This window comes from Hermetia illucens, chromosome 2 (genome assembly GCF_905115235.1).
Source record: "Hermetia illucens chromosome 2, iHerIll2.2.curated.20191125, whole genome shotgun sequence".
NCBI lineage: Eukaryota > Metazoa > Arthropoda > Insecta > Diptera > Stratiomyidae > Hermetia > Hermetia illucens.
In genome coordinates, this window is record NC_051850.1 from 190,548,229 (window position 1) to 191,003,127 (window position 454,899).

General features: G+C 41.9%; 5 protein-coding genes and 1 long non-coding RNA gene across 9 annotated transcripts; 4 read left to right on the top strand and 2 right to left on the bottom strand.

The window, feature by feature from the left end:
• Positions 1-24,666: 24,666 nt before the first annotated feature.
• Positions 24,667-33,403, bottom strand: LOC119650203. The gene is made up of 3 exons (XM_038052769.1): positions 33,122-33,403; positions 24,939-25,298; positions 24,667-24,794 (listed from the first exon to the last, which is right to left on the bottom strand). Exons 1-3 carry the CDS (start codon positions 33,150-33,152, stop codon positions 24,730-24,732), a joined length of 456 nt encoding a protein of 151 aa, XP_037908697.1. The 5' UTR covers positions 33,153-33,403; the 3' UTR covers positions 24,667-24,729.
• A 23,805-nt stretch (positions 33,404-57,208) lies between these two features.
• LOC119649711 lies at positions 57,209-64,601 on the top strand. 2 transcript variants are annotated; one of them, XM_038051985.1, is made up of 5 exons: positions 57,209-57,231; positions 57,344-57,379; positions 63,672-63,808; positions 64,092-64,334; positions 64,407-64,601. In XM_038051985.1, exons 2-5 carry the CDS (start codon positions 57,351-57,353, stop codon positions 64,532-64,534), a joined length of 537 nt encoding a protein of 178 aa, XP_037907913.1. In that variant the 5' UTR covers positions 57,209-57,231; positions 57,344-57,350; the 3' UTR covers positions 64,535-64,601. The 2 variants fall into 2 exon arrangements, with proteins under 2 accessions (XP_037907913.1, XP_037907912.1); XM_038051984.1 differs by lacking the exon at positions 57,209-57,231 and having other exon boundaries at positions 57,244-57,379.
• Positions 64,602-86,387: 21,786 nt separating this feature from the next.
• Positions 86,388-87,389, top strand: LOC119648636. Its single transcript, XM_038050406.1, has one exon. The coding sequence runs from the start codon at positions 86,388-86,390 to the stop codon at positions 87,387-87,389; it is 1,002 nt and encodes a 333-aa protein (XP_037906334.1).
• A 30,854-nt stretch (positions 87,390-118,243) lies between these two features.
• On the bottom strand, positions 118,244-447,540 carry LOC119650241 (uncharacterized protein DDB_G0271670). Of its 2 annotated transcripts, XM_038052823.1 has the most exons (6): positions 446,563-447,540; positions 432,372-433,661; positions 160,891-161,066; positions 125,205-125,293; positions 124,599-125,136; positions 118,244-120,486 (listed from the first exon to the last, which is right to left on the bottom strand). In XM_038052823.1, the coding sequence occupies exons 2-6, from the start codon at positions 433,339-433,341 to the stop codon at positions 119,599-119,601; spliced, it is 2,661 nt and encodes an 886-aa protein (XP_037908751.1). In that variant the 5' UTR covers positions 433,342-433,661; positions 446,563-447,540; the 3' UTR covers positions 118,244-119,598. The 2 variants fall into 2 exon arrangements, with proteins under 2 accessions (XP_037908751.1, XP_037908752.1); XM_038052824.1 differs by lacking the exons at positions 432,372-433,661; positions 446,563-447,540 and adding an exon at positions 190,640-190,873.
• LOC119650242 (venom allergen 5-like) lies at positions 153,657-155,037 on the top strand. 2 transcript variants are annotated; one of them, XM_038052826.1, is made up of 5 exons: positions 153,657-153,871; positions 153,924-154,067; positions 154,144-154,243; positions 154,411-154,651; positions 154,778-155,037. In XM_038052826.1, the coding sequence occupies exons 1-5, from the start codon at positions 153,692-153,694 to the stop codon at positions 155,022-155,024; spliced, it is 912 nt and encodes a 303-aa protein (XP_037908754.1). In that variant the 5' UTR covers positions 153,657-153,691; the 3' UTR covers positions 155,025-155,037. The 2 variants fall into 2 exon arrangements, with proteins under 2 accessions (XP_037908754.1, XP_037908755.1); XM_038052827.1 differs by having other exon boundaries at positions 153,945-154,067.
• Positions 314,043-314,844, top strand: LOC119650243. The gene is made up of 3 exons (XR_005249244.1): positions 314,043-314,357; positions 314,420-314,640; positions 314,705-314,844. It is a non-coding gene; the product is annotated as an uncharacterized LOC119650243 (long non-coding RNA).
• Positions 447,541-454,899: the final 7,359 nt, after the last annotated feature.

The following is a 454,899-nucleotide window of genomic DNA, read 5'->3' on the forward strand; positions in this document are numbered from 1 at the left end:
TTATACATGCGATTATATCCATGGAAATACATAAGTCCAACTGTGCATAATTCACGGCCCAGAAATTATTTTGCACGCATTGTTACCAATCGGACGACTTAGCGAGGAAGCACAAGAAGCCCGAAACAAAGATTTTAAGGCCTACAGGGAACATTTTAACCGACAGACTTCAAGGCTTTAAATATTACAGACACTTTCAATAGACTTTCAATTTCTTGTGATCCCTTAATTACTAACCTACGAGGTTTGTAATATGTGAACGGTGGACTTGGATAATTCAGCTTCAACGTCAGTACAAAACCTTCCAAACACGGATTTTGATAGTTCCGCCTAATCAGATTCAAAATTTATTACTGGCTCTAAAATGAATCAAGTGCAAATAAATATACATTCATATTTCTTCCTATTTTTTTTTTTATTATAATCAGTTTTTATTGAAATGGTTCTTATCTTAATATTTTACCTTACTTACTGTACTTAACAACTGAACCAGGCTTTGAAAATATAAATGTTCTCGGGTTTTTCACTTTTATTGTTTCAAATTTTTGCGTTTTATATTAAATATAAATATATTATGCGAAATTGCGCCTTTTTAAGGTTTTGTGTAAAACAAAACCTTATTAAAATCGATTCAATGTCTGTCTGTCTGTCTGTCTGTCACACGCATTTTTCTCCAAAATGGCTAAACCGATCCGAACGATATTTGGTGGACAGATAGGAACTATGAAATCCCACGCATACAGAGAGTGGCATAAATTTAGGTGGAGTTTAAAGGGGGGCTCCCCATACATGCAAAGGGGGGATTCAAAAAATTGTTTCACCAGATATAGTTGTGTAGGGTATCAAATGAAAGGCCTCGATTTGTACTTTCCGAGACTGATATTAGTTTTGGCGTTAATTGCAAAGACCGTGAGTAAGGAATCAAAATGTACGCACTTGAAGTGAGACAGGACTCATTTTCGGAAACTACCCAACCCAAAAATCCGAAAAAAATCGCAGTGGTGCGCCTAGATGAAATCTAGGCCTCGAAATATGTCCCATTCCGATATCTGCTCAAATAAACTTACTAATAGTATATTACTACTTTTTAGAAATTTACTGAAAAACCCCCCTTAAGTTCATCCTAGGACTTCGCAATTTTATACCAGCATAGAGGACAATATTTAGTGTACACTTGCAATTTCGTGCAATTAACGCCAAAGTTATAGCAGTTCAAACTTAGCAATTTCGCGCGAATTTACCGCTTCCAAAGCCATGCAAATCAGATGCTGACGTCATAATTACCCGGAATAATTGACATTCGCGTGAAATATTAAAGTCGCATTTATGAAGAATCTACTTATCTGCAGCACTTTTTCAGATTTTGTGTAAAACACTTATGTGAAATCTAATCTTCGAGAGATGTCCCATTCTGCTCAAAAAATTTACTTATAGTATATTATCAACTTTTATAAATTGTCTAAAAAACTCCCCTTAAGTCCATCCTAAGCATACTAAATTTTGCACCGACATAGAGGACAGCCTTGTGCATACACATGCCAGGTTTCATGAAAATCCAACTATTAGTGGGAAAGTTATAGCAGTTCAAACTTATCAATTTCGTGCTAATTAACAGCATTTTAAGCCATACAAATAAGATGCTGACGTCATAATTAACGAAAATAATTGAAATTCGAGTGAAATATTAAAATTCCATTCAAGAAGAATCTAATTCTTCCTAGCCCTTTTTTATATTTGATGTTGGTTAAATTGTTTTCATTCGCTAATAATATTAAACTGAGAGCGTGAAACGTATGCGATTGAAAATTATCAACACAGGGCTTTCCAACAAATGATTTATTTAAATCGCTTTCTAGAAAATAGAGGGCAATGGAATTTTTACCTATATTCCTCGGAGCTGTCGTGCACTCGTCGCTTCTCACATCTTTTTCTTTTTCTTCAGCCATCAGTTCACAAGCGGGGTCGGCTCGCCATGATCGGTTTCGTCATTTTATTTTATCAAATGCCTGATCAGGATGTAATCGCGATACCTTTAAATCCCCATCCAGCGTATCAAGCCACCATTGTTTTGGCCGGCTTTTTGGTTGCTTACCATTGCTTTCGATGTTCTGATCAATACTGGTTGTTGAATTCTCGTTAGCGTGAATTACGTGACCACACCATCGAAAACGCCTCTCTTGCAGTTTTTCGACGATCGATGCAAACCCATATCGATCGCGGATATTCTCATTTCAGACGTAATCAAAACGTGTCACGCCACCAGTGCAATGCAACATCTTCGTCCCCATTACCGCAAGACGCCGTTCATTGTCCTTTATAGTCGGCCAACACTCAGAACTATAGAGAGTGGCAGAAGGACGACATTGCAGTAAATTTTAGATTTGGAACGTGCGCTGATACGTCGATCACAAAGAACACCAATTGGGGAATGCCACTTCATCCAGGTTGCATTAATGCGTGAAACAATTTCATTACGCAGTTCTCTATTAGCTGATAGCGTTGACTCGAGATTTTTAAATCGCTGAGTTCTGACAATGGCAGTAACCTGCCCTTCGAGATACTTAAATCGCTCAATTCTGGCAATGGCAGTAACCTGCCCAGAACTGAACGATTTCAATCTCTCGGGTCAATGCTATAAGCCAATCGAGAACTACGTTATGCTCCTCACATAGGGAAACACAAAACCCTTTAGACCTGAAGCGTCAAGCTTCCGGTTTCCCGACTTGTTATCTTGTTAGAATCTTATTGTAAATAATAAATAATGGGATAAAAGGGTGGATAAACTATAAAAAGACGTAATTTCGCATAGTATATATGTATGTAGAACGCATAAATTTGAAACAATAAAAATGAAAAACCTTAGAACATTTAACATATTTTCAAAGCTTGGTTCAGTTGTTATGTAAAGTAAAATATTAAGATAAGGATTATTTCAATAAAAAAATGATTATAATCAAAAAAAAAAATAGGAATGTATATTTAATTCCACGTGATTCTTTTTAGAGCCAGTAATAAATTTTGAATCTAATTAGGGGCGGAATCATCAAAATCCGTGATTTGAAGGTCTTGTACTGAGGAAGCAGAATTATCCAAGTCCACCGTTAACATATTGTATCACAAACATCCCTATTGAATGATTTCCCTTTAGAGTCGATAGTTTTCGCAGGTTAGTAATAAAGGGATCAAAAGAAATTAAGAGTCTATTGAAAGTGTCTGTAATATTGTGAAGCCTTGAAGCCTTTCGGTTGAAATGTTCCCTGTAGGCCTTAAAATCTTTGTTTCGGGCTTCTTATGCTTCCTTGTTGAGCTATCCGAATGATAACAATGCGTGCAAAATAATTTCTAGGCTGTGAATTAAAATCTTATGCACAGTAAACAATAAATTTTGTTTATTTATATCGAAACTACTTGAAATTGTTTGTAGAATCATATAAAACCGTCTAATAAGTTCTTTTTCAACTCCAGAGATAGCTGCGGATTCTTCAAAAATTCTTTAAAATCTTCCTGACTATATTCCCATCGTTACTTTATCCAGGTTTTGGTTGGTCGATTATTGCCGACATTTTTTTCTTCAATTTTTCTTGAAGGATTTTTTTGTTGTTCTCAACAATATCTTCGGTTTCTTTTGTGATTCGCGTAGATTTAATCGATAATTTATGTTAGTTGCAGTAAAAATTCAAATGCTCTTATCCATGAGTGTAACACTGACCAAACGACAAGAAGCCATCGTTGACACTTCTGGATAACATTTGTTGTAAGTTGTTAAAATCTTAAGATCGCATAAATAGCTTGGGAGAGAAGATTTAGTCTCACTTAAGGCATTGCATAATTTACCATTATGAATCTAGCTTTATGCGGCACAGATTATTCTTTATCATCCATCGTTATTGTTGTCAAGTTCTGATACGAATTTTTGTTTGTACTGGGGATGACTGGAACTACCATCGAAACTCGACTTTAAAAGTAGGGTTAGAGAATCCGAGGATCTAAACTTCTAATGATATCTTTTTGAGCTGACAGTAGCCGACAGGCAGTATGGTCTAAATTGATTGTATCGGTACCTCAGCTTCACTTTCTTTTAACGAAATGTTTTCTCGATAACATTTTTATTTTTCTTTTTGGACTAGTTTGTAAGGCTTCGCATAACTTCGGATTACGTTATATTATTTTTTGGATAATTCAGCTGCAATTATCATAGACAGGACATCAGTTACTGGCAAATATGTTGACTTCTGGATATATTTATCTTTTATGTGTTTTTGAGCAAATCCTGGTAGTTCGATTACTTTCTTCACCACGTATGCTGCAAATTTTGTACCGCTCGCCCTCAATTGCATTTACATAGCATAAGCTAAAACATTCGGGTGATTTTCAACACGCTGCTGTTTTCCTATGTTTCGTCTGCACGCTACTTGCTTGGAAATCTAATAGCGGCTGACCGCAACCACCGCTTGAATGTCGGTTGGTTTAAAGTATTCAGGACCCTTCTAGCGATCTCTTTTCTGTTTGGAAAAATCGGTCCTTCTGTCTACATATCCACTTTAATTTCGATTTAAAATTTTTTGAAGTTATGTTGTGCGGATTCAGGCAATTAACTTGTGACGGTACTTTTTGACAAATGACCTTCCAAGCACCTTCAAATGATGTTTGTTTAGTTTGGTAAAAATATTTCGCACATTTTCTTCCTTGTCATGGAAATTTGAGTGCAAGAATCGTCTAAAATAGAGCAAAACCGCTGCACAAATTTGTCACACTAAATTTATTTTTTTAATTTTTAAATTTTGCGCAAGGGAATTTCACTTTTTCCTTCACATTTAATTTATTTGAACCTTCTATTGTAACACTACATTGGCGGATTTGAAATCCCCTTGAGCAAAATTGAAATATTCACATTCAAAAATAAAATTCATTGGTCAGATTTGAATGCAAATTTCTCCCTAATTTCGCCATTAAAATGTGTTTTTTGTATTTTAATGTATTACATACCATTACTAGAACTCCCATAGTAATTTGAAGAAGAACTTGCGAAAGATAGGCAACTGACGAATATTTGCTTGTGCCAGTTCAAATATATGTAATAATTAAGTCTAATACCAACGGGAAATGACAAGGACTAAAAGTGGTAAAAGTAAACAATTGGGACTAAACCCATCTACCTCATGATTTGCCGAAATGTATACATTGTTTCAGTCATATAATAAATTCAAAATAACGTGAAATTAAAATTGAGGTTTTGAGCGCTATTTACGAAGAAAAGGCCCCAGTGTGCGTCGTTGCCCAAATTTGGGTTAAACAATCTTCTATTCTATTTGGTTTTTGTACCTTTTTACAATTTTTCCGGACGAGGCTAGTGTCCTATATTTAAAAAAGTACGTGAATTCTGCTACGACCAATGACTACCAGTTTACATTTAATTTGAAATCCTTTAAGTCGCTGGCTGAGTATGGAATAAATGAAATTTTGTGAATGCGAACTCCTACGTAGCTATGAAGGTGACCGCTGTTATTATAACCTCACGATGTTGGGATACTTCTTGAAAACTTGTTCGATGGAGACTTGATAACGATTATTTTCTACTGAGCTTTACTGCTTTGGTTTTCTTGCTTCTGACATCGGTAGATAGCACTCCAGACAAGTTTGCATCTGTTGCCAGGGTAGAATCTTCATAATCGTCGGAAATATTACGTGCTATTGTGAAGTAGAAATACCCGACCCGATCCGAGCGAACGGGACACAGGCTAAAAAGGAAAATTAGAATGGACGAATTTACTTGACAGTTTTGAATCTGTGACATATCACAACAGAGAACCATTCACAAAATAGTAGTGTTCGTTCTTCAACAATTAGGCATATAATTTATACCTCATTTTTCGGTAACAGTACCTGATTCTTTCTATCGAAACTCTGGAGTCTCGTTTAGGAAGATCAATCGGAACCGGTCCTCCAAAGCCCACTTCATGAAGTTCATCGACGTCGTGAATTACGAGGACCTCGTTCATTGGATCAACTCATAGTAACTTCCTATAAATTTGAAAAGGTGTTTGTGATTAAAGTCATCCTTGCATGCATTTCAATTTTCATATCATACTAAACTTAACATTTTGGCTAAACAACAGGTTAGCTTTTAAGTTACGCCCTAGACGCATTCATGGACATCGCAGGTGCCCTCAATTATGCCTCATTTGCGGCAATTTGTGATGCGGCAAGATAGCATGGAATCGAATCGCTGCTAATCAGTTGGATCTTTCACATGCTAAAGTGGAGAAAAATCCACATATCGGTCGGCCAGAATTCTATTGAAGCAGGATGTCTCAGGGGCTGCCCACAGGGAGGGGTTCTCTCTCCACTGTTATGGCTCCTGGTGATGGATACCCTGCTGTGGCTCCTGGAGGACAAAAAAGCCTTTGCGCAAGCATTTGCGGACGACTTAGCCGTAATAATTACCGGCAAGTTTGCGGACACAGTATGTGACCGCTTGAATGCAACTCTGCATGTAATCCATAGCTGGTGCCTCCGCAATAGACTCACTGTGAACGCTAGGAAGACTGAACTAGTTATGTTCACTAGGAACGTCAGGTGGGGCAGCTATACGCTACCCACCTTAGCAAGGGCGGAAATCCAGCTGGCACAAACAGTCAAGTACTTAGGAGTACATTTCGACTCCAAGTTAACGTGGAAGCATCATCTCCAGTAACAATACCAGAAATCCTGCAGATTGCTCTGGTGCTGTAGGAATGCGATAGGTAAAACCTGGGGACTTTCACCCAAACGGATATATTGGATGTATGCATCCATAATAAAACCCATTTTGATGTATGCATGCATCGTCTGGTGGCCAAGACTGAACTTTGCTAACGCAGATTCACAGACTTGGTTGCCTAAGTATTACTGGAGCAATGAGTACTACGCCGACTGCGGCACTTGAAGCTATCCTAAATTTACCTTCCATTCACTTGGAGGTGAAACGGAAAGCAGCCAACGACGCATATAGGCTCGATACCATTGGGGCGTGGAAAGGCGGCCAATCCAACGGGCATGTGTCTATCTGGAAATTCCTTCAAAAATATCCGGTAGCCCTGATACCGACCGATCATATGATTTCCAGATTCGTCTTTGAAAAGACATACACTGTCGTAATCACCGAAAGAGAACAATGGTCGACAAGTGGCCATGAGTCTTTTCAGATTACAGACCTAATAATCTTCACCGACGGGTCAGTCACGGAGGGTGGATCGGGTGCAGGTGTGTTCTCGGAGAATCCGATTATAGAACTGGCCCGACCCCTCGGAAAAATGATGACCATATTCCAGGCAGAGATATATGCCATTTCATTGGCAGCAGAAGAATGTCTGCGACAAAAATGGAGAGGTTGCACCATTCGAATCTGTTTCGACAGTCGGGCGGAATTATGAACACTAAATGGCAACAACATATCAAGCCAGTTGGTGTGGAGTTGTCATCAGGTGCTGCTGAAACTTGGCCGACTGAACGAAACATTCCTGATGTGGATGCCTGGGCACTCTAACATCGCCGGTAATGAGGAGGCTGATAGACTGGCTCGCCGAGGGTCTGGATCCACAATGGTCGGGCCAGAGCCAGCTCTTTGAATCCGACCATCTACTGTCAAGTCTACTCTGAAGGGTGAAATTGCAAGAATTCACGCAACCGAGTGGAGAAATTTGGACTCTTGCCGGCAAGCGAAAATCCTTGTGAAAGAGCCTAGGGCCACTAGAGCGGCATTTTTGTTGTCCCTTAAGAAGTGGGACATGAAAACCCTAGTAGGGCTTTTGACGGGACACTGCCCCTTAAACTACCATATGGAAAAGGTTGGGGTAGTGGTTTCGGCTGTGTGCAGCCAATGTGAGGAGGAGGAGGAGACAGCCCTGCACTTTTTATGAAGCTGCCCGGCATCCTCAGATCTCAGACGAAGACACCTTGGCAAGGTTTTCTTCAATGAAGAATCTGCACACTCTCTGCCTCTTGAGAATGTTCTCAGATTCGCCAAAGCCTGCGAACACCGTAGGCGGGAAGCCATTGAATAGGCAACTTACGGGGATAGTACAATGGGCCTAATAATGGCCTGAGTGCTCGGAGCTGCGGCTAACTCTTCCCTTCTCTGAAAACTTATCCATTGTATAATACTAGTGACTTATGAAGATGAAGATTTGTTTTTCAAAAGTATGTAGTGAAATTCTAGAAGAATGAGGAGTTAAACATTTCTTTCAAACCTGATCTGGTATCCCGAAAAAGACGGGGAAAAATACCTGCAAGAAATGCAAATGCCATTTGCATTCGACGACTAGCTTCATTCGAGTTGTTCAATTCAAATTCGAAGTTGTTAGGGGAAACATTTGAAATTGTCATTGTGCTTATTATTCTGATCATTACTACTGTCTAATTCCTTATATAATCCAACCAGTTTCTGCAGCTAACTTTAACTATTCGATTAGTTATCACTAATGAAATTGCAGTTAGATTTCTAAATATTGTAGAATGTTCTGAAACACAGAAAATGAATGCGAAGCCTGGAAACAGTCAGGTTAGAGCATACCAAGATAAAAAAATAATAAATCAATAATATCATGTGGCATTTAGCCAATGCAAATGGTGTTTGCTATTCTATGAATCTATAAACAACTGCGATTCATTACCAGCATATTCAATGTCACAACTAATTAGCCTCATCAAAGTGTTTCGCAATATTTTCTAGCAAAGTGGGCAGAATTTCAAGTGGCCTATGTGGATATTCCTACACACAAATTTAATAAAATCTATCTTTTTATTTCAGCTTCGCTTTTGATCTCATTGGATGCTGCGGTACTTCTAGAACGTGTAAAACGTCAATTTGGTGGATTCGTTCCTTTTGGGCCAACTGGACCACCACCACCTTTGGGAGGTCCATTTGGTGGTCCGGGGATAGTTCGTGGTAACTTCCCCGGATTCGGACCACCGGGACCTCAACGTAACTTTCGACCACAAGGACAGGGTGGTCTCACCATTCCAGCCGGTTCTGGAAACATTATACCCCGTCAAGTTGGAGGAAGGCAACAGCAGCAACCACAGCAGCAGCAACAACAGCAACAGCCTAATAGAAATTCTCCTTCATATAGACAGTGTTTGGCCAATTGTCCGACAACAAATGAATATAATCCTGTGTGTGGTAGCGATCAACAGGATTATTTCAACGAACAACGTTTGCAGTGCGCAAACCGATGTGGAATGAGTATGGGCTATAGTAATTTCATTTCTTAAAAAAAGCTTTACTAAACTCTTATTTGTTTCAGGTGTTTCAACAGTTCGGCGGGGGGCATGCAATAATTGAAAGTAGTCCATAAATTAGGGTTTAAGTTTATTTTAGGGTTTTTAACTGTAAGGCACTGTAATCTTGTTCTTCATTTATTGGAAAAATAATAGCCTTTTTGTATGGAAAATTTATCGTTTTTTTCGGCTATCAGGGTAGTACTGTCATATAAATCAATTCTCTCGCCATCGGCACCATTGCTGCCAGTTTCCGACAATGTCCTTCAGGTACCCTCACGATTGGGCACTGCCACTTTCGCCTTTTGGTCAACACGAGAATTGTCTTCGTGATCCGATGCAAACATGCGTTGATGAGAGGAATTTTCGGGTAACAATGAAGATAGAATACTCGATTTCGGCAGCAAAACATTCGCAAAATTTGCAAATTCCTAGCCCCCGCAAGAGATGTGCATTCTTAAACCCCACAACGATATGATAAATTATTTTTGTTTGATCATTTGTTAAAGTATTACGACTTCAGAATACTAATCACTTTGCAAGATACATTCACTATCGGTCAAACAAAATTAACGCTTTGAAATTAACTATTTAATAAGTGAAATTCACTATTTTGCGAATAAAACTAACACCTTACAAATGGAATTAACGCTTTAATTAATGAAAATAATTTAATATGTTTCAAAACAAATAAACTATTTTCGGGGCAAGTCTACACGGGGTGAGTGTCGACAAAAAAAGCTGATAGATGAAGTTTTAACAGAAATTGAATCTTGAATTTCCATTAAGTATCAACTTTCTCTGAAGGCTTCAACATAAGTATGTCGACGATGAACGACGTGTTATACATTATGTTCAATACCCTCCGCCAAGACGGAACACTTTTTGCAGTACAGAGTTGCACACTATGCAGGCAATTGTACAATTAACAAGCATATATTCGATTCTCACTCCAGAATTTCGACGTGTAAATTAAGGGAAGTTATTCGCAAAGTTTTAATATACCATATAACCGAATTCTAACACAAACGCATAGGAATTTTTTTTTTTTTCTTTTTGCGTACACGGAGGTGGAAAATCTTAGAAAGACACGTCCGCCGCAGCTCCGCCGCCCGAACGGCGGAACTACAGCGGGCGCATGTGGGATTCACACCCACTAAAAACCACCCCCGGTCTCTCCAGCCCCAGCCCCAGCCCCGCGGGACCACCATTGAGGTATTACTTCGCGGGGTAGGTTTGCTCTTAGGCACTCATCCTTCTCCTATTTGCAGCTTTCCTCCTTCTTTGTTCCTTCAGCAACTCCTCCTGCATTTGGATGATTGCGGAGCCAACCGCAAGCCACTTCTCCTCAGACTCCAGCATCTCAGTAACCAAGCTCTCCGGGGTCCCGCTCCTGCCCAGCACCTGGTTTAAGCTCCTTCTCTCCATCGCAAATCGTGGGCAGTGAAACATCACATGCTCTGGATCCTCCGGTATGCCATCGCATCTGGGACAGTTCGGAAAATCATCCAACCCAAAGCGGTGCAGATACTGCCTGTAGCAACCACCGTGCCCCGTGAGGAACTGGGTAATGTGGTAGTTGGTCTCCCCATGTTTTCGCTCAAGCCACACCCTAATGTTGGGAATGAGCCTGTGCGTCCACCGACCTTTCGCAGACTCGTCCCATCTGCGTTGCCAGAGATCAAGCGACTCTGACCTTGCCGCATTTCTACGCTGTGCATGCCCCTCCATATGTCTTGCATTGTACAGGACACTCATTTCTTTGGCCAGAATGTCAACCGGGATCATGCCTGCCACCACCAATACTGCCTCATCTGATGTGGTTCTAAAAGCACTGCAAACCCTCAAAGCCATCCGCCGGTAAACCGAGTTCACCTGCTTCCGTATCTGAGAGTTTGCAAGCGCCTCTGCCCACACAGGCGACGAGTAGAGCAGGATGGAGCGCACCACTCCGGCTAGCACCAACCTCCGGCAATGTTTCGGCCCACCAATATTTGGCAACATTTTTGCAAGTGCCGTGGTGGCACTGGCTGCCTTTTGGCATGCATACTCTAGGTGTTCCCTAAAACTCAATTTGGTGTCAATTATTACTCCCAGGTATTTGATAGCCGGCTTTGATACGACCGTATGTCCACCGACCTCCACTTTTACAGTATTATTTTTCCTGCGTTTCGTTATTAAAACCGCTTCCGTTTTCGCGTCCGCCAAGGTCAGCCCGGCCTTTTCTAGCCAGGACTTGACCGCTCTCACTGTTTCTCTTGCGTAAACTTCCACATCTTCTGGGTGTTTTGCTGCAACAACCACAGCTAGGTCATCAGCAAAGCCGACAATAGTAGTCCCCTCTGGGACGGGAAGAGCAAGCACCCCATTATACATGATATTCCACAACAGGGGACCAAGTACCGATCCCTGTGGTACTCCGGCTGTGACAATGTACTCTTTGGGGCCCTCATCCGTCCCGCACCAGAGAGTCCTCTCTGAGAGGTAGTTTTCCACCAAATTCGCTAAGTATCCGGGGACACCTATGTCAGCCAACGCCCCTTTAATTCTATTCCAGTTGGCCGAGTTGAATGCGTTTTTGACATCCAATGCCACCACGGCACAGCAGCCGCCAGAAATCAGTGCACCTTTTGCCAGGTTTACCACCATGCCAATTGCGTCCACCGTAGAGTGGGTGCGTCGGAAACCAAACTGGCGTTCCGACAAACCATTGCTGGCTTCGACGATGGGCAGGAGTCTGTTGTAGTCTAGTCTTCACTGCCAGTTTCAAAGCTCGGTTGGGGATGCCATCGCAACTTGGGGCCTTGTTGTCACCGAACCTACCACATATTTCCCGCAGCTCCTCCACAGTTACAGGCGGTATTATGCCGTCATTTGGCTGGACAAAAATTTGCCTTCCCCTATTTTCGTGGTGAGGGAACAGAGTGGTAACAATCTGTTTCAGGAGGCGCGGACAGATCACCTGGGGTGATTTCCGCAGCCTTTTCATCACCACTCTGTAAGCCTCGCCCCAAGGGTTTATGTCGGCATGGTCGCACAGCTGTTTGAAGCAGTTCTTTTTGCTCCTCCGAATGGCTTCCTTTAGGCGGCCACGCAATTGCTTGTGTGCCTCCTCTCGACCGTCGCCACCAGGTTTTTCCCTAAGCCTCTGGCAAAGCCTCCTTGCCCGAAAACATGCGGCTCGCCAACTTGCGATTTCGTTGTTCCACCAGTAGTTGGGTTGCCTACTGGGGAGCAATCGCCTTCTGGGCATAGTAGCATCGCATGCTTCCGTCACCCATCGAGTGATCTGGGTGGCTTTCTCTCCAGCCGTACCATTCAGGGATATGTCGGATTTGAGCACCGCGGAATACGTGTCCCCCTCGAAAGCTTTCACTGTCCAGCCAAGCATACCACCCGGCATTCTGCGAAAACTCTTTTTCGAGCTATTATAGATCCGCCCTTGATCTCTATGCAGATTGACTGGTGGTCGCTGTGAGTATAGTCCTCACTGACATGCCAAACGATTCTACTGGCTAAATTGGCACTCACGTATGTCAGGTCCACTATAGACCCCAGGCCCCTTCCCCGGAAAGTGTACGAACAAACAAGCCATGAAACCGGAAGCTGGACGCTTCAAGTATGAAAGGCTTTGTGTATTTCTTTTATAAAATCATTTGAGTGTCCCATTAGCACGTAATTTGTACGTATATATTATATCAGAAAATCCACTTTTGCGTACTACTGACATTCAAAGTCTTAGAATTTGCACGGAAGTGACAACTTTGACCTATTATAACTTTATTAGTAATAGTGCGCTTTCCACCAAACTTTTCATGATTCTTGGAAGAACTTAAGAGGTGGTTTTGCAGTCAATTACTAAAAATTATAGAAATATACAATTAATTTTATTTGAACAGATATCGATTTGGGGGTACTTCTTGATTTTTTTTTCAGATTTTTGGATTGAGTTGGTGGAAATAACTACTTTTCCGTCCCTTCGATCCCCCTTGTGAATTAAATGTCAAAACTGAGACTAGTTTTGAAAAGTGCTAATCGAGACCTTTCAGTTGATACACATGGCTCACATGGCTACATCCCCATTTGCAAGTGTGAGGACTCCCATTTAATTTCGAAACGATGTACTGTATGCGTGTGCGTTCACAGTTCCCATTTACTCACAAGATTTGGGGTCAATCGGTATAACCGTTTCGGAGAAAAATGCGTGTCACAGACAGATAGACGGACCACGTGAAAATCTGAGATGGAAATTGCCAGCATAAATCAACCATATAAAAACCGTCACGGTGGCATATGATTCACTGGCGAGTGGTATGCCCCGGTGCGTCATCGAACGCTATTACCCGGCAATCTTCTTTGAGGTATGTATGGGGCCACAGGGGAAGAAACATCATGACCAAAACTGAAAAAGATTTCAGGCTGGTCTGCAATAGTTTTGAATGAGCAGGCCTTCATAGAAGTGTAGTTAAACCAACTTGATAAAGCAGGCGCCTCCCCGGAAAGAGCTGTTCATGTGACCCAATGCATCGCCAAAGCATGTGGCGCGTCCATGCCTAGGAGGTGCTCATTCTCCAGTAGAAGACCAAACAACTGGTGGAATGGTGAACTGGCCAACCTTCGATCAGCCTGCCACCGAGCCAGAAGAAGGACCCAGAGAGCGGTAGCTAGAATTGATCAGGAGCAAAAAAATGCGTCTATAAGAAAGCCCGTAAACCCTTAAACTCGCCATCTAGCGATGCAAGAGGAAATGCTTCAAGAAGCTCTGCTCAGAAGCGGACGTAAACCCATGGGAGAGTGCTTATAGAATCGTGATGGGACGATTCAGAGGCCGTTCATATCCGCAGATCACGTGTCCTATCCTTTTCCTGAAAATCATCCACGGCCCCCGTAAGAGGAGGGCACTGACCGCGACCTCTGAATGTGGCGGCAATTCCGCCAATCACCAGAGATGAGCTGTTGGAGATCTGTAGTAGAATAGGAGACAGCGAAGCCCTTGGCCTGGACAGAGTACTGAATAAGCTTGCCATGAAATCCAGACCAACATATTCGCTAAGTTGTTTGAAACGTGCATGATCGAGGGGATATTTCCAGCACCGTAGAGGCGGCAGAAGTTGGTAGTGCCTAAGTCTGGTAAACTTCCGGTTGAACCATCCTCAAACAAACCCATATGTCTTCTGTACACTGTGGGGAAAGTATTAGAATGAATAATCTGTAATAGATTACTTCCGGTTGTTGAGATCCAAGGAGGCCTTGGAGAGCAGAATGAGTTCCGTAAAGCTAGAGTAACCATTGATGCCATCGAATTTGTTATTGGCTTGGCAGAAAATGCAATTCACGGAGGGGGTAGTACCAGCAAATATTGCGTGGTAGTAATCCTGGACGTGAAAAATGCATTCAATTCGGCCAATTGGAATCTAATACGGAAGGCCCTGGCGAAGATTGGTATTCTCGTTTATCTCGCGGATATTGTCAATAGCTAGTTAGCTGAAAGAATGTCTGGTATGCCGCCAATGGTGGACCTCAGGAGTACGTTGTTTCCGCGGGTGTCCCGCAAGTCTCCGTATTGGGCCCACTACTGTGAAACATCATGTATAAAGATTTACTTAGTCTTCCCCTTCCAGAGGAAGCCACAGTTGTGTCGAAAAGCATCTCGAAGATGATGAATTATATCAAGCGAGACAATCAGTGCATCAACGGAAGCGGTTCTCAACACTAAGCGTCGGAAGAGAAATTACGCCTGTATTAGAATCGGGAATCATATCATCATTTCCAAACCGACCATCAAATGCTTTGGAGTGGTAATAGATAGGAAGCTCAGTTATAAGCAACACCTGCAGTATGTTTGCGATAAAACGTCCACTGCAAATATGGCGCTGGCAAAGATGATGTCGAACGTGGGATGGTCATGGTATACTTCTAGAATACTTACAGCCAGTGTGCTGAGTTCAATCATGCTCTATGCGACCTCAGTATAGAGAGAGGCATTGCCAATGTCAATTAACGCTAACAAACTGAGTGCAGTCTACAGGAGGACAGCCCTGAAAGTATCCTCTGCCTTCAGGATAGTTTCAGATGATGTACCGTTCGTCATCTCGTCATCTCGGGAATGATGCCGATTGACATCTTGGTAGATGAGATGGCGAACATATACAATGCGAAATCAAGCTGTCCCTTATCGCAGACGAAGAACGCTGAGAGGGAGAGATCCATAAATAGATGGCAAGAGTGTGGACTCACAGGCTCATCCCTGCTTTGAAGGAGTAGTTGGAGAGACGGCACGATGACATTAATTATGTTCTTATCCAGTTTCTCAAGGGGCACGGAGGATATCGCCAATACCTGCACAGGTTTAAACAGGACACCTGACCCGGCTATCCAAATTCCAACGGAATCCCAGAGGACCCAGAGTCTGTCCAAGATTTGTAGAAGAAAGAATGAATCTAGTCAACTGCATGATCGCATCTATCCAGAACAAACTGCGAAGGCAGAGGAGAGGAAAAAATAGGGTTACGTAAGCGCGTAGAGAAGAAAGGTGAAGAAGCTAGAATGAGCTGACTCCGGCCCGTGATTAGTATGTAAAAATTCCACACACTGGCGTGTCCAGGGCAGTATCTTTTGAAGATTGTCACCTCCTCCTTTTTGAACGCTAAGATAATGTTTGTCTATTGCTACTGTCAAAAGAATGAAAGTCTAAATATAAAAGAGACACCCGTGCAACTAAATTAGTATTTTTTTCAATTGTTTCCTTAGTGTTTATTTTAATGACGTAATGATTCAGCGTTGCATATGATGGCTCTGTAGAGCTTAACTTGTTTTCTCTTATAACGAAGTGTTGAAAAATCCTGAAAATCCTCGGATGGGCATTTAACTAAATACTTTGTTTTCAGCAGCCACTGCAATCGTCGTTTGCCACCACCTAAATCACTTAATCAAACAACTTATGAAAGAAGTAAACTTGGCCATTATACGACCTTCCACTTTCAGCTTAATGCAACGAACGCCATAATCCTTAAGACGAAACTGGCTGCGGCCATTCCAACCATTCGGATTGAACTGTTGATGATAGGAGGGAACTTGGTAAAACTTAACTAGTCCAACTTTTGAACTTAAGTCTAGTTGGTCTGCTTGCTGTTGGCGTTGCTGTTGCAATTAATGTTGATGACTTCTTCTAACTGATTTATGGACCCTAAGCTGGTCTACACTGTCTGGAAGACGGACGCAATAGACAGAGGATAGAGGATAGAGGAATGGCTAGCTCAGGGAGTGAAATTCTATTCAATTTTCTTGTCGTGTCTTCTTGACTGATGATGAAAGAGATAATTACGATGACGACGCAACGACAAAGTTCCACGTCTCTAGGAGATGCTCCTGCACAGTTTCGTTTCAAAATTTCTTACTCCGGCATTCAACTTAAAGTTTTGTTTAGATACAGTGCCTGGGGTGTATGAACACCAAGACGTTGGGCGAATAAATAATGGAACAGTCAGAAACAGGTGGAAGTTTTCGTTCTAACTTACTATACACCTATATGTGCTTATTTTTGCGTTTACTTGTAAATATACACATTGTAATTGGGATTGCATGTTCCTTGCGAGTATAATAATTCACATGTTTATTTTAATTTGTTCGCTCAATTTTAGAGTTCAGTTCACTCGAGTTAAACCTATTTTAATGTTCACCTGCCACTTCATTAATGAAGCTTTCCCCCAAACTATCCAGTAGGATGCTTCCTATTAAAGTGTATTTTATTGCAAAATTTTGCAGATCTAAGATCAACTTGAGGGGGGTCGCACTAAATTTTCAAAATATAATTATATACTATTATTAACTTGATTTAAGCAGATCTTGTAACCGGGAGTATTTTGAGGTCTAAATACCATGAGCAGGGACCACCATGAGTTTTTTTCAAATTTTTCGGTTGGCTAGTTTCTGAGAACGGGTCCTTGAAATAATTGCCCACTTTTGGCCAAGGCACTCCTCTCCTTTGAAACCGATGCCAAAACTATCTAATATTTGCTTCGAAAACTGCGAATTGAGATCTAGGACGATATCATTCATTGCATGCAAGGGGATTCACAGTTCCCACGTTTCCACCAAATTACGTATGAATAGTAGTAACCGTGTCTAAGGAAATAAGTGATATGCAGACAGACAGACGGACGAACGGGCAGATTTTCAACAAAACCTTAAAATTTTCGGGGTTTGATTCGTTGTAGGTACCGTGATTTTCGTGACTTTCATGATTATGGTTAAAATTAAAATACATTTTGTATCACCAGCCTTTTGATAGCCATAATTTTGCAATTGCATTCAATAAGATACTAGTTTTTCAGCAATGCAGAGATTACTATAAAATCAATTAAAAACAGGAAATGGGTGAAAAAGAAGATGTTAAGTAATATGCAAGTTGTATAACTTTTGAAAGAGGGAAGGCCAAGCTATGTAGCGATTGCCTTAAATATCGGCGTTTCTAATTCATCAGTGGCTGAGATAGCGAGAAGATTCACTATTTTTCATGATAAACTAGTGGTTTTTCAAGTTAATGGAAAAAACTGCAAGGGAAAACGGAAATCTAATCCAAGGAAAGACCACCTAATTCTGCGAAAGTCTCCAAAGGCTCGAACTGCAACCTGCCAGAGTATTTAAGATGACGCGAGAGACGCTGACATTGAGGTATACTATCGCAGGTGCTTGCATGAAAACGGGTTGAAATGAGGGAGGTCAGCTAAAAAGTTAACCGAAGCGATGCAGTAACGTCAATTATTATGGGTCCGCTTCCACGAGGATTACAAATCGAACTATTGGCGAAAAATAAATTAGTTAAAAATACTTTTTCCTCGACTTTTTTTTCAGATTTATTTTTTTTTCTAATTTTTTGTAAGTCATCTTTAGTTACGAATGTCATCTAGAGGTGATGATTGAGGTAGCAAATTATGTTTGCAGAAGAAAGGGTCAACATTCCTCTGACGCCTGTATCGTTAAACAGATTAAATATCCACCAGCAATAATGATTTGTAGTTCCATTCCGGAAAAAGGAACTGATCCAATACAATTTATTGAAGATACACCACGATATAGGCAGTACATTAACGTAAAACAAAGGGTCTTTGTGCCATATATCAACAATATATAGCTTCTGCGTGCAGAATATGCTTTCATGCATTTTTGCACCTTGCCATACATCCATAGCTAGCATAAATTATCTAAATACACTGAATCTGGATGGTCCGGCAATTCTCCGAGCTTAGACTCGATAAAGAATTATTGGACCTATCTGAAAATCAAGGTATATCAACGTAGAAACACAACGCCTTCAAGTTTCAAAGAAAGCATAAAGTAAATATGGTGTATTGATGTTGATTCAAAAACAATGATTAAATTTTGTATTCGCAATATTCCTGGTTGCAAGAGAGATGCAATCAAAAATGGGGGCGAAATTGCAAAATATTAAGTATTAAGGGGGTCATCCCGTGTGTCGGGTTGGAGAAATCGATTTTTTTGCATGAATTGTATCTATATATAGTGGAGAATATGTGGGTAAAGGGATTTTCCAATATTCCGAGTCATTCAGAAATTACAGTGTTAAACAGGTAAAGAGTTTGCAGCCGCGGCTAGAGTACTCGATGAGAAAGAGCATCGAATCTTTTTTTACCTGAGCCTTATACATTCGAACATAGGTATAAATATAAAAAGATGGAAAGCCAATCAATTGTCTAAAGCTATTCTTGAGAGTTCAGCCGAACGCAGCAGACGTCTTTGGACAGCAGCAGAGTGGTAAAAGTTTTTAAGAATTTCTAATTACAAATTTATTTTCTTTTTACAGGAGTGGTTATCTTTTAGGTACCCTTTAGTGATAAGCGTGGATAGTGTTAAGTTTTTGTGGGTAGAAAATAGTTTTTGTTTTTGAAGAATTTTCAGCAGAAATCGTTATGGAGACGAGGACCCAGAAAGCCCCAGAGGTCCGATTACTATCGGACCAATCCCAAGAAAAGCTAATCGCCAGTCTGCAACGCAGTCTGGATGAAATCAACAAGCAGCTGGCCGCTGCAAAAATTGAGATAGAGGAGCAGCGGAAGCAGAACGAGGATCTGACAGCCCTCATCAAAAGCTTGCAAGAGTCAATAGACCTGCAAAACAGGGAGAAGAAACAAAATGACAAGCGTTTGCGTATCGAGAGTCCACAAGTGTCGGACACCGAAAGTAACTCCTCATCGGAAGAGGAGATGTCCACCGACAACACGGACAACACCGCCACCGAGGAGGAGGAAGATGTGGACTTTCCACCTCTGCCGCCACCGAAACCAGCGCCAACTCTTCCGCCCACTTTTTTTAAAAAAATCGTAGCGAGGTCACCGGAAAAGCCAAAGCCTTCAGGACAGGAAAGTCCTAAGGCTAAAGAAGCCGAAAAGGGCACGGTACCCGTGATTTTAAGGCAGCCATCAAAATGGCCAGCCATTGAGAAAGAGTTGAAAAAAAGGAAAATTAATATCCTTCACGCGAGGAGGATACACCTGGGAGTGAGAATAACTCCAGAACAGCCGAGCGACCACCGGAAGATCACCAAATTCTTTAGAGAAAGTGGAATTCAATTACACACATATCTTCTCCCAGAAGAGAAAAACATCAACATTATAATCCGGGGGCTTGAGGGAATAGCGCCCGAAGATGTGAAGGAAGACCTTGAGGATCAGGGCTTCCATCCTATAGAGTGTTTCTTCATAAAAATGAAGAACGGGCCCTCCAGACTTTTAAAGGTGTTAATGCCGAAAAACGAAACCGGCATATGCAATGTCAAATCGATCTGCCACCTGATCGTGAAAATCGAGTCCCAAAAACCGAGGACTTCCCAATCGCAATGCCATAACTGTCAGCAGTTTGGACACTCTGCGAACAACTGTTTCGCCGACGCACGTTGCGTTAAATGCGAGGGATCGCATCACTTTTCCAAATGCGAGAGGAAGCAGGAGCAGAAGCCAACCTGCACCAACTGCAAAGGGGATCATCCAGCCAGCTACGGTGGATGTCCAAAAAACCCTAAAAATATTAAGAAAACCTTCGCCTAGATGGCGAAATCTAATTCTTCTCCACAGGTAACACAACCAATTAACAAACCGACAGGAAAAACTCCAACAGCACCGAAAACTCCCTCTTCCTCAGCGGACCCGAAGCCTGTGCAAATGAATCAAGTGCTGAGCAGCATGCAAGCACAGATACAAAACATGATGGAGTCAATGATGACTAAAATGATCCAAAACCTGTTTAGCTCTCAGATCCCTCTGGGCAACCCAACTAAGATCCACCATGGTAAACATTAAGCTTAACATTATCTCATGGAACGCAAATTCCGTAAAAGGAAAAATGGGAGAATTGAAAGAATTCCTTTACGAGGCAGAAGTAGATATACTACTTACCCAGGAAACGTTCCTCAAACCAACAAATCCACTTAAAGTACCCAACTACGAAATATATAGAAACGACCGACTTATTGGCCGTGGAGGAGGAACCGCAGTCCTCATTAAGAGAAGCATCGAGCATCACCGCCTGGAAACACCACTCATCACTGGAATGGAAGCTACAGTCATCGAGGCAAGGACAGGACCAGCTGACGTAAAAATTATATCAGCCTACCGTCCACCATCAGCAGATAATTTTTCAGAGGACCTTCAACTGCTACTCAACGAGGACAAACCGACTTTTCTCGCCGGGGATCTGAACGCGCGTCATCGAGACTGGGGAGCAACCCGAAACACCAAAGCGGGAAGAGAACTGCTCACTTTCCTAAATGGAAACGGAGCAACTATTCACGCACCAGAGGAACCAACACATTATGGACGCAGCACGACCGGCACCATAATCGATGTGGCTCTTACAAAGAATTACAACCACATCACAATCAACGTGTTGGACGACCTCTCGTCGGACCACAAACCGGTGCTATTTTCAATATACAACATATATATTGGAAATCCGCCGAAAATGATAAAAAGCACCAACTGGGACACCAACCGCCACATTCTAAGACAATACACCACAACCTCGAAACTAGAAACATCGGAGCAGGTAGAGACAGAGATTCAAAACCTAACCGCCCAACTAACTTCAGCCAAGCAGGAGAACTCAACGGAGACAGAAGTAAACGACCAACAATACTTCCGGCTCCTACGAAATATTAAAGAAAGAATAAGGGAGAGAAATCGCATCAAAAAAAGAGGAAGAATGACAGGAGATCCCAATCTGAAAAGAGAAGCGAATCGGCTCACTAACGTTATCAGAGATGACATTGACCGATTCAGGAACAAACAGTGGGAATACTTTCTCCAAAACCTAGAGCCGGGAAGCAACAACTTCTGACGGCTCAGCAAATATTTTAAAAGAGGCTCGAGAAGGCAAATGCCTACAATTCATGGTCCCAATGGCCTTGAATTCTATAAAGAGGGAAAGGCCGAAGCATGCGCGGGCTCACACGAACTCCAGTTCAGGGAGAACACCGCATCGGATGATGAATCTGAAGAAGAGTACGAGTCAGAAATAGAGACACAAGATGACTCAACACAAAGAGAAGACTGGGAACTGCAAACAGATCAGGTGGAAGTCCAAACCATCATCCATGGACTAAGCAGCAAAAAAGCCCCAGGATGGGATATGCTTACAAACGAGTGCATCAAGAACGCACCGAATAACATCGCCAAATCAATCACCGCAGTAATAAATGCAGTACTCCGTCTCAGAACATATCCAAAAGCATGGAAAAAGTCCATCATCATCCTTCTGCCGAAACCGGGAAAGAACCCAACCTTCCCACAGAACTGGAGACTTCCAACAATTGGAAAAATTGCAGAAAGGGTAATACGGAGCAGACTACAGGATCAACTCAACGAGCTCAACATCATCCCAGAGGAACAATACGGATTCCAACGAGATTATTCATGCGAGCTTCAACTGGCCAGAGTAGTCCAGCACATTCGCAGTGGTTTGAACAAGCGGAAATCGACCGGACTAATAATGTTCGATATAGCGAAAGCTTTCGATAAAGTCTGGCACGCAGGGCTCGTAGCCAAACTAAAGAAATTTAAAATATCGGATTCATGGATAAGACTAATCCAATCCTTTATTGCAGATCGAAGTTTTAGGTGGCACTGGAGGGGCACCAATCAACGGAAAAAAGAATGGAGGCAGGAGTACCCCAAGGATCGCCGCTTTCCCCGCTGTTATACACAGTTTTCACGGCGGACATTCCAAGACAATTTAACCGCTTCACAGGGATCTCCTTATTCGCGGACGACACATGCCCCTTCCACACATCGAAACAGGCACGCCTCATCACAAGCAATCTTCAGAAGGCAACCAACACAATGTTGGAATACTTCAAAAAGTGGAAGATAAAAATAAACCCGGAGAAGACCCAGGCAATCTTCATCACAAGAAAGAGAGAACAGAAACCGGGGAAAATCAAAATCGAAAATCAGCCCATCGATTGGAAACCAACAGCGAAATATTTAGGACTGACTTTCGACAGCAGGCTAAATTGGAGAAAACATTGTATTGTGCTGTTTGTGTGTGTTCAGTGATTTTTTTAAATGGATCGTACGAAGGGAGATCGCTTGAACGTTCAACGTCATTTCCGCACTAAAAAACGAGTATTTCATAGGAATCGATACTTATCAGAGAAGAAAAAGGACTTCGCATCAACATCAGCAAAGAAACTTTTAGCAAGCATGAACATGAATGTTCCAATTGCGACAAGTTTTGTATATTGTATATTGGATTTTGCTGGAGTTTTCTCCGGCATCTCTGCAAATTTCTGCAAATAATAAAATAAACGTAGTAGTAAAAAGGGAATGCGCAGAACATGTCGAGAATATAATGAGAACGCGACTTAGAAATGCAAAGAAGAATCACAAAGGCACTGATGGAAAAGGGGCTGGAAAACTTACTGATAATGTTATTAACGACCTGACTACATTTTTTAAGCTAGCTATTCGTCGACACGCAAATTCGGTAGAAGGAAGCAAAAAATTTTGGCAACTCTCTTTCTGAAATGTTCTATAGACGAAAATCCTCAGCATCAAAATTGTCCAGCAGGCGAGGACAGTTGGTGCAAATGGCGCAAAGCGGAAGCTAAAGGAGAACTGGATAGTTTCCACCACGAGAAGGCACCTTTGACTGAAGAAGTTCAAACAGTTATCAAACCAATCTATGAAGATTTGTCACGAGATGATCTCTTGAACAGATGTTTAGGAACAGAGACCAAGAATAAGAATGCATCGTTAAATGCATTGATCTGGACTTTCGCTCCTAAACACCTTCATTCTGGGGCCAAGGTCGTAGAAGTAGCCACTTTTCTGGCTGTAATTATTTTCAATGAAGGATTCAATGGCATTCTCAACATCCTAGTGACAATGGGATGTCAAGTTGGTCACATATGTCAGGTTTATGTCAACCACCGTGATGAAGCGCGAATTTGGCGGTCCGAACGACGATCGACTGACCTCGCTAAAAGAACCAGAATTGAAACCAGAGAGCAACAATCGGCCTTACAAGACATTTTTGAAGAAACGGAGGGTGCTCTATATGGATCAGGTATAGCAGATTAATGGTAAATTAAAATTTTACTGTCGATAATCACATTTAAATTTTCAAATGCGTTTTTCTCGAAACTGCATCTTGAAAATCGGCTGCCACCATAGCTCAAAATCTATCCAACCAAATTCTTTGAAATTTTCACGACTTCTTTAATACATATTTCTACGGTCCGCAAACTAAGATAATAGCAATCGGACCGATTATTTTTTTTGATTCATAAAAAAAGCCATAAAAAACAATAAAATCCAAAAAATTAAGTTTAAAAGTCCACCAAAAATTTACCTTTTAATATTTTCTAATTATCCTACTTTGCGGACCATGGAATATTGTCCACATTAAAATGCCGTTTAGTTTTTTTTCCTCAGATGAACACAGCGCCCTCCAGCGTGGCAGCAGAAAAACACCTTTTTTTGGAGATGTGTGCATAAAATGACACGTACTGCGAAAATTAGTCACGATATCAAGCTGAAAAATTTATCACATATGCTAGAAATATCAATAAACATATGGTGAAAAAATCACGTTTCTATCTTTATCCAATCATCCAAAATAATTTTTCAAAGAAAGGCAAAAAAACGGCCTTCACACGGGATGACCCCCTTAAGGAGTTATTGGGCTCGCCAAACGCCAAACGAAAATGTATAAATTCACAAACGAAAGATCTTAGTGCAAGAAAATGTTTCACCGAGAGATTGTCATATTAAGATTAGTTTTACCGAGGAGAACTTTAAATAGCGAAAAAGTGTAGGAGGCTAAGCGAAGCCCCGCATATAGTGCGTATACACTAGATAGGGTTAATGGAATAATTATGTAAATAGATACATGGGAAACACACGATTTTTTTCGAAACTTTATTCACTTATACTAACAGAATGTTTAAAGTTATACCTAAAATCTAACTTGTTTAGTTGCTAGAACCCCCTGGCAATTTCCCTGCCGAATGAGTTGCACATCTGAAAAGAAAAGGATTAAGTCAGCAAGCTCTTGTTTGAGAAGTCAATTAAGTTGCGAAAAAGCAAACAACTGTGACCCAAGCGATTCCGACATGAACTGACTGATTCGTATATTTAGTTATTCTAAGTAAAATGATAACTCACTTGCGCCACATCTGTTAGCACACTGAAGTCGTTGTCGATTGTGATATTGAATTTGATCAGAACCACAAACTGGATTGTATTCTGTAGTAGTTGGGCATTGCTTCATACATCGTAGAAATTGGGCAGTTGGGGTCGTTCTTCCATTGTTATTTGCAGGCGTTGAATTGGGAATCTGTCCTTGATCCACAATCAAATTACCGTTTAGTCCTCCTGGGCGATTATTCGGCCTTTGAGGTGTTGGCGGTCCAGGTGGTCTCGGCCTTACAAAAGGAGGCACTCCATCATCGTCATCAGGGAAGAAAATTGCGTCATTTTGTCGTTTAATACGAAAACTCTGACTGCCAATAACATAAATTAAAGCTGAAATGATAGGAATTGTCATATAAAATGTGGACAGTAAACAAAAAGTTAACTGCTCCAAATTAGTAGATCTCAGAAATCTGAAAACTATCGGTACCCATATCCTATTGATTTAAAAAATGTCAGTAACCATCAGATCACCTTGTAGTTATATCATATATGAATACGTAGATATTAACATAAATAAACGTGTCTATGCGGTAATAATGGAACCATTTGGGGAATCCCTCGACTACTTTAGTCTGCCGCTTTGTGCCAAAACATAGATACATATGTACGTGATGAAGTGCCCAAGTATCTCTTAAAACCAGTGGCCAAACTCACTCAACAAACAAAATTAGCAATTAGTTTCCATTAAAGTAGAATGCATTGCGGATTCAGTTGATTCAAATAGACTAGAAAATATTCGAATGAATCATCAAGTTCAATTAGAAAACCCCAATGGTATTATTTCAGATAAAACCCATATCTATATACAAGGCAGAGTGAGTCAAGTAACCTTCGTTAGTTCCAAGCCAACCGGAAAGGCATTGCATCTATTCCTAGTGTGATAATAGCACGCAATTGTGAGACAAACAAAAACTTGTAGATTCCTCTTTCAGCCACTTTTGTTAATCTATAGCGCGCTCTGATGAAATTAGTTGATAAACGAGAAAGTTCGGTAAAAAATATATCAACCTTGCACATGTAAAGTTATGCGAAAAGATGGCCGAATAAGCGTGCCGATTGTTGAGAGGAGGTCCGCAGTCATTCCATATTGTTCTTTTCGCGGGATGACCTTTCTTCGTACGTATCATGATGATTGGCTCGATCGTTATACATATGTATGCACTTAGCATTAGTTTTACGAGTAAAAATTATGTTTTTATTTTCCAACACAATTTCCCTGAAACAATGTGTATGTTATGTACATATAAGGAAATTTTCTTTTGATAAGTTTTCGTAACCTTCCGTCTTATGCCGTAATATTCAAGAATACAATTTGTAGATCATCTCATCCTGCATATAAATATTTACAGGGATCATACATACGTACAACTTATTTACGGATAACTATATAGGCATGTTACAGCGGCATTGGCATGAAATTAAAAACTAAGATACTACTTAAATGGTTTATTTTTCGAGAAGAAGAAAGATTGACTTAAGTAAAGTGGGATCAAAAGATAAAATGTCCTGCCCGTGGACTAGGAAGACAGACCTAATGTTGAATGAATAACAGCGAAGTTGTCAACAATATATGATAAGCAATCCAATGGGAAACCATTACAGGATAATCATGGTATAAATGAAAAACTAAAGGAAGCCAAGTACGTATGGCTCAATGAAAGGGGTAGAAATGGGATAAGGGCTTGGTGAGGAAATGTGTAACTCAATACAACGAATGCAACTAAACCGGAAGCCTCCTTATGTGAAGAGTCTTAAGTGCTCGACACTTGTACATAGTTAAATATTCAGAAGTGTGTTATCTTTAAGTACCATTTACATAGCTAATTTGTTCAGGAAACTACTACATCTATCGATAATAGCTCACATTCGTTAGTATCTAACAATGAGAATTAAAACTTAAAACAAGTCATAGCACATAATATATCGATATATTATATTATGTGAGAGTATTCACTTTCAGGCGATATTGACATTCATAGTCTTGAATTTGTCAAGAAACAATAACTTTGACCTATTATAACTTTGTTTGTAATAGCACGATTTCTACCAACCTTGGTAGGATCATGCTTTATGTTGTAGCCTACATTCTGCCAAATTTTGTGGTGCTAGAATGACCTTAAAGGGGGTTTTGGAGCCAATTACTAGAAATTATAGTAACATACTAGTGTTAACTTTATTTGAACAGATATCGGTATGGAGAGTACTTTAGAGCCTAGGCACCATATAGTGGCAACCTCTTGATTTTTTTTCAGATTTTTCTGAGTATGGGTCCGAAGTCCGAAGTCCGAAGTATGAGAGTCCAGGGGCTATCTCGGTTCCCATGGTATCAGTATACCCCTGGCAAGGTTTCGTGATCAATTTGTCACTTTAGGTGAGTACCCGTGCAGTCTGATCGCCCTGATTAGGCCTTTGGAGCATTCGCCTACTCCATCACGGCAGGCAAGACAAAGTGAGTACGGCGTCTCCCGGTACCACCACTATGGAGGTTCTTGGCTTGGCCGACAGGGTTGTCGCCCCGTCTTCCTCACCGCCGACTGGTCCAAATGTCGGCAATGATTTTGGAAGTGGAGGATGAGCAAATTCTTCAGTTGAAATCTGCTCTAAGTATTCTCACCATCTATCCGTTGCGGCTGGACGGTTAGTATGCAAAGTACTGTTCTTGTCATTAACGCAGCAGAAGTGTTCGATATCCTGTGTACGTTCGTTACGGCTTTTAGCAAGTCGATACAGATCTTTCTCGCCAGCCCGAGTAACCAGTTTATCGTAAAGATTTTTGTAATGGTCCGCTCGGATGACAGCGACTGGTTTCTTTGCTTCACAGTTGGCATTCTTATAAATTTGCCAATTGGCAAATTGATCGTCGAGAAATTTGTGGTAGAGGCGTTTCTTTTCGCGGACTTTTATTTCAACATCATCATTCCAAAGCCAAGTATCTCGGTTGACATACCGCTTAGCCGGCTTGGTGACCCCGAAGGTTGCAGAGGCCACTTTGTGGATCGTGTCTTTCATTTCGTTCCACGATTCTTCCACATTCGTAATGGTTGGTAATCCTGTGGGTAAGACCATTTCTTCTTTCACCTAACGAAGTCGCCATCATCTAATGCGTTGTTCATATACTAGTATTGTAATTTACGCCGAAACTGTAGTAGTACGAAAGTACTAATTGAGATCTTTTACTGGACACCCAAGACAAGTTCATTAGAAAAAAATAACTTTTATATCCCCCCTTTCCATGTACCGGGTGCTTCCCTTTAAATTTCACATCCCCGATATTCAAAACACAAAAATTTGAAATTGGCGGCCACAGTAATATTCGGTTAAATAGGAGAGATGCACAGGGATTAAAGCAAGAATGCAAGCATGGATAATGCAGGTAATACAGTAGAGTGCTAGCCTTGGCTTCCTGGGAATTATGCACCAATCATCACAATCCAGTTGTTTACCAGGAAAATGCCGCGCAGGCGGAAAATACCTCCTTTGAAATCCGCAAACTAATGATTTTTCATCGAAAGAAAGGCATATCGAGTGCTGAGATAGATCGATTATTGACTTTATTAAGAAACGCTACAAATGACATTTATCGCCGATACCAGCAGAAAAATCGGATCTACAACATTATGCAAAAAGGGTATCCGCAGATATTCGATGCTCACGATCTACGATTTATTAGACGAAAAGTAACCAAACAATCCAAAACTAAATGCTCCTAAATTAGTGACAGCATTACAGGATCAAACTGGGAAAGTGGTTTCGGTCGAAACAAACAGCGCGAAAAATATCAAAAACCGCTCGGTGTGTACCCTTAATTTCAAGTGCAAATAGAAAAAAACGTTTAGAATTCGCCCAGAAGTACTTGCATGCGGAAAAGGGTCTAGAATGTGCTATTCACCAATGAATCCAAATTCAATATTTTCGATGCAAAAGCATTCGAAAAAGGAAGTTGGAGGAATTATGCTTGTGTGGGAGAGTTTCGCACCTAGCAGGGTGGGAAGTTTACACTTTATCCTAGGAACCATATCGTCATATACGGAGTTTTTACAACAAAATTTACACCAGAGAGCCGAGAATGTGTGACTACAGGGGGTGTTCCGGCTGCATTAGGACAACGATCCTAACCATACCGCGCTCGAAACTCGGTTATGACTACTCTACAATTGCCGCTCAGTCATGCCACTCCCGCAACAGCCACCGGAATTGAACTGGATTTCTTGAACGGCAAACTGCGTGAGAAACCTATTACCAGCTACAGTTGAAAATGCATTTACAGGAGGAATGGAGCGAAATCTCAGTGGATTGCTGCCGCTGGTCCGAGCCAAGGGAGAGCATACGAAGTACCAATTGTTGCTGTTTTGCCCCCTAAAATAAATGTGAGTCGTCATGCTCCACTAACTGAAAACCGTGTCTTGTGAGTTGGCGCTTAAGAAAACACTGGAACAGAAATTTATAGACTAGCAGAAAACAATGGAACAAAAATTTACAGGCTAGCAATCTTAAATGTTGAAATTTTACTGCCACCGAAACATCAACAACGCCTCGGATAGGGACTGACTGAAGGTCTTCAGAATATTTGCTTTCTCCAACGTGAGCGGGAATTCCAACGATATAAGCTCGACATTCTGGGCCTAAGCGAGCTAGGATAAGAGATTAAGGAACATCACAATTGTACAATGCTACAGTGCACCAACGAAGACTTGCAATGTAGTGGAGATCGATGCTTTTTACGAGCAGTTACACCGTACGAGTGATCATATTGTCCCCTTTGCGATTAGCAGTATATTTAGAAGTAGTCTCCTGGACGTGCGTAATAAGAAAGGCGCTAACAGCAACTTCGAAAGGGATCACCATCTGATGCTCACGTACGTTCGTTTACACTTCTTGCAAGGTTATATGATCCAGCTTTCAGTCGACAGTGGGAGAACTATCTTGCTGATCGGAAGGCAAGTACACTGAGTAACCTTTTCTCGGGTAAAACATAGGCTCTCTCGAAGGAGCGCCATAAGATCTAGTTAACCGCGGAATCGTGGAAGTTAATTAATGAACGAAAGAGGTGGAGTAACGGCGGGTTTGGCAATAATAATAATAATAATTGGATCAGGGCCTTAAAATGTGTTAGAACACTTCATTTAAGACCGTAACGAAACACTACAGTAGACCGTAGGAGGCAATGTGGTCAGCACTGCGCTCGCCAGAGATTATTACCCTGAGTCGACTGATATCCGACGTCAAATCACGATGCAAATCCAACTGCCACCAGTAAAATTTGAACCGCGACGTTCCGTACGACAGTCTTGTGATCTAACCACTCAGCTATTCAGACATATACGTTAATATTGGAAAATAATTACAAACTACGTCTTATATGACTATATTAAATGAAAAAAAAAAATTTACGCAGGCCTTTTGCATACATGAGGACCCTCCCTTAATCTCAATGTAGAAAGATGTCACTCACTGAATATATGCAAACAAAACCTTAAAAACAACACCAAGAGATATGCGATTGTATTGATATTGAGTAGCATAAAATATTGGGATGCAGCAAGCCTCGCTGGCTGCGGTAATGCCAGCAGTGGAAAGAACTTTGAAACTTTTTATGCCACTTACAAAGTACTTTCGAAACATAATAAAATGTCCTGAAATTTTGTGATCATTTTTTGAAAATCCACTTTCGAAAATATGCTTTATTTCATACAAAGCCAGACAGTTATAATTCAACAGAATGTTTTAAGCGTAGAAGATGATAGGATCTCAGCAGTCGAGGTCACAGTTGAGATAAAGCCCTCCAAAAAAAATCTCCAACAGAAGACCATAAATAGATTTATTCCACACATACTTCGTAACCTGATGGTAAGATGCTGCTCAGAACACGAAAAGGAGACATCCCAGGAAGCAATGCTTCAGTTGAAAGAGGTTTTTCAGCAATGAAAAAAGTATGGCCAAATGAAAAAACAAAGCTCTCAGTGGACGTTTTGAAGTCAATCCTCTTAATAAAATTCAATTTCGATTTAAGCTACCAAGCCTTTTGTGCAAAGTTGCGATCATCGCCAAATCTAAATAGGCTTAAATGGCAAATATTAAACACTGAGATTTATACAGACTTCAGCATCTATGTTTATTTTAAGCTAGGACATACTGCAAACGGTTTATTTGATGTGTAATTATTTTATTCTCACAAACCTCACTATTAGAACCCCACACTATTACAACCCCCCATGCTGCTTATTTGGGAAATACTTAGAAACGAAGATGCATAGAACGCATCTGCGGAGGTTATACAATCAGGACAAAGCATTTTTGCCAACATTTTTTTCGTCCATAAAAAGCATTAGTTTTGGAATTGGACTTCTTGTATGTGCACATACTATATATGTAGGTAATAACTATGGACGAGCACAATACCGACTAGAATGCCCTCCAGTGTAACAATATAAACGCTCTAGCGCAGTTCAGGACCTAGATCCAAATTGCATTGATGTGCCGTCGATTTATTATTATTATTGTTCGTTTAAGGGAAAAAATATTTTTTTTTTAATATTTCTGAATGTTAAAAAATATTAAAAATGCTTTCGAAAGAATGTGGCATAATTTGAAGGTAACATAAATAATAAACTAGAATATATATATAGTGTCGATAAAGACCAACTATTTATCTTGAATTCGAAATGCATCGTCCTAGAATCCTTTCACTAAATTGCAAGAGAAACAATCAATCCACGCTCATAAAATAATGCCCATGTCAGCTTCCCTTGTAGAGTCTGTTTTTATTATTTGTTGGTAGAAAATCTAAGCAAGATTTTTTTATTCTGATTCTTCGGGCGAAAATATTATGCGTTGATTGTTTATGTTGCTGGCAAAAAAACGTCGTTTCAGAAAAACATGGTTGTTATTTACATATTTGATTCACCTTTTATATCATACTAGTCGAGTTCTTCCAGTTAGATTTAATTAAACTCGGTTAGTCGCTTTGTCGTATATAAAAAGATTAGTCGTCATTAGGCCAATGGCGCCGTCACATTATTTTCGTGGTCGTATTTCGACAATTCATACAGTGTGATGTTACTAAATGTCTCTAATTGAATTATCGATAAAATCAGGTTTATTTAAACATAATTCTATTTGTAGAAACAATAAAAATTTCAGCCTTTTATTGGGGCTCTTAGAAACACACTTTGTTCTTTGAAAACAGGACGAGCAATTACTACATTTAGCCTGTAATCAATTCTCACCCCTTGTGCACTGTGAAGTCGGAAATTTAATAATTTCTTACGAAATATAGACGAGAATTATGTTGTGAGGAATCCGCCGCTGGCGTCATACACGAATTCTCGGCAAGAATAAAAGCATCATAGATAATCTCGAGCTTATATATAATCTTCACTTGAAAATCCGGTTGCAAGGTTACGGGCGAGGTCTTGTGAGTTTATTCCCCGCACTGGGGTTCTAGTTTGGAAAAAAATATCCTTCCGATCAGGTTATGCTAATTTTTTGTATTACGTGACAAGAATGCAACGTAGACAATTTTTTGCTATAAAATTTAAAATCTATTATAAATTTGAGTATGATCTGATCTGAGAGAAACTATGAAACATTTTTTAGATTCTTTCGAAAATTAGAACTAACATAACTCGTACATATACTCGCATGGAAAACTAAGCCAATACAAGTGTGATTTATTGGTAATATGCTTTGCTGTTAGCTGATCGATCATTCCGATTACATAACTTTTTAAGAAGTTTCTTCAATGATGCATTCGAAATGCACACATATGTATGTATTTTATATAGAAATAAACATTTCATCAGACATATAATTAGAATGTCAATTGGCAATATTTATTCATCAACACAAATGCCACCTTCATTACTAGTAGATTGCAAAAAGGCAAATAAGAATTCATCAGAATACGCACAAACAACAGGATTCCCTACTATTTCCTGTAAGTTACGTTCGAAACGTACACAGTAACTGGTTTTTAGACAAGATCAATAAACTTTTATTCACATGTTGCAGCACTGCATTGGAATGCATCCGACACGAGAAGCACTTTAGAACCCGTTCTTAATAAACAATCATTAACTCTGCAAAATGCACAGTTAATGATTAGTTAATCATTGATTTCTAATAATTACGAAAATTATTTGACCTAAACTCACCAAAGACTAGAATACTCAAACGATATTTCATTTTCACGGTTGAGAAGGTAATTCTCTTTAAATATTCCACAACTTCTGTTTAAATGTTCGACATATGCAAGTACGCGTACTATCCTAGCTTCGGATTGGAAACTTTTCTCCAAGTTTTGAATAAAAATCTCTGAAGACGCTAATATGGCTAGTTGTAACCGGTAGACGAGGCTCTAGCACTACTGAATACTTGCTAGCTTCCAACCCGTAATTTAAGAGCTTCACAACAATTCTGCGAGTGATAAAGACAATGCGAAGCTAATAAAGAACGTACCACCTCTCCGGTATTTACTTGTTGATGATACCAGATCAACAGTGATAATCCCTTTCCTCTCATGATTGAATCGCGATCTATGAAAGCGAGATTTATGGTGGCAGTTCTACCCCAATTTCGAATGTTGCCATTGATAAAATTTTGCAGTTACAAATGGTTATTGTTGTTCAAAAATATGAATAAATTTGCCTATGTATGTAGTTTGCATAATTTAAATTGGTTTTCTCTGTTTTCCGACTTTCTTACTAATGAGCTATTATGTTTGATGTTTTATTAAATTTTTCCCGTTTTTGCTGTCATATATCACTTTCCAATTAAGTTAGAAGACCATCATATGTCCCACGTTTATATCTACTGCTGCAAGTATTAGCAAAATGCAATCATCAGTACGGCCAGCTCGGCGGGAAAGTGATGGATTAATTAACTCATATCAGTGGAAGTGGTTGAAGCTAGGTTATGATTAATAAACTCCAAAAACATCCATCGACAAATTTTTTTAATGTGAAAACTGGTCGGTTAACTTTTATAGAAAAGAAAGTTAACGCCAATTGTTTACATATTTTAAATATATCATGCAAAAGATTACTAATTTGCAAGCACATGAAGAATTCTCTTAAAAACTTTGTTTCAGGAGAGGAGATACCTGTAAATTGCCAAAACTATATTTAGAATTTTTTTCTTATTCAAACTTTATTTTTTTTTTTAAATATTTTAAATAAAATGATCCTAATTAGGTATACTTAAAGGAAATTTTTAATTTTTGCTTTACTCTTAAAAAGATTTAGGAGCTTTTATTCTTCTCCTTTTTACAAATTTAAAAGCTTCTATTCTTCGAAATAGGTTTCTGACATGTTTTTCGTATTTTACAAAGTTCAATATACAATTTCAAGAAAGTACTCTTTTTATAACTCCGAGATATTAGAAATTATACTGATTTCCGTCTGTAACTGTTTTCTCGTTCTTCTCACAATGGCTGCGAACTGTCTTTTTTCTTATTATCATTACTTTTTTATCTGACGTTTCTCGTCACCTACTCTGTTCTTCACTCTTGTCGCGAGGTCTGAAGTGAGCGGAGAGCCCCGGTGACGCCATCTGTCCGCTGGTATTCGCGAATCCTGCCGCGCCACATCACTCCGGCCCCAGATGAAACCAAGGGGTTTCAGCGACCGAATCCGGAACGGTGTTCTCCATCAGTCCTTGAAGCGAACGCGCTGTTGTTTAGGGATGCACACGGGATTCAGCCTGGACAGGGACACCGCCTTTTTGTGTCCACCGATCTCGAGCTGGAAGAAATGTCCTCCCCACTCGAGAACGCGGTACGGGCCTTCATAACGAGACTGCAGCGGCTTCCGGACGGCATCCGTCTTGACCAAGACGTGCGTACACGTGTCCAGTTCCTTGGGCGCACAGACAGGTGCGGGGAGGAGTGGCCTTGATGCGTCGGATATTGTCTCTCAGCAGACACACCAACCCCGATTCTGTGAGACCCGATCTCTTGTCGAAGACCGGATCCCTTGGAAGTCTCGGGTTCTCCCCGTATACCAGCACCGCGGGGCTGGCAGCAAATTCCTCTCGGCGGATTGTACGTAGGCCGGGTAGGACGAGAGGCAAGACTTGAGTCCAGGACGGATCATCACGTGCCATAATTGCGGCTTTCAGCGTCCGGTACCAACGTTCTAGCATCCCATTGGATTGCGGGTGGTATGCAGTAGTCCGCTGGCGTTTAAACCCTAGGAGTTTGCCTAACTCCGAGAAAAGGGTGGACTCAAATTGCATTCCCTGGTCAGTAATGACCACTGCAGGGACGCCTAAGCGAGGTATCCACTCTCGACAGAGGGCTTCGGCACATGATTGCGCCGTAATGTCTTTCAGAGGTATTGCCTCAGGCCACCGCGTAAACCTGTCGATCATTGTGAGACAATACCTATAACCGTGCGAGTCTCGCAAAGGCCCTACTATGTCGAGGTGTATTGTGTGGAACCGCTTGGTAGTACGGGGGAATGAGCCCACTTTTTTCCTTACATGCCTGGAGACTTTAAACTTCTGGCATGCGATGCACTCTGTGGCCCAGGCATTGACGTCCTTATTCATAGAGGGCCAAAAGTATTCCTCAGTGACTAGCCGATTTGTTGTCCTGATGCCTGGATGCGCTAAGTCGTGAACTGCGTGGAACACTTCCTTGCGAAAGGTGGCCGGAATGTATGGCCGAGGTCCCTTTTCCGAGTCTTCGCAACAGAGCGAGAGGTTTGAGCCGAAGATGGGCAACCCCCGAAATTTGTATTTGGGGTTGGATTTGAGGCTCTGAAGTGTGCGTCATCCTCCTGCGCCTTGTCAATAGCCGAGAAATCGAGTGAGGGGGGGGGGTGTTAGCCTCGGAGACGCGAGACAAAGCGTCAACAACTATGTTGTCCTTGCCGGACACGTGCTGGATGTCTGACGTAAACTGGCTTATAAAGCTCAGGTGTCGAAGCTGACGAGGGAACGCTTTGTCGGGCTTCTGTTTCAAAGCATATGTGAGAGGCTTGTGGTCCGTGAACACTGTGAACGGCCTGCCTTCTAGGAAGAAACGGAAGTATTTGATGCTCAAGTACGCGGCGAGCAGTTCGCGATCGTAGGTACTGTAGTTCCGTTGAGCGGAATTCAACTGCTTCGAGAAGAAGCTCAACGGCTGCCAAACTTGATCCACCTTTTGGTGAAGGGCACCACCTACTGCGATGCCAGAGGCATCAACAAAAACGGCGAGAAGTGCATCTTGCAGAGGGAATGCCAAGAGTATAGCGTCGGCCATTTTTTGACGGGATTTGTCAAACGCGCGGATAGCCTCTTCAGACCACACGATCTCTCGTGTGTCCTTAGTTTTGGGGCCAGACAAGTACGCATTCAAAATGGACTGGTGATGGGCGGCCTTGGGCAGGAAACGACGGTAGAAGTTTAGCATGCCCAAGAACCTCCTCAATTCCTTCACTGTCTTTGAACGCGGGTAGCTTGTTATCGCTTGCACCTTGTCTAGGTCGGGCTGTATTCCTTCAGGGGAAATGAAGCGGCCAAAGAATCTCATCTGTTTTTGAAGAAATGTTCATTTCTCAACGTTTAGGACTAAACCGGCCTGAAGGAGACGTTGAAAAATGCACTCGAGATGGGCTAAGTGCTCAGACTCAGTGGAAGAAGCGACCAAAAAAACATCATCCAAATATACGAAACAGAAATCGAGGTTTCGCAGGACTGAGTGAATGAGCCTTTGAAAGGTTTGCGCCGCATTGCACAATCCGAAAGTCATTCGGGTGAGCTCGAAGAGTCCAAAGGGTGTACATATTGCCGTCTTTGGAATGTCTTCTGGAGCTAGTGGGATTTGGTGATAAGCCTTGGTTAAGTCCAAGGTCGAAAAGATGCGGCAATTCGCGAGGTAATGCGCAAAGTCGTGGATGAGTGGAATTGGATATCGGTCAGGAACAGTCTGTGCATTTAGCCTTCTGTAATCCCCACATGGACGCCATTCGCCATTTGGCTTAGGGACCATATGCAGTGGGGAAGACCAACAGCTGTTTGAGGGCCTGCAGATACCCTGTTGAACGAGTTGTTCAAACTCTTTCCGTGCAATAGCCAGTTTCTGGGATGGTAGAGGACGCACCTTCGAGAAGATCGGGGAACCAGTAGTGATAATGTGGTGCTGCACATTGTGCTTCACTGGTTTGGGGAGACTACACTCGGTAGTAATCTGGTTGAACTTTTGGAGAAGTGCCCGAACACGAGAGTCGGTAATTTCTTCTAAAAGAACGGAAAGATTGTTGCCTGGGTGAGATACCATTTGTCCCGACGAATTAAGGTTGATCGTGGAACCTATAAGAGACTTGTTTTGCAAGTCTACCAGCAATCCATAGTGACACAGGAAGTCTGCGCCTAGTATGGGAAAGCTGACATCCGCCAGGATGAAACACCACGAAAATGTCCTACGCAAGCCAAGACTCATGTCCACTTGCCTATACCCGTATGTGTTTATGCGGGTGGAATTTGCTGCCGCCAGTTTGAGCGGTTGTGGAAGTAGTTGATGTTGCCGAGGTACGGGAAGAATCGAAACCTCCGCACCAGTATCGATGCGGTAGTTGCGCCTGCTGAGATGGTCGTAAATTGTTAAGCGACGTGGCGCTGCGTTCTGGGTGGCCGTCGCCAGGACCCCCCGCGGACCTAGTTTTTTACGGCAGGTGTGAATTTACAAGGGATTGTACACTTGGTGGCTTTATCGCCGAATCTGCGGTGGTACCAGCAGATTCCTCGGTCCGTGGACTGTCTTGACGACCTGCTACCTGATCGCCCTTTTCGGGTGGCAGACCGCGAGTGAGCTCGTGATCTGGTATATACGTAATTATATAATAATAATCGTTGGTGCGACAATCCAATTGTATCTGGACCTTGTAACGTGTTAGATCACTTTATTTAAGACGGTAACGCTACACTACAGAACTGCGGTACACTGTTGGAGGTTATATGATCAGCATTATACACGATGCAAACCCCTGTTAGCAGCTGAAATTGAAGCGCGGCTTTCTGCGGTGATGCAGTAATTATATGAAATAATAAAAATTTGCTTTTTCTATTCGCTAATATTATTTAACAAGTCCGTATTAGCACTGATGAAAGGAACAAGTGGTTCCCGAAATATCGGTATTTACAACACCAATAAATAACACTAGCTAAGAAAAAAAGCAAGTTTTCATTATTTCAAATAATTTAATCGCTAGAGATACCGCGTAATTACACTCAGTTAAACAGTTAATCGTCCAAAACGAATCAGAATGGGAAAGATTATGAGCAAGCCAGCGCTCTCACTCTTTTGAAAGATATAATTCGAATTTCAACTTGAAATTTTCAAAGTGGTTTTAGTTAGTTGAGAAAAAATCCACTTCCTAAGAACACACCGTTCGATATGATAATAATCTGCTGACATAACATCAAGACGTTTCAAGATTATTTGGGGTAAACCTGGCTTGCTGCAAGTAGTAATTAGTAATTATTTCAATGTAATTATTACTTCACTCTGAGCTAATGATTATCCCTTTCCCTCACAATGTTAACCGGTATTTATGGTAGAACATTGGACAAGGGAACAATTATTATAAGCTTCAGACAATATCATGGTATGTCAATGAAGAATTTGATGTGATGATGCAAAAACGGCTACTCTACACATGGAGCCACTTTATATTTGAAAAATTATGAGCAAAGTGAAGATATGAAAGAATGATTCTATGTCGGACATGCTACCTGCTGGTAAGTATCAATAGAGCTTAATATTGTACATAAATGCACACAGAAAAAAACCAACGGTGGTGAAAATGGGCCTAGTAGAAGAAGTGAAGGAGCAATCAATTTGGGGAGGTTCTCGACACTATTCCATTAGGAGGTGACTAAAGGAGGCCTGTCAAATGATAGATGACTTTGTAGTTCCCAATATACACATGGCGGTCGGAAAAGTTGGCTACTTTGCGTTCCAAGTGTATTTCATATGAATGAGGTGGCCATTTGGTCGAAACATTCCTCAAAGTTACACAATCACCAAACTTCCTGTTCAACAGATCAATTGTTTAACCAGCCTAACATGCCACTGCCACTGTAAATCTCTAAATCTCTTCCTACTACCACCTGATGACGAGCAAAGTGAACAAAGAACTCTCTAAATCTGCTATCGCACACCAAGCATGCATACTGGAGTCTGACATGAGGAGAAGGGAAATGGGCTGATTCTCCTCAGGACTAGAGTTTTAGAAATTTTAGGACCCAAATTTTCACCTCAGAAAAAGGATTAAGCATGTATATATACCTAACCGCATACTAGAACTTGAATCTTTTCGCGTAAAACTACCTCAAAAAACAATGGTGAAGGTAAGGATCTGACACTAGTAACCTCATTCAGCTTTGTGAACATTTTGTCCATTCTCTTGAAACATTTTAAAAAGCTTTAATTTCCGAAAAAGTCAAAACTGGATTGCAATCATTACAATGTTTTATTCAGAGTGGAAATATTTGATCCTGTTGTAATCAATATTTTATCTGAAGGTGATAAAGAAGAACAGCCATTAAATAATTCATGTCGGTATATGTATTTAAAAAGTCCATTATTAAGAGTAGATTTAATTTTCGTTCCCTTTCGCTTCCACATGATGTGGCTTGCAAAAAGACTTTATTCTGAAAATCCTGTTTGACCGATGATTATCGCAATATAGCGAAAAAGTCAATTCCCCTTGATGCTAAGGTAACTCAGTCCTTTACATCGGAAGCTCGGTTTCTGGTAATCCGGTATCCATTCTTGACTTTAGAAACAATGCAGCCTCGCGCGAAATGCACCATCGATGTAATAACATATGTTAACCGTGGGCTACAAGACCCAGATGCTGACCCTTAACACCTCAGTCGTCGCACTTTTCACGTCTGAATGGTGAAAGACATCCAAAAATAACAACATATTTAAATTCAACACTTCTCCCCTTACTTCCGTCCTTCCTTCTGAATTAAGATTTTTATTACTAATATTAGTAAATTTGCCAACTTAGTAAATAAAGGAAACGAAAAAAAAAATTACATAAAAGCTCTTCAGCATCTTAAGTTTTAAAGAAGTCTTCAAAATGAATTTTCTGTGATTTGTCAGCATTTGAACAATTTTCTTAATTTCTGTTAGTACGTCTCGAATCTGTTTTAGTGATCGTATTCCTTCAGAGTTTTTGCAACGTTTAAGAGGATTTGTAAACACAAAACCTTATTAAAATCGGTTTACCGTCTGTCTGTCTATCTTTTTTTTTTTTTTTTTTGAGGAGGTGGAAATCTTCAAAAGACACTGGTCTGGACACACCAGCGTGTGGGATTTTTACCCACTAAAACCACCCCCGACTCCCTCCCTACCCGAACCACCATAAGGTATTACATCACGGGGCGGAGTCAGCTCATTCTGCCTTTCGCAATTTATCTTGAATTGATGCGATCATGGTGTTGACCGCATCCCAATTCTCTTGATGTGCTAGCATTTTCGGCACTAGATTTTCTGGTACCAGCACCTCTCCTAGAGTCTCCTCTAGGTTCCTCCTTTCTTTCACAATCTTGGACAGTGGAAGAATACATGCTCTGGGTCCTCTGGGACTCCATCGCAATTTGGACAGTCGGGTGAGGTCTCCAATTTAAACCTGTGAAGGTATTGGAGATATCCTCCATGTCCCGTGAGAAACTGGGTGAGATTAATTAATCTCACCGTGTCGTCTCTCCAACCACTCCTTGATGGCAGGAATGAGCCTGTGAGTCCACCGACCCTTTCCCGAGCGTTCCCACCGCTCTTGCCATCTATTTATGGATCTCTCCCTCTCAGCCTTCTTCGTCTGCAATAAGGGAGAGATTGGCTTCGCATGGTATATATTCGCCATCTCATCTTCCAAGTCCTAAAGGCAGAGCATACCCTCAGAGCTGTCCTCCTGTAAACTGCATTCAGTTTGCTAGTGTTAACTGACATCCGCAACGCCTCGCTTCGCTCCAAACTGGGGTCGCATAGAGCATGATTGAGGTCACCACCCTGGCCATAAGCAACCTAGAGGTATGCCGTGGCCCTCCCACGTTCGGCATCATCCTGGCCAGGGCCATACTAACTTTGGATGATTTATCACAAACATACTGTACGTGTTGCTTATAGCTGAGCTTCCTGTCTATCACCACCCCCAAGTATTTGATGGCCGGCTTGGAAGTGATGATATGATTTCCGACTCTAACACAGGCGTAATTTCTCTTCCGGCGCTTCGTGATGGGGACCGCTTCCGTTTTTTCCTCCGCAAGCGTCAGACCAGAGCTCTCTAACCAGCATTTGACAGCACTGATTGCCTCGCTTGAGTATAACTCTGCATCTTCGAGATGCTTTGCGACAACAACCAGTGCAATGTCGTCAGCGTAACCCACCACTGTGGCTTCCTCCGGAAGGGGAAGATTAAGTACATCGTTGTACATGATGTTCCACAGTAGTGGGCTCAATACGGAGCCCTGTGGGGCACCCGCGAAAACAACGTACTCCTGGGGTCCGTCATCGGTGTCATACCAGAGCCTCCTTTCAGTTAAGTAACTATCGACGATAGCAGCGAGATAGGCGAGAACACCAACCTTCGCTAGGGATTTGCGTATTAGATTCCAATTGGCCGAATTGAATGCATTTTTCACGTCCAGGGTTACTACCACGCAATATTTGCTGGTACTACCCTTTCCGTGGATAGCATCTTCGGCCAAGCCAGTAACCAATTTGATGGCATCAATGGTTGATCTAGCTTTACGGAACCCATACTGCCGATCTGAAAGGCCGCCTTGGCTCTCAATTACCGGGAGTAATTTATTATGGATTACCCGCTCTAGCATTTTGCCCACCGTGTCCAAAAGACATATGGGTCGGTACGAGGATGATTCACCTGGAGGTTTACCAGGCTTAGGCAGAAGCACCAACTTCTGCCGCTTCCATATCGCTGGAAATATTCCCTCGGACATGCACGCTTCGAACAACTCAGCGAACATGTCCGGCCTGGATTTCACGGCAAGCTTAAGGGCCTTATTCGGTACTCCGTCCAGACCCGGTGCTGTATTGTCTCCCATTCTGCCGCAGATCTCGTCTCTGGTGACTGGCGGAATTGCCGTCACATTCAGAGGTGGTTGGAATGTGTCGGTGTTCTCCTCTTGCTGGGGGAATAACCCCTGGATGATTTTCAACAAGAGGGTGGGGCACGTGATCTGCGGAGACAAACGGCCTCTAAATCGTCCCATCACGATTCCAGAAGCTCTCTCCCACGGATCTACGTCCACTTCTGAGCAGAGCTCCTTAAAGCATTTCCTCTTGCTTCGCTGGATGGCGAGCTTGAGGGTTTTGCGGGATGCCTTGTAGGCGCACTCTTTCTGCCCTTGATCGACTCTACCTACCGCCCTCTGAGCCGCTCTTCTGGCTCGGTGGCAGGCTGATCGAAGGCCGGTCAGTTCATCATTCCACCAGTAGTTTGGTCTTCTACGGGGGAATGCGCACCTCCTAGGCATGGACGCGTCACATGCTTTAGCGATGCATTGAGCCAGATGGACAGCTCTTTCCGTAGAGGCGCCTGCTATATCAGGTTGATCTAACCACATTTCTAAGAAGCTCTGCTCATCCAAAGATTTTGCAGACCAGCCTGAAATCTTTTTCGGTTTCGGGCATGATAGCTCTTTGCCCTGAGGTTCGACATATGTCTCAAAGAAAACTGCCTGGTGATCGCTGTGGGTGTAGGGTTTGCTGACGCGCCAGGACATACCACGCGCCAGCGGAGGGCTGACAGAGGTCAGGTCTACAACTGAGCCTGACCCCCCTTTCTGGAAGGTGTTTAAAGCACCTTCGTTAGCCAAAACCATGTCCATCTGCGCGAAAGCTTCTATTAAACTGCGCCCCCTTGCATTTGATTCTCTGCTACCCCACTCTAGGGCCCAAGCATTGAAATCACCAGCAATCACCTTTGGACTTCGTCCCCTTGCGTCCAGAACAAGATTATCAAGCATTTGCTCGAATTCAGACAGTGCCAAACTTGGCGGGGCGTAGCAGCTGTATACATATACACCACTTATTTTCGCCCACACAAAGCCACTGGCTGCCTGACTTGCAGTATATTGTATGGCTTGTCGACCGCAAGCCCATATCGCCGCTCCACCAGTCGAATCTGTGACCCATACGCCACCGTGACGGCTTCTGTACGGCTCACTTATGATGGCGATTTCCATCTCTGATTCGAATGTGGTCTGCTCAAGTAAATCCTGAGCGACCCTGCAATGATTGAGGTTTATCTGAATAAACCTCATTTTCTTATTGCAGTGAACGCCTTCCTAAATTCAGGACATTTACTACTTCCGGCAATATGCCGGTTATCTTGTCCCTCTTTCACCTGGCACAATAGCCATTTGGGGTCCCTATTGCACTCCCTGGCAATATGGCCCTTCTTCCCACACCTTCTGCACCGATCGGATCGATCAATGCTGCTGGTGCATACCTTGGCGAAGTGCCCAAACATGAGGCATTTAAAGCGCCTCTTTAGTGAAGTCTGTTCTCTTAAACGGCAGATAACCCATCCAATCCTAACTTTTCCGGCAGCCAACAACATCTGCGCTGCCTCCGCTGGTACTCGTATTGTGGCCGTTTGAGTACCGCCATAGGCTTTTCGTAAACTTACAACAGACTCCTCTGTAAGTTCTTCCAACTTGAATTGCTCCTTCAGAGCTGTACAAATTTCTGCTTTTGATGTTATTTCATCGAGATCCTTACATTGTATGTAGATCTCATGTTTTTGGGCACGCACTGCGGCATTCTTCCCAAGTGAGTCCTTCACCCGAGTGCGAAAGTCATCAGCCTTACCCACGCTGGATCTTTTCAGCTCGAACATGAGATCCCCTTTCTGGGTTCTTCGGATTCGGTTCACATTTCCGCTCAGATCTTTTAGGTCGGGATCAGCTTTGACCTTTTTGAGTATCTCCGCGTAGGACAGATTGCCCTTACTGGAGATAACAATCGCATCTGGACGAGTTCGCACTTTTGCTTTTCGTTTCGCTTTTTTGTTGGTTACTTTAGTCCATCCATCGTTTTCGTTCGTCTTGGGCTTCGCAACGCTGGTCGAGTTTCCTAGATTCGCGGTATGCTTTCCTCCTTCTGAACTGTTGGTGTTGGTTTTCAGGATGTCCTGTCCGCCTTTTTTTCTCTTAGGTGCCTGCTGATTATTTGAAGGATCCCCCTCTTTTTCCCGTACTCGTTTATTTCGCCGTGTTTCGATGGTAGTACGGTTAGGTGTCACTTGGGTCGCTTGTGACACTGTTGGTGCAGCGGGGTTCGGCGTATCCTTTGTAGTCTTTTCCTCCATCTGCGATCTATTATAGAGGACTCTAATGGCCCTCACCATATTCTTTATGGCTTGGTGCACGTTGTACTTGTCCTTGATGAACTCGGACAGCTCAACTATTTTTGCCCCAAGCTGGATAAATGGTGATTCCTCCGGATCGGGACTCCGCTCCTCATAAGCCCCGACATGGTTACTCCTTTTATACGATGTTTCACTTTTGCTAGTTATTGATCTTGCCTGTACTTTATCCTTCATCGCCTTTAGCGTCGGTGGAGATCTCAAAGTTGATGAGCTTCTTTTGAATGGATCCTTATCTTGTTCCTGGAGCACCTCTTGCTGTCGCGCATCTTGAACATATGCGGTGGATGTTGCTACAGTTTTTGTCGTCCAACGATCCACCTCCAGTTCATCCTTGATTGTTCTTGCTACTGGTGTTCTCGGTAAGGTCGTACTTCGCTTGAACACTTCCTTCTCCAGATCCAAATCACTTGTAACATTATATGCCAAGGTGGCCAAGTTGTCCACCACCGAGGCACTGCGGTCGAGGGATATCGACGACCGAGAGCCCGCTTGCTCACTCCTAAAAGCCGCCGGTACTGGAGTTCCGAGCCCCTGCACCGTAAGTTTACTCTTTCTCTCGTCTTCCATGGTGGTTTTATGTTCTGGGTATCCTTCCCATAGCCATTTTGGTCCACGCACCAGAGATGAGCAAACACTAGCCCATACAAAGTCAGAAAAGAAAAGTGCATGAACACATATTTACACATCAATAGGTATGCCCCTATCCGCCACCTGGGTCGCGCCTGATGGGAGATCTGGCAACTCCTCACAGGTCTGTCTGTCTATCTGTCTGTCTATCTGTCTGTCTGTCCATCACACGCATTTTTCTCGGAGACGGTTGTAGCGATTGACACCAAATTTGGTAGAAAGGCAGGAACTGTGAACGCTCACACATACAGTGAGTTACATCCTTTTACGTTGAATTTAAGGGGGAGTCCCCATACATGCAAAAGGGGGGTGTAAATTTTTTTTTCTTCAAATATAGTCATGTTGGGTATCAAATTAAAGGTCTCGATTAGTACTTTTCGAAGCCGGTCTTAGTTTTGACATTTCTTGGAAACGTGGGGAGTGCGGGGGGTCGAAAGTGATCATTTCTATAAGGGGGCCATTCTCAGAAACTACCAAACCGAAAAATCTGAAAAAAATCAGGAGGCTGCCACTATATGGTGCCTTGGCTCCGAAATACCTTTCATACCGATATCCGTTCAAAGAAAGTTAATATAATAATAGTATATTACTATAATTTTTTGTAATTGGCTGGAAACCCCCCTTAAATTCATCCTAGCGGCACGAAATTCGATGTAGGCTATAATGTAGAGCATGATCATACCAAGTTTGATAGAAATCGCACTATTACTAACAAATTTATAATACGTCGAAATTGTTGCTTCTTTGAAAATTGAAGACTATCAATGTCAATATCACCCGAAAGTGGACATATGCATATATTACGTGCTACGTATTAAGAAATACACAAAACCTTTCGTACCTGAAGCGTCCAGCTTCCGGTTTCCCGACTTGTTATTAGCTTCAAATGAAGCACTAAATCAGATTCACAAGGTATTGGTCTAAGCAAGACCGGACCATGATGACTTGTAACAATTCATATTTTTTTTTTACAAAATTGACGCTGTTTTAATTCATTGGATTTAAGCAGCTACGAAAAAAAAATTATTTTTTTATCCTATTTATTGACTTTTCCCGTTTTTCGAACACTTCGTATACCACATATGATTTCATTTTGATGCAAAGTGTAAAACCTTGATCTCAACCGGATTATATACTCAGGAGCATATCATCACGAAACGAGAAAATCCCGTTCCCAGTATGCAATTAAATGATGTAAATAATAGCCATGCGCCTTATTGATATAATAATTATGATTTCACACTTTGGCTGGGTGCTTACCTGTCGAAGATACTCAGAACTAAGGCTGTTGTCTTGGACATTTATTCCATTCAATTCGGTTCATTCAACCAGAGCCCAGAGTAAAACCGAATGAGCAAAGTTGGAGAAATATTAATAGTTCTGTTCACATTCCTACTAATATTGTGGTTCTGACTAAACTGCATAGTGCCTAAACCATGCGCATCAGTTGAATCTATACTGATAGTCTGCCAGCTATGAAGGAACCTTCCCTTTTTCTTGGAGGAGTTGAGAAAAGAGAATATATTTGTGGACTCGTTGAAATTAATCTTAACTGTCCCTGAACAGAAAAATTGAAGAAAGAATAGATATGTACCTGCAATTAAAACTATTATAACTTGAACATCATTCTTCCACGAGCTTAGATTGTTTAGATAAAAGTTACTCATCTGTTCAATAAAATTTGTTTCGTAAAGCAGTTATTTTTGCACCAACCAATTTGTAAAATATTAAAGAAAAAATTGAAATATTAAATAGTATTATTAGCATATTGTTTGGGGTTGTTGAATCATTAAATCTTTTAAGAAGTACCCAATTCTTATATGCATATGTACATACATACATTAACTAATTAGAGGAGCAGGTGTTGTTATTTCAACCGGCTTTATTTTTTATGTCAACTGGACTATCACAAGTTTACGAACAAGTTAATCTACTCTATCCACGTGATCCATGCTTACCAGGCGGAATGTTGAAAGCACATCAATTAGAATTAATAACAGAACCATGAATATTTTGTTGTTTCATAAGCATTGAAACTATAAGATACAAATTCAAAGGCGGCTCAAAAGGGCAGACATTTTTTCGGTTGCTAAACCTCCCTATAATTGGGAATTACCTCAAAACAGTAAACAATCATGATTAAATCCCATAAATCATATAAACTTTTTGACGATGTTAATTCTGAGTCACATTTTTTCAACTTAGTTTGCAAGCCGTCCGGGGGTTAGGTAATCAGGTTACTCGCTTCAGTTACATACCCGCAAAGTATCTATTATTTTCAAGTTTTTAGGGTTTTACGTTTACAACTAACGCTGCTTTCCACAATGCACAAGCATACGCTTATTTAAAGTCTCTGCACATATGTACTTTTATGTACATTGTTATTATATAATAATTAGAAGACCATTTTCGAGTACTACAGGAATTCCAAACCCATTTGGGTGATTACCCAACTTTTCCCTGGATTTTCGCTTTTACTTTTACTTAACAAATTAAGGGGGTCATCCCGTGTGTCGGATTCGCGGAATCGATTTTTTTTTGGCATCAATTGTATCTAGATATAGTGTAGAATATATGGGCAAAGTGATTTTTTGATATTCGGAGTCATTCGGAAATTATAGTGTTAAATACGTGATAAGTCACATGCTAGATTTATGTCGATCGCCGTAATAAAGCTCATATTTATCGGTCCGAATGACGTTCGAATGACTTCACTAAAAGGACAAGAATTGAAGCCAAGGCCGTACATGTGTTTCTTCAAGAAACCTAAGGTTTATGGACTAGATATAGCAAATTAATGGTCAGTTAAGGTTTTATGGCTAAAAATCGCATTCTACTTTTTAAATGCGTTTTTCTTGAAACCGCATGTTGAAAATCGGCTGCCAGCATAGCCCAAAATCTATCCAACCGAATTCTTTGAAATTTTCATGACTTATATAGAACATATTTATACGGTCAGCAAACTAGGATAATTGCGATTCATTGGGTAGTTTTTTTTTAATCATTGAAAACGCCAAAATTAAAAAAAAAGTTTAACACGGCACTAAAACTTTAGTTTTTAATATTTTTTATTAATCCTAGTTTGCGGACTGTAGTTAAGTCTGTTCGTTAAAATGCAATTTACTTTTTTCTCTAAGATGATCGTAGCGCCCTCTAGCGTGGCAGCAGAAAAACACCTTTTTTTGGAGATGGGTGTATAAATTGCTCTGTATTTCAATAACGAGCTATGTGATCGGGCTGGAAAAATTACTATGCACGCTCAAGATATTAATAAATCTATGATGAAAAATTCGTATCTGTATCTTTCTCCAGTTCTTCACAAAAAAATTCTAAAAAAAGCCATAAAAAACGGCCTTCACACGGGATGACCCCCTTAAGTGCTCGCATTCGGTCTTAACTGCAGCCTACTTTTCATGTTAAAACATGCGCACTTTGGTGGGTACTGGTGAACCTTTCCTGATGATGGAATAGATTGTTGTGCACTTAGTGCGGGCGCTAATTGCTGCGTGCCACACGGTCTTGGTTTTGAAAGAGTGCGGGGCTAGAAAATGATCACTTATTTCACGGGGCCATTATCAGACACTACCTATAGCTATAATCCGAAAAAGTTCACGAAGTCGCCCCTATAGGATAGGCTACACTTGAAGATTGATTTCCAGCAACAACATGCGGACACAGAGAACGCATGGTGAAACAAACTATGATCTCCCCTCTATAGGTTTAAACTCGCCAGCGCACCCAACTGTACCAACTGCGATGATATTCCGGTGGATCCGGAGTGTATTTCCTTCCATTGTTCTATATTCGCAAGGACATTGGGTGCAACAGTAGAACCGGAAAATATAATTGGGCAAAATGCTTGCATGCGAGGAGAACTAGAATGCAGTGAACGACATGGTAGGACAGATTCAGTGTGCGAGCAAGGCGCGGATGCGATGGGCGAAAGGAAATACTAGAACCATGTCCACCCCGCGACGAAATATTTTGTGGTGGTTCCGCAGTGATGAGGGCAGGATTTAGAGGCGATTTGAATAGAAAAAATCATACACGTTAGCTAATATGTACCAGTGTTTTTGGAAGATTCCCAACTCCGAAAAAAAAATACTGACAGATTGACGGATTGACAGACAGACAGAGATCAGATGCTGCCTCACCTCTACTAGTTCGGATGTATGCCAAACCCATAATGTTCATTGACCTCTGTTGCCCTGTGCTCAGTTGTTCTAATGTCTTTGCTTTCTACCTTTTGTTTTTTGTTGCACTTTTAAGCATGACTGGGAAGTCCATCCCAGAACACCGCATTTCCTTTTCTGCATATCGTTTCACTTTGCTGCTCACTTCATGTACAATCTTGAGAAGAGGACTAAGAGAAACTATTTTCTTTATGTGAGAAGACTGTAGAAAAATATCTTAAATGCAGTTTGGGGTTGATTTAAGGAACAATATTGTTGTCAGGTTGCCCACTGATATTTAGTTAGAATCCCTACGAATTATTATATATAAACATCTGCGAGCCGCTACGGTCACGCTGCTCCCAGGGCAGAGGTGAGGCAGCGTCTGACGATTTGCCTCTGCCCTGGTAAGAAACCGTAAAGCCGTCATCGCTTCCCTTTTTTGAAAAGTTTGGGTGCAAGTCCTAAGCGAGGGGTCCGTGGACCAGGAAAGAGGGAGTAAGTTGCTTCCCATTTGGTCCGGTCCAGCATTAAATTGACGCGGACTTAGGACCCCATCATTCTCAAAACGAATAGATTTTATTGCGTATGGCATTGGAAATCTTCCAAACCTTGTCAAACTCTTGTCATGAATGCCAGTTACAAAATACTTCTCGTTGTTAATTTTCCTTGGGCACCAAGCTTTAGTTTTGTTTGGTTTCACGGAGCCTTGTACTGATTATTTTTCGGACAAGGCTAATATCTTAGTTTTGATCACTAGCTAGCCAGCCAATTTTATCGTTAACGAAAATATAAGTGTAGATAGAAGATCAGAGGAACAATTCAGCACAAAAAATAAGTCATATTCGCAAAAATCATCATCCGCCTTTTAAGCAAAGAAGGAAGAGCATCCCGGATCTCATATCTCCATAGATGAATTTGTTCATCCTATCCTTCCTCAAGCACTGTCGACATTTGGTGCACTACCACATGTGAGCGCGACTGAAGTCGGGGAAGCAATAAAACGAATGAAATCAGGGAAAGCAACAGGACCTGACGATATTGCATCTGAGCTCTGGAAAGTGAAGAGCTAGTGCCCAACACTATGGCTGAGTAAGTTCTTTAATCATGTTATTGAGGAGGGTAGAACACCATCTGATGGGCAAGAAAGCATAACCGTTCCAATATTGAAAAATAAAGGTAGTCCAGCCGATCTTGAGCAACTTGTTCAAAACTGGAATGTAACACGGTATCACATTGAATCTAAATAAAACAGATTTTTTGTCGACCGATCCCAGGCATTATTACTGTCAGTGACAGTGACCTGCGCAAAACTCAACGATTTGAATGTCTCGGATCAATGCTGTTAACCAACTGTGAACTGCGTTATAAAATTGCTCTACACATTAACATAGCCCAAATTGAATGAAGTGCCGTTCCACAACTGGTGTTATTTGTGATCATCGTATCGTATCATTGAACGTCTTAAATCCAAAATTTACCGTCGCTCTCTATGGTTCTGAGTGGTAACCGACTAAAAACGCAATGAACGACCGTGCGCGGTAATGGAGACAAGTTGGACCAATATCGTAATACGTCATGATCACATCCGAAATGAGGATATCCGCGACCGGTATGAGGTTGCTCTTATAGTAGAAAAATTTGGAGAGAGGTGTCTTCGATGGTATGACCACGTAATTCGCGCTAACGATAATGCACTTGCCAAGATTGGTCCAAGTCGAGTAGAAACGACTAAAAGTTCGGTCGAAACAACCATAGCTTTTTACGCTAGATTGTAACTTGAAAGCCTCGTGAGTCCATCCAGATCAAGCCCTTGACTGGGCAAAACGGCCCAACTGAGCAAGGCGAGCCAATCCCGCTTCCGAAAGAGACCAAGTTTGAAGAAGAAGAAAAAACGAGATGCAAGCATTAGATGCTATGGTATCCTACTTTTTCTATTTTTGCAGGAATTTCTATTTACATACATATGTTCAGGAAAGTAGTTGCGGTTTTAAGTTTTTTTTTTTTATTTTCAAAAACCATGTATCCTCTTTGTTGTTTGAACATTTGTTTGTAAATGAGGCTTGAGGAAACTCAACGAAAATGAACGGGACAAACTGTGCGTCAATTTTCGAATGAAATACGACGTCACTCTCAAAACTGTTAAACTTTTTTAACCAACCAAACAAAACAGAACTTAAATAGGGTCAGTAGAAATAAGATCAGTTGTTGCTTCTATAGGATGCAAGTTTTAGTAACATCACGATATTAGATGCCTGTAATTTTCGCAAATGTCGCGAAAGACACTAAAGCATTTATAAACCCCAGCCCTCCTGATATAGGCCCGCGTAGAGAGGTGCAACCAGTTAAGCTGCACTTTTCTTTATGTTTTGGGATAGCTCTGGTCTCACGACTGATTCTAATCAGCTAGGATGGTCATTCCTACGTTTCCTCTCCTCATCCATTCTTCTACCTCTCTCAAAAGAGGTCCCCTTTCTCGAATCTTATGTAAGAATTTTTGGTATTTAGGGAATAGTATTTTGACACCCTCCTTCATATATATGGGAAGACCCCCTAAACTCAATTTAAAGTGTATCATTCACGGCATGAACACTTATAGTTATGATACAATATCCTGTTTATGTGCAACTGGGAGGGTGCAACAGCTAGTGAAAAAATTGGTTGTGACAAAAAGACATAAGCAAACTTATGCGAAAATGCTGCTTATATATGCTGCTTTATAAATCTCATAAAGTGTGAAATATATTATAGAATAAACAATGTAATAAATTATTTCCGAGTTATCACAATCTCGGCAGATACCGGATTTTACCTAATACTAGCACTAAGTGCCAAGCATTTAGGCTCGGACGATCCTACCTACTTAAAAACTAAAGGGGCACTGGTGGTGGTGGCCGATGGTAGGTCAGTGGGAGAATCCGTCGAGTACTCCCCGCAACATCGAGCACGTATGCAGAATGGTGTACTTCTGCATGGTTTGAACCAGACTGTGCGAAAGTCCCAGGACATCAAGGGAAGCCGTGAGGGATTTAGGTACAATACCTGTAGCTGGCAATATTATGGGAACTACAACCACCCGCTCGAGACGCCCAAATTTCTTTGATTTCACGAGCCAATGGCTCATAGTTCACCTTCTTCTCCACGTATTTCCTTTCAATGTTGCTATTATGGGGGATAGCAACATCACTAATATACGCGGAGCGACCCGTCTTGTCAACTAACAGTACGACAGGCTTGTTGTGTGCGGTATGGCCATCAGTCAGAACTTGCCGGTCCCAATACATGCTGTAAGCAGAACTATCAAGTACTGCTTGCGGCTCATATCGGTAAACCGGACATGTTCCCGTGATCAGCCCATGCTTATATGCAAGGTTTTGATGGATAACCTTACATACAGCATTATGCCTGGTGATGTATTGCACCGGTGCCATAACAGTACAGCCAGAAATGAGATGGTCCAACGTCTCTAACGCTGAACCACACATTCTGCACTGGTCGTTCTCCACCCGTTCTTTCATGATGAGCTTTTTATAAGCTCGGGTGGTGACCACGCCATCCTGAATGGCACATATGAACTCCTCCGTCTCAGCAAAGAGCTACCTAGCACACAGCCATCTGTTCGACAGATGCAAATCGACAAATGGCTGCCAAAGACAATTCACGTGTTTACCGTGCATTGCCTTCGACTTCCATTCATCGATCCGCTCCTGGTCCGACTTCACCCCACTCAGAGGATTGAAGGATCGATCCTTCAAGTTAAGTGAAGTCAGTCCACAGTCTGCCTTACAGACAGCCGCATGCAAAGGACTCGCCTGCTCTTTGCTGTAAAAATAAGCGCGTAGCGAGTCGACTTGGCGATGATGTTGTGCCGCCACGTCAACCACGCCCCTACCTCCGATGTCACGAGGCAGGTTTATCCGCTCCACGGCAGACTTTGGGTGATGCATTCGGAATTTGGACATAGTTGTCCGTATCCGCCGCTGGACGTTTTCCAGGTCGGTCTTCGTCCACGGCAATATTCCGAATGCATAAGCCAGTGAAGGGATAGCGAATACATTCAACGCACTTATTTTATTCTTCCCCGAGAGATGCGATTTCAGCACCAGCTTTACACGTCGCAGGAATTCGGACAGCAGACCTTCCTTCAGATCACCAACTCGAGCATGGGTTCCTTGCAGAATTCCTAGGTACTTGTAGAAGTCTGTCTCGGTCATAGTTTCGATGTGGAGGTCACCAATGCTATGTCCGGCATGCGGCTCGTGATGACCTTTGCGGATAGCTTGGATTCGACACTTGTCTAATCCAAACTCCATCCGAATATCACGGCTGAATATGTCTATTATTCGCAACAGACTTCTAAGCTGGTCGTCAGTACCAGCATACAGCTTGATGTCATCTAGGTACATCAAGTGTATCAGTTCGCACTTAGCACGTAGGCCATATTTTATTGCAAAACCATGCCCTCTAGCATCATTCAGTAGCCATGAAAGGGGGTTCAGTGCCATACAAAACCAAAGAGGACTCAATGAATCCCCCTGGAAGATGCCCCTCCGAATACGGATGGGCTCTGAGGTATTAGCACCCTCAGATGTACGCACCGATAAGGTGGTATGCCACCCTTCCATGACTGTCGCCAAAAACTTTATTAGTTTCGGATCAATGCGATACAGATGTAGGATGTCGATTAGCCAGGTATGCGGAACGCTATCAAAAGCCTTGGCATAATCGATATAGCAACTGAAGAGGTTTCTTTGACCTCTAGTTGCTTGTCCTACAACTACCGAGTCGATAATGAGTTGCTCTTTGCAACCCCTTGACCCAACTCGGCAGCCCTTCTGCTCCTCGGACAGAATGTTGTTGGTCTCGAGGTGCGCATTGATCCTTCCACTAATAATGGACGTGATGAATTTGTAGAGGGTTGGTAAGCAAGTGATCGGTCTTGTGTCTGCGGGGTCCTGCACCGTGTCCTTCTTAGGGATAAGGTAGGTAATCCCCGCAGTGAGGAAAGGTGGAAATTCCTCCGGTCGACTCATGACCTCATTTATACTGCGTGCCAACCGACTGTGTACGCTGGTAAATTTCTTATACCAGAAATTCTGCACCCGATCGAGATGTTTATGGCTCGTCGAACTTCCTCTTCGGTAACATCCGCGAAATTCATGCCAGGTGTATTGGCATGGCGGGTGCCTTCGGCGGTGACCCACTCAGCATGCTCAGCATGCTGGGCAGGTAACCCCCAAAGTCCACCCAAATACTCTTTCGCTTCCGTCACCGAGAACTGTATTGTCTGGGCGCTCTCTTGGGATTCATTGAGAGATCTGAAAAAACTCCGCTGGTTCCTCGCGTATGTTGCATTCTGGACACGTCTGGAATAACTTTCGCCATACCGTCGTAACCGATTGCATATGACAGAAAGTTTCTGTTTTAGTGTGTACAGAATTTCAACAACGGGTGTCTCACAGGGGATGGCATAGTTCCGGTAAACCCTCTGCACTTTATTTCTCACCCGTCGGCTGGCATTGCCAGTGCTGATCTGAATCAGTCTAGCAATGTCCTGCCTTAGTGAGTCCCGCCGACGTTCCAGACGAATTTTCCATGGTGGATCTCTTTTGTCACCCAAACCAATAACACGAAAGCGAATCTTCTGACCGTGCAATCTAATAGCCGCAACTGCACCACAATACACAAGTGATTGTAGTTGCAGCAGCGACATATCAGAACACAGTCGAGATGCAATCTCATCATTGATTTGAGATAGAATTCCCGGAGTTGCTGGAGATGCATAGAGCCTGGGAATACCTGGTCTATACAAAGGATCCATATCCGAGAATTCTATACACGCTCTTTGGAATTCGTCCCGAACTTCAGCGGAAACCTCAGCTGGACGGTGGAGAAGAGTCCTTCGGCGAGTACTGAACCTGTTGCCTGCAGTGCGGCGTGGTGTTGTTGATGCCGCCGCCTCTGCCCCTATCGACTCTCGGTCACCAGTTTCCCCGATGACTTCAAGTCGAACACGTTCCCTAATGGTGGCCGGGATTGTGTCGCTGCGAGTAATGAAGCGATACTGGTCTGCAACTCGCTGCACAGCCACGTGCGCGAATTGCGGGAAACGCTCGACGAATCTCTGGTGCAACAAGGGGCAATAAGATGTTGTACCCGCCCCCGCCGTTATTTCGTAGTAGGAGCGAATGATGAAGAGGTTCATTTCTTCAGTCCATTTCATCCGCTTCCTACGCGAACCTGCTGAAGTGGTCGCCACAGATTGTGGCGAAACAGCTGCAGCCGGCGGAGCTGTGCTCCTGGTCGTCGTGGCGCCTAGACGTCGAACCGCCCCACGACTAGCGGTTTCGACGCCGTGCTGTCCATTACGAGAGCCCGACCCAGTCACCAAGTCAGACGACTCCCGCCGGTTATCCGTACCGGACCTCAAATTTCTCCTTCTTCTCATTTTTGGTGGTGCATTTTATCCCTAGCTGCCAGGTGTGTAGATAGCTTCCTTAGTGAGTAATCTGCAAGACTGCAAAGTTCCTGCACTTTCCTCACCTACTCCCTGAGACGCTGCGGTGGCGTACAGCCATTCAGACTGAAGCTATCCATCCCTCCTCCTTTCACAACCGGGCTTGGGACCGGCTTCGGCGGAGTTATTATTATTATTATTCTTATTATTTGCCCACGTCTGTATTCTCTGCTGACACTAGAAAAAGTACCGTTATGTTTTGCTTTAGGCTGAAAAGTGTTGGTTAATAGAAGTATAATAGAGCACCGTTGCGTGTCATGGTTTGCAAGATTATCATACATTGATAAAACAGGCGATTTTTATTACGAAAACGTTTGACATCATTGTAAAACGTTTAACATCATTAAGGTCAAAGTCAAGTAAGCGACTTAAAGATTTACGTTTTCTTCAAGTTGTGGTAAAATCAAATAATTGACAGTAATGGCTGAATTACTGATATTCCAGCAGCAGTAAAAAAGGGCCATTCATGCCCTCATTCACGCAACGGCAGAATTACCGAGAAATTGTCCGATTAGAAGGGGTAAGTGTAACTTTCTACATATGCTAAAAATATCCATGGAGGAAAAGACACAAAAGGACAAAACTCTCCAGAGACGAGAAAAAGATCCATTTGAATTGCGCAAAGTAATACAAAACATTCACTGCAATTGACTGAGAAAAAGTAGCACCTGAATGAAAAGTAATTTCAGAGTATTTGCTATTACAAAAACTACCTGCGGCTAATTTTGTTTTTTTAATTCCTCTTAACTGACGAATCTAGTTTGAAGACATTATCAGACCTGTTTGCTTCGGTTTGACGACGATCACGAGAATAGTGCCATCCTTTCCGCGTTCAAGAAACTATTAAGCACCCTCCTTCAGTAATGTTTTGGCGATTGATAGTGACCAAATATCCTTGTACTTTGTGGAAGGAACCAAGAACCAGAAAAAATATTTAAAAGTTTTAAACAATGGTCCTCTGCCATTTAAACAACGAATGGAAGTAATTGGAGATTCTACAATTTTTATACGAACCAATGTACCCTAGCATGTCGCGAAATCTGTCAAGGGGTGTTTCTTGAAACATCGCCGCTTCCCTTGGTCCAAGTCTCCGTTATCAACCTATTTGAAACTTGTTGGAGTGTTTTAAATCAAACGTTTTATGAGAGGCAAACCCCTACGAAGAAAGTCTCAACACAAAATATTCGTGTAGTACCCCTGGCCAGTCCGCTTACCTCTTAATGCATTGAAACTTGTGTTCAGACTATGCCGCGTAGAATTGAAAGTATAATTTAAGACACAACTGGATAGACAAAATATTAATTAATTTTAGATAAAAATATTTTAAGCAAAATCACCCATTTTAATAAATTCATTACCTTTTTATCCTTGTTCAAGCATAAATTATTTAATTTCTCAGTTCAAAAGGCAACATGTCAACATTTTCTTAGTGTTCATAATTCGATGGCACTGCACTGCAATTATGAACAATGCTAAGATAAGGTGCCCTTAACGATGGTTACTATGAGCAACAATAATATGTAAATATTTCAATGAAGTTTGATCGTTTGACTTTGGTGAGTGCAAGGAATCCTTTCAGAAGGAACATACGCGTAACATACACTTTTCCCATTTTAGTAATAACATTCACTTTTGTCTTTTCGCGTTTTATATAATACTTCGAAATAGGTACAAAATGGACCCTATGAAGCATTTCGGAAACATGTAAGTACAACTTTCCTGCTACGCAATGGAAATTGTGTGCTTAAAAATTATAGAATCTTTATATAAGTTATATTACGGTAAACTGCTAATTCAATGAACTTTTTCGGGTAAATTAAAAAGTCCGAAAAGTTTGTGATTTTGCAAAAGTTAATTATATTTAGAAGTGAACAAGAAAAAAAAATAGTAAAGGGTTTAAACAATGTGCCACACAAAAAACTCAGTCTAGGCATCTAAATTTTTGGATACTGAGTTATAAAACTCAGAAACTCTGAAAGAACAAATGCGTTCCACCATCTCACCAACGATGTTCCCCTAAGCAACTAAAGAAAAACAGATTCCGGAAAGGCAAGAAGTTTACATCAGCTTTCCTCTGATTCCGGCTGGTTATGTCCGAAATATAACTTCCTCCATCACATATGCGAACAATAGGAAAAAAGCCAATTGACGAACTTTTTCTTATTATTTTAACCATTGGTAGCTTGACGGCTTGTGTTCAATAGAGTTGTGAAGGGATAAAAGCAAATCCGCTTCAGAATAGCAAAAAGCTAATACAAACAGACTGAAGTTGCAACATAAGGGACCAAAACACACTAACTAGGAAACTTCTCCACCATTTCAATTACGGAAAGGACGAATTTAAGGAAGATGACGCCTTTGTCAGAAATGTATTCATGCGTGGCGACCCTTTCAATCCATTGGAAAGAAAATTGAGCAAAAAGTTTTTTCAAGTTAAATGAAAAGTGGGTAGTTTGGTGCAACACTTCAGCTTGATTGTTTGTTGTGCAATTGACTTTCAAACCCTGCATTAGGAGGCTATTCAATATGTCGACCAGACTTGAATCATATAAAAATAGTGTCCAGTGATAAATTATGGGCTTTTTATTATCTTTCCATTTGATATAATTTTGAAAGTTATACGAATCCAAATTATAATCGTACCTCGTGTATCCATGCATTTGAAAGGCTGTAAATGATTTCATGAAAGACCAGAAAACTAAAGTGGCACCTCTTGTAATCATTAAAATCCAGGGCCTTTTTCTCCTGTTTCGAAGGATGTCACCTAGGCACTCGACAATGTTTGGCGCCATCTCCCCAAAGCCCAAGAATATTACAAGGTCAATCTTATATCATAGTTCGGACTAACTTCCCCTGTATGTAAATGTCTCGGAGCCTTTAATATTAGGCACCATGTTTGATAATTTTTTTTCGTTTGTAATTTTAAGGTTATTTTCTACCACGATTTGTTTTTCAAGGTCTTGTTTTAGCCTCACTAAAATGGGTTTACTGTCTCTCTGTTTGTCTGTCATGTCCATTTTTTTCAGGGACGGTTATACCAAATGGAAAGTCTTGATTAGTACTTCCCGGAGTAGATTTCATGTTCCAGCCCACAAACTACACTGCATACCAATATTTGTTCAAATAAAATTAATTATAGGAAATTGGTATATTAAAAAATGATTTTTTATTTTGAAACGGCACCATTTGGCAATAATATAAGTTATAATATAGCACATAACGCTGGAATTTGGTGTACGTCCTATTATTACTGACAAAATTATGGTACTACAAAATTAACATTTTTCACAGATTTTACCACGATTAAATTTTAAATTTAAATTTTACCTTTTATTTACTCTGAAAAGGTGGTGTGTGTGTGTATGGTGGGGGAGAAGCTACAGCTTCTGAGCACTCAGGCCGTGTTGGCCCATTGTACTCGCCTCCCCCGTCTAACGGAATATTTCGGATTCGTTAACGTATCGCAGGATTTCCGTTAGTGGATGTCCTGCTGCCCGTTGCAATTGGAGGACATCGGCACCAAAGATCTGATGCCTGATGCGTCCATAGGCGGGGCATTCACATAGGAAATGCTCCGTGGATTCCGCCTCCTCATTACAGGAGGGACACTTATCATCTTCGGTAATTCCTATTCTGAACATATGCCCAGCTAGTGAATTATGGCCTGTCAGAATGTCCACAATACACCTGCAAGTCCTCCTGCTTTTCGACAGAATAAACTTTGCGGTACGTATGTTGGGTTCTGGCAGGAAAAGTTTGGTGTGTCGAGCAGCACTTAAGCTCTGCCACCTGTCGTTATGGGAAACTTGTTCCCAGTTTTTGAAAACAGATTTAGCTAATGCTACTGATACCCCAATTGCAGGCTCCGGTCCCGGCATCCGAGATTTCATTTCCCTCTATGCCACAGTGACCAGGTACCCAGAGTAGTTCCACCGTATTGAATCTAGACATAGAGTTCAAACGGTTTCTGCATTCCTGAACGATTTTCGAGGTGATCAAAGGACTGCTCAATGCCCTCAGTGCAGCTTGACTGTCACTGCAGATTGCGATGCGCCTGCCCTTCAACCGCTCGTCAATCACCCAATTTGCCATCCTTAGGATCGCATAAACTTCGGCTTGAAAAACCGTTGCATATTGTCCCAAAGAAAAAGCCCACTTCTCGTTTTTATTCGAGACGTAGACTCCGGCTCCAGAACCCTCTTCGGTTTTTGAGCCATCGGTGTAGAAGACTTCCGTATATCCCGCCACGGATTCCTCTGGGTCTTCCCAGTCCTCTCTACCCTTCAGGGTAACTACATATCTTCTACCAAACAGATGTATGGGGACACGAGAATCGGAAGGCATTGTAAGAACAGGATTTAGTCCTCCCAGTAACTCTTCCAATGCTCTGTGCCCCCCACATCCGTTGTTTTCCCATAGATCTAATCGAATTAGCCTATGAGCTGCTCTCATTGCAGTGCTTTGAATAAATATATCCAGGGGCTGCAAATTGAGTAGTGCATTCAGAGCTGCGCCGGATGTCGTGCTCATGGCACCAGTGATACCCAGACAAACAGTTCTTTGCAGTGCGTCTAGTTTACGGTGAAAACCTTTTTGTCTCACCTTAACCCACCACACTACGGATGCATATACGAACATCGGCCTAATGATGGCAACGTATATCCACATTACCACATGAGGCCTGAGTCCCCATGTCGAGGCAAAAGTCCGTCTGCACAGCCCATAAGCTGTGAGAGCTCGTTTCATCTTTACCTCTACATGTTTGTTTCAAAAAAGTTTTTTATCTAGAGTGTCCTCCAGATATTTCACTTCTTCGGAGAGTTGAAGAGTAGTACCCCTCATCTCAGGGAGACAAAGCCCATCCAGTTTTCTCCTTTTTGTGAATAAAACCATTGTGGTTTTATTTGGATTAACTGACAAACCATGTCTAAGGCACCAGCTGTCTATCAAATCAACGGCACGCTGTATATTCCTACACACCGTTCCAAGATCCCGATCAACAGCAAGTATAGCCACGTCATCAGCATAAGCTTGAGCGTGTATTGGCAAATTTTGCAGTTCGCATAGCAATGAGTCGATCAGCATACTCCACAGAAGCGGCGAAAGCACACCTCCTTGGGGGCAGCCCTTCGTCGCTTCTGTTGTCAGGTAGCGATCGACCCCTACCTCAGCGCACAACAATCTTTGCGTTAGCATCGAATGGATCCACTTAATTAAAGCATCATCAACACCATGCGTTCTGGCGGCATCACAAAGTTTTTGAAAAGGCGCACAGTCAAAAGCCCCTTCAATGTCCACGAACACTCCCATCGTGTACTCACCATTCAAAGTTGCATCCTCTATCTTTCTGACCAAAGAATGAAGAACAGACTCACAGGACTTTCCACGTTGGTAAGCATGTTGGTTTTCACTAAGTGGGTGTGACCTAAGTGCCTTTCCACGAATGTGACGCTCCACCAGTCTCTCCAAACCTTTCAGCAAGAATGAAGTCAAGCTGATCTGTCTGAAGTTCTTTGGATTAGAATAGTCATCTTTCCCAGGCTTCGGTATGAAAACTACCTTAACCTGTTGCCAAGAAGAAGGCACGTAGCCCGGAGCAAGACATCCTCGAAAAATATTTCTTACAGGTCGCTCTAAATGCTCCATACCCTCCTTTAGCATTGCCGGATAGATGCCATCCATGCCAGGTGCTTTGAAATGTTCAAAGGACAGTATGGCAGCTCTCACCTTTTCATGGGTAACAACCGCTTTCGCAGTGTTCCAGTTCCCCTTGCAACGCTTGCGTGTTGAAGGGGTTGCAAGAACCGTCAACTCTCCCCCTACCACTTCTCTCACCCGTTCTCCCGGGTGGTGTACTTCCAGGGGGGTCTGTATTGATTCCAGTCTGGAGCTCGTGAAAGTACCGTCGGGTTTTCTAAGAGAATCCAACTTGGCCGACTCATCCCTTTTGAGGACTCTGCACAGCCTTGAAGTCTCCCTTTCGCCTTCCAGTTCCTCACAGTACGCTCTAAAGGAGTCTCGTTTCGAGCACCTCACGAGCCTCTTATATTCACGTTGTGAGTTCCTGAAATTTAACCAGTCTTCCTCCTTGTTACTTTTGCAAGCACGATTTAGAAGTCGCCTGGTTGATTTCCTGAGTTTTTGCAGTTCTCGGTTCCACCAAGGAACCGGTTTTACCGCTTTGGTCTCGGGAAATAGGACAAGCCTCTTCATAGCACTCTAAAAGTGTGCCGTTCAGAGTTTTCAATTCATCTTCCACCACCAAAGGAGTCCTTAGTCGCCTAGGGAACTGTACTTTATTGCCAAGAAGTTCATTGAACTTTGCCCAATCCGTTTTCCTAGGGTTCCGTCTTTATACTGCAGACTGTTCGCCCGCAATAGTCAGATTGAATTCTAGATATCGGTGATCTGACAGTGAGACCTCGCCTAGCACTCGCCAGTGTGTAATCAACTCTAACAATTTTGGGGTACAGATTGTTAGGTCAATTACTTCGCTTCTTCTCGGTCCCACGAACGTAGGGGCGCACCCCACGTTTGCAGTCATAAGACCAGCTGAAGTGATGAAGTCAAATAGCTTCCCTCCTCTTGGATTGCATTTGCTACTGCCCCAACAAATATGTTGAGCATTCGCATCGCAACCTATTAAGAGTTCGAGACCACTTGATTCTGCATACGCCACCAGATCCCTAAGTTCTTGCGTCGGTGGAGGATACAAAGGATCATAGGGTAAATAAGCGGAGGCAACTATGATGTTTTTCCTCTCGCCATTTATTTGGTATTGTATGATGACCGTAGCTAAGTCCTGGGAACAATATTGTCTCAGCATAGTTGCCTCTAACCGTCTTGACATCAGGACGCAAGCTCTCGGTCTTATGGATCTTTCGTCGTCGAAGATCCTAGCCCCCTTTACTGATCCAATGCCACAGATTCTGTTAAATCGAACCCACGGTTCTTGCACCAGAAAGATATAGGAGAAATTCTGCAGCTTTGTCATTCTCGCTGCCAACAGGTAGGAGGGAGCTTTGGCATGCTGCAGGTTGATTTGACTAATCTTTATGTTTTTCGACATAAACTTAGTCTATTGTCGCTGACAGGAGAGTCTGGTGCGTCCAGTGTGGATCTTACCGGGGTTTCCAGTTTATCCCCACCTTCCGCCGGAGATTCCGCTTCCTTGTGTCCGATTTCTCTGGGCGTTACCGCGCCTAGTGGTACAGCCACGTCCATGTCTTCATTCCCAAGGTGCTTCATCTTCCTTCGCAGTGCTCTCTTCTGCCGTCGGCTTCGGGCCTTTCCAGGTTCACGGTGTCCGGACCGCTTGGATCCATTTCCACACACCGGCATTAAACCAGTAGCGTTCACGTCACCAGCTTCCCGTTCTTCCGCTCTTCCTGGTAAGGGTGAAGGAGAAGGTTCTGACAGGCAGAATTCAGCCGTAGTCGGATTTCCAATTTCTCACAATTTGAAAGTTTCCGTACTTTCCTTTCTGGCTAACTTCGCCGTAGGCACCAAGTGCAAACTTTCCACTGAGTCGGAAAGCATGCCTTCTACAGATTGATCTGTCGGCGAGTATGAATGTGGTGAGGCCTCCAAAATCCGCGCCTCGGCCGCGACATGATTGCTCATGGTCGCGGGTGGATTCGAAGTCTGTGACTTCTTACCACTTGGAGAGTTTAAATCCATCGTTCCCATATTCATATTTTTGGACACCCTTAGTGTAGTAGTAAACTATTACAGGCTCCCCCACCACGACAAGGTGGTGTCCGAGGGGGTGAAAAGGTGGTGTGGATAAAATACTAATGAACTCACAAATGATAAGATATAATATTTTTCTTTATGCACTTCATTCCGAAGACAGTGGCTTTAACGAAGGTGGTATACATTTTCAACTGAACTTTATTTTTAAAGTTTTGCGTAATAATAAATATCATATTCAATACCGTGAAATTAAATATCATTTCATTATTTCCAAAATCATTGTAAAATAAATAAATTGCAGAAAAGAAAATGTTGAGCGGGAGGATTTGGCAAGGCGACATTACCCCAAAAGATGGGGATTTTTGTCTGGAAAAGATATTTATAAATTCTACAATCAGACTGAAGTGAACGCTAAGATTGCTGCAAGCAACCTTCAAGGTAAGATATAAATGTCAGCCTCGTAAGGCTCTTATCCAACTGGTGAAAAACGTAAATGTCAATACACAACGCGTAGGAGCATTTCTCAATAAATCCTTTCTGTGCATCGTCTATTGAATGTATACATTATTCACATTTAACTGACTTTAGCATTTTTAACCAGATTCCTACATTATCCTTGTATGGAAAAGCATGCGTATACTCTTGCATGTCTTTGAAATTGCGAATATCGTGGAAAGAATTCAAACAAATACACTCCTATAAATAACCTTCATGCTTGCAGGACAGTGTCCTTACCAGTATACAGGACACGGAGACTCATACTTCGTATCGAAGGACATGTACAATATATTACTAGCTACGTGTCGCTGTGGTCGGCCAAAATCGAACTTGCATTTAATTAAATGTTATCAAAAAATTGAGAGCAAATGTGGTGAGAAAAGTTTACTCAATTTGCCAAATACAATACCAAACAGTACGGAAGCAGATACTATGCTCACTCACAAAATTCCTGAGACAACAGCAGGTAAGTTTTATGCATTTGATTATGTAATCGATTATGGATAATTTGCCAACACATTTTTATTTTCATCTATAGGAATGATTGGTTGGTTACCAAGTCGTTATTCAGCATGGGAACGAACTACTTACTATGTGTCCCCAAAGTGCACGATGCCTGGTTACAAGATAAATGATCATCCTTACAGCACCATCTTCATAGGGTAAACGTATATGTATGTCCTTCGGGTGTATTTGCAAGGCTACTGATTGCTGTTGCAGTTGAAGATGCATTTATGCAGAGGCAAAAAGACCACTGAATAAAAGAGTTCTGCAAACGATGTTTGCTGAAATAAAGAAAAAACAGATTTGTTGAATAGTGTCATTAATGATGATGAACCTTTCTTTTCGTGTGCTTGGCACCTACAATTTTTAAAAAAAAGATTTATCACACTTTTTTTGCATTTAGCCGTAAATATTTTTCAAGCCTGTGCTATTATTTGAAAGAATTAATTCTAAAGAAGATCAGGTTAAGGTTAATATGGACACGATACGACACAAACGGTTGGGGGGCTAGAACAAAACACATTGGACACATCAACCACAAATCAAACAAAATTCCCTGAAGCTGAAGATCCAGTCAGCGAAATCTAAAAACATATCAAGGACTCTATCATTGATATGGCCATGAACACCTTTGGCAACAGTCGGTTTAATGATCATTGTCAGCTACGGAACGAAAAAGTGTTGTATATCGTGTCATTGTCAACAACTCGAGCAAGTGTAGAGGATTATTAATTGAAGAGGTCGGAAACATCACTTTAATAGGTAATGTGATATTATATCACATTTTGTAACAACAAAGTAATATCACAAATATCATCTTTCATTACCCTAATCACACGTATAAATTATCAAAAATGAACACCCGGCGATCGACATTATCAAATATTATTATATTATACTTAGAATGATTTAACCTGCATTTATTACATCTATAGCGTAAAGTTAGGGCCGCGCCAAATAGGTATAAAGAAAAATAAACTTTTCATGGAAGAGAGAAGAAAAACAAAAGATCCATTATGAAATATAAAACAATAAATACAACACTTTCTTCTCACATGCAAAGAAATAGAAACAAGGAATTTGCGAACGACCATTACTGTGCTACGAAAAGCAATGATTTTAGGTGATGTTTTGCATTATCTTACAAAAATTACCTATCACTGAAATAATATCACCACCCTTTCGTAATGATGATCAATCATCATCATCAACGGCGCAACAACCGGTATCTGGTCTAGGCCTGCCTTAATAAGGAACTCCAGACATCCCGGTTTTACGCCGAGGTCCACCAATTCGATATCCCTAAAAGCTGTTTGGCGTCCTAACATATGCCATCGCTCCATCTTATTGCTTAAAATTGTTGGCGCTATACAGGCGTTGAAATCATCCATCCCCGTGTAGGGGGTTGGGGATTCTCCGAATGATCTTCCCCTTAGACGTGGGTAAGAATTTGTTTTCTTGTGACCCAAGTTTCCGAAGAATATATAAGACTCTATGAAAAGACATTCTGATAGACGAAATTAAAGAAGAATTATTAATTACTTCGAAGCTGTACATTCCTATCTGTATTCTCCATGCTGATGCAGGCACCTTAAATTTAGTCTTGTTGTCGTCCGGATGAAAATTTCCTTTAAGGCACTTTCATTTCTATATGTATCAATAAAATTAGAATAGGCCAGCAATTAGGTAAATTTAATGAGGATGGCGGCTCTTTTGCTCTCTTCAGAGTCTCGGATCAGCTTTTCTAGTGGCGGATTAAAAAGGACGCAAGATTGTGCATCTTAATCTAATCGACTTTGCTGCATATACATGTAAAATTTTATCTTAAGCTAGTTATAATAGTTCCAGCAGGCCTGTCAGTTCCACCTCATGCAACTAAGACTGATATAAAAGTAATATTGTTTTGGTACTCCGATGACGAAATATGATAGAAGCGCTTCTTTTCAAGGACCTTTATTTGGAGATCGACATTCCAAAGTCAGGTAGCTCGGTCGCTGAACCGTTTACCAGCATTTGTTCAAACAAAAGTCGTTGTAAGTTGCTCCCGAAATATATATCTACATTGAAAACTAAAAATTGTAGTTTGGAGGAAGCTACTTGTCTATCAATTTTAGATTGGACTACAAATAACAGATAAATATCTAATCTCTTATAGTAAAGTGATTATATAATATGTTACGGTAATATACATAGTATTGGATGGTAATATATTACAGATTTATTTGAAAAGATCCATCCATCATATAAGTAGAATTGAATAGTTTCTGCAAATATGTCTTCGTCTGTATTGAGACCCCCCTTAAATTGGGAATAAAATCTTGTTATTTATTATGGGTTTTTTATTGTTTTTTAATAAGGTTTCATTTTACACAAAACAATAACATTAATTCCGAAATGCCTAAAAACTTGGGATGCTAGTTTGCACTTTTAAAATAAATAATTCATTTAATATTAGCAGCTCGAAAGAGGAATTTGATTCTGATTAAAGATATGCAGTTATTACATTATACAATTGGCCAAGAAATGCCAAAACCCTATTCATATTCCTTCATAACCAGCGTAGTGATTTCCTTGAAGCCGATTCTAAACGTCTCTTACCGCTCTTCAACTTCCCCTTTACATAAAGTCGTTAGACACAAAAAGAATTCATCCTAATCTATCCACTACTATCTATTAATGGATAAAATGTTAAAGACTGCCTTACAAATCTTGTTCAAACCGCGCTTTGCACTAAAGATTATGTTATTATTTGTAGATTGTTGACTACACCTCCTTTAATACGATGGAATATTTCAATGTAAATAACTAAAAGCTTTTAGATTCACTTTCTCTTCTGCTCCTTCCCAAATTATACACAACCCCAACAAGTTAAATTGCTCTCCACCCATTGAAGTGACCAAGATAGACTCGTTCTCCTGACTCTCGTTAACTCATATGTAAGCTATCACAGACGACTTATCTATTCTTTATATACAAAACTCCATTTCGTATTCCAAAAACAAGAATTTGAATCATTTTACAAGTCTGGCCTATAAAATAATGACTTCATTTGCATAGTTTAGCACGTCAGCAGGCAAAGTCAAACTTAATAGTCTTCCCATCCATTTCAAGACACCCATGCCGTAATGCTGGTAAACATTCTCCTGGGAATATAGTAGAATATCCTACTTTGCTTTTCATGTGTAGTCATGTTGCTCCGGCAGATGATAATATATCAGTATATTACTCCTCTGCAACAGATAGTAGAGATGAAGGTAAGGTAGCCATAAAATGATGTGTAGTAAGTGTCTAGTCTAGACGGGAGTCAGAAGTCTGTGTAGCGGATACATAATTACTCAAGAGTGAACATTACAGTTGTGCATATAACACCATCAATTATGTTACACTGGGAGAATAAATCGAATAAAGCAAGCAGGCAGAGAACCTAAGCAGTTTCACCAATCTAAAGGGTCATATATGTATTATTTGCATTTCCAAAGTTCCATAAGTTCATTCTAGTCAAATTAAGGAACAAATAAAATAAATAATCATCAGAATAAGATAATTACCTCTTTTACGCAATTCGCCATAAGTGCGATAAGCCATGCTTCTTTTCTCCTATGCACATTGCTACCATACTTTCACTTATTGTTAATTTGATTCATAACCCACTTCTGAGCACCCATGTTCAAAAAAATCAAAAATTATTGCTTAGTATTTAAAGGTTTGCATACATAACACAGATTATTCACCAGGTGCTACTCTGTCGTTAACTTGTTAACTTGATCATCCAGAAACGCAATCTTTTTCTTAATCCAAATATTGCAATTACATTTAACCCTCTGAAAATGCGCTTAAAATCCTTAGCAGCTTCTTCTTCCCCCACTACTAGATGCTGACGACTAACTCATGAAAGTTGTTAAGATCTAGCGCAGCAAGAGACAATTTCCCAGCGCTTCGTATATTTACCCCCTTTTTTATGTTTCCTACCTCGTTTTTAAGGTTTAAACTTAACATTTTTAGTATTAACAATATTAACGTAGATCCAATGTCTGTCCCTCACATGAGATTTATTCAGGAACGATTGCACGTAGTGTCACCAAATTTGGTAGAAAGGCTGGAACTGCGAACCCCAACACATTCAGTAAACGGCATTATACTACGCTGAGTTTAAGCGGAAGTCCCGTGGTGTTATTGTTTGGGGCAAAACTGATAACATCTCCCATTTCAGTTTTTGTTATTGATCAAATATGCAAATAGCGATAACGATTTGGCTCATAATTATATCCCTTAGCTTACCCACGGTTTCAATTGCTCTCTCTGCTGGTTGTAAAATAGGAAATATCAGACTCTAGATGGCACTGAATTATCTTTCATTTGGAGTACTCACTCCTTAAGCTTAAACATTTCATTCAAGATGACCCTGTATATATAATAGGCGGCGTTCGATAATAATATTTCAAAATTTAGCTACTTGAGAATGGCAGCTGTTAGACTTTAAGAGTATCTTTTTAACACTCGCGATTTAGATAAAATCATTTACGGAGACCAAGATTCGTTTCTAAAAGAGCTAATCAATATATTTCATCTAATAGCACAAAATTTCAAAAATGTTTAGTCCAGTTCGGTCAAAATGGCAGTTTTATCCTAAATTTAATACAAGGACTTATTTTTAAATTAATTTCAAAATTTCGTCTTCTTGCTTGCTGCTTCCAATTCAATCCAACCGATGACCAATACATTCACAAGTGTGGTCCTGACAGTTTAGTAGTTTGTTAAAGATACCTCGACTGTGAAGTATAGTGCAACGACATTATTTGTTTTGTTTGTTCGAAAAAAAATTTCCTAGCAGAGCAAGTACCCAGAAAATACCGAATTGTGTATGAAATTTGATGATTTGGTTCTCTATAGCTCAACCACTTTTTATGAGATCTAAGCAGAAAGTACCTGCAATAAAGTACAGTTCCCTAGGCGACTAAGGACTCCTTTGGTGGTGGAAGATGAATTGAAAACTCTGAACGGCACACTTTTAGAGTGCTATGAAGAGGCTTGTCCTATTTCCCGAGGCCAAAGCGGTAAAACGGTTCCTCAGGAAATCAACCAGGCGACTTCTAAATCGTGCGTGCAAAAGTAACAAGGACGAAGACTAGTTAAATTTCAGGAACTCACAACGTGAATATAAGAGGCTCGTGAGGTGCTTGAAACAAGACTCCTTTAGAGCGTACTGTGAGGAACTGGAAGGCGAAAGGGAGACTTCAAGGCTGTGCAGAGTCCTCAAAAGGGATGAGTCGGCCAAGTTGGATTCTCTTAGAAAACCCGACGGTACTTTCACGAGCTCCAGGCTGGAATCAGTACAGACCCTCCTGGAAGTACACCACCCGGGAGAACGGGTGAGAGAAGTGGTAGGAGGAGAGTTGACGGTTATTGCAACCCCTCCAACACGCAAGCGTTGCAAGAGGAACTGGAACACTGCGAAAGCGGTTGTTACCCATGAAAAGGTGAGAGCTGCCATACTGTCCTTTGAACATTTCAAAGCACCTGGCATGGATGGCATCTATCCGGCAATGCTAAAGGAGGATATGGAGCATTTAGAGCGACCTCTAAGAAATATTTTTCGAGGATGTCTTGGTCTGGGCTGCGTGCCTTCTTCTTGGCAACAAGTTAAGGTAGTTTTCATACCGAAACCTGGGAAAGATGACTATTCTAATCCGAAGAACTTCAGACAGATCAGCTTGACTTCATTCTCGCTGAAAGGTTTGGAGAGACTGATGGAGCGTCACATTCGTGGAAACGCACTTAGGTTATACCCACTTAGTGAAAACCAACATGCTTACCAACGTGGAAAGTCCTGTGAGTCTGCTCTTCATTCTTTGGTCAGAAAGATAGAGGGTGGAACTTTGAATGGTGAGTACGCGATGGGGGTGTTCGTGGACATTGAAGGGGCTTTTGACTGTGCGCCTTTTCAAAAACTTTGTGATGCCGCCAGAGCGCATGGTGTTGATGATGCTTTAATTAAGTGGATCCATTCTATGCTAACGCAAAGATTGTTGTGCGCTGAGGTAGGGGTCGATCGCTACCTGACTACGGAAGCGACGAAGGGCTGCCCCCAAGGAGGTGTGCTTTCGCCGCTTCTGTGGAGTATGCTAATCGACTCACTGCTATGCGAACTGCAAAATTTGCCAATACACGCTCAAGCTTATGCTGATGACGTGGCTGTACTTGCTGTTGATCGGGATCTTGGTACGGTGTGTAGGAATATACAGCGTGCCGTTGATTTGATAGATAGCTGGTGCCTTAGACATGGTTTGTCAGTTAATCCAAATAAAACCACAATGGTTTTATTCAAAGGAGAAAACTGGATGGACTTTTTCTCCCTGAGATGAGGGGTACTCCCCTTCAACTGTCCGAAGAAGTGAAATATCTGGGGGTCACTCTAGATAAAAAACTTCTTTGGAACAAACATGTAGAGGTAAAGATGAAACGAGCTCTCACAGCTTATGGGCTGTGCAGACGGACCTTTGTCTCGACATAGGGACTCAGGCCTCATGTGGTAATGTGGATATACGTTGCCATCATTAGGCCGATGTTCGTATATGCATCCGTAGTGTGGTGGGTTAAGGTGAGACAAAAAGGTTTTCACCGTAAACTAGACGCACTGCAAAGAACTGTTTGTCTGGGTATCACTGGTGCCATGAGCACGACATCCGGCGCAACTCTGAATGCACTACTCAATTTGCAGCCCCTGGATATATTTATTCAAAGCACTGCAATGAGAGCAGCTCATAGGCTAATTCGATTAGATCTATGGGAAAACAACGGATGTGGGGGGCACAGAGCATTGGAAGAGTTACTGGGAGGACTAAATCCAGTTCTTACAATGCCTTCCGATTCTCGTGTCCCCATACATCTGTTTGGTAGAAGATATGTAGTTACCCTGAAGCGTAGAGAGGACTGGGAAGACCCAGAGGAATGCGTGGCGGAATATACGGAAGTCTTCTACACCGATGGCTCAAAAACAGAAGAGGGTTCTGGAGCCGGAGTCTACCTCACGAATAAAAACGAGAAGTGGGCTTTTCCTTTGGGACAATATGCAACAGTTTTTCAAGCCGAAGTTTATGCGATCCTAAGGGTGGCAAACTGGGTGATTGACGAGCGGTTGAAGGGCAGGCGCATCGCAATCTGCAGTGACAGTCAAGCTGCACTGAGGGCATTGAGCAGTCCTTTGATCACCTCGAAAATCGTTCAGGAATGCAGAAACCGTTTGAACTCTATGTCTAGATTCAATACGGTGGAACTACCCTGGGTACCTAGTCACTGTGGCATAGAGGGAAATGAAATCTCGGACGCTTTAGCGAAAGAGGGGTCAATCTCCCCTATGCCGGGACCGGAGCCAACAATTGGGGTATCAGTAGCATTGGCTAAATCTGTTTTCAAAAACTGGGAACAAGTTTCCCATAACGACAGGTGGCAGAGCTTAAATACTGCTCGACATTCATTGTATTTCATACCTTCTTCCGATTTGGACGAACTTGAAACAAACAAATTCAAAATCGCAAGAACCGCCAGTGCATCGATCATGGGGCTTTCAAATTGACTTCTTCGGTTTTGCTACTTGCCTAAGGGAAGTCTCAATTCCTTCAACTGCGACTACCCCGACAACAACGGGATAGAACCCTCGGAAAGAGGTCTCTGCATCTCAAAGTCCTTTAAGCAGCGCAAAAGAAAAGTTAACAATTCATCATAAACGCGTTTATTTGGCGCTCGAAATGCTTACTAGGACAAATTGCCCTGAAAACAATTCTAAGAATGGATATGGGGACGAAAGATAAAAATGGTTCTTTACCCCATGATATTTTCGTGGGGATACTATTAACCACTCTTTCAGAGACAGGAGACTTATGCGTCGTATGGTTTAGGAGAACCAACTCCATGAAATTATCGCGTAGAGAGCGAAACCTCGCAGGGCAAAAGCGGCGAAGCCATCACGCGTCCATCATACGCTTTCCGAAACTAAGTGAGGAGTCCCGAAAGAAAGTTGCCCATCAATAGCAAGGGGTAGTGCAAAATAATCGGGTAGCTTTTCCAATTAGACAAGAAATCTTCCCTGAAATTTCACTTGAGCTAAGTGTGGAGGCATCACTTTTGACTAACCTGCACTTGTAAGACATTGCATGAACCCGGTAGTTAAGAAAAAGGAGTATTGTCTTTTTGATACCAGAAGCAACACATTTAGTACCTTTTGAAGTTCATCAGTACCTTATTACCTTGGAGGACATTGGAGGCAAATTAGAGAAATCCATAGTATTGCGGGCAGCAAAGTTTCATACTCGTCCTGGCAGAATAAAACCGTTCATCTCCGAAAATACCCAAGAAAACTGCCTGCCTTTGTGAGAAAGCGTGCTATAAATATCTTGGTATTCAGTTCTGTGGTCTGCCAAAAATGAATTCAACCTGTCACATGTCGTGTTTTTGAATTGATGATATAGCAAATGTCCCCAGCTGCTCCCAGGGCAGAAGTGAGGCAGCGTCTGATGAGTTGCATCTGCCCTGGGCGAAACCACAAGTCGTCAACCTGTTTGTGTTTATTAGAAAGCAGTACTTCTGAAGGTAAGTCTATATGTAGATTAAGGCTCGCGACATACATAGGAACGCCAAGTTCCTGAATGGCACATCTCAAAAAATGATTTCCGGAAAGCATTATAGGAACGAAATTTCCTCCGATGTGATCCAATGCCTTTCCGATTCCGTACATTATTGTCTAACAGCTATAATGGCATACATAACATTGAAATTCAAATGGAAGTTGGAATTTGGTTGATTTTCACTACTTGCAGGATTCGTTCATTTTGAGGGTTTTGTTTGAAAAACAAAACCTTATTAAAATCGGTTCAATGGCTATCTGTCTGTCTGTCTGTCCGTCTGTCTGTTTGTCTTTTTTTTTCATCGTTGGAAGGTGGAAAGGTTCAAAACCTACTGCTGGCTCCTGCCATGCAGTTACCCTCCTTCTTCTTCCACTCTCCCCACGGGACTGCTATAAGCATTGCATCATGGGGCTAGATCAGTTCTTAACTGCGGCGCATTAGTGTTCGCTCCCTTTCTTGCTTTCCTTGCAGTTTTTCATGCCTTAGCTTTTGATGAATCATTTTCAGTTCAATTACCACTTGATTCCAAGCCTCTGTTGATTCCAACATAAACTCCGCTATATTTCCAGGTGTTAAGCGCCTGTCTGCGATCGCCTCCAGCCTAGTTCGGTGTGCTGTAAACCTTGGGCACTCAAATACAACATGCTCCGCATTCTCAGCCACGTTACCACATCTTGGGCACCATGGTGACTCGTCGTGTCCAAATCGATATAGATAAGCCCATGGAGGTTATGTCCACTTAAAAACTGTGTTAGCTCGTAGCTTAGTTCCCCGTGATTCCTTTCCATCCATCTTCAACTGTGTGGAATGATACGGTAGTCCCAATGGCCAGTTTGTGCCTCGTTCCATCTCTTTTGCCATTTTGCGATGAATTTCCGCCATGCTAGTTGCCGTCGAAGTACAATAGACTCCCCGATTGCATACATTTTGTCGTAGAGTCGCCGACTTTCCTTCGCCAAGATGTCTATGGGGCACACCCTGCTAATACATATGCTGCTTCTCCTGATGTTGTCCGATATGCACTGCATACCCAGAGTGCACTTAGCCGATACGCCATTCTCAATTTGCGGCAGTTCCCTACAGCAAAGGACCCAGGACAGAACCCTGTGGCACTCCGCAAGTTGTCGGGAATATTTTTAGCCCATCGTCCGATTCGCAGTAAAGTCTTCTCCCAAGGAGAAACTCAACCACAATGCGTACAATGTACTTCGGGGCCTGTATCTTGTCGAGTGCCTCGATGATTTTTTTCCATTTTGCACTATTGAACGCATTTTTTACATCGAGGGTTATTACTGCGCAGCATTTTCCTTCTTCTATTGCAGCCTGAACCAAGCCCGTCAGCATGCTGATTGCGTCGACAGTTGATTTCGCCTTACGAAATCCGAATTGTTTGTCGGAAAGGCCCCGTTCCTTTTCCGCAACAGCGAGCAGTCTGTTATATATTACTCGTTCAAATAGTTTGCCAATGGTATTGATCAGACATATCGGTCTATATGAGGAAGGGTCACCCAATGGTTTACCTACCTTCGGAATGAGTATTAGCTTTTGTAGCTTCCATTGCTCGGGAAATTCTCCTTCCCTCAGGCATGCCGTGAAAACTTGGGCAAACATACCTGGCGCTGTCCTGGCGGCTACTTTCAGGGCAATGTTAGGGATTCCATCCGGTCCTGGAGTCTGTTTTTCAGTCAATTTTTTTGCTGCGTCTAGAACCTTCTCATTTACCACTATCGGAACTTCGTTGGGGTTTAAATGTATTGCAGGCAGACTTGGACAATTCACATCCACTGGGAATAGAGTGTTCACTATATCCTGCAACAACTCTGGACAAGTAATCGGTGGGGAGCGCTCCCCTTTTAGTGATGACATCACCGACCTATATGCGCCACTCCATGGGTCAGAGTCAGCATCAGTACACATCCGCTTGAAGTGTTCGGATTTGCTCTTTGCGATAGCTACTTGCAATTTTTTTCTCGCATTTTTATATTGCACGTGTAGCTCCTCGAACTCAGGTCGGTTTCTTCTGCGCTGGGAGCGTCTCCTAGCTTTGAGGCACTTTTTCTGGCATTCCTCAATTTCGGAATTCCACCAAAAATTAGGATTTCGTCTTCGGAAAGTGCTACGTCGAGGCATAGAAGCATCGCATGCCCACTGCTATTTTTCCACGACCTGTGAAACTTTGTTTTGTGCGCTGCCCGATAGCAATGTATCTTCCAGAAGCACCTCCTTGAACATTTCTGCGTCGAATTTCTTAGTTACCCAGCTCACCGTTATTCGTTTTAATGGCTTCATATTATTCCTTTGCGAGGTTTGAAAGATGATAGCCTGATGATCCCTGTCGTCTCTCTGTCTGTCTGTCTGTCTGTCACAGGCACTTTTCTGCGAAACGGCTATACCAATTGACACGAAATTTTGGTGAGAAGGTAGGAACTGTGGACCCCCAGACATGCAGTGAGTGATATCCTCCTATGTTGAGATTTAGGGGGGGTCCCAATACATGCAAAAGGGGGGATGTAATTTTTTTTTTCATCAAATATAGTCATGTGGGGTATTAAAGGTCTCAGTTAGTACTTTTCGAAGACGGTCTTAGTTTTGACATTTCTTAGAAAGGTGGGGAGTGCGGGGGGTTGAAAGTGCGACCATTCCTTTACGGGGGCTATTCTCAGAAACTACTCAACCAAAAAATCCTGCCTGGGCTCCGAAATACCTTCCATACCGATATCTGTTCAAATAAAGTTAATAATAGTATATTACTATAATTTTTTGTAATTCGCTGCAAACCCCCCCCCTCCCCTCAACTCCATGCTAGCAACAATATAGGGTATAACATAGAGTATGATCTTACCAAGTTTGGCGGAAATCACACTATTACTAACAAAGTTATAATACGCCAAAGTTGTTGTTTCTTTGCAAATTCAAGACTATGAATGTCAATATAACCCGAAAGTGGATACTCTCACAGAATATACGCATATATTACGTACTAAGAAATACACAAAACCTTTCGTACCTGAAGCGTCCCGCTTCCGGTTTCCCGACTTTTTCTTGTTGTGCTCGGTTTTCTAGCACTCATATGAAGATACCATTTAGTACCTTTTTATCACATTTTCAATCCCATAGTTTTTTGCTTTCGACAGAGGTCAATAGTTAGGGATGATACCTGAATTTACAATGAGGCTTTGACCGTATTGCCCGTTGCATTCACGTATAGCAGGAGCTTCGCAAGGCTTGTCACGAAGCAAGTGAAAAATCGTGAGGAAATTATTAATTCTTAATCACGTCTTATTAGTGTAATGGCGAAGGTCAAGTTCAAGAGCCTGACTGACTAGGCATTCCCTACTGTGTATGTATGTATATGTATGTACATATGTATATACATACATATGTATATCAATCCGTTATCGAGATATAAGCTAAGAAGGAAGTGAACAATATGAAATATAAAGCTTTCAAGGCAATGAGAAAGCTACATACATAAATATCTACATATGTATGTATGTACGTCTGCAGATAATATGTACATATATTGTGGATTTCCCGTGGAGCCGAATATTCACGCTTCAACAAATTTCCCAACGACAAACGACCGCCAGCGCAATAGTGTGGGGAACGATCCTGGTCCATAAATAAATAAATCATAAAATGGCGAAAAGATAATGATTTAGTGGTGTAATTTACGATGACAACAGCTGGCCATCCCGGAGAACGTTGGAGTCGTTGCTGGCTGGTTACATTTTACCTTCCTAGAACACACATGAATACATTGTTTACTATTGCCAAAATATACATATATTCTGATCTACACACAAACAGGAAACAAACATACTATGCTGCCTAGGATATATATATGTCTTCGTCGAGGGAAGTATACGCTTTCAGTAGCGAAGTTGTTAGAATAGAACGATTCCATTTACTATTAAGTCTGCAAAAACAAAGAACATTCGTGTGTGCTGCATTCAACTTCGTACGAAATTGCATTTTCTACCCGTGGAATGACTCCTAGTTCTTATAGGGGTTACATACTATATAGCCATCCCAACTTTGTAGTTCTGTCACGCTAGTGAAGGACTGAAATGCTTCCAAAGTATTGGTAGTTCATGGCTTAAAAGCCTGCTCAGGTTCAGAATTAAGGCAAACGTTTTTTCAACAGTTGAAAAATAAAGACATGGTTTTCCTAGCCTACCGCAACGTCCTTTATTGACTCGTTCCTCGGAGCTTCCAGTATCAGCCAACAGTCACGATTCCCCCGGTACGATTCAAAGCACTTGGGCATCCTTGCTCGCCTGGTCCTTTCCAAACTTCCTTTTAGGTATTTGACTTTGTTGCTATTAACGTTCGTCGTCGCGTGGGTTGGTAGGAGCGATTAAGTACGTGTCTGCAATTTTTCGCATTACTCCGTACTTCTTGCATTGCTGCGCTGAAGATTATCTATTTTTCTTGTTAGTTGTTGAATTTCAGGACACGTAAACGAATGTCCAAATAAGGATTTTATCTCATAGATAAATGCTCATGTTACGGATAGTTTGCGTAAATAAAAGAGAAAACAGCAACATGGACCACACGACCGGCCAAGCATAGAATTTTTATGAAAAACAAATAATCTATAATAATTATAATTGATACTTTTGATATATTTTTTATTGCATTTAAAAATCACTTCCCCCGTATATTAATTTAAATTTAGATGTCTTGAAAATATTCGTTTTTCTTTTATTATCTGGCACAAAAAAAGAGCTAAGTGGCTAAAGAAAAGATATGCCAAGGTAATGGATGATATCATTATTTTCCTTTAAACTTTATAAAATTTGGGAAACCAGTAGGGTATTTATACAATGCTTTGGTTGTCAATACTGGTAACCGTTTCTTGATAAACTACATGTGAGAGGTATACCAGGAGACATACAGAGCGACCTGTCAGAAGTTTACAACATCAGAACACAGAAATTTTTGTATAATATTGAAACTTGTAATGTTTCACAAACTTGTCAATTGGAAAAATCTGTCTAACGTCAATCAACACACTAAAACTGATAGTGAAGATATATAACAATATCCCCTCTACCGCATGTCTACTAGATATTCAAAAAGCTCTCGATACTGTTTGGCACGAAGGAATCTACAAAGTATCTAATATCTTCCACTTTCATCCTCAATTATGAAAGCTCATTCTGAGAAATAAATAGAAAAACCTTTGCCCTCCTCTATGATACCCTTTCCAATCCATATTAACCTCCTGCTGGCATCCTACAGGGATCCGTCCTTTTCTACATTTTCCAGTAGGTTCCCACCATCAAACACGGCAAAACTACTTCACTACGCCGATGGCACTATCCTATATTCATCCTCACGTATCATAAAAACCTCGGAGAAAATTCTCAATCAATCTATTTCCACCTTATATAATTACTTTTAAAAGCGCACACTCAACCTCAATCCCAGCAAATATCAAGCACTCGTTTTCCAAGGAAAATAGAATTGACAAAAAAAGTATGAGAAGCACAACATAATGCACGCCGTGACAAAAAAAAAAAACCCGCCATTGCATTGACCAGTGACGCATCTTAAAAAAGCTAAGAGGTGGTCGTAAGGCTTTCGATGGTCCTGTGAGAGACATTAAGAGTTGGTTTCACAACAACGGTAGTAAGCAGCTAAAGATGTGGGAGGAGCACGTCACCACGATGCTGAATATTATAATAGCCAGTAAAGTTATGTCTCTTGTAGGTGAAGTGGGTTGGTCACCGATTTCGGGCATGGATTTAATGGGTCGCTTACGATACGGGGAGTGACGTCCCCGAAGTGCCCGAGTAGTAGCCGTGAGGAAACCTCTCGGTGAAGAGCGAACCGAGAATGACTGGTACACATCGGGACACACTGACTCCCAGTGTGGAGCCGTCGACAGCTCTCTGTAGACGTCGGTGGAATGATGTGAACCTAGCTCTGTCAAGGTGGTAATTGTGACGTGTGTCAAGAGCAAGCTTCTTCGGGAACCTGATCAGGTAGTGTGCATTAAACCGCTGTTAGTAGATCAGCTAAGTGTAGGTCAGGCGTCAAATAACTGCGGTACGGACTGTGTCCCTGAGGGTATACCGGTTCCTGACTATTGCAGCCCGCTCCAATGCACACGATGGGCTGGTGAAATTTCCATGAAGAATAATCATAATAACATAAAAGGAGTCGACAAAGCATCAGGAAAGAAGGAAGAGCTGACTGCGTTTGGAGGTAGCACAAAAGTGCGTCGCTCACCGCAGCGACCGGCGAAAGAGGCAGTGAGGGTTGAAATACCCAGTATGATACCCGGACGCCCACATAAAAAGGAAGCCTTACCAAGTGGTGCGACTAATGGTGTGGGGACAGCAACTGCAATACTTTATAGTATCCCGTCAGAATCGCTACTGCTAAGCAAGTGGATTCGGACACCAACCGAGTGGAAATGCCAAGGAAAAATAGACGCGTGGAAAGCAGAAACAGCTGCACTTCCGGCTGAAAAAACTGCAAGCGCCAAACGGATCATAGATAGTCCACTGCATAGCCAATTGGGAAAAAGAGGAAGACGTGAGTGAAAGAGACAAAACGAAAGCAAAGAAGATAAAAGGAAACAACCGACTACGCTGCCAGAGCCACGTCTCTGTTCAAAGACAAGCAGGCTACAAACTAAAAGCCAGCAACAGAGAAGAAGAGAAACGAAGAAGGAGTAGACCGTCGTTATTAAGCCGACGGAAGACAAATCATTTATGGAACCCGAAGACAACGGAGCAGAAGTGTATTCCATACGGAAAACAAAGGGTGGCGGTGTCCCTCGTCGAACTAGGCTCGAAGACGACTAGCAAGAGTATGTTCTGAGAACATACTCTACTCTCTCTCATACAGGCTATTGGAGGAAAAAGGTCTCGTTTTTAGTTTAGAGCCTATGTGCTCTCTAGAAACGAGCCCTGGACTGCCTTACAAAAAAGGTCGAAGTGGAGGAGACCATGAAAAGTGAATGTCCAGAGGTAGCCAATAACCTGATAGGAAACACCTCGCGCGCCGCGTCCGATTTCGTGTCCTTGCTCAAGGCCGAGGGAAAGGGTTTGTCTGGACTCAGTGTTTAGGGGTAAGGTTTTTTAGCGTTTACCTTATGCCGAATGAGACGATGCCGGATTTTCTGCGCCGGCTTGATGCTCTGTAGGATGCCGTTTCGGGCTCGGAATCGCGTGATTTTAATGCTAGGGTTCTTGAATGAGGCATGCCTCAGCCAGACTCCAGTGGAAAACGGATCCTGGAAATGGCGGCAAGAACTGGGCTCGTTTTAAACACCGAATCCATGCCATGACATCACTTTTACGTTAGAATCTCTAGCACATCGGTGAACGGGTGGCGTGTCCTAGAAGACTGCTCGGCAAAGTGCTCACCAGTACATCGAGTTCCAAGTGGTTGAGGTTACTTGTTGGTGAGCACCAACCCGGCGCTCGCTCCCCCCGCTTGTAGACTGTCGCCAGGGTGAAAATCAGAAAGTTCGTCGAAGGTCTTGGCATAGACAGAGTCGCGCTGGCGGGCACTTCAGCAGTAAAAACCCTTCTATGTACTGGTGGACGGCAGAAAGTGCCGGCCTACGGAGGGAGCGTCATAAGATCCACCGTTTGGCACAACGTTTATACACCCGCGAAGAGGCACGCGCATAGATTAGCAAAAAGGAGGCTCCGCAGTACGATAAATAAAAGCAAAGCTCACAGGTGACAGAACCTGGTCAACGAGGTAACGAGGACTCGTGGAGACTTACCTATAAACTTGTCACTCGAAAAATCGAAGCTCTGCGGAAGCTCTGCATACTAAGTACTGACCAGACCGACCGCGTCGTAAGGGCATGATTCCCCAGACATGACGTACGTGTGGATGTCGATAGCGCGGATAGCGTCGAGGATTGCCCACAATAAGGAGCGGTTCTCACTATGAAAATCAAGATGGCGTCAGGTCCTAATAGTATTCCGGTGAAAGTTTACAAACTTATGTTCCACCACCAGCCAGACTTGCTGCTCGGGGCGTTCAAAAGGAGACCCGGAGCTGACGTCTATACATCGATCGCCCTGTATAGTTGAAACGGCCGGGAAAGTACTCCAAAAGCTCATCAGGAGTAGACTCGCTGATGCGATCCGCACTGCTGGAGACTAATACCCAAGGCAGTTCTTGTTTAGAGTAGGGAGATCCACGGTGGATGCTGTTATGGAGGTCATGGATGTGGTTCATCGAAATGAGGCAACCAGTCGCTGATCTCGACGGATAGTGCATCTCATAACGCTTGATGTCAGAAGTACTTTCAATTCCGTATGATGGGCAGATATGCTAGGCACCTTAGAAAATTCATCCCACCTGCCAAATTATCCCTTGCGGATATTGAAGGAGAGACCGCACCCTGCTAGAGGATGGAAGTGACATTGGGAGTAGCACAGGATTCATACGATAGTCTGCAAAGACTCGACATACGTCTCTTATGCAAGGTGGGACGGCTTTCGTCAGTAGCTTGATGCAGACACAGAGGACCTCTCTCCAGGCAACATTTTCAGAGAGATCCTGGTGATCCTGTCTATGGCTTATATGGGGGTCTAAGGCAACTATTATATATAAGGAGCTGCAATTGCGTCACTTTTCCGAAAATTTACAGAAATGATGAGACAAGAAAATAAATGTTGCATACTTCGCTCAAACCCTTCAGTAACATTAGAAGCCAAAGCAATTACGAATTGATTTCAGCACATTCTGATTCTTTTCTGATGTTTAACATACAAAGTCTTTCGATAATTCAATGCAATTCCAACAAAAGCTCGCACATACATATATTCAGTATGTAAAGTGACTGCACAACTGGACTGGAGTAATTTCGAAATTATCCACATTCAACTTCCACCACTAAAACATTCTGTGGCTGCTTCCGTTCCAGTAAAGTATTTCCTGGAATTTGAATTAAACAGAAACTATTTTAGGATGGCTGGGAAAGTGTCCATGGTTGAAAAGTTGCACCGTTCCCATAGTTTATGTAATGGAAAATAGTGAAACGGCGGACCGTTGAATATTTGAACAATAGAATCAAGTAAAAACCTCAAATTCAAATGGCGTTCATGCTGTGAATGGGAAACTCGGCTATTCCAAAATAGCTTGGTGTTTGGTGCATTATCCTCAGCCTTTTCTCCATTCGGCACCAAATACACCCTGATCTCGTTCTATATGGCGCACTTCGTGGCATGCAGAGGCACAGACAAGTACTTAATGAATTTTTAATGCGCTGGCACTAAAACACTTTTCTAAACGTGGCCGCCGGATTATGGACATTACAACGAAGCTTTTTCACGGCAGATTAGTGCCATTTCTTTGAATTTTTAATACCAACCAACCATAAATCTCGCGCAACGGAGTAAGGAATACATAACCTCTCATTTACTATTCAAGCGTATGCAAATCATATTTCTTCGTTTTCGGACTTTATGTTTAAACGCTGAACTTAGCCTTTCACCTATCACGACATGCCAGCGCACAGCCAGCTTTTATGCCAAGCGTAAATAGTCCTTACCATTTCCATACATTTTTTTAGTGATTGTTTCAAATTACGTTAATCCACGAGTGCGCACTGCCATGCAGCCCCTGGCTAAGTATGTACATAAACAACCAAACGTTCAACAATAATCAGAACTCTGAAAGAAAGTAAACTGTAACGAGTAGCCTGACCCATTAATTACGAAAGTGCAATTACTTCCTCATCCCTAGGATAACTGTTTGCGCATATTTGAATTTGAACCAGACTCGCGCTTCCTTGTGGCGCGATGATCACCGTGAGTTTACTTAACGCTATGCCAGCTCTCCGAAGAAAAAGGCATCTTTTCCTCTCTGCCATACCGGCGTCTCTTTGAATGATCTCCACATGACTGGCCCGACCATCCAACCTGAACTCCTCTCCATTCTTCTAAGATTCCGCATGTACCCCTTTGTAGTCGGAGCTGACATTTCCAAGATGTATCGCCAGGTACTGGTCGAGCCTAGTCAAAGATCGCTGCAGAGAATCCTCTGGAGACCCAATCCCTCTCAGCATATTTCCACCTACGAGCTTAATACCGTCACTTACGGACTGGCATCGAGCTCGTTTCTTTCCACTCGCTGCCTCATAGAATTGGCAAATCTGTTTAAAAAGTCTCATCCTGAATCCACTAATGTGATCCGCCGGTGTATGTATGTTGATGACTTGCTCTATGGAACCATTGAACCAGCATTAGTTGCCCCGAGCGGGCACTGATCCGTCCGTGAGTTCCGGGATCAGCTAATCGTTGGTCAGGCCTCAAGAAAGTGGGGTAGGCACTTTGTCCCCGAGGGTATACCCGTTCCTAACTATTGCTATCTGCTCTTTTGCACACGATGCACTGGTAAAAACATAAATAGCGAATACAAACAATACGAACGAGGAGATAGGGGGAACGGAGAATGAGCTGGCTGCGTTTATACACGAAAATTCGTCGCTCGTCCCAGCGCCCAGTGAAGGACGCGGCAAGCGCTAAAATACCCGATGAGACATCGGGATGCGCAAACAGAAAAGGGGACTGGCAAAATGATGTGGCACCTGCAACGCAGACAGCAACCCAGACAATACCACATAGTCCTATAATTTCGAAAACAAGTCCGGGGAAACTGCTAAAACTAACCAGATAATTTCGAATATAAGCTGAATTGGAGCGCTGTCGACTACTCTGACGAAATCTGAAAAGAAAAGGTTTATTAAGAAATGCTCAGCAGAAAGACGTCAGCAAAGTAGTGAAAAACAGGGGGGAGCTCCTGAACAGAATTTCCTTCTACAGGCGAACATAGAGAGTAAGAGAAAATCCGCGGGAAGCACAAACAACCACGCCTCCCGATGGGAACACCGCGAACGCTAAACGGATCGTAGACAGCCCGTTGCAGAGCGAACTGAGGAAAAACCAAAGGAAGAAGGGACATCTAAAGGAGACTTCACTCAGGTACTCTCCAGGGCTCAAAAGAAGAAGACGACGAAGGACAAGAGACAACAACAAAATTAAGGCGAGCACGAAGAATGGAACACCAAAAGAAAAGGTGAGGAGACGAAGGAGAACTAGACCGCCAGCTCCGCTTATTAAGCCGACGGAAATTGCTTCGGTAGTATGTGGGATAGGAATCCAGGCCGCTCCAACCAAATGCTACAGATGTTTAGATTATGGGCACACGTCTCCAACCTGTCGGGGACCAGATAGAAGGGCAACATGCCGCGGTAAGGCGGGCCGTAAAGCAAATACCTGCAAAGAAAAGCGTCCTATGCAGGGGCCATGGCGGGTCTGATAAAAACATTGCGCACACTGCGGGCTCGGGATGGTGTCCAGTCTTTAGAGCAGAACTGAAAAGAGCTAGGACACGGTCAACATGATCGAAAGCATCCTACAAATCAATATGCACTGGAGTGCAACCGCTCACGCTCACAGTTGCTAGCGCATCTCGCTGCGGAGACCAAAGCTGATTTAGTGCTCATCAGTGGGCAGTATCGAAACAATGACCCAGCTTCATGGCACCCTGACATCTGGGTTCGGGGCGCCACACTCCTTAGGGTTCTTGCCCAATGGCGGGAGAACAGCTTTGTCTGGATGAGGTATTTAGGGGTAACGTTTTTCAGTGCTTATCTAACACCGAATAAAACGATTCCGGACTTTCGATGCTGGCTTGATGCTCTGGAGGATGCTATCTTGGGCACGGAGGGGCGGTTCCTGGTCTGGGGTGACTTCAAGGCCAGGGCACTCGAATGGACCATGTCTCAGCCAGACTCCAGAGGGAAACGAATTCTCAAAGTGGCGGCGAGAATAGGATTGGTAGTTTTTAAACCATTTTAAACCGAGTTTCTGAAATCCTAGTTTCTGCAGGATTCCCTTTACGGAAGTGGATTTCAAACGATCCTAAAATCCTTGAAAACTTTTCCGCCGAAAATGAGAACTTGTCCTGTCACATAGTTGAATTGGGAAAGAACCAAACTATAAAAACACTCGGTTTGCCCTGGGATAGCCGTAGAGATGAGCTCGTTTATCATCTCGGGGTTCCTCTCGAAAATAAGGAATATACAAAGCGCTCTATCTTGTCAGCAATCGCCCGTATCTATGATCCTCTGGGATTAGTTAGTCCTTGTATCATCCGCACAAAGTGCATTCTGCAAATGCTATGACCAGACAAGGCCTCTTGGGACGATATTCCTCCTCAAGAAGTTTTAGATTTGTGGAGCAAATTGATGACCGAAATATCTTCTCTTGGAGAATTGCGCATTCTGCGCCATGTTTGCTTGACATCCCCTAACCTGCTTGAAATCCACGCCTTTTCTGATGCTAGCGAGTCCGCCAATGGCGCCGCTATATATATTCGCTCTATTAGCCCTTCCAGTCAAATCGCTTCTCGATTATTATGGTCCAAGGCAAACGTTGCTCCTTTAAAATCTTTGACTATGCCGCGGCTTGAGTTGTGCACCGCCGAAGCCTCCGTCAAGTTTGTAAATAAAGTCCAAAATTCTCTTGATGTTCCGATTTCCAGCGTGTATTATTGGTGTGACTCCACGATTGTCCTCAGTTGGTTAAAACTAGAGCCAAGTACCCTCAAGACCTTTGTTAGCAATAGTGTTGTCAAAATACAGGCTCTCTCCTCCCCTAATGACTGGCAACATGTTCGATCCCAGGAAAATCCTGCGGATCTTGTATCTCGTGGTGTGGATCCTGGATCGCTGCATAAGTGTCACCTTTGGTGGGAGGGTCCCTCCTGGCTTCTGGAACCCAGTATCACATACATCAAGCCTCATCTTCGATTCCTGAAATGAAAATTACTTCCGCAAGCGCTGCTTTAGACCCATCCGATTCTTCTGTCATAGAGTGGCACTTGTCTTCCAAGCTTTGGCGTCTAACCCGTGTCATGGCATACTGTCTACGCTTTGTCAACAATGCTAAAGTGAAGGTGTCTGAAAAATCCGCTCGAACATCAGGTCATTTTAGTTTTGAAGAATTTTTCTATGCCGAAAGGTTTTTGGTTCGAGCTGTTCAAAGAGAGGCTTTTGCAGACGACCTGAAAACTTTGAAAGCGGGTCTCGATGGCCGTTTAAGTGGCCCACTTTCTCGCGTCAACGCATTCTTCCACACCGATGGTACCATCAGGATACGTGGCCGCTTGGACAATTCTGATTTCGATTTCGACAAAAAACACCCAATGTTATTACCTCGTAAGCACCCTTTCGTTTATTTGCTTTTTGAGCAGGAACATTCAAGGCTCCTTCACGCTGGTTCACGCTTCTATTATCTTGTATACGAGAGCGATATTGGCCCTTAGATGGACGTAGCACTGCCCGAAAGGTTGTGCATGATTGCGTAAAATGCACTAGAGCTAGCCCTACTGCCTTCGTTCCTCTAATGGGTCATTTACCTCGCGATCGTGTCACTCCAAACTCTCCATTCTATATTACTGGTGTAGATTACGTTGGACCATTTCTGATAAAGGACAGAAAGGGCCGTCGCTGCAAGACATCTAAGTGCTGGGTGGCGGTATTTATTTGCTTTGCTAGTCGCGCTATTCACCTAGACCTCGTAACGGAACTCAGTTCCGACTGCTTCATATTGGCTTTGCGCCATTTTGCGTCCCGCTGGGGAATGCCTGCCAAAATCTACTCCGATAACGGAACCGGTTTTGTCGGCGCGAATTCGGAATTGCGTGATTCAGGTCAGTTTTTGAAGGAGAACGAAAAATTCTTAAATCAACATTTCACCATTGAAAGGTTCAACTGGAAATTTATACCAGCCTACTCTCCGCATTTCGGTGGTTTGTGGGAAGCAGGGGTGAAATCCGCTAAGCATCACCTCAAAAGAGTCATGGGCAACGCGCTATTCACATTCGAAGAGTTTTACAGTTTGTTGGCACAAATCGGCGCAATACTGAATTCCCGACCTTTAACCCCACTCTCCTCCGACCCGCTTGACCCATATCCACTGACCCCTGCACATCTGCTCATTGGGCGCTCACTGACTACTGTGCCAGACCCCGATGTCACGCATTTGCCAGAATCTCGCCTATCCAGGTATCAAAGGATTCAGCAGGTGCAGCAGAACTTCTGGTCGCGCTGGTCGAAGGAGTACATCACCGAGCTGCAGCACAGAGGCAAGTGGCGCTCCCAAGCCTCGACCTGGATTCGCAAGGGTATGGTAGTCCTAATCAAAGACGACCATCTCCCTTCCATGAAATGGCAGATTGGTGTCGTCACAGTGCTGCATCCAGGTTGCGACAACATCGTTCGAGTAGCGTCGTTGCAGACCAAGAAGGGCATAATCAAGAGAACAGTCGCTCGCCTATGTCCCTTACCTGTAGAGCCGTCTCCCCTCTGCGAAGTTCAACAATCAGCAGACGACATCTCATCATAACTTTGATTTTTGTTTGCCTTCTTGATGTCATGTACCTTATGCTATTTTGAAACGGCCGATTTTTTTTGTATTACTTACTTCCATGCATTATGTACGTATATACTTTTGACTTTTGCAATTTACTTAGCCTAACTATTAATCTATTCATTTGTGTTAATATATTCTTCCTTTCATTTGTTTTCGCTATGTTAAAAAATTCACATTTTTTAAAGCCGGGAGTATGTTTGCGCATATTTGAATTTGAACCAGACGCACGCTTCCTTGTGGCGCAATGATCGCCGGAAGGCGCTCGCTGCGCCGTGAGTTTACTTAACGCTATGCCAGCTCTCCGAAGGAAAAGGCATCTTTTCCTCTCCGCCATACCACCGGCCTAAAGCATTTTTCCGTAGCTGTTAATTCTGTTTTAATAAACGAAGTTTTTAAGTTTATACCGGTATTTTCCTTGCCTCCAAGCCAACCTACATACAGTCCACTATTCCTACCTAACAATGACTGGCGAGTGTTATGTAGCATCTGGTCAATCTCAGCAGCGCCATAACATCACCGCGAGGCGGCCTTCATTACCTTTAATAGCCGGCCAACATTCCGAACCAAAGAGGGCGACAGGGTGGATGACACTACGATAATTTTAAATTGAGATGTCCGTTGATGCCAGTTTTGAACAGCAATTTGATAACGCAGTTCACAATTGACAGAGAGTGTTGGTCCGAGATATTTAAATCCTTCAGTCTTTGGCAGGTAGTTGCCAATAACAGGGATAGTGCCTGTTTGATGGGGTTAGGTCTTTCTATATTTTAGATTCAGTTTCAGCTCGCGCTGCATGAAGCGCTCGTTTGTTTTTTGGGACAAGTTGAGATCAAACTTGCTACCGTACTCTGCATCATAAAAGCTTACAGGTGATCGTAAACCTTTCGATAGTCCTCTCCTTATCTGCAAGGCTGAACACTTGAACATTCAGATATGCACTGCCCCTCCAAATGAAAGCGAAATATCTTTTAACCGCCTGGGGTCATTCTGGAGCAATATCCGTAATTGAGATATACACTCCACTTGATTTTGGTCGTTCATGATGAAGTTTTCATCTGCTTCAAGAAGGAGTGTATATGGAGTAGCCTACGTAGGAGGGCAATGTTGTGTTGTAAAATGTTACATACTGCATCGAGGTAAAATCTCAAAGGAGTTTGAAGTACAAAGCCGAGTTCTGCAGGGTTGCATTTTGTCACCGTAACTTTTTCTTCTCATTGCTGGTGACGCCTTCCATATTGGCTGGGACCCTGCACGTGAAAAGGTTCAATGAACTATTTTCAATGAAGTGAAGTTAGTTATGATTTTAATGTTTAAAACTGCCGCAAGGTGACTCTGGTGGTATGGGATAATTGAGTATAAATAGTCGTTCGTTCGATCAAGGAGTCATTTCAGTTTCAATCGTCATTGAAGTTCCAAGTAAAACTCAAAGAAAAAAGCATGGAAGGGAGTCAAAAACGTCTACTTTTTCTATATGAATTTAAACTTGGTCACAACGCAGCGGAGGCAACCAGAAACATTTGCAGAGCATTTGGAGCTGACGCAGCAAACGAACGAACGACACAGCGGTGGTTCGAAAAATTCCGATCAGGCGACATGACCCTCCAAAGTGAACCTCGTGGACACCCAGGACCATCGATCGACAACGACGAGTTGCGTTTGATAGTGGAATCTGATCCCCGATCATCGATTCGTGACATTGCAGAGAAAATAGGCGTACACTATTCGACAGTATCTCGGCACTTACAACAGCTTGGAAAGGTGAAGAAGCTTGATAAGTGGGTTCCGCATGAACTCAACGAGCAAAACATGGCGCTGCGAATGGAAATATCCAGTTCTCTACTCAACCGCAACAGGAACAATCCCTTTTTGCGCAGAATAGTGACATGCGATGAAAAGTGGATATTGTACGACAACCGTCGCAGATCAGCGCAATGGCTAGATGCCGATCAGCCTCCACAACACATGCCAAAACCGAGCCTTCACCCGAAGAAGGTAATGGTAACTGTTTGGTGGTCTGCATCTGGAATTATTCATTATTCGTTTTTGGAGCGTGGTGAAACAATTAATGCAGAGAAATATTGTGCCCAACTTGATGAAATGCACGAGAAATTACGTGTTCAGCGGCCTAGATTGGTCAACAGAGATGGAGTGATACTGCTCCATGATAACGCCCGACCTCATGTTTCCAGAATGACGATCCAAAAATTAAATGAATTACGATATGAGACTCTTCCTCATCCACCATATTCACCCGACCTCTCGCCAACCGACTACCACTTTTTTAAGCATTTGGATCACTTTTTGGCGGGGAAACAATTCAGCAGTAGCTGTCAAAAGTGCCTTTGAAGAATTTCTTAGCTCTAGAAACCCAGACTTTTACGAAACTGGAATAAATGCCCTTGTATCTCGTTGGGAGAAGTGCATTGAAGCTGCTGGTTCTTATTTTGACTAATAAAATTAATTTTCATAAAAGTTATAGTTTTTTGAAATTTTACTCAAATATTCGACATTTCATTTGCAACAACCTAATATTTCATTGTCATTGCAGGCGACCTTAATGATCATTTGGATAAAAAAGCAAACGGCAACAGGTGCCATGAGGGATTGCGGACAGTTACGACCATCTAGTTGTCAATACATGGCTCATCAAATGATTTTTCCATCTACCTACATATTATATTGGGAGCAGTAAAACACAAATCGACTATATTCGTATATAAGTAAGACGCCGACATTTTATCACCGTCATTGATTACAAAGCTGCTCCCTATGAGACCATCGCTTGTCAACTTCGGCCAATGATTGCCGTCTTGCAAATCAAGCACCTAACTAGAACTCAACGATTTGAATAACTCGGATCAAGGTTATCTGCCAAAGGGGAGCTGCGTTATGAAATTCCTTCATGTATTAACGCAACCTAGTTGAAGTGGCATTCCACAAGTGGCGTCCCTTGTGATCGACTTATCAACGCACGTCTTCAATCCGCCGTGTCGTTAGTCCAGTCACTGTCTATGGTTCGGACTGTTGGCCAACTATAAATACGTCTTGCGGTAATAGAGATGAAGATGTTGTGTTACACCAGTAAGGTAACACCCCATGATCACATCCGCGATCGATATGGGGTGCACCAATGGTGGGAAAATTGTGTCTTTGGTGGTATCGTTATGTTATTTGCGCCAACGAAAAATCACTTACCAAGGTTGGTTTCGACAAAAGGGCCGGCCTAAACCACAATGGCTTGATACGCTGAATGATAGTGAGAAATGAAATCCTCGATCCGGCTTTTGAACGGCACAAAGGCTGAAGAGAAAGAAGAATTCATCTTTCCTCAAACAGCCAGGACTTTTAGCGAGTCATAAACCTCATGAAATGCCTCTGGATTTGGAGAAGGAGGCAAGCAGAGTGAGCAGTACCGAAGATAAATGTCAATAAAACCAACCACCATCTCTCTGGTGCTCTGGTTAATAATGATGGGCGGAATTTGGAATGTTAGGGATGGATGGATGGAGGGAACGTTCGGAAAGGTGCGGCAAGATGCCGACTCGGCACAGACCCAACCGAAATGGGACTGATGCTATTCACCGCCAAGTCAAGGATACCTGAATTCCACAAGAAAAAGAATTCCAAAGATTAGTTCTTGCCTCCAATGTAAAGTATCTGGGTGTAATCGTGAATCCAAAGCTAAATTGGAGATTGAACATAGAACTGCGGATTAAAAAGGCATGTATAGCCTTCTATGCTTGCAAGAGAACCTTTGTAAACAAATAGGGTCTGCAGCAGAAGATGGTTCCCTGGATGTATACAGCTGTGGTGCGTCTCATCCTAACGTACGATTCTATTGTATGGTGACAGGGTTTAGGGAAAAGTACAATACAACGAAGCTTAACAGGACTTAAAGAACCGCATGTGCAGTGCTACCGGGACTCTGCAGTCCTGCTAAGCAGTTGCTCTCAATGTACTGCGGCTTTTCCTCCCTCTAGACCACCACATTGAATACGTTGTAGCGTGCAGTGCCGTCAGAATACGTGAGTCCGCATGCTGGACAGTAAAGCCTTAGAGCCATAGTAACATCCAAGACAAAGTACCTTGGGAAATCTGGGCATTCCCCACGGAAGCTTAACTTCACGGGAAAACTTGCTGTGGACTTTCCAACTAGAATGGAGTGGAAGACCGGCGGCGTGTTGCAAGGCTATGACACAGTATTCTTCACCGGTGGATCAAAGTGGATCTATGGAGTCGGTGCGGTGGTTTTCTCGAATGCACGCAGTGTATCCGAGTTGTATGGTCTTCCAAATTTTACCAGTGTATTCCAAGCAGAAGACACTGAAAGCCTTCCGATGGTTGGGTCATGATCCGAGCCCCAGGTGTAACATAGCCATTCTGACCGACAACCAATTGTCCATTAAGGTTTTGTACTCAGCGCGATATTCTCCAGGCTGGTGGAGCCGTGCAGAAATGCGCTGAACAGTCCCGGTGGCGAGCTCGAGGTCACCCTCCTCTGGCTTCTCGGTCATAAGACCATAGAGGGAAATGGGCGGGCTGACGGATTGGCGGGTAGCAGCCGCGGTTTTCAGATGGCAAAGGCTCCCCACATGTGCCAAGTCAAGGAGGATTTGTCGCGCTTATAACAAAACCCAATCGCGAGAGCTCCAGATGCGTGCAAATGCGTACAAGATTACGGCGGTTTGCACGGGGAACTGGCCCATAGGGGACCAGGCCGCCAGACTCGACTGCGGAGAACAAGGGGGAAACCCTCAGGCATTTCTTTCGCAATTGCCTAGCTCTAGCTAGAGTCAAGTTACGGGCACTAGGTAGACCATTCTTTATGAGCCTCATAGAAATTTCTAACTGCAGGCAAGGAGAGCTGCGTGAATGCTACGACCTGGCTCTGAAGGTCTGTGCCAGCTGCACTCTGCCTCTTTGCTTTCATAACAGCAGTCATGGTCCTAGGAATTTGTGGCATCAAAACGACGCACCACAACGCTAATTGTGCTTCTCGCAGGGGTCACTGATACTTACCATACAAAGACCCTGGTGCATTGAAATTGCCCGGCTGGATTAAGTAAACTCGCGCTATACAAAGAGGGATGAGTCAAGTCTTCTTTCCTGTCAACGCAATCTGCGGCTGTATTATATCCGTTAAAGTATTCCAGAGATCGTTAACATCCAGAATCGTTAACATGTAATTCAATATTGAAGATAGCATACAGCTTGTTATTTTGTTGTAGTTCAAAATATATGCGAGTACATATTTACAATAAGTTTTATAAAGGTTAAAGCGTATATACGTCTGAGTATATAAAATATTTCCCACCATCCATTGATTCCAAGTGAAAATTACTTTTCAAATGGGTAGGTTTACAAGTAGAGCGGGCAATCAAAAAACTTCAGGATTCAAGCTTCCTGTATCTGTCTATCTATAAGGTTTCTAACAAAAAACTTAAATTGAATTTATTTGCCAGTTCCAAACTGAAAAACTGTCTGAATATTTAACCATAAAATTTGAGCTCTTCCAGACATCGCCTACCAAAAAGTTTCATTTTGGTGTCCTCTCACCATATCACAGCACACCACCATTATGTCCGGCTGCAAGTTGTCTTTGCAACAGGTCCATTCCACAGGACTACAACTTCATCATTCTTCCGACAGGCTGTGTAGCTCACAGTTGAATTGACTGAAGTCGCAATGAGCGGTTTTTATGCAAGGCAATGCAAAGCAGAGTGGAATGGGCAGGTCCTGCTAGAGAGTTAGACAGGGCATAGGACATAAGGAAGGCGTTATCGATGAGGGTTGTAAAAGAACAATTCCGACTTTATAGCCGAAAATATGACAGCACATCTAACGAAGTCTGTGCAATGGAAATGACGTCTTGTTTATCATTGCAAGCGTAGACAAACCGAGGGGTGGCATAACCCCTTTTTGAAGTTTTCGATTGTGCAACCCACCATTGTACCAAACGTAGTCTCTGTGAAATTCGCCCGTCGCTGGAATCCGCGCAATGGCAATGTCGGCTGCAAATACGATCAACTCCACTCACTCGAGCCTTCTACTCCTTGTAGTACTTGTTGTCCTCATAGCTGTGAGTCCTTAAAGCCAGCAACGTTGTAGCCAACGTCGTGGTAGTCGTCGTTGTTGTAATCATCATCGTTTGTCGCTACCGTCTAGCCGTCTGCAATCGATCCAAACGAATTTCTCTTTCAAAATAGAAAACGGTAGCTCTCGTCTCACTCATTTGCTTGTGCCATGATACACATCCAACGAAAGGACTTCAACACCTATATATAACGACGGCAACCCTCTCAAACCGGAAAAGCTGGAAAAGTGCTGGTCTGCACAGGGCCAGTGCATTGGAATATTTTTAGAATACGGACGTGAATGAGGACACTACCATAATTTGTTTGTACTCGCCCGAGTCCAATCCTGAGGGCAGATTGAATTAAGAATGTTAGAAGATGTTCGTTTCGATTCCAATAAGATGTCTTTCGCGTGTATTTATCGCAACATAACACTTCGTAACACTTTTTCGAGTGGAAATTATGGGTATGAATCCTTCCGCCAAGGTTATCAGTCTCTCTTTTTAAAGTGACACAAAAATAGTCGAGTTAAGCATGTAATCGTCTACGATTACTGTGCACACATGTTTCCCTGAAATCACTCCATATCTAATGGTAGGCATACCGCCAAGGATTGCCAATATAAGAGGTGGAAGTGTTCCATCTTACCCCCATATTCCCGGATTACCATGTACACTTCCTGCGGATGAGCTCGAAAGAATGTCCAGGAGCTAAAAATCTTACGTTTGCATATTAAAAACTCGTTCAGTTTGGAACAACAAACAAAATTGAGGGTACCCACAGCTCGAGTGGATTTGGTCCAAGTTTGAAGTATTCCTGCTGTGGGCTGGGTGGTACTCTACTGTCTGGAATGCTGACAGTGGGTCAGATCTGGTAGGAAATCTCAGGAGATGGGTGCTTCCTAAGAACTAATGGTGTTGGGTTGGTGTCTCCCACTTCACAGCGTTGACTAAGACAGTTTGTTTCAGGTATGCTTGGTTTGATTATGCAGGCCAAAGAAAATGTCTTTAAAATTAAATGTGCCCTCCTACGGGGAAAGGGAAATATCGCACTATCAACATTAATCGATTTATAAAAAATGTATGTGTTTACTTAGGATCAAGCAGTGCACTGCAGGATAGACTGATGCGGAACATAGCTCCCTGAAGCCAACCTATCTCTCTCTAAGGATGAGTTGTCTCTCCTCTGGGACGGTGTGTGCCTTTTCAGGGGCCAAGCCTCTCGTCTACCAAGACCGTTAGTGAGTGGTGATAGCCACACCCTGTACGAGGTGACCCTACTATTAACAAAACGCTACGGATCTAGACTGGGGAGTCGAAAAACACCTCCCCCAATCCAGGATGTCATGCGAACCGTGCCCATTGGATAGTTTGCAGTCGGGGGTAACTGACTGTATTCGAACGGAGCCTCACTGATACCTGGTTGCCTCAGTGAGTAAGTTAGACCTTACCATGCTACGGGGGGCTATGGCACGGCGGACCTCTTAACCCCCATACTCGTGGGAATCAAATGAGTACAAAGCTAGAAAAGAAAACAAAAACTAAAAAAGCGGGGCCCCGTACCGCATGAAAACTGGTTAATCAGGCGGAGGCACGTCTCCGAATTACTGAAAGCCAGGTGACTACACCCAAGAAGGGAGAGACGTCAAGCAGTGGATCCAAGGTGAGCATTGGTATACTGCGTGGACTACAGCCAACGAACACCACTGCTCAAAGAGCAGGGACCAGCAAAAGCACGTCTGAGATAAATATAACAGACGTCAGGAAGGAGACAGGTCTCAGTGGCGCCGGGGTTAAATGGTACCTGCGCTATCTGAAGGAAGGCCTGAAACCAGAAGAGGCCCTTAAGAAGGCTCAGGACAGACCTAAGCCATCTCTACCGGAGCCGAGAAAGCGGGGAGCAGCAGAGATCAGCCCGCATGAAGGGAATGCTCCCAAAAAACCCAGACCTGAACCCACGGGAGGAGAAAACCCGGGCAGGTCAGGAGTGAAGGCAGGACCCAGGAAGCCCGGCATTAGCTATGCTAGTGCGGTCAAGGGCATTCGACTGGCCATACTGCCAAAAAGGTTCCCCGAGCAAATACTCACTCGGTAGGAACACGAAATCATCGAGGAACTTGTCGTCAAGCAGATGATCAAGGGTTGGACGTCGAAACTGGTGTTCACCGGGATACGCTTTCGACCAGGCCTTATACTGGTGGACTGCGCGACGGAAGGCACCGCAGAATGGGCTAGAACCATAATTCCTAGATTGCCAGGCTGGGAAGGGGTGGAACTGTCAACATGTGCTGGAGATGATATACCAGGAGCCCACATGGTGACAGTTTTTCTGCCAAAGGCCGCGGCAATAGAAACAGAAGACCTTATGAGACTCCTAATTGCTCAGAATGAAGATCTCCATACTCGACTATGGAGAGTCTTCAGAAGCAAGGTGGAGGGAAAGGGTAAACTCCTCACGATCGGGGTAGATGACCGATCCCTAGAGGCAATTAAACGTCGGAGTTGTCATATCAACTACCGATTTGGCAACATACCCGTGCATGTGCACAAGGAAAAGCCAAGGAAAGAGACCTCGGAGGAGGCATCGGTTGGAAAACTTACCGAGGTCCCTGAAGAAGTTGCGGAAGCCATAGAGGCGGAAAGAACTGGATCAACCAGGGAAATAGACCTGCTGCCCAGTGAAGAACAGAAGCTGGACGACCTAGACCTAGGACTCCTAGGGCTCGGGGTGGACAGCGACGCGCACGAAAGCGCCATGTCGGAGGAGGAGGGTGATACTCCGACAGTGGAGAAGAGCTCCAAACAATAACGGAGCCAATGGCCAGCACTAGGATAGCCCAGATAAACCTCCACCATGCGAGAGCTGCATCTGCAGTGATTGCAAGGGCAAATTCCAAGGAGAACATTGGAATAGTACTGGCTCAGGAGCCCTGGGTGTACCGGGGGCAGATTCGCGGTCTGCAAGGAGGAGACTTGCAGGTAATTTGGGACTCCTCTTGTGAAAAACCAAGAGCTTGCATAATTCTCAAACGTAATTTAAAATACATATGTCTTTCAGAGTTCTTAACCGGGGACCTTGTGGCTATCCAAGTCTCATTGGAAGCCGGGAGGAGCACTCGAGAGGTAGTTGTAGCATCGGGATACTTCCCAGGAGACGAGAGCCGGGCTCCACCGAAACAAGTCGCAAAGCTGACGGAGTATTGCGAGGAGAGGGCGTTACCACTTTTTCTCGGCTGCGATGCCAACGCCCACCACGAAGTGTGGGGAAGCAGCGACACTAATCGTAGAGGTGAGTACCTTCTCGAATTTATTCTTAGTAATAAGTTAGAAATATACAACGTAGGGAACACTCCAACATTTGTGACCAGCACCAGACAAGAGGTACTAGATATAACTTTAGGAAATACCCTAATGAACGGGATGGTCAGCAATTGGAGGGTGTCGGATGAACCCTCAACGTCTGATCACAGGATAATCAGATTCGACATTCAGGGTAACTCCGAAATAAAAAGAATAATAAGGAATCCCAAGAGAACGGATTGGGAATCCTACACAACGCACCTGAGCAACAACATTGCCCACCTTCAAGGGGGAGGTGACATCAGGAGCGAATTGGAATTAGAAACGGTGGTGGAAGACCTCAACACAATCGTCATTGACGCATATGAGGCCAGCTGTCCGGCCAAGACAGTCAAGTCATCAAGGGATGTACCATGGTGGAACAGGAACTTAGCCAGGATGAGAGAGGAGGTACGAAAACTCTTTAACCGGGCAAAACAAACCGGGGACTGGCGGAGGTATAAAAATGCACTGACTGCTTATAGCAACGCGATCAGGGAAGCGAAACGGAACAGCTTTAGGGAATTCTGTGAAGGGATTGAACAGATCACAGAAGCAACCAGGCTGTACAAGGCTGTAGCCAAAGACGGGGGAATATCCTCTGTCTGCTTGAAAAAGGAAGATGGGACATTCACCGAGAATGAGGAGGACAGGGTACACTTGCTTCTCAGAACTCATTTCCCGGGGTCCTACCCCTCGACGGCAGGCGACAATAATCTGCCTGACACCCCAACAACGAATAAAAGGGGAAGGAAAGAGAGCTGGAAATTAGCAAAAGAGGTATGCTCAGAAGCTAGGCTAAGATGGGCAGTGGGAACTTTTCAACCAATGAAATCTCCCGGAGTAGATGGCATTTTCTCAGCACTTAACCAGAGAGGCCTAGGAATTATCTTAGAGTCTCTTCTGAGAGTGGTAAGGGGGAGCATAGCACTGGGATACATACCAAGGGCATGGAGACGGGCAAAAGTGGTCTTTATTCCGAAAGCGGGTAAAAAGGATCCTTTTCACCCTAAATCTTTCAGACCAATCTGCCTAACATCGTTCGTACTCAAAACGGTGGAGAAGGTCATAGACAACTATATTAGAACTAACATTCTATGGCGTTATCCCCTACATCACTGTCAACACGCTTACCGGGCAGGAAGGTCAACTGAAACTGCTCTGTATCAGCTGACAGAGGTACTACGGGACGCCATAGAAATAAAAGAAATTGCACTGTGCGCGTTTTCGGATATCGATGGAGCATTCAACAACACATCGCAAACAGAGATACAGGATGCCCTGGGCCGCAAAGGAGTGGGAAACACCCTGGCACTCTGGATGGGCAAAATGCTAGAAAGCAGACAAATAGAGGTACAAACAGGTACAAATTCTATTATCATGAACACCACTCAAGGCTGTCCACAGGGTGGAGTACTATCGCCGCTGATGTGGAGTATGGTAGTGGATGAACTCCTGGACGTGTTAACTAATACTAGAATACAGGGCTAGGCGGACGACATTGTTCTAATCTGTAGGGGCAAATATAAAGATACCCTATGTGATAGAATTCAAACTGGATTAAGGGTTACTAGTGCCTGGTGCAGGAAGGTGGAACTGCGGATCAACCCAACCAAAACCACCATAGTACCTTTCACTAGGAGGCGTAAGCTGGATCACCTGAAAGCCATAACATTACATGATATGGAGGTGAAACGAGAAACAGAAGTCAAATATTTGGTAATCACGCTAGACCAAAAATTACTCTGGAAGACACATGTCGAAAAGCCACAAGGGCTCTGATGACTTGCAGATCCATAGCAGGAAAAAAATGGGGTTGCAGCCCGAAGATACTACTTTGGATATATACTGCAATAGTAAGGCCAATGATTACCTATGGAGCGGTAATCTGGGCAGAAAGAACCCAACTCAGCACACAAGCCAGGGAATTACATAAGCTCCAAAGGCTGGCTTGTGTGTGTATCAGTGAGGCAATGAGGACATGCCCAACAGCATCCCTGGAGGTCCTTCTGGGATTAACCCCTCTCCATCTGCACATACAGATGCAGGCAAGGAGATCAATATTCAGGATGGCCGGTAGTATGAGTGAGGCGAAGAGCTGCCTAAATCGAAGGAAGATTGATATCCTTTCTAGGCGGTATCCCGAATTACTGATATCGAGGGACAACATGACAACGAGGTTTCACTTCGATAAGAAGTTTGAAACACGTTGGAGTAACAAGGCAAACTGGGAGAGCATGGCTGCGACATACGGCTTAAACCAGCAACTGATTACTTGGTACACTGACGGATCCCTCACGGCAGTGGGAGCGGGTGCCGGTGTCATTAGTCCAAGGAAAATGTACTTTGAGCCAATGGGCAGGTACACTAGCATATTCCAGGCGGAAATATACGCCATAGATAAATATGCCTCCTTTAATCTGCAAAGGAACTACAGGGGGCAGAACATTGCTATTCTCACTGATAGCCAAGCAGCGATCAAGGCACTTAAGTCCAACCAGGTGAACTCTAAACTGGTATGGGAATGCCTTGAGAGACTGAATACACTCGGCTTGTCCAACAAGGTCTGGATACTTTGGGTTCCAGGCCATGCTGGGTTGGAAAGCAATGAGGCAGCGGATGAACTAGCCAAGAAGGGAGCAGGGATGCCTTTACCCGGGCCAGAACCTTTTTGTGGAATCGGAAACGGTTTCATGGCTATGAATCTAAGAAACGAAGAGAAACGGTTGAGGGAACTATATTGGGCGGGCCTACCAGGGATGGAGCAGTCCAGGGTGCTTATTGGGGGATACGAACCCATGTGCACAAAGGATTGCTTAAACCTCACCAAAAAGAACCTCCGAATCATAGTGAGAATTCTCACTGGTCATTGTCGGCTGAACTATCACCTGGGGAAGCTAGGGATATCTACGGACACTGCCTGCAGGTTCTGTGAGGAGGAGGACGAAACCTCTATGCACGTCCTGGGACAGTGTCCGGCACTTGTGCAAAGTAGGTCGATACATCTGGGAGAACACTTAATACCAGATGCAAAGCTGAAACTTCTGGAAGTGGGGAACATACTAAAGTTCCTAACGGTTACAGGCCTGCTTGAGATACTATGATCAACAGGTACACTATAACCAGTAAAAGGGGCACAATAGTTCTTCAAGGACGCGGTGCAACTTTCCCTTAACAGAATAATAATAATAGTTTTTCAAAGAACAATTAGACCTAATAAGGATACCCATTGCTGTATCTGATTTAACGATAGATTCGCTACTTCAGTCCAGTTTTCACTGGATTTTCTGGAAGCGGAATTATTCTTTCGGCCAACTAGGAAGCTAGACTGAAAGCAGTTGATTATTTTTCTGATGCTAGAAAGTGTGATTTGCCTTTGTGATTTTCAGTCGACACACTAATTGTTTTTTAAAAACGCCTCGAATCATCCCAACGTTTACACTCCTGATGCAGTTATTGAAGGGCAAATATATTGACTTCCACTACAGCAATGCATGCTATGTGCCCAACCCATTTGCAAGCATGGTAAAACAACTAAATGCACATATATATATACCTATCCGTATTGTTTTGGGTGAATTTTAAATTTCCTCACAGATTAAATTCATGAGCATATCTCAGTATCTAACATAGTACGTCTGTTTGCCGGACCAATTGCTGGACTGCTACAAGCAAGGTGGGCAAGTTCCAGTCCTGTCTGCCAGTGTATCGAAGTTTTAATTAAATTTTAGCTTCATCCTGCCAGCTAGACTTCAAGGATTCGTTGTGGTCATAGTCTTCCCAATACAGTATTAGAGTGTTTTAAATTTTCTCGGGGATAGACGAAAAATTGCACCATTTTAGAATTGTGCGCTTGTAAGTGGCTTTCAACAAAACATATGGTCGCATTGAATCAGTTCGTGCTTTAAAAACAGAACAAGATATAACTACGCAAATAAGAGAAGAAACCATGGAGAAGTTTACGGAGTGGTTGTTTCCAATACAGGAATTCAGAGATTAGAGACAATAATTGAGCTTTAAAATGGTCCATTCATTTATGTTGTACAAGTTTCGGCGTGAATCTAGTAGAAAAAAATCAACCTGGATCTTATAGAAGGTACTTTAGTAAATAGGTGCAACTGTTTGGTTGAAACTCGAGAAATTTATTAGTAATTAAGGTCATGGTCGTAAAATGTTTACCCAATATATGCATTATCCATTTTTTATTGATTTTCCCCCATAACATATCCTCCTCTTATCAAAATTTCTTGTTACTTTTCCTATAACCTTCAACATGAGCACATGAGTCCCACCATAACCTATTGAACCGGATTTTATCCACAACTTGCCGGTCATGGTATCGCTCTTAGATTTCGTCGTTAAGTAGGCTACGAAATCGTCCATTCTCATGTAGGGGGCCAAAAATTCTTCGGAGGATTCTTCTCTCGAACGCGGCCAAGTGTTCGTAATTTTTCTTGTTAAGAACCCAAGTTTCCAAGGAATACATGAGGACTGGCAAGATCATAGTCTTGTACAGTAAGAGCTTTGACCCTATGGTGAGACGTTTCGAGAGGAACAGTTTTTGTAAGCTGAAATAGGCTCTGATGGCTGACAACAACCGTGCGCGGATTTCATCATCATACTTGTTATCGGTTGTGATTTTCGACCCTAGATAGGAGAAATTATCAACGGTCTCAAAGTTGTATTCTCCTATCCTTATTCTTCTTCGTGTTTGACCAGTGCGGTTTGATGTTGTTGGCTGGTTCGTTTTCGGTGCTGACGTTGCCACCATATATTTTGTCTTGCCTTCATTGATGTGCAGCCCAAGATCTCGCGCCGCCTCCTCGATCTGAATGAAGGCAGTTTGTACGTCTCAGGTGGTTCTTCCCATGATGTCGACATCGTCAGCATAGGCCAGCAGTTGGGTGGACTTAAAGAAGATCGTATCTCTTGCATTTACCTCAGCATCACGGATCACTTTCTCAAGGGCCAGGTTAAAGAGGACGCATGATAGGACATCCCCTTGTCGTACACCGTTGTTGATGTCGAATGGTCTTGAGAGTAATCCTGCTGCTTTTATCTGGCCTCGCACATTGGTCAGGGTCAGCTTAGTCGGTCTTCTTAGTTTCGTCGGGATACCGAATTCTCTCATTGCCGTGTACAGTTTTACCCTGGCTTTGCTATCATAGGCGGCTTTAAATTCGATGAATAGATTAGTGCAACTGTTGTCCGTATTCCAGCGGTTTTCCCATCGCTTGCCGCAGAGAGAAAATCTGATCTGTTGCTGGTTTGCCTAGAGCCTGAAGCCTCTTTGGTATGGGCCAATGATGTTCTGGGCGTATGGGGCTATCCGGCCTAGCAAGATAGTGGAGAATATCTTATAGATGGTACTCAGCAACGTGATACCTCTATAATTGCTGCACTATGTGATATCTCCCCTTTTATGTATGAGACAGATTATGCCTCGTTGCCAATCGTCAGGCATTGATTCGCTGTCCCATACCTTGAGCACAAGTTGATGAACCACTTGGTGTAACTGGTCGCCTCCATATTTAACCAATTCGGCTGTAATTCCATCGGCTCCTGACGACTTATGATTTTTTAGCCGATGAATTGCAGAGACTGTTTCTCCTAAACTTGGTGGTGGCAGTATTTGTTCGTCGTCTTCAGTTGGCGGGACCTCCAACTCGCCGATGTTCTGGTTGTTCAGTAGCTCATCAAAGTACTCAACCCATCGCTCTAATATGCCCATTCTGTCGGAAATCAGATTTCCCTCTCTGTCTCGGCAGGATGAGCATCGAGGTGTATAAGGTTTCATCCTGCTGACTTGTTGGTAACACTTCCGCGCCTGGTGCGGTTGCTCCCTGTACTTTTCTAGTTCATAGACTTGTTGGTTCTCCCAGGCTTCCTTTTTCCGTCTGTGAAGTCACTTCTCCGCTCAATGGAGTCGATGATAAGTCTCCGCGCGTGCCCGCGTTCTTTGAGAATGCAACATTACTCGGTATGCGGCATTCTTCCGTTCCGTTGCTAGCTTACATTCATCGTCAAACCAGCCGTTCCGACTCATTTTGCGGCTGGGGCCAAGTATGTTTTAGGCCGTATTAATGATAATGTTCTTCAGGTGGTTGGTTGATGCTTCGTCTCCAGGTCCTCTGTTGACTGTGGTTGTTGCGGCATCCATTTCCCTCTTATAGGTGTCGCGGAGGGCTGTGTTGTGGATGGCTTCAGTGTTAACTCTCACCTGATTATCAGAGGGAATTCTAGGTGGTGTTGTTATTCGAGCTCGGAACACCATGCCAACGAGATAGTGATCCGAGTCTATATTGGCCCCCCTATATGTTCTGACATTCATCAAGACTGAGAGGTGGTGGCTTTCAATCAACACGTGGTCAATTTGGTTGAAAGTGGTTCCGTCTGGAGAGGCCCACGTATATTTGTGGACCGCTATCCGCGTAAACCAGATACTTCCAACAACCATTTCGTGTGACACTGCTAATTGAATAATCCGCAGTCCGTTATCATTGGTATTTTGGTATAAGCAATGGGAGCCAGCGGTGTATATAGAAATGAAATCTTGGATGCCTTAGCAGCGTTCAATTTCCTCCATCCCTGCACCGGAACCAGCAGTTGGAGTGTCAGTAGCATTCGCTCATGCCGCTATCAAACACTGGAAATAACCTTCCTATAAAGATAAGTGGCCGATTCTTAATGCTGCTAGACAATACCAAACTTTTCCACTTTGTCAGAACAAAGCAAACATACTGTAAAGTTTATCTGGTTGAAAAGCAGGAAGACTTGTAGAAGTATTGTGCGAATTCTGTCTGGCCATAATTCACTAGTGTGTCTATACTATAATGAACAAGTGGAATCTTTAGAACATTTTCTATGCATGTCAACCGCCTTTCAACAGCAGCAGGTTGCATCACATTCACTAGCGAAAATCCTGGCATTCACAAACGATCCTGGGATATTTCGTGGACAGTGGAATCAAATACATTGGATCATTACAGTCTGAGTTCTCAGAGGCTATGTCTATCCTCCACCTCATGCATTCAAATACACATGCGAAAGTCCCTGGACATCTAAGGAGCTGTGAGGGCTTTGGATACAATTGTAGTTGACGGTATTATGGCAACTAGAACGACTCCCTCTAAACCCAAATTTCTTTTATTTTCCCAGCCAATTCTTTATCGTTCTGTTTAATATTGTTATTAAATGGATAGCAACATAAAGAATTTGCGTGGAGTGACCCACCTTTCCAAGTAACAGAAGGTTAGGCTTTGTGTGTGAAAAATGCTAATCAGTTGGATCTTACCGTGATCAGTCGCTTATTATATGTAAGGTTCAGATGCATTATTTTACATACAACATTATGGCTGATTGTGCAGAGATATTCGGAACAAATTTCTATCCTTACACTCATTCATCTTCCTTATAAGCCCACTGCTATACTGGCATAAAATTTTCTTGACTGCGCCTACACTTTTTGCGGTATTTGCCGGCGAATTGCTCAATTCTTGCGATTTTAATAAATCTCCTAAAAGGTCGTTGGTTGCCTTTGCTGACGATCTGATAGCCTACACGGCGCACAAGAAGGTAACTGAGGTGCAAGTTGAACTTCAGAAGATGTTCAATGATATTAAGTTCTTCACGAACAGTTGGCGGATGAAAATCAATGCGCAAAAGTGTGAAACGATTCTGTTTCGAAATTCCTTGGCGTATGCCAGTAGGAACTTGAAAAGGAATTGGAGAGATTTCCACATTGTCGCGAACGAGGATAGTTCTGAGCGCATTCCTCATAAGAAGTGCGTTAGATACCTGGGTGTGCGTCTTGACGAGCGTCTCCAATTTAACGAGCACGTTAAAATCGCGCTAGAAAGCGCTCGCAAGGCATTCATGTCTCTTCGAAGACTCTTTTATGCTCCACATCTTAGCCGGAAGGTTAAGATTATTTGCTATCTTACTTTGGTTAGACCGGTGCTCACCTACGGGTGTGCTATCTGGTTTAATTTGAGTGCTAGCCAAATGGAGAAAATAAGGATCTTTGAAAGGAAATGTCTGCGTGCTTGCACGGGGCTTAATAGGACTGTTTCGTCAAACTATGAGCACTATATAACTAATGAAGTGATGTATGCAGCTGCTGCTGTGCCAAGAATCGACACAGTTATCGTCAGATTGATTCGGAATCATATAGTGCGATCTGCTTCGCATGGTGAGAACCCTTGGGTTTCGCAGCCGTTCTACCGAAATGATGGGTATTTCGAGAAAACTCTCACGACAGGCTTCATTCCTCCCGAAGCGTTCGTGTATCTTGACAGGAATGGTCTAATTCTTGATTCTGCCGGTGATCCGGTTATGTATCATATACATAGACGGGCCACGGACAAAAGGATAGAATACCCCCCGAATTTGACAGTGGGGGCTCCGGGATTCGACTGGAGATACTCCAGAGCGAGAGCAATTGATATTAAGCGGGATGAAAAAGAGAAATCTTGGTACTGGTGGCTGCGGGATGCCGGTTAGCGGTGGCCTTGCTCAGTTCTGCCATTTGTTTCTTGGTGGGGCTTTGTAAATATGTACATATTGAACGGGTGCTGATTTTGTCTCCAGTTGTAACTTATAAATACATACGTTATTATTCTTTGGATGTTATTGTAAAAAAAAAGAAAAAATGTATAATATAAAATATATAATTATGATAGTTTTAAGAACAATAATTTAAGCTAAAAGTATCTTTTGAAGCGATCAAATATTTATTATTACTTTTATATTTCTTTATTTGCCACTAAGGCCAAGTGGATTCTGTCGGGTTTTTGACCATTTCCCGACAACTTATTGTAAAATTAGATTTTTATTTCTTACTGTTTATCTTCTCTGCCTGTAAATTGTTATTCGAAAACTTTGAGAGCCCACAGTGGCCATTAGATTTAAGTTATTTTTTTGTTATTTTAAAAGATTGTTTTTTTATTGTTCATTTTTCCAATCTATATACTATTGTTACCTATTTCTTAAAAATAAAAATGATTTTAAAAACAAAAACAAACCGGGAACTGGACACATTGACTTTGTGTGAGAAATTTCCAATGCACGTTTTGACATTCGTACATAGCTGAAAATTCAAAATATTCGTGTTTCCAAACACTAACTTATGCCTAGCCCTAAACTTGATATAATAGTGCGGCATTTTACCCCGCTTTAAAGCTTTGGTAAGCAATATAAACGCCCACCCAACGTGTCAATCCGTCACTATATTCCGATACAGATATACTGCCACTACCAGTAGTTATACTTAGGAAGGGAGCAGGGTACACCCGAAATGTAATCGAAATGCAGGCAATAATAAAATTAATTGTAGTAGGGGAGCTACTGCGTTTCTGCGTAAAAGAAGACCTTATTAAAATCGGTCCAATGTCTATCACATCCGAGTTGCTCCGTAACGGCTGAACCAACCAAATGGCGCCATTCTTTGTTGAGTTTAAGGAGGGGCTCCCCATACACGCGAAAGCGATGGGCACATTTTTTCCCTAGAATATGACCGTGTTTTTCCGTACTTTTCGAAACTGGTGCTATTTTTGATATTGGGTGCAATATAGGTAAATGAAGGTTCAAAATGTGATGAATGAATGAAATGAAAGTGAAGTAGGTCTCGTTCTCAGAACCTATCCAACCAAAAAATCTGAAAAAAACACGGTGTGAGGCCTAAATTTCTTATAGATGTACTATAAGAAATTTAGGCCTCACACAACACAATGGGGAACGGGCGTTTTCTAAATTGGTAGTCAAACGGGTTTCCGAGGTTTGCCTATCTATAAGAAAACTTTCATAGGTATCAAACATGCATGCTTGACCTCCTTCAATATTTACATCTCGGCCATTGTGTGTCTTTCTCCTATAATATGCTTCGCTACGGATGACCTAATATCTTGCCTATTCTGCCTTTTCGCTAGTTCCACCTCCTTTAATGGTTGCTAACTCGGGCATGAACTAACCATTTCGTTTGGCCAGTTTATACTTGGTGGCAGCAATTACACTTCTTATCCTGATCTTTTCTTTTGGTTATTTTCTGTCATTCTCTGTTGTTATTCGGCACTTGAGAGGCATATTCCTGCTAGAGTAGTTGGCTCGATATCATTCTTGGCCAAACTTATCCGACGACGATACTCATGCTATTCGTTTTGTTCTTCCTTTTCCTCGTTCACTCGTTCATATGGATTTGTATAATTGTTTCTTGACAATCCTCTCTGCTGCTTTCGCAGGCTTTAGCGAATCTAAGAACATTCTCCAGAGGCAAAGAGTGTGCAGATTCTTCATTGAAGAAGACCTGCCCACTCCGCCTCCTCACATTGGCTGCACATAGCCGAAACCACCACCCCAATCTTTTCTATATGGTAATTTAAGGAGCAGTATCCCATTAAAAGCCCTACTAGGGTTTTCATGTCTAACTTCTTAAAGGATAATAAAAATATCGCTCTGACGACCCCAGGTTCTTTCACAAAGATTTTCGCCTGCCGGCAAAAGTTCAAATTTCTACACTCGGCTGCGTGAATCCTTGCAATTTCACCCTTCAGAGTTGAGATTGCCGGATTCCAAAAGCTGGTTCTGGCCCCACCATTGTGGATGCCCCGGCACCCACATCAGGAATGTTTCGTTCAGTCGGCCAAGTTTCAGCAGTACCTGATGACAACTTCACAAGAACTGACTTGATATGGCGTTGTTGTTTAGTGCTGATAATGCCGCCTGACTGTGGGAACAGATTCGTATGGTGCGACCCCTTATTTTTGTCGCAGATATTCTTCTACTACCAATGAAATGGCATATATCTCCGCCTGGAATATGGTCATTTTTCCGAGCGGTCGGGCCAGTTCGATAATCGGATTGCCCGAGAACACCCCTGCGCCCGATGCGCTCTACATGACTGACCCATTGGTGAAGATTATTAAGTCTATAGTCTAAAGAAACTCATGGCCATTTATCGACCGTTTCACCTCCAAGTGAATGAGGAGTAGATTTAGGATAGCTCGCATGTCAAAGTATTAATTCTTAATCACGGAATACCTAAAGTGTATCGACTTTGATCACATCTGGAATGAGGATATCCGCAATCGATATGGAGTTGCACCGATCGTGGAAAAACTGCGAGAGAGGCATCCCTGAAGGCTGAAGAAAAAGAAGACTGATTGATGACTTCATTGTCATTGCATTCAACTTTATTTAGATAGTAAACTAAACGATGACCGCAGCAGCAGTGTCTCCAGATTAAAGTTAGGTGTACTTGTCGCTGCATCCGTAATGCAGGATTTCCCCGATTTCATACATCCATGTTAAAACCCTTCTAAATTATTCAACTCAAGAAGAAGTGGTTGTGATTACTGCCCTTAAAATTTAAAGGTTGTGACATTAAACAATATGAAGTCAACACGCTTTCCTGTGCCCGGACCTGAGTTCCAGTGACCTAGTTGTGGTCAAGCTGGAGCAGGTGGGGGCAGAGAACGTGTATATTTCCTCGGCGTACATGGCTCACGACCGATCAGCTCCGCCAGAAGAACTACAACATCTGACGAACACCATAACACCAAAGAAAGCCAACCTGCTGATATGCAGCGACGCAAATGCAAGGCATACGCTTTGGGGCAGCTCCGAAATCAACGAAAGAGGTGAGTCATTCTTTGATTTTATTATTACTTCAAATCTATCGGTGTGTAACAGAGGCAGTACACCAACCTTCCATTTCCCCTGCTCGGAGAACTGTGACGGTTGGGAGGAGGTCCTCGATATCACCCTATTAACCGACAACGGGATTCTTAGGGTGGAGGACTGGAAAGTGTCTGACCAGAGATCCTTCTCTGACCACAGTTGGATATCTTCAGTCTAGATCTCGCCGCAGAGGTATCCAAGCCCTTTAGAGACCGCAGGAGGATCGATTGGAGAAAGTTTGGTCAGGTAATTAAGAACAAACTCTCCGGTGCGCAAATTGGTAGGATTGACACGACAGACGAACTGGAGTCAAAGGTCGGGGCTCTGGAGAAGGCTTTTGATACCGCCTTCAAAGTCTCGTGCCCTGCTAAGTACAGCAAAAAGACCTTGCCACCGTGGTGGAACGAAGATCTCTCTAGTCTCAGGAAGCTGACCAGAGAAATCTTCAACATCTGCTACAGGCAAAAATACTGACAGCCATACAAGGACTGCCTAAAGAAGTACAAGTCGGCCATCAGGACCGCCAAGAGGCGGTCTTGGCTAGACTATTGTCAGAACATTGAAAGCACTAGTGAATCCGCGAGGCTCAATAAGATTCTGTCCAAGGAACATAAGAGTCCATCCTTCCTTAAAAAGTCGGAAGGCTCCTGGACGGAATCTTCTAGTGAAACCTCGGAGCTGCTGGTGCAAACGCACTTTCCCTCCAGCGAGGAGGACTGTGAGTCAGAACCTCGCTTGAAGGGTTTGCGGCAACCCCAGCTGTGCGAGACTATCAAATCGGTAATTACCGGGGATAGGATCGGCTGGGCTATAAACAGCTTCTCCGCATACAAATCTCTAGGCCCAGATGGCATAATGCCAGTCATGCTACAGAAGCAGCAGGAAAGGGTTGTGCCGTGGCTTGTTGAGATTTACCGGAGCTGCATCACTTTAGGATACGTACCACAGTCCTGGAGGCGCGCACGGGTGGTTTTCATACCGAAAGCGGGCAGGCGCGGTCATGAGTCCGCGAAGGACTTTCGACCAATCAGCCTGACCTCTTTCGTGCTGAAGACCCTAGAACGCGTCCTGGACATTCACTTAAGGACGATTATGGAGAGAACGCCTTTCTCTAAGTCCCAGCATGCCTACCTCAAAAGAAAATCCACAGACACCGCCCTCCACGAGGTAATTGGCACGGTTGAGCGGCCGCTGCAGTACAAGCAGTATACCCTTGCTGCCTTCTTGGATATAGAAGGAGCTTTCAACAACGTCAGTACCAACGCCATCAAGGAAGCCTTGACCGGTATTGGATTGGAGGGGTATCTCACGCATTGGATTATATCCATGTTGAGTACCAGGATAATCTAGTCCGATCTGGGAGGCAACCACTTGACCAGAGCTGTGAACAGAGGCACGCCCCAGGGTGGTGCTATCTCACCGGTGCTCTGGTTAATAGTAATGGACAAAATTTTACGTACATTAGACAGCAGCGGAGTGAAGGTGATGGCGTATGCCGACGACTAGGTTATATTAGTATCAGGGATGTTTCTGTCCATTATGAGCGACATCATGGAAGCAGCGTTGCGACAGGTGTGTCTGTGGGCCGCAAGATGTGGACTCAGCATAAACCCAACCAAAACGCAACTGATGCTATTCACCACCAAGACAAGGACACCTGAATTCCATCTACCACGGCTGAATGAACAAAGATTGGTTCTTTCCTCTAATGTGAAGTATCTGGGTGTAATCTTGGATCCTAAGCTAAATTGGAGGTTGAACATAGAACTGAGGGTTAAGAAGGCCTGTATAGCCTTCTATGCCTGTAAGAGAACCTTTGCAAAGAAATGGGGTTTCCGGCCGAGGATGGTTCTCTGGATGTACACCGCTGTAGTGCGTCCGATCCTGACGTACGGATCTATTGTATGGTGGCAGGTTTTGAAGAAGAAATACAATAGAACGAAGCTTAATAGGATTCAAAGAACCGCGTGTGCAGGTGCTACGGGGGCTCTGCAGTCCTGGCCGGCAGATGCTCTCAATGTACTCCTGCATCTCCTCCCCCTTGACCTCCACATCAAATATGTTGCAGCGTGCAGTGCCGTCAGACTACGTGAGTCCGGATGCTGGGCAGCGAAGTCCTACGGCCACAGCAACATTCTAGATGAAATACCTCGAGAAATCTGGGCATCCCCCACGGACTATGTCACACGCAAGCTGAACTTCACGAGAAACTTTGCTGTGGACCTTCCAACCAGGGCAAAGTGGAAGACCGGCGGCGTGCTGCAAGACTATGACACGGTATTCTTTACGGACGGATCAAAGATGGCCTATGGAGTCGGCGCGGGGGTTTTCTCGAATACACACGGTGTATCCAAGTCGTATGGTCTCCCAGGTTTCAACAGTGTATTCCAGGTGGAAGTACTGGCGATATTGGAAGTCTGTCGATGGCTGGAGCGTGAGTCGAGCCCCAAGCGTAACATAGCCATTCTGACCGACAGCCAAGCGGCCATCAAGGCCTTGTACTCAACGACGACATCTTCCCGGTTGGTGGGGCAGTGCAGAGACACGCTCAAGATCACTCTCCTCTGGGTTCCCGGGCATAGGAACATAGAGGGGAATGAGCGGGCTGACGGATTGGCCAGGCAAGGCTCTGCTCTTGGCAGTCCCTCGGGGAATACAGTCGGTGTTCCGCTGGCGGCTGTCAGGGGCCGAGTCTACTCGCACTACCTAGCAGCCGCGGGCCTGAAATGGCGAAGGCTTACAAGCTGTGCCAAATCAAGGAGAATTTGGCCCGCTTATAACATAGCCTGATCACGAGAGCTCCTGTGCCAGACGCGTGCAAATGCATTCAAGATTACGGCGGTCTGCACGGGGCACTGGCCCATAGGGGACCATGCCGCTAGGGTCGGCTTACCCTACAACTCGCATTGCCGAAGCTGCGGAGAAGGAAGGGAAACCCTCATGCACTTTCTCTGCGACTGCCCGGCTCTGGCTCGAGTCAGGCTGCGGACACAGGGTAAACCATTCTTTGGGGACCTCAGTGAGATTTCTAGTTACAGGGTCGGAGAGCTGCTTTCCTTCGTGAATGCTACGGGCTGGCTCTGAAGATCCGAGCCAGCTGGACTCTGCTTCCCAGTTCCTATAACAACAGTCACGGTCTTAGGAGTTTGTGGCATCAAAACGGCGCACCAAAGTGCTAATTGGGCTCCTCGGAGCAGCCACTGATACCTACCTACCTACCCAACTTTTATTCATCTGATGCTTTGTAAAATCCATAAACTCGAACTGAACCCAAAATGAAACAACATCAATGATTAGTTTTATTAATAGACCAATTTATTTATTTACTTAGAATGTTTGGTTTCAATTTTCACTTACTTACCATTTTTTTTTATTCAAAATTGGCATAGCTTCTCTGAACATTTTTTATCCACTTGCCCACTAGTGGCAAGTACCAGAAAGCTTCTTTTGTCTTGTAGGTCTTAGCGCTGCATCCAGCCTCGATTTCCTTTCATCTTTTAGTTTTTCAATGATCCACATTGAAATACCACTCATTTCCAATTTTTTTAACTCTAATCGATCTTCCGTCTTTTTTCCAGACCTTTTTTCAAAAATCAATTTCAATGTTATTCTGCAGCTATTCGTTACAATATTCGAACTCATTTCAATCGTCTTAACTAATTCTTTTCTTATCTGCATAGATTTTAAATTAATTTAAATTAACAACAATTATTATCATCCTTCATGCTATTATTTATATATAGAAGTTAATAATTTTTTGTATTTTTCGATTACTTTAGTAATATATCTATATATAATTGTTTTATTCTTTAAAAAATTTCACTAATATATACTTCTCAAGTTTTCATTATTATTTTCTTTCATTTGATTTACTGTAAGTGGGCATCTCTCACATATAAGTATTTAGTTCTCGCTGATTTCGTTTTATCGCCCAGTTTTCCAGCTTCGGTTATGAGGGTCTGAATGCATATGCAACAGATGTTCGTATTCTGGATTTTTAAATTGCACTTACAAAAATTATTCAATGAAAATACTGATTAAGTAACTCCTACTGCGCTTATCGCCTCCGTTTGTTATTTATAATTGTTCCTTGATTTTAACTAGAAGAAATATTGCAAAAATGGATTTGAAAAAAGGTTAAAAGGTGTTCGAAACCATCCAATGGCTGCAAGAAAGAAGCATGAGAAAAGTTCTCATTGAAAAAAGAACACCTTCGGAATTGTGTCCAGAAAATTGCTAGGAAGGGTGGAAATTCACGAATCAGACTTCTTTTCAGTGTAGATTTTTGAAAAAGAATGTAAAAATGGAGTAGTTGTAATGGTTTTATAGATAAATAGTCTTTCACGGTGAACGGAAAAGTTGCACCAATCAGAAACGTTTTTATGTTATGTTAGATAGAGCCCGTTTGCATTCCACGTTCTTCCTAGAGCATCACGGTTGTTGGTCGATTCGTTTCCTATGAACAAACTCAATGCAACACCTCAAATATTCTTGCTGGAAATGCCGAGGTATATTCTTCCAATAGATAACCTTATTTAATTGAAGTAATAAAAAACTTGTTGTTTCTTTTTCGTGGGGTGTGGGTATTTATTCTTGCAAATACCGATATTTCGGGAACCACTTGTTCCCTTCATCAGTCCTAACAACTTGTTCCCTTCATCAGTGCTAACAACTTGTTAGTTTTGTGTGTGAAAGATTTAGTCAAATGCGATTGCCATCTATTTGCTGAAATTATGTGGCTTGGTTATAAGAACTGAACCCTATTTGCGCATTCTTCGTGACATCAGGTTAACCATTTCACGGCTAAATTGTTGTGATAGACAGTTAGCCCATTGTATTAAAGCAGACCGACAGGTTGCAGACGATAGACTGAATTCATCCTTGCTTTGTTTCACTTCTGTAAATTGCCTTATGCTCTACCATCAATACAAATGATAGTTATGAAATCGTGGATCCGCATTTTTCAATAAAAGTGAAACGATCAAAGGAACCGTTTATCAAATAAGTTCAGCTAACAATAAAGTAAGCTAACTTTTGTGTGAAAGTGGCCTTGTTTTCGATGCATTTTGCATTTATCTAACTTTCCTTTGAAACAGTGCAGCCCAACATAGATAACAAATGGATTGCCCACCGAAATTTGCCTATTTAGAAAACTGCTCTGGGAAAATTAGTATCAAATCATTGGAAATTTTTGAAGTCAGCAAGTGAAGCACTTGCACCTACAGTCTGTTACATAAGAGCGTGGTCACTGTTACACGTAGATAAAAAATCGTTTTTTCTTTTTCTATGACATAGAGGGCACCTCAGTCCTTCATGCTTTTTGTAAAAAGTCAGCTCTCTCTCAAATTTAGTCTTCAATTGAGTGGTTTTTCGAAATGAGTGCTGTTCACGCCTCTCGCTTTGAGGCAATTTTTCCATGTTTACATGAAAAAGGACCCAAATTAATACAAACTGCTGCTGCGAAATATATGGGAAATTCGAAGCAGTTCGTTAGCAAGTGGATAAATCGCTATAAAAAGGTCGGTAACGTTGATGATTTTCCTGATCGCGGAAGTGCAAGCAAAGTCTCAAAAAAGACGAAAAAAGATTCTCGCATTGTTCTCGAAAGATCCAACTTTGACTTTACGTGGAGCTGCTGTGAAATTGAAAGCAAAAGGTGTTGACATATCTTACGGAACGATTCGCAGGCACTTGCTTCCCAATAAACTGAAATATCGCAGTACTTTGGAAAAACCAATGTTGAGTGCAAAACACATTGAAAAACGAGTGGAATGGGCGAAGGAAAACTTGGACCGCGATTGGAGCAACTTAATTTTTTCTGATGAATCCTCCTTCTGGGCATTTCCGAGCATCAAACACGCCTGGACAACCTCCACCAGTAGGATGCTTCAACGGACTGTTAAACACCCCGTCAAGGTCGGGGGTGCTTCTCAAACAAAGGTTTCGGTACTTTGTTCTTATTTACCGAGAATTTAAATGCCGAAAAAATGAATAAAATATATCAAAAGGCTTTGTTACCATCTGCTAAGCAATGGTATATCAAGAAAAATGAAAGCTGGATCCTTCAAGAGGACAACGATCCGAAACATCGGAGTCGAGCGTGTAGCGAGTGGAAGGCGCAAAACGGAGTTGTCACTTTAGATTGGCCATCTCAGTCACCGGATGCAAATCCCATAGAAAATGTGTAGACTCTGATGAAAATGCAGCTTCACAGACGCAAGCCATATAATTTAGATCAACTTTCTCGTCAAATTCGGAAAATTTGGAGGTCTTTTCCGGTAGAATATGCAGAAAAGCTAGTGGAAAGTATGCCCCGACGGTGCCTGGCCATTATTGACAATGCAGGAGTTTGGTTTCTACTGAGGTATTTGCATTGAGTATTGACGACCAAATTATCAATAAAATTGCGAATTTTCGAAAAATCAATTGTTGTTATTATTTAACTATTTAACAGTGACCACGCTCTTATGTAACAGACTGTATATCTAGAGCTAAATAAGATTTCAAAACCGAAGTAAATGAAAATTAATTAGTTATTTGAAATTTCGGGAATATAGTATAAAAGTACGCAACCAATGGTTAAACTATCGCTTAAAACTGGAAGGATTCTAGGCGAAGTTCACCGAAAAACAAAATGATTCTTTGTGGGGAGCTATCCATTCCAAAATGGAACTGCCAAACCGAGCGAATCCTAAAAGGTTTACCAATGATTTCTTACCAATGATACTTCTTGATTATGTAATTGCAACCATATTCAAATGAAACGGCATCTTTACAAAAAATTAAGTGTTAGGTAGAAACTTCTTCATTATGCAGCTCTAAATCCAATCAGTTTATAAGGCATCGATACGATACTGGAATCAATCAAGTTCACCGCAGATAACCTGGACTCAATAGTATATTATGAATTTCAATATCTCCTGTCCTTTGTGATCGACGTATCAACGAACGTCTCAAATCTAAAATTTACTGCAATGTCGTCCGTCCAGTCGCTCTCTATGGTTCTGAGTGTTGGCCGACCATAAAAGACAATGAACGGCGTCTTGCGGTAATGGAGACGAAGATGCTACGTTGGACTAGTGGCGTCACACGTTTAGATCACATCCGAAATGACGATATCCGCGATCGTTATGGGATTGCACCGATCGTGAAAAAGTTGCGAGAGAGGCGTCTTCGATGGTATGGTCACGCAATTCGTGCAAACGAGAATTCACTTGCAAAGATTGGTCTGAACATCGAAGTCGATGGTAAACGACCAAAAGGCAGACCTAAGCAACGGTGGCTTGATACACTGGATGGGGATTTGAAAGCCTCGAGATTGCACCCAGATCAGGCATTCGATAGAGCCAAATGGCGAAGCCGATCACGACGAGCCGACCCCGCTTGTGAACGGGACAAAGGCTGAAGAAAAAGAAGAAGAAGAAGAAGAATATCTCCAAAGGACTTAAGCTTCTAATGTTTTACATGAACTCATTATCCTTATGAATAGAATAAGGCGAAGGTGTGGAGTTATCGGAATAAACTGTGAGTGAAAAATTAAAAATTCATCCTCCACAATCACTTATCTAGAACCGAGAGATGAAGTTTCAGTAGAACAGTACGACTTTGCGTTGGCTGGAATTACAATTTGTACTCTATGTCCTTAAATCCGAAATTGGCAAATTCAATACATGAAAAGTGCAGGAAGAATATTCAGATTCATTGAAAGAAAAAAAAAAGAAATAAAGGCAACGCATATCTGATCATTTCAAAATATTCTAGTCAAGAACCATGCGACACATTCTCCAACTTTGTTATTTGGTTGCTACGCCTGTAATTAATTATTGTGTAGCGGTATTTTAAAATCAATCAAATGTTCCCTGATTGCACCGTGACACATTTAAATGTCGATAATTCTATGAATTGTTGAAAAAGTCGACTGGCAATGAAGTTTATTAGGAAAGCTGCAAAAATATTCAGAGTTACTGCGATAATGTGCTCAACGTGCCCAGCCAGTGGTTTTATTTAGTCACCTTCGTTCAATGTTAATTTGATATAAATTAATGTCTTTCCACGAATTTCAATAAATTTTCCGATTTCTGAAATGGAATTAATTAGCCGCGATAATGTGGACCGCCACGATTGCCGTGAATTCGAAAAATTAGCAGGTGAAAGCCAATGATATTTGAAAATCTTTTTCCTTGGTCTCATAAATTCATCATCCAAGCCGACTTGCTTATTTCCTCAAATTATTAGAACTATTTCAAGAAAAAATTTGTTCAGATATTAAGAAATATTAGGTTGGGGAAAAAGTAATGTCGTATTTTGTCAATAACGTAAACATATCTTGTGTTGTACTTATCGCATCGGGTCATACTATACGGCGATTTGAAGACGACAATCTGGGCTACAGGTGTCTCTTTGACAGTTTTATGATCGTACGTTTCAGTCTCAAGTTATAGCGCGTCAAAAATGGAGTCCACCAAGGAAGAAATTCGTCATATTTTATGTTTTTACTACCTGAGAGGTAAAAATGCAACGAAGGCGGCCGAACAAATTTGTGAAATTTATGGACCCAATATTGTAACGATTCGCATAGCACAGCGTTGGCTCGATCGATTTCGTTCTGGTGTAGTGGATGTCGAGGATACACCCCGTACTGGTAGACCAATCGTCGTAGAAACCGATAAAATCGTCGAAATCATCCAAGTAGACCGGCATGTGAGCATTCGCTCGATTGGTCAGGAACTGGATAAGGACCATAAAACCGTTTGGAACCATTTGCAGAAGATTGGATTCCAAAAAAAAGTTGGATGTTTGGGTGCCACACGAGTTGACGGAAAAAAATCTCTTGAACCGAATCAACGCCTGCGATGCACTGCTGAAACAGAACGAATTCGACCCATTTTTGAAGCGGATCGTGACTGGTGATGAAAAGTGGATCACGTACGAAAATCTCAAGCGAAAAAGATCGTGGTCAAAGCGCGGTGAGCCGGCCCAAACCATCGCCAAGCCCCGATTGACGGCTAGGAAGGTTTTGCTGCGTGTTTGATGGGATTGGAAGGGAGTCATCCACTATGAGCTGCTCAACTATGGCCAGACCCTCAATTAGGTCCTCTACTGTGAGCAACTCGACCGTTTGAAGCAGGCGATTGACCAGAAGCGGCCAGGATTGGTCAATAGGAATGGTGTTCTGTTCCACCAGGACAACGTTCGGCCTCACACATCTTTGATGACCCCCCAGAAGCTACGGGAGCTCGGATGGGATATCCTATCGCACCCACCGTATAGTCTGGACCTGGCACCAAGTGATTACCATCTCTTCCGGTCCATGCAAAACGCTCTTGGTGCTACTAAGTTCGCCTCAAAAGAGGCTTGCGAAAACTGGCTGTCTGATTTTTTTGCAAATAATGAGGGAGGGGGTTTTATATTGGTGTTGCCTTCTAAATGACAACAAGTTTGCGAACAAAACGGTGCATATTTGACTTAAATCGGATAATTCTAAGTATGTTAAATAAAGCGTTAAAATTCGATAACAAATATGACATTACTTTTCCCCCAAGCCAATATTAAATACCAACCTAACTGAAGAACAAAAGATCACCAGGCACTTTTCCATTTCCCGATTTCAGTGAAACAGCAAAATTCCAGGACACTTTGCTAACTTACATCTCTCTGGAGGGGGGTTGCAAGAGGTAATCGAACACATCTATTAAGGCCCCTTGAAGCCAATAGGAAACGTCATGAAAATCATAAAGCTATCCATTTTTTAAAGAATATTTTAATTTGTTTTAATTTAAAAATAAAAAATAATAATAATAAAATAATGTTATAATAGAAATTTAACATAATCTTGTAGTTTTCTTCATCTTTTACATAATTATCCATTCTCATAGTTGCATTAAATCTGGGTGTATATATACTCTATATATTTCCTGTTTTCTAATGTCCATCTTCGTTTCCTTTTTCATCTTATCCATCCTTTTCCTCTAATCATTACAATACAATGATGTACGCATACTGCCAGCGAATTCCGTTACTTTCCCAATGAGGTCTAATTTTTGTGCTTCTAGACTAAGTGGTGGAGCGACTTTAGTGGAATTTCGGAAGATTTCGATTATAGACGTAACCGAGTAAAATTAAAATATTTTTTTCTTATAAATTTAATTTATATTTTTGGTTTGATTCATGTAAGGTTACTTAACATTGCGCCATTGAACTTTCCCGAAATGCGCCCGTTTCCAAGGATTTCAGCGAAATTCAAAAAGTATTCATTCCGTTTTGGTTTCATATTATATTCGCCAGCGATCTTGATGTAACAATAGTTGAATAGCTTTACGGTATTTGCTTAGTTTTACTGATTATCTCCTATCCGTCTTTCACATTTATTTATACTTTTCTTCATAACGTCCACATCCCTTTGAAACGTAGACTCCATATTTATTTATTTGTGTTAACTATATGCAGAACAAATATTTATAAAAAGTCAATGCAGAGTGTAACCGAATTTAATGCCTTAAATTCTTCTTTGTTTGCTTGGAATATTATTACTTGTATTTATTTTACCTACGCATTAATTCAATATTAGACAAGATGCGTTGTTTTCAGACAAATTATGACCGTAGTCGGGAAAATTGTAAGGAGAGGAGCAGACTAAGTGATGTTCCCCGGAAACGAGAAGCAGCTAACAAAGTAACAATCGCTGAACTTTGCACCTGCCGCAAATTATAAATACGTTAAGAAACTACGGAATCAACTTATCCCAAAAATATTATGACTCTTCATCAGACGTCGATACTTTGCACTTTTGACTAGATCTTAATTCGTTCGAAAAGGACGCACCTATAGTTATTGTTTACGCTTAGTTAAGTTTTGTGTATGGATATTTTTGTTTGTTTGGCTGTTGGTAGTAGTAGTTGCTAGTAGCTCTATAGTAGACTTCTCCTTTTACAGTAATATTTTAAGTGAGTGTATGTATAAATAACGGAAACAGATTCTAAGAGACTGGCATTACGATATTATATTCTTCTTTTCTCTGTAGTAGTAAAGGACGATTGTATTAACGGAAATATGCTTGATTGAAGAATTTCAGCTAAAAGTTGAAACGCAGGGATTATGTCAAATGTGGCCATCTCGCTCGCGATGCGACTGCGAAAGTTGCGATTGATATTGAGGAAAACTGCCGTCGCTACTAGTTTGAATCGTTGCTTGCAGTGTTTCCCTAGTCGCATGGTTGCTACTGCTACTGTTTATGATAGGAGTCCGCGGCCGAACGCTTGTTGCTTGCGTATAGCAGCAATCAATAGACTGCGTCGCTAAGGACATCGTTGCCAAAGTTGTGGATGACGCTGACAGCGAAAGCGAGCCTAGCGATGACGCTGTGCAGCTATTACCGACTACCGTTAAACTATTATGATTTGTACTACCAACTAGACATTGTTGTTGATGCTGTGCTTGATGGAATTGTTGATTAAAATGATTATTGCTAGTGCCAGATGCAGTTAGAGGCGCTGTCGACGCCAACGACGGTGCCGAGTTCGTATGCTGGACCCCCGAAAGCGACCCTGAACTAGACCCTAGATTGCAATTTAATGCTGTCGGCACAGCCGACAACTGACCAGGAGCAGGCGCTAATGAAGAAGATGATGATGATGTAGATGACGATGAAGAAGACGTGGATAATGACGGACTTGTTGATGACGATGATGTCGACGATAGCGGAGATTTCGGGCTGCTCATTTTCATAAAAAAGTGTTTTAATACGCTCGGTTTTGATTTCTGCTGCTGCGGCTGCTGATTATGATGATGACTCACATGGTGATTAGAATGTTGTTGTTGATGACGATGGTGTTGATTGTGGGGTCCTAGATTGCACGATGATGATGCCATACCAAAAGACGGCGATAGTGTTGATGACGATGGAAAAGGACTGATTGACTTTTCTGGAACGTCTGAGACTGATCGATTGGGTGGCGCTTGAATGTAAGACCGTGTTATTTCAGTTTGCTGAAACAGAGAAAACAATGTCCATTTTACTTCGAAAAACAACAACAAATAATAAACGTGCATGCCCATTTTTTAAAGTGTGATAAATTTAAGTTATTTAAAGCCACACAAAAGAAAAAGAAAAGTCAAATTCAATTTTGGAAGACTTCAAAGCAATACTGTAAGTTGACGAGATCAACCATTATATAGACAACTAGGATAGACACAGAAAAAAACTTGGAGACAATGAAAAAATCCATCCAGCGAGCGAAAATTGACGAAAATTGAAGGCCTTGTACTCTTATATAAGGCCTACAAATAAGTTCTGTCGGTTTTCACAATAGATGGCATAGCTTGTTTTTTATTCAATTGATTCACATTTCCAAACATTCATCGGAAAGCTATTGTCAATAGGCACAAACGTCAATATAAATTATTTAATTGAAGTGTAAACAACAATACTTTTTTCATCAACGAAAATGGTCAATTTTGTACCAAATAATGTGTTTTTGCGGGGAGTTCTACTTCATTATTTCAATATGAAGAAAAAAGCAACCGAAAGTCATCGCATTTTGGTGGAAGTTTATGGTGACCATGCTCTATCTGAGCGAACGTGTCAGAGGTGGTTTGGACGGTTTAAAAGTGGCAATTTTGACTTGGAAGGCGAAGAGCGCGCCGGACGGCCAACAATTTTTGAAGATGAAGAATTAGAGGCATTGCTCGACCAAGATCCATCGCAAACGCAAGATGAACTTGGAAAAACACTTGGAGTCACTCAGCAAGCCATTTCCCAGCGTTTAAAAGCAATGGAAATTATCGGAAAGGCCGGAAATTGGATTCCGTATGAACTGAAGCCAAGAGACGTCGAACGCCGTTTTTTCACGTGCGAACAACTGCTCCAACGACAAGAAAGGAAGTGTTTTCTGCATCGAATAGTTACTGGTGATGGAAAGTGGATCCATTACGATAATCCTAAGCGTCGGGTAACGTGGGGATACCCCGGCCATGCCTTATCATCGACGGCCAAAGCGGAAATTCATGGTGAGAAGATCATGCTGTTTATATGGTGGGACCAGCTGGGCGTGGTATACTATGAGCTGTTAAAACCGAATGAAACGGTCACGGGTAAACTCTACCGACGTCAAATGATGCGTTTGAGCCGCGAACTCAAGAAAAAACGGCTGCAATACCAGCAAAGGCATGATAAAGTTATTTTAATAATAATAATCGTGGGCACAACAATCCATATTGGATCAGGGCCTTGAAGTGTGTTAGAGCACTTCATTCAAGACCGTAACGGTACACTACAGTTGACTGTAGGAGACAATGTGGTCAGCATTGCGCTCGCCCGAGATTATTACCCTGATTTGACTCAGGTACTCATTTACAGCTGAGTCGACTGGTATCCGACGTCAAATCACGATACAAATCCCACTGCCACCAGCGAGATTTGAACCGCGACCTTCCGTACGACAGCCTAGTGCTCTAACCACTCAGCTATCGGTTATTTTGCAACATGACAATGCTCGTCCACATGTTGCACAGCCCGTTAAAACATATCTAGAAACGTTGAAATGGGAACTCCTACCCCACCCGCCGGACTCTCCAGACATTGCTCCTTCTAGTTACTATTTGTTCCGGTCGATGCAGCATGGCCTGGCTGACTAGCACTTCTCAAAAAATGGCTCGATGAGTGGATAGCGGCCAAGCCGGCCAATTTTTGGCGCGATGGTATCTATGAATTGCCTAAAAGATGGAAGAAAGTTGCGGCTAGCGATGGGCAACACTTTGAACAATGAATGTATAATCAATTTTTCACAATAAAGCTTCAAATTCAAACAAAAAACCGACAGAACTTATTTGTAGGCCTTATACTTTTATGCAAAAGAGGGCGAATCCATGGCAGGACAAATACCCTAGAAGTGAAAACCAACTCTCTCGATCCACTTAAATAATGTGTTTTTGCTATTATACATTACTTTGGAAAAAAGTAATTTACCAGAGAAAAAATATTTTTTTTTGTTAATTTTCATGAAATTTGTACAAAATTGCATTACTTATCAATCTGGAAAGAATTAGAAATATACCATATAAGGAATAGGTGGTATAGGTCCCAGGTCGAAACGTGGATTGGTATCCACGATGGAGCAAACCTGGGAATCGCCTGCTAAACCAACACCGACAGCTCCACCTCCACGTGGTAATCGCTGGGAGTTCTTTCTTCATGAAAAACTGCAGACAGAGAAGGATGAAGGCGAGTCTCCCGCGCGTAAAAACTTGACAAAATGTACCAACTGGTCTTCCGGGTTGAGGGTTGGGTAGGGCTGACAACCCTACACGAAAAACCGATGTTACGAAACCACGAAAGGAGCCTCAAAACGACGAACCCGGCAACGACAACGGATTAACGATTTGCGCATCTTCTCATGGAACATGCGCTCCCGTACAGACCAAATGCTGCTGAGCAGTTAGCCGACACCCTGTTCCAACGTTGCAAGAGATGTGATGGGCAGGTACCGGTTTTCTGGAGAAGAGCCGCTAAACCATATATTATAGTGGCCACTCCGTAAGCCATCTGCTCGGAGTAGGTTTCTTAGTCAGCCAAAAAATGAAACCTGCTGTTATCGGCTTTGAAAATATAAGCGAAAGACTATGCACTCTGCGTTTGCGAGACAAGTGTAGAAATATAACCCTCATAAACGTTCACGCCCCTACAGAGAAGACTGCATAGTCGAAGAAGGATACCTTCTACGAGGCAGTAGAGCGGACTCTCGTATCCGTATGGATGAGGATGATCCGAAGAATTTTCAACCCCCTACATGAGAATGAACGATTCCGTAGTCCACATAACGACGAAATCTATGAACGATTCCCTGACCGGCAAGTTGTGGATAAAATCCGGTTCAATAGGTTACGGTGGGCGGATCACTTAATTCGTATGGATGAGGACGATGCAGCCTGGAAAGTCTATAAGGGCGATATCTATGGTAAAAAAAGAAAACGAGGTAGACCCTCCCTGAGAGAGATATCGAATTGGTGGACCTCGGCGCAAAACCAGGGTGTCTGGAGTTCCTTAATAAGGCAGCCCTAGACCGGATACCGGTTGTTGCGTCGTTGATGATCACGCTCTGAAATGTTCACATCCTAATGTGTTGGCCCACCTCACCCATACCAAAGAAAATTAGTTGGTACAGTTCGCTTGTTTTGATGAGATGAGAGCTCATCTCGAACAGCACCACTTAGGATGGAGTACTATAAAATAGTATTCATAGAAAAATGTGGTTCCAGTAGAATATTGAAGAGTGCTAATATTAGTATAAAAACCGTGTAAGCTACTTGCTATTAAAAACTACTTCCAATCAAATAAATGCAAATTCCAAGCGGCTGATTCAATATCGATCAACCCATTTTGAGAATATATAAAATTTACCGCAATGTCGTCCGTCCAGTCGCTCTCTATGGTTCTGAGTGTTGGTCGACCATAAAAGACAATGAACGGCGTCTTGCGGTAATGGAGACGAAGATGCTACGTTGGACTAGTGGCGTCACACGTTTAGATCACATCCGAAATGAGGATATCCGCGATCGTTATGGGATTGCACCGATCGTGGAAAAGTTGCGAGAGAGGCGTCTTCGATGGTATGGTCACGCAGTTCGTGCAAACGAGAATTCACTTGCCAAGATTGGTCTAAACATCGAAGTCGATGGTAAACGACCAAAAGGCACACCTAAGCAACGGTGGCTTGATACGCTGGATGGCGATTTGAAAGCCTCGCGATTGCACCCAGATCAGGCATTCGATAGAGCCAAATGGCGAAGCCGATCACGACGAGCCGACCCCGCTTGTGAACGGGACAAAGGCTGAAGAAAAAGAAGAAAGAAGAAGATTCCTCCTGTAGAGTTGACTCCTAGGTGGTTATTTGATCCAGTTATTACCATCACAAATACGAACAAAGAAATGCAAACCATAATACCCCGAGAAAACATTCAAAAAGAGGACGGAGGAAAGCATATTTTGACGGCTAATAATAATAATATCGAAAAAGGCTAAAAAAAAATATCAACAACTAATCGAGACTTTAAATAATGGGCGTTAAGATATTTCTATCTATCCATGATAACATGTATTTTACCTGATAATGTGTCCTAATTTTCAGTTCACGATCCTGGCCCCATTCACTATCTGGTAATGGGACATGATGTGGACATCGTATCACATTTGCATGTTCAGCATTCCGACAATTGTTATTATTAGCTATTCGATTATTAATATGATGGGATTGATGATGATTATTACCACCGCTTCCATCGCCTCCGCCGTCTCCGTCGATGCCACCTATGCATCGCATCACTACCTCATTTCCTCCAACACTACTGCCTGTCGCTATTGTTCTTCCAGCTGATGGTGTTGTTATAATATATTCATGATTATTGCTACTGCTGCTATTACTTCGACTATTGCTAAGAGGCATTGAAATATTATCATTATTCGTTGATGAGTTGATCGTCATCGACGCTGCCGTTTGATGATGCGATTGTTGTTGTTGTTGGTAATGATAATTGCTAGTAGTATTGGTGGTGGAGTTGTGATGATTATTTCTAAGTATTGTTGCATCTCTTACTAATATATCACATCTAGGATCAACACGCATTCTTATACTAACATGTTTCCTATAAATAGAAAGTTTTCGTCAGTTAATTATTGGTGGTGGAGGTTGCATAATTTAACGAGAGTGTACCTATCGTGTGGTGGCGAACCTAGTGTACTGCGGGTCGGAACGCCGAGCCGCTCCATTCCCGCGCAGCCGGGCGACTGTACCGATAGCATCTGTAAAATAATAAAAATTGCCTCATTAGTCAACGGTTCGAAAATTCAAAATCAAAAACCTTAAATAGAGTTACGCTAACCAAGAATAATTACAATAATAAATGAAATTAGATTATCTATAACAATTTCCAGATTGTTTAAAAAGTGAATTTAAATAATCGAGTCATGTTTTGACTAACGCAGATAGACTTGAGCCCTTGTAATGTATTAATGTTTATATACTCCTGGATAGTTACAACTGCTTTGAACAAATTTGCAAGCTGAATACTCTGAAGAATATTCACTAAATTTCTTCCTTTGAAATCAAATTCGAATTTTAGGGGAACATATTCATTTCAGCTGCCAGAACAGTATATTGTTATCAGTCACGCCCCAAATGAGACAGATATGAAATACACGTTGAAGTAGGCAAACCTCTTCGGTAGATTAAGCAACAAGTCCAGGTAACTAGGACTCTATACAGAGAAAAGTCACCATTAACGATGACTTTAATGACATGCCCTAATTAAATAAAACAAATTCAAAGACAAATTTAAATTTTTTTTATACGTAACTAGATGACCTGGTGAACTTCGTATCACCTACATATATGTGTAAAAAATATGGTCAAAGATTCATACAAAATTTTTATCTACATTAAATGCAACACAGTTATATACTTAATCAATTTAAAGCTTTCTGATGTGCTATATTTTTTTGTTTTTTACGGTATGTAAATATATAAAAATGATGGTTTTCCGAATCGCGAACACGCGACGTGTAATTGTCCATGCGTGAAACAGGGAAACTCCAAGTTGATGCCGCAAACTTTCAACGACTGGCCTTGCGATTTATTTATGGTTATCGCAAAGGCCAGACGCATGCTTTAAATCGAATGGCAAATTCGTTGGAATCATCGGTATACGTGGGATGCAGACATCCTCTCCTTTGTATCTTCCTTTGATGATCTTCGTCTCGATGACGTTATCCATTTGCTTTTTCAGAGCCAGTCTCGTCCCATCGCTCAATCGAGGTTGATTACTGATACGCAGCATACTGGTCCTACTTTTAATTGCAAAATTTGAGGTGATAATCCAGGCAAATCTAGAGTTTAAAAACTCGGTGGGATAGTTGGCTATGTCATCCTGGTTTGTAAATGTGTTAACTGATTTGTCAGAAAACAACTCTCCTGGAAGAAAATTCTGAATAGTCGAATTGAGATCATCGACATCTTTGTTCTTGGCTATCAATATTGCTCATTCACTCAGCCAATTATAGTTTCTGAACTGTTGTTCTATGACCGTGAAACCTGCAGGAACACTGCGATAAAAATTTTACAAAGCATACCAAAACGAATTTTGAAAGATTTTACACAACCATGCCAAGAACTGCAGAACTACTGACGCAATACACGTTGTGTGGTGACACATGGAAAAACGCCGTGAAAAGCATCGCCCTCTTGAAATGATCACCCCAACGACAATGATCCTCCCGCGTCCGGAGGGATCCTCTTCGCCGATGACACCATCCTATATGCAAGTGGTCTCAGGCCCTCAATAGCCTCCCTCTCTCTCAATATCCTAACCAATAGGGTCATCGCTTATTTCAACCGGTGGGCCCTCACCGTTAATTCCCTTAAGTCTTAGGTTATTTGCTTCAGAAACCCCACTGGGAAGTGCCACTGGCGCAGTTCCAGAAAGCAAAAACCTGCAGTTACGCATTGTTAACCGCAGTCTCAAGCCGAAATCAAATATCAAATACATGGGAATCTCCCTCAACAACAAACTCAAATCCAACCCCCACGTCAGATCTGCTATCAACAAGGCCTCCAAGGCCTCAGCTGACTTAAAAAACCTCCTCTCATCCCGGGCCCTGTACCCTGCGGCCAAAACCCTTTTATACAAGACTCTCATTCGTCCAACCCTGACCTATGGTTTCCCAGCATGGGCTACCATGTCTCCGAACGTAGCAGAAGCCCTCCAACGCCGCTTTGAAAGGACGATACTCTGGAAATGCACGGCCAAATACAGAAGGCCAAACCTAAAATTCCAAGAAAACTCTCTTCTGTACGACCTTTGCGGGGTTTGCCCCATAATTCCGCACATGATCAAGCTGTCGCGCGTCAGACTGAAAAAGTGGCTGTCCCACCCTAACCCGCTGATAAAAAATCTCGCTAAACGCAATGCACTATTACGTGAGCAGAGGTACTACGTGACTCTCCTCTCGGACAGCAACTCTCCTCTCAACCACCACGTCTCCCCTCCTTCTATCAAAACTCCTTCCCGGACTTTCACAGAGGCTAACCGCGTAAGCCCATTGTTCTGGCAGTCAATCCCCCGCGCAGATGTAGATCACCTCCTATTATTTTTTCTCTTTACTTAGTACAGATTAAGACAATAGACACTAATTAGCCTATACATAATGTAATATCGCCAAGCATTAATTTCTTCCCTAAATTAAGGTCCCTCCTTCTACCAATTTAGCCCCACAATACATACCCCGCAATCCCACAGCCCTTTTCATCCCTCCCCCCTTGGGTCACTGTCCTCATACAGGCCCAAAACGAGTAAAAGGTAGCCCTTTCTCAGAATGCTAACACCATTGAGAAAGGACTGCGCTTTACTCCAATCCCGTTAATCAATCATGTCCACGGGTGCCTAAAAACTCCCTTTCTCCGGTTTCCCAGTACGGAGTACTATTTTGTGTTGTTTGTTTAGTTTGTTTAGTCGTAAGTTATAAATTATTACTAGGTTTAAGCACATGCTATGTCAAATGAGCACTGACATGCACCACCTTCTCACTTTATAACATGTAATCGGCTAGGCCGGATATCTCCGTAGGTTAGCGTTGCATACTTAATTAGTCACGCTTGAGCTTTTAAGTTATTATTCCTTTGTACAGCACATGTATTTCTTTTCTTTGTTCAATAAATAAATCTGAAATCTGAAATTTTGAAATGATCACCGCATGCAACACGGTCTCAGATTGAATCTGAATAAAACTGAATTTTTGAGGACCGATCCCCATGAAACAGGCACAAGTACTGTCAGCGGCAGTGACTTGCCCACAACTGAGCGATTTAAATATCTCGGATCAATGCTTTCAGCCAATGGAGAATTGCGTTATGAAATTGCTTCACGCATTAACGCAACTTGGATGAAGTGACGTTCCACAAAAGGCCTTCTTTATGATCGATGAATCAACGAGCGTCTCAAATCTAAATTTTACCGCAATGTCGTCCTATGATTCTTGCGGTAATGAAGACGAAGATGTTGCGTTGAACTAGTGGCGGTACACATTTTGATCACATCCGAAATGAGGATACCCGCGATCCATATGGGGTTGCACCGATCGAGGAAAAAATTGCGAGAGAGGCATCTTCAATGGTATGGTCACGTAGTTCGCGCTAACGAGAACTCATTCGCCAAGATTGGTCTCAACATCGAAGTCGATGGTAAGCCACCAAAAGGCCGGCCACTTACAACGGTGGCTGCATAAGCTGGATGAGGATTTAAAAGCCTCGCGACTGCATCTAGAAAAAACCAAATGGCTAAATCGATCACGATGAACAGACCACGCTTGTGAAGGGGACAAAGGCTGAGGGAAAAGAAGAAGATTTTTCAAATTTAGACCAATACAAAAGGCTGTGGAATCTATTTTGGCCATAAAAGATATAAATTAGTCCAAAAAGTTTTTCAAATATTTTTCAACATTCCCTTAAAATCATATTGAAATTTCAAAAGGATCGTGTATTATGTTGTTGAAAAAAATATGTGAACGGGACAAAGGCTGAAGAAAAAGAAAGAAGAAGAAGAAGGTTGGAATTTCGAGCGTTACACTGTATCACTACAGGGAGTCATGGTAAGTCCAACTCTGGAAAAAATAGATGTTTTTTATGATTGATTTTGGCGGACAGACGAATTCGGTTTTGAAAATGCGTAAGCAATACATATAGCGCGGCGCGTCAAGGCCAAATTTCGAGTGTATTTCTCTAACTTTTTGTATCGTATAATACCTAGCTCTTCAAAACGTCTCCTTCTTTCTCTTAAGCTTCATATGTACTCGCATATATTATAGATAGAGGAAGGAATACTACAATATATGGCGCAGACATCGCAGACTAAATGTAGGTAAGATTTCATAAAATATTGTGATGAAATTTTAAACGCGTTTTTGTCAAAACAATGCTTTTTGATTTGGCCTGGAAATTATAATAATATTAGATTGTGCAAATGAAATGTCGGATTTTTCAATGAAGTGAAGTTAGTTATGATTTTAATGTTTAAAACTGCCGCAAGGTGACTCTGGTGGTATGGGATAATTGAGTATAAATAGTCGTTCGTTCGATCAACGAGTCATTTCAGTTTCAATCGTCATTGAAGTTCCAAGTAAAACTCAAAGAAAAAAGCATGGAAGGGAGTCAAAAACGTCTACTTTTTCTATATGAATTTAAACTTGGTCACAACGCAGCGGAGGCAACCAGAAACATTTGCAGAGCATTTGGAGCTGACGCAGCAAACGAACGAACGACACAGCGGTGTTTCGAAAAATTCCGATCAGGCGACATGACCCTCCAAAGTGAACCTCGTGGACACCCAGGACCATCGATCGACAACGACGAGTTGCGTTTGATAGTGGAATCTGATCCCCGATTATCGATTCGTGACATTGCAGAGAAAATAGGCGTACACTATTCGACAGTATCTCGGCACTTACAACAGCTTGGAAAGGTGAAGAAGCTTGATAAGTGGGTTCCGCATGAACTCAACGAGCAAAACATGGCGCTGCGAATGGAAATATCCAGTTCTCTACTCAACCGCAACAGGAACAATCCCTTTTTGCGCAGAATAGTGACATGCGATGAAAAGTGGATATTGTACGACAACCGTCGCAGATCAGCGCAATGGCTAGATGCCGATCAGCCTCCACAACACATGCCAAAACCGAGCCTTCAGCCGAAGAAGGTAATGGTAACTGTTTGGTGGTCTGCATCTGGAATTATTCATTATTCGTTTTTGGAGCGTGGTGAAACAATTAATGCAGAGAAATATTGTGCCCAACTTGATGAAATGCACGAGAAATTACGTGTTCAGCGGCCTAGATTGGTCAACAGAGATGGAGTGATACTGCTCCATGATAACGCCCGACCTCATGTTTCCAGAATGACGGTCCAAAAATTAAATGAATTACGATATGAGACTCTTCCTCATCCACCATATTCACCCGACCTCTCGCCAACCGACTACCACTTTTTTAAGCATTTGGATCACTTTTTGGCGAGGAAACAATTCAGCAATGAAGTAGCTGTCAAAAGTGCCTTTGAAGAATTTCTTAGCTCTAGAAACCCAGACTTTTACGAAACTGGAATAAATGCCCTTGTATCTCGTTGGGAGAAGTGCATTGAAGCTGCTGGTTCTTATTTTGACTAATAAAATTAATTTTCATAAAAGTTATAGTTTTTTGAAATTTTACTCAAATATCCGACATTTCATTTGCAACAACCTAATAGCATGAACTACAATGGTGTAGACGGGTGCTAATTATTTTGAGTAACAAAACTTCCGTTCCGAACCTAAGCACTGAGGAAGGCGAGAAGTAGTCGCAGCAATATAAATATTTGCCAATTAATAAATATATGTATTTTAGTAAAGCGAAAGGAAACTGTTTTTGGATTTTTTATTCATAGTTATTTTGATTTACAACAGGTCTCACGGTGTTTCCCGTTCACTCCTTGATGGAGTAGAAGGCATCCAAACAGTCTGATTATTATTATTATATTCCATTTTACTATCATCACACTTAACTCTGCAAGCGATAAGCTCACAGCAGCGAGACAAACACAAGACGAATACAGACACCCATGACGACTCGGATTCTATCCAGAGTAGCGAAATTGAGATGCTGACGCTCTACCCCCTCGACCATCGCGCTGTCATCGCTGTCGGAGCCACTCAAATATTTTAATTTATCTATTATTTTGGAAGAGTTTGGTTAATTACATAGAAGAATGTATAGCGACACAATCATCTCAGTTATACGCCCACCTACTATAAATAATTCTTATCTTATGATATTTTTAAAAATCAATCAATCAATAATCAGAAATTAAAAAAGCGACTAAATCAACACCACCAGACAATTTAATGATCAATCCTTACCCCAAATGTCTGTGCCAAAACAATCTTACATATTTGTTTCTAAAGCACAAAACCTACAAGCAGAGATAGAATGGGGACAAGTAAACCAGCTAAATGCACGTCAATGCCGGAGTTCAATGCCACACGCACAATCCCAGCCACAAGATTGTAGCCAGGCAGGCATTATCCTGCGAAGAAATCTAGTCGGTCAATGACCCATAACTGATGTGAAAATCCTAATAAATGGATATGATATGTATAAACGCGTATATTTTCTAGTTTATTTACATATCTACCACAAAAGCTTACATTAGGACTTTTCATGGTTTCTCGAACCTATTTCTATCGTTGCACTATTTCGAAAGGACTTCGTTCACTTTCGAAAACGAGAAAATTTGTGTTTATTTAATATTTTGAGCACAGAAGGAGCTTGAACTCTGTACATTAAAGGAACAGACGTAGAGCAGTGTGGACTGAAAAAGCCTATTTGGAATCTCTAAATCTTGTATCGATCCCCGTAATTTTACGCACGTGCAAGTTAAACGACACCTAAATAAAACATGTCCTCTTCACATTCTTTGGTGGAGATACATACTTGCGCCAGCACATTTTGGAAAGGAAAGCCCATATACTCACACACGTGTATATATATAATTTATATATATGAAGTATAGTCCACTTATTTTTTCTTATGTCCCTTAGAAAGCAATTTATATCGACATTAGTCATCCATCATACGATATATACAATTGGAAAGCAACGAGATACTGCAAGGTAACCGGTAAGAGAAACTTAGAAGGATAATCTTCTAACATAAAACCAGCTTTATTCCAAATTTGGTCATTTAAAGGACAAGCGACAGGAAAACCAATTGAAGAGCCAAAACTGTCCGTTTTAGGAATTAAAAGACTTTTGTTCTTATTTGCTCTTAAGGGGGTCATCCCGTGTGAAGGCCGTTTCTTTTTTTTTGCTTTTTTTTGAAAAATTATTTTGGAGGACTGGATAAAGATAGAAACGTGATTTTTTCACCGTTGATTACCACCATAATTGATATCTTTAGTATATATGATAAATTTTTCAGCTTGATATCGTAGCTAGTTTTCGGAATACGTGTCAATTTATGCACACATCTCCGAAAAAAGGTGTTTTTCTGCTGCCACGCTGGAGGGCGCTGTGTTCATCTGAGGAAAAAAAACTAAACGGCATTTTAATGTGGACAATATTCCACGGTCCGCAAACTCGGACAATTAGAAAATATTTAAAGGTAAATTTTTGGTGAGCTTTTAAACTTAATTTTTTGGATTTTGTGTTTTTTTACGGCTTTTTTTATGAATGAAAAAAAAACGACCAGTCCGATTGCAATTATCCTAGTTTGCGGACCGTAGAAATATGTATTAAAGAAATCGTGAAAATTTCAAAGAATTTTGTTTGATAGATTTTGACCTATGATGGCAGCCGATTTTCAAGATGCAGTTTCGAGAAAAACGCATTTGAAAATTTAAATGTGATTATCAACAGTAAAATTTTAACTCGCCATTAATCTGCTATACCTGGTCCATGGAGAGCGCCCTCCGTTTCTTCAAAAAAGTCTTGTAAGCCCGATTGTTGCTCTCTGGTTTCAATTCTGGCTCTTTCAGCGAGGTCAGTCAATCGTCGTTCGGACCACTAAATTCGCGCTTCATTACGGCGGTCGGCATAAACCTGACGTATGTGACCAACTTGACATCCCATTGTCACAAGGATTTTGAGAATGTCATTGAATCCTTCATTGAAAATAATTACAGCCAGAAAAGTGGCTATTTCTACGACCTTGGCCCCAGAATGAAGGTGTTTAGGAGCAAAAGTCCAGATCAATGCATTTAACGACTCATTGTCATTCTGGATCTCTGCTCCTAAACATCTGTTCAAGAGATAATCTCGTGACAAATCTTCGTAGATTGGTTTGATGACTGTTTGAACTTCTTCAGTCAAAGATGCGTTCTCGTGGTGGAAACTATCCAGTTCTTCTTTAGCTTCCGCTTTGCCCCATTTGCACCAACTGTCCTCGCCTCCTGGACAATTTTCATGCGGAGGATTTTCGTCTGTAGAACATTTACATATACAATTGGAACATCCATGTTCATGCTTGCCAAAAATTTCTTTGCTGATGTTGATGCGAAGTCCTTTTTCTTCTCTGATAAGTATCGATTCCCATGAAATATTCGTTTTTTTTAGTGCGAGCATGACGTTGAACGTTAAAGCGATCTCCTTTCGTACGATCCATTTAAAAAAATTACTGAACACACAAACAGCATAATACTTATAACAAGATATAACTGAGTACAGCTTGAAAGCCTTTCAGTGCTCACTCTAGACTGGACTATCCTTTTTATTCCAAACAGCAAATAAGTTTAGACAATTGATTGGTTTTCCATCTTTTTATATTTATACCTGTGTTCGAATTTATAAGGCTCAGGTAAAAAACTAACAGGTAAAAAAAGATTCGATGCTCTTTCTCATCGAGTACTCTAGCCGCGGCTGCAAACTTCTTACCTGTTTAACACTGTAATTTCTGAACGACTCGGAATATCGGAAAATCCCCTTGCCCACATATTCTCCACTATATATAGATACAATTCATGCAAAAAAAATCGATTTCTCCAACCCGACACACGGGATGACCCCCTTAAGTGAATATAGTTAGGACGAGTGCTCTTTGCATATAATCTCACTTAAAAAAGTGCTTGCTTTATGCATACGCAAAGGACCTGCAATAAACTTCAGGGTTCTTTTCCCAAAGTAAAGGGAAACATAATAATTTACCTGATTTGAAGAAATATCGAGACGGCCTGTGCAATATTTCTAGGCGTATGTTTTATTTAAAAGTTTAGTTTTCGGCAGAAGAGGTTGTGAGAACACTATTTGCCTTTTTCGCTCGTAAAATCTAAAATAAAAAATCTAAACCTAAAATCTAAATAAAATAAAATTCAATATGATGGATGGCTGGATGGGTGATGAAATCTAAAGGTCTACAAATAAGTTCTGTCAGTTTTTTCTTTAAATTTGAAGCTTTATTGTGAAAAATTGGTTATACATTCATTGTTCAAAGTATTGCCCATCGCTAGCCACAACTTTCTTCCATCTTTCAGGCAATTCATAGATACCATCGCGCCAAAAATTGGCCGGCTTGGCCGCTATCCACTCATCGAGCCATTTTTTGAGTTCGTCGTAATTGGAGAAGTGCTGGTCAGCCAAGCCATGCTGCATCGACCGGAACAAATGGTAATCAGAAGGAGCAATGTCTGGAGAGTAGATATGTTTTAACGGGCTGTGCAACATGTGGACGAGCATTGTCATGTTGCAAAATAACTTTATCATGCCTTTGCTGGTATTGCGGCCGTTTTTTCTTGAGTTCGCGGCTCAAGCGCATCATTTGACTTCGGTAGAGTTTGCCCGTGACCGTTTCGTTCGGTTTTAGCAGCTCATAGTATACCACACCCAGCTGGTCCCACCATATACACAGCATGATCTTCTCACCATGAATATTCGCTTTGGCCGTCGATGATGAGGCATGGCCGGGGTATCCCCACGTTGCCCGGCGCTTGGGATTATCGTAATGGATCCACTTTTCATCGCCAGTAACTATTCGATGCAGAAAACCATTCCTTTCTTGTCGTTGGAGCAGATGTTCGCACGTGAAAAAACGGCGTTCGACGTCTCTTGGCTTCAGTTCATACGGAACCCAATTTCCGACCTTTCGGATCATTCCCGTTGCTTTTAAACGGTTGGAAATGGCTTGCTGAGTGACTCCAAGTGTTTTTCCAAGTTCTTCTTCTGTTTGCGATGGATCTTGGTCGAGCAATGCCTCTAATTCTTCATCTTCAAAAATTGTTGGCCGTCCGGCGCGCTCTTCGTCTTCCAAGTCAAAATTGCCACTTTTAAACCGTCCAAACCACTCTGACACGTTCGATCAGATACAGCATGGTCACCATAAACTTCCACCAAAATGCGATGACTTTCGGTTGCTTTTTTCTTCATATTGAAATAATGAAGTAGAACTCCCCGCAAAAACACATTATTTGATACAAAATTGGCCATTTTCCTTGATGAAAAAAGTATTGTTGTTTACACTTCAATTAAATAATTTATACTGACGTTTGTGCCTATTGACAGTAGCTTTCCGATGAATGTTTGGAGATGTGGATCAATGGAATAAAAAACAAGCTACGCCATCTATTGTGAAAACCGACAGAACTTATTTGTAGACCCTATACTTACCGTCACGGTTTTAAAGCGGCCCTGCAGAACGCATCGTTACATGTGGCATCATTCATCCACAACAACAAAACTAACAACAATAAAACTAACAACATTAAAAATCTTTCGCAATGAGCCATCAAAAAGATATTCTGCTTGTAATATGGTTTAAAAATCTTCTGTCCGTTCGAAAAGTGGAAGCAATAAATGTCAACAGTAAAGGAGTTGTTGGTTAGGCTGCGGAAGCTATTGTTCAGTAAGGCTATATATATACATTCGCCTGGGCGCATTCTGATAGAAGTGTGGAGTTTCCTGCTCGCCTTACAAAGTTTAGTTTCAATTTCGAAGGTTTGTCGGAAACAATTCCCCTTCATTTCACTCTTATTTCTATTCACTGATTGAACCATGGTTTCCACTATCCGTGATGTTTGTTTAAAAAACTAATTCATTCATGGAATTTCCGTTGGAAATGGAACCCACGATTGCGACTTACACCAAACAACTGGCCCAGAACGCATTAAGTTTCCTTATTCTTACCACTATAGCCAAAGCGCCTGTCAAGAAAATCGCTAGAAGTATCATATCGATTTACACCTCAGCCGTAAGGAAATAGAATCTCTTTTGTCGGTGTAAAATTAGATAATGGTTGGCATATTGTATGTCCAAGTGGAAGCAGAGCGTTTAATTGCAATGAGCATGTTTTGTTTTTCATGCGCATAAACATACATAGGTGCAAAACATCATGCTGCCATTCCACCAAAATGCAATGATGAAAACAACTACGCCATTGTTGCTTAGAAAAGCAAAACAACCACATACGGACATCGGTTACTTATGTTAAAAGCACATTGTTGATGCAGACTTGTAATATCTTCCTTTGGGAAGTTTTCCTTTTAAAGCGAGAAGCTTAGTATTGACCAGAAAATGAAAAAAAAAAAAATAAATGCTCGGTGGTCAAGCAGGCTTAAAACTAATCGACCAATTTTCCGTTCAATTTGAAAATATTTATATATTTTTCCAGTTGCCATCAGAAGAGTTATGCACTTGCCGCATTCTAGCACAACAGCTCACGGTTTGATGCAACAACGCAACATTTGAGTAGTTTGTAATTCCACAACCCCCGTCGAATGCTACTCTCGAACAAGTCAAGGTCTACTGCCTTCCGTGGGGCTTAACAGACGCAAACACTGCAGACACTGTGGCGTACTGCTCAATTTCTAGACATGTCTAATACCGCAGTTTATCGCATTAAGGAACGTCGACTGTCTAATGGTTTGCAGGTGCCAATGTCCATATTGTCGAATGCAAACGAGGTCACAATTTCGTTTGCGCAAATAGACACACAACAAAACCAAGCATTTGTTATTGTGCGCTTTCTGTTGACTCGAATATGTAAATAAACGGGCGTCAAGCCCAGCGAATGCACGGCTTCCAATTGAACGCGTAGAACTATACTGAATGTGAACCAGGGCTCCTTTTTCGCCAACAAACAATTGCAACCATTTCCATTCTACGCACACTATTTCGTGTTAGATGACACTGTGGCCTTTGTTTTCGACAAACATAAAAAAATTAAAGTATGTAGTCAGTTACGACCTCGTTCGCCCAGTGCATCTTGTTCAATGTCGTTGACCAAATCGAATTATAATACTTTCTGTATGTCTTATTCATTTCTATGCAACAACCAAAGACAATATGGTAAGCAAATGTTCAATATCTCCAAGTTTTCGTATAATGAGAATGTTAACCCAATATGAATATACAGGGTTGCGCAAAAGTTTCTAGACCCTTGCGTCACACGTTAACTGAATTATTTTTAAGTGGAGAGATAATCAAATTTCCAATGACAATACCACAAGAAACACCAAGAAGACATAGGAATCCCCAAGAGGGGATAGAAAATTTAAAGATGGTTTGTATAAATATCTAATCTCTAAGAAAATTTTCAGATGTGGCGTTACCTGGCTACATTCTAAGAACACGCAGGTACTGTCTTCAAGAGAATAACATCAGAACTCAAAACATACATTTCTTCAATAAGATATCAACAGTTTAAATTAACATTGCAGCCACAGTTAACCATCAAAACAAACAACATTAAGTCTACAAATCTATATATGACAGCAATGGTAAATATCCGAATCAAACGACGAGAAGAAATTCAAACAAGTCGGGAAACCGGAAGCTGGACGCTTCAGGTACGAAAGGTTTTATCCATATATTATGTGAGAGTATCCACTTTCGGGTGATATTGACATTCATAGTCTTCAATTTTCAAAGAAGCAACAAATTTCAGGTATTATAACTTTGTTAGTAATAGTGCGATTTCCACCAAACTTGGTAAGATCATGCTCTATATTATAGCCTATATCACTGCAAAATTTCATGGCACTAGTATGAACTTGAGGGGGGTTTCCAACCAGTTACAAAAAATTGTAGTAATATACTATTATTAACTTTATTTAAACAGATATCGGCATGGAAGGTATTTCGGAGCCTAGGCACCATATAGTGGCAGCCTCCTGATTTTTTCAGATTTTTCGGTTTGGTAGTCTCTGAGAATGGCCCCCTTAAAGAAGTGATCACTTTCAACCCCTCGCGCTCCCCACCCTTCCAACAAATGTCAAAACTAAGATCGGCTTTGAAAAGTACTAATCGTAACTTTTAATTTGATACCCCACATGACTATATTTGATGAAAAAAAATGTTACACCCCCCTTTTGCATGTATGGGGACCCCCCCTTTAATTCGACGTAAAAGGATGTAATTCACTGTATGCGTGAGCGTTCACAGTTCCCACTTTTCTACCAAATTTGGTGTCAATCGATATAACCGTCTCCGAGAAAAATGCGTGTGACGGACGGACGGACAGACAGACAGACAGACGGACAGAAAAGCAGTTCGGACCACTTGGCTTGCAAGATTCCGCAATCAGGGGACTGAGGAAGGCATACGGAGGCACGCAAACGGCAACCATAAGCTTACCAACTGAAGCAGCTGCTGCTGGCGGCTGCGAAAGTAAAAATAGGTTGGGTCGTTTGCCGACTCAGGGAGCAGGTATCCCTTAAGCGCTGCTTTAGATGCCTGGAATTCGGCCACATAGCGGCGAAATGCACCTGTGACTGTGACAGGTCAAAATGTTGCAGAAAATGTGGGGGAGAAGGCCATATGTTCAAGGAGTGCAAGGCTGAGCCTGAATGCATGCTCTGCAAGGAAAAAAAGGGCGTCGACTATCGGCACGTTGCAGGCAGCAGCAGATGCCCAGTGTTTAGGCGAGCCTTGAATGCAGTAAAAAAATGAGGTTGATACAAATCAACCTCAACCACTGCGAGGCAGCGCAAGACCTTCTCTCGCAGACCATCTATAAGAAGGGAATCGAAGCTGCCATAATCAGCGAGCCTTATCGCAACAATAAGAGCGGTGCCTGGACGCAGATGAAAATGGCAAGGCGGCAATATGGGCGTGTGGAAATCAGGCCATTCAAGAAGTGATGGAGTTTCCAGAAGTTGGATTCGTCAGGGCAAAAATAGCTGGTATCTATATATATAGTTGCTATGCTCCACCAAACGCGACGATAACAGAATTCGAAGGAATGCTAGGTATGCTAGTCTCGGATGCAAGAAGTCGAAACCCCAAGATCATAGCTGGTGATTTCAACGCGTGGGCCGTGGATTGGGGCAGTCGCACTACGAACACCAGGGGCCGTATCCTGCTCGAGGCTTTCGCGGAGCTAGATTTGGTGCTTGCCAACACGGCAAACGTTTCCACTTTTCGTGGTACAGGGTCGGGCTCAATAGTCGATCTGACATATGTGAGTACCACATTGGCGGGGAGAATGACATGGTTCGTCAGTGAGCATTATACTCACAGCGACCACCAGGCGATTTTCCTCCAGGTCGAATATGGGCCATGCGTCGATGCGTGTTCCCGTGAGGCTGGAAACCGGGGCTGGTCCGTGAAGGGGCTTGAGGAGGATGCATTCATAGAGATGCTATTGGGAGGCCAAAGTCCAGGTGGTGCGGCTACGGAAAAGGTAGAGCAAATGATGGGACGCATAACAAGAGCATGCGACGCTGCTATGCCGAGGCGACGAGTTCTCGCAAAAAGGCGCTCAAACTATTGGTGGAATGAAGAGATCGCGGTGTTACGGGATGCATGTTTTCCTGCTAGAAGGATCTGCCAACGATCTAGAGCAAAACCGGACTTCGACGAGAAACGGCTAGCATATGTGATCCTTCGAGCAGGCTATACGGACCAGCAAGCGAGGATGCTTCAAGGAGCTTTGCACAGAGGCAGACCAAAGCCCCTGGGGAACAGCGTACAGGATAGTTATGAAGAAGATGAGAGGGCGAACACCACAATTGACCTGCCCGCATCTTCTGCTCGATATCGTGACGGCGCTCTTCCCCCCGGATAAAGGGGAGCGCAAACAACACAAGCGAGCACTCGACGTCTACACCATACCTGCGGTAACTGAGGAGGAACTTACGCAAATTTGCCGGAGAATTGGTGATAACAAAGCACCCGGTCTGGATGCTGTTCCCAATAGAGCCCTTAAACTCGCTGTTAAAACCAGACCCGACTGGTTTATCAGCGTGTTTGAAACATGCCTGATAGAAGGAGTTTTCCCCGACCGGTGGAAGAGGCAAAAACTAGTTTTGCTCCCGAAGCCGAATAAACATCCAGGACACCCATCATCATACCGACTGATTTGCCTTATCGACACGGCAGGAAAGATGCTCGAAAGGGTCATCTACAACAGACTCCTCCCTATCATCGAATACAAGGATGGACTATCGGAGCGACAATTTGGATTTCGTCAAGCCCACTCAACGATCGACGCCATAGACGCTGTTTTGAAGCTGGCTCGAGACGCGATGTCGTCTAAAAAATGCTGTGCCGTAGTGACGTTGGACATCAAAAATGCGTTCAATTCCGCAAGCTGGGAGTGGATAAAAAGTTCACTGGCTAAAACGGGTGTCCCTAGTTACTTGACTAAGCTCCTCAACAGTTACCTTTCGGAGAGGACACTGTGGTACAACACGGATGAGGGATCCAAGCAGTACACCGTCACCGCAGGAATACCACAGGGCTCAGTGTTCGGTCCTCTCCTGTGGAACGTCATGTACAATGGGGTCCTTGTCCTTCCCGTGCCAAAGGAGGCCACGATAATCGGTTTCGCAGATGATCTAGCTGTGGTTGTCGTCGCGAAAGAACCTGAAGACGTTGAAATATACGCTAATGAAACCATTAGCGCCATAAAAGCGTGGCTGGAGATGGTTCAGCTTCACCTTGCGGAACAAAAGACGGAGGCGGTCTTGATTACCAATCGTAGGAAGAGGAATACGATTAATATTCGCGTTGGTGGTCACGTCATCACTTCGAAGCCGGTTATCAAATACCCAGGGGTGATGATTGACGCTAAAATCAATTTCAAGGTACATCTGGACTATGCCTGTGAGAAAGCGGCAAATACCAGCGTATCATTAGCGCGGATGATGCCTAACATTGGAGGTCCAAGGTACAGTCGCAGACTACTTATGGCCGGAGTGGTTCGCTCCACACTAGACATTCTGGCAACCTGGTGAACCTGGCGCGGCAGTGTCTTTCTAACATTTCCACCTCCATCCATAAAAAAAAAAACAAAAAAAAATTGCTCCGAATCGAACGATACCAAATGGGAACGAAAGATGCATAGACGAAGTTTCTATTTCCCGCCAACAACATCGGCAATCGCCAGAAGCTCCAAAACCATCCCTTGATACAGTGTCCTTAGATATGAGAATTCCCACTATGATTCGGAGGTTCTTTATGGTGAGGTTCAGGCAATCCTTTGTGCGCATGGGTTCGTATCCCCCAATAAGCATACTCGACTGTTCCATTCCTGGTAGACCCGCCCAATATAGTTATGTTATCTCTTGGTATTGGTACTTCTACTTGCCTAGAAGGAATATCAATCTTCCTTCGGTTTAGGCAGCTCCCCGCTTCACTGATACTCCCGGCCATCCTGAATATTGATCTCCTTGCCTGCATCTGTATGTGCAGATGAAGAAGGATTAATTCCAGCAGGATCTCCAGGGATGCCGTTGGCCATGTCCTCTATGCCACACTGATACACACGCAAAACAGGCCAGCCCAGGCTTGTGTGCTGAGTTCGGTTCTTTCTGCCCAGATTACCGCTCCATAGGTAACCATTGGCGTTACTATTGCATTTTTTTCTGCTATAGACCTACAAGTCATCAGAGCTCTCGTGGCTTTCTGGCATGCGTCTTCCAGAGTAATTTTTGGTCTAGCGTAATTCCCAAATATTTGACCTCTGTTTCTCGCTTTACCTCCATGCCACGTAACCTTATGGCTCTCAGGTAACAAAGCTTACGTCTCCTAGTGAATGGTAGTGACGATAGCGTATCGTAGAAAGTAATTTACTCAAACTTGGTAATGTTTGGACTGGTTGGTTTGGCAACTCTTCCCGCCCGACTTGAATTGAATAAATTGAATATGTGGTCAAGGTTGAAGGAGGGTATGCACACAGAATCCAGAATCAAAAATAAGCAGTAATTGGTTGGATTAATACAGGACGAGTCTGATACACTTTCGGAGGTGGAAGTGAAAAATTTATATGTAAGTTCCAGGTAGCGAATTTTGGACTGCATAAGAAAACCTAGAAAAAGCCCACTTCCTATTATTTCCATCCTTTATAATAAAATTATAAAAATTAACTTTCCTCTTTCCTCTTTTGCGCCAACTTATAGTATCTCAGTGTCCGGATAGCTGAGTGGTTAGAGCACAAGGCTGTCGTACGGAAGGTCGCGGTTCATATCTCGCTGGCGGCAGTGGGATTTATATCGTGATTTGACGTCGGAGTCACATTGCCTCCGGTAGTGTAGTGTACCGCTCCGGTCTTGAATGAAGTGCTATAACACAATTAAAGGCCCTGATCCAATATGGATTGTTGTGGCAACGATTATTATTCTATAATAGTATCTCAAAAATACCAAACCAATTTAAAGCAAAATTTTCCTTGGAATCTGTTTGTGCCTTTACCGATAATATTCACCTTTGTCCTATCTATTTAATCCTTTTTAGTAAACAAAGCTACGTCATCGTAGATCCAGAAAAGTACAAACGGATTCTTGATTACTAATTGCCATGAAGTAAGGATTTCACCAGGAGAAGAGAGAAATGTTTGTCATTCCCTTCCAGGTATCGACATCGTTCATTCTTACTCTGGAAAATACTTTCCACTTAGCAGCCACTTGCTAATATACAAATATATATAGGTACCATATAAATGAAATAAATTGTCATTAATAGACATACCAATTGGCGACTTCCACCCGCCGCATACGTTGATACATCTTTCTCTCATTTTTGTTCGCTGGGTCCACGACACGCAGATGCAATGCTCTCACCCGAAAATTTCAGGCTGCATTCCTCATACCGCCTGTATAAACTTGACATTAACCCCATACACACAAGCAAGGCCAAATTAATCAGAATAACACGCGCCAAATTTTACCATTTCGTATTCACGTCTGCGTTTTGCAATTAGCAATTGCTGTATTATCGTTTTTTTTGAATATTTTGCAAACATTATAATTCGTTTAGCACATATTTCCTATGTAAATTTTCACCACTTTCCAATCTATGCACAAAAAAACTCCCATCTTAAATGTCAACCAAATCAAAGAATTCAAATATTATCGGTGAAAAAAATTTGATCGAATGTGTAGCTTCGATCTCACCATTTTATTGTATATTCCCAAAAAAGTAGGAAAGTGGATTTTGCAAAGATTAGTATACTATTATCAATAATAAAATATTCACATCTTATTTACAATGCATCAGTATGAGCGACGATGTAGAACACAATACTGGAAAGTTTTGATGAAATCCTACTATTTAACCCATTAGTGCCTAAAAGCAACTATAGTTGCTTTAATTCTCCAGATTTTTCAAAAAAAAAGCCATTGTTGAAATATAGAGTTGGGGAAAAAGAAATATTTTGTAAATAGATGGCGACACTTAAAGATATCTTGTGTTGTACATATCGCATCGGGTCATACCATACGGCGATTTGAAGACGACAATCTGTGCCGCAAGTGTCTTTTTGACAGTTTTGTGATCGAACGTTTCAGTCTCAAGTTATAGCGCGTCAAAGATGAAGTCCACCAGGCAAGAAATTCGTCATATTTTACGTTTTTACTACGTGAGAGGTAAAAATGCAAAGGCGGCCGAAAAAATTTGTGAAGTTTATGGGTAACTGTAACGATTCGCACAGCACAGCGTTGGTTCGATTGATTTCGTTCTGGTGTAGTGGATGTCGAAGATACACCCCGTACTGGTATGCCAATCGTCGTAGAAACCGATAAAATCGTCGAAATCATCCAAGTAGACCGGCATGTGAGCATTCGTTCGATTGATCAGGAACTGGATATAGACCAGAAAACCGTTTGGAACCATTTGCAGAAGATTGGATTCCAAAAAAAGTTGGATGTTTGGGTGCCACACGAGTTGACGCAAAAAAATCTCTTGGACCGAATCAACGCTTGCGATGCACTGCTGAAACGGAATGAATTCGACCCATTTTAGAAGCGGATCGTGACTGGTGATGAAAAGTGGATCACGTACGACAACCTCAAGAAAAAGATCGTGGTCGAAGTGCGGCGAGCCGGCCCAAACCATCGCCAAGCCCGAATTGACGGCCAGGAAGGTTTTGCTGTGTGTGCCAGACCCTCAATTCGGTCCTCTACTGTGAGCAACTCGACCGTTTGAAGCAGACAATTGACCAGAAGCGGCCAGAATTGGTCAATAGGAATGGTGTTGTGTTCCACCAGAACAACGCTCGGCCTCACACATCTTTGATGACCCCCCCAGAAGCTACGGGAGGATGTCCTATCGCACCCACCGTATAGTCCGGATCTGGCACCAAGTGGTTATCATCTCTTCCGGACCAACACGCTCTTGGTGCTACTAAGTTCGCCTCAAAAGAGGCTTGCGAAAACTGGCTGTCTGAGTTTTTTGCAAATAAGGAGGGGGGTTTTATAAGGGGGGGATAATAATGGTGCCTTTTAATGGCAACCAATTTGCGAACAAAACGGCGCATATTTGACTTAAATCGGATAATTCTAAGTATGTTAAATAAAGCGTCAAATTTCGATCACAAATACGATATTTCTTTTTCCCGCATTGATGTTTTCTTACATCTGTATCCCTTTTCAAATGACTGTCCTAATCCCTTTATGACCAGTCGTCCTATTGTGAAAGGGTGCCAATTTTTCTTCCCTTATTACCTCATTTGTCACGCCTTGGTTTGTCAGACTCGAAAGCACATTGTATTTTTAAAAGTCATCGGACCACGTTGTCAAAATTTCATTGTTACATGTGATTTCGGAATACACCCTAGTCATCGGTATTCCTGTACTTCTTTTTGTTGTTGAATAGTGGTGTGATAAATTTGCAATGCAACTGAAGTTGCCTTTGGGCACTCAAGTAGTCATTTTGACATTTATGATGAAAGTGTCTCGAAATACATTTGTTGTTTTTATACTCTTTTACTAAATTATTCGTGTTATATGAGGAAAAAAATCTGAGCATGGTGAATCCATCGTAATCATTCCTCCACAAGAAGGGGCAAGCATGGAACCGGACGAGGATTCAGACGGATCTGATAATGCTGTGTCTGGTGAATTTGTACATTTGCCACGAAGGAGTTTGAATGCTGAGGATTAAATATATTCTTCGGCCGACCCACCATCAGCAAACCTACCTCCACCTGTCGTTGAGAGTGACTCCAGCATGGGAGCATCAACATTTAAGACGACTTCCCGAAATTTTCGTTCACAAAGGAGAAGAAGAAAAGAACCATCGGCAGATTTACAAGCACCAAAAAGGAGTAAGAGGACTGAAACTATAACTCCTTGGAATAGAAATCCAAAAATATTTAAAACTAATTTGTCACAATTTTCACTAAGCACTTCATTCAAGACCGTAACGGTACACTACAGGATTACAGTACCCTGTAGGAGGCAATGTGGTCAGCATTGCGCTCACCTGAGATTATTACCTCACTCACTCACACTACCTCATTACCTTCACAACTCAGTGGACTGTTAAATTTATTGGTTGTAGAAAAAAATAGGTACGCTGCTTCAAAATGGAACCACAATTTTTCTATAAATGAAAACGAAATACAGTTACTCAAAAAAGTATCCGGACATGACCGTTGTATAGATATTTTCAAAGAAATATAAACAATTGTGGCACATTTGCTTAATGATTATTTGTTATATTTATCTTTGATTGGTTTATAATAAATTTCCAAAAAAAAAAAAATTTCTCAGTTTCCGCTTTAAAAAAAAAATAGCTCCGTTGTTAAGAACGCTACAAAAAATAAAGTCAAAAAAGTATCCAGACAGAAAGCGTTTGAAGGAAACTTACCCCTTTAATGTAAAATTTAATATCTTGTTGGACCTCCTCGATTTTTTATTACTTCCCTTAGTCGACTAGGCATCGATTTGACAAGTTTCTCACAAAATTGTGGACTGATCGTCGCCCACTCTTCCTTCAAAGCTTTTCTAAGTGTAATTAGACTTGAAATTTCGCAGTTTTGAATTTTTCTTTTCAAATGTTCCCACAAATGCTCTATTGGATTTAGATCCGGACTTTGCGCCGGAGTATCTATCACTTTTGGGCAATTGTACAGCCGCCAAAGTCTACAAACGTAGGAGTTATGTTTGGGATCATTGTCCTCATAATAACAAAAATGCTCCATTTGCATTTTCCTTGCGCTTTGAAGTAAGTTTTCCTTAAGGACTGTGAGATGCTGATATTTGTCATATTTCCCATTTATAAACTTTAAATTGCCAACTCCCGCTGCTGACATACAGCCCCATACCAACTGAGAACCACCGCCATGTTTCACCGTGCACTTTAAATTTTTCAAATTCAGCTCCGTATTTGGCTGCCGCCATACAAAATTACTTCCATCTGATCCAAATATGTTATATTTGCTTTCGTCGGCAAATATAACGGTTTTCCAAAAATCGTAAGACCTATTTATATGTGCAATAGCAAACCGTAGCCTTTTTTGCCGATTTTGCTTACTTATATAGGGCTTTTTCCTGGGAACTCTACCGTGGAAATTATTCTTTCGAAGAATATTTCTAATTGTTTCGACACTTGTAACTTTACCAAACCTCTTTTCCGCCTGAGCCCTCAACTTAACTGCACTTAGTTTGGGGTTTATTTTCATTTTCCGCACGATCCATCTTTCTTCTCGGTCATTAAACTTTCGTGGACGGCCTGATCGCCCTTTCTTATCGATGAAACCCGTTTTTTTAAAGCGTGTAATTATTTCATGAACCGTCGATTTATTCACTTTCACGATTTCCGCGATCGCTCGTATCGGTTTATTGTCCTTGAAAAGATCAATAATAACTTTTCTAACATCACTACTAATCTCCCGCGTTTTCCGACCCATCTTTATTAAACGTGTGTATACACAGAAGAATTAAATGCGCTACTAATCAATGTTTAATCACCATGTTAAATCAAAAGACAACTCAGTTGCAATATTGTGCATTTTCCAAGAATTCATCGCTGTCCGGATACTTTTTTGACTTTCATAACAAGCATGTATACATAAATTCTCAGAAAAACAACTGTACTAAAACGAAATGATGATTTTTTTTCGCTCATTCGAAAGTGTTGCTATAAAATATTATTATCGTGGAAAACGAAATTATGTTACTATTTTACAAATCTATGTTTTTCGCATTACAATTCTAAATTAACCATTGTCCGGATACTTTTTTGAGTAACTGTATATGTCCTTATAGGCATTTTATTTTTTCCCGACTACCATATGTTGCCTCATCGGCATATGTACTGGAGTCGGGATCCCGATTGGGATACAAAGTTTGTAAACAACGCGATCAGGAGACAATAATGCAGAAAAATAGAAAAAAGATGACTAACGGGTCCGTCCAGGGCAAAGACGGCTCATCAGACGCTGCCTCACTTCTGTCTTGGCAGCAACGTGACCAAAAGTGGCAATAGATGGAAATCACTCCTTTTTATATAATCGACACGACAAGGATGTGCCAGACCAGATGCAGAGCTATTTACTCTCACTTTCTTGCTCAAACAAATCTTGGTTAAGAGAGAGACATCGATCTGGGACTTTTAGAAAAAAAAGTGATCTTCAAGAGACTTTAACGTTTTTTCTTTTACATCGGATCCTTTGTTGAACAAGGAAAAAGCTGTGGTGGTATCGAGACTGTTAGGGAGAACCGTATAAAAAACATTATTCTTGAAAGGACAGAAACTTATTCAGAAAGGGAATGTTTAACTTAGATAAGATGGAAATATCAGTCAGGTGCAACGACAACAATGTCATGACAGTCATGACTAGCTCATTTAAGGCAATTGAAACAAGTCGGGAAACCGGAAGCTGGACGCTTCAGGTACGAAAGGTTTTGTGTATTTCTTAGTACGTAGCACGTAATATATCCATATATTATGTGAGAGTATCCACTTTCGGGTGATATTGACATTCATAGTCTTCAATTTTCAAAGAAGCAAGAAATTTCAGGTATTATAACTTTGTTAGTAATAGTGCGATTTTCACCAAACTTGGTAAGATCATGCTCTATATTATAGCCTACATCACTGCAAAATTTCATGGTACTAGGATCAACTTAAGGGGGTTTCTAACCACTTACAAAAATTTGTATTAATATACTATTGTTAACTTCATTTAAACAGATATCGGCATGGAAGGTATTTCGGAGCGCAGGCACCATATAGTGGCAGCCTCCTGATTTTTTTGAGATTTTTCGGTTTGGTAGTTTCTGAGAATGGCCCCCTTAAAGAAGTGATCACTTTCTACCCCCGCGCTCCCAACCCTTCCAACGAATGTCAAAACTAAGATCGGCTTTGAAAAGTACTAATCGAGACCTTTAATTTGATATCCCACATGACTATATTTGATGAAAAAAAAATTTACACCCCCCTTTTGCATGTATGGGGACCCTCCCCCCCCCCCCCTTAAATTTGACGTAAAAGGATGTAATTCACTGTATGCGTGAGCGTTCACAGTTCCCAACTTTCTACCAAATTTGGTGTCTCCGAGAAAAATGCGTGTGACGGACAGACAGACAGACAGTAAACCGATTTTAATAAGGTTTTGTGTACCTTAAAAGGATGTCGAAGATATTCGTTCTCAGATAAAAACAAATTATATTACCTCTGCCACACTCTATTTCTGAATGTAATTTGCACATGGCTGGTGTGGGCAGATCAATTTACCGACCAAACTTAAGAACGTACCGATCAAACTTAACAAGCAAGAAATGTTGTAGGCCATTTTTTTCGTTGAAGGTAAATATTTCCTTTATTGGTTAATTTTTCGCCAGTACAAATCAAATATTTCTTTTTTAGGTTTCAAAGAAGTACAGTAAATTATACATGCAAAAAGAAGGTGTAAATTTTTTTTCACCAGTTAGTTTTGACATTTGGTGGAAGGGTTGAGAGTGCAAGAGTTCGAAAATAAGCATTTCCTAACGGACCCATTCTCAGAAACTACCCACCTAAGCTCCCAAATACCCCGCATTGTCGATATCTGTTCAAATAAAGTCAATGATAGTAATAATAATTTTTAATAATTAACTACCAAACCCCCCTTAAGTTCTTAACCACGAAATTTATCTATAGAGCATGATCCTTTTGTTGTTATTTTGCACAAAACCTTAAAAACGACCCTTATATTACAAGAAGCAAGGAGATATTAGTTCATTTTATAGTATACTAGAAGATTTGCTGAAAATTCTACTTCTAGTTCGCGTGAATTTGCTATACTCTAAGATATCATATACTTATTGCATGTACACTTCGAGGTACATCCAATGGAGCTCTCGTGCGCTGTTTTCTGCACATAAATACTCCGCATAGACAAAATCATAAACTTATTCCTTCCCCTCCATCTAAAAGTAATATAATTGTAACTTTCACAGAATTAATTCAACTCATCCTCCCTACGAAAAATCCAGACTTACTCCAACACCAATAAATACAAACATAAAGAGTATAACAGACGTTTCCCAGACTAGGTCAAATATGTGTTCAACCCAACATAAGGGAAAGAGTTCCATATCATCCCAATTTAACCAGCTACCGCGCCGTTCCATATCATGTCTAGCACAAGGAAATAAAGCCTCTGGGAGGAAATAAAGGACGAAAAACGGCTAAGGGAAGTTTCATTACTTTCCATCGAAAGGATCCATAGACAGATTCTAGCGGAAAGGGGCAGACGAGCTAAAAGGCAAGCAAAAAGCAAAGAGCACAGGTCAAAGGAAAAACTGACAGAAAAACATAAGAAGGAATGTCATGATGTAAATTTTTTGGAAGGCGTACAAAGCAAATCATCCCCGCAGAGAAAGAACCACGAAGCTTTTGGCAATTGTCAGAGGTGGTCCGAAGTTATCCTTACGTGCTTTCTCCTTTTCGCCCACTTGGTCGCAACTCTCGCCACTGCTACGACCACCGTGGATTTAATTTCACACACAGTGAATGAAACTTCTAAGCGGAAGGGGCAACACACGGTGTTAACAGTCGGATTCTCTAACAGTTTGCTCCTGTCACTTTGCAAATGTGGTAGTAGGGCACTTCTGCACAAAGCTTTTCCTGCTTCGTATCCAATTCTTGCTCTTTGTGTGGAAGCGAGTGTGACAAACAATTCATAGTATTAAATGCGAATGGAACTTGTTAGGTTTACTGCACTGTCGAAGTAAAGCCTGTAGGCATATGGTGCGCTATCCCGTAATCGGAACAAAGATATAGGTATCACGTTTCCTTTTTTATCTAACTGCAATGTTGATTACCTGACAACGACTGTAGGGATGAATTTCCAAATATAAAGAATAAATCTAATTTAAACTTTATTACAGTTAGGAACAATGAACCATCATTGATTAATGTTATTTTCATAATTTAAATCAAAATGCCTTTTGATTTTCCTACAATTTGTAGGTAATATAATGTGCAACGAAAGTCTTTCGTTATACAAATCCAATCTTTTGACTCGCTGAATTTTATTTCTACCAATTACGCAATCAAGTATCACCTGGGCTATGAATGACACAAAAAACGTTTCCTAGAAACTCCATGCTTGTATGAACGGTATTGTATACTTCATATTTGAGAATATTTCGTTAAACTTAAGAACAAAATGTCACTTCGAATGAATGTTAGAGCCTCTCGTGCGATGGGCAACGTAATATAAGAGTCATCATATGCTGAACTCTTACACAAAAAGAAAGCATACAGGAGGTTCCCCTCCCGGCGCATTGCTTGAATTTTTATGACGGAAGAAAAGCACTGCACATGTTCGTAAGTTTTCGATCACTTGCGTGTGAAAAATTTTGCGCATTAACTGTGATGTTAGTGCCATGTATGTGATGCACAAGAAAATTATCTAGGCATCATCGAGACAAGCGCCAGATACCTAATGCTTACTTTATTCGCGTATTCACAATGGTATTCCTTGCACATTAAAGGCCGAACAGAAAGCAGAGTGTTCATGCCACAGTCCGCCACGTGTAAAATACTGTAAACTTATCCACTTTATCATTGCCTACTATGTAATATTTTCTCCAAAATACTGTAAATTCATATGTACCGGCCTACTAAGTATAGGTAAAAATTGAATAAAATAGGAAATATAAATTAAAAATACGTAGTTCGTTAGAACTATCGAATACAAGCCTAAAGTGTTTTATTCTGTGGAGTCCAGGCCATTTGCTGCTCCCAAAATTTACACTGCTTGACTAGATCATTGTGGAGTTCAGGCAATTGCTGCTCCCATAACTGGTTAGTCTGGAGTTTTGGCATTTAGCTGCTCCGACTAACCATAATCTAATTTACAAAGAAAGAAGAGTAAGGTATTGCCAAGTGGACTGGCAACAACCACATAAGGTGGCACATCACACACGAACAAGTGATGTCAAATAGCACACGGACTATTTACAGCGAACTAGTATTATGCAAAAAGTGTTTGAATATACACCGCTGCAAATTTTGTTTCCAAGATGATATCCGATGAAGAAGAACTTATACTTTGTAATATGATATTTTATTCTGTATTCTGCATTTATGTATTATTTATTAAGCATGTTTTATCGGTCTTCTGGTGTTAAGAGAACAATATATGAATTAACATAAAACTTAATAGGAGACGGCATAAGGACCTCAAACAGGACAAACGGATTCAAATTAAAATAATGCTGCTGCATTGTCAATGCTTGCTGCAAGGAATCGCAAACGCTGTTGTAGTTTCTAAGTTCAGTATTCGAAATATTAAGAAAAAGATGGATAACCGTAAGCCTGTTGCTGTCTGTCGAAACGAAGATTGTTGTAGAAAACATATCATAATAGCTCGTACTAATAAAAGAGAAATTCATCATGTCATCAAAGGAAATCGTTAAATGCCTGAGAAAAATTATTTTAGAAACCCTAAATGAGTCTGCACTAAACATTTTTGGTAAGACCATGGTTCCCAGAATAGCAACAGTTTGAAAAAATCAGATTCAGATTTTGCCTACCTTTAAACAAGCAGGAACTGCTGTGATGCCAAAAAATCGTCTGAGTCCAAGAGCATCTGCTGCAGGAAAATTCAACCGGTGTTAAAATATTCACACAAGGGTATCAAAAAATTTTATTTAGATTTGGTTTTCAGACAACTCAAATATTGGATGACAGGATCAATTTTCCCAACGCAGTAATAGCGCCTATCAAACATCCCCATACAGTGATAATATGGGGCGTTATAAGTTCTAAAGAACTGGCAAGGTGTATTCCCGGAATGAAGAAACCATGTCCCAGGGCCAGTAGAAATAAAATGCTTTTCAGGTGACAGTTCCGTATTCACGCATGTGCCTTATCACAAAGCCAAATATATAACAAATTTCTTGGAAACAATAAAGTTAGAACTGCTCCGGCCTCACTCCTATTTCAAATTGTAGGGAGTCCTAAAATCTAAAATTTGGAAATTATAACTAACAAAAGATAACTAATTGATAATAACTACAAAATGTGGAGCAACTGCCAAAAATTGCAAGAAATAGCTAAAATATACATGGAAAATACATCACCATGCATTGCATATGTTATTAAAGCTAAAGACTGCCTTACAAAATACTAATTTTAAATATGATTCGTCGTGAAAAACCTAAAGTAAATATAAACTTCTAACCAAAACACATTCACCTTTACTTCGGTATGAACACAATTATGCTATAAGTAAGATATATATTCTATGCCAAACTTACAGCTTTGAAGACAAAATTTTTTGGTTTGAGAATAATACTTTGGCTACCCATTGTGTACAATTATGTCCTATATTGTCCTTTAGTTTTTGCAGTTCTTTCAGATTTTTAGGTGGGATAACACTTGAGAATGAATCCCGCCTCACTTTAAAATTTTACAATTTAATCTCCCACTCTTCTGCTTTGCAACTTCATTTGAAATCCAACCCGGCTATATTCGTAAAAAAACTTAAGCATCTCCTCTTTGCTTGTATGGGCACCCCCCCCCCCCTCACCTCTACACAAAATCGTGATTTTCACGGTCCACGTAGAATGGCACCGTCTGCATTAGTTTACCAAATTTCATCTCAATCGGTGTAGACGATTCTATGAAATGTGCATGTGGCAGACGGATAGCCAAACAGACGAATATACAGACAGGCAGACAGGCAGACAGACCGATAAAAAACCGATTTAAATAGAGTTTTTCTCCACTCTACTCTACTTTATTTATTAACCATCATTGTGCCCTACCTATAGTGATCTCTTTCATGTTGGGTTGAACTGCTGCTCGGTAATACTCAGGAAAGAAATGCACACACACTTTTTATCACAGTAGCATTTCGCCCTTAACTCATATGAAAATTAATTGACTGTCAATAAAAGCCCAATGAATTTTTCAAGTAAGATACTTTACAAGTGCATAGAAAGGATCGTCAAGCTGCGCTTACAATTTAGTTTTAATGATTTCTCTCAGTTCAATTTTCATTTTTCTGATACTAGCAACCTTAGCCTCGACGCTTAAAGAAGAACGATCGGGACGAGCCGCAATTATAAAAAAACGGTCGATTTTCCTTCGAGGATCGAATGAAAACTACTGCAAGCTAAAATGCGGGGAACAGAATCATACTATGTGCAATCCGGTAATTCAAATCAAATCCAATATCTGCTTCAAAATGCAGTTTGTTTTTATAGCCAAATCCTTCCCCTGATAAGTGTGGTAAGAACTTTTATGAGTATCCTGTTGACAAGGAATTCCGGGAAGTTATGCTAGATGGACATAATGGCATACGCGACAGGATAGCCGGCATTATGAGAGTGGCTAATATGCAAAAATTGGTAAGATTTCTTCCTCGAAAATCAAATTTTTTCTTGTTGATTATTACAGTAACGAAAGGTTTTGCTTATTTCGTAGAGATGGGATTTCGAACTTTCCCTGATGGCAAAATATTGGCTCAGACGATGCGATTTCTACAAAGTAGACCCATGCACGAAATTGCCGCGAACATCAATTGGTAACTGTCTCAAATCGTTTTAAATCATCACTCAACGATTGAAACTCTTTTAATATTTTGAATTGAACTGCTTTATCTTTAATCTTATTTTTGTCCAATAATAAGATAATTTACAAATGACAAATCTAAACAGTCATTGAAGAGAGGTGCATTTATTTGTCTTTCAGAGGATGATGATACAGTCTACACATTTGTTACCCAGGGTACTGAAGCAATTATAAGCCTTTACTATCCGCTTTACTTTCGAGCAGCAACCATTCGCACGTGGTATTTTGAAAAAAACACCATGAAACCGCCACGTATAGAAAAAATAAGTGAAAGTATTTCATACGGCTACTTCGACGTGAGCAATAATTTCACCCAAATTTCGTTTGCTTATGCTTCACGGTTAGGATGCGCTATGGTCAAGTAAGATCCCTAGTGATATTTCTTGAATAATTTTAGATTTGACCATTCTATTTTCTAATCTACTTTTTTATTCTCGTGTTCCTGGTGTTCTCTTTTTCGCTGACATTTACTGTTCTTATCCTGCAGATCAAATGAAATCTACGCAATAGCGTGTAACTATTGGCCATACGAAGGCAAAAAACGAGCGTTTCGACTTGGCCAGCCAACAGAATATTGCCCAAACCTATACCCGATACCTAGCTTGAAATATAAAAACCTTTGCGAAGATCGGGGTTCGACAATTATAATTAACTACACTTCAATTTTCCTATTGAACATGTTGGCAGTTTTCAACTTCCAATATTTTTGGTTTGTAAAGTTCCTAATCAATTAAGGAAAATATAAAGATTTTTACCGAAAATGCCACTCTTTTACGGTTCGAGCCTGTTTTGTATTGTTGGAAATATTAGAGATCCGCTGCTTTATTGAATATGGTTTTAACACATCGTTCAATAAGTCCCGGGACTAGCGTAGAGATGGCGCTAATAATGCCATTTATATACCAAGGTTCAGAAATACCAACCTTCAGATAAGACGTGTCAAAATTTGATGTAATTCGAAACATAACCAAGAAAGCTATAGTAGTTAAAGTGACGCTACCTTTGCAATCGTGAAAAAATGGACAAAAAACGAGTTTCGTGTGTTGATAAAACATTATTTTCTAATGGGAAAAAACACTGTTCAAGCTCAGCAATGGCTTGAAAGACGTTATCCGGACTCTACTCCGTCGAAAACAACCATTTGTCGGTGGTATGCTGACTTGAAACGCGGTCGTGCTGAGACAAATGATGTGGAACGTTCGGGTCGGCCAAATGAGACAGTAACTCCCGAAAACACCAAGCAAGCATTGAAAATCGTGATGGGTGACCGCAAAATGAAAGTGCGCGAGATAGTTAAGATGGTGAACATATCAACTGGTAGTGCATTTACTATTTTGCACCAAAAATTGGCTATGAAAAAGGTGTTTTCCAAATGGCTGCCGCGTTTGCTCACAATGGAACAAAAGCAACAACGTATCAATGATTCGGAGAGCTGTTTGGCACTGTTTACTCGCAATAAACAGGATTTTTTGCATCGATATGTGACAGTGGACGAAACATGGATTCACCATTTCACTCCGGAGTCAAGTCGGCAGTCAGCTGAATGGCGTACGACCGGTAAAAGCCGCGCGAAGCGTCCAAAAACACAGCAGTCGGCCGGCAAAGTGATGGCGCCCGTATTCTGGGATGCGAATGGTATAATTTTCATTGACTACCTCGAAAAAGGAAAAACCATCAATAGCGACTACTGTGTTATTGGATCGTTTGAAGGCCGAAATAGTGAAAAAACGCCCACACATGAAGAAGAAGAAAATCATCTTCCATCAAAACAACGCACCGTGCCACAAGTCAATCAAAACGATGACCAAATTCAACGAATTAGGCTTCCAACTACTTCCTCATCCTCTGTACTCGCCGGATCTGGCCCCCAGCGACTACTGGCTCTTTGCGGATCTCAAAAAAATGCTCCAGGGAGAAAGATTTAGCTCAAATGAGGAGGTGATCGCTGCTACTGAGGCTCATTTTGAGTCAAAAGACAAATCGTTCTACAAACATGGCATTGAAAAGTTAGAGAAGTGTTGGAATGATTGTATTACCCTTGAAGGAGATTATGTTGATGAATAATAAAGAATTTTGCCGATAAAATGTTGTTTTCATAGTTAGTCCCGGGACTTATTGAACGATGTGTTATCATACCGCAAGTATGAAAATAATTAGGTCAAATACTCTGTGTCGTTTGAAACAGGATGCATTTGCGGTCATAATCCTTCAGTTATTTTACACTGATCAGAGAATATGCTTTTTAGAACGATGTGAATGCGTCATCCACAGTGCAGGATGTGTTGATCAAATAAGCCCAACCGTCGTCGAATGAATTTAAAACTATTCCTGCAGCCCACTTCGTATCATGATATCAGAGTAGGAGAAGCAAGAAAATAAAAATACTTTGGATGTCCGACTATGTGTATCATAAACAAGATGCAGCAGCTCTATCAACTCAAATCGAGCTAAACCAACTCGAGAATAGCCCACTGAAGTCAACACCTCGCATCCAACCGTGGTTTCGCTGTTGCACAGAGTAGGTGCCTTCAAATCAAACGGAAATTATAAGAAATCTACGAGTTCCCGGTGAAAGTTTACAAAACCATCAGGAGATACGCGTCAGTGACACTACTTGGACTAAAGTAGGGCGAACAGGTAGGCCACAAAAGAGGTCACGGCCCGATGCGCTTATTATAAAATCAACAAGCGACCTGACATATGCAGAAATCTTACGGAAAGTAAAAACAGACAGTTCCCTCTTGGACTTGGGTGAACACGTGAACCGTATAAAACGCACGCAGAAGGGCGATTTGCTCCTTGAGGTTAGGCCAGGAGAGAGTAAGTCCCACGATTTACATAAGAAGATCGAGTCATCACTGGGCAAAGTAGCTGAGATAAAGTTGAACCAGGACTCAATGCTAATTGAATGCAAGGATCTGGATGAGATCACCACAAAAGCGGAGATCTGCGAGGCCTTAAAGACTCAACTCGGGCTAGATTCGATCCTTGAGTCCAATGTGATAAGGCTCCGAAAAGCATATGGTGGTACTCAGACGGCCACAATAGCCCTACCATTCGAAGCAGCAAAAAAGACTGTTACTGTTGGCAAAATACGCGTCGGCTGGGTCAGCTGTCGACTGCGAGAACAGATATCGCCAAAGAGGTGTTTCAAATGCCTGGAATTTGGACACATATCGAGAAACTGTTCAAGCAAGTACGATAGATCTAATTTGTGCCGAAGATGTGGAAAAGAAGGGCATATTGCCAAAGAGTGCAATGCAAATCCTAAATGCCTGCTATGCAGAGAAACACAGGAGGGTAACGCCGATTATGTCACAGGCAGTTACCGATGTCCGGCGTTTAAAAAGGCGATTTCCGCTTTTCGCAAATGAAATTCCTTCAGCTGAATTTAAACCATTGTCAGGCAGCTCAGGAGCTGCTTTCTCAAAGCGTGCTGAAACATGAAATTGACGTTGTCATTATATGCGAATATTACAAAGATTTCCACAGTGATGTCTTTGCATCAGACAGAAGCGGCAAAGCGGCAATCTGGACTTGCGGAAACCGAGCGATCGAAAATACGAGCAATAGAATAGAAGACGGATTCACACGGGCTAAGGTAGGCGGCATTCACGTATTCAGCTGCTACGCTGCGCCGAGCCTCAAGCTTGATGAATTCGCATTGATGTTGGAAAAATTAGCTTCCAAAGCAAGCCGCCACAACCCAATAATAATAGCTGGCGATTTTAACGCTTGGGCCGAAGATTGGGGAAGTCGCGAAACAAATGCTAGAGGTCGCATATTGCTCGAAGTATTTTCACGTTGTTCTGGCAAATACTGGCGGCGTCAATACTTTTCGGAGATGGGATATGGGATCGGTAATAGACCTCACCTTTGTTAGCGATTCATTATCTAAGGATCTCCAATGGCATGTGAGCAAGGAATATACGCACAGTGACCATCAGGCTATCATCTTCCAGATGGAGCGTACGACAGGAGCAAAGCGAATCAAGAACACTGCGATATCGGGTTGGACCTCCAAAAAACTTGATGAAGAAATGTTCGAGGAAATACTTCTGCAGGAAGCGATGCCGGTGGGAAATGCACGAGAAAAGGTGGCGCAGGTCCTTGAAAAGTTACAAAAAGCTTGTGACGCTTCCATTTCTCGCCGCACGGTACTCAAAAAACGAATGCCCAACTTCTGGTGGAATGCCGAAATCGAAGAACTTCGTAAAGTTTGCCTTAAAGCCAGAAGACCAGCCAACGTAGCAGAAACCGGTCTGAGTCTGAAGAGTTGCACAACCAATATAAGAAGGCGAGAAAAGCATTGCAAGCAGCCATCTCTAGAAGTAAAACTGAACACTTCAAGAGATTATCTAAGGAAGCGGACTTCGACCCATGGGGAGGTGCATACAAGGCAGTTATGGCAACAATCAAGGGAAAGCGCTCACCGCCGATCACCAACTCTGATTTGCTGCGGGAAATCATTAGCACTCTCTTCCCATACGTTTTAAGTGAGTCGAACCTACCCACTGTCCAGGTAGATCCCGGTGAAATTCCCGAGGTAACCACGAAAGAAGTCCTGCAAGCCGCGAAGAAGATTGCCGAAAATAAAGCCTCAGGTTTAGACGGCATTCCGAATAAAGCACTGACAGTGGCCGTCAAGACAGTTCCAAGGTGGTTCTCGGAAACATTTACCACGTGCCTCAAAGATGGGATTTTCCCGGAAGAGTGGCGGAAACAGAAGCTTGTGCTAATCCCGAAGCCAAATAAACCTTTGGATGAATCTTCGTCTTATAGACCTATATGCCTGCTAAACGGCATCGGCAAACTTTTCGAACGGATCATCTTCAATAGGTTTGTACCAATCACAGAAAGGGAAGGTGGTCTCTCAGACAGGCAGTTCGGATTCCGAAAGGCAAGATCTACTGTCAAAGCCATCAGCACGGTGACGGAAATTGCGGAAAAAGCAATGGAGGCCAATAAATCTTGCGCGGTAGTTACTCTCGATGTGAAGAATGCCTTTAATACGGCAAAATGGAACAAAATAATTGCGGCTTTAACCAAATTGGGCGCTCCTAAATATCTGGTGCACATAGTCATGGAATTTCTCCGGGAGAGGATATTGTGCTACGATTCGGACGATGGACCTAAAACGTATACAACAACTTGCGGGGTTCCACAAGGATCAGTCCTCGGTCCTCTCCTGTGGATAATAATGTATGACGGAATTCTAAAGTTGCAACTACCCAAAGGAGTGACAATTATTGGCTTCGCAGACGATATCGGAGTAACTATCGTCGCACAAGACATTGATGAGATCGAGGTACTCACAAACGAGGCAATTTTTGAAATTAGGTCTTGGCTAGAGGAAGCTGGTCTGACACTCGCGGAGCATAAAACCGAGGTAGTTTTGATTACTAAGCGAAGGAAGCAGACGTCGATAAAGATCAGGATTGGAGACCACATAATACAGTCTCAGCCAACGCTTAAATACCTAGGAGTTATGGTTGACCAAAGACTGAAATTCAAGTCTCATCTTGAAAATTTAGCAACCAAGGTTTCCGGAGTGACTACATTGTTGGCAAGAATGTTGCCAAATATAGGTGGTCCTAGGCAAAGCCGTCGGCTCCTGATCTCGAGAGTTGTTAGTTCCATCTTGCTTTATGCAGCTCCAGTCTGGGCATCGTCTTTGAAGGTGGAAGCAAACAGAAGAAAAATCGCAGCCCCATACCGATTGAGCGCACTACGTACGTCATGCGCTTACCGTACAACTTCAGATGAAGCAGCTTGTGTGATAGCCGGCATGATCCCTATCGACATCTTGGCGAATGAGGGTCGACGCCTGTATGACCCATCATATACAATCGGTGAGTCTTATACCAATCGTCGGCAATTGGCACGAAGTGATTCTATTTTGGAATGGCAGAAAAGGTGGGATGATTCACCTAAAGGACGCTGGACACACAGGATTATTCCAGATGTCTCTAAATGGATCAAGCGAAGACACGGTGAGGTTAGTTACCACCTAACTCAATTCCTAAGCGGATACGGAAGGTACCGTGCATAGCTTTATCGCTTCGGGCGTGATGACTCCCCGTATTGCCCAACACGGATGACGGTTCCGGAAGATGCGGAGCATGCTGTTTTTAACTGCCCACGGTTCGTTGACACCCGAGAATATCGTGGACTACATGCTAGCCTCTGAAACATCTTGGAGGGCGGTGGAAAAATTAGTGAAGGCGATCCACAATCTGCTGAGGAGGGAGGAGCTTCGGAGGAAAGTGACAAATAACGACAGAAGCCGCAGTTCATAACTGATCCTGCCCCGCGATGTAATACCGAAATGGCAGTCCCGCGGAGTAGGCGAAGGAGAAGGAGGTGGTTTTAGTGAGTAAAAGTCTCACATAACCGTATGGCAGGAGCCAGCGGTAGGTTTTGAACCTTTCCACAAACTTCACTAAACACTACGTAATCGATACAAAATATGTGGAAATAAAGGACATATTGCTAACGCTAAAATTTTGTTCCATCTTAGTATCAAAACAATCGGAACGAAGTTTCATGGAAAATGTTAATTTTATGCATTTTAACTTAATTCAAAACGACATTACTTACGGGTACAGAATGTTCCGGCTCCGCGTTTAAAGGTGTACGATCTTCTGGCAGGAGTGGTATTGGTAATGCCAGAGCCCTTGAGGCTCGACGTGTTGCCCGTAAGCAACGAACAGCACCAACTAAAGTGATTGCAAAGGCTCCAATGAGCGATATTGCAACAATAGCGATAATATATCCTGAAAAGAGAGAAAAGTGAACATTAAACTTTACAAACATTTCCCAATATAAGTGCTAGCAGTACTGTGAGATTTATCGATATGGAGGCGAAATAGCATACAATACGGTTTCCCCTATAACATATGTTAGCTATATTAACATACCTTTGAATATGCTCGTATAATTAAAAAATTGAACAGCACAGACGCACAAATTTTAGGGACAGAGGCGGTTACCTTGCTTCTTCTGCTAAATGGTCAGAGCACCTCATAACCATCCTGGCTTAATTGAGAGTGTGTATCTGATGAATGAGAAAATTGAAAAATATTCAGAGAAAGCACAAGAAAACCTGTTGAACCCGTTCACTGATGCTTCTACTAAGATATTACGATTTTCATAACAGAGCAAGGAAAATCCGACCATCTTACAACGTAGTTTCAAACAAATGCAATGGCTAACGAGCTGCAGACATTGTTTTCACTTTCTGCACTCTTATTCGTACAAATAAATACATATTTTCGTTATAATAACATTGCGAATACACGTGATATTATTTATTAACTTTCCAGACAAGAAAAATTCTCGGTACGTCAAGAAGGCTACCTTGATATTGTGACGAAAGAAGGCATTGATGATTACATGGAAGAAATATAAGTGATATCGACTATGAAGTATTAAATTAAATGTAAATTCCTTCTTTGTGCTATTTGATATCTTCCGATTAATTCTCTTGAAAAGTTATTTCCTCTGAAAAAGTACTTCCACTTTGAAATGCCGCCGCGGTCATGTGATATCTACAGCGAGAAATTAAAAAATACTGCGAGTGGAGCTTCACCAATATGATTTTGAGCTGCATTTATTGATCGATAACGATGGATATATTACAAAGTAAGACTGACGTAATCATGCTTTGAATAAATTGCATTTACTGTTTGCAAAAGTGACAAAGGGAAGGGGTTTATCTGATACCATGTAATTTCTCTTTGGTTATAGATACATTCACCAGACAGTTATAATTCGACTAGTATTATTAACACACTCAATTGACAAACTAAAAGTTGTAGGGATGCAGAAATATCTATATCTATATATATATACCTGGCGTACCAGGTTTATCCTCACCTGAATTGCAAACGCAGAGCTGCATGCGACCAGGCGCGTGTCATGGGTTGCGGATAATGACATGACCCACCGGGTCAGCTACGAATATCGCAAGTTAATCTTGTAAATAAGTAGCCGCGGACAAGCAGAACGTTTCCCTTTGTGTTCGTCCTCCCTTACCGATTCTTCCCGTTCAGGGGGAGTAAACATCCTTAACAAATCCGTAATCCGGGGTGAAGGGATCGACGCGCCTATCGGATGAATTGCAGTGATGTTACACTGTATTTCAGCGGCTCCCCTCCAAATACCTTCCCTACCTTTGGAGGTAACCATGGGGCATTGCAACATTGGGGCTCTGTTGCAGGGTTGACTGCTTCCCCAATACTCGTGGGAATAAAATTGGGGAAAACAATTTAAATTCTCTTAATGGGACCCCAGGGACACGAAGACAGTACCCAACACGGTTAAGGGTCGTTCAACAACATCAGAGCGGCTCTTCGCCCTTGGATGTTTTGGCGGTTATGCCGTCAACCACCAGGGACGGGAGACCTAGGCGTCGTATGGTTTGGACGAACCAACTCAACGAATTTATCGTCCGCGCCTATTACCGTGTCACGGATTTGGAACGGAATCCATCAGGGTACAGACATCGACTACATGACGCGTTCATAACCCGATTTCCGGAGCTAAGTCATGTTCCGGAACAGAACGTCGTCAACCAGTACCGGGTGATAGTGAATAACAACCGAGTTGCCTTACCAACTAGGCAACAAATCTTCCAAGAGGTTTCACTTAAGCTCGGGCTGGAGTCATCAAATTACCGGACTAGTCAAAGGAGTAACACAAGTACTCCACCTGTAAGGCACTCCATGAATCCAGTAGTCAGGAGAAGCTTAGTAACTGGGGATGTCGACCCAATTTATAATGAGGCTTTGACCGCATTCCAGGTCGCATTCACAGAGTATGCTGAGATTCTCCCAGACGCTAGGCCAAAGATCCCAAAACTGAAGTTTACTTCGGCAACTACTAACATCATTGCTGCCGTTGACAGAATTTTGGCTGATCGTTTGGCTAGCGAGATTACTGCTACAGAGGTTCACAGCCTGATCTACGTTGCAGCTGCCACGGTTATTCGTCTCCATAACCAACATCTTAGAGCGAATAACAGAGGTATGCGCAGAAGGACTTTACTGTTCTGGGTGTTTCGACTCAACAAAAGAGTCGAAAAGTTGAGAAAGGAGATTGGTCGTGTGACGCAAGCACTCCTTGGAAATCCATCACCAAGAGTGCACAGATGCATTGCGAACATCATTGGAAACTACCATCTGTCCAATGATATGCCAATCGAAGAAATCCTCGAGGTGCTGAAGCAGAAACTTGCGGTATGCTCCAATCGCATCCGTAGGTATCAGAAAAGCTTTCAGCGAAGGACAGACAACACCTTGTTCTTCCAGAACCAACGGGGATTCTACAAAAATCTCACCAGCTCAGATAGGGAAAGTAACTTCTGGAGAAGTGTTTGGAGCGAATCCAGTCGTTGCAATTTAGAAGCAGCGTGGCTCCCACACCTTATGCGTTCATGCGAGGCCCTCCCCGAAATGACCATGCCTGACGTAACTGAAGTCGACGTTAAAGCAGTCCTTGACAAGGCAGGTAACTGGAAGTCGCCAGGAGTTGACAAGATTCACAACTTCTGGCTGAAGCGGTTCAAGAGCACTCACAGGATATTGGCAAATCAATTTAATCAGATGATTGCCGATCCTGATTTAGTTCCACCATTTTTCACCAAGGGGATAACTTTCCTCATCCCCAAGGAACAGGGTGTCTCTTGCCCTTCAAAATGTCGACCAATTACTTGTCTTCCTACCATTTACAAGGTCTTCACTTCAGTTCTGTGCGTGAACATCTCAAAACATCTTGATGTTCATAAATTGATAGCTGAGGAGCAAAAAGGATGCGCAAAAGGCTCCCGAGGCTGCAAAGAACAGCTTATAATCGATACTGTAGCTGTAAAGCAGGCTGTCCACCAAAAACGAAACATCTCGACAGCCTACATCGATTATAAATCAGCCTTTGACTCCATATCACATTCGTGGTTACTACAAGTGTTACGCTTGTATAAAATCAACCCGAATGTCGTTCTTCTACTGAGAACAGTAATAAAGAATTGGAGCAGGAAGCTATCGGTATCTTCGCAAACATCAGGAGAGATACCAATCAGGCGTGGCATTTTCCAAGGCGACTCTCTAAGCCCACTGTGGTTTTGTTTGGCTTTGAATCCGCGATCCCATCTTTTGCATGAAAGCAAATACGGGTTCCAAGTCAAGCATGGCATATTGTCGAAATGTACATTAAGCCATTTAATGTACATTGACGACATCAAATTGTATGCCAAAGACGAGAACCAACTTCGCTCATTGCTGGACATCACCATCCAGTTCAGCAGGGATATCGGCATGCAGTTGGGTTTGGAGAAATGTCGCATAAAAACAATTGTTCGGGGAAAGCACACCGACAACGAAGGATACAGCCCAAATAACATCCGAATTGAGGGCATGGATTCGGACGACGTCTACAAATACCTCGGCATATTGCAAGCAACAACACCTGCTGTGGCAATAATTAAATCTAAGTTGCTGGGGGAATTTGAGCGGCGTCTGGATCTTGTCCTTAAAACTGAGCTGTACGGGAAAAATAAAATCATGGCAATCAACACCTTTGCCATTCCCGTCCTTCTATACACTTTCGGTGTGATACAGTGGAGTAATACTGATTTAGAATCTGTCAATAGACGGGTAAGGGTAGTTCTTGCAAACAACAACATGCACAATAGAGCTGCCGAAAAATGGAGGATCACTATCCCACGTCATCAGGGAGGAAGGGGGATACTTGATTTAAAAACATTGCACTACAATCAAGTGCATTCTCTTCGTGAGTTTTTCTATGAGAAACAATCCTCTAGCCAAATACATCAGGCTACCGTCATGGCAGATAATAAATTATCTCCTTTGAACTTGAGAAGCAGAGAATGGGATCCCATGTCGAATGTTACTTCAGTCCAACAGAAGATCGACATGTGGAAAGAGAAACCCATTCACGGAGGTCATATAAAAAATTTGTTGTTGTCAGGCATTGACATCGAAGCCTCCAACAAATGGTTGACAAACGGTGTACTTTTCTATGAGACCGAAGCATTCCTAACTTCAATTCAGGATGCTTCGCTCCCAACAAAAAATTATAAACGGTACATTCTTCACGACTCCTCAATCACCAACTCCAGTTGTAGGTTATGCAACTGTGAAGAGGAGACCATCCAGCAAATAACATCTGCGTGCAGGATGTTGAGCGGTACCGAGTACACCAATCGTCATAACTCCGTCTGCAAGATTCTCCATCAAAACCTTGCGTTGAAGTATAACTTAGTGGCAACCTACCATCCTTACTATAAGTATACTCCGCAGAGAATCTTGGAAAATGATCGGGTCAAACTACTGTGGGATCACACTATTGCCACCGACCACAGTGTTAATCATAACAGACCCCATCTAGTTCTGCTTCTGAAGGAAGAACGAGCGTGCTTTATAATCGATGTAGCCGTACCGTTGGACCGGAACACTGTTGAAAAACAGCACGAAAAAATCCGGAACTACGGCCCCTTGGCAGACGATATGAAGCAGACTTGGAGACTACAAAAGATCGAAGTAGTCCCAGTGATAATTTCAGCGACGGGATTAGTCCCGCAGAACTTACATAAAGCGCTGAAAACGCTCGATCTTAGGGCTGGACTATACATGGAGATGCAAAAAGCAGTTATCCTTGCAACCTGTGCTATAGTCCGAAGAGTCCTGTCCGGTAACAATCTGACCTAATGGGTTTGAGTCTTGGTCCGCACTGTCTTCAATATAAGATCCGTGTCTCTGTAGTGTAGAACCTCCGCGTCATTGGCTGAAGTGTTTGCGACAATCTGGATGTAGTAACACATTTTCGCATGGTCGCACACACTTTGCGTTGAAACGCATCATCGCTGTGATGCGGGCCTTTGGATGTTGCCTTCAGCCCATCCTTAGGTTGGTCGCCCCTCGGTCCGGTTGGGCGGGAAGAGGGTCCGTGGGCTTTTTGAACTATATATATATCAATAAGCTGACGTAATCATTCGCCAAGATGAGAACTTCAAAAATGTTTCCTATTTGCTCCCAACCCATCTTCACATTTCCATTTTATGACAATATTTTCAAGGGTGAAAAGACACTGTAACATTCGCCCAGCAGGCTTTTATGCATACATTACCATCGATTCTGTCGACGGTGGCTAACTTTAGATGGCTGTTTGCATACGTTGCTACAAAACTGCCCGGTAAACTAACTTCACAGCTAGTTAAATGCGATTCAATTCTTTTGCGCGAATGCTGCATCCAAGTGTTTCTCGTTTAGTTCAAGGCTGAATTATATAAAAACTTTGCCCTGCCACACGACACGCATAGTGGGGTCATTGTCATCCGCTAAAGCAACAATAGCACCACATTAAGATTGTTATTTCCCAGCTCTTCATAAAACCGCATATCAGATGATACTTGGATGCTCCAAGAAGTACCCAGGAATACGTAGATTGACAAAGGAATCTTACAAAACAATAGAACCTACATTCTCACTAAGCTTTTTCGAGTGGGCATGCCCAAAGTATTGTACATACGTGGTTGTGTTTCAAACTAGATTTGCTTTATTTTCATTTCATTTGACTGTAAAAGATGTGCAACTCACCGCATCTTATTTGTTCAATTTGACTTGTTGATCACATGTAGCGACTCCGTTGCGACCGAAATCAACATCAAAAACGATTTTTATAGGGTCCAAAGGAGACTTTAGGAAGAGATCAATCTGAGTAACTATTAAATTTGTGTTTCGGTTAATATAGTTATCCACGTGCCGAAATGTTCGGGAATTTGTACAGGTCAAATATATGTTTTTTTCAGCGAGCTGTAGCTGCAGAATGTTTCAAACTATTATTAATTTTCCGGGGACGAAATGCTATAAAACATTCCAAACACAAATTGTGGAAAACCCAACATGAAAGTATAGGAACGTTAAACAGGTGAAACCTTAAACGCAGCAAATTAACGCTCACCCTTTATCATTCACTTTTCCAAATGACAAACGTCAGGATATCTTATTCACCAACAACAAAACTCAAGTTTTTATTGATACACATAGATGAAGGCAATAGGAAACCCGGTCCAGTGACTCACAACAAACAGAGAAAAACATCTATTGTTGCAGTAGATACGCTCAGATTCACCATCGAGTCATCAACACAGGAAACTGTGCAATAGCTTCTACAGTTATGCATCTAAATTCTCTTACTTTATTTGATTGCTACACTAAAGATGATGCCAAACGCTTCAATCGTTTCACATACATTAATTAAAGTTTACTGCTCTCTTGTCGAAACAACGGGATTCATACACTGATCGGGTAGGCACATTTAGCTTTTCAAGCATTTCAGTATAAATAAAACCAATATTCTGGAAAAGCGTTAACAAGCAGGCATTTTATTCTATTTCAAAATGCAGTGAAAAAGAAAACACCTTTTGGGGTCACATTTTGAGCCCTCACTCCCCTATGTTTCACCCAATATCAAATATTGAACCAGTTTCGAAAAGTACTAATTGAGACCTTTCATTTGATACCCCATATGGCTACATTCGATGAAAAAAAAATTTGCAGCCTCCTTTCACCTGTATGGGGAGCCCCCCTTAAACTTAACACAAAATGGCACCAGTTGCTGCATGTAAAGGGAACGGCAGATCACATACTCTTACCAATTTTCGTGACAATCGGTCCAGCGGTTTCCGAATAAATCGGGTGTGACAGACAGACAGACAGACAGACGGACAGACAGACAGACAGACAAAGGCCAAAGAGGACGTGAAAGCACGGGCAGAAGCAACAGTGCCGATAAGCCAACAAAAAGCGATGGTTGCCGTAGCAACCCAAACCACGCAGAAGACATCTCTTCCCAAAAAGCTCTTTGGCAAAGAACTCTTCCAAAGTGAAAAGGATATCTCTGAAATTCGGAACAAACGATTAAGAGACCCAAATGAAGAAGTGCTATCTCCCCAACGGACAGCAAAAAGGAAAAAGGAGAAACAGATGCCGGTGCAACCTGGGAATGACGGAAGATTATCTGGGCATACGGAAAAGGCCACTAACAGTGCCGAAGACACGTGGACTAAGGTAGGACCTAAGAAGAAGCTGCAAAAAAGAGCCAGGCCGGACGCGCTGATAATAACAAAAACCAGCGAGTTGACGTACGCGGAAATCCTACGCAAGGTTAAAGCAGATGCCTCCTTGACGGATCTGAGTGCAAATGTCACGCGGATAAGACGAACACAGAAAGGCGACCTGTTGTTCGAAGTTAAAACCGGTGATGATGGAGGCGAAAACTTACGGAAGAAAATTGAAGCATCACTAGGTGAGGCTGCGGCGGTCAAAATGAGTAAGGATTCGGTGGTGATCGAATGCAAGGATTTGGATGAAGTCACCACAAAATCTGAGATCTGCGAGGCCTTGCAAACCCAATTGGGATTACAATCAGTGAGCGAGTCTAATGTGCTACGACTTAGAAAGGCGTACGGTGACACGCAGATAGCGTCGATAAGTCTTCCTATTGAAGCAGCGAAAAAGGCGATTGCAGTGGGCAAAGTACGTATTGGATGGGTGGTCTGTCGGTTACGGGAACAGAGTCCAGTACATAAATGCTATAAGTGCTGGCAGGTTGGTCATATAGCGAAAGCTTGCACTAGCTCCCAAGACAGATCAAATCTGTACCGCAAATGTGGAGAACAAGGCCATTTGGCAAAGGACTGCAACGGAATGCCCAAGTGCGTATTCTGTGTGGAAGCAAAAAGTAATGACAGCGCCCACATTGCAGGAAGCAGTAAATGCCCAGTGTTCAGAAAGGCATTCATAAATAAAGCCAAATGAAGTTTATGCAACTCAATCTGAATCACTGTCGAGCGGCCCAAGACCTACTTTCCCAAAGCGTATTCGAGAACAACGTCGACGTTGCGATTGTATCTGAACAATACGAAAATCTGCATAGCGGAGTATGGATAGCAGACAAAACCAGTAAGGCGGCGATATGGAGCTGCGGAAGCAAAACTATAGTAGATGCGAAAAGATATCCAGAAGGCGGGTTCACCCGTGCCAAGATTGGAGCAATGCAAGTCGCTACAACCCCAAAGTAATAGCCGGCGACTTCAACGCATGGGCAGAAGAATGGAGTAGCAACGCAAGAGGACGAATATTGCTGGAGACATTCTCGCGCTTGAACGTGGTACTTGCCAACTCTGGGGGAGCCAACACATTCCGGAGGGGAGAATTGCAATCGGTGGTAGACCTCACCTTCGTCAGTGATACCTTAATCAGAGACTTGGAGTGGCGTGTCAGCGAGGAGTACACACACAGCGATCATCAGGCTATCATCTTTCAAACCTCGCAAAGGAATAATTTGAAGCCATTAACACGAATAACGATGAGCTGGGTAACTAAGAAATTCGACGCAGAAATGTTCAAGGAGGTACTTCTGGAAGATACATTCCTATCGGGAAGCGCACAAAACAAAGTTTCACAGGTCGTGGAAAAATTGCAGCGGGCATGCGATGCCGCTATGCCTCGACGTAGCACTTTCCGAAGACGAAATCCTAATTTTTGGTGGAATTCCGAAATTGAGGAAAGCCGGAAAAAGTGTCTCAAAGCTAGGAGACGCTCCCAGCGTAGAAGAAACCGACCTGAGTTCGAGGAGCTACACGTGCAATATAAAAATGCGGGGAAAAAATTGCAAGTAGCTATCGCAAGGAGCAAATCCGAACATTTCAAGCGGATGTGTACTGAAGCTGATTCCGACCCATGGGGTGGCGCATATAGGTCGGTGATGTCATCACTAAAAGGCGAGCGCTCCCCACCGATTACTTGCCCAGAGTTGTTGCAGAATATAGTGAACACTCTATTCCCAGTGGATCTGAATGGTACAAGTCTCCCTGCAGTACAGTTAAATCCCGACGAAGTTCCGATAGTGGAAAATGAGGAGGTTCTAGACGCAGCAAAAAGATTGATTGAAAAAAAGACTCCAGGACCGGATGGAATCCCTAACATTGCCCTGAAGGTAGCCGCCAGGACAGCACCAGGTATGTTTGCCCAAGTTTTCACGGCATGCCTTAGGGAAGGAGAATTCCCCGAGCAATGGAAGGTACAAAAGCTAATACTCATTCCGAAGGCAGGTAAACCATTGGGTGACCCCTCCTCATATAGGCCGATATGTCTGGCCAATACCATTGGCAAACTATTTGATCGAGTAATATATAACAGACTGCTCGCTGTTGCGGAAAAGGAAGGAGGCCTTTCCGACAAACAATTCGGATTTCGTAAGGCAAAATCAACTGTCGACGCAATCAGCATGCTGATTGGCTTGGCTCAGGCTGCAATAGAAGAAGGAAAATGCTGTGCAGTAATAACCCCTCAATAGTGCAAAATGGAAAAAAATCATCGAGGCACTCGAAAAGATACAAGCCCCGAAGTACATTGTACGCATTGTGGTCGAGTTTCTCCTTGGGAGAAGACTTTACTGCGACTCGTACGATGGGCTAAAAATATTCCCGACAACTTGCGGAGTGCCACAGGGTTCTGTACTGGGTCCCTTGCGGTGGCTAGCTATGTACGATGGAGTGTTGACGCTACGCCTACCGGGCAACGTGACAACTATTGGCTTGGCCGATGATATCGGAATAACGGTGGTCGCAAAGCACCAAGACGAGATCGAGATCTATGCAAATGAAGCGATATGGGAGATCAATTCCTGGTTGAGAAATTCTGGCCTTTCACTTGCCGAGCATAAAACAGAAGTAGTTCTCATTAGCAAGAGAAGAAAGAACACAACTGTGAAAATCAAAGTTGGCGGAAAAACAATTTACTCCCAACCATCGCTCAAATACTTGGGAGTAATTATTGACAGAAGACGCAACTTCAAAAGACACATTGAGTACGCCGCAACTAAAGCGTCTTCCATCGCTACAACGATCTCGAAGATACTACCGAACATTGATGGGCTAAGACAAAGTCGACGTCTTCTGCTCTCCAGGGTAGTCAGCTCCGTGCTACTCTACGCAGCTCCAGTTTGGGCAACTGCTCTGAATAACAAAGTGAACTGCCGAAAATTGGGAATGGCGTATCGGTTAAGTGCACTCCGGGTATGCAGTGCATATCGGACACATCAGGAGAAGCGGCATATGTACTAGCAGGGATGCTCCCCATAGACATCTTGGCGAAGGAAAGTCGGCGACTCTACGACAAAACGTATGCAGCTGGAGAGTCTAGCGCATTTCGACGGCAGCTGGCACGGTGGGAATCTATCGAACGGTGGCAACAGCGATGGGACGAGTCCCAAACTGGTCGTTGGACATACCGCATCATTCCGGATATTCGGAGATGGTTTGAACGAAACCACGGGGAATTAAGCTAGGAGTTAACACAATTCTTGAGTGGACATGGAGGTTATCGTGCTTATTTACATCGATTTGGTCACGACGAATCACCATGCTGCCCAAGATGTGGTAACGTGGCTGAGAATGCGGAGCATGTCATATTTGATTGCCCCGGGTTCACCGCGCACCGAACAAGAATGGAAGCGGTCGCAGACAGGCGTTTAACACCCGAAAACATTGTGGAGTTTATGCTGGAGTCAACGGATGCCTGGAACTAGGTTGTAAGGGAACTGCAAGCTATTCACCAACAGTTTAGGCAGGAAGAACTACGACGAAAACAAGGAAGGGAGAGAACCATAATGAGCCGCAGTTAAAAGCTGATCCAGCCCCGCGATGCAATACTTGATAGGAGTTCCGTGGGGAGAGTGGAATGAGAAGGAGGTGGTTTTAGTGAGTAGAAGTCTCACATAACTGCGTGGCAGGAGCCAGCAGTAGGTTTTGAACCTTTCCTACTCTACGGCAAGAACGAATAGACAGACTCCGTAAGAAATGAAGAAATCTGTCGATTTTTTTTAAATGGATTTTGTTATATTATGCTAGACTCTGCGGAGTTCTCCGCCGTCATCCTGAAAGTCTGGATTTTTTAATTCTTGGATGGAAACCTTCGAAGCATTCTTTTGATACAATGGTTTCTACCAAAATAGTATCAGGACTATGAATAAATTTCAAGTGATCTTTGTGGAAATTAATGTCTTATTGAAAACGTTATTCTTTCTTTTGTCAGTGTAGTATGTGGTTTACCTTCATTATCAAAATCACTATTTTCGAAGCGTCCAAACCAATTAGTTTGTTCGCGACAAATCACAACAAAAATAGCATATTTTTCAGGAAGACATTTGCTTTGAATAAATTTAGGTTTTGATTTGAATCGAATTGAAACCATTCGCAAAGATCTCACAAGCCTCTCGACTGTGTCATTTGTTGATCCAGGCTATAACCGAGAGATAAGTATGTAGGAATTCTACAGGAAACCTATGTTAAAGTTTATAATTTGAAAGATGATATGCTATCTGGATTCCTGCGAAAACTCGAGCTTCAGGCTCAAATAGTATCTCTCCGAGTAGAATAAAATAAGCCATCCATCAGGTCAACACGGGCCGCATGCCGGATATAGCATTGACAATCTTCACATCTAAGATATAATCGAGGTAAGCTCAAGTTATTCAAGTTGGCTGAGATGGCGAGCTCAAGACAACTCAATCACAAACAAACAAATTATTGTATTAGCTGAAACTAGTATAGATGCAAACCAGGCGGTTTCTATCAATATAATTCAAACCCTTGTCGGGTTTTGAATTAAACAAAAAGAGCCAAATGCCACCTGTGACCGCTTTCGTCCATGCTGCTTCGCAAGGTAGAGGCGCTGAGACAGCGTCTGATTAGATCGCGTTTACCCTGCGCGATCGAAAGCGACCAAGCCAAAAAACCAATAAATTTTGGAATTATCGTTTTTCAACATGAAAACAAATCTGAAAAGGCTGTTCGCTCTCTACCTAACTCTAATTTTGGATCGTAAAGTCATTTCATGTATGTTTGTTGTATACAGTGAGTGATATGACGACATTTTCTCGATTTTTTTGGACAACTTATTAAATTTTTATTAAAAAGTGATTAGTAGCATCGATTAATACATATCGCCAGGCACATGTAATAAAATTTAGAATTTTTTTTTTTTAAATGGCAGCTATTTTCTAAGGTTTGTTTTTTTTGGAATGGTTTGCGGTGGATACGATAACGGTTCAGCCTAAATCAAAATTTTAAAAGATATTCGTTGTTATATAATATTATCTAGTGATCGACCGAAGAATTCGTCAAAAAATGAACTATTAAAAAAAAAGTCAGGAAACTGGAAGCTAGACGCTTCAGGTATGAAAGGTTTTGTGTATTTCTTACATAAAGGTATTTGAGTGTGCATTTGCCACACTAGTAAGTAGCACGTTCAGTGGTGAAAATTTGGCGTTGAGTGAACTAGCATTTTTTTGGTAATCACGATTCTGAGTTAATTGCGTTTAAAGTTTACAGTTTGTATTTTTCATTTTAAAAATTAACTTATTTATCTACAACTTGTTCCCGATTACAGAGCCATACAGTATTCCTTCCGCAGACTCTAAAACACCAGTGCTGGCTATAAGCCATTATCACTTTTGTTACGTCTGCAACTACATGCATGAAGGTTCGAAAGTTTATGCACAACAATGGTGGACCATCGAGGCAATGCGTTATAAATAGCTAACCACCTAATGCTCCAATCCATTGGTGAGAATATTCTTGAAATAATGTACCAGGTGTACAAGCTTAAATCCGCTGTTTTCTTTTTTCAAAAAAACAGTTTTTGTTTATAGGAACCAACAAAAACTTTATTCAAAATACTGGCCCTTACTATCTACACATTTTTTCATTTCTCGATTAATTTATGGATACCATACCAATAAAATTTTTGATCTTTCGAGACAAAACACCCATTAAGCCATTTTGGAATGTCTGCGTAAGAATCGAAATGTTGCTCAACGAACGAGTGGCCCATCGATGAAAACAGATGATAGTTGGATGGGGCTAAGTCTGGTGAACAAGCGGGATGGGGCAGTATCTCCCAGTTGAGCGTTTCTAAGTACTTTGGATCTTTCGATCCCGAGGTTAAATCAGCTTTTCATGTCTTTGCTGATATTTCGGTCGTTTTTCATTCAGAGCGCGACGCTATTTGATGAGTTGTTAGCAATAACGGTGGGCATCAACAGTTTCACCAGTTCATAGTAGACAATACCCCGCTGATCCCACCACACGCACACCATTGTCTTCCGTCCGAAGCGATTTGGTCTTGTGGAAGATGTTGCTGGTTGGCCGGCATCAACCCACGATTTTTTTCGTTTAGGGTCCTTCAAATAAACCCACTTTTCGTCGCCAACCACAATTCGATGCAAAAACATCTTTGTTTTGTGTCTAGCAAGCAAGATTTCGTATGTGTTTTGCCGCCGCTCCATCTGCCTATCGTTTAATTCATGCAGCACCAATTTTCCGATCTTTTGAACATTACCCATTGCACGAAGACGTATGGAAACGGCTTGTTGAGAAACACCCAACTGCTCGGCGAGCATTTTCTGCGTTTGAGTATCGTCCGTGACAGAATCCAAACTGGATTAAGGGTTACTAGTGCCTGGTGCAGGAAGGGTCCCACCTTCCTGCGGATCAACCCAACCAAAACCACCATAGTACCATTCACTAGGAGGCGTAAGCTGGATCACCTGAGAGCCATAACATTACATCATATGGAGGTGAAACGAGAAACAGAGGTCAAATATTTGGGAATCACGCTAGACCAAAAATTACTCTGGAAGACACATGTCGGAAACACTTGTGGGAAAGCCACGAGGGCTCTGATGACTTGCAGATCCATAGCAGGAAAAAAATGGGGTTGCAGCCCGAAGATACTACTTTGGATATATACTGCAATAGTAAGACCAATGATTACCTATGGAGCGGTAATCTGGGCAGAAAGAACCCAACTCAGCACACAAGCCAGGGAATTTCATAAGTTCCAAAGGCTGGCTTGCGTGTGTATCAGTGGGGCAATGAGGACATACCCAACGGCATCCCTGGAGATCCTTCTGGGATTAACCCCTCTCCATCTGCACATACAGATGCAGACAAGGAGATCAATATTCAGGATGGCCGGTAGTATGAGTGAGGCGGGGAGCTGCCTAAATCGAAGGAAAATTGATATTCTTTCTAGGCGGTATCCCGAATTACTGATACCGAGGGACAACATGACAACGAGGTTTCACTTCGATAAGAAGTTTGAAACACGTTGGAGTAACAAGGCAAACTGGGAGAGGGTGGCTGCGACATACGGCTTAAACCAGCAACTGATTACTTGGTACACTGACCGATCCCTCACAGCAGAGGGAGCGGGTGCCGGTGCCATTGGTCCAAGGAAAATGTACTTTAAGCCAATGGACAGGTACACTAGCATATTCCAGGCGGGAATATACGCCATAGTAAATGTGCCTCCTTTAATCTGCAAAGGAACTACAGGGGGCAGAACATAGCTATTCTCACCGATAGCCGAGCAGCGATCAAGGCCCTTAGGTCCAACCAGGTGAACTCTAAACTGGTATGGGAATGCCTTGAGAGACTGAATACACTCGGCTCGTCCAACAAGATCTGGATACTTTGGGTTCAAGGCCATGCTAGGTTGGAAGGCAACAAGGCAGCGGATGAACTAGCCAAGAAGGGAGTAGGGACGCCTCTACACGGGCCAGAACCCTTCTGTGGAATCGGAAACGGTTTCATGGCTATGAATCTAAGAAATGAAGAGAAACGGTTGAGGGAACTATATTGGGCAGTCCAGGGTGCTTATTGGGGGATACGAACCCATGCGTACAAAGGATTGCTTAAACCTCACCAAAAAGAACCTCCGAATCATAGTGGGAATTCTCACTGGTCATTGTCGGCGGAACTATCACCTAGGGAAGCTAGGGATATCTACGGACACTGCCTGCAGGTTTTGTGAGAAGGAGGAAGAAACCTCTATACACGTCCTGGGACAGTGTCCGGCACTTGTGCAAAGTAGGTCGAGACATCTGGGAGAACACTTAATACCAGATGCAAAGCTGAAACTTCTGGAAGTGGGGAACATACTAAAGTTCCTAACGGTTACAGGCCTGCTTGAGATACTATCATCAATAGGTACACTATAACCAGTAAAAGGGGCACAATAGTTCTTCAAGGACGCGGTGCGACTTTCCCTTAACAGAATAATAATAATAAATCGTCTTCGTCTAAAGGAATCTCCAATTCGCGGTCCCTAACTTTCCTGGGCCAATTTTCACGCTCCTTGTCGCTCAGATCGAAATTACCATTTTTGAACCGGCGGAACCAGTCTCGGCACCTTGTTTCCGATAGAGCATTGTCGTCGTAGGCCTCTATAAGTATTCGATGCGATTCAGTGGCTGATTTCTTCAAATTGAAGCAAAATAATAAAACTGGGCTTGATTATTGAAGAGAAAAAATATGTTTTTGCTTGAAATTGCTGATGATATGGACTGTCAATTGTTGACAAATGTCGTACTAAAAAAAATATGGCGTGCTCACTGACGCCATCTGTGAACAAACAGCGGATTTAAGCTTGTACACCGCCTTACTTCGATTTATTTATATAATCACTTAACCCCCGCATTGCAAAATACAATTGCTTCATAACTAAAATCTGATCTAGACCAATAGAATTTTTGCAGTGAGAATTAGACCGGTCACTATCACAAATTGCGAAAATGAAACTGATCATATTCCATCAATCTTTAGATTCACAAGAGCCTACGACAGATACAGGTAGGGAGCTGGCTGAGCAGTTGCACTAGGAGATACAATACAATGGGTCTTTCGTGAAACTTAGCAATTATGAAACCCCTCGTTTTCATCTAGCTGCGCACCTAATAACTCTGGCTTCTATGTGTATACGCGTTAAAGTTTTTAAGATAGGTGAATCTAGTCTGTAAGAAGATCCACTTTTATATCAGCAATAAATATTCAAAATTTTAATTTCGTTTGAAAAAAGTGACCATCCGCCAAAAATTTGGATGAACTTCTACGAATAGGAAACTGAAATGTCCAGTAAAAATTTCAATTGCATAATACTTGCAGGTATTGGACGTGTCTGAAGAGAAAGGATTTATTTATATACAGAATGTCTATTAAGATGTAAAACAATGAAGCATAACTGCAGGAACTCAACCAGCTTAGCCAGGTCATAATGCAAAAGTAATAAATTGGTCAGCAATCATAACTTCAACCAATTTTCATTGGCTCTTTATCATCATTGCCGATCAAGAAGAAACAGTGAAGCAAAATATCATCGTGCAGTCATCTCTGAGTCAAAACAATATTCTGCAACATTGTTTAACTCAGACAAAATATAGCACAGTTCGCAATTTTGAACACAATATATTCGAAATGTTTCAGACTTTAGATGATTGAGCCAATCAATTTATAGTCTGCTCAGTTTAAAAGTGTACGATGTGTTACACAATTAATTAAAATTAAGCTACGTTGCCATTCAAGCTTTGTCGGCACCTGAGGCATAGTTATTTTGCTGACGGTAATAAGTTTAATCATTCTAACATGAGGATAATTTCTTGCCAAATGTTTATTCTGAAATCATCATTAGCATTTGGTTTACAATTTAAGAACGAAGCGGAATTCACATGTAGACATGTTTAGCAGGAAGAACGTCATAGATACGTGAACAATAATTGTTTCCATAACTTCTGTATCTCCTGTTCACTTCTATATGGAGTATAGGCATGAACTTCCTGTCTTTGTTTATTACTTTTCCACGTTTATGTAAATATATCATACGGAGATGGCACAATTTATCTCTAATATTTTAGGTTTGACTAGTTTGAAATGAACACTGACACTTAATTGGAAAACCTGCTTTCGAGAAATAAAGATGAAATTTCTTCCCAATATGCATATTACTGTCAGTCTGTAATGAACTGCTGTTTGGGATACTTCAAAACAAGTCGGAAAACCGGAAGCTGGACGCTTCAGGTACGAAAGGTTTTGTGTATTTCTTAGTACGTAGCACGTAATATATCCATATATTATGTGAGAGTATCCACTTCCGGGTGAAATTGACATTCATAGCCTTCAATTTTCAAAGAAGCAACAAATTTGAGGTATTATAACTTTAGTGCAATTTCCACCAAACTTGGTAAGATCATGCTCTATATTATAGCCTATATCACTGCAAAATTTCATGGTACTAGGATGAACTTAAGGGGAGTTTCTAACCAATTACAAAAAATTGTAGTTATATACTATTATTAACTTTATTTAAACAGATATCGGCATGGAAGATATTTCGGAGCCCAGGCACCATATAGTGGCAGCCTCTTGATTTTTGTCAGATTTTTCGGTTTGGTAGTTTCTGAGAATAGCCCCCTTAAAGAAGTGATCACTTTCAACCCCCCGCACTCCGCACCCTTCCAACGAATGTCAAAACTAAGATCGGCTTTGAAAAGTACTAATCGTAACCTTTAATTTGTTACCCCACATGACTATATTTGATAAAAAAAAAGGTTACACCCCCCTTTTGCATGTATGGGGACCCCCCCTTTAATTCGACGTAAAAGGATGTAATTCACTGTATGTGTGAGCGTTCACAGTTCCCACCTTTCTACCAAATTTGGTGTCAATCGCTATAACCGTCTCCGAGCAAAATGCATGTGACGGACAGACAGACAGACAGTAAACTGATTTTAATAAGGTTTTGTGTTTACACAAAACAAAAAGAGACGTTGACACAAACTGAACTCGGTCCTGCTGCTAAAACATTTTTTGTTATTTCCCAACTTGGAATCATTATGTACACGTTTCCGCTTGAAATTGGATTTGCAAAGTATCGTACATGCCTCATTCTCAATGCTTTGATTCAAGGAAAAAACCTGAAAGGGAAACCTTATTTACATACGCATATTAAACCATAACGAAATCGATTTAATGAAGGCTTCCAGGGCTGCTCATTCCGCTGTTTTTCCTGATCAGATCCGGTTAAAATGAAAAAATAAATGAACAAAAACTGCAGTCGGTTCCAACAGCTACTGTTATTGCTCTGATGTAGGTTACTCGGGAAGCTTTTGAGACTGTCTTAGCTAATATATGCCGAAAATTAACCATCCCATATGCCTCTCGCGAATACCTCTAATCGCCGGCACAGTTATTTGATTCCATTGGTGTCATTAAACTCGTTAAGTTTAGGTTGTGATGAATTTGAGGACGACCACAACGTATCACGATATGATAATCACTAAATGATGTTTACGCTTGCTTAGCAGCATGGCTTTGTTTTTCAATGTTACATTCGCTTTTTCGTCGTCTCATATCTGAATTTTAGAAAGTCTTTTATGAATCATTGCCAATCAGTCAATGGTTCCTCATTTACTGTGTTGCGTTTGTACCATTTGGCAATATCAACAAATTTCAGTGAATTCAATTGTATGCAAGAGGCTAACGACCTATTTGGAATTAACCTTCGACAAATGGAAAAGTTTCCCAGTATTACATAAATGAATCGCTAGATAAGACCAGGCTACCAAGTTCAGTCAACCACTGGTTTGGTTAATAAGCTGCTAATACCTCCAAAAGAACATACATCTTCATTCGGAATATTTTATGATATTGTTATAAGCAATTTCAGTTAATATTCCTGGAAATGAAATGACCTTTTAGACAGCAATTAAAAGGTTAACCAACACTAACTGAGGTTTTACTACTTTCAGAGGGCTAGCCTGGAACCGTTTGTCACATTACTTCGGGCTAGTCCCCGAACTCTCCCACCTTGCGGAGCCTTCAAATCAGGGAATTCCTTTCACCAACGGGAGGGGAGAGGAGGAAGGGAACTGTCAGTTCAAGGAACCCCCTGCCATCCGGCTCCTCCACCGGTCGAGTTATATCTTCTTAGCAACGAGAAGGGTCCGAACGTAATGGGCAACATGGTTCCACCTACCAGCAGTCCTCAGCAGCTCTTCGACAATGTTGTCTGGAGAGAGATCCCCTGTGTTTAAATAGAGCTGCTGACAAATCCCATCCCACCTTCCACAAGAAAAAAAAGTGTGGTGGGCGTCGTCCACAACTCCATTGCAAAACACACAATCCGGAGAACGCGCCTTTCCAATCTTGTGCAGGTAAGACTAAAAACCTCCATGCCCACTTAAAAATTGGGTAAGGAAATAGTCAGTCTCACCATGCTTCCGATTCAGCCACGGACCTAAGTTGCCAATGAGCCGCGCAGTCCATCTGCCTCTAGTTTCATTTTGCCAAGAGAGCTGCCACTCGTCTAGAGTGTGTTGCCGTTCTTCGCGAGCAACCACCTCCCTTGGCTCATCTCCCTTGCGCTCCCTAGCAAGAAGCTCATCAGGAGACATCACCTACTAGACGTAGGACCCCCAATGTTTGCCATTAGTCTACTTAACGCCGAAACTCCAGCCGCAGCCTTGTTCGCTGCTGCTTGGATTTGCTCAGATAAGCTCATCTTTGAGTCAAGAGTCAACCCGAGGTACTTGACCGCTGATTTTGACTCGAAGAGCGACTCGCCGAACGATATGGGACGCAGGGTCGGAATTCTCTTTTTAGTCAGGATGACTACTTCGGTTTTTTTCCAGTGCAAGGTTGAAACCATGAGTAGTCATTCATCCGCTTACCCGTCGCATCAATATGCCGAGTCTGCTTTGCGCCTGTTCGACAGTGCGTCCAGCAACAAGCGCTGCGACATCATCTGCATAGCCGACCAGGCGCGACTCTTCTGGCATGCCGAGTTTAAACAGACTGTCATAGGTAGCGTTTCAGAGGTCCGGCCCTAGGATGAATCACTGTGCTACCCCCGACGTGACCTCCATCCACCTTTGACCCTCTAGTGTTTCATAGAGCAGGGAACGGTTCCTCAGATAGTCCCTCAAAATCCGTAAGAGATAGTTCGGCACATTGAAGGTATTGTCTAGTGTGCCTAGAATGTCTTTCCATCTTACGGAATTGAAGGTGTTTCTGACGTCAAGCGTTACGAGGAGCACCACCCGTCGAGTTCGGCGGCTATGTGCCTCTGCTCGTCGAACGGCGTCCACGACCTGCATGACAGCATCAATTGTCGATCTCCCTGCCCTAAAACCAAACTGCCGGGGAGATAAATCTCCGGCAGCGCGTATCGCTTCAGCGAGTCTACTTCTGATGAGCTTTTCGAGCACTTTCCCAGCACTGTCAAGCATACATAGTGGGCGGCAGCGCAAGCCTCGCAACTTTCCAACGAGCAGGGAATATGCCCTCTTTCAGGCAAGCGTTGAATGCGCCGAGCAGTAGGTCTGGTCGGTGTTGGAATACCAGATTGTATACCTCTGCTGGAATACCATCGGGTCCTGGCGCCTTCTTGTTTTTCATAGAGAGGACTGCCTGTTTAAACTCTTTTATAGAGAAAAGTGGACAATCCTCTGCGCTCTCCGCGCCGACGACACCATCCCATACGGGGTGCGCAGGGAACAGTGCCCTCACAATGCGGTCCATCTGCTCGGCCTTAAGTAAACAGGGTTTCCGCAGAGCCCCGCTTTTTCGGGTTACCAGTTTGTAACCAAGTCCCCACGGATACCCATTCACCTCGTCGACCAGATCTTGCCAGCAGCGAGCTTTGCTCTGGTTTATTGTGCTGCGGAGTCTCCGTTTGGCTGATTTGTACTCCAACATTATGGAGTGCTCTTTAAATTTCTCTAATATGATCATGGTCTTTTGTCTCACCTTGAACTTTTATGAAATGTTAAGACTGAAGATACCAAAAGATAACTCCGCTATAGCTTGTCCTAAACCATCGTTGAGAAAGGAGGAGGGAGGGATAGCTGTAGCCTGAATGGCTGAGTTGCACCTAAGCGTCTCAGGTGAGTAGGGTGTCACGAATCACCTCGGGTTAGGGTTTTGCGATGGACCGACAACCCATCCATGTACAAACCCCTCCATATCAAGAAACTCGGAACATTTGCAGTGAAAGACGAGTTTTATATACGCCTGGAGACACTGATTGGCTCCATTCTAATAAACGATGACGAAATATTGTTGAGGGGTTTTTTAATGCGAAAATCGGAAACGAATTCTGGCATCGAGAAACCACTGGAGGACGCAGCTACCATCCGGAATGCAATCATAATGGTCAACGATTAATTGACTTCGCCAGTAGTAGAAATCTTGTCGTAAGCTCCACATACTTCCCGTACTGGCGCATTCACAAGCAGACCTAGAAATCTTCAGACGCATATACGCTCAACCAAATTGACCACGTTCTCATTGGTAAAAGATGAGCGTCCAGTGTATTGGATGTACGATCCTATCGAGGAGTTAACTGCGATTCAGATCAACACTTGGTGAAGGCAACATAACGGTGCAGAATCTCCTCAGTACACCAATCGGGAATCAGCCCTACCAAAATCTATGCGATGCAGGCATATACAACCACCACGGAGGAAAAACTATCAGCTAGGCTACACGACATCAGTACACGGGTTCTGAAGATAACTTAAAGGCACCATCAAGGAAGTCGCAGAGAAGATCATGGGATACAAATCCCAGCGAACCCGAATTGATGAGTTTGACGATGAATGGAGAATATCACTCTATGCAAAGAACGAAGCCAACAGACAATATATTTAACGCGCAACCAGAGCGAGGCGAGCATTTTGAAGAGTGTTTGCTGAACATTAATGAAAACCTAGCTAATAGAAACACCAGCCAAGCATATATGTAGATTAGTGAATCCAATTAAGAACGGTTATCAACTCAGGAATATCCTCAGCAAGGACAAAGATGGGAACATCATTACCGATACCGACAGCATCAACGATCGCTGAGCGTCCAATTTTGAAGAGCTTCTGAATCCGACACCTGACGCCCCATAAAAGTAGCCCAAATCGATGGCAGTATTGGTGATCTTGACGAAAATTCTGGAGAATAAAATAAGATTATACGCCAAACATGACTCATTGGCGGCCGGGTCGCTCCACAACCGACCCACTTTTTACCATTAAACTAACTCTACAAAAGTGTTAGGAATATAAGGTTGATATGCACCAAATTTTTGTCGATTTCAAGCGGGCATACAACAGTATAGATAGTGGAATACTATCAACATAATGCTGCAATTTGGTGTACCAGCTAAACTAGTAAGACGGATGAAGATGACTATGACCATCTCACAGGTCAGAATCCAGAATAGGTTGACTGATCACGAAAACCAACCTGCTGCGAAAGAAGTTGGACTACGGATCAATGAGGACAAAACGAAAATAATGATGCAACCAGGAAGTAAGACGCCAGCGCATTCGAGCATAAATATCGAATTCGACAGCTTTAAATATCTGGGTAGCAGCCTTTCAAAGGACGCCAATAAGACTGACGAAGTCAAGCGACGGATACAGCTAGCAAATTAGATTTTCTTCTCGGTCCTTCCCATTATGAAATCGAAGCAAGTGCACAGAAACACCAAGCTCCGCGTATACAATGCTATAAATGCCAAACCTGAACCCTAACCCAAGCCTCCGAAAATTTACTAAACACATTCGAAAGAAAAGTCCTTCCGCAATTTTTCGGAGCAGTTCGCGACCGTGATGAATGGCGCGCCCGACGTCGGGCTGTAATGCCACGATCACGATGAAAAAAGATGATAATATAATTAAAGATAATAAAAACTTGTTTTGCCTATTCGCTAGTGTAGATTTTTATTTTGCAAATATCGATATTTCGGGAACCACTTGTTCCCTTCATCTGTGCTAACAAGTCTCAGTGTCAGCGCTGATGAAGGGAACAAGTGGTTCCCGAAATATTGGTATTTGCAGATTAAAAAACAAAACAACTTTTTATTATTTCAAATAATTAATCGCTGGAAATACCGCGTAATTACACTCAGTTGACAATGCAATCTTTCGCGAAAGATTCGTCAATACTGGAATCTACCTTGGCTCCACTCCATTGAATATCCCCTGCTGTGATACTAAATCTTGGGTGGATATCTCTTTGTAGCATCCACATCCCCTAGTTTCTCCTACCAGGAATAAACTACGTACAGTGAGATATCTTTTTCATTGACACTCACCAATAGTTATGCGAAATTTATGGGTCAGGCCAGTGAATTCAAAGACGGTCTTATAAAAGTCCATTACATCCATTCCGACAGGCCTGTAGCGACATGGTAATGACATGACAGCACCAACAGGGCAACGCCTTTCAAGAGCTGATATGCTCAACAAAGTAACGTCACTATATGGGTCGGCAAGGATATAAATTCGACGCCATCCGACTCTTTTACACACTCTTTCTCTCGACCTTCTCGATGTTTGTTGAATAAATGGGTAGAACCTTAAAAACATACTTTTTCATGTTTCTACATTGGTGACCCCGACGACTAGAGTTAAAATAAAAAGTGCAGTGATCTTAAATTTCTATACGTTTAATCGACACCAAGCGCGAGTTTCAAAATGGTCACCGAATCCAAACCGCCAGAGACGCCGAAAACATCCCTTCAGAGTGATTTCCGGCCGCCGAAAGCTAATCGACCAGCAGGCGTATTCGTGGAAGCGGCACGCATACAAAAATTTCCGTCATTTTATTGACCCGACCCGGCATTTTGGTTTGAGCAGGTAGATGCTGCGTTCCACACTAATCACATCACGTCGGACGAAACAAGATTTAAGTACGTGATACAATTTGCCGAGCCGGAAATCCTTCCGCATGTGATCTCGATAGCACGCAATCCTCCGGCAACAAATAAGTACGAAGCCGTGAAGGAGAGGATATTGGCAGCATTTGCAGAGTCCGCCGAATCCAAGCTGCGACGACTTTTCCAAGGAAAGAATTTGGAAGGAAAGAGACCATCGCATTACCTGCAGGACTTGCGAAACACTGGCGGAGAGTAGGTAACTGACGCCATGCTAAGATCGTTGCTACTTGAGCAATTGCCCGAAAATATTCGAATGGTATTAGCGATTTCTAACGAAGCAGACGTCAATAAATTGGCGAAAATGGCGGATTTAATGATCGAGATGCAACAACTGCCTTGCATTTCCACCGTTCAGAAGGCATCCACGGAAAATGATGTCTTGGAGCAAATATTGAGCCGAATTGACCGATTGGAAATCACGACACGCAACCGGTCCCGATCCAAACAACGGAGCACTAGAAGGCAAAGATCAGGTTCACGGAATCGAGGGTTTTGCTTCTTTCATCAACGGTTTGGGAAACAAGCGCGTAATTGCCATGTAAGTGGCAAAATAATTCCGCGACTTCGGAAAACTAAATTCGTCGTCCCGAATTTCGGCGGTCGAGGACGACCCCTCTCACAGTAAACCCAGCCGATTATTAGTACTCGATCGGGAAAGCGGCATGCATTTGCTGGTGGATACCGGTGCTGATATTTCAGTTTTGCCTAAAGACAAAAATCAGCGCACGCCAATGCAATTTCAGCTTTATGCCGCCAACAATACGCCGATCAAAACATATGGACATCGCATCATAACGCTCGACCTCGGCTTACGACGATCGTTTACCTGGAGGTTCGTTTTAGCGGATGTTCGACAACCAATAATCGGTGTCGATTTGCTGCACCATTATGGCTTATTAGTGGACCTACGCAGGAGGAAAATAATCGACGAAAAGACCAACTTATCCTGCATCGCAAAGCTCACCGGCACCATAACTGGTGGTATGACAACACTAAAGTCTAGTGAAAGTTATCATGACATTCTGAGAGATTTTGTCGACATCACAATTCCATCTGACGGAGCGAAAGTGATGGCTCATGATATCTACGACCATATCCTGACTAAAGGACCGCCTGTTTTTGACCGACCCAGACGATTAACGCCCGAAAAACTGCGCGAAGCAAAGGCCGAATGAGACTACATGCTACAACAGGGAGTTTGCCAACCATCGAGTAGCCCATGGGCGAGCCCGTTACACTTGGTACGGAAGAAAAACGGACAATGGAGACCATGTAGAGATTATCGGCGTTTGAACGCTATCACCGTCCCAGATAAGTACCCCATCGCTCACATTAGTGACTTTGCGCGCAAACTGAGTGGATGCAAGGTATTTTCCACGATTGATCTGACGAGAGCCTACCACCAGATTCCTGTAGCACCCGAGGACATTCCCAAAATAGCTGTCATTACTCCTTTTGGGCTTTTTGAGTTCCGAGTAATGACGTTCGGTCTACGTAATGCCGCATAAACTTTCCAGCGGTACATTGATCATGCACTCCGCGGATTGGACTTTTGCTATGCATACATCAATGACATTCTTATCGCTTCTAAATCGAACGAGGAGCATCGGAAGCACTTATTGACGATATTTAATCGACTCCATGAATACGAATTATCCATCAATGTCGATAAATGCAGCTTCGGAACATCTTCTGCCGAATATTTAGGATATTTGGTGAGCGAAAATGGCATCAAGCCCCTTCCAGGACGAGTGGAAACCATTTTGAATTTCGGAAAACCGTCAACAATTGCCGATTTGCGACGATTTCTAGGAGCTGTTAATTTCTATAGAAAATCGTTGCAGAATGCAGCCGAAATTCAAGCACCTCTCCACGAGTATCTCATTGGTGCAAGGAAACGGGATAAACGCAAAATCGAATGGAATCCACGAGCAGATGTCTCATTTGAAAAGTGCAAACAGCAAATTGCCAACGCTGCGTTACTACGACATCCCATTGAGAATGCACCATTGGCCATCAAATCAGACGCATCGGACACGGCTATGGGAGCAGTTCTCGAACAGTGGAACATCGATGTTTGGGAACCGCTCGGTTTCTTTTCGAAGAAGTTCTCCGATACACAACGTAGGTACAGTACTTACGATCGAGAACTCCAAGCAATCTACAATTAATTAATCAAAACCGATCATAAGCCGATAACGTTTGCCTTCCAACAGAAAGCCGATAAAGCTAGTCCACGGCAATTAAGGCAACTGGACTATATCGGCCAATTCTCGACCAATATCATATACGTCACTGGCGAGGAAAACGTTACAGCAGACGCCTTGTCCCGAATTAGTGCTGTTACATTGCCGGTTGCCATAACGCCCGAAGAATTAGCTACAGCGCAACGAAACGATGAGGAACTCCAACATCTACTGCGTTCTGAAACGACCTTGGATTTGAAAAAGTTGCGAGTTGACGACAAGGATACAATGTTGTACTGCGACGTGTCAACTTCCCAAATACGGCCGTATATCCCAATACTTCTCAGGAGGAGAATATTTGAGATTACTCACCGACTATCTCATCCAAGCGGACACGTCACGAAGAAGCTGACTTGCCGAAAATATGTCTGGCCTAGTATGTCCAAGGACATTCTCGAGTGGGCAATAACATGTCTAGCGTGTCAACGAAGTAAGATTGGACGACATGCAAAACCATCGCATGGCAAAATCGATATGCCGGACACGAGATTCAGTCACGTACATATCGATATTGTCGGACCACTAACGCAATCACAAGGTCACTCGTATGTATTGACTATGATCGATAGATTTACGAGATGGCCTGAAGCGGTTCCGATACGATCAATTACGGCAGATGTTATCGCAGACGCATTCTACACCAACTGGATTTCACGATTTGGAGCACCTACTATATTAACATCGGACCAAGGATCCCAGTTCGAATCCTTGATCTTCCAGTCGCTGACACACTTAGTCGGTTGCAAAAAGACTCGAACCACTGCATACCATCCTGATTCTAACGGATTGATTGAGCGATGGCACCGATCGATGAAAGCAACTATTATGTGCCACAACAACCGTGAATGGGTCGAAGTTTTGCCAACGGTTTTGCTCGGTCTTCGTACAAGCCTTAAGGAGGATATTGGCGCAACAGCTGCTGAGCTAGTCTATGGGACAACGATTCGCATTCCTGGAGAGTTCTTTCTTGACGAGGAAATGCCTCCCGATCCGAAATTTTTCGTTGAGAAATTTCGTCACCATATGACGCAAGTTCGTGCAACGCCAATCTCTCGACATGATAGAAGGAAGGTGTTCGTTCACAAGGATCTTTCTACATGCTCACACGTGTTCGTGCGGATTGATCGAGTGAAGAAGCCGCTAGAGCATCCGTACGAAGGACCATATAAGGTGTTAGAAAGACTTTCCGACAACGTTTTTAAAATGGAAATTCAGGGCAAAGCAACAAATATCAGCGTCGAGCGACTAAAACCTGCCTATTTCGAAGTAACATCTGATCCAACGGAAGCAACCCAACGACCAATAAGTTTGGCTCCCAAAACGTATGTTGGACCAAGAGCGAAACCAGCGAGTGAGAGGCGAGTAATATTCGATACGTAGTTTTCCAGCCGCTAACCGTTAAAACTACTCAGGAGGGAGCAGTGTAGCGACATGGTAATGACATGACAGCACCAACATGGCAACGCCTTTCAACAGCTGATATGCTCAACAAAGTAACGTCACTATATGGATCGGCAAGGATATAAATTCGACGCCATCCGACTCTTTTACACACTCTTTCTCTCGACCTTCTCGGTGTTTGTTGAATAAATGGGTAGAACCTTAAAAACATACTTTTTCATGTTTCTACAGGCCTGGCGCAAAAATCGGGAAAGCGAAAAAATAATTGTGAGTTGCGCAAATGAACCCCTGATGTAAGGCTTGTGCAATGTGGCACCCCAAATGCCCACCCAAGACCATAAATGACAACGCGAATTCTTTAAAACAAACGGTCCGCCAAATCCTCAAACCTGGATTCATTGTACGAAACCCGAAACTAAGGAAAAGTCTCATCAATGGCGCCAATCAAATTTGCTGGAACCGCGAAATTTCAAACGAATATTTTCTGCCGCCTAGTGATTGCTTACGGAAGAAGTGTGTTTCCATCACAACACTCGTCCCCATATCGCCCGTGTAAAAGTCGATCTGATGGCATCGTCCAATTTCATAACGAGAATCTGCATTATTTGAGTACTGCATGGATACTATAGAATCCTTCTCGTGTTTCATGACTTCATCGTGATTCCGAAAAAAAAATAAATTACTACCCCTGCAATATGCGTTCAAGGAAACCATGTGTTATTCACTTAAATCCCAAAGTTTCGCAACTTTTCTTACTAATTTCTAATTATTATTTCGAAAAGTTTGCGTCAAACGGACTGAGCTATGCGAACGGTAAGAGATGCACACTCACATTCTTCTATTTTTGCAGTTCTCTAGTCATTACCTCCCTTTCCCGGCACTCGATTATTGATATCATTATAGCAAAGTAGACGAAATTCCTTTACAGAAAAGAGGGATAAGATCCCGGAAAAATGTTGGTAAGCTTGTAATGTCACCTTGAACAAAACTGGGGACACAATCTGTCTCCCAAATCCAGCTACAAAATTTCTAGTCATTCCTGACACCGTTTGGACCCATTGCATTTCACATTTCTTTAAAGGTAATCAATTTTCTCCCGCGAAACATTCCCCCAGTAAATGACAAAAGATAGAATGTGGTCAGTCACCACAGCAGACAACCCAAATCGAGCGACAATGCAATATCGATCCAAATTGGTCTACAGCAAATTTTGCATATTTATTTACACCAATCGGGATCGGATGTTCTCAAGCGAGAGAGGTATTAAGTTGCATTTTTGCACTTTATTTTATCTCTAATTTCAACTGGTCACAAAAAAGTGTAAACTACAGAACTGGAATGAATAGAATTTTGGCTGGTAATAAGCTTTATTAGGATTATCTCTAGACAGCGAGTGGGTTTCAGATACAGACGATTTTAAATGAGCTTAAATGGGTTTTTGTCTGCATTGTCTAGACAGTTTTTTATTGGGTACATTTGAATTTTATTAGGTGGCATGTTTGCTACTTTTTAATTGATGTGTTCCCATTCAACAAGCCAATTTACTTCCTTTGATTTCTGGACTATGTCAAATGAATAATTTCCTCATGCAAATCCTGATTCGATAGTGAAAAGAAGGCGATGGGACAAGGGTAGATATGTCTTGGATCTCAACCCACCATAACTTGAAATGGGACGGAAGAATATATTTGCATTTTCCCACATTCAGGCGTCTTCAAAAGCAATCCGGTTAGGGAACGAGTTTAATCTTGAAAATCGCCTCCAATTTGATACCATGAAAAAAGTGCATATTCAATAATATGATGATATCAACAACCAAGTCTTCATTTATTTTCTCCCACTTGGTTGACGATATGTCTGGCAACCATCAATGTTGCAGACGATGCCATTGCTGACGCTATCGTCTGCATTGAAACTATCCAAGTTGAGTCTATTCTTCAACCCTACCACCCATATTTAAGTACCATCTGGCAGTACTAAACCATTATTATGAAAGCCTCATAAATCGCTGTCTAGCCGTGTCACAAAAGAAAATTTCTTAGCTTAGCTTTTTTTTTGTCGATTTCGTACCTTGTCTGCACTCCGCACACTTCCTCTGTTCCGTCGTATTTTTTGCTTCTCGCTCATTGCTGCTAAACTCAAAACCGATGGAGGAACATTTTTGCTGGAAAGAAGTCTTTGCACCCGACATGTCTTCTCCTAGTTTTCCGTCTCCGGTGAAAAGAGCCACCACTTTGTCATACCTTGCGTTTTGAGCTCCCTTCTCCTAACCTATCGTCTTACACCCTCCTTCACGGTTTCAAGGATGGTTCACCGTCCCTGTCATCCGTGTCGCGTCTTTGTTTCTGCAACTCTTCGAGCAGGAAACCTGAATTCCTGTAAATACATTTCAAAACGACTGTCATGACTGAAATCCGGGCGGAAAAATAGGAAAAAGTTCTCTAGGGTTACACAAGAGTGGTAGTAAAAGCACATAACCATTCACACCCAATGGCTCCCGCCCGGGCGACAAAACATGGTTTGATAGTGCTAACTAAGCCATGCAGAGCACCAACTATCTCCACAAAATCGTCTGAGGTCGCTTATTTAGACTTTGAGAAATTCTTAACTTGTATACAAACTTTATAAAGGAGGTCAAAAATTGTTCCGATGTCGTCGGGGCAAACAACAAAACCGAAGACATCGACCACAAGATCAAAAAGAAATTAAATGGCAAGAGCCCTTTCTACTTACGATTACCGCCAGAGTTGGGATTGGAAAAGCTATTATGGGTAGAGTTGGTGTTTGTATGCAATAATGCAAACATCCTTAATTCTGCAGAAAACTCTCGTTTAATGGAGACTCAGTGGCTTTATAAATCTGCGTAGAATGTGGTCATATGCTATAATTGTGCGAAGCGTTGAAATCCGAAAGAAGGGACTTGAATGTATACCTAGTCTCCCCTAGAAGCAGACGGTAACCCTAAGTGCTCTGCTGCAGTAGCCGCCGTATTCGAAGAAAAGCAGGAACTGGCATTGTCAGTGCAACGGCAGCCAACGTCAAGCGCATGGAATGCATTCTCCATTAAACCACATTCAGCTCTTGAGCGCGTAGAGACCATGATGCTATATGGAATGATTTGCACGCCATATGCGCTAGTATAAGTATCACACTATGAAAAATCGATAAATAGGACAGGAGAAGATTTCCCCTACCCTTGTTCGGTCGCTTGTAATGAAAGAGTGCACTTTTCCCGTCATCGATTTTCACCATTCTGCCTGCACTCGGTACAAAGTAGGAAGCACTAGTAACAAATGGTCTGATCGTTACGCCATAAATGGAATCGTCTATGCTGGAAGAGAGAGAGAGAGAGGGAAAGGACAAAGCTGTATCCTGTACCTATATGGGAGATCTTCAAAGATACAAACAATTCTCTTTAAATGTTTTTCCATCCAGTTAAGGGAACCTATTTCTCGTGTTCATATCCCAAATGAGGTCACAAAATGGCAAATAACAAAACCGCATTGAGGTCAAATAAAATAGATTTGTTGCAATGCGCTATTATTCCACAAATCAGTAGTAAACAGTAAATAAGTACTCAACACATTGGTCGAATCTCCCGAGTTATGAGACCTGGAAATTAAAATCAATTATTGTCAACTATGCACTTTGTGTACTTCGTCAGTTATAAATTACTCTCGAATAGCAATTCTACTGAATTGCAAAACATAAAATATGCTATCGCAAAATAAGACTTCAACGTGCCTAAGTACATTTCCTGATATGAAAATATAAACCATTAATAAATATATCAACTACGTATTTGAGATGGATGCTGAGATTGGCATATCTAAAGTTCGAAGGAAAATAATGTAATAATACGAATTAGCAATCGAGAATGAAACAATTTATCTTCATCTTCTAGAATAGGACTTGGCTATTTTGTTTATTCATTATTATCCTTCATCATCATCAACGGCGCAACAACCGGTATCCGGTCTAGGCCTGCCTTAATAAAGAACTCCAGACATCCCGGTTTTGCGCCGAGGTCCACCAATTCGATATCCCTAAAAGCTGTCTGGCGTCCTAACCTACGCCATCGCTCCATCTTAGGCAGGGTCTGCCTCGTCTTCTTTTTCTACCATAGATATTGCCCTTATAGACTTTCCGGGTGGGATCCTTAGAATTGATTATTATCCTTGGAAATATTCGGTTAGGAAATATGAATATCTTGCATTGTCTAAGTTACACAAACACTTCCCATAGTCGACAGTGGGAAGATAATACTAATAATAACTCCGCCGTAGCCGATTCCAACCCCGGTTGTGAAAGGAGGAGGGATTGGATAGTATCAGTCTGAATTGCTGTACACCACGGCAGCGTCTCAGTGGGTAGATGAGGAAAGTGCAGGAACTTTGCAATCTTGCAGATTCTCACTAAGAAAGCTAACAAGTCGGGAAACCGAAAGCTAGACGCTTCAGGTATGAAAGGTTTTGTATATTTCTTTTATAAAGAGATTTGGGTGTGCATTTGTCCCATTAGCATGTAGCAAATAGCCACTTTCAAGTGATATTGACATTCATAGTCTTGAATTTGCAGAAGAGCGACAGATTTGACCTAGTATAACTTAGTTAGTAATAGTGCGATTTTCATCAAATTTGGCAGGATCATGATCTATACTGTAGCCTACATTGCTGCAAAATTTTGTGATTCTAGGGTGAACTTAAGGGGGTTTTCCTGTCAATTACTAAAAATTATAGTAATATACTACTATTAACTTTATTTGAACAGGTATCGATATGGAAGGTATTTCGGAGCCCAGGCACCATATAGTGGTAGCCTCCTGATTTTTTTCAGATTTTTGGGTTTGGTAGTTTCTGAGAATGGCCCCCTTAAAGAGGTGATCACTTTCAACCCCCCGCGCTCCCCACCCTTCCAACGAATGTCAAAACTAAGATCGGCTTTGAAAAGTACTAATCGAGACCTTTAATTTAATACCCCACATAACTATATTTGATGAAAAAAAATTTTACACCCCCCTTTTGCATGTATGGGGACGCCCCCTTAAATTCGACGTAAAAGGATGTATTATAATTCACTGTATGCGTGAGCGTTCACAGTTCCCACCTTTCTACCAAATTTGGTGTTAATCGCTATAACTGTCTCCGAGAAAAATGCGTGTGACGGACAGACAGACAGACGGACAGACACACAGACAGTAAACCGATTTTAATAAGGTTTTGTTTTACAAACAAAACCTTAAAAATGAGAAGAAGGAAAATTGTGAGGTCCGATACAGATAAACGGCGGAAGTAGTCTGACTCGATGACTGGATCCAGCTCCCGTAATAGACAGCACAGCGTCGAAACCGCTAATCGGGGCTTTTCAACATCTAAGCGCACTTTGAGCAGCAACATTGCTCCGCCTGCTGCAGCTGTTTCGCCATAATCTGCGGTGACCACTTCAGTACGTTCGCGTAGGCAGCGGATGAAGCGGACTGAGGAAATTAACCACTTCATCATCCGCTCCTACTAATGGCGGGGGCGGATACAACATCTTACCGCCCCCTTGTTGCACCAAAAATTCGTCGAGCGTTTCTCGCAATACGCGCACGTGACTGTGCAGCGAGTCGCAGATCAGTATCACTTTGTTACTCGCACGGACACAATCCCGGCCATCATCAGGGAATTTATTCGACTTTAGGTCATCGATGGGGGCAGACGCGGCGGCATCAACAACACCACCCCGGCCTGCAGACGAAAGTTTCAATACTCGCCGAAGCACTAGTTTCAATGCACATCTGAAGCTGAAGTCTCCATTGAGGTTCGGGGCGAATTCCAAAGAGCGTGTATAAAATTCTCGGAAATAGATCCACTGCATAGACCAGACATTCCCAGGCTCTTAGTATCTCCAGCAACTCCGAGAATTCTATCACAAATCAATGAGATTGTATCTTCGCTGCGTGTTGATATGGCGCTGCTGCATCTACAATCACTTATGTGTTGTGGTGCAGTTACGGCTTGCAGAAGATTCGCTTTCGATTTATTGGTTTGAGTGACCGAAGAGATCCACCATGGAAAATTCGTCAGGAACGTTGGCGGGACTCGTTAAGGCTAGGCAGACTCAAATTAGCTATGACAATGCCAGCAGACGGATCAGAAATAAAGTGCAGAGTGTTTACCGGAACAATTCGATCACCAGCGAGAAACAAGTAGTTGAAATTCTAAGGCAGAAACTGTCAGTTGTATGCAGTCGGTTTCGGCGGTATGACGAAAATCACTCCAGACGTGTTCAGAATGCAACGTACGTGACGAACCAGCGGAGTTTTTTCATCCCAATCCCAACGGAGCATCCAGACAGGCCAGTTTTCGATAGAGGTAAAAGAATATGGAGTGGTCTTTGGGGGTTACTCGTTCAGCATGTTCAGTGGATTTGTGTCGAAGGCACCCATCATGCCACTATGTCGGGTATGAATTTTGCGGATGTTACCGAAGAGGAAGTTCGACGAGCCATAAACAGCTCGAAGAATAGGAGGGGCCCAAGTCTGGATCGAGTGCAGAACTTCTGGTACAAAAAGCTCACCAGTATACATGATCGATTAACACACAGCATAAATCAGGTCATAAGTCGGCCGGAGGAATTTCTACCCTTCCTCACTGCGAGGATTACCTACCTTATCCCTAAGGACACGGTATAGGACCCCGCAGAGACAAGACCGGTTATTTGCTTACCAAGCCTCTACAAATCCATAACGTCCATTATTAGTAGAATGCAAACCCCGAGACCAACAATATTCTGTGCGAGGAGCAGAAGGGCTGCCGACTCGGGTTAATAGATGGCAAAAAAACAATTAATATCGATTCGTTAGTTGTAGGACAAGTAACTATATGCCAAAGAAACCTCTTTAATTACTATATCAATTAAGCCAAGGGTTTCGACAGCATCCCGCATCGCATTGATCCCAAACTCATAAAGTTTTTGGGGAATCATGAAAGACTGGCATACCACCTTATCACAACGTTCATTTGAGGGTGCCAATACCTCATACCTATCCATATACGAAGAAGCATCTTCCAGGGGAATTCGTTGAGTCCCCTTGGTTTTGCGTGGCACTAGACCCCTTTTATGGCTACTGAATGATGCAAAAGGGCACGGTTTTGCAATGAATCTTAAATGCGAGCTGACACACTTGATGTGGTTAGATAACACCAAGTTGTGTGCTGATACTGATGACCATCTTAGGAGTCTGTTGGGAATAATGGACATGTTTAGCCATAATATTGGGATGGAATTTGGATTAGACAAGTGTCGAATCCAACACATCCGCAAATGTCATCACGAGCCGCATGCCGGACATAGCATTGGTGACCTCCAGATCTAGACTATGACCGAGACAGACTTACTTGATAGTACTGCTTACAGCATGTATTGAGGCCGGCAAGTTCTAACTGATCGCCATACACTACACAACAAATCTGTCGTGCTGTTAGTTAACAAGACGGGTCGCTCCGCGTATATTATTGATGCTGCTATCCCCCATAATAGCAACATTTAACAGAAATGCGTCGAGAAGAAGGTGAACTATGAGAAAATCAAAAAAATTTGGCGTCTCGAGAATGCGGTTGTGGTTTTTCTCTTACACAAGTGTGGTTCAAACCATGCAGAAATATACCATTCTGCATACGAGTTGGATATTGCGGGGAGTTCTCAACGGATTTTCCCATTAACATGCCACCGGCCACCACCACCAGCACCCTTTTATCTTTAAAGTAGGTAGGATCGTCCGAGCATAAATGCTTAAAACTTAGTGCTAGTATTAGGAAAATCCGGCATCTGCCGAGATTGTGACAACTGGGAAATGAATAATAATATCAGAGTGAAATTATGCGGTGTTTCCAACGATTAATTAATTGAAATAATAATAGTTGGTGCAACAATCTATATTGGATCAGAGCCTTTAAGTATGTTAGAGCACTTCATTCAAGACCATAACGGTACACTGTAGGAAGCAATGTGGGCCAGCATTGCGCTCAGAAAGATGGAAAAATTTGCAAGATCTGTAAATGAGGAGTGGATTCCGAATTGTAACCAGAGATGAAAAATTAATTCGTTATTCCAATCCCCATCGTTCCAGATAGATAGAACCCCAAATCCATATTAATGCTGAATAAAGTCGTGTTGTGCGCTGAGTGGGACTGCACGTGCGTCATTAATTACGGACTTTTAAAACCAAATGAAACGATTACTGTTGACATTTATTGTCAATACCTGGAACGATTAAACGTTGAATTGTCCAAAGAGAGAGAAAGAGATTTAGGCTTTAATTAAAGCCTTTATGGTTAGTGCATTTAGCTTGGCTTTAATCAAATCAATAGTCAGAGTGAAATTATGCGGTGTTTCCAACGATTAATTAATTGAAGTAATAAAAACTTGTTGTTTCTTTTCCGTTGGTGTGGGTGTGTGTGAGTCCTAAGTTACAGTCTGTTACATAAGAGCGTGGTCACTGTTACACGTAGATAAAAAATCTGAGCGCCCTGTTTCTTTTTCTATGACATAGAGGGCACCTCAGTCCTTCATGCTTTTTGTAAAAAGTCAGCTCTCTGTCAAATTTAGTCTTCAATTGAGTGGTTTTTCGAAATGAGTGCTCTCGCTTTGAGGCAATTTTTCTATGTTTGCATGAAAAAGGACCCAAATTAACACAAACTGCTGCTGCGAAATATATGGGAAAGTCGAAGCAGTTCGTTAGCAAGTGGATAAATCACTATAAAAAGGTCGGTAACGTTGATGATTTTCCTGATCGCGGAAGTGCAAGCAAAGTCTCAAAAAACAGACGAAAAAAAGATTCTCGCATTGTTCTCGAAAGATCCAACTTTGACTTTACGTGGAGCTGCTATGAAATTGAAAGCAAACGGAACGATTCGCAGGCACTTGCTTGCCAATAAACTGAAATATCGCAGTACTTTGGAAAAACCAATGTTGAGTGGAATAGGCGAAGGAAAACTTGGACCGCGATTGGAGCAACTTAATTTTTTCTGATGAATCCTCCTTCTGGGCATTTCCGAGCATCAAACACGCCTGGGCAACCTCCACCAGTAGGATGCTTCAACGGACTGTTAAACACCCCGTCAAGGTCCATGTTTGGGGGTGCTTCTCAAACAAAGGTTTCGGTACTTTGTTCTTATTTACCGAGAATTTAAATGCCGAAAAAATGAATAAAATATATCAAAAGGCTTTGTTACCATCTGCTAAGCAATGGTATATCAAGAAAAATGAAAGCTGAATCCTTTAAGAGGACAACGATCCGAAACATCGGAGTCGAGCGTGTAGCGAGTGGAAGGCGCAAAACGGAGTTGTCACTTTAGATTGGCCATCTCAGTCACCGGATGCAAATCCCATAGAAAATGTGTGGGCTCTGATGAAAATGCAGCTTCGCAGACGCAAGCCATGTAATTTAGATCAACTTTCTCGACAAATTCGGAAAATTTGGAGGTCTTTTCCGGTAGAATATGCAGAAAAACTAGTGGAAAGTATGCCCCGACGGTGCCAGGCCATAATTGACAATGCAGGAGATTGGACTTGCTACTGAGGTATTTGCATTGAGTATTGACGACCAAATTATCAATAAATTTGCGAATTTTCGAAAAATCAATTGTTGTTATTATTTAACAGTGACCACGCTCATTTTCCATCCATAATTTCTTCAAGACTTGTGCATGCAAAATATTTTCGAGTTATTGTGAAAAACATTATATCAACTAACAATTATCTTGATTAATCGCCCCGTCTTCCCAGAAAGAGCTAACTAGGTTTATGAGAACGTTAGCATTTCGCTATGACGTCAAGTAAACGTCGGTCGCGATTCAGCGATAAATAATTTTATTTCAACTCTCAATTAGGGCAAATCGTTTTTGTATATTGTTCCTAAAATGCTTAATATTTGAGGTCAGCTTGCCATACAAGCAGATCTGTCGTTTGTCGCCATCACTCGACTTCTCTAAGCACTCATTTCTTAGTGACCCGACTCTTTCTCCACATGTACCGCTCGGAAATAGACTAACAGAGCAGAACTGCAACTCATATAATTTGCGGAAAATATCTGGTATGCCATGGAAGAGCAGAACCCGAGTCAAGATGATGCATCAAAATGGAAATCAACCAACCCAACGTATTTGCAGGCGGTAGTTAACCGATTCATATATATCTACTGGACTAGCATGTTAGTAGCACAGTCCAGACAGGACAAAGTTTGCTGAACGGTGGAATATGTTCATCTGAGCGCAAATGACTGCGACATTAACTCAACAATGCCAATAAAAGTTAATGCAGACAGTGTCAAGGTCTCAAGTCGTTGCCCTGTTTTACATTTTATATCAAATTAATTCAAATGCATCTCTGACTCGCCCTGTTTGTGGTCTTGTTAGCTTTGGGATAGACGTCGATAAGTAGTCAAGAGCAGGGGGCGGTAGCTGCACCGAAAATCATTCTAGTGTCTGGCTCAGCTATTGTTTTCGGCAGTCGTGGTCCAAACAAGGTCATTCAGAGTGTTACCACTACCGACTTTATCATAATACTTTTAGGGGTTGGACAATTTCTTCCGCATTTGTATCGAATGTAAAGAAACATGTTTGATTATTATCGCCTTATTCCAGTGATTGTTTGACACTAACTTTGTGTTCATTAAGACAGCATGAGGATAGTGCGGGGTACTTATGGGAGATCAAACATTAACAAAACACTCGTACGCATCCATTTAGAAGAATTTACGGAAACGAGTGTTTGCGATATTTACCAATGTGAGAAGTCCGAAGGCTATCCCAAAAGTAACTTTACGGGTCACGATCCTTTAAATGAATGTTATGTTGACTAAAGGAATCCTTAGTAATCAATGAATAATACACTTACAAGGACAAATAAAAAAATCGAAAGCAGCAAGCTCGGCGATTCAGGTTTTGTCAATTTTTTATATAAAAATATTTCGATGTTCGACGGGATCATTTGTACAAATTTCGCAGTGCATATGTTTTAAGTCGGATTATTCATTTTTAAATTAAGTCGGCAACCGACGCTACTTTTCAACGGGACAAAGACTAAAGGAGAATAGGACAATGTCGTTAAAAGCAAAAGGATCGTGTTGAGTCATAAGCCTCGAAAAAAACGCTGGGGCGTTCACCTCAGTCGACGCGGCAAGACGGGCCCTGATCTTGTCGAGAAATGGGCAAGGGCTCTCGAACCATGAACGGCGTCAGCACGCAAATAAATTAGTCCCAACAAATCAAATACATGCCTGCACGCTAAATATTGTCACCCTCACTGCAAAGACCGAGGAATTGGTTAGAGCTCCTCGGAAAAGGCGAATTAATATCTGCGCTCTTTAAGAAACGCGATGGTCAGGTGCCAAAAGTTGCAACATAGAACGTGAACGCGATAAGTATGGCTATAGTCTTCATTATTCTGGAAGCCTACACACTTAATATGGTGCTGGCATTGCCATCTTAGAGAGTTTCCGTGATACCATTAAAGAAGTCGAACGATTTGATGATCGGCTGATGAAGCTCACCATTATATCGGGCCATCGCACTATTCACTTCTTCACCGCGTACGCAACACAGACAGGTCGACATGATGCCGAAAAAGATGTCTTCTGGCAACTTCTCAATGCAATGACCTGTAATGTGCCTACTGATGACTATATCATCCCGGACGACCTTAATAAGTCATGTGGGTGAAAAGGCAGACGATAACAAGGGCCATGGGGAAAAAGAGTTTGAAGCAATGACGGTGGCGAGGGTATAGTCGATTTTGCGGTACCCATGATCTTGGAATTATGAATGCATGGTTCATCAAATGATTGCCCCATCTTCCTAAATTTTATAGTGCAGTAAAACGCAAATCGACTATATCCTCATAAGACGTCGACGTTTTACACCCTCACTGACTGCAAAGCCGTTTCTTATAAGACTATCGCACTTCAACATCGGCCGTTGATCGTCGTCTTGCGAATCAAGCCACCGGTAAAACAGCGTGAGGAACGTTAGCCAGCCGCGCTTTAAATAGAGGTGATTTCGTGAGAGGAGAGAAGAAGAAATCTCATCTAAGCGATTACAAACCATTAAGAATGTGAAAGGATCGTTTAACCAAGTTAAAGACACAATCCATAAAGCGACCTATGCAACACTCGGGATCACCAAGCCAGTTAAATGGTTCATCAACCAAGATACTCGACTTTGGAATCACGATGTTCAAATGAGCGTCCGTGAAAAAAACTTTAGTCAACCGGGAAGCAAAGAAAACGATCGCGACTATGTGAGTGATCCATTACAATAAACTGAACACTCTGGATGGCAAGAGAGATCTGTATCAATTTGTCAAAAGCAGACACCAACGCACACAGGATATCAAGCACTTCTGTTGCGGTAATGACAAGAACCTCCATAGTGGTGGTACCGGGAAACGTTGTATTCATTTTGGTTTGCCGACCGTGATGCGAATGCTCCAAATGCCTAATAGGGTTCATCTGAAGTAGTAGTAGGTCACGAAACGTTACCAGAGATATACTGGTGTCATGGGAACCAGGATAGCCCTGAATTCACGTGTTTCAGAAGAATTTCTGTTTCATGTGCGTTTAGCTCGGTTGTTGCGGTTAGCTCCCTAGTGGGAATTTGATGGGTGTTTGGGCTTCAAACGTGGTGTTGCGTTTCAGCACGGGTGCCGTACTCCATAGTTTGGTAGATATTTAGGTAGGTCTTGCATCCACCAGTGTGAATAAACTTAGCCATGCACTCAGTACGGACTGGTACCGTTGTCATTGTCTCAGCGAGGCTTTGATTGTGCTCACAAAATCAATTCGTGTCTTAAGAAGACCGTAGGATTACGTCCACCAGACAGGTACTCACTCTAAACCACTGAGACGTAAGTGTCAGTGCCACTGAAGTCGAGGAAGCAATAAAACAAATGAAATTGGAGAAAGCCACAGGACCTGACAACGTCGCATTTGAGCTCTTGAAGGCGAACAGATGGGACCTAACACTGTGGCTCAGTGCTTTCTTCAATCGGGTTATTGAAGATTCTAGAACACCATCTGCCTAGCAAGAAAGTACCACAGTTCCAATACGATAGTCCAGAAGAGTTTTCAAATTACCCTCCCATCCAGTTGTTGTCCAACCAAGATTATTGAAGGCATTCTTGGCAACTGTATTCGTGAAATCGTTCAAATAACCGTGAACCAAGTCGAGCTTGTCAAGAACTATGGAACTACTGACGCAATACACGCTGCGCGGTTACTCATGGAGGAACACCGTAAGATGCATCACTCTCTTTACATTGCATTTTCGAATATGGAAAAAGCGTATGACCGTGTGCCACACAAGCTAGCCTGGCGCACTCTATGGCAACACCTAGCGCCAGAAGAACTCATCCGCTCAGTTAAATTGCTCCACCACGAACCGAAAAGTAAAGTTCGAGGTGTCAAAACCGCTTCTTGTTTCTGTAGGTGTTCATTAAGGAAGCTCCCTCTCACCCCTCCTCTTTGTTCTTGTTATGCACATTGTCACAAGGGACATCCAACGTCCAGCACCTATACACTGCTTTATGCAGCAGTTTTCCTAGCATTTAATAGCAAAAATAATCTCGAGCAACTTATTCAAAAATCAAATGATCGCTTCATGAAGCACGGTTCAGCTTGACTCTTAATAAAACTGAATTTTTGTCGACCGATCTCGGTGAAACAGGCACTATCACTGTCAATGGCAGTGGCCTTCCCAGAAGTGATCGATTTAAATATCTCGGGTCAATGCAATCAGCCAATGGAGAACTGCTTTATGAAATTGCTTCACGCATTAAGGTAACCTGAAATGGCATTTCATCATTCAAATCTAAAATTTATGCAGTGTCATCCGCCCTCTCACCCTCTATGGTTCTGAGTGTTAGTCAACTGAAAAAAACAATGAACAGCGAAAATGAATTACAAAAGAGGCGTCTTCGATGGTATGGTCACGTAATTCACACTAACTTGGCAAGATTGATCTGAACATCGAAGTCGATGGTAAGCGACCAAAAGGCCGGCCGCAACAACGATGGCTTTATACGCCATCCGACTGCATCCAGATCAGACCTTTAATAGAACAAACCCGCAACCGATCACGACGAGCCCACCTCGCTTGTGAACGGAACAAAGGCTAAAGAAAAACAAGATGTATTAAAATACTACTAATGGCTTTAGCTGAGCAGATATCATTATAGGGGATATTTTGGAACGTAGATGTCATTTGGGGACATCATCATGATTTTTTCAGATTTTTCGGACGGAAACTTTTTGTGGATAGTCCCTGGATTTAAGTTGCTTATTTTTAACTCCACCAAACTTTAATGGTGATGATTCAAAAAACAATATAAATGATCGCGTTTTTTTCAAATATCACAAAGGACAAGACATTACACACTGCCAATAATATGTATCCGTATTGACAAGAAATTTCATCTTTATTTCTTTAAGGCCTAGTGGCGTCACACGTTTAGATCACATCCGAAATGAGGATATCCGCGATCGTTATGGGATTGCACCGATCATGGAAAAGTTGCGAGAGAAGCGTCTTCGATATGGTCACGCAATTCGTGCCAACGAGAATTCACTTGCCAAGATTGGTCTGAACATCGAAGTTGATGGTAAACGATCAAAAGGCACACCTAAACAACGGTGGCTTGAGACGCTAAATGGGGATTTGAAAGCCTCGAGATTGCACCCAGATCAGGCATTCGATAGAGCCAAATGGCGAAGCTGATCACGACGAGCCGACCCCACTTGTGAACGAGACAAAGGCTGAAGAAAAAGAAGAAGAAGATTTCTATAAGGCAGATTTTCAAATTAAGTGTCAGTTTTTATTTCAAACTTGCCAAACTTAAACTATTATTGGCACAACACTTATGTTCCTCCGACATTTTTAAATAAATAGAATTAATTTAAGGAAACTTTGATTAATTTCTAAATTATAGTATAGGGTCTACAAATAAGTTCTGTCGGTTTTCACAATAGATGGCGTAGCTTGTTTTTTATTCCATTGAACCACATTTCCAAACCTTCATCGGAAAGCTACTGTCAATAGGCACAAACGTCAGTATAAATTATTTAATTGAAGTGTAAACAACAATACTTTTTTCATCAACGAAAATGACCACTTTTGTACCAAATAATGTGTTTTTGCGGGGAGTTCTACTTCATGAAGAAAAAAGCAACCGAAAGTCATCGCATTTTGGTGGAAGTTTATGGTGACCATGCTCTATCTGAGCGAACGTGTCAGAGGTGGTTTGGACGGTTTAAAAGTGGCGATTTTGACTTGGAAGACAAAGAGCTCGCCGTACTGCCAACAATTTTTGAAGATGAAGAATTCGAGGCATTGCTCGACCAAGATCCATCGCAAACGCAAGAAGAACTTGGAAAAACGCTTGGAGTCACTCAGCAAGCCATTTCCCATCGTTTAAAAGCAATGGGAATGATCCGAAAGGTCGGAAATTGGGTTCCGTATGAACTGAAGCCAAGAGACGTCGAACGCCGTTTTTTCACGTGCGAACAACTGCTCCAACGGCAAGAAAGAAAGGGTTTTCTGCATCGAATAGTTACTGGCGATGAAAAGTGGATCCATTACGATAATCCAGCTGGGTGTGGTATACTATGAGCTGCTAAAACCGAACGAAACGGTCACTTCCGATTACTATTTGTTCCGGTCGCTGCAGCATGGCCTGGCTGACCAACACTTCTCCAATTACGAGGAACTCAAAAAATGGCTCGATGAGTGGATAGCGGCCAAGCCGGCCAATTTTTGGCGCGATGGTATCTATGAATTGCCTGAAAGATGGAAGAAAGTTGTGGCTAGCGATGGGCAATACTTTGAACAATGAATGTATAACCAATTTTTCACAATAAAGCTTCAAATTTAACAAAAAAACCGACAGAACTTATTTGTAGGCCCTATAGTATACCATTACTAACTTTATTTAGGCAAATAAAGGAATGGGATGTATTTGATTATTTTTAGATGTTGATAGTATAGGTTCTGAGAATGAAATCTGTTACGCTTTACGGGACCAACATCTAAGATCCCACTTCCCTTATTTTCCAGCTAATATGGAAAGTAAGTTCTGAAAAGTACTAATTCATTTGATACCCCATATGGCCGCATTCTGGTAAAAAAAAATTGTGCATCCCCCTTTCACATGTATAGAAAGCCCCCCTTAAACTCAACATAAAATCATCCGATGTATGTAAAGGCATTTATAGAGTACACGTTCTCACCAAATTTCGTGAAAATTGGTTCAGCCGTATCCAAGTAATTATTCAATTTTAATAAGGTTTTGTTTTACACAAAGTCTAAAAAAAAGTTTGGATGATGATATGTAGTCAACCAGCAGCATACCAGGTTTAGTGTGATATTCACCGCGATTACTTGACACTGTCCAATCAGTACTAATAGATGCTAAAACTACAGCTGCCTTTTCCTTTCCGTTATCAACCCACGCTTGTGTGTCAGGGAATGGAATTCGAAATTGGGCGATGAATTTTTGAGAGTTAATTACAGATATTCGTTTTTAGAATATTTAAGCTATGCTAAAATAAGCATCTCAAACAGAAAATCTAACCAGCTAAGGATCGCTTCCACTGAAGGTTATGTGCGCTTTTAGTAGCAGACTTTTCGCCATGACTAACCTGCAATGATTGCCACTTCAAGATAATATTTTCAATGGACACAAGCTTTACCAAGGTTAGTAATATGTTTGTATAATACCATTGATAAATTAACTTTTTGCCCGGCAGTCGCAGAAACTTGTCCTCTCCATTGCCATTGACTGCTCCTTTAAGCAGAGTCCCACCGTTCAACCATCTCAAATCATAATCATTTATTCATTTGAAGAAGATGCGTCTTGCATTCTCCCTATAAAAGTTACAGCCAAAAGTGGATAATATGAACATATATTGCCAAAATATTTAGGGGGCAGTCTAAACGCCTCTTTCGTTTGCTACAAATGGGCACGTCATTTAAGATGGCCGCCTTCCTGATACCCACATCGTCGTTCGAGACTGCTGGGTTCATTCTGTTTCGTCCATAATAGACACTTAAGTGATAGTGAAATTTATTCTATGGTCCGAAGCACAATCTTTTCGGTTCGGGGGCAAGATTGAGGCCATTTCAAATGGGATGAGGTCAAAACTTGGTCCACCGCTTCAATAACTGGCTTGAGTTTGAGTTTATCGCTTTGGCCTTAGATTTAATCAACGCAAATTGAGTATAACACTCTTGCTACAATATTCTGTCGCGAAAAGCGATCTTGACCAAATGTGTAAATGTATCCAAGTCAATGTGCTTCTGACGCTGACCGGCTGTATGCAAATTAGGGTTGCATTGATAAGTAGCTTGACAATGATACTTTAGAGTATGTCCTCGCTCTTTTTGCTTAGGGTACGTTTACAGTTAATTGGCACGGGGACCGAGGTAATTCCTATAACTATACATTTTATTTTCGTTACTGCAAGCTTTAATAAAGATTCAATAACAGTGTCCTATACTAAAATACTAACGCTTAGCAAACTAATTGACAGATATTTCAAGAATATATCCATCGCAATTTAATTCAATTATTAAATTGATATGAGTCCAAATAATTGTCTAAAAAAAGGGGCAAAGGAAGCCGGAACTCTACGTTAGCAAATTGTCTAATGTTCATAGAAAAATAAGCCGATGTACATTGTAGGAGCAACTTTCTTTTAACCTTGACCTTTTTTCTATGTGCTGATCTTATTTTCATTCATTTCATTTCAAGAATATATCCATCGCAATTTAATTCAATTATTAAATTGATATGAGTCCAAATAATTGTCTAAAAAAAGGGGCAAAGGAAGCCGGAACTCTACGTTAGCAAATTGTCTAATGTTCATAGAAAAATAAGCCGATGTACATTGTAGGAGCAACTTTCTTTTAACCTTGACCTTTTTTCTATGTGCTGATCTTATTTTCAAGTAATTGATATGAAAAACGGCAAATATTTACGAAAATATACCATTCTCCATCACTAATTTCCGAGGTACAAATATAACTCCTGAAAATGGGTTAACAAATCATGAAACTCATGAAGCAAGTTTGCAATTTTTCTCAAAAATCAACCTATTTTATGTGAGCAGGAACTTTATTAGCGCCAAGTTTATCACTACCATCATACCCGTAAGAGTGTTGAACGAACAAGGTGTTGTCAAGCGACAGCACTTCTGATTAAAAAAAGACTATAAAAGCCCAGTCTCTTGGTAAAAATATTCTGACTTTTTTCCATTGAAATTGATTCGACTTGAGGAAATATTCGTAAATAACGAGAATAAGTAAAATTGCAGCAAACATAAAAGATTAACCATATATGCACTCTGCTCTGCTCTCTGCTTTGCTCCTCTTGAGATGCGATCAGCGTTAGTAAGAAGAGACGTTGAAACCCATTAGAATTTCTGTTTGTTGAGTCTTCTGAGGGTCTTCTGCCAATTGACGATCATGATTTGTACGGCACTTAGGTCCACCGAGAATTCATGCCGAGCAGAATAAAATAGAGTAAAACTTCGATTTTTGCCTAGTGGCTTCGACTATTCTTAATGCAAAAATTTAGTCTATGACTGTGTTAGAAAACATGGCAATACGCATGAAAGCAACTAGCAAACCAAAATAAGGCTGTAATCTTTTAATATATAAAAGGGAAGGAGAATAGGAACTCATGGACTAGTATTACAAAAATAATAAAAAAAACTTGTTTCTTTTTCGTTGGTGTGGATATTTGAACTTGTTGAACTTGTTAGCACTGATGAAGGGAACAAGTGGTTCCCGAAATATCGGAACTTGCAAGAATAAATATCTACACCAACGAAAAAGAAACAACAAGTTTTTTATTATTTCAGATAATTAATCGTTGGAAACACCGCATAATTTCACTCAGATAGTATTACAAGATTATAAAGTTTCTTTCAATAAAAACACAGGACTATATTAATCATTTTTTGAACAGCTAGGTTTCAGAGTATGAGCCGATTAGTCCTGCGCATCTAAGCTATCATATGAATCATGAAAGATTGATTATCCAACATATGACAGTCAGAATTAGTTCGTACTTCTAATATCGTATGGTCATCATTGGCATAGCAAAAAACCAATTTGTTAAAATGTACAGAAAATCGTTTACCCATACTCGAGCTCTCTATTGTAATTTCTTCCTGCGTATCAGCAGGTTTTCTTTTATATCCTGTTCCTAAAAAGACCATCAACTATTTTTCTAGGATACTAGGATGAAACTTGAAATCTGTTCACCTATATCATATAAATCTTCAATTAGGTTTACGCTCTTCATTAACAACGTCATCGTTGGCCCATATAACAAATATTAATGGTCAGCCTGGTAGAAAATTTAAAAAATTTAAATTAATCGATAAGGGCACATTTGAATTGGAAAGTCCATTGTAGCATCTCTTTAATGTCGCCTTTCTCATTATTGTTTATCGTCGATTGATTAGAGAAAGAGTTATCAGCTAAGTCTAAAAATAGACTAAATTAAAAATGACCTAAAAATGTTGACGTAGATCCAAAGTTTTTACGGATTCAGTAAGCGTATCTTACATTGAGTTTTAGGAAACGAATACCTATTACCAAAAACGAAAATATGCAAATAGCGAATTTGTCAACGGAATATCTAAAGTCTTATACTATTTTTTGTAGAAAGTATTATACCATCTTTTTGCCACTGTTAACCTATGCTTTTTTGGGCATATGAGGTTTTAAGTCAATTTGAATATTTTCTGTTGATGTAATATTTTCTGACCAGCCAGTTATTTTCAAGACATTTCCTCCTTATGAACATCCTTTACATTATACGTTACCAAAGAGTTGCGGCTAATATTTCAAACTCACCTGAAAGGCAAGAAAAAATTGTGATTAATTTTATGCTGTTTTACTGCAATTCATAGAATCAAATTGACAAACATTCAATTGGATGGTTACTCGATCTATCTCAGTGATACCAAGCTCAAATGCAAAAGGTTTTGTAACGCCAATTAAAAAGTTCATTTTGATGCAAATGTCAACGCTGTGTCTACATTTACGGTCGATTTTTTCTAAAAGAAAGTTCGAGGAAACTATAATTCTCAAATAAGACCTAAATAGTTAAAAGCCTAAATCAAACTAATGACAAGCAAACCCTCATCAAATCCTAAATGTCATATTTGTCGGCAGAAACTTAATTTTCGCTTTGATGGTTGACCTGTATTCGTTCTACCTATTCTAATAACATTTAAAGAAAATATGCATGTGGTAAAATTGTCAGAGGGAATGTAATACAACTCGAAATTCAGAGGGTGAGAAAAGGATTCCAATAAATTCATCACCCCTACCTATGATTCTTCGCTTATTTTGACCGGTAGTCATAGGTATCGTGTCATTTTGCAACAAGATCTAGCAGACTCAACTCCCAACAAAATTCTTGATCCTATGGAAAAATAAAAAAATTGACAGATATACCCATGCATTGACTTTATACTATTTTTTTTACTCCACTAAACAACAATACCAACTGGATCCCAAAGCTTTTCGCGGGGTCAACAGCACACATTCTCAAAGTAACTAAATGAAACGAATCTGACAAATTTTTCTCTTTCTTGTTGCTCCACAATAACCAAACCCGTGGCGAACTTAGCCCAGTCAAAATAGGAAAAAATAATTCAGGAAACACATCAATAAAAGTCGAGTCATACAAAATTTAAATAATTCAAATCAAATACCATCGACCAACGTCTACACAATTCTATGCCAGAAGATCTATGTCTCGGTCTTCTTGATAGGAATCACGTCTGTAATATGAGGTGGGTCATAAAACTTTTTTCACAAGATCTTGCCAACGACACTAGGAACAAAAGAACATTTGGAATCTTTGGCCCAAGTATCAGGTGAACAATAGATAAAGTGTTTTTTAAAAAAAATTATTACAATTATCAACAACCTATGCTAAAATTATTTAGGCAACTCGCATGCCGTTGAAGAATATTCCGAGAGGTAACGACTGTGCATTCAAGTGGAAACTTAATGATAAAGACAGTTGCAAAATTATCATTAACAAATTTGCTACTAGGTAAATCATAGTAGACATGATAGAAATTACAAAAACTCGTTCTTAAAAGGGAAATATTATATAAAAATCTAAACAGATTTTGTGTTCATCTTGTCTTTCACTCGAATACAACAAAAAATTCGAAATATTCCTTGATATGTCTCCTAAGTCCAACTCCGCCGTTCAAATACGTCTTAGAGTGCAATAAATTCACATGAAATGCTTTGTCGATCAAAGTTTTCAGAATTATTTCTAATATTATCACTTATACTAATGCTAAATTTTATACTTCTAGAATGAATTTAAGGGGTGTTTGCGGGTAAATTTTTAAAATAAGGTGAGATGGTATTATTAACTTTGTTTGTACAAATATCATAATGGTATGTATTTTGAAGCCGGCGCGGAAAGCGCAGAGGGCTGTCCATTTTTCTTTATAAAAGAGTTGGAACAGGCAGTCCTCTCTATGAAAAGCAAGAAGGCGCCAGGACCCGATGGTATTCCAGCAAAAGGTATACAAACTGGTATTCCAACACCGGCCAGACCTACTGTTCGGCGCATTCAACGCTTGCCTGAAAAAGGGCACTTTCCCCGCTCGTTGGAAGGTGGCGAGGTTTGCGCTGATCGACAAAGGGAAGAGAAGGGCCGTCTTCATAACACCCACTATGTATGCTTGACACTGCTGGAAAAATGCTCGAAAAGCTCATCAGAAGTAGACTCGCTGAAGCGATACACGCTGCCGGAGATTTATCTCCCCGGCCTGGTTTTAGAGCAGGGAGATTCACAGTTGATACTGTCATGCAAGTCGTGGATGGCGTTCGACGAGCGGAGGCACATAGTCGACGGGTGGTGCTCCTAGTAAAGCTTGACGTCAGAAACGCCTTTAATTCCGTAAGATGGAAAAATATCCTAGGCACACTAGACAATACTTTCCATGTGCCGAACTATCTCTCACGGATATTGAGGGACTATCTGCTCCCTGCTCTATCAAACACTAGAGGATCAGAGGAGGATGGAGGTTGCGCCGGGGGTAGCACAGAGATCCATCTTAGGGCCGAACCTCTGGAATGCTACCTATGATAGTCTACTTAAACTCGACAAGCCAGAAGAGTCGCGCCTGGTCGGCTATGCAGACGATGTCGCGGCGCTTGTTGCTGGACGCACTGTCGAACAAGCGCAAAGCAGATTCGGCATATTGATGCGCCGGGTAAGCGGATGGATGACTACCCATGGTTTCAACCTTGCACTGGAGAAAACCGAAGTAGTCATCCTGACTAGGAAGAGAATTCCGACCCTGCGTCCCGTATCATTCGGCGAGTCGATAATCGAGTCAAAACCAGCCGTAAAATACCTCGAGCTGACTCTTGACTCAAAGATGAGTTTTTTTAGCAAATCAAAGCAGCAGCGGACAAGGCTGCAGCTGGAGTTTCGGCGTTAAGTAGGCTAATGGCAAACATTGGGCGTCCTAAGCGACGTCTCCTGATGAGTTCAACGCAGTTTGTCCTGCTCTACGACGCAGAAGTAAGGGCTGACGCTCTTGACACGTACGTCTCCCGCAAGTACAGAGACGGGGAGCTTTGCGACTGACTATTTCCTTACCCAATTTTTAAGTGTGCATGGAGGTTTGCAGTCTTACCTGCACAAGATTGGAAAGACGCAATCTCCGGATTGTGTGTTTAGCTCGACCGGTGGAGGAGTCGGTTGGCAGGGGGTTCCTTGAATTGGCAGTTCCCTTCCCCTTCCCTCCTCCCGTTGGTGACAGGAAGGCGAGAGAGTTCGGGGACTAGTCCGAAGTAATGTGACAAACGACTCCAGGCTAGCTCTCTGACGATGGAGAGGTGTTTAGTTGGTAATCCGACGGCGTACCGAACCGGGAGTCCAACACTGTGTGCGTAAATTCATTGAAAAAAAAAATGTATTTTGAAACCTAGATTTTGTATAGGTGCATCACTGCTATTTTTTCCTATTTTCCGATTGGATAGATTCTGAGGACGTGACTTGTTTCACTTTTTGTGGCACACATTTTGAGTCCTCACTCCCTTATGTTTCACCCAATATCAGAAATAAAATCATTTTCGAAAAGTATTAATTGAGCGCTTTCATTTGATACCCCACATAACATATTCGGTGAAAAAATGTTACTCTCTCTTTTGCATATATGGGGAGCCCCCACTTAAGCCCAACACAAAATCATGCACAACTTGTTGCTCGTGTAGCGTTTCAACAGTCTATGTATTCTCACAAAATTTCGTGACGATAGCTCCCGTCATTTCGGAGTAAATTTTATGTGACAGATGGAGAGACAGACAGAGATTGAATCGATTTTAATAAGATTTTGTTTCACACAAAGCGTTAAAATAAGTCACCATACCGGAAGCTGGACGCTTCGGGTATAAAGATTTTGTGTTCATCTTATTTGAGGAGCTCTCTATGCACGGTTTTCCATTCGTGCATAGCTAAAATAAATATTCCTTCATTAATTGCTAAACTCTAGGCATACATATATATGTACATATATATGAAAGACATAAATATTGTGCTAATCCTATTGGACACTACCCGCAAGCTTAACTAGCAAATACATACCACATATCTGCCTCGAGTAATTCATACTACGCAACCCTATTCCGCCGGAGGTCACATTGTCTTCTTATTTTGCAGGTTTTGAGATAGACTTCTCGCACATGTGAGAAAAACGGGTTTGACAAAAAATTGTTTAAAAAGCCGCTCTAACGTTATGGAGACATTTCCCACTCGTAATTACCAAAAAAAATACAGTTACAACAAATCCAAATGCACTCGTAGAAAGGAGGAGATCTCGAATGTATATTGTGTGAATGAAACTAGGGACTGGGTAGCGGAAATATTTCTCGAAGTGACAAATGCGGGTGAAGATAAGCGGGGTACAGTCTGACATTGGATGAATTTGAGGACATGCTTGCAAACTTTATTCTCGATGCAAGGGGATGAAGTTCAAACGAGATTGTCGGTAGGCTCAGCGCTTAGGCTATCAAGCCCGGAAAAAAAGAAACAAACACGAGGAGAGTGCAATTTGTTAGAAGTGCGCAGGTTGAACAGTCTTCACTAGCAAAACTAGTGTAAGTACCTACTGGTGTGTAAGAAATCACTTTTGAACTAGATGAAGATATGTGATCTTACCAACTTTCATGACAATCGGTCTAGCCGTTCCCGAATGAATCGAGACGGACAGACAGACATCGACTCGATTCTGTGTGTAAGCACAAAACCTTAAAAAGTCGGTTCTGAAAATCTCCTAATGTGGTTTCCTCCTTAGGGATTTCGGGTAAATTTCTATTGTAAAATAGTAGTAATATACTATTATCAACTTTATTTGAGCAGATATCAGAATGGGATGCACTTTGACGACTAGATTTTATATAGATGCACCATTGTGAATTTGCTCAGAATTTTCGTTTGGGTTGGTTCCAGGAACGAGATATTTCACTTTTCCGGGCACACATTTTAAACTCACTCCCCTATGCTCCACCCAATATCAGGAAGAGGATCAGTTTCAACACCTAATAATCGAGCCCTTTCATTTGATACCCCATATGACCTTCCTTTGGCATGTATGGGGAGAACTTCCCTCAAACTCAACTTGCGCAACTTGCTATATGTAAAGGAATTCACATCTTCTCACCAAATTTCAAGATAATTGGTTACATAGGTTATATTGATCCCCTGACAGTACTAGTCAGAATGTCAACGAATGCATCTTGATTCAAATACTGAATATCGATAATTCCTTTCTCCGCCAGTTCACTCGTGAAGCTTACTTGATTTCAATGCGTTTGGTTTGCTTGTGTCCCCATCTACTAATAAGTAAATCCAGTACTGGTTGTCCTCGAACACTCCTAATGGCTCAGAACCCGGAACCACGAATATCATCAAGTTTTCGGTCCAGTTCGGACATCGCTGTAGCAAGTGTCACGTGCTCAGCCTCGATTGAGGACAGTTAATCCTTTTGTAGCCCAAAGTACAATGTTCCCATTAATTTCTACAAGGAATCTCGAAATCAATTTTCTATCTGGCTCTTTACCGAAATTTGCATTCGCGTAAGGAATCATTCCTTTCTAAATACAATGTTCCTTTTATGTATGTCGCATCCGGGTTAAGCCTTTCCACATCCACTCAGTTTGTTTGGATACCTAGATAACTACTCCGCTCAGATCAGGTTTCATTGTCATCATTATGCACCTGAGATAACCTACTAATTCTCGACAGGATCTCTCTAACTTCTCCATTCAATGCAAACGTCGCACTTAAATTAATCAGGTTCATTGTCTTGAGTACAATTTCCGTCCAAAATGACTTTCTGAGCTTAGTCATCTCGATTCCCATTCAGTCCAACCATTTTGCACTTCGAGGGATACTGAGGGATGTATCTTATTGTACACTCGTATGGAATTCCTTTTTCTCGGAAAAATGATTCAAATTTCTTTGAATTATATTTCGTGTCGTTGTCGCAACGAAAGTGGTTCAATTTCAGATTAGAGTCAGCGCTTTTCATTGACTCCTAGGTCTCGAGAAAATGGAATATTTCTGCCTTTGGCTCAATTGCCTATACAACTTTGAAGTCAGTATAGCTATCGACCAGAATCAAGACGTGCTTCATTCCATTGTAGGAAGGACGTTGGTATAATCAGGTCAAACAAGCCACTGTGAACCAGCTGGACCGGTCGGGTCACTGGATATCTCTGTAGGCTGTGAGATCGCCAAAATTGTTTAGCCTTGATACAGATTCCGCAGCATTCCTCCCTAAGAAGTAGAATCCTCAGTCGTTCGAAGGTTACTGAAAACGACATCCTAGGCAGACCTACAGTTGCAAGGTCATCTACTAAACCTCAAACATTTTCCCATGGCTATTTTCCGTTACGTTTTTATTCTACATTTCAAATCTGTAGGCTGTAGGCAATGGCATAACCTAGCATTTCATTCAACCTAGCACACATTGTTAGTCCAGCAGGAAAAAAGAGACTATAGTAAATGAGCAACCAATGAGCTCATGTGTAAAGACATGTATGGGAAACGATTTCCGGTTGAATTTATACGATTTGAATGTCCGACTAGGTAATGTTTTCATTTAATATATTGATAAAACATTCCGTCTACGTAAATTAAGAACAATTGAACCCAACCAAGACCAGAATTTATTAATTTTCTCAAATGTTTCTGTCTCAATCAGAAAGAATATTTTAATAATTTTTCCTAACATCGGAATTCAAAGTCAACATCACTTTTATGTTTTCCCCATTTTTAATAAATTCTGCGTTACTGTCGTCATCAACGTGTCCCCTACTCACCGGAAAAAATAGATATAAACTTCGACAAAAAAAAAAAAAATTTCGACTAAATGGCGCGGAATCAAAAATGAATGAAAATCTTGAAATTGAGAAAAAGAATGAATTTGTTTGGGACTCTTTTTACTGTTTCGGAAACGTGTAGGATTCAAATTTCTCTGGTCGGAGATACATTAGAGCCCGTTCGTTTACATGTCTAATGTCGGTCAAATTTAAAATTTCAATCGCACAGGCGAGCGTATGCAAATCTTTAAACTGGGGACGAAAGAAAAATTGTTATCTATTGGTAGAAGCTGCTTCGATGGATGTTTATTAAGTATATATATGCACTACAGTACAGTAGTAATGATGCAATGTACAATATATTCTGAAAAATCTTTTAATTTTCTGAACATAATTATTTGACCTCCTCGATGGAGTGCTCCATCTATTAATCCTCAAGTCTAATCAACAAAAATCATTTAAAATCTATCTCCACATAAAATACTGCGTACACAATGCCTAAACTTTTGTTAGACAACTAAAAGATAAAAGGCATAGACTTATGTTCTTAATGTATAAGAGACCGTTTTTGATGTTCTCTTCTTTAAAAAAGAGTTCCAGAAAACACTTCCGGCGGATTCGCACGAACGACCCAAACATGTGTTTTAGAAAGGAGCTGCGTCAAGTGGATCCGCATCTTTCGTCAGTTCCCGTTCGTACAGTTGCGACGTGTGAATCGGTCCCATTTTGTTAAAAAAAAATCCCCACCCCCAACCCCTCAAGGAATACTGGAAATTGCTATTCTGTTTTTTTTTTAGAAAAACAAAGGACAATCCCATTGAATTTCCGAACAAATCTTGTGGCAAATTCGATGGCAATGAAGGATTGGTCTTAAGGTTAACTGACTTACAAGGCGCATCTTATTAAAGGTATGGAGACCCCAGGACTGTCGTACATACGCCACATTTCCACTTGATTTCAACATGCTATGTAGACACGAGAAATCAAAGGCTTCACTGGAAAACGCCAACTACATTCAAATAGATTGAAACCATGATATGACAACTTAGCGTGAGTCTAGGATTTGAACCGTCTGATGCTTGAAATTTACACGTTTCGAACCCCGTTATAGACTACTTCGATGTGATCGAGTCGCAGAAGCCCCATTTGTGTATCCTCCAATATTGACCAATTGTCGGAAAATACCTTTCGTTTTCTATCGTCTTTATCCATAGTCGGTGTCAATGAATAGTGCCTGCGACTACGCATAGCTTCGGAGTACGTTTTTGACCGCGGTCACTGAATGAAGTTTTTTTTTTATTCCAATGATTCACAATTAACTTGCAAATTTGATTTGAACCCATTGAAACAATAAGGCACACGTTCTTTTCCACATTTAGCGTTGAATAGATTGACGATTAGACACTTCGTATATATTTCCACTTCCGATAAATCATGAGACACTGATATTCAGTTGAGCTATGTTTTCAATGAAATTAACTTTACAGAAAAATCAATCCGTAGAGAATGGCGACCATTGAACTCCGTCGCCGCGAGCCTGATGAATCAATTATCACGAATTTTTTAGTTCCAGCAACCATTTCTTCAAGCGAGAAGAATCCTTTGATTTACAGCATTAATCTAAACTTATACCTACATCACTGAGCCTACCTTTTGTAAAAAGTAATCCAATTACAATTATGTCAAAAACGGTGTCATTTATTCGTAAATACAGTCAATTGAAAAAAAAAAAAATATACGGCCACTCTTAACTGCCTACATCATCACCGGCATATTCACCAACTGGTTGGTTAATAATAGAATTATTGTAGGACAAAAATAGATACAGCTGGCGGACATACCAGATTTTGGTGGTTGGTATGTAGTGTGATCGTGTAGACATTTGTCACTGACACGTTCTTTTTTTCGTTCGCCTCCGAAAAATATTTAATATCAGGGAATAGTTGGAATAATTGGAGACGTTGATTTCAAATTTTTACCCCTGCGAAATACTTTTAATTATGATCTTCCCAGTGGCTATCCACATATTTTTCAGCAAAAGAAAACAAACTTAAGAGTAGTAAAAACGCAAAATGATTAGATTCGGTGCAACTTTGATTACAGTTCATAATAAACCAACTAAAGTTTCCCAAAGACAGATGGACATTCCATTCACAGTTCACTTTATCAGTTTGCATTCTTTTCCAGAACACTGACTGACAAGAAATTCCACCAGAAAATACCCTATATGTGCATACATATGCTTGCACTAGACAGCAGTACATTTTGTTCCACATATGTTGTTTATTGCTCAGTAACATTGTCTCTTGTTGTTTGTCAGAGTCTTCTGGTATCGTATGTTTACATTGGAAGACACTATCAGCCACTATCTCATCAGCTCTCGGTTAATAGCCCCGTGCTACAAATTGTCTCCTGCTGATACCATAGCTCTACCATCCACTAATTAACCCACCACACAAGCAGCTGAAAGCCAATCTAATTAGCCTCGTTAGACTTATTCATTGTCCCTTTCTATTTCCCCAGTTTTCTCGCCCTTGTGCAGCCCGCTTGGACCCCCCCCCCCCTCCTTTCTTCTTCCCGATCGCACACTGAGTTTTCACGTTTCACATTAACCCTAAGCAAAGTCGTAGTGTGGAGAATCCCCGCAATCCCTAGACTTACTTTGACGGAGTATCTATAAATATTTTTTATGTTTTGTATCCGAAAATAGAAAAAGTGTGTTTTAATTTAAAATTGTGCTAAAGATACCCTCTGTACCGTCGAGCCAAACCACTTCGTGTTGCCACTGTCGCTGACTGATGTCAGGTCGTCAATGTGGGCTAGCGAGGAGGAAGGCAAGATCGAGGCAAATGTGAGAGCTCGAAATCATCAAGCCAAGTCCAATTGCGATGGGATTTCGGTACACTTAATGTGTACATAAACTGTTTGTTGTGAACATCATCTCTCTTGTTTCATTCCTAAAATAACTTTTTTCCTATGTGAGTGATAATATTTTACGTTAAATTTGTGACAATGTAAGGATTACCACGACTATTTATAGGAGGTATGCGGCAAGGTCTTTCAAGCTCAGGCGAGAAACTTGGGTCTCAACAATTGTACTGAGTGTTGCCAAATGAAAGATATCTTACGGTTCGCAGTCCGGATGATAAACAGTGATCTAGAATGCAACAATCTTCCTATTCACTTCCATATCGCTGCACGTACAATAGGTCCAGGCTTCAAGGTTATTAGCAAAACATTGACAACATGATTAAAATAACGCATGAAAACCAAACTAACAAAAACTATGAGGATTTCTTATGCATATACTTTTGATGTCCAAGTAAAGTGCTAATAATATCTAGATCTAATGCCTGATGTCCAAATAGTTTTTTCCTACTTATATTCCGAATTTTCGGCGAATCGCTTCGACATCATCCCGGAAGTATTTAAAATCGTAAAATAGACATACCATCTTGAAATAATTTGACTTTACAAGTTAACCAACTAACTAGAAAAGTTTCGCGTCAAACATAAAAACAACTAATAATTAAATTCATTTTTATTTTTTAAGGGGGGGGGGTAAGTTATTTAATTTTTTTTTTTTTCATTTTTTTTTATTTTCGAAATTCAATCCGTAATATCTGAAGAATATTGTGTTAAATTTTCAAGTCAATTGGAGCAAAATTGACGAAGTTATGACTATTTTTATACCTGCCGGATTTTTGTACCTATACCCGAACCAACCCCAACGCCCCGACCCGAGCGCGCTATTGTTACCCGGCAGATGTTTCACTCTCTATTAATGTAGTACCTTACCTCCCAGTTCCATCTATCGAAATTTCAAGGGAAGGACAAACGGGTTTATACCTGATCTGTATACTTTGTCAGTGTGGTGTTCAAAATTCAGTTAGCAGAAAATATTCTATCGAGTAAACGTATCCACGTGTTCTTATTTTCGCATAATTTCACCTCCGTTTTCATTCATTTTTGTTGCTAAATTATTACAAAAATGCCCAAAAAAATTGGAAGATCTGATAGACAATCAACTGGTTCGAGATTATATCGACCCAAAAAAATTTTACCTCCCCACAAACGGAAAAGCGAAGACATTACGACAAGAAGCGCGTCAGCTAAAAAAATAAAAATGACCGTTGAAGATCAAATTAGGGAGGATCTTGAACGACATTATAGGGTAATTGATTTTTTATTGGTCTTTGCAACAATTGCTACGCTAGTGAAGTGTGTGAAGTGTGATGGAAAAGTAAATTTTCATTCGACTAAGAAAGAAGGTCTTGGATTTCACATCAAAGTGTCGTGCGAAAGTTGTAAACAAATTACAAACGTTCCGTCTAGTGCTCGAATAAACTCTGGTATTTACGAAGTGAATTATCGGTTTGTCTTCGTGATGAGGATATTAGGCCTTGGATTAGTTGGCTGTGATAAGTTCTGCGGCTTGATGGATTTGTCTAGTTCATTTTTATCAAGACCGACTTACAATAATTACGTGACGAAAATGTGCTCGACTATAAGAGAAGTAGCGAATCGGTTTTTTTCATCTGCTACAAAAGAAGAAAGAGCAGCAACAGCCGAAGAAAAAAAAAAACTGAAGATGCCGACGAACTCAGTGTATCAGGCGACGGAACATGGAAAAGAAGAGGCTACTCATCTTTATTCGGCGTCACCTCGCTAATCGGTTACTTTACTGGTAAAGTGGTTGACATTCTCGTCAAAAGTTCATACTGCCACGAATGTAAAATTTGGGAACACAAATTGAACTCTGCCGAATACGAAGAATGGCATGAAGCTCATGTAGATACTGGAAACTGTCAGGCAAATCATACTGGTGCATCTGGAAATATGGAGGTCGAAGCGATAAAAACAATGTTTCAACGCTCGGTAAATAATGGTGTACGATATCGCAACTATTATATATCGGCGACGGTGACTCCAAAGCTTACTCCGGGTTAGTGAATTCTAAACCTTATGGTGATGATTTTTCAATAGTAAAAAAAGAATGTGTAGGGCATGTTCAAAAAAGAATGGGCACTCGTCTACGTGAAATAGTCAAAAAGACCGTTGTAGATACCGAAACTAAGGCTGGAAAGAAAATCAAAAGAAAAAGTCTGTCTGGTAAAGGGAAGCTTACGGCCAAAATTATCGATAAATTGACGGTATACTACGGATTGGCTATCAGACGTCACTCTGATTCCGTAGAAAATATGAAGAACGCTATCTGGGCAACGTTCTTTCACTACAGTTCGACGGACGAGAATCCACAGCACGAAAAATGCCCGAGCGGCGCGGACTCCTGGTGCGAATGGCAAAAAGCTGCAGCTGCTAATGCATTGGATTCGTTCAAACACAAGTATTGTGCTCTTCCCAAGGATGTTTTGGATGCAATCAAGCCTATCTACGAAGATCTGAGCAAAGATGCCCTCCTGGAACGATGTGTCGGAGGCTTCACGCAACAATGAGAGTTTGAACCAACTTATTTGGAAAATCTCACCGAAGCACTTGAGTGGAACCTCTGTCGTCGTTGAAATTGCAGCTAATGTGGCAGCCAGTGTCTTCAATGAAGGTTCGTTTGCTTTACTCACCTTCATGCAAGACATGGAAATCAGTTGTGGATCAAGCGCTCATGACTGGGCGCGATCCACTGACTCCATACGCATAAGCCGAGCAGAGCAGCAAGCTGAACGACAAACCAAAAAAGGCAGGATTCTTCGTAGGCAGGAGCAAACAGATACATTAGACATCATCGATGATAGCAACATCCTCTATGGACCTGGCATTGATGACTCAGTGTGAGGTATGTCGATAAAATTCGCTTATAAACGTTTTAACTAGATTTTTTTGTGAATAAAACTTTAAAGCGTTTTTCCCACAACTCACGTTTTCAAAGTCGGTGCCCCTGATAACTCCAAAACTACTGCACCGATCCTTTTGAAATTTTAAACACTATTTCTGTACATCATTTACGAGGTAACGCTGTCGAGTTTTTTTTCATCCATAATTTTGATTTTGCAATAACAAATTAGCCGATTTTTTCCACAAAATTGTGTTTTTCACTTTAAAGTGTTCGAAAAAATGAAAAAAAATTGGGAAAAAAAAAACTCGACAGCGTTACCTGGGGAAAACTATTATCTAACGAATGAACTTTGATTTTTTGATTTCAGATGATCCAGCACCAAGTTATGAGGGGCACCGCAATTCAACTTTTTTTCGAGACACGTCCGAACAATTGCTGCCATTGCCGTATTTTTTAATATTTCTTTGTAAAAATTTGATGAAACATTCTTCGAATGTCATACTTTAATGTACCATTGGTTGAATAAATAAATTTTAACTGTGTCGTTAGAAAAAAAATCACAAAAACATGGCTTTTTTTGTACGATTTGACCTTACCCCCCCCTTAAATCGATTCATTTTCCTGGACGATGCTATAATAGTTATTTAACTCTTCCAAGTACGAGTAAGTAATATTCATATCTGTTGATTTGATTTGACCACCATCAACCAAAGAACGAATAACATCGAATTGTACTGGTCAAACGAGAACAATGAAGATAGGAGACTAAATCCAAAGTAAAAAATCTCAACCGAAGATGACACAGTTGTTGCCTGCCAACGGAGCCTATTCCAGCTTACAAAAACTGTTTCGCTCGAAACATCTCAGCATAGGGTCAAACCTAGTACTGTACAAGACTATGATCTTGCCAGTCCTTATTCCTTGGAGAATTGGGTTCTTACCAAAAAACTGCGAACTCTTGGCCACGTTCGAGAATCCTCCGAAGAATTGTTGGCCCCCTACATAAGGATGAACGATTCCGTATCCTACATAACGACGAAATCTATGAGCGATACCACGACCGTCTGATTGTGGATGAAATCCGGCTCAACAGGTTGCGGTGGGCGGGTCACTTAATCCATATGGATGAGAATCATCCAGCTCGGAAAGTCTGCAAGGGCAATATCTATGGTAGAAAAAGAAGACGAGGTAGACCCTGCCTGAAATGGAGCGATGGCGTAGGTCAGGACTCCAGACAGCTCTTAGGAATATCGAATTGGTGTACCTAGGCGCAAAACTGAGGTGTCTGGAGTTCCATATTAAGGCAGGCCTAGACCGCATACAGATTGTTGCGCCGTTGATGATGATGATGACATCACATTATATATGAACGGTTAGAATAATGACAATTCATTCAATTTGTCAACCTAACACAATAGATATACTCATCAGATGCTACCACAATCCAGACTCGCAGCACCACAGGATAGAGTGGCACTTGATGATTCACGCTGTTGGAGAAAACCGATCATACCTTTAAATCGCGACAATGGAATATCTTTCTAAGATTTTGAACGACCTTATTCAAATCGAAACAGTTACTCCCCTCTCCCTTTCCACCAAATATTGGCAAGGTGGAAACTGTGAGTCCTTTAGCATGCAGTGAAGTAACATCGATCTGCGCCGAGTTTAAGAGAGAATACATACCAAAGGGGGAATAATTCGTTTTCACCAAATATAGTCGTCCAAAGCTCATTTTTGACATTTGATAGAAGGGAAAGCGGGAACTAGAAATTGATAATTGCTTTCACGGACCCTTTCTCCGAAACTGCTCAACCCAAAAATCTAAAAAAAAACCACAATCGAAATACCTGGCATATCAACTTTGTTTAAATAAAGTCAATGAAAGTATATTAAGATTTTCATAATATTTTTTGAAAATTGACTGGAACCCTCTCTAAGTTTATCCTAGAATCATCAATTTTTGCAGCAATATAGCATATAGTATAGGGCAAGTTTGGTGGGAATTGCACTATTGCTAACAAAGTTATTATTATAAGTCGAAATCGTCTTTTTTATACAAATTTACTGCAATCTAAGACGGAGTATCAGTATCACACTAAAGTCATTCCCCTAACGTGCTAAATACCTACACATAATGAGCTAGACGCGAATGAACACTCAAATATTCTTACATAGTAAACAAACAATTCACAATACCCTTCCGAATGAAAATCAACTTTTCCACATGCCGATTTGATAAGTTATTTAATCTGAGCATATACTATCCACATCCTATCATTGTTTAGCCACATTTTTATGGTGAGCAGATTGTAGAGAAAAACAGTGTTTGGACCGGAACCTTACGCAGCTATTAGTCTTCTCCTTCACCGCTTATTTCTAGTGCTTTTGGTGCTACTCAACAATCATTAATTTTATTGCCACGGACATCGTTCCACTTGGAGAGACACTACAATTTATTAGGAAAGTATGGTGGATGAACAAGCCAGCAAAAAAAAATCAACCTTTCAAGGTGATTTCTATTTTAGATGAATGTAAATTCTTACGAATATTACTGTTCTCTGCACTCTTATCTTCTTATTCCAATGTCTCACAATTAATCTCATCATCGGAAAAATAATATTCATTCAGCGGAGCTTAAAGATTTCAATAAATGCAACAAGCATATCAGAATAACTAAATTGGAATCATACTCCGCCTTCATTGCGATAAAATTAGTCTTCATTCACCACTACAACCACTTATCTGCAACAATGACAGTGCATCAAGAAAACAAATAAAATGCTACCAAAAATCGATGCAAAGTACGTAGGGACACACTTTTAGCACTGCACTGCTTGATCTGGAGTCCGAACAGATTACACTTAGATAAAACAGAAAATTACGTATTTTAGACAAAATACAAGTCGGGAAACCGGAAGCTTGACGCTTCAGATATAAAAGGTTTTGTGTTTCCCTATGTGAGGAGCATAACGTAGTTCTCCATTGGCTTATAGCATTGACCCGAGATATTGAAATCCCTCAATTCTGGGCAAGTTACTGCCATCGCGAGAACTGAGCGATATAAATATGTCGAATCAATGCTATCTGCCAATGGAGAACCGCGTAATGAAATTGTTTCACGCATTAATGCAACCTGGATGAAGTGGCATTCCCCCCCCCCACGTCCCAAATCTAAAATTTACTGCAATGTCGTCCGTCTGCCACTCTCTATAGTTCTGAGTGTTAGCCGACTATAAAGGACAATGAACGGCGTCTTGCAGTAATGGGGACGAAGATGTTGCATTGAACTGGTGGCGTGACACGTTTTGATTACGTCTGAAATGAGAATATCCGCGATCGATATGGGTTTGCATCGATCGTGGAAAAACTGCAAGAGAGGCGTTTTCGATGGTGTGGTCACGTAATTCACGCTAACGAAAATTCAACAATCAGTATTGGTCAGAACATCGAAAGTAATGGTAAGCAACCAAAAAGCCGGGCAAAAAAAATAGTGGCTTGATACGCTGGATGGGGATTTAAAGGTCTCGTGATTACATCCTGATCAGGCATTTGATAAAATAAAATGACGAAACCGATCACCACGAGCCGACCCCGCTTGTGAACTGACGGCTAAAGAAAAAGAAGATGTGAGGAGCGATGAGCCTGACAGTTCCGTGTCACATAGTTAAAACTTCTATTGGCATCTATTTTTTAGAAAGTAATTTAAATAAATTATTTGATGGAAAGCCCTGTATTGAAATAGTCAACCTCATATGCTTCACAGTCTGAGTTTAATATTATTAGCAAATGCCAACAATTTAACCAACATCAAATATAAAAAAGGGCTAGGGAGAATTAGATTCTTCTTGGATGGAATTTTAATATTTCACTCGAATTTCAATTATTCTCGTTAATTATGACGTCAGCATCTTATTTGTATGACTTAGGATGCTGTTAATTAGCACGAAATTGATAAGTTTGAACTTCTATAACTTTGACACTAATAGTTGGATTTTCATGTGTATACACGAGACTGTCCTCTATGTCGGTGCAAAATTTGGTACACCTAGGATGAACTTAAGGGGAGCTTTTAAGTCAATTTCTAAAAATTGATAATATACTAGTAGTAAGTTTATTTGAGCAGATATCGAAATGGCACATATTTTGAGGCCTAGATTTCATCTAGGCGTACCACCCTGATTTTTTCCGGATTTTTAGGTTGGGTAGTTTCCGAAAATGAGTCCTATCTCACTTCAAATGCGTACATTTTGACTCCTTACTCACGCACTTTGCAATTTATGCCAAAACTAATGTCAGTTTCGGAAAGTACAAACGAAGACCTTTCATTTGATACCCTACACAACTATATCGGGTGAAAAAAATTTTTGAATACCCCCTTTGCATGTATGGGGAGCCCCCTTTTAAATTCCACCTAAATTTATGTCACTCGCTGTATGCGTGGGATTTCATAGTTCCCATCTGTCCACCAAATTTCGTTCGGATCGGTTTAGCTGTTTTGGAGAAAAATACGTGTGACAGACAGACAGACAGACAGACAGACATTGAATCGATTTTAATAAGGTTTTGTTTTACACAAAACCTTAATAACATCTGAATGGAAATTTTCAGCTTCTTCTCTTAGATTCGAGGCCTGCCACATTTCGAACAAACAACTTGATCCTTATTACCTTCAATCAGTGAAAAGCTAGCCCGGAACCTCTTTAGCACCTTTCAATTGGTACACATACCTCCCTCAACAGGACCATGTAATCAAGGGAACATTTTTTGAGAATGTTTCAGTTCTCTCAAAAATCGCCATAATATCTTATTTATAAAATTACTCTGCATTGGTCCGGCATATACGCATACCCCTCCATAGACAAGATTCTCCTTAAAATCTTAAGAACTCAGCCATGTCAAGCTGAGCCATAATCATCTTGCAATTACAATCAATCGGTCAATGCCAGTGATCCTTGAACATTGAATAGAATTTAATTATTGGCCATATCAGTGCCTCCGATTATTTGTTCCTTCTCTTGTCCATAAACGGGGCACATTTTTTCTGCGACAAGTTTTCAGTAAATATATTATAATTGTATAGACAATGATTTAGTTCTCTGAACTGGAAGGAAATCAACAATTACTCTGAGCTTAAAGAGACGACAGACGACCGCGCGATGAACTGGAGGGTCATGTTTAACGTCATTCAAACCATTTTTCCATACGTGTTTTTCACAGTTTAAAATAAAGAAGTAAAGTAAATCCTATTATCTCGTACAATTTTAACAACGCCAAGTAAAAATTCTTGCGAGACGACAAGGGCAATCAAATAAAACTGAACTGAAAGCTAAAATCTCGTATTGAATGAAAAAATATCTATAAATATAATTCTCGCAGAGATAAACAGATTGTTGCCTAAACATCCCCTGCGTCTTCACAATTATCGTAGTCAATACAGACGACGAAAGTCTAGACTTGATAATCATTTCGGTTGAAATGAAACTCGTGAATAACTTCCGATTAAATGCCTCAATTCATGGGTGTTGAAAGAATGTTAAGAGGGTAGAGGGACACGTCATGATTATTTTCATGTACATTCAATGATAAGCAGTAGTGTACGAAGTGTTCATGGAAAATTTGATATGCCAGGCACGAAAGTCTAATTCATGAGTGAATGAACTCCTACTACTATCTAGTAGTTTTTGAGGCAATCGCGTTCACTTTGCTCCTGGCGAGACAGCCGTCCTGGCAGTGTGGAAGGTTTTCAACCAATAAGTGCCACTCCGCTTGTGACACTTAGGTCTTCGTGGTATTGTGTTCAGGAAATGTCAGTCTGACATGTGATCTTCTAGATAAATGTTCTAAAAAAGAGAAAAAGCCAGACGTAAATTGGGTTATGCGCTCGTAGATGCTTAGCAGAACTCATAATTGGCTGGGTCACGGTCATGAACACCTCATGATTCCAGGTTCACAAATTTTTATAGGTGTTTTTGCGAAAATACGATTACCATTTATTACCGATAAATTTACAAATACAAGCATTAAAAAAATCTACCAAATTACTTGGAAAGAGTAAACAAACCATCCTGATGAAGTCTGTAGCCTTTTGGGACTGCTATTGATGACCGTCAAGTCAATAACTTTCTTTTGTTGCTGAGTCATGCCCTTGTGCAACAGCGTATTACAAACGCTACCTTGCCTACTTTTGTCCATAAAAAGTGGCATTTCCCAAAATGCTTAACGGACTACCACTCCTCCTCTGAGTGCCCATATGAAGAAGGTTTGATGCCTCATCATGATCAGCAAAATATGACACACGTGCGATCTACTTATGAAGAATAGTTTTTGCTCATTCCAACTCCAATCCACTTTGAATGTTGTTTTTATTTTTACGTCTGTGTGGATAATTTGAGCTGCCATGTGTTGTACTAGTGAAAGTAATGTGGATGATGATAGCGACTTCCCAATGGAGGCACAAAAAGTGAGAGATCATATCTAGCAATCAAGCCGGTTCGTTCGTGATGATTGTGAGGAAAAAATGCAAATCCGAACACCTGAGTAATTTTAATGGTGTTTATGTCATTTCGTGCAATATTTTGTATTTTCAATTGTTTTACACATTTAAACAAACGATCTCCTGTTGTGGGAGCTGATGAACTCCAATCATTCAGTTTTTGTTTCCTAAGGTCTCCAACCATTAAACTAAATACCACTATTAACAATTACAGATCTTCTACTCTAATTTATTCACTTGACCTAGATGTTAAATTTAAAACGAGAGAAACTCATCTCATATTCCCCAAGACATGGCAAAAGCAAGCATCTAAGCATTCTGCAATTTATCAATAAACCCCAAATTTAGTAGAACCCTCTGGAGAAGGAAAATCTGATTAGGATTAATATAACTTTTTCCTCAGAAAATAGTCATGGTATATCAAATGAAAAGACTCAATGTCAAAATTACCAATTACAAGTACTCATGACCTACAAACCCTTCCCATATATCCATCGCCAATTACTAAAGGAATCTAACTAGATGAGGATTAGCTCAGTGGGTGAAGCGTTGGTGACCTAAAGTTAAGCGTCGTTGGCAATGGCAGAATATCAATGGAGACACATTTAAATCAACCACGAAGTTGCATTACAGCAAGCACACAACCTATTTTGCCGAGATGCTTTCGCATATATTTTTTCGAGCGAAATTATGACTTGAAAGAAAGTTGATTCCACTAGACCTTCCTAATGATATTAGCTACTTGTAGATGACAAACAATACTTTTATTGAGTAAAGTAAAGCCAATCCTCATCGTCATGCCTCCTGTGCAACATCAACAACAGTAGTAGCAGGTTGTAGAGTGTTAAATTTTATTGATGTACCAACCGTACTCCTAAATTCCTTAGTTCCACAGCTGGTCTTCCAGGTTGGGCATTTGTTACAAAGGCACAACAGGAACCTCGGGCTGGACTGACAACACAACGACGAACCCGGCAATGACAAAGAAATAACGATTTGCGCATATTCTAATGGAACATGTGCTCCCTGCACAGAGATGGAGCTGCCACACAGCTAGCCGATGCCCTGTACCAATATAGGGCTAATGTAACAGCGTTGCAGGAGATGCGTTGGACAGGGACCAGTTTCCTGAAGAGTTGCTACACCATATATTAAAGCGGCCATGCAGTAAACCATGTGCTCGGAGTAAGTTTCTTAATCAGCCAAAAAATGAAACCTGCTGTTATTGGCCTTGAAAACATAAGCGAACGGCTATGCACTCCGCGCTTGCGAGGCAAATTTCGAAATATAAGCCTCATTAACGTTCACGCCCCTACAAAGAAAACTGCAGAATCAGAGAAGGAGGCAGTAGAACGAACCCTCGAAGCCTGTCCCACATATAATATTAAAATCATACTTGGGGGTTTTAAAAGCCAAGTAGGGACGGAGCCCGTATTCAGGCGATACATTGGCTCCCATAGCTTACATCAAAATACAAATGATAACAGACTGGGGTTTATTCAATTATGAAATGGTTGTTGGAAGTACCTGGTTTGCGTGAAAAGAGACCTCACCAGAAGGGTCCACTTTCAACCAAATTAACCACGGGCTGATCGAACGCCGCCACCTCTCAGCCTTGATGAATGTCAGAACAATTGTTATGAAATTTGATGAGAATATTCTTGAGATAATGTACTTCAAAAATATATAATAAAAATTTTCGAGTTTGCCGGCTATTACAACTGTATATAGCCCATTAGATAAAAAAAATGGCAAGCCGGACAAATCTTAGCGATGAACTACTATAGGAATTTGCCAAAAAATGTGATTTATAAAATAATAAACATCAAAAAGAAATAACGATATCAGAACTGTGTGCCGCACAACGAAAGAGCTTGTAGATACTCGTAAGATTTTCGATTGGTCGGGCAAAGACATTAACGCTAGGTTCCTCCCCTTGATCCTCCTGTACCGATCACATTCATTCAAACACCGTTCATCGTGCAGTCTTGTGCAAAGATGTGTTTCCACTTCACCTTCTTTTCATTGATTTCGAGTAATCTTTTCGCAGTGTCAACAGGGAGTATATCTAGAATGGAAGAGGCAAAAAAAATGTGGTATATGGCGGTGCAAAACGTACTTCACGACTTCTGTTTGTCATAACCCTTTTTCTCCTCATTATCGATAACGTTGTCCTTAGTGCCTTGGCTGCAGTATTAGGAATGATGCAGCGGTTGATGTCATCCTTCCTCAAACGCCTCGAATACGCTACGGTTGTGTCATTTTTCCTCAAACGTCTCGACTACGCTGATGACCCTCATCGAGTCATGGCCCTTAAAAAAGCCAATATTCTCAATCTGCGTACGCGATTGTTTCTGCCTCCCGCGGATTTTCTCTTACTCTCCATGTCCGCCTATAATATGAAATTCTGTCCAGGAGCTCCTTCAGTTCCATTAGCCCGTTTTTCACCCTTTTGCTGACGTTTTTCTGGAGGAACGTCGCAGATCGCATGCGCTTCACAACTACCGCGCATTTCTTAATAACCTTTTCATATTCAGCTTACACCAGAGTAGTCGACAGCCCTCCAACTCGGCTTATATTCGAAACCATTTGAGTAGTTTCGGTAATTTCCACTATGTCTCTTTCCGCAATTATAGCATTACGTGGTAAGGTCTGGGTTCCGGTCTCCATTTCAGGTGCCGCATCACTTTGCGAGTCCTTCTCTCCGTCTGCGCGTCCCGATGTCTCGTCGGGTATTTCAAAACTTGTTGTGTCATTCGCTGGGCACTGGGACGAACGGCGCATCATCGTTCTGCATATAAACGTAGCCAGCTCACTCTCCATTTCCACTATCTCCTCGTTTGATTTGTTTTTGTAGCCTAACCTACGACTAATTGATCCCGGAACTCACGCACGGATCAGCGCGCGGTCTACTAATACCAGTTCAATGCACACTACTCGACCAGGGTCCCGAAAATGCAGGCTCTTGATACGCATCACATCTACTACCTTGGCAGAGCTAGGCTCACAACACCCCATCGACGTCGACAAGGAGTTGTCGACGGCTCCGGGGACTCCCAGTGTGCCCCGGTGTGAATCGGTCATTAGTAGTTCGCCCTTCACCGAGAAACTTTCTCGAGGCTACTATAGGACACAGGTATTATGCCAGCTAGGTGATCAGAACTGCCTGCTCGGGCACCTCGGGGACGCCACTCCCCGTATCGTAAGCGACCCGTTAAGGATCGTTGATAACTCCTGAGTGGCTAATACTTTTGGACCAATGGAGCCATGCCCGCGTTGCATACGCTTTATGTTTCGGAACGTTATCCTAGTAAAGCTGGAACAAGTCTAAGATGCCTAGTTTCTCAGCATTCTGGCGCAGATTTCCTTTTAAAATTTTAATGTAGTCATTGAAAGTCATCGTTCCCTCAATAAACTGCAGTGCGCCTACCCTTGACGCCATAACATTTCCGCCACCATGTTTAATGTTCACATTACCCGACTAGGTCTTAATTTTGACATTTGTTGGAAAGGCGGGGAGTCCGGGGGGTCAAAAGTGATAATTTATCTAACGGGGCCATTCTCGGACACTGCCCATCCGAAAAATCTGAAAAAAAATCAAGAGGCCGACACTATATCGTGACTATGACTTTCCATACCGATATCCCTTCAAATAAAGTTAATAACAGTATATTACTATAATTTTCAATAATTGGCTGCAGAACCCCCCGCTGTGTGTATTTTGGGGACTGCAGACCATATCGAGGCAGCTTCATGAATTTTTTCAGATTTTTCAGTTGTGTATTTTCTGAGAATGGATCCGTTAAAGAAATCAACAATTTCCACCCGTCAAACTCCCCGCCTTTCCAACAAATCTCAAAACTAAGACCGGCTTCGAAAAGTACTAAACTAAAGACCTTTCATTTGCTATCCCACATGACTAATTTGATGAAACAAATTTTTACATCCCCCTTTTGCATAGAAGAAGGATATCAGGACTGAGGAGAAGTAAATTCTTCATGAATAGAATTTTAATATTTCAATCGAACCTCAATTATTCTTGTTAATTATGACGTAAGCATCTTATTTGCTTGACTTAGGATGCAGTAAATTCGCACGAAACTGACAAGTTTGAACTGGTGTAACTCTGACACTAAAAGCCGGATTTTCATGGAACTTGGCATGCGAAATCCTATTTTTAAGGTTTCGTGTAAAACAAAACCTTATTAAAATCGATTCAATGTCTGTCTGTCTGTCTGTCACACGCATTTTTCTCCAAAACAGCTAAACCGATCCAAACGAAATTTGGTGGACAGATGGGAACTATGAAATCCCACACATACAGCGAGTGGCATAAATTTAGGTGGAGTTTAAAGGGGGCTCCCCATACATGCAAGGGGGGGATTCAAAATTTTTTTTCACCGGATATAGTTGTGTAGGGTATCAAATGAAAGGTCTCGATTTGTACTTTCCGAAACTGACATTAGTTTTGGCATAAATTGCAAAGTGCGTGAGTAAGGAGTCAAAATGTACGCATTTGAAGTGAGACACGATTCATTTTCGGAAACTACCCAACCTAAAAATCCGAACAAAATCAGGGTGGCGCGCCTAGATGAAATCTAGGCCTCAAAATATGTCCCATTCAGATATCTGCTCAAATAAACTTACTAATAGTATATTACTGCTTTTTAGAAATTTACTGAAAACCCCCCCCCTTAAATTCATCCTAGGACTTCCGAATTTTATACCAGCATAGGGGACAATATTTCGTATATATGTGCTAAATTTCATGGAAATCAGGCAATTAACGCTAAAGTTATAGCAGTTCAAACTTAGCAATTTCGCCGAGTTTACTGCTTCCAAAGCCATGCAAATCAGATGCTGACGTCATAATTACCCGGAATAATTGACATTCGCGTGGAATATTAAAGTCACATTTATGAAGAATCTATTTATCCGCAGCCCTTTTCAAGGTTTTGTGTAAAACACTTATGTGAAATCTAATCTTCGAGAGATGTCCCATTCCGGTATCTGCTCAAAAAATTTACTAATAGTATATTATCAACTTTTAGAAATACACTAAAAAACTCCCCTTAAGTTCATCCTAAGTGTACTACTACTACACCGACATAGAGGACAGCCTCGTGCATACGCATGCCAGGTTTCATGAAAATCCAACTATTAGTGGGAAAGTTATAGCAGTTCAAACTTATCAGTTTCGTGTTAATTAACAGCATCCTAAGCCATACAAATAAGATGCTGACGTCATAATTAACGAGAATAATTGAAATTCCAGTGAAATATTAAAATTCCATTCAAGAAGAATCTAATTCTCCCTAGCCCTTTTTTAAGGTTTTGTGTGAAACAAAACCTTATTAGAATCGATTCGATGTCTGTCTGTCCGTCTGTCTGTCTGTCTGTCTGTCTGTCTGTCTGTCTGTCTGTCTGTCTGTCTGTCTGTCTGTCTGTCTGTCACACCCGATTTATTCGGAAACGGCTGAACCGATTGTCACGAAAATTGGTAGGAGTATGTAATCTGCCGTTCCCTTTACATGCAGCAACTGACGCCATTTTGTGTTAAGTTTAAGGGGGGGCTCCCCATACATGTGAAAGGAGGGTGCAAAATTTTTTTTCATAAAATGTGGCCATGTGGGGTATCAAATGAAAGGTCTCAATTAGTACTTTTCGAATCTGTTTCAATATTTGATATTGGGTGAAACATAGGGGAGTGAGGGGTCAAAATATGACCCCCAAAAAGTGTAACAGGTCTCGTTCTCAGAACCTATCCAACCGAAAAATCTGAAAAAAATCTCAATAGTGCATCTCTACGAAATCTAGGCCTCAAAATATATCCGGTTCCGATATCTGCACAAATAAAGTTAATAATAGTATATTTCCACATTTTAGAAATTTACCCGGCAACCCCCCTTATATTCATCCCAGTAGTACAAAATTTGGCGTGCGTATAATGAAGAACATAATGCACAATTTGGTCAAGTTTGAAGAAAATCCAACTATTATTGACAAAGTTATAGGGGGTAAAACTTTACCATTTTTTGTGAATTTCGGGCACTCTTCATGCATGACTGCATGACGTCATCATCACATATCAATTCGTCAATACCACAACCAAATGAGTTCTTATGAATGGGGTCCCAAAGAATTATTTTGTTTTAGTTTTTTAGTCATTTGTATATGAATATCAACTGTGTATGTAGGTATATAGTATATGCGTGCTAATGAACTTTGTGGGTAGTGCCTATTCAGATAGATATAAGAAGTAAATCGGAAATGTGGGTACGATCAATTTATATACGTGCATATATGTGTATGGTATTCGGAAATAGGCAGTTTGTTTGTTTAGGGTGAACGTAATATCTATGGCTGTAATATTTACGTATGACTCGTAGTTTGGAAAAATATGAAGCAATATGTTGGGTTTGTAGCTATATACGGATAGAAAAATGTGCGTTGAAATTTCTTACATAAGATGAACACAAAACCTTTATACCCGAAGCGCGAGCTTCCGGTATTCCGACTTGTTTATATTTGATGTTGGTTAAATTGTTTTCATTCGCTAATAATATTAAACTCAGAGCGTGAAGCGTATGAGGTTGACCATTATCAACACAGGGCTTTCCATCAAATGATTTATTTAAATCGCTTTCTAGAAAATAGAGGGCAATGGAATTTTTAGCTATATTACACGGAGCTGTCGTGCACTCGTCGCTCCTCGCATCTTTTTCTTTTTCTTCAGCCTTCAGTTCACAAGCGGGATCGGCTCGTGATGATCGGTTTCGTCATTTTATTTTATCAAATGCCTCATCAGGATGTAATCGCGAGACCTTCAAATCCCCATCCAGCGTATCAAGCCACCATTGTTTTGCCCGGCTTTTTGGTTCCTTACCATTGCTTTCGATGTTCTGATCAATACTGGTTGTTGAATTCTCGTTAGCGTGAATTACGTGACCACACCATCGAAAACGCCTCTCTTGCAGTTTTCCCACGATCGATGCAAACCCATATCGATCGCGGATATTCTCATTTCAGACGTAATCAAAACGTGTCACGCCACCAGTGCAATGCAACATCTTCGTCCCCATTACCGCAAGACGCCGTTCATTCTCCTTCATAGTCGGCCAACACTCAGTACTATAGAGAGTGGCAGACGGACGACATTGCAGTAAATTTTAGATTTGGGACGTGCGCTGATACGTCGATCACAAGGAACACCAGTTGCGGAATGCCACTTCATCCAGGTTGCATTAATGCGTGAAACAATTTCGCTGAGTTCTGGCAATGGCAGTAACCTGCCCTTCGAGGTACTTAAATCGCTCAGTCCTGGCAATGGCAGTAACCTGCCCAGAACTGAACGATTTCAATATCTCGGGTCAATGCTATAAGCCAATGGAGAACTACGTTATGCTCCTCACATAGGGAAACACAAAACCTTTTATACCTAAAGCGTTAAGTTCCGGTTTCCCGACTTGTTTTCGTATTTTCTAGGTTGGGTAATTTTCGAAATTGAGTTATGTCTCACTTTAAGTGTGCACACTGTGACTTCTACTCGGGCATTTTACAATTCAGGTCAAAACTAATATCAAATTTGGAAAGTATTAATCCAGACCTTTCATTTGATGCCCCACACCACTATCCCCCCTTTACGTGTATGGGGAGCACCCTTCAAACTTCACGTAAATTTCTGTCACTCATCAAATTTGGTTCGGATCGGTTTAGTCCTTTTGGGGAAAAGTATAAGAGCTGAACTAACACTGACTAGGACATAATCAATCGATATATGAAAAAAAGTTATATGAGACCACCTGTTTCAACTCCTATCCTAGTGATCCGTTTCCTGCTATCAAAAAACACAGGGACTTCATTAGTTTTAAATCCCTTTATTGCTTCAAGCTTTATTGTGGTAAGCATTTTCAGTTCAGACATTTGTGCCCAAATTAAATTCGCCACATATATCACGCTGGCGATCGCTTGACTTTGGCCTACAAACGAATTGCATACATTTCTCTATTTTCATTAAATCCGCCGTGTGCTGCTTAGTCATTCAACCGTGCGGCGATATGAGAGACCGCAGTCACATAACAATAGTATAAAGCCAAACAGACAAATTAATTTCATGACCTAGTCATCACCATACAGCTAATCTCACCGCCGCCTCAAGTTGCCCCGTTTACAGCATGCCATTGTTGCGTCCGCGATTCCATCTACTTAAAATGCTTTCATATACTTCGTATGAGAAATGATTGCAAAAATGTCTGATAGTCTAGTCATGCGTCTGGCAATTTATATTAGTGGCTTATTGGCTCATTGTGTACTGCGGCGAAATATCGCTCTGACTTGAAAAAGTCGAGAAAATTGTTTGAATTCCTAATCAACTCAAAACTGCTTGTATTTATTTATCAAGTACTCAAAATTGTCGAGAAATTTGAGAACAGATAACAATTTGCTGGCCTTGATAAATTCTGCCAAATTCTTTAACCAACTAAAGGTTCCTCTGCAGCAGCAATACCTCATCAACCAAATGAATCATTTCCAATCTGCTCCATTCGTATCTTCCCGATATTTTCTCAATCTCTTTTGCTTTCAACATGGACTCTAATGTATGGCCCATGTGCCACAGGCAATTCTTCAGAAAAATCGATAAGAACTATCCATAAAGCTCTCCAATCGACAGTGATGTCCGCCGTGACGACACCCAACTGTGTTGTGCAAACAGTCTCAGACAGACCATTCCTCTATTTACGAGAATTCCGATTAAATTGAGATAAAGCACCTGCAATAGTGCTAGACCGATTTCAAGATAATGTAAAATACCACAGACGCAGTTAAGCTCAGATAAAGCGCGAAAAACACTCAGTTATTGTCATAATCGTCTACACGTGCTTATGCATTTTTTTCTGTTTTTGCAAGTAGTGATTCGTAATGGCGTATATTCCATATCAGTAGATTATCTATATTTGTGTGTCTGGAAAACTGTAAAAAAACTGATAACATTCTTTGCGTAATCTGTTCACTTGAAAGCACTTTTATCGTTCGGATAGTATCTTTCATCCGTCGTGACCTCTACTGGCTCTTGAGTCATGAAATGAAGTGCCTCCTTCCTATCCAGGCCACGATGAATAACAGGAAGGCACGTGAGAATGATTTGCTGGTTGACCAGTTACATTTATGTGTATGATACCGTGCAATAGTGAAGGATATGCTCCCCGCGTAATTAAACCTCTGCTGGTAGTATGAGTGAGGCGGGGAGCTGCCTAAATCGAAGGAAGATTGATATTCTTTCTAGGCGGTATCCCGAATTACTGATACCGAGGGACAACATGACAACGAGGTTTCACTTCGATAAGAAGTTTGAAACACGTTGGAGTAACAAGGCAAACTAGGAGAGCGTGGCTGCGACATACGGCTTAAACCAGCAACTGATTACTTGGTACACTGACGGATCCCTCACAGCAGAGGGAGCGGGTGCCGGTGTCATTGCTCCAAGGAAAATGTACTTTCACCCAATGGGCAGGTACACTAGCATATTCCAGGCGGAAATTTACGCCATAGACAAATGTGCCTCCTTTAATCTGCAAAGGAACTACAGGGGGGCAGAACATAGCTATTCTCACCGATAGCCAAGCAGCGATCAAGGCACTTAGGTCCAACCAGGTGAACTCTAAACTGGTATGGGAATGCCTTGAGAGACTGAATGCACTCGGCTCGTCCAACAAAATCTGGATACTTTGGGTTCCAGGCCATGCTGGGTTGGAAGGCAATGAGGCAGCGGATGAACTAGCAAAGAAGGGAGCAGGGATGCCTTTACACGGGCCAGAACCCTTTTGTGGAATCGGAAACGGTTTCATGGCTATGAATCTAAGAAACGAAGAGAAACGGTTGAGGGAACTATATTGGGCGGGCCTACCAGGGATGGAGCAGTCCAGGATGCTTATTGGGGGATACGAACCCATACGCACAAAGGATTGCTTAAACCTCACCAAAAAGAACCTCCGAATCATAGTGGGAATTCTCACTGGTCATTGTCGGCTGAACTATCACCTAGAGAAGCTAGGGATATCTACGGACACTGCCTGCAGGTTCTGTGAGGAGGAGGACGAAAGCTCTATGCACGTCCTGGGACAGTGTCCGGCACTTGTGCAAAGTAGGTCGATACATCTGGGAGAACACTTAATACCAGATGCAAAGCTGAAACTTCTGGAAGTGGGGAACATACTAAAGTTCTTAACGGTTACAGGCCTGCTTGAGATACTATGATCAACAGGTACACTATAACCAGTAAAAGGGGCACAATAGTTCTTCAAGGACGCGGTGCGACTTTCCCTTAACAGAATAATAATAATAATCAAACCTCTTTTCTCAAGTGACCACAGTTGGCTATTGACAAGGAGGATTGAAATTAATCGATTTCCTGGAGAAGACACACCGCTTATTATAGCGATTATCCAGTAAACCATGCGTTCGAAGTAGATTAATTAGCCGAGAAATGAAAACATAAGCTAAAGGTGTTTGCGATAATTGAATTGTTGCGCCAGACTCGAAATCACAAAACCGCCCAGAATCACCGCCCAGAGGCATACTTGGCCTCAGTCGCAAGAAAGTCGGAACAACTGGTTCGACGATCAATGTAAGCTACCAACGGAACGAAAGAATGCTACATACCGCGACAATACTGAACTCTAAAAAAACGGGGGCCCGCGCAGCAATCTATCACGAATTCCGTCAAATGGAGAAATGACTTCACAGACAGAAAAAGGAAGCCTTAGAGGACCAACAAGTCTGTGAACTCGAGATGTACAAGGAACTACTAACATAGCATGCTGTTCCCAAGCCCAGGTAAAGGAAGAGGATTTGTGGCAACGTACTTTGTACTATCCTCAGTAAAACAAAACTGAAATGCTGAGATCAGGGAAAGAGATAAATAAGATATATTTGGAGTTGTTCCAGTATATCAAATCCTACCTGATCTCTCTTGATGACAGGCCCCGCGACAGGTCGGCCTAGAAAATGCATCAAATGTAGTCGACGCAGCAGGTCCTGTCGAGAAATGGGCAAAGGCTCTTAACGCATGGACTGCAGCAGGACGTGAGCAAGTAAGTCCGAATAAAACAAATACGTGTCTGCACACTAAATGTTGGCACCCTAACTGGGAAGATCGAGGAAGAGCCCTTCAGAAAAGGCACATTGATATCTGCGCTCTGCAACTCGATGAGATCTGGTGCCAAAAGCTGCGACATTGAACGCGGACGCGGTAAAAATGGCTAGAAAACTTTTCTATTTTGGTAGACCACACACTCAATATGGTGTTGGCAGTGCCATCTCAGAGGGTTTTCGTGATGCCATTAAAGAAGTCGAATGATCGGTTGATTAAGCTCACCATTATATCAGCTGATCACACTATTCACTTCTTCACCGCGTACGTGTCACAGACACTTCGAACTGATACCGAGAAAGATGCCTTTTGGCAACTTCTCGATGAAAAGATCTGCCACGTGCCTGCTGACGACTATATCATCATTGTCGGCGACCTTAATGGTCATGCGGGTGAAAAGGCAGACGGTCACAGGTGCCATGGAAGAAAGGGGGTTTGGAGCGTACAATGCGGGTGGCGAGCGTATAATCGATTTTGCTAACACCCGTAACCTTGTACTTATGGATACATGGTTCATCAAACGATCTTCCTACATGTTATAGTACAGTAAAACGCAAATCGACTATACTCTCATAAGACGCCGACATTTTACCACCGTCACTGATCGCAAAGCCGTTCCCTATGAGGCCATCACACCTCAACATCGGCTGCTGATCGCCGTCCTGCGAATTAAGCCACCAATAAAACAGTGTGAGGAACACACTGGCCCGTCGCGCATTAAATGGTGGCGACTTCGTGAGAAGAAATGATCACACTTACGCGATTACCAACCATTACGAATGTAGAAGAATCGTGGAACCAAATGAAAGACACGATCGACAAAGCAACCTCTACCTCGCAAGGGAACATCAAGGCAGCGAAGCGGTACATCAAACGAGATACTTGGTTTTGGAATGAGAATGTTAAAATGAAGGTTCGTTAAAAGGAACGCCTCTACCACAAGTTTCTCAATATAAAATGTTCGCCAATTAGCAAATTTATAAGAATGTCAACCGGGAAGAAAAGAAAGCGATGGCTGTCACCCGAGCGGACCATTAAAAAAATCTTTACACTCGGGATGGCGAGAGAGATCTGTATCGACTTGCTAAAACCCGAAACGAGCGCACACGGGATATCGAACACTTCTGTTGCGTTTGTGACAAGAACGGTACTGTACTTACCAACCGTCGAGCCGCAAATCTGGTTGTTTCCTGCAGAGTATGTTATTCCATGGCTTTCTTGTAAACTGAAACGGAGCAAACCTCCTAACCAGGCTGGCATTTAAAAAGTACGAGAATGCGAATTCCTAACGTTATTAATTAATTCAACCCTACACGGAAAACCGATGTTACGGAGCCACGAAAGGAGCCTCGGACAGGATGGACTTTAAAACGACGGACCCGGCAACGACAACGGATTAACGAGTTGCGCATTATCTCATCGAACGTGCGCTCCCTGTACAGAGATGAAGCTGATGAGCAGCTAGCCGATACCCTGTCCCAATATAGGGCTGATATAACAGCGTTACAAGAGATGCGATGGACAGGGACCGGTTTCCTGGAGAAGAGCCACTACACCATATATTATAGTGGTCATCCAGTAAACCATGTGCTCGGAGTAGGTTTCTTAGTCAGCCAAAAAATGAAACCTGCTGTTATCGGCTTTGAAAACATAAGCAAACGGCTATGCACTCTGCGTTTGCGAGGCAAGTTTAGAAATATAAGCCTCATTAACGTTCACGCCCCTACAGAGGAGACTGCAGAGTCGGAGAAGGATAACTTCTACGAGGCAGTAGAACGAACCCTCGAAGCCTGTCCCAGATATGATATCAAAATCATACTTGGGGATTTTAACAGCCAAGTAGGGAAGGAGCCCGTATTCAGGCGATACGTTGGCTCCCATAGCTTACACGAAAAAACAAATGATAAAGGACTGCGGATTATTCAATTAGCAGGGTCACACGAAATGGTTGTTGGAAGTACCTGGGTTGCGCGGAAAGCGGTTCACAAACATATGTGGGCCTCTCCAGACAGGACCACTTTCAACCAAATTGACCACGTGTTGATCGAACGCCGCCACCTCTCAACCTTGATGAATGTCAGAACATATAGGGGGGCCAATATAGACTCGGATCACTATCTCGTTGGCATGGTGTTCCGAGCTCGAATAACAATACCACCTAGAATCCCATCTGACAATCAGGTGAGAGTGAATACTGAGAAGCCATCCAGAACACAACCCTCCGCGACACCTATAAGAGGGAAATAAATGCCGCAATAACCGCAGTCAACAGAGGACCTGGAGATGAAGCATCAACAGATGATCTTCACAATCACCTGAAGAACGTTATCATGGATACGGCCCTAAATATACTTTGCCCCAGCCGCAGAAGGAGTCGGAACGGTTGGTTTGACGATGAATGTAAACTAGCAAAAGAACGGAAGAATGCCGCATACCGAGTAATGTTGCATTCTCAAAGAACGCGGGCACGCGCAGAGACTTATCACGAACTCCGTCGAGCGGAGAAGCGAATTCACAGACGGAAGAAGGAAGCCTGGGAGAACCAACAAGTCTGTGAACTAGAAAAGTACAGGGAGTAACCGCACCAGGCGCGGAAGTTTTACCAACAAGTCAGCAGGATGAAGCCTTATACACCTGGATGCTCACCCTACCGAGACAAAGAGGGAAATCTGATTTCCGACAGAATGGGCATATTGGAGCGATGGGTTGAGTACTTTGATGAGCTACTGAACAACCAGAACATCGGCGAATTGGAGGTCCCGCCAACTGAAGACGACGGACAAATACTGCCACCACCAAGTTTAGGAGAAACAGTCCGTGCAATTCATCGGCTTAAAAATCATAAGTCGCATGGGGCCTAGGAATTACAGCCGAATTGGTTAAATATGGAGGCGACCAGTTACACCAAGTGGTTCATTAACTTGTGCTCAAGGTATGGAACAGCGAATCAATGCCTGACGATTGGCAACGAGGCATTATCTGTCTCATACATAAAAAGGGAGATATCACACAGTGCAGCAATTATAGAGGTATCACGTTGCTGAGTACCATCTATAAGATATTCTCCACTATCTTGCTAGGCCGGATAGCCCCATACGCCCAGAACATCATTGGCCCATACCAAAGAGGCTTCACTCCAGGCAAATCAGCAACAGATCAGATTTTCTCTCTGCGGCAAGCGATGGAAAAACTGTTGGAAAATGAACAACAGTTGCACCATCTGTTCATCGACTTTAAAGCCGCCTATGATAGCATAGCCAGGGTAAAACTATACACGGCCATGAGAGAATTCGGTATCCCGACGAAATTGATAAGACTGACTAGGCTGACCCTGACCAATGTGCGAGGCCAGATAAAAGCAGTAGGATCACTCTCAAGACCATTCGACATCAACAACGGTCTACGACAAGGGGATGTCCTATCATGTGTCCTCTTTAATCTGGCCCTCGAGAAAGTGATCCGTGATGGTGATGTAAATGCAAGAGGTACGATTCTCTTCAAGTCCACCCAACTACTAGCCTATGCTGACGATATCGACATCATGGGAAGAACCACCCGAGACGTACAAACTGCCATCATCCAGATCGAGCAGGCGGTGATTGGCGCGAGATCTTGGGCTGCACATCAATGAAGGCAAGACAAAATGTATGGTGACAACGTCAACACCGAAGACGAATCAACCAACAACATCAAACCGCACTGGTCAAACACGAAGAAGAATAAGGATAGGAGAGTACAACTTTGAGACCGTTGACAATTTCTCCTATCTAGGGTCGAAAATCACAACCGATAACAACTACGATGATGAAATCCGCGCACGGTTGTTGTCAGCCAACAGAGCCTATTTCAGCTTACAAAGACTGTTCCGCTCGAAACGTCTCACCATAGGGTCAAAGCTCTTACTGTACAAGACTATGATCTTGCCAGTCCTCATGTATTCCTCGGAAACTTGGGTTCTTAGCAAGAAAAATTGCGAACTCTTGGCCGCGTTCGAGAGAAGAATCCTCCGGAGAATTTTTGGCCCCCTACATGGGGATGGACGATTCCGTAGCCTACACAATGACGAAATCTATGAGCGATACCATGACCGTCCGGTTGTGGATAAAATCCGGCTTAATAGGTTACGGTGGGCGGGTCACTTAATCCGTATGGATGAGAATGATCCCACCCGGAAAGTCTATAAGGGCAATATCTATGGTAGAAAAAGAAGACGAGGCAGACCCTGCCTAAGATGGAGCGATGGCGTAGGTCAGGACGCCAGACAGCTTTTAGGGATATCGAATTGGTGGACCTCGGCGCAAAACCGGAATGTCTGGAGTTCCTTATTAAGGCAGGCCTAAACTGGATACCGGTTGTTGCGCTGTTGATGATGATGATTAATTAATTCATCTAACAATGATCTTTTCCCAAAATAAATGGGAAAACTCTCAAGTGAAGTACAAGCATAATTTATTATGTTACCAGGTTACAATTTCGCTGACGATTAGAAGGGTCGGAAGCACAGAAGATGAATAGAGTCAGCAAGAGTGAGAATATGAAAAATTGAAATGGGTGCTAACGCAATTAAGGTTTAGCCTTGATTTCAATTTATAAAAAGGAAATTACAAACTCACACAACCGTGTGTACGAGGAAACGGTTAATGACGACCAAACGTTAGCAACGTTAGCTTACGTAACCCTCGAACCAACATATTTTCGGATTTTTAATTGCAATTAGTTCTGATGTCACCAGTTGTATTACGTGGATAGAAAATATTCTTTTGGATTCTCCTTTTTGCAATCGTTGAAATTCGGATGCGAACATCAAAACCAATAACGGCATGTCTCTGCATATCTTAATTATGGGATCACATCATTTTCAAGACGACCTTCTCTTTAAAACACACGAAAGCATGACTTGCGGAGTGCTATCAATAAGCAGTATTACGTCTGCTAAACTTTATACAATCATAAGAAAATGTGTCTAGAAAATTGTAGCTTGATAAGATAAAGAAAATTACCCCGTTGTATGGATAAGATAGCCGAATATCTGTTAATCTAAGTGTAGGCGGAATGTGAACAAACCTGGCAAGGTGGAACCTTCGTATATTTTGTGTTCCACGCTCTCATCAACGCTGTGTATCTTTTTCTACACTACTAATAGTCTTTAGATGAGAAATATCGTCACTCCGCGCCAGAATTTCCTAACAAACTAGACATGTAGTCGGGCTGATTGCGAATATACAACGCCTAGGGCAGAGAATTAAACCAAAACCATCTCACTGTAGAGAAAATTGCGTTCCGATTTCCGATCCGCTGCACATTCATTCAGCTATCAACCAGCAAACTCTAGGTGGTAAACAAGTAGTGCTCAAATCTCTGATTTGAAAAGTATCCTTCTGAACATCTCCGGTAAGGGAGAGTCTTCGTCCAAAATCTGAGTGTAAAAATACAAACGAGAAAGCACGGAAAAACAAAAATCTCTTCTCACGTGCTCAGGACAAAAATAGATATTCGCTTCAAGCTTCAAGAATTCAAGTCATGTCCAAGTGTTCAAAAATAAATAAACCGAACCCGAGAGGCACGGAGAGAGATGCGGTATCAACTTTTTTCGGCCTCTTTGCAGTAGCATTTACGTTTACACGTAACACAATCACCATTGCATAGAATTCAGCATAGTTTATACGTAAAGAATGTGAGGATGCGAAAGAAATGGACACAGCATACAAAGTGACCAGTATGCAACATTTCGGATTCTTCCTTTCTTTTAAAAATAATGGAACGACCATTCTCAAATTAGACGTAACACAACGAAGAGTAGAGGGAGAAAAATGACCGACTGTGAAAAGCCCGCATATGCCATGGAAACAAATGTAAACGAATCGAACAGGTGTAAGTGAATGAACGTTGAGCAAACATAAAATGCGCAAGGTTGTTATATTTGTGGGAAGTAAAAATCATGACAATTGCAACTCCCAAAATAACACAGAAGCACTACTTGTAATCAAGAAGGAATCTCTAAGTATAGAGCGAGCCTTTCAAACACTGATTCGAGTCCTTTTTGTTTTTTCTTTAAATATGTTTTGAGCATTTCTTCGCAGTGCCGTTCGCCCTGGCACCCCCTATGATTCTAAGTACTAGCCGACTGTCAAAGATAATGAACGGCGTCTCGCGGCAATGGAGACAAAAATGCTGTATTAATCTATATAGAGTTGCGAGGCGTCTTCGAACTTACTAGCTAAAATTGGACTGAGCATCGAAGTCAATTGATGATTATACTTAAATAAGAAAGGGAAGTGATTTGGGAGAAGCTCGACTTCATCCAGACTAAACCTACCACCAAGAAAAATGGCGCATTCGATCAAGGCGTAAAACTCTACCAATGCACACGACAGATCCGACCTGTTCAGTAAATACGGAAGAATTGTACAGAAAGACTAGATAGTGCTTTGCAAATTAATTATGACGTTGGCACACCCATCAGCCAAGCGGTAGTAGACGCGAATCCGGTGTCGAATTATTTCTGATGGCTACCGCCATCCGGAAGCTGGTTTCTGAGAGAATTCTGACTGCAACATTCCGGTCCAGATTAAGGAGCTTCTCAACTGCACAGTACTATGCCCCAACAGAGATGATATAATGATGAAGAATACTTTCTACGAGCAATTGCACACAATTCAAGAGAAACTTCCTGAAGGTGACATCGTGATAAATGATCTGAATGCTAAGGTGGGCCCTAACAACACCTTGCTAGGATATGTAATGAAGAAGCGCGATCTTCGTGACCGTGATGATAATGTTGGTAATTTTATGGATTTCTACTTCCACCGCCTCGTCATTTGTGATATATTGTTCGAGCAAAGAGCTTGAAATTATGTCTACTAGATTTCTACTAACCCATACCGTACGAGCAATGAAATTGATCACTTTGTGAGCAGCAGTGGATTTAGCAGTTGTCTTCCGAATGAGTGTAACAAGAGAGACGAGAGGTCTGATGGTCCGGTTACGGGTGTTAATAGTCGACTCCTCATTCACAATAACGAGCAGTTGAAAAAATGGAAAGAACACTTTACCACGATTCTTAACCGTACTACATCCGATGAAGTTTCGCCTCTTGTGAGTGAAATAGTTATCGTAACATGCGAATCCAGACTGCTCGTCCAAATAAAAGAGAAATCATCTCTGCGATCACTGCATTCAAACAGAGTAAAGCCGCCGAGCTTGATCTCTCTGCAGAACTACTTATCGCTGCTCCTGCAGTTTTGACCAATAGCTAAAATAATCCTGCATGAAGTATCGAAGGCATGATCCACAGAGAGCAGGCTCTTCCTAATGCGTATTATTACCGAATTTCTAGTCGAGAGATTTCTGTGCTGCAATTCAGAGGGAGGAGCAAAAGTATACCGAAAAACATCCAGTATTGAAGTAATAAAAACTTGTTGTTTCTTTATCGTTGGTGTGGATATTTATTCTTGCAAATACCGATATTTCGGGAACCACTTGTTCCCTTCATCAGCTGCTACCATTGCCCAGCGAAACATATCCATGGATTTCAAGAATGACACAATGCAGACGGAAGAACTACTGGACCCTATTCCATACCAGCGAAACTCCTGGATGACAGCCGAAGAGGAGCTGAGAAAAAAGCACATCGATAGTGCAGCCTCTAGTTGCGCAAAACGCAAAAAGCCGAACGAGGGGAGATCTTTTGAGAAAATTCTTCGAGAAGTCCGCAACAACGCCAAAACAGAAGACTCTGGGATAGATGTTAAATCTGTCCGGCAGACGCGAATTAGCGATATACTTGTAGAGCTTGAATCGGAAACGGAAGAAAAAGTAACCAAACTTGTTAGCACTGATGAAGGGAACAAGTGGTTCCCGAAATATCGGTATTTGCAAGAGTAAATATTCACACCAACGAAAAAGAAACAACAAGTTTTTATTACTTCAATTAATTAATCGTTGGAAACACCGCATAATTTCACTCAGACATCCAGTATTCTACAAGAATCTGTCCTAATTCTACTTTTGTCGATAATTAATGGGAGTTCTTTCTTCATGAAAAACTGCAGACGTTGGCATGGTGCTCCGAGCTCGAATAACAGCACCACCCAGAATCCCCTCTGACAATCAGGTGAGAGTGAATACTAAAGTCATTCCCAACACAGCCTTCCGTAACACCTATAAGGGGAAACGGATGCCGCAATATCCGAAGCTAACAGATGTCCTGGAGATGAAGCATCAACAAATGATCTTCACAACCACCTGAAGAACGTCATCATTGATACGGCCACAAACATACTTGACCCCAGCCGCAAGAAAATTTGGAACGGCTGGTTTGACGATGAATGTAAGCTAGCAACGGAATGGAAGAATGCTGCATACCGAGTAATGTTCCATTATCAAAGAACGCGGGCACGCGCAGAGACCTATCATGAACTCCATGAAGCGGAAAAGCGACTTCACAGACGGAAAAAGGAAGCCTGGGAGAATCAATAGGACTGTGAACTTGAAAAGTACAGGGAGCAACCGTACCAGGCTCGGAAGTTTTACCGATAAGTCAGTAGGATGAAGCCTTATACACCTCGATGCTTATCCTGCCGAGACAAAGAGGGAAATCTGTTTTCCGACAGAATGGACATATTGGAGCGATGGGTTGAGTACTTTGATAAACTACTGAACATCGGCGATTTGGAAGTCCCACCAACTGAAGACGACGGAGAAATACTGCCACCAGTAAGTATAGAAGAAACGGTCCGCGCAATTCATCGGTTTAAAAATCATAAGTGGCCAAGAGCCGATGGAATTACAGCCGAATTGGTTAAATATGGAGACAACCAATTACACCAAATGGTTCATCAACTTGTGCTCAAGGTGTGGGATAGCGAATCAATGCCTGACTGCCAAAGAGGCATTATCTGTTCCATACATCAAAAGGGAGATATCAGGCTCTGCAGCAATTATAAAGTTATCACGTGGCTGAATACCATTTATAAGATATTCTCCCCATATGCCCAGAACATCATTGGCCCATACCAAAGAGGCTTCACTCCAGGCAAATCAGCAATAGATCAGATTTTCTCTCTGCGGCAAGCGACGGAAAAACTGTTGGAATATGGACATCAGTTCCACCATTTTTCATCGATGTGAAAGCCGCCTATGATAGCATAGCCAGGGTAAAACTATACACGGCCATGAGAGAATTCGGTATTCCAACGAAATTAATAACACTGACTAGGCTGACCCTGACCAACGTGCGTGGCCAGATAAAAGCAGCAGGATCACTCTCAAGACCATTCAAAATCAACAACGGTCTACGGCAAGGGGATGCGCTATCATGCGTCCTATTCAACCTGGCCATGGAGAAATTTACTCGCGCTGCCGATGTAAATACGAGAGGCACCATCCTCTTCAAGTCCACCCAACTACTGACCTATGCTGACGATATCGACATCATGGGAAGAACAACCCGAGATGTACCATCCGCAGTATATCTAATAGGCAGTACCCACACTAAAATGCCCCGACTTGCAAATTTATTGTGGAAGCTCATCCGTACACATGATCGGCGCTAAAGAAGGACAAACCATAACCTTCGTTAAATCGTATTGATAAGATAGAGGTGAATAGAATACGTCAGCCATGGCACTAATATAGCCAAAGTAGTTTCACGTATTCACTGACGTGCCAATCTCACCAACAGATTGGCAGATCCGGGCGGCATGTCAAACACAACTGATCCGGTTTTCGTTACATCTCCCTCATGCTCACGGGCAGAGCAATTTGAAATCATGCATACTCACACTAATTTCCCTTCTTGAGGGGCAAAGGGGAGTGTGGTAGCTGTCTAATATCTACCTGTGGTACCGTCTACCGTCATCCAGATCGAGCAGTCAACACCAAAAACCAACCAACCAACAACATCAAACCGCACTTTTCAAATGGGAAGAATAAAGATAGGAGACTACAACTTTAAAACCGTTGATAACTTCTCCTATCTAGGGTCGAAAATCACAACCGATAACAGCTACGATGATGAAATCCGCGCACGATTGTTGGCAGCCAAACAGAGCCTATTTCAGCTTATCAAAACTTCCGCTCGAAACGTCTCACCATAGGGTCAAATTACTGTACAAGACAATAATCTTGCTCTTACTGTAAAAGATTTTGATCTTGCCAGTTCTTATGTATTCTTCGGAGACTTGGGTTCTTAGCAAAAAAATTGCGAACTCTTAGCCGCGTTCGAAAGAAGAATCCTCCGAAGAATTTTTGGCCCCCTACATGAGGATGGAAGATTCCGTAACCTACATAACGACGAAATCTATGAGCGATACCATGACCGTCAGGTTGTGGATAAAATCTGCCTCAATAAGTTACAGTGGGCGAGTCACTTAATCCGTATGGATCGCGATGATCCAGCCCGGAAAGTCTATAAGGGCAATATCTATGGTAGAAAAAAAAGACGAGGCAGACCCTGCCCGAGATGGAGCCCCAGACAGCTTTTAGGGATATCGAATTAGTGGACTACGGTGCAAAACCGGGATGTCTGGAGTTACTTATTAAGGCAGGCCTAGACCAGATACCGGTGGTAGCGCCGTTGATAATGATGATGAATGATAATAAGAATGCCAATAAATATAGATGGCCCAAGACAAAACTTTCGCCTACTTCTGCCTAAAGTGGTGAACTTGATCTTGATTTCTGCAGCCACAGTGTGAACACTGCAATAAAAAAGAAAAAAAAAACGGGAAAAATGCAAGCTGGATATCGCCCGAAAGAAGTTTTCACCCTTTACATAGGGGCTTTTGTACGAAATTTTCAGTTTGAATTAAAGAGTCTATGTTATACCAAAGAATTCATAAAACTTGACCTCTATCTCATAATTGTACAGATTTCATCCACACTTTTTCGAAGGCAGATACTAGAACAATTGTTCTAAGGACTGTTACCTCGATAGGTTGAAATTAGGGTTTAATAGCTGCTCAAAGTATTGGACCAATAGATTTCTTATCCACTCTAAGCCTTTCATCGGCTTCCTTCTCCTTTCAGCCATGTACGTTGTGTACTTTGCTTTGGAAATGAGGATTCCTGTAAGTGTGTTTGTAATAATGGTAAATTTCGTGGGAAGTATTTTATGCTTTTACCTACTTGAAGTGAGTTTTCAAGAATTTGACCTACAAGTTTTGTACAAGTGTGAGTGCTATTTGATAGCAAAACTGTATCGGCAGAATCAGAATAAATAGTACAATTGTTTGAAATCGAACTCGCGTGAGCGAAGAAGTGCAAATTCGATCGAAAGATCAGAGTTGACCAGGTAGACCCTGCAGCCGAATTCGAGTCCCGGACCAGCAAACGGAAGCCGAGCTCGAGCGCTCCCCTGTTCCCGACCCGCAGACAATAGAAGCTAATTGAGAGCACTCCATCGTTGCCGATTTGCAGATTCACAGCGGAAAACTGTCGGTAACGGAGTCAGCAAAACTGAATCACTTGCTGACGGAGCTGACTTTAGGTAACCGTTCCCTGAGCCAACTGCTGCGTTGGTTGAAGCGTGGTTGCAGCGACTCCCGGAAAGCACCCAAGTCACCTTGGCCTGTGCGGACCTCGGGTCTTTGGGGGTATTAGCGAACACCGCCGACAAGATGAGAGAGATACATGCACGCCCTCGTGGTCAGTGAAGTGTCGCGGGAGGCCACGGGCCAAATTATTGAGCTTCAGCAAATGGTCGCCACCCTCGCGGCTACGGTCTTTAAGCTAGCGGTGACGATGGGAGCTTTGTGTTCGGAAGTAGATCTCGAATCCATTCGCGGTTCGCCAACCAAAATAGGCAACCAAGTAGTCGCGCGTCGGAGACCTCACATAGTGCTGCAATTTGCTGGTACTATCGCATCTTCGCTGACAAAGCAAAGAAGTGTACCAGCACAAAAAAATTAAACTTGTTAGGAGATTCGGCGGCGACTACCCAGAACACAGCTCCACGCCACCTAACCATCTACGACGCTTTGAGCAAACGCCATTATCTAATCGTCTTGGTCCTCCCGGTATCGCGGAATCACAAGTCAAGCCGCAACTACTCAAACTAATGGCGGGATACTCTTCAACTCACACTTACTTCCCACCTGCTGAACCGTCAATCCTTCTATCATTTTTGATAAAGTAGCCGATCCTCGCATTCGAGCACTCCTTTAAAAATACAGCATCATAACTATCGAAAGTAGTTTTCGCAGCCAGCTAATCATAGTGTACAGCACCACATCTGCACTGGCTCCCCCATCTCCTTGCAGTTGTGTCCATTATCACCCCAGAAGCCTGCTGTTGCTAAGAAAAAATTCGACATAGTTTTAAAGCAGAGTATTTGCAGACTATCAAATAGCTGTTGGCCTTTTCCCAAAGCCCAACGGCGAATGAAGACGATGTGACAATTACAGACGTCTGGATGCATGAGATTTTGCCCACAACCTCAGTAACTGTTATCACTACCTGGGAGCAAGGCGTTCCATCAAATCCTAGTAGCTTCAGAACACATTCCGAAAACGGCAATATTCACACCCTTCGAACTCTTCGAGTTCACACGGATGCCTTTTGGTTTGTGTAATGCGGCGCAAACTTTTCAGAGGTTCATTCACTCTATCCTGCGAAACTTTTACTGCTTAAAATTAACTTATCTTTTTTTTTCGTATACTTGGGTGATGTTTTGGTCGCCTCTTCTTCTGAGCCTGAACATTTGGTGCACCTCGAATTCATTTTTTAATGTCTCCTTGGTGTCGGTTTTTGTACTTAACGTTGCAAAGTGCAAATTCCTTCAACAGCAGATGAAGTTTTTCGGCGACACGATTTGCCCTGAGGGAATCCACCCGGATCCAGACAAGGCTTAGGCCACCATAGACTTCCCACAACCAAAACAGTCAAGAATCTGTGAATTTTTTTTTAAATGTTAAACTTTTATAATCGTTTTTTTGGCAAAAGCAGCACAACATCAAGCGATCCTCAACGCCTACTTGTCTGGGTCCAAGAACAAAAATCCGTTCATGATTGTGTGGTTTACATAAGCTATCCAGATATTGGAGCTTGCCAAACGACAGCTGGCTGATTCTACACTCCTGGCATTCCCTCAACTAAGTGAACTCCAAAACGTATTCGTCGATGCCTCAGACATTGCAATAGGTGCTGCCCTTCATAAAAAGGTGAACCGAATCTGGCAGCTGTTGAGTTTCTTTTAAAAAAAATTGAATACAGCTCAACGGAACTACATCACCTACGATCGTGACATATTAGCCGCGTACCTGGATATCAAATACTTTCGATACTCCTTAGAAGGCAGGCCCTTCATAATGTTCGCGGACCACAAGCCTCTTACCTTCGCTTTTAAACAGAAGCCCGATAAAACATCCTCTCGCTAACTTAGGCACCTGAGCTTCATAAGCCAGTTTACCTCAGACTTCCAACAAGTGTCTGGTAGGGACAATGTAGCTGCAGACGCTTTGTCACGCATATCAGAAGTCAAAATCCCTGTCATGGTCGATTTTTCGGCAATCGTCGAAGCACAGAAGGATGATGCAGTGCTTCAGAGCCTTGGGGCAATTCCAAATATAAATTTCGGGAGTTTCCCCGCTCGAGCTCAATCTCCGAAATATTCTGCGTGACCTCTAAAAAATGGCCTTAGGCGTATATAACGGCTACTTTTCGCAAGGAAGTATTCCATGTAGTACACGATCTGGTGCACCAAGTTATTTGGGCAACGAATCGGTTGGTCACTAGCAATTATTTTCGGCTTGCAAGGAATAACGATGTTAACTCCTGAGCTAGACAGTGTATCGCGTGCAAGAAATGTAAAGTCACCAAGCACGTACAACAAGAAGTAGGCTCATTCTTTCGGTCTAGCGAGCGTTTTCGCACCATCCACATCGATATCATTGACTCCCTGCGAGACTCGCCTGACTTAAAGGTTTATGTGGTGGCCTAAGGTAATACCTCAGCACAATCGTGCGTCGAAGCCCTTTGTCGGGAATGGATCCCACGTTTTGCAGTTCTAGCCGAAGCCATTACTGCCCAGGGAATGGAGATCGAGTCTGCCCTATTCTTGGAGTTAGACAAACTTCAAGGGCCATTGGACGACTACGTACCACCCACAATCCAATAGGATCCTGGAACGCTGGCATAGGAAACTGAAGGTGGCTATAATGATACACGATGACTCCTATTGCTACAACTTCACCGCAAATGATCCTCAATTAGAATCCAGCCTTGACATCATTCTCGACGCTGAGCTAAAATTTTCCTTCTTAAAACTATCATATTATTTAGTTCGTGGACAAATTTGTCTACTAGGAAAATATACGATTGTTCAATACAAAATCTAAAGCTACAAGAGGTGTAGAACGGTCTAGACACAATTTGATCTGCACAAAAGCGAATTCAACTCCGAAACAGTTAGATTATTTCTCATTTCCCATAGGACTCGCGAAATTATCTATATAGAGCTGAATGGTTGACTCTATTTTGAAATTGACATATACCCTTAAAGCGCTAGCGGTAGTCTCTTCTAGATATCCTAAAGAAACCATCTCTCTTACGAAGTAAAAACAAGCAGACCCAATGCACAATCAACAGTTGGGTATTATTCGTATCAGAAAACGACCAAAACAGTCCTTCCCTTATCAAATCTAAGACTGAAGAGCGATGGAAACAATTTTTCAATCAAACTTAATGACAAATGAATGTATCGGAACAGTGATCATAGTGGAAATTCGGAAATATTCCGGGACCACGTTGCTTTCCATTTTCGTAAATTAAGCCTCCCACTAATGCCCAAACACTTTGAGTTGCAGAAAGCCATACAGAAAGTGCATTGGCACATAGTGAACAATTTACTGGAGCCTAACGTTACAAATATAGGTGAACTGCAATAAGAATCGGGGTAACTTCAAATATCGATTAGAACCTTTATGGGATTTGGCTCTCAGTAGTGCGTTAGACTATTCTTCCCCCAATTATTATAATCGTGCAAACCTTTGTCACGGCTCGCATTGTGTATGCAATGACGACCATAACGTTTTCTAACTTGGACGGCTCAATCGATGTGTGTCTGTGTACATTTACATTATATTTTTTCGCATTTCAAACGAAAGCTCGATGTCGGCTGCCATTTCATACAGAGACAACAAAGGCCACATCGTCCGGGATAAATCTCACCTCCAAATAATCATTGACGCAAGCAGACGATATTACATCCACAAGCACAACTGCATCCTTGCTAACATTTCTAATTCAAATAAATTAACTTAAATCCTATAATAAATAAGTAATAAAAGTTTCACTTACTGAATAGGGCCTTCGATGCACAATTTCTCGGTGATCATGGAAGTGTGAAACCGATGGAATTGGACACACTTTTTACTAATCAATGCAGCTTCAGAATGGCAGTATTAGACACTATTTTTTCTACTGCTTTCAACTTTATGATTCGCTTCGATAAGAAAGCTTGCGTACTGACACGAGCACCCAATTGGATTTTTAAAGACTTCTTTATAGAATTTATATTCCCGGAATATGTACAAATGCTTTTAAATATAAATTGCAACTAAAATCAGTTTAGCTAAAACCAACAAAAATATTCTAAGAAAACTTTCTGCTCGTCACATTTCAAATCCTCCAAGAAATTTTCACTAACATTGACTGCGACCAGCCGTTTCTTTCGACATGAGAACACTGTCCAGGTGAAGTGCAGACTCCACGCGCGCTATTCAAACTTGCATTTTCCCAATAGGACTGACGGTGTCCGAATGCGAGTGCATCTCTGATTCGATGTCGCCAAGAAGAAGAAAGACAGCAGAGCGACGGCTGCTTATGAAGGCCACAAAATCTCCAAAAAAAAAAAAAATGACAGCGTCTGCGACCGTGGCTACGACGACGGCGACATTGTCTCTGCCACCGATTGTCACCCTGTCGTCTGGCTCTGGGACCCGGCAGCCACTCGGTGCTCTTGTCGCGAAGACTCCAGCCGCCTCTTGCTGTGTTTATTCGGGGGGCGACAGCGCCACCGTTGACGTAGAGGGCACACGGTGCGATAACGATGACGACAGAATTTCAGGAATAAGGAGCATGGGCCACGCCAAGTTGCCGGCCGAGCAAATGTCTGCGCTGAAGGGACGCGACTGGAAACCTCAAACACAACAGGAGCAGCCGCCGCGGCGAGACAAAAAAAACACCGGAAAATATTACTTTTCAGTCTGTGCGACGCGATAATTGCACTCCCGTGTCTGTGGCTTGTCAACAAACGCAACGCCAAGGAAAGTCCGGAAATTTAGGACAAGCCGCAGAATCACTGTGGACCGCAGCACGAGAACCTCCGTTTGACGTTTACAACTGTCACTGGTGATCTGACGACACTCGCGACCGACAGAAAACCACTCAGGGGACGGCGCGCGACAGAAATTAAGTTGAAAACCGGATCGGATGAGACTGGTCACGGCCCAGACTCGTAGCTAATGGGGTTCGAGCATGAGCGTATCCGAATCGAGTTGAATTTGCTTCGTGCAAGGAGTCCATTGGGTTCACGGCACTCCCCGTCACTTTGTGCGGTTGTTGGACCGTGAGACACTTGAACGGCACGCCACGGATTCCTGGTTATCACCAGAACGAATTCAATCACAAAACGTCTCGTCTGCTGTCTGCCGAGCAACTGAAGTTCTCGGACGAGCAGTGGAAAATGGTTGGCACCGCCGACTGGCGGTGGCAGTCGTTCCGTCGAGCGACGATAGCGGCGAAGACGCCGAGTCGATGAGCACCACAGCATATCTACTTTTCAGTAGAGGAGTTGGGACCCAATCGGCCATACTCCATGTAACCACGAAAAGCCTCCGCACCCCTGGCGGACCCATTCCGATCCCTCTCACCAGCACTTCCCCGCACCTGAGGCCGACGCAATCTTCCGAGAACACCGTTCCGTCGACGTCACCGGCGGTGGCATCGCTCGCCGGCTCAGCATATCCATTATCATTCAGCGCCGACCCTTCCTCAGCTCACTCCGCAGCTAACAACCACTTGCGGACTACGCGCCCAACACCGCGCACCTACTGGCAACACTGCCCCGGCGCAGACCTCCCTCTCTCGCTCTGCACGCGGGCGAGTATCAAACGTGTCATTGCCAGAGCAAGTAGACACTTTTCAAGAACTTGTGTTCGAGCGCGGAGCTTGTGCAGGGCAGCTTGCAGACGAACTCCTCAGCCAAGCTCCTACCATGGCTGGGCCAGACGCTCGTTCCTAATAGCGGTGCGGTGGCCGAGACGAACTGCACTCTGCATCCGCCCGCTTGCATCGTGCTGCTCCCGACTGGACGGTGCGCGCAGGGGCCGGTCAGCGGGCCCGTTACTTGGCGTCGGTAGCGGGTGCGAACGGCGAGAGGTGGCGGTGGTAATCAATTCGGATGGGACGCTGCTAATATTCGTCATCGTCATGCATCGGGATTGCATGCAAAATAAAACCATCATCGCCTGCGGCTGTGCTTGTGGAATTTTTCCGTAAAGATGACGAGCGGAGAGTACAGGATCAGATAACTGTAAATGATGCATGTAAACTTTATGCAGAAACAAGTGGAACGTCATAATCGCCCAAATGCAATCAAAAACTTGAAAATAGGATGAGATTAATGCTGATGCACATAGAAACAGGTTTGGCCTGTCCAGGGGTCATAAGTATCTCGGGAAGCATGGAGCCTGCTGTAAGGAACTCGGAGTCAGCTGAAACTGCTCCAAAAAGAAAAAATTAGTGAGCGAGAAATGAAAGGACACTTAAAAGCTTTACAGGGAGGGGAGCAGCAAGCAGTTCATCAATTGGTGTTGAAAGTATTGGACAACGAATCAATGTCGGACTCTGTGTATATATTTGCCCTCTATGGGTACAAAATATAAGATATCACCGAGTGCAGCAATTAGAGCGGTAATACGTTGCTGGGACGATTCCATAGCCTACATAACGACGAAATCTATGAGCGATACCATGATCGTCAGATTGTGGATAATATCCGGCTCAATAGGTTACGGTGGGCGGATCACTTAATTCGTATGGATGAGGATGATCCCACCCGGAAAGTCTATAAGGGCAATATCTATGGTAGAAAAAGAAGGCGAGCCAGACCCGATCTGAGATGGAGCGATGGGGTAGGTCATCCTTAGTAAGGCAGGCATAGACCGAATACCGGTTGTTGCGCCGTTGATGATGATGATTACGTTGCTGGGTGCCTATAAGATATTCTCCACTATCCTACTCGTACACTTGGAGTACAAATCAGCCAAAAGGAGACTCCGCAGCGCAATAAACAAGAGCAAAGCTCGCTGCTGGCAAGATCTGATCGACGGGGTGAATGGGGATCCGTGGGGACTCGGTTACAAACTAGTAACCCGAAAAATCGGGCCTCTGCGGAAACCCTGTTGTTGAGGGCACTCTTCCCTGCACACCCCGTATGGGATGGTGACGTCGGCGCGGAGAGCGCAGAGGACTGTCCACTTTTCTCTGTAAAAGAGTTGGAACAGGCAGTCCTCTCTATGAAAAACAAGAAGGCGCCAGGACCCGATGGTATTCCAGCAGAGATGTACAAACTGCTCGTTGGAAAGTTGCGAGGCTTGCGCTGATCCCTAAAGTGAAAGGCGATCCCGAACTGCCGTCTTCATACCGCCCACTATGTATGCTTGATACTGCTGGGAAAGTGCTCGAAAAGCTCATCAGAAGTAGACTCGCTGAAGCGATACGCGCTGCCGGAGATTTATCTCCCCTGCAGTTTGGTTTTAGGGCAGGGAGATCGACAATTGATGCTGTCATGCAGGTCGTGGACGCCGCTCGACGAGCAGAGGCACATAGCCGCCGAACTTGACGGGTGGTGCTCCTCGTAACGCTTGACGTCAGAAACGCCTTCAATTCCATAAGATGGAAAGACATTCTAGGCACACTAGACAATACCTTCAACGTGCCGAACTCTTACGGATTTTGAGGGACTTTTTGAGGAACCGCTCCCTGCTCTATGAAACACTAGAGGGTCACAAGGTGGATGGAGGTCACGTCAGGGGTAGCACAGGGATCCATCCTAGGGCCGGACCTCTGGAACGCAGATGATGTCGCAGCGCTTGTTGCTGGACGCACTGTCGAACAGGCGCAAAGCAGACTCGACATATTGATGCGACGGGTAAGCGGATGGATGACTACTCATGGTTTCAACCTTGCACTGAAAAAAACCGAAGTAGTCATCCCGACTAAGACGAGTCGATAACCGAGTCAAAATCAGCGGTAAAGTACCTCGGGTTGACTCTTGACTCAAAGATGAGCTTTTCTGAGCAAATCCAAGCAGCAGCGAACAAGGCTGCGGCTGGAGTTTCGGCGTTAAGTAGGCTAATGGCAAACATTGGGGGTCCTACGTCTAGTAGGCGACGTCTCCTGATGAGCTCAATGCAGTCTGTCCTGCTCTACGGCGCAGAGGTATGGGCTGGCGCTCTTAACAAGCAGGTATATCGTAGACGCCTCGCGCAAGTACAGAGACGGGGAGCTTTACGGGTGGCGTCTGCGTACCGCACAGTCTCTGAACCGGCCGTGATGGTGATCGCAGGAGTTATCCCCGTTGCCCTTCTTGCTAGGGAGCGTCAGGCCATATACAAGCGCAAGGGAGATGAGCCAAGGGAGGTGGTTGCTTGCGAAGAACGGCAACACACTCTAGACGAGTGGCAGCTCTCTTGGCAAAATGAAACTAGAGGCAGATGGACTGCGCGGCTCATCGGCAACTTAGGTGCGTGGCTGAACCGGAAGCATGGTGAGACTGACTATTTCCTTACCCAATTTTTAAGTGGGCATGGAAATTTTCAGTCTTATCTGCACAAGATTGGAAAGGCGCGTTCTCCGGATTGTGTGTTTTGCAATGGAGTTGTGGACGATGCCCACCACACTTTTTTTTCTTGTGGAAGGTGGGATGGGGTTCGGCAGCAGCTCTATTTAAACACAGGGGATCTCTCTCCAGACAACATTGTGGAAGAGATGCTGAGGACTGCTGACAGCTGGAACCGTGTTGCCCATTACGTTCGGGCCCTTCTCGTTGTTAAGAAGATAGAACTCGACCGGTGGAAGAGCCGGATGGCAGGGGGTTCCTTGAACTGACAGTTCCCTTCCTCCTCTCCCCTCCCGTTGGTGAAAGGAATTCCCTGATTTGAAGGCTCCGCAAAGCGGGAGAGTTCGGCGGCTGGCCCGAAGTAATGTGACAAACGGTTCCAGGCTAGTTCTCTGACGATGGGGAGGTGTTTAGTTGGTAGTCCGACGACGTACCGAATCGGGAGTCCAACACTGTGTGCGTAAATGCATTCACCTACCCTACCCCCCCAAAAAAAAAACTATTCTACACGGGAAAACATCATTGGTCCATATTACCAAGCCTCCCCTTCAGGAAAATCAATCACTGATCAGATATTCTCCCCAAGGCAGTCGATATTAGTAGGTTAGTAGAGTTGAACGGGTTCGGACAGACAGGACGACAACGATTCTTGTTATTTCTGAACCAAGTCGACTCATACCGCCCAGTTGGCAGCCCCGGATAACCACTAATCAAGCTGGTGGTGAATTAACGTGAGCGGCGACAACGACGAAGACCTGCCATGGCATTGACTTATGATTTGGAAAACAATTTGGAATAGGTTACATATGAGCTGACAGCTGTGGGATTCTGTTACCTTAGTACACGAGTGTGACATCTCGTTGAACCGACTTTCAGGTTAATGTTACAGCTGCGTCCGTCCCGATAATAACCCTGGCGGCGCCGCAAGTACGTTCAAAGCTCCCATAAGGATTTGTGTCAACACCCATCTCCCTGCTCGCATAGACAATCTCACGGGGAACATTTAAGACGACTGTCCTTTCCAGCGGAGATAGCGGTTTGCGACCCAGATTAAAATGACAGTAACAACAAACACGACGATACAATCGCGGTCACCGCTTCTGGCAGCTAAAATGGGAGATCCCACTAGAAATCCCTTTGCAAGAAACGCCAAGTTCAAACGGCCACGTACTGAAAAAGTAGAAAAGACCACTGTTTCAACGGTGAAGGCGGGTGACGAACCCTCCAATCAGGCGGAAATGAAGTCATCTCACCGGAAAGGATGGACCTCATACGAAAGACAGGAGTAGAAGAAAAAAGGCCACTCAAAAGCTGCGGGGTGGTCCTACGGGAAATGAAAGCTGCTACCATTGCCCAGCGAAACATATCCATGAATTTCAAGAATGACACAATGGAGATGGAAGAACTACTGGACCCTATTGCATACCAGCGAAACTCCTGGATGACAGCCGAAGAGAAGCTGAGAAAAAAGCACATCGGTAGTGCAGCCTCTAGTTGCGCAAAACGTAAAAAGCCGAAAGAGGGGAGATCTGTTGAGAAAATTCTTCGAGAAGTCCGCAACAACGCCAAATCAGAAGACTCTGGGATAGATGTTAAATCTGTCCGGCAGACGCGAATTAGCGATATACTTGTAGAGCTTGAATCGGAAACGGAAGAAAAAGTAAGCAAACTTGTTAGCACTGATGAAGGGAATAATTGGTTCCCGAAATATCGGTATTTGCAAGAATAAATATTCACACCAATGAAAAAGAAACAACAAGTTTTTATTATTTCAAACAAACGAAACTAGTTGCTTCCAGGCTAGAACCCATGTGCACTCTTGAAATAAGGGATCTGGATTGTCTCACTAACACGGAAGAGGTGGAGGAGGCGATAAAAAGGGATTACCCAGATTTGGGCAACGTTTAAGCGGGAGTTACGTTTGTCAACTGTAGAGGACAACAGTCAGCCACTGTCACTGAGCCTGAGCCGAGCCAACTTCTCTTTTCCAGGAAAATAAAGATCGGGTGGATTATTTGCAGAATAAGGCGAAGGGTAATTCCAACCCGCTGCTTTAAGTGCTGGACATACGGACATACAGCAGGGGCTTGTAAGGGGCAGGACAGAAGCATTTTATGTTAAAAGTGTGGCGAACTCGGGCACAAAGCGAAGACTTGTGATTCGGCAAAGTGGTGTGTCCTTTGCAAGGACCGCGGTCTGCAAAAAGAAGATGTGGATCATGTTCCCAGTTCTGGGCGTTACCAGGTCTTCAAGGAAGAGTTACAAAAAGCGAAAAATCAAGCAATATGATCCACATCTTACAAGCAAGCATGCATAGGAGTGCAACTACTCACGACCTGATGGAGCAGATGGTTCAAGAAAGAAGAGACTTGTTGCTTCTCAGAGAACAGTACCGAGATAGGAGTTCACTATCATGGTATGGCATTGTTACCATCTGGGTGAGCGACATGGTTAACTTGCGGTTGTGGGGACGTCTTCGTTTGAGTTCGTTGTGCGGAAGTGACGTTGGAATAGGCTGGCCACCTTGGAGGACGAGATTAGAAACACGGAAGGGAGAATTCTAGTCGCAGAGACTTTAACGCCAGAGCCCTCGAATGGAGCAGGCCCCAACCAGTTTCTCGAGGCACACCGATTTTTGAGATAGCCGCCAGAATAGGACTCATTGTCCTAAATGCCGATCGCACTCCAACTACCGGTTGCGAAGGCACTATCCCTGACGTAACATTTGCTACGGAGTCCTTATTCTCAGTGAAACAACGATGGAAGATACTGAGTAATTTAACGGCCAGTGATCATCAGTACACTTCCTTCGAAGTGACAAACGGCTCTTCCCAATGTTCTGCGGTCCGGCAAACACCTACCGCGTGAAACTCCGGGAAAACCAACGTGGGAAAATTTGTCGAATCTCTCTCAAGAAGAGTAAATCAACGACAAGACCCAGGCGCAAACAGAAGAACTGCAACTCAATCGCATAGTTCATTCAACAATAAGCCTTATTACCTCAGCTTGTAATGCATCGGCTCCCAAAAGGAAACTGCGTCCCGGGAAATTACTCATGTTCTGGTGGATAGCTGAAATTGCAAACCTACGAAGGAACTCCCTCAGACGTTGGCGGGATACTCAGCGCGCATGAGGCCAAGAGGAGTTGATGCTTAGAACCGCAGAGTATAAGAGTGGGAAAAAGGAACTCCGCTTCGAAATCAACAGATAGAAGGCACGCTGCTGGCAGGAGTTAATCAACAATGTAAACAGAGAGTCATGGACCTCGGGTATAAGCTGGTTTCTAACAAACTCGGTGCCCATCGGTCGCCCTTTTCCATGGAAGCAGCGAAAATGGAAGAAATTTTCAGGCCCTTTTTCCTATCCACCCCACCCGAATTGACACTGTCCATGAAGGAGTGAGTACTGCAAATGAATTAGAGGGGGCGGTCCTGTCCATGAAGGACAAAAAAGCACCAGGACCCAGGGAAGTGTTCAAACTCGTATGTAAATACAAGCTACTCGTCGGATTCAATGCATGTTTGACAGCGAGTCTTTTTCCTTCCCGCTGCAAGGTTGCGAGACTTGTGCTGATAAGCAAGGGCAAAGGCGACCCAAGGGCGCCATCAGCGTATCGTCCGCTCAGTATGCTGGACATAGTGGAGAAGTCACGACTGACTGACGCAATATGCGCTGCGGGAGATTACTCACCAATACAATATGGGTTTAGAGCGTAGCAATCCATAATTAATGTAAGTGAGGTGATGGTCCAAGCAGTAAAACTGGTGGAGGCACACAGTCGCCACTGTCGGCGAATGGTGCACTTTTGTGAGTTTTGACGTAAGAAGTGTCTTTAATTCTGCGAGGTGGTGCGACATGCTCGAGGCACTGGAAAATTGTTTCCATACATACACGATTGCAGATGTTGAGGGATGACTCTACGAGACCTGCCTTTTATGACTCGATTTGCCTGATGAATCGCATCTGGCTGCGGAAAAGCTTAGCGCACGCACGGTTGAGCAAGCTCAGCGCACACTGGGAATGGTGCTGCAGCAAGCAAACAGATAGATGTTTGAGCGTAGATTCTTCCTACCTCTGGAGAAAACCGAAGTCATTGTGCTGAGCAAGGGTTCTCACAATCCTCCCTATTCAGATAGGCGAAACCAGGGTTTCGTCGAAGGTGACAGTGAAATACCTGGGCATCATGATAGACACGAGGATGAGCTTCTTTGAGCAGATTCGCAACACCGCAGACAAGGCTGCGGCTAGAAGCTTTGCGATTCGCCGGCTGATGTCCAACGTCGGAGGTCCCTTACCCAATAGGCGTCGTTTGCTGATGAGCGCGGTTCAGTCCGTCCTCCCTTACGGTTCAGAAATATGGGCTGATTCCCTCAGTAAGAAAACGTTCCGTAAGCGCCTAGTGCAAGTGCAAAGAGCAGAGCCCCTCTGCTGGCTGCTCGTACCATCTCGGAGCCAAATTTTAAAAGAATGCACAACATACAGATAATATCTTCTTTCCGTAAATGTGAAGGACGATATCAACTACCTTAGATAGCGTGTTCTGTGTAATTTTCAAGGCTATTTCAGATCCATGCTCAAGGACAATAACTATATTTCGATACATAGCATGCACTAAACACCCGAACGACCAAGCAACATCCAGACGGAGTAGATTCAACTTGTAACCCTTAGACTCGCATTTCAAATATCTTTCTGCATTTTCATTGCCAAGTACATTATTAAAGTGCAATTGAGTCCAAGAGATGATGTCGTGATTATGGTTAATACTATATTTAAGTCGCATCCTTTCCATTCGTTCCAACTTCTCGAAATCAGCGAGGAAACCATCTCCCAGCAACTTGCGGGCTACAAACTGCGAAAGACAAAGCGATTCGTATTTACTTCTGCTTATTATTCAGGAGAATTGCTAGACTCCGTACGAACTGTGGGCATTTGACGCGAGATTGAAAATGATACTTTCCAAGAAGTCGGCTCTCATGCTGATGTTGATGAAGTACTTCCCAAGGGACCCAGCAATGAAAACGAAAACATGATATGTCTGGAAATATCAACCCACTGATGTCTGTCATTAGATTCCTATCTGTTTCGAATTGCAACGTTGAAGTGTTGATTAAAATGATATCGATAGTGTGCCCTGTGGAACTGGTAGAATTGGCGCAGATCAAATTTTTTATTCACTTAGAAATGAAGTGATATTACGAGAAAGAAACTTCTCGAGGACTTAACAAATTTTCCCCAATCAATCAGATTATTTTTTACAATCCATTGATATTAGGTTTGTTCCGATAAAGTACAAGGAACTATTCTGGGAGAGCTATGTTGTCAACTTTTTCACGGTCTTTAACTAAATCTTCATTGACTGCAGCTTGTTCAGGTTACTGCAAAACACACGTAACCTTGGTCCAGGTGGAGTCGAAAAGTGCATCGAAAATCTACTTAGATTTCCAAGCAAATTTTAGCTAATGACTTAGTACGGATGACAAGACTGTACCACCGAAGATGCTTCTCTCAAAACTTCTCCATAATGGATATGACGCCACATTAGTCGCGAATATCCTCGTTTTGAAGGTGATCATCGCTTGATCCAGCAAGCATCTTCATAATTACAGGGCGACGTCCAGTTTGTTTAGTAGCTGCCTAGTACTCGGAGGTATAGGGCCTACAAATAAGTTCTGTCGGTTTTTTTGTTTAATTTGAAGCTTTATTGTGAAAAATTGGTTATACATTCATTGTTCAAAGTATTGCCCATCGCTAGCCACAACTTTCTTCCATCTTTCAGGCAATTCAAAGATACCATCGCGCCAAAAATTGGCCGGCTTGGCCGCTATCCACTCATCGAGCCATTTTTTGAGTTCGTCGTAATTGGAGAAGTGCTGGTCAGCCAGGCCATGCTGCAGCGACCGGAACAAATAACAATCAGAAGGAGCAATGTCTGGAGAGTACGGCGGGTGGGGTAGGACTTCCCATTTCAACGTTTCTAGATATGTTTTAACGGGCTGTGCAACATGTGGACGAGCATTGTCATGTTGCAAAATAACTTTATCATGCCTTTGCTGGTATTGCGGCCGTTTTTTCTTGAGTTCGCGGCTCAAACGCATCATTTGACGTCGGTAGAGTTTGCCCGTAATCGTTTCGTTCGGTTTTAGCAGCTCATAGTACACTCATATACACAACGATCTTCTCACCATGAATATTCGCTTTGGCCGTCGATGATGAGGCATGGCCGGGGTACCCCACGTTGCCCGACGCTTGGGATTATCGTAATGCATCCACTTTTCATCGCCAGTAACTATTCGATGCAGAAAACCCTTCCTTTCTTGTCGTTGGAGCAGTTGTTCGCACGTGAAAAAACGGCGTTCGACGTCTCTTGGCTTCAGTTCATACGGAACCCAATTTCCGACCTTTCGGATCATTCCCGTTGCTTTTAAACGGTAGGAAATGGCTTGCTCAGTGACTCCAAGTGTTTTTCCAAGTTCTTCTTCCGTTTGCGATGGATCTTGGTCGAGCAATGCCTCTAATTCTTCATCTTCAAAAATTGTTGGCCGTCCGGCGCGCTCTTCGTCTTCCAAGTCAAAATTGCCACTTTTAAACCGTCCAAACCACTCTGACACGTTCGATCAGATACAGCATGGTCACCATAAACTTCCACCAAAATGCGATGACTTTCGGTTGCTTTTTTCTTCATATTGAAATAATGAAGTAGAACTCCCCGCAAAAACACATTATTTGGTACAAAATTGGCCATTTTCCTTGATGAAAATAGTATTGTTGTTTACACTTCAATTAAATAATTTATACTGACGTTTGTGCCTATTGACAGTAGCTTTCCGATGAATGTTTGGAAATGTGGTTCAATGGAATAAAAAACAAGCTACGCCATCTATTGTGAAAACCGACAGAACTTATTTGTAGACCCTATAGAAGGACCCTACGGTTGATTTCAAATTTGAAACGGTGAAGTTGGTGTCAATGACAGTGGTCGTATCGATTTCATTAGAGCCGGTCATTAAAAAATTTGTTTTGTTTAGATTCAGTCATTGGACTTTTATCATGAAGCGTTTATTCCACGTCTTCATTTGCATGAAGTCATTTGTAGGGTAGTAGATATTGGGTTTCCTGTGTCACAGAATCTATGACAAGGAAGAACACGAGTGACGAGGTGACAGTGAACAAACAGTCAAACTTTACTTGACGGTAATTTCAACGTATTTGTCAATGTTCTTCACAACCAACACCTCAATTATTCGCTTTGTGTAGCTTCTCCTACTTCTATTGCGTTCAAAGGTGGGATTCAGGCAATTGTCAACAGTACCTGCAGAAGTTGGATGAGGGAATTCTCTCATTTATATTTCCCGGCATCTCTTCACTACTACTCGCTGGCCGGTAAGCGAGATTTTGCCAATTCCAATTCATCTACACGTATGTGCGTACTGTGAGCGGTTGTTTTCATTTTGTGCGTATAGATTTCGGAACATGTTTGCAGATAGGGCAGATAATAGAAATTAGAGATCGACCGGGCCTACTAAAATGAAAGCCTTTAAATCTTTTCTATCCCCTTTCATTAACCATTGTTTGTTGGACGTCTGGAAATGTGCACAAATCACATCTGTCAAAAAAAAATCTCTCCTTCCTGATAGTTACAGGTCTATTCTTATCCTCCCAATCTCCGCCGAATCCTGGAGCGGACCATCAAATCTATCATTGTTGAGCACTACCGTAGAACCAATTCTATTTCAGACTTCCAGTTCGTCAACCGAACCGGCTCCTGTTGACCACGCCCTTCAGCAATCAATTACAAGAAGCCAACTAGAAACTATCACCTGGATATAAGGAAAGCTGGATATCGCGCGCCCGCTGCCAACCACGTCCCAGTCAAAATCCTTCAATATAGCTTCATCATTCATATCCATATCTCTACGAAAGATATTTATATTTTGACAAATTTCACCGATACTTTATCAAATGAAAATTGTCAGACGATCGTCTTTCGTGACAAGAGAATGGGGATGACTTCAAAAATTACTACCTCCACTGTCAAACAAGGTGTCTATCTAAATGCCCTCAAAAGGCCTAAATTTTTTGCCATAATAATTCACTACTTAAAGGGTATAGGATTTTTTTAATTCACTACTTAAAGGGTATAGGATTCTAGGTGCGGTGAGGGTAGGCTGGAGGAGAAGTCCTACTTTTTTTATGTGGATTTTTACAAAAAAAAACATGTGTTTTATTTTCCATTTGGGGGTTGACATGAGGTAAGGGTCTTTAGTTAGGTTGTTAAGTAGAGTAGTCAGATAAAGGGATATTTTTTTGTCTAGTTGTCATTTGCTTATATCTAATGTTATCAATGCGTGAAGAGGTAAGATTATGGGTATTTGCTCTTTTATAGTCCAGTTGTCCTGGTGGTGAGGCTGCTTTGTCTATTGATGAGGTTTGCACTCGCAGGTGTATTCCTCTCTAGTTTTGCGAGGGTTATTTTGGTAAGGAATATGTCCTTAATGTCCAATGATCTTTGTTCTAGTGTAGTATTTACGCTGTCATGTGGGGTTGTGTTCCCCGTATTTATGTTCGCGATGGTCATTTTGTTATAGTCACCTCGGTTGTAATTCAACTAATTAGTAATGATTTTTCCAGTTCCATATTGGTGCCTTTCATGTTTAGGCTTATTCTTTGTTTGTGCGATGAGATGGGGCCGTTGTATGATGTGTTGGGGGTGAAATGGATGTTGGGTATTACTAACGTTTCTTCTTTTCTGAGGGTGACTTCCAAAGTATGCTTCCCTACTTTTACATCAATTGTGTATATGCTATTATTTTATTTTTCCGTCTCGTCACAATCTCGGCAGGTGTAGGCTTTTATTTCACACGAGCACTAAGACCCAAGCTATTAGGCTCGGACGATCCTACATACTTAAAATAAACAGGGGCTTTGTGGATGGTGGCTGGTCGTAGGTTAATATAAAAAATCGATGGAGAACTACCACAACATCCAGCACTTTTGTAGACTGGTGTACCTCTACATGGTTTGAACGAGACTGTGTAAGAGTCCTAAGACATACATCTTGGGAAATCGTAAGAGATTTAGGTACAATACACATAGCTGACAATATTATAGGAAGAGATACCAATTTTTCTTTGATTTCTCGATTTAACCTAATACTAGCACTAAACACTTACTTATAAAATATGTAAGAACCCTGGTGGTGGTTGTGGCGAGGATGGTGGTAAGTTAGTGAGAAAATCCGTCGAAATTTTCAATCACCCTATCGCGAAGCCAAATTTTTTTGATTTCCCGAGCTAGTTCACCTTCTTCTTTATGTTTTTCCGTTCAACGTTGCTATTATAGGGATAGAAATATCTGCTGCTCTCAATCGATTTCGAGAAACCTTTCGACAGCATGGGTGGGGAATGTATCTGGCATGATCTATGCAGGGCAGGCATTCCGGAGAAACTAATATCTATTATCACGGTGTCATACCAAGACACAAAATGTCACGTTCTGCATCGAGGTAAAGTCTCAGAGAAATTTGAAGTGTAAAGCGGAGTCCGGCTGAGTTGCATCCTGTCACCGATATTATTTCTTCTTGTTATTGGTGCTGCTTTGTCAGGAGGCCGTGGGGAAGTTCAACGTAATTTGCCTACACCTCGACTACGCTCGTGGCATCTATTTGCCCTCTTACCAGGTCATAGACTTTGACACCGAACTGGATGTCGCCTGGTGTATTAACAGCGCTTGATCCGTTTTCGCTACTTTCTTGATAGGTCACATATTAAGGAGCGGCAAGAATTGCATAGCAGGCTATCCCATGCAGTGTAATCCACTCTCCCAAGATGGTCAAAGAGTGGGCCGCCCCAAGGGCACTAGGCGCAGAACAGAAGAGGAGTGCGGGCATCTCAGGAAGTTCTAGGGGGAGCTGCAGCGCAGTCCGGGTAACTGCGTAGGTATGGTTGGCGCGCCAACCATACCACATATTTCTCACTTTGACTACATAGTCAGAAGGAAAATACTGAAGAAAAGAACAATTTATTCGAGAAATCATCATCATCATCAACGGCGCAACAACCGGTATCCGGTCTAGACATGCCTTAATAAGGAACTCCAGACATCCCGGTTTTGCGCCGAAGTCCACCAATTCGATATCCCTAAAAGCTGTCTGGCGTCCTGGCCTACGCCATCGCTCCATCTTAGGCAGGGTCTGCCTCGTCTTCTTTTTCTACCATAGATACTGCCCTTATAGACTCTCCGGGTGGGATCATCTTCATCCATACGGATTAAGTGACCCGCCCATCGTAACCTATTGAGCCGGATTTTATCCACAACCGGACGGGTCATGCTATCGCTCATAGATTTCGTCATTGTGTAGGCTACGGAAACGTCCATCCTCATGTAGAGGATTCTTCTCTCGAACGCGGCCAAGAGTTCGCAATTTTTCTTGCTAAGAACCCAAGTTTCCGAGGAATACATGAGGACTGGCAAGATGATAGTCTTGTACAGTAAGAGCTTTGACCCTATGGTGAGACGTTTCGAGCGAAACAGTCTTTGTAAGCTGAAATAGGCTCTGTTGGCTGACAACAACCGTGCGCGGATTTCATCATCGTAGTTGTTATCGGTTGTGATTTTCGACCCTAATTCTCTCATGGCCGTGTACAGTTTTACCCTGGCTATGCTATCATAGGCGGCTTTAAAGTCGATGAACAGATGGTGCAACTGTTGTCCATATTCCAACAGTTTTTCCATCGCCTGCCGCAGAGAGAAAATCTGATCTGTTGCTGATTTGCCTGGAGTGAAGCTTCTTTGGTATGGGCCAATGATGTTCTGGGCGTATGGGGCTATCCGGCCTAGCAAGATAGTGGAGAATATCTTATAGATGGTACTCAGCAACGTGATACCTCTATAATTGCTGCACTGTGTGATATCTCCCTTTTTATGTATGAGACAGATAATGCCTCGTTACCAATCGTCAGGCATTGATTCGCTGTCCCATACCTTGAGCACAAGTTGATGAACCACTTAGTGTAACTGGTCGCCTCCATATTTAACCAATTCGGCTATAATTCTATCGGCTCCTGGCGACTTATGATTTTTTAGCCGATGAATTGCACGGACTGTTTCTCCTAAACTTGGTGGTGGCAGTATTTGTCCGTCGTCTTCAGTTGGCGGGACCTCCAACTCGCCGATGTTCTGGTTGTTCAGTAGCTCATCAAAGTACTCAACCCATCGCTCTAATATGCCCATTCTGGCGGAAATCAGATTTCCCTCTTTGTCTCGGCAGGATGAGCATCGAGGTGTATAAGGCTTCATCCTGCTGACTGTTGGTAAAACTTCCGCGCCTGGTGCGGTTGCTCACTGTACTTTTCTAGTTCACAGACTTGGTGGTTCTCCCAGGCTTCCATTTTCCGTCTGTGAAGTCGCTTCTCCACTCGACGGAGTTCGTCATAAGTCTCTGCGCGTGCCCGCGTTCTTTGAGAATGCAATATTACTCGGTATGCGGCATTCTTCCGTTCCGGTCAAGTGTATTTGTGGCCGTATCCATGATAACGTTCTTCAGATGATTGTGAAGATCATTTGTTGATGCTTAATCTCCAGGTCCTCTGTTGACTGCGGTTATTGCGGCATCCATTTCCCTCTTATAAGTGTCGCGGAGGGTTGTGTTGTGGATGGCTTCAGTGTTCACACTCACCTGATTGTCAGAGGGGATTCTAGGTAGTATTGTTATTCGAGCTCGGAGCACCATGCCAACGAGATAGTGATCCGAATCTATATTGGCCCCCCTATATGTTCTGACATTCATCAAGGCTGAGAGGTGGCGGCGTTCGATCAACACGTGGTCAATTTGGTTGAAAGTGGTCCCGTCTGGAGAGGCCCACGTATGTTTATGGACCGCTTTCCGCGCAAACCAGGTACTTCCAACAACCATTTCGTGTGACCCTGCTAATTGAATAGTCCGCAGTCCGTTATCATTTGTTTTTTCGTGTAAGCTATGGGAGCCAACATATCGCCTGAATACGGGCTCCTTCCCTACTTGGCTGTTAAAATCCCCAAGTATGATTTTGATATCATATCTGGGACAGCCTTCGAGGGTTCGTTCTACTGCCTCGTAGAAGGTATCCTTCTCCGACTCTGCAGTCTCTTCTGTAGGGGCGTGAACGTTTTTGAGGTTTATATTTCTAAACTTGCCTCGCAAGCGCAGAGTGCATAGCCGTTCGTTTATGTTTTCAAAGCCGATAACAGCAGGTTTCATTTTTGGCTGACTAAGAAACCTACTCCGAGCACATGGTTTACTGGATGATCGCTATAATATTTGGTGTAGCGGCTCTTCTCCAGGAAACCGGTCCCTGTGCATCGCATCTCTTGTATCGCTGTTATATCAGCCCTATATTGGGACAGGGTATCGGCTAGCTGCTCATCAGCTTCATCTCTGTACAGGGAGCGCACGTTCGATGAGATAATGCGCAAATCGTTAATCCGTTGTCGTTGCCGGGTCCGTCGTTTTAAAGTCCATCCCGTCCGAGGCTCCTTTCGTGGCTCCGTAACATCGGTTTTCCGTGTAGGGTTGTCAGCCCTACCCAACCCCCAACCTGGAGGACCAGTTGGTACAATTTGTACCGTTTTTAGGCGCGGGAGACTCGCCTTCATCCTTCTCCGTCTGCAGCTTTTCGTCAAGAAAGAGCTCCCAGCGGTCACCACATGGAGGTGGAGATAGGGTTTGGTAGTAGAGCTGTTGGTGTTGGTTCAGCAGGCATTTCCCAGGTTTTATGCTCCATCGTGGGTACCAATCCACGTTTCGCCCCGGGACCTATACTACCCTTTGACCACCAGCGACCACCAGAGAGAGAAATACGGGATCTTTTTAGTAAATCACTGTGCAGTCAAAAAAAAACTTCCTAATTTCATTATTTGAAATACTAACTACCAAGCCACTAGAAAAAGGCAGATATGATGTTTAAATAGATAAACAAGTCTAACTAAATTGTACTGAATTATATGCACTTCCCCTGTTTTGAATGCTGTATTACTCACTTTTCTTTTGTTATTCCCCGTGGAAAAAAACATTTGCATTTAGCGTCCCGTTGACGGAAACCAAACACGTTTCCACAAAAGCAGTGTAAGCAAAAGGTGCGAATCTGAATTCAACACAACAGTCATGCAACTACCACGTAGTTTATTCATCATTGCAAAGCTCCAATTACCCCAATATCTGGTAAATACCCGACCTAAATTGTTACAACCGTAAATAAAAAATCTACGGAGCAATAAACGTAAAAGTTGAAGTTTCCGGTTGATGCTTCGCTACAGCGACGTTTGTTAGTAAATTGCACAGATTTATCTCTCACCGAAAAGGGAGGCTACAGAATAGTCGGCATATACATATCATCCATTGAAGCAATTGCCGCCCCGCCAGACTTGCATATGGCAGACCAACTATCCATACTATATGAGTATGGGCACGGTTTGAACTCTGGACCCAAACAGTGCGAGGCACTGCCACTCTATGGCACGTTTACATTGAAGTACTCAAATTGCGTTGGTCACGATAAGAGCTGCAATGGCCATCATGCGAATATTTCGTCACCACCAGCTAGCATTGCACGTATGCATTTCAGCATACGCCTGCTTCATACACAAGGTAGCAGTGATTTCCATCTAACCATCAACAGCTGCCGTAGTGCAACAACTGCAACTAGGTAGAATGACACTATCACGTTCTGATCCATGTTGACGACCTTGTCTATAATTGCGCTCTGAAATTGGGAAATCGATGGCGCGTCTTGTATCATCTGCACAGGATTCGTATTTTCACTAATACTGCAATGGGACTCGATCCCGGCGCTAGACTCTTATATCATCAATGCACAGCCAAAAATAGTACATAAATTCAGCTTTCGGGTGCAATTATGATGACCTCCAGGCGATGCACCTGAGATGGTGCGAGCAACTTAAACAATTAGGAAAATGTCCACCAGAATGCAATTTGCCACTAAATTGCATCTGAGCGTTTCCTAGTTTATTTCTTGGGAGCTATCATTCAACACTGATATCGGCAGACAACTTGGTATAGCCACTAATAACAACTTCTTTGATAAAATTAACAAGTTGCGTGGCAACTCGTCCTGACATCATTATTGAGTTGTCTGCATAACTCGTTGCAATATTCTACAATCTAATGAATATTCATAAGAATGCAAAACTTACATTGTACATGATGATGAGGCTGTCGGTGTCCCGTCCAAGTCTGGCGAAAGTGGCAAGAAAGGCGATGGTAGTGCTGAGACCAAAGAGGGCCACCAGCCGACTACGAATGGAGTCGGGACGGTAGTAATGAGCAGTGCTCTGGGAAAAGCAACCAAAACAAAACCAGTGAACATATTAAAAAGTTGCAACAACTTGCAGTTCGCTGAAGGCTCAGTGTTACCGACGACGGGAAACATCGCAGCCGATGGAAGTCCATAGAGATACACGAAGACTTCAACACCCATGCCTTCAAAATGTTCCAATCTGGAGATGCAATATCTTCCCTTGACTGTCCCTACGACCTGTCCTAGGTTAATTGCACTTTGTGGAATATTATTTGAAGCAAAATATCTCTTACACTCTAAGCCATATGGCAGCTCCCTCGTAAAAGCTTAAACAGTCAGTCTGTACAGGAGGAAATGTCTAACATAGACGTTGTCGCCGCCAGCAGGCAACATATCGGCGTCAACGTCCAAGCAGTTATAATGTAGGAAAATCTTTAATCACCCATTGAACTCGAAACAAGTGAATGATCTTTTATTGCAACACGGTCTGGTCTCATTGGCGTCGCTTTGATTAAGGTGCATTCGAATGCCCCCAGTGAAGGACTATCTTCCCTGAAGACATTTTACAATCACGTCGTCAAAAATCAAGTGAAAAAGATAAATATCTAATCGAATTTCAGATCTATAGAAACAGAAGATAGAAAAATTACACGACGACACATATAATGTTGGGTAATATTAGTCAACAGCATTTTAGATAATCATCAGTTATGTTCTTGTCACCCCCACCCCTCCTCCCCAAAATTAAGTATCGGTGCAGCAGTCTGTAAAGGATTATCCTACTTTTACGTCCACGCCTGATTCGTCTTTACGGATCTTTATACCTCCAAACAATTGTTTGTCTCGGGGTTTGTCTTCGACACCTCCTCAGATGACATCCTGAACTATGTTAAAAATAAACTAGGATACTTGCCAACATCGTTTCCTTGTACTAAGTTAACGAGAGGCAACAATCCTTCCTGAATCATAGCATCATTCAAAATTCACCTAACCACATGACTTCAAGGGATTTCAGCGACAAACTCACTCTGTAAATTTTCGGAAGAATCGCCACAATCATTGTCACAGTTAATGCCGTTCTCCCTATACTACCAAAATGTGACCTTAGAACTAACGTGCCGGATTTGAGACTATCTGCAACACATGGCATAATCTGTATATCGGAAACTTGACTTAATTCTAGTGTACGCAATGGAGAGCTCCTCGATGGTTACTTTGTCCATCGTTGCGATCATGGTTTGCAAGTGTCAAGTAAACTCAACATTTTTCTCTTACCCCCATCATATCCTTAAGTGCCCGAGCCCCCGGAGTCGCTCATTACCCAAATTTCTCCTCCAAAAAGTGCCCCATTTATAATATCACCTATCTACCTTCTTTGTTTGTGTCCAGCATATCATATCGAGGAATTTCTCGATATACTTTCCAATGTTCTCTCAGTCAAATATCCGGGTTTACCTTTTATCCTCTGCGAAGACTTCAATTTTCCTTCTATTAAATAGCCAGAATCCCCCCTTTGTACGCTAGTGCACCCTCCATTCCTCTTCTCAATCTCTCTATTGTCTAATTCCCTCTTGGAAACGTCGACCTTAGTGACGGTTGCGGTCACGATGTAAACAGACTATTTCCCTTCTCCTTACTATCATTTATAACAAGAATTTGTCCGAGGGTATTTTTCCGGACATGTGGAAAGAAGCTCGTATTATACCCTTACACAACTCCCTCGACGCAGCATTGTAAAGCGGCGACTGCACTTATCAGTCGTCGGATCATCATCATAGCTGCAAGACATTTATATACCTCATACAAGAACCGTGGGTTGTTGATGGGGCAGTCAGGGGCCTAAACTTCCAACATGCTGACCTATTGAATGCCAATGGAAGCGATCGACCCCGCACCTGCATGGTAGTCTCCAAAGACTTCCAGGCTAACCTGGTTAACGACCTATGTGATGGCGACACCACATCGGCTAAGCTAACCGTAAAAAGTCAACAGGGAGATAAAGAGATACTATGGTGCTCTGCATATTTCCCCTACGACGCAGAAGACGTTCCCAGTGGAACATTCATCAGAGCTATCCAATATGCCAAAAGTAGAGGCATGGGGGTAATAGCAGGATGTGATGTCAACGCTCACCACATATGCTGGGGAAGTTCGAACATCAATGCAAGAGGATCGAGACTACTGGAGTATCTAGTAGGAACCGATTTGCAGATCCTAAATGTGGGTAGTGAACCCACTTTCTTCAACGTGGTCAGGCGAGAGGTCATCGACATCACGGTGGCATCTCCTGACATCGCGGCTCTGATCGGAGAGTGGAGAGTATCAAACGATATCACTCTCTCGGATCACAGACGCATTGATTTCGTTATGGGCATGGATCCACTCCATTTCGGAATCCGAGGAAGACAGATTGGGTAATGTATCAAACAGAATTGAGCGCCCGAGTCACGATCCCTGGGAAGCGCATCAAATCCATTACTGGAATTGAAAAGACAACCCAGATGATCACAACTAGCATGAGAGAAGCTTTCGAAGAAAGCAGTCCACTCAAGATGCCAAAGAAGGGTAAAACACCATGGTGGAACTCGGATTTGGCAAAACAGAGGAGAACGACAAGGATGCTCCTCAATCGTGCTCTGAACGGTGAATCAAGCACTAGCTGGAATCGTTATAAAGAGGCACAGAAGGCTCTAAAGAAGAGCATAAGATCGGCCAAACGATCATCTTGGAGACGCTTTTGCGAAGAGACTAACTCTCTTGAGGCAACATCAAAGCTGAAGCGGATTCTGGTCAAAGAACGTAGCCAGAAACTGGGTTATTTACGTTTACAGAATGGGAAGTACACAGAAAGCGATGAAGAAACGGCAAATCATTTGCTTGAAGTACACTTCCCAGGCAGCATCCAAAATTTAATCTCGGGGCCAACAGGTGCATACAGCCCTCAACCGAGAGACTGGAATCTGGCATGCAAAGTATGATAGTATCACTGGAGCGAGTGAAATTGGCATTTAACTCGTTCCATAGATACAAGTCTGCAGGTCCGGATGGCATCACCGCTGCGCTAGTAATAGAAGGAATGGATGCCATGGGTCTACATATTCGGAATATATATCGCGCATGCCTAGCACACGGTTATATTCCAATTAAATGGCGAGATGTGAAGGTGTTGTTCATTCCCAAACCAGGAAAACCCACCTACACAGACACAAAAAGCTTTCGACCGATCAGCCTAACGTCCTTTCTGCTAAAAGGACTAGAAAGACTAGTAGATCGGTTCATACGGGATACACACATTCCTAAATGGCCACTTCACCATAGGCAACACGCCTACCAGAAAGGCAAATCCACGGAGACAGCACTCCATGAACTTACGGCAAAAATTGAAAAGGCGATGTCCGAAAAAGAATACGCCTTAGGCGCATTCATGGACATCGAAAGTGCCTTTAATTATGCCTCATTCGCGGCAATTTGTGATGCGGCAAGACAGCATGGAATCGAACCGCTGCTAATCAGTTGGATCCTTCACATGCTAGAGTGGAGAAAAATCCACATATCGGTCGGCCAGAAGTCTATTGAAGCAGGATGTCTCAGGGGCTGCCCACAGGGAGGGGTTCTCTCTCCATTGTTATGGCTCTTGGTGATGGATACCCTGCTGTGGCTCCTGGAGGACAAAAAAAGTCTTCGCGCAAGCATTTGCAGACGACCTAGCCGTAATAATTACCGGCAAGTTTGTGGACACAGTATGTGACCGCTTGAATGCAACTCTGCATGTAATCCACAGCTGGTGCCTCCGCAATGGACTCACGGTGAACGCTAGGAAGACTGGACTAGTTATGTTCACTAAGAACGTCAGGTGGGGTAGCTATACGCTACCCACCTTAGGAGGGGCGGAAATCCAGCTGGCACAAACAGTCAAGTACTTAGGAGTTCATTTTGACTCCAAGTTAACGTGGAAGCATCATATCCAGGAACAATATCAGAAATCCTGCAGATTGCTCTGGTGCTGTAGGAATGCGATAGGTAAGACCTGGGGACTTTCACCTAAACGGATATACTGGATGTATACATCCATAATAAAACCCATTTTGATGTATGCATGCATCGTCTGGTGGTCAAGACTGAACTTTGCTAACAGCAGGAAGCTGCTAACGCAGATTCAGAGACTTGGTTGCCTAAGTATTACTGGAGCAATGAGTACTACGCTGACTGCGGCACTTGAAGCTATCCTAAATTTACCCCCCATTCACTTGGAGGTGAAACGGAAAGCGGCCAACGACGCATATAGGCTCGATACCATTGGGGCGTGGAAAGGCGGCCAATCCAACGGCCATGCGTCTATCTGGAAATTCCTTGAAAAACATCCGGTAGCCCTGATGCCGACCGATCATATGGTTTCCAGATTCGTCTTTGAAAAGACATACACTGTCGTAATCACCGAAAGAGAAGAATGGTCGACAAGTGACCATGAGTCTTTTCAGATTACAGACCTAATAATCTTCACCGACGGGTCAGTCACGGAGGGTGGATCGGGTGCAGGGGTGTTCTCGGAGAATCCGATTATAGAACTGGCCCGACCCCTCGGAAAAATTACGACCATATTCCAGGCGGAGATATATGCCATTTCATTGGCAGCAGAAGAATGTCTGCGACAAAAATGGAGGGGTCGCACCATTCGAATCTGTTCCGACAGTCGGGCGGCATTATCAGCGCTAAATGGCAACAACATATCAAGCAAGTTGGTGTGGAGTTGTCATCAGGTGCTGCTGAAACTTGGCCGACTGAACGAAACATTCCTGATATGGGTGCCGGGGCACTGTAACATCGCCGGCAATGAGGAGGCTGACAGACTGGCTCGCCGAGGGTCTGGATCCACAATGGTGGAGCCAGAACCAGCTCTTGAAATCCGACCATCTACTGTCTACTCTGAAGAGTGAAATTGCAAGGATTCACGCAACCGAGTGGAAAAATTTGGACTCTTGCCGGCAAGCGAAAATCCTTGTGAAGGAGCCTAGGGCCACTAGAGCGGCATTTTTGTTGTCTCTTAAGAAGTCGGACATGAAAACCCTAGTAGGGCTATTGACGGGACACTGCCCCTTAAACTACCATATGGAAAAGATTGGGGTAGTGGTTTCGGCTGTGTGCAGCCAATGTGAGGAGGAGGAGGAGGAGACGGCCCTGCACTTTTTATGCAGCTGCCCGGCATCCTCAGATCTCAGACGAAGACACCTTGGCAAGGTTTTCTTCAATGAAGAATCTGCACACTCTCTGCCTCTGGAGAATGTTCTCAGATTCGCTAAAGCCTGCGAACACCGTAGGCGGGAAGCTATTGAATAGGCAACTACGGGTATCGTACAATGGGCCTAATAATGACCTGAGTGCTCGGAGCTACGGCTCCCCCCAGTTAACTAAACTAAAAAATACCCTTACACAAGAATGGTGACAATACCCGGGCCGAAAACTACCGACCTATATCCATCCTTTCCTCGTTCTCCAAAATGTTTGAAAGATACGTAAAAGGCTGTCATTCGTCTCGTTTCAGTTACCTCATTGGGAAAGAGCGGCGTGGATTTCAACACGGTCGCTCGACTGTGACCAATTTGTGAAGGAATGCTATTCACTAAAAACTTCTCCTCCGACATCCGTTTATTATCTTTATGGTGAGTTAGCCGTGATTGCCTCTTACAAGGACCTAGGTGTAACCTTTGACAGCCATGCTCCCAAAATGCCCGGCTTTATCCTTCATTCCTCCAATCAATTCCTGGATATCCATTCCTCAATCATCCTTTAATATATATTCTTGAATATGTTTCCGTAGTGTGGTCCCCTTATTTTAGTTGTGATATGATGCAGCTGAGGCTGTTCAAAGCAGATTTACTCGATTCCTAACCTTTAAAAATAACCTTCCCTACGCGACATTCCCTTAACCTGACGTTTTTATTATCCAGTAGATCTTTGACTGACGCATGTGTCCTTTTGTTATGGCTTGATAGAAAGCTCTGTAGTCTTTGAAATTCATTGCCATAACCCATCACATAATATTCGCAACTTTAATATTTTTGAGGATCTCTCTCTTCAGCTCTCGTGTTATTTCCCAGAATATTACGGGATTAAAACCGTTTGCAGCTTAGTCCTCTGACTTCAACCCTAGCCACTCACAAAAATAGAATTATTGACAATTGTTTTTTTTTTATTTTCCTTTTATTTCCTAATTGCTAATCAAATATTGCAAATAAAAAAAAAACATAATAGCGAAGCTGAGGCACAGCCATGGACAATTTAAATTCTCCTTTACCCGGGCTTGGGACTACCACTTTGTATATATAACATAGCAGACATTCCCAGCTGCGAACAAAGACCTGAGTCGAATCAGGCTAATGATCACGAGCGAGCGTAACGCTGACCACATTGCCTCTTACCGTAATTCTGAAGTGTACGTTAACGGTCTCGAATGAAGGGGTATTATACATTTCAAGGCCCTGATCCAATTGGATTGTTGCGCCAACAATTACTATTATTTTCCTAGTTGTCACAATCTCGATAGATTCTGGATTTTACTTAATACTAGTACTAAGTGCATTTAGGCTCGGACGATCCTACCTACTTAAATTATAAAGGGGCGTTTGGCCAGTAGTAGGTTAATGGGAGAATCCGTCGAGAACTCCCCGCAACATAGAGCACGTATGCAGAATGGTACATTTTTGCATGTTTTGAACCTGTGTGAGAGTCCCAGGACATCAAGGGAAGCCGTGAGGGACTTTGGTACAATACCTGTGGCTGACAATATTATGGGAACTATAACCACTTTCTCGAGACGACAAAAATCTTCGAGCCAGTGGCTTGTAGTTCACCTTCTTCTCCACGTATTTTCGTTCAAGGTTGCTATTATGGGGATGGCAACATCAATAATATCCGCGGAGCAACCCGTTCTGTCAACTGACAGCACGTCAGGCTTGTTGTGCGGTATGTGGCGATCAGCTACAACTTGCCGGTCCCAAACAGAACTATCGGGTACTGCCTACGGTTCATATAGGTAAACCGAACATATTCCTGTGATCAGCTCAGGCATGTTTGCAACCACACATTCTGCACTGGTCATTCTCCACTATTATGAGCTTTTTATAAGCTCAGTTGGCGACCACCCCACCCTGAATGGAATGAAAGATTGATCCTTCAAGTGGAGTCAGCCCAGAGTCTGCCTTACAAACATCCGCATATAAGGACTCGCCTGCTCTTTGCTGTAAAAGTAAGCGCGTAGCGAGTCGGCTAGGCGATGATGTTATGGCGCCCCATCAACCACATCCCTGTCTCAGATTTCATGAGGCAGGTTCATCAATTCCACGGCAGAATTTGGATGATGCATTCAGAATTTCGACATAGTAGTTCATATCCGTCGTTGAACGTTTTCCAGATCAGTCTTTGTCCAAGGCAATATTCCGAATGCATATGCCAGTGAAGGGATAGCGAATATATTCAGTGCGCCTATTTGATTGTTCCCCGAGAAATGCAAATAAATAAAAAAAAATAAATAAGGTTCCTCCCTCCCTCCCTCCTCTAATATTCATACATATTTCTACTACGATTTGCTAGAAGGTGAAATCCTTTTATGTTCTCGTCGTTCCTAAGGTTTTGCGGTAATAAAACTATAATTAATTGCTGACCAAACATGTTTTTTGAGCTGTTCGATAAATAAGAAACAATGTTGATTGTTGTTTCGAATGAAACAATACTAGGAGAGCAAGAGCCATCATCGTACCAGGCGCGGAATTTTTGCCAACAAGTCAGCAGGATGAAGCCTTATACACCTCGATGCTCATCCTGCCAAAAGAGCCAAATCTAATTTCCGACATTGAGTATTCTGATGAACTGCTCAATAACCAAAATATCGGCGAATTGGAGGTCCCGCCAACTGAAGTCGACTGACAAATGTTGCCACCGCCAAACATAGAAGAAACAGTCCGTGCAATCAACCGGCTTAAAAACCGTAAGTCGACAGGAGCCGATGGAGTTACATCCGAATTGGTTAAATATGGATACGACTGACTACACCAAGCAGTTCTTCAACTGATGTTTAAAGTGTAGGACAGCGAATCAATGGTTGACAACGAGGTAGTATCTGTCCCATACATAAAAAGGGGGATATCACGCAGTGCAGCAATTATAGAGGTATCACGTTGCTGAGTAGCATCTATAAAATAGGGGCATCTGGAGTTCCTTACTAACGCAGGCCTACGCCGGATACCCGTTGCTGAGTAAGGATACTTAATAAGAAGGAAGGAAAGAAGCCCGTAGATCGCTATAATTGGACCCTAAAGTATCTGCTTGCTTACTCTTAAACGCATGAACCTTGCTCAGGTAGTCAGGTTAGGGAAAGACGTGATACTAACAGCAAGTACTAGCAAAGCCGGGATGAATGATATCCGCACCCAATATCATATACTGAAGGATTTTTACTACTGACCTACTAACTCGCTGTATATACATAGCAGAGCCACCAACTGTAATATACTCCGGTATGGTCTTCGATTTGCCGTTTTGAAAGTTCAAGTAAATTTTATTTTTTCGGCCAATATATTTTATCGCTTCCTTGTCGAACTTTAGAGGAACAGGACACTTTTCAGTTGTGGATAGTGATCAGTGCTCACCCACCCCCAAATCTGAAAAGTTGCAAGATACTAAATAAAATAAAAAAATACTCACGTTTGCATCAACTGAAAATCACTTTCAACATTGCATTCCAGTGTTCAATGCAACCGCAAGGTGAATCGCGTAACACTATAAGCGATGATTGAATTCTCGTAAACGCTGCTAGCCACTAGACGTGAATACCATGCGCTTGCATAATTTTCAACCCCCCGCCCCCTTAATGATTGTCTGGCGCACAGTATACGCTGGTTTGTTCCGTGTATCCATGATATAGCCTAGGCACTCACTAATTGCATAATAATCTTCGCGACCGGCCATAACTTGCACAGACGTCCGTTAAGAATTATAATGCGCCACTGCACTGCGCGGCATATATAGAATAATAATAACAATAATAGTCGTAGCAGCCATAATAGAGCCGGCTTCAAAGCAAGGCGATCGATTGCAGGTATAATTACGGCTCGACCTCACACTATTGCTGCCGCTAGCATTACGCTGTCGCCAACACATGTGATGCAGCGTCCTTGAGATTGCAACTGCACTCGTATCGATAATCAATTTCAGCTTTCAGACAGGAGACCGCTCCAAGTATTAAATATCAGAGTTCCACTACCCTCTGTACTCTCATGTGCATCTATGACGGTGGTCGAGGCAGGCGGCAACTTTACTATGTGCATTTGCAATATGTCGTCTGAATGATGCTGTAATTACCTTGACATTAAGATTTATGACTACGACTTCCAGGCCAGTTGAAGGAGGCGAGAACAAAAGCAGGAATATTAGATTTATTTGCAATAGGGAGGAAATAGCAAGGTGCTCTCTACAAATTCCAAAGTAATTGGGTGTATAGTCAACATCCTGAGCAGGGGAGGTGGGGGGGGTGGTGAATCTATCTATTGTACGTCAAAACCGACTAATTGAACATTAATGCTAATCACCTTACTAGAATATAATACAATACAATGGAATATATCCGATGAGTTGCGAATGTCTTTGAAATATCTAGTCCCGTGTAGCCTCTCCCTTCTTTGCATGCATGTACCTCACGCCCCCGGCCTATGATCTCTCAAACGTGCAACCTTTACCATCGTCAAATTTCCCAGTCAAGACAAGTATGCCAGGCTGCATACATTTTTTCTCGAAGTTCATTGTCCCGTGCATCGAATACTGGGACGACACGGGGTCATTATACTCGCAATGTTTACGAATGTTTTTCATTCAATTCACATAACCAGAACTATACCTCACGACAAGTTGTTCGTCTGCCTCCCTTGCTGATTTCACAAGACCCCAAAGGAGTCGTAAAAAGAAAAGCAAGTGCTGGCCGTGCCTCCGTGAGACAACCAAGACGAAGCAACAGGTAGGCATACTGTGATGCTTGGTATTGCTCCTTTTCAAACCCACAATTGACCAGAACGACTTGACAGCACTCGGTTAAATAATGGTTAGGTGGAAGTGAGTATCGCGGCTTGAAGTAAGTGTGACCATAAAAGACTGTCGGACATAGGTGAAATTACAAGATGAAGCGAGAAAATTCAAAAGAAGCTGCGGTTTTTAAATAGAATTTCTCTAACATGATGAATGAAAAAAGTAGAAATTCTGACTCCGGCAGAGTTGAGAGAACCTGATTCGGACACACCTTCCACAAATTGTATTTTAAGGATTATTTTCATTCGAAAAGGCTCTTTGATTTTAGAATGATTAGTCTAAATGTGAACGCAGTAATATCAAAATGCATCCTATAAAATCAGACCCTTGCTACCATATCGATCGATTTTTGGTCAAATAAAAAATATAATACTTATGACGACTATTTGGCGGCCTGGTCTGATTATCCTTCAGGTTAAAGTTGCATAATTCGGCAAGTCCTCACACGACCTCCTCGTGGTGGCCGCTGGAAACCGTCTTCGGATGGGCCAAGAGTGTGTAGGGCTGGGCTGGGAGTAGGCTCCTCCAACTGATGAGGATCTGCTTGTCTGCTGGTCATGTGTTAGGTGCAAGTAGATCTGGCGGGGGGATGGACCAAAGCAACAACCCGGGGCATCGTCCTCCCTGCACTGAAAAAGATGCTAATGGAACCCCAAGCCAAGGTGGGACAGCATACGCCGAGGGCTGTGTGGCCAATCGGGAGCTTGGTCTTTAGTATACGAACTCTGAATACCTTGGTCACCTTCAGTTTCAAATAAGGCCCTTACCCTGGTGGCCGGGCTAGTCAGGGTGGACATTCCTCCAGGAGTACTCTTGGGACTCAATTTTGAAAATGTAAAAAAACGACGATAGTGCCAGGAGACAGCAGCCGTCGAGAGCAGTATACTCGATGCCAGTCGTAGCACCGCTGTGCTAAAAACAACCGCAGGGACCTTCTGAAGCGAGGTGGTAAACGGACTAGTGGTTTCCAGCCTACAATCCACTGCCGTCAAACTGGGTGTAGCGAGTACCAGACATAGTACTTCTAATTCCTATTCTTTTTCGATGGATCAAAGATGGTCTATGGAGTCGGCGCGGCTGTTTTCTTGAATACGAACAGTGTATCCAAGTCGTATGGTCTGTCAGGTTTCGCCAGTGTATTTCAAACGGAAGTACTGCGATATTGTAAGTCTGCCGAAGGCTGGAGCGAGATTCGAGCCCCAAGCGTAACATAGCTATTCTGATCGACAGCCAAGCGACCATTAAGGTCGTGTACTCAGCGACGACATCTTCCAGGTTGGTGGGGCAGTGCAGGCGGCACGCTCAGGTCACTCTCCTCTGGGTTCCCGGGCATAGGAACATAGAGGGGAATGAGCGGGCTGACGGATTGCCCAGGTGAGGCTCTGCTCTTGGCAGCCTTACGGTGAACACAGTCGGTATTTCATTGGTGGCTGTCAGGAGGGGAATCTACTCGCACTACTTGGCAGCCGCGGGCCATAGATGGCGAAGAATTACGAGCTGTGCCAAGTCAAGGAGAATCGGGCCCGTTTATAATGTAATCCGATCACGTGAGCTTCCATGCCAGAGGCGTCTAAATGCCTTGAAGATTACGGCGGTCTGCACGGGGCACTGGTCCATAGGGGACCATGGCGCCAGGCTCGGCATACCATGCAATTGGCATTGACGAAGCTGGGAAGGGAAACCCTGATGCATTATCTCTGTGATTGCCCAGCTCTAGCTGGAATCAGACTACGAACACTGGGCAAATCATTCTTTGGGGAGCTCAGAGAAATTTCTGGCTGCAGGGTGGGAGAGCTGCTTTTCTTCGTCAATGCTACGGGCTGGCTCTGAAAATCCGAGCCGACTAGACCCTGCCTCTCTGCTCTCAAAACAGGTGTCAGGGTCTTAGGAGTTTGTGGTATCAAAACGGCGCACCACAGCGCTAATTGAGCTCCTAGGAGCGGCTACTGATACCTACCTACCCATAACGACTAACAAAGACTAAATTGAAATGATTAAATAGTAATAGCTTTGACGACTAACGACCTATTCTTGAAATGTGCGAAGCTCGTTTAGTTTGGAGAAATTATAAGATATTCCATGATAGAACATCAGCACGCTGCCTGCCCATAGTGAAAAACATCCTTTTTGTGGGGTTCTGCGCCTACTAACTCGAGCCGGCGGCCATTACCAAAAACATCGATCGATACCGCATATGTGCCTACTGACCACAAAAAATACGGACCTCATTGATTACGCATTTACTAGACACATCGACCGAGCCTATATATCGGCTTATTAACAAAAAAAAATTATGAAATTATCGACTCTGTTGTTACTAAAAACATCGGCTTATCCTCCTTCCACTCATCTGTGTGCTTAGAATAAAAGTCGGAATGACAACATGAGACGAAATGAAATCGGAAACCCGGAAACAGGTTCCAAAGCGATAACGCGAATTGGTACCTGGATGGAACATGCAATCTGGAACACGCCTGCCGAACACATCCCACCAGTTCGACTACTAAATCCTATCTTCATTAACTTCTTCAAATGCTTCTAGAGGTTGCAAAGGTCGAAAGCTGCATGAGAAAGTCTAGAGTCAACGTCAACGAACGAACCTTTACCATCCGTAACGATCAATAGACGGACAATAGCATAGAATGGGAAACTTAAATATCTAGACGGATGCCTTATTCGGAAAAAACATACCCAACCGCCTTTTTCTTCAAATTAAAGAAATTGAGCCATCTTCCTTATAAGTCCTGTTGACTGCCAAGTCTTTTTCAAGTCTTGATTGAATTAATCTTACTTTGTTTTTATAAAAAAGGATCATGTCAGACAGATGTTGCCCTACATCTCTCATATTTACCACCACATCGTAGGAAATTCACCCACAGGCTCAGCTTGACTGTCTTCCTTATAACGCTTTGATGACATTACCCTTAGTAGCTATCACTTTTGGGTTAGAGGAGTGTTCTCATCCAATCGAACAACTGACTGTTTCTACAGTAGAATCCATAACATGGTGTCATAGAGACATAGAGAAAAATATCTTTAAGATCCTGGAATATGTGCTCGGTTCAAAGAATATTGAAAATAACATAATAATAAACGCATTACCAAGAATTTCCTAGTCGAAGACCGGAAACTGATCGCGCCAGGTATTAATAATTTTGTAGTTTCCGTTCAGGAGCAAACTTTTGCACGCAAATAAAAATCAAACAAAAATTGAATTATAAATTATTTTTCATTCTTCCCCATTCTGAAAAGTCGGCATGGATGAGTAATATGTGTAATATCACAAAAGTGGTACATAAAACCTTAAAGGGTAATATAACGTTACCACCACCGAGCACAAACCAAACATTACCAAACATTACAACATCCCCTAATGTCATCGTATTATCTAATATCATTGCATTACCTAACAACACCGCATTACCATGATGGTCATATTACTTCTGGGGCTGGATTCAGCTTGACTTTGGGCCGGATGCAGATTCTTCGTTTTTAGAGGGGAGATAGCTACAACCGGTCCAGAAAACTCTGATTTTTTTCATCTAAATATGTTGGTAATCTTCCGTATCGGTCAAAGGATAGTATAGGTCCCAGTGCGAAACGTGGATTGGCACCCACGACAGAGCAAAAAACCTGGGAACCGCCTGCTGAACCAACACCAACAGCTCTAATACCAAACTGTATCTCCTCAACGTGGAGATCGGTGAGTCTCCCGCGACTAAAAACGGGACAAATTATGCCAACTTGTCCTCCAGGTTCGGGGTTGGTCGAGGCTGAAAACCCTATACGAAAAACCGATGTTACGAAGTCACAGAAGGAGCCCCGGATAGGATGGAATTTAAAACGACGAACCCGGTAATGACAACGGAATAACGATTTGCGCATTTTCTCGTGGAACCTACGCTCCCTGTACAGACCGAATGCTGCTAAACAGCTAGTCAATATCCTGACCCAGTATAAGACTGATGTAACAGCGTACCAGGAGATGCGCTGGACAGAGACCAGTTTCCGATCGAGCAGGCGGCGCGAGATCTTTGGCTGCACATTAATGAACGCAAGATGAAGTACATAGTGGCAACGTCAACGCCAAAAACCAAGAACCAACAAAGCCGCCATTATGGCACGCGACGATCCGTCCTGGTCCCAAGTCTTGCCTCTCGTCCTACTCGGCCTACGTACAACCCGACGAGAGGAATTTGCTGCCAGCCCCGCAGAGCTGGTATACGGGGAGAACCCGAGACTCCCAAGCGATCCGGTCTTCGACAAGAGATCGGGTCTCACAGAGTCGGGGTTGGTGCGTCTGCTGAGAGACAATCTCCGACGCATAAAAACCACACCACCCACCCGACACTCGTCCACACCTGCCTGTTCGCCCAAGGAACTGGACACGTGTACGCACGTTCTGGTCAGGACGGATGCCGTTCGGAAGCCGCTGCAGCCTCCATATGAGGGCCCGTACCGCGTTCTCGAGCGGGGAGAACATTTCTTCCAGCTCGAGATCGGTGGACACAGGAAGGCGGTCTCTCTGTCCAGGCTGAAACCCGTGTCCGCCCCGAAGCAGCGTCGTGTCCGTTTTGTGGATTGACGGTGAACGAAGTTCCGGGATCAGTCGCCGAAACCCCTGGGTTTCATCTGGGGGCGGAGTGATGTGGCGCGGCAGGATCCGCAGCATTCGAATGCGAACAAATAGATGGCGCGGAACTATCCACTTTGTAGAGCTCGCCACGGGAGTGGAAGACTAGCGAGAAAAATGTGCCATGAGTTAGGGGCAGAAAAGAAACACATGAAGCGAGATAATTCTCTTCTGCCTCTAACGAGTAAAAAGTCACTTCACTCTTTCTTCATTCTTTAAATAAATTAATTAATAAAGTCTAATTGTTAAATCTATCGTGTATTGATTGTAAAAACCTAGTCTATGTTCCGGTGTACCTAAAAATTGTGGTTTGCAAAAAATTGGACTATGAAAGTTAAATCTCTACTCTACTCATAATCTCCCACACTCTAATCCGCTTTGATCAATAAATTGTTATATATACCGATGCATATGTATATGCATGCAATTAGTGCACGGATATATATCGACGATAACGAAGAAGCTAAACCCATCCATGCATGAAAAAGGATATATAAACATTTTGCCCCTCTTATATACCCATGAGGAGTATTAAATCCGAGGTCCCAGTTAGTACTTTCGATCGTGAAAATGCAGCTATTAGTATCAAAGTTATCAATTTTGCATGAATTAACGTCTTAGGCCACTGACGTAAGGTGCTGATGCCATAATTAACAGATATAATTGATATGGAAGTAAAATACTTGCCATATATGGGAAGCGGCGTTTCGTCTTTTTTAAGGTTCCGTGTAAAACCTTACCAAAATCGGTGAGTTACATCGTTCTATGCGGAACTTAACGGAGGGGGGGATCTCCATACATGCAGCACGAGGGCGCACATTTTTTTCAACAAATATAGGCCTGTGGGTATCAAATGAAAGGCCTCGATTAGTATATTTCAATGCTGTATTCACATATAATGCAAAAGGGAGGAGGGTGGGGCCAGGAAGTGGCCATTCCTATCACCTGACTATTATCAGAACCTACCCAGCTGAAAAGTCTGGAAAAAATCACAAACTTGCCACTACACGATGCCTAAGCTCCGAAATTCCACATTATTACAATTTTTAGTAATTCACTGTAAAATCCCCCTTAAGTTCAACCTGGAATCATGAAATTTTCCAGCAAAATATAATAAATAAAGTATGGCATAATTCTACCAAGGTTGGTGGAAATCGCACTATTACTAACACAGTTATCATATAATAAGTCAGATTTGTCGCTTTTGTGCAATTCTAAGACTTTGATTGTCAGTATTACGTTAAAGTGAATATTCTGTTATACGTTATGCATGTACGTTATGTACTAGGCGCAAATGGAACAAATGTCCACCCAGTTTCCGATTTCCCGAATTCTTTGTATCTCCTTTAGGTGAACTCCTAGTGTGAAGCGAATGAAGTTGACTATTATTTGTGTAAATGGCTCTTCAAAAATAGTCCGCAATACAATTTTTAACTATGCTCTAGTGGAATTATCAGGTACTTGAAGTTCATCACATAAATCATACATCAAGCATTAAGAATTGAAAAAATCAAAAATTTGACTGACGGTTTCGTCCAGGGCAGAGGCAACTCATCAGACGCTGCCTCACCTCTGTCCTGGGAGCAGCGTGACCGAAAGTGCCAACAGGTGGAAACGAGGGAGTAAGTTGCTCCTCATTTAGTCCGGTCCACCATCAAGTGGATGGGGATTTAGGATCCCGCAGGTCCTAAACAACAACCTAGCTTCAGTCTAGCTTAGACTACAACGACTGGCGTTTTAAGCCCAATATAACTGGCAACCTTGTCGTGTTTTTGCGATGATAAAAGGGAGCGTCTTTCCACCTGTTGGCACTTTCGGTCACGCTGCTCCCAGGGCAGAGGTGAGGCAGCGTCTGATGAGTTGCCTTTGCTCTGGACGAAACCGTCAGTCAAATTTTTGATTTTTTCAATTCTTAATGCTTGGGGTGCTACGCTCCAAACTAGGGATCCATGGATTAAAGAACGAGGGAGTAAGTTGCTCCTCATTTAGTCCGGTCCACCATTAAGTGGATGGGGACTTAGGATCCCGCAGATCCTAAACAACATACATCAAGCGTCCACCTTTGAAGCTGTTGAATCTACTACATAGAAATAAACCGCTTTTATCACATTGCAAATGACATTTTAATTTGTTCTTCCTTCTTATCAACTTGCAAATGCTAACATGGCCACCCTTCCCTTGAATAATCACTTATACTCGTATGTTCGTACAAGAACATGACCTGTTACAGTCACTGTAAACTCCGCGGACAGAGAATACCAGACGACATCGACGAATGTTTAACGAGCCTCAGGTTAAATGTTCGAAAAGACTCACGGTCGCATTACACTTTTAGATTATTCTGTCGCGCCCTACATTGACTCAGGATAGCCTCGAGCCACGAAGCATTCGCTGGCCCGGCCATGGCAACGTTGACACGAAGGCTCCAGACGACAAGCTTCAAGGAGGAAAACCAGTAGCGAATGTCCATGACTGCTGGGTTATTTGTAGTTTTAGGTTGTCAGATGAAGTCAGAATAATCACAACTACCAATTCCCGGAAAGGTGGTATGCGAGAAAGCAAGAGGTAAAATCTTCCTTATATTTGCATACATCATAATCCAGTCGCTTATAAAAAGATGTGGTAAAATGCTTTTCGTCGAAATCAAACCATCGATTGATTAACCTCATTCTACTAATATGTATGCACTATTGTACCCTTGAGGCAAGTGATTTAGTGAAAATTGAGTTGCAATTATTTCACTACTGGAGTAGACAGTCAATTGCCCGACTGCACGAAAAATCCACGGGGCCAGCAGCTATATCTCGTCCTCGGGCATCTTGACTATTAAGGTCTCGCTAAATGCATATCTATTATGAAAGGAGAAAATTGCAAGTGACTACCTCTTGTAAGAAATTATGTTTAGGTCTTCTTTTTTGCAGTGGTTGCTGCGCTTATTTCAGCTCCTCTTATTCTCCACGATACGATGTCGCCCTGTCACAGCGTCGTTGTTACCCTAGCTTTGGAGAATTCTCATGCTATCTTCTTTTTTTTTTGCCTTGAAATATTGTAAAAGCAGCCAATCCCTGGAGACAAAAACTAAGAAAAATCTTTTCATTGACCGGAACAAAAGCATACACTAAGAAAAAGAAATCGTTAAGGATTCCTCGGGGGAAAGGAAGTCTCTCAAGTTTAGCTCCTTGTCAACTGCTGCAGGCTATAACCGGCTGAAGCCCTGTTTGAAATAATGTAATAGGATCTTCACTTTTTCAACATCTTCAGATGTCTTCGGCAAAGTCTTTGTGGTCGTCTCAAAACTAATTGGCTTATTTAAATAGCTAAAAAATATTTTGTAGCCATTTACCCTTAAAGGAAAAAAATATTCGTTTCTACTTTTCAATTACTTTGCAAAAATTGTCCTAAATTATGAATATGAATCGTAGAGTGAACGATACCAAAAACGGATTCATCTGTAAATCGGCCGGCAACTACCTTTCTTGAAGAGAACAAAACACGTGATCACTATGTCAAGTTTTTGCCAAGTGCTTTGGCTTGCGGAGTGAAATTCTATTTTTAAATAAATGCAAAAAAATAATTAGCACGCCAACCACACCTACGTGCCATCGCTCGCGGTTATCTGAAATACCCTTCAGCTCTCCCCACGATTTCCTGAGACGCTCGCACTCCTCCTCAAGTATTCTGCGCCAACCCGTCGGTTATTTTGCGAGAGTGAACTCCACTGCATAGCGTACCTCGCAATACAATTATCGCCCCTCTTTAAAGTGTAACCTATGGAATGATATATGATATAGAAAGGTGTAAAATTCAGTGCTTTCAAACTCTTAGAAAACCAATGGTTAAAACATAGGCAACGGGTTCAAGCAAACTTACCTCCAGGGGAAAGCATCGACCCTTCGTTAAGAAAGGCTGCCCTATTAAGTTTTGTAATCACGGAAGTTGTAGGTGACCTCCAAGCTGACAAGTGTATACTGCCGCGTTTTCCAACATAGTAACTGTGTCTGCGTGTCTGACAGTAACATTGAGAAACTGACATCCTCCATAAACTGTGATCTCCGCAGTTCTCCAACGTGGGGGAGTTTCATCCTTAAGAAAATCACTGCAATCCGATGAGCAATCAATTAACAGTGACCATTGTTAAGGACATATTCTATGCTACAACTCAAAATTAAATAACTATCCAGTTGCGATATCAAAAAAATAGCCAGATCTGTTCAAACACATTTACATGATTCGCTTGAGCATCAAACTTGACGGGAAAGAACCAAAAGTCCATTCATTCACATGACCGAACAAAATGGGGCAAGCGATCAAGACGAGCCGATCCCTCCTGTGAATAAAACAAACACTGAAGAAGTATTTTATGGTTTTATCGCCTTATGAGTGCGAATTAGAATTAGGCGTTCTATTTAGAATTATTTATCTTGCTATATGAGAAAAACCGGTGCCGGTGTCATTGGTCCAAGGAAAATGTACTTTGAGCCAATGGGCAGGTACACTAGCATATTCCAGGCGGAAATTTACGCCATAGACAAATGTGCCTCCTTTAATCTGCAAAGGAACTACTCAAGGCACTTAGGTCCAACCAGGTGAACTCTAAACTGGTATGGGAATGCCTTGAGAGACTGAATACACTCGGCTCGTCCAACAAGGTCTGGATACTTTAGGTTCCAGGCCATGCTGGGTTGGAAGGCAATGAGGCAGCGGATGAACTAGCCAAGAAGGGAGCAAGGATGCCTTTACACGGGCCAGAACCCTTCTATGGAATCGGAAACGGTTTCATGGCTATGAATCTAAGAAACGAAGAGAAACAATTGAGGGAACTATATTGGGCGGGCCTACCAGGGATGGAGCAGCTGGGGGATACGAACCCATGCGTACAAAGGATTGCTTAAACCTCACCAAAAAGAACCTCCGAATCATAGTGGGAATTCTCACTGGTCATTGTCGGCTGAACTATCACCTAGGGAAGTTAGGGATATCTACGGACACTGCCTGAATGTTCTGTGAGGAGGACGACGAAACCTCTATGCACGTCCGGGGACAGTGACCGGCACTTGTGCAAAGTAGGTCGATACATCTGGGAGAACACCTAATACCAGATGCAAAGCTGAAACTTCTGGAAGCGGGGAACATACTAAAGTTCCTAACGGTTACAGGCCTGCTTGAGATACTATGATCAACAGGTACGCTGTAACCAGTAAAAGGGGCACAATAGTTCTTCAAGGACGCGGTGCGACTTTCCCTTAACAGAATAATAATAATATGAGAAAAACAACAATGCAATGCTTTATTGCATATTATTTTCCCAGATCACAGGACTAATTTTCAAATAATGTTCCGGTGGACAATATTAATACGAGTATCTATGTATATAATATTAGTTGACAAGAAGTTATCCATCCCATCTAGTCTAGTCTACAAATTAGAAAGGATGAGCTCCGTACTTTCATAACTACATATTTTCCGCATGATCGCATATGAGGAAGTTTTAATTTTGATTTCAAACTTTACATAAATTATGACCTGGATTTACATATATAGCACCTGGAAATTGGAAATACAAGACAATGAGTAGTATCTTGAAGGCACTGCAATGAATTCTGTATAACAGGAAAGAATCTCACAATTCGCTCACGGGTTTGTCTGGGTATCAGCTGGCGCGATGTATATGACCTCAATTATTCCGCAAAAGATATACATATGAATACAAAATCTTAATATAAATACAAAATGAATACGCTTTACACGTGCAGCATAAACGAGTAAACTTTGAACTATAAGACCCAAGGCAAGCAGCTTTCTCAAATAATTGGCGATGTCGTCCGTTTTAAAATATGGATAAATTGAAGAATATAGCCAACTAGCTCGTCATACAAAACCAATTTATGAGGGATCGAACACCACAAGTCATTATCTTGCGCTTCTTTCTTGGAGCAAAAGACACTATGGCAAAACCCGATATTATAGTTGGGTTTCAGCTCTTCGCTCTCCAGATATCAGATGTGATGTCGTCAGGTCCTGTGGCTTTCCCCGATTTCAATCGTTTTATTATTTCCTCGACTTCAGGGCCGGCATTGTTTGTGGAAGTTAATGATGAACACATTCTTCAGTTGACATCTATTCGAAATATTCTCGCCATCTATCCGTCGCAGCTCGTACCGTTCTTGTCATTAACGCAACAGAAGTATTCGATATCCTAACTATATGCGCTCGTGTCGGCTTTTGGCAAGTCGATACAGATCAGTCCAATTTATCGTAAAGATAAAGGGATCGCTTTCTTATTTTCCCGTTTGGCGTTCTTATAAATTTACCAATTGTCCAGCGTTTTATCGTCGAGAAACTTGTGATAGAAGCGTTTTTTTTTTTCACGAATCTTCATTTCAACATCGTCATTTCAAAGTCAAGTATCTCGGTTAATGAGCCGCTTATTTGGCTTGAACCCGAGTTTTGCACAGGCCGCTTTGTGGAACGTGTCTTTAATTTGGTTCTACGATTCTTCCACATCCTTGATGAATGTCAGAACATATAGGGGGGCCAATATAGACTCGGATCACTATCTCGTTGGCATGGTGCTCCGAGCTCAAATAACAATACCACCTAGAATCCCCTCTGACAATCAGGTGAGAGTGAACACTGAAGCCATCCAGAACACAACCCTCCGCGACACCTATAAGAGGGAAATGGATGCCGTAATAACCGCAGTCAACAGAGGACCTGGAGATGAAGCATCAACAAATGATCTTCACAATCACCTGAAGAACGTTATCATGGATACGGCCACAAACATACTTGGCCCCAGCCGCAAAAGGAGTCGGAACGGCTGGTTTGACGATGAATGTAAGCTAGCAACGGAACGGAAGAATGCCGCATGCCGAGTAATGTTGCATTCTCAAAGAATGCGGGCACGCGCAGAGACTTATCACGAACTCCGTCGAGCGGAGAAGCGAATTCACAGACGGAAAAAGGAAGCCTGGAAGAACCAACAAGTCTGTGAACTAGAAAAGTACAGGGAGCAACCGCACCAGGCGCGCAAGTTTTACCAACAAGTCAACAGGATGAAGCCTTATATACCTCGATGCTCATCCTGCCGAGACAAAGAGGGAAATCTAATTTCCGGCAGAATGGGCATATTAGAGCGATGGGTTGAGTACTTTGATGAGCTACTGAACAACCAGAACATCGGCGAGTTGGTGGTCCCGCCAACTGGAGACGACGGACAAATACTGCCACCACCAAGTTTAGGAGAAACAGTCCGTGCAATTCATCGGCTAAAAAATCATAAGTCGCCAGGAGCCGATGGAATTACAGCCGAATTGGTTAAATATGGAGGCGACCAGTTACACCAAGTGGTTCATCAACTTGTGCTCAAGGTATGGGCGAATCAATGCCTGACGATTGGCTCCGCTATCTTACTAGGCCGGATAGCCCCATACGCCCAGAACATCATTGGCCCATACCAAAGAGACTTCACTCCAGGCAAATCAGCAGAGATCAGATTTTCTCTCTGCGGCAAGCGATGGAAAAACTGTTGGAATATGGACAACAGTTGCACCATCTGTTCATCGACTTTAAAGCCGCCTATGATAGAATAGCCAGGGCAAAACTGTACACGGCCATGAGAGAATTCGGTATCCCGACGAAATTAATAAGACTGACTAGGCTGACCCTGACCAATGTGCGAGGCCAGATAAAAGCAGCAGGATCACTCTCATGACCATTGGACATCAACAACGGTCTTCGACAAGGGGATGCCCTATCATGCGTCCTCTTTAACCTGACCCTCGAGAAAGTGATCCGTGATGCTGAGGTAAATGCAAGAGGTACGATCCTCTTCAAGTCCACCCAACTACTGGCCTATGCTGACGATATAGACATCATGGGAAGAACCACCCGAGATGTACAAACTGCCTTCATCCAGATCGAGCAGGCGGCGCGAGATCTGGGGCTGCACATCAATGAAGGCAAGACAAAATATATGGTGACAACGTCAGCACCGAACACGAATCAACCAACAACATCAAACCGCACTGGTCAAACACGAAGAAGAATAAGGATAGGAGAATACAACTTTGAGACCGTTGACAATTTCTCCTATCTAGGGTCGAAAATCACAACCGATAACAACTACGATGATGAAATCCGCGCACGATTGTTGTCAGTCAACAGAGCCTATTTCAGCTTACAAAGACTTTTCCGCTCGAAACGTCTCATCATAGGGTCAAAGCTCTTACTGTACAAGACTATGATCTTGCCAGTCCTCATGTATTCCTCGGAAACTTGGGTTCTTAGCCGCGTTCGAGAGAAGAATCCTCCAAAGAATTTTTGGGCCCCTACATGAGGATGGACGATTCCGTACACAATGACGAAATCTATTAGCGATACCATGACCGTTCGGTTGTGGATAAAATCCGGCTCAATAGGTTACGGTGGGCGGGTCACTTAATCCGTATGGATGAGGATGATCCCACCCGGAAAGTCTATAAGGACAATATCTATGGTAGAAAAAGAAGACGAGGCAGACCCTGCCTAAGATGGAGCGATGGCGTAGGTCAGGACGCCAGACAGCTTTTAGGGATATCGAATTGGTGGACCTCGGCGCAAAACCGGGATGTCTGGAGTTCCTTATTAAGGCAGGCCTAGACCGGATACCGGTTGTTGCGCCGTTGATGATGATTCTTCCACATTCATAATAGTTGGTAATCACGTAAGTGAGATCATTCCTTCTTTCTTCTCACGAAATCGCCACCAATTAATGCGCGGCGTGCCAGTGCGTTCCTCACGCTGGTTTATCGGTGGCTTGATTCGCAAGCCTAGATTGTACCGATCCGAACTTTATACATAAGGCAGAAGCCAATACCAATATTTATCCGAATTGATCACTGAGAGCAAGCTTCCGATGCATATGTACACACATATACTCAAAAAAGTATACGAACATCTCACAAGTAAGTGCCACGCCCTTGAATGTATAACTCAATACGGTGTCCATGATTTAGATATTCCAATAACAAGAGATGACTTGCTGGAAATGTCCCCGATCTAAATGGATCAAAAAGTATCCTGGGCATGGTTGCCTATGGAAAGGAAATATCATAACTATTTTGTGTGAAACAAAACCTTATTAGAATCGAGTCGGTGTCTATCTGTCGATTACACCCGATTTATTCGGAAACGGCTAGACCCATTGTCATAAAAATTGGTGAGAGTATGTAATCTGGTGTTCTATTTGCATGCAAAAACTGGCGCCATTTTGTGTTAAGTTTAAGGGGGGCTCCCCATACATGTGAATGGAGGGTACAAATTGTTTTTTCACAAATTGTGGCCATGTGGGTATTAAATGTAATTAGTGGTTTTCGAAACTGGTTCAATATTTGATATTCGGTGAAACATAGGGGAATGAGGGCGCAAAATATGACCCCCAAAGAGTGTAACAGGTCTCGTTCTCAGAACCTATCCAACCGAAAAATCTGAAAAAAATCACGGTAGTGCATCTCTACGAAATCTAGGCCTCAAAATATATCCGGTTCCGCTATCTGCACAAATAAAATTAATAATAGTATATTTCCACATTTTAGAAATTTACCCGGCACCCCCTTATGTTCATCCCAGGAGTACAGAATTTGGCATGCGTGTAATGAAAAATATAATGCACAATTTGGTCAAGCTTGAAGAAAATCCAACTGTTATTAACAAAGTTATAGGGGGTAAAACTTTACCATTTATTGTGAATTTCGTGCACTCTACAACCTGTATGACGTCATCATCAGCCAGTTGGTGCTAGCCGGAGTGGTGCGCTCCATCCTGCTCTACTCGTCGCCTGTGTGGGCAGAGGCGCTGGCAAACTCTCAGAGACGGAAACAGGTGAACTCGGTTTACCGGCGGATGGCTTTGAGGGTTTGCAGTGCTTTTAGAACCACATCAGATGAGGCAGTATTGGTGGTGGCAGGCATGATCCCGGTTAACATTCTGACCAAAGAAATGAGTGTCCTGTACAATGCAAGACATATGGAGGGGCATGCACAGCGTAGAAATGCGGCAAGTTCAGAGTCGCTTGATATCTGGCAACGCAGATGGGACGAGTCTGCGAAAGGTCGGTGGACGCACAGGCTCATTCCCAACATTAGGGTGTGACTTGAGCGGAAACATGGGGAGACCAACTACCACATTACCCAGTTCCTCACGGGACACGGTGGTTGCTATAGGCAGTATCTGCACCGCTTTGGGTTGGATGATTCTCCGAACTATCCCAGATGCGATGGCATACCGGAGGATCCAGAGCATGTGATGTTTCACTGCCCACGATTTGCGATGGAGAGAAGGAGCTTAAACCAGGTGCTGGGCAAGAACGGGACCCCGGAGAGCTTGGTTACTGAGATGCTGGAGTCCGAGGAGAAGTGGCTTGCGGTTGGCTCCGCAATCATCCAAATGCAGGAGGAGTTGCTGAAGGAACAAAGAGGGAGGAAAGCTGCAAATAGGAGAAGGATGAGTGCCTAAGAGCAAACCTACCCCGCGAAGTAATACCTCAATGGTGGTCCCGCGGAGCTGGGGTCGTTAATATAAGCTTTTATTACTGACTTTAATGTGGAGGCGCTATGTGACGAGCGCAAAAAACAATATAGAACACCAGAACAGCCCCTTAAACACCAGAACTTAACGAGCTTTGTAACTTCATTTCTTCATGATTAACCGCCAACCATCCTTGAAGTTGACCACTTCAAGCACCTTCCAGAATAGTGACCCCACCTCCTTAGAACCACTAATCTATAACGTAAGATACAATATTACCAGTCCACAGACATATCGATTATACTTTTTAAAATTCACATATGTTATGCATATGTACACATGAAACGACTCAATTTTCTTGAGTTTTATGCATACTCTTTCGTCATTTGAATAATGTTGTTATGAACGGTATCAGGACGCTCGATTAAAGACACCCTGATGTCGTCCTCAGAACCTTTAGTTAAGTAATAAATGATTACAATATATTCACTCGGGATTCTATTTCAAAGCTCCGCGTGAGATATAGGTTGAGAGGTGCTCAGTTGTCTGGATCACATCCTTTGCCAAGTGCTCAGTCATCCATTCACTCAGCTTGACGGTGATTAAACAGATGCATCATACGTACATATATGCACTTGCGATTGAGACTGGCTGGGAGATAGATTTCTGTACTCTGAGAATTTGAGGTTTGTTTTGTGGGTGCAGAACTCTTTTCAGCCTCTACAGTCACGGAAACATGCTTTTGAACATGGAGATTACTAACGCAAGCAGGAGTCTGCCTCATGTCAGAGTATCCTTATGGAATCATTTCAGTTGCTAGAATCTCCCAAAAGCACCTGTACTATCATTGCCCGCTCTTGCTGTATGTGCACCTTGTTCTTTTAATACAATATATGTGAATACTTTATCTAGATTATGAGATAGCTGCTGACGTAAACACATACCTATACATATTGCTTCTACTCATACAGATGGGAAGAAATGCTTCTGTGCCATGACATGCAGTTCTTGGCTTTTGTGATCATCAACTTTTACGTAGCACTCTAAGCTCCATCCTTCTATCTGAAACACAGGCAAAGTGCTTCTCAGAAAGCCAAGTAGTCGCAGAAGTAAACAACAGCTCTTGCCGAGGACTTAGACTGGAGCCTCGGGTGAAATGACTATCGGCGATGTTTAGGCCCAAGTCGACTAGAAAGCATTTTCCTGACGGGGGAGGCTCTTTGTCTGAGTACTATACGAGGAAAATTTCTTTGCGCCAGTATGACCCATTTTTGTGTTTTTATTCGCACTTTCATTTATTTTCCAAAATTTTTGAGAGTTTGTGTTGTCTTCTAAATATATTTTTATGATTCAAATGGAAAGTGAGTTTTGTAACCAGAAGGGTTAGACCATGCATAGAATAACAATACCTAGGCGTTGAAGCCTGTTGGAGCATTCCATTCAAAACGGGAACGGTGCACTAAGGGGCAATGTAGTCAACATTGCCCTCGCCGGTGGTAATCCTAATTTAACTCGGGTACTCATTCACAGCTGAGTCGAATGCCATTAGTGAGATTTGAACCGCGAACTTCCAATGCGACAGCCTAGTGCTCTAACTACCAGGCCATCCATCCATTCATCCATAAAATACTGGTACTATAAAAACATTAATATCACAAGTTATCTTTGAGGCCCAGAATGGGGAAACTTTAACAAAATCATCTAAATTACCCAATTTGGGAAGGCCCCTATGATTTTCTAACCCGACTAGGTTCTTTCTTTCTATGATTATTGTCCGTAACTCAGATCCGTAAACTCCTCACGATCGGGGAAGATGACCGATCCCTGGAGGCAATTAAACGTCGGAGTTGTCATATCAACTACCGATTTGGCAACATACCCGTGCATGTGCACAAGAAAAAGCCAAGGAAAGAGACCTCGGAGAAGGCATCGGGTGAAAAACTTATCGAGGTCCCTAAAGAAGTCGTGGAAGCCATAGAGGAGGAAAGAACTGGATCAACCAGGGAAATAGACCTGCTGCCCAGTGAAGAGCAGAAGCTGGATGACCTAGACCTAGGACTCCTAGGGCTCGGGGTGGACAGCGACGCGCATGTCGAAGGAGGAAGGTGACACTTCGACAGTGGAGAAGACCTCCAAACAATAACGGAGCCAATGACCAGCACTAAGATGGCCCAGATAAACCTCCGCCATGCGAGAGCTGCATCTGCAGATTGCAAGGGCAAATTGCAAGGAGAACATTGGAATAGTACTGGCTCAGGAGCCCTGGGTGTACCGGGGGCAGATTCGCGGTCTGCAAGGAGGAGACATGCAGATAATTTGGGACTCCTCTTGTGAAAAACCAAGAGCTTGCATAATTCTCAAACGTAATTTAAAATACATATGTCTTTCAGAGTTCTTAACCGGGGAGCTTGTGGCTATCCAAGTCTCATTGGAAGCCGGGAGGAGCACTCGAGAGGCAGTTGTAGCATCGGGATACTTCCCAGGAGACGAGAGCCGGGCTCCACCGGAACAAGTCGCAAAGCTGACGAAGTATTGCGAGGAGAGGGCGTTACCACTTCTTCTCGGCTGCGATGCCAACGCCCACCACGAAGTGTGGGGAAGCAGCGACACTAATCGTAGAGATGAGTACCTTCTCGAATCTATTCTTAGCAATAAGTTAGAAATATACAACGTAGGGAACACTCCAACATTTGTGACCAGCACCAGACAAGAGGTACTAGATATAACTCTAGGAAATACCCTAATGAACGGGATGGTTAGGAATTGGAGGGTGTCGGATGAACCCTCAATGTCTGATCACAGGATAATCAGATTCGACATTGAGGGTAACTCCGAAATAAAAAGAATAATAAGGAATCCCAAGAGAACGAATTGGGAATCCTACACAACGCACCTGAGCAACAACATTGCCCACCTTCAAGGGGGCGGTGACATCAGGAGCGAACTGGAATTAGAAACGGTGGTGGGAAACCTCAACACAATCGTCATTGACGCATATGAGGCCAGCTGTCCGGCCAAGACAGTCAAGTCATCAAGGGATGTACCATGGTGGAACAAGAACCTAGCCAGAATGAGAACGGAGGTACGAAAACTCTTTAACCGGGCAAAACAAACCGGGGACTGGCGGAGGTATAAAAATGCACTGACTGCGTATAGCAACGCGATCAGGGAAGCGAAACGGAACAGCTTTAGGGAATTCTGTGAAGGGATTGAACAGATCACAGAAGCAACCAGGCTGTACAAGGCTGTAGCCAAAGATGGGGGAATATCCTCTGTCTGCTTGAAAAAGGAAGAAAAAGGTAGGTACACCTGCTTCTCAGAACTCATTTCCCGGGGTCCTACCCCTCGGTGGCAGGCGACAACAATCTGCCTGACACCCCAACAACGAATAAAAGGGGAAGGAAAGCTGCTGGAAACTAGCAAAAAAGATGTATGCTCAGAAGCTAGGCTAAGATGGAAGAAATCTCCCGGAGTAGATGGCATTTTCCCAGCACTTATCCAGAGAGGCCTAGGAGTTATCTTAGAGTCTCTTCTGAGGGTGGTAAGGGGGAGCATAGCACTGGGTTACATACCAAGGGCATGGAGACGGGCAAAAGTGGTCTTTATTCCGAAAGCGGGTAAAAAGGATCCTTTTCACCCTAAATCTTTCAGACCAATCTGCCTAACATCGTTCATACTCAAAACGGTGGAGAAGGTCATAGACAACTATATTAGAACTAACGTTCTAAAGCGTAATCCCCTACATCACTGTCAACACGCTTACCGGGCAGGACGGTCAACTGAAACTGCTCTGTATCAGCTGACAGAGGTACTACGGGACGCCATAGAAACAAAAGAAATTGCATTGTGCGCGTTTTTGGATATCGATGGAGCATTCGACAACACATCGCACACAGATATACAGGATGCCCTGAGCCGCAAAGAAGTGGGAAACACTCTGGCACTCTGGATGGGCAAAATGCTAGAAAGCAGACAAATAGAGGTACAAACAGATACAAATTCTATTATCATGAACACCACTCAAGGCTGTCCACAAGGTGGAGTACTATCGCCGCTGATGTGGAGTACGCTAGTGGATGAACTCCTGGACGTGTTAACTAATACTGGAATACAAGTCCAGGGCTACGCGGACGACATTGTTCTAATCTGTAGGGGCAAATATGAAGATACCCTATGTGATAGAATCCAGACTGGATTAAGGGTTACTAGTGCCTGGTGCAGGAAGGTGGGACTGCGGATCAACCCAACCAAAACCACCATAGTACCATTCACTAGGAGGCGTAAGCTAGATCACCTGAAAGCCATAACATTACATGATATCGAGGTGAAACGAGAAACAGAGGTCAAATATCACGCTAGACCAAAAATTCCTCTGGAAGACACATGTCGGAAACACTTGTCGGAAAGCCACGAGGGCTCTGATGACTTGCAGATCCATAGCAGGAAAAAACTGGGGTTACAGCCCGAAGATACTACTTTGGATATATACTGCAATCAAGGCAAACTGGGAGAGCGTGGCTGCGACATACGGCTTAAACCAGCAACTGATTACTTGGTACACTGACGGATCCCTCACAGCAGAGGGAGCGGGTGCCGGTGTCATTGGTCCAAGGCAAATGTACTTTCACCCAATGGGCAGGTACACTAGCATATTCCAAGCGGAGATTTACGCCATAGACAAATGTGCCTCCTTTAATCTGCAAAGGAACTACAGGGGGCAGAACATAGCTATTCTCACCGATAGCCAAGCAGCGATCAAGGCACTTAGGTCCAACTAGGTGAACTCTAAACTGGTATGGAAATGCGCTTGAGAGACTGAATACACTCGGCTCATCCAACAAGGTCTGGATACTTTGGGTTCCAGGCCATGCTGGGTTGGAAGGCAATGAGGCAGCGGATGAACTAGCCAAGAAGGGAGCAGTGATGCCTTTACACGGGCCAGAACCCTTCTGTGGAATCGGAAACGGTTTCATGGCTATGAATCTAAGAAACGAAGAGAAACAGTTGAGGGAACTATATTGGGCGGGCCTACCAGGGATGGAGCAGTCCAGGGTGCTTATTGGGGGATAAGAACCCATGCGTACAAAGGATTGCTTAAACCTCACCAAAAAGAACCTCCGAATCATAGTGGGAATTCTCACTGGTCATTGTCGGCTGAACTATCACCTAAGGAAGCTAGGGATATCTACGGACACTGCCTGCAGGTTCTGTGAGGAGGACGACGAAATCTCTATGCACGTCCTGGGACAGTGTCCGGCACTTGTGCAAAGTAGGTCGATACATCTGGGAGAACACTTAATACCAGATGCAAAGCTGACACTTTTGGAAGTGGGGAACATACTAAAGTTCCTAACGGTTATAGGCCTGCTTGAGATACTATGATCAACAGGTACACTATAACCTGTAAAAGGAGCAGAATAGTTCTTCAAGGACGCGGTGCGACTTTCCCTTAACAGAATAATAATAATAACTCAGATCTTAATGGGACGTTCATTGGCTGTTCTTCACATACTTCCAATTGGTGACAGGTCTTCTCCCCTAATATTCCATAATGATTTCTCACAAACCGATTTATATTGTTGAAATAACGCCATGAAAGAAAGCACTTGCTTCAGAAGACACATTGTCCTGGTATTACAACACTGAATCTTGCCATTATACATAGCAAGCGAGTTTCTAATGGAAATGGATAGCTTTCCTGCAGACTTGTTGAAAACACTACGCCAGCATTGCAAGCACCTGACTAGTCTAGCATTTACAAATATGCACTGCTGATGATAAATGTGGGAAGAACGACGTTGTCTTAAAATACTGAAACAGGGAAAAAGTGGCTGATATCGCACCCAATATTAAGGATAATAGATAGGTTTATAACAAAAATTTATTGCAAGTCAACACCTAATCGTGAAAAATGATCTATTCGTCTGTTTCCCACTGACGTCCCTGAATTGCATTTGGAGCACTAGCTCCATTTATCATGAATTCAGATGAAGCGGATATTGAACGGATTAAAATATATTTGCATTAAATTTTATAATTATTATGTCATTCAAATGTTTGAGTATTGGCAAAAGAGTGTTGAACCATTTCAAGGCTGTTAGTCGAACTCGTGAAGAGGGTAATACTGGGGAACAAGCTCCTTTTTCCATTGTCACTTGCATGCGATTTTCTTATTTCTATACAATTTGCCATTGTTGATTTCAAACGTAAAATCCGTTTTTAAAGGTTTTGTGTAAAAAAAACCTTATCAAAATCGATTCAATATCTGCCTGTTCGTCTATCTGTCTGTCTGCCTGTCACACCCGACTTACTCGGAAACGGCTGAACTGATTGGCACGAGTGTCATTTGGTGAGAAGGTGTGGTCTATGTGTCCCTTTACATGCAGCGAGTGGTGTGCATTTTTATAAATAATAACCGTTGGTGCAACAATCCATATTGGATCAGGGCTTTGAAGTGTGTTTCACTTCATTCCAGACCGTAACGATACACTACAGGATTACAGAACCCTGTAGAAGACAATGTGGTCAGCATTGCGTTTGACCGAGATTATTACCTTGATTTAACTCAGGTGCTCATCCCACTGCCAACAGTAAGATTTGTACCGCGACCTTCCGTACGACAGCTTTGCGCTCTAACCACCCAGCTAGTGAATTGGCGGTTTCTGTAAGCCCTTCAACACGAAGGTGTTGCATGGGGAATTGGGGCACTGCGAGGGCGGTTGTTACCAATGAAAAGGCGATACCTGGATTGAATAGCATCTACCCAGCGATGCTAAAGGAGGATATAGAGCACTTAGAGTAATTTCTAAGAAATATTTTTTGAGAATGTCTTGCTCTGGGCTACGTGCCTTCCTCTTGGCAGAAGGTGAAGGTAGTCTTCATACCAAAGCCTGGGAAAAATGACTATTCAAATCCAAAGACCTTCAGGCAAATCAGCCTAACATCATTTTCGCTGAAATGTCTGAAGATGATGGTTGAGCGTCACCCTAAAGTCGCACCCCCTAAATGAAAACCAACATGCTTACCAACGTGGAAAGTCCTGTGACTCTGCTCTTCATTCTTTGGTTTCAAAGATCGAGGATGCAACTCTGAAGGGTGAGTACGCGATGAGAGTGTTCGTGGACATTGAAGGGACTTTTGACTGTGCGTCCTTCCAAAAGCTCTGTGACGCTAACAGAGAGCATGGTGTTGACGAAACTCTAATAAATTGGATCTACGCTGTGCTAACGCAGAGATTATTATGCGCTGAAGTGGGTGTTGATCGCTAACTAACACCGAAAGCGACGAAAGGCTGCCCTCAAGGAGGTGTGCTATCGCCACTTCTGTGGAGTATGCTGATCAAATCACTACTATGCGAACTGCAAAATCTGCCAATACACGTTCAAGCTTATGCGGATGACGTGGCTGTGCTGGCTGTTGGTCGAGATCTCGGAATCGTGTGTAGAAATACACAACGGTGTCTCAGGCATGGACTTTCAGTAAATTCAAATAAAACCACAATGGTATGGTGGTTTTGGTCTTCCAGAGATGAGGGGTACAACCCTTTAACTCTCCGAAGAAGTGGAATATCTGGGAGTTACTTTAGACAAGAAAAGATAGAGATGAAACAAGCGTTCTCAGCTTATGGGCTGTGTAGGCCTTGACATGGGGACTTGAGCCTCAGGTAGTAATGTGTATATATGTTGTTATCATTAGGGCGATGCTTATGCATCCGTAGTGTGGTGGGTTAAGGTGAAACAAAAGAGTTTTCACTGTAAACTAGCCACACTGCAAATAACTGTGAGTCTGGGTATCACCGGTGCCATGGGCACCACATCCGGCGCAGCTCTGATTGCATTACTCAATTTGCAGTCTTTGGATTTGTTTATTCAGAGCACTGTAATGAGAGTAGCTCATAGACTAATTCGATTAGATCTATGGGAAAACAATGGACGTGAGGTGCACAGAGCATTGGAAGAGTCTAGAAATGATGTTATCTTGAAATCGATGGCTCAAAGACATAAAATCTCGAATAAAAACGAGAAATGGGGTTTTCCTTTGGGACAAAACACAATGGTCTTTCAGCCTGAAGTGTATGCGATGCTAAGGGCGGCAACGTGGATGATTGACGATCGGTTGAAAGGCAAGCGCATCGCAATCTGTAGCGATAGTCAAGCTACATTGAGGGCGTTAAGTAGTACTTTGATCACTTCAAAAATCATTCAGGAATGTAGAAACCGATTGAATTCTGTTTCTAGATTCAATACGGTTGACTTACTCTGGGTACTTGGGTGTAGAGGGAAATGAAATCTCAGATGTCTTAGCAAAACAGGCTTCAACTTTCCCCGTACCCGGACTGGAACCAGCAATTGGGGTGTCGGTAGCATTGGCTGATGCTGCTATCAAAAACTGGGAACAAGCTTCCTATAATGATAGGTGGCGAAGCCTTAATGCTGCTAAAAATACCAAACTTTTCCTGCCAGAACCAAACAAACATACTACAAAGTTTATCCTGTCGAAAATAACTTGGAGTTTGGTAATATATGAGGGAATATTTTGTATGGCCAAATAGAAAAAGTTGCATAGGGAGTCCCTTACATAAAATGACAACAAAACCTTTATACCCGATGCGCCGAGCTTGTTTGAGTATTCTCTAGTTTTCATGGAATTTTAATTTCGTTTTTTACACTATTAATATCCGCAGCCATGGAGTCAGAGTTAAAGGATCCCAAAGAATTGGACGCATTTTTAAACCAAACATAGACAACAGGGCAGACAACGAATTATATAACCTGGGCGCTTCAGTTATGAACACAACGAAGTCGTATTTTATCAAAAAGGGTTGAGTATAATTCATGACCATGTCTTCTGGAGTAAACAGACGATGAAGAAGAAATTTCGAAAGTAACTATGTATTAATAATAGACCAGGAATCGCTAGGATGAAAACAATGCATTTGGAAATCGAATGTCTCTTTAAAAACGTTGAATATGAAAAATTTTGTGTAAATCCTGCCAAGAGAAACAGAGATATTTCCTCTTCTTATTTAAAAAAAAATCTAGTATTGATTGGCCTAGTATCCATTGCAATTCCGCCCATCATTCGGTTCCTTGCACAATATTTATCTGCTCAATAAAAGTTATTGAAAATTTACTAAGCTCTTATAAGATATTATCTTCGTTCACGACTCAAAGGAAGTTGCAATATCTCTCCATTTTCTTCAATGCCACTGGTTTTCATAAAATTTTAAAAATAAGGGCCAATGGCAATAAATTCAGAAACAAGTTACCACTTTTGTCGAGAAAGGTAGGACGACATACATTGATAGCGAAATGCGCACCGTCTAGAATATGTTGGCAACCAGACAGCCGTTCTTGATTATCATGGTAATCGCGATTGCGTTATCGCAAATATCACCACCAGTAGACTACTTTGTTCTTACCGATTCGTGCAACGAGGTCATTCTCGACAAACAGCAGCAGAGGCTGGCCTAGAAACCAACAATTTAGCGTACGTTACAACCCCAGCCAGACTCTATTTATTTCGACCATTTCGTTTAAAACAGTACTCCGCCACAGTTCAGGAGGAAAATACGAAATTGAGCCATTTTCTTGGAATATTTCTTAGAGTAAATGGATGAATACATTGAATCTTATCAGTGCATCGAATTATGCCTATGCAGCACCCGACATACTACGAATTTGAGTTCATTATTATCCTTCGAAATGTGCAACTTTTCTACTCCAGACAGCAGACAGCCATTTAGCTCTAAAATACAACTTCAGGAATTGCACATTACGATAATCGGAGATGGCTACTTCAGCGACCCAAGGGTGAGTGAGATGGCTTTCAGGCAATGCCAAACATTGATTACTTGAAACTGATTTTTAATAAATATTATTTTTCTTTACGACACTGACTGGCGTTCAATTCACTCGTACTTGACTACGTTGAACACTGGTTTGTATAAAATTAACGACAGTTTGATAAAACTCTTGGGATTGATTTAGAACCAGTGACTTATGGGTTATAAGATTTTTTAAATTTAACATAGAAAGCATTATAGACATTTATTTAAACTTTCTAACATATTTTTGCTCCTCCGCAATAATGAGATATAAAGAATACTTAGCTGAACTCTACAATTAATTATCGGCTAGAATATTTTGCAGTATCGAAAGTGAAAAACATAATTTCAAATCGATATACATAGACTCAATGCTTCATATATTCTAGGAACATAGGTCTCCAATTCTTTTGGGAAATGGGCGTACATATATGAGAAAATCATTATTTCGTACTATATTCGTCTTTTTAAGGTTTTGTGTAAAACAAAAACTTATTAAAATCGGTTCAATGTCTGTTCGTCCATAATCCTTCTGTCTGTCTATCATAGGCACTTTTCTCAGAAACGGTTGAACCGATTGGCACGAAATTTCGAAGGAAGGTGGGAACTATGAACACCCACACATGAAGTGAGTTACGTCTAAAGGGGGAGGGGGGATGTAAAACTTTTTTTCATGTTTCACGGACCCATTCTCAGAAATTATCCAACCGAAATTTTTTAAAATAAATCGTGAAGCGGCCCGTATACGATGTCCAGGCCTCACAATACCCTTCATACCGATATCTACTCAAATCAAATTTATAACAGTATATTACTATGTTTCTGGGAAATTGACTAGAGACCCTCCTTAAGTGTATTCTAGAATCATACAAATGCAGTAATATAGACCATAGTATGAAACATGATATTCCCAAGCTTAGTCAAAAACGTACTGTAAGTGACAAAGTTACAATAGCTCAAAGTTGCCTCTTCACTAAACATCAATATCACACTAAAGCAAGTAGTCTGACATGTTAAATCCATAGAAATTGCGGACAAGGTAAAAATGGAATTGGAGTGGAACTCAAATATACTTACAGAAGAAATACACAAAGCCTTTCTTACCTAAAGCATCTACCGGTTTTCGACTTGTTTGTTAATAATCTGCTAACACTATTTTCAGATAAGTCGCTAATTACAAGTCTGCGATGCGTTCCAAAACGCTCCTATTAAAACGCATCTTTGATCATAATTCTAACCTCTTGCCATCTGGGAAATACCAATTCAAAAAGACTGTATCTTAACGGGATAACACAATTCAGGCTCACCATACGCCTATATCGCGAAGTAGATTGCCACAGCGACCACTGCTTCGTTAGAGTGATGTATCGACACCGGATTGTAAATAGTGGGAATATCAGGCCCACCTCCACTTTCACCTCAGATTTAATATCAATGAAAAAATATCTAAATATAGCGAAGAATTACAACATCCTACAAGCACTCAATCAACATCAGGGAAACGACAATGTTGAGGAGAAGTGAAATCAGCTAAAGCAGGAAGTACAGATGTGAAAGAGAAGTGAAATAATCTTTTAAACAAAATTTGGATCGGGACATCGTACCTGTAGATTGGCGCCCTATGTGCCTCATATGTCTTACTTGAAAAAAGAGGCTATCTATACTCTGCTGTGAAAATGATAAAGGGCTATGATCGCTATCCACAGGTTACAAGGTGCTGTTTAAAACTGTCTAAAGTAGACTGACTTTCACCAAAAATACAGTTCACGAATACCGAAAAAATTAACAATTGATAAAATTTTCAAGTAAATAGGCCTTGTAAAATGGATGGTTGACAGCAGAATCCCCAAGTACCTACCAAAAGGGAAGACAGAAAGCAGGCTACCGACTAGAAACCCTCCAAAAATAGATAGAGACTCGATTGACAACACGAGTTACACGCTGCTTGGTTTTTTCAGGGACATGGTTGCTTTACCGAGAAGAGCCCAGGATTTAACTTCGTAGACTAACATAGAAAAATTTTTCTTTAGATAAAATTTGATTTTATTTTTCAATATACTTACCTTCGAGGGCATACAGCGATTATAGCGGTCATACAATTTTTCGATACCATTTTTATAGTACAAGTATTCTTTAGCCTAAAAATAGGCCTCAGTTTTGGCGATTACCTCTTCATAGGCACCAAATTTCTTTCCAGCGAGCATTCTCTTGTAGTCTGACAACAGGAAAAAGTCGCTCGCCTTCGAAGTCCAATTCATGCAATTTTCCCATCGTTTTCATTGATTTGTGACACGGTGCATTGTCTTGATGAAACACCACTTTATTTTTCTTCAGATGAAACCGTTTTTCTGCGATTTAATCTTTCCAATGCTCCAATAACGCTATTTAATAGTCGATATTGATGGTTCTTCCCTTTTCAAGATAGTCAATGAATGTTATACCATGCACACCCCAAAATACTGATGCCATAGCCTTCCTAGCGGACTGGTGCATCTTTGCATGCTTTGGAGTCGATTCACCACACTCAGCTCGTCGTCGCATATCAACGTATAATTTTGGGTTTTTTTATGGAAGAAAAGCTTCAAACACTGCTCACAATCATCAATTCGTTGTTGTTTTTGGTCGATTGTGAGCTCGCGGCACCTACTTTGAACAGAGCTTTCGCATACCCAAACATTCATGCACCATATGTACAACACGTTCGAGTGATATCTCTAGAGTTTCAACTATCTCGATCAACTTCACCTTTTGATCACCCAAAATGATTTTGTGAACTTTTTTGGTTTTTTTGGTCGGTAACAGCCTTTTGGGGCGTCCACTGCGCGCATCATGCTCGGCGCTCATTTCACTTCGTTTCATTATTTTTTCCTGATGCAAACTGCGAATAATGTTTATCAAGTCGAGCCTTTGCTTCAATAGTATTTTTTTTCGCCAAAAAGCAATGGTGCTTAACACACGAAATTCCGTTTTATCCATTTTCTTCAAACTAACAAAAGGTGCTTGACTCCAATTGCTCTATCGCACAAACTAATAGTCCGATAGCTGTCAAATTTGCACACGTGCCTTTTGAAGGTTAGAGTTAAGTGAAAATCGTATGGATTTAATACTAGTAGCGCCATCTGTCTATTAGCATTAATTTTTAGACAGGATGACGAAAGATAAATGAAAGAAGTCGAAATACGGGAAGCTGGACGCTTCAGATATAAAGGCTTTGTGTTCACCTTGTGTGAGAAATACCCAATTCACATTTTCCCATTCACGTATATCTCCAATTCAAAATATTGACGAAACCGTGGGAACTGTGAACTCTCACGCATAGAGTGAGTTACATATTTCTACATTGAATTTGAGGGGAGTCCCATACATGCAAAAGTAAATATAGTCATGTGAGGTATCAAATGAAAGGTCTCGGTTATTTTTGACATTTGTTGGAAAGGTGGAGAATGCGGGGGCTGCAGAACCTCGTTTAAATTCATCCTAGCATCATCGTGTAGATAAAATTGCCATATTTAAAGCCCCAAATGTAATAGATTGATAATACGTAGATATGGTTAAAAATTCACTGGCACCCTTAATAAATTTTTAACGCTGAATTAATTTAGACGTAATTGAGTATATACAAATGTGCGTACATAAGAAAACAAGTCGGGAAACCGGAAGCTGGACGCTTCAGGTACGAAAGGTTTTGTGTATTTCTTAGTACGTAGCACGTAATATAAGCATATGTTCACTTTCGGGTGATATTGACATTGATAGTCTTCAATTTTTAAAGAAGCAACAATTTCGATGTATTATAAATTTGTTGTGTAGTGTCCGGATAGCTCAGTGGTTAGAGCACTAGGCTGTCATACGGAAGGTCGCGGTTCAAATCTCACTGGTGGCAGTGGAATTTGCATCGTGATTTGACGTCGGATACCAGTCGACTCAGCTGTGAATGAGTACCTGAGTCAAATCAGGGTAATAATCTCGGGCGAGCGCAATGCTGACCACATTGCCTCCTAGTGTACCGTTACGGTCTTGAATGAAGTGCTCTAACACACTTCAAGGCCCTGATCCAATATGGATTGTTGCGCCAACGATTATTATTATTATTATAAATTTGTTAGTAATAGTGCGATTTCCATCAAACTTGGTATGATCATGCTCTACATTATGGCCTACATCATTACAGAATTTCGTGCCGCTAGGATGAATTTAAGGGGGGTTTCCAGCCAATTACAAAAAATTATAGTAATATACTATTATTAACTTTCTTTGAACAGATATCGGTATGAAAGGTATTTCGGAGCCAAGGCATCATATAGTGGTAGCCTCCTGATTTTTTTCAGATTTTTCGGTTTGATAGTTTCTGAGAATGGCCCCCTTAAAGAAATGATCACTTTCAACCCCCCGCACTCCCCACATTTCCAAGAAATGTCAAAACTAAGACCGGCTTCGAAAAGTACTAACTGAGACCTTTAATTTGATACCCCACATGACTATATTTGTAGAGAAAAAATTTTACACCCCCCTTTTGCATGTATGGGGAAGGATGTAATTCACTGTATGCGTGAGCGTTCACAGTTCCCACCTTTCTACCAAATTTGGTGTCAATCGCTATAACCGTCTCCGAGAAAAATGCGTGTGACGGACAGACAGACAGACAGACGGTAAACCGATTTTAATAAGGTTTTGTGTTTACACAAAGCCTTAAAAATCCTAAATTGCGGTAAACAGAGCATGCCAGAAAAGTAGAAGCAAATTTGTTACAGCACATCTAAGAATGAATGCGGATATGTAAAACGAAGAAATCGATTCTAAGATTTCACTTCACACAAATTATCTACACACAATTTGCCAACATGCCATATAATGGGTATATCTCCAACTCGAACCCATCACAGCGGGTGGAAGAACAGAACAGAAGAAGCCGTTCCTTTTAAAAATTGGTTTTTCTTACAACGATATTCTATCGAAATATTGCTAATTTGCTACATTCGAAAGGATTTCCACTTGTCTCTATAAAAGCAGAACTCAAGTGCGAAAAACATCGCTCCATGTCCACTTTACCACCTTTTCACTCTGTCTCAAGTTAATTCTAAATTGTCACGGGAAGGCAATTTCGCATCCTTTAACGCTCAAAACCACCTACCGCAATTTCATAAGACAAACATCCCTTCTGCATCGCTTCGCCGTTGAACTATTTACAGATACGTCTCCGCGTAATTGCAGTATTTAATTCGAACCAAGTGGTGTGGAACGAGGGAGTTCTGATCTAAAAAATCCGTTTAGGATGCTTACTGGGCCGTAGTTGTCGTCTGGCCGAAACAAGGATTTTGAGACCAAAATTTAAAGCATCTCCCCACCATCATCGCTGGATAGATGGAGACCCCCTGCCTTCGAATGAGTACACTCGATCTCCGAACACCCGCCGGCAATCCGCGTCTAGTGCATTTTACTAATCAAATTTGTAGTCGGGACAGACACATTACGGCCACAACCAATGCCACCGAGCCAGCAGAGATTGTACTACGTAGGCCATGGTAAGGGGGTGTAATGCAACGGAGCAAAGATGCAGGGAATACGCGTCACACACAACTCGAGTATCATCTGGTATTCGTACTATGTGTGTGACCTTGAAATATCTGAAACGTTCCAGGAGCTGCCCCCATTCCATCCCAGGCTGACTCCACCATCTAGACAGAGCCCGCGCAGACAGTAAAATGCAATATACATGGGAAAGAGAGAGCAAAAGAAAGCCTGGAAAGGGTTGGAGGATAGGGATTACCTTCGTTGCATTCAAGCAACTTAAAAGGGCGCAACATACCAGACAGGCAAGAAGGGAGGCGGACCAAGAGTACAGCGACGATCGACTTTAGGCCAGACCGAATTGCGTTTTCGACAGCGACAAAGCTAAACAACAACAGCAGCAACAAAGGCCGCCTTGCCTGAAATGCAACTAAAGTGCATTTATGCAATCCATAGATCAGTGGCTTCGAAACTACCGCTGGCGGAGCTATTCCCAATAAAAGTACAATCATTCAATCCAAACAATCTCCCAGCATATTCTACAATGTTTCGATGCAAAGCACCCTTATAAAGTCTTGAACAATCAATGGAATGCAATGCATCTTCTATCAACATGTCCGCCATGCTCACGTTCATTTTACAATTGAATCCGAGAGATATCTGCATATATACATATGCATTTGCATTCTGTTCGTTTGCCCACTATCAGTTATCTACAGAAGGCTCTGATCAGAATAGGGTTACGGAGACTACTCCATCTGCAACCTCTGCCACTGGTAAACTTGCGGTTTATCATGACGGTGGTTGTCGTCTAGCCAGGCACCAGGCTTATCTGCGGAGAGTTCAGTACAGTCGGAAGTCGGCCAGAAAAATTCCACCGCCACCACCAAGCAAACTATGCAACACATAAACGCAATACACAAATGCAGTGCCGACCGCCACCAAGTAGCGTCTGTCCAGTTGCAATTTGAGTTCAATGCAGTTTTTGCAGTGGATGTTTTTGCATATTGAGTAGATTTGCATCCGGACCTGGATCTCTGGCTGGTTGGCTGGCTTATCCGTCTGTGGTTGGGCCAGTCACGACCCAGACAGACGGGCCTGCAATTACTTCCAATTACTTTTGTGAAAATTCGAGAGAAGTGAAAATCTGTATCTAGTGCAAGTGGGTTGAAGGACGTGGGAAAAGGATTGATGCTAGAAATGGTTTTCAGGGATGTAAGCACTTTCAACGTTAGTTGCCGGCTCAAATCAAACGAAGTGAGAAATTTTTAGCTTCCACCAAGCCACCATCCATACTTATATTAAAAGGCTTTATACAGTGCTTGTTAGGAGACACATAGATTCCGTTGTTTGAAATGCATTTCATATCAAAATATACAAAAAATACATATAATCCCATTGGCTGAAAAATTGTAAAGCCATCGAAAAACACAAGCATAGTAGGAAAGCCTGGAGAAAATTCCTTGAGTATTTTTCTCATCAGCGGATATCTAAAATTCAAGGAAGCTTATTTTTTCACCCAACGGTCAAATTAATAAATGTAAGCAATGAATAGAAATATAATCCTGCTCCCTTATTTATGTAGCTTCCGGTGCTAATTACAGGTAACGGAGGAGGTTTTTGAGGCGATGTACCTAGTACCATCTTCAGTCAAATAAAAATAAATAAATGAAGATAAAAACACTGAAGAAGGGGACAGTTGGTCCCCAAAATACGTATTTGTTTAAATTAGATACTTTTAACCAATAAAACGGAAAAATATCTTCCAAGGCAATCTTTCATTTTATGAAAATAAAGTTGTCAGGGAAAGAGATAAATAAAAGAATGCTAAATCCCACCTGACCTCTCCTAGCGACAGATCCCATGGCAGATCCATCAGAGAAATGAACCGAAAATTGGTAACTAATTAACGTCCCCCTAAATAACATGCCTCGTAAAAATGCTGGGACGATCACTAAAGCGATTTATAGGGCCCCGGTTCCGCCAAGAAATAAATAAAGACACCGTCAGGGATTCAGTAAATTAGTTCAAATCATAATAGCGATTCAAATCTGTTTCCATACTCATCATTGATACATTCACCAGTAAGACTTAGGAACTTGCGTTTTATTCCGCCCTCCGGAAGAGACCCATTAATATCTATGCTTTACAAGACACTCAATTGTGTGAGGCCATTGATCGCTATCCTAATCATCAAAACAGTGACTATTCATGAGAAAAGAGTTGAAATGATCTTATTCACGCGATTGCCTACCATCGCAAGAACATGATCTGCCAAGTCGACAGCAACTATCGGAGTCACCAAGTCAAATCAACCTCCCTCTCCAGATCGTGATAGCTGGGAGTTCTTTCTTAATGAAAAACTCCAATCGGGGAAGGATGAAGACGAGCCTCCCGCTCCCACGGGACAAATGGTACTAACTGATTTTCCAGGTTGGAGGGTTGGGTGGGACTTACAACCCTACACGGAAAACCAAACTTACGGAGACTCGAAAGGTGCCCCGCACTGGATAGATTTTACAACGACAAACCCGGCAACGAAAACGGAAGAGAAGCTGCGAAGGAGCTAGTTGATATTCTGTCCCAATATATGGCTGATTTATCAGCATTACAAGAGATGCGATGGACGGGACCGGTTTCCTAGAAAAGAGTCACTACACCATATACTATAGCGACCATCGAAGAAGGTTTCATAGCCAGTCAAAAAAATGATACCTGCTGCTTTCGGCTTTGAAAACACAAGTGAAAAACTATGCACTCTGCGCCTGTGAGGTGAATTGCGCAAAATAAGCCTACAGAGAAGGCTACAAAGTCGTAGAAGCATAACTTCTACGAGGCAGTAGAATGAACACTCGAAGCCTGTCCCAGATATGATATCAAAATCATACTTGGAGATTTTACCACCCAGCTAGGGACGGGGCCCGTATTCAGGTGATACGTTGGTTCCCATAACCTATAGTACATACCACAAACACCAATGATAACGGACTGCAAATTATTCAATTAGGAAGTGGAAGTGGAAGTGCCCAATTACAAACTTTATCAAACGGAGAAGCGACAGACAGAACGTGACAAAGTCAGTACGAAAAACCAGAGAAGAAACAGCATCAAATGAGAACAATAAAAATAGGAGGCCGAAACTTTCAGATCTTTGATAATTTCTCCTATCTAGGGTTGAAAATCACAACCATGACAGCTACGACGATGAAATCCGCGCATACAAGAAAAATTGCAAATTCGCAGCCGTGTTCTGGGGAAGAATCGAACGAAGAATTTTTGACGTCCTACAAGAGGATGGACGATTCCATAGCCTATATAACGATATATATAATCGATCCCATGACTTTCTGGTTGTAGATAAATCTGGTTCACTTAATCCATACGGGCGAAGATGATCCAGCCCAGAAAGTTTCTAAGGGCAATATCTATGGTAAGGAAAGAAGACATGACAAACCTTGCCTCAAATGGAGCGATGGACCTCAACACAAAACCAGGATACCATACTGAATTTATTATATCAGACTATTCGCTTTAATGGATACTGGCATTTATAGCGTCTTAGGGAGCACTGAATTCACACGAAATAGACACCTTTCATCCAATTCCTGTCAAGCTGTCCAATATTATGATTTATATTTCTACAAAGAGCTGAGTTGTTTCGGAATTTTTATTAATAACCTGACCTCTTCCAATCAATCGTGAATCGCACTATGGAATCACTTCACGTATTAGTGGAAGAAGCAGGATGGAGTAGTGTTCCACAACTGGTGTCACATGTAATCAACGCATTAATGAGCGTCGAAATTTCAAAATCTACCGCATCGTCATTCGCCTTGTTGTTATCAATGGCAATGGGCGGTACCTCGCCATAAGAAAAGTGTATTTGATAATACCGTTCATAATAATTGGTTTTATGAATTTCGTCGGGAAATGGATGGAAACGACTAAAGGGCACCCAAAACGAAGTGAAAACTTAACACTTGGCTTAGATTTGAAAACCTCACGAGTCCATCCATAATGAGGCTATGAATGAAAGAAATGGTGGACCAGATTCGGACGGGTGGACCCCACCATAAAACGGAGCAAAAACTTAAGAAAAAGAATGAATGCTAATTTTGCGGAGAGTAGTCGCTAAGTCATTGAACCCAACGTACTTCAAATGATTAAATGCACATATTAATCTAGAAGTTTGTATGCATCTTTTAGTAATTCATTCACCCTTATATGGTTTTTACGGTCCCAACTCTAATAATTAAGTCCACTTTTTTTTATCACGCACCATTACAGGATGGCCCCCTACGAGTGGAAAAGTGCAAGTTTCTCGGAAAATAGTGGAGGAGTAGAAACATATTGCCAGGAACCGACAGGGATGGCGCGTAGATATGGTTGGCACACTATGCCCCACATAGGGACATATGGCAATGAAGTTAATTTCATATCATAATATTAACAGATAACAAGGAAAGTAAAGGTGAAATTAAAAACACAAGTTAAAATGTATACATAAAGTCCCAAAATTTTCAAAATTATGATTTTTCCAATTACGTGGACTTTTAATTTAATTGAGGTCGTTGCTTCTCATCTCTCTCTCCTCAAGAGATGTTTCCATAGGTTCGCGATGAAAGCTCTAGCATTAATCACTACTCATCTTTACATTCCAACGGCCTTATATTCGCAATTATTACTAATAGTACACAGAGCTTCCATTAATTCTGTTGGTTCTGGAATCGGAATATCTACTCTTACAGGAAACTTGGTGGGAAGCCGCATAAACGTTTGGGGATATAAATTAACCTTCTTCATAACCGCTATGATTTTTTGATTTTCTTCATGAGAAAAACTTTACCACTTGCCAAGCAAACTGAGAATTAGATAGGAAAAGTGAGACAAAAAGGGGTGGACGCCCGGCTTAGTTAGGATGCGCATAGTAGTGCATAGTACATCCTACTCGAAAGCAATTGACCTATGAGAGTACAACTTGGAAAATGTAGACAATATTAGATCTACAATTGACAAAAGATGCAAATGAAGTGGACAATATAAAATGCCCAATTCAGCTCACCAACAGAGTCTTATCCTCGCTCCTGCAGATTTTAAAAGTCAATTGCATACACAGAAAAGCAAAGTTATACACGTCGATAATAAGGCTTGTGCCACATATGCTACGAATGTGAAACCTGAACCTTAACACAAAGTTGCGAAAAACTGGTCAATACCTTCGAGAGTGACGCCCATGAATTCTCTACAATAATCAAACTTCGGAAGCCATAATGGGCTGGCCACTTTCATGGTATGGACGACACTCAGATGCCTAGAAAGGTATTCAAATGGAGAACGGAAGGACGAATATCGGTGGGAAAACCCTGAAAGCGCTAAGTAGATTCTGTGACGTTCTGTGGAAAATGGGAAGATGTGATCGATGGATGGAGGAAAAACATCCTGAATGTCAAGACCCGAAATGGGCTGTAGAACTTCGCCCACGAAGAAAGCTAAACTTTATTCTGGGATCTTAAAACGAAAGAATTCCAGACTCTAGAACGTTTAGCGAATTTGAGGGTATATACAATAATAACTGCACAGTCTTGCACAGGTTAATTTGTTACTTTAAATGATTTCTCAATCAGTCAAAACAGGAAAGAATTTATACTACAAGGAAGTGATGCATGCATATGTTTTGTTGTTTTGTAGTCGTAATCCCTCTATTAACATAGTTTCCTAAGAATATAGGAATACATCCCGTGAAAACAAAAATTAAGAAATCAACTAGTCTATTAAATATTTCCACCATTTCACACATCGCATCCGTGAAGATACTCCAACCTGAAAAAGTTTTGGCAACCACTTGTCTTCTTGAGTCCTTTTGTTGCGTGTACATTTCCGTCATTATAAAAGTAGTTTGTCTGTGACCCAACTCATAACAGCATGTCCATCCACATTGGTCAATATCTCTCCGACAACTCCTAGTGTAAAATCCTTTGAGAGAGAATTTCATTAAGGATTTTGCAGTTTCAGCATTTTGCAACGTCGTATTCCTTTTGTGTACTGTTTTTGGCATTTTCATATTACTCTTTACGTTATTCTTGATTTCGGCCAAGGTCAAAGGAAGGTAAGGGCTACTCGTCGAATCGAGTTTGATTCAATTTAATTCCATGGGAAAGTGCCCAGACAGACACTTTGAATAAATTGACGGAAGAGTCGGAAATTGAAATCGTCCTACGCATAAGCGGAAGCAGTGCAGGATCGGGGAGATAAAAGTTGGTTGGCAGTAGCTATCGTAGACATTATATTGTATATTTTCTGACTTTCTCAAAATGGTATTAGCAAATAAATACACACAATCGGCATAATCAATTCAATTATTTCTGATTTGTCTCATTAGGAACTTCACCTGTAGTGTGTATCTGGCCGCAATTAAACTTTAGTCTCCATCCCCAGATACTGAGACTGTTGAGATAACAAACACTGTCCATTATCGAATACAAATACAAATTATATATTTATACCCATCTAAATTAATCGAACTCATCTGAATATAAAGCCAATATCACTCGCACTGAAAACATATATATTTCTTGGTCACGATGCGCCAACTTGCCTAACTATTAATGCAGATAGAGAGGGTGCGATGACCCGTCAGACTGATAATCTTCGTTTTGTTCGTATTTATATTCAGTCCAATTCTACTTGTCTCTCTTTACAACGTCCCAGTGAGAGGCCAAACATATATCAGCGTAGTCGAGGTGTTTGACGAAGGATGTCATAGTCCACTAAATTCCCTCCACGTCCTCCGGACAAGGCAGCATGAACTACATCACCAATAACAACGAGAAATAATATCGGTGACAGGATGCAACCCTAGCGGATTCCGATTTCGACCTCCAACATTTCATCTCCGTGCAGTACATAAAATATGTCGCTCCGATAACGGCTATTAGTTTCCCCTTCGTAGACGTAGAGCAGTCCAGATACACTTTCAACCCAGCTTTCTCGAAATCGATGGAGGGCAGGCAAAGCGAAGACCTAAACTCTGCGCACTGTTCCAAAATGATCCGTAAGCTGTTAATGTGGTAAATACAAGAGGATCCCGAGCGAAAAGCAATCTGTTTTCTGTCGATCAAGCTTTCGAGATGTCCTTTAGTTCGTTCCAAGATTATTTTAGCTGTTATGTTTGCAACGACAAAGAACACGCAGATACCCCTAAATTGTCACACTCAAAACAGGTCCCTTCTTAGGAATTATAAAGATCATCTGCTTCTTCCATTCTCTGGGAAAAGACTTAGATTCAAAAGGTTTCCGTATAAGTGGAAGTAGCAAATCTGCAGTAACTGAAGGTGCAGCGATAAATAACTCTGCGAGGAGATCTTCAAGCCCAGCGACTTTACTCTGTTTGAGTGCATTGATCACATGATTTCTTTTCTGTTTGAAGGAAAGGTCCGTATCCGCATATCATACGGTTAAGAACGATGGTGAAATGTTCCTTCCACTTCTGCAATTGCTCGTCATTGTGGATGAGAGGTCGTTGAGGTCCTTCAAAGAACCATCGAAAGATTTGCGACCCAATGCAAGCTCTTTCGTGATGCGGTATACATCTTGCGCTTCCCTTAGTACCGCAATAGCATTTTCTCACTTGTCACGGCGTACATAGTGCACGCTGAATTGCTCGAGATTTCGTTCAGTATCCAACGCGTCGTCTCCCCATTGCTCGCAGCATTCGAAAGTTCCGATTCGACAGTAAATTTGCACAAAAGAGAGAGAACTTTGACCTACTACAACCGCCTCGCCAAACGTTGTACTATCATGCTGTATGTTGTTGCCAATATTACTGAAAATTTTAATTCTATGTTCCTAGGTTGAACTGAAAGGAGTTTTCGCCCAGTTTACAAAAAAAATATAATAATATATTATACTATTATTAAGTTAATTTGAACAGGTGTCGATATAGAAGACATTTCGGGGAATAAGTTCCGACTAGCAGCATCCTGATGTTTTTACAGATTTTTTGGTTGAATAGTTTCTGGGGATAGGTCGGAGAAAAAAATGCTCGTTTTGCAACCCCCGCAGTCATCCCTAATCGAGACTTTTCGTTCGATATCTCAGATGACTATATTCGGTGAAAAAAATTACATGCTTAGAGGTACATAGCTCCCGGCTTCCCACCAAATTTTATTTCAATAGCAGTAACGGTTTCTGAGAAAATTGTCTGTGACAGACAGCGGGATATTAAACAGATTTGTTTCACACGAAAGTTTAAAAACCGTTTTAGAAAACTTGAATTATAGTTGCTCTGCATCGCCTTCAACATATGTATGCACATATATCAGGTTGTCCACAAAGTTTTCGCACAAATATTAATGTGACAATTAAAAAGCAATTAGCAGACAAACCAAAACAGCAGGTACAACATGTGATATCCCAATGGAAAGGTCAGAGTCCTAACTATAAAATGCATGGTAAATTATCCTTGAAGGATCAGTGTTGTGAAGGATATTCAAGGATAAACATGGAATTCGACAAAGTACATTTTCGTCATTGCATTTTGTACGAGTTTCAAATGGGGACGAAGGTGCCGAAGGCGATTGAAAATTTGTCGAAGGTATTCGGTGAAGGAAAGGTAAAGCGCAGGACAGTTTACGATTGATTCGAAAAATTCTACAGCGGAGACCTGACACTTGAAGATGAACCTCGCTCAGGAAGACCCTATACGATTGACGACGATATCCTGCGCAACAAACTGGAAGCGAATCCTTTTCTTTCGACACGTGTGCTTGCAGAGGATCTCGGTGTATCAAAATCAGGAGTAGCAGTAGCCATTACGCGTCTTGGATATGTTTTGAAGAGCACAAAGTGGGTACCGCACGAACTGACTGAGCGAAATCTGGCCGATAGAGTGAGAATTTGCTCCGCTAACCTTTTACGGAACGAAAACGACCCTTTTTTGAATCGATTGGTAACTGGCGATGAGAAATGGATTGTGTACGAAAACGTAGCGAAGAAACGAGCCTACACTCATCGAGATCAACCGGGTCCATCGGTAGCAAAGCCGTCTATTCATCAGCAGAAGCGAATGCTCAGTATATGGTGGGACGTTCGTGGCCCCATACACTACGAGCTTTTGGGACCAAACGAGACCATTACCGCCGATAAGTACTGCGAGCAGCTCGACAGATTAAACACCCAGCTACGTTCGAAACGACCAGCATTGGTCAACAGGCGAAATATTGTCTTTCATCATGATAACGCCCGGCCGCATACATCTTTAACTACTCAGCGAAAATTGAGTGAGCTTGGCTGGGAAGTTTTGAGTCATCCTGCGTATAGTCCCGACCTTGCTCCTTCTGATTACCATTTGTTCAGGTCCCTCCAACATTTTCTGGATGGTAAAAAAATGACTTCTGAAGCTGACCTCCAAAGTGCACTTCGCACGTACTTTGAGGGGAAGGGGGAAGAGTTTTATAGAGGGGGGATTTTGAAGTTGCCCGATAGATGGAGGGAAGTCGTATCTAATGGAGGCAATTATATATTAGATTAAATAATTAAAGGTTTTTATAAACTTATCTGCTGAATTCTGTCTTTGATTTGTGCGAAAACTTTGTGGACAACCTGATAAAAGGTAGATATTGAAAACAATCACAACTTTCCAACCTCCCCGAGCGCCACCTCTCTTTACTTCCTGGCACATCCCCGTATGTAAAAACCGACGCTCACCATCCCGCAGTTGAATTTGAAGCGGAGCTCCCTCGTCCGAAACCCAAAACCAAGCGTAAACCCACTAAGTTCAACTTCCGCAAAGCCAATTTTGACGGTCTGAACTCAGCTTTAGCGTCTTTCAACTGGGTTCATATATTAAGTAATTCATCGTGTGATCAAGCTCTTAACACCTTCTACAATATCCTCTCTGATCTCCTCTCCTGTTATGTCCCTTCTTCCCCTCCCTGCCTACGTTCTTACCCAACTTGGTTCACAACGGAACTTCATATTAACATTCGCTTGAAACATACACTGAGGAAGAAGTTTTGGGCTTCTAAAAATGACGCCGACCTTGCTCACTTTAAAGCTATACGATCTACTGTGAAGTCAATGGTCAGAAAGGCGCGTAAAAGGTACCTATTGAGCGTCGAAGCCGCCCTTGCCCGCGGTAACTTAAAACCCTTTTGGTCTCACGCTCGCAACTCTCGTAATCCAACTCAATCTGTCCCTTCTTCTATCAGCTTCGCTGGCTCCACTGCCAACTCCCCACAACAATCCTGCGACTTTCTCTGCACCTACTTCTCTTCAGTGTTTTCTCCCTCGAGCCCCTCACCCTCTACACCTTTCATAACTACAGACTCCTCCGAATCACTAGCCATTCCTCTCCTTACGCCTTCCTTGGTTGAGTTCCTCATTGGTAACCTTGACCCCAATGTCGGACCTGGCCCCGATGGGGTTCCTAATCTCTTCCTCCTTAACTGTAGAAAACACATTTCCCTCCCCCTGTGTATAATCTACAACAAAAGTCTAGACGAATGCTACTTTCCCCGTCTCTGGAAAGAGGCCCTCTCTCTCTCCTCTTGCTCCAAAATCCTAGAAAGATACGTCAACGACTGGTTGACCGCGCACTTCGGTCACCTCATTGTCAAAGAGCAGCATGGTTTCGTGAAACATAGATCAACGGCTTCAAATCTTCTGGTCTTTACCAACTTTGTTGCTAAACGCTTGAATTCACGACAGGAGGTACATGCTGTTTATACTGATTTCTCCAAAGCCTTTGACACCGTTGACCATAACATTCTCCTCTCTAAACTTTCTTCGCTAGACTTCCCTCCCTCAGTCATCTCCTGGCTTTCCTCCTATCTCTCATACCGTTCCTGCAAAGTTTCTTTTCATGGTCACTTATCTCGTTCCTTCTCTCCTTCCTCTGGTGTTCCCCAAGGCTCTATACTTGGCCCGCTACTCTTCCTGTTTTTTATCAATGACCTTGCCTCCATCCTCACCTGTCCGTATTTGCTTTACGCAGACGACCTTAAATTGTTTGCCTCTGTTTCGTCCCCATTGGACTGTGCTCTCTTACAATCCAACCTTGATAATTTAGCCCGTTGGTGTTCGGTCAACAAGCTAACACTGAATGTCAACAAATGCCACTGGATGCGCTATTCCTTGAAACCCTCCCCATCATCCTTTTCCTATTCTCTCAGTGGTCAACCTCTTTCACTACTGACCTCCTTCGAAGACCTGGGTGTAATATTCGACGATAAACTTCGTTTCAATTCCCACTTCGTTGACATCATCAATAGAGCTTCCAAAAGTTCCTCGTCCGACTTTACCTCAATCCAGCCCTCCTTAACACTCTTCAATTCCCTTGTCAAAAACATCCTTGAATATTGCTGTGTAGTCTGGTCCCCCTACCGCATCCATGACGGCCGCGCTCTTGAAGCTGTACAACGCAAATTCACCCGGACCCTCTTTTACAAAAAGAACCTTCCACGGGTTGATTATCCGTCAAGACTCCGCACCCTCAATCTCCCCTCCCTACAGCAACGCCGTATTTTCCTTGATATGTGTACTCTTTTCAAACTCTGCAATGGTCTGATGGACTGCTCCGCCAACTCGGATATTACTCTCCGTATCGCCTCGTCTCATGACACACGTAATGCGGACATTTTTGATGTGCTCTTCGCCGAGCTCGAGATTTACTTTCACTTCAGCTTGGTTCCTTTGACTCTATGTCCCTCTCTAGCTTTAAGCGCAAAATATGCCATTTACTTGCTCCTCCCTCTGAGGACAATATGTAATAAGAAATTTGCTTTCTGTGTATTGTCCTCATTAAATAAATAAAATAAATAAATAAATAAACTCTAGGTCGAAGGATTCACTAATAGTAGTTGTAGTTGAGCATCCTAAGATAAGTGCCGCTTTTAAAAGAACTAGTAAATGTTTTGAATTTCTATATAACTCTCACATTTTAATCATTAATCTCAGTAAGTTGATACCGAAGTGGTCATGAATTTGTGTGAATTTTGCAGTTCATAAATCTTTGTTTCAATTTCGTTAAGAATTCCAAGGTGGTAGTCACAGCTACAAAATATGTATCTGTTTTTCATTTTTTCTACCTTTTTCTTCACCTTTTTTTAATTTAGTTTGAAGAGACTATAACGCTGCGTTGTCTCCTTCACAGTCAATTTTACATTCCATAAATCTCAGATTTAATGGTGACGCGAGCTAACAGAAGTGTTCGGATTTCTTCACTATATTTTCGTATTCCAGTCACCTTATGTGACATATTGGCACGAAACTGAATTTACTGCCAAGATAAAATACTTAAAAGTAAAAGGAAACTCAGTTAAGCGAGAAGTTCTTGCTTTTTCCATATTTCATTAAGTGTTCTCAAAACAAGTCACTGTCGGTAGCACTGCGATACTAAGCCTATGCGCAAGGTTTTCGGCATTTAACTTGTTATGTTCTTAGCCATTCTCAAAACCTCAAATGGGTAAATACCAAAGGTGGTTTTTGAGCAGGTCTGTATGTATGTCTGAATTTACGGGAGTAAACTCTTTTTTTCGAATTTTGCGGAATAAATTTAACCTGGCATATTTTTAAGATAAATTTACCGAGTACCGAGAATACCCAGAAAGATTGATTGAATGGAAAACATATATTTTAAGTAATCTTACATAACTAAAATAAACAGCCACAGTAACCTCTCAAAACTAACGCAAATGTTCAATTTTTAAGGTTTTGTGTAAAACAAAACCTTATTAAAGTCGATTCACTCTCTGTCTGTCTGTCACACGCATATGCGAACTATGGAATCCCACGCATACGGTGAGTAACATAAATTTACGTGGAGTTTAAAGGGCGGCTCCCCTATACATGCAAAGGGGGGATGTAAACATTTCTTCATCCAATGTAGTAATGTGGGGTATCAAATGAAAGATCTTGATTAGTACTTTCTGATATTAGTTTTAACGTGGATTGTAAATTGCGCGGATAAGGAGTCAGACAGACAGGACTCATTTTCGGAAACTACTCAACCTAAAAACCTGAATGGAGCTCTTATATGAAATCTAGGCCTGAAAATATGTCTCATTCCGAAATATGGTCAAAGGCATGACTCGGGGAAGTTTGTAGGAATTCAACTATTATTACGTTATCGAAGGTGAAACCTTTACATATTATATGAATTTCAGGCATTCTAACACTGCCACCAGCCTGCGGCTCCGCAACCAACTTATATTAACCCATACCGATAGTTTTTAAGGTTTTGCGTGAAACAAAACTTTATTGAAATCGGAACAAGTCGCAAAGCTGACGAAGTATTGCGAGCAGAGGGCGTTACCACTTTTTCTCGGCTGCGATGCCAACGCCCACCACGAAGTGTGGGGAAGCAGCCACATTAATCGTAGAGGTGAGTACCTTCTCGAATTTATTCTTAGCAATAAGTTAGAAATATACAACGTAGGGAACATTCCAACATTTGTGACCAGCACCAGACAAGAGGTACTAGATATAACTCTAGGAAATACCCTAATGAACGGGATGGTCAGCAATTGGAGGGTGTCGGATGAACCCTCAATGTTTGATCACAGGATAATCAGATTCGACATTGAGGGTAACTCCGAAATGAAAAGAATAATAAGGAATCCCAAGAGAACGGATTGGGAATCCTACACAACGCACCTGAGCAACAACATTGCCCACTTTCAAGGGGGCGGTGACATCAGGAGCGAACTGGGATGAGAAACGGTGGTGGAAAACCTCAACATAATCGTCATTGATGCATATGAGGCCAGCTGTCCGGCCAAGACAGTCAAGTCATCAAGGGATGTACCATGGTGAAACAAGAACCTAGCCAGAATGAGAACAGAGGTACGAAAACTCTTTAACCGGGCAAAACAAACCGGGGACTGGCGGAGGTATAAAAATGCACTGACTGCGTATAGCAACGCCATCAGGGAAGCGAAACGGAACAGCTGTAGGGAATTCTGTGAAGGGATTGAACAGAACACAGAAGCAACCAGGCTGTACAAGGCTGTAGCCAAAGACGGGGGAATATCCTCTGTCTGCTTGAAAAGGAAGATGGGACATTCACCGAGAATGAGGATGACAGGGTATACCTGCTTCTCAGAACTCATTTCCCGGGGTCCTACCCCTCGGCGGCAGGCGACAACAATCTGCCTGACACTCCAACAACGAATAAAAGGGGAAGGAAAGAGAGCTGGAAACTAGCAAAAGAGGTATGCTCAGAAGCTAGGCTAAGATGGGCAGTGGGAACTTTTAAACCAATGAAATCTCCCGGAGTAGATGGCATTTTCCCAGCACTTATCCAGAGAGGTCTAGGAATTATCTTAGAGTCTCTTCTGAGGGTGGTAAAGGGGAGCATAGCACTGGGTTAACATACCAAGGGCATGGAGACGGGCAAAAGTGGTCTTTATTCCGAAAGCGGGTAAAAAGGATCCTTTTCACCCTAAATCTTTCAGACCAATCTGCCTAACATCGTTCGTACTGAAAACGGTGGAGAAGGTCATAGACAACTATATTAGAACTAACGTTCTAAAGCGTAATCCCCTACATCACTGTCAACACGCTTACCGGGCAGGACGGTCAACTGAAACTGCTGTGTATCAGCTGACAGAGGTAATACGGGACGCCATAGAAACAAAAGAAATTGCACTGTGCGCGATATCGATGGAGCATTCGACAACACATCGCACACAGATACAGGATGCCCTGAGCCGCAAAGGAGTGGGAAACACCCTGGCACTTTGGATGGGCAAAATGCCAGAAAGCAGACAAAGAGAGGTACAAACAGGTACAAATTCTATTATTACGAACACCACTCAAGGCTGTCCACAGGGTGGGGTACTATCGCCGCTGATGTGGAGTATGATAGTGGATGAACTCCTGGATGTGTTAATACTGGAATACAAGTTCAGGGTTACGCGGACGACATTGTTTTAATCTGTAGGGGCAAATATGAAGATACCCTATGTGATAGAATCCAAACTGGATTAAGGGTTACTAGTGCCTGGTGCAGGAAGGTGGGACTGCGGAGCAACCCAACCAAAACCACCATAGTACCATTCACTAGGAGGCGTAAGCTGGATCACCTGAAAGCCATAACATTACATACATGGGAAACGAGAAACAGAGGTCAAATATTTGGGAATCACGCTAGACCAAAAATTACTCTGGAAGACATATGTCGGAAACACTTGTCGGAAAGCCACAAGGGCTATGATGACTTGCAGATCCATAGCAGGAAAAAAATGGGGTTGCAGCCCGAAGATACTACTTTGGATATATACTGCAATAGTAAGACCAATGTTACATATGGAGCGGTAATCTGGGCAGAAAGAACCCAACTCAGCACACAAGCCAGGGAATTACATAAGCTCCAAAGGCTGGCTTGCGTCTGTATCAGTGGGGCAATGAGGACATGCCCAACAGCATCCCTGGAAGTCCTGCTGGGATTAACCTCTCTCCATCTGCACATACAGATGCAGGCAAGGAGATCAATATTCAGGATGGCCGGTAGTATGAGTGAGGCGGGGAGCTGCCTAAATTGAAGGAAGATTGATATTCTTTCTAGGCAGTATCCCGAATTACTGATACCGAGGGACAACATTACAACGAGGTTTCACTTCGATAAGAAGTTAGAAACACGTTGGAGTAACAAGGCAAACTGGGAGAACGTGAGTGCGACATACGGCTTAAACCAGCAACTGATTACTTGGTACACTGACGGATCCCTCACAGCAGAGGGAGCGGGTGCCGGTGTCATTGGTCCAAGGAAAATGTACTTTCATCCAATGGGCAGGTACACTAGCATATTCCAGGCGGAAATATACGTCATAGACAAATGTGCCTCCTTTAATCTGCAAAGGAACTACAGGGGGCAGAACATAGTTATTCTCATCGATAGCCAAGCAGCAATCAAGGCACTTAAGTCCAACCAGGTGAACTCTAAACTGGTATGGGAATGCCTTGAGAGGCTGAATACACTCGGCTCGTCCAACAAGGTCTGGATACTTTGGGTTCCCGGCCATGCTAGGTTGGAAGGCAACAAGGCAGCGGATCAAATAGCCAAGAAGGGAGCAGGGACGCCTCTACACGGGCCAGAACCCTTCTGTGGAATCGGAAACGGTTTCATGGCTATGAATCTAAGAAATGAAGAGAAGCGGTTGAGGGAATTATATTGGGCGGGCCTACCAGGGATGGAGCAGTCCAGGGTGCTTATTGGGGGATACGAATCCATGCGTACAAAGGATTGCTTAAACCTCACCAAAAAGAACCTCCGAATCATAGTGGGAATTCTCACTGGTCATTGTCGGCTGAACTATCACCTAGGGAAGCTAGGGATATCTACGGACACTGCCTGCAGGTTTTGTGAGGAGGAGGACGAAACCTCTATGCACGTCCTGGGACAGTGTCCGGCACTTGTGCAAAGTAGATCGAGACATCTGGGAGAACACTCAATACCAGATGCAAAGCTGAAACATCTGGAAGTGGGGAACATACTAAAGTTCCTAACGGTTACAGGCCTGCTTGAGATACTATGATCAATAGGTACACTATAACCAGTAAAAGGGGCACAATAGTTCTTCAAGGACGCAGTGCGACTTTCCCTTAACAGAATAATAATAATAACGCTTTACGAACGAATGCGTAGAAGATTTCCTCTATACATGAAAAACCAATCGAGAGTGTTAGCAGTAATTGAATCCAGAGCACTCCGCATAGCACACCAATAAAACCTGCAGCTATTATCAAAACAACATGTAGCCATGATTGTCAGTATGATGTTCATTACATGTTCATGTCTTTGACGTAGTCACGGACCTTAGTCAAAGAACTTTGGCTCTGATACCTATGGGCAAGTTTATAAAACATCTCTAGGCTGAGAATGCGTTACAAACCGGTAGAGTATGATGATCCTATTTTTTTCAAAATAGGGGTTACATATGAATAGTGTGAACTTTTTGGGAAATCTTGGGGAAAAAGGAAACCGATAACAATGATCTAATAACAATGATGCGTGTACATAGTTGTCTGTACAACTATGTAACTACATAAACTGGTGGAACTGACTCTTTTTTCGAAACACAACATATAGCAATACTTGATTAAATCATGATAAAAATGAAATATAAAACATCATCTACGTACATCTCCGGAAATATTTTTCTTATATCATCGACTAAGCCCGCTATTATTAAGGTTTTGTGTAAACACAAAACCTTATTAAAATCGGTTTACTGTCTGTCTGTCTGTCTGTCCGTCTGTCTGTCTGTCCGTCTGTCTGTCTGTCTGTCTGTTTGTCCGTCACACGCATTTTTCTCGGAGACGGTCGCAGCGATTGACACCAAATTTGGTGGAAAGCTGGGAACTGTGAACGCTCACGCATACAGTAAGTTACATCCTGTAATGATGAATTTAAGGGGGGGTCCCCATACATGCAAAAGGGGGGTGTAAATTTTTTTTTCATCAAATATAGTCATGTGGGGTATCAAATTAAAGGTCTCGGTTAGTACTTTTCGAAGACGGTCTCAGTTTTGACATTTGTTGAAAAGGTGGGGAGGGCGGGGGGTTGAAAGTGACCATTCCTTTACGGGGGCCATTCTCAGAAACTACCCAACCGAAATATCTGAAGAAAATCAAGAGGCTGCCACTATATGGTGCCTGGGCTCCGAAGTACCTTCCACACTGATATCTGCACAAATAAAGTTAATAATAGTATATTACTATAATTTTTAGTAATTCGCTGCAAGACCCCCTTAAGTTCTTGCTAGGACTACGAAATTTCGCAACAATATAGGATATAACATAGAGCATGATCTTACCAAGTTTGGTGGAAATCGGACTATTACTAACAAAGTTATAATACGTCAAAATTGTCGCTTCTTTGCAAATTCAAAACTATGAATGTCAATATCATCCGAAAGTGGATATTCTCACATAATATATGCATATATTACGTGCTACGTACTAAGAAATACACAAAACCTTTCGTACCTGAAGCGTCCAGCTTCCGGTTTCCCGACTTGTATTATATTATACTATGATATTTTTAGGTTAACACTACCTACTTATTGCATTGTTTGCCCTTTACTATTGAAATACAAGGAAAATGTTCGAATTAAACTGAATGAATTCTTCGTTCCCTCTAAAAATAAATATTCATCATTTCACTTGCAAAGTTGTCAGATTTTGTGGATTGCATTCTGTCACGGTGCCTTTCAATTCGATATATGAAAATATGAAACTTCATACAAAAGTATCGAATTCCGACACAAATTGAAATTTTCCAACTTGCAGCTCTTCGACTGCACAATTTGCAGCAAGCAACTTGGTGAATGCAACTGCACTATTCGTTGAAAAAGACACGTTTCGGTGTCCATTGTCCAACTCCAAATCTTTACGAACAAGCCTTTATTTTGTCTACAAGGCTCAGACAGTTGTTGCAAACTTTTTTTCAGGCAACTCACTTGACTGTTCAACTGGATCGAAACTCACGTCAGCATACCTGTAATTACCTGAAAGTATTATGCAGATCAACTGTTTGCTTTCCATTTCCACGTCTTGTCGTACGTTCACAGAGCAATTTGCAAGGCATCCTCAATCAGTCTAGGCACGTGTTGCACATTCCGTTGATTTCGTTATCTGATTTGAGGCGGCCGGTCCCGTCATCTGAAAGTGTATTTCTAGCGATTAAGCAGTCGGTAAAAAAGCCGCGTGACGCAATTCCAATCCGGTCATAGGTAAATATTTAGAATCGAGCGGAAAACGTGTGCTGCCACTGACAGTAAACGCAATGAGAAAAAATTCTCTTTTTGAGGGTTTCGCTTGGTTGCGGAAGTCGAATGAGCATCTTGGAAAGATGTACTGTTTTCACTAAGATGCAGAAAAATTGCAGCTACACTACCATGCGATAATACCTCCATAATTTATCAGGCAATGAACCATCCCACCTACCTGTTGCACAACCGAGACAACGATGCTAACCTAATTCATTCCAAAACACGCAAATGGCTAAATATTAGAAAACAACCAACTTCTTCGTGATGAATTTTCCGCAATTCCTACCTTCGTTTCCTGGCTACCTTAGCTGGTATGCACAAACACAATGTCAGCTAGCTTCGCAAGAATCATGAAATCATAGCGAACCAGATTCACGAGATACTCCAGTGGTGTCTTTAGGTGCACATGAACAATATAGAAACAAGTTTGCTTTCTCTGATTCTGCAACAAAATTTTATTGTATTCGAGTCATTTACGGAATCAAAAACTTTAGACCTTTTAATTGTTATCGCAACTCCTTCATTTCGTAAGCATAAATCTGCCCTTTTGCAAAACGGAATATCGTGGACTAATGGACAGACAATCGCAAAGTTATGTCCCGGATACGCAATATCTGTGAATGCAACAAATGCAACGTTCCGACGAATGTACAATTCGCGACAGTCCCAGTCATTAACATCGATCACATCGACAGTTATTGTAAAATATTTTACTGCGGGTGGCCACTGAATGGCTGAAATATTTACTCATTAGTTTCGCGTACCAAAGACAAAAACTGCAGATAGTGCACTCCAAGATAGAGCACCAACGGTGCTGAGGCAGAAATTCGATCAATTGGTATACCATGGACAGTGAATCAGGGTGAAAATAGGCCAAATGCTCTGGTAACATTAAATTCATCATATAATAGTTGCTTATGAATGGGTCCTTGACAAAGGGGAGCTATCTAAATCGTTTACGCTTGAAAGACTTCAAAGTTCTCTGGTTTCTAACTGGAAAATTTAAAACTGCCTAATACACAAAAGCTGTCGTGGATCATTTTCATTTCTACATTCTGTAACATTTTCAACATAGCGATTGACAAGACGAAACCAATACATGAGACAGCACAGTATGGGATCATCGCCATCTTAAGATAACTCTTCCATTCCTTCTTTGGTCTTCCTCTGCTCGAAGCTTTCTCTCATTCTATGTAAGCGTGAAAAAATTGTCTGCCAGTGGAAATTGTGAAACTCGAATTGAACTCGACAACTCGTTCAAACAGCCATTGAAATAACGACCATGGCGGCCGACCAGACTATCGAAACGACTACTGTGCAAACGGAAATTTAATGTCGAACTATGGTAACAAACTACAAGTTCATGCGGTGAGATGGAAACTCCTTGCATGTTGTTTTCTGGCTGGTAGTTTTTCTTGTTTCTGTTACGTGCATTTGTTTTCTTAGCGATTTAATCGAGTGTTTATGAGAATTGTGGCGACAAAGTAGGAAGAGGTTGAAAAAGAGATTCACTTGCATGTAAGCGCCGACATTTTCCGAGGAAAATTGCACAATTGCAAGGTCTTTTTCATACCTTCTTTTTATAAAAATGAAAGCCGTATTTGCAACATGTGAGAGCCACAGAAAACAGTAGGAGGCTCAGTAAAAATCGACCCACGTAGGATGCCAATATTTGCAAACAGAGAGCAAGTTCTGGATCTCATCTGAATGGCGTAGTAATTATTGTTTGGAAAGTCGGTGAATTTGAACAAAACCCTGCTTGCTGATCTGGCACCTCTTTATTTACAAAAGGGTATTTCCCTAATTTCGATTTCAGAATTGATAGCCAAGAAGACTGGACGCTTCAAGTATGAAAGGTTTCCTGTATTTCTTTTATATAGACATTTGCTGGTGTATTTGTTCCATTAGTACGTAGCACGTTATATATGTATATATTATTTAAGAATATCAATTTTCGGGTAATATTAACATTCAAAGTTTTGAATATGCAAAGAAGCGACAAATTTGACCTATTATAACTTTGTTAGTAATAGTGCGATTTCCACCAAACTTGGTACGATCATGCTCTATATTATCGCCTACATTGCTGCGAAATTGGTGCTAGGATGAACTTAAGGAGAATTTTTCACCCAATTACAGTAATATACTGTTAGTAACTTTATTTGAACAGACATCGGAACCAAGGCACCATATAGTGGCAGCCTCTCGATTTCAGATTTTTGGGTTGGGTAGTTTCTGAGAGTGAGTCCGCTAAAGAAATAATAACTTTCGACCCCCACCCGGCACACCATACCTTTCCATCAAATGTCAGAACTAAGACGACTTCGAAAAATACTAATTGAGACCTTTCATTTGATACCCCACATGACTATATTTCATGAAAAAAAATTCATATTCCCCTTTTGCATGTATCGGGACCGCCCTTAAATTCGACGTAGAATTATGTAACTGACTGTATGCATAAGTTTTCACAGTTCCCACATTTTTAGCAAATTGAGTGTCTACGAGAATGATGCATGTGACAGACAGACAGTAAACCCATTTTAATAAGGTTTTGTTTTACACAAAACCTTAAAAATCAATCATCCGGTTTGAGGTCGAGTCAAGATTGCAGTACGTTCTGCGCAAATGTTAATGTATTATGTATGATGTTTCTATAGCACTTCTATTAGTGCAAATCCATGTAACAAAACAACCAGCTATAAACAGCCAATACATATATAAATACAATAGGAAATTGATAAAGTGTCATCACAATATTATTCGGATCGTCGCCTTTTACGATTGGTTTTGGCAACAAACTGGAAAATTTCTACATCAAACGCAGCCAGATATACTAGGGCCATCACACAAATGGGAACCAACAACAATGAGGATGCGTAGAACGCACTGCGATCCTGACTGAAAAGTCCCGCCCACCAGACTCTATATTTTTTCTCCCGCAAAATTTCAAGGCTTGTCTAGGCAATGTCCCCTCCTGTGTATATTCTTCTTTGTTATAGCCAATTGGAATTTGACAATTTCATTTATAAATCTGAAGATGTGAAAGAACGTTTCCTTGATCATTCATATGGAGAAAAAGACCACAACACCTCTGCTTGGAGGATCCCGATTTTCAACTTTGTGGCGAAATGGCGTGGTCCCAAAGTAGTTTGAAGCGATCATTCTCCAAGATTTTCAACGAAACCTGCTTACGCACCCATTACGCCGCAGGGAATTCAAGTCATACTTTAAAGCCAGATTTCATGGAGAATCCAGCAGATAGAGATAAAGTGGTTGGTGTATTCGATGATGTTCCAAATTCTGCACGTAGATTTTTTGTGCTGGATATTCTGCTCTTCACAATTGTATAACCTACAACCGGAGTTTGTAATTCAGGGTTCATGAAAAATTTACGGTTTGATAATTGGTTGGAGAATTGTTTCTTAAGGGAAAACTCGTGAAGAGATTCCACTTAATTGTAGTGCAATGCTTTCAAATTAAGCGCCCCCTTCCTCCCTGATAGCGTGGGAACTCGGACAATTGTTCTTCGATTGGCTTGAAACTTTTACCGTATATTCACTATATATATTCATTAATAAAAAAAATGGAAAAAATGCTGAAAAATCGATTATTAAAAAAAACAAGTCGGGAAACCGGAAGCTAGACGCTTCAGGTATGAAAGGTTTTGTGTATTTCTTTTATAAAGAGATTTGGGTGTGCATTTGTCCCATTAGCATGTAGCACGTAAAATATGCATATATTATGTGAAAATAGCCACCTTCAAGTGATATTGACATTCATAGTCTCGAATTTGCAGAGAAGCGACAGCTTTGACCTAGTATTACTTTGTTAGTAATAGTGCGATTTTTACCAAATTTGGCAGGATCATGCTCTATGCTGTAGCCTATATTGTTGCAAAATTTTGTGATTCTAGGGTGAACTTAAAGGGGGTTTTCCTGTCAATTACTAAAAATTATAGTAATGTACTATTATTAACTTTATTTGAACGGGTATCGGTATGGAGGGTATTTCGGAGCCTAGGCACTATATAATGACAGCCCCCTGATTTTTTTCAGATTTTTCGGTTGGGTAGTTTCTGAGAATGGGTTGACCACTTTCAACCCCCCGCACCCCCCACCTTTTCAACAAATGTCAAAACTAAGACTGGCTTCGAAAAGTACTAATCGAGACCTTTAATTTGATACCCCACATGACTATATTTGATGAAAAAAAATTTACACCCCCCCTTTGCATGTATGGGGACCCCCTTAAATTCGTCGTAAAAGGATGTAACTCACTATATGCGTGAGCGTTCACAGTTTCCACCTTTCTACCAAATTTGGCGCCAATCGCTACAACCGTCTCCGAGAAAAATGCGTGCGACCGACAGACAGACAGACAGGCAGACAGACAGACAGACAGGCAGACAGACAGACAGACGGATGCATGGTTTCGTGCTAGAAGGATCTGCCAACGAGCTAGAGCAAGACCAGACTTCGACGAGAAACGGCTAGCATATGTGAACCTTCGAGGTAGGCTTAAGCAGGCTATACGGACCAGCAAGCGAGAATGCTTCAAGGAGCTTTGCACAGAGGCAGACCAAAGCCCCTGGGGAACAGCGTACAGGATAGTTATGAAGAAGATGAGAGAGCGAACACCACAATTGACCTGCCCGCATCTTCTTCTCGATATCGTGACGGCGCTCTTCCCCCCGGATAAAGGGCAGCGCAAACAACACAAGCGAGCACTAGACGTCTACACCATACCTGCGGTAACTGAGGAGGAACTCACGCAAATTTGCCGGAGAATTGGTGATAACAAAGCACTCGGTCTGGATGCTGTTCCCAATAGAGCCCTTAAACTCGCTGTTAAGACCAGACCCGACTGGTTTATCAGCGTGTTTGAAACATGCATAATAGAAGGTGTTTTCCCCGACCGGTGGAAGAGGCAAAAACTATTATAGTTTTGCTCCCGAAGCCGAATAAACACCCAGGACACCCATCATCATACCGACCGATTTGCCTTATCGACACGGCAGGAAAGATGCTCGAAAGGGTCATCTACAACAGACTGCTCCCTATCATCGAATATAAGGATGGACTATCGGAGCGACAATTTGGATTTCGTCAAGCCCACTCAACGATAGACGCCGTAGACGTTGCTTTGAAGCTGGCTCGAGACGCGATGTCGTCTAAAAAATGCTGTGCCGTAGTGACATTGGACATCAAAAATGCGTTCAATTCCGCAAGCTGGGAGTGGATAAAAAGTTCACTGGCGAAAACGGGTGTCCCTAGTTACTTGACTAAGCTCCTCAACAGTTACCTTTCGGAGAGGACACTGTGGTACGACACGGATGAGGGATCCAAGCAGTACACCGTCACCGCAGGAGTACCACAGGGCTCAGTGTTGGGTCCTCTCCTGTGGAACGTCATGTACAATGGGGTCCTTGCCCTTCCCGTGCCAAAGGAGGCCACGATAATCGGTTTCGCAGATGATCTAGCTGTGGTTGTCGTCGCGAAAGAACCTAAAGACGTTGAAATGTACGCTAACGAAACCATTAGCGCCATAAAAGCGTGGCTGGAGATGGTTCAGCTTGACCTTGCGGAACAAAAGACGGAGGCGGTCTTGATTACCAATCGTAGGAAGAGGAATACGATTAATATTCGCGTTAGTGGTCACGTCATCACTTCGAAGCCGGTTATCAAATACCTAGGGGTGATGATTGACGCTAAAATCAATTTCAAGGGACATCTGGACTATGCCTGTGAGAAAGCGGCAAATACCAACGTATCATTAGCGCGGATGATGCCTAACATTGGAGGTCCAAGGTACAGTCGAAGATTACTTGTGGCCGGAGTGGTTCGCTCCACACTATTATACGCGGCACCAGTCTGGGAGGAAGCATTAGCGTGTGACAGTAATCGTAGGAGAGCGAATATGACTTACCGCTTAGTGGCACTAAGGGTGTGCAGCGCCTTAGAACAATATCAGGCGAGGCAGCGTGTGTTATTGCGGGAATGATCCCGATAGAGATTCTGGCAAGTGAGACACGCTGCCTATACGAGACAAGGAAAATGAATCCTCTTGAAAAGGATGCAGAATACCGAAAGGCGGCAAGGCGAGAGTCGCTGGAGAAGTGGCAGAAACGGTGGGATGACCCGCAGAGGGGTCGCTGGACCCACACTTTGATTCCCCGTATTGAAGAGTGGATCAAGCGACGACACGGTGAGATTAACTACCATCTGACGCAATCCCTGTCAGGACATGGCGGTTACAGGAAGTACCTGCACCAATTCAGGCTGGATGATTCTCCCTTGTGTCCTGAATGTGGTTGCACACCTGAGGACCCGGAGCATGTTATGTTCCACTGTCCACGATTCCTCTCAGAAAGGAGGAGTCTGGAAGACTCCCTGAAAACCACTCTAAGCCCGCAGAACATCGTCGGAGAAATGTTGAAATCGGAGGGAAACTGGTGTGCGGTGAACACCGCCATCAAACGAATACAAGAGTGACACTGATTTCAGCGACTCTCCTCTAAATGCCTTCCCTACCTTTAGAAGTAAGTGGAACAGGAAGTACAACATTGGGGTTTGTTGCAAGGCTCACTGATTCCTAATTATTGGTGGGAGATAACCATGTAAATTATTTTACCCTAGAGACAGTACCTAACACGGTTGACAGTCGCTCAACAACATCAGAGTACTTCTTCGGTTAGGCCGACAACACTAGGGACGGAAGACCTAGGCGTTGTATAATTTGAACGAATCAACTGAGCGAATTTATCGTCTCCGCCTATTACTTTGCCATTTAATAAGCTTTGTTTCTGCTTAATATCATTTCTACATGAAATGAATGGTTTTCGATTTATTAGCGAAAAACCATTGAAAGACATACATTTTTTCGATTAAAAACTGACATGTTTGAACATGAATAACTCGAAAACTACTACTTGTACGTAAAATTTTTACAAGCCAATGATCTTACCAGTCCTCATATATTCTTCGTAGACTTGGGCTCTTAGCAAGAAAAGTTGAGAACTTTTGGCCGCGTTTGAAAGAAGAATCCTCCGAAGAATTTTTGCCCCCCTACGTGAGGGTGGGCGATTCCGTAGTCTACAAGACGACGAAATCTATGAGCGACCACGACCGTCTGGTTGTGGATAGAATCCCACTCAACAGGTTGCGGTGGGCGAGTTACTTAATCCATATGGAGGAGGATGATCCAGCCTGGAAAGTCTATAAGGACAATATCTATGGTAGAAGACGAGACAGACCCTGCCTGAGATGGAGCGATCGTGTAGGCTTGTAGGGATATCGAATTGGTGGACCTCGCCGCAAAACCGAGGTGTCTGGAGTTCCTTATTAAGGCAGGCCTAGACCGGATACCGGTTGTTGCGCGTGATGATGGCGTTCCATTTTGAAACAGCTGAAAAGGCTGTCAGCGGGGTTTTTACGGAGTTATTTGTGATGCAAGGCACGAAACAATATTTCACCGTCCCTCTTCACATTTCAAGCGTGAAATTAACATTGGGAATTAAGATTTCAATGAGCAACTGCCAGTTGTCGATCTACTGAAGTTTCTTGATGCGATTTGTGACGTCATACACAACGGCGCGGGCTTTTCAGGACGTTTGAATTTGGTTGAAATTTAAAACGCTAATAATTTAAAATATACAGTATTATTTCAAAGTGCAGTCTTTGAGAGTTTTGTTAGATTGCACCATAGAAATATTGTCCGTCATTGTTGAAAATAAGGCGTGAGGCCTATTGAAGAAAATTTCAAAATGTTTAATCGATCCTGCAAAGTTAGCTTTATTCTAATGGATCGTCGATAAGATCCAGACATTTTTTTCACAGATTCATAACGTTCTCTAGTTTGCGGTCGCTCTATTGCAATTTCACAAAAAAGTGTTGCTGAAAAAAATACCCACAAAGCTATATTATCAAAACCTATTAGTTTATTATCAACTCAAAATCTGTATTTTAAGATAAATCTGACATCCACAGACTTTCTGTAATTTTTACATTCAAAATGAAAATTAATGAAATGATTGACTGAAATGATGCAATGGTTTTATGTCCGAGTCAATCCAAACATTCCTTTCAGACAAAACATTCACTCAATGAACACATAATTCGTTGCATTGTAACAATTTGTTGATATCGGTAGAGCCCCCGACGTACACCATCACAGACTACATCAAAGATTTGTTTTGTTGTTCATAGGAATGAACAACAATAAATTATTTTTTCTCGGCAGACACAACAATGATATTAAAGTGAAAAAATCGAGAAGTCCGAAATGACCTTATGAATATGGAATGACGCCTCGAACACTTTTCTGAAGATACTTTTCTCTATAAGTGAATTTCAAAGTATTTAGACTCTTCGCCTTTATTTGAATTTTCCTATTGACTATCCATGGTCTTATCTAATTGACCCCAAATATGGTTCTGCTTAGCCGTTTGAGGAAGGATTATCATCGATTGATTAGGGTGTATTCTAAAACGCCACCTATTAAATTTTATTTCCTTTACGTATTTTCCAGTAATGTTTTATTTCCGACGATATCAAACGTCCATGGTAATTGCATTGAGAAATATATACATAACACGTTTATAGTTAATGGTCAGAAGGTTCGCCATCAATTGAAGGATTTCATGGTCCTATTCAACTCAGTACCGCGACATCATCGGAAATCGCGGAGAAATACCTCAGGGCCACAACTTTGAGAATAAAACGTTAAGCTCCTTAAGAAGGAACGATACGAAGGAAAAACCTGATAGAATATTGATCTGTTTTTGAAGTAGCCAAATTACCAACAACATCCGACAAATCGAAACTTCCGAGATTACCTCATTTCAGAATGCAATTCAAATTTTCTACCGCCCAACCCAAAAATTCAAATATTTTCACTCTCGACCCGTTTGGGGAGCACTTCCAGTCTTTGGTCTGATTAGAAATCCAAGACGGGGCCCTGTCTGTACATTGTATACGCGTGCATGGATAGGGAATTAGCCACCACTCCACACCCGTATACTCAACATCTGTGAATATATAGAGTGTATAGCCAGAATTCTGGTTGGCACGTGCAGGAAAAAGTAGTCTGTCGGGACGATGCAATTGTCAAGGTTAGTCGGAGGTTACATTCGCAATGACGTCAAAGGACAGACATGCGTTGTGAATTGTTCCGACCAGTCGGGTGCACCTCATTCCTAGGTGCTAGATCGCCTGTTACTCCTCTAGAGCAGACACATTATCTTTGCGACCGGGAAGAAATCTTTCGCTACATAAAAATACCCCTTACCATGTTATCACGTCAATTTCCACTTTGAATTGTCTCCCTTTAAAATGGCTATGGGGATGATTTCATTTATTTGTGGTTGTTTTATCAAGATTCAGATTTATCATATCAGCTCAAATGGTAAACTAGTCAAGCTAGTATCTCTAGCTAGCTCTTAGCGAATTGCGTCTAGAATAATACCTCCAAGTGATATTTGGCGTCCAGGTCCTGCACAATAACAGTTGAACGGACAATAGATTTGAAGTTCTTGTTTCTTTCAGAGAATGCCAAGTCTCGACATAGTACCTTGTTATTATAAAATCAGAGCCAGACATACACAATAAAAACGAAAGGAAAATGCTGAATATTTCATACCTAAGTACAAGAATGCTATTACATTTTGACCTTGACTTTAGTGCACTGTCGACCGATGCCCACCCTGTTCCCATCCTCGTTGCACAAAGATCACCTTACCGCTTCCGTTGCACTTCAGCCAGGCTTCGATTCTCTATATGAAACTTTTCCATTTCACGAGGGTTGTCGCTTCTATAAAATCAAAATCATATGAACGGGACACTATTCAGACTTTCAAAGAAGGCTTTTCACTGGACCTTTTTCAAAGGAACAACGAAGCAATAAACTTCATTAAATAGTAAGCTTTGTAGTTAAAATTATTCGGAAATTCCAATGTGAGAAGAAAACAAGTCGGGAAACCGGAAGCTTGACGCTTCAGGTACGAAAGGTTTTGTGTATTTCTTAGTACGTAGCACGTAATATATCCATATATTATGTGAGAGTATCCACTTTCGGGTGATATTGACATTCATAGTCTTCAATTTTCAAAGAAGCAACAAATTTTAGGTATTATAACTTTGTTAGTAATAGTGCAATTTCCACCAAACTTGGTAAGATCATGTTCTATATTATAGCCTATATCACTGCAAAATTTCATGGTACTAGGATGAACTTAAGGGGGATTTCCAACCAATTACAAAAAATTGTAGTAATATACTATTATTAACTTTATTTAAACAGATATCGGCATGGAAGGTATTTCGGAGCCCAGGCACCATATAGTGGCAGCCTCCTAATTTTTTTCAGATTTTTCGGTTTGGTAGTTTCTGAGAATGACCCCCTTAAAGAAGTGATCACTTTTAACCCCCCGCGCTCCCCACCCTTCCAACGAATGTCAAAACTAAAATCGGCTCACATGACTATATTTGATGAAAAAAAATTTTACACCCTCCTTTTGCATGTATGGGGACCCCCCCTTAAATTTGACGTAAAAAGATATAATTCGCTGTATGCGTGAGCGTTCACAGTTCCCACCTTTCTACCAAATTTGGTGTTAATCGCTATAACCGTCTCCGAGAAAAATGCGTGTGACGGACAGACAGACAGTAAACCGATTTTAATAAGGTTTGTGTTTACACAAAACCTTAAAAATGGGTAGGTTTGATAGCTTCATAGTCAATGAATGAAGATCTCTCCAGGATTCCAGAAAAGGACTTCCCATAGAGTTCTCACTCATGTCAAACCATACATTTTTTATTTGACAATACTCGGATATCTAGATCGCTTGTGGAGGTGTAGATATATAGTATAGTCTTTTTAAGTCCCTGAAAAAAAAATGGATCTTGAAGCTCCTCAAGATGAGTGGAGAGTTCCTATCATTTCACTTCCTATATACATAAGGAAGTTTTCATGGATGTCGGTTCTGCACCTAAATACCATTAAGAATTTTTACATATCAACTTCCAGTAACCGACGCGACGGTAACACCTCTCGTTATTAGTTGAAACACTTCCACTTAGCTAAAGATAACGCTTACGTTAACGCTGATAGCTGCGTTTCGTTGAAGTCGAACTAAATTTGGGGAATGCACAGAAACGTACTGGGGGTTTATTATTAGAACACGTCTCGTCTCGAAAGATACTCAGTTCGTCCACATGCACCTTCCTGGCAGATGGCGCGCTTCGGAGTCAACCACACCACCGGCTGGGTACCTCCCCAGACGAATGTTGAGTGTCTGCCTCCGTGGCTGCTTGCTGGCTGGGGAGGGTTACACGTGTCTGCAATTGTTTATGTCTGGCTTGCCTTGTGACGAGTATAACGAAATTTTCTTTTCGCTGTCTCGAGCAGGAGCTCTAGGAGTAATAGTACCGGTATAGGTAGGTTCACCAAGGAGGTTACGTTTGTTTTACATTTTGTAATTTTTTCTCTTCATCGCACCGCCGAATATATTGGACAAGTTTTTATACTGACTTCTGTTTATCCTTCCCCCTAGATGCCCGCAAAAGCTGAAACGCTTTTCGGTCTGCATACAGACTTTTCAGAGAAAAGCGTAGTGTACGCATGATAACAATATTGTGTATGGACATAACGGAAAAGGATACAATACTTGATTCTTATTGATGTACGTAAGTTTATTGCCGTTCAGAGTTTTATCGCCAGCATTTTCGAAAAGGAACTTTCCTTTGTCTGCTCATGACTGCTTTTAGGTGCATGCACTTCTCATCTTTAATGTTACCATTCTGGCTTGTCTTTAGCTCATTGGGATCCAGTCTATTTTATGGTTTTTCGAGTAACCTTTCGCCCTTGAAATAAGTGGACGAGCATATTATGCTATACTATTCTATATTTTTGTATGGATTTTGCATACACCCACATATATGGGTGAAGTGTTTAGTTCTGTGAGTTCGAACGATAGCACAGGAGGACCCACTACTCGTCTGCCAGAGAAGTCTGCTGCTAACGAGTACTATGTATGTACACATGTAGTTTCAAAGCCTTGGAGTTACTCCTATCCCTAACGTAGGTGGGATAGGATTGTATTTAATAGAACAGCACTATATCATTTTGGAGGTTTCAAATCATGCATAAATTCTTCTGCAATTCGATTTAAGAAAATGAAGGGAAATTTCAAGAAATAATTTATGAGTCATACATTCACATTTCAAATTCTCCGAAAACTCACTATATTTAGTTGATCCATGTTTTTGGGAGTTTTTAATATTTACATGGCGACGAATAAACATTTTTTTCAGCTTCATGCTGAAATTTCGGATTCTGCAATACTGAGGGTTCTTACTATAAACTGTTATTTGGAAGTTGTTTAAAATTTCAAAAGACAATTTCACAATGTAAGATCATATTTTACTATTTTAGTTATTCTAGGGTATTTATTATTATTTTTTGTGTTTCCTTCTCTTCTATGTACAATTGTCCCATATACCATTTACACTGAATTCGCGAAAGCCTTCGACACTGTAAATCACAAGATACTTCTATCCAAACGTTCCCATACTACTTGTTTTATGGCTTGCCTCTTACCTTTCCAACCGATCCTGCCGCGTCTCTTTTGACGGCTGTACTTCCCGCTCCTTCTCCCCCTCTTCTGGCGACCCACAGGAGTCTATTGTGGGTCCTTTGCTATTTTTATTTTTTATTAACGACCTGCCTCCCCTCCTTACTTGTCCCTGTTTGCTCTATGCAGACGACCTTAAGCTGTTTTCCGCTATATCGTCGCCTATGGACTGTGTTTCTCTTCAGAATAACCTGGACACTCTGGTTCGTTGGTGCTCGACTAATGGTTTAGCGCTAAATGTCAGAAAGTGTCACTCTATGTGCTACTCCCTAAAATCCTCATCCACTTCTTTCTCCTACTCGCTTAACGGACATTCCTTATCCTGCTCAAATTCCACTCAAGACCTCGGAGTCATTTTCGACAATAAGCTCCGCTTTGACACCCATTGCCTCGATGTCATCAATCGAGCAGCAAAATTGTCAGGCTTTATTCTTCGCTTCTCCTCTGATTTTGACTCCATCCAACCCTCCTTAGCTCTCTTCAATTCCCTTGTGAGGAATACCTTGGAGTATTGCTCCGTGATCTGGCCACCCACTCGTAACTGTGATTGTCTTGCCCTTGAAAATGTGCAACGTAAATTCACCCGTTCTCTCTTCTTTAAGAAAAGCTTTCCTCGTGTGGATTACCCCTCCCGCCTCCGCTTTCTAAACCTTCCCTTCCTATAACAGCGTAGATCCTATCTGGATCTATGCACATTCTTTTAACTTTCCTCGGGCCTGATGGACTGCTCCGCCGCTGACGAGATCACCTGCTGTCCTGCGTCTTATAACACACGTAACGCAGATATTTTCAACGTGCCCTTCGCGGAGCTCGAAGTCTGTTTTCATTCCCCGATTCTCAGGCTTTGCCGAAATTATAATGCAAAACAGCTTGGTCCTTTTAACTTCCCTACTTTAAGTAGTTTTAAACGTAGGATAAGTTTTTTGCTTTCTCCTTCTCCTGAGGACAATAATTAATTGGAATTCTCTCTGTTTGTTGTCCGTTAATTAAATAAATAAATAAATTAAAATTAAATTAAATAAATTGTCCTACTTTTGTACTTTGAAACTTGAATCTTTTTTGTATCTTTCCCGAAGTCTTTGTCCAAGCACTATTTTATTTCTATAATTCCCTTAGTCAGCTTAGTTAGTCCTTAGTCAGGTTAGTTAATTCTAGCAAATTCTTAAAATGCCATAAAAAGGCACAGTGCTTCCAGAGATTATAAAAAATACATTAAAATATGTCTTTAGTATACCAAACATTCCGATTCTTATGATGATAATGAAACAGAAGCATAGTCTCTCTGAAAATTAAAGTAAGAAAAAAACAAGTCGGGAAACCGGAAGCTGGACGCTTCAGGTACGAAAGGTTTTGTGTATTTCTTAGTACGTAGCACGTAATATATCCATATATTATGTGAGAGTATCCACTTTCGGATGATATTGACATTCATAGTCTTCAATTTTCAAAGAAGCAACAAATTTGAGGTATTATAACTTTGTTAGTAATAGTGCGATTTCCACCAAACTTGGAAAGATCATGCTCTATATTATAGCCTATATCACTGCAAAATTTCATGGTACTAGGATGAACTTAACGGGGGGGTTTCCAACCAATTACAAGAAATTGTAGTAATATACTATTATTAACTTTATTTAAACAGATATTGGCATGGAAGGTATTTCGGAGCCCAGGCACCATATAGTGGCAGCCTCCTGATTTTTTTCAGATTTTTCGGTTTGGTAGTTTCTGAGAATGGCCCCCTTAAAAAAGCGATCACTTTCAACCCCCCGCACTCCCCACTCATCCAACGAATGTCAAAACTAAGATCGGCTTTGAAAAGTACTAATCGAGACCTTTAATTTGATACCCCACATGACTATATTTGATGAAAAAAAATTTTACATTTGTATGGGGACCCCTCCTTAAATTCGACGTAAAAGGATGTAATTCACTGTATGCGTGAGCGTTCACAGTTCCCACCTTTCTACCAAATTTGGTGTCAATCGCTGTAACCGTCTCCGAGAAAAATGCGTGTGACGGACAGACAGACAGACGGACAGACAGACGTAAGGGGAGATCAACCATCGATGCAATCAGCATGGTGACTGGCCTGGCTCGCGCTGCAATACAAGATGACAAATGCTGCGCAGTGGTGACCCTCGACGTAAAAAATGCTTTCAACACTGCAAAGTGGACGAAAATCGTAGAGGCTCTAACCAAACTAAAGGTTCCAAAGTACATTGTACGCATCGTTGTTGCATTTCTTCTTGGAAGAAGATTATATTGCGACTCGGACGATGGAGAGAAATTATTCCCAATGACGTGCGGCGTACCACAGGGGTCTGTCTTAGGTCCCTTACTGTGGTTAATTATGTACAATGGAGTGCTGACGCTACACCTTCCTAACGGCGTGACAACTATTGGCTTTGCGGACGATATCGGGGTAACAATAGTGGCAAAACGCTTAGACGAGATCGAAATCTATGCAAATGAAGCGATATGGGAAATCAATTCCTGGTTGAAAAAGTCCGGTCTATCACTTGCTGAACATAAAACGGAACTAGTGCTAATCAGCAAAAGAAGGAAAGACACGACCGTGAAAATTAAAGTTGGTGAAAAAACAATTTACTCCCAAGAGTCGCTTAAATATTTGGGAGTAATGATTGACAAAAGACTCAACTTTAAAAAACACATTGAGTGCGCTGCAACTAAAGCATCTTCCATCGCTGTAACGATCTCGAGGATACTACCGAACATTGGTGGACCAAGACAAAGTCGACGTCGTCTTATTTCAAGGGTAGTTAGTTCCGTGCTACTCTACGCAGCTCCAGTTTGGGCAACCGTTCTGGAAAACAAATCAAACTGCGGAAAACTAGGAATGGCGTATCGACTAAGTGCACTCCGGGTATGCAGTGCTTATCGAACGACATCAGGAGAAGCAACATATATACTGGCAGGGACAATCCCCATAGACATCTTGGCGGATGAAGGTCGGCGTCTCTACGACAATATGTATGCAATCGGTGAGTCTATTGTACTTCGACGGCAACTAGCACGGCGAGAATCCATAGCAAAATGGCAAAAGAGATGGAACGAGGCACAAACTGGCCGTTGGACCTACCGTATCATTCCACACATTCGAAGATGGATGGAAAGGAATCACGGGGAAATAAGCTACGAGCTAACACAGTTTTTAAGTGGACATGGAGGTTATCGGGCTTATCTTTATCGATTTGGACACGACGAGTCACCATGGTGCCCAAGATGTGGTAACGTGGCTGAGAATGCGGAGCATGTTGTGTTTGAGTGCCCAAGGTTTACAGCACACCGAACTAGGTTGGAGGCGATCGCAGACAGGCGCTTAACACCTGGAAATATAGTGGAGTTTATGTTGGAATCAACGGAGGCTTGGAATCAAGTGGTAATTGAGCTGAAAATGATTCATGAACAGCTAAGGCATGAAGAACTGCGAAGAAAGCAAGAAAGGGAGCGAACAATAATGCGCCGCAGTTAAGAACTGATCCAGCCCCACGATGCAATGCTTATAGCAGTCCCGTGGGGAGAGTGGAAGAAGAAGGAGGTGATTTTAGTGAGTAGAAGTCTCACATAACTGTTTGGCAGGAGCCAGCAGTAGGTTTTGAACCTTTCCACCTTCCAACGATGAAAAAAAAAAAAGACAGACAGACAGACAGTAAACCGATTTTAATAAGGTTTTGTGTTTACACAAAACCTTAAAAACAGCAATAACAACAATGACAAGAATAACGTACTGCGATGAAAAGATGACGGGAACACTTCAAGCAGATTTCAACTAAAGAATTCGATCATTCACCTTCTTTACAAGCACTGCACACACAAGCAATTCCACCTATCAGCGCCACAGAACTGGAAGAGGCCATCAAACGAATGAAAGGGAAAATAACAGGAGACATGCATAACAAAGTTGATCTCGAGCAACTAGTGAAGCACAGTCTACTACTACATCTAAATAAAACAGAGTTTTTAAGGATCGATTCTAAGCAAACAGCCACTATCAGATCATTGAAGTATCTCGAATCAATATAGTTGCAAATATCCCCTAAATGGGGCAGATAGTATCCACCGCAACTAAACGCCATCATCACGAGTTCAATGATATATGGTTCAGCTATTTCAAAGGCTCCCCGAGTAGTGTACACTTCTCCTCCACTTCTTTCCTTTTCTTCAACTTTTGCCTTGTTCACAAGTGGGGTCGCTAGTGGTGACCGGTTTCGCCGGTTAGTTACATCAAATGCCTGATCTGGATGCAGTCGCGAGGCTTTTAAATCCCCATCCAACGTATCAAGTCACCGTTGTCTTGGCCGGCCTTTTGGTCGTTTACACAATCCAATTGAATCAGGGCCTTGAAGTGTGTTAGAGCACTTCATTCAAGACCGTAACGGTACACTATAGTATACTGTAGCAGTCAATTGCTTTCGCCCGAGGTTATTACCCTTATTTGACTCTAGTAATCATTCACAGCTGAGTCGACTTGTATCAGACATCCAGTCACGATAACAAATCCCTCTGCCATCAGTAAGATTTGAACCGAGAACTTCTTGGTTGTTCTGCTGAAAGCATTTCTAAGGCAACCCACTCAACGACCGCTTTAGGAAAGTGGACTTAGCAGCAAGACGGAGAAAATCACAAGATTCATCCGTGTAAGGAAGTTGATGTCTAGAGTTATGACATAGTATGTGATCGCAGCAAGAACTGCAAACTACTTCACTTTGGTAACCAATAATATTGCCATCTCTGAGAATTCCTTCAACGCCATTAAAACCGTCATGTCATCTGATATGCTGAAGAAGGTCAGCTAAGAATCCATTTCTTTACAGTCTTTACGCCACAGACAGGGCATCCTGATTACAACAAGAAAACGATTTTGCCCCACTATTCGACAAAAGAACCTGTTGCCCGTTGAGAACTATCATATATCATCATTGCGGATGACTTTAGTGGTCATGTCGGCAGATGAGAGATAGAGCCTTTATCCGCTTTAGAATACGCAATATCGACCTTATTCTTGTCCTTGCAGGTGAACTCATCTGGAAACACTTCTTAGGGCCAAAGTTAAGAAAGCTAAGAAGCCCACATTACAAAGAATGTAGAACTCTCTCTCATAACGCCTGATCGTGTTTAGTGTGCGTCGACCCTAAATGCCTATAAGAACAGTGATGGATTGCCATCCTAGACAATGATTTGAAAACCCTTCGCAGCTATTCAATTCAAGTTTATGATCGAGAAAATTCATCGTATGGGACGACGGATAAAGTTCTCGGGAGCAACTATTGCTAAACGGGTTTTTTCTTATAATTGATATAATCACATTACTTACCGACAAAATCCGATATTTGATGGTAAGAAAGTATTTTAAAACATACCTGTGGAGAAATATACATATTTTATTAATATAACCCTCCTGGAGGCAGTTTCATTATTCTACTGTTATTAGTTACATTAAACTAACTAAACCTTCGTGTCCTTTCTATTTTAAATCAATGTAGATATGTAGACAGCAAAGTACTAGCGATAAGACAATAATCATTTTAATTTTCCACAGACCTAGATCTCCGCTGTATTGCATAGCACTAATGCAATCTATGGAATGCAAAATCACCCTCCTCTTTAATGCAAAATAAAAAGATAATCCACGACGCAAAGTCAAATGTGACGCAGTCCTGAGCCAGTGATATCGTAGGCTATGCGAAAACAGCCTCTTTCATCGCGAGTACACAGAATTAAGTAATGTTGACGCTTATTTACAGCATTCTTGTTTACGCCGCCTTATCTACACCACATGCTGTTTTACGCTATTCATTTAACACATTTTTCGGCTATTATTTTGGTGTTGCTGATACGTTGTGCGATGTAACAATAATGACCAAACAACAACAACAAACAATAATGACCAAGGGGCAAAGAACATTATACAATAATTTTATTATAACCAAAACAGTAAGGAAGATAAAGGTGCAGCAAATACGCTTATTTATAGCTAAGGAACTGTATACTATCATATATGTATATGTAGGTGATTCCCTACAAACTATTTTTTAAGATTGTCTGTCTGCCTGTCATTTCTCATTTTTCATGAAAACCGTTCCATCTATTGACACGAAGTATGCCGCGAATAACATCATCTACGGATTAAGTTAGAATATGCGGCTTTTTGCCCTTTAAGGTCCATTACTAGATTGTTTGCAAAAATAAACAAGTAAGAGTACTCGAGCTGACACTTCGGGTATAAAGGTTTTGCGCTCATCTTATATGAGAAATTCCCTGTTCACGTTTTCCCATTCGCATATACTTCCTATTCAAAATATTTCTTGATACACATATGTACTTCCAAACTCCAACTCTTCCCTCAAGATGCTTTCACTTTCTCTGATAATGACGTCATACGCAATTTTGACTTCTGTAACCTTGTTAATAATAGCTAAACCCAGTGCAAAATGATGTCACATGTTCTATATAAAGAGATTCCGACCACCGTGTTATTACGTCGCGCAAAAATTTGACGAGTTTCAAACATGTTTGACATCTGTTGCGCAGCGAAAAAGTGTGCGCAATGCGTTGCACTGTGTATAAGTGTGTATGGTATCGCTTCGTTGCACAATATTTTTCAGTTGATGACTGAATTATGACTTTGATAAAGGTTGCATTTTCAACGCCATCCCGGCAGGGGGTGAACAGTTTATAGGCCCTCTCTTGAAACTCGGCTTTCACTGTGGTGGTCACCCCCCTTAAAAACCTATGAACCCTCAAAGTAGGGTTTTTTTATATCAGTTGAAATTTTCAGCCCTATACTGTGAGAGAAATAGGATGGGGAAGATATGTAGAAGAACGAAAAATCTCCCTTCTTTATAATCCCATTAAAAATTTGCGGCGGTCACCAACCATTATAACGATATGACTCCTCAAAGTGGGACTATACTCATATCAAACCGTTAGGATTTAATTTCGAATCCTGTCCCCATTAGGATAATCTCATATCCCGTTGAAAAATTACGATGGTCACCCTCCCCTTCTAGCTTAAAAAGTTGGAGGAATTTCAGTATCATCATTGTAAAATTGGGTCTGTTTAGCCCCCCCCCCCCCCGCAGAGGGAGAGGGTGAAAGGATATGTAGGAGGAAGAAAAAGATCCCGCCTTTCTACTCCTGCTGGGAACCCATAGGGATCAGTATTCGTTAAAAAGTTACCACGCCCGGCTATTTTCGTATCAAAAATAAGCTTATTGATACGATAATCCTCGTCGCGCTCTCTCGCGTGCTTGCGGATTTTAGTAACTCCTCACCCAGTCCGGGAATGAGATTGAAAATTTAACTTTAGCATAATTTTACCCAGTGGTTGGTCAGCAATTATTGTTCCAAATTTTAATTTTAAAGCTTCGTATTTAAGTCCAGATACCATATATTGTAAAGTTGGAACCAACCATTGCTTAGGAAATATTGCATCCCTTAATTGTGTGTTTTGTTTATAGATATATATGTATATATATGTGGAGATACCATTTACAAACGAGCTCCGAAAGTATTTGGGTTCTTCCTCAAACAATTTTTGTAATCAAGCGGGGCAGATATAATTCTTGATCCATCTTCAGCTATTCCTTCATCTAAATTCTCTGTTTGACAGCGCATGGGCTTTATTGCTTTATTACAATAAGTGCAGCCATCTTTGAGTAAAATAGATGTGATAAATAAACAAAATCCAAGATTAAGGATAAAACCCGACTATCATGTTCATTTCTGATTGTAATTGAAAGGAAGAGGTAGTTATTTTAGTTGAGGCTAACTGAAAATGTACACTGAGTTACTGGCAACAATAGTCAAGTTTAAAATGCCAATATTATAGCCAGACAAAACCATTTCCAAAAGCACCCGTCTGACAAAGCATAAACACAAATCAAGTCTTATCTAAATTTCTGTTAAAGAGATAGCCGCCACTAACAATTTTCGCCAATTACATAATTCACGAGTTACGCTTATCTTCTATTTATCGCTTGTTCCGATGAGCATATGGATGCGCCATTTATCAAATTTAATATATTACGTTCTAAAAGAGATGTGACAGGCTTGCCCGCTCGCAATGGTTGCATACGAATCATATCATACAAAATATCTGTACACACGTGGTCCAAGGGTTAAAGGAAAACATATTATTTTTGAAGTTCTGTACTTTGGAATGGTGGCATATCTGAAAAATATGCACCAACATAACTCTTAAACAAATTCTCAGTAAATCAGGTCCTTGCACATTTCCTGTGCAATTTGTTAACCGCCAGCGGTAATTAAATTTTAACGAAATAATGAAATTACAGTATCAAACACGGGAGCTCATTTACCATGCGTGCATTTGACCGCATATTGTCAGGGTTTTATTCGATATTCGACCAGCATTTACACTAGGAAAATTGAATTTGTATATCATACAATATATAAATTGAAATGGTATCTATTGTGCTCTAGGAACTTACAACGTAGTTTCTCAAATTCAAGCAAAAATAAAAATAAGTAGTTGTCATGAAAAGACAGTAGAAGCCCTACCACAGGCCTGAATACTAAATACAGTATAAAACAAAGTCCGGACTAAAGCTGACAGTATATCTCTAGAAAAGCACTTGTCATTTGTGATACATGTCTATTGTTAGAGGATATACCAGGACTATTCGTTACCCAAGCCGATGTATTGCCCATTGAGACTTTAATGATTCCATTATTACTTTTCTCGCCTATATTCTCCCACGGTTTTTAAGATTTTGTGTAAACACAAAACCTTATTAAAATCGGTTTACTGTTTGTCTGTCGGTCCGTCACACGCATTTGTCTCGGCTGTAGCGATTGATACCAAATTTGATAGATAGGTGGGAACTGTGAACGCTCACACATATAGTGAGTTACATCCTTTTACGTCGAATTTACATGCAAAAGGAGGGTGTACATTTTTTTTCCATTAAATATAGTCATGTGGGGTATCAAATTAAAGTTCTCGGTTAGTAGCGTCTAGCTTCCGGTTGCCCGACTTTGTTTGCTCTAACACGCTTTATGGTCCAAATCCAATTGTCGCGCCAACGATTATTATTATTAATTCGATAGAATATAGTCTTAAAAATCATCACTCAAAATTTCAGTCGTTTTTTAGTCTCAAAAATCATCACTCAAAATTTCGAGTTGAAACGTATAGTAGTTTTTGTGGCGCTCCGTGCGCATGGTATCTAGGCCTCGAAATACTCTCTTTATTATATTTTAAAAATTTACTGTAAATTCTCCTTAAGTTCATACTAGATACATAAATGCACAGTACTATAGGTTTTAATATAACGCGATATTCTGGAAAGTTTAGTGGAAATCTTACTATTACTAACAAAGTTATAGTAGACCAAACTTGCCTCTTTCGTATCAAATTACTACTCCCTAGGAGATAAAATGTCAGCACCACATCGATTTCAATATTGGATATATTCAACGTATATATATTATACTACGAGCTATAATAAATGAAACTATAGTGTACCCAAATATTCTTACTTGAATAATCAACAAAATCTTTCATACCGGTTTCCGATTTGTTTGTTTTGATTTCAATCCTTACCTTTTAAATAAAAGAAACCTCAAGTTAATATGTTTTGTCATTTCCAAATTTTCAAAATACTCTTGCGTTCTGAGTGTGAAAAGTACCCTTAAGGGGATTTCCTATGTGACAGTTTCCAGAAATCTATTTTATATATTATATATATTTTAAAAGCAGAATATATTGGGAGTATACTGCGGAAATTTTAGACCGAAGTTCAAAATATCTACCAAGTTATGAAAAATAGAAGAGTGTACGTCAGGCCGACGTGCATACAGAACGAAAGCTTTAAACGTATTTTTCTCGAAACTTCCTTTTTGTCAACTGTTGGGAAGCACAACTAAAATTCTGTTAAATCGATCGGGCTGAAATTTTTACACATTTTTCTAGACATCAGCTGTTCTTCGAACCACGATTATGTACTTATTTCAATGTGATTTCTTATTTTTAATCCAGATTTTTCAATGAAAATAAGACGCGACTTTTGATTTTTTTTTATACATCCGCCACTTTCATGTTTAAGGGGGTCATCCCGTATGTCGGGTTGGAGAAATCGATTTTTTTTTTGCATGAATTGTATCTATATATAGTGCAGAATATGTGGGCAAAGGGATTTTCCGATATTCCGAGTCGTTCAGAAATTACAGGGTTAAACAGGTAAGGAGTTTGCAGCCGCGGCTAGAGTACTCGATGAGAAAGAGCATCGAATCTTTTTTTACCTGTTAATTTTTTACCTGAGCCTTATAAATTCGAACACAGGTATACATATAAAAACCAATAAATTGTTTAAACTTATTTGCTGTTTGGAGTAAAAAGGATAATGCAGTCTAGAGTGGGCACTGAAAGGCTTTCAAGCTATACTCAGTTGTATTTTGTTGTATGTATTGTGCTGTTTGTGTGTTCATAGATTTTTTTAAATGGATTGTACGAAGGGAGATCGCTTTAACGTTCAACGTCATGCTCGCACTAAAAAACTAGTATTTCATGGGAATCGATACTTATCAGAGAAGGAAAAGGACTTCGCATCAACATCAGCAAAGAAACTTTTAGCAAGCATGAACATGGATGCTCAAAATGCGACAAGTTTTGTATATTGTATATTGGATTTTGCTGGAGTTTTCTCCGGTATTTCTGCAAATAATAAAATATACGTAGTAGTAAAAAAGGAATGCGTAGTGCATGTCGAGAAAAGAATGGGAACGCGGCTTAGAAATGCAAAGAAGAATCACAAAGGCATTGGTGGAAAAAGGGGTGGAAAACTTACTGATAGGGTTATTGACGACCTCACTACATGTTTTGGGCTAGCTATTCGTCGACACGCCAATTCGATAGAAGGAATGAAGCAAGAAATTTGGGCAACTTTCTTCCATAAATGTTCTAGAGACGAAAATCCTCAGCATCAAGATTGTCCAGCAAGCGAGGACAGTTGGTGCAAATGGCGCAAAGCGCCAGCTAAAGGAGAACTGGATAGTTTCCACCACGAAAAGGCACTTTTGACTGAAGAAGTTCAAATAGTCATCAAACCAATCTACGAAGATTTGTCACAAGATGATCTCTTGAACAGATGTTTAGGAGCAGAGACCCAGAATAACAATGAGTCGTTAAATGCATTGATCTGGACTTTCGCTCTTAAACACCTTCATTCTAGGACCAGGGTCGTAGAAATAGCCACTTTTCTGGCTGTAATTATTTTCAATGAAGGATTCAATGGCATTCTCAAAATCCTAGTGACAATGGGATGTCAAGTTGGTCACATATGTCAGGTTTATGACGACTGCCGTAATGAAGCGCGAATTTGGCGGCCCGAACGACGATCGACTGACCTCGCTAAAAGAGCCAGAATTGAAACCAGAGAGCAATAATCGGCCTTACAAGACTTTTATGAAGAAACGGAGGGTGCTCTCTATGGACCAGGTATAGCAGATTAATAGTGAATTAACATTTTACTGTTGATAATCACATTTAAATTTTCAAATGCGTTTTTCTCGAAACTGCATCTTGAAAATCGGATGCCACCATAGCTCAAAATCTATCCAACCAAATTCTTTGAAATTTTCACGACTTCTTTAGAACATATTTCTACGGTCCGCAAACTAGGATAATTGCAATCGGACTGGTCGTTTTTTTTTTATTCATAAAAAAAGCCGTAAAAAAACACCAAAATCCAAAAAATTAAGTTTAAAAGCCCACCAAAAATTTACCCTTTAATATTTTCTAATTATCCTAGTTTGCGGACCGTGGAATTTTGTCCACATTAAAATGCCGTTTAGTTTTTTTTTCTCAGATGAACACAGCGCCCTCCAGCGTGGCAGCAGAAAAACACCTTTTTTTGGAGATGTGTGCATAAATTGATACGTATTCCGAAAACTAGCTATGATATCAAGCTGAAAAATTTATCGCATATACTAGAGATATCAGTAAACATATGGTGAAAAAATCGAGTTTCTATCTTTATCCAGTCCTTCACAATAATTTTTCAAAAAAAGGCAAAAAAACGGCCTTCACACGGGATGACCCCCTTAATAAGGTAAAGTTGTAATCGTGATTTGGACGATAGAGAGAAATATATAGAATAAGGAAACGTCTGAATTTCTGGTCCAGATTATTAACAAGTCGGGAAACCGGAAGCTTGACGCTTCAGGTATAAAAGGTTTTGTGTTTCCCTATGTGAGGAGCATAACTTAGCTCTCCATTGGCTTATAACATTGACCCGAGATATTGAAATCACTCAGTTCTGGGCAGGATACCACCATTGCCAGAACTCAGCGATTTAAATATCTGAAGGGGCAGATTACTACCATTGAAAGAATTGAGCGATTTAAATATCTCGAGTCAATGCTATCAGCCAATAAAGAACTGCGTAATGAAATGTTTCAAGCATTAACGCCACCTGGATGAAGTGACATTCCGCAACTGGTGTTCTTTGTGATCGACGTATCAGCGCATGTCCCAAATCTAAAATTTACTGTAATGTCGTTCGTCTGTCGCCCTCTATAGTTTGAGTGATGACTATAAAGGACAATGAACGGCATCTTGCGGTAATGGGGACGAAGATGTTGCATTGCACTGGTAGCGTGACACGTTTTGATCACGTCTGAAATGAGAATATCCGCGATCGATATGGGTTTGCACCGATCGTGGAAAAACTGCGAGAGAGGCGTTTTCGATGGTGTGGTCACGTAATTCACGCTAACGAGAATTCAACAACCAGTATTGGTCAGAACATCGAAGTCAATGGTAAGCAACTAAAAAGCCGGCCAAAATGGTCGCATGATACACTAGATGGGGATTTGAAGGTCTCGCGATTACATCCTGATCAGTCATTTGATAAAATAAAATGACGAAACCGATCACGACGACCCGACCCCGCTTGTAAACTGAAGGCTGAAGAAAAAGAAGAAGATGTGAGGAGCGGTGAGCCTGACAGTTCCGTGTCACATAGTTAAAAATTCTATTGACATCTATTTTTTAGAAAGTAATTTAAATAAGTCATTTGATGGAAAGCCCTGTGTTGAAATAGTCAACCTCATACGCTTCACACTATGAGTTTAATATTATTAGCAAATGCCAACAATTTAACCAACTTCAAATATAAAAAAGGGCTAGGGAGAATTAGATTCTTCTTGAATGCAATTTTAATATTTCACTCGAATTTCAATTATTCTCGTTAATTATGACGTCAACATCTTATTTGTATGGCTTAGGATGCTGTTATAATAATTAGCACGAAATCGATAAGTTTGAACTGCTATAACTTTCCCAATAATAGTTGGATTTTCATGAAACTTGGCATGTGCATGCACGAGGTTGTCCTCTATGTCGGTGCAAAATTTAGTACACTTAGGATGAACTTAAGGAGAGTTTTTTAGTGAATTTCTAAAAGTTGATAATATACTATTTAAATTTTTTTAAGCAGATACCGGAATAGGACATCTCTCGAAGATTAGATTTCACATAAGTGTTTTACACAAAATCTTAAAAAGTGCTGCAGATAAGTAGATTCTTCATAAATGCGACTTTAATATTTCACGCGAATGTCAATTATTCCGGGTAATTATGACGTCAGTATCTGATTTGCATGGCTTTTGAAGCGGTAAATTCGCGCGAAGTTGCTAAGTTTGAACTGCTATAACTTTGGCGTTAATTGCCAGATTTCTACGAAATTTTGCATGTATATACGAAATATTGTCCTCTATACTGATACAAGATTCGGAAGTCCTAGGATGAATTTAAGGGGGGTTTTTCAGTGAATTTCTAAAAAGTAGTAATATACTATTAGTAAGTTTATTTGAGCAGATATCGGAATGGGACATATTTTGAGGCCTAGATTTCATCTAGGCGAACCACTCCGATTTTTTCCGGATTTTTAGGTTGGGTAGTTTCCGAAAATGAGTCCTGTCTCACTTTAAGTGCGTACATTTTGACTCATTACTCACACACTTTGCAATTTATGCTAAAACTAATATCAGTTTCGGCAAGTACAAATCGAGACCTTTCATTTGATGCCCTACACAACTATATCCGGTAAAAAAAAATTTTGAATTCCCCCTTTGCATGTATGGGGAGCCCCCCTTTAAACTCCACCTAAATTTATGCCACTCTCTGTATGCGTGGGATTTCATAGTTCCCATCTGTCCACCAAATTTCGTTCGGATCGGTTTAGCCGTTTTGGAGAAAAGTGCGTGTGACAGACAGACAGACAGACATTGAATTGATTTTAATAAGGTTTTGTTTTACACAAAACCTTAAAAATGGAAATGTGCAATGACGACAACGGCGATAATTCTACAAGATTAATGTATTTTTACAAGATTAATTGTATTTTTGGTTCTTTTCCGTCTTTTGTATCCAATGAAACTGTTTCTATATAATTTTCCTTCAGTTTAAAACAAATATCGGATCCGAAACCCACAATAAACAATGAAATGATTTGCAGTTGTCTATTAATTTTCAATTTCTATGCAGAAACCCTATCCTCTTCACGTAGATATTTTTTCCGATAAATTTGAAAGCCATATCCTCAGCAATCAAGGCAACATTGCAGCCAAATAGACAAGCGCTTAAACAGGAGCTCTTTGAGATTTTGAGGTTTGTTTTGTGAAGGTGTGAGTCCTACTTGTTATCCAAGAGCCTCTCCTAATCTTTTGTTGTTTTGACTCATCTGTCCAGTTGTCTTTCCTGGATACCACACCCTCTGACCCTACACCCGTCTTTGCCATAGTACATATACTACTCATAAAATAACGGTTGGAATTCTATTCTAAACTAAACCCATGTTTCCGTCCTCCTAGCGAAAATATAAATATTCCCAAAAGCAAATACTTTTCAGGCGACGAGTCTACCGGCTAATTCGCTAATCATGTGCAAACAGGAAGCAGGAAATTGACTAGACAGAGGGTAAGTTGTTGCTAACGACAAAATTCGATTGATGTCTGAGCTTACCACTTCCAACATTTTTCCCTCATCCATTCTCTAATACATGAGATGCATACAGTCTTATGTTAAAAAAACCCCTGAATTAATTGAGATTGTTTCGGGAACTAATAAAAATACGCATTTTCTATATGAGCACCCTGGAGAGCCGTTGCATTTCATAGCGTGAAACGAACTTACACCCGGTAAGTAAATTCTCAGCATATTTCTTGTACTATTAGAACCAACTGAGAGTGAAATATGTATATATGTGGAAAAACCACAAATATTTACATTTTAGATTTCCATAGAATTTAAAAAATAAGATATAATGGTAGCATAAAAATCAAGAGTATTCCTCTTGAATTCGCCCCTCTATATCCCATGCTGTAATAATCATTTATTACTTTTTGGTATTACAGTCTGTAAGAACACTGTTACATCGTATATATTAAAAAGACTATCCTTAAACTGCAGGCGGGCTCGACTTACACGCCGTTCCACTTTGTCATCATCTAGGGACCCAGAACCATTGCATATATATGTGTGGTTTTTTCGCCAATAGGGTTTAGAACCCTTTTGTAGGGTTTATAATTTTAGTAGTTTGTAGAGTGAAAGAATTATGAGTGAGATGTTCGTCATTTCAAGAAATAATAAATTCGCAACAGCCGATCAAACATGGCATGTAAATGAGCAGCAAGACACTTGCATATGTCAGTTCGAATGCTGATTCAGCGAATGCTGATTCAGCGCGAAATAACTTTTTTTTTCAATTAATATCTGTTTCGTTTGAAATAAAATCATTTACGAAATTCCGAAAATCAGATAAGGCGAATAATGGTATTCATGCCACACCGTTTGTTACGAAAAGATCTTGCCAAATCCTTCTCGAAATTGCGCCCTGAATTCAACCCAATATTTAGAATATGCTCTCAAAACGAAAGTTAACAAATGTACAACAAAAGCTTTCTAATCTAGTCTAGACTTCTCATTTATCTTTTGTGTGCTTAACAAGCAAATGAATAACATCAGATTACATATCTTCGACGTAATCAGTCCCTACGTTCTCATCCTCTCCACGCTGAATCTTAGTCATTAGCAAAGCCAGGCGATTGCCCTCAGATACTACTGGACAAACGAAAATATCTCAATAATAATTAAATCACATAAAATCAAAAAATGCCAAACTCACCTCATGTTCATGGCAAACGCAAAATAAACAGTCTTCAAATGTGCCGGCCAGGGATCGGCTAAAGTAGAAAGAATAAATCGTGACCCTTTTTACTGCCATTGTCAACCTGAAAGAAACGAAAGTTAAAAACAATTAATTACAGCAAAAAATTCGAAAAGAAAACTTGCATACTGAAGCATACAGTAATAGCAGAAATAGTGAAGTTCGAAACTTACCTTTGGCTGAAACTTCTGCTTAATTTCAATATTCCCTCAAATTTGAAAATTTTTCCTTTCTTATCCACGTTTTCTCAGTCTTGAACTTGTTAGAATCGTTTATCTAAAATATGGGAGTTGTTTTAAAGTTTACATAGCTCATCGTTTGAGTACCCTTAATAACAATTTCAAGGCAATTTTTCCAATTATTCGGATGCAATTAGGATCAAGCGGGATTTCTACTAGATAAAGTCATTACAAACGAATCATTCTCCCGATTTACTTGAGTTATTATCACAGTTTCAGCCAGAGGTTTTGGATGATTTGCGATTTATCCTAGGTACTTCACTAATTCTACCATTTCACAAGTTTTCTTTTCAATCGTCATTTTCGATGTAATGCAATTGTTTTCAAATTTTCAGTTTCTTTGGTTCATCAATGCAATTGTTGAACTAAGAAAGATGAAAGGATTCTACAATATAAAAACAAAAGAAGAGGAGAGTTTGAGATAAACGAACATACAAACAATATCGCAGAACAATTCGAAAGGATCGAAACAATAACTGTATGCAAACTCAGTAACTTACCTCAATGTAAAAGATATTCCAAGGCGGGAATGCATACTCGTATATTTCGCAATTTTCCAGTGAAATGTAAATCAATAGAAGTTTTCTCTGTGACTAAAACTTTTTATTGAATTACTGTCTATACTGTTTTTAAAACATAACACAGCTTTTCGTTGGTTCCTGAGGTTTGCTTCGAAATTAAAGTTGACAAATTGTACCGTCAGGATGTTGGGAAAATACAAAATGTCATTTACTTAAACGCCGAATACCATTAGCTTTGTCAATAGTGATTTCGTCCACCAAAGAAAAAACTTGGTATGATCATGCTCTACATTATAGCCTACATCACTGCCGAATTTCGTGCCGCTGGGATGAATTTAAGGAGGGTTTCCAGCCAATTACAAAAAATTATAGTAATATACTATTATTAACTTTATTTGAACAGATATCGGTATGAAAGGTATTTCGGAGCCAAGGCACCATATAGTGGCAGCCTCCTGATTTTTTTCAAATTTTTCGGTTTAGTAGTTTCTGAGAATGGCCCCCTTAAAGAAATGATCACTTTCAACCCCCCGCACTCCCCACGTTTCCAAGAAATGTCAAAACTAAGACCGGCTTCGAAAAGTACTAATCGAGACCTTTAATTTGATACCCCACATGACTATATTTGATGAAAAAAAATTTTACACCCCCCTTTTGCATGTATGGGGACCCCTCCTTAAATTCAACGTAAAAGGATGTAACTCACTGTATTTGTGAGCGTTCACAGTTCCCACCTTTTTACCAAATTTGGTGTCAATCGCTATAACCGTCTCCGAGAAAAATGCCTGTGACGGACAGACAGACAGTAAACCGATTTTAATAAGGTTTCGTGTTTACACAAAACCTTAAAAAGATTATTATTTTTCATATTTTCTATTGATTGTAGACATGCAACAAGGCATTCATGTCTTCCCAGAAGTAAATTCAGTAAGTACTCCTAAAGTAATATGTGGTTATTCTGAACAGTTCTAATGTAGTTTCAAGAAAAAAATGGAATCTGGGGAGGGTTTCATTCAAAATTCCTACACATTAAAAACCGTTTCACAATCATGAATTCCCAAAACATTCTGCGCAAAACTGGCCTTCTTCTCCTGAAAGAACGAATAAAGTTTACAAAAAGGGATATAAACCAAATTTCGCATGATCTACTAAAATTACGATTAAAGCTGCCAAATGAATTCGACAAATTATCATCGTCACCAGAAACAAAAAACTGGCGTTCAGTCAAAAATTTGTCTAATCAAAACTTTGAAAATATGGTCACAAGAGCTCTATCGAAAGGACACAACTTTGCTATCAAGCCAACAAAAATTCCTAAATAAGAAATAATCAGCCAAGTCGAAACAATAATGGACTCCCTACCGAAGAAGCGACCGATATACGGAGAAGAATTACTAGCATACTTTCCAAAAACTAACGAAACAAGAATTCCGTGCCTGACTGGAATTAAACCGAAGTCTCAACACGTCCTTCCAGCCGGCAAAGGAAACACAACAGTAAGACCGACTACGACTGCGAGATCTCAGAACACTTAACCGACCGCTACTACAGTAAACTCAAAAAGGGCCCCATTAACAAAATGTCAACCACAACGAAAATCTTACATTAAGAAACTCATTTATCGAATCCAATAACCCCCCGCTTATACGGCCTGCCAAAAATCTGTAAACAAAATGTCCCACTTAGATCGACTGAAACCCCCATTGACTCTCCAATATACAAACTGGAACGCAACTTAGCAGAAGGAGAGATTAACACCATTCAGCGGCAGCACCGGCACACACGTTCAGAACGCGTTCGACTTCATCAACAAAATAAATCGCTCTATTAAGAAGCAGAGAACTCCCAAAGAGAACACGTACTCAGGAGTCGCGGCATTACCTTAGATAAAAGGCACAACAGAGGAACTCGGGAGAATCCCCCGACCAAAATAGGGCAAATTTTTCTCCGACAGGTACTGTCAAAAACTGTCTAACATTACCCCCGAAAACATCATGAGACCATTGAGATAAAAAAGCACCCAAACAATATCAACAGGAACCAAGGTTATACCATAAATTCACTATGGGATATTATAATTTAGCCAATCAACGGTATCTTATACCTCTTTATATAACGAACGTCGTTCCTTCGTCCTTACATAGAAAACTCAATAGGGAAGAGTTGTATTCTCCAATGAGAACAAATTTAATTTTGATTGACTAATGAGTGAGGCCAGATAAAAGCAGCAGGATCAACATCAAGAATAGTCTAAGACAAGGAGATGTCCTATCATGCGTCCTCTTTAACCTGACCCAGGAGAAAATGATTCGCGATGCAGATGTCAATGAAAAAGGTACCATTCTCTTCAAGTTTACCCAACTACTGGTCCACGCTGACGCAAGACGAAGTACAGGGTGCGGCAGCATAACTTCCTTTTTTCAAAACTCAATAAAAACTATTGTATGCATCGGAAAATATTTATTTATTTTTTATAATGTAGGTACATATTAAAGTTTTTATTTACATTGTTTTGAAGATCAAATCTGTTAGGTGACGTCCCCCATCCTCCATACATTGCGTTAACCGATTTCTGGCGTTTGTCATGACTTTTGTTAGCATAGCAGGTGTTATGTTGGCAATTTCTGCTTGGATGTTGGTCTTCAAATCTTGTAGGGTTTTCGGTTTCGGGATTTCAAAAAACCCCATAGAAAAAAATCACAAGGGGACAGATCAGGAGAGCGTGCCGGCCATCCCAAATAGCCTCTAATTGAGATAAGGCGCTCTCGAAAGTGTTCCCTCAAAACAGCCATCGATGCTCTTCAAGTGTGTGCTGTTGCACCGTCTTGTTGGAACCAAGTGTCCCCCAAATCCAAATTTTCTAGCCGTGGGAAAAAAAAATTCTGTAGCATGTTTACATACCGGTCCGAATTCACTGTCACTGTAACCTCATTTTCCTCAAAAAACCAGGGACCAATAATTCCAGCGGAGGAAATTGCACACCACACTGTGACTTTGGGTGAATGCAAAGGCTTTTGATGCAATTCTCGAGGGTTGGTGTCAGCCCAGTAGCGCATGTTTTGTTTGTTAACCGACCCACATAAATGAAAATGGGCTTCATCGCTAAAAAAAACAATAGCACCCTCGGGAACAACATCAAGAAGAAGCTCACACGCGTTCATCCGAGAATTGAAGTCACGTTCTGAAAGTTCCTGCACTATCGCCATCTTATAGGGATGAAAATGAAGATCACCACGAAGAATTCTTCTCACAGAACGATCGGATAGTCCAAGGGCAGATGCGTGTTTGCGCGCAGAGCGCCGTGACGATCGCAACATTGACGTTCTCACTGCTTCAATGTTCTCAGGTGATCTAACGGGCCGAGGGACTCCAGTTCTTCTTTTTGTCGCACTTGCAGTTTGTCTGGATGTAGTGACCCATGTAACAATTGATTTGCGGTCTGGGACGGGAGCCAACGGGGCTAAATCAAAGCGATTCCGAAATGCACGCTGTGTTGCAATAACCGAACATCCGCTTGAAAAGTAAACCTCAACGGCAAAGGCACGCTCCTCACTATTCCAACGCATGATGGCGACTGAACCGTGTCGGGACAAAACTTTGAACGAGACCACTAGCGCTCCGCTATGACATCAACTAACTGAGTGGCGCGCATTTGAAAAAAGGAAGTTATGCTGCTGCACCCTGTATAATTCTTATGTAAGAATATTTGAGTGGGCATTTGTCCCATTGGTACCTAGCTTGTAATATTTATTCATTTAGTTTGTCAGACTATTCACTTTAGTGTCACACTAACATTCAAAGTGTTAAATTGCACTACATATGATGGTATCGCCTTACACGTCATACAATAAATTCATGTGAAATACAAAAAAATAATAGTGACAAATTTTTATGTAGAGGGAATCCCGAACTACATGTTCTCAACCAATTTCCTGACAACAGTTTCAGTCGTTTCAGAGTAAATCGGGTATGACAGTGAGACGAGGGGGACACACAGGCATTGAAACGATTTTAACATGGCTTTTGTTTCACAGAAAGCACATCCCTGAAAAGCGCCTTATTGTCCTAATTATTGAAGCAATATAAGAAAAATAAAACGAATTCCAGTACGTACCTTAACACGTATCTGGCAGGTACGCCGAGAGGGGTTTTCCTATAAATTTCGGACATATAATGGCACCTTACTAACTGGATATTGAATACCGGTCGATTTAGCTTTGAATGAGTACCTGAGTCAAATCAGGGTAATAATTACGGTCGAGCGCATTTGCTGACCACACTGTCTCCTACAGGGAAATGTAATCTGTTACGGACTTGAATCATGTGCTCTAACGCACTTCATGGCCCAGATCCAATTGAATTATCGCGTCAACGATTATTATTATTTTATTAATTGGGTACACCATAGTGGTTTGTTCGAATTTTTTGGTTGAATAGGTTCTGAGAACGAGACCTGTTTCACTTTTTCAAGCACACATTTGAGATCTTTCTTTCCTATATTGGTAGTAGCAAGTACCACACCACTTTCATTTGATACCTCACATGACCATATTCCCAAAAAAAATTTGCACTCGTCTTTCGTATATATGGACAACCCATTTAAATTCAAGAAAAACTAATGGCGCTGCATGTAAAAGGTTTTCCAGACCACGCGTTCTCTCGAGTAAATTGTGTGCGACAGACAGGCAGGCAGAAGGACAGATATTTGATCAATTTTAATAACGTTTTGTTCCAATTAGAACCTTAAAAAGAAGTTCCGAGAAAAAGACGAAATATATTACTAGCTGTTACAGGCACCATAAGTGACATCTAAACGAATTGTTATCATTTTAAGGAATAGTTCAGACAAGGCAAGGTAAGAACTATTATAGAAGGAAAATCTGTTGTGAATTTGAAAAAACCTAACTACAACCGCTGCAATAATGTGTACCATATAAACTCAATGACCAGAATACGACTACCAGCAGAGATAGCGCAGAAATACTAAGTTAACTGCTGTCTAAGAAAACATGCCTCTCAAAGACATACACCGGCAGCGTTAACCCCTCCTAAAAAGGTGTGAGAAAAAAGGATCTTCATTCATTACAGAAGTGGATGCATTTAGCATTATGATAAACCGGTAAGCGGTAATATATAAGTCGAGAATTGACTGCAAGTGGAGCGATATGAGTCAATCAGCTACTGACTTTGGGTCGGCGAAGATATGTGGTCTATATGTTTATAGCTGCTATGCTTTATCAAATTTAATATTGTTCTCGCAATACAAACATGACTAAAGTGGGTGGGCCTTTGAGAGGGTAGTTGAGAAGTAAACGTGAGGGGGCGCAGTTTATGGCAAGCTTTTCGGCGCAGTTGGAAAGGACGCAAATAAAGAGGGACTTTTCTCAGTTCTATATCACAGTACCACGAAGAGCGACGCAAACCTGTGAGGGAGCGCCTATAAAACTGTGACGAGACTTCCGCAGTGACCAGAAAAAGCTGTTGGGAAATTCCAGTAAAATAGAGAACCGAGTTCGGCACCTGAACGACATATCGAATAAGACCCTTAAACTCGCCAATAGGTCTAGTTAAGAACGAATGTCGGAGGAGAAAGCATTTTGCACGTTTACTTAAGTAATAATTCAACGCATTGTGCTTCAGCCGTTAGATGGGCGATCATGTATAGTCATTCATATTGCAAAAATATTAAAAGGTTGATAGCATCTGAGAAGCATTTAGTTGTCTATAAATTGACAACAGGCGAAAACAAAGTAACCTAACTAGTCTTGTGCAGATGCATCGTATTTTCAGTGCACTTCATAATCCAAGAGCAGTTACGCTCCGATACCATTGGAGATAGTCTCGACCGGTTTCGCTAAACGTTCAACGTTAAATTCTAGACACCGACTCGAAACATGCATCTACTCGCTATCTTGGAGCATAATCGAATTCACCTTAATTGGGCAATGTCTCAAGTAAAATTCAATTGTCTTGGACAAGTTTTTAGATTATGGAAAAGCCTATGGCGAAGACCTCCATCAACACTAGCCAAGCCACCTTCTGTCTACTATTTCAGTGTAATTATAACATACTGCTGCAATCTTAGAATGCTCTGATACTTGGCAAAATGTTATCAACCAAGATTTATTTATATATTATCAAACATCAGCAACATTACAGGTCTATTTCGATTTAAGAAACCTAATGTCAATCATCGATTTCAATTTGCAATAACCGAATTATGGATCACCGACTTGGTAGATATGTGTGCAACATATATACACGTAACAATATCAGAAAGCAAGTTTCACAGAGTGCATTTCCACATGATTTCACAAAAGTTGCAGACGGTAGCACCTTTCAGTGCCTCCAACAACCAGAGTGTCATCAATTTACTCATCCGCCATAAATGTAGCCAATCGATAACCCCGCGTAATTCAATCGAATTATATTTTTGATTTATACACGAACCACATGTAGGATAATAGATGAAATAACGAATATTATAGATACATATTATCATATTATTATATTATGCATATTAATCGCGGTTCAAATCTCACTGCTGGCAGAGGGATTTGTCATCGTGGCTGGATGTCGGATAGTAGTCGACTCAACTGCGAATGAGTACCTGAGTCAAACCAGAGTAATAATCAGCAGCGAGCGCAATGCTAACCACATTGCCTCCTACAGTGTACTGTAGTGTACCGTTACGATCTTGAATGAAGTGCCCTAACACGCTTCAAGGTCCTGATCCGACATGGATTGTTGCAACAATGATTATTATTATTATTATTATGCATATTAGTGGTCTCGAGACACCGACCCAAAGTACTTACTTTCAGGTCAAGTAGGAAAAAGTAAGAAACAAAAACAACCCGATCTCATGGCGAAAATTATATCCAACTGAATCAAATACATATATAGGTATGATTTAATCCGGCAATGGTAACTAGTCGTATATTCAGCTCCCTCATCGCAAATAAATCAAATTTCTAGAATTCAATCTGAGTACATCCCCACTTGGTCATGTATTAATTGTCTTGACGAACCAACAAATAATTAGGTCACCATCTCGTCAAGAACCAAAATTATCAAAACTTCAACATTATCATTATTTTTGCGGGAATTAGTTGCTCAGGTTTTCTTAAATAGTTCATGGTAATCACGTGATTTTCAGCAAACGTTCCGACAACCAATCAAAGTATTATCTGATCTTCAAGCAGTCTTTGACTAGCCCACCCAGCAGAAAAAGCAGCATAAAAAGAATTTCCATTAGAGACTTTGTAGAGTTTACTAAATGTTCAACGTGATCATATAGAATGGTGAATATTCTCCGTCTCTTATCAAGATCCTTTTTCCACTTCTGTATGGAAAATCTGTTTCTTCATTCTTAGATTTAGAGAGACTCTACTGTCAAATACCTATGCATAAAAAAAACAACCACCTTTACCACACCTTAAGGACGGTCTGAATACTTGGCCTTCAACTTCAATATGGCCACACAAACCTTCCACACATTGACATTGTTTTTGCTAATATCTTTAGCATCTCCACCAAATTTTTCAACGACTGCAAGAGTATAATTTGTTTATCGACATTAGCAAATGCAAATTTGTCATAAAGAAGTTAATTTCCTCGACTACTTCACATATTCTCGCTCATAGCTGATTGTCGAAAAAAAAACACCGAATACACTAACCCGCAACAATAAACTATTTATACCCAAAAAAATTCAGACGAATTAACTTGACTTTATTTTCGCTGAAATATCTGCGAGTCTGTTCTCCATTCCTCAGTTACCAAGTCCAATGTACAGCGAGTACGCGATGAGGATGTTCGTTGACATGGAAGGGACTTTGGCATCTGTTCTTTTCCGAAAACTTTCTTATGTTGCCTCTACTCTTTTGTTCCATACCGCAACCCCCATTCTTAAAAATGGGTCCATATATGTAGATATTTTTTAGTGTAAAAACCATAAGAAGTTATATTTTTCATATACCGATATTTCGAAGATTACCTGCCCTCTTCCCCAGGGGGTTTCAGTATTTAGGGTTTTGTTTTATACACACGAAACCTTAGAAATGGAAACACCTGGATAACATTTTCATTTCAAAAATAAATTAAATAGACTAATTGAAAAGATCCTAGAGGGAGAAAAGAAGCGCGCCCATTGGGACCGAAGCGACACGTCAGACATATGTCTGAAAGAGAAGCAGATAACCTGAAGAAGACGTTTGGCTGAAGCAAGCATTTATCTAACAGACACAAAAATTTGTTTGACTGCTGCCCCGTCTGATGTGTGAAACAGAATCAGACATTTAGGTGATGCAGAAAAAGGTTCCGTCTGAAACAGACATTTGCCTGATGAAAACATTTGTCTGCCTGATGTCTAGTGCTGGCTGATATATTTGTCTGACAAATGTCTGTTTGGCGTGTGAGACAGATGCAGACGTTTGTCTGCGGCAGAAAAAGATATTGTATGAAGCAGATATTCATCTGCGCAGAAAAAGATTTTCTGTGAAACAAGGATTTATCTTACACAGAGATTTGTCTGTCTGATGTCTGGCGCTGGCTCAGACATTTGTCTGACAAATGTCTGTTTGATGCGAGAGACACACACAGACATTTGTCTGTTACAGAAAAAAATTTTGTGTGAAATAGCCATTTGTCTATCTAATGTCTGAAACATGTACAGACACTTGGTGTATCTGTGTCGGGAGGCATTTTCCTATGCCAAACATAAGTTAATAATAGTCTTTTCAATATTTTTACCTTGCAAACACACTAGGCAATACTCTGTCATATCCTGTCGTGTCGCTCCCAGTCGGCATTCAAAACTGTCGTGTCGTGCCGTGTGGGTCCCATTGAGCGAGCTTCTAAAGGATTAAGAGGTTCTCACAATTAAATGGAGATAATTTTTTTCATCAAAACAAAGATGATAAAATGCTGCATTGTACCAATCCTAAGAAAACGTACACAAGAAATATAAAAAAACATTTCCCTGCGAAACAGACTTTGTCTCCACAAGTGGACAAAAATAAGGAACCGCCGCTACCTTGCACTTTGCTCCAGAGAGCACCTCCCACGAAACGAGTGTAAAACAACAACGTAAGACATGGAATTGTGATTATTGCAGAAGATATCTCTCAGTACGAAAACATCGAAGAGTTATTTCCTCCATACTTCAACTACTTGGGGAATGTGGCAGGTATGAAATTGGAAAAGTTTTCTGTTCCTCAGTTTTCCCGCCATCAGGGCTAGGGGCTGATGTTTAGGTGGAAATACTGCTAAGCCATTTGCGACTTCATTTCGATGGAGGAGGAAATTCGGAACAAATACAGTGAAATTCAGGAAAACGCCGAAATCTAAAAAGTTAACTGAAGATAAACAGTGAATTCTTGGTTGTCTCCAGAATTAATAATCTTTTGGGAGGGAAGATCTGAAAAGTGCTCTTATAGCAACTCTGTGATATTCATTCAGTAGGAAAGCGATGGAAATATACCTAGTGTAAATGCACACAACATTGCCAATGAACGAAAAGCGAATGTATGCACATTTGGAAATGCTTTAAGAGGGGAAACTGTGTACATAAGAAGGCTCAGTTTCACGTATTTTTTGGGTTTTCTCTTTTAAAGGGAAAAATTGATTGGAATTCAGGCAATTTCGGACATTATTTAGTCATATTTCGGAAAATTTATATTTATGGGACTTTTTATGAGAAAAAGGAATTGGAATTCAATCAAATTTGGTCGTTATCTGGGTCATATTTCGAACAACTTGAGAATTTTTTGAAAAATTTAAGCCAAAGATAAAACGTTATCCGTCATTATTCCGCTGAAGGTCGGTCCAACTGCGGGACGCGTAGCAATTTCAATTTTTATTTGAAACTAGCTTATTTTCTAAGAATATAAACCTCACTACCAGTTTCTACAAATAATGCAAAATTGCATATTGTCCCATAGGTTCATATTCATCGTAATTTTATAAAGAATCATACCACCAAATTTCATAATGAACGATTTATTATTTTTTGAGTTTGGACAATTCCCACAAATATGAACAAAGCCATTTAGAGAAAAACGGGTTTAAAAAAAATTATTGAAAAGTCGCCTTTCGAATATTAACGCACTTCTCACTCGTAATTATAAACAAAATACAACAAATCCAAACGTACTCGTAGAAAGGATTGACGCAATTTGGAGAAAAGGGCATTTAAAAAAAATTGTTTGAAAAGTCCTCTTTCGGATATAAAGACATTTTTCACAATTCCAAACAAAATACAGTTACAACCAATACAAATGCATTCGTACACGACTGACGGCAAGTATTTATAAATACGCTATTTTTATAGTACTATAAATCGATAATAAACGGATTTTGGTAGTTTCCGTTTATTTCAAATACAATTCCCCAAGTGAGCAACTGGGCCATGACTTAAAAGTCTTGGGCGATCTCCAGTTAAAATCAAAATATCTTATCTTTGGTGGCGACTTTAACTCACGGCACAAATCCTGGGGCGATAAGGCAGAAAATTTAAATGGAAAAACCCTGTATAACTGGATCCACGACCCTTTTACGCCAGCCAACCTTGAGGTGGTCTCGCCGGATTCGGCGACAAGACCCGCTAGTCAATCCATCATTGACTTTTTCCTGCTGTCTGATGAAACCAAGCAAAGTTTTCAGGAAACTTCCTGTAAAACCTTGCCAGGCATGTCCGACCATTTTGCAGTTGAACTCAAAATGGCCTCAACTTCACAACTGCAGAAGTGAGTTAAGGTAACCATCAGGTCATTTGCCCACACTGATTGGAACAAATTCAAATCAGATTTAGCACCAAGGCTGAACTTGAAGAAACTCGCTACAGATCGCAATCTGTCGGACAAAGAAATCGACGAAGCAATCATTTTGGCCACGGACGGCATCAATACTGCTACACGCAGAAATACCAGGCTGATCAAAGTCGATGAGTTTGTATACAACAAACTCCCGCATGACATCATGCTACATATGAAGGTCAGACAGATTTGGCGCAGGAACCTCAAGCGCAACTTCCATAAAAATGGAAATAAAGTCAATGCTGAATACAAAGCATTGCTCTCCCGGATTAATTGTCTGAGTACAATTATCCGGGAAATGGTGGCGCAATTCCGCAATCAAGAATTAACCCGTAATCTCGCAGATATTAAGCCCGGGCCAGATATGTTTCAACATATAAATAGGCTAGCGGGGAAAAATAGGTCCCGTAATTTCGTTCTTACCAGGAACAAGGAACCAATCTGCGGAGACGCCAGAAAGGCGCAAGTCCTTGCGGAATCATTTGAGTCTCAGCTCAATACCCCTCCGCCTCAAAGTAACCCGGCAATAGTGTCGATGGTTGAAACAACTATCGCCGACTTTGTCTCTAGGCATTCAAATAGATTAGTCACATTCTCCCAAACGAACTCCTCGGTAAAACCAACGGATTCGCAACAATTCCTGAGTTTATCACAACTCACCGCCTTGACCTCAAACCTAAACGGTAAGAAATCAGCCGGACCTGACGAAATTCCTAATTACGTAATTAGGCAACTTCCCCGAGTTTCCATCAAATTTTTGCTGGCAGTATTTAATAACTGCATAAATAATGGCTACTTTCCCACCACCTGGAAAGTAGCTAAAATAATTGAGATCCGAAAAAAAGGCGGCTCTACTGAGCCTAAAAACTTTAGACCCGTTTCATTATTATCCAATTTAGGCAAACTCTTTGAGAGAGCATGGACAATCGGGGTAGTCCAATATTGCAACCTCAAAGAGATTATACCGAACCATCAGTTCGGGTTCCGCAGCAAGCACGGAACTCAACATGCACTTAGCTACCTTCACGACACCGTCGTAGCAAGACTTAACGTCAATAATAAACCGACCGTTGCATGTGCATTAGACTTAGAAAAGGCCTTTGACTCCGTATGGGTAAACGGACTAATCTACAAACTGATAGATCTTGAGTTCCCAAATCCGATCATTAGAATTGCACTAAGCTTCTTCGAAGATAGATATTTCTACGTCAGTGTGGGGAATGAATTCTCCGATCTCTTGTCGGTAACATCGGGAGTACCGCAAGGATCCATTTCTGGACCCACCTTTTATAATATCTTCACGGCTGACGTCCCAACTCCTGAGACCGGCACCGAACTCATTCAATATGCCAATGATACTCTCATCTTCGCTTCAAGCCTCCACCCCAACAGGGCAGCCAAAGCGGTCGAGAGATATTTGAAAGACCTTGGCAAATATTACCTGGCATGGGGCATTAAGATTAATGAGGCCAAAACGCAATTCTGCACCTTCCGGAGGAAAGCTAGATACCTAGGTTCTAGAGGAATCCATAGAAAAGCTAAACGCTTGAAAATGAAGATCGGAAACACTATAGTGAGCAATTCCCAGACCATCAAGTACTTAGGAGTTAAACTTCACGAACTCCTTAAGTTCAAGCCACATCTTGAGCTCGCGATCGATAAGGCACGCGGTGCATTCAGTAGGATCTACTTCCTTCTTCGAAAGAAGGTAGGACTCAGCACCAAGGCCAAACTGACTCTCTCCAAGACCCTGATCAGACCCATTATCCCATTGCTCCACCCGAACCATGTCCAAATGTGAGGCATTCGAACGCCGGATATTGAGGTACTGCACTGGTCTTTCCTATAATTGGAAAACCAAGAAGGTTGGAAAAAACGCCAAGGTAGAACCTCTTCGAGAATTCGTTCTCAACTTGGTGGAACGGTTGTTCGAAGGAACGGAGAATCATCCAAATCCACTAATCCGGCAACGCTACCAACAAGGTAGCACCTTCTCATTGGCCAACTTGCTAAGGCCCTGCCAAATAGTGAGCGAAGCTCTTAAACCCGCCATCCTTTCCCTATATGATTCTCCCTGCCTTGTAGGGGTACATCGAGGCTAAGCACAAGACATGTAATGTGCTATTGTATATAATAGGTTAAGTATTTATTGTTAAAGTAAGCTAGATTAAGTAAGATTAAGTTTAGATTTAGTTAGTTTTAAGTATTTAAATAAGTAAGCGATGCCTTCTGGCGCTTTTAGTGCAAGCGCAGTCTTTAAATAATTCAGTTCAATACAAAAGAAATGTGAAGATTTATGTATTAAAATTAATGCAATTAAATTAATAAATTACACAGAAGGTCGGGTAGGCCAAACAATTGTAATAGCCACCCATTGAAATAAAGTTAAGTTAGTTAAGCTTAATATTTAAGCTAGAATGTAATTAATCATGTATTAGAAAGTAAGCTACTATGGAAAATAAAAAAAACTTAAAAACTTAAAAATAGCACTATAAGATTACGTAAGGACATAAAGCGACTACCTCCTGGGCACTCAAGCTTCAGCCTGTACCCGGTTATGCGCTCATAAAATCTGAATTTCTCTTTCAAATATATGCAGCATATTCTGGGATAGCGAAGTCAACCATCAATTCAAGAAAAAAATTCGATTTTGAGAACTTCCTAATGTGGTTTCCCCTTAAACAACTTCCTCACCGTCTTGACCATGAAAGGATGCATGAATAAATGTAAGTCGAGTGTCACGGGTTTGATTGCTTGCATCATCAATCGTTCTCTCTTTCAGTTCATGAATGGTGTTCAAGGACTGGGTTCCCAATTTTTCGCGGTAAACAAATCAGAGCTTGCCGTCGGACGATTCAGTTCAAAGTTACAAACTGCATCAGTGCTAGCATGAGCGCGAACATTGGAATTCACAATTGACATCAATAACAACAGGAACACTTTCTAAATTTAGACTTTAATGGCGGCATCGATTGGTTTTGGCCATTCGAGCAGACATTCGGTAGCCACGGAGTCACCAGAGAAGTAAACAGACTAATAATAAGTCCGGGAGCATCTTGTTTGGGCTACTCGAAGCGATGCCGCCAATTTAGTCTGCTATTCGTCTAGGAATAACTTCAGTGCGTATTCAACAGGATAGCAAAACTATGCAAATAGCACAACTGAAAATTAGATCTAGTTAATATGAGAGCCACATTCAGATAAGTTCGACCACATACATAGTAGCTTAGCAGCACCTCCGCACACATATTACACGATATTCACTCAATTACATACAACATAGGTCTAGATGAAGATTCTACTTTGCCAAGCTTTAAAATCAAAAATACACCATGCGCAGTTTCTGCTGTTTGAGGATTTTAAACATTTTTTTGGCAGCGGAAAATGTTTTGCCACTTCGCTTTTATATGGAGACCTATTATGCAATTACGAAATGGATCTATGCAAATGAGTAGTTGAAAGCTGTGGGCAATGAAGTAAAACAAGGAAATTGTCCATACTCGATAACTAAAAATCTACCCCCAAATCCGTCAGACTAGCATATTTGGGCACATTGCACTATAGGCTCGAGCTTACTAAATTCAATATAATTTATTTATCTTGCTGTTAAACTTAAGAATTCCCCGAACGATACCGAACGTAATGCCTATGAAAAGATTACCGATGAAGGATTAGATTTAGAATGAATTGTGTCCGATAATATAATGAGCTAGAATAATTCTAAGGAAAAGCGTAGCAAATTATCCAAGTTAACCAAGCCCAATAGACAAACATGAACCATAGTTGCAAAATGAAGAAATTTCTTAGTCACTATTCCAAACCTAAATACGAACAACGCTCTCAGAGGAAAGATTTTGTATTTTTGCTTATCGAAAAAATGGTACGTCCTCTATGAAATATGCCGTGTTCTCAACTCGATGGTAGGTAATAAACTTTCTCCGCACTCCTCGGCAGCATTTACACTAGTTTCACCCCCCCCCCCCTCATTCTCTTGCCCTTCAAAATGTCGACCAATTCCTCGGCTTCCTACCATCTACAAGGTTCTCACCTCAGGTCTCTATACAAACATCTCAAAATATCTTGATGTTTATAAATTAATAGCTGAGGAGCAAAAAGGATGCGCAAAGGACCCCCGAGGTAAAGAACAACTTATAATCGATAGGGTACCTGTAAATCAGGCTGTCCACTAAGAAAGAAATATCTCAACAGCCTGCATCGATTATAAATCAGCCTTTGACTCCAAATCACATTCGTGGTTATTACAAATATTAGACTTGTACAAAATCAACCTGCATTTCGTTCTTCTCCTGAGAAAAGTGATGAAGAATTGGAGCACGAAGCTATTGGTATCCTCACAAACATCAGGAGGATACCTCTAAGCCCGCTCTGGTTTTGTTTGACTTTGAATCCGTTGTCGCACCTTTTCCATGAAAGCAAATATGGGTTCCAAGTTAAACATGGCATATTGCCGAAATGTACATTAAGCCATTTAATACAATATATATTGACATAAAATAGTATGCCAAAGACGAGAACCAAGTTCGCTTTTTGCTGGACATCACCATCCAATTCAGCAGGGATATCGGCATTCAGTTCGGTTTTTAGAAATGTCGAATGAAAACAGTTGTTCGGGGAAAATACATCGACAATAAAGGGTACAGCCAAAATAACATTCAAATTAAGGGTATGGATTTGGACGACGTCTACAAATACCTCGGCATATTGCAAGCAACAATACCTAGCAATAATGAAATCTAAGTTGCTACGGGAATTTGAACAATTTAGAATCTGTCAATAGACGGATAAAGGTAGGTCTTACAAACAAAAACATACACAATAGAGCTGCCGAAAAATTGAGGATCACTATCCCACGTCATCAGGGAGGAAGGGGGGTACTTGATTTAAAAACGTTGCACTACAATCAAGTGCATTCTCTTCATGAGTTTTTCTATGAGAAAAAATCCTCAAGCCAATTACATCACGCTACCATCATGGCAGATAATAAATTGTCTCTTTTGAACTTAAGAAGCAGAGAATGGGGACATGTTCAAGCTTATGCGGATGATGTGGCTGTTGGTCGAAATCTCGGAATGGTGTGTAGAAATACACAACGCGCCGTTGATTCGATTGACAGTTGGTGTCTCAGGCATGGACTTTCAGTAAATCCAAATAAAACCACAATGGTATTATTTACAGAAAGGAGGAAACTGAATTGTTTTTGTTTTCCAGAGATGAGAGGTACAACCCTTCAACTCTCCGAAGAAGTGAAATATCTGGGAGTTATTGTAGATAAGAAGCTTCTTTGAACAAACATGTAGAGATAAAGATGAAACGAGCTCCCAGGGCTTATGGGTTGTGTAGGAGAAACCTTTGCCTTGACATGGGGACTCAGCCCTCAAGTAGTAATGTGGATATATGTTGCTATCATTAGGCCGATGTTCGCTTTTGCATCCGTAGTGTGGAGGTTAAGATGAAACAAAAGTTTTCACTGTAAACTTGCCACACTGCAAAGAACAGTGTGGCTGGGTATCACCGGTGCCATGAACACCACATCCGGTCCAGCTCTATATGTATTATTCAATTTGCAGCCCTTGGATTTGTTTATTCAGAGCACTACATTGAGAGCAGCTCATAGACTAATTCGATTCGATTAGATCTATGGAAAAACAATGAACGTGGGAGGCACAGAGCATTGGAAGAGTCATTGGGAGAACTGAATCTAGTTTTCGCAATGCCTTCCGATTCTCAGATTCCCATATATCTGTTTTGTAGAAGATATGATGTTATTGTCAGGATATACTGATGTCTTCTACATCGATGGCTCAAAAACAGAAAATGGTTCTGGAGCAGAAGTCTACCTCTTTTCCTTTGGAACAATACATAACGGTCTTTCAGGCTGAATTGGAAACCTGGATGATTGACGAACGGTTGAAGGGTAGGCGCATCGCAATCTGTAGCGATAGTCAAGCTGCATTGAGGGCGCTGAGTAGTACTTTGATCACTTCAATCGTTCAGGAATATAGAAACCGACTGAACTCTGTTTCCAGATTCAGATTCCCATATATCTGTTTTGTAGAAGATATGATGTTATTGTCAGGATATACTGATGTCTTCTACATCGATGGCTCAAAAACAGAAAATGGTTCTGGAGCAGAAGTCTACCTCTTTTCCTTTGGAACAATACATAACGGTCTTTCAGGCTGAATTGGAAACCTGGATGATTGACGAACGGTTGAAGGGTAGGCGCATCGCAATCTGTAGCGATAGTCAAGCTGCATTGAGGGCGCTGAGTAGTACTTTGATCACTTCAATCGTTCAGGAATATAGAAACCGACTGAACTCTGTTTCCAGATTCAGACACACAAAATCGTTGTGATGCAGGCCTTTGGATGTTGTCTTCAGCCTACCCTTATGTTGGTCGCCCCTCGGTTCGGTTGGGCAAGAAGAGAGTTCGTGGGCTTTTTTAACTATATATACATTTAACTTTCTACCTGCCTTCATTTCAAGGTACTGATGAAAAAGCTTGCCCTCATGATTTCACATTCATTTTTCCTGATATTAATTCATTTCGGCCAGGATAATCTCTTTAAGGTTTTGTTTGCAAAAACAAACCTTATTAAAATCGGTTCAATGTCTGTCTGTCACAGGCACTTTTCTCATAAACGGCTAACGTGCCTATATAATAACAATCATCATCCTCAAATTAGGAAAATTTGAGGATTCTCTCTACAACGTTGGTGATCCAAATTGCAGATGACATTCTTCTCACGAAACTTAGCATATAAAGCCTTTGCCACAGAGAACACGATCTGTAGCGGCGACCAACGATCTGTCAAAGCATATGTATGATGCAATATTGCATTGCCCGTGCCATACAAAACGCGATCTGTCATCCCGAACCATTCTAGATCGCGCCGATCTGTTTATATAAATTTACAGAATTAGTGAGCGATTGGTGTAATGAGCGAAGATTCGAAGGTGCTAATAGAAAAGTAGGTGATATCTGTATTGTTTTGAATTTTTATGATAAATTAGTGAAATCTTAGAAATTGAAATTTGTTATAAAGTATTTTTCCCAATTTGCCTTAAGGTCGTCTCCCGTATGACAGCTCCAAGAAATCGATTGTTTTGTTTTGCATAAACAAATTTAGAGCATACACAGAATATACTCGCAAAGTAATTTTCCGAAATTCGAAGTCGTTGGACTGTTACAACAGTGGGAAAATACGATGTTTAAGAGCGCAGCGCGTGCACGCGAATTTTCGAACATGTTTTTCTCAAAATTGGATTTTTTTAATTAATGCATATCATTTTTCGTGGATTTAAATAAACTTTTAATGAAAGATTCAGCGCATATATGGCCATCATGGGAACTAGAATCTTTAAAAAATATTCAACCGTTTTCTGTCGGCATAAAAAAGTAGCAGCGATTTTGAGTTATAATTTTCAAAAACATGAAAAATTAAATTTGTAATATTTTCAAAAATTGCTAGTACCCACGATAGTCATTCTATAGATTAAAATGTATTTTTCATTTTTTGATTGGAGATAAACCAGTCTGCAAAAAATCATGGGCACCGTTTGAAAGCCTTTTTTACATGGGTCTCTGTTGATAATAGTAGCATTTCCTTCAAATTTCTCAAAGTTGCCTTATGTTATCCCTTATACCACTGCCAAATTTTGTACTTCTAGCAACTTAAGGGGGATTTCGGCTAAATTTCTAAAATATACTAACATACTTTTATTAACTTTATTTGCGCAGATATCGAAAGGTCTAGATTTCATTTCGATACACCACTGCAATTTTTTTCAGATTTTTGGTTAGATTTTTGAGGGTCACATTTTGAGCTCTTACTCCCTTCAGTTTCATTCGAAACCAAATACGGGACCAGTTTCAAAGAGTATTAATTAAGCCCTTTCATTTGATACCCCATATAGCCATATTTCGTAAAAAAATATACACCTCCTTTCGCGTGTATGGGACCCAAAGGCAAATTTGTGTGCTTTTATGATAGGCGAAGGTTTTAACCGACAAGTTCATTCTTATCCGAAAGTCAATTCTCATCCGAAAAGTCCATTCTTATCTTAGTTTCTCAAACAAGCATGTGATCGTTTTTGGCGGAGATCAAAAAGAGAAAGCCGAATTTATTGGATTTTCTTAAAAATAGATAAATTAACCCCAATATTTTAGATACATACCCACTAAGTCGAACATAAAACCAACTGTTACTCTAGAGAGGCACACAGGTTCACCATGTTCCTAGTGTTTGAGTATGATCCAAAAGCGCAGATCAAAAATGGATGACATAGTGACTAGAGCGCTAAGCTTGCGAAACAAATGCGTAAGCTTCACTATAAATGCAACCTCGGGTATCAATCGATTCAGATGGGAATGAGTACCTGAGTCAGACTTCAAGGTTCAAAATGAATTCACTTATTATTATCAAAGACTCTGATATGAACGAAGTTAGCAACGAAATAAAGGAAACCAAATGAATCAAGTACAAACTGACAAAAAGAAAGTGAAGGAAAAAGACTTCAAAGTAAATGCTATTTACTACTACCTGGCCCACCAACATGTACTGGACTCAGAAAAGCAGGTTACTGCGAAGGGGATAACAGAAGTGCACAAGCCTTTAACCCACTACAAATTAAATATGAATCTTGTTTTAAATTTTGAAGAAAAGCATCTAACAGTTAACATCATCTTTTAAATCATATTTCAAAATCGAAAAGGTACCAGATAGAAAAGCCGAGCCCAGTTTGAAGGCCATTTCAGAATTGCTTAATTGATACTTTGCCAGAATTAAAGACAGGACAGGACAATTGTGTCGCCCTCATGCCAATTCTCATGCCATTCAAAAACAACAATTCTCAGAGCCAGGATTGTCAATTGAACAGTTGACACATCTGATATGCGCATGGTAAATTCAAATTAACCCAAAGTCGTTGGTCAATAGAGTGACACGAAAAAATCTATCTAAGTCAAAGTGCCCAGTTTGCAACTGGAAAAATTAGAACAAATTCATTTAATTAATAAACGGATCCTATCATAATTTCTTGACTCCGTCAACAAATCAGAAATTCAAATGAGTCCTATTTAGGTTCTTAGTCAATTCGTCTAGCTGCGAACCGGAATGCCATTACTCAAGCTAGGTAATTGACCGTTCGATTGAGGAGCCTGAAAACAATATGGTACCCGCTAACGCAACAATTTTTCTACGTTTCCAATCGGGTCCAAGTTTCATGCAGCCTTTGGCAAAATTCTCGTTTACTCTACATTCATGCTAGACACGCTAAATCATAGTTGGACAGACATACGTGGTTGACTGATCAGCGAGCAATGATCTATGATTGATCAATTGCATTAGCAATTTATTTTCATGTCACGGTGCACACCAGAGTCGTTTTGCAATCGTTCTCTAGCGAAACTGTTGACGACTATCATTGGTAGACTTACGTATATGCTCGTTATTTCTATGGATTATTTGCATACAAATGTGATTCTTTGTGTCTAGACTGAGCTAAAATGTCGATCTAGAAGAATTATCAATCATCAATAAACTTTTCTATAACATAATAATAGGACGACCGCCCAAACTGCATTATCAGGACCGTTTTAAAACAAGTCAAATTTCCACCACGTCTGTTCTCAGAGATCACTTCCTGACTTCTGAAAAGTTATATCCCTTAGTTTGCGTTCAAGTTGTACATTCGATTTGGAAAACTCTAATTACATCAATCAACAACGAACACTTTCAACTCATCCTATGCAGTACACCAAAACTGTCTTTCCATAAAAGTGTGGACGGCAGCATATTCCAAGCGAAATATTCTAAATATCTTACGAATTCTCTCTATACTCGTATTTTGAACTATAATATAAGTAATAAGTAGGTGGTAGTGGTTGTCAAAGGGTAGTATAGGTCCCAGAGCGAAACGTGGATTGGTACCCACGATGGAGCATAAAACCTGGGAAATGCCTGCTGAACCAATACCAACAGCTCTACTACCAAACCCTATCTACACCTCCACGTGGTGACCGCTGGGAGCTCTTTCTTAAAGAAAAGCTGCAGACGGAGAAGGATGAAGGCGAGTCTCCCGCGCCTAAAAACGGGACAAATTGTACCAACTGGTCCTCCAGGTTGGTAGTTGGGTAGGGCTGACAACCCAACACGGAAAACAACTTGTTACAAAGCCACAACAGGAGCCTCGGACAGGACGGATTTTAAAACGACGGACCCGACAACGAACAACGAATAACGATTTGCGCATTTTCTCATGGAACGTGCGCTCCCTGTACAGAGATGAAGCTGACGAGCAGCTAGCCGATACCCTGTCCCAATATAGGGCTGATATAACAGCGTTGTAAGCCCCTACATGAGGATGGACGATTCCGTAGCCTACACAATGACGAAATCTATGAGCGATACCATGACCGTCCGGTTGTGGGTAAAATCCGGCTCAATAGGTTACGGTGGGCGGGTCACTTGATCCGTATGGATGAGGATGATCCCACCCGGAAAGTCTATAAGGGCAATATCTATGGTAGAAAAAGAAGACGAGGCAGACCCTGCCTAAGATGGAGCGATGGCGTGGGTCAGGACGCCAGACAGCTTTTAGGGATATCGAATTGGTGGACCTCGGCGCAAAAACCGGGATGTCTGGAGTTCCTTATTAAGGCAGGCCTAGACCGGATACCGGTTGTTGCGCCGTTGATGATGATGAATAAGTAGGAAAATAAATACGGCAGGATCTTTATGGACATGTTATAAACCCACTGGGAAATTTCGAATAGGTAAATGTTCCGAAATCGAGAACGAAATCTTCCTTTTTGTTAAATAATGCCTGCGTGATTCTTTTCTCTTCCATAATTATGAAATGCGGTTTTAGCCTCACTCCTCCACTCGACATTATAAGTTCCGAAAAGATCTAATCCTTTCCTTTCAATTGCTGCACTGCGTATATATGTTATAATGCTGATATACATATATTTTGAAACGATGCCTTGCATTGCAGAAACTTTGTAGTCTTGCAGATTACTCACTGAGGAAACTATCCACACACCTGGCAGTTAGGTATAAAACGCAAATCCATCTATGAGAAGAAGAAGGAATTTAAGGTCCGGTACGGATAACCGGCGGAAGTTGTCTGATTTGGCGACTGGGTCGGGCTCCCGTAATGGACAGCATAGCGTCGAAACCGCTAATCGTGGGGCGGTTCGAAATCTAGGCGCGACAACGACCAGAAGCATTGCTCCGCCTGTTGCAGCTGTTCCGCCACAATCTTTGGCGACCACTTCAGCAGGTTTGCGTAGGCAGCGGAAGAAGTGGACTGAAGAAATGAACTTCTTCATCATTCGCTCCTACTACGAAATAACGACGGGGGCGGGTACAACATCTTACCGCCCCTTGTTGCACCAGAGATTCGTCGAGCGTTTCCTGCAATTCGTGCAAGTGACTGTGCAGCGAGTCGTGTGTATTGTGGTGCAGTTACCGCTATCAGATTGCACGGTCAGAAGATTCGCTTTCGCGTTATTGGTTTGAGTGACCAAAGAGATCCATTTGGAACGTCGGCGGGACTCACTAAAGCAGGACATTACTAGGCTGGTTCAGATGGAGATGCAGAACTGGCAATGCAAGCAGACGGGTGGGAAATAAGGTACACAAACTATGCCATCCCCAGTGAGACTCCCGTAGACACCCCTTCCTCCCAGCGGGAATTACCTACCATATCCCTAAGAAGGACACGGTGCAGTACCCCGCAGACACAAGACCGGTTAGTTGCTTACTAACCTTCTACAAATTCATTACGTCCATTATTAGTGGGAGGGTCTATGCGCACCTCGAGATCAACAACATTCTGTCCGGGCTGCCGAGTTGGGTCAAGGGGTCGCAAAGAGCAACTTATTATCGACTCGGTAGGTGTAGGACAAAACACTAGAGGCCAAAGAAACCTCTTTAATTGCTATATCGAATATGCCAAGACTTTCGATAGGGTCCCGCATACCTGGCTAATCGATGTCCTACATCTGTATGGCATTGATCCGAAACTAATAAAGTTTTTGTCGACAGTCATGGTAGGGTGGCATACCACCTTATCAGTGTGTACATCTAAGGGTCCTAATACCTCAGACCCATCCGTATATGGAGGGGCACCTTCCAGGAGGATTCGTTGAGTCCCCGTTGGTTTTGTATGGCAATGAACCCCCTTTCATGGCTACTGAATGATGCTAGAAGGCATGGTTTTGCAATAAAGTATGGCCTACGTGCAAAGTGCAAAGTGGCACACTTAATGTACTTAGATGACATCAAGCTGTATGCTGGTACTGACGCCCGTCTTAGAAGTCTGTTGCGAATAATAGACATATTCAGCCGTGATATTCGAATGGAGTTTGGATTAGACAAGTGTCGAATGCAAGCCATCCACAAAGGTCATCACAGGCCACATGCCGGACATAGCATTAGTGACCCCCCACATCGAAGCTATGACCGAGACAGACTTCTACAAGTACCTAGGAATTTTGCAAAGAACCCATGTTCGAGTTGGTGATCAGAAGGATACTCTGCTGTCCGAATTTCTGCGACGTGTAAAGTTGGTACTGAGATCGTATCTCTTGGGGAAGAATAAAATAAGCGCGTTGAATGTATTCGCTATCCCCTTACTGGTACATGCATTCGGAATATTGCCGTGGACGAAGACTGATCTGGAAAACGTCAGCGGCGGATACGAACAAGTATGTCCAAATTCCGAATGCATCATCCAAAGTCTGCTGTGAAGTGGATGAACGTGCCTCGTAACATCGGAGGTAGGGGCGTGGTTGACGTGGTGACACAACATCATCGCCAAGTAGGCTCGCTGCGTTCTTATTTTTACAGCAAAAAACAGGCATGTATGTAAGGTTATCCATCAAAACCTTGCATACCAAAATGGGCTGATCACGGGAACATGTCCGGTTTACCGATATGAGCCGCAAGCAGTACTTGATAGTTCTGCTTACAGCATGTATTGGGATCGGCAAGTTTTGACTAATCACCATACTCCACATAACAAGCCTGACGTACCGTTAGTTGACAAGACGGCTCACTCTGTGTATGTAATTGATTTTGCTATCCCCCGTAACAGCAACATCGAACGGAAATACGTGGAGAAGAAGGTGAACTACGAGCCACTGACTCGGGAAATCAAGGAAATTTGGCGTCTCGAGCGGGTTGTTGTAGTTGCCATAATATTGTCAGCTATAGGTATTGTACTTAAATCCTTCACGACTTGCTTTGATATGCTGGGACTTTCGCACAGTCTGGTTCAAACCATACAGAAGTACACCATTCTGCACAATTTTTTAGTTTTCAAGTAGGTAGGATCGTCCGAGCCTAAATGCTTGGCACTTAGTGCTAGTATTAGGTGAAATCCGGCATCTGCCAAGATTGTGATAACTCGGAAATAGTAATTCGATTCAAATTTTCCGGCATTACATCTTATATTATCACTTATAATGATGATCGTTGGTGCAAAAATCAGAATCGATCTAGGCCTAGAAGAGTGTTAAAGGACTTCAAGACCGTAAGGGCCTGTGATTATTACTCTGATTTGACTCAGGTACTCATTTACAGCTGAGTCGGCTAGTAACCGACATCCATTCACGAAACAAATCTTGTTGTCACTAATGAGATTTAAGGTACTAGTACAGTGTGATGGATTGAAAAAATCGTTTTATTTTCTTCATGTATTTCGAAAGTACAATATATTGAAAATATATAAAACCACTCAGAGAAAGCTGCTTATCCGAATTTTAGACACCTGTACTGATATGTGGAACTTTAAAAATATTTAATTTTATAATAAAATAGCTAGGGTGTGAATAAAAATACGGTTGGGCAAGTTGTACAGCGTTTTAAAGTTGTAACTGACCGAGAAGCTGAGACTTTCTGGAAAAACCTTATTTTTTGTGACAAATCAAAGTTTAATATATTTGGCTCTGACGGAAGGACGAGGGTGTGGCAAAAGCCGAACCAAGAACTGAAACAAGCAAACGTAAAATCAGCAGTAAAACACCCCGGTGGAAGCGTCCTGGTTTGGGGACGTATTGCGGCAGCTGATGTTAGGGAATTAGGATTTATTGAAGGTGTAATGAATTATACTTTGCTTTGCATTCCAGAGGTGGCAAGCTTCCTACTTTTACCAGGATAATGATCCCAAGCATAACGCTCGTTCATTTTAAGAATGGCTTTTGTACAATTACCTAAAACCTATGAAAATTTGATTTGAACCCCATCGACAATGAGAGATGAACTTGACTGCCATGTCCGGACAAAACCGATAAGTTCAAAGACTGAATTCCATCGCAGATTGCAAAGAGAATGGGCCTTAATTTCCGCGAAATACACATCAAAAATTATTTTTAACATGCCAATTCGTTTGCTGTGTGTTTCGAACAATGAGAAAAATGCATCAAAATATTAATTTGATAATCTTGCCTAGCTTACAAAGGGGAAGTAATTACTTTTGTGGTCCACGGTATGCATACGAAGCCCGCATGGGAATGTACTACTTTTTCCTTTTTAGCTTTTTTTAATCATTCATTAATAAGAGTATATATGATATGATATATTTGAGTACGAATTATGCGGCTAGTATTCAATTCAGATGAATACATATGTACATACATATTTTCACATACTTTCGCTTCTGCGAAGTAAAACGAAAATATTCTGATGCATACGAGCAATTTAGATGCGTACATATATTATATGTATATCCTGTGTGGAGTTGCCAAATCTCCCATCAGGCGCGTCCCTTCGTGCGGATAAGGGAATGCTCGGCGAATGTGTCATGGCCATGCACATGCACGCATCCGGAGATGTGCGTGTATGGGCATGTTTATGCGCAGGCCGGGTAGGTGGGAAGTAAACGCCCACCCGTGGATAAAAATTGACTATGGGAAGGATACCCAGAAATAAAACCAAACATGGAGGAGCAGAAGAAGAATGAAGTTACGGTGCAGGGCTTCGGAAACCCAGTACCGGCGGTTTTTGGGAGTGAGCAAGCGGGCTCCCGGCCGTCGATATCCAACGACCGCAGTGCCTCAGTAGTGGGAACCTTGGCTACTGTGGCATCTAATGTTATCATACAAGCGTACGGGAGGAACTTGAACTGGCTCCAGTGATGGACCCGTTCAGAAGGAGCTCGATTTTTCGCAGATCCCCTCCCACACGGGCGCAAGCCCCCACGATCGCTACCCCCGGTGGGAAGCGTATAGCGGGAGTCTTCGATGAGGAAGAATCACTGACGTCGATTCACCCGAGCGATGTTTTGGGCAATGATCAGTCTGGAGCTGCCTTTACTGCCCTCGGTAAAAAGATCATGGAGTTGTGTGAGTTTATAAAGCAGCGGAGGAACATTCACCAAAATATAAAGGCCATGATAAGAGGCATCCGTTCGACGTACGGTAAGGCCCAGGATGAACGAGTAGGGAAGTCGCCGATTGGAAAAGTGAACCAGGCAACTCAAGTAACGCCGGTTCAAAACACAAAAGGGGAGAAACCGGGGAAGGGGCTGCGCTGAATGACTCAACAGGCTAGCAAACCCCGAAAAGGAAAAAGGACTTAACTTCCAAAAACGCGGAGTTCATGAAAAGTACGTCTGAAGCTGCCAGTGAAAATACTGCAGTGGCTACCTCGAGAAAAGGGATCGAACCTTCAAAGGCGGATGGGGAAGCTCGGAGGAAGGTAGAACCGCGGAAAAGAAATTATCGGAGGAAGATTAGACCGGAGGTGATTTTCATTTCCAAACGGGGCGAAGAGTCATACGCCGACATTCTCAGGAAAGTGAAGGCAGACCCCGAACTCACCAATTTGGGAGACAACGTCAGCCGCATTAGACGGTCCCAGAAGGGAGATCTCATGTTGAAGCTTAAGAAATCCAAGGATGTAAACGCGGACAAATTCTTAAGCCAAACCGGAAAGACTTTAGGGCAGGAAGCCGACATAAGAGCTAGCAGGCCGGATATCACTATAATCTGCAAAGATATAGATGAAATCACGACGAAGGAGGAGGTTCGCGAAGCGTTGGAGAAACAGTTCGATCTTGCCGGACTACAAGAGTCAGTGGTGAAAACGCTAAGGAAAGCTTATGGGGGAACACAAACCGCCATCATCGGCCTACCGGTGGAGAACGCACTCAAACTGTTAGCAGCAGGGAGAGTGAGAATAGGCTGGGTTATGTGTCGCCTTAGGGAACAGGTGCCGTTAAAACGGTGCTTTAGATGCCTTGGCTTCGGTCATATTGCGAAGGCATGCGCTAGCACAAATGACAGGTCAAAGCAATGCAGGAGATGCAGAGTGGAAGGCCATATCAGCAAGGACTGCGGAGCTGACTCAAATTGTCTACTGTGCAAAGGAAAGGAGGGTGTGGACCATCGGCACATTGCGGGCAGCAGCAGGTGCCCGGAATACAGGAGAGCCCTTAGCACAAATCGCAGATGAGGTTGATACAAATCAACCTCAACCACTGCGAGGCGGCGCAGGATCTACTCGCGCAAACCATCCGCGAGAAGAACATCGATGTGGCCATACTAAGTGAACCATACCGAAACCACGGTGGTAGCGTTTGGGTCAAAGACCAAACGGGCCAAGCAGCGCTGTGGACTTGTGGAGAACAAGCCTTCCAGGAAATAATGGAGCACCCGGAGGAGGGCTTCATGAGAACGAAGGTAAAGGGCATCCACATCTACAGCTGCTATACTCCACCCAGCGCTACACTCGTCGAGTATGAGCGGATGCTTGCTGCTCTTGTTTTGGATGCAAGAGGACGTTGGCCGATCATAATAGGAGGCGATTTCAATGCGTGGGCTTTTGAATGGAGTAGCTGGATAACTAATGTCAGGGGATGTGTTCTCCTCGAAGCATTCGCGGAGCTGGACGTGATACTGGCGAATGTTGGGTCTTCGTACACTTTCCGGGGAAGGCGCCTGGGGTCTATAGTGGACCTGACATACGTGAGTGCCACTTTAGCCAGTAGAATCGCTTGGCATGTCAGTGAGGACTATACTCACAGCGACCACCAGGCAATCTGCATAGAGATCAAGGGCGGATCGAGCTCCAAAAAGAGTTTTCGCAGAATGCCGGGTGGTATGCTTAGCTGGACAGTGAAAGCTTTCGAGGGGGACACGTTTTCCGCGGTGCTCAAATCCGACATATCCCTGAATGGTACGGCTGGAGAGAACACCACCCAGATCACTCGAAGGGTGACGGAAGCATGCGATGCTACTATGCCCAGAAGGCGATTGCTCCCCAGTAGGCAACCCAACTACTGGTGAAACAACGAAACCGCAAGTTTGCGAGCCGCATGTTTTCGGGCAAGGAGGCTTTGCCAAAGGCTCAGGGGAAAACCCGGTGGCGACGGTCGAGAGGAGGCACACAAGCAATTGCGTGGCCGCCTAAAGGAAGCCGTTCGGAGGAGCGAAAAGAACTGCTTCAAACAGCTGTGCGACCATGCCGACATAAACCCTTGGGGCGAGGCTTACAGAGTGGTGATGAAAAGGCTGCGGAAATCACCCCAGGTGACCTGTCCGCGCCTCCTGAAACAGATTGTTACCACTCTGTTCCTTCACCACGAACATAGGGGAAGGCAAATTTTTGTCCAGCTAAATGACGGCATAATACCGCCTGTAACTGTGGAGGAGCTGCGGGAAATTTGTGGTAGGTTCGGTGACAACAAGGCCCCAAGTTGCGATGGCATCCCCAACCGAGCTTTGAAACTGGCAGTGAAGACTAGGGCCGACCTTTTCGCCAACACCTTCGAGGCGTGCCTAAAAGAAGGAATATTCCCTGCCCAGTGGAAAAAGCAAAAGTTGGTGTTGCTTCCGAAGCCTGGCAAGCCACCTGGAAACCCAGTGTCGTATCGTCCTATCTGCCTGTTGGATACAATGGGGAAGATGATGGAGAGAGTCATCAACAGACTCCTGCCCATCGTCGAAGGCAGCAATGGTTTGTCGGAACACCAATTTGGTTTCCGACGCGCCCACTCTACGGTGGACGCAATTGGCATGGTGGTAAACCTGGCAAAAGGTGCACTGATTTCTGGCGGCTGCTGTGCCCTGGGGGCGTTGGATGTCAAAAACGCATTCAACTCGGCCAACTGGAATAGAATTAAAGGGGCGTTGGCTGACATAAGTGTCCCCGGATACTTAGCGAATTTGGTGGAAAACTATCTCTCAGAGAGGACTCTCTGGTACGGGACGGATGAGGGCCCCAAAGAGTACATTGTCACGGCCGGGGTACCACAGGGATCGGTACTTGGTCCCCTGTTGTGGAATATCATGTATAATGGGGTGCTTGCTCTTCCCGTCCCAGAGTCGGCTTTGCTGCTGACCTAGCTATGGTTGTTGCAGCAAAACACCCAGAAGATGTGGAGGTTTACGCTACAGAAACAGTGAGAGCGGTAACGTCCTGAGTAAAAAAGGTCGGGCTGGCCCGAACTAGTTGTTCCTGGCAGATTTTCGATAAATTAATAGATGGTTTACCTGAAATGCTGCACAAGACAATATTCTAGAAATACTAGAAAAAGTTCAACGTACAGCATCAGATCAGAGAAAAGATCGAAATAAAAAAACGCCCCTAAGGGGTTATTTCCAGAGAATCTTAGCCACCAATTTTGAACCGTTCAAATGTGATTTACCTTGAATGTTCAACAAGGGTATAGAGGGTTTTCAGCCTCCATACTCACCTTACTCAGTTGTTTCCTGGGCAGGTCATATCGGAAGAATACTTATTTGTAATCAAAAGAGAATCGTACATTCTGTGCTGAATGCCTCAATAATTACACATAGGCATAAACGCGGATAGCAAGGCGAATTGGGTCTCGATTGTCTGATGCACTTAACGCGCATTCAGGTGTTTTTCCACCGCGTATTGATATGGCTTCATCCACCTTTCTCCACTATTACACCCAGCGAAATAATTATATGTGCAAACAATTATTTTGAAATTGATAACAAAAGTGGTTTTATTTGATTTTGTTTATATTTTTATTGAAACAGGTTTAATATAAGAATACAAAAAATAGATTGCCCTTTTTATTCTGTTGGCTCTTTTAGTCAATATAAAGTGAAAAAATTAAGCTCCGAAGGAAATATTTATATGTGCAAAAGTAAATTAGATTATAAAAAAATAAGAAAGATAAGCTATAAAAACAAGAATTGATATTTTAGTATTTAGTATGGTCTCCATTATTATAAACCACTTGACTTAATCTAAATGGCATAGAATTAATTAAGGAATGGAGCGTAGAATCGTCGATTTTGGCCCATTCTTCCTTGATAGCTTCTTTGAGGTCCTTGAGGGTGTCAAATTGGCGGCCATTTTTATAGACTTGCTGAGAAAGAATACTCCACAAATTCTCCACTGGATTTAAGTCTGGACTGACAGCAGGCCACTCCAATAAAGGCACATTTTTGGAAGCAAAGAATTGCTTTGTAAACTTAGCAGAATGTATTGAAGCGTTGTCCTGCTGAAAAGTGCAGGACTCACCATAAATATCTTCAGCAAAGTCTAACAATACATCGTTAAGGAGTTCCACGTACATCTGCGCGTTGACTTTATGCGAAATAAAGCAAATTGGTGTCTTTGCATGGTACCCGAAACCTGCCCATACCATCAGAGATCCGCCGCTGAAATTGCGAGAGTAGCGCGTCTGTCGTGGTTGTCTGGAATCTCGCCAATACTTTTGGGAACCATCTGGTCCATCCAGATTAAACTTTTTCTCATCGCTGAAGATGACATTTCGCCACTCTTTGTGCCAAAATTTATATTTTTCAGCGAACTGGAGACGTGCCTTCTTATGGTGAGGGAAGAGTCTGGGTTTGGCACTGCGGTTTTCATATCGAATGTTACTGCTTTCATGTAAAATTTGTTGAATACGACGCCTAGTCACTTGCAGATCCAGTTCTGCTTTAATTTGTCCAGCACTCATGTTTTTGGACACAGCTAGGCGACCGATTTCCCGTTTGGTCCTATCACAAACCATGGGTTTTCTTCCACTTCGCTTGATTTTGGCATAATTTTCAGAGTCGTCCAGAAAGTTTCTAATCGTATTCCGATGGCGATTAACTCTTGCAGCAATTTCCCCAATTTTCATACCAGATTCATGAAGACCAATTACGATCCCACGCTCATTTTCCGTCAGAGTGGTTCCACGTGGCATAGTGCTTTAAAAAAAATTTTTCTGTTCGAAAAATAACTATTTTAATCTATAAATATAAATTTACCTTCTTCTTGAATTTCCTTACTGATTAAAATACTCACAAAACGTAATTACTTTCACACTGCGCGCTTCAAAACACTATCGCTATTGAAATGCACATATAAATATTTCCTTCAACAGACAGACGCCGCCGCAGGTTTTTGTTAAATAACGGTACCGCAACAGAGCGAAAATGAAAAAAACCGATTGTGTTAAGAAACTACACACATACACGAAGTTATCTGCGTACTCAATGAATAATAACAATTATTATAAAAAGAAATCGTACCAAATATATTTTTGCACATATAATTCTTTCGCTGGGTGTATCACTGCATGTGACACATTGTGTGCCAAAGTATTAAGCTTGGAATCGCACAGTCTGATTGTTTACGAGTCTCAATATTCACGTAAATGTAGACTGACGAAGCTGACACGTGCCTCCCAATCAAACTGTTTGGTGCTTTTATCGCACCCCGTCTGGGACATGAACCGCACTTACTCCTAGTTAATTTGTATTCTGTCGCCGTCTCACAAAGCGTTAATTGTTTGCACAACTCCGTTGGTTTTTTCCGGTAATAATGGATGAATCACATGCATGGCAAAACTGAGTATTTAGAGCTCAGACCGCGATACGGTTAGATTGCAGCCCGCAGCCCCCTCCCCCTCTGGCGAAAATGTATGCGGACGTCTGGAATCGCGGTCATTTAGACTAGTGTTATCGGTAAGCAGTCAGAATGTTGCCCCTTATCGCATTTCAGTTTTGTTGCTACCAAGAGCTGCCTGGGGAGAACGACGCAAGATTGGATTTCCGTCAGACCAAGCCAAGTGCGCATGCAACGAGGTAGTCAATTAGCACACTCATTATCATTAAATGATTGTTATGACGATATTTACAACTGTCTGTGACCGTACTTGCCCACTTGGTGGCCAGACGGATCATTGAAGGTTATTCGGCTGTGGAATAGTAAAACAGACTTAGCTAGTGCGGTTGTATAATATGTGTATCTGCGTCTGTTGAACTTGAGATCGGCTCTGATCGTGAAGATTAATTCATCAAATTCTAAACCCAACCATTATACTTTGTATCATTTATGTAAAAATTAAATGGAGCTTTTTGACGCTTGGAATTATTTCGAAGAATTCCAAGCTGTTCTACCATTTTATTCATTTAATTTCTAGTCGCTGTTACCACTAAGTAATCATGCAAAGGCCGCCTGTGCGTAAATGCACAGCCACAGCTTCTAGATTCCATGAGCCTTCAGGCAACGCTGATCTAGTAACCCTTTCGAAGATAAATGCATGAAAGAGGAAACTCCATCTGCAAAACATTTCATAAAATCAAAATCATGGTCAACAGACAGGATAGTTTGCAAACGGGCAAACGAATGCATTGCTCTGCAATGATATTGAAACAGACCGAGTATTTAGCGGTTGGAAAAACCGGATTACCATTAAGGCTTCCGATGTCTGCAATATGTGCGTACATGTCGCATGATACCATGTTGTGAAGAAAAAACATTAAAAGCCAATTTTGCAATATGTTGGAATAATCAGGGCAGATAAACGAACATGAGAACGAACAGGACGTCCGAGATGAGGGATGTTTCACGATGGAGCAAGGAATCTCTCAGTGTAGCGATCAAGAAAAGAGGGTTGTCAATTGACAGCCTTCTGAACAATAATTGGCTTTGAATGATTCCTATTGTTTTACAGTGGTTTCGTCTTCTCCCAAACACCAAATGCGGACTATTCAATTTAATGTAATAAATAGAATCCATTGAATTGATATCTCATATCGGATCCTTTACCGCAAATAACAAAACGACGGTTTAAAACATTATCGCTGTAGCTGCACGATACTTTCCAAACCCGCATGCCTAATTCTCATCTAACTAATACAGGAGCAAACTTTTGACTAGAGCTGTAATTTCTGCAATCGACAAGACTACATCAAATATTATATTTTTCGTTGAGGCTTATAGATGCACACACTGGACAGATATATCTTTGTTTGAGACGGTTTCAACTTGAAACTCAAAGTGGCTCGCGGGATAGCAGGAGATACAACCTGCCTTTAATGCAAACAGTACTGCAAGGAAGCATCATTGGATAGTCAGAAAGAACGCTGTGCAGTTAAACGCGAGTCGACGATAAATTGACGAGGGCAATGATGACAGCAATCACAGTGTAATCACTTTAATCGGCTTAAAATTCAATTTTTCGTGTCCGACTGCATCTCAAACTGATGCATCGTCCTAAGTCTGACTGCACTTGATGTTTCTCTATTCACGGTGACGTGGTATTATATGTCCCTCCGTGATTAAATTGCTCTCTTTGGGATTGATGAGCAATTACAATGTTGCCGTGCTAACCGTCGGTAGTTTTTGTTGCTGTGATGATTGTCGGTTTCATCAGCAAACACGATTTTACAGACAGAGGCAACTTCTTTGTGACAGACATTCGACAGCGACAACCTGTTACAAGGCCTCGTCAAACAATTGTGATATCACGATGGAAATTTGAAACCCGGTGATGCATAGTTATGAGTACTGCCGCCGAAACTACAATAGATAATAGAATCTGACCCACCGCAATCCTGTCAATACAGTCTACCAGTAGGGCTATATTTATTCGCTCCAACTATTCAGCAATGGAACTCATTGAAGTTGCTATGTTGCTCCGTGCATGCAATAGGATTCGCAGATCCCACCTTCCTACCAAATTTCGTATCAATAGGAGTAACAATTTCTGAGATATAAGATGTGACAGACAGACAGTAAACCGATTTAAACAAGTTTTCGTTGTTTTACACAAAACCCTAAAAAATATCATTGGATCACCAGGAAATTCGGTTTTCTACTGCCTCCAATATCATTTATCTATTGACAGCAGATATATCTTACCAACGATCACGGTTTTCTCGAGGATTTATTATCAGCTGCATTATGTTAAACAGCACGCAAGTGGATTCAATTTAACTCATACCTTTAGTACATGCCCCCACCTTTTCTTTACCAAGTTCTTCACCTTTTCAGATAAGCTAAACCAGGTAAGAAATGTCAAATAAAAAAAAGTACGGAGGCAGAAAGGAGGCCCTGTACGATATAACACCATACATTTTAAAATCTCCCATATTTTCCTAGCAAGGTCTAAGCACAAAAACTCTTTAAAGCATTTAAACTCGAATGACAAATTTTCATGATCCGGAGAAACCTCTTTTTTCTTCTATTACCATTGTATCCAAATGATTTCCCGAATTTCGATGTCGGCGGAACTCTTCCAGAATCGAAAATTTTCGTTATAAAATATAAGCCATACTTGCATACGTTTCTTCAGATATAATTTACATTAGTATGTACATATCTATATATAATATAATGCCGTTGTAGCTACTGAATTAGAAATCATATCTGGCAACTTTTAGGATTTGTTCGATGAACGGAGGCTCCCATTTTCTAGTGGACCCCTTCTGGCTCCTTAAGAAATTCAGGAACTTTTTCTCAAGCACCCGAAATTTATTGATAAAATGGCTGCTAGTGTGTGCACACGAGTCCTTGTATTGTCTAATTAATTCCAGTGTACTTTGCCAAAATCCTTTTTTCTCGCAATAAAGTATCTCAACACAAAAGTGAGAGCAACAAAGTAGCCAGCATATAAAGGACTCTGTCTCTTGTGATAACGAGGTCAAGAAGAATTGTCTGCCAACATAAATTAGGTTCACCCCTCTCAGAATTTCAACCGTTGGAGTCGTTCGTCTGTTGACCCAGATCATAGGGATGTTTGAGTTGAACTGTCATTGAGAATAAAAACGGCGCGACACAATAAAAGGATTTATCCCAAAGAGATCCTTAAATGGAATTTGTGCGCTGCTAGCGAAAGCAAAAAGGAAATTTGTTCGGAGATATAAAAAGAAGCTGCATTCGCATGTAAATTCAAATGTAGCAGAAGACATCAAATACAATAGCCCACTAGACTTCAAAAATAGAACATTGCAAGGTAATAACCAGATGTCCTACTGTCGCATTATATAAGCCCGTTACTAAATGCATTGGATATTTCCTTCTCCCGCTGGATTCCACATTTATTCAAAGCATTGCACCACTTTTATTAATGATAGTTGCTCAGAGCTTAGGCCTGTAAAAACCAATTTATTTGAACTGATACGAAAAAAATGAATTAAATACGGTGCAACAGCAAGCAAGTCGGGAAACAGGAAGCTGGATGCTCCAGATATTTAAGGTTCCGAGTTTTCTCATGGAATGCCGGGTCTACACTACTTACCATGATTGTAGGTATCAACATCGTGTGCAAGTGCGTTACACTAGCCGCAGACATGAAACCAAGTTGTCAAGAAAGTTATCGGCTGATGCGAGATTGCATGTAAGTGGGCAACTTGATCAACCAACTGTAACTAATTGGATTCTGGAATATGTCTACGTTTCTGGACGACATTATATCGACGCTTCCCAGAATGTTCACTTACTCCACCTTCCGCCAGGAGTTCAGCGCCTTCATAGCGGTGTCAGACAGAATATTGACTACGAGATTTGGGTTCACTATTGCAGTGTTACGCAACAAGAAAGTTCCGATGTAGAGGAGAAGGACGCTTTCTATGAACAATTGAATGCAGTCCAGAAGAGATTTCCAAAAAATCCATTCACATGTATAGGGAGGCTCCCCTTAATTTTAACACAAAATGGCGCCACTTCCTGCATGTAAAGGGAACAGCAGATAACACACTCCTTCCAATTTTCGTGACAATCGGTCAAGCCGTTTCCGACAGACAGATAGACACCGACTCGATTCTAATAAGGTCTTGTTTCACACAAAACCTTAAACAAGTCGGGAAACCACTTCCGGTATAAAAAGTTTTGTGTTTCCCTATGTGAGGAGCATAACGTAGTTCTCCATTGGCTTATAGCATTGACCCGAGATATTGAAATCACGGTAATGGGCAGGTTACTGCCATTGCCAGAACTGAGCGATTTAAATATCTCGAAGGGCAGATTACTGCCATTTCCAAAACTCAGCGATTTAAATATCTCAAGTCAGAGAACTGCGTAATGAAATTTTTTCACACATTAACGTAATCTGGATGAAGTGGCATTCCCCAACTGGTGTTCTTTGTGATCGACGTATCAGCGCACGTCCCAAATCTAAAATTTACTGCAATGTCGTCCGTCTGCCGCTCTCTATAGTTCTGAGTGTTGGCCGACTATAAAGGACAATGAACGGCATCTTGCGGTAATGGGGACGAAGATGTTGCATTGCACTGGTGGCGTGACACGTTTTGATCTCGTCTGAAATGAGAATATCCGCGATCGATATAGGTTTCCACCGATCGTGGAAAAACTGCAAGAGAGGCGTTTTCGATGTTGTGGTCACGTAATTCACGCTAACGAGAATTCAACAACCAGTATTGGTCAGAACATTGAAGTAAAGGGTAAGCAACCAAAAAGCCGGCCAAAACAATGGTGGCTTGATACACTGGATGAGGATTTAAAGGTCTCGCGATTTCATCCTGATCAGGCATTTTATAAAATATTATAAAATGACGAAACCGATCACGACGAGCCGACCCCGCTTGTGAACTGAAGGGTGAAGGAAAAGAAAAAGATGTGAGGAGCGACGAGTGCACGACAGCTCCGTGTCACATAGCCAAAAATGCCATTGCCCTCTATTTTCTAGAAAGCGATTTAAATAAATCATTTGATGGAAAGCCCTGTATTGATAATAGTCAACCTCATACGATTCACAATCTGAGTTTAATATTATTAGCAAATGCCAAGAATTTAACCAACATCAAATATAAACAAGTCGGGAAACCGGAAGCTAGACGCTTCAGACATGAAAGGTTTTGTGTATTTCTTTTGTAAAGAGATTTGAGTGTGCATTTGTCCCATTAGCATGTAGCACGTAAAATATGCATATATTATGTGAAAATATCCACCTTCAAGTGATATTGTCATTCATAGTCTTGAATTTGCAGAGGAGTGACAGTTTTGACTTAGTATAGCTTTGTTAGTAATAGTGCGATTTTCACCAAGGCAGGATCATGCTCTATATTATAGCCTACATTGCTGCAAAATTTTATGATTCTAGGGTAAACTAAAAGGGGATCTTCCTGTCAATAACTAAAACATTATAATTAATGTATTATTATTAACTTTATTTGAAGAGATATCGGTATGGAGGGTATTTCGGAGCCTAGGCACCATATAGTGGCAACCCCCTGATTTTTTTCAGATTTTTCGGTTGGGTAGTTTCTGAGAATGGATTCGTTAAAAAAATGATCACTTTGAACCCTCCGCACTCCCCATTTTTTCAACAAATGTCAAAACTAAGACCAGTTTTGGAAAGTACTAACCGAGACCTTTCGTTTGTTATCCCACATGACTATATTTGATGAAAAAAAATTTACACCCTCATGCATGTATGGGGACCCCCCCCCCCTTAAATTCGACATAAAAGGATATAACTCACTATATGCATGAGTGTTCACAGTTCCCACCTTTCTACCAAATTTGGTATCAATTCCTATAATCGTCTCCGAGAAAAATGCGTGTGACGGACAGACAGACAGACAGTAAACCGATTTTAATAAGGTTTTGTGTTTACATAAAACCTTAAAAAAGGCTAAGGAGAATTAGATTCTTCTTGAATGGAATTTTAATACACTCGAATATCAATTATTCTCGTTAATTTTGACGTCAGCATCTTATTTGTATGGCTTAGGATGCTGTTAATTAGCACGAAGTTGATAAGTTTGAACTTCTATAACTTTAATAGTTGGAGTTCATGGAACTTGGTATGTGTATGCACGAGACTGTCCTCTATGTCGGTGCAAAATTTGGTACACCTAGGATGAACTTAAGGGGAGTTTTTTAGTCAATTTCTAATAATTGATAATATACTATTAGTAAATTTATTTGAGCAGATACCGGAATGGAACATCTCTCGAAGATTAGATTTCACGTAAGTGTTTTACACAAAACCTTAAAAAGGGATGCAGATAAGTAGATTCTTCATAAATGCTACTTTAATATTTCACGCGAGTGTCAACTATTCCGAATAATTATGATGTCAGCATCTTATTTGCATGGCTTTGGAAGCAGTAAATTCGCGCGAAATTGCTAAGCTGGAACTGCCATAACTTTGGCGTTAATGGCCAGATTTCCACGAAATTTAGCATGTATATAGGAAATATCCTCTATGCTGGTAGGATGAATTTAAGGGGGATTTTTCAGTAAATTTCTAAAAAGTAGTAATACACTATTAGTAAGTTTATTTGAGCAGATATCGGAATGGCACATATTTTGAGGCCTAGATTTTATCTAAGCGCACCACCCTGATTTTTTTCGGATTTTTAGGTTGAGTAGTTTCCGATAATGAGTCCTGTCTCACTTTAAGTGCGTACATTTTGACTCCTTACTCACGCACTTTGCAATTCACGCCAAAACTAATGTCAGTTTCAAAAAGTACAAATGGAGACCTTTCATTTGATACCTTACACGACTATATCCAGTTAAAAAAAATTTTTAAATCCCCCCTTTGCATGTATGGGGAGCCCCCCTTTAAATTCCACCTAAATTTATGCCACTCGCTGTATGCGGGGGAGTTCACAGTTCCCATCCGCCCACCAAATTTCGTTCGGATCGATTTAGCGGTTTTGGAGAAAAATGTGTGTGACAGACAGACATCGATTTTAATGAGGTTTTGTTTCACACAAAACCTTAAAAACAAGGCGAGAACCAGAAGCTGTGCATGAAAGGTTTTATGGATTTGTCAAAAATATGACCGGAACAGAGCCTCTACTTCAAGAACTGCTGGAGCTTCCATTTCCGCTCATGGCAGGTTCGATTAATACCGAGAATCGATTCCAATATATAATTACAATGAAGACTACGATTACAAAATGTATCGATAAATGTTCTCATTGATCTAATAGATATATTGTGCTTACATTGTCGCGCTTTGAAGTTTGAGTAAGAATTCCCTGGCATGTTTTGTTCCAACAGCAACATCACTTTCACCACTGATTGAGTCACAAAATTCATATTTGGGAATACAATGCATGCTTTCAAATCTCATCATTTGACACGACGAATATGGTATTTTCAACACATCTACACCTGAGGAAATTCCGCAGTCAGAACAGGGTCTGCTGAGTTCAACTAGTATATTATACTATTACAATATTAACTTTATTTGAGCAGATATTTGGATGCGGGAATTTTGACACCTAACTGATAAAAGGGCATCAACATGATTTTTTTTGGGATTTTTTAGCCCACGCAATAGAGGTTTAAAAAATTTTCCCAATTTGTTGCAATATTGTAACAGTTGTTTCAAGAGAAGGTTTGACTTCCTTATCAATGGTCCTATTTCCTTTTTTCTAAAAAGCAATTCATACTTTCTTATAAATAGCCCTACTTGTTTTTTTTTTTCTCTATAAAAACAATTCATTATTTTACATTTTAGGTTCCAGCTTTTCCTTGAATAAATAAATGCTTTTCTTATCAGCTATATTGCTTCGATTAATTGATTTGGTAAAAAAATATTGTCTCATTACTCTGAATTGAAACCCTTCAATATATAATAGCACAATCTATGAACATGTGTATAAGTTAATCTATAAAAATGACTTCAGTGTTCAGATAGTGTTCAACTAGCCCCACCGCTAGGGGAGAAATTAAATACAATTGAAGACATGGTTTCCGTTTATTCTATTTTATTTTTCATTTTACAAACACATTTTGGAAACAACTTACTCCCTTCTTCAGCTGCCCTTGCTTAATCCTCCTAGAAGCCGAATACAGACCACGCATTTAGCAAAACCAAAATCATCTGGTCCGACAGTTTTTTCAAAGGAGCGTAATTTGACTACGGTTGCTAAATTGGGGCCCTTAAAATGACACATTAAGGAGCATCTCGAAAGCTTTTTCGAGAAAGAGCAATTTGTGCTGTACGAACGACATGCATTTTTAAGGAACTCAGAGCTATTATCAAAATGGCAATGTCTCCCAAGAATTTGATGTCTGGAAGATATTGAGGAGTACAGTAGTCAATGACATCTTCCCGCAAATACCTCGATCACATACACATTACCTGCTTAACTGCTAACCAACTCCACAACTGCTAACAACTGTACATCAGACTTTCCTTCTAAACAAACAGTGCATGCTAGTAATCATACCAAATATTCAATGATATTGAATATCCTCTGTTACTGACAACTTATGGGAATCCTTGGAATGCAAGCAAGATGGAAAATATGTAAAATTGCATCTCATAACTTACAAACGTTTTCCGTTAATTGGATAAATAATTTGCACCCTAGTTCCACCGCATAGTCTCATGTGCGTGACTATTCGCATATCGCTGCTTTCGCAGACATACTATGTACGACGTTTCGCCTCAGTTTTTTTTAACATGAATATGTAGGTCAAAAAAGTTTACAGACTCATAAAATTTTATGGAAACAGTCTGAAGGTCGGTTGAAAATAAGCTGCCTTTACAGTGGTAGATCCAAGGAAAAACACATTGAAAGCTTTCTTGATTCTAAATTCATTCAACTTTTTATGGTGTAGTCACTGGTTTATCCTGAACACAGGAACATACAACACTAGCCTAGTCTGGGCTTAGAAAACTAATAAATAACAACCAATTTCTGCACGTTTTTATGCTTAGACCGGAACCTCGTTAACGCTCAGACCCAAACGAATTTTCTCCGTAGGCTATGAGGATATTCCTAAAGACACGCAGAAATAGAAACGCCCAATATCAATGACCACAAATGTTACCACAATCTCTAGCCGACAATCGGGAATGAATATAAATTTTCAGGCCTGTCCGCACAATTTTCCAAAGGAAAATTATGAAAGCAAGAAAAGGGTACACGAGGGGAAAGAATCCATATTTTTCCGACCATTATGTGTAGGGAGGAAAACACTTTCCGAGTCATTGTTTCAGTTCAAATGATTATTTATCTTAGAGATTGTTGAAGTAGTGGTAAAAGTCAGATGTATTTGGAAAAAATTATATAATGTTAAGGGAATTCGTACTGAAGTTACTTGGATCCCTACGCTAATATGATGACTCCAGAAATTTTCGTTGTTTGGAATGCGGTAAAATAAAAAGTGATGATTTCTCAGAAACTACTCAGCCGAAAAATTTGAAAACAAGTCGGGAAACAGGAAGCTGGACGCTTCAGGTACGAACGGTTTTGTGTATTTCTTAGTACGTAACACGTAATATATCCATATATTATGTGAGAGTATCCACTTTCGGGTGATATTGACATTCAGTCTTCAATTTTCAAAGAAGCAACAAATTTGAGATATTATAACTTTGTTAGTAATAGTGCGATTTCTACCAAACTTGGTAAGATCATGCTCTATATTATAGCCTATATCACTGCAGTTCATGGTACTAGGGTAAACTTAAGGGGGGTTTCTAACCAATTACAAAAAATTGTAGTAATATACTATTATTAACTTTATTTAAACAGATATTCGCATGGAAGGTATTTCGGAGCCCAGGCAGCATATAGTGGCAGCCTCCTGATTTTTTTCAGATTTTTCGGTTTGGTAGTTTCTGAGAATGGCCCCCTTAAATAAATGATCACTTTCAACCCCCCGCGCTCCCCACTCTTCCAACGAATGTCAAAACTAAGATCGGCTTTGAAAAGTACTAATCGAGACCTTTAATTTGATACCCCACATGACTATCTTTGATGAAAAAAAATTTTACACCCCCCTTTTGCATGTATGGGGACCCTCCCTTAAATTCGACGTAAAAGGATGTAATTCACTGTATGCGTGAGCGTTCACAGTTCCCACCTTTCTACCAAATTTGGTGTCAATCGCTATAACCGTCTCCGAGAAAAATGCGTGTGACGAACAGACAGACAGACGAACAGACCTGTGAGGAGTGGCCAGATCTCCCATCAGGCGCGACCCCAGCTGGCGGATTAGGGCATACCTATTGATGTGTAAGTATATGTTCATGCACTTTTCTTTTCTGACTGTGCATGGGCTAGTGATTGCTCATCTCTGGTGCGCGGACCAAAATGGCTATGGGAAGGATACCCATAAAACCACCATGGAAGACGAGAGAAGGAGGAAACTTACGGTGCAGGGGCTCGGAACCCCAGTACCGGCGGCTTTTGGGAGTGGGCAAGCGGGCTCCCGGTCGTCGATATCCCTCGACCGCAGTGCCTCGGTGGTGGACAACTTGGCCACCTTGGCATATAATGCTACAAGTGATTTGGATCTGGAGAAGGAAGTATTCAAGCGAAGTACGACCTTACCGAGAACACCAATAACAAGACCAAACAAAGATGAACTAAAGGCAGATCCTTGGACGATAAAAACCGTGGCAACACCCACCGCATATGTTCAAGATACTCGACAGCAGGAGGTGCTCCAGGAACAAGGAAGAGACCCATTCAAAAGAAGCTCATCAACTTTGAGATCTCCACCAATGCCAAAGACGATGAAGGACAAGGTACAGGCAAGGTCAATAAACGCCAAAAGTGAAGGACCGTGTAAAAGGGGTAACCCTGCCGGGACTTATAGAGAACAGAGTCCCGATCTGGAGGAATTGCCCTTCACCCAGCTTGGGGCAAAAATAGTTGAGCTGTCCGAGTTTATCAAGGACAAGCACAACGTGCACCAAGCCATAAAGAATATGGTGAGGGCTATTAGAGTGCTCTACAATAGATCACAGGAGGAAAAGAATAATAAGGACACGCCGAACCCCGCTGTGCCAACAGTATCACAAGCGACCCAAGTGACGCCTAACCGTACTACCATCGAATTCCAGCGAAATAAGCGAGTACGTGAAAAAGAGGGGGATCCTGTAAATAATCAGCAGGCGCCTAAGAGAAAAAAAGGTGGACAGGACATCCTGAAAACCAACACCAACAGGCCAGAAGGAGGAAGCCGTACAGCGAATCTAGGAAACTCGACCAGCGTTGCGAAGCCCAAGACCAGCGAAAACGATGGATGGACTAAAGTTACCAACAAAAAAGCGGAACGAAAAGCAAAAGTGCGAACTCGTCCAAATGTAATTGTTATCTCCAGTAAGGGCAATCTGTCCTACGCGGAGATACTCAAAAAGGTCAAAGCGGATCCCGACCTAAAAGATCTGAGCGGAAATGTAAACCGAATCCGAAGAACCCAGAAAGGGGATCTCATGTTCGAGCTGAAAAGATCCAGCGTGGGCAAAACTGATGACTTTCGCACTCAAGTGAAAAACTCACTTGGGGAGAATGCCGCAGTGCGTGCCCCAAACATGAGATTTATATAAAATGTAAGGATCTCGATGAAATAACATCGAAAGAAGAAATTTGTACTGCTCTGAAGGAGCAATTCAAGTTGAAAGAACTCACCGAGGAGTCAGTTGTGGGCTGACGAAAAGCCTATGGTGGTACTCAAACGGCCACAATACGAGTACCAGCGGAGGCAGCACAGATGTTGTTGGCTGCCGGAAGGGTTCGGATTGGATGGGTTGTTTGCCGTTTAAGGAAACAAATTTCACTGAAGAGGTGCTTTAAATGCCTTATGTTTGGGCACTTCGCGAAGGCATGCACCAGCAGCATTGATCGATCCGATCGATGCAGAAGGTGTGGGAAGAAAGGTCATATTGCCAGAGAGTACAATAGGGACCCCAAATGCCTATTGTGCGAAATAAAAGAGGGACAGGATAACCGGTATATTGCCGGAAGTGGTAAATGTCCGGAATTTAGGAAGGCGCTTACTGCAATGAGAAAATGAGGTTTATCCAAATAAACCTCAATCATTGCAGGGTCGCTCAGGATTTACTTGAGCACGTTCGAATCTGAGATGGAAATTACCATCATAAGCGAACCGTATAGACACCGTCACGGTGGCATATGGGTCAAAGATTCGACTGGTGGAGCGGCGATATGGGCTTGCGGTCGACAGGCCATACAATGTTCTGCAAGTCAAGCAGGCAGTGGATTCGTGTGGGCGAAAATAAGTGGTGTATATGTATGCAGCTGCTACGCCCCGCCAAGTTTTACACTGTCTGAATTCGAGCAAATGCTTGATAATCTTGTTCTCGACGCGAGGGGACGTAGTCCAAAGGTGATTGCTGGTGATTTCAATGCTTGGGCCCTAGAGTGGGGTAGTAGGGAATCAAATTCTAGGGGGCGCAGTTTATTAGAAGCTTTTGCGCAGATGGACATAGTTTTGGCCAACGAAGGTGCTGTAAACACCTTCCAGAAAGGGGGGTCAGGCTCGGTTGTAGACCTGACCTTTGTCAGCCCTTCGCTGGCGCGTGGTATGTCCTGGTGCGTTAGTGAACTCTACACCCACAGCGATCACCAGACAATCTTCTTTGAGACATGTGTCGAGCCACAGGCCAAAGAGCTATCATGCCCGAAATCGAGAAAGATTTCAGGCTGGTCTGCAAAATCTTTGGATGAGGAGACCTTCATAGAGGTGTGGTTAGATCAGCCTGATAAAGCAGGCACCTCTACGGAAAGAGCCGTCCATCTGGCTCACTGCATTGCCAAAGCGTGTGACGCGTCCATGCCTAGAAGGTGTTCATTCCCCAGTAGAAGACCAAACTACTAGTGGAATGATGAACTGACCGGCCTTCGATCAGCCTGCCACCGAGCCAGAAGAGTGGCTCAGAGGGCGATAGGTAGAGTCGAACAGGGACAAAAAGAGCGCGCCTATAAGGCAGCCCGCAAAAACCTCAAGCTCGCCATCCAGCGAAGCAAGAGGGAGTGCTTTAAGGAGCTCTGCTCAGAAGCGAACATAAACCGGTGGGGGAATACCTACAGAATCGTGATGGGACGATTCAGAGGCCGTTCATCTCCGCAGATCACGTGCCCCATCCTCTTGCTAAAAATCATCCAGGGGTTATTCCCCCAGCAAGAGGTGAGCACCGACACATTCCAACCACCTCTGAATGTGGCGGCAATTCCGCCAGTCACCAGAGACGAGTTGTTGGATATCTGCGGTAGAATAGGAGACAACAAAGCGCCGGGCCTGAACGGAGTACCGAATAAGGCCCTTAAGCTTGCCGTGAAATCCAGACCGGACATGTTCGCTGAGTTGTTCGAAGCGTGCATGTCCGAGAGGATATTTCCAGTGGCATGGAAGCGGCAAAAGTTGGTACTTCTGCCTAAACCAGGTAAACCTCCAGGTGAACCATCGTCATATCGACCCATATGTCACCTGGACACGGTGGGGAAAATGCTAGAGCGGGTAATCTATAATAGATTACTCCCAGTTGTTGAGAGCCAAGGCGGCCTTTCGGATCGGCAGTATGGGTTCCGTAAAGCCAGATCAACCATTGATGCCATCAAATTGGTTACTGGCTTGGCCGAAGATGCAATTAACGGAAAGGGTAGTACCAACAAATATTGCGTGGTTGTAACCCTGGATGTGAAAAATGCATTCAATTCGGCCAATTGGAATCTAATACGGAAATCTTTAGCGAAGGTTGGTATTCCCGCCTATCTCGCTGCTATCGTCGATAGTTATTTAACTGAAAGGAGGCTCTGGTATGACACCGATGACGGACCGCAGGAGTACGTTGTTTCCGCGGGTGTTCGTGCGGAAAGGTCGTGGTCCAACTCTCACTAGTGGCAGCGGGATTTGTTTAGCAACTGGATGTCGGATAAGAGTCATTCATCTATGAATGAGTACCTGAGTCAAATCAAGGTAATACTTACGGGCAAGCGTAACACTGACCACATTGCCTTCTGCGGAGTACTGTAATCTTGTAGTGTACTGTTACGGTCTTGAATAAAGTGCTCTCTGTTCAGATCCAATTGTCGCTTTTTCAACTATCATGCCGTTCATAAACCGTTTATCATTTGCACAATAATTAACAAGGGAAAAGAGGTCACCTAGTTCTACTCTTGCGATAGCATTTTTCGTGGGCCGTTTCCCTTTGCCTGGAAGGCAAGGCTTAATATTCCTCCCTTTCTCATGAAATTTTCGGCCACGATCAATGGATTTGATTATGAGAATATCATTGGAAAGGTAGAGCTAGGGACACTTGCTTAGAAAACTGAGTCTGATAAATGACTGTTCTCATTGAAAAACAAAGTATCGACAGGATCCAAACGTTTGCCAAACTACGTTAGATCTTCGTTTCGGTTGAATGCAACATTCGCTTATCGCACAAAGCCAAATCTATTTTGTTGTACTATTCCCAATTTCCGCGCAAGGTTGTTGGCTGTCAACAGAGCCTATTTCAGCTTCAGGTTTTTAGCAAGAAAAATTGCGAACTCTTGGCCGCGGTGGAGACAAGAATCCTCCGAAGAAGTTTTGCTCTCCTACATGAGGATAGACGATTCCGTAGCCTACATAACGACGAAATCTATGAGCAGTATCATGACCGTCAGGTTGTGGATAAAATCCAGCTGAATAGGTTACGGCGGGTTGGTCACTTAATTTGTATGGATGAAGATGATCCAACCCGGAAAGTCTATAAAGTCTGAGATGGAGCGACGACGCTCTTGGTGCGTCGCTTCTGAAATTCGAGACCAAAAACGGTTCAAGAATGTAAATTCACTTCGGGAAAGTCGTGTAAGCCAAATTTATCGGTGCAGTAGACATGTTGATGGACTGATCTTTTTTAATTTTTCAATTACCACTTGTGCATACCGCACATCTCCAAAGATCAATTTTAGGAATATGCAGGCTCTTTACCAAATGGTACGAAGCATTCCCAAATTGACACTTTCTCCAGGTTGAGTGGGAATTTCTCCGGTTTCGAGCGGACTAGGAACTGGAGATAAGTTCGGGGACGGCCGTGAGCACCCTTCTCCTGTATAGAGCGGTATTTGCATAGTGTGATAAGCTGTGCTTCCTAGACAAATTTAATCCTATCCTGAAAAGGGTGAGTTGAAGTACCAATGATGCATACCCGTAGATAGCGGGCTATATCCCACATAAGAGTTCACAGCAACTACATACGAGTACTTCAACTAACCAAATTTACACTAACGCATCTTAGACGCAAAGATACGATTTATCATCTTTGTCGGCGAAATATGCATCCACTCATAAGACTTTAAGCATCTTCACGAAATATTTTTTTTAATTATGAATCAAACGAAACTTTGAGAGAATCTCAATTTCAAATATCTTTTTTTACTCTTACTCAAACTCTTTTGTGGATGCTAAGAAGGGTTTAGAATGACAATATTTCAGTCGAATCGTCTTGAATTCAAATATGAAATCAGTAATGACCAGTCAAGTCACTGATGTGATAACATATTCCACCCAATGTATTTTTTATGCATCTTTCTATACTGTTAACAGTAGATATAGATACAGTTGTTTGGATGAGTGTATAAAGTATACTTTGAGTTGTCTCATGACAGTTCTGGCTTATTATACAAGCTCGTGCACATAACCAACACGTACGAGAGTGCACATGAAACAATCTGAAGCGAATTGCCCTTAAGAAAGTGCACTGAATTTTCTTCTACGTCGGTCGGTCGGTCGTCGTCTAGACTGGGAACAAACAAGTTGGTCTGCAATCAAAGTGCATTGGCCAAGAAACAAGAGATGACGTTACCGTCGCGGCGCGGTAAAGGAGGCCAACCACAGCTATGAAAAAGCATCTTCGTCGAAGTCACATTCAATGCATTTTCGTGTCATTTGAGAGCTGATGATTGGTTGCAACATATCCCACATGGATAGGTGTATATAGTCAAGTCAGTCACAAGGTGACTGCATCAATGAATCTACTATCCTTTTATTTGTGTTCAATATATCAGCGGATAGTTGACTGGTATTCTTTCCAACGAATGGTGTTACCACCCTAATATAAACATACAGTTTAGTGCCTAGAGCAACATACAAGATAGGCCTCCGTGAAATGAAACCAGACATTGCATGTGATATCTTAGTTTTTATTAGGAATATCAGGTTTTCCACTACGAGTCAATTCAATGGTTATGCCTGACAATCAGGTGAGAGTGAATACTGAAGCCATCCACAACACAACCCTCCGCGACACCTATAAGAGGGAAATGGATGCCGCAATAACCGCAGTCAACAGAGGACCTGGAGATGAAGCATCAAAAAATGATCTTCACAATCACCTGAAGAACGTTATCATGGATACGGCCACAAACATACTTGGCCCCAGCCGCAAAAGGAGTCGGAACGGCTGGTTTGACGATGAATGTAAGCTAGCAATGGAACGGAAGAATGCCGCATACCGAGTAATGTTGCATTCTCAAAGAACGCGGGCACGCGCAGAGACTTATCACGAACTCCGTCGAGCGGAGAAGCGACTTCACTGACGGAAAAAGGAAGCCTGGGAGAACCAACAAGTCTGTGAACTAGAAAAGTACAGAGAGCAACCGCACCAGGCGCGCAAGTTCTACCAACAAGCCAGCAGGATGACACCTTATACACTTCGATGCTCATCCTGCCGAGACAAAGAAGGAAATCTGATTTCCGATAGAATGGGCATATTAGAGCGATGGGTTGAGTACTTTGATGAGCTACTGAACAACCAGAACATCGGCGAGTTGGAGGTCCCCCCAACTGAAGACGACGGACAAATGCTGCCACCACCAAGTTTAGGAGAAACAGTCCGTGCAATTCATCGGCTAAAAAATCATAAGTCGCCAGGAGCCGATGGAATTACAGCCGAATTGGTTAAATATGGAGGCGACCAGTTACACCAAGTGGTTCATCAACTTGTGCTCAAGGTATAGGACAGCGAATCAATGCCTGACGATTGACAACGAGGCATTATTTGTCTCATACATAAAAAGGGAGATATCACACAGTGCAGCAATTATAGAGGTATCACGTTGCTGAGTACCATCTATAAGATATTCTCCACTATCTTGCTAGGCCGGATAGCCCCATACGCACAGAACATCATTGGCCCATACCAAAGAGGCTTCACTTCAAGCAAATCAGCAACAGATCAGATTTTCTCTCTGCGGCAAGCGATAGAAAAACTGTTGGAATATGGATAACAGTTGCACCATCTATTCATCGACTTTAAAGCCGCCTATGATACCATAGCCAGGGTAAAACTGTACACGGCCATGAGAGAATTCGGTATCCCGACGAAATTAATAAGACTGACTAGGCTGACCCTGACCAATGTGCGAGGCCAGATAAAAGCAGCAGGATCACTCTCAAGACCATTCGACATCAACAACGGTCTACGACAAGGGGATGCGCTATCATGCGTCCTCTTTAACCTGGCCCTCGAGAAAGTGATCCGTGATGCCGAGGTAAATGCAAGAGGTACGATCCTCTTCAAGTCCACCCAACTACTGGCCTATGCTGACGATATCGACATCATGGGAAGAACCAACCGAGATGTACAAACTGCCTTCATCCAGATCGAACAGGCGGCGCGAGATCTTGGGCTGTACATCTATTAAGGCAAGACAAAATATATGGTGGCAATGTCAGCACCGAAGACGAATCAACCAACAACATCAAACCGCACTGGTCAAACACAAACACGAAGAAGAATAAGGATAGGAGAATACAACTTTGAGACCGTTGACAATTTCTCCTATCTAGGGTCGAAAATCACAACCGATAACAACTACGATAATGAAATCCGCGCACGGTTGTTGTCAGCCAACAGAGCCTATTTCAGCTTATAAAGACTGTTCCGCTCGAAACGTCTCACCATAGGGTCAAGGCTCTTACTGTACAAGACTATGATCTTGCCAGTCCTCATGTATTCCTCGGAAACTTGGGTTCTTAGCAAGAAAAATTGCCAACTCTTGGCCGCGTTCGAGAGAAGAATCCTCCGAAGAATTTTTGGCCCCCTACATGAGGATGGACGATCCCGTAGCCTACACAATGACGAAATCTATGAGCGATACCATGACCGTCCGGTTGTTGATAAAATCCGGCTCAATAGGTTACGGTAGGCGGGTCACTTAATCCGTATGGATGAGGATGATCCCACCCGGAAAGTCTATAAGGGCAATATCTATGGTAGAAAAAGAAGATGAGGCAGACCCTGCCTGAGATGGAGCGACAGCTTTTAGGGATATCGAATTGGTGGACCTCGGCGCAAAACCGGGATGTCTGGAGTTCCTTATTAAGGCAGGCCTAGACCGGATACCGGTTGTTGCGCCGTTGATGATGATGATGAAAAGATAGAGAGAAACCGAAGTTACAGGGCAAACGTTTCGGCGTACTTACTGGCCATGGTGCGTGTATTTCAACTCATGGACTATTTCAAGGTTGACCATTTTCTTACCATAGCGTGAAGATTCGATTCGATTGTCGATATTTCGACAACTCGACAGAATAGAAAGATTCTTTTTTTTAATTCAGACCACCACAGAATGCCAGCTGCTTCCCCAAGTGGGACCATCTTTTATTCATAATACAATAATGATACGAAATTATTAATGAATATTAAATTCTAAAATAGGATGATAAATAGCTCATACATTTAAAATACTTGTATCTGAAATATTCACAACAGGATAAGAGTCAAGATCCCTTTTCACAGGCAGTCTTATACAGAAAGAAGAAAGCAGAGTCAGAATATAAGTAGGCTGCTATTGAGATCATTGTTACTGAAAATTGCAAAATTTGTAAATATTTAAATATGAAACGGAAAAAACAAGTACTCACTGACTCATGGGTATGTATGTAATGTTGATTCAACACAACCTTACTGTCTTCTGGACAATTTGACTTATCTGATTTATTCAACATTTACAGAATTTCTTCACATTTTTTAATCACCTTAAGGGAAGCAAACATAAATAGATGTCCCCGCATCTTACTTTTCTAAAGGTCACAAAGCGTTTTTTTCAAGAAATGTCTGAATCCGGGAAGAATTGATATGACGTGATGTTATGCTTGTTAACAATAATCTTGTTTGTGTGAATCTAATATTTGAATGTTGAAATTTTTCAAACTATTCAGAATTCAATTCGATTTCAACTTCGGTCAATTTATATTAAAGGCTACCTACTATAAGATTTTCCGTTATGATTTGCCTTTAATGGCTGAATGAAGATTTTATATTTTCTGTTTCTCATCTATTTTTTAGGGATAAAGTGAAATGTATGTACATAGAAGTTAATAACAAACAAAACATGTTTTGGATTGATCAAGGATGTCCTCACGCAACTGGTCTAACATTGTCTCCAAAGGCAGAACTCAGAACCCTAGACGGTGACAAGGCGAACGACACTGCAATCAATTTTCGATTTGAGGCGTTCATTGATATGCCAATTACAAAGGACTCTAGCTGTAGAGCTCCACTTCATCCCAATTGCACTGATGCGTGAAGCAATTTCATAACGTAGTTCGCCGTTGGCTGATAACACCGACTCTCAATTTTTAAATCGCTCAGCCAGGCAGGTCAATGATTATTTTATTCGTCTCGGTTGTCAAAAATTCTCTTGACCTTTCTAACAAGTTTTTCGAGATCAGCTTTGTTATAAGACGCAAGGAAAACATCATCTGCATAGAGCATTGTATAGGACACTTGATGTTGGATATCACGTGTGACAGTGTCCCTAATAAGCACAAGTGTCAAGGCGCTTCATCGATGAATACCGACAGAGACAAGAAGCATTTTTGATATATCACATATGCCAGACTTCGCCATGCGCGAGTTCATTTGGCACTAGGTGCTATCGCAGCTACACAAGGTAAGTTTTTGTGTTAAACGTCCTCTCTAGATCCAGAAATGCAATGTCAAGAGGGCAATGCTTTTCACGAACAGTGTCGAGAAAGTGGTTGTTAAAAATGAAAAATCTACATGGGCATGGGACAGTATTCAAACCGGACGGCAATTGGAACACCCTGCTTGACTGCCTTTCTTTCTCTATGCCAGCCAGATAATGTTCTACTCTCTTTAATGTCCCGATTGAAGAACTCCTTGAGCCACAGTGTTGTTCACTTTTCAAAGCTCAGCTGTGATGTCATAATGTCCTGTTGCTTCACACAACTTTATTCGTTTAATTGCTTCCTCGGCTTTTATAACGCTGACAAGCGAAATGTCTCTGCTCTAAATGTCAGCAATGTTTGTAAAAGTGGAGGATGAACAAATTCTTCCGTTGAAATCTGCTCGAAATACTCCCGCCATCTGTTCGGCCCAATCGGCTTCAATCAATAAGCAAAGTATCTTTTTTGTCGTTAACGCAACAGGAGTGTTTAATACCCTGTGTGTATGTGCGTTAGTGTCAATTTTTGGCAAGTCGATACAGATAATAGTAATCGACAGCTCTGGCAACAGTGATCGTTTTCTTTGCTATATATTTATGTACATATCGATATTTTAAGAGCCAATTGTTCCCTTCCTCAGTTCAATAAAAAAATCTCGAACCGCTGACGCCAATAACAAAGTAGTAGGCAATGCAAACAAACTTGATGTGCTGTAGATAAAGCAGAAGACGAATACAACTTTGATATCAATGAATAGAAATCTATCTCGATATTAACAATGCTGTGAGACTGTAGATTTATAAAATATAGGAATATGTCATTACTAACTTTATTTCAGTATATATTGGCATCGAGAGGCCTTTGAGGCTTAGATGTTATATACAGGCACCGCCATGATTTTCGGGTGGGTTGATTCTGAGAACGATCCTTTGAAATACTTGAAATACTACTTTCGAAGCTCCGCACTTCCCCTTTACAACTGATGTCAAAACTAAGACCTATTTCCGAAAGTACTAAACGCGGCCTTTTATTTGGTATTCCATATTCGATGAAAAAGTTTTAACCTGCCTTTTGTATGAATGATATGTCATTCAAAGCATGCCTGAGAGCTAATAATTTTAATCTTTTCACCAAAATTCAATACGTATTATCCGCGTCCGAAAAAAGTGCGTGGGAAAGACAGGTAAACAATGAACTGATTTTAATAAATTTTAGTTTTTCGAAAAAACAAAAACTATCCAATCACACCTCACGTGGAACTAGACCCCTTTCATTTTATGTACATATATATCCTTAAGCCCTACGTGAAATCTAGTCGCTGAAAGTTCCTGTTGTGAATGATAGATGGATCGACAGCTACGCAGTACATTCAGTTTAACAAAGTATAATAATATTTTACGCATAACTTCAAAAGTATGTTTTTAATTGCTTGCAATCTGAATAGCAAAGAATATATAATCTACCGCATTACAACAGGAGTTTCATTTCTTAGTCCAATTTAGCATGTTGTAACCAAGCAGTCAACCATACAATCCTCTGGGGAACTCTTTGAAGATTACAACTTCCCTCGAAAATATTCCAGAATAAATTCTGTACAACTATTCTCATCATCTAAGACCTGATTTCTTAAAACTCCCATCTAATTTTATTTAGTCATAATTTAAGCAATTGAAAACACTGTCTCCGCTTTAGGCGAAACGCGCAAAACTAGTTCAACAGTGTAAATACCAACAATTTTAAAAATAAATATGTAAAAAATATCATACCGTCTAGACATGGTGGAATGAAATTTATTTGCTTATCCGACACCGTGGCCGCTGCCGCTGGATATTAGTCACATTTTGCTTCCCAGTTTACTACGTTATATGCAGCCACCATTATTATGGCTGTCTCTGACTCTGTAACACACATAAATGTACCTATGTTTTTGGCTGGTATTGGTTAAACTTCAGCTCTAGGCAAGTAAATTTAACATTTCTCTAATAAATGGTACGAGATACATGTATATGTGAACCGATATATATGATTTTCATAGTACGTATGTGATAGCATTAAAAAATGTAATTCATTAATTCCAGTTCATTTTTTGCTAATCTAAAAGTGTGCCTATTATAATAAAGAAACACTGGAATTCCAGAAGCGTCGCGAATCATAGAACTAAAACTGCTCAGCCGAAAGTGTGCATTGACCAGCATAGCGTCTTATGAAACTATATATTAAGTTACATAGAAAACATTTAAATAGCATGATCGTTAGTGCCACGAGTGAGAACGGCAGACCACCTAATTATCCGCCATCCTTCATCGGGTCTCCACTTTTAGCAGGTTTTGAACCCTGACCACAGTGTCGAGTACATCGTTTAAAGAATCTTCGGTCTAATGCCGGTGCTTGCATCACATAATTTACCATGGTACAAAATTAGCCTACCTCAGCACAGCTTTTATTTCAGAACAGAGTGCAGGGAGCAGAGAGGAAATACTGGCACATCAACCCTTTAAATACTCAACGTCGATCCATCGCAATAATCAAGAAGAATTCATTGTCCCCGTTAACAGTTTTTATGAGGAGCACGATGATGTGGAAATCCGACGCATGTACTTTTCTTGCGGAAGGCACTGTCAAAATAAATATTCGTCCCGAAGACGGCCAAATGTTCGTTACTAGGCACACTCGATAACACGGCGATTTCATTGATGTAACCGTCAACCCGAATAAAACAGACAAATGCGGAAAATGAAAGGCCTCGCAAACGCAAGAATCGTAGATGACATGCTGGTAACTACAGAATCTGCCAGATTTTTTAGAAGTCACAAAACACTCAAGGCCTTCTGAACGCACCAAATGAGACCCTCGACAGCCCCAACGCTTTTGTAATAGAAGTGAACCCGAAACCCAGCTTCCGGGGAGTCGGGGGTCTTACTACGCTTGTGAAGCCACAATGATCTCACTAGCTTCCAGCCGTCAGTCCACCAGTCCGAAAGTCGCCAGCAAACATCAATAAAGCACCGGTCAGAAGTAAGGCCGACTTCCAGGAATACCTGCACTCGCGGCGTAACCATGCTCTCCAATAGTTTTAGGGAAACTATTCCAGCCTACTGCGATGAAGATGACGGAAGGTTGACCCCGATACGAACTATCTACAGGTACTAACTTTTGATTGACACCGTATCTCGGCTACCTTACCTAGATATCTCAGCAAAAAATTCTTCTAAACCAAGCAAAGTTTGTGATTATCGCCATCGTTATCGCTAATACTACCATTCCATATGAGTTGACAAATTTTCGGTGAAGCGTGCCATCTTTCACTGAGTAGAGCTGGCCGAGCATTACGTACAACTCTTCGAAAGGTACCAGAAAGGTACCTAGATACCAAGACTACCGGTGAAATTCACCATTACCACAGGAATTTTTCGGCCTTTCAGCGCCTATGAAACTAGGCAGCAACAAGCTTGCGTCAAACCACTCAGTGAACGCCAATCTCCTAAAAAACAGACATTATCTGGTCCACTTCCATTCACATTGTGAACTACAAGAATGGTTACAATTGTGTTACCTTGCGTTGGTGCCTACTCCCTCCTGGACTTTGAGAACTTGAGCTTCCCTGGCGCAAAAATAAAAGGTATCAAGGGCACAGAAATCGCAGATGAAATGCTGCTCATTAAAGTGAAGTTCCCTTTTTCAAAACGCGGAAATTTCAGCTAAATATTTTCAGTCGCAAGACACCCAGGAGCTTATCAAATGCACAGCGCCAAGTATGGTGATAATTAAATTGAAGCAGAATCTGATTAAGCGGATATCCTATTCTCAACTAAGACGTGAACAGGAAACACTAACCAGCCAGGACTACTGAACGCACCAGATGACATCGTCGACAATCAGCAGCGTTATGATAATAAACCCAAAGACAAGCTACGGGGGTAGTTTCATTCCACGTTCTCGGGGTCGCCATGATTTACCTACCTTTCAACAATCAACACACCAAAGAGAAGGCCCCCGCGAAACGTCAACGCCACACCTGTCAAAGATAAGGTCTACTTCCAGACAAGGCAAAGTATCATATCCAGCAAATGACCAAAAATGCTGGTGGGTATGCTCTTTCCGATGATCTCAGGGAAACTAACCCAGCCTGCTTCAATGAAGATGACGGAAAGTAAACCCCGATACAAGCTTCGCTTGCATCTACGAGTAAAGCTATTAACTTTTAATGGACACATGGGCATCTCAGCGAGACATTATTCTATAGGTAATAGATGCGATAAGATTTCGTTTGCGAATTCATTACCGTCAATATCCCTATTTTATATTAGCGGTCGGCTTTTCGGTGAAGCATGGTCGCTATCGACAACGCTTTGTACAACCTTTCGAAACGTATCGGGATGTGCTTGACACTAGGAATAGATACCAAGACTACTAGGAAACCAGACCATTGCCACCTGGCCTGGATTGCTGTTTCAGAGACAACCGTCGTCTGGAAGGAGCTATATCCTAACGATACCTAGATTTCATGAAGTTGAGACAACAAGTCTATTTTTGTTGGGAATTGAATGGTCTGCATTAACTTCGAGGTGCTGCCTACTCTTTCCGTTCAAGCACAGACCAATCTCTTTGTTCGAATTCTCAATTGTTAAAGAGTTTTCGAACCGGCCGGCGGCGGTTTTACGATCTTTACAATTCATACCCGCTTCGGGCACGTAAATTTATATGTAGATTCGGAGCTACCAGCCCTGCAGCCGCTTTCGTTCACGCTGCGGGGCAGAGGTGAGGCAGCATCTGATGAGCGTCAGTAAAAATTTTTGAAGTTTTTCACCCAAAAGTTGACTTATACAAAGAACCGCGGTAACGATTACGAAAAAAAAAATTTTTGGTGATATATGCGTTGACAAAACATGCTCAGAGTATTTTCTGATTACCCCTATTTTGCAATTTTTACAGACCACAAACCGTCTTTGCTCTAAATCAGAGGCCAACTAGTGGATGTGTGGCTGCAAAGCTTGCCAATGCTCGAAGGTAATCCGTAGTAAGATAGCAGGTTCCGGAAAATTGGGGATTTCGAAGCCCTCCTTTGCATCATATCGGATCGAGGAGCGCAATTTGAAATGGAACTCTTCGCAGATTCGGTTATTACTTAAAATATTTTGTCATCTGAACTCGGTGAGCAATTCTATACCATCCTGTGGCCAAGTGGCCCTCTAAGATTTGTCAGCAAAGAATTGATTGTTTACTCACTGCACTATGCGCCTCAGGATGGAATTTTAGGAAGACGAACCAAAATTCATTAACCACCCCCCCCTACCGCTAACCATTTCAGTGGGATTATAGTACGATTCCGTTGCATTCTCATAACAGTTTTAACCCACAATCCTACTGGGCCTTAGAATGGTATTTTAAAAGGACCTTTAAGCTCCTCTTGCAGAAATCTTTTACTGTACAACAATTCCCATTTCAAGTCAATCTATCGAGACAAGTTGATAATCCAGGATTACTTCTTGGAGCCATCAGGACCTTGCCGACCGTCAGGCATACTATCCGGCATTCCTTTCTCCATAAGGACCTGCAGAGCTCAAGTGTCTTATGTAGGGACTGAAAACTCAGGCACACAAAACATCGTCCAGCGTCAACAGTCTAGAGATGCACCTGTCGTTGACCAACTGGAACCAAAACTGTACAAATTGAGCTCCCAAAGCTATTACAGAAGCTTGACTCGGAAGCTGCTACCAAATTCAGCAAAAAGTACGTTGGCAATCGAAATTCCAGCCTAAGCTATGATTTTTCTTCCATGGAGACTGGTTAGGTACGTTTTTGTTAAGTAGGTCGACCAGTCAGTACAAAATCGCAGATGTCAATTTTTTGTGTCAAGCTTTTTGGAGCACCTGGCTCCCAAAATATCGACATCAGCGATTAAATACAATAGGCTTGTCCCTAATTAAAAATAAATTATTTCAAAAAGAGAGGTCAGATATTGGCCTCCACCTCTTTACTTGAAGCTGCAAATATTCAACGAACGTGGCGCTTTTTCGATGCTCTTGCCGATTAGTGTAGTCGGCATCCGGTTCGAATAAGGTACACGAATATGCTGGGGTTCAAAGCAAGTATCTATCGTGTAAGCATAATCCTACGCTCGTTTTTGGGATACGGTTTGGTTTGAAGACCACAACCAGATCTTGAGGAGTGGGATCCATAAGCTCGTGTGTACTCGTATGAATATTGGGGGAGGGTTGAATGGAAATCAAAAATCGGTTTGAAGGGAACCAAACAGGATTCAAGATAGAAAGAATTGGAAGCTAACTACGAATTCATCCTTAATTGTTCCGAGCTAGTTTAAAACAAGGATTCCAATTAATTAGGAGGAACACGAAACTACAAACTTTGTACAATGACATCATATTGCTAATATTGGCATCGCACTAGTCTTCGTGACGTGCATCTAGTTGATCATTATTCATTGGTTTCATTTCATCTTTGAGGTCAACGTAGATGTAAACACAGCAAATGGACTCCATCTCATTTAGTATGACCTAACAGAAGGAAATTGCTGAAATTTCTAAATCCATCTATACGATTGAAGGACTTCGTCAGGGTACAGGTCAGATTCTAGGTAGAAGAATTGTATAGAAAGTGGAAAGGCTAGATATTAAGAAAGAGCAATGCTCCCATTGCTGTTCACAAGAGTGCAATAGAATCTGTTTGGAGGGTCCAACAACTGAATCGAGAAAACAATGATGAAATTTATTAGCTCTTTTGACTTTCTACAAATTCACCTTGGATTCTCAGTTATTGCTTTATATAACGCTTGAAATATGTCATATGAATATCGCCTTTAAGTCACACAAAACAACATATGTAAAGGATGTTTTCAAGTCGGAAAAGGATCCAAAAAGCATAGAAAAATTTCTATTCCGATAACAAAATTACTAGGCACTAACATATTGATCCTATGACCTGAAAATGTAAATATTTATCGAGCAAGAAGTGATACCACGGTGGTTGGTTAGGAGGTATCCTAAATTGGTTTTCTTTCTTTTCAGCTGAATTCTAAAATACATGAATTAAACGAAAAATTCTTCTTGTTTTTCTTCAGCCTTTGTCCCATTTACAAGCCGGGTCGGCTCGTCGTGATCGGTTTCGCAATTTGGCTCTATCAAATGCCTGATCTGGATGCAATCTCGAGGCAGTGTATCAAGCCACCGCTGTTTCGGCCTGCCTTTGGTCGTTTACCATCGACTTCGCAATTTTAGCAAGGGAATTCTCGTTAGCGCGAATTGCGTGATCATATCATCGAAGACGCCTCTCTCGCAATTTTTCAAAGATCAGTACGACCCCATAACGATCGCGCATATCCTCATTTCGGATGTGATCAAAACGTGTCACGCCACTAATCCAACGCAACATATTCTGTACCGCAAGAAGCCGTTCATTGTCTTTTTTAGTCGGCAAAAAAGACCCATAGAGGGATTTTTGGATACAAAGATTTTCTGTTTTCGATGGTGAATGGTATTAACGGGTAGTTTTGAAATTGACTTGCAAATTCCCCTAAAGTCCATGCTAGAAGTACAAAATCCTGAAGTGATATAATAAAGGAGAATTCTGGTAGTTAAAAATGTATACGACGTCTAGGCCTCAATATACCCACCATCTACATATGTGCTCAAATACTCTTAAAAACAGAATACAACTACATATTTGAAATCTCCTGGTAACGTCTCTCAGAGGAATAATACATATTTTTCTTAAGTAACTGCCACTTTTTGAAATATCAGTTTCAATTTTGTCGATTTTATCCACACCTTAACTTTTTAAAGAAATAAAGGCAGCCTATTTATTTTTTCCTACAACGGCATATATGTTTTTTAATCGTCCGTGCGAATTTCGGATACCAATTATATTCTTCTTCAGTAGATTATAATTACATGCTTGACCAAACCTCTCAAACCGAAATTAACACATCAATTGACCGCTCCTAATCCGTACCATACTATTCCCAAACAGGCTGAGCTTCATTTGAGGGTTCATTTAGGAATAATGATAACTGATCTTAATCGAATCTGTGAGCGAATTATGCTTCCAAATTCCTCTATAGGAAGCTTGGCGGAAGTATTCGCGCATAGACATTTCTATTCTTTTGTATTCATTTTCGGGCAGGGGCACGGAAAATTGTTGATTGATCTAAGCCACTTACTCAAGGGCAAGGAAACGTTTTAATTACAACAGTGCAGTGTTATAAATATAGACTTCATTTAGTAAGTGGAAGCATTATATTTTACAAGTATATTATATTAAAACATAAGTTTTATTTTCAAAGCAAATAAGCAAAGTATTTTTTTTAACTCCGCGCAGTAAAAATATTTTTAATGTACAATAAACACTGCTCATCGACGAAGTTCACTCCAAGTCGCTAAAGATCATTGTCAGACCGCACCATCCTTTCATCTCGCGCACACACACTTTGATTTGTTCCAAAAAATCGACACTTCATCGGATCGCCGGCAAGCGCTAGCGAACGTACACATATCAAACCAAACCAAACACCCTGTCCACACGATTGTGCTTCCAATGCTCGCTACAACTTTATACCCATTCTTGTTGTCCTGGCGTTTTGAAATACCATCATCATCAACGGTGCAACAACCGGTATCCGGTCTAGACCTGCCTTAATAAGGAACTCCAGACATTCCGGTTTTTCGCCGAGGTCCACCACCTCGATATCCCTAAAAGCTGTTTGGCGTCCTAACCTACGCCATCGCTCCATCTCAGGCAGGGTCTGCCTCGTTTTTAAGGTTTTGTGTTTATTAAAATCGGTTTATTGTCTGTCTGTCCGTCACACGCATTTTTCTCGGAGACCGTTGTAGCGATTGGCACCAAATTTGGTAGAAAGGTGAGAACTGTGAACGCTCACGCAAATAGTGAGTTACATCCTTTTACGACGAATTTAAGGGGGGGGGGGGCCCACACATGCAAAAGAGGGGTGTACATTTTTTTTTCATCAAATATAATCATGTGGGGTATCAAATTAAAGGTCTCGGTTAGTACTTTTCGAAGCCGTTCTTAGTTTTGGCATTTGTCGAATAAGTGGGGAGTGCGAGGGCCTGAAAGTGACCATTTTTTTAACGAACCCATTCTCAGAAACTACCCAACACAAAAATCTAAAAAAAATCAGGAAGCTGCCACTATGTGGTGTCTAGGCTCCGAAATACCCTCCATACCGATACCTGTTAAAATAAAGTTAATAATAGTACATTACTAGATTTTTTAGTAATTGACAGGAAAGCCCTCCTTAAGTTCACTCTAGAATCACGAAATTTTGCAGCAATGTAAGCTACAGCATAGAGCATGATCCTGCCAAAATTTGATGAAAATCATACTATTACTAACAAAGTTATACTAGGTCAAACTGTCGCTTCTCTGCAAATTCAAGACTATGAATGTAAATATTACTTGAAAGTGGAAATTTTCACATAATATATGCATATTTTACGTGCTACATGCTAATGAGACAAATGCACACTCAAATCTCTTTATAAAGGAAATACACAAAACCTTTCATACCTGAAGCGCTGAGCTTCCGGTTTCCCGACTTGTTTTTTTCTACCGTAGATATTGCCCTTATAGACTTTCCGGGCTGGATTCGAATTAAATGCCCCGCCCACCGTAACCTATTGAACCGGATTTTATCCACAATCTGACGGTTATGGTATCGCTCATAGATTTCGTCGTTGCGTAGGCTACGGAATCGTCTATCCTCATGTAGGGGGCCAAAAATTCTTTGGAGGATTCTTCTCTAACGCGCCCAAGAGTTCACAATTTTTCTTGCTAAGGACCCAAGTCTCCGAGGAATACATGAGGACTGGCAATATCATTGCCTTGTACAATAAGAGCTTTGACCCTATGGTGAGACGTTTCTAGGGGAACAATTTTTATAAGCTGAAATAGGCTCTGTTGGCAGCCAACAACCGTGCACGGATTTCATCGTCGTAGCTGTTATCGGTTGTGATTTTCAATCCTAAATAAGACAAATTTTCAACGGACCCATTATACCCATTCTTGTTGTCCTGGCGTTCTGAGACAAGCGAGAAATAAATAGATTTACACCAGTGCCGCTGGTCCATATATGTTACATATATACCAGCTGATGGAGCACTTTTAGAATTGGCTCTGTCCTTGACCGATGTTCTGATTTTCGGACACATGAAAACGCCGTCATTTCCAATAAGTGTAAGTGTAAGAGAAAAAGAAGCAATAGAAGGAAACGGGCAACCTCATACAACCAAAGCTATAACGAAATTGCAGAAACCTTCAGGATAGATTTCAATATGCTTGTCCAAAACCACTCCGAAAAGCCAGACGCAAATAAAACGCTTCAAATACTCAATTCATTCAAAACAGATCCAGATAAACAAACTCAACTGAGCCAATGACCGATCCCACAGAGAAAAAGAACTAAATTACAGAATGATTCACAAAGTCTACTCTTACTTCGTAGCCTGAAGCTCATGTTTTTGGTTACGAACAAAGTCAACAACTCACGAAGCGCCAAAACAGAATTCCAAGAGTCATCTCATTCACGCGAAATCCGCAAATATTCATCGACATAAAATCCTTTCTGATTATTCCATTGGTAACTCATAAGAAAGTCATGTGTTAATTCCAAATTCCCGGCTGACCAGAAAATCTGCTAGAATCCAAAGGAGGAGGCAACCGCGTCACAATTAAGTCATCGTATTAGATCATAATCCAAATACCCCAGCTAACCAGCACCGTCATTTCCGTTGTACATTTACTGGTATTTTCCCCAGTGATCTACCCATCTATTGAAAAGTATGCACACATGCATATGTATAGTGCATATATCTAACAGCAGAAGCACGTGTCAAGGTCAGACAACAATAAACAAATTATACGCGAGCTCACCGCGCAGTCCACCCCTCGGCAACATTTTAAATTCCGTCGCATTGTCTGACAATGTCTGGCTTGATACCGAAATCCAACAACGGGGGAGACGTATCGAACCAACATGCGAGGCGCACAACCCCAACCAATCCCGCTCCAAAGGAATCATGCACTATTCTAGCCGCACGGCCTCAAGCTTTTACCCGAGCTTTGGGGAGACTCTACTGCGGGGACTGGGAATACCGTGGATCCGCGACATTCTACAATGGCAGAATAAGACGATTAGGTGCAAAGAGCCACAAAGTATGCATCGCAGCCACAATGATTTCACCCACTAGTTTGATTCAACAGCAAAATGCGTGGCACAAATCAAGTGTGGCTGCGGGTTCAGATCCATTTTGTTGTTTGCATGGCGTGCATCACGTCTTATTCACTAAGAAGGAGGGGATTCCTTCGATGTTGCCATCAAGTTGCTTTCGGCTTGCCCGCAGGGTCAACTTTCTGTGGTGTTCCTATGCATTTCAAAATTTCTTTCTTTTTTGTTCCATCTCTTATTATTGCTAGCTCCATTTTATTCAATTAGCCTTGCACATACATTTACTTACGTAAAAGTAAGCAGAATTATTTCTTTTTAATATATTCAGCTCTTCAGCACTTCACCTCACACATGCTTTAAAATGCGTAAATATTGGAACCTATACATTATACCATCTGCAAAATATTCTATATTGCTGCGATAGTGGCCCGAATATTATGTGGATTAAATTCGGTAGTTCAAAGTTGTCTTTACCGTGTAAATTTGCAACACGAAGTACTAAATCTGATATGCTAAATGCATATACATGACGGGCTACGGACAAATGGGATAGTTCTACACTCAAATATACTCACAGAAGAAGCAAACAAAACCTTTCATACCTGAAGCGCCCAGCTTCCGGTTTTCCGACTTGTTAGTCATTTGCATATGAATATCAAGCCTCATTAACGTTCACGCCCCTACAGAGGAGACTGCAAAGTCGGAGAAGGATACCTTCTACGAGGCAGTAGAACGAACCCTCGAAGCCTGTCCCAGATATGATATCAAAATCATACTTGGGGATTTTAACAGCCAAGTAGGAACGGAGCCCGTATTCAGGCGATACGTTGGCTCCCATAGCTTACACGAAAAAACAAGTGATAACGGACTGCGGATTATTCAGTTAGCAGGGTCACACGAAATGGTTGTTGGAAGTACCTGGTTTGCGCGGAAAGCGGTCCACAAACATACGTAAACCTCTCCAGACGAGACCACTTTCAACCAAATTGACCACGTGTTGATCGAACGCCGCCACCTCTCAGGCTTGATGAATGTCAGAACATATAGGGGGGTCAATATAGACTCGGATCACTATCTCATTGGCATGGTGCTCCGAGCTCGAATAACAATACCACCTAAAATCCCCTCTGACAATCAGATGAGAGTGAACACTGAAGCCATCCACAACACATCCCTCCGCGACACCTATAAGAGGGAAATAAATGCCGCAATAACTGCAGCCAACAGAGGACCTGGAAATGAAGCATCAACAAATGATCTTCACAATCACCTGAAGAACGTTATCATGGATTCGGCCCCAAACATACTTGGCTCCAGCCGCAAAAGGAGTCGGAACGGCTGGTTGGACGATGAATGTAAGCTAGCAACGGAACGGAAGAATGCCGCATACCGAGTAATGTTGCATTCTCAAAGACCGCGGGCACGCGCAGAGACTTATCACGAACTCCGTCGAGCAGAGAAGCGACTTCACAGACGGAAAAAGGAAGCCTGGGAGAACCAACAAGTCTGTGAACTAGAAAAGTACAGGGAGCAACCGCACCAGGCGCGAAAGTTTTACCAACAAGTCAGCAGGATGAAGCCTTATACACCTCGATGCTCATCCTGCCGAGACAAAGAGGGAAATCTGATTTCCGACAGAATGGGCATATTAGAGCGATGGGTTGAGTACTTTGATGAGCTACTGAACAACCAGAACATCGGCGAGTTGGAGGTCCCGCCAACTGAAGATGGCGGACAAATGTTGGCACCACCAAGTTTAGGAGAAACAGTCCGTGCAATTCATCGGCTAAAAAATCATAAGTCGCCAGGAGCCGATGGAATTACAGCCGAATTGGTTAAATATGGAGGCGACCAGTTATACCAAGTGGTTCATCAACTTGTGCTCAAGGTATGGGAGGTATGGCGAATCAATGCCTGACCATTAGCAAAGAGGCATTATCTGTCTCATACATAAAAAGGGAGATATCACACAGTGCAGCAATTATAGAGGTATCACTTTGCTGAGTACCATCTATAAAATATTTTCCGCTATCTTGCTAGGCCGGATAGCCCCATACGCCCAGAACATCATTGGCCCATACCAGAGAGGCTTCACTCCAGGCAAATCAGCAACAGATCAGATTTTCTCTCTGCGGCAAGCGATGGAAAAACTGTTGGAATATGGATAACAGTTGCACCATCTATTCATCGACTTTAAAGCCGCCTATGATAGCATAGCCAAGGTAAAACTGTACACGGCCATGAGAGAATTCAGTATCCCGACGAAATTAATAAGACTGACTAGACTGACCCTGACCAATGTGCGAGGCCAGATAAAAGCAATAGGATCACTCTCAAGACTATTCGACATCAACAACGGTCTACGACAAGGGGTTGCGCTATCATGCGTCCTCTTTAACCTGGCCCTCGAGTAAGTGATCCGTGATGCCGAGGTAAATGCAAGAGGTACGATCCTCTTCAAGTCCACCCAACTACTGGCCTATGCTGACGATATCGACATCATGGGAAGAACCACCCGAGACGTACAAACTGCCTTCATCCAGATCGAGCAGGCGGCGCGAGATCTTGGGCTGCACATCAATGAAGGCAAGACAAAATATATGGTGGCAACGTCAGCACCGAAGACGAATCAACCAACAACATCAAACCGCACTGGTCAAACACGAAGAAGAATAAGGATAGGAGAGTACAACTTTGAGACCGTTTACAATTTCTCCTATCTAGGGTCGAAAATCACAATCGATAACAGCTACGATTATGAAATCCACGCACAGTTGTTGTCAGCCAACAAAGCCTATTTCAGCTTATAAAGACTGTTCCGCTCGAAACGTCTCATCATAGCTCATAGTCAAAGCTCTTGCTGTACAAGACTATGATCTTGCCAGTCCTCATGTATTCCTCGGAAACTTGGGTTCTTAGCAAGAAAAATTGCAAACTACTGGCCGCGTTCGAGAGAAGAATCCTCCGAAGAATTTTTGGCCCCCTACATGAGGATGGACGATTCCGTAGCCTACACAATGACCAAATCTATGAGCGATACCATAACCGTCCCGTTGTGGATAAAATCCGGCTCAATAGGTTACGGTGGGCGGGTCACTTAATCCGTATGGATGAGGATGATCCCACCCGGAAAATCTATAAGGGCAATATCTATGGTAGAAAAAGAAGTCGAGGCAGACCCTGCCTAAGATGGAGCCATGGCGTAGGTCAGGACGCCAGACAGCTTTTAGGGATATCGAATTGGTGGACCTCGGCGGAGAACCGGGATGTCTGGAGTTCTTTATTAAGGCAGGCCTAGACCGGATACCGGTTGTTGCGCCGTTGATGATGATGATATGATTAATTACTCCAAACAAACATCTGCGTATATAGGTATATAGTATCTGAGTGCTAATGAAGTTTTCGGTAGTGTCTAATTCAGATAGATATATTTGAACATTGTACAGCCGGTATATGCGTACTATATATGTATGTATGCTTTTCTACACGAAGTAATTCGGAAATATAGGTACGAACAATTTATATACGTGCATATATATGTTCAGTATTCGGAAATGTTTGTTTAGGGTGAGGATAATATCTATGGCTGTAATATGTACGTATATCTTGTAGTTTGGAAAAGAATGAATGAATGAAGGAATGAAGGAATATGTTGGATTTGTAATTATATACGGATAGAAAAATGTGCGTTGAAGTTTCTTACATAAGATGGACACAAAACCCTTATACCCGAAGCCCGAGCTTCCGGTATTCCCACTTGTTTAATGATGTATGGCGTTCTTGCAGTTATTCTGCCATGGAAATCAAATTTCCCAAGAAAATGTTTAACCGTTTCTGCACAAACATCCTTTTTCGAATCGTGTTGAACTATATTTTTCAATTCATTTGCCATTAAGAAATATTTTTATTAGTTCCTTTTTAGAATACGCCGCACATCATGACTGTCGATTTTCTCGCACTGAGAAATTCTCCTCTAATTTGAAAATTTTTGTTTCTAATATTTTAAAACATGTATATATATATATAAAAAAACGTATATATATATATATATTCCCGCCATTCCCGTCCTTCTATACACTTTCGGTGTGATGCAGTGGAGTAATACCGATTTAGAATCTGTCAATAGACGGGTAAGGGTAGTTCTTGCAAACAACAACATGCACAATAGAGCTGCCGAAAAATTGAGGATCACTATCCCACGTCATCAGGGAGGAAGGGGGGTACTTGATTTAAAAACGTTGCACTACAATCAAGTGCATTCTCTTCGTGAGTTTTTCTGAGAAACAATCCTCTAGCCAAATACATCAGGCTACCGTCATGGCAGATAATAAATTATCTCCTTTGAACTTGAGAAGCAGAGAATGGGATCCCATGTCGAATGTTACTTCAGTCCAACAGAATGTCGATCTTGTGGAAAGAGAAACCCATTCACGGAGGTCATATAAAAAATTTGTTGTTGTCAGGCATTGACATCGAAGCCTCCAACAAATGGTTGACAAACGGTGTACTGTTCTATGAGACCGAAGCATTCCTAACTTGAATTCAGGATGCTTCGCTCCCAACAAAAAATTATAAACGGTACATTCTTCACGACTCCTCAATCACCAACTCCAGTTGTAGGTTATGCAACTGTGAAGAGGAGACCATCCAGCACATAACATCTGCGTGCAGGATGTTGAGCAGTACCGAGTACACCAATCGTCATAACTCCGTCTGCAAGATTCTCCATCAAAACCTTGCGTTGAAGTATAACTTAGTGGCAACCTACCATCCTTACTATCAGTATACTCCGCAGAGAATCTTGGAAAATGATCGGGTCAAACTACTGTGGGATCACACTTTTGCCACCGACCGCAGTGTTAATCATAACAGACCCGATCTAGTTCTGCTTCTGAAGGAAGAACGAGCGTGCTTTATAATCGATGTAGCCGTACCGTTGGACCGGAACACTGTTGAAAAACAGCACGAGAAAATCCGGAACTACGGCCCCTTGGCAGACGATATGAAGCAGACATGGAGACTACAAAAGATCGAAGTAGTCCCAGTGATAATTTCAGCGACGGGATTAGTCCCGCAGAACTTACATAAAGCGCTGAAAACGCTCGATCTTAGGGCTGGACTATACATGGAGATGCAAAAAGCGGTTATCCTTGTAACCTGTGCTATAGTCCGAAGAGTCCTGTCCGGTAACAATCTGACCTAATGGGTTTCAGTGCCGCACTGTCTTCGATATAAGATCCATGTCTTTGTAGTGTAGAACCTCCGCGTCATTGGCTGAAGTGTTTGCAACAATCGGGATGTAGTAATACATTTTCGCATGGTCGCACACACTTTGCGTTAAAACGCATCATCGCTGTGATGCGGGCCTTTGGATGTTGCCTTCAGCCCATCCTTAGGTTGGTCGCCCCTCGGTCCGGTTGGGCGGGAAGAGGGTCCGTGGGCTTTCTTAACTATATATATATATCTCTTGGAAGATAAGTTTGTTATCTAAAAGATCCATTTAAATTTTGAGAAAAAAACAAATAAACATGTTACATAAGAACATGAAACATTCTTTGTCCGATTATGGGTTTGATCAACTGTACGTATTTTTGAAGATAGTCTCTTCTACCGTTAGTATGAAGAATACACGAAACGACGCTTTAACAATGAAAACAATAAATTCCCTGATCGCTTTAGTGGTTTTTTGTGGCAAGGGGACTTCAACATGAGCCATAATTAGTTCAACAAAAGTACTTTGATACAAATTTTTGTGAAAGTTGAAAAAATTCAAGAAGTTGTAGTCAAAAATTAAATTAATTTATCAATTAGTATTCCGTATTGCCCCGTTTTGCATCAATTACAGTTTGTAATCGTTTAGGAATGGATTCCACTAAATTTTATAGAATACTTCTTTTATCATCATCAGCGGGGCAACAACCGACATCCGGCCTAGGCCTGCCTTAGTAAGGAACTCTAGACCGAACTCCACCGGTTCGGTATCCCTAAAAGCTGTTTGGCGTCCTAACCTACGCCATCGGTCCGTCTCAAGCAGGGTCTGCCTCGTCTTCTTTTTCTACCGTAGATATTGCCCTTATAGACTTTCCGGGTTGGATCACTCTCATCCATACGGATTAAGTGATCCGCCCACCGTAACCTATTTGTTATCCACAATCTGACGGTTATGGTATCGCTCATAGATTTCGTCGTTGTGTAGGCTACGGAATCGTCTATCCTCATGTAGGGGGCCAAAAATTCTTTGGAGGATTCTTATCTCGAACGCGCCCAAGAGTTCGCAATTTTTCTTGCTAAGAACCCAAGTTTCCGAGGAATGCATGAGGACTGGCAAGATCATTGTCTTGTACAGTAAGAGCTTTGACCCTATGGCTGTTATCGATTGTGATTGTCGACTCTATGATGGAGTCTTTAGCTAGCTGTTATCGATTGCGATTTTCGACCCTAGATAGGAGAAATTTTCAACCTTCTTTAAAGAAATGTTTAAACACCATGGCCCCGCGGATGACATTTGATTGCTTTCTCATCGAGTCAAGGACTTTAGCTGAATAGGTCTAGGTTTGGGAAGAGAGGCAAGCAGAGTGCTACGGAAGATAAATACCAACAAATCCAAGGTTTTCAGTTTGACTCTTCATCGGTTTCTCCCTATTTGCCTAAACTTGTCCAAAATTCGGAAATACAACTATTTTAATAATAACATCAAGTTTAGGCTGTTAACGTCAGTATTGTCTCTGTGCTACTATATGGAAATAATATATGAAAAGTGGCCGCCAGTGTTACTCAAAAGCTCCAAGTTTTCATCAATTAATGTCGGAGTCGTATCATCGGGGTATTCTGGCCTAAGGCAATAACTAACCAAGAACTTGGTTAGCGTAAGGGCGAGCTCCTCGTGGATGTGTTCATCAGGAAGCGGAAGTGATAGTGGATGGGTAACGCCTTAAGGAAATGCGACAGCTTTATTACGGGCTATGCCATACAAGCGAGTTCACTATCCCAGCAGGGCCAATGAGCCATAAACAAAGGCCCCTCTGAATATAGTGCAGTGCTTATCAATATTCTCGGCAGGGGTATAGGGAACGACAAAGAACACACAGTCAGATCAGCGATGGCAATGCACATTATCCAAGACGGACATTCGGTTAAAAGGACAACTTAGAATATCAGATGATGGTCCCTTTCAAAGTTGACGTCAGCACCATTTCTATTACGGACATTCAGAAAATAACTCTTAAATCTACTGCTGATCGCAACATTTTCCATCTCATTGGATGTTCGTTGCTGGTCTGACAAAGTTCAACTGACTTTATAACAAGCCCTGTTTATGAAAATACATTGAACGAATTGATGTCAAGGTGGAATCAATTTGAAATAGCAAATTAGAAAATAGGTCAACATGCATATATTAAGAAAACCGAAACCGCGGATTCATCAAAGACAAAGGCAACAATTCAGATGCTGGTGCACCTCTGAAAGAACATTTTCTTCACAACTGGTGCGGTCTGACATCAAATCTGAATGTAACACGAATATAACTGTTTAAAAATGCATGATGTTATAACCACCCGATTAAACTTATCAAATACAAATGCAATTCCAGTTTAATTATTATGAATTTGACCTAATAATGAGTACTCCAATTATATTGTATGGTTACACTTATGTATCGGGACGTGTATGTAGTTTGGATAATTTCACCATGAGGATCAAACAATAAATATCCACGATTATTCCTAAACAATTCAAAATGAAGCAGTCCATTACTTATTAATCCAATTTTCATTTAAAGCAACAAATCCTTATACAACCTGCTATTTACAGGTTGTATAAGGATTTCTCAGGAGTAATTGATAAAATTCTTAAACTATCATGTTGACTGTAATAATTACAAAGTTACAAATATAATTTGTCTCAATACTGGTTGACTTTTTACTACATACAATGTTGAACAACTCACCGTATTTTATAAAGACTGATTCATTTCCATTATTCACAAGAATTTTCAGATCAAGCCGACTAGAGTTGAAATTCCTGTTTTTCTGACCATCGACATCTATTTTAGTTGTACTGGAACTTATTATTGATGGTGTAGATTTTTTTGACACATTCAAGAGGAAAACCTCACTATTCACTACACTTACATCGTTATTAGATGCATTAGAACTATAAGAAACATTACTGAAATTCGACAATTTGATTACTTCTGCACTCTTTTCAAATTGATTTCCATTTTCACTCACACTTACACTTTTTGCACTTTTCCTTAAATTATTACCTACATCAATCATATTATTTGTATTATTGAACACGAACTGAGTAGTATTACCCACTTTCTTTAGGGCCGGCTGAATTTGCCTCAGCTCAGTCAAACTTTTAGTTTGGATAGTAGTCATGTTTTGGAAATTATCCTTTGAACTAGATTTACTACTCCGCCGGCTATTGACAATGTTAACATTGAATTCTGAATCTGGGCTGGCTTCTTTGTACCGTCCACTTAGTTTGGAAATAGTTGTGTCCATGTTTCGAGTATAATTTGAAATATAAGGAATCCGGGAAATATTTACAAGATCTGATTGTAATGGAGCACGAATCCTACGAACTAGTTGCTTTTTGGCAGAATACTTTTTTCTTAGTTCTTTCCAAAAATTTATGTGTTGAACGAATCCCTCGTCGCCTCCGCCGTTTCCAATTCGTTTGAAAGCACCTCCTTTGTTCTGCCGCTGAGAATTTTCGATTTGATCCCATTTTGAAGGAAGACGTTCTGTTTCTTTTGTCAAAGCGATCAATATGTTGGATCCTTGCGATACGTCCAACGCGACGAATTCAGCATGTTTCTGGTTCGTATTTCGAGAATTCAGGTCGCCAACGCACCGTGCCACTGGTGTCACCGCGAGGGCGCTCGCCGACAATAGAGGGGTCAGGAGCATAAGCAGTAGCGCTAAAGCTGCGCGGGCCCCCGCGGCGCCTTTGGCTGCATACGTGGGGGCCACAGCGCCTCGACCGTTCAAGTGTTATTGCTTTCCAACTAAGAATCCGTTTCGGGAAAGATACTTTCTCTCCCGATTTCCGATAAATTATAAGAGGACGTTTTCACCGATTTGCACGGGCCTCATCCTTTTCCATTTGCAGAAAGTCCGCGAATTCAAACAGCCGCAATACGCGCCGTTCATTTCGTATAAAAGGAGCTGATGGCCACCACCGCATCTCGTCTGATTTTATCAAAACGGAGCAAATATTCTATGCACACCTGCAAAGAAGAAAAACTCAGCTAGAGACTATGGGATATTTGAACTTATGCTAGTCGACACCTATGCATTCTACAGTCATTTTTTCAATCCGAAGAAAACACAAAGTTATGCACTTATCGATTATAATATATAATATGGTATATGCACAACAAACCGACCAAACTGTCTTCCAGATTTAAGAATAAGAATGTCACTGAAATGAATGCGCAAACATAAAACATCATCGTAATATGGAATGCAGATATCCAAAAATAGGCTCTCAAAAGACAAGCAATGAACATCTTTACTCCCCAGGCCATGTTTTGACTGGATTCGCTTCTATGCAATCCTTTTGTTTTGCATCTGTTTTGTTACTTAAATTAGACACGGATAGGCATGGCAAGTAAGAATCAAGCAAATTGCGCGACAGAATACAATCAGTATTCTTCCATTCAGAGGTCACACATTGCAACTCTCCCCAAGTGGGAAACATTGGGTATGGTATTTCTGAAAATGTATCTTGAAATTTCACTGGGTCCAACGCTCTTTGTGATATTCCCACTTCGCATCCTCAAGGTGGATCTACAAATTGTTAAAAACACTCAGTACAAACACATTTTAGCATTATAGAACATTTTATTTTGTTTAGTTCATCTATAGAGCCTACAAATAAGTTCTGTCGGATTTTTCTTTAAATTTGAAGCTTTATTGTGAAAAATTGATTATACATTCATTGTTCAAAGTATTGCCCATCGCTAGCCACAACTTTCTTCCATCTTTCAGACAATTCATAGATACCATCGCGCCAAAAATTGGCCTACTTGGCCGCTATCCACTCATCGAGCCATTTTTTGAGTTCGTCGTAATTGGAGAAGTGCTGGTCAGCCAAGCCATGCTGCATCGACCGGAACAAATGGTAATCAGAAGGAGCAATGTCTGGAAAGTACAGCGGATGGGGTAGGACTTCCCATTTCAACGTTTCTAGATATGTTTTAACGGGCTGTGCAACATGTGGACGAGCATTGTCATGTTGCAAAATAACTTTATCATGCCTTTGCTGGTATTGCGGCCGTTTTTTCTTGAGTTCGTGGCTCAAACGCATCATTTGACGTCGGTAGAGTTTGCCCGTGACCGTTTCGTTCGGTTTTAGCAGCTCATAGTATACCACACCCAGCTGGTCCCACCATATACACAGCGATCTTCTCACCATGAATATTCGCTTTGGCCGTCGATGATGAGGCATGGCCGGTGTGCCCACGTTGCCCGACGCTTGGGATTATCGTAATGGATCCACTTTTCATCGCCAGTAACTATTCGATGCAGAAAACCCTTCCTTTCTTGTCGTTGGAGCAGATGTTCGCACGTGAAAAAACGGCGTTCGACGTCTCTTGGCTTCAGTTCATACGGAACCCATTTTCCGACCTTTCGGATCATTCCCGTTGCTTTTAAACGGTTGTAAATGGCTTGCTGAGTGACTCCAAGTGTTTTCCCCAAGTTCTTCTTCGGTTTGCGATGGATCTTGGTCGAGCAATGCCTCTAACTCTTCATCTTCAAAAATTGTTGGCCGTCCGGCGCGCTCTTCGTCTTCCAAGTCAAAATTGCCACTTTTAAACCGTCCAAATCACCTCTGACACGTTCGTTCAGATAGAGCATGGTCACCATAAACTTCCACCAAAATGCGATGACTTTCGGTTGCTTTTTTCTTCATATTGAAATAATGAAGTAGAACTCCCCGCAAAAACACATTATTTGGTTCAAAATTGGCCATTTTCGTTGATGAAAAAAGTATTGTTGTTTACACTTCAATTAAATAATTTATACTGACGTTTGTACCTATTGACAGTAGCTTTCCGACGAATTTTTGGAAATGTGGATCAATGGAATAAAAAACAAGCTACGCCATCTATTGTGAAAACCGACAGAACTTATTTGTAGACCTTATATTAATCCTTATTTTTCGCATATATGTACATATGCTTAAATTTAGTAGGGTAGAGAATGTCGCTCCCGGAATATTCTCTAAAACTCACGATTTTCATTTCCATCATAATTCCTTTCCAATATTTCAATACCAGCAACATCGTGTAGCAATTAAATATCATAGTTAAAGCTTAGTTCCCGGAATAATTATAATGGTGTAAAAACAATAACCCACAGTTGCACAATTCCGACACATTACGCCCCACTGCCGGCTGAAGTCCGCCCTTCAAAAACTTTCGGAAACGTATTCTTTGCGAAGACCAGGTATTTCCAGGCTTTATGGATCTCCAGCAACCCCGAGAATTCGATTTCAAATCAACTATGACTGTTTGTTGGTATGCCGCTCCTGCAAATACAATCACTTGTGTATTGTGGTGCAGTTGCAGCTTTCTATTGCAAAGAGCAACACATTATCGACTTGGTAGTTGTAGGACAGGCAATTAGAGGCCAAAAAAATCTTTTCAGTTTCTATATTGATTGCGCCAAGGCTTTTGACAGCGTCCCGCATATTTGGATAATCAATATCTTACAAATTCCGAATACAGTTTTAACAGTGCAGCGGATAAATCTGTCACGTGACATCGGAGACAAGAGCATGGTTGACTTTGCGTAGCAGGCCAGTCCTTGAATGTGCTGTTTGTAAGGCAGATTTTCGGATGACTCCACTAACCTTGAAAAGTTATTCTTTTAATCTTCTGAGTAGGATAAAGTCAGACCAAGAGCGGATCGATGAATGGAAGTCGAAGGCAATGCACGGCAAACACGTCGATCGTCATTTCTCGAACTAACGGCTGTGTGTTGGCAAGCTTTTTCATTTGGACAGAGGGATTTACGTGTGCTACACAAGACTGTGAGGTCCTCACCCGAGGTTATAAAAAGCCAGCGTAGAAATCAATGGTTCGGCCTTAGAAACATTAGACCAATGTGTGGAAATGTTTAGGAAACATTAACCAATGCCTCCAAAGAACTCCTTGCACGTATATAACTTTTTCACTTTTTTAGCGACTTGCGACTTTGCATACAAGCATGAGCTAAACTTGGGAACATGCTCGATTTACTGATCCGAACCGCAGGCAGTACTTGATAGTTGCGCTTGTACATGCATTGGGACCGGCAATTTGAACTGATCGCAGCATACCACACAAGAAGTCTGACGAGCTCTACGTATATTATTAACGTTGCTGTCCCCCATAACATTGATTAGAAATACGTAGAGATGAATGTGGATTATGTGTTACTGGCTCGGGAAATTACATTGTCAGCTGCAAGTATAATACCTAAATCCCTCACGACTCTTTAGATGACCTGGGACAAGCACAAAATCTGGTTCAAAACGTGCGCAAATACACCATTCTAAAATCGACCTCAATGTTGCGGGCAGTTTTAGATGGAATCCCCCATTAACCACCACCACCAAAGCCCTATATATTTTAAGTAGGTAGGATTGCGTCACATCTTCCGAGATTGTGATAACTCGGAAATAACAATAACATGCAAGACTCAAGCCCAAATAAAGGAGATTTTGAGTTGATGTACTCAATATTATCCTCAGTGAAATAAATGTAATTATTCCACTATACTAAATCCTACCTAAAACTTCTTGGGGACAGGTTTCACGTAAGGCTAACCACGAAAACGAATTTGGTGTTATTGAAAAAAGGCAGATCATACCCATTGCCGAGCCAGCAAGAAATAATTTACGGTTTTGGATATACGGCCAGCAATGACATCCATCCATCCATTTATGCCCAAAATACTCACGAACTCGATATCTTTTCAAATACAGTAATAATTTTACTTTATTTTATAGACCTACTGCGCCTTTAACTTCATACCAGGACCATACAATTTTGTATTAACTTTAATTACTGCAAAATTCAGTGGAAATTCAACAATTATTAACAAAGTTATAACAGATCAAAGTGGTGAAAAAAAAGTTCAACCCCTCTTTTAGGTGTTTGGAGCCCCCACCCCCCCTTAAGTTCAGCGTGCAGCGATGTAATCCACCGCATGCGTAGGGATTCACAGTTCCAACCTTTTTACTAATTTCGGGATACCCGAAGCTGAGCTTTTCGAATATAAAGATTTCGTGTTCATTTTGTTTGAGGAAGCCTATATGCATGGTTTTCCATTCGTAGATAGCTAAAAAAGCAAAACATTCCTTCGTCGATTACTAAATCCCAGATATACGCTGTACATATGACATAAATATTGTGCTCATCCTAAATAAACAAATGTTGCCCATTACCGTATATTGATGCGCACATATATATGTACGCATCCAAATTGATCTAACGCATCTTCACGCATTTCCACTTCATTCTTTGCACAAAAGCGTACACATATGAGCGTAAATTGAATATCGCTGGTACATCTTATTGAACATTACCCCCATTTAATTGTCACATACATATACATTAACATGCATGATACAGATATTTAATAACTAAAAAAAAGTAAAAAAAAAACGAAAATGTCATTCATATAAGGTCACTTTATTTGATGATGACATACACTTCTTATTTACATGAAATGCAAAATTTTGGCCTTCTACAACTTTGTTAATGATAGTTGGATTGCGTTCAAACTTTCCGAAATTGTACAAAATATTATTACTTATAATCGATGAACTTGAGAGGGAGTTTTCAAATAAAGTTCCAATATATGGTAATCTACCATTTTTAACTTTATTTGTACAGATGCTTTCCCTCTTCGAGTCCACCCAACTACTAACTACTGACATCATGGGAAGGACAACCCGAAATGAACAGTCTACCTACATCCAGATCGAGCAGGCGGCGTGAGATCTTGGGCTGCACATTAATGAAGGCAAGACGGAGTACATGGTGGCAACGTCAACACCAAAAACCAATGAACCAACAACATCGAATCGCACTGGTCAAACGAAACCAATGAAGACAGGAGACTGCAATTTTGAGACCGTTGAAAATTTTTCTTATCTGGGCTCGAAAATCACAACCGATAACAGCTATTTATTTATTTATTTAATTAACGGACAACAAACAGAAAGAATTCCAATTAATTATTGTCCTCAGGAGGAGGAGAAAGCAGAAAACTAATCCTACGATTAAAACTATTTAAAGTAGGGAAGTTAAAAGGACCAAGCTGTTTTGCATTATAATTTCGGCAAAGCCTGGGAATCGGGGAATGAAAATAGACTTCGAGCTCCGCGAAAGGCACGTTGAAAATATCTGCGTTACGTGTGTTATAAGACGCAGGACGGCAGGTGATCTTGTCAGCGGCGGACCAGTCCATCAGGCCCGAGGAAAGTTTAAAGAATGTGCATAGATCCAGATAGAATCTACGCTGTTGTAGGAAGGGAAGGTTTAGAAAGCGGAGGCGGGAGGGGTAATTCACACGAGGGAAGCTTTTCTTAAAGAAGAGAGAACGGGTGAATTTACGTTGTACATTTTCAAGGGCAAGACAATCACAGTTACGAGTGGGTGACCAGATCACGGAGCAATACTCGAGGGTATTCCTCACAAGGGAATTGAAGAGAGCTAAGAAGGGTTGGATGGAGTCAAAATCAGAGGAGGAGCGAAGAATAAAGCCTGACAATTTTGCTGCTCGATTGATGACATCGAGGCAATGGGTGTCAAAGCGGAGCTTATTGTCGAAAGTGACTCCGAGGTCTTGAGTGGAATTTAAGCAGGATAAGGAATGTCCGTTAAGTGAGTAGGAGAAAGAAGTGGATGAGGATTTTAGGGAGTAGCACATAGAGTGACATTTTCTGACATTTAGCGCTAAACCATTAGTCGAGCACCAACGAACCAGAGTGTCCAGGTTATTCTGAAGAGAAACACAGTCCATAGGCGACGATATAGCGGAAAACAGCTTAAGGTCGTCTGCATAGAGCAAACAGGGGCAAGTAAGGAGGGGGGGAAGGTCGTTAATAAAAAATAAAAATAGCAAAGGACCCAGAATAGACCCCTGTGGGACGCCAGAAGAGGGGGAGAAGGAGCGGGAAGTACAGACGTCAAAAGAGACGCGGCAGCATCGGTTGGAAAGGTAAGAGGGACGAGAGTTTGGATAGAAGTATCTTGTGATTTACAGTGTCGAAGGCTTTCGCGAAGTCAGTGTAAATGGTATGCACTTCTTGCCGTGAATTTAGACATTTGGCGACAAAGTTGGTAAAGTCAAGCAGGTTGGAGGCAGTGGACCTATGTTTAACGAAGCCGTGTTGTTCTTTCACTATGTGTTGGCCAAAGTGGGCGGACAACCAGTCGCTGACATATCTTTGCAGGATTTTGGAACAGGAGGAGAGGAGGGAAATGGGACGGTAATTCTCGGCAAGCGAACGATCGCCACTTTTGTGAATGGGGATAATGAGAGCCTCTTTCCACAAGCTGGGAAAATGATTCTCCTCAAGGCTTTTGTTGAAAATAAGAGATAGGGGAAGGGAGATGGACTTACCAGTTTTGATCAAAATGAGGTTTGGAAGACCATCGTAGCCAGGTCCGACCTTGGCATCAAGTTCGCCAATGAGGTATTCGACAAGGATAGGAGTAAGAAGGGGAATGGTAGGCGATGCGGGGCAGGCTACATCTACTATCGGGAGGGATTCGGAGGAAGGGGGAGGAACATAGACTGACGAAAAGTAGCGGCAGAGTAAATCACAAGATCGTTGGGGGGAGTTAGCAGAGAAGCCAGAGAATTTAATGGACGGAGGGGATAACTGGGCGGGGCAGCGGGAGTTGCGTCTCCCACCCTGGACAAATATTCGTGTCTGGAGCTATGACGATGAAATCCGCACACGGTTGTTGGCTGCCAATAGAGCCTATTCCAGTTTACAAAAACCATTTCGCTCGAAAACTCTCACCATATAGCCGTTTTCGATTAAATTGGCTGTGACAGAAGACAGACATTGAATCGATTTTAATAATTTTTAAAAATGCAACGGAGTCTAAAAACCGCTCAAATATTCCTATTTCCTATTTATCCCCGAGAAGCAATAATGGACAATCGCGTCGTGCACCAGCACCAATTATACCGCGCCTCATGGTAAATCCTGAATTATTGCCTCTCTTATCTATGCCTTGGATGCATACGGTACATGTTGTACATACATAGTTGTGTGTAAATATCAAAATAAAATACGGCACGATACTTTTGATACGTGTCCCGATATACGCGTCAAGGAATAGATTCTAGTACCCTTCAATCACCTTTTAAGTAAAAACAGCTATTCCAACCTATCCAGGATCTAGTTACATTTTTTGGAGTCCTCTACGAATTCTGCTTCAAGTAACTCGCTCCTTCCAATGAGGAGAAAATTTGTAGAGAACGAAAAAATCTGATGCAGAATAAATTTCGAGAATTATAGTTGGACTCATGTAGCTTATGGATTTGTATATAAAAACCCGTATTCCCACCAAGCAAAACAAAGATCATTTTCTGAAAGAGCAATCTCAACATGTGCAGTCATCGTTCCAATTTTGTAGTGTTGAAGCTTTTCTTTCAACACATACCAACTCAATGTGTGGAAATGTTTAGAAAACAGGAATCAATGCCTCGAAAGAATTTCTTACGCGTATATAATTTTTTAAGGCTTGGTCATTTCTAGCCGCAATAAACGCTCATCAACTTAACCAAGAAGAGTCAAATTAGTCGACCACGTTCCCGCTTGACCGATATTGTAAGCCATAAATTATCGTCCACAGTGTCAAAACTTGCCAAAATTTTGACATTTGACAAGTTTTTTTTGGGGCTGGAATAGAAATTTCATTGAAAAAAGGATAATATGGAGGAATGCATAGTTTTCTCTCCACAGTTGCATAATTTTCCCGATATTTTCTCATGATTTTTCGCCCGGGCTCGGATTTTCTCTCTATGACCTTAAATATAGATTGATGAAAGCAACACAATATCCACTCAACTAGAACTAATAAATCTCAAAATAATTACAATATTTGCATTTGTGGGTTTGCAAATGGGATTCACAAAATTATCTTTCTATTGTGTTTACTGGCCACACTCAACTAGGAATGATTATTTAACCAAGAAATATTGGCTTTTAATAAATGAATTTATTTGCCACTATCGTGTATTTTTGGTGTTTCTATGGAAGAAAGTAAAGAAATTCAACTGTGTATAGACTGGGAGTCGGCTTGTCTTGATGGGTTGCGCCATTTTGTTCTGTCAAAGGCCTGATCTAGATGCAGTCACGAGGCTTTCAGATCACCACCCAACATATCAAGCCACCGTAATTTTGACCGCTTTCTCCTCCGGCCTCCTATTACTCAGTATTTTTTATTGAAAAATATTACATAGCTATGCTACAGGTCGCGAAAAAAATATATTTTGACTTTTATGTTTTCTGTTGATCAACAATTTTGTCGCTAAAGTGAGGTTAAATAGCAGCAGTCAAAACTAGGATTTGATCGAAAGATTACAAAATATGCATTTTTCACAAATTGGCCGACAATCAAAATCAATAGTTCGAGTTTTCATCAAAAACGGTCGTTTTTGGGCTACGAAACCAGCCATTTTTATAGAAACAAAAGTTGAGCCATTAAACACTACATTTTTAAGGTTTTGTGTAAAACAACACCTTATTAAGACCGTTTTACTGTCTGTCTGCCCGTTACCTGCATTTTTCTCAGAGACGGTTATAACGATTGACACCAAATTTAGTGGAAATGTGGGAGCTGTGAACGCTCACACATTCAGTGAGTTAATTTAAGGGGGTCCCCATACATGCAAAAAGGGGGGTGTACATTTTTTTTTCGCCAATATTGCCATGTGAGGTATCAAATGAAAGGTTTCGATTAGCACTTTCCGGTCTTAGTTTTGATATTTATTGGAAAGGTGGGGAATGCGTGGTCGAAAGTGATCATTTCTTTAACGGACCCATTCTCAGAAACCACCCAACCGAAAATTCTGAAAAAAAGCTACTATATGGTGCCAAAGCTCCGAAATAACCTTCATATTAATATCTGTCTAAATAAAGTTAGTAGTATTCATGAAATTTATTTTTTTAAGTGACCATATTTCAGCCAATTTTTTTCGGGTCAGCTTCAAATTTTAAGGACATTTTTTTCAGATAGTTACACCAATTTTTTAAAAGTTATTGGTGGGGTTAACCTCTTAAGTATGAAGTGAACTCCACAAAGATGCACTGGCATAATATCCACTCATAAATTACGTGCGTGCACGTGTACATGTGTCAGAGCGCAGTCGATGAAAAGGTGAAGCATATCAGGTCTACCATCGAGCAATATTAGTTGGTCAGATTAACCTGACAACCCTCTTAACTTGAATCCTATAGAAAATGTGTGGCCGAGGTTGAAGAGAATATTTTCACAAAGACCATTCCCGAAAGTAAACACCACTTGATTGGATGAATGCGGGATGAATAAGATGATATTTCGGCAGAGAATCGAAGGCTCCTCCAGGTCCTCCAGGTTGGGGGTTGGGTAGGGCTGACAACCCTACACGGAAAACAACTTGTTACGAAGCCACAACAGGAGCCTTGGACAGGACGGATTTTAAAACGACGGACCCGGCAACGAACACGGAATAACGATTTGCGCATTTTCTCATGGAACGTGCGCTCCCTGTACAGAGATGAAGCTGACGAGCAGCTAACCGATACCCTGTCCCAATATAGGGCTGATATAACAGCGTTGCAAGAGATGCGATGGACAGGGACCGGTTTCCTGGAGAAGAGCCACTACACCATATATTATAGCGATCATCCAGTAAACCATGTGCTCGGAGTAGGTTTCTTAGTCAGCCAAAAAATGAAACCTACTGTTATCGGCTTTGAAAACATAAGCGAACGACTATGCACTCTGCGCTTGCGAGGCAAGTTTAGAAATATAAGCCTCATAAACGTTCACGCCCCTACAGAGGAGACTGCAGAGTCGGAGGATACCTTCTACGAGGCAGTAGAACGAACCCTCCAAGCCTGTCCCAGATATGATATCAAAATCATACTTGGGGATTTTAACAGCCAAGTAGGGAAGGAGCCCGTATTCAGGCGGTACGTTGGCTCCAATAGCTTACACGAAAAAACAAATGATAACGGACTGCGGATTATTCAATTAGCAGGGTCACACGAAATGGTTGTTGGAAGTACCTGGTTTGCGCGGAAAGCGGTCCACAAACATACTTGGGCCTCTCCAGACGGGACCACTTTCAACCAAATTTACCACGTGTTGATCGAACGCCGCCACCTCTCAACCTTGATGAATGTCAGAACATATAGGGGGGCCAATATAGACTCGGATCACTATCTCGTTGGCATGGTGCTCCGAGCTCGAATAACAATACCACCTAGAATCCCCTCTGACAATCAGGTGAGAGTGAACACTGAAGCCATCCACACCACAACCCTCCGCGACACCTATAAGAGGGAAATGGATGCCGCAATAACCGCAGTCAACAGAGGACCTGAAGATGAAGCATCAACAAATGACCTTCACAATCACCTGAAGAACGTTATCATGGATACGGCCACAAACATACGTGGCCCCAGCCGCAAAAGGAGTCGGAACGGCTGGTTTGACGATGAATGTAAGCTAGCAACGGAACGGAAGAATGCCGCATACCGAGTAATGTTGCATTCTCAAAGAACGCGGGCACGCGCAGAGACTTATCACGAACTCCGTCGAGCACACACACACTCCGTTATCATGGATACGGCCACAAACATACGTGGCCCCAGCCGCAAAAGGAGTCGGAACGGCTGGTTTGACGATGAATGTAAGCTAGCAACGGAACGGAAGAATGCCGCATACCGAGTAATGTTGCATTCTCAAAGAACGCGGGCACGCGCAGAGACTTATCACGAACTCCGTCGAGCAGAGAAGCGACTTCACAGACGGAAAAAGGGGGGGAGAACCAACAAGTCTGTGAACTAGAAAAGTACAGGGAGCAACCGCACCAGGCGCGGAAGTTTTACCAACAAGTCAGCAGGATGAAACCTTATACACCTCGATGCTCATCCTGCCGAGACAAAGAGGGAAATCTGATTTCCGACAGAATGGGCATATTAGAGCGATGGGTTGAGTACTTTGATGAGCTACTGAACAACCAGAACATCGGCGAGTTGGAGGTCCCGCCAACTGAAGACGACGGACAAATACTGCCACCACCAAGTTTAGGAGAAACAGTCCGTGCAATTCATCGGCTAAAAAATCATAAGTCGCCAGGAGCCGATGGAATTACAGCCGAATTGGTTAAATATGGAGGCGACCAGTTACACCAAGTGGTTCATCAACTTGTGCTCAAGGTATGGGACAGCGAATCAATGCCTGACGATTGGCAACGAGGCATTATCTGTCTCATACATAAAAAGGGAGATATCACACAGTGCAGCAATTATAGAGGTATCACGTTGCTGAGTACCATCTATAAGATATTCTCCACTATCTTGCTAGGCCGGATAGCCCCATACGCTCAGAACATCATTGGCCCATACCAAAGAGGCTTCACTCCAGGCAAATCAGCAACAGATCAGATTTTCTCTCTGCGGCAAGCGATGGAAAAACTGTTGGAATATGGACAACAGTTGCACCATTTGTCCATCGACTTTAAAGCCGCCTATGATAGCATAGCCAGGGTAAAACTATACACGGCCATGAGAGAATTCAGTATCCCGACGAAATTAATAAAACTGACTAGGCTGACCCTGACCAAAGTGCGAGGCCAGATAAAAGCAGCAGGATCACTCTCAAGACCATTCGACATCAACAACGGTCTACGACAAGGGGATGCGCTATCATGCGTCCTCTTTAACCTGGCCCTCGAGAAGTGATCCGTGATGCCGAGGTAAATGCAAGAGGCACGATCCTCTTCAAGTCCACCCAACTACTGGCCTATGCTGACCATATCGACATCATGGGAAGAACCACCCGAGATGTGCAAACTGCCTTCATCCAGATCGAGCAGGCGGTGCGAGATCTTGGGCTGCACATCAATGAAGGCAAGACAAAATATATGGTGGCAACGTCAGCACCGAAGACGAATCAACCAACAACATCAAACCGCACTGGTCAAACACGAAGAAGAATAAGGATAGGAGAGTACAACTTTGAGACCGTTGACAATTTCTCCTATCTAGGGTCGAAAATCACAACCGATAACAACTACGATGATGAAATCCGCGCACGGTTGTTGTCAGCCAACAGAGCCTATTTCAGCTTATAAAGACTGTTCCGCTCGAAACGTCTCACCATAGGGCCAAAGCTCTTACTGTACAAGACTATGATCTTGCCAGTCCTCATGTATTCCTCGGAAACTTGTCTTCTTAGCAAGAAAAATTGCGAACTCTTGGCCGCGTTCGAGAGAAGAATCCTCCGAAGAATCTTTGGCCCCCTACATGAGGATGGACGATTCCGTAGCCTACACAATGACGAAATCTATGAGCGATACCATGACCGTCCGGTTGTGGATAAAATCCGGCTCAATAGGTTACGGTGGGCGGGTCACTTAATCCGTATGGATGAGGATGATCCCACCCGGAAAGTCTATAAGGGCAATATCTATGGTAGAAAAAGAAGACGAGGCAGACCCTGCCTAAGATGGAGCGATGGCGTGGGTCAGGACGCCAGACAGCTTTTAGGGATATCGAATTGGTGGACCTCGGCGCAAAACCGGGATGTCTGGAGTTCCTTATTAAGGCAGGCCTAGACCGGATACCGGTTGCTGCGCCGTTGATGATGATGATGATAATGGGAAGGATGATATTGAAAATTAAAAACAAATAAGAGCAATTAGGATCAAATCCACATTCAAAGAACTTTTCTCGGTCAAGAAATTTGTAGAGAATTGCTTCCAATGAAGGCTTACGGTTTTAATTACTAAATTTAATAATACATCTTGAGTTGTTTCTCTTGTTGTAATTGATATTTTATCGGAGCCTCCCCCACCTGAGGAAGATCCAGGAGTATTTCACTTTGTTACTTAGATACCTACGTATGTGTCTACCACGGTTGATATTCCGTAAAGAATCTTGGTGCGTCCCGGTTTAGGTACTCTGCCAGCATGAGAAAAGGTCCTTATTCCCTAACATTGTCAGGCGCCGATTATTTGACTCACTCTTCACAGCTTGTTCCCAGATTTCATCTAGGGTATTGTTAAGGCGAGTTTTAATAAGAAAGGTAGTAACGCGCGAAACATCTGACCGAAAAGCACATAAGCACGTGTACAGCACGCAGTGGTTTAGTGCAACTGTGCGGCCCGACGTAACCCATCGCATTGATAGTGCAACGCTCCATCGCGAATGCGCTGCGATGCATTCGACCATCGCCAAAGAGAGACGAACACATCCAGCAGCGCTCGTCCTCTATCACACGAGCAGGACCAACGATCGACACACGTGGACTTCGCCTGCAAATTACCGGAATCTCGACTGTACGCGAACTCCCGCCACTCCGATTCGCGGATTTTAAATGCACTTTATCACCTGCACATTATCAAAGAGCAAAACGTGATTTGCCGCCAACTTATCGCGCACTTGCACTTGAATCGCAAACCGCTCGACGCCACCACGAAAATTCGAGACTTGGAGCGACCGAGAAAATATCCGCCGTTCTTGCCATGGTATGAAAGCTCGCCGTACGCTTCGGCTGTGCTCTTCCTCTTACAGAAGACGCCGTGAGCCGAAGTGAGAATACTGCAGTGCACCGACGGCGGCACACTCCCTTCGTAACGAAATCGGGCGTGCGTCGCGATGCACAAAAATAACGTTCATCACACAACACGCTCCTAATCGCATCCGCCCCGGCTCCGAAAGTAATAGTTATGGCTCACTGAAAGTGCCTATTGCTCGTCCGCTGGCCCGAAATTATGCTTAGGCTCAGTGTTTATAAATAAATTTGGCGACGACATACATAATATGGCCGCGGTGATAGCAACTCTACCCGAAGACTTGGGATATTTCTCAGTTTACAGATCGGAAAAGGACCATGCAGCACCGCGTTGACGGAGTCGAACTGAGAGAAATTCTAAATGCCGTCGATTAGTTGGAAACCTCCCTCAAATCTCTAATTCAGATTTTATTTTTCTAGTTTCTTAACGTAATTGCAACATTCGTATACTAACGTAGCCATTTATTACTTCCATACATAGCCAAATTAAGCTATGAATGTTTAGCTGCTTTGGGGGGGGGAGTACTACTGTTTGGAATTTCCACTAATGCTTGGATTTGAATATTTTTTGTTTTTTTTGTTTTAAATATAATTTTTAACCTATTGTGCTCCTACTTTAAACGCTCTTAAGTTTTACTATTACACTTTCCACATCATCTTACCCTCCTCTATGTTCATATGTATATAATCTGCCATATAGATTGGCTTACAATTTAAGGATACAAGTAGACACAACACTATTCAGATTGCATTCACATTTCTGCTGTAATCTAATCCAGCCCATCTACTTTGTTTATGGTGAGCGCAATATGTAAATATCGAAACTAGAGATGAACAGGTGATGTACGTAATATCACAAGGTGATATCCCCTTAAAGTGTAATATCACATTACCATCACCGAGCCCAATCCCAACATCACCCATCAATACATGATTAGTATATGGGATCTTTTGTTTGTTCAAGGTATTAAATAAAACTAGCTTTATTAAAATCGATTCATTGGCTGTCTGTACCCCCGTTTTTTCAAAACTGTTTAAAGTTTGAAATATATTTTTTATGTGGATTTACTAAACTGGTCTCCATTTTTTGAGTCCCTAAAATTGTTAGCTAGATTTTTTTTTATTACAATTTATAACCATCAATAAATTGTGTTCATTTTTTTACCCTTACTGCATTTTACTAACTATGTACTAGTGGAACAGCTATGTCCTCAAATATTCTTAAACATTTAAATCGGTTTACTATCTGCCTGTCTGTGTCAGAAACTGTTACTCCTATTAATACGAATGGTGGTGGACATATGGGAATTATGAAATCCCACCCATACATTGAGTGACCTAAATTTACGTGGAGTTTAAAGAAGGGCTCCCCATACATGCAAAGGGGGATGTACATATGTTCACCTAATATACCCATGGGGTTTCAAATGAAAGGTCTTAGTTAGCACTTTGGCAAGCAGATTTTAGTTGAGGCATAGATTGCAAAATGGGTGAATGAGCCATCTAAATATGCATGCTTCAAAGCATGAACCAATTTACGTCACCAATGCAAAACATGATGCAATAACCCATGTAAAACCAGCCGCTGATTCTCCGAACCCTCACAAAAAAATGAGCTCCGATTCAGTCTGCCACTACAGTGCGAATGGTATTAGCCAACATAATATGGTTGGTAGAAGATTTGTTGGAGCTGAGGACTTCAATGCGAAATATACGTATTGAGGCTCTAGACTGATCTAGCCTAAAGGCAAAGCCCTCCGAACTGTCATATCGACTGTGAATTGGATGTGTTATTCAACTTACTACCCAACTGGTCACCGTAAAATCCCCGACCTTATCGAGTTTGGCAAAACGAGAAATATAAAAAGAAATCAGTTTCTACGCACTAAGTTCCGATCAATCGTTGGACCTCATAACTTTTTCAAATCTCTAATGAATCCCGAGTTTACCAGACTGACGACGAAGCAAGCTGATTGGCTTAAATATCAAAATATATTTGAAAGCAAACGTTTCCTTGAAATCAAACCTAAAACTCAACCAGGTTGTAGATTGTTTCACCGAGGTATTGCCATCAGTTGCTCAGCATGCAGCTTCACATAAACCAAAGGGTTCAAAAATAAGAGACCAGCTTATAAAAAAAACGACAGCTGAAGCGTGAATGGTAGCAGTTTAGATGGCCGAATTTGAAAATGAATCTGGCAGCAGCTAGAAGGCAGCCACAAGAAGCATTGAAAAAATGTAAATCTAACATCCTTCTCCGACCACGAATTATTCCCTCTGGATAGGGGTGAAGAATTTAGATCCGATTGTCAGACGACAGCTGTTCGAGAAAGAATGACAAGAGAAGTTCAATGTTTGCTCAATACTTGACAGGCATTTTTCAAACCAACCCACAGCTAAAGGAGGAAGAATCACTTTCGATTCTCAAAGGTACCCGCCCATCGATTCGTTTCAAATTTTCAAAGACTTCTGTTTTCGATTTCGCGCAAAATGATCCAAGATTGCCAAGATATGCAATTATTCAATTGGCACTCATGTCTAATGGTGTTTTATGCCTAGGTTATTTTCCGAAATGCTGGAAATAGCCGCAAGTAACGATGATCCCGGAAGAAGGTAAAGATCCTACGCTTGTCACGTCCTATAGACCGATAAGCCTGCTTCAATCACTATAAAAACTCTTCGAGAAGATCTCTACTCTTTCTCTGCAAGCTACAGCAACACTTGGCTCTTCTCACCAGTGCAGATCCAGAAGGAAACATGGAACTGTTGCCCAAGTTCATCAGCCTAGAAAGTACTACTTCGTTGTCTTCCTTGAAAGGTCTTAGTTAGCACTTTGGCAAGCAGATTTTAGTTGAGGCATAGATTGCAAAGTGGGTGAATGAGCCATCTAAATATGCACATTAAAAGTGAGACAGGACTCACTTTCAGAAACTACTCAGTAGAGATGGGCAAGTGATGTATATAATATTACAAATATGAGACCACCTTAAAGTATAAAATTATATTACCATCACCGAGCTCGATCCAAACATAACAACATCACCTAACATTACCGCATCACCGCATTACTAAGCATCACCGTTTTGTTTTCGATGCCGACGTCGAGTTTCGAGCTGGCTTTGGGCTAAAAAATGATTCCGGGTGAATGTGCATATGGGGATACATATTCTTGGCTAGAAGTTATAGATTGTAATGATACGAATTAGAATAAATGTCAACTGCTATATGGCGTTGTAGACCAAGTAATATTTCCAAGTACAAGCGGCCGAGGCGACTATCAGGTGCTGTTAAGATCAACTTATTGTTATGGCTGTTTAAAAATGGTACGTAACTGCCATGTACTTAAAGTTCCTCACATAAGCAAACACAACACTTTTCATACCTGAGACATCCAGTTTCCGATTCACTGACTAGTTTGTACTTTTGTGACTTTTTAAAACAAAACCTTATTGAAGAGCTACACCGATTCAAACGATATTTGGAGGTCATATGGGGACTGTGATACCCAACCCATACAATGGTCGACATAAATTTGGATATGCGGTTTGCAAAGAAGGAGGTTCTACGTTGTGTTTAAGGGAAGTTCCCATATATGCAAAACAGGGCTGAAACACTTTTTTTTTACAGAAAATAGTCATATGGGGTATCAAATGAAAAGTCCTGATTAGTATTATACTTTGATCCAAGAGAGGGGAAGGCGGAGACTAGAAATCGATAGCACATTTCACGAACCCATATTCAGAAACTAGATAATCGAAAAATCTGAAAAAATCACGAAGCTGCAATAATATGGCGCCCCGGGCTCAAAATACCTTCCATACTGATAACTGTTTAAATGAAGTTGATAATTGCATATCTCCATATTTTTAAGAGGCTGTTTTTGGGTTCTTTGAAAAGAATAGTAGTAGGCTTAGGTATTTTTTTTAAAGGTGTGAATATAAAGGGCAACCGGCAAGTCTAAGTGCTTAAAAACAAAAATATAGGTGAACCACCCCAAAGGATCTTAAAAAGCGTCGTGAATTCTACCTGTAAACTGATTTTTTTCTTTTTATATTTCCTAAATATTTTACAACTAACGAAAAAATTTAAATGAAAGTTCTTTCAAATGAAAAAACTTATTCCTTTTCTGACCAGTCGAGAACGACAAACTGTTCTCCTGAAATTGTTTTCATACAGCTCGTTCGATAGCAGATAAGATATTCGCATGGAATTAATTAATATTAGTTTGTTTTAAAAATAAATAGATATAAATATAATATTCAATTGACAGCAATCAAATTGCTAGTACTAATTAATATATGACGGCTTTCGAAGTAGGCAGCAGAAGTGTTTTATCAAATATCAATACCAAAATATGTAAAGGAAGGAACATGATTATTTATCATTCCCATGTTCGAGTGGAAAAAAAGTCAACGGATCAGAGGGCACAATGATTCATTTTTTGTCACTATTTTTATACGGTACAAATATAAAAATACACTTTCTGAAGCTTTCGCCAGAGACTAACAGAGAGTGTAGAATATGTTTGAATTTTCTCTCATTGTACTGGGCAAAAAGTTTTGAAATTATATTATATATATTTACTATTTATATGAAACGATAAGTTAATATGAGAGAGATCCCTGTTCTATAAAATGTGCCAGAAAGTCTAGTTCATTGAATACGAATAAACTCACTACAAAGAGAAATAGTTGAGTGGCGTCACTAGGAGAAAAAGCTGAGTGACATCATGAACTTCTTGCCTAACCCCTCATATCCTTTCAGATTCTAGTAAATTAAAACATTAGAGATAACCTCCTTCCAGGAAAAATACATACAGGATGTTCGACTTGAGGGGAGATACTTCAATTTGCATGGTGGGAGAAAAGCATCGTACGTGTACGCCGTTCCTCAATTGCATATACAAGAAAACCATCTAGGTGCAATCGAAACACTAATGCAGGAACCACATGTATAGAATCGACTCTACTAGTATTTTTGATCACGTGCAGCCAGGTAGCCAGTTAAGTATCTCATACCTAACCTGTATTCCGTGCCGCCTAGAAACTTGGTTTGCCCCTTCTGTAACTTCTTTCGTTTCTTTTTTTCTTCTTTTTCTTTTTCTCCTACGTTCCTAGACTTTTTAATTTACATTTGAGGATCTAATTATCTCAACCAGTGCCATGCCAGATTACTTCAGAAGATCGTATAATCAAATGATGCTTGATATACATACCTATACTCGGTACCACTATTCGCTGTTAAAAGAATCATATTACTTGCTTAAAGGAAAAAATAACTTGCCCAAAGATCTGGCATAATGAAAGCATATACAGACGGCGATTTAAAGATCTCTCGAACTTATCCGGAACAAGCTTCTGGCTGACTGAAGTGACGAACTCGATCTATACGTTAATTTTCAATTGGATTCTCGATCTGAGTCTACTAGTAAGGCTCTCGATCTGAGTCTACTAGCAAGACATCATGGAAGGAGCGTTGCGAAAGGTGTGCCTGTGGGTCGCAAGATGCGGACTCAGCATAAACCCAACCAAAACGCAACTGATGCTATTCACCACCAAGACAAGGATACCTGAATTCCATCTAGCACGGCTGAATGAACAAAGATTGGTTCTTTCCTCTAATGTAAAGTATCTGGGTGTAATCCTGGATCCTAAGCTAAATTGGAGGTTGAACATAGAACTGAGGGTTAAGAAGGCCTGTATAGCCTTCTATGCCTGTAAGAGAACCTTTGCGAAGAAATGGGGTCTCCGGCCGAGGATGGTTCTCTGGATGTACACCGCTGTAGTGCGTCCGATCCTGACGTACGGATCTATTGTATGGTGGCAGGCTTTGAAGAAGAAATATTATACAATAGAACGAAGCTTAATAGGATTCAAAGAACCGCGTGTGCAGGTGCTACAGGGGCTCTGCAGTCCTACCCGGCAGATGCTCTCAATGTACTCCTGCATCTCCTCCCCCTAGACCTCCACATCAAATATGTTGCAGCGTGCAGTGCTGTCAGACTACGTGAGTCTGGATGCTGGACAGCGAACTCCTACGGCCACAGCAACATCCTAGATGAAATACCTCGAGAAATCTGGGCATCCCCCACGGACTATGTCACACGCAAGCTGAACTTCACGAGAAACTTTGCTGTGGACCTTCCAACCAGGGCAAAGTGGAAGACCGGCGGCGTGTTGCAAGACTATGACACGGTATTCTTTACGGACGGATCAAAGATCGCCTATGGAGTCGGCGCGGTGGTTTTCTCGAATACACACGGTGTATCCAAGTCGTATGGTCTCCTAGGTTTCACCAGTGTATTGCAGGCGGAAGTACTGGCGATATTGGAAGTCTGTCGATGGCTGGAGCGTGATTCGAGCCCCAAGCGTAACATAGCCATTCTGACCGACAGCCAAGCGGCCATCAAGGCCTTGTATGCAACGACGACATCTTCCCGGTTGGTGGAGCACTGCAGAGACACGCTCAACCATCTGGGCGGCACGCTCAAGATAACTCTCCTCTGTGTTCCCGGGCATAGGAACATAGAGGGGAATGAGCGGGCTGACGGATTGGCCAGGCAAGGCTCTGCTTTTGGCAGTCCCTCGGGGAAAACAGTCGGTGTTCCGCTGGCGGCTGTCGGGGGCCGAGTCTACTCGCACTACCTAGCAGCCGCGGGCCTGAGATGGCGAAGGCTTACAACCTGTGCCAAATCAAGGAGAATTTGGCCCGCTTATAACATAGCCCGATCACAAGAGCTCCTGTGCCAGACGCGTGCAAATGCATTCAAGATTACGGCGGTCTGCACGAGGCACTGGCCCATAGGGGACCATGCCGCTAGGCTCGGCTTACCCTACAACTCGCATTGCCGAAGCTGCGGAGAAGGTAGGGAAACCCTCATGCACTTTCTCTGCGATTGCCCAGCTCTGGCTCGAGTCAGGCTGCGGACATTGGGTAAACCATTCTTTGGGGACCTCAGTGAGATTTCTAGCTGCAGGGTCGGAGAGCTGCTTTCCTTCGTGAATGCTACGGGCTGGCTCTGAAGATCCGAGCCAGCTGGACTCTGCTTCCCTGTTCCTATAACAACAGTCACCGTCTTAGGAGTTTGTGGCATCAAAACGGCGCATCAAAGCGCTAATTGGGCTCCTCGGAGCGGCCACTGATGCCTACCTACCTACTAGCAAGAAATTTCACTCAATATATACCTTTCATTTGGGAGTAATTGTATTTAACATACCTTGCCATATTTGTTAGAAACAACACTCTTCCACGTGATACTGTATAGTATAATTCACCCTAAAGCACTTAGTTTCATTATGTGAAATAGCTCGGTGCTTTGCAGTGTACATAAAGTACATTCTGGCGTCATTTAATAAATTTGCCTGGCACCTTATCCGCTCAGTGTTGGTAGTAATCGAAGTAGGGCTTTCAAGTTGCCGCCTGCATTCGCAGGTACCCTTTAAACGACCTTCAGTATTTCAATCGAGCGCACCTTTTCTCCTAAGTATACATCTGCCGCGTTCCCCGCGCTTTCAATACATCGGTTGTACGAGCTTCTCCACTTCTCCATCTACTACGAGGAAAATATTTTAGAGAGTTTTCATTTCAAATTGACCCTGCGATATCTGTATAGTATGTAATCACTAGTTCACCTTCATCTGGGGTTTGCACCTTCACTTCACTA

What these genes read in the sequence shown, in the direction of transcription:
- LOC119650242 (XM_038052826.1), top strand. Translation starts at nt 153,692, where the DNA reads ATGATTTCTCTCAGTTCAATTTTCATTTTTCTGATACTAGCAACCTTA. An exon ending in TGGCTAATATGCAAAAATTG is followed by an intron (nt 154,068 to 154,143) that starts GTAAGATTTCTT and finishes CTTATTTCGTAG; the next exon opens with AGATGGGATTTCGAACTTTC. An exon ending in ATTGCCGCGAACATCAATTG is followed by an intron (nt 154,244 to 154,410) that starts GTAACTGTCTCA and finishes TTTGTCTTTCAG; the next exon opens with AGGATGATGATACAGTCTAC.
- LOC119650203 (XM_038052769.1), bottom strand. Translation starts at nt 33,152, where the DNA reads ATGAAATATCGTTTGAGTATTCTAGTCTTTG. An exon ending in TTTGAGTATTCTAGTCTTTG is followed by an intron (nt 25,299 to 33,121) that starts GTGAGTTTAGGT and finishes CTATCATTTCAG; the next exon opens with CTTTAATTTATGTTATTGGC. An exon ending in TGCTAACAGATGTGGCGCAA is followed by an intron (nt 24,795 to 24,938) that starts GTGAGTTATCAT and finishes TTTTCTTTTCAG; the next exon opens with ATGTGCAACTCATTCGGCAG.
- LOC119650241 (XM_038052823.1), bottom strand. Translation starts at nt 433,341, where the DNA reads ATGCTCCTGACCCCTCTATTGTCGGCGAGCGCCCTCGCGGTGACACCA. An exon ending in AGCCGGAACATTCTGTACCC is followed by an intron (nt 125,294 to 160,890) that starts GTAAGTAATGTC and finishes ATTATTTTACAG; the next exon opens with ATGCTATCGGTACAGTCGCC. An exon ending in AAATTAGGACACATTATCAG is followed by an intron (nt 120,487 to 124,598) that starts GTAAAATACATG and finishes TCTCTGTTTCAG; the next exon opens with CAAACTGAAATAACACGGTC.
- LOC119649711 (XM_038051985.1), top strand. Translation starts at nt 57,351, where the DNA reads ATGGACCCTATGAAGCATTTCGGAAACAT. An exon ending in ATGAAGCATTTCGGAAACAT is followed by an intron (nt 57,380 to 63,671) that starts GTAAGTACAACT and finishes AATAAATTGCAG; the next exon opens with AAAAGAAAATGTTGAGCGGG. An exon ending in AATTCCTGAGACAACAGCAG is followed by an intron (nt 64,335 to 64,406) that starts GTAAGTTTTATG and finishes TTTCATCTATAG; the next exon opens with GAATGATTGGTTGGTTACCA.
- LOC119648636 (XM_038050406.1), top strand. Translation starts at nt 86,388, where the DNA reads ATGGGTCATTTACCTCGCGATCGTGTCACTCCAAACTCTCCATTCTAT.